Genomic DNA, 569,511 nt, shown 5'->3' on the forward strand with positions numbered 1-569,511 from the left:
TGTCCGCTGTTCCACACAGGATGTCCTTGTTCCTTTCTTGAGCCATCCCAAAGCCTCTGTTTGCCTCGTCCCTGCAGACCCTCTCCTAGAAGCTATTCTCTCTGAACTTGGGGGACTGTTCCATCCGCCCTCAAGAACCCAAATGAGTTGCAAAATGGGATTTCCTCCAGGTGGCCCTTCCCTCATCCTCCGTGCCTCTTAACACAATTAATTTCCTGATGAAAAAAAAAATCAATACCTGTCCCGCTGCACTAAATATGAAACTGTTTTTGCAGGACTGGAGTTGGCAGGCTGCTGATTCGTGGTGGGAGTGAAGTGCCCTCTGATTTTGGGGATGGGGAGGGGCAACTTGGGGACTGGTGGAAGCCCAGCAGATGCCCTGAATCCTCACCTCCCTGCCACCTCTCTGCCACCCTGCAAGCTTTGTCATTGAGGAGGCAGGACACACAAGGTCCCCAGATATCCATTTGTCTCCCCTCATTTGCAAGTGCTGAATGAAATCGTTCAGCGTCCCCTGACAGGGCAGAATGCGGCAACTCCAAATGAGCTATTTATGGGCCATTTTTTTCAGCATTACTTGCTTATTATAATTAAGAGATAATGTCAGTGGAATAGAACATTGTCACTGGGTAATGGTCTCCTGCTGCTTCTGAAATGTCAAGACAAAGTCACAGCATTTATCAAAAATAAATGTTGGCGGGAAGACGCGGCGTTTGTTTTCACAGCGGGGACATCAATCCTGGGACAACGATATGGCAATGTCTTTATTTCTCTTCTCCAGAGTGATGGATGCCAAGGGATGATCCTGCTTGACGGATGAGGGGTCTTGCCGGTGCAGGGAGGCCAGCTGGGGCAGGGGCGCCGGCTGCCTGACCAGGTGGCGACATGCTGATGAGGTTGGCAGGAGGATTCTGGCCGCCCTCGGCCAGGGCTGGGATCAGCAAATTTGTTTTCCACTGATGCGTTGAAGGTGGCCCCAGGGGCGTCGTGGCTCCAGTTGGGCAGGGCATCTTCTGTAGCTGGCAGTCCCGCTGATTGGGTAGGGAGAGGGCTGACAGTTGGCAGAAGTCCTCCTTCCTGCTACTGTGTGGGTCCCTGGGGAGCCGGGCTAATGATGGAGCGGCGTACCCTTGGTCAACCTCCGTTTCTGCATTGCTGCCCAAGAGGGAGCCAACCTCAGAAAGGGCAGCGGAGACAGCCAGTCGCCTGCTGGCGACTCCTGGTGATGGGGGCACCTGCACTGCAGCATGGAGGAGGGATCTCGCCTCTCATCGCCCGGCTTGATTGCATGCTCGGCTGACAGCTCTTCCGCACCGCCGCCTCAGCGTTCTTTCTCAAGTGCAAATCTGCTCATGTAGCTCCCGGCTAAAATCCCCCAGGCCCTCAGAATAAGGTCCCAGCTCTGAAATGGGGGCCACAGGGCCCTGCATGATCTGGCTCCAGCACAGATCTCCCCAAGGCCTTGCAATGCTTCCAAGCAGCCAGGCTGTGACATCCACTGGCTCCCCGACAGCCAGCCACAGCATTTATGCTTGTTTTTCCACCTGGGACTTCTTCTCTTCCTGCCTGGATGCAACCCCCAATCTGTCTTCTCCCACTTCTTCTTCAGGCCTCTATTTTGATCACTCCTCCTCCAGGAAGACTTCCTTGATCTCTCAAGCCTTGGCTGTGTGCTCTTGCCATAGGCTGTGCCTGGGCTCTTCACTTAATCACGCTGTAGTGAGCACTTGGGTCTTAGTCTTTCTCTCTCTTCTGAGCTGTGGACTCCACGAAGGCTTTGCCTGAAGCTCTACCCCTGGATACAGAGTGGGTGTTTCACGAGCTTGTGTTGGGACAACTGAATACGCGAGTAAACAGATGGGGCCTTTTATATGAGTTTGTATCAGTTATCTATTGACAAAATAATGCTGCATAATAAATCACCTCAAATATCAGTGACCTCAAACAATAAGCATTTATTAGGCTCATGCATCTGCAGGTCAGTGATTGAGGCTGGGCTTGGCTGGGCGGTTCCTCTGTCTCGGCTGGGTGGTTCTTCCGTCTCAGCTGGGCTGGCTCACATGTCTGGGAGTGGCTGGCTGTTGGTTGCTCCGGGGTGGCCTCAGCTGGGATTGCTGGGAGCGCTCTGCTTTGCTCTGCATATCTCTCCTCCAGCTGGCTAGCCTTGGCAGAATCTGAGATGATGGCAGAGGTGGAAGAGTACAAGAAGTTGCTCCAGGCTTCTCAAGGCCCACCTCGGCACTAGCACATTGTTACTTTTATCAGTTGACACCAGTCACAAGGGCCATTTCAGATTCAAGGGGTGGGGGAGTAACTTTACCTCTTTGGTGAGAGGAATTGCAAACCCACACAGCAAAGGGCATGCATATAGGGTGAGGTATAAACTTGGGGGCATCAACACAATCTATCAGGGAGGTTAAGTCAAGTCCTTACAACAGTGCAGTAGGCGTCCAAAAGGTGCCGTCCAAGCATGGTAACTCTTCTGATGGTGACAACAATGACCGTGTTCTGCTTTTTAAAACTGTGGCAAAATACATCTAACATAACATTTACCGTCTTAACCATTTTCAAGTGTACAGTTCAGGGGCATTGAGTATGTTCACATTGTTGTGCAACAGATCTCCAGAACTTTTTCATCTTGCAGAACTGAAACTCTGTCCCTCTGTGCCCATTCAACAAGAACTCCCCATTCCTCTCTCCCTAGCCCCTGGCAATTGCCATTCTACTTTCTGTCTCTATGAATTGGATGACTCTAGCTACCTCCTCTAAGTGTCTTTGTCCTTTTATGACTGGCTTATTTCACTTAGCATAATGTCCTCAAGGTTCATCCATTGGGTTAGCACATAACAGAGTTTCTTTCCTTTTCTTGGCTAAATAATATTCCATAGTATGAATGGACCATAGTTTGTCCATCCATCCATCCATCCATCCATCCACCCACAAACCCTTAGGTTGCCTCCACCTTTGAGCTCTTGTGAATCAACACATCAGGCTGCTATAAACTTCAGTGTGCATATATTTCTTTGAGACCCTCCTTTCTGTTCTTTCGGATATCAACCCAGAAGTGGACGCTGGGCATGGTGACTCACACCTGTAATCTCAGCACTTTGGGAGGCAGATGTGGAAGGAACGCTTGAGCCCAGCAGTTCGAGACCAGCTTGGGCAACATCTTGAGACCTTGTCTCCAATAAAAACTTAAAAATTAGCTAGGTGTGGTGGCACATGCCTGCAGTCCCAGCTACTTGGGAGGCAGAGGTGGGAGAATCACTTGAGCCCAGGAGGTCAAGGCTGCAGTGAGCCATGATCGTGCTGCTGCACTCCAGCCTGGGCAACAGAGTGTGACCCTGTCTCAAACAAATAAATAAATAAAAACCAGAAGTGGGTTTGCTGGATCTTAGATAGTATGGCTTTTTGGCTTGCAGGAAAGGCCTATGGAACACAAATGCCGATCCGAGCGTTAACAGAACAGCTATTTACGTGGCAGATCTGGGGTTGGGTTGCCTGGTTTGGACCCCAGATCCTCTGCTTCCTGAGTATGCTTCCTCCATGAAGCCACCCACTGTGAGCCTCAGTTTCCTCCTCTGTGCAATGGGCATGATACTAAGACCTGTCCGTAGAGTGTGAGGATTAAACGGGTAAGGTGCTTACAACAGTGCCTGATGCATAGCCAGCTCTCAACACACAATACCCACGTGTTGTTTTCCAGGGATCAGTGCCTTTGACACCGCCCTAGCTCCCTGGAATGAAAGCACTGTCGTTGATGGCTGGCTGGCAGCAGTGTTCTTCTTCACTGTGGGAATACATCCAGAGTTTCTCTCCTCTGGGCAAACGACAGGGACGGCTGGGTTCATGTTTGGTGACAGGTGCTAACACTACATCCCGTCTGCTGGTGTGTCCGCCGGGGCCTCCGAGGGTTTGGGGCTGGTGCTAAGTTGGCGTTTAGCAGGGTGGGAGGGAGGCTCCTTCCGCTGCTGTTCAGCTCTCTCTTTCCGAGGCCTGCTCTTCCCCCTCCACCCCTCCACACAGATTGCAATTTCGGCCGCGGCAGGAAGAGAGGAATGAGCTTGCATAATAGAGGAACATTTGGTTCTTTCAGGCTGGGCCTGGAAAGGGGGAAGGCTTTTGTGCTGAAGTGTGCACCACGGGGGCAGGCTCGAGAGGTTTCCTGTGTGCTGGGGCTGGGAGGAGCTTTGTGCAGGGGAGGGATGGCCGCACTGAGGTCCAGATGGATGTGGGGGTGGGGGCCGCTTCCCCAGGGAAGGGCAGATGGGGAGGGTGACTTTGCTGTTTCTCAGAGATGGGAAGCAGGGCAAGAGGAACACCACATACAGCAGGGATGGGAGGCCCGGCCAGGGCTGGGCCTCGGGCGCCCTGGGCCAGGCACACGGCCCCAGCAGGCTGTTCCTCTCCCCAGGGCCTTTCAGGCCACTTCCTGCACACCCCAGAGAGGTCTGTGGCCTCAGCATGGAGTTAAACCTGTGCTTTCCTGATCCAACGGGATAGGTGTGAGCTGTGAGGGGCCCCTCCAGGACCACTGGGCCAGAGGAAAGAGAGAACGGAGTGCAAACACGGCCAGTGCCAGCAGGTCACTCCCCAGATGTGACAACACTCACCCAAACCCCTGGCACTGCTGATTATCAGGGTCAGAGATGGGACATTCATTCCCACTGGATGTTTAAAAGCCGGAGCAGGGGTCTGCACCATGAGTCTTTGGGGGGCTTCCATAACTTCCAATGCCACGTCTGGGTCTCTGACCTGGCTCAATCCTCACAGCAGAGGGAGGCCAGGGGCAGCTGGCCAGGCTTTCCACAAGTATTTGCTGTGCATCGACTCTGTCCTGGGCCCTGTTCTAGATGCTGGGACACAGCCGTGGACAGAGCAGACAGAGATCCAGGTGCTCGGAGGTTTATTCTAGTGGAGAAGGAGGTGGACATGGATCAAGTCAACATCAAGGCACAGACAATGGCATTGTGGGGGGCACAGCCAGTCTCAATGCCTCACCGCCCCCCACATCTGCACCCTTTACCAGGTGGCAAAGAACTATAGTGCATTTCCCTACCTCTTGACTTTAAGTCTGGCCATGTGACTTGCTTTGGCCATAAGAAGGCAGTGGAGCCAGGCACGGTGGCTCACACCTGTAACCCTAGCACTTTGGGAGGCCAAGGCGGGGGGATCACCTGAGGTCGGGAGTTCAAGACCAGCCTGACCAACATGGAGAAACCCTGTCTCTACTAAAAATACAAAATTAGCTGGGCATGGTGGCGCATGCCTCTAATCCCAGCTACTGGGGAGGCTGAGGCAGGAGATTCGCTTGAACCTGGGAGGTGGAGGTTGCGGTAAGCCGAGATCGTGCCATTGCACTCCAGCCTGGGCAACAAGAGCAAAACTCCGTCTCAAAAAAAAAGAAAAAAAGAAGGCAGTGGAAATGAGGCTGTGCCAGTACTGGCCCTACCCCTTCAGGGACCTTGTACTATGTATGCTGTGCCTCTGTCGCTGGGCGAGACAAACAGGTCCTGGGTTAACTCACTGATCCAAGGAGGAAGACAGACAGGTGGGGTAGCCCAGCCCAGCCTGTATCAGGTGACCCCTAGCCAACCCGCAGATGTGGAAATGATAATGAATGATTGCATGTGGGAATCCTTTGTTATGCAGCATATAGGCAGCAAGAGCTAACTGATACAATCAGCTACTGCTAAGTGCTGTCATTAATGCCTTTTTATAGACAAGAAAACTGAGACCAGCAGAGGTGAAGAAGCTGTCTCGAAGTTACAGGTGGCTGCGCCCAGGCAAGAAGCCAGCTGTGCTAACTCCAGGTGGATTGTTCATTCATCCAGCCCATTTTTACCAAGCACCTACCATGTGCCTGTAATTGTGCTAGAAACTGAGGTAATTCAATGGAAAAGTGCCTTCTGTGAGCAACCTGTTAGAAGAGAGAACTCTTCTTTTCCTAGAGTTTAAGCAGAAGTCTGAGGTTTGGGTCCCATCAGCCTGGTGTAGGTCACCTGCCTGCTCTGAGCTAGTCATGGCTACTAAAGGATGTGAAGCTCTGATTGGCCAGGGTAGGTCACGTGTTCATGCTTCTCCCTGTAACTGGGAGAAGGGATGACCCCATCGGAACCAGCCGGACTGAGAGTGGAGGAGAGATGGTTTCTCCAAAGAAAAAGGGGTGCTATTAAACCCCAAGAAGGGGAAATAGGTGCTGGGCCGATAAAAAAGAACAATGCATACTCCAGAGCTCCAGGGCCCTAATAAAGACCCCTGTAGCTCTCTGATCCTTAGCGAAGCCCCCCAAGGTCCAGGGCTGCTCCAGCCTCCCCTGCCTCCGACGCTCCTCATGAGTGCTCTGCCTGGCTCTTGGAAGATCAGATGTGATTTATTCCTGGCATCTGTGCTGCCACTTGCCGCGAGGTGCTTTGCAGCAGAACAATAAGTTACAGGGCCATTTATCTTGTTGGCGGTTTCTGATAAAATGAGCAGTCTGAGCAGACAGGGCCTTTAACGAACATGATCAGGGCTGTTCATTTAGAAACCAGGAGGCCTTGACACTGGCTCTAATTGAAGTGGTTAGCAGTGAGGGGCTTGGCTGGGTTTGTTCAGAATGGAGGGTTACAGCAAAGGGCAGACCTGTCTTTGAGTCTTGTCTGTGCCTCTACTCTGGGTTTGACTTCGGGTAACCTACATGATCTCTTCCAGACTTTGTTTCCCCACCTGTGAAAGGGAGATGTATCAGTCAGTATCATCTCAGTTGTGTTGCAGTAACAAACAACTCCAAAATCTCATGGTTTTCTAATAACCAATGTTTGTCTCTCACCCGTGCTATGTGTCTGCTGTGTGTTGGCGAGGGGCTCTGTGCCATGTCTTCTCACTCTGGGATGCGGAGGGGGCCTCTGCAATGTGGAGCATCATTGGGCTCGAGGCAGGTTGTGCACTGCTTCTTAGAGCTTCTTCTTAGATGCAACTTACATCACTTCTGCTGACATCTCATTGGCCCAGGCAAGCCACACGGCCATGCCTGACTTCTGGTGGGGGATGGGGATAGAGATGAGAAATCCTGCCTGTGACTGTTAGCAGGAAAGCTGGAGAATTATTATTTAGTAGAGAGAGCAGTTCTGCTGAGCCATCGTAGAGTCAGGGTTTTTTTTTCTTGTCCCTCCTGGGGCTGGTAATTATCTGAGCCGAATCCATTCTGTTTTTCACTGCCAAATTAACCATTCTCCTTGTGCCTCTGCCACGTCACTCCATCTGCTGTGAACTTGAATGCCTGCTGCAGGGCATTGGAGCTGGTCAGCCTGGCACTCAAAGAACCCCTGGGCTGGCACCTCTCAAGATAGTCAAATCTGAGTCAGAGAGGGCAGGGACTAGGTATTTCTCACTCCCCACTTTGTCTCCAGCTTCCAGAACTGGCATATAGCAGGTGCTCAGTAATTATTTGGTGCCTGGCATACAGTAGGTGCTCACAGTAATTATTTGTTGCAACTATGAAATGACTTGCCCAAGCTCACATGCCAGATTGTAAGACAGACAGGGCTCACAGCACTTTGCTCACTATTGACAAGGCTCAGGGCAGCCACCCCACGGCCACAGTGTTTCCTGGCACTTGGCACTCGCTGTGCCCCAGGCCTCAGGAGCCGGCTGTCTTGTGTGCGTCAGTCCCCGGGGGTCCTTCAAACCACTCCCCAAGGAAGGTACTGCGCTGAGCAGGTTCTTTACTGAGATATTCATCTGTGTTTATTCACCTGTGATTTTCCCTCCCCCAATTCCAAGGCAACATCCAGCCCTTTCCTTGATATTTGTTTTTCTGGGCAGAGATGAGAAGCTTCTGGAAGACAGTCCATCTATATTGACCTTTTGTGAAAACTCGATGTATTAGTCAGGGTATAGATTCAGCTGCTGTAACAAAGAAACTCCAGGCCAGGCACAGTGGCTCATGTCTGTAATCGCAGTGCTTTGGGAGGTTGAGGTAGGAGGATCACTTGAGGCCAGGAATTTGAAACCAGTCTGGGCACCGTAGCAAGACTCTGTCTCTACAAAAAAATACAAAATATTAGCTGGACATGGGCATGGTGGCACACACCAGCAGTCCCAGCTACTTGGGAGGCTGAGGCAGGAGGTCAAGGTGGCAGTGAGCTATGATAGAGACATTGACCTCCAGCCTGGGCGACAGAGCAAGACCTTGTCACAAAAACAAACAAAACAAAACAAAAAGAGAGAGAGAGAGAGAAGATAAACCCCAATGCAACATTGGCTAAAGCAAGAGAGAAGCTTGTTTCTCTCTACTGGAAGAGGGCTGATGGAGGCGGGCTGCCAGGACGGCCAGGAGCTCTGCCTTACAGTAACTGGGGCCCAGCCCCTTCCATCCTGTTGTCCATCCCCCTTGGATAAGGTCCTCATGGCGTGGTTGAAACAGTGTTAAAACCAGACCCACATTCCAGCTCTCAGAACAGGGAAGAGGGAGAAGCCGGTGAAGCAGGTGTGGACACTTCCACTCACATTCCAGCAAAGGCAACCGGCCGGGCGCGGTGGCTCAAGCCTGTAATCCCAGCACTTTGGGAGGCCGAGACGGGCGGATCACGAGGTCAGGAGATCGAGACCATCCTGGCTAACATGGTGAAACCCCGTCTCTACTAAAAAATACAAAAAACTAGCCGGGCGAGGTGGCGGGCGCCTGTAGTCCCAGCTACTCGGGAGGCTGAGGCAGGAGAATGGCTTGAATCCGGGAGGCGGAGCTTGCAGTGAGCTGAGATCCGGCCACTGCACTCCAGCCCGGGCGACAGAGCGAGACTCCATCTCAAAAAAAAAAAAAAAAAAAAAAAGGCAAGGGAGGCGGGAGCGAGGTCTCCAGGTCTCAGACTCTGTGGCCGTGTGCCCAGCCAGTTTTATTCCTGCAGAACGGGAGGAACTACACGTTGGTCACACCTGAGCTTGCTAGGAAAGCTGTTGCTGGTTCTGGAGGGAGATGGAGAGAGAGAGCGAGATGTTTGCATGCTGGGAGCGGGTAGCGAGGCAGGCCTGGTGACCTGGTTCCGCCGCAATGCTCTGGAGGTGAGGGGTCTGGGAGCTGTGTCCTGCACCAGGAAGAGGGCACCCTAAGCCAAGAGTTCCAGGGCAGACAAGGCCTGCCCCCTTTACCCCAGAAAAGACCACTTCACATCCCCATTCCCCATCCCAGGTCTCTCCAGGGTGCCCAGGGGAACCAGTGACGGGAGGGGCCTCATGGACATTTGGTCTTTGATCCGATCCAGCATGGAGGAGCCTCAATCCTGAGACTGAATCTTCCTTCATCCTGCGAGGATGGGGTTTGGAATCAGCCCCCAGTCAATTGGAAAGAAATAAAAATCAGTCGTATCTTGTAGATTGGGATTTGCAGCCTGACATATATGCCCATTGCCTTGATATCCCTCTTATATTAAGTGAGGAGACTGGAGCTCAGAGAGGTCAGGTCACTGCCCTGTAGTCACACAGCAAGTTCACAGTAAAACTGGCATTGGGAACCAGGTTGGTGGTTTGCAGACCTGCATGCGCTGTGGCTGTGCTATTCCTCTCTGCTGGGAACCAGGTTGGCAGTTTGCAGACCTGCATGTGCTGTGGCTGTGCTCGGTTTGCAGACCCTGCATGCACTGTGGCTGTGCTATTCCTCTGTGCTTGGGTGTGCAGGTATTTTTTGGAGTTTGGACACAGGGCAGGCAGGAGGCATTGGGGTGCTGTACAGTTCTGTGTACCTGAGGGCATAGGTGGCTGGGATGTGTGATGTAGGCTTGCCAGGGGTTCCAGAAAGTTCAGCAGGCCACACTCTGGGAAACCTGTTGGAGGCTCTTGGTTATTTTCTAAACAAGTGTTTACCACTGGGCTGGACTGGAAGCGGCTGGTGAATTATTCAAAGGCCATAGAGGTGGGGGAGGTCTGTGGCTTCTGCCAAGCCCCCTTCTGCCCCGCTGCCTGCAGTGTGTCTGCTTGGGGAACTGTCTCTCAGGCTCCAAGGGGAGTGACAGGACTGAGCTGTAGGATGAGTGGCCAAGAGCTTAAGGCTGTTCTGCCACTTCTGGGCCAGGCCAGTTAATTCCCCTCTCTGAGTCTCAGTTTCCTCATCTCTAAAATGGACCCAAGAATACTAGTGCGGGGACAATTCCATGAGAAAATAGGCAGCTGTTTAGCCCAGTGCCTGCTGCAAGTAGCAAGTACTCAACATGATGCTAACATTTTCCGGTAAAGTGGAGCTTTCCTGTTCTTTAAGACTCAGTAATTTTTCTCTTCCATATGTGCCAAGGCAGAACTCTTGAACGTGTGCCTCAGGCGACATGACTAAGAATGTGTGCTGCAGCAGCATCTTCAAGCCTCAACAGGAAACCCAGGCAGGCACCGTGGCTCATGCCTGTAATCCCAGCATTTTAGGAGGCCTAGGCGGGAGGATCACTTGAGCTTAGGAGTTTAAGACCACCCTGGGCAACATGTCGAGACCCCATCTATATAAAAAATATAAAAGTTAGCTGGGCATGGTGGTGTGTGCCTGTGCTCCCAGCCACTCGGGAGGCTGAGGCAGGAGGATCATCTGAGCCCAGGAGGTGGAGGCTGCAGTGAACTGAGACCACACCACTGCACTCCAGGGTGGGTGGTGGGAGTGAAACCCTATCCAAAAAAAAAAAAAAAAAAAAAAAAAAAAAAAAAAAAAAAAAAGGGCTGGGTGCAGTGGCACACTCCTGTAATCCCAGCACTTTGAAGAGGCTAAGGTAGGTGGATCACCTGAGGTCAGGAGTTCGAGACCCACCTGACTAACATGGTGAAACCCCGTCTCTACTAAAAAAAAAAAAATTAGCTGAGTGTGATGATGCGTGCCTGTAATCCCAGCTACTTGGGGGGCTGAGGCAGGAGAATCGCTTGAATCCAGGAGGCGGAGGTTGCAGTGAGCTGAGATTGTGCCACTACACCCCAACCTGGGCAACAAGAGCAAAACACCATCTCAAAAATAAATAAATAAATAAATAAAGCACAAACAAAACCCTGTTCCATCACCCTCTGTTCCTTTCTTCCCCGGCCCCTGGCAGACACCAATCTACCATCCAGCTCTATGGGTCTGCCTGGTTTGGACTTTCCACAGAAATGGGACCGGACACTGTGTGGCCTTCTGTGTCTAGCTTCTTTCACTCTGCATCATGTTTCGAGGTTCGTCCACTTTGCAGCGTGTGTCAGTGCTGAATCCGTTTTGTGGCTGGTCATATTCCATTGCATGGACAGACCTTGTGTGATTTATGGAGTCGTCAGTGGGTGGACATTCGGGCTGTTTTCACTTCTTGGCGATTGTGAATAACGCTGCTATGCACATTTGTGTGTAAGTTCGTATGTGGACGTGCGTCTTCGAATCTCTTGGGACTATGGACATTTGAGGCCAGAGCACTCCTTGTGATGGGGCCCGTCTGTGCATTGTGGGACATCTTGCAGCATGTCTGGAGCCGCAGCACCCTCTCCACCAGTTGTGACGGCCAAAAATGTCTCCAGACACTGCTAAAGTGCCCGGAGTCAATCTCGATTCAGGTAAAATTGAGACTCGTCTGTGGAGAGTTAAAAAGAAAAAACCTAGTCACAGAAGACTACATATACCATGACCCTTGTGTTAGGAAGTTTAAAAACAACTACGACTCCATAATCAATTCTTTTTTTTTTTTTTGAAAGTCTTGCTCTGTCACCCGGGCTGGAGTGCAATGGCGTCATCTTGGCTCACTGCAATCTCTGCCTCCTGGGTTCAAGTGATCAGCGTGCCTCAGCCTCCCGAGTAGCTGCGATTACAGGCACCCACCACCAGGCCCAGGTAATTTTTGTATTTTTAGTAGAGACAGGATTTCACCATGTTGGTCAGGCTGGTCTCGAACTCCTGACCTCAAGTGATCCTCCCGCCTTGGCCTCCCACGGAGTTACAGGTGTGAGCCTACGCACCCGGCCTGGTAATACATTCTTTAGGGTGAGCTTCTCAACGTGTGTGGTCCCAGAGCTGCAGCAGCAACAGCTCCTGGAAACGTGTTGGCAATGCACATTCTCAGGCTCTACCCCAGACTTGCTGAGTTGGACGCTCTGGGCTGGGCCACAGTCTCCCAAGTGACTGAGCACACTGTCGTGTGAGAAGCACCGGTTCAGGCACAAACATGCTCATGCCCAAAGCCCACAGTGAGGACAAAAGATGTGTTTATTAAATCGAGGAGTGGGGCTTACCTCTGGGGAGAGTCTGGGGGCAGATGTGTCCCTGCCTGAGTTATGTTCTGTTCTTGCAGTGGGGGTCGTAGCTTCATGAGTGTCCATTATATTGTGAAACAAATTTGAAAGCAAAAAAAAGAAATGAAGAAATAAACCCATAAAACAAAAACAGGTCAGGCTTCACCAGCCACGGGAGTGAGTCACAGGACAATGATTAATCTGATTTTACGCACCTGAGGTCATGAAAGAACTCAAACAGACCATTACTACCATGTCCAAGTTTATTCATCAAGAGGGGAGTGAGGGCCCCGCTGCTGTCCACAGATAAGCTGTGGCCTCTGCTGTCCGTTGCCTCCGCTTCTCTCAGACGCCTCTGCCACTGGGAATTAGGGGTAGTTGCTAAGATCTATCGAACAGTTGCTGTGCAGCAAGTCTGTTAGCTTAAGCCCTCACGCTGGTGCCTCTGAAGTCCCCTTTTACAGATGCGGAGACTGAGTATGAGGAGGTTCAGTGATTGCCCAAGGTATGGAGGGGCTTGGGGTTGGAGCCCCAGGTGCACATCTGTCCACACGGGCCCTTTGCGGGGCTGAAGCAGGATGACTCTGAACATCCAAGTCAAGGCCTCCACGGGATTTCATCCAACAAAGGCCAAGTTCAAGGTGTCTTGGTGTCTTCTGAAATTGCCCTAACCTTGCCTGTGAAAGGCCTGGCTGACTTGTGCTGTTCTTTTTCTTGAAGAAGTCCCCAAAAGATGAAATCATAAAGCCCAGAGAGGTGAAGACATTGCCCAGGGTCCACAGCAGAGGCAGGATTCAAACCTGGCTCACCTCCGCCAGGAACTCCTCCAAGCCTGCTGCATTTCCCCAACTCCCACAGAACTCAGGGGCGCAGGGACATGTCAGCAGAGCCCGTTTGCCTTCTAACCCAACACGATAGGTCACCAGCCCCTCATAGGCAACCTCAGACCTTTGACTTCTTTGTGTGTTCCTCCTCTCACCTCCCTGATCCTCTCCCGTCAGGTCAGTGTGAGCTGGGCGCACCTGAGGCATCCAACAGGCCCTCTGCATGTCAGTGGGCAGCTCAGTGGGGCAGCCTGCGGCTCAGGCACGGGGCCCTCTGAACATTTGCCCTTGTCTCCCCCACTTCAAACTGTTCAGGGACAGAGACACCCAACTCTGTGAATTACACCGAAACCAGAAAGGTCCCACTCACTCCCTAAAAGAATAAATTAAATGACGGCTAATGGCGACCAGACCCTTTCTATGTGCTCAGCACTCTGCCTGGAGGAATATGTTCAACACACAAGAGCGCCTGTCTATCATTACTATCCTCCCCATTTTACAGAGAAGGAAACAGGCACAGAGAGGCTGAGTGACTGGCTCAAGGTCACACAGCTAAAAAGCGATGGAGCCAGGATGTGAGTCCTCCTTGGGGTTGAAAGACTCCCGCGAGGGCTGTGGTTTTGGCTTCCCATGGGGGAGGCTGGGGAAAGAGGCCAGGAGACCCCTGAGACTGTTTCTAGGCCTCTGTCACGTGGTTTCTCTTGAGTCAGCCAGCAGGGGTGGGCAGCTCTGAATGCAGGCTCAGCCCAGGCCAAGGAATGTCGAAGCGGCTGTGGCTCAGCCAGAGCGGAGGCTGGGGGAGGGAGTGGCGTCTTGGCAGACGTGACAAATAGAAAACAGACTGTGTTTCCCTTTGCTTCCACCCCCAGCCGGGGGAAGGGATGCGCCGGAACCCAATTACCCACTTACAATGGATGCTCTATTGTGGAACGGGAGGCAAGGTCGGGGCAGGGGGAGCAGGCCCTGCCCGGGGCGCGGTGTCCCTGGCACGGCCCGTTGCTCGCCTGCCCTGGCTGACCTCCCTTCCTCCTGACTCTGCTGCCAGCCCCACCGCCCCCTCTCCGAGCTCACAAAGACCCAGCGCCCTTTCCAAAAGTGGGTTTTCCTTGCAAGCAGCCTTGGCGCTCACTGTGGAGCCGCAAGGACTGTGGATCCTTGTCTGAGCACTAAAGTCCAGCAAAGGTTTCTGTCATTCATTCATTCCTCCCCCACCAGCCCCCTAATCTCTCTCCTCTCTCTATTTTGTTAATGATCTGGAAATATTTGAGCATCCAGGCAGCTTGGTTCCCATCGAGATCCACTCATTGATTCACTAAATATTTACTAAGCACCCACTGTGTGCGGGCACTAAGAATCCGTTCATTTACCACTGTCTGTGGAGCACTTACTGTGCGTGAGGCACTAAACAGACTTGCATTCACTCACCAGGTATTTGTGGAGCATCCACAGAGATACATGTTTGTCCAGTATTTGTGGAGCACGTACTATGCGCCAAGGTATTCATTTACCAAGGGTTGGTGGAGCACCTGCTATGTGCTGGGTGTTGGGGTGCCACAGTGAACAGGACAGGCATGATCTCTGCCCTCAGGCATCTTACGGACCAGTGGGCAGGGGCAGACTCTTAACAACAATTCGATGTGATGTGCATTTATTGCACACCAACTGTGTGCAGGGTTCTTGGAGGGCAGGATTAGAGATACACGCTGGTCAGTGAGAACAGCCTGAGCATGAATCAGACCCAGATTGGGACTGGCGCGCTGACTGCATCACCAAAGGAGACTGACTTCACCTCCAAGACCTCAGTTTACTCAGCTGTAAAACTGGTGGTGGTGAGACTTAGCCAAGGGGCCTGGGAAATAGGAGTTTGCTTCTATTGCGGACAGCTGTTGCTTTTACCAGCTCAGCATCTGTTCCTCATGGTAACGGCGACCCGGGATCTTGTTGCGGGAAGCATTTCTTTTTGTCTCTCACCATCGGTAGTTCAGGTGGGGCTGACCCCGCCTCCCTGGCTCCTGGAGGAGCACATGACCAAGGCTTGACCAATCAGGTCAGCCCATCCTCTGACTGCAGTCATTGGCCCAAAGGAGGGTCACATGATGCGGCCAGGGCTCTGTGAGATTCTTGCCTTAGGAAGCGGGAGCCTGCCTGAGGATAAAACCAACCCAGAGGGCCAGGCGTGGTGGCTCACGCTTGTAATCTCAGCACTTTGGGAGGCCAAGGCAGGCAGATCACCTGAGGTCAGGAGTTCGAGACCCCACCTCTAGCAAAAATACAAAAATTAGCTGGGTGTGGTAGTGGGCACCTGTAATCCCAACTACTCGGGAGGAGTATTGCTTGAACCCAGGAGGCGGAGGTTGCAGTGAGCCAAGACTATGCCAATGCACTCTAGCCTGGGCTACAAAAGCGAGACTACATCTAAAGAAAACAACAACAACAACAACAAAACCCTAGGGGAATGCAGAGAATGAGTCCTGGAGGTGCTATTGTGAGCCCTTGGATCCAACTGTGCCTGAAACTCACCCAACCCCTGGACTTTTCAGTAACATGAGCTGATAAGCTCTCTCTGTCGCTTCAGCCACTTTGAATTGGGAATTTTGTCACTTGCAGCCGGGAGCCCTGACTGATAAATAGGCCTTTTCTCTCCCCTAATTTCATAAAGTACCACACGTGGAACAAGCAAAATTAATTCCCCTGCTTCCCAAACAGCCGATGAGCAATGGCTAATGGTAGAGGCAGGGCAATGACTCCTTTCTCTTTGGTGCATGAGGACATCCATTCTCTGGCCGGCCCCTGACCTCGCCTCACTGAGCTGGAGCAGAAATCACTTAACCTTCCAGGCCTCGGCGTTTAGAGGTTTGTGATGGATGGTGCTTGGCCTCGTGGGCAGAAATGGAAAATTCTCGGCCGTCTGATCTGCCCCTTCTGTCTGCTTTTCACGGCTGGCCCCGGCAGAAGTCAGTGGCGGGATTCGGAGACAGCGAACGTGTTCCGTCAAGGGCCAGGTAGTAAATATTTTAGGCTTTGTGGGTCACGAGGTCTCTGTTGTACATTCTTTGTTAGTTTTTGTTTTGTTTGTAAAAACTTTTAAAATGTAAAGAATGACCAGGTGCGGTGGCTCATGCCTGTAATCCCATTGCTTTGGGAGGTCAGTGCGGGAGGATCACTGAGGCCAGGAGTTTGAGACCAGCCTGGGCAATGTAGTGAGACCCAGTGTTTAAAATAAAAATTAGCCAGGCGTGGTGGCATATGCCTGTAGACCCAGCTACTCGAGAGGCTGAGGTGGGAGGATTGCTTGAGCCCAGGAGTTCAAGGCTGCAGTGAGCTGTGATTGGGCCACGGCACTCCAGCCTGGGCAACAGAGCAAGACTCTGTCTCAAATAAATAAATAAATAAAAATTTTAAAAATGTAAAAATTATTCTTAGTGTGCAGGCTGTGAACTCTTCTCCTTTGCTACCGGCTGGATCTGTCTCGCGGCTGCGGTGTGCTGGCCCCCGGATGAGGCCATGGTTCTGGGCAATCAGTGGCTCTTTTCTTTTCTGGGTTCTCTCCCTCCCTTTCTTCTCCTCTCTTTCTTTCCCTTTCTTTTCCCTCCCTCCCTCGTTTCTTTTTTCTCTGTTTCGTGAGATAGAAACCCTTGTTCTCACAAACCCAGGAAATATTCTGGAACTATCTTTGTGTCAAAACTCATCCTTAGAAGTAGCCCATCTCCTTTCTTGCCATTTCTCCCCATGGTACGTAGTACAATTTGTAATTATAGATTTATTTCTTTAATTGTTTTGGGGGTATCTGTTTCCTTGTTCTGAAATAGAAACTCCATGAAGAAGGAAAGCTGGGGAGGGGGTGCGGAGTCTGGGTTTCCAGGCAATTTGGGGCTGATTTCAGCAAATGGGGGGTGGGACATGATGTGGTAAACTTGACAAAGGGCAAGATGCTGGCCTTGCAGCTGTGTGGGCAGAGCTGGGCGGGGCTGGTGGCTGCTGGAATTGCCTTTGCACAGGTAGGCTCCGGCCACAACCCTGAGCCATGAATGGAGGAGGGAGTGGGCTCCCGTCCCTGGAGGTGTGTAAGCAGAGGCCACAGCTCGCTAGGGCCAGCTCGCAGGCGTGATTCTGCTCCTAAAGCTGGATCTTTCCTCTGCCAGTGGAAGCCCATCACTCTCTGGCTGCTTGAGAACTCCTGGCTACAATTTGCCAAGATTCGGATCTGGCTTCTTTAGGATTAAGGAGCTGTCAGGAGTCACAAGCAGAGACAGTCACGTGGGTTCTGAGGGTCTGCTCTCTGGGCACCCCAAGCTCAGAGTATTCTAAAATCCCGAGCCATCCACAGGTTCCCTAACAGGACCCCTCTGGCCACTCCAAAAGGACCCACTGCCCGTGTTGGGGAGGCCCACATTTCAGGCACTGTCGACCAGTGGGGAGGAAGTGCCAGCTGGGTCTTGAGCTGAGGACGTCTGGCCTGGGTGGGGAGTCCAGGCTGTGCAGCCCCACTGCATTTTCTGTGGGCTCCACTGCCCCTGGGGAGTCTGCAGAGGGTCCCAGCGACTCAACCATCTGGACGCCCTTCCTGCAGCTGCCTGTTCACCTTGGCTTACTCATGGTGGCAGGTGGTGTCTGCGGGAGCTCCAGAGCACTGGGCCTGGTGGAGCTGTGCCCCCAGCGGGTGCCCAGGGGTCAGACACACTGATCCACATCAGCATACTGTGCCCAGTGTTTATATCCAGGTTTCATTCCATTGGACGGGAGCCCAGATCATCGAGTTATTAAATATTTATAACATCACTCATGCCTGGGCCTCTGTGGAGCAGTGCGACTGAAATCATTGATGTATTTTGAGATCCCCCCATTTCTCACTCACATTCCTTGTCAGGATTCCCCTTAAGAGGAGGGGCTCAGATATGCCTTTTGTCAAGAGTCGATACCATTATTATCCCTATTCCACAGAGGGGAAACTGAGGCACAGGACTGTTAGGTGTCCAAGGTCCCAAGGCTTGGGTGCCCATTCATTCATTTATGTATTGACGTGCCATTCAGTGATGGTGCTGGGGGTCAGAGGTGAACGAAGCCACCCCTGCCCCTGCTCATGGGGTCTGGCAGGCAGTTGGGTGGGGCGCACAGCAGGGGGACTTGGCTAACGTCCAGGAGTCCAGGAAATCTGTATGGTGTCGCCCAAGGATTGAGCACCCAGCCCTTGGGGGCAGCTCTGTCTGGGTCCAAATTCTGGGTCTGTCACTTCCTACCCATGCCTCAGTTTCCCCACCTTAGCCTTTTAGTGAAGAGTAAATACGTTGCTGTGTGTATCTGTAATAGATGAAACAGAGCCTGGCACGTTGTAAGTGCTGTATCCGTATCACCAGTGATCATGATAAATGCTAGTTGAGTACATGAACAAAAAGCTATGTTTCATTTCAGTCTTTGAGCATCCATGAGTGACAGTAGCTAAAGTTTAGACTGTGTGGGGAACAGTGTGCCAGCTAGAGGGAACAGCATATGCAAAGGCCTGCCGCACTGCTGTACCTGAATGCACGGAGGGCTGAGTGCAGGGCTCAGCGTGGATCTGTCAAAGGGTAAGGCCTGCCCTTCAGAGCCCACAGAGGATAAATCAGAAAAGAACAGGCAGGTGTGTCTGGGGAGTGGGGCGCAGAAGAGAGGGAGGGAGCCTGCCTCAGACCACATGTCTCAGATGTACGTGGGAACAAGAATGGCAGTGACCTTGTCATCGGGTAAAATGATAGCTCAGTTCTGGGGACCAGGACACACGGGTCTTCCTGGGAGGCTTCTCTTCTGACTCCTCTCCTTGCCCCGTGAGACCCTCCTTGCAGGGCCGTGGCCACCGAACTCTGTGGCTGTGGAAAAGAGGAGGCTGCTGCCTCCTCCAGGTGTGCAGAGGGAGCCACTGTGACTTTCATCTGACGGCAAGCTGCTTCCTGACCAGAAATGACTCAGAAAGATTTGTCGGCAGAGCGCTGCAGCTGCTGTCCCGGGATCAACTGGGAAGTGCTGGCTCTGGGGGGCAGGGCCCCTCACTGCCCACGAAGGTCAGGCTTTCTCCGGGACTTCTGTCTGGGTCACCTCTCTCTGAGGAAGCTGCCACTCCCAGAGGGAAATGACTGACTTACCATTCACCCCTGGGAAATCCTGCCAAGGCTTCTCTCTGCCCTCTTGTTCTCGTGATGGCCACTGAGGGAGGGCATGTAGGAGGGTGTTTATTCCATCAGTAAATTGTTATTCAATCAACAAACATTTTCTCAGTGCCTCTTGTGCTAGGTGCTGATGAGACAGTTATAGGAGGTATTGTCTTTACTCTCAAGATTTCAGCCTCATGTGAGAGACACATGCAAGCTGGTAATTTCTCACAGTGAAATCTTTATGGGTTGGGAGTTAATTCAGCCAGGCTCTCTGTTTGCAAATGGTAAAACAAAACAAAGCAAAACAAAAGCCTCCAACTAGCTTAGGGGTAAAAAGGAAATTTAATCGTCATGATGTAACTGAAAAGTTAAGTATATACCTTCAGGTACAGCTTGATCCAGGGGCTCAAAACATTCACCAGGATTTACTTTCTCTCCATCTTGGTACCCTGCCTGCTGTGGTTCTGATTGCTATGGTAGGCAGAATAACCACCCCCAAAGATGTCCATGTCCTAATCCCAGGGAACATGTGAATATGTTACCTGACATGGCAAAAGGGCCCTTGTAGATCTAATTAGGTTACATATCTTGAGATGGGGGCTTCTTCTGGATTATCATAAGGGTGATGTAATCACAAGGTTCCTTATCAGTGAAAGAGAAGCATGAGTCAGAGAGAGTTGTGACTGCAGAGGCAGAGGCAGGAGTGATGGCTTTGCTGGAAGAGGCCATGAGCCTAGGAGTATAGGCAGCCTCTAGAAGCTGGAAAAGGCACAGAATGGATTCTCCCCTGCAATTTCCAGAAGGAACACAGCCTTGCCAACATCTTGCTTTAAGTCCAGTGAGGCCCACTGTGGCCTTCTGACCTCTAGAACTGTAAGATAATACATTTGTGTTGTGTTAACTCACGTCTCCCTTCGTTCCAGTCTGGGGGGGATGGAATGTTTTCTCCCTGGTTAACTCTGGCACAATTACCTAGCCCTCCTTCTGATGGGACCAGCTCGGGTCACATGCCCGTCTTTGAGCCAGTCACCTGGCTAGCAGTGCTCTGCTTGGCCAGGCCTGGGGCACAGGCTCTGCCCTTTCAGGGGATGGAGGCCACCTGACCATCCTGGTCTGCGTGGAGGAAATTCAGAGTGATGCCCCCATTGAAAAGGGGAATGAGGCTGCATGCAGTGGCTCACGCCTGTGATCTCAGCGCTTTAGGAGGCCAGTGTGGGAGGACTGCTTGAGACCGACAGTTCCAGGCTGAGGTGAGCTATGATTGCACAACCACACTCCAGCCTGGGCAACAGAGCAGGACCCTGTCTCTTAAAAAAAGAGAGAAATGAATGCAGTGTACCCCAAAACAGTACTGCTCTCTGCAGCAGGGGCGGGAGAACTCTCACCTGGCTCTGAGGAAGGAGGGAAGAGCACTGGGGGGGATGGGGAGACCTGAATTTTATTCGCCATTTCCGGTCTCATTCATGGGCTGTGTGACCTTGTGTAGGTGGTGCGATCTCTGGCCCTCCATTTCCGCACCTGTAAAATGGCGCTGACAGTCACGGCCTTGCGTCTTCCTGGGCTGGGATCATTCTTGAGCAACAGGCTGGCTTGGAACGAGCCCCGTTGCCGTAGAGCCAGCACCCTCCGGGGCTCCTGGAGGGTGAGCGTGCTTGTGCCTGGGCAGCCTCTCGTTTGTTTTCTCAGTGGTTTTGCTTTATCGGAGCGTTAAATGGAATCTTCCTCCTGTGACTCAGACTTCAAAAGAGATGCATGACCTCCTGGGTTAAGCTGCCTGGGGCTGCTGGTGCCGGGTGAGAAAGCAAAGCGGCACCTTCCGTGTGTGGTCCCAGGGCCCCCAGCTCAGGCCGCCTGCTTCTCTTGCTGACCCCGGCCACCGCCATCTCCATTTGTCGGGGTTTCTGTTGGAGTAGGAGCGCTGGAGCTTTGGCTTGTTTGTTGAGAAGGAAAGGGCTTCTCCAGCCAGCTCGCCTTCCAGTTTGGTTCAGAGCAGGTGCCCAGGGTCACATGCCACATTAATCAGGACTGATTGGCTGCAAACGGCAGAAAGTCAGATCAGGTGGTTGCAAAGCCCAGCTCCACTGCCTATTAGCTGTGTGACCCTGGGCAAATTACTTAACCTCTCCGAGCCTTGGTTTCTTTTTGTAAAATGGCGATGATAATAGTATTTACCGCACAGGGTTGTTCTGAGGATGAAATAAATTGCTAGAAAGTGCTAGAACACATCTGGCACGTAGCAATGCTCCAGAAATGTCAGATCTTATTACTCACCGGCCTCTCCTCATAGTGAGGTTGGAGCAGGTACGCGGGTTGTCTGATTACACTTTGGATAGAAAAGGCCATCCTGTCATCTCGCCTGTCTCGTCCTCCTACAGCAGGGGGAAACAGCCAGGCCTGGCCAGCACATGGTCCTAAGCAGGGGCCTGGGGACGGCCTCGGACCCTTGGGAGGTACAGGGGCAGGCCACCTTGCTGTTGGGTGGCAGCCAGGGAAGGGTTAGTGACAGCTCACGTCCTAGAACTTTCTGTGGAAGCTGGATCTAGAGTAGAGAGTTTGTGAGATGACCCTGGCCTCACACTGGTTACCAGACAGCTTCATTCCCACACATTCCAGGAGTGGGGTGTCATCCTCCCAACCACCCTCATGCTAGCTTCCCGCCCACGGGAAATAGGCCTCCGAGCGGCTAGCTGGCTCCCTTAATTGCCTCCATTTAGCCCTTATCATGATCTTTGAGGTGTTACTGTTCCCATTTTACAGATGGGGAAACTGAGGCCCAGAGAGGTGAAGTCACTTGCCCAAGGGCACACAGCTAGGAAATGGCAAGGCTGAGGCCTGCTTGGCTCCTTGGCCTTAGCTGGGAATTCTGATGCAGTTTGGCTTCCTGTGCTATCACTATTGACCTTGAGGTGGGCTAGGAATCCTTCTAGTCACTGTGCAGACGCAGACCTAGCCTCTCTCCAGCCCAGGGCTCTGACTTAGACGAGGGCACCAGAAAAATGGGATTTTCCTTCTGCCCGACCCACGTTAGAGGTTAAGGTTAGGGATTTATCCCCAGCTCTCCTGGCAAATTAAATGGCACCTATGCTCAGTGTGCTGCCAGGGACTGTGGTGAGTTCAAGAGTGTCTGGACGGGTGCTGGCAGGGAAGGGGCGTTTGAGCAGAGCTCTGGGAGATGGGTAAGAAGTGGCTTTGAAGAACTGACCGGATTGGTTAGCATGCCTCAACTGTAGGTAACAGAAAGCCCAGCGCACTATGGCGTAGATGACAAGGCCATTTAACTTAAGAAGTCCAGAGGTATGAGTTTCCAGGTGTGGCTCAGCCCCGCAGTGATGTTGTCGAAGACCAGGCCATTCAGTGCCTATGACACTGCCATCTTACTTGCCTCAGGGTCCCGATATGGCTGCAGCTGCTCCAGACATCAATTCTTGACACCGCAGCCTCTCAAACTGGAAGAAAGGGGCTGGGTGGGGAGAAAGGAGGTCTTCTCTGTATGTTTCTCTTATATCAGGAAGCAAAATCTTTCCCTGAGGTTGCAGCAGACTTCTTTTGATGTCCCCTTGGTCAGACGTGAGTCACATGACCACACCAAGGCCAGTCTGTGGCAAAGCAGTGCAGAATGATCATCCCGCTGGCTCACCACGGGGCTGGGCCTGGGGCTGCCTCTGTAAAACTGGGGGCATGGACAGTGGTGTTGGGGCTGTGTCTGTTCATGGACAGGCACTCATTGAGCGCTTACTGTATGCCATTCACCCTTATTACCGCCATATCAAAAGACAGATCAAAATGAAATGTTTTGGAGGCCTCTGTTTAACTCTCACATTTTACCAAAGGGAAAACTGAGGCCCGGGGTGCCTTGGCGACTTCGTAAGTCACCCAGTGGGTTACTGGCAGAATGCTTGCCTGTCTGTACCACAGCCCCTGGAGCAGTGGCCAGCTCTCAGGAAGACCTCAGTATGTGGTGGATGGGTGGGTGGATGTGTGGGTAAGTGGGTGGGTGCGTGCGTGGGTGGGTGCGTGGGTGCGTGGGTGGGTGAGTGATGCGTGGGTGCATGGGTGGGTGCGTGCGTGGGTGGTTGGGTGCGTGGGTGGGTGGATAAATGTTCTCATGGACCTGCTGGGTGAAGACAGGAGTCCGAAATTGTGGTGGTGACCACAGCACCACGCTGTCTAACTATCCGACTTCCATCCCTCCTGCTGCTACCTTAGCTCTTTGTGGGTACACCTTCATGGCAGGGCAAAGAGAAGCTGGTCGCCACCCTTTTTGTGGTCTGTTTCTTTTTTTTTTTTTTTTTTTTTAGACGGAGTCTCGCTCTGTCGCCCGGGCTGGAGTGCAGTGGCCGGATCTCAGCTCACTGCAAGCTCCGCCTCCCGGGTTCACGCCATTCTCCTGCCTCAGCCTCCAAGTAGCTGGGACTACAGGCGCCCGCCACCTCGCCCGGCTAGTTTTTTTTTTGTATTTTTGTGGTCTGTTTCTTTAAACCAAGTCTCACTTCCACTTCTGGGAAGCTTGCCAGGCCCTGTCCTGGGTGGCCCTGGGGGGCAAGTTGGGCGGGTGGGCCTCAGCCCCCAGGAGGTACTGAGAGGCCCAGGCAGTGGGAAACCCTGGGCACAGTCCCAGGGAGAGCTGCGCCAGGAGGCAGCAGCGGGGAGGGCTGGGCGGCGGGGTGGGAAGCATTTGGGGATTCTGTTTTCAGTTCCTGTCACTGCCCTAAGGTTCCCTCACATCTGGGGGAGCCTTGAGAGATGATGAGGGGCCCTGGAGCTCCTTGCAGAGCCCTAGGCACTGCAGGCGCTTAGGTTCTAACCAGAGCTGAGCGTCTCAAAACTGCACACAGCTCAACCGAGAATTTTGTTAAAATGCAGGTTCTGCTTCAGCAGGCCTAGGGTGGGGCCTTAGACTGCGTTTCCAACATGCTCCCAGAGTAGCTGGGGCTGCTGATCCATGGAGGACACTTTGAGTAACACGAGTTTAAAGCAATGCTTGCAAATATTTATTATTTTATTTTGTATTTTATTTATTTTAATTTTTTGAGATTGAGTCTCATTCTATCATCCAGGCTAGAGTGCAGTGGCATGATCTTGGCTCACTACAACCTCTGCCTCCTGGGTTCAAGCAATCCTCCCACCTCAGTCACCCAAGTAGCTGGGATTACAGATGTGTGCCACCATGCCTGGCTAATTTTGTATTTTTAGTAGAGACAAGGTGTCACCATGTTGGCCAGGCTGGTCTCAAACTCCCGACCTCAAGTGATCCTTCCACCTTGGCCTTCCAAAGTGCTGGGATTACAGGCATAAGCCACTGCTCCTGGCCTGTTTGCAAATATTTTAAAACACAACCCCTGGTAAGAAGTACATCTTATGTTGTAACCCTGCACATATACACGTGAGTGCGCATGTGTGCACACACACACACACACACACACACACACACAACTATAATAAAAGCTTCAGGAACTCGCTCCCTGGTTTGCCAGGGGTCACATGGCATAGTAATCAGGACTTACTGGTTGCAAGTGACAGAAAGTCAAATCAAGGGGGTTCAAATCCCAGCTCTCCCACTTCCCAGCTGTGTGACCTTGGGCAAGTCACTTAACCTCTCTGAGCATTAGTTTTTTAATCTCTAAAATAGAGGCCACCTTCTGTGGGCAGCTGGATTTCTTTTCTATTTACCCGCAGCAGCCACTGGGAATTCCCCAAGGGCTCTGTGCTGCTGGGGGACTGGATTTTCTATCTTACCCAACTGAGTCTAGTCCTGACTCCTCCGCCCTTGGGCCTTCCATCTTCTGGTTCTGTGAAGTGGCAGCTGCCGGCCACCTCCCAGGCCCTCCCGAGGCTCCTGAGTCTGGCTTTCTCCTGGCTGGTCCCTGCTTTCATCTGAGCCTTTCCCGAATCACCTGATTGCATCTGCTTCATGCAGGGTGAGGACTTCACAATTTGTGCTGTAAATTGCCCAGTGGAGGATTCTGCTCAGACAGTGGATACCATCCTGAGGAACTCTGGGCGATCCCTGGACTGGTCCCCTCTGGGTTTAGCATCTGCACCAGGCCAAGCCTCCCCAGAAGCTTTGTCTTCTGTGGTAGGCAGAATCCTGCAGTGTCCCCTAAGCCCCTCTCCCCTGGTGTCCATGCCTGGGATAATCCCTCCCTTGAGTGAGAATGCGATGGGATAGGTCTTCCCTCGATCAGGTTATGACATGTGACAAAAAAGTGATGGTGTAGTCACTCCCATGACTGCATGACACCATGGGGAAGTCGCAGTAGCAGAGGAGCTCCCGGCGGCTTTGAAGAAGTCAGCTCCTGCGCTGCAAACAGGAGCCTGAGAGCCGAGAGCCAGCCCTGGTGACAACCAGCGGGAAAGCGGGGGCTCCCACGCCCCCCGTAGGCTGCCTCCCTATACCAGACTCTGAAAAAGAATGCTGGCCAGGAGCGGTGGCTCGTGCCTATAATCCCAGCACTTTGGGAGGCCGAGGTGGGCTAATCACTTGAGTCTAGGAGTTCGAGACCAGCCTGGGCAATGTAGTGAGAGCCTGTCTCTACAAAAAATACAAAAAATAGCCAGGCATCGCGGCGCACACCTGTGATCCCAGCTATTCAGGAGGCTGAGGTAGGAGGATCTCTTGAGCCCAAGAGCTCAAGGCTGCAGTGAGCTAGGGTCACACCACTGCACTCCAGTCTGAGGGACAGAGGGAGATCTTGTCTCAAAAATAAAAAGAAGGCCGGGCACGGTGGCTTATGCCTGTAATCCCAGCACTGTGGGAGGCCAAGGTGGGTGGATTACTTGAGATCAGGAGTTCGAGACCAGCCTGCCAACATGGTAAAACCCCGTCTCTACTAAAAATACAAAAATTAGTCAGGTGTGGTGGCACACACTTGTCATCCCAGCTACTCGGAAGGCTGAGGCAGGAGAATTGTTTGAGCCCAGGAGGCCAAAGTTGCAGTGAGCTGAGATCGTACCACTGCACTCCAGCCTGGCCGACAGAGTGAGACTCTGTCTCAAAATTAAATAAATAAATAAATAAATAAATAAATAAATAAAATAGGAATGCTTCCAAAGAGCCCTGCCTGACACCTCTGCTTGTCACTCATTGACGACCCATGTCTGCAGGGGAGGGTGGCAAGGGCAGTCTTCAGCGGGGCACATTGTCACCCCTGAAAACATGAAAGGTTGGAGCCAAACTCCTGAGCCAAAGACAGCTTCTGGCCGGGTACAGTGGCTCACGCCTGTAGTCTCAGTGCTTTGGGAGGCCGAGGTGGGAGGATTGCTTGAGGCCAGGAGTTCGAGACCAGCTTGGGCTATGAGCATAGCAAGACCCCATCTCTATTTTTTTAAAAACCAAAACAAACCTAAAAACAGCTTCTCAACTGCTCTGTCTCCAGGGTTTCTGGAAAAAAAGTAAAAATTCTCAAGCAAAGCCTAAGATGTGCTCTTGCTATGCCTGGACTTAATACCAAATCCACATGGAACCAAGCACAGCCAGACCCTCCAGCCACATCTGCCCACGACCTCAGGTACCCAGCGCCTCGGCGGCCACGCAGCCCTTCCTGTTCCTGGAGCCCACCTGGTTCCTGCCCACTTCAGGGTTTCTGTACTTGGTGTTCCTCCGTCTGAACCCACTTCCTGCCGTCTTTGCAGAGCTGGCTCCTCATCAGTTTTCAGCTCAAGGTCAGCTTCTCAGAGAAGCCTTCTCTGACCTTCAGGTAAAGAAGCCAAACTCTGCATCACAGCACGAAGCGTTCTCTGCCGTTGCTGCATTTATTTGCTTTCTTGTTGGCTGTCTTTCCTTCCCCAGGAGGCCACCGGGTCTAGTGGAGGGAGCTTGTTCCCTACCACCTTCTGGGAACTCAGAGAAGGCCCAGGCACATGGTGGGCTGAACAAAGGAAGGTGATCACAGATTGTGCCTCGCAGATGGAGCGAGGCCCGGGCCCCCCCCCGGAGGGGGGGAGGGGACGGGAGGGGATGGGCCATCATTGGATTGTTTCTAAGTTGCCCTTCATCTTCAGAGCGGGGTTCAGGAGCTGCTAAGATGTTTCTCCCAGGGAAATGAGAAAAAGAGTTTTTTTAAAGAGAGTGAGAGCGCATGCTCAGACTGAACGGCAGTGGCTGCCTTGGCTGGGGCCAGTGGCAAGGTGGATTTGAGCGGCCCCTGGCCCCAGCTCCACACCTGATGTCTCAGTGGAGAGTGGGGAGCAGAGGCCTGGGACCCCCACTCAGAAGCCCCATGGGTAGGGCTCCTGGAGGTCACCCCTTATTCCCCCCACCTGTGACTCTCATTGGGTCCTCTTGGGGCCTAGAGGACCTTTGGGAACTGAGACTTGGTGTTTGGGACGAGGCTGCCTGGCCCATCTCTCATCTTTTGCCATGTCACTTTGGGTGAATTCTCAGGCCAGCAAGCCAGACATTCCTGAGATAGCCACCAATACCATTAAGCAACAGTCTGTGAGCCAGGCAGGCCCTGGTGGTCAGCTATTTAGTGAGCATTACCTCCTTTTCCTCTCGAACGGTCTGGATTTTATTTAGGGAATGAGTCTCCCTGTCCCAGGGAATTGATCACGATAGATCTAAGGGAATCCTGTTTCTTGTTGGTCTAGGGTGGGCATGAGACCAAGCTCTAGCAAGCAAAATGTTAGGGAAACTCGGCTGGGGGCAGATTTTAATAGGAGAGAAACGAGAAGAAAGTGCCTTTTGCTGCCTCTCTCTTCCTGCTTGACTCACTGGGTGAGGGTGAGGGTGTGTTGTCTGGAGCCACAGCAGCCACTTTATGACTACGAGAGAAAGCATGGCTGACCCACTGAGAATGGTGGAGCAGAAAGCCGGCTCTTGATGATATTGTGGGGTCGAAATCATCCTGAGACTGCCCTTCCCTAGGCCTTCTGTTATATGAGTGTCTTCGTTCAGGCTGCTGTTACGCCAGCAGTCCCCAGCCTTTTTGGCACCAGGGACCAGTTCTGTGGAAGATAATTTTTCCACAGCCTGTCGGTGGGGAGGATGGTTTCAGGATGAAACTTGCACCTCAGACCACCAGGCATTAGATTCTCGTAAGGAGCAGGCAACCTAGATCCCTCACATGCACAGTTCACAATAGGGTTTGTGCACCTATGAGAATCTAGTGTCACCACTGATCTGACAGGAGGTGGCGCTCAGGTGATAATGCTCCCTCGCCCGCTGCTCACCTCCTGCTGTGCGACCCAGCTCCTGACAGGCCATGGACTGGTACTGGTCTGCGGCCCAGAGGTTGGTGACCCCTGTGTTACATAGTACCATAGACTGGTGGCTTATGAACAACAGAACTTTACTGCTCAGGCTGGGTGCGGTGGCTCACGCCTGTAATCCCAGCATTTTGGGAGGCCAAGGTGGGCAAATTGCTTGAGCTCGGGAGTTTGAGACCAGCTTGGGCAACGTGGTGAAACCTTGTCTCTACCAAAAATACAAAAAATATTAGCTGAGCACGGTGGTGCACACCTGTAGTCCCAGCTACTTGGGAGGCTGAGGTGGGAGGATTGCTTGGGCTTGGAAGGTCAAGGCTGCAGTGAGCTGTGGTCATGCCACTGCACTCCAACCTGGGCAATAGAGTGAGACCTTGTCTCAATTTTTTTTTTTTTTTTTTTGAGACAGAGTTTCACTCTTGTTGCCCAGGCTGGAGGGTGGTGGCGTGATCTTGGCTCACTGCAACCCTGGCCTCCCCAGTTCAAGCGATTCTCCTGCTTCAGCCTCCTGAGTAGCTGGGATTACAAGCATGTGCCACCACGCCTGGCTCATTTTTTTGTAATTTTAATAGAGATGGGGTTTCACCATGTTGGCCAGGCTCGTCTCAAACTCCTGACCTCAGGTGATCCACCCACCTTGGCCTCCCAAAATGCTGGGATTACACGCATGGGCCCCGCACCCAGCCAAAAAAATTTTTTATTGCTCACAGTTACGGAGATTGAGAAGTCCAAGACCAAGTCACTGGCAGACTCGATGTCTGTGGCGGACCCACATCCTGGTTCATAGATAGTGGCTTCTTGCTGTGTTTTAACATGGCAGAAGGGGTAAGGGAACTCTCTGGGGTCTCTTTTAGAAGGGCAGTATATGAGGCCATTCTCATGTCACTATAAAGAAATGCCTAAGACTGGGTAACATGAAGAAAAGAGGCTTAATTGGCTCACGGTTTGTAGGCTGTACAGGAAGCATGGCATCGGCATTTGTTCTGCTTCTGGGGAGGCCTCAGGAAGCTTCCAATCGTGGCAGAAGGCAAAGGGGGAGCCAGCACATCACATGGCCAGTGTGGGAGCAAGGGGGTGGGGTAGGCACCACACACTTTTAAACAATCAGATTGTGCGAATTCACTCACAATCACAAGGACAGCAGCAAGGAGATGGTGCTAAACCATTCATGAGAAATCCACCTCCATGATCTAATCCCCTCCACCAGCCCACACCTCTCATATTGGGATTATATTTATTTATTTTTTTTGAGACAGGGTCTTACTCTGTTGTTCAGTCTGGAGTGCAGTGGTGTGATCTCAGCTCATTTCGACCTCTGCCTGTGATCCTCCCACCTCAGTATCCCACGTAACTGGAACTACAGGTGTGCACTATCACGCCTGGCTATTTTTTTGTAATTTTTTTTTTTGTAGGGACAGAGTTTCACCATGTTGCCCAAGCTGGTCTCAAACTCTTGGACTCAAGTGATCTACCCACCTTGACCTCCCAAAGTGTTGGGATTACAGGCATGAGCCACCGCGCCCGGCCTCGGGGAGTACATTTCAACATGAGATTTGGGTGGGGAAAATATCCAAACTAGATCAGGCACTAATCACCTTCATGGGGACTCCACCTTCATGACGCAATCATCGCCAAATCAGACGGCTCCTAATACCACCCCATTGGGAGTTAGGATTTTAATATAGGAATCCAGGAGAGATGCAGACATTCAATCCACAGCAATGAAAGTATTACATTTCCTCATAGCTGTTACTCGAAGCCTGAAGCATCCCAATTCATCCATGGCTTCTGTGTGTGGGCATCTCTTCTCCCTGGACTTCTCTTTCCTGCCTCCTCCCCACTCAACTAACTTTTTTTTTTTTTGAGACAAATCCTTACTCTGTCACCCAGGCTGGAGTGCAATGGTGCGATCTCAGCTCACTGTAACCTCTGCTACCTCCCTGGTTCAAGCAATTCTCCTGCCTCAGCCTCCCCAGTAGCTGGGACTACAGGCATGTGCCACTACACCCAGTTAATCTTGTATTTTTAGTAGAGATGAGGTTTCACCATGTTGGCCAGGCTGGTCTCGAACTCCTGACCTCAGGTGATCCACCCGCCTTGGCCTCCCACAGTGCTGGGATTACAGGTGTGAGCCACCGTGCCTGGCCAACCAACTAGTTCTCAAGAAGTCATTTACTCAGGGGAGCCTGCCCTGATTCCCTCTCCACAAGAACAGGTCACGCTTCTCTGCCTCACAGATTCCTGGCATCTCATGCACTGAAAGGCCCTGTAACCCCACAGTTGTTAAATGTCAGTCTCACCCCTGAAACTGGACATACCACAGGAGCAGCGACTGTGCTTGTTTCTGCTCCTGGCACAGTGCCCGGTGCTTCATGGGTCCTCAGCAAATATTTGTTGAAAGCATGAATGAATATTCTGGACCTTAAAGATCTCACAGTCCAAAATCAAAATGTGATACTCCAGCACCAGCTAGCATGACTGAAATGAAAAAGACTGATGCCCTCCAGCACTGGGAGAATTCAGAGGGCCTGGAACTCACACACAGCTGGAGGGAATGTGAAATCATGTAACTACACTGGAAAACAGTTTGGCAGTTTCTTCAGTTAATCATACACTTCCAGTATGTGATCCCCCTCCAAGAGAAATGACAGCATCTGTCTACACAGAGACTTGTACACAAATGTTCATTGCTGCTTTCTTGTCACAGCCAAAAACTGGAAATAAACCAACACCCCATCAGCAGGCGAGTGGGTCAGCACATGGTGGTATATCCTTACAATGAACTATTGATGTGCACAGCAACATAAATGATATGGTCTGGCTGTGTCCCCACCCAAATCTCATCTTGAATTGTAGCTCCCGTAATTCCCACAGGTTGTGGGAGGAACCCGGTGGGAGAGAGTTGAATTGTGGGCCGGTTTTCCCCATGCTATTCTTGTGGTAGTAAGTCTCAAGAGATCTGATGGTTTATAAGGGGTTTCCCTTTTTGCTTGGCTCTCTCTCTTGTCTGCCACCATGTAAGATGTGCCTTTCACCTTCTGCCATGATTGTGAGACCTCCCCATCCACATGGAACCATCAGTCCATTAAACCTCTTTTCTTTATAAATTACCTAGTCTCAGGTATGTCTTCATCAGCAGCGTGAAAATGGACTAATACAATAAATGACTCTAAAGATACCTACGCTGAATGAGAGAAGAGCCAGGCAAGAAAAGAGGACATTTTGGGAATGAACTGGGAGCGGGGACAGAGGATTCAGAGTGGAAGTCCGAGTTCTTACAAAGCCCCACGAGGTCATGGGGTCTGGCCCTGGGACTGTTCTGGTTTCCTTTCCTATCTCTTCTCCCATCCTCTGTCCACTCCGGCCCACCCAGCCTCTGCTCTGCTTCCTGAACGCACCAGGCATGCTTCTACCTCAGGGCCTTCACACTGGCTGTTCCCTCTGCCTGGGACACTCTCCTGCCAGACCCAAACATGGCTCAGATCTCCATGGCCTTCAAGTCTTTGCCAACATCACCTCTTCCGAGAGGCCTGTCCAAATCTCCTCTCTAACTAAAAGCACTCCCAGCCTCCCTTTAGTTTCTCTGTTCTTTCTTCGCATTTACTATCAGGTGGATGTATGCACACACACCTACCCCCAGTGTGGGTGTGTCTCAAAATAATTCGCCAAATGAATTCGCTAAAGGAAAGAGGACCTACTGGGGGATTCTGCTGACATGAAACGATGCCATTTACACATAGTTTCATTGTCTCCTCCATTTAATTAATTAATTAATTAATTTTTGGAGATGGAGTTTTGCTCTGTTGCCCAGACTGGAGTGCAGTGATACAATCTTGGCTCACTGCAACCTCCACCTCCCAGGTTCAAGCAATTCTCTTGCCCCAGCCTCCAGAGTAATTGGGATTATAGGCGCCGGCCACCACACCCCGCTAATTTTTGTATTTTTAGTAGAGACAGGGTTTCATCATGTTGGCCAGGCTGGTCTTGAATTCCTGGCCTCATGTGATCTGCCCGACTCCGCCTCCCAAAGTGCTGGGATTACAGGCGTGAGCCACCGCACCTGGCCTGTCTCCTCCATTTAAAACGGCATTGGCCAAAATAATAGCCACTGGTCACGTGTGGCTATCAGGCGCTTGAAATGTGGCTATCACGACTGAGGAACTGAATTTTATGTCTTCATGTCTTTGTTTTACTTAGTTTAAATTAAAAATTAAAAACCGAAGCAGTTTTGCCAATGTGGATGTGAATATTAAAGGAAGATGATTTTTTTGATACTTGGTTCTTGAAAGACTTTTAAGTCTCTACGGGGCAGCTTCAGTAGATTAAAGCACCTTTTCATCTGCCAGTTTTACGGAATCAAAATGCAGATCAAATATTTTCCGAGGAGAATTTAGTGTCCACATTGAGATGGGCTCTGAGTGTGGAATACACAGTGGGTTCCAGAAAGTTAGGATGAAACCAATGCGTGTAAATAGCTTACAGATTAATTCTTTATGTGGAGTGTGTGCTGAAAGGATAATATTTTGGATCAATTAGATTAAATTAAAATTAATCTCATCTTTTTTTTTCACTTTCTATTTTTATTTATTTATTATTTTCAAGACAGAGTCTTGCTCTGTTGCCCAGGCTGGAGGGGGGCAGCACGATCAGGGCTCACTGCAGTCTCAACCTCCCAGGCTCAAGGGATCGTCCTGTCTCAGCCTCCCAAGTAGCTGGGACTACAGGGGCAGGTGTCACTATGCCCTGCTAAGTTTTAAAACGTTTTGTAGAGATGGGGTCTCACTGTGTTTACCAGGCTGGTCTTGTACTCCTGGGCTCAAGCAATCCTCCCGCCTTAACCTGCCAAAGTGTTGGGATTACAGGCGTGAGCCAAGGCACCCAGTTACATTTTCTTCCTTTTAACATGGCTACTAGGAAATGTTAAATTCTACCTGTGGGTGGCATTATGTTTCTACTAGACAGCCTGCCCTGGAGCATCAACTCAGTGAGGACAGGGAATGATCGGCTCAGCTTCCTTCTTTTTATTTATTTAATTAATGTATTTATTTATTTATTTGAGACAGTTTCATTCTGTCACCCAGGCTGGAGTGCAGTGGCGCCATCTCGGCTCACTGCAACCAACCTCCGCCTCCCAGGCTCAAGCCATTCTTCTGCCTCAGCCTCCTGAGTAGCTGGGATTACAGGCACTTGCCACCACGCTTGGTTAATTTTTGTAATTTTTAATAGAGACAGGGTTTCCCCATGTTGGCCAGCCAGGTCTTGAGCTCCTGACCTCATGATCTGCCCACCTTGGCCTCCCAAAGTTCTGGGATTACAGGCATGAGCCACTGTGCCTGGCCTCAGCTCCCTTTTTTAGTATCAGCATCTAGAACCTGGCCTACTGTGTGCCCTGGGAGTCTTGGTTCTTCCCAGTGGAAAGGACTGTCCTTAATTTGCTGACTGTGGGCATCTGGCCTTGTAACCAGGCCACTCCCAGCCTGCGGGCAGAACGGAGCTGCTGGGAGGATACAGGCAGGGTGACTCAGTTCCCGTGCTGGAAAGAGGAACTTGGGCGTCTGCTCCAAACCTTGCCATCTCTGCCCCGGAGTGGCTCCTACTGGGTGGCATTGGCCAAACGCCTTTCTTTCCCCTGCCTGCCCAGGGCCAGTTGCTGAACCTCCTCCCTGTTGGCTGCGGAAATGGTTTGCATCATTTTGTGCCCGAGGCCTGGGGGCATGTGAAGTTCAGATCCACTGGAAGGCAGTCAGCCTTTGTCCTTGTTCATGAAACACGAATCAATACCGCATTGATCGAAAGGAGACTTGGCTTCCTCTCTGAGCAGGAATTGCTATACCCGAGGTGGAGCAGGGAGAGAGAAAAGCTGGAACACTGGCTGGATGAGGATTTGTGCTTACTGGCTTTTTTTTTGTTTTTAACATGCTAAAAATTGTGGCTTACCGCAATATATACATCACAGAAGATTTACCATTTTAACCATTTTTAAATGTATGATTTGGCAGCACGAAGCACACTCACATTGTTGTGCAACCGTCACCACCATCCATTTCCAGAACTTTTTCATCCTCTCAACTCACTGGTGTTTAAGACTTGGTGGAAGCTGGGGCGCGGTGTGGGTGGGTTCTGGTGGGGGAGGGGCTGACACTAGGGGATCATGGGAGAATCTGAGCATCCCAGCATGCACTGGGTTTCCTCCCTGGCATCTATCTGGATGCAAGACTTCAGGAGAAGCAGGGACAGTAACATGTGGATGACTCCAGGTTGGCTTCATACAGGGGCTGTTTTCAAAAGTGTGGGCAGGAATAGAGGAACTCTGGGCTGGAAATGGAGGTGATGGCACCACCCCTGGGCTGGAAGGGAGGAGGGAAGGGATAGTTCCAGAAAGCCAGGAGGAGAGGGAATGTAGCAGGAGCTGTCTTGAGAGGAGAGGTTCCCTTGAGTGGCCTGAGGGAGCCCTTGACCTCACTCGTGTCCTGCCGGGCTGCCCCACTGCCAAGTCCAACCAGAGACAGAGAGCAGTGGGCTGTGGATGTGGTTTAGGGGGGGTCAGCTTTAGGGGCAGAGGACCAGTGGGGAAAGGAAGAGAGAGATCTCTTGGGCAAACAGAAGGTGCCAGCTCACAGGGTCTGATTCGTTTCTTGGTGTAGTGAGTATCTGAGTCTGTCTCCACAGCCTCTGCTCCTCCTCCTTCAGGCAACAAGTCCTGATTTCCATGGGGGATCCAACCTTCCACTCTTGGTCCAGAGACGGTGCATCCAACTCTAGGTGATTTGGATCTGAGCCACTTGGCCTACTGCTGTCCCCTGATTGGTTTAAGATGGCCAATCAAGGTTGACCTTGGCGCATTTGCTGTATGTAGTACCCTGAAGGGACATCTCTTTCCTGCTGGACTCAGGCCTGGGGGATGTGGCATAAAGCTCCTGGCAGCCATCTTGCCACCATGTGGCGTCTATGAATAAAACCAACATGGAGGAGAGGACAGGCCAGAGAAGGAAGGAGAGACCCAAGCCTGATGACATTAGCTAAGCCCCTGGATCCAGCTATGCCTGAAGCTGATGCTATTCCTGGAATTTAAATTACGTCAGCCAATAAGCCTCCCTTTTTGCTTAAACCCATTTGATTTGCACTGGCTTGCAGGAAAGATTCCTCACATTATCAGTTTTTCCTTTCTTTTTTCTTTCATTTTAAGCAAACTATAGCTCTGGTTCTAGCATTCTCAGGGATTTTTTTAAAGTTCAGCAAGAATGCTGAGTAAGCAGCAGATGTGGAGAGCAGCAAGCCATCTTCTGCTTCTGATCTTTTGGGTCAGCATTATTTTACTATTGAGCCAGGCTATGGGTCTGGACAGGGTGGGGGGGTCCACCAGGGCCTGTCCTGCCGAGCTGAATGCGGCAAAGTGAAGGTAAGTGCTGTTCACCTCTGTCCTGGCATCTGGTGCCCCAGGGGAGGTGGTCTGCTTCTCACTTGTTGTGGGGGCCTGAACATCCTGCACCCTTCACTGAGTCTCAGTGTCTGCCTTTGCAAAATAGGCTAACAAGAGGAAGAGAAAAGAAAATGCCAGCATCCGGCCTCTGGTAAGCCCCAGAGAGGTGATGGCATGCAGGGTTAGGAGCACAGCACAGGCTCTGGACTTGAGTCCCAGCTAAGCCACTTCCTAGCTGTGCAGCCTTGGACACACTACTTCACCTTTCTGTGCCTCAGTTTCCTAGCCTAGAAAATGAGGATGGTGATAACATTTCTTCACTCATCAGGACTTATCAATGCCTTTAATGTATCAATGAGCATTGTCAGTTTCTTCACTTACCAGTTTGTCATGGGGACGAAATGACGACAGACGAACAAAGCCCTCAGAGCAGTGCCAGAAACGTGGTAAGCACTCAGTAAACAGCAGCTGCTGTTTTTACCCAAAGACTGGTAGACAAGGTTACTATTGGCAATGTTTATTCTCTCTCACACTCTTGGCAATTCTCTATAAAATCTCACTGACTTCCCTCCCAATGTATCTAAGGACCGTTTGCCTCTTGCTTCTCACCCAGCACCAAACAAATTATTTAACCACCAAGTGCTCCAGTTTCCTCATCTGCAAAATGGGGTGTTAACAGTTCTTACTTCACAGGGTTCTCATTAGGATTTGTTGAGAAGCCACCAAGCTGCGCTTACATAGCTCGCAACCCGTGTTCATGCAAGGGTTGAGTGCTAGTATTAATAACAGCGTTACGTTAATAACATTATAATATAGCATATAATATATAACACAATATTAATAACATTATATTAATAATGTGCTAGTATTAATAACAACGTTACTACTCCCAGCGATTGCAGGGAAAAAGCTTGGCGGTGCGTGTAATTCCAGTAGGCACTGGAGCCTGGGGGTCAGTTCCTTCACTCCATGCTAGAATTTTAAAGAAAACAATAGGTTAAAATATAAATGCTTTGGTAATTCTTAAAAGAGAAAGGAGAAGGTTGGAATTTCACCCATGAGGCATTTTCAGCAGAAAAGCATCAACTTGACCTTCATGTCTGCCCCTGCCCTGGTTCCCACAACTTCTTGGCATTGACCAGCCCCTTAAGATCCACCAAAGACTCGTTCAATTACTTGCTTGGTTTTCAGGAGTCAGATGGGACAGTGAATGGTTCAGACTTTGGTGTCCTCCAGCCTGGGTCTGACTCTTAGGCTGACTCTGTCAGCAAGGTGACCTTGGGTAAGGCACTAGAACTCTTGTGCTTCAATGTCCTCATCTGGAAAATGGGCATAATTCTACTCACCCTCCAGTGTCACGGAGCGGGTCAAAACAGTGTTCCCTGGCAAGGTATGGTAGCTCATGGCTATAATCCCAGCATTTTGGGAAGGCCGAGCCAGGTGGATCACTTGAGGCCAAGAGTTTGAGACGAGCCTGGTCAACCATGGTAAAATCCCATTTCTACTAAAAATACAAAAATTAGCCAGGCATGGTGGCATGTGCCTGTAGTTCCAGCTACTCAGCTGGAGCATGAGACTCACTTGAACCTGGGAGGCGGAGGTTGCAGTGAGCCAAGATCATGCCACTGCACTCCATCCTGGGCAACAGAGTGAGAGTCCATCTTAAAAAAAAAAAAAAATAAAGAAGAGTGTTCCTCAAAAAGGATTGAAGTGGTGTCCCTTGCTCCACCCTCTCACAGGTCTTCTCAGTGCCTTTAATGCATCAATGTACATTATGCATTTACAAGCAGAGGTGTGAACATGCAGTTTTTCATGGAATCTTCTTCACAGAGCATCTGTGTGCATCAATGAGTATGCTGCTGGGCATCCTGGATTAGGGAAGATGACTGCAGGTGCTCAGAGCCTGGAATCAAATACACTTGAGGGCATCACCTCTGTAACCCTCACGCCTGCCAGCTGCAGTTAGGAGGGAATGGTTATCCTGTGTGGCTGGAAAGAAGATAAAAACTCAACACTCTGAAGACCCATTCATACTGGGGACATTGTCAGAACCCAACAAGAAATGGATTGATTAGTAAAGCGTATAAAAGTATTTTGACAAAACAATGTTCTACCACCTGAGGGAAGAATGAAGAGCCCAGAAGAGTGAGTTACTAGGTGAAACAGAAGAGGAATCTATAGAGTAACATTGGTCCTTCTGGTTCTCCCAGAAGACCATCATGTGACAATGGAAACAGAAGATTCTGTGCCAGGGATCAGCAGAAAACTATAGTCAAGGTTGGGCAAGTGCACAGATATGACTCAAGGCATTCATTACCCATTGCTGTGTAACAAAATGTCACAAAGTTAGCAGCTTAAAATGATACCCAGTTTTATTTATTTATTTATTTATTTATTTATTATTTATTTATTTATTTATTTATTGAAATGGAGTCTTGCTCTGTCACGAGGCTGGAGTACAGTGGTGTGATCTTGGCTCACCACAACCACCGACTCCCTGGTTCAAGCGATTCTCCTGTCTCAGTCTCCTGAGTAGCTGGGATACCTATTTATTTATTTATTTATTTATTTTTTTGAGACGGAGTCTTGCTGTGCCGCCCAGGCTGGAGTGCAGTGGCCGGCTCTCAGTTCACTGCAAGCTCCGCCTCCCGGGTTCACGCCATTCTCCTGTCTCAGCCTCCCGAGTAGCTGGGACTACAGGCGCCCGCCTCGTCGCCCGGCTAGTTTTTTGTATTTTTTTAGTAGAGACGGGGTTTCACCATATTAGCCAGGATGGTCTCGATCTCCTGACCTCGTGATCCGCCCGTCTCGGCCTCCCAAAGTGCTGGGATTACAGGCTTGAGCCACCGCGCCCGGCTGATACCCATTTATTATCTTGCAGTTTCTGTGGGTCAGGAGCCTGGATGTGGCTTAGCTGGTTCCTCTGCAAGGCTGCCATTAAAGTGGTAGCTGGGATGGGATCTCATCTGAAGGCTTGACCAGGGAGGGATCTGCTTCAAGCTCACATGGTTGCTAGCAGAATTCAGGTTCTTGTGGCTGTCAGTTAGGGGGACCAGTTCTTATGGACCAAACTATGTCCCCTCCAAAATTCCTTTGTTGAAGTCCTGTGCCTCAGTACCTCAGAATGTGACTGTATTTAGAGATAGGTCTTCGAAGAAGTAATTAAGTTAAACCAGTCATTAGAGTGGCCCATAATCTGCTATGACTATTCTATCAAATAAGATTAGGGCACACACACAGGAAAGATCATGTAAAGACACAGAGAGAAGATGGCCATCTACAAGTTGAGGAGAGAGACTTCAGAAGAAAAGAACACTGCCCACACCTTGATCCAGGGCTTCCAGCCTCTAGAACTGTGAGCAAATAAACGTCTGTCTGGTAAGCCACCTAGTCTGTGGCACTTGTCACGGCAGCCCTAGCCATTGAATACACCGACCATCCCAGTTTCCTCAGGACTGAAGGGCTCCAGGGATGCCAACCTTTCAACCCTAAAACCAGGATAGTCCTGGATAAACCAGGAGGGAGCTTCCAGGGATGTGGGACTCTCCAGTGCTAAAGCTGAAAAAGCCCAGGCAGGCTGGAATGAGTTGGTTACCCTTGCTGTGGGGCTGTAGGGCTCAGATTCTCGCTGGCTTTGGACCAGAGGCTGCCCTCTATTCTTAGCTGGTCGTTGGCTGGGGGCCACCCCCAGTTCTCTGGTAAGTGGGTCTTCCCACACACCTACTCACTTCAGAGCCAGCAAGGGAGAGAGCCTCCTAGCAAGACAGACACTGTGATTATAGATCCTGCAGGTGACATTCCATCACCTTTGCAAGAAGCAAGCCTCATGTGGGTCTAGCCCACACTCAAGGGGAGGAGATTAATAAGGGCATGAGCACCAGGGGGCAGAGGCCACTGGGGCCTCCCTGGAGTCTATCTGCTACTCCATGTCCAGGTTTGCTGATTTCGTCTTTATGATTGTTTAAACAATAATAAAAGCTAACAGTCTGTGGTGCCTGCCTTGTGCCAGACAGTACTCTAAGGATTTTAGATGTATTAATTCATTTAATCTGGCCTCAGTCAGGAGAGATTAGGTCTTGCTGCATTAACAAATGACCCCCAAATTCCAGCTTAACAAACAACAATCACAGGTTATGTCCTGCCCCTCATGGGTGGCACAGATCGCTCTACTCTTGGCAAACTGCAGTAGTTGTAGGAAGGGAAGTGAATGAAGTGAATCATGGTGAATTACGCACTGGCTCTTAAAACATATCTGTTCCATCTGGGTTTCATGCACTACACCAAGACACATAACTGTACCTCAGTTCAAGGACTGGAGAACATGCAATTCATTGTGTGCTGGGAAAAAGACAGGAAGGTGAGCAAATGTTTGGGGGAAATTGGAGCAAATTGCTATCCTCACCAGCTGTGTTAGGAACAAGTATTATCTACATTTTTCAGATGAGAAAATTGAGGCCCAGAGAGGTTAGGTAACTTGCTCAAGGACACACAGCTTTTAAGCTGCTAAGCAAAGACATCTGATGTCCTCAAGAAAACCTTCCCATTTCTCATTCATGCTAGGACTATTTGATGATCTGTTCTGGGACACACACACTGCCCTGACTGCAGAACAGGGTGATGGCTTGGAGTATGTGGCACTGTGAGGCCCCCTGGCACCCTCCCCTTGTTCCTTCCACAGCTCAGCTGAGATCACTGTGTGATTTCCTGTTAACCTTGTAATAATTTATGGCAAATCTAATGTGCCCGCCGCTGGGTGAGCTCATCCAAATCCCCTTCTATTGTCTGAGCCTCATACCGGGAGACGTCCTCAGAGGCCCCTGGGATCATCGCCGGGTGATTTACGGCGCCAGCTTCCTGGAGGATTGAAGCCGACCCAGTTGGAGGCTCGCCGTGCTCAGGAGAGATGGCAGCGAAAGATCCGGTTGGTTGGTTTTATCCCTGGAGGAGAACAAACCTGAGGAGTGAGGATTTTCAGAAGCTCAAGCCAGATACTGTGTTATATTTTCTGCTGCTGTGTCCTTAGAGAAAAACCTGCTTGGGCTGCAGATGGCTCACGGGCATCTCAAACTTACCGCCGTGTTTAACATCGACCTCAGGACTGCTCTGCCCTGCCTGCTTCTCTGGGAATGGTAACCTCATCTTCCTGTTGCTGGACTAAACACCTCAGAGTCATCCAACTGCTTTTTTTCTCTCATGCCCATGTCTGACTCATCAGCAAATTCTGCTGTTTTTCTCTTCCAAATACATCCAGAATCTGCGGACTTCTCACCACCTCCACCTCTCCCCGCCCCAACCAGGTTCCAGCCGCCATCATTGCTCGCCTGGACGGGCACAGTAGTCCAGGTCCCTGGTCTCGCAGCTGCCACCCTGGCCCCACTGAGGCTATTCCCAACACGGCAGCCAGAGGGATCCTGTTAAATCCCAAGTCAGAGGAGGCTGCTTCTCTACTCAAATGCCTACCGTGGCTCCCACTTCCGCCAGAGTAAACACCAAAGTCCTTCTGTGGCCTCAAAGCCCCACACACTCTGGCCTCCTGGAGCATCTGTCCTCTGTGTCCTCATCTCCTACCATTGACCTCTTTGCGCACTTAGCATCAGCCATGCTGGCTTCCTTGCAGTTCCTCAAAGTCGCTGCAGGCGTGGTCTGGCCTCCAGACCTCTGCATTGCCTGTTCCCTCTCCCCTGGATGCCCCCCTGCTCATAACCTTCCCTGTTGCGGGTGCAATGACTCCTTTCTCAGTGAGGCCTTCCCTGCCACTGCACTTAACATTGCACCCCCTTGCATCTCGTCCCCACTGCCCCCGCGTCATTTTCTGACCTTAGCACTTACCAGTGTCTGGCATAGTGTGTGTATATCTATATTTGTTGCACGTTTTCTCCTGCTACTTAAATACCAGCGTCGTGGGGGCAGGAATGCTGTCTGTCTTGCTCCCTGTTGTATCCGCAGTGCCTAGAACACTGCCTGGCACACAGTAGGTGCTCATTAAACATCTGCCAGATGCGTGCATTCAGCGATGAGTTCAGCACCTACAGTGTGCTCGGGACTCATACAACCGAGGCTGGAATCCAAGAAGCAGAGGCAGGCAGCTCAGAGTGCAGGCTCTGAGTGAGACAAACTTGGGTTCACATCCTGACTCTACAACCAATGGCAGACCGTGTGTGACACTGGGCAAGTCGCCTGGCCTCTCTGAGCCTCAAGTTGCCCCATCTGTAGAATGGGGTGGTCGTGCTATTTTCCTTGTGGGGTCACTAAGGGGCTTCACAGAGGGGTCTTTGTGCAGCTCTCAAGGCAGCTTCTCATATGGGAGGAGGGGTGGAACAAGCACCTGCCACGCTTACGGCTTTTAGTTTCTGTTGTTGGAGGAAGACGGAGAAGTGCGTGAGTGCACCTGCTCCACCTTTCAGAAGCAGAAGCCCTTCCATCACTACGGTAAAAGCAGAACCTCCACGAGTTGCTCTACGTTGCAGTCAGCTTGTCAAAAAAATGTCAGGTTCTGTTGCTAAGTTGACACCTGTGAATTTGCTTTTTTAATTTCAGGAGCTTTTGGGGTACAAGTGGATTTTAGTTACATGGATGAATTGTACAGTGGTAAAGTCTGAGCTTTTAGTGTTCCCGTCTCCTGAGCTGTGTACATTGTACTCTGTGTGTAGAATTTAATCCCTCATCCTCCTCCCACCCCGCCACGTGACTCTCCACAGTCCCTCATATCACACTGTCTCATAGAGGCAATTTATTCCAAGTAATCCATCCCTCCTTAAGACACATTTCAAACTTCATGACCCCTAACAAAAACTTTTACAGACTCGGGCAGAGACTGCCTCTCAAAATTTCCTTGCATTCACTTTCTTGTTCCTGTGCAGAATTATTTCTAGTCCCCAACCTCTCCTTCCTTTCAGTGGAAATATAGGCTCCTCTTTTTTCTTTTTTAAAAAACTTTTATTTTAAGTTCAGGGGCGCATGTGCAGGTTTGTTACGTCGGTAGACTTGTGTCATGGGGGTTTGTTGTACAGGTTGCAGGTTGGTGTAAAAGTAATTGCGGTTTTGGACCATGAATTTTAAATCATTATAACTAGGCTCAGACACATCTTTATTAATCAAAATAAGAATGATGACAATCAAGTCATTTTTGCCAAGAAGAAATGTTCGTGTATTCCTGTAGCATAAAAATCTGTGCTTTGGGATTCGACGAACTCTTGGAAAGCGCTTTCTGCATCCTGCTGGTTGTGGAAGTGTTTTCCCTGCAAAAAGTTGTCGAGATGCTTAAAGAAGTGGTAATCGGTTGGGGAGAGGTCAAGTGAATATGGCAGATGAGGCAAAACTTCGCAGCCCAATTAGTTCAACTTTTGAAGTGTTGGTTGTGTGACGTGCAGTCAGGCGTTGTCGTGGAGAAGAATTGGGCCCTTTCTGTTGGCCAATGCCAGCTGCAGGTGCTGCAGTTTTCAGTGTGTCTCATCGATGTGCTGAGCATCCTTCTCCGATGTCATTGTAATTACACCACTGCGCTGTACGTTCGTTAGCAGTTCCAGGGCTAAACATGATGTTGATGTTGCGTGTTGTCTCCGCTGCTTTATGACCCATTTTGAACTCGAGTAAGAAAATCACTCAAATTTGCTTTTTGTCTAACATCATTTCCATAGTCTAAAAGAAATATAAACAGCAAGTAATAATAAGTCATTACCCAAAAAAAGCTAGAAATGTGCATTAAAATGATATATAAAAACCACATTTATTTAAGAATGTATTCCAATACCAAATGGCAAATTTCAACAATGCAAAAACCACAATTATTTTTGCACCAACCTAGATACTAACGTACTTAGTACTTGGGCACTAAGCCTAGTACCCATTAGTTATTTTTCCTGCTCCTCTCCCTCCTCCTGTCCCCCACCTTCAGGTAGGGCCTAATGTCTTGTTCTCTTCTGTGTGTCCACGTGTTCTCATAATTTAGCTCCCACTATAAGTGAGAACATGCAGTGTTTGGTTTTCTATTTCTGCATTAGTTTGCAAGGGATAATGGCCTCCAGCTCCGTCCATGTTCCGGCAGAGGACATGATTTCATTCTTTTTTTTGGTTGCCTGGTATTCCATGACACCTATCAATTTTGATTTTGCCGTTAGCTTTTCTATTTCAGAGCCATGTCTTCTCTGATTAAGGCCTCAGTCATGGTTGCAGGCCCTTAAAGCTGGAAAGCTCTGATTGCTGTGCACCCGGGGCCAGTGGCGGTGATGACTGGGGTTGGTGGGTAGGGTCCACCACCTATGTTACAACTGCCTGCTAAGCCCCCCTACCTTCTTTACCTCTGCAAGCAAACCTCCCACCACACGGCCTTCGAACCTGATGAGCCCTCGGCCGAGGATGCTTTTTCCTTCTCTCCACTAGTGTGTTACCACTCGTCCCTCAATTGCCAGCTCCATCGTCATCCTCATGTCCTTGGGGAAGCTCCCTCAGCCCAAAGACTAGGTGAGGTCCTCTGTTGCAGGCCCACACAGCACAAGCAACTCCTGTTCAGGCCACTGGGCACAGCTGACATTCATGTGCATGACACCATGTCTCGAGACCCCCCCGACACACCTTGTGGGAGCCAGGAGGGCCAGGACTCATCTGGTTTTGTAACTTACCAGGTGCCGGTTCTACAGTGCTGGGAGGTGCTCAGTGCACATTAGCAGAATGCGTGAATGTGTACCCACCCCTGGCGTCTAATAAACAATGGCCTCTTTGGCAAGTGGCACTCATTGGCATGCAATATGTGAGGGCTCCGTATTGCGGAATGGACCTCATCCTTCCTCCTGCCCTGTGCTTGCAGCCTCTCAGTTCCTCCCATTGTGGAGGTGAAGTTTGTTTTTCTACCCCTTGACTTTGGCTTTAATCAAAAGCACACAGCTGACATGAGTGCGTGCTGGGTCTGAGCACGGGAGGTCCCCAGACCTTCATTGACTGTGTTTGCTTTTTTGCTCCTCCTCCTTTGCCATAAGGAGGATGTGCTGAGTGGCCACTGGTCCCACAGAGAGGATGAGAGACGTGTGGGGCTGAGCCACACCTGGATTGGCCGACCTGCAGCAGCCGGGTGAATCCAGGTGAGGTGGGCAGAGCCCGGTGGGCAAGCCAGCCTGGATCAGCCAGCGCCAGCCGCCCTGCTAACACACCAGCCAAGTACACAGTGATTGTTTTACACATTGAGGTTCTGTGATTGGTTGTTAAGAAGCACATAGTAAGTGCTCAATAAATAACTATGGAATGTCAGAGCACACACCTGGAGCTCCATAAAAGATATCCAATAAAGCCCCCAGCACTGTGCTGGGCACACAGGAAGCGATCAAGACACAGTACTCCCTTCTCCCCACTTCCTCCTGTCAACAGCTGCAGCAGTAGGTCAGAGAGGCCGATACTTGAGACGTCATGGCAACCTTTACAGTCCACACTCTACTATTTTATGGGACACCCCGAAGCCTCCAGACCACCTTGGCAGCCCTCGGTAGAACAGGCTCTGTGTCTCTCTTGGCCTTTTCTGACCGAGAGTCTTGTTCCTAGTGGTGAAGAAGCTGGGGTCTTCCTGGAGCCACTGCAGACCCCCTAGTCAAGGCTGGCTGCTTTGTCTCTGCAAGAAAGCAGATTGTTCTCTTTACCAACTCCTGCTGTTTACTGTAAATAACTAAATGGGATCTTCTCTCTTCCTCCCCTCCCACCTCTTCACAGGCGGAAGCCATAATTATTTCAATGCAACATCCCTGTCATCAGCCCTTTGAGCAGGGGACACAGTCAGCACTGCTTGGGATCCCACACTGTGTGTACACAGTGATTATTCCGGCATGGCGGGCAGAGAATGAAACCTGGAGTTGTGTGTCTCGAGACACCTCTGCTCACTACTCACTCTCTAGCCACCAGGCAAATTCGACTTCCCGCCACACCCAGCCGGGCCCTGTAATCGGCTCCCAGCTTCTGTGGGTGCAACATGAGCCTGGCAGCTCCCAGGCAAAGGCTGAGCGGCAGGCGAGATCGCAGTGGCCGCAATCTGTGAGGTCAGAGCTCGCGTTAGGCATGGGCGATCTATGGATTTAATAAGCCAAGGCCTTCAGGGCAGGGCCCACAGAGCAGGAGCGTCCTGAGGCTCAATATACCAGCCATTGGTTCCTGTCAGTTGACTCTCAAACCAGATCCTCTGCTGCTTCTGAAGGACAGTAAAAAAGAGGCTTCCGCTTCTAACTAAGCAGCCAGCCCAAGCCTGCCATGTGGAGAGAAGGGGACGAGGAGGCAGGAGTTGTAGTCTGTGCCCTGCGTGCCCCCTCTGCCCTCACCCTGTACAGTTGTGGCCGAGGCAAAGCTCCTCTCTGCACCTCGGTCCCCTTGTCTCGGGAACAGGACTCCCTCCCTCCCTCCCTCCCTCCCTTCCTTCCTTCCTTCCTTCTTTTAGACAGAGTCTCACTCTTGTTGCCCAGGCTGCAGTGCAGTAGCATGATCTTGGCTCACTGCAACCTCAGTCTCCCAGGTTCAAACGATTCTTGTGCTTCAGCCTCCTGAGTAGCTGGGATTACAGGTGCGTGCCACCACGCCCAGCTAATTTTTGTATTTTTAGTAGAGACGGGATTTCACCACATCTGCCCAGGCTGGTCTCAAACTCCTGATCTCAAGTGATCCGCCCGCCTCGGCTTCTCAAAGTGCTGGGATTACAGGTGTGAGCCATTGTGCCTGTCTGAGAACAGGGTTTCATCTTTTTCTCATCAAGTTGCTGATGGCTCCCGTTCAGGATTCACCTTCACAGACAGGCCTCCCTGGCACCTTATTTTAAACCACAACCCTCCTGACCTAGATCCAGGGTCCCAGAAGCAGAGTCAGAGAGAGAGGTTTTTTATAGGAGAGGGACGGAGGGTGGCCTCAGCCCAGACCCACGGGGGGCTCTGATGTGTGAACTGCACCAGGGTTTGTGTGTGTGTGTGTTTTGTGTTTTGTTTTTTGCTTTACTTTATTTTTGAGACAGGGTTTCACTCTCTTGCCCAGGCTGGAGTGCAGTGGCACCATCACAGCTCCCTGCAGCCTCCACCTCCAAGGATCAAGTGATTCTCCTGCCTCAGCCTCCTGAGTAGTTGGGACTACAGGAGTGTACCACTGTGCCTGACTAATTTTTTAATTTTTTGTGGAGACTAGGTCTCACTATGTTGCTCAGGCTGGTCTCTCTAGCTCCTGGCCTCAAGCAGTCCTCCTGCTTTGGCCTCCCAAACTGCTGGGATTACAGACATGAGCCACTGCATCCAGCCTTGCCTTATTTTCAATTGTGGTAAAATACATGTAACGTAAAATGTACCACTTTAGCCATTTTTAAAGGTACAATTCAGTGGCATTAAGGACATTCACAATGTTGCTTGACCGTCACCACTGTCTCGTTCCAAAAGGTTTTCATCACCCCAAGCAGACTGTGTCCCCATTAAGCAATAACTCCCATTCCTGTCCCCTAGCCCCTGGTAAGCGCTCACCTACTGCCTGTCTCTGTGATTCTGCCTGCTCTAGGCACTTTACTTAACTGGAATCATGCACTTGGCTACTTTCACTTAGCATCGTGTCTTCAAAGTTCATCCACGTTGGAGCCTGAGTCAGAATTTCCTTCCTTCCTGCTGCACCCTGGTGCATTTTCATTTTGAATAGACTTTACTTTTCAGAGCAAGTTGAGTTCACAGCAGCGTCATTCCTCTTCACGGCCCAACAATATCCCCTGCATGGAGGCCCCCTTGTGCTTATTCGTCATCTGCTGATGGGCACTTGGGCTGTTCCCACGTTTTGGCCGTTGTGACTGGCGCTGCTGCGAATGCCTGTGCACCAGACTCTTTCTATCCTTCCTCTCGGGGCCAGGCTTCTGCCCTCCCCTCCATCCTGCTCCCCGGGTCAGTCCGTTTGGATCACTGGCTGTGGCCTGGGAGACACTTGCACTTGGATGAAGGCAGTCGCCCCCGCCGGTGCTCAGGGTGGAAGGGGGCCAGCAGGGGAATCCGGGTGGTGCCAGGAGTGCCCTGCATTTCCCCGTTCCTCCTGCCTTCCCTGCTTTGCTACCCCCATACTTCTCACCTTCTGATATCCCCAGCATGCACTGGCTTCTTGGGTTTCTTGTCTGCTCCCCACTAGAAAGCACCCAAGGCCTGGGGCTGTGTTTGTTTTGCTCACGGCTGGACCCACCCTTCCTGACACAGAGTCAGGCTCAATAAATATGCATGGGATGAATGACTAGCACGTGCTGGGGCTGTGCTAGGTGTACACACATGATCTCTCGGAATTCTCGCTGAAACTGTGATGTCACTGCTGTCATCCCCGTTCTACAGGGAAGGAAATGGAGGCTCAGGAACGTTGAGTGAATTCTCCAAGGTCACAGAGCTTGTGAGCGGCAGAGCAGAGACAGGGATGCAGAGCTGCCCCACGCCTGGCACCTCCCAGCCAGGAGGCGTGGCCTGTCTAAATGATGAGCTGGACACCTGTCAAACACAGGTCACTCACACTCATTCAGCTCTGCGTCCTTGGAGAGAGAGAAACTTCGATACACAGGCAATGGCCAGGCAATTGCACTCAACTAGTGAGGGTGAGGACATAAGTGTGCAGTTTCCACAATTGGGTCCATTCTCTCATGTCCCTCTTTTTTACAATAAAAAATAATTTTAAATCCCAGCACTTTGGGAGGTTGAGGTAGGCAGATCACTTGAGGTCAGGAGTTTAAGACCAGCCTGGCCAACATGATGAAACCCTGTCTCTACTAAAAATACAAAAATGAGCTGGGTGTGGGGGCGGGTGCCTATAATCTCGCTATTTAGGAGGCTGAGGCAGGAGAATTGCTTGACCCGAGAGGCAGCTGTTGTAGTGAGCTGAGATCGCACCACTGCACTCCAGCCTGGGTGACAGAGTGAGATTCTGTTTCAAAAATTAAAAAGTAAAAAAATTTAATTTTTTAGATATAGGGTCTCACCGTCACCCTGCCTGGAGTGCAGTGGCATGATCGTAACTCACAGCAGCCTCAAACTCCTGGGTTCAAGCTATCCTCAGCCTCTCTAATAGCTGGGACCATGGATGAGCGCCACTATACCCAGCTAATTAATTTTATTTTTTTGAAGAGAAAGGGGTCTCACTATGTTGCCCAGGCTGGTCTTGAACTCCTAGCCTCAAGTGATCTTCCCACTTGTCAGCCTCCCAAAGCACTGGGAATACAGGCTTGAGCTACTGCACCCAGCTAATTCACGCCCCTCTTAAATGTGAGCTGCTCAACACACTGACAGAGATCCTAGTGGCCAAAGTTACACATTAAAAAAAGTCTATGGGCTGGGTGAGGTGGCTCACGCTTGTAATCCTAGCACTTTGGGAGGCCGAGGAGGGCAGATCATCTGAGGCCAGGGGTACTAGACCAGCCTGGCCAACATGGCAAAACCCCGTCTCTATTAGAAATGCAAAATTTAGCCAGGCGTAGTGTCGGCCACCTGTAATCCCAGCTACTTGGGAGGCTGAGGCAGGAGAATCACTTGAAGCCTGGAGACGGAGGTTGCAGTAAGTTGAGATCGCACCCCTGTACTCCACCCTGGGCAACAGAGTGAAACTCTGTCTTTGAAAAAAAAAAAACAAATTCTACAGAGGAGCAATGCGTGGAATGCATGGATGCCTGGTAAGGTGCAGAAATCTTCTGTGAGTGATGGATTGTGACAGATGTCTGCATGTTTCCACCTTGGTGTTAGCACTCAGACCAGGACATGGAAGATTTCTATCACCCAAGAGTTCCCACGTGCCCTGCGGAGTCGACGCCCATCCTCTAGGGGTAACCATAATAGAGACTCTATCCCCACAGACCCTCTTTGCTGTTCCAGAGCCTCACACAGTGTATGAACTCTCACCCCTGCTCCCGGTGTCTGGCCTCATCTGCATATCCTCACCAGTGAGGGTCGCTCTTGCTGTGCTGTCTGGAAGCTGCAGTTCGTGCTTGCTAATTTCTGTGCAGTTTTCAATTACATGAAATTACGTAAAGAGATCATCGTTTGTTTTTCATTCTAGAGCTGATGGACGTTTTTCTTGGGAGTGTATCTGGGAACAGGATTGCTGGACCACAGAGTAGTCATATTCTTAGATTCAGTAGCTGGCGACAGTTTTGCAAAATGGTTGTAACAATTTACTCTCCCACCTGTAAATCCTCATCAACACTTGATATTGCCAGTTAAACTTACTTTTTTTTTTTTTGAGGCAAGGTCTTGCTCCGTTGCCCAGGCTGGAGTGCAGTGGCACGATCATAGGTCATTGCAGCCTCGAATTCCTGCATTCAAGTGATCTTCTGGGACTCTAGGTGTGTGCTACTATTTCCGGCTAATTAATTATTTATTTTTATTTTTATTTTTATTTTTTTTAGAGATGGGGGTTTTACTATGTTTCCCAGGCTGATCTTGAATTCCTGGCCTCAAGCAATCTTCCTGCCTTGGCCTTCCAAAATGCTGGGATCATAGGTGTAAGCCACCCCGCCCACCCTAAAGTTACATATTTTTGATACAATATGTGCAAAGGACTGAATGTTTGTGCAGCCTCTCCCAACAAATTCATATGTTGAGACCCTGGCCCCCATGCGATGGCCTTAGAGGGCGGGGCCTTTGAGGGGTGGCTAGGTCATGAGAGTAGATCTTTCACGATGGGACCAGTCCCTTACGAAAGGGACCCCAGAGAGCTCTCTAAGCCCTTTTCTGCCCTGGGAGGACACAGGGAGCAGGCAGCTGTCTTTGACAGCTCTGGGACCTTGGCCAGGTTTCTCAGCCTTTCTGAACTTCAGTCCTAAAATGGGATAACAGCCTCCTGGGCTGTGGCAGGGATTAAATAAGCTAGCTGGTGTCAAGCGCTTAGAACGGGCCCGAGTGCATAGCCCCTGCTCAGTATGTGCTTGCTGTTTATTTTCCTTCCACGAGCACCTGGGCTGGGGGTGGTGTCCTCAGTACTTGTCAGCAAATAGCAGTGCATTGCAGTGTGATCTGACTGGCCCAGCCGCTCTAAGGACGAGGGCACCCGGTGTTAACTAAAATAACCCTCAGGCCCAGTGCAGTGGCTCACGCCTGTAATTCCAGCACTATGGGAGACCAAGGCAGGAAGATTGTTTGGGGCCAGGAGTTCAAGACCAGCTTGGCCAACATAGTGGGACCTTGTCTCTCCAAAAAATTAGCCAGGTGTGGTGGCATGTGCCTATAGTCCCATCTGTTATACTTGGGAGGCTGAGATGGGAAGATCTCTTGGACCCAGGAGTTCAAGGCTGCAGTGAGCTGTGATTGTGCCACTGCACTCTAGCCTGGGCAACAGAGTGAAAAAATGTTTTTAATAAAATATTAAAAAAAAAAGTCATCCTCACAAAATGGACATGTGGCTTAAAAATCCCCCTGTAGGGAGAAGGCTAGCTGAGTAGGAAGAAAACAGCTAAGGAATGTCGAGGCATGTCCACAATTTACAAGTCAGAAATATTTATATCATGAGCATCGGCGCTCAAAATTTATTATTACTGTCACAGGGTACAGTCAGAAGCGTCTGGAATGTTCTGGTTTGGCTGGCCTGTGGAGAAAGGTGGGGTCACAGAACCTAGCTCTCCTGGGACTGGAGAGTTAGTGTTCTCTGGGTGGTACCCAGGACAGTTTTAACTGGTGCACCGTTCAACTTTTGTCTTTTAATGTGCATAGTCACACATTTATTTTAATATGTACTAGAAAAAGGCAAAGTAGCACATCTGTCTTTAGGCAATATTGGTGGTAAAAAAAAAAAAAACTCCCTGAAGACACGGGGACTTCCAGGGGGTCTGGTCGTCCTAGATAAATTGTGAAGTGATAACATCAAGCAGGTATCAGCAAGTATTTGAAAGAATGAGTTTAACCAGTTAGAACAAGAAAGTGGTTTTTTACAGCACGATCTATTGTTGACGGAGACAATTGTGGAAGGGTTGAGACATGCACAGGAGGGAGGGAGGGAGGGGCGGAGAGGAGGAATGCTGTGTGTGCAAACGAAGAGGTGAATCTTAGCTGGTTCTGTGAACTTTTGTTTCTTTTTCCTTTTTCTTTTCTTTTTTTTTTTTTTGAGACGGAGTCTCGCTCTGTCGCCCAGGCTGGAGTGCAGCGGCCGGATCTCAGCTCACTGCAAGCTCCGCCTCCCGGGTTTACGCCATTCTCCTGCCTCAGCCTCCTGAGTAGCTGGGACTACAGGCGCCCGCCACCTCGCCCTATGGTCCATTGCGGGTTATCCACGTTGTAGGGGAATGTAGCTGAATCCTTGTGTCTCAGCAGCCACACCCTGCTCCCCCACACATGACCCCAAAGAGGTTCATGGCCATGTCCCTGTGACATGTTTCCTTGTAGCCATCTCCCCGGCATGGAGTCAGGTGGAGTCAAATAGGCCGGGAGTAAATCCTGGCTCTGCCACTTACAGCTTTATGATTTCACACCAGTTACTTACCCTCCCCATGCCTCAGTTTCCCCCTCTGTAAAATGGGAGTGATGACTTTACCTATCTCACAACAACAGAGATGTGCTCCCCTTAGTTCCGGAGGCTGGATGTCGGAAATTCCGGTTGCGGTGGGCCGGCTTCCTCTGCAGTTGCTGAGTGAGAACCCGTAGAATCTGTTCCACTCCTCTCTACAGGCATGGTGAGGTTGTGGCCCATCCTGGTTGTTCCCTGGCTTGTAGGTGGATCACTCCAGTCTCTGCCTCTGTTGTCACATGGCCTTGTCCGCATGTGTCTGTGGTGAAATTTCCATCCTCTTATGAGGACACCAGTCATTGGATCAAGACCTACCTTAATTCAGCAGGACCTCATCTTAACTTGGTGACACCTGCAAAGACCTTATTTCCAATCAGGCCACAATCACAGTACCTGGTGGACATGAATTTTGGGGGGAATGCTCTTCACGCCAGCACAGGGGGTCATTGTGAGTTGACACACGCACCACGCTTAGAATGGTTCTGGGCACGGGCACACGACAGGCACTTCCACGGCATTTGCTGTCATTATTATTACACAGGAAGAAAAGAAATCCCACTCTTTTTGTTGTTGTTGAGTTTGCTCTGTCGCCCAGGCTGGAGAGCAGTGGTGCAATCTCAGCTCACTGCAACCTCTGCCTCCCGGGTTCAAGCAAATCTCCTGTCTCAGCCTCCCGAGTACCTGGGACTACAGGCGCCTACCACCACGTCCGGGTAATTTTTGTATTTTTAGTAGAGATGGGGTTTCACTATACTGGTCAGGCTGGTCTCGAACTCCTAACCTCAGGTGATCCACCTCCCTCGGCCTCCCAAAGTGCTGGGATTACAGGTGTGAGCCACCGCGCCCAGCCAGAAATCCCACTTTTTTTTTTTTTTTTTTGAGACGGAGTCTTGCTCTGTCGCCCAGGCTGGAGTGCAGTAGTGCCATCTTGGCTCACTACAACCTCCGCCTCCCAGGTTCATGCCATTCTCCTGCCTCAGCCTCCCAAGTAGCTGGGACTACAGGCGCCCACCACCACACCTGGCTAAATGTTTTGTATTTTTTGTAGAGATGGGGTTTCACAGTGTTAACCAGGATGGTCTCGATCTCCCGACCTTGTGAACTACCCACCTTGGCCTCCCAAAGTGCTGGGATTACAGGTGTGAGCCACCGCACCCGGCCCAGAAATCCCACTCTTATTCAAGCACCATGTGGCCGGGTTCTGTTACATGCAGCCCAGTGGAATCCTGACTAGTGAAGCTACAAAACAGACGTGAGCTCACTGGGCTGGGGCTTAGCTAAAATCTTGCCCCTTCCTAAGGATCCTTCTCTAGACCCTGACCCCCCCTGCTCCGCATTCAGCTGCCTCATTCAGCTGGGGGGATGCAGGCAGGCGATGAAACAGAGGAGGCCTCCAATTCTGGCTTTCCAACAAGGAGCGCTTAACGAGGCAATTAAGCAGAACTATTTTCTCTTTATCTCCCTCTCCATCTTCCCACAGCCTGTCAGAGCACAGGTGCCTGGAGGGCCATTGAAGAGGAGAGGAGCCTGTACTCCCTGTTTCAGGAACAGGAGAGCTGGGCTCAGAAAGGGGCAGTGGCTGGACCAAGATCACACAGCAAGTTGATTGCTCAGCCAGAGTCAGCACAGGGTGGGGTGAGCTCCAAAGCCCTAGGGTCCCAGCAGGTAAGGGGGTAGCATGAGCTGGGTGGGGACTGGGGCAAGGCAGAAACCTCCAGGGCTAGCCAGAGGGAGTGGCCACGATGCAGCATCACTGGACTGTAGCCATATGGGGGGCAGGCACAGGCCTGAATAGTGAGGGGGGATCTTCCTGTCCTGCCTTATACTCATGTCCCCACAAAATCCCCCTGTAACCCGGGAGTCACAGGTACCGCCTGAGGAGTCAGCACAGTCCATGCACAGTGTATGTGTTATGCACTGTGCAAAGGCACTCACTGAAGAGGCAGTGGGGGATGATCCCAGGCCATGCTTGACTACTCAGCCTGGAAGAAGAACTGATTTTCATAATGTATCCACCCAAGGGGCTCCTTTTTCTTTTCTTTTTCTCTTCCTTTCTTTGCTCTTTTTCTTTCTACTTGGCCTTGCCCTGTCATTCAGGCTGGAGTGCAGTGGTGCAATCATGGCTTGCTGTAGCCTCAACCTCCCAGGCTCAGGTGATCCTCCTGCCTCAGCCTCCCAAATAGTTGGGATTACAGGTATGTGCCACCACACCCACCTAGTTTTTAAATTTTTTTTTGTAGAGATGGGGTCTTGCGCTGTTGCCCAGGCTGGTCTTGATATCCTGGGCTCAAGAGATCCTCCCGACTCTTGGCGTCCCCAGATGCTGGGATTACAGGCCTGAGCCACCGCACCCAGCCTGGGGCCTCTTTTTTCTAATTCCCACATGGTGGGAGTCAGTTTGTGACCCCAAGAAGCAGATGCCCGGTGAGATTAGACGTGCAGGAGGCTGACTAGGGGAAAAGGCTCTGAGGGGAAAAGGAGCAGGGAGGGGAAAGGGAGATCCTTCAAGCCGTGGCGCTGGGCCTGCCCCTGTGCAGGAGAGAGCAGGGAATGAGGCTGGAGTAGGAGGAGCTTCAGGCTGCAGATAGTTCTAAGATTTTTGCCCTGGCCAGTGGGGAGTCCTGAGACCAAGATCCCCTCCCGGAGGGTCCTGCATGGCGCTGGGATGGACCTGCATTTATTTCCCCTCCTGCTTGCTCAGTGGCAGGAAGCACCCATGGGGAGCTTGGCATAGCACAGGTACAGGTGATTCAGAGCCTGGCATCTACCATACATGCCCTGAAGGGGCCACTTTCAAGGCCACCACATGTGCCCATGAATATGTTATTTGCTAGTATACAAAGTAACTACTATGTTAGTTATTTGCTGGTGGCACCCCTGTGCGGGAAGACAGGGTTGGAAACAGTCTTTGTACAAGCCTAAGAGTTCTTTGAGGTAGGGTAACCATCCAAGCAGTTTTGCATTCTGTATCATAATAAATCTGAAATTGTGGGCCGAGTGCAGTGGCTCATGCCTGAAATCCTAGCACTTTGGGAGGCTAAGGCAGGTGGATCGCTTCAGCTCAGGAATTCAGCTCAGGACTTTGAGACCACCCTGGGCAACATGGTGAAACCCTGTCTCTACAAAAAATACAAAAATTAGCTGGGCATGGTGGCATGTGTCTGTAGTTCCACCTGTTGGGGATCTGAGGTGGGAGGATCATGTGAGCCCAGGAGGTTGAGGCTGCAGTGAGCCGTGATTGCGCCACTGCACTCTAGCCTGGGTGACAAAGTGAAACCCTGCCTCAAAAACATAAAAATAAATAAATACATCTGAAATTGTTGCAATACAAAAATCTTTTTCTCGCTGTTGTCCTTGAAACTTTCTCTACGCTGTGGTATGTTGGCCTCCTGCCCGAGGGGGGTACGTGGTCTTGTACAAATGTATTTGTTTCTTGTTGCTGCTGTGACAAATTGCCACAGACTTAGTGGCTTAAAACGACATCCATTTATTCTCTCACACTTATGGAGGTCAGAAGTCTGAAATGAGTCTCATGGGATTAAAATCAAGGGTTGACAGGGTGGTTCCTTCCAGGAGCTCCAGGGGAGGATCTGTTCTGTGCTTCTCCCAGCTCCTGAGGCCACCTGCATTCCTTAGGCTGTTACCCCTTTTTCCATCTTAATCATCAACATAGCACGTTCTGTCCCCTCTGAACTGCCTCCCTTTTTAAGGGCCCTGTGTGATTCCACTGACCCATCTGGATAACCCAGGGTCAGCTCCCCATCTCAAGATCCTTAACGGAACGGCATCTGCAAAGTCCCTTTTGCTAGGTGAGGTCACATACTCAGATTCCAGGCGTTAGAACATGGGTGTCATTGTTCAGCCTTTAGGCATTAGGGCATGTCATTATTCAGCTCTCACATCAAATAAGAAAACTGAGAAGGTAGAAACAGTCCCTAGCTGGGAGGGAGTCCCAGATGAGCCGTGTGACTCCCACATGTCCCTTTGTTTCTCGGGGCTTGGTGCAGGCCTGGTCCCTCTGGGAGTCCACAGTTCCTGCTCCTGTGTGGGCAGCATCCGTTCTCCTGTTGCTGGTACCAGCTTCCCTCCTGCTCTCAGACCACCTGCCGCAGGCCAAGCTGACCATCCTCTCCTCCTCCCCAGCTCAAGGATGGGTAAGGGACCCAAGGATGGCTCATCAGAGTGGTTCATGACCTCGGCCAGGCCACTGAGAGCTTCACCTGAAATTCAGCATGGGACCAGGAGTGTTAGAGAAGCTCTCTTTCTGCAAGGGGCTAGGACAATAGAATGAAGACTTAGAGCTACTGGTGGTCATCCTACCTCCAGGTAGGAAGATCCTGCTTGAGAGTAAAGTCTATGCGGAAAAAATAAACTAATAAATAGAAAAAGGCCAGGGCCTATTGACCCGGAGCACCTGGATCCAGCTGTACCTGAAGCTACCTCTGCCCTGATGGTTTCAGATACTGAGATAATAAATCCTCCCTTTGGCTTAAGGCAGCTTCAGTTGAGTTTGTAATCCTCGCTACTCTGAGTCTTCTCTGGTACTCCCTTCTCCAATTTTGGACACCCAGCCCCATGCCTCAGAATTAACAAACTGTTTTTTGCATAGGCAATAAGCTCCTATCAGCCTCCCTTGCTTTCCTTTCTCTCCTCTCTTTCCCCCTGTCAGCTGTGCTATTGGGTGATACATCCTAATGTATATTTAACAGTGGCTCAAAATCGAATTAATTTAGATTGGTTAATAAACTGTAACATCCGTTTCTAAATCAAGCTACATTTTCCTCTTGAGCAACTAAATTCATGCCCGTTGGTTTAATTTGTTGCTATTGTAATCCTTTAACGCTGATGAAATTATGGAAAGGTTTCTAGTGAAATTATCCAGATTTGATTAGGGTTTGAACATATTACTATTTTTCCTTCTGGGTAGTCTTTGGAGAGAGACTGGCTGAGGGTGTGCAGGTCCCACGGGCTGGGAGGGTGGGGAGTGCCACCTCAGAAAGGAGACTCAGTCTGTCCCTCTTCAGATAATCTTCTTAAAATACATTTTTAATTTTAATTAATTTTTTTTTGAGATAGAGTCTTGCTTGTCACCTGGAGCTGAAATACCATGATGTGATGCAAGCTCACCACAACCTCCACCTCCTGGGTTCAAGGGATTCTCCTGCCTCAGCCTCCTAAGTAGCTGGGATTACAGCTGCCCGCCACCATGCCTGGCTAATTTTTGTATTTTTTAGTAGAGATGGGGGTTTTACCATGTTGCCCAGGCTGGTCTCGAGCTCCTGGCCTCAAGTAATCTGCCCTCCTTGGCCTCCCAAAGTGCTGGGATTACAGGCATGAGCCACTGCGCCCAATTTTTATTTTTTAGAGACAGGGTCTTGCCATGTTGCCCAGGCTGGTCCTGAACTCCTGGCTTCAACTGATCCTCCTGCCTTGGCCTCCCAGAGCACCGAGATTACAGGTATGAGTTGTGACACCCAGCCCTTTGAAAAAAAAAGTGCATTTATTGAGCACTGACTGTATGCACAGTCCTGGATATGAACGTTCTCAATGGAGAGTCTGCCAGAGAAGGTTCTGGGCTCCTAAGTGGCAGTTGTTCCAAGAGAACATTTGGAACCCAGTGGGTCCCCTCCAGCTCTGCCTCCAAACCCACCTCTGGTTGCGACAGAACCTTTGCTGTCTGTTCATCGTAAACCAGTGCTGGGTAGGAAGAAGATGCTCACATGGAAGTCGCTTTAATCTTGGCTTTGACTGTGGAGGATTTCCTGCTGACTAAGAGCCCCTCTCTGAGACCCCATGGTGATCTGGAACAGTAGAGGTTGGGGAGAGGAAGACTGAGGGTCGGAGCTCCATGCAGACCCCGCCAGGAGAAGCAAAACCCAGACCAGGGGCCTCCCTCTGCTGCCTCTACCCTGTCTCCTCCCTACGGAGCTTACTCCCCCGTCACTGCCTGCTAATTCCATTTGTTCTGGAATGTGCCAGGCCTCGCCCCAAACAGTACATAAGCACCGAGGAATCTGAAGTGCATTTCCAGGTTCCCTCCTTCAGGAAAGAGTGGGCCAGGCAGGGTCTAGGAGCTAAGACTGGGGTGGACAATGGCAGGCACAGAGAGGTTCCCCCGGGGGGTCCCCAGGCTCCAGCTTCCAGCCAGTACGTGGGGCCAGGGACCCCAAGCCAGCCTGACCTGCCCTCTACTCACTGACACTCTGGCTGGCGATTCCCGAGCATGGCACAGAGTTATCAAGAAGGGGCTGCCCTTCTTTTCCACTGAGTGAGGGATGGAGTAACTGCTCCTTTTGTTGCCAAGGAATACGCTGGATGCTCTTCGGATGCGCAGATGGCCGGGGCCAAGTCCCTCTGCCAAGCCTTTGCTGAAGCCATTTCCTCTGCAGGGCCTGACCTTCCCCAGGCTCCTGCCCGCTCCCCTTCACCCCACACTCAGCTGTCAGCGTGGAGCCGAATCTTCCTCTGGGAAGAACACGCTCGCCCAGCCCACGGTGCTTCCCCACCACACATGGTCACTCCAGAGCTGAGAACTGGCTTCCTCACAGCCAGTTCCCCCGGGGCCTGCAAACTCAGTGAGAGCAGGAGCCCCTCCCTGGCTGCCACCATGTCTGACTCAGAGTTCGTCCACTGGTGGGCCGCAAATGTGCTTAGCTGCTCTTGCACAGAGATTCATTATTCTTAAAACCATTAACTGGCATCATTTAAAAGTTAGGATATTTCACATTAAAAATCTGGGCTCTGTTAAAAAATCAGATCTGGGCTGGGCATGGTGGCTCACGCCTGTAATCCCAGCTCTTTGGGAGGCTGAGGCAGGAGGATCACCTGAACCCAGGAGTTTGAGACCAGCCTGGGCAACATAGCGAGACCTCTACTCTACAAAAAACAAAACAAAACAAAAATTAACCAGGTGTGGTGGCATGCGCCTGAGGTCCCAGCTACTCAGTAGGCTGACGTAGAAGGATTGCTTGAGGCTGCGAGGTTGAGGCTGCAGTGAGATGTGATCATGCTACTGCATTCCAGCCTGGGTGACAGAATGAGTAAGACCTTGTCTAAAAATAAATAAATAAAACAAATAAGTAACCAGATCTGGTGACCTCAGGCCCTGCATTCTTATGTGACAATTGTTGGAACTGGCCTTTAGATGTGGCAGGCACTCCCTCTGTCACCGTCACTGCGCTCTACTCCCTTCCGGTCCCTATTGCCATGCCCTGGCCGCTCTGCTTGTTGACACTGCCTGTCTTGCCTCTGTAGGTTTTAAGCCTCCAGCCCCCTTGTCTAGTCCTTTGTGTCCCTGCCCCCTAGCCATGCCTGGCACACAGGAGGCGCCCTTTACGTTCAGCCAGCCTTGCAACAACCTTGCAGGACACAGCTCCGCGTATTCAAGATGAGGAAACTGAGGTTCAGAGATGCTAAGCACACTTCCAAGGTCACACAGCCAACAAGCAGGAGAGCCAGGATTTGGACAGCTGACTACCTGGTTTCCAAACCTGGTCTCCCTTCACCTCTCCTCCCCCACCACACCTGCAGTCACCAGGCTGGAGAAAGTCCTTTTCACTTAACATTCCACTCATGTCCTCATCAGAACTCCTACTTGCGGCCGGGTGCGGCGGCTCATGCCTGTAATCCCAGCACTTTGGGAGGCCGAGACTGGCAGATCACTTGAGGTCAGGAGATTGAGACCAGCCTGGCTAACATGGCGAAACCCAGTCTCTACTAAAAATACAAAAATTGGCTGTGACGCTGGCCTGATGGGCATGGTGGTGGGCTCCTGTGGCCCCAGCTACTCGGGAGGCTGAGGCAGAAGAATCGCTTGAACCCGGGAGGCGGAGGTTGCAGTGAGCTGAGATTGCGCCACTGCACTCTGTTGCACTCTGGGTGACAGAGTAAGACTCCATCTCAAAATAGAAAAATAAAAAAAAAATAAATAAATAAAGAACTCCGACTTGCTCCATTTAAACCAGGGGTTGAAAATGTGGCCACATTGCGCATACACAAGGGGTGGGGATGGTGGAACAGAGGCCACATCCACTTGGCCCTAGCGCAGCAGTGCCAGACAGGAATGCCACCCAGTGTGGCAGAATTTCTGATGCTTCAGGGAAAGCGAGACACCTGGGCTTGTGTATGGAACATCTCAGTTTGTAAGCATTGTCCACACACTCCGATGTGCACGAAATCCCTTTGGGATTGAATGGAGAATCTGCTCCATGTCGCTAAGCTCTGCCCTCACTGTAAAGCCTGATTTTTGTCACTGATTGCAGAGGTCATGCTCTACCTGGGGCAGCTTGGCCTCTATGTTCACTGTTCTGAGGAAGGGTGGTCAGGGATATCTCAGATGGGCCCAGGGTGCTACATGGGGGCCCCAGTATTACCAGTGCCCAGGAGATATAGGACAGCAACCTCCAGCACCCAGAATCCCACCCTCCCCTAAGCACACACTATCTCCAAGCCCTTTCCTCGTGATGTGGGTTATTCACCATTCATTAAAGAAGAGAAAATAATCAACAAGCTATTACATACCAGGCACCATAAAAAGCCCAATGCCACTTCCAAAACAAAATCAGAAATGATTCCTAGCTTTCGAAAGACATGAGTTTTTCCACCTTCCGGAACGTTAGCGCCAGGCAGGCAGGGATGCTGCTTGTCTAGTTCCCGGCTGTCTCCCAAGTGCCTAAAACAGAATCCAGCACACAGTAGGTGCTCAGCAAATGTTTGCTGAATGACTACACGACAGTATAGTAGTAGCATCTTCGCAGGCTTTCGCTGTTGGGAATTCCGCAGTAGGAGCTCCTATGTGCATTCCTCCTTTAGAGATAAGGCAACTAAGATGCTGAGAGGCAAAGACACAGGCCAGCATTAGCCCAGCTGCTCTGAGTGGGGCCAAGAGTACAGCTTAGGCTTCTTCTGACGCCAGCCAAGGAACAAAACCCTCTCTGTCTTCTCAATCTCCTTGCCAGCGTACAACTTGAGATTGTTCACATGGTGGATTTTCAGAGCCTACGGTCGGCATCTAATGAACAAATACATGGGTGGGGACTGACTGCCTCTTGTAAGAATCCGAGCTGAGCCCTTCAAGGCCACTCTAGGAAGCTTATTTCTTGGAAGGGGACTTATCTCTTCCTTCCCAAAAGAGCTGCATTCTAAAATCCAAGCAGCCATGGAGTAGCTGCTCCTGGAAGGATACATCAACATCCATGAAATGTAATGATGTCCTCAAGTGAAATATTTCAACAGAGTGCTGATTAATCCAACAAAAGAACATGAGTTTAGGGGAAATACACACACACACGCACACACACACACATCCCCCAAATTCTTTCCTCAAAACATAAGCTGGAAGGATTTTATCTGCTCTCAGAGGGAAAACTCAAGAGATTTAATTTAAAACTTGGGCGGGCTTGTGGTTTTTCAATGGGCTGATTGTTCCGTAGTCAGGGAATGAGATAATAAGAAAATATTTTTGAGCCAGTGTTTGGTTTGGCTTCAGAAATTCAAACCAGCCTTCTTCTGAGAGCTGTCGGGCCTTGTGCATGGTTCAGGCTGGTATCTATCCCCGTCAGGAACCCAGGTTTGTGATAACATTTATGCAGCCAAAGACTTCCAAGGGAATGGAGGCCGAGGGGTGCCTTGTGCACTTGGGCACAGCAGAACTTGGTTGAAAGAGGCAGGTGTTTAACCTGGTTGCACGTCACCCCATCACCAGACACTCAGCCCTTAGCAAACATGTAAAATATGGGTTAAGGCAGGCTGGGTGCTGTGGCTCACACCTGTAATCCCAACACTTCGGGAGGCTGAGGCAGGCAGATCACTTGAGGCCAGGAGTTTGAGACCCGCCTGGCCAACATGGTGAAACCCCGTCTCTACTAAAAACACAAAAATTGGCCGGGTGCCGTGGCTCATGCCTGTAATCCTAGCACTTTGGGAGGCCGAGGCGGGCGAATCATGAGGTCAGGAGTTCGAGACAAGCCTGGCCAACATGGTGAAACCCCATCTCTACTAAAAATACAAAAAATTAGCTGGGTGTAGTGGTGGGCTCCTGTAATCCCAGCTACTCGGGAGGCTGAAGCAGGAGAATTGCTTGAACCCAGGAGACGGAGGTTGCAGTGAGCTGAGATCACCAGTGCACTCCAGTCTGGGCAACAGAGTGAGACTCTGTCTAAATAAATAAATAAATAAACAAACAAAAATTAGCTGGACATGTTGTCACATGCTTGTAATCTCAGCTACTCGGGAGGCTAAAATATGAGAATCACTTGAACCCAGGAGGTGGAAGTTGCAGTGAGCCAAGACCATGCCATTGCACTCCAGACTGGGTGACAGAGTGAGATTCCGTCTATATATATATGGGTTAAGGCAGACATAAGGGTAATCTGCCATGATCTGGAAGCCCCATAATGAGACAGCATCTTTTGATCTGTCCTCAGCAGGGTTCATCATCCTCCTGCTCTCTGCATCAACCTACTGGAGGGGAAGCCTGAACTGCTGTTCCCCACAAGGCAGCCCACATCTCCTCAGTGTCCCTTGGGGGCTTTTGATATTGATTTTACCTGATGGAAATGAGCAAAATGACATTGCAAATGCAGTGGGCTTGTTTTTTCCCCTTTGCTTTGCCTCTTTTGGTCTGCTTTGGGCTCTCTGGGGAAAATGACTGTTGCTGATGGAAACAGGAATTCCTAGAGCCCCAGTTTGGGGTTAAGGTGATGTAGGGCAGACAAGCCCCAGAATTGGGGCTTAGCCTGGGAGGGTTCTTGGCTTTGCCCAGGAAAGAATTCAAGGGCAAGCTGGTGGTGTTAACAACTTTGATTGCAGCCACAGTGCAGGGCAGCAGCAGAAGCACCAGGAGGTCGGGCGATGTGCCCAGAGCAGCAGCTCAGAGGCAGCCCTGCAGTCTCCTTTATACCCACTCCTAATTATATGCAATTAAGGGGTGGGTTATACAGACAATTCTAGAAAAAGGGTGGTAACTTCTGAGTCATCAGGTCATTGCCATGGAAAGGGGTGATAACTTCCAGGTGTTGCCATGGCAATGGTAAACTGATATGGCACACTGGTGGGTGTGTCTTACAGAAAGTTGCTTCTGCCCTGCCCCTATGTTAGCTAGTCCTCAATTTGGTCCAGTGTCTGAGCTCTGCCGTGAGTGGAGTCCTGCCTCCAACCTCAGAGGGAGATCAGGTAGAAGTTTTAGTGGCATTTGCTCCTGGAGTACCAAGCATTTCAGGGGAGAGCCTCTCATTCATGGGTGGCTGGGCTGTAAGGGGGTTTTGAGTGGAATTGCTTGCTGCATGGTCTTCCCCAGGGGGAGTCTCTAATTTCAGGTGACCCATGCCCCTCTTAAGAATAATGTTGATTGACATGCTGGTGTTCTGCCCCAGGAGCCTCCACCTGTATCTAAAGAGGCCAGCTAATGGCTTCCAGCAGGGACAGGTGACACCTGTGCTCAGCTCCTCTCAAAAACGACTCACCTCTCCTTCTGCACGTGGCATGTCAGTCTAGAGGTCTGAAGACCCGCAAATGGTCTTCTCTCATCACCCCAGCCCTACACCTCAACTTGACCTATGACTGGCCCTTATTCGATGCCCACCTCTGACCCTAACCCCAACTCACCAAAGCTGGTCCTTAACTGAGACCTGAGCCCTCTGTGAGGCCTGAGAAGCTGGAGGGGAGGTTTGGTCCTGTGATGCCCCTGGGATGCCTCACCCAGCACGTCCTGGCCAGCACAGCATCTGCCATTCACACTTACACCTTGGACAGCTCCCAGGGATCCGCTCCCAGGTCTCCCATCTGCCAGACTGTCACATGCTTCTTCCTCTGTTGGTTTGCTCTCCAACCATACCTCAAGCACTCTCCCTCTTACCACCATTTCTTAAAGATTATGCTTCCAGCCAGGTGCAGTGGCTCACACATGTAATCCTAGCAATTTGGGAGGCTGAGGTGAGAGGATCACTTGACCAGGAGTTCAGGACCAGCCTGGGCAACAAACACAGTGAGACCCCATCTCTACAAAAAATATACAAAAATTAGCCGAGCGTGGTGGCACATGCCTACAGTCCCAGCTACTCGGGAGGCTGAGGCAGGAGGATCGCTTGAGCCCAGGAGGTCAAGGCTGCAGTGAGCTATGAATGCACCACTGCACTCCAGCCTGGGTGACAGAGTGAGACTCCATCTCTAAATAAAAATAAAACTGAAAAAAGAGAGAAGACAAGGGGTGTATAATCAAAAGCAATGAGCCTGAGGCTGCAAGGTGCGTGTTTTCCAGACAATGGAAACTGCCGTGGGCCATGACAGCCCCCAGCTGATCCTGTACCTGAAGGGAACGGTTTGGGGTATGAGAATACAGGGTGCACCTTGGGAGCTGGCTGTGGAGCTGACACTTGGAGAGTGGGGGGCTGCCCTGCGAGCCTGCCAGGGCTTTCTCCCCAGCCACTCAGCCTCCTTGGGTCCCCTGCCCCAGCCTGCCTTCCTGGCCAGTCAGGGCGCTGAATAACTCCAGTAGCCATGAGACCATCTCCCGCTTGTGGAAGCCTCCCTTTGTTTGTTGGCTAGGGCTGGCGGAACTAATTAAGCCACAAACTGGGTGGCTTAAAACAACAGAAATGCATTCTCTCAGTGTTCTGGATGCCCAAAGTCAGAAATCAAGGTGTCCACAGGGCGGTGCTTCCTCTGGAGGCTCTGGCGGAGGAGACTTCCTGCCACTTCCAGCTCCTAGCAGCTGCCTGCAATCCCCGACCTTCCTTCCCTGATGCAGCTGCGTCACTGTCTGGCTGTCCTTTGTGTGTCATCTGTTTTTATAAGGACACCAGTCACTTCATTTAGGGCTCGCCTACTCCACTGTGACCTCATCTTAACTTGGTTCCATCTGCAAAACCCTGTTTCCAGATAAGATCACATACACAGGTTCAGGGTGGACATGGATTTGGAGAGCAGGGATGATATTCACCCCAGTAAACTCCCCAAGGGCCTGCACTGAGTGAAACGTGTCTCCTGTTTCCCCACATAATCTTCACAGCAGCCTGTGAGGCAGGTGCAGTCAATTCCCACTGCATGGATGAGGAAACTGAGGCTCACAGAGGCTGAGCGTCAAGCGTCCAAAGCTGCACAGGCTGGGGGAGGAAAATGGCTTGGAACTAGATAAAGGTGGTGGGTGGACAACATCGTGAATGGACTAAATAACACTGAACTCTACATGCTAAAAGGGTTAATTCTATGTCGGGTGAATATTACCTGGTAAAAACTGTTCTATCTTGATACCTTTCCACTATCTAAAAGCCACGCTGCTAGAGGGAATCTGTGGTCTTAAGATGTGAATCCCATCACTGAGCCACCTCCTTCGGTGGGAGTCTGTGTCCAGGAGGCCTCGGTTATAGTGCGGATGAGATTCCTGGAAGGTGGGAACTGTGTGCTGAGTGCCTCCCTTTAATACCCAGCATGGACTGGGTTCCCTCACTGGCCACCTGTCATTTTAGAAAGCAGAGGATATGGGTAAGTTTTGCTTAATTAATTTTGGGGGAAGGGATACAGGGAAAGTGAGGGCAATTGGGAGCTAGTTTTTTGTTTGTTTGTTTTTGTTTTTTTATTATTTATTTATCTTTTTGAGACAGAGTCACTCTGTTGCCCAGGTTGGAGTGCAGTGGCATGATGTTGGCTCACTGCAACCTCCACACCCTGGGTTCAAGCGATTCTCCTGCCTCAGCCTCCCAAGTAGCTGGGATTACAGGCACCTGCTGCCACACCCAGTTAATTTTTGTATTTTTAGTAAAGACGGGTTTTCACCATGTTGGCCAGACTGGTCTCAAACTCCGGGCCTCAAGTGATCCACCTGCCTCTGCCTCCCAAAATACTAGGACTATAGATGTGAGCCACCGTGCCCGGTCTGTTTTTGTTTTTTTAGAGACAGGGTATTGCCCTGTCGCATAGGCTAGAGTATAGTGGCATGATCATAGCTCACTGCAACCTTGACCTCTGGGGCTCAAGGGATCCTCCTGCCTCAGCCTCCCTAGTAGCCAGGACTACAGGTGTGCACCACCACACCCAGCTAAATTTTTAAAAGTTTTGTAGAGACAGGGTCTCACTCTGTCGCCCAGGCTAGTCTTGAACTTCTGGGCTTAAGCAATCCTCCTGCCTCGGCCTCCCAAAATGCTGACATTACAAGTGTGAGACGCCCACCTAGCCACAGCCAGGATCTTGAGGTTTGTGTGTTTTTCCTGTACTGGCCCGTCCAGCCCATCCCTGACCTCACTCCATGCACGCCCCCAAGCCCCTCGCTGGCCTGCTGGGAGAGCTGGGGTCACTGTCGGACAGTCAGCCCCAGGAGCCCAGCTTCCTATGTATTTGCTGAAAGGCCTGATACAGCCATAGCTCAACTTTATTGATCTTGTCAAAAGCAGTAATTCAAGAAAGCTATTTAAATTCACAAGAGGAAGCCAGAGCAATTATCCACGTCTGCATCAGATTCTTCATCATTTTTGTTATTGGCTGTGGAGCCTGGAGACATTCTGTGTGTGGCTGACGCGGCAGCGAGGGGGCCGCTGAGGGTTGAGGTTTTGTTTGCAGCCCAGGAAAACAAATACCATAATCGACAGTTTGCCGATATAAATCTATATGCATAAAGGTTTACAGGGTCTTACCAGGGGGACACGTGGGCACCCAGTGGTTTAGATTCATTTTGTCCCTAATCCCAGCCAAATCCTGTCAGCTTGTTCCCGCAGCCCCTATTTTAGTACATAATAACATTTTGATTTGTGATGGAGCGGGTGACTTTTTTTTACAGTCTTTTCCCCATAGTTAAACTTTAACGACAGATTAAATCACAGTGGAATTCGAGTGACAAGCAGATGAGATCTGTGGCAGGCACCGTGAGTCTGGCTGGGTGGGCTATGGCAGGGGTTGGGGAAGATGATCCCACCTACCCACCACCACAGTGCCTTGGACCTCAGCAGATGGCAGCTCTCTGAACTGGGGTCATGATTAATTCATCTCTTAATCCCTGGCACCCAGTAAGTGCCTGGTACGTAGCAGGTGCTCCAGTGAATAATTGAATGAATGAATGAATGAGCTGGCTGAGTTGCTTGCTTTACGTTGTTGTTTGCCGAACAGTTGCTCCGGGATATCCTGGTGTCATGATATTTTCTGTCTATGCTGGACATCTTCAGTGTGTCTCTCCAGGCCCAATAATCACTCTGTTCATCTAGGATGGCCTGTTGGCTTCCAGTCCTTGGGTGTCCAGCTAGAGGTTGGTGGCAGGAAGAGAAAGAGGCCAGGGAGTGTTTACAGCCCCAGTTCCTCTCTGCAACGTCCAAGGTTGGCTGCACCCCTCCTGCAAAGGATAGGGCTCCTATGGGGTGGTCTTCTCTTACAGCCACCCTCTTCATGTTCTGGTAATTTACCTTCAGGTGTGGTGACAGCTCCTCACTGTTGCTACCTGGAAGGGAGGAGCTTCTCTACCCCCTGCTCACACCTTTGCAGATAGTTGATTAGTTAGCGCTTCTCCATTTCCTGTGTCAGTGTACCCTCCTCCGTTTTCTATTGGGATCCCAACTGATAATGCATCTAAACTACTGTATTCTGCTCCTTCTAAATTCAACTCACATGGTTTTACTCAAGTACCCCCTTGAGTCATGCCGAGAGCCAACAGTTCTCAAAGTGTGGTGCCGCACCAGCAGCCTCGGCCTCACCTGGGAGCTTGTCAGAGATGTAAACTCAGGCCCACCCTGGACTCACTGAGTCGGGCATTCCGGGCTTGGGGGGCAGCTACCTGTGTTCTCATAAGCCCCCTAGGAGATTTGGACACATTCTCAAGTGTGAGAACCACTGGTCTAAGTAAGAATTCCAGCAAAATCATAGGTTTGGGTTATGTGTGGTCCATGCTACTGGATGCCTTCTCAACATCCACTCTGCCCCCACCTTCCTTACTAATAAAACCCTAATTTTGTTCAAGACAGTAGTGCACCTGGTTTGAATCCCACCTTTTCTAGCTCCCTCTACAAGTAGGGGTTGCTCTGTGACACAGCTCTTGCCAATAAGATGTAAATGGATGTCCGTGGGTGGGGCTTCCGTAAAAGCTCTTTAAAAGGTGAAGGGTGGGTGGGCGGCAGTGCAGGAAGCTAGTGCAGGTCTTTTGCCCTTTTCTCTTTTTTCTCTTCCTGCCTGGAATCTAGATGCAATGCTGGAGGTACAGCAGCCGCTTTGTGACCATAGGTGACTATGAGGATTAAAGGGGTAGAAAAGGGCCTGGGTATTCATGGCATGGTGGGGCTGCCTTCCCAGCCTTGAACAGGCCACCTCTAGATGTCTTGTTAAGAGGGAAACAGAAACCTCTTATTTGGGTAAGCTACTATTATTTGGGTTTTCTGATATATGCAGCCAAATGCAATTTCTCGTTAAAATAAATACATAACTATGACAAGAAGTGGTCATCTGTGTGTCCCACTGCCAACAGCCTCACAGGCCATGAAACCCTTGAAGCCTCATCATTGAAGGTAAGATTCCACTTGAGACTGGCATACAGAAGCTTGCCTGGCAGAGCTGGCTCTGAGCAGATGCAGGATTTATAACTTTGTTTATACTTGCATCCTCGCAAAAGAGAATCTGAAGACAACTTCAAGTCAAGTTAAACTAACATTAAAGCGGGAGAAAGGTTAAGGAGACCCAGGAGGTCTCAAATGACGTTTTAAAAATCGTCATTATCATTGTCATCAATCTCAAAATCTCCAGAATACTATTTACAGGGACATGTGCCAGGTCCTGGAGACCCTAAAGGTACTAGCAGCCTGATCGAACTTCCAAGGAGCTCACCATGCAGGCAAGAGGCTAGGCCAAGAGTTCCCTGCAGCTGGGCAATCAGGGAAGACTGCTCAGAAAAGGTGGCATTTGTGCCGGTAGCCAGGGGAAAAGAGAATGCCCATTGATGGAATATCTGCCTGTCTCAGGCACTGCGTCAGAGGCTCCTGCCAGCTTCAAAACTGCTCTATGAGGAAGGGATTACCATGGGGAAACTGAGGCTCAGAGAGGGAAAGTGACTTACTCAGTGTCACACAGCCGATTGGGGGAGACCTTGGGCCCACTCTGAATCTTAAAGTACTCCAATCTGAGTCTTTCGGCATCATAGACAGGGTTTCCCCAAGGCACTGAGAGATGCCAGGGAGGGGACCCCAGCTCCAGAGAAACCACAGCCTCTCGGTGTTGCTCGGAGTGCACTAGTACCCCCCCAGATGCTTTTAATTATCCACATTTTCCAGAAGATAAAGTTGGCTCAGAGAGGTGAAGCCACCTTCTCAGGGTGGAGGAGCAGAGCCAGGGCTCACACCCAGGGCTGTGGGGCTCTAGGGGTCTGGCCAGAGTGCACTGGAAATTCCAGGAAGGCTTCACGGAGGAGGACCGGATGCAGCTGAGAAGGTTGCAGAGGAAGAGGCCTAGGCAGAGGTACAGCAGTGGGATCGTGGCAGTTCTGTGTGGTCGGGTTGGCAAAGAATTAGATGTCCATTGCGTGTTTCCTATGTCACCGTCCTGAGCGCTTCATAGCTATCTACCCCTTTCCTCTTCACAGCCCTGTGAGCTTGGTGCTGTTTTTGAACCCATCTTACAGAAAGGGAAGCTGAGGCAGGTTACTATTCAGTCTCTCTGTTCTCTGCTTTCTAGGCATCTCTCTTCTTGCCCATTCTGCAGACAGCCCAGTGCCCTCGGCAGGATTTCTGTACAGTTCCAGGTGAGCATGGACGGCTGGGGCAGTGCAACTTCATCCTTCGAGGTGTTGAGCTCTGGCTCAGAACCTCCCAGCCTCACCGGTGGAGTCTGTCCTACAACTGTGCTTTCCTCCCTTCTCCTCACCTCATGGCCCCACACAGGGAACTCAGCCCTGCAGCAGATGTCTGAGGCCCTCCCTGTCCAGGCTCTTTCCTTCTGGGAGGAAAGTCCCCCTTGCATGTCCCTTTGGAGAAGAATCCTTTCCTTCTCTTCACCCATGTAGTTTGGGTGGGGCAGACTCTGCCCTGTCACCATGGCAATTGGTTCAGGGATAGTCATGTGACCAGGCCAGGCCAATGAGAACCTTCCCTGAGGCTTTTGCTGGAACCACTTGGGAAAGAAGGTCTCTTTTGGCAGATTTGCTGTGCTGGTGGGATGTGCCCAGACCTGCCTGAGAGACAATCCAGCCTAGAGGAAAGCAGCACCAAGATACAGAAGGACTGATGGTGGTGTTCATTGAGCCCCTGAATCAAGCCATGCCTGAAGTCCCCCCTAGACTTTCTAGTTATACAAAATGACAAATTTCTTTCTGTCTTTCTTTTTTTTTTTTTTTTTAGATGTGGTCTTGCTCTGTCACCCAGGCTGGAATGCAGTGGTGTGATCTCGGCTCACTGCAGCCTCTGCCTACTCCTGGGTTCCAGCGATCCTCATGCCTCAGCCTCATGCCTCAGCCTCCAAGTAGCTGGAATTACAGGTGCATGCCACCATGCCCGGCTAATTTTTGTATTTTTAGTAGAGACGGGGTTTCACCATGTTGGCCAGGCTGGTCTTGAACTCCTGACCTCAGGTGATCCACCTGCCTGGCCTCCCAAAGTGCTGGGATTACACACATGAGCCACCATACCCAGCCCAAAATGATAAAATTCTAAAAGCTGGGTTTTCATCTCTGGCTACCCACCTCTCTGTCATTCCTCTTCCCCCTCCCCTAGCCTGGATCATTTCTGGGTGCATCAGACTTTGTTAAAATTTGGGAAGAATGGAGTGGTTTCACAGCACCACGCTGCTCCGCCTTTTTTTTTTTTTTTTTTTTTTTTTTTTTTTAGATTCTCCAACTTTTCTGTTTTCCAGTTCCTTCCTCTCAGCCTTTCCAGGAAACTCTACTTCCCAAACTTTCCTATCCAGGCCCCTCCCAAGCTTGGGCTCCCCTCACATTTCCAAAGCCTTATTATGGTGTCCTGCTGAGGAGATGGCCCCTGTTCCTTCTGCATGCCCTAGCCTCACAGAGGAACTGGCTTTGGGCCTTGTCCACTCTTCCCTTCCCCTTTGTGAGCAGGCTCAGGGAGCCAGAAGGTCTGAGTTCCAATGGCAGCCCCTCCCTTCACTGGCTGTGTGACCTCAAGCACATTACTCACCCTCTCTGTGCCTCTGTAACCTGGTCTGTAAAATGGGAATGCGGCTAATGCCTTTTTCTTAGGGTTGCCCTGAGGCTTACTTGAGTGCATTTGTGGAAAACACTCAGCACCATACCTGTCTTGTTATATTTGTTGTTCCTAGAGGGGGATGATGTAGGAATTCATGTTCCCATTGGAATGAGTTATGTCACTTCCCTTAGGAAGCAGACGCAGTTACCAATGCGTTTGAAAGTAACCATTCCCCCACCTCCAGCACATCAGGAGGACTTTGGAAAAAAAAATTCTCTTCCTCAAATAGAAAGGAGAGCTCTGGGAGGAAACGGGGGGGTGGGGTCCTGTTGAGGGAACCCATCGGCACATAGGGGGAGGAGGAGGGGCTCTGGATCGATGCCTGGGGTGGGAATACAGAGCTATTGCTGGCTTTGAGCTGGGAGAGGGGGTACTTCAAGCGTCTGGCCTCTAGTGGGTGTGCAGTGGGGCCACATTCTTCCTGTTTCTTAACGACTCCTCCAAGCCCCACGCCAGCACTGGGCAGTCGAGAGGCAGTTTCCCCTGCATGAGCTGAGCTGCTTAACAGCTGATGTGGAGACGAAAAAGAACCCAATCAAGCTAACAGCCCTTCCTGGCTGCCCTGCAATGACGGTGCTTTGTGCTGAGCCAGGGAAAATATTGGCCGTTGAAGCATCCACACTCCGGGGAGGAACTGCAGAGGAGGGCGGCTGCCCGGCAAACTGGAGAGAACTGAAGTCGCTGTGGGCTTCCGGGGGATGGGAGGTGCGGGGATTGTCACAGGCAACCCCGGTGTCCCTCTATCCCTAAAGTAACCCCATGTTCATGGTCACGGAGGTGATGCACTCTTTAGGCTGAGTGGTCTCACTGCGCCATTGTACAGATGAGGAAACTGGGGCTCAGAACAGGGAGGTGACTTCCCTGAGGTCATATGACTGGGAAGTCCTCAACACAGGCCAGATCTGCCTGACTCCCAATCCCTTGTCATTTTTGTTCTGCAGGTGACCTCCCAGAGCTGGCAGGCACAGGATGGAGGAGGTGGGGGTGGGGCTGGAGAAGCCAGTCTGGAAGCAAAGCAGAGAAGGTTGAATCTGGGGGCTTTGAAAGTGAGACTTAGGGAGGGGACCTGGATGCAGGCAGCTGGAGGAAGAGGGTGTGTGTGCTGCAGCAGAAAGGCTGATGGCAGGGGGTGTCAGGGAGGGACAGAAAGAGACAGGAGAGATAGAGAGATGGGGTAGAGAGGAAGAGACAGGAGAAAGACAGACAGATACACACACACATGCACACACACACACACACGCACACACACACACACACACAGAGTGTCAGAGTTGTTAACCTCTTCCTTGGTTCTTCAGGGTTGCCTGATGTCCTAGACCACTTCTACAGCTGCTGACTATCCACTTATTCATTTATTCATTCATGCATTCATTCAATATAGACGTATCTTTAATTGAGCACCTACTACATACAGGCACTATGCTAAACTCTGGGAAATCTAGCAGATGAAAGACAGGCAATGTCGGGACTGTCACAGAGTGCACATTTCAGTGAGGGGGCAGGGAGACCAATAGAGACGTAAATTATAAAAGGAGGGAAAAAAAGGCAAACAGTAGAGAGAGAACGTCAGGCCCGGAGGCAGTAAGGTGGGTGGGGACAGGATGCAGACTCACTGGCAGGACAGGGAGGGGGCCACATTTTATAAGATGATCTCGGAAGGCTTCTCAGAGGTGGTGATGTTTGAGCTGGAACTCGTGTGTCAGGAAAAAGCCAAGGTTCTGTGCCCCGCAGGCTGGGACTGGGCGAGGCGACCTCGGAAGCCTTTCAGATGGAGGGAGAAAGGCTGAACAGGAACCTTCAGATGACGGCAACCCGAGCTGACCCTTTCCACTGCTGGAGACTTCATGGAAGACCCTGTGCTAGAACTTCCCAGTAAGTGCCTCCCTGAGATTCCAGACCCACAGAAGCTGAGAAAATACATCATTGTTCCCAGAGGCTAAGTGTGGGGGCATTTTGTTATGCAGCAATAGCTAACTCACACAAGGGCCTTCTTGGATGGAGAGCTGCTTTTTGAGGGTGAGAAAAAGCATTCCTAGATTTTTGCCAGCAGTTGGTCCAACTGTGTCACATGACTATGACTAGACCAATCTCTGGTTAGGGGTGTGATCATCTTGGACCAATCGGGACCCTGCCCTGGGGCTGGGCCATGGTTCCTGGGAATCACTGAGGGTGCTGGATGCTGGACCCCAGCCAGGAAGGCGCGGCCGAGATACTGCCTCCCGGACTCCATAACGTCCAAGCTGCCATTTATTGAACACCGACTGTATGCTTGGGTTTTCACCCACACCAAGCTCTGGCTCCACAGTTTTCTCACCAGCAGCCCCTTTCCCTCCTCCCAGCCTCCGTACCCGCCCATCCTGCCACACTGAATGCTGTTTCTGCCCCAGTTGCTAGTTAGAATCCCACGCTTCCTTCAAGGAAAACCTCACCTTGGAGTCTGTCTCCACTTCCTGTAAGAAGCCTTCCAAGATCCCCCACGGGGACTCGTCAGACAAGGATAGGGAGTGATGTCATCCTGACTATCACGACTGCAATCATTTCACTGCCACGGAGCTGGGGTGCCCTAGGCGGGCAATTTTCTAGCTGTGTGACCTTGGGCAAGTTACTTAACCTTTCTGTGCCTCGCCTTCCCTGTCTGTAAAATGGAGATCATGTTAGTACTTCCCTTGTTGGGTCATTATCCGAGTTAAATGTTATACACGCAAAGTGCTCCGGACTTCGTCCAGCCCACAGGAAGCATTAGATAAATGTTAGCTGCTGTCATTCCCCTCCCTGTTCTCTCAGTCCCCATCAGCGCTAAAGACTGACCCAGGTCCAATTGTCCTGCTTTGCATGTGGCTCACTGTGGATTCACATATGCACCCAGAGTGTACCCAGGAGCACCACGGAGCCGTGACAAACTGTCACGCTCCAGGATCACCTGGCAAATTTTCTCATGAATAAAACTGGGAGCTAAAAATGTCTCACCCTTTTCTCCACCTACAAACCCGTCAGTCTCCCCCTGCTCTACAGAGGCCACAAGGTTGCACAGATTGTTCCTTAAAAGAATGGAAAAGGCATTCCGGAATCCAGGGCTAATACAATTACTCTAAAAGCGTTTCTCCCCTGTTCGAAGTTAACTCGCTCCTAATGATGATAAACTCTGCCGTGCCTGGCCCTCCAGCGCGAGGTGGGGTGATGATTCTCCTAAGCGGCATTTTTTCTGCCTCCCACCAGGGTCCTGGTGTTCTCCACGCTCTGTTGCAGCCAGCATGCCAGCAGCATAGGTTTGGGGATTGCAGAAGGCAAGCGCTGGGAGGCATTTCAAAGCCATCCCAATGCTGCCCTGGAGAAGGAAGCGGCTAGGCTGCTGTCTGCTGACCTCCTGGGTGCCTCTTCAGAGTTTTCCAAAACAAGAGCTAAAGGGAAAAGACAATACGCCCTTTACCAGGAACCCCAGGAAGATGCAGGAATGTTTTGGCTCATTTAAGCTGGATAAGACCCAAATCCTGGAGGCTGTTCTGCAGATTTTGACACTCGGAACAATATTCTGGTTTTCACCGGGTGAGTCACTCTTGGGAGACAGAGCTGTGTTGTTAGCAGTTTCATTTTGACTTTGTGACAACTCATGCCCTCCCTACTCCCTTTATGCCAGTCCCCCAAAAGCATCTACTGCCTGAAGTGGAGAGAGGCCTGGATTCTCTTCATCTGCTCTGGGGAGACACTGAGTAGGACTTGCTTCGGAGACTGGAGCAAACTTTGGTGTGCAGAGGGTTGCTTTGTGAATTACCTGGCACTGTTGTTCAGGGAATGAGCCACAGTGCTTTGAAGGTTTGATACTCTGGAGTCCTTGGATATGCAGACGCCCAAAAAAAGAAGTGCTTTACCTTCATGGCCTTGGAGCTGGGAACATTCTGGACCTCAGTGCTGGAGCCTGCTTTCACTTTCTCTACCACCACAATCTCAGACTTGGCCAGACAGGGCACTTCAGACCTTCTCCTGACCAACCAGCCCAGGTCTGACTGGTTTTCCCAAAAGTGCTCACTGCATCACATATAGACTGTAGTGCACATTAAAATGAATTATGTCCAGAGAATGCAAGATGATCAGACATGAACCGTTTTGACTCCCAACAATGATAATGGCTCTGTGCTGTGTGTCAGAGGCTATCAAGCAGGTGTTAAAAAGAATGAGGTGACTGGCCGGGCACGGTGGATCACGCCTGTCATCCCAGCACTGTGGAAGGCTAAGGCGGGTGGATCACTTGAGGTCAAAAGTTCCAGACCAGCCTGGCCAGCACGGGGAAACCCTGTCTCTACCAAAAATACAAAAATTAGCCAGGCATGGTGGCGTGTGCCTGTAGTCCCAGCTACTCAGGAGGCTAAGGCAGGAGAATTGCTTGAACCCAGGAAACAGAGGTTGCAGTGAGCTGAGATCCTGTCATTGCACTCCAGCCTGGGTGACAGAGCACGACTCCATCTTAAAAAAAAAAAAAAAAAAAAAGAATGAGGTGACCTCTGTGTGTCCAGCATGAACTGACGTCTCAGACATGTTAAATGAAAAAAGCAAGTCACAGAACAATACACAGAAAATGGTACAAAACAGAAATAGCAACGCAAAAATTTAAAAATGAAATCAAGAACTCTTCTACAAAGAGGTGGGATATGGCATACTAGTCCTGTGACCACTTTGATCAAAGCCACAGCGGCTTGACCTCCCTCCAACATGTGCTGGCTGCTGGCCCTGTCCCTCTCTGAGCCTCAGTTTCCCTGTCTGTGGAATGGGGATGATAAAAGTAAAAGCCTTAGAGGGTTGCTGTGGACCCCACAAAGTTTGTGAAGTACAGGCGCCCAGCCTCGTTGACTGTGCTTACCATCTGTGCCATGGGGACAGCCTCAGGGGGCGAGGATCTCTTTCCAAAAGATGTTTTGGAATTTCTCACAGCTAGTGCATGTGGATTACATGAGTACATTTTTAACAAGTAAAAAAAAAAAAAAAAAAAGTTAAGGATGCTATTTCTAAAGGGAAAATATGCAGATATGCAGGAAGTTTTTAAGACCCTGACCCCTCACACACCCCCTCAGGGGCCGGCTTGCCGTTTCGGAGTGAGCACACGTGGGTAGCTCAGCTCTGCGGCGGAGGCTGTGGTCAGAGGCAGCTGCCTGGCGGAGGCTAGAAGGGCGCCTGGACATTTATCAAGGCCGGGGTGGGGAGACATGCTGCCCCCCTACCCGAGGCCCCACTCACGTTACCTGGTGGCTGAGACAGAAGTTCCTCAGTGAAGCAGGCTCCTTCCTGCCCGGCGTGATGAGCAGAGATTAAGCACTCTGTTGACACACAAAGAAACAGCCCCATCTGGAAAATTCCGCAGCAGGGCGAGGCTTGCCAGGCCTTTCATACAGGGGCCTGGAGGCTCCTGAGTGTTTACTAAGAGCTCAGCCGATTGGGGGTGAGAAGGGAACTCTCTCAGTTCAGTAGCATGTTTTCACTGCACACCTACTGTGTGCCGAGCACCATTCTACACACTCAGGACGTGGCAGGTAGCTAAATAAATGAACGTGAGGATTGGAGGCAGTTGTGAGTGTTCTACACAGATGTTAAAATTGATTGGATAGAAAGTGAGGGGGTGAAGGGGTGGGGTTTACCTCTGAAGAGGTAACATCACCTGCACAGGAATCTAAATCAAGTAAGAGAACCAGCCATGGGCATGTCTGTGGGGAGGAGACTTCCAGCAGAGGGCACGGCAGGTGCAAAGGCCCTGGGGCTGTAGTAGGCTTGACACGGAACTGGAAACTAGAGGTTTAGGAGAAAAACAGCGGGAATGAGGTTGGCAAGGAGGGCAGGCTAGATCATGCTGGGCCTTGTCAGTCGCTATAAGGAATCTGGATTCTGGCATTTACTTCCTCGTACATTGAGCACGTGAGTTTTAAGCACCAGTTACGTGCAAAGCAAAGAGGTTTGCTCAGGGTGCACTTGCTGGGTGTTTTCAATTTCACTGAGAAGACGGTGCTTCTGTTCATGCAGTCAGTGCAGGGGCTGGGCCCACCTGTCACTTGGCCACAGCTGGGGAGCAGAAGCCCGGAGCAGGGTTTGGAGATGAGAAGTGGGCTGAGTCTCATCGCTGAGCTCAGGGTACCACATGTTAGAAGGCAAGCCCTCTCAGGGTGCCAGTACAGAGGGGCACCTGGGATGCCTCACACGCCTCACCCAGTGCCAGACCTGCTGAGGACACTCACGGTTCAACCCGGGAGTCCCCAGGAGCAGCTCAGGTCTGGTGGGAGATGAGGGGTAGAGATGACCTCCCTGAGCCAGCCTTGGGCCGGCTATGTTCACAAAGCTTCCAGCGTGCTGTCTCCCAGGAGGGCAGCTCTGGGAGCCTGAGAAGGCAGGGAAGCTGGAGCTGCCCCTCCCCCAGCCCTGTCCTCCCCAAAAGTACAAGCACGTGTGTCCCAGTTCACCCATGTGTGGTGTGCGGTGGGACTACTCACATGTCACAGGTGGGGTCATGTTTCCCCAAAACACGTGTCCGGGTCCTAACCCCTGGCAGCTGTAGATATGACTTTATTTGGAAATAGGATCTTTGCAGATGTGATCAAGCTGAGATGAGGTCATTAGGGTGGACTCCGATCCAAGATGACTGAAGCCCTCATAGGAAACGGGGAGACACGCAGAGGCTACATGGAGGCAGAAGCGAGGCTGGAGTGACCCATCTGTAAAGCCAGGAAGGCCAAGGGTCACAAGAACCACCAGGAGCTGTAAGGGGCAGGGAAGAATCCTACCCCAGAGTCTTTGGAGGCAGCGGGGCCCTGCTGGCACCTGGAATGCAGCCTGCTGGCCTCCAGACCTGTGGTTTTAAGCCACCCGGTTCGTGGTACCTGGTTACAACAACCCGAGAAGCTAACGTGCTGCACTTAGTGGGTAACGTTCCCTGGGGGTCCGGTTAGGATGCAGGTTCTGATCTCATAGGGCTGGGGTGGGAACCAAGACCCGGCGGCCATGTGGCGCAGATGCTGCTGGCCTGGGGGCCATGCTCTGAGTAGTAAAACTTTGAAGGACGACTGGTAGCGGCCAGGCCAGCCCCTGCCCCCACTTCTGCGGGGCTCAGAGACTATCATAGTGTCCATTCATCCCTCGGGGGAAATGACTCAATCCGGGTCAGGGGTAGATCCCGGTTAGTCTAGCCAGGGGTCAGCAAACGTTTTCTCTGTAAAGGGTCGAGTCATTCTTCTAGGCTTTTTGGGCAGTCTCTGCTGTCACTCCTCAGCTCTGCTTCTGTCACACAAAAGCAACCACAGACAATAAGAATAAAAGGGTGTGCAGTGTGGGAGGCTGAGGCAGGAGGATCACTTGAGCCCAGGAGTTCAAGACCAGCCTTGGCAACACAGCAAGATCCTCATCTCTACAAAAAATTTAAAAATTAGCTGCGCGTGGTGGTTTGTGCCTGCAATCCCAGCCACTCAGGAGGCTGAGGCAGGAGAATCGCTTGAACATAGGAGGCGGAGGTTGCAGTGAGCCAAGATCGTGCCACTGCACTCCAGCCTAGGTGACAGAACAAGACTTAGTCTCAAAAAAAAAAAAAAAAAAAAAAGGATGTGGCTGGGCACCAATAAATCTTTACTTACAAAAACAGGCTTGGGGCCCGTGAGCCACCGTTTGCTGACCCTGGGCTAAGCCAGTCATGGCCACCCCATGTCCCTTCCTAGGTATTCATGTGGCCTAACCCTAGCCACTGCAGTGTGGAGGGGACTGCGCTGGGGGAGTTAGAGGGAATGCTTACCTGCTGTTACCTATTTATTTTTTTCTAGATCGGGTCTCCTGAGTAGCTGGGACTACAGGTATGTGCCACCATTCCTGGCTAATTTTTATATTGCTTTTGGTAGAGACGGTTTTTGCCATGTTGCCCAGGTTGATCTTGAATTTCCGGGTTCAAGCACTCCATCCTTCTTGGTCTCCCAAAGTGCTGGGATTACAGGTCTGAGCCACCATGCCCAGCCTACCTGCTTTTCAGAAAGAGGGAACCAGGCTGGGTGCGGGGGCTCATGCCTGTAATCCCAGCACTTTGGGAGGTTGAGGTGGGTAGATTGCCTGAGGTCAGAAGTTCGAGACCAGTCTGGGCAACATGGTGAAACCCCATCTCTACTAAAAATATAAAAATTAGCTGGGCATGGTGGTGAACGTCTGTAATCCTAGCTACTCAGGAGGCTGAGGCAGGAGAAGGCAGGGAGGCTGAGGAGGCAGAGGTTGAGCTGAGATCGAGTCACTGCCCTCCAGCTGGGCGACAGAGCAAGACTCTGTCTCAAAAACAAAACTAACAGACAAACAAACAAAAAACAAAAAGGGGGGAAGAGATGGCTGCCTTATCTTTGGCTGCACTCTGTCCTGTTGGGATGTGATGACCGGATCTGCTGCAGCCATCTTGGGGCACGAAGGGAGTCCCAACACTGAGGGGTGGCAGGAGAGAGAGGAGGAAGCACCTGGTGCAGATGCCACCAGTGAGCTGCTGAGTCGCCCAGCTATGCAGCTCCTTTGCTCCGGGACCTCCTGTCACGGGGGAGAATCCACGTTCATCATGAAAGCTGTTGGAATTGGGATTTTTCTCTAACTTGCTACCCAAGGCATCCTGACTGCTACAACCTGCTCCGGGTGCTCCAGGCCCTCAAGCCACTCATGGCCTCCTGTGCAAGTCAGAACCCTCTCCTACGGGCCCTGCACGCAGCCACCACGCCCCGGCCACAGGGGCAGTGAAAAACTGACCTGGAGCCTAGAGATTTGGCTCCCTGCCGCAAGCCCTGTCGCTTTGGCCAAACACTGACCTTCCATGTGTAAAACAAGGGCAACTCCACTGGTCAGATGGGTTTGTTGTAGAGTTGAAGTTTGTACGCAGTAATAGGCAGTAAACCCTAAAATAACAACCTGGAACTCGGGCAGTGTGAGGCATACTGTCAGGATTCCACCCCCGCGTGTCCCGGGCCTCTCAGTGACGCTTCTGTGTCCCTTCTCTCCAGTTCGCTCCCAACTGCCTGTACGTTCACCTCGCTTCTGGGCACTGTTCCCGGGCTCCTAGTGGTGCTTTGGCCCCATGTCCAGGCAGCCTGACCCGCCTGGCGGCTATCATTCCCTGGGGCAACCCCTGGGTGACCACTGTGAGTCTGAGCCCTTGCCTTGGGGCAGGACAAACTGGGTGCTCCTCAGACCCAGATCCGGCTGAGGCTGGGACATTGGCTTGAGTGACACCTGGGCTTGGCTTCCTTCCCTGCCCTGTCCCATCTCCCCTGTGCAGCCTCCCCTGAAGCATGTGTCTACAAACCTCATCCCAGGACCCACTTCTGGGAGACAGTAAGGCTAAGACCCAGTGCCTGCTCGGTGTGTGTTCCTGCTATGTGTGTTGTACATGCATTAACAGATGGAATCCTCCTGAGGACCCTAGGAAGCAGGCACTCTTATCCCATTTTGCCCAAGGGGACGCCCAAGCCCAGAGAGGCTGAGTAACTTGTCCAGGGTCACACAGCTTGTCTTGCTCCTGAGGTCATGTCTTTGCCATTGCACTGTACTCTGCAATGGAGCTCTGGGGTCAGAAACCCCAGCTTGGAACCCCATCTTTGCTCTTGCCTAGTCCGGTGACCCTGGACAAGCAATGCTGCCTCTGTGGGCCTCAGTCTTTTCACCTATTGTGAGTTAAGCCACCAATACTCGTAAGGGGCTAAGTGCTCAATGCTCATCATGATTAAGAGAGGGGCGTCTTTGAGCTGGCTTTGCCCCGCCGGGTTGCAGATGGGCGGGCAGCCCTTGGGACCCCCAGATGACCCCAGGGGAGGGAGGAGGAGGAGGGAGAGGCAGCTGGCTGAGCCCCAGTCTACTCCGTGCCCGGGAGAGGCAGGATGTGGCCCACGCAGAGTGAGGGCAGCCGGCACTGTCGCCATGGCAGCAGCCTCTAGCGGGCTTCCCAGCTGTCCAGGGAGCCTGGGGCGCCTCCACCGTCCTGGCCCAGGGCAGCAGAGGTGGCCGCAGGGCCTTGTGCCCATGGGCGGTCCCCTAATTTATAGCCGGGAGCATTTTCTGGTTCAAAGCACACAGCATTCAGTTATGCTCTGAGGGCGGCCGTGCAGGAAAGCCTCAAGGGGGCCTGATTAGCATCAAGAGACTCCCACAGTCTGAACTGGGGGTCCTCAAGGTCAGCCCTCCCACCAGGGAGCCCCCTGCCCTCTTGTCTAAGCCATTTGTCTGTCCAGGAGGCAGGGGCGGGGTGACAGGCTTGAATCCAGCCCAGGCACTTTCTAGCTGGGTGGCCTTGAGCAAGTTACTTTATTTATCTGGGCCTCAGTGTCACCATCTGAACAGTAATAATAACAAAACAGCTTTGGGAGGCTGAGGCAGGAGGACTGCGTGAGGCCAGGAGTTTGAGACCAGCCTGAGCAACATAGCAAGACCCAGTCTCTACAAATTATAAAAACGTTAGCCGGGCGTGGTGGTGTGTGCCTGTAGTCCTGGGTACTTGGGAGACTGAGGTGGGAGGATCGCTTGAGTTCAGAAAGGTCAAGACTGCAGTGCCGTGATCATGCCACCGCACTCCAGCCTGGGTGACAGAGTGACACCCTGTCTCTTAAATAAGTACAATGGGCTCACAAGGACCTGCACGTAGGTTGCTGTGAAGATCAAGCATCTGTCAGGGGATAGGCCCAGTGTTGGTGCCTGATGATAGCTTGGACTGAACAGGTACTTAACACAGGCCAGGTGCTGTTTTAAGCCCCTTGGGAATAAGCGCTAGGCTACTCCCGTCTATAATGCGGTTCCATCACTTTTGCTTCTATTTCACAGCTAGGGAAGCGGAGGCACCGGAGGTTATGTACCTGCCTGAGCAAGGCCTCTGCTTCCCCCAGTTCTTTTCCATTTCATTTTACAGGGGCCCTCAGATAACATTCAGGTCCCCTGAGCATGCATTGGGCGCCTATTGAATGCAGGCATGGTTCTGGCCACTGGGGTGAGTGGAGGCGAATCAGATGTAGCTGGGGCTGCAGGGCAGGAGGAAGCACGGAGACACCCCCGTGACCTCCATGTCTCCTCTTCTGCTAGGGTGTCCTGGTTCTGACTTAGACGGGGCTTGAGCACGTCCCCCAGCCTTTTTCTCTCTGAAGAGAGGAGCAGAGACCAAGGAACCTGCAGGGATGGCAAACTCGGCGCTTCTGGCTCCAGCTGCCTATTTCCAGCCTGAAGGATTTCCTTTGGGTAAATATGGAGTCAAATCAAACTTTGAACTTCCAACTCCCTGCCAGACTGTTTCTTACTCCCCCATCCCTTGCTCCCCACCCCACCCAGATCTCTCCTCCCTGCCTTTGCCCCGAGGTGGCGGGCAGGCTGGGGGAAGCCCCAACGTGGGAATCCTCGGAGCGGTAGGAGGGAGAGAGGCTCAGTGTCCAGGGCTGACCCCAGGGTCTCTGCTGGCCACTGCTGTAGTGTGGCCATTGTCGTGTACCCTGGGGATTCCGGTGCCTGCGGAGCAGGGGACTGGGGACATGTCCTGCCATAGGCGAGGACCTTGGCAGCTGCATTCAGACAGGGCTACCCCGACACACAGGTGTGCATGCACACACATGCCTGCACACACACACACGCCTGCACACACTCACACGTACACACATACCCACATACACACGCACACACATGCCCGCACACACACACACGCACACACATACGCACACACACATGCCCCCACACACACATAAGCGCGCGCACACACAGATTTAGTTTCCAGCTACTGTGGCCAAACTGTACAACCTCAAGCAAGGTGCTGCTCTTCTCTGAGCCTCAGTTTCCTTGTTGTGAAATGGGTCTGTGCTGACAGCCCCCCGTGTTTTGAAGACCTTGGGAAATAGCGGAGAGAAAATGCTTTTTGAGCCATAATGATGTCCTTGTGACTCAGTTCTGCTCTGGCTTCCAGCTCCCCCGTGTGCAGTGGCTGGAAGATGTGCGTGAAACCTTCCTCCTTTCTTGTCTCCTTTCCTTTTCTTCCTCCCTTCCTCCTTCTCCACCGCTCCCTGCCTCCCTCCCTCCCTCTTTCCTTCACTATCTTCCCTCCTTTTACAGAAGGGAAATTTCTAAGTTCAGAGCCTTTTTCCCCCGCCTCCTGGCACAGCGGGTTGGTGGGGGTTCGGCCCCCATGTGGGACCCTGGGGGTTGATGGCTCTGCCATCCGGAGCCGCGGGCGTAGCGAGGAGGGAACATTATTCTCTGTAATGTCAGGCCCTCCTCAGCACTTTCATGTTCAAAGTGCTTCCTCGGTGCTGAATAATTAATTCTCTCCACGCTCCCGTGTGAGGGAATAAATAAATGTCACTTGTATGGGGTGACTAAGCCCGCCGGGAATCAAGGCTGACAGCTTCAGGCGCCAGCAGAGGGTCGGCCGGGGACGTTGCTTTCAGAGGCCACCGCTCAGTTGGAGCTAACAGGGAGCCCAGCTGTCCGTGGCCTGGTGGGGACACGGCGGTGGTGCCCGCGTGGGCTGACAGAACCTGTCTCCCTGGCCTGCCCTTGGATGGATCAGGAGCACCCAACCAGAGGCAGGCCCCGGTTCTTGCTTTCTCATCCGAGCTGACCTCCATGTCCTGTCTTCCTGCCTGTGAAATGGGCATCATTACAGGGTTGGCATCCCAGGGTCAGTGGGTCAAATGCTGATACCCCCTTCGGCAGAGGTTGGGCCCAGGGAAAGCTTCCTGCACCTGGGGTCATTGTCATAATTACATGCTCATGGTATCCCCCACACTCCACTGGCAACCCCTGGGGCCTCCTCCCAGGCCTCAGTTTCCCCAGACTGCTCACGAGGGTCCTACTCCACCCCTCATCTCCCACCAGTTTCCTCCCCTTCCCCTGGCAGGGGCCTCTGGGTCGTTTGGGGCACACCAAGCACTTTCTCCCTTTGGAAACTTCACCCTGGCTGTTCCCGCTGCCAGGAACATCCTTCCGCCCCAGTATCCTCAGGGTGGCCTCCTCATTTCACCCAGGTCTCTGCTCCAAGACACCTCCTCAGAGGCGCCTTCCCTGACTGCACCCGTCTAAAATAATCAAGCCAGTAAGAATGCCACTGTCCTTCCCCTCCCAGCCTTCGTTCTGCCTGAGGCATCAGGTAGTCACTGCTGCTCACCCAGGAGACTGAGAGAGGATGGGGACAGTGACTTTCTTGGTCACCACCCAGGGCCTGGCATACAGTAGGTACTCAACAAATAGTTATTTTGCTCACTGTTCTATCCCCAGTGCTTACAAATGTGTCTGATGTACAGTAGGTGCTCAATAAATTCACTGCTCTATCCCCAGTGCCCAGAAAGCATACAGTCTGGTGCATAGTAGGTGTGCAATAAATAATGCTATTGCTTGCTCTTCTAGCCTCTGGACCTAGAAATGTGTGTGGCACACAGTAGGTGCTCAACAAATAATTTGCTCACTGCTGTATTCCCAGTGCCCAGACCAGCTCCTGGCATGCAGTAGGTGCTCACTAAGCATTTATCCTGTCTAGCCTAGTACCTGACACAGGGCAGGCATCTAATGTATATTCCTTTAGCTCACAGCTGTATCAATGGTTCTTGAAAATGTGTCTGGCCCATAGTAGGTGCTCAACAAATATTTGTTTTGTTCATTCCTGTATCTCCAGTACCCAGCACTTAGTAAGCACTTAGTGTTTGTTGAATGAATGACTGTTGGGATGAAGGATTGTTCTGTTCCTGAAGCCCCAGAATATCCCGGAACAGAGGTGCACACAATATGGGGAGAGGGGTGGGGCAGCGCAGAAGGCCGTGCCTGCCTGTGTGTTTGGATGCCTTTCTCGGAGCAGCAGCCTCCCAGCCTGCCTGACTGCCTGCCCGCCTGCCTGCCTGCCAGGCAGCACATGGCTCCAACACGCTCTGCCAGCCTCGAGCAGCCTCGCCCCAGCACCAGGCCTGGCCACGCTGGGAGGAGGGAGGGAGAGAGGAGGAGGAGGGGGCCTGCAGATGGCTGGCCATCTGCTGCGTAGGAGGCTGGACGGGCAGGCGTCCCCCCACCAGCCTACACTGTGCTGTCATCTTCCTGTCTGCTCAGCACGGCCAGACGGGGGGCTTCAGGGTGAAGCAAAGGATCCTATATTCTTCCCCAGCTTCCGGGTCTCCTCTGCATACCTTGGAGTGTGTTGGGTCTGCATCTGGCCCCAGCACCCAGCATGGTAGGCAAGCGTCAGGAAGAGTGTGATCAGGGCGTCCAGGGTCAAGCCAGGTGGGGTTGAGCCCAGGGTTGGGGTTGGAATCCGCTGTCCTCCCAGAACTCCCACTGTGCTGCCCGCTGTCCCCCTTCCCAGCAGGCGAGGCCAGGCGGCTGCTCCGTTCTTCTTCCTTGAGGTCATCCAGGACCAGAGGGCATTGCTGTCTGCCCCTAGGCCTCACCAATACACTGAGTGCATAGAGGAGAGGGTGGGGAGGGAGGGCATAGGGGACAGGCAGTGGGAGCAGAAGGATCTGGGCATGTCTTGTGTGTGCACATGCATATCTGGGCATGCAGAGAGGAAAAGAGAATGAGGAGATTTCCTGGTTCACATATTGCAGTTCCATGGTTTTCCGTTTGTGACTGAGTGCATAGTACAAGTGAATATTTGGACACACACATGTTTTATGTGCCTATGCATGCTGCTCCAGTGGTGTTTCTGCAGATTTTACATTTAGGTATAGTCCCTACACATGTGTGCATGACTGGTCTTTGCACATGTCTGTGTGTGCACACCTGTGGGTGTGTGTGTGCTGGGCCAGTAGGTAATATTTGTGTGTACAAGTGAATAAGCTTATGCTAGGAGGCCAGCATCTGGTCTAGATGTGTGTGTGTGCACATATATGCATACATATGTGTCATGTGGTCACATGTACAAAAGAATACGAGTGTGGAACCAGGCACAGTGTCTCACACCTGTAATTCCAGTGCTTTGGGAAGCCAAGGCAGGAGGATTGCTTGAGGCCAGGAGTTTGAGACCAACCTGGGCAACACAGTGAGACCCAGACTCCACAAAAATTAAATTAGTCAGGCATGGTGGTGTGCACCTGTAGTCCTGCCTACTCAGGAGGCTGAAGTGTGAGGATCACTTGAGCCCAGGAGGTCGAGGCTGTGGTGAGCTGTGATTGTGCCACTGCACTCCAGCCTGGGCAACAAAGTGAGACCTTGTCTCAAGAAAAAAGTATGTTTTGTGTATATGTCATGTATATATGTGTGTACTTACGTGCATGTGTGCATACGTGTGTGTATATGGATGTGTGGACAAGTGTAGGATGTGTGAATGAATATGCCATGTGTCATATGCCACATATGTATATGTGTGTGGGGTGAATGTATATATGCATGTGTACATGAATGTGTGAAGGAATATGCATGCACAAGTGTGTGCCCATGTGTGTGTATGCATGGCTGTGTGGGGTGTGGCTGTAATGGGTGTGAGGCGGAGTCTGTGTTAATGCAGAGGTGTCTGTGTGTGCATGTACATATAGGTGCGTGTAGCTGGATATACATGTGTGTTGTGTCTGTGGGGCTATATGGATATGTGCATGCATGTGCATGTATATTCATGTCTTTAAGGATGTGTACCTCATGTGCATGTGCAGGTACATGTGTGTATTAGGATGTGTGTGTGTGTGTAGGTATATGTGTGTATTAGGATGAATGTGTGTGTGCAGGTACATGTGTGTATTAGGATGAGTGTGTGTGTGCAGGTATATGTGTGTATTAGGATGAGTGTGTGTGTGTGTGTGTGCAGGTACATGTGTGTATTAGGATGAGTGTGTGTGTGCAGGTACATGTGTGTATGTGTGTGCAGGTACATGTGTGTATTAGGATGAGTGTGTGTGTGCAGGTACATGTGTGTATTAGGATGAGTGTATGTGTGTAGGTATATGTGTGTATTAGGATGACTGTGTATGTGCAGGTACATGCGTGTATTAGGATGAATGTGTGTGTGCAGGTACATGTGTGTATTAGGATGTGTGTGTGCAGGCACATGCGTGTATTAGGATGAGTGTGTGTGTGCAGGCACATGCGTGTATTAGGATGAATGTGTGTGTGCAGGTACATGTGTGTATTAGGATGAATGTGTGTGTGCAGGTACATGTGTGTATTAGGATGAATGTGTGTGTGTGCAGGTACATGTGTGTATTAGGATGAATGTGTGTGTGTGCAAGTACATGTGTGTATTAGGATGAATGTGTGTGTGTGTGTGTGCAGATACATGTGTGTATTAGGATGAGTGTATGTGTGTAGGTGTATGTGTGTATTAGGATGACTGTGTGTGTGCAAGTACATGTGTGTATTAGGATGAATGTGTGTGTGCAGGTACATGTATTAGAATGAATGTGTGTGTGCAGGTACATGTGTGTATTAGGATGAATGTGTGTGTGCAGGTACATGTATTAGGATGAATGTGTGTGTCTGTGTGCATGTGCAGGTCTGTGTGTGTGATTAGGGATGTGCATGTGTTTTGTGTGTGTGCAGGTACATGTATTACGATGAATGTGTGTGTCTGTGTGTGTGCATGTGCAGGTCTGTGTGTGTGATTAGGGATGTGCATGTGTTTTGTGTGTGTGCAGGTACATGTATTACGATGAATGTGTGTGTCTGTGTGTGTGCATGTGCAGGTCTGTGTGTGTGATTAGGGATGTGCATGTGTTTTGTGTGTGTGTTATGTGCATGTATGCATGTGTGCGTGTGGTGAATGTGCATACATAGCCCAGGAAGAGCACAGATGTTGGAGCCAGATCAGCTGGGTTCACATCCCAGATCTGCCACTCACTGGCATATGTGACTTGGGGCAAGCCATTTAACATCTCTGGACTGCGATGGGGGGGGGCACAACTTCTGTGGAGGCCCGGAGACCCTGAGCTCTTCCTGTGGGTTAGAGGTGGGTTGGGGGAGTCAAGGAAGGTTTCCTTAAGAAAGGGGCATCTGAACTGGGTCTTGAAGGATGTGTAGAGTCAGAGATGGCTTGGGAGAACTATCCAGGCAGACGGCAGAGCATTGGAAGTCACTGATTCTAACCCCAGTCCAGGCCCCCAAATTCTTTCCCCCAGAAGACTCAGAAGGTCTCCCTCCTGGTCTCCCACACCATTTTTCTGAAATATGCTTTTAGTTTTGGGGTGGACTGCTCACCTCCCTCAAGGCCTTGCCCATGGACCAGCCCCATGGCTTCTGCGTCCCAGTTTTCTCTGCCCCCACGAGGCTATTTGCAGGTGGTTCACAGCGTCTGGCTTCCTCCCTCCTGGCTCTTTGTACAGATGGGGAAGCTGATGCCTGGAGAGGCACAGAGGCTTGCTTAAAGTCACACAGCACAACGGAACAGAACCAGTGCCCAAGGCCCAGGCTAAAGGCAGCATGACAACTGTCTCCATTTTGCAAAGTTTAACTCAGACTCAGAATTTAAACCCAACATGTTGTTCAGCAAACATGTTGTAGAAGCAATGTTCAAATTTCATTAATTGAACACATTCGTTGAGCACCTACTGTGTGCCTGACGCAGGGCACAATGGTGATTAAGACAGACGCAGTTTCCCTAGGAAATGATAGTCCAGTCTGGATCTGTCTGTTGGATACGGTAGCCCCTAGCCCCACGTAGCAGGAGATGGAACCATGGCCCACAGGATGTCCAGGTCCTAAGCCCTGGGACCTGTGAATATGTGTCCTGATACCACAAAGGGGGCTCTACAGATGTGATTAAATTAAGAATCTGAGATGGGAGAAGATGTTCCTAGATGATCTAGGTGGGCCCAAGGTCATCACAAGGATCGTTATAAGAGGGAGGCAGGAGAGTCAGAGTCAGAGAAGGAGATGTGACCATGGAAGCAGATGTCAGAATGATGCGAGGCCACAAGCCAAGGAATGCAGAAGATTTCGAGAAGCTGGAAAAGACAAGGAAACAGAGGCTGTCCTAGAGCCTCCAGGAATAAATGCAGCCTCGCCAACACCTTGCTTTTAGGTGTGACCCACTGCAGACCTGTGACCTCCAGAACTATAAGAGAATAAAATGTGTTAAGCCACTACTTTTAAAATCATTTGTTACACCAGCTAGAGGAAACCAATCTATGTATCTATTTACATTTAGATTAAATAAAATTACAAATTCAGTTCCTTAGTGGTACCAGCCGCATATCAAGTGCTTGATAGCCATATTTCTATCATCACAGAAAAGTTCCATCAGCCAACATGGGTCTAGACAGACTATAAACAAACAAACCAATAAATAAGAGAATTTCAGATGATGATGACACCAAAAAAAAAAAAAAAAAAAAAAAAAGCTTTAGATACCATATCCTTAGCCCAACTTAAAGAAAACATTTGGCAATTCCATAAAAGTTCCTGAAATCTTAATCCACAGAGATATAACAGCTGCCTCCCAGGGGCAGGTGTTCTAGGTCTATGATATGGTTAGGCTTTGCGTCCCAACCCAAAATCTCATCTTGAATTGAATCCTCGTAATCCCTACGTGTCAGGAGAGAGACCAGGTGGAGGTAATTGAATCATGGGGGCGGTTTCCCCCATGCTGTTCTCGTGAGAGTGAGTGAGTTCTCATGAGATCTGATGGTTTCCTAAGTGTGTGGTAGTTCCCACTGCGTTCATTCTCTTTCCTGCCACCTTGTGAGGAAGGTGCCATGCTTCCCCTTTGCCTTCTGCCATGACTATGGGTTTCCTGAGGCCTCCCCAGCCATGCAGAACGGTGAGTCAATTAAACCTCTTTCCTTTATAAATTACCCAGTCTCAGGCATATCTTTATAGCAGTGTGAGAACAAACTCATACCGCCTATTTGCTTGCAAAATCCACTATGGGATTTAGAGAGGTTAAGTCACTTGGCCAAAGTGACACAGCAACAGAAGCCAATGGGAAGGTAAGGCTGTCCCTAAAGATCTCTGAGCAGATGGGGGAAGGTGAAAATTCAGCTTTTCCAAGAAAAAACAACAGATGTCCTGCAGTTCAGCTAACTCCAGACCCCTTCCCAGGGGGCACTTGTTCCTGTGGGAGACATGGCCCCCCAAACACAGGCCAGGAAGACTGTTAGTTTTCTGCCACTGCTGGAAAAAAACATCCTAAACTTTGTGGCTAAAAACAACAGGAATCGTGTTCCCTCACCATTTGGGTGGCGGCAGGGCCACGCTCTCTCTGAAGGCTGTCAGGGAGGATACTTCCCGGCCCCTTCCGGCTTCGGGTAGTTGCCAGCATTCTTGGCAGTCCTTAGCTATGGCTGCCACACTCTAATCGCTGCCTCTGTGGTCACGTGGCTTTTCCCTGCATGTCTCTGTCCAAACTTCCTCCTCCTTATAAGGACCCACTCTAATCCAGTATGACTTCATCTTCACTTGATCACATCTGCAAGGACCCTATTTCCAGAGGTCACATTCGTAGGTACCAGGGAGTGACATAAATTGTGGGCTGAAGGCATTTTTCACTCTAGTACAGAGACTCTGGGCAGTTATCCAGGGCCTGATGGGTGTAAACCTGTGCTTCTCAGATGGCAGCATGCTGCGTGGTTAGGAGCACAGACTCAAACTAGAGAACTGGGTTCAAATCCCAGCTTCACTCACTGGCTGTGTGACCTCAGATGCGCTACTTAACTTCTCTGTGCCCTATGTGGTACTGATAACGGTATCTACCATGAGGATTAAATGAGATAGTGCATATAACGCTCTCGGAGGTACCCAAGCCCTGTGCAAGCATTTCCTATCATCTTAATTTGGGGTTTCCGCCAAGTGGTTAGGAAGACCTGGAATGGATGTAGGCACAGCATTAAATAATATGAAACAGCAAGAAAACCACTCCTTTTTTTTTTTTTTCCTATTCTTCCACCAACTCCAGGGAGAAACTCTCCACGGGTGCTGAGATGTCTTTGACACCTCGCTGAGTGAGGTTGGCAGGACTTCCTTCACAACAGCCGGAAACGGTTTCCATTTAAAACCTTCCTCAGGCAGCAGGACAGAAACCAGACTTGGGTGACACCTTTTGTTTCTCTGTGCTCACTTTCGCCATCACCTTATCTTCCAGCAAGTGATATCGGCTTTCCGATTATGGGGTGATCAAAGCTTTCCTCTTTAAGTCCATTTATTTGCCTACAGAGAAAGTGAGGAGTTGTTTTTAAAGTGAGCAAATAGCAGTTCAGCAAGGAGAAGGCAGAGGCTGTTCCCATGGGTGGTTCAAGGAGGTGGGGCAGGAGCCACGTAGTGACGCCTGAATGCCCGGGGCAGGCAGCCACCTGGGCGTTTGAGGTCTGGAGTGGAATGTTTCATCGTCTGCTTCAAAGGATCCCATTATCTGAACTACCTTCTGATCTGTGTAGACACCACCCGGGTACAATCCACATTCGGCGACCTGCTGGTGTAGCTGGGCTGCACAAGGATCGGGCGGTCCCACAGGACTGAGCTAGAGGGATGGGGTTGAGCGGGGCTGAGAGATAGGGACTGGTGCCGTTCAGCCTCCCCCAGTCTCAGCAAAAGGAGGTGCAGGGGCCTCGCTATGCAAACATTTAGGAAACTCACCTTCAAAGGTTTATTTTGCCCCCTTCCTCTAAAGGTGACACGTTCCATCCACGAGTCAGTGAGAACTGGGCTGGCCTGAGCTGTTGGGAGGCACCGAAGGAGGTGTGCCCCGACAGCTGTGGGGCTACCCCTTTGTCCTGGGAAATTCACAGCCAGGGCCTGATGATGTGAATGAGTCCACTTCTGCCCAGGGCTGAAGTGGGCATAGGGCTGTGTGTGGCTCAGGGAGCTCAGGCACAGCCTCTTCTTTTTCTCTTTTGTATAGACTAGGATTACCTGGCATATGAACCAGTGAGATTTGGAGACAGATCCTGTGATGAAATCAGGCCACCATAGCCTCCCACCATAGCCTCTGCATACAATCCTTCCATGTTCCCCTTTCCAGGTATCTGTTGCTGTGTAAGGAGTTACCCCAAAACTTAGCAGCATAAAACAATAGCAATGATGTTATTGTTATGTCATGGTTCTGGTGTTGACTGGGCTCAGCCAGATGGTTCTGGTGTGGGGCCTCTCCTGTGGTTGCAGTCACACAGGGACTGGGGCTGAGGTTATCTCAACCCACGTATCTGGCAGTTGATAGTGACTGTCAGGTGGAACCTCAGCTGGGGCCAGAGCCTCCACGTGTGGCTTGGGCTTCCTTACAACATGGTGCTCCAGAAAAAAAGTGTCCCAAGAGGGCCAGGAGGAAGCCATTATACCTCCTATAACAGCCTCAGAAGTCAGCCAGTTTCCCTTCCATTGCAGCCTCAGCCCTGGGCAAGGGGAGGGACATAACTCCCAGCTCCAATAACAGGAGTGCCACCTCACATTGTAAAAAGAGCCAGTGGGATGGGAGAATTTGTAGCCATCTTGGAAAACACAGCCACTTCCATCCTTCCTGCTTATCTGCTCTATTTCCAGAAGCTTATCTGCTTCTGAATCTGTGAGCCATTATTAGGCTCCGATAGTATGCCAGATGTTTTCATGACCATCATCACACTACTAGCTACAGCTCTCCTTGGGTGGGTCTGCCATTTTCCCACCTTACAAACAAGGGCTCTGGGCATCAGAATGCATAAGGTACCTGTACAAGGTCCTGCAGTTGTTCAGTAACTTTATTGGACATCAGTTGCCCCTTCTGGTCACAGACCCTCTAGTTTACTTGGAGACAGCCCTTCTCTCATCTCAGACCATGTGGTTTGTGTTGAACTGGATCTCCCCATTGGTCCAGGGATGGGCATGTGACTAAGGCTCAGCTAATCCAAAATTTCCAAACCTCTGCCTCAGTGATTGGTTCAGGGGTCATTGGATGACCCAATTTTGTCCAGTAAGAGGTATCCCACGACTGTTGCAGAAACAGTTGGGAAGTGAGAATCTGGACTGATTAAGTATATTTAGCTGTGCCTGCTTGGATGCCATTTCCGTGGTGAAGGCAGGACATGACTGAGGAGGAAGCCAACATGGACACAAACAGCCATGCGTTCCAAGGCCATTGCTTGAGGCCCTGGACTCAGCCATACCTGAGGCCAGCACTACCTTGGAATTTACCATTAGAAGAGCTAATAACTTTTCCTTTTAGCTGAGGGCAGTTTGAGTTGGGGCTTCTGTGATAGCCAAAGTCTCATCCCAGCACTTTGCAAGGCCGAGGCAGGAGGATCGCCTGAGCCCAGGAGTTCGAGAGCAGCCTAGGCAACATGAAAAAACACCATCTCTATAAAATACAGAAGAAAAAAAAAAAAATTGAGTGGGTGTGGTGGCCTGTGCCTGTAGTTTCAGCAACCTGGGAGGCTGAAGTGGGAGAGTCACTTGAGCCTAGGGAGGTTGAGGCTGCAGTGAGCTGTGATTGCACCACTGCATTCCAGGCTGGGTGACAGAGCAAGACCCTGTCTCAAAAAAAAAAAAAAAAAAAAAAAAAAAAAAAAAAAAAAAAACCATGCAGAAAAGGAATTTGAGCCCAGCCTATCTGAGTCCACAAATTCTAAATTCTTTCCCCGGAACCATGCCACTTCCCTGAGTGCCATCTACCTTCAAGGCCCAGATCAATTATCCCTTTTCCAAGACAACCTCCCTGACACAAGCTCATAGCATCTCCCCTCAGACTCCAATTGCTGGAGTCTGTGGCCTTTGGTGTAGGCGCTTTCCAGGGAAGGGGCTCTCTGATGAACATGGTGCCTTCTTCTACCAGGCATGGGTGCCTAAAATGTCACCAGCAGAGCCTCATTCCTCTGGGTTAAGCATTGCTCTTTTTGAGTGACTGTTTTAAAATCTTGATCCCCTGAGATTGGGAGTCAAATCACCATGGTCCAAGAAAAATGATAAGGGCATTCTTAGAGAGACAGGCAGAAAAACGAGGAAAGAGATGTGTTTCATTCTCACTAGCAAGGAGGAAGTAGCATTTAAAGCTGCACCTTCAAAAGAAAAGAGACTTCTAGAGTTGAGGTTATAGAAAAGGTATCCCAGGTAGAAGGAGAAGATCAAGAGGAGAGAACTTGTGGGACACAGTGAGGAAACAGCCAATTCACTGCTGTGGCTGGTATACCACATAGGACTGAAGCCAGCTCAGAAGGTCCTGGGATTGTGAAATAACACACTGAGAAGTTTGATATTTATTTTCTGGGTAATAGGGAGCCATAGAAGGTGCTTGAGTCATGGCAGTGGGGTCGGGGGAATCACAATCAGAGCAGCAGTTTAGGAAGATGAATCTGTCCAGTGTGGAAGTGCAGTGTGTGAAGAGGCAATAGGCTGGGCCATGTGTTTCATTCTCACTAGCAAGGAGGAAGTAGCATTTAAAGCTGCACCTTCAAAAGAAAAGAGACTTCTAGAGTTGAGGTTATAGAAAAGGTATCCCAGGTAGAAGAAGATCAAGAGGAGATTCATCCTGCCTTCAAAGGGCTCCTGTCTGAACCAGGCTCCCAAGCCAAGTGAGAAGTGAGGTCATCTGAACCAGAATTGCAACAGTGAGATAAGAAGTGATTAGGCACATTTTGGGGTACAACTGGCTTGATATAGAGACAGGCCAGGGAGGGTGGAGCCTTGGAACAGCATCAGTGCTGGGCCCACGTGCTGGGTCCGTGCTCAGCCTCTCCCTCTTTTAAGAGCAGGACCTGTCACCAGCCCACGTAATAGCTGTGGCTCCATGCTGGTGTGCAGATCAGAATGGGCTTTTTCATTGCTGTGTAGTTTTCCACTATAAGGATGTACCGCAATTCACTTATCCATTCACCTCTGATGGACATACAGGTAGTTTCCAGTAACCTCCTTTTTAAATTTTGAGATGTCACCTTGCATGAAGCAATGCAATCTGGGACACCATTAATGGGATGGGCTAACTATATTTTTCTAGTATATATTAAATACATGCATAATTATTAAAAATAGATACTTGTCTGGGACCACCTCCTGTTACTTGCTCCTGCACGAGGCTTGCTTTGGCAAAGGCTGCGAGAATCCGTCACTGCCTTAGTTATTGGATTGTTAGGTGACGAGGTCATTCAGGCCCGGTGGTGGCCCAGAGGCTAAGCTCCCCTTCCCACCCTCTCCTCATCTCTGGATAAGAGGCCCTCTGGAAGGCTGCTCCTACCCTGGCCCCTGCCCGCCCTCAGCTGGAAGGAGACATTGTCTCAATTCATCCTGCCTTCAAAGGGCTCCTGTCTGAACCAGGCTCCCGGGCAAACCCCAGCCCAATCCTCGCCTAGAAAAACACACTCAGCCCTTGTTTAGACTGAGGCCGGCCTGCAGGAGGTCAGCCCAGCTGCGAGGGCAGAAGCCTCAGCTCAGCCACAAAATGTGGTGTGGGGGCCCCCTCCACTACCTGCCCCCCAGCCCCGGGCCCACCACCCGAGATGGAGGCTGCTCAGGAAGGAGGAGACCTCACACAGGGACCCCATGTGCATCCCAGTGGTTGGCCAGGAAAGGCCAGTCCCTCATTCTGGGCTGGGGCTCTCACTCTTGCCAGTCCCTCAGAAACTACACACAATGGATTTTCCTTTCTTCCTTCCCAATCAGACCTTTCTGATGGCCATAAGTGCCCTCAAGACTCCCGATCATAAAAAGAAAACTTTCCCTAACTTGATGTTATAGACCCTGTTGCATCCCCCGCAATTCATGTGCTGAAGTCCTAACTTTACCCTCAGTGCCTCAGAATGCAACCTTATTTGGGAAGTAGGGTCCCTGCAGATGGAATTAGTTCAGATGAGGTCATACTGGAATAAGGGGGTCCCTCATCCAATATGACTCTGCCCTTCTAAAGCGGGGAACTTTGGACACAGACACACACAGGAAGAATGCCATGGGAAAATGAAAGCAGAAATCAGGGTGACGTATCCACCAGCCAAGGGATGCCAAAGATTGCCAGCGAAGCACCAGAAGCTAGGGGAGAGGCCAGGAACAGATTCTCACGGAATGAACCAACCCTGCTGGCCCTTTGATCTCAGACTTTTGGCCTGCAGAACTGTGAGAGAACACATTTCTGTTGTGTAAGCCGCCCCATTTGTGGTACTTTGTTAACGGCAGCCAGGGGAGACTAATGTACCCAATATCTCAGTCACAAGGACATTTATTGAAAAGGCAGCCCAGACCCATATCATCCATTTCCTTCCTTCCTGTAACTCCTCATATCCGTTAGGGATGCCTGTTGCCTGCCAGTTGCAGAAAGCTTAACTAACCATGGCCTGAACAAAATGGGAGTTTTGTTTTCCTCTTCTAAAAAGAAACCTGGCTAAAAATCATATGATCACATCAATAGATGCAGAAAAAGCATTTGGCAAACTCCAACACCTATCCCCAACAAAAACTCAAGCCACAAGCCACAAGGGCCAAGTTTTTTGAGATGTTACAAGCCAGAGATTCGGGCCTCTGGTCCTCAGGTCAAAATCCCCCCACTGCAGCCTGGCTCTCTGTAAACCCTGCCTCCAGCATGGAAATGGGAAGACGCAATGTCTTAGAGGTTAAGCCATGGATGGCCACTAGTGGCCCTTGTTCTGGACCCTTATCCTTAAGATCTGGAATCTCTCACAGCCCCCGCTTGGTGTCTTTGTGGGTGGCAGCCTGTTGTTATGGAGGAAGCTGGGATGCAGTTGTGGATGAGTGAATTTATGATGGGGAAATTTAACACAGGGTTGATTCATGGCTTTTCATCCCGGGCCTGGGGGAAGCTCAGACCCCTGTGCTCTGGCTGCCTTCATTTATTTCAGACTTGTGTGTGAAGAGGCCGGGGGTGGGAGAAGGGTGAAGAAAAGGTTGAACACTGGGCATGGGGCGAGAGCGCCTTCACCCACCAGGCTCCTCAGGAACCCAGTCCCGGGAAATGGCCTTGCAGAGGGAACAGTCGCAGCTGGGTTCCATTCTCCAGTTTCTAAAAGGAGGCAGGAAAAAAAATCATTCTGCATATTTGTAGTCATCTCCCTGCCTGGCTTTTTTTTTTTTCTTTCCTGCAAGCACAGAGGACGTGGTCCCTGTGTCCTGCCACAGTGCATGGGGGCTCGTTAATTAAAGAGCTGAGCAGATGTCACCGTTCATTAAGGGCGGCCGCGTGGCTCCTGCAGACACTGCCGCCCTTTGCGCTCACTACTTAATGACACCGCGTCTCCCTGGCTGCCCCAGCCCTGGAGAAGAGCAGGCAAGGCTGCGTTTCCCCTTAATTTGGCGGGGTGGGGTGCCCCCGCCCCACTGCGTCCTTGTCGGCTGGGGCGCTGCAGCCAGACATAAGGTGATGGAGACTTTTAATTTTCATCATGCCCATCCATCGGAGCTCCGTTTTAAATCACTTTAACGGCAGATTAAAAATATATAAGCTGATATTAGAGGACATTCTTAGTGCCTTTATAAATATCTTAAATCAAAAGTTTGGCTTAATTGCACTTGAGTGGATACAGGAGGCTGCGGAGGTGGGGGCTGGGTCAGGTGAGCCCCCAGTGGCAGGAGGGCGGGGAGGGGCTGGATGGAGGTAGTGCCGGCACCGGGGAGGAGGAGGAGGTTGCTGCATGGACTCAGAGTTAGAACATCCATCTGTCCATCCATCTACCCTGCTGGTCCAGATCTGGAGAGCACATCAGGTACACCTGCACACCCAGGGCAGACCCAGCCCCTCTCTCCTCTGAGTTACCACCAGGCAGGGAAGATGTCAGTGAGCAAGGAATTCCACAGAGCAACAATTATTCATGGCACACTTTGTGTCGGGCACTGTTCTGGGCACTTGACGTATATCATCTCATTTAATGCCCACACAACCCTGTGCATGGGGATCATGATTATCCTCATTTTATGAATGAGGATGGGAGAATTCCATGATTTGGTCAAGGTCACTCTGCTTTTCAGTGAGAGTCAGGATCTGGACCCAGGCAGTCTGACTTCAATCCTTGCATTAACCACTGCCCCCTCCTGTCTCTCTCTCCCAATGGGACAAGTGTCAAGAAAGGAAACTTTCCAGGGAGGTATGGGGGGAGCTGACTGGGAGCCTGGCTTCAGCCTGGGGCATAGAGGAGGTTTCTGAGGCAGGGAAGTTGAAGCTGGAACCTGCTGGGTGAGTAGGGGTGGCAAAATGAAGAGGAAAGTGGGCAAGGACCAGAATGGTAGGTGCAAAGGCCCTGGGGTAAGCACTCACTCAGTATGTTTGGGGAGCAGAAGAGAGGCCAGTGTCATTGGAACCAGACCAATACCTAAAGGCAGATGGGACCATGGGCATCTCAGGGACATCGGTGGGGACTCTTGGCCCAAGGAGGTCCACAAACTCACTGCCTAGGAATGCCATAAGTAGATTCAATCTCTAGGCAGAGTGGAAGAAGAGAGCAAAAGCTCAAGACTAAGCAAGGCTCTGTTTCTGCTGAAAGGGACTAAAAGCAGAAATTCAGCTGAATTCTAGAGCACTCGAGAGCCTCGTGTCTCACTCACCTGAGCCTACTGAGGTGCGGTGGGAGGACAACAGTGATGAGGAGGCTGATAGCATGCCCTGACTGAGATGGTCTGCCTGTCTGAGAAATGAAGGCAGGCAGATGCTGACCTGGGAGGCTTGGCAGAAGAGAAGGGAAGTTGAGTCCCTGCGAGGTTGAAATGGCAGAGATGAGGGGTCAGGAGCTGAGATCGTGCTATGAAATGTCTCAAAAGAATGTCCCTAGAATGTCAGAGGTGGAATGGCCTTTTGCCCATCAAGACAGGGTGGGGCAGGAGCTGAGCTGACTTCGGTCCATATTGACGCCTCTTTTTCTCACACTCCTGGATCTGCACCATCAGCGAATCTTATTGCCCATACCTTAAAAATCCATCCTCAAGGACTAGGAGAGATGTTTGCACACCCCTGTTCACAGCAGCACTGTTCACAACAGCCAAAAGGTGGAAGCAACCAGGGTGTCTGTCAATGGATGATGGTTAAGCAAAATGCGGTCTATCCATACAATGGAGTATTACTCAGCCTTGAAAAGGAAGGACATTCTGACATAGGCTACATTGTGCATGAATCTTGAAGACATTATAGTAAGTAGAATAAGCCTGTCATAAAAGGACAAATACTGTCAGTTTGCACTGATATGAGCTCCCTGGAGTAGCTGGATTCATTGAGACAGAAGGTAGAATGGTGGGTGGCAGGGCTGTGTTTCATGAAGACAGTTTTTTTTTTTTTTTTTTTAGATGGAGTCTCACTCTGTTGTCCAGGCTGGAGTGCAGTGGCACGATCTTGGCTCACTGCAAGCTCCGGTTTCCAAGTTCACGCTGTTCTCCTGCCTCAGCCTCCTGAGTAACTGGGACTATAGGCGCCGGCCACCACACCCGGCTAACTTTTTGTATTTTTAGTAGAGATGGGGTTTCACTGTGTTCGCCAGGATGGTCTTGATCTCCTGACCCTCCTGACCTCATAATCCGCCCACCTCGGCCTCCCAAAGTGCTGGGATTACAGGCGTGAGCCACCGCACCCAGCCATGGAGACAGTTTTAATCGGGGAAGATGAAAAAGTTCTGTAGACGGGTGGTGATGATGGCTGCAGAAGAGTGTGAAGGCCCTTCATGCCACTGAACTGTATGCTTGAAAAGGGTTACGATGATACATTTTATGTTATGTGTATTTTACTACAATTTAAAAAAATCTATCATGACTCTGACCACTTCTCTCTAGTCCACTGCCTCCCCTGGTTCCAGCTAGCGTCATCTCTGGCTTGGATGGGTGCAGTAGTCTCCTCGATGGCCTCTCAGCCATCATTCCCACAATTGATTCTCCAGTTGGCAGCCAAAGGGATCCTGCTAGACCTAAGTCAAGACATGCCACTCCTCTGCTCAAACACCTATAACAATTTCCCTTGTCCCTGGAGGAAAAGCCAGTGCTTACCACAACCCACAATGCCCTGCGGGGTCTACTCCCTCACCCTGTGCTGTGTCCCGTAGCTCAGTGCCTCCTCCTCTCCCTCATCTGCTCTGGCCTCCTTACACATACCAAGCACACACCTTCCCCAGGGCCTTTGCACACCAGCTGCTCCCTCTTTCTGGAAGGCCCTTCCTTCCAGAAAGAATGGAATATTACTCAGCCTTCAAAAGAAAGGACATTCTGACACAGGCTACAATGTGGATGAAGCTTGAGGACATACTGAGTAGAATAAGTCAGTTATAAAAGGACAAATATGTCAGATTCCACTGATGTGAAGTCCCTGGAATAGCCAGATTCATAAAGAATTTCTGTTTCTGTGAATCTGGCTGCTCCAGGGATCTCATATCAGTCCCTTCCTTCCTTCCGTCATTCCAGCCTGCCTCACTTCCTCATCTCCTTCAGGTCTTTTCTCCATTGTTTTCTGCTTTTCCAGGAGCCCTTCCCTGACCTTCCTATTTAAGGTCACACCTGAATCCCCCTAATTTCTCCCACCCTCCTTGCTTTATTTTCCTCTATAGCTGGTAAATAAAATTTATGTGAGGCACTTGTTTTGGACTGAACTCCTTTGCTAGGCCCCAGCGGATCAAGAACAGAGCCACTCCTGCAGGTGCCGCGTAATTAAACGGAGGTTGGAAATGGGGACAGTTTGGGCTGGGTGCAGTGGCTTACGTGTCTGTAATCCCAGCACTTTGGGAGGCCAAGGCAGGAGGATTGCTTGAGGTCAGGAGTTTGAGACCAGCCTGGGCAACATAATAAGACCTTATCTCTACAAGACAAAGCAAAAAATAAATAAATAAAAATTACCCAGGCACGGCATTGCACACCTGTAGCCCCAGATATTCGGGAGGCTGAGACGGGAGGATCACTTGAGTCTAGGAGGTTGAAGCTGCAGTGAGCTATGATTGTGCCACTGCAGCCCAGCCTGGGTGACAGAGACCCTGTCTCTAAAAACAAAAAAGAAAGAAAAAAGAAAACAGAAATAGAAGAAATGGGGGCAACTTTTCTAATAGACTGGAGATTCACAGCAGCCAATCGAGGAGGGCCCAGTCAACCTGAGCCAGCATAAAGAGGTCCCCTCTGCTTTAACCCTTACAAAGAAAGCAAGTTGAAATAACCTGATGTTGACCAACCTGCTGTTTTGGTATCATGCTGATTCTGGCTTTCTAGTCGTGGGTGCATTTGGTGTTCAACGACGTTGGTGAAGGGGCTTTATAATCTCAGCTCTGTATACACCCCATCATGGCTTCCAGGGCCACGCTTCCCCTCCTTGGACACAACAAGCTCGTCCATACCCCAGGGCCGTTGCACTGGCTTTCTCTCTGTTTTGAGATGTAGACACAGTTTGTTCCAACTCTGCCTTCAAGGCTCGACGTTTGAGCGTGCTCCTCAGAGAAGGCGTCTCTGATCTTCTCCAGAGGTCCCTGCCTACCCCGTTCCCTAGTTTACTCTCTTTCTAGTCCTTTCCGTTTCTGAACGTATTCCTTTGTAGTTGTGCCTGTCTCCTCTCACAAACCTGTGCAAACCTATCCAGCCTGTGAACACAGACTTTGTCAGTCCTGTCCTCTGCCATGGCTGTGTTCCCACCAAGCACAAAGTGAGAGCTCAATGGATCTTTGTGGACTGTGTGACCTAAGGCAAGTCATCTAACCTCAGGTCACCTCTTTTTCTCATCTGGAATTTGGGGTCTTCATTCAGCTCGGCAGACTCATGGGATCTATTGAAATGTTGGTGGCTCTGTAAGCCTTCAGATCACGTTGAAATTACATTAAAAAGTGAGGCTCCTGGCCGGGCACGGTGGCTCACACCTGTAATCCCAACACTTTGGGAGGCCAAGGTGGGCGGATCACGAGGTCAGGAGATCAAGACCATCCTGGCCAACATGGTGAAACCCCATCTCTATAAAAGTACAAAAATTAGCTGGACTTGGTGGTGCGTGCCTGTTATCCCAGCTACTCAGTAGACTGAGACAGGAGAATTGCTTGAACCAGGGAGTCGGGGATTACAGTGAGCTGAGATCACGCCACTGCACCCTAGCCTGGCGACAGAGTGAGACTCTGTCCCCCCCCCAAAAAAAAAAAAAAGTGAGGCTCCTTATTAAATTGTGGACAGGTCTTCCACCCTTCCCACAAATCCCCTACTCCCCACATCCGTAAATTCAACCCTGTAGGAGTAATTCTCCCTGCCTCGCAGGCTTCAATCCCAGAGGGCTTCCTGAAGGTGGGGCCATTCTCCAGCCAGCTTTATCAGCCCTTGGGGCTCCAGGGTTGGTTCCCACATTTCAAAGCCTCCTCCTACTCCCCTGTTCCCTTCTCAAAGCCCTGAAACTTCCCCTCTGCAAGCCCTTGCCATCGTCACTGCCCACCGCCCGGCCTCCCAGGCCGGGCCAAACATTTTCTTCAAGAATGCAAGTGGTCAAGGTCACGGCCTTCTCCTCTAGCGTCCCCCGCCCCCTAGCCTGGGGAATTAGACTCTGAGCCACACCATCTGTCTGAAAACAATTAGCAATAAACACCAGTGCATTGGGGCTCAGGGTCATGGGGGCTGGCAGGGGATGGAGCGTGGTGGGTGGGGGGATGGAGGAGGATGGAGTAGGATGGAGCTGTGAGGGTTCTGAATGCAGAAGTTTCCCGGCTGAATCAGCCTTCCTGCCTGTGGGCCAAGAAAAATCCTCCCGGCCACCCCGGGGAAAGAGCTTCCCAGCAGCCTATTGCAGGATGGAGAGGAGCCTCTACGCAGAATGCAACCTCACAAAGCCCCGGCCTCAGCTGGGGAGGCGGCCGGGGACCATCTGGCGGAGCGTGGAGACGTGTCCCAGCCAGACGGAGGAGCAGCCTTATTTGCGATGTATTGTGTGTTCCGTTTCTCAAAAACACTCCACGCATATGCTTCAAGTGTATGGCTTGCAGCCAGCTGGGCCTGGGGTCGGTGGGGAGGTGGGGAGACTTCCGAAGCCAAGGGGAAGGGTGACAGGCCTGTCTTTGGAGTGCAGACCTCTCAAATGCTCCCCACAACCCAGCCCCAGCTGGCCTGGCACGACCCTGTTCCCCTCCTCCCCTGCTTGGCCTGCACCTAGCTCTGAAGGCTTTCCAGTCTTGTTCAAATGTCACCTCCCCTTAGAAGGCAAGGCAAGTCTGATTAGCCAAACTTAGTTTATCTACATAAGGTTTGGCTCACCAAGCTGTTTTTTTTTTCTTTTTGTTAATTTGAATAAGTTGCTAGTGAAAAAAAAAAAAAAACGAGGAGATTTTACATAAAAATCTGGATGTTCAGCTTCTTTTGAAAAATTGAAAGATCTGGCAAGTCTGGGCAGCAAGCCAACACAGTGCCGGTCAGCCAGGCTGGAGGAGGTGGGTGGGCGTCCCTGTAGCCAGACATGACTCTCCTGTCCCCGTCTCCTGCCCATCCACTCAGTGAGGCCACTATGTTGGGACCTGTTGCTGTGCCTGGGGTTTTACCGGGTTTAGATTCCCACAGGGAGACAGACGCTAAGCCCCTGAACCAGTGCATCCACGACACAATGTCCCATAGTGCTGAGTGTCACACAGGAAATATAGAGCAGCGAAAGGGTGGAAGGGAAGAAGGGTGGGAGAGGATGCTGCTATTTTACATGAGGCCAGGGACGATGATGGGCCCCACGTGAATGAAAGGCATGCCGGCGGGAGGGAACAGCAGGTGCACAAACCCCGAGGCTGGCACAGTTTGGGTGTCCAAAGAGCAGCACGGAAAAGCCGGAGGTCTGGTGTGGCTGGAGGTGGGTGAGTGAGCGGTGGTGGCCAGGCTTCCTTCAGAGCAAGTGACCTAGACATGCCAGGGTTTGGGATTCCCCAAGATGGTCTGGACCAGTGAGCCTCAGGGGACTTTCCAAGGTACGGGCCAACTTTGCGGATTCCAGGTGCTTTGTCCTAGATTCTCAGCCACTCCGGAACCAGACTTTGAGGGTCCCAGTGCGGGGCTTCCCCAGAGGCAGTGGCCCCTGGTGGGCAAGGGGTGTCCCGTCTTGGAGCCTGAGTTCCCCATATATAAAATGGATGGGGTAATTAGAACCCACCTCGGAGGGTTCTTGTGCTGTTAAATTAATATCTATGTGCATGTCTATGTACAACTACCTATGCACAAGGTTCAGACAAATGCCAGGTGCATAGAAAGTGCAAAGTAACTCTTCGCTGTTTTTTTTTTTTTTTTTTTTTTTTTTCCGGAGACGAATTCTCACTGTGTCACCCAGGCTGGAGTGCAGAGGCACGATCTTGGCTCACTGCAACCTCCGCCTCCCGGGTTCAAGCGATTCTCTTGCCTCAGCCTCCCAAGTAGTTGGGATTACAGGTGTGTATCACCACGCCCGGCTAATTTTTGTATTTTTAGTAGAGACGGGGTTCCACCATGTTGGCCAGGCTGGTCTCCAACTCCTGATCTCAGGTGATCCACCCGCCTTGGCCTCCCAAAGTGCTGGAATTCTAGGCATGAGCCACTGTGCCCGGCTGCTGTTAGCTATTTTAATTTAAGGATCAAAGTAAGGTTGATGTTTAAGGGAGCAGTTCCGAGACTTTTTGGCCCCTAGACCCTATGACACCCTTAAAAATTATTGAGGACTCCAAAGGGCTTTTGTTTATGTGGGTTCTATTTATCAGTATTTACTGCATTAGAGATTAGCACTGATAAAATTTCAAAACATGTATTTATTTTAAAAGAACAATTATATGCTCCTTAATATGTTAATATAAGTAATATATTTTAAGAAAGATAACATTTTTTCCCAAACATAAAGAAATCGTGAGAAGAGTGGCATCGTATGTTTCACATTTTTGCAAACCTCTTTCATGTCTAGTCCCTTAGTAGAGAGCTGGATTCCCAGATCTGCTCCTGCATCCGGTCTGGTGTGACTTGGCGTTTTGGTTGAAGGACATGAAGAAAACTCACAGAGACGTAGGGAAGGAAAAGGGGGACTCTGTGGATCCCTCCAGGAGTCTCGGACTTCACTTTGAGAATCCCTGGTCTAGGGAGTCATCCAGGACATGGTGTGGGAGGGGGTACCTGCTTTGTCCCCACTGCTCCAGGGTGGGGACAGGGCTCCAGGAGGTGAAGGCCTGGACTCCAACTCCTGAATAAGCACCTGCCTGCAACAACCCAGCAGGGAGGGAGACAGGCGTGTAGCAAGAAGTAAGCAGGGAGTTACAGCTCAGAACAATGTGGCCCGTAATTTGGGGAGCACAGAGAGACGCCCCACCCAGCTGGGAGTTGGTGGGGGAGCTGCAGTCCCCTGCAGGTGTCCTTAGGTCCCCAGGATCATCAGGATTCCAACCCTGGCCACTCACATGGAGCCCCCAGGTACCCCAGCCTGGGTGGCTCGGCGCTGGCCACGAGTGGTCATTGAAACTTCCCTTCAACTGCTTCAGTGGCCTTATTCCCATTTTATAGAGGAGGAAACAGGCTCCCACCTCCAAGATGGAGTCACTGGTGTGGGTGGCAGAGTCTGGGAGGGCATCCTGGCTCTGGGGCCCCGCAGGCGCCTCTGGGTCTCTGGGTGAGGACAGGGCAACAGACAGGAAAAATGGGTCCCTTCTCTCCCCTGCGCTGCAGGCTCCTATCTGCAAGGACAGCTGCTGCTAGGTGAGGGCAGGGGTTTGCCCCTTGCTGGCTGCCCCCAGAGCCTCAGTTTCTTTATCCATAAAATGGGGGTAATGACATTCATGAACTACACGGGTTCCCTCCTAGGTAGTTCTGAGGGTGAACCGAGAGCACAGCCCATGTGGGCCTGGCACACTCTGGGCACACAACCAGCACCCGCCCCTGCCCGTGGCCAACTCTGCTTGCAGAATGTCCCCAGCACTCCCTCTGCTTTGCCCGACATCTCCCCTGTGTGCCGTTCCTTATAAAAGCTCTCCCTTGCTGGCCACTTGCAAATCTCTCCCTCCTTTAAGCCTCTCAGCAGCTCTGCCAGGAGGGTAGCATCCTTATCCCCATTCTCCAGAAGACAAAACTGAGGTTGGGGTGTCAGTGTTGGCACAAGGCTACACAGACGAGCAGACACATACGCTTTTCCCCCACTCCACCCTTCGCAGAAACACCAGTGGGTTGCAAGGGTGTAAGGCTGGTGGACAGGCTTTTCCCAGCAGGAATGGAAGAGAAACTCCACAACCCTGTATGGGTGGGTCCACAGCTGCCTCCATGAGCTCCAGACTAGGGTGTTCCTGGGATGCAGGACTCATGGTGCTAAGACTGGGGTGGTCCCAGGCAAACCTGGATGGAGCTGGTCACTCTGCCCTCATGGCACCCCTAGTCTCTCCCCCAGGTCTGGGATGGGAGAGGAAAAGAGATGGTTTGACCAAAGCTCCCAAGTGTCCCATCCTGGGAGCTGGTTTTAGCCTTCCCTCCCCCAAACCCAACAGGGTCAGAATGGATGCCTCTGTGGGGGGGGCAGGCCCAGGCACGGGCTGGCTCGAGCCTGCCAGGATGACCTCATGTGCCCACCCCAGGGCTCTAAGGATGTGACTTCACCAGCAGATGTGGGAGGCAGCTCAGGCCACAGGCAAACATGGGGCTAAGAGGAAGGGGACATTTCACATCTTGTCTAGACAGACATGACCCTGGTGACCTTGGATGGCTGGGGACACTCTGCCTCCCAGCTGGAGATCAATCTGGAGGTAGCCAAATGGATGTCAAAGTCTGAGCCCAGGACCCTCTGCTGATAGCAGAAAAATGACAGAGGACACTAGTTCCCATCTGGACTTCCCTAGGATCTAGTTTCATCTCTGGTCCTCACCAGAGAGCTCTCTGATAGGGAACTGAGGCAATGTATCCGAAACCAGATCTGCAAGTTCCTGGCTGTGTGCCCTTGAGCAAGTTGCCTAACCTCTCTGAACCTCTTTCAATTTGCCTCTCTGAACCTCCATTTTGATGTATAAAATAACCCATCTGTTAGACAGGGGCCTGGAAGGTCAAACAACAGAGAACAAACTAAACAAGAATATAAACTAAACAGGCCTCGTGCATGGGCAGGGGGACCCTGGAGGAGCAAAGCATAACCTGTGCATGCAGCATGAGGACGAGTGTGGAAATGTGAGTGTAAAGGCTAAGGAAGCAAAGTTTTAAGCAGGTCCCTTTGGACACCCACTGGTCTGTACATGGCTATGACCTCAAAATAAGGATGCTTTTTCGCAGTGCATTCTGGCCTCCACTTGTAGGCCGCCTTTGTCCCCAAGTCCCAGCTTTGGCGTTAATTCACACATTGCACCAGCCATCTCTGACTTGGGGAACCTGGGAAACTTGGAAGTGCCTCTAGGGGAGGTTTTGGCCATAGGATGGCTCACTCCTTTCCAGAGCTCTTTCTCAGTGTCTCCTGGACTGCAGGGACCAGCCAGCTCCTTCCTCTCAGCTCCCAGGGGAGGGAGTCAGAACTCTGACCCGTTTCCCTGTCAACACAGCTGACCCTGCCTTTAACAGGCAGCTGCTGTGTAAGGGCTTGTCCAGTGGAAAGGACGAGGCAGGTCCGCTCATGCTGGCACAGAGAAGCTGACGAAGGGGGTGGGTGGGAAAGGCAAGGGGGGGCTGCAGGCAGAGTATGGGGTGGGCAGAATCCTGTCCCCAGAGACATCCATGTCCTGATCCCCGAAACCTTACATGGCACGAGAAACTTCACAGATGGGATTCAGTTACACATCTTGGGAGGGGGAGATGATCCTGGGCCCCAAACATAGTCACAAGTGTCCTTTTAAGAGGGAGTTTTGACTACAGAAGACAAAGCAGAAGCTGTGACCTCTGCAAGCAAGAGGTTGTAGGGATGTGAGGACGGGCTCACAAGAGCAGGAATGCAGGCACCTCCAAAGCCAGAAAACACAAAGAAATGCTTCCCCTCCAGAAGGAACCAGTCCTGCTGATGTCTTGCTCAGTTCAACAAAATCGATCTCGGACTTCTGACCTCCAGACAGTAAGAGAATAAATTGGTATTGTTTCAGCTGCTATGTTTATGATCACTTGTTACATCAGTAATAGGAAGTAATACAGTGCTTTACCTCAGGTACATGTTTGCGTGTAGAGAAAGGTACTGAAGGACACACTCCAGGCTGTTGGTGTCTTTGGAATTCAAATTAAGAGAGGGGTCCATTTTGTGCCAAACACAACTTCTTTATTGCTTGTTTTTTTTTTTGTTTTTTTTTTTTTCTTCAATAAAGAATACCTATTTTACCTATGATTAGGAAAAAAAAGTGTAACTATTGATTTTTAGGGTCCTCTTCAAATTAATCCTCCCACACCTGCCAAGTGACTCCCAATGCCTCAGGCAGCCTGGACCCTCCTTCTTTCTGACCACAGTCTGTTAGCACCCAGTGGTATGGCAAGGCCAGATTGCAAGCCTAGCTGCCTGAATTCAAACCCCACCTCTGCTGCTTCCTATGTGACCATGGGGCCATAATTTAAACCATTTGGCTTTGATTTCCTAGATTGTTTTTTGTTTGTTTTTGTTTTTGTTTTTTTGAGCTGGAGTCTCACTTTGTCACTCAGGCTGGAGTACAGTGGCACAATCTCAGCTCACTGCAACCTCCACCTCCTGGGTTCAAGTGATTCTCCTGCCTCAGCCTCCCAAGTAGCTGGGACTACAGGTGCCCGCCACCATGCCCAGCTGATTTTTGTATTTTTAGTAAAGATGGGGTTTCATTGTGTTGGCCAGGCTGATCTCGAACTCCTGACCTGGTGATCCACCCACCTCAGCCTCCCAAAGTGCTGGGATTACAAGCATGAGCCACCGCTCCCAGCCTTGATTTCCATGATTGTAAAATGGGGGTCTCATAGTGGACCAGGCATGGTGGCTCACACCTATAATCCCAGCACTTTGGGAGGCCAAGGTGGGTGGATTGCTTGAGCCCAGGAGTTTGAGACCAGCTTGGGCAACATGGTGAAACCCCGTTTCTACAAAAAATACAAAAATTAGCCAGCTGTGGGGCATATACCTGTAGTCCCAGCTACTTGGGAGGCTGAGGTGGGAGAATCACCTAAGCCCAGGAGGCTGAGGTTTCAGTGAGTTGTGATTGTACTGCAGCACTCCAGCCTGGGTGACAGAGTGAGACCTTGTCTCAAAAACTACATATAGGGTTGTGTTAGGGGTCCCCTAGGCCACCCTCAGGTTCAGGGACTTGCTGGAAGGACTCACAGAACTCAGAAAGCTGTTATACTTGTAGCTATGGTTTATTACAGCAAAAAGACATAGACAGGAATCAGCACAGGGAAAAGGTGTGCAAGGCAGTGGCTAAGAGAAGCCAGGCACAAGCTCCCAGCTATCTTCTCCCAGTAGAGTTGTGTGAACAGCACTTATCTCTTCCAGAAACTGTGACGACACACACAACATAATGCCAACCAGAGAAGCTCGCCTGAGCCTCAGTGTCCAGGGTTTTTGTTGGGGGTCAGGCACATAGGCATGGAGCGTCCACACAGCTGACCTCAGTTACTCACTCTCCAGCCCTTGCAGTGGTCAAATATTCTGTGTGGCTTAGGGCCCCAGGCAAATGAAAACAGGCATTCAGTATAATCAGGTTGTTAGCATCAACCACGTGGTGTGGCCCTGGCTCAGATACAAATACTCTCATAACAGGCATGATATTCCAAGGGTGTAGAGGTTATGTCCAGAGCTGATCAAGGTCCATTCTTTTTTTGGAATGTGCAGGGTTTGGACAATCCAGCCTGCTGAGTTCACTCTCCACTGCCTAGGCTGAAGTGAGCTTGCCTGAGCGAACCCGTGGACACTGCATAGTGCTGGCTGCTATTGTCCTTGCTGCATAGCACTTATTGTTTCCTTATGGGATTGTTTCACCAGTCACCAATTGTTTCCCTATGGGATTATCAACATCTTGAGGGCAGGGATTATACCTCCCTCACTTCTGTGCTCCTGATAAGCCCAGTGCCATGGCTGGTCCAGAGGAGGCCTCCATGAGAATCTGGGAGGAGATGTGATTTTGTAATTGTGTGTTTGTATGATGACTGGTATAACTGTCGTCTCCCTCACTAGATTTGAAGCTTCCTGAGGGCAAGTTTGCTGTTGGCGTCAGATCATCTCATTTCTGTCTTCCAGAGTCTAGCTGGGGCTCAATAAATGTTTGTTGAATGAATAATTGATTAGAAATCCTTTGTCAGCAACTAGGCCAAAGGCTAGTAAAAATGATAGAACAGTATATAGTTCCCACTTACAAGGGGGCCTGCATCTAGTGAGAGAAAGAAAACACTATGATTGTAAAGGTGGCTGAGCATTTACCATGTGCCAGGCACCAGCGTGAGGGGCTGACAGGTGTGTGTGATGTGTCCTTTATTCCTCAGCTGGAAAAGGCAAGTATCTCACTATCTGCACTAATTAGGTCCCTGCAGGTGACAGCTCAAATGGGGGCCATTGAGGTGATGAAATGAAGGGATGATTATGGGGGGTGGGTGGGCAGGATTTATGGAAACAGTAGGGGGGTGTGTGGCACCAGGGGGTGGCACCATGGGACCCCCTTAGTATTCCTAATCCTGAAGGAGCAGGAGAGTGGATAGAGCCTAGAACCAGTGAGGGTCATGGGGGAAGCAGGATAATGGTCTGCAAAGATGTCCGCATCCTAATTTCTGGAACCTGTGACTGTGCCAGGTTACATTGCAAGGGGACCTAGGGAGGCGGCTGGAATTGCGAGTGCGAATCAGCTGGCCCTGAGATGAGATTATCCTGGGTTACCTGGGTAGGCTCAATGTCATCACTGGGGCCCTTAATAGTGGAAGGAGGAGGTCAGAGAGAGATTTGAAGACGCTGCACTGCCAGCCTTGAAGTCAGAGGAAGGGACCATAATCCAAAGAGGGCAGGTGTCCCCCAGAATCTGGAAAAGGCAAGGAATGGGTTCCTCCCTAGAGCCTCCAGAGGGAGCACACCTGCTGATGCCTTGATTTTAACCCAGTGAGACGCATGTAGGACTTCTGCCCTCCAGAGCTGGGAAATGATAAATGTGTGCCCTGAAGTCACCGTGTCTGCGGCCATTCGTTACAGCAGCAACAGGCAGTTGCAAGAACAGGCTAGGACAGGTGCAGTGGCTCACGCCTGTAATCCCAGCACTTTGGGAGGCCAAAGTGGGAGGATCGCTTGAGCCCAGGAGTTCAAGACAAGCCTGGGCAACATATTGAGATACTGTTTCTACAAAAAAGAATAAAAAAAATAGCCAAGTGTGGTGGTGTGCACCTGTGGTCCCAGCTACTGGGGAGGCTGAGGTGAGAAGGCTGCTTGAACCTGGGAGGTTGAGGCTGCAGTGAGCCACGATGGCACCACTGCTCTCCAGCCTGGGTTACAGAGTGACACCCTGCCTCAAAAAGAAAAATAAAAAGGGGCTGCCCAAAGGAGCTGTGATGTCAGGAGAGGGACACAGACACTCCCAAAACTCAGCCCTGGAGGGCAAGAGCTGGGGGATGAGTGCCCCTACTTCCTCCTGTCTGCCCTCCATCTGCTGCCCGTACCTCCCCTTGGTCAGCCTCAGCCAGAGGCGGGCAGGTCGGAGTCTGTTGACCAGCCTATGTGGGTCAGCCCCAGGGGACACAGAGCCAGGTAGAAGAGTCGGGGGGCATTCTAAATAGTCCTCCTTACTTTACAGTTGGGGAACCGCAGGCTGAGAGGGGCTGAGTCCACTTGCATGAGCCAGGATTTGAATCCCGATGTCTGGTTCCTGAGCCCCGGCTCTCCGCCCAGGCGGGGGAGCGGTGTGTGTCTGCCTGGGGAGCCCAGCCACGTGAGCACGCGGCGCGCGCGCGTGTATGTGTGTGTGTGTGTGTGTACTCGCTGCTTCGCGCCCACCCGGCCCCCGCGCTCAGGTTTCTGTGGGCGTTCTCTTTTTTCCGATCTGTGTTACCAGCAGCGAGTTTCAAAAGCAGGGAGAGAAATGAAATGACACTTTCACTAAACAGGAACCTCACCCACCATCTCCGCTCGCGAGGTGCCTGTCTCTAATGAGGGGTTGTGGAGTTTGGGGTGTGAACGTGAAGCTGCTGCTCCCTCCACAGGCAGGAGGCTGGGGTGGGCGAGGTAGACACCCCGATTCTGGGAGGCGGGGCCCCTCGGGGGCCCTGGAGACTAGGGAAGCGCCCAAGGCAAGTTGCAGGAAGGGCTCTGTGTGCACCCACAGATGTTCCGTGAAGCAGGAGGTTTTGGGGCCTCGTAGACCAGTACAATTGCAATTAGGTTTTTCACGACATCGTGTTTGAAGCCTGTTCCTTAGGACTTAAAGGAGAAGAGGAAAGAATTCCATGCAAGTGAGAATCAACTACATATGACTCCATTTCACGCCAGCAGCGGCCAGGGAACTCTCGTGGCACCTGACTTGCAGTGGGGCTGGGATCAAGGGCAGCTTCAAAGATCCGCATTTGGCCCCCTGGGGCTTTGTGGGGACCCCTGTCTGCCCCCCGGCCTCCGGTACTGTGCTCAATCTTTAGCCCCTCCCCAACCCTGGCTGCTTGCAGCTTGGGCCTTAGCACATGCTGGTCCCTCCAGGGCAATGCTGTTCCCTGCTAGTCCCTGCTTTCCCCGCTGTCTTAGCTTGGGCTGCTATGGTAAAATATCATCAGCTGGGAGGCTCAAACAACAGTTGCTTATATCTTACCGTTCTGGAGACTGAAAGTGTGAGATCAGGGTACCAAAAGCACTGGATTCTGGTGAGGTCTCGCAACCTGGCTTGCAGATGGCACCTTTCCCTGTGTGCTCCCCTACCTTTCACCAGTGCGTGCTCCTAGAGAGAGTGGAGGTGCTGGATCTTATAAGGACATTAAGCCCATCCTGGGGGCTCCACCCTCATGACTTTAATCCAATCACCTCACCAAAACCTCCATCCTAATAACACTCATGTGGGGGCTGGGATCTCAACTAGACGTCCAGTCCATGACACTGGCCTCGTGCATCCTACACATTTCATCCTCCCCAGGCCACTCCCTCTGGGGCAGATGAGAGTCAGGCTTAGGGCTTTTGGAGCTGGACCACCTGGGTTCAAATCCCAGCTCTGCCACTTGAACTGGGTAACTTTGGACAAGCAATGTGAGCTTTCTCTGCTTCAGTTCCACCTGTAAAATGGGAATAGAGACAATATCTTCCTCACAGAGCTGCTGATAAGAATGGAATTAAGGAAAGTATATAGAATATACAATCGTGGGGGAGGAGAGAGAAGCGTAGGCCACTATGTCTCTTTGACCCATTCAAACAGATCTCCGTGTAAGGAGGATGTGCGGCCTGTCCCAAAGCTCCCTCATTGACTTGGAGCAGCTGTCATGAAGCTGCAATCATGTGTGTTTATCTGTTTAATGTCCACCTCTCCTGCTTGTCCATGAGCCCCTTGAGGATGGAGGTCACATCTTTTTTGCTCTCCCTGTGTCCCTAATACCTTAGCCTCAGCACCTGCACATAGTAAGGACTCAATTAAAAAGTTCCATAGCTGGACGCAGTGGCTCACACCTATAATTCCAGCACTTTGGGAGGCTGAGGCAGGTGGATGGCTTGAGGCCAGGAGTTTGAGACTAGCCTGGCCAACGTGGTGAAACCTCATCTCTACCAAAAATACAGAAATTAGCCAGGTGTGGTGACAGGTGCCTGTAATCCCAGCTACTTGAAAGGCTGAGGCAGGAGAATTCTTGAACCTAGGAGAGGGAGGTTGCAGTGAGCTGAGATTGTGCCACTGCACTCCATCCTGGGTGACAGAGTGAGACCCTCTCCTCCCCGCCCAAAAACAAAAAAAGCCAATTGCCTAATGAATGCCAAGGGCCAAAGCCCCTGGGTTTCTGCTTCTAAAATAGAACACAGAGACCAAAGTGCACCGGTGTCAGTGGAAAGCACACTCAGGTAGCTAACCCCCGTTCCCAGCGCCCAGGGCAAGAAGTAGAACATGGCCCCCTTGAGATTCTCCCTGTACCCCCACCTGTGTGCCCCTTCCCACTACCCTCCCCCTCCTCCCCAGGGGCCAACCATGCCCCTGCTCCTGTGGTAGCCCCTTCCCTGCCTCTCCTTAGAGGTTTTCCACCCGGGTGTGAACCCTTAACACTACAGATTAGTTTTGCCTCTTCTAGGAATAAAAAAAACGGAATCAGGATGGGCACAATGGCTCACACCTGTAATCCCAGCACTTTGGGAGGCTGATGCAGGTGGATCACCTGAGGTCAGGAGTTCGAGACCAGCCTGACCAACATTCTACTACTATTTTTAGTAGAAACCCCGCCTCTACTAAAATACAAAAATTAACTGGATGTGGTGACACATGCCTGTAATCCCAGCTACTCAGGAGGCTGAGGCAGGAGAATCATTTGAAGGAGGTGGCGTGGTGGAGGTTGCAGTGAGCTGAGATCACGCCACTGCACTGCAGGCTGGGCAACAGAGTGAGACTCTCTCTCAAAATAAATAAATAAATAAACAAATAAATAAATAAATAAACAAATAAAAGGAATCATATGGTGCATTCTTGTTTTTATTATTTTATTTTGTTTTAGATACACGGTCTCTCTCTGTTGCCCAGGCTGGAGTGCAGTGTCACAATCACAGCTTACTGCAGTCTCGAACTCCTGGGCTAAAGCCATCCTCCTACCTCGGCCTCCCAAATAGCTGGGACCACAGGCATGTGCCATGACGACTGGCTAATTTTTGTATTTTTTGTAGAGATGGGATCTTGCTATGTTGTCCAGGCTGGTCTCAAACTCCTGCGCTTAAGTGATCCTCCTACCTCAGCCTCCCAAAGTGCTGGGCTTACAGGCATGAGCCACTGCGCCACGTCTGGCTTTTTGTTCGCATGAGATCCACATACGTGTGTGTATCAGTCTTGTATTTCCTTTAATTGCTGAGGCTCCGTCTTACGGCTGTCCTGCAATTTGCTCATCTTTTCACCTGCGGATGGACATCCGTGGATTGTTGGGCTTTTTATTATTTTTCCAGTTCCTGGCTGCTACGGATAAAGCAGCCATGAGCATTCATCTTGGTGTGGGCATATGATTTCATTTCTCTGGGGAATATATGGCAAGGAGTGGGATTGCTGGCTCACGGGATAGGACGATCTTCAGTACGTAATATTGCACTGATGTCCAAAATGGCACAGCAGGTTCAGCAAGAACCCCCGGTTCTCTGCAGTGCCGCCAGCTCTTGATGGTGCTGGCCTGTAATTTTTGCCCATCCGTTGGGCATGGATCTCCTCCTCTTGTGGTTCCCCACCTCGCTGGAATCACTGTGGCAGCACCAGATCGTGCTGGTGAGCACAGGTCGGAAACCCAGGTCCTGGGTTGGAACCCTGGCACTGCCATTGCTTGGCAATATGGCCTTGAGCAGGTTACTTATCCTCTCTGTGCCTCAGTCTCTTCATCTGTAAAGTGGGTGTCTTGGTCCATTCTGAGTTTGGTCACAAAGTATCTTAGACTGGGTAATTTAGAAGTAATAGAAATGTATTCCTCATAGTTCTGGAGGCTGGCGAGGCCGAGTTCCGGGTGCCAGCAGGTTCTGTGTCTGGTGAGGGCCACTCTTGGCTTCATAGATGGCACTTTCTGTGTCCTCACATGGTGGAAAGCCGAAGGGCAAGGGGACTAGGGCTCTCTTTTCTACCTTTTTTATTTTTTTGAGATAGAATTTCACTCTTTTGCCCAGGCTGGAGTACAGTGGCATGATTTTGGCTCACTGCAACTCTGCCTCACCAGGTTCAAACATTTCTCCTGCCTTAGCCTCCCAAGTAGCTGGGCTTACAGGTGCCTGCCACCATGTCTGGCTAATTTTTATATTTTTAGTAGAGATGGGGTTTCACCATATTGGCCAGACTGGTCTCAAAATCCTGACCTCAGGTGATCCACCCGCCTTGGCCTCCCAAAGTGCTGGGATTACAGGTGTGAGCCACCATGCCCACCCCTTCAACCTCTTTTATAAGAGCCCTGATCCCATTAGTGAGGGCAGGGCACTGAAGATTTAACCATTCCCCCAAAGACCCCTCTTGATACTATTAATATGAATATCATGTTGGGTGCTCGGCTCCAACATGTGCATTTTGCTGCACCCCAAACACCCAGACCAGAGCAGTGGGCGTGACAACTGTCCGATCCCCAGAATGAAGGGGGCTGGCACAGGTAAGAGCCTGGTGTGCAGCGGGCACTCAGGGAGCCTCAGCTTGAACTATTATTTTTTATTTTTATTGTTAGAGATAGGGTCTTGCTCTATCGCCCAGGCTGGAGTGCAGTGGCATGATCCCGGCTCACTGCAGCCTTGACCTCTTGGGCTCAAGTGATCCTCCTGCCTCAGCCTCCCGAGTAGCTGGGACCACAGGCATGCACCACCATGCCCAGCTGAGCTTGTCTGTTTGTTCGTTTGTTTGTTTTAGTAGAAAGAGGGTTTTGCTATGTTGCCCAGGCTGGTCTCAAACTTCTGGCCTCACACTGTCCTGTCTTGGCCTCCCAAAGTGCTGAGATTATAGTTGTGGGCCACCGTGTGCAACCAATGCTAATTATTTGTTTTTAAATATTGTTGCTCTGCCTGGGATGGGGCGTTTGCTTCTCTGTCCTGCTTGCAGAACTGGGAGCTCCTCAAAGGCTGGAACCTCCCTTCTGCCCAACACCCCTACATCTTGGGCACTTTGCACTGTGAAGGTTTGTTGAATGAATTACTGACTCACTTGTGCTGGATCCTGAGTGAAGAGCCTTAAGACCCAAAGGTTGGTAAGATGAGGTTTAACTGCGATGGGCTGCAGCCTCCCCAGGGGGGAACAGGCAGTGCTGGGACCCTCCCCTGCACAGCCAGAAGCCAAGACAAGGACTGTAGAGGCTGGCAGTGGCTGTGGTGCTGAGAACGGAGCTGGCATGGCACACGCTTAAGAAATTCCTGTTGGCATCTGGCATGGTGGGGCTGGCTCGGCACTTTGCAGGAAGCCTCTCTCTGGGCAAGGAGGGAGCTAGGGGCTAAGGAAACAGCCACTTAGCCAGAGGCAAGCAAATCAAACACCGGAAGATGTCACTTCTCTTCTTGGCCTGTTATTTCTAGGGTAACATGGTGGTTCCCCTGTAAGCTTGCTTGTCCAAGCCACTCTCCAATCTTGTCTGCCAGATCTGTGACACCCAGGGACTGACCCTGGTCCCCTTGTTCTCTGGCTCCTGGTTGGGTTTGGCCATTGGGAGGCTCATCAGGAGACTGGAGAGTGGGAGGAGAGAAACCAAGGCCAGGGAGAGAAAGTCACTTTTTCAAAGACAAAATCATTTAGCGGCAGCGCTGGGACATGATCCCCTGTGTGTGTGTGTGTGTGTGTGCGCACACGTGCATGTGTGTGTGAGCGTGTGTGTGCATGTGTGTGTGAGCGTGTGTGCGTGTGTCTATGTGTGTGTGTGTGCGTGTGGGTGTGTGTGCATGTATGTGCGTGTGTGTGTGTGTGTGTGCATGTGTGTCTTTGTGCGTGTGTGTGTGCGTGTGGGTGTGAGTGTGTGTGCATGTGTGTGCATGTGTGTGTGTGAAAATATACATGATATAAAATTCTGCATCTTAACCACCTGAAAGTCTATAACTCAGTGACATTAAGTGCCTCCACCACGTACTTGGGGACTTCCAGATCGTCACGAGCTAGCTCCAGAACACATTCATGGCCCCAGAAGGAAAAAACCAAACCTGCTAACCTTTGATCTTGGAGTTTTCAGCCCCCAGAGCTGTGAGAAAATAAAGGTCTGTTGCTGAAGCCACACAGCCTGTGATCTTTTGTGACGAGAGCCTGAGCTGATGAATACACCTGCCAGCAGCCACGTGTGTGCACCATCCTGGAAATGGGTCTCTCTGCCTCAATAAAGCATTGAGACGATTGCAGCCCCAGCTGATACCCTGATCGTACCCTCATGAGAGACCCCGAAGCAGAGCCACCCAGCTAGGCTGCTCTCCAATCCCTGACCCACAGTTTCTGACCCACAGAGACTGTGTGAGATCATGCACGTTTATGGTTGGTTTCAGGATATTTTGTTACGTGGCAGTGGATAACTAATGCACCCACCAAGAAGGAGCCATGCAGTCATTTAGTTCCCAGGCTTGGTTTGACCCAGCCATGGAGGCACCATTTCCCTCGTCCTTCTGGAGCAGATGAAGCTCTGGGCTGTGGAATGTTGGCTCTGGCTTTCCCAGAGCTCTGACCCATGAGACGTAGGAGGTGGGTGGAAGCTAGCACAGTCTCATGTGACCCACTGTCCAGCTGTGCTTGATGTGATACCGTGGCCATCTCAGTAGCTCGTTGCCTCGCTTGTCCCTTTGCCCTCACTCTTGCCGTCCTAAGCTTGCACCCCGTCAGAATAGCATTAGCCAGGAAGCCCTGCCTCAGCCTCTGTGCTCCAGGTAACCTGGGCTAAAACAAAGAGCTGCCAATCAAGGAACCCCACCTTCTCCTGATCAAGAGTTGACCCAAGTGAGGCCAGCAGCTTCTCTTACCCAGTCTTTGAATCTGGGAGAATATGAAGAAACAGCAGGGAGATGATTCATGCCACAGGCAGTGAGTGCCCAGGCGAGCCGAGCTGAGCTGTTCTGTCATTTTTGTGAGTCATCCTCTTTCCTTCCCCAAACCCCCTTTGTGCTTGAGTTTTGGACTTGGTTTCTGTTGCTTGCAGCCAAAGATCTCTAACTCAGAGAGATACAGATTCTAGCTGTTATTTTTGCTTTTTAATTCAATGACTGATTTATGCTCAGCATATAGTTGATGTTCAACAAACACTTGTCAACTATGAGTGAATAACACACCCAGCATTCCGCAGGAGGCTCCCAGGCAGATGGGCACTTAATCAAGACTACTTTTTTTTTTTCAGGACTATTTTTAAAGTTCTGCAAGGAAAGATACTCTAAAAATTTCCCTTAGCAACTTTTCTAAACGTCTAGCAACACGATATCATGGGTTTCTTTCTCACACCCAAACCAGTTTTTACCTATTGCAGCTAAAACTCTCTTCTTTCTTTCCTTGTTTTTGGTTTGTTCCATTCTTGTTATTCATTGAACAAGTATCTTTTGTACACTACCTCTTCACCACATCCTGCAGGGGGAACATAAATGATAGATGTCCCTTTGCCCTTGAGGAAGCAGACTGTTGGCTGGAAGTCAAGGGGCCTGAATCTTAGTCTCTTCCTGTTACTGGGCGTCAGTTTCCCCACTTATGAAATGAGGGCTTTGTGCCAGACTGGGCACAGCCAGGAGCTTTAATCCTGCGCCAATTCCTAGATTGCATGAAGATCTAGGCTGAGGATTCTCAGGCAACTCTCAAGCTCAGTGGGAGAGAGCTGGGATTGATTTCTGATGTCTGCCTGGGTGTAGGCAGGGAAAGTGCTATGCATTCGCCAACCCTAAGCTTGGCCATCTCAGAGTTTCCTGCAAGTTTCAGCAGTCTCTGACCTGGGGAAACTCAACAGGGGCCACATGGAATATTCACTCGCAGACGTCAAGTAGGGGGCAGTTGCAGCCAAGATTCACTGAGAGTTCCGAGCAGGATACAGTAGCTGGGGCCAAGGATCCTTTCCAGTTGGTAAATGGGTTGGGAGTTGCCTGGCTGGGGAGATGCAGAGATTTTGGCAGACAGATGGGTAGCTTTTCTAGGCGTCAAAAGGCCTGGGGTGAACTGGGGATGTCAACTCAGCTAGTCCTTCTGGGCCTGAGGTGCATTTCAAGGTATGGGAAGGAGTGTTAGAGGAGGGTGGTCCCAGCTGACCCCCTCCTCTCCTGAGGTCCCAGAGTCTTCTTTGGGTCTCAGACCTGGGCCCCCTTACTTGGAGGAATTGAAATATCTTACTCTTCCCAGATTCTGAGCTTTGGGGGATGAGATTTGGGATGAGCCTCCGCTGGCATATGGAAAGGGCCTGTTGGCAACAATGATATCACAGCAATATCCACCATCGTGGGCTGAGCACTCACCACAGGCCCACCGTGATGCCAGTGACCTCCAGGATGCCCCTAGGAGTTGGTGCTGTCCTTGCCTCCTGCAGTCAGATCCCCAGAGGACAGCCCAAGCGACACCGGCCATCATCTATGAGACAATGCGCAGCCTTGCCTTCAATTTCCAGAGGCTCTTGTTGCTTCTAGAAGAAATCTGCATGCATTACCATGACTTTCAAGGCCCCACCCACCCCTCCATCTTCTCACTGACCTCTCTTCTATCCCCTCTGCTCCATTCCCAACAGCTTTCCCTCTATGCTTCGGACACACTGACTTGTTTCTGCCGCAGGGCTTTGCCCTTGCTGTCCCCCCGCCTGGCACGCCTTTCCCCCAGATGTCTGCTTGGCTGGCTCTTACCCATCCTTCGCTTTTGTCTTAATTCTTTTAAACACCAGTTGGCAGCACCAACTCCTGGGGACGTCCTGCAGGTCACTACAACAAAATACCATAGACTGGGTGGCTTATGAACAGTAGAAACTTATTTGTCACAGTTTTGGAGGCTGGGAAGTCTGAGGTCAAGGCAGATTGGGTGTCTGGGAAGGGCTCATTTTCTGGCTTATGGATGGCCGTCTTCCCACTGTGTCCTCACGCGGTGGAAGGGACAGGGGGCTCGTGAGGGCCTCTGTTATAAGGGCACTAATCCCACTCATGAAGGCTCACACTCATGACTGAATCACCCCCACAAAGGTGCCATCTCCTTAACCCATCAACTTAGGAGTTGGGATTTCAACATATGTTGGGCACACAGACATTCAGACCATAACAGGACAAAACATGGTGCAGCTGACATCAGTGGTGGCTTTGTCGTGATGAAATGTGGCTTCTTTACACCCACTGTCCAGACAAGGACACAGAGGCCCCGGGTTGCTGACCTGGGAGTGAAGGAGTGTGGGCACTGGGCGGGGCAGGTCTCCTGTAGACGCACCGGAGACTCCCCCGTGGTTTCTGGGAGGCCAGCTCTTGGAGCACAAGAGTGAGCCTACCACAGCCTACCTCAGGTGCCAGCGTGCCCCTGGGGTGGCTGGGAAGTGCCACAGATGCAGGATCAGCGTGCAAGGAAGACGCAGCCCCGGGGCCGGGACTGTCTTTCTATTTATTACCCTATGAATCATGGCTTGGCTTTTCCCAGCAATCCTCTTGGCAGCTAATAGATTTTTATCTTCAGCGGCTGAGTTGGAAGGCACCTGGCTGTGGACAGGTAAATGCCCAACCTGGCTCCTTTCTGCTGGGGCGCTGGGACAGGGGTGGGGGTGGCGAGGAGGTCAGGTGGTTCCCCATGATCAGTGTCCTGGGGCTAGGCCCCCCAGAGTCAGACACATGAACAGAGAGCAGGAAGCGCCCTTGGAGCCTGAGCCTAGGGATCTGGGAAGCTGGGCGCCTCCAAGGCTCCAAAGCTGTGACTCCCAAACCCATGATCAATGCTGTTCTCCATCTTCCCGATTCCAGGTGAATAAGAACAAGACTGGAGAGACATACCGTGCAGTTGTTAAAAGCAAAATCGTTATTCTAGAGCTGTGTGACCTTAGGCAAGTCACCTCACCTCTCTGAGCCTCTTTTTCCTCATCTATAAAGTAAGGGTAACAATAGTAGCCATTTGGGCCGGGCACGGTGGCTCACATCTGTAATCACAGCACTTTGGGAGGCCGAGGTGGGCATATCACTTGAGGTCAGGAGTTCCAGACCAATCTGGCCAACAAAGTGAAACCCCGTCTCTAGTAAAAATACAAAAATTAGCCAGGCATGGTGGTGGGCACCCGTCATCCCAGCTACTAGGGAGGCTGAGATTTGCTTGAACCTGGGAGGTGGAGGTTGCAGTGAGCCAAGATCACACCACTGCACTCCAGCCTGGGTAATAGCAAGACCCTGTCTCAAAAAAAATTGATAATAATAGTAATAGTAGTCATTTGAACGGAGTGTTATGAAAAAATAAATAAGTTGATATAAATTAAATGGGTTTAAAAAAGTAGTGCCTGGAATATAATATGCTATAAAAGTTAGCTGCAGGCTGGGCGCGGTGGCTCACGCCTGTAATCCCAGCACTTTGGGAGGCTGAGACGGGCGGATCACGAGGTCAGGAGATCGAGACCATCCTGGCTAACACGGTGAAACCCCGTCTCTACTAAAAAATACAAAAAACTAGCCGGGCGAGGTGGTGGGCGCCTGTAGTCCCAGCTACTCGGGAGGCTGAGGCAGGAGAATGGCGTGAACCCGGGAGGCGGAGCTTGCAGTGAGCTGAGATCCAGCCACAGTACTCCAGCCCGGGTGACAGAGTGAGACTCCGCCTCAAAAAAAAAAAAAAAAAGTTAGCTGCAATCGTGTGTCTATATGTGAGGAGAAAAAAGATGGGAAGAAAATGCACTAAAATGTCAGTGTGAAACCGCCTTTGTGGAATTACGACTGAGACAGTGAAAGAGATCTAACTGAACCAACTCCATCTTGCCTCTAACCTCCAAGCTGTCCTTGTTCGTTCTTGGGCTTAGGCTGAACTAACTTTGGGAGAAACTTATTTTATAGTTTAAACAAAGACGGTAACAGCCCTTTCCCAAAACAGACCTCCTCCTTGCCTGGGGACTAGATTGCCTTTATAGGACTAACATTAGCCACAGGATTAAAAATTACGGTTTAGGAGTCACACAGCTGATTCTGACCCTCCATAAACTGCTCCTAAGATCAGTGCTTGAGATATTTTGCAGATCCTGCACTTGATGGCTCAGCTGGTACCACCCAGACTGATAAATTGGCTGGTCTGATCTTGTGGCCCCCACCCAGGGACTGACTCAACTCAAGAAGACAGCTTCAACGCCCCATGATTTCATCCCTGACCAATCAGCACTCCTGGCTCACTGTGATTTCATCTATGACCAATCAGCACTCCTAGCTTACTGGCTTCTCCCCACCCACCAAGTTATCCTTAAAAGCTCTGCTCCCTGAATGCTCGGGGAGACTGATTTGAGTAATAGTAAAACTCCCGTCTCCTGCAAAGCCAGCTCTGCGTGGATTATTCTTTCTCGATTGCAATTCCCCTGTCTTGATGAATTGGCTCTGTCTAGGCAGTGGGCAAGGTGAACACCATGGGTGGGTTACATGTGGAGGTTGTTGGACCAGAATGAGGGGACAGATCTTTATTTTTATTTCTTTCTTTGAACTTGTATGTTTTTCCAATATTTTGCAATAAGCACATTTTTATGGTCCTAAAAGCTAACCCCCTTTTAAAACCTACAAGTTAGAAATTCCGTTGTTTAGGCCGGGTGCGGTGGCTCAAGCCTGTAATCCCAGCACTTTGGGAGGCTGAGACGGGTGGATCACGAGGTCAGGAGATCGAGACCATCCTGGCTAACACGGTGAAACCCCGTCTCTACTAAAAAAATACAAAAAACTAGCCGGGCGAGGTGGCGGGCGCCTGTAGTCCCAGCTACTCGGGAGGCTGAGGCAGGAGAATGGCGTAAACCCGGGAGGCGGAGCTTGCAGTGAGCCGAGATTGCACCACTGCACTGCAGTCTGGGCGACAGAGTCAGACTCCGTCTCAAGAGAAAGAAAGAAGAAAGAAAGAAAGAAAGGGCCGGGCGCGGTGGCTCAAGCCTGTAATCCCAGCACTTTGGGAGGCCGAGACGGGTGGATCACGAGGTCAGGAGATCGAGACCATCCTGGCTAACACGGTGAAACCCCGTCTCTACTAAAAAAATACAAAAAACTAGCCGGGCGAGGTGGCAGGCGCCTGTAGTCCCAGCCACTCGGGAGGCTGAGGCAGGAGAATGGCGTAAACCCGGGAGGCGGAGCTTGCAGTGAGCTGAGATTCGGCCACTGCACTCCAGCCTGGGCGACAGAGCAAGACTCCGTCTCAAAAAAAAAAAAAAAAAAAAAAAAAAAAAAAAAAGAAAGAAAGAAAGAAAGAAAGAGGCCGGGCGCAGTGGCTCAAGCCTGTAATCCCAGCACTTTGGGAGGCCGAGACGGGCGGATCACAAGGTCAGGAGATCGAGACCATCCTAGCTAATACGGTGAAACCCCGTCTCTACTAAAGAATACAAAAAACTAGCCGGGGGACGAGGCGGGCGCCTGTAGTCCCAGCTACTTGGGAGGCAGAGGCAGGAGAATGGCGTGAACCTGGGAGACGGAGCTTGCAGTGAGCTGAGATCCGGCCACCGCACTCCAGCCTGGGCGACAGAGCCAGACTCCGTCTCAAAAAAAAAAAAAAAAAAAAAAAAAGAAAGAGAGAGAGAGAGAGCGGATGGAGCGATGGAGGGAGGGAGGGAGGGAGGGAAGGAAGGAAGGTAAGGAAGGAAGGAGGAGAAAGAAAAGAAGGAAAAAAAAAGAAAGAAAGAAAGAAAGAAGAAAGAAAGAAAAGAAAGAAAGAGAGAGAAGAGAGAGAGAGAAAGAGAAAGAAAGAAAAGAAGGAAGGAAAAGAAAAAAAGAAGGAAGGAAGGAAGGGAGGAGGGAGGGGAGGAAGGAAGGGAGGAGGGAGGGAGGCAGAGGAAGGGAGGAAGAAGGAAGGAGGGAGGAAGGGAGGAAGAAGAAAAAGGAGGAGGAGGAGGAGGAGGGAGGAGGGTAAGGACGAAAGCACGAAAGGAAGGAAGGAAGGAAGAAAGGAAGGAAGAAATGAAGGAAGGAAGGAAGGAAGGAAGGAGAGAAAAAAGAAAAAAAGAAAGAAAGAAAGAGAAAGAAAGAAAGAGAGAAATTCCGTTGTTGAGATGTCATTGACAGCCCTGTTGTCTTGGGAGGTGACAAGGTTTGGTACTGACAGCCCATCTTGGAAGTACCATCTCAGGGCCACAGAAGGCAGAAAGCAACAGGTGGGGGTGGTTCTGACCCTGGGGCAGGAGACTGTGCACAGTGTGAGTGTCCCAGTATGGGGGGCTGGGCTTCCAAGCTTGGAGCCAGGGACATTGTCAGCCACTTTGGAAACAGGAAGTTCCTACTACATCTGAACTTTGTCTACTCTTTGACCCTGAAATTTCATTCCTTGTGATACAGTCAGTGCGTCTATACATCTAAAACAAGACACCCACGACGAGGACATTAACTGCAGCCTTCATCATAATTGCCAAACAACCCAGATGTCTATCAACAGGAGAATGGTAAAATAAATCATGCTATCTCACAATGAAACGTTATATGGCAATGAAAAAGAGCTACCTGCAGCTGTACTCAACTGCATAGTGTTTGTATGAGGAAGTTCATAATGTAGCGAGGGCAAGAAAAGCAGGTAGGCACATCAGCAAGAAAAGCTAGGCACACAAGCACACGTGTGTAGGATTCCATTTCTATCAAAAGCACAGACAGCCAAGATTCGGCCATCGTGGCAAAGGTAGTGGCTGAGGGGGAGCAGAGGGGTTTCTGGGTGCTTCTTTTCTGGCCGTGTTCATCTGGGAGTTGGCTACATGGACGTGCTTACCTTTGGAAATGCATTGCTCTGTGCACTTATGATCTATGCACTTTTTTTTTTTTTTTGAGATGGAGTCTCACTCTGTTGCCCAGGTTGTAGTGCAGTGGCTTGATCTCATCTCATTGCAACCTCTGCCTCCCTGGTTCAAGTGATTCTCCTGCCTCCACCTGCCGAGTAGCTATGACTACAGGCGTGTGCCACCATATCTGGCTAATTTTTGTATTTTTAGTAGAGATGGCGTTTCACCATGTTGGCCAGGCTGGTCTTGAACTCCTGAACTCCAGTGATCCATCCGCCTTGGCCTCCCAAAGTGCTGGGATTACAGGTGTGAGCCACCGCACCCAGCCTGTATTTTGTATTTCAGTAAAAATACTGGAGACAAATGAGAGATCATGGCAGTTCTCTCTTCTTCCGCTGGACGTTGCTGTGTCTGCCTAAAATGTTGAATCTGCAACAGCCATTTTGTAACCACGGGGCACAGAGCAAAGTCAGCAGAGCAGAAAGGTGAAAGGATCCTGGATTCTTGGTGAGGTTGAAGCACTCAAGAGCTGGGTCTTGGTCTCCTCCTCTTGAACCTGGATGGACTTTTGTGATAACCTCAACCACTGGGTGTAGTGGAAGTGGCTGCATGAGTTCTGAGGCTTGGTCATTAAAAGTGATATGGCCAGGCACGGTGGCTTACGCCTGTAATCCCAGCACTTTGGGAGACCGAGGCGGGCAGATCACTTGAGGTCAGGAGTTTGAGACCAGCCTGGCCAACAGAGTGAAACTTTGTCTCTACTAAAAATACAAAAATTAGCCAGGTGTGTGGTGGCACGCACCCGTTATCTCAGCTACCCGAGAGGCTGAAGCAAGAGAATTGCTTGAGCCTGGGAGGTGGAGGTTGCAGTGAGCCGAGGTGGCACCACTTGCTCTCCAGCCTGGGTGACAGAGTGAGTGAGACTCCGTCTCAAAAAAAAAAAAGTGATATGGCTTCTCCTTGGATCTATCTTGGGACACGCTCAGGGGACCCCCATGAACTGCAGTAAGACGTCTGGCTTTCCTGAAGCCACCATGCTGAAATGAACACACAAGCAGGAAAGCGACGCCCGGGGAGGACCAGCTGTTTGAGTCTGCCCAGGCCAGGTGTCAGACTATAAATGAAGATGGCAGCTAGGTTGACACTGCGAGCCACCAGCCCCTCTGACTGCACCCTCCAAGAGACCCAGAGCTCAAACCGCCCTGTGGAGCCACTCCCGAGATCTTACCCCCAGAAACCGTGAGGAAGGGAATGATTCTTGTTGCTTTAATCCTCCAAGTTTGTGGGTGATTTGTTGCGTAGTCAGAGATAACTAATATGCCACCTTCATTCTGAGCATTCATCATATGAAGTACTGCGTCTTCCTTATTGCTAAGCCAGAGGTTGATGAAAATTTTCTGCAAAGGGCAGACATTAAATATTTTAGGCTTTCCAGATCACATGGTCTCTATTGCAATGACTCAACTTGCCGTTGTGGCGTGAAAGCAGCCATCAGCAATGGAAATGGATGGGTTCTATAGAAACTGTGTTCCTATAAACCCTCATTAACAAAAACAAGGAGCTAGACCATAAGCAGCAGTTTGTTGACCCCTGGTTAAAGCCATTTTTGAGTTAAGTTTTCTGTTACTTGCAGCCCAAAGCATACTAACAGTTATAACTATCCAATCAGAGAGCTCCAGGCAAAGGGCGGCCACAAGAGGTTCTGAGGTGTGTACTTGGGCTCTGGGGTCTATGTGAGCTATGGTGTGTGTGCATGGGCTCTGGAGTGTGTGTGTGGGCTCTGGAGTGTGTGCATGGACTCTGGGGTGTGTGCATGGACTCTGGGGTGTGTGCATGGACTCTGGAGGGTGTGTGTGGACTCTGGGGTGTGTGTGTGGGCTCTGGGGTGTGTGTGTGGGCTCTGGGGTGTGTGCATGGACTCTGGAGGGTGTGTGTGGGCTCTGGGGTGTGTGTGTGGGCTCTGGAGTGTGTGTGTGAGCTCTGGGATGTGTGCTTGGGCTCTGGGGGTATGTACAGGTCTGGGTGGGTGAGTGTGAGCTCTGGGGGTGTGTGCACAGGTATGGGTGTGTGCATGAGCACACTGATGTGTGTGTGTGTGAGAGCTCTAGAAGTGTGTACATGGGCTCCGGGGTGTGTCCCTAAGCACACAGGTCTGGGTGTGGCTGTGTGAGCTCTCGGGGTATGGGCATGGGTTCTGGGGATGAATGCATGAGCCCTGAGCTGGCCCCACTCACCCACCATCTTATCAACTGAGACAAGAAAGGGTGGGCTGTTCGTTCATGAAGTCTCTCGGGCATCTTTTATCATGTGATCCCCAGCCTCTGTGTCCTCCTCCTCCTCCTCCTCCTCTCGGGCTCTAGGATCTCTGGAATCCAACTCACTGGTTGCTCAGTCAGCCAGGCAGGCAGGAGTGTGGGAGCCTCCCCTCAAATAAGGGCCTAACGGCTAAAGCTGGGCATGGGACAGACCTGTGCAAAGAGAGGAGGGGGAGGAAGGACCAGGGTGTGCTGGAAAGGTGTCCTCCCTCTCCCCAGCCTCTCCTCTCACCTCAGATGGGCCTGGAGGAGATTCGCTTCACTCACAGCAGTATTGTTTGCTGAGTGCTTGGTGTGTGTTAAGCTCAGCATTTACAAGCAGATGACGTGGAGAACTCTAGGTGCTGGACACGCTGTTAGCCCCATTTCATGGACGAGGGAATGGGCGAACAGAGAGGGAAATCAGTGTCCTGGGGACCCACAATAAGAGGCAGGATTCCCACCCAGGCTGGCTGTCCCCATGCCAAGATCTAGGATGAGTCTTCAGTCAAAGCCAGAGCAGACCCAACTGAACCGCTCAGCCCCCTGGCAAGGCCATGAGTCTCGCCCGCTGGTGGGAGGCCCTGCCCCTCCCACCCAGGTGGGTTCCCTGCCCCCAGGCCAGCAAGGTGGTGGGGTGCTGATGCCAGCGCCCCTGCTGCTTGCTGCCTGCCTGCTCATCTTGTTTGTTCCAATTATGTCAAGTAAGTCATTATAATTTTATGTTTTTTAGATTAACATTTTTGCTCAAGGGCACAGTAATTAGCGAGTGGCTGGGAGTTTAATGTTTCTGAGCAATAGCAAGGGAAAGTTTTTCCCAGTAAATCTCTGGAAAGGCCTAGAGGCTTCTGGGCTGCCCACAGAGCCCCTTAGCTCCAGTAGAGGGAGGTTTGCACAGTACAGAGAGACTGGGTGAGAACAAAAGGGCCCCGCAGCCCTGTCCACCAACCCAGGGTGGTGTGGGGGTTCGCATGGCAGAGGGGCGCCCACGGCCGAGACTGCTCATCACCTCTGTCCCTTTTATTTTATTTTTTTTTTGAGATAGAGTCTTCCTCTGTCACCTAGGCTGGAGTGCAGTGGTGCAATCTTGGCTCACTGCAATTTCCGCATCCCCGGTTCAAGTGATTCTCCTGCCTCAGCCTCCCAAGTAGCCGGGATTACAGTTATGCGCCACCACACCCAGCTAATTTTTGTAATTTTAGTAGAGATGGGGTTTTACCATGTTGGCCATGCTGGTCTCGAACTCCTGACCTCAAATGATCCTCCCACCTTGGCCTCCCAAAGTGCTGGGATTACAGGCATGAGCCACCGCGCCTGGCCTATTTTATACCATTTGAATGAGTTGTCACCATTTAACAAGGAGGATGTTTTGCATCTAAACTTCCAGCTTTTCTGGGAAACTCAGGGTTTCAGGCCACATTGGTCCATATTCCTGTTACAGGAAAGGGGTCCCAGTTCAGACCCCAAGAGAGGGTTCTTGGATCTTGTGCAAGAAAGCATTCAGGGTGAGTCCACAGTTCAAAGCAAATGCAAGTTTGTTGGGCAAGTAGAGGAATAAAAGGATGACTACTCCATAGACAGAGCACCCTGAGGGCTGCTGGTTGCCCATTTTTATGGTTATTTCTTGATGATATGCTAAACAAGGTGTGGATTATTCATGTCTCCCCTTTTTAGACCATACAGGGTGACTTCCTGACGTTTGTAACTGGCCATGGCGTTTGTAAACTGTCAGGGCACTGATGGGAGTGTAGCAGTGAGGATGACCAGAGGTCACTCTCGTGGTCATCTTGCTTTTGGTGGGTTTCTGCTGACTTCTTTACTGCAAGCTGTTTTAGCAGCAAGGTCTTTATGACCTGTATCTTGTCCTGACCTCCTATCTCATCCTGTGACTTGGAACACCTTCACTGTCTGGGAATGCAGCCCAGTAGGTCTCGGCCTCATTTTACCCAGCCCCTGTTCAAGATGGAGTTGCTCTGGTTCACACGCCTCTCACATTCCCACAGAGCTATAATTGCTGGAAGCGAAACGTGGCTACACCCTCTCAACGTTTCCCATCTGACCCAGTGAGATTTAGGTTCAGTACCTTGATGTACAGAGGCTCACTCTAGTGGCTTAACACAGCAGAGTCTCTTCCCTGTATAACAGTTGATGGTCAGCGTGGACGTTTGGGTAGAGGAGGGTTCCTGCTATCCTGGGGTCCCACCACACCCCAGAGCTTCAATGCTGCAACAGCTACCACTTGGTGGAAAAGGAAGGGACCCAGGAGCACACAGGGGACGCTTGGAGGGTCAGGCCTGCAAAGGGCCCACGTCACTTCACTCAATTTCCATTGCCAGGCCGGGCGCGGTGGCTCAAGCCTGTAATCCCAGCACTTTGGGAGGCCAAGACGGGCGGATCACGAGGTCAGGAGATCAAGACCATCCTGGCTAACCCGGTGAAACCCCGTCTCTACTAAAAATACAAAAAAGTAGCCAGGCGAGGTGGCGGGCGCCTGTAGTCCCAGCTACTCCGGAGGCTGAGGCAGGAGAATGGCGTGAACCCGGGAGGCGGAGCTTGCAGTGAGCTGAGATCCGGCCACTGCACTCCAGCCTGGGCGACAGAGCAAGACTCCATCTCTAAAAAAAAAAAAAAAAAAAAAAAAAAAAAAAAATTTCCATTGCCCAGAGCTTGGTCCCATGGCCACTGCTAATGGCACAGGAGGCTGGGAAACTCTGTCTTGCTATTTTCCCAAAGGAAAGGAGAGCAGGTTCTGATGGAGGCGAGTGGTCTCTGCCCACAGCCTGCTTCTCTCACCCAGCCCAGGAAAGCCATCATCTCCTCCTGGGTTTGCAGTCTGGCTCTTTCATCGTTACACATATCCCTCCCCCCCCCCCAAATCTATTGTTTTTGCCATAAAATTGATATCTGGAACTCTTCCTGGCTGAGGTTTTGCAGCTCAAAAGCCCAGATTCTTGGAATTTGAAAGCGCTGGCTTCTGAAACTGAGTAACATTTGTTATGCTTTTCTTTCCTACTTTTCCTCCCTTGGGCAATGGATGGCACACAGTCTAGTTTGGCAGAAGGCACGGGGAAGGGGGCAAATAATTCCTGGGATAAAAGGGCACTGGTTAGAAATAGTGTCCTCGAGACATGGTAATATGACACAAAGTGCAACGTGGCGCGTCCTGACCTAGCAATTCCACTCCTAGGTATTCACCCAAGAGAAGCAAAGGCATGTGCCCTACATATTCCAGCAGACAAACGCTTCTAGCAGCTTTATTCATAATAACTAAAAACTGGGAACAGCCCAAATGTCCGTCAGCTGAACACATAAATGGTTGTGTAGCCATGCCATGGAGTCCCACTCAGCACTAGAAAGGGATAACCTGTTGATACACACAGTGCCGTGGATGACTCCCAGAACCACCATGCTGAGGCAGGGGCTGGCACAGCTCTTCTATCCAAAGGGCTGGGTCAGCCCGGGGTGCAGTGGCTCATGCCTGTAATCCCAACACTTTCAGAGATCGAGGCGGGTGGATCACTGGAGTTCAGGAGTTCAAGACCAGCCTGGCTAAGATGGCGAAACCCTGTCTCTACTAAAAATACAAAAATTAGCCAGGCGTAGTGGCAGGCGCCTGTAATACCAGCTACTTGGGAGGCCGAGGCAACAGAATTACTTGAACCTGGGAGGTGGAGGTTATAGCGAGCCAAAATTGTGCCACTGCACCCCAGCCTGGGTGACAGAGTGAGACTCTGTCACAAACAAACAAAGCCCCCCAAAAACAAAGGGCTGAGTCAAACATCTTTGGCTTTGCAGGCCTCCAGTCTCTTTTTTAGCCTCTCAACTCTACCTATGTAGCATGAAAGCAGCCATACCCAATACACAGATGAATGAGCATGGCTGTGTCCTAATAAAACTTTATTTATGGCTGGGGGCAGCAACTTACGCCTATAATCCCAGCACTTTGGGAAGCCAAGGTGGAAAGGTCGCTTGAGCCCAGGAATTTGAGACCAGCCTGGGTAACATAGAGACCCTGTCTCTACAAAAAAATACAAAATTAGCCAGGCATGTTGGCACGTGCCTATAGTCCCAGCTATTCAGGAGGCTGAGGTAGGATTGCTTGAGCCCAGGAGGTCGAGGCTGCAGTGAACCAATGTTCACACCACTGCACTCCAGCTTGGGTGCCAAAGTGAGATTCTGTCTCAAAACAAACAAACAAAACTCTATTTATGGACACTAAAAGTTAAATCTCATATCATTTGTATGTGTCATGAAATATTCTTCTTTTGTTTTTTTCAACCACTATAAAATGCAAAAGCCCAGGAACGCTCCTTCACTGCTGCTGGGAATGTAGAATGGTTAAACAACTGTGGAAGACAGTTCGCTGGTTTCTTAGAAAGCTAGCCATGGTCTTCGTGTACTATCCAGCAATCACGCTTCTAGGTATTTACCCAAGTGATTTGAAAACGCATGGCCATGCAAAAACCTGCACATGAATGTTCATAGCAGCTATGGTCATAATCGCTGGAAACTGGAAACCACAAGATGCTCTTCAACAGGTGAATAGGGTTGGAGCCCAGTGGCTCATGCCTGTAATCCCAGCACTTTGGGAGGCCAAGGCAGGTGGATCCCTTCAGGCCAGGAGTTTGAGACCAGCCTGGGCAACATGGTGAAACCCCGCCTCTACTAAAAATACAAAAATTAACTGGGAGTGGTGGTACGCACTTGTAATCCCAGCTACTTGGAGGCTGAGGCAGGAGAATTGCTTGAACCCAAGAGGCGGAGGTTGAAGTGAGCCGAGATGGTGCCACTGCACTCCAGCCTGGGTGACAGAGCGAGACTCCATCTCAAAAGGAAATACATAAATACATTTTTTTAAAAAAAAGATGACTGAATGAACAAACTGTGGCACATCCAGACTGTGGACTATTACTCAGTGATAAACAGATGTGAGCTCTCAAGCCCCCAAAAGACATGGAAGAAACTTAAACGCATATTACTAAGTGAAAGAGGCCATTCCAAAAGGCTGCATGCTATGATTCCAACTATATGACATTCTGGAAAAGGCAAAACTATAGAGACAGGAGAAAGATCAGTGGCTGCCAGGGGACTGGGGAGAGGGAGAGAGGGATGAAAAGATGGAGCCCAGAGGGCTTTTAGGGCAGTGAATCTCTGCATGATACTACAATGGTGACTATGTCATGTACATTTATTTTTCTTTTTTTTTTTTTTTTTGAGACAGTCTCTCGCTCTGTCACCCAGGCTAGAATACAGTGGCGAGGTCTCAGCTCATTGCAACCTCCGCCTCCCGGGTTCAAGCAATTCTCTTGCCTCAGCCTCCCGAGTAGCTGGAATTACAGGCGCCCGGCACCACACCCAGCTAAGTTTTGTATTTTTAGTAGAGACGGGGTTTCACTATGTTGGTCAGGCTGGTCTCGAACTCCTGACCTCGTAATCTGCCCGCCTCGGCCTCCCAAACTGCTGGGATTACAGGCATGAGCCACTGCGCCTGGTCGGTACATTTCTTAAAACCTATAAAACTCTACAACTCCAAGAGTGACCCCCAGTGTAAACTAGGGACTACAGTTCCTAGTACTGTATCAATGTTGATTCATTAATCGTAACAAGTGTACCACACAAATGCAAGATATGAATAACAGGGGAAACTGTGTACCAGGGTGGGAAACTGAGTGTGTATGCATGTGGAATTCTCTATACTGTCTACTCAATTTTTCTGTAAACAAAAAACTGTATTTTAAAAAGTCTATTCATTACTTTTTAAAACATAACAAACAAAAGTAAAAACCATTCTTGGCCTGCAGGTCCTCCAAACCAGGAAGCAGGCCAGATCTGGCCCCGGGGACCTGTATTTTGCTGAGCCCTGTGCAAAGGGAAGGAAGCCAGGCCTAGAAGGTTCTCAGCGCAGGTTTCCATCAAGAGCAAACTCCTGAAAAGATAAAGCTCCCCTCACATTTCAGGCTGATCGAGGGTGGGGGTGGGAGCGATTGGCTGGGAAAGGAGCTTTGGGATGAGGGAAAAGTCCTCTGTGTTGATGGGTGTGATGGCTGCATGATACAGGTTCATCAGAAGTCCCACGGCTGGGTGCGGTGGCTCGTGATTTCAATGCCTTGGGAGCCTGAGGTGGGAGGATTGTGTTAGCCCAAAAGTTTGAGACCAGCCTAGGCAACACAGCAAGACCCCATCTCTAAAAAAAATTTTTTTTAATTAGCTGAGTATGGTGGTGCACATCTGCAGTGCCAGCTGCTTGGGAGGCTGGGAGACTGAGGCGGGAGGATTGCTTTAGCTCAAGCATTCGAGGCTGCAGTGAGTTACGAAGGTGTCACTGCACTCCAACCTGGGCCACAGCGTGAGACCCTGTCTCTAAAAACGTATGTACATAAGATTTTTTAAAAAGTCTAGAATTGTATATTTAAAGTGTCTACACTTCGTTAAAACATGTCATAGGGTCCCCGCCGCAATCCCCTACCCGGCTCCCGCCGACCAATTGTCGGCTTCCGGAGGTCCTGAGGTGAGGACTGTGCCTGTGCCTTTCAGAGAACAGAGGAGAGCCGGTGCCTGTCTACTGAGTGCATGAAATGAAATGGAGCCGGCAGGGCGGGGTGAATGGAACGGGGCTGGACCAGGCTCCCCCAGGAGATTTCTGAGCTGGAACTGGCTGGATGAGTCAGGCGCACCAGGAGCAGAAGAGGAAAGGGCCAGGGCAAAGGCTGGGCTGGAGGAAGGGGCTGTGGCTTTGAGGAAGCAGCTGGGTGTGACCCGGGGTGGGAAGGTCAGCAGGGCCTGGGCCCCCGGGGTGGGGCCATGTGTGGTCACAGACCTATTTAGGATCCACCCTGCAGGCTGGCTCTTCCCCACTGCAGGGAGGACGTGGTGGCCTCTGGCCCTTGCGGTGCTGAGGTTGAAGGGAGAAGCCTGCAAGTCCAGGAGACAGGCTTTGGGGCAACCTGACCCCAGTGAAGGAGTTGTCCCCACCCAGCCCAGAGGAGGAGGAGCGTGGAGGGCAGAAGTTTGCCAACCAAGGCAAGAGTGGGTTCGGAAGCTTCCTGCAAAGGCAGGCATTTGGATGTGTCAGTTTCCTATTGCTGCTGGAACAAATCACCACAAACATAGAGGCTTAAAGCAACACAAAATTGTTATCTCCCTGTTCTGGAGGGCAGAAGTTCCCAGTGGATCTTATGGAGCTGAGGTCAGGGCACTGGCAGGGCTGGTTCCTTCTGGAGGGTCCAGAGGAGGCTCCATTCCCTTTCCTCTTGCAACTTCTAGAGGCTGCCACACTCCTTGGCTGGTGGCCGAATCGCCCTGACTTCTGTTTCCACTCTCTCTTCTTCTCTTCCACCTTCTCCTATTCTGACCCTCCTGCCTCCCTCCTATAAGGATCTTTGCGATGATATTGGGCCCCTCGGTCATCCAAGATAATCTCCCCGTGGCAAAATCCATAACTTCATCCCATCTGCAGGAGCCCTTCACCGTGAGCCCCTTTACCTTGTGTTGAATCGTGTCTCCCACTCCAAACTCACATCCTAAAGCTCTCACACCCCAGTATCTCACAACGGGACTGTATTCAAGGACCAAGTCTCTAAAGAGGTGATTACGTTAGCATGGGTTCGTTAAGTTGAGCCCTACTCCAATAGTCCTGGTGTCTTTTTTTTTTTTTTTTTTTTTTTTTGAGTCAGGGTCTCACTCCATGGCCCAGCCTGGAGTGCAGTGGCACCACCACAGCTCACTGCAGCCTTGAACCCCTGGATTCAAGCAATCCTCCTACCTCAGCCTCCTGAATAGCTGGGGACTACAAGCACAAACTACCACAACTAATTTTTTTTTTTTTTTTTTTTTGAGACGGAGTCTCGCTCTGTCGCCCAGGCTGGAGTGCAGTGGCCGGATCTCAGCTCACTGCAAGCTCCGCCTCCCGGGTTCACGCCATTCTCCTGCCTCAGCCTCCCGAGTAGCTGGGACTACAGGCGCCCGCCACCTCGCCCGGCTAATTTTTTGTATATTTTAGTAGAGACGGGGTTTCACCGTGTTAGCCAGGATGGTCTTGATCTCCTGACCTCGTGATCCACCCGTCTCGGCCTCCCAAAGTGCTGGGATTACAGGCTTGAGCCACCGCGCCCGGCCCACAACTAATTTTTTAAAAAACATTTTAAAGAGATGGGATCTTGCTATGTTATCCAGGCTAGTCTTGAACTTTTGGGCTCAAGTGATCTTCCCACTTCAGCCTCCCAAAGTGCTGGGGTTACAGGCCTGTGCCATCATGCCCTGCTTTGGTGTCCGTGTGAGAAGAGGAGATTAGGGCATAGGCATACCCAGAAAAGTCCGTGTGAAGACACGGAGAAGACGGCTATCTGCAAGCCAAGGAGAGAGGCCTTGGAGTGAACCAACCCTGCTGACACCTTGATCTTAGACTTCTAGACTCAGAAGGCATTTCGGTTGTTTAGCATTCCCCACCTGCTCTAACCCCAACCCCTGTCTGTGGTGCTTTGTCACGGTGGCCCTGGCAATGCACTGCACTGTGGATGGTAACATGTTCTCAGGTGCTGGGGAGTGGGATATGGACATTTTTGGGGGGCTGTTAGTCTGCCTACCACAGATGGGTTCTTGTGAAGGCGAGTGCCCCTCCTTCCTAGTGCCCCAGGGGGAAATGGCAGAGCTGGGCGGGGTGTGGGGGTGGGGAGGGAGGAACAGCTGGTTGAGGCCTTGCGGATGCCGGAGCCAGGTAGCAGCCACTGTGCCTTGGCAGACCATCACAGGGCTGTTCATCGGTGTTCCAGTTCTCCTTTTCCGGGCACTTCTCCACCCTTGGTGGGTAGGGGGGACTGCATGAGTGTGAGTGGAAGTGATGGATCCAGGCTGGGCACACACTGGCCAGTGCAAGACTTTCCAGAGCTCTCTTTCCTTCTGTCACAGTGGCCAGTGATGTTCCAGCAGGTGGCTGGGTCCTGCTGTGAGGACAACATGGAGCAGAGCCCAGGCCCACCTACAATGGACATGCAGTGTGAGTGACAAGAAACCTCTGTATGTTGAGCTGTTGAAATCACGAGGTTGTTTGTTACTACAGTATAACCTGGCCTTTCCTGACTATTGCAGACTCCCTTGCCTACACTTGGTAAGGGATTGCCTCCAAGAACCACATCAGTGTGGACCATGAGCGCAGGCAGATGAGGTGCTTGAGAAGTGCTTATCTAGCGGCCGCCACAGCGGGAGGTCTGTCATTGCTGCTGCTGCATGCTCATTGTGGCTGTGATTGTCATCTGCAATGACCAGCAACAATGAAAGGCCATAGAAGCCTTTACCATACAAAGCTTAAGTCTACTCTGGTCATTTCAACCTTGGGCAGAGAAGGTGGCCTCTTGGAACCTCTCTGAGATTTAATTCTCTCACCAGGTGGGTGAGAGGGCAGCAAAGAGCCTTGTTAGGAAATTTGATGAAAGGCTTATTTCCTACCCCTAGGGAAAGCAGCAAAGCCAGGCTGACACTGAGGAGTTCTAAACAGGGGAGGGCCTGACCTGCTGGCTGGGTGGGTGGAGGAAGGCAGGGAGCCCAGTGAGAACGCCCGGCCAGAGGCAGAGCCAGAGTTGCCAGGGTACTTGTGCTGTGTAAGGAAACCCCCAAAACGTTAGGGTGCCCAGCAGCCATCGTATTATTCTCACAGATTCTATGGCTCAGAATCACACAAGGCACAGCACAGATGTCTTGTCTCTGTTCCAGGATGCCAGGGCCTTCTGGAAGTGCCTGTTTGGCAGTTGGAGCTGGCTGGGGGCTGGGACCTATCTGGACCGTCTGCCACACCAACCCACAGCCTTCTTTCAGGTTCCTTAGACTTCCTCATAACATGGCGGCCCTGGACAGTCAGATGCTTACACAGCATCTCAGGGCTATAGCACAAATGCACCTGCATCACCTTCTGTGACCTAGCCTTGGATGTCACGCAGCATCTCTTCTGCCACATTCTATTAGTTATGAGTGAGTCATGAACATGCCCAGATTCAGGAGGGAGAGAACATAAACCCCACCCTCCAGCAGTGGGAGGGAAAGGTCATATGGGAAGAATATCTTGTGGGATGGGAAACATTGCAGAGGCTGTCTCTGGAAAATGCCATCTGTTATAAGGACTTAGACCACCCCATCCCACTTCTCCTGCAGGCCTGGGTCCTTCCCATGGCCACCTGCTGACCACTGGGGACTTCTGTGTCATCCCTCCAGCTCTGAAGGTTCCTCTCAGTGCGTTTCCTAGCTAAGCCTGCCAGCCCGCAGGCTTCTCTCCTGTCCTGCCTGGTGAGGGGTCTGACTGGTGTTGCAGGCAGCCCCAGGGCCTCACCTCACAGTGCACAAGGACCCACGGTGCCCTGGTGCCTCTGACAAATGGCTGCTCTTGACATTCCAGGCAAAAAGTCGCTTCCCTGAAATGTTCTCCAGTGGGAAGCTAAGAGCGTGCCTGCCTCCCATCCTCACCTCCTGCCCCTTTAGAAGGGTCCTTGCAGCTCCTGCCTGCTCCTGGCAGGGAGCACCACAACAGGGTTTGCTGCTATATGGGCTGAGAAACGGGAGTTCCCGGCACAGGGCCATCGCGAACCTCCCAGCTGCAGTGTGGGCAGAGGCAGACACTGGGGCTGCAGGGGAGTGGCCCCCCGGGTGTGAATAGGCAGGGACTTTGGAGGACTTTTGGGCATCCTGCAGGCTCCAGACATTGCCATGCATGTTGCTGTGATTAACCCCCAAACCCAGCTCCATCATTCAGTCACTCCTTCATTTGTTCATCCTATTGTCGTACGAGCCGGGTTATAACAGAAAGGAGTTAGGGCAGAGACAGACAGGCAAGGCCATCCCAGGCAGTGAGAGGCGACATGAACTCAGTGAAATGAGATGATGAGGAAGAGAGGAGAAGGGTGGGGCCGCTTTAGAAAGGCTGCTGGGGATGCCTTGTTTGAGGAGGTGATCCTGTCAGACTGGAGCCAAGCCAAGAGCTGGGGAAGAGCATATCAGGCCACGAGAACTGCGAGTGCAAAGACCGTGAGGCAGGACCCGAGCAGGTGCAGGCGCGAAGGCCCTGAGGCAAGGCCTGAGCAGGCACATCTGAGGGTCGTAGGAAGCCTGTGTCCCTGGAGCAGAGGGTACAAGCCGATGAGGAGCTTGTGCGTGGCTCACCACTGCCTCCCAACTCAGTCCGGGGTTTTCTGCTCGGCATTCAATGCCCTCCACTATGGGGGCCCTGCCACACCTCCCCATTCTTGGGGGGCCCCAGGATTTCCCACATCCTTGTTTTTTCCCATATTGCATTAGGATTTGACTTTATTATTTAAACAAGAAGCAGAGGCCCCCACTCCTTAGGGTGGAAACGCTGCTCAGAATCACATGCTGGAGGATGCAGTGAAAGGGATGTTGGTCTTAGAAGTACTAAGAGAGGACGGTACAGAGTGGCTGGGCTGGGGGTGGGAGTGGAAGAGACTGAGGAAGGCCAGGTGGACAAGGCAGGGTGGGGCCCACAGTCCTCATTGCCACAGGGCTTTGCCATCTTGCCGAGGAGCCAACTTGCCCTGATTTCATGGAGCAGGTTACTGGAACTTCCCGCTTCTGTGGGGGCATCGCGACTGCCTCCAAGATCCTCCCCGAATCTCTCTGGGCCTCAGTGAGGTGCCTGGGGAATGGATTTAAGGTTGGTGGCCCAGTTTCCGGACAGCTGGGAGAACAGCTCAGCTTTGCTAATGAAATCGAAGTTGCCAACCCCTGCCCCGCACTCCCTCAGGGGACCCTAGGCTAGTGGCCACCGGCAAGGTTGTCTTGTCTGTGTGCTCTTAGATTCCTGAGGACAGTGGGCACCTGGGTGGGCGATCCTGCCCAAATCCCACCTCTGCCTGTCCTCCTGGCAGGCGGCCTCCCTCCCGCATACCACGACCTTCCTGCAATGCTGAAGACTCAGGCTCATTCCAGGGGATCCAGAGCGCTGGCGGCACAGAGGGGCCAACCTTGAACTCAGCAGAGAGGAACGCTTGACTCCTCTCCAGCTGGAAGGCCGCGCCTGGGCTGAGAACTGGTGAGCCTGCTTGAAGGAAACACTCTGCACTTCTGTTAAGGGGAAAGGGAAAGTAAAATCCCAGATCAACCTTGGATCAATGTCTCTTCCCCAGATGTCAGCCCAAGGCCTGGGCAGCCTCTGTGTCAGTCAGCCGGAAAAGTGGCACAGCCCCTGGGACTGTGGCGGGGCTAGCCAACCTCCACCCAGACAGAGCCTCGCAGCAGGCCATGATTCACCATTCCCCAGCAAAGGGTCATCCTGAGTCTCATGAAAGAGACTGGTTAATCTCTTACTGTGTAAATAATCTCTTACTATGTACCAGGCACATGCCTACATCCCATAATGCATTTAGCCTCACACCATCTACTTCACAAAGCACATAGCACTACTGTCTTCATCTGGCAGTTGGCAAACCTGCGGCCCAGAGGGGTGGACCAATTTACTCATAGTCACATAGCTGTCAGGAGCTGAGATACAAACCCAGGCATGGTGGATCCAAAACCTGTTGTCAATGGCTCACACCTGCAATCTCAGCACTTTGAGAGCCTGAGGCAGGAGGATTGCTTAAGGCCTGGAATGTAATATCAGCCTGGGCAACATAGTGAGACCCTGTCTTTACAGAAAAATTTTTAAAAATTGGCCAGGCATGGTTGTGTGCCTGTGGTCCTGGCTACTTGAGAGGCTGAGGCAGGAGGACTGCTGGAGTCCAGGAGTCTGAGGCTGCAGGGAGCTGTGACTGTGCCAGTGCACTCCAGCCAGGGTGAAAGAGTGATGCCCTATCTCAAAGAAGAAGAAAAAAAAAAGCTCTTGTCCCAAACCCTATATCACTTGGTCTGGTGGTGATCCCGTCAGACTAGAGCCAAGCCAAGAGCTGGGAAAGAGCATATCAGGCAAGAACTGCGAGTGCAAAGACCCTGAGGCAGGACCTGAGCAGGTGCAGGTGCAAAGACCGTGAGGCAGGACCTGAGCAGGTGCAGGTGCAAAGACCCTGAGGCAGGACTCGAGCAGGTGCAGGTACAAAGACCCTGAGGCAGGACCTGAGCAGGTGCAGGTGCAAAGACCCTGAGGCAGGACCTGAGCAGGTGCAGGTGCAAAGGCCCTGAGGCAAGGCCTGAGCAGGTGCAGGTGCAAAGGCCCTGAGGCAAGGCCTGAGCAGGCACGTCTGAGGGTCATAAAAAGCCTGTGTTCCTGGAGCAGGAGTGTATTGAATCCATTAGGGAGCCACTTGGTTACAAGTAACAAAAACCTTGGCTAACAGTGGCATAAAGCATAAGGTCATTCACTGTTTATTTCAGAGAAGCAGACAGTGCCCAGGGGGCTTCGCTAGTTCCTCAGTGTCAGGATACAGGGCCGGCATCTCTGCAGTTCTCTTGGCCCTCTCCTCATGGTGGCATGATGGCTGCCACAGCTGCAGACGTCACTTCATCCCACAATGACATCCAAAGGCAGGCAGGAAGGTGAGGTGGGAAGGAGGCAAAAGGGACCAAACTTCTCTCCCTGTAACCTTCTCATTTTCTAGTGAAACCTTTTCCTGGGAGCTGCCAGCATATTTCCCTCACGTTTCTGGCCAGAAGTGGATCACAGGCCTTCCCTGGATTACTCAGGCCCAGAGGGTGGAATGTGGTTCCCACTACGTGGTAGACTGGGGATTTGGACTAAACAACAGTTCACTGGAGTGGAAAATAAGGATGCTGCATTTTCTTATTGTGATAATATATATAAAATAAAATTGACCATTTTAACAATTTTAAGTATACAGTTTGGTGGCATTAAGGACAGTCACATTGTTGTGCATCCGCTACCATCCATTTCCAGAAGCTTTTCATCTTCCCAAACTGAAGATGTCTCCATTAAACACCAACTCCCCACCTGGCTCCCGCCAGCCCCTGGCTCTCACCATTCTACTTTCTGTCTCTATGGATTTGACTACTCTAAGGTTGGACTAGTCCAACCTGTGTATAAATTGAATCGTACAGCATTTGTCCCTCTGTGGCTGGCTTGTTTCACTCAGCACAGTGTCCTCAAGGCTGATCCATGTTGTAGCCTGTGTCAGAATTTCCTTCCTTTTTCATGGCTGCATCGTATTCCACTGTATGGCTACACCACCTTTTGTTTACCCATAGACTATCACTGGATACTTGAGTTGCATCCATCTGTGGGCTGCTGTGAATCATGTATGGGATCTTTCATGACTTTCAGCATCTTCAAAAGCACCTTCTCTGATGGAACGATGGTGCTGTGCTGGGCATTATATTGGTAAAAATATTGAGTTACTGGAACTCTCATCCCCTGTCTCGGGGATGCAAGATTTGGAAAACAGTTCAGCAGTTTCTTTCTTTTCTTTTTTTTTTTGAGACAGGATCTCGCTCTGTTACCCAGGCTGGAGTGCAGTGGCACAATCTCGGCTCACCACAACTTCTGCCTCCCAGGCTCAAGCGATTCTCCTGCCTCAGCCTCCCGAGTAGCTGTGATTACAGGTGTGCCCCACTACCACCCAGCTAATTTTTGTATTTTTAGTAGAGACAGGGTTTCACCATGTTGGCCAGGCTGGTCTCCAACTCCTGACCCCAAATGATCCACCCACCTCGGCCTCCCAAAGTGCTGGGATTATAGCCGTGAGCCACTGTGCCCGGCCAGTTCAGCGGTTTCTTAAAAAGTTTAACCTAGACCTACTGTACGATCCAGTCATTTCCCTCCAGAGAGTCTACCTAAGAGAAATGGGAGCATATGTCCACACGGAAACTCACAACACGCATGTTCACAGCAGCATTGTTCGCAAGAACCAACAACTCACAACACGCATGTTCACAGCAGCGTTGTTCGCAGTAGCCAACAGGTCAAAGCAACCCAGGCGCCCATGAGCTGATGATGGGTGAACACCATGTGGTCTGTCCACGGGGTGGAGTGTGATCCAGCCGGAAGGTGGAACGCAGCCCTGGCTCACGCTGCGGCACGGAGGAATCTCGAGCACGACGAAGGCGAACGAAGTCAGACACAAAAGGCCTCATGTACGATTCTATTTATATGAAATGTTCAGAATACGCAAATTCATAGAGATAGAATGTGGGTTGGTGGTTGCCAGGGGCTGGGGGAAGTGGGAGCGGGGGTGACTGTGAATGCGTGTGGCGTGTCCTTTGGGGCTGATGGAGATGCTCTGGAATTAGGTAGTGATGACAGTTGCGCAATAGCCCAACGAATCGTATTTTTCTGAATGTCTTGAAAACACCTGGATGGCATACTTAACAACAACAAAAAAAAGGTGAGCGACAGCTCTGGAAACTGCCATTGTCCCTGTTTTACAGATGAGAACACTGAGGCTCAGAGGCGACAGTGACTTGCCCAAGGACACAGAGCTGATGAGTGGGAAGGCATGGATTCCAACCCCAGCCAGCCCTGCCTCTGGAGCCGCACCGGTGACCCCGCACCTGACGGAGCCTGCAGGTCTTGGGCAAGTCTCCGCCTCTCATTGCCTCAGTCTCCCCATTTGTGCAACGGGTGTGAATCGAAGGGGCGTGAACGCGACCAGAGCTGCACAGGCACAGAGCAGATGCCTCCAGCGATGTGCCCTCCTCCATTGCAGGGGAGGAGAGAAAACAGCCGTAGCTCTTTGGAAGGCAAGCAAGGGCTGCCCAGGGAGGCTTGGTCACCTCCCAGCAGCTGTCCCCAGATGGGGAGCGACGCCATGCACTGTTTCTGCCGCCAGAATGTGGGTGTTTCCCCGACACCCCTTTTGTGCTCGGGCAAACACATCCCTGGTGACATCCCCGTTGCCATGGCAAGAGGCATCCTCTTCTATGGAGAGTGACAGTCACTACCTCGCTGGGATCGGAGCCAGCGCAGCCCAAGGGCAGGCTATTTCTGCCACCACAATTGGGCTCTGTGGGCTCTGCGCCTCCCAGGAAAGACCAGCTGCAGGGGCTTCTGAGGAGGCAAAATGGGGGCACGCCGGGGCTGGGAGGCTCCTCCTGAGCTTCACCCTGTTCCCCAAGAGAGCACTGGGCTGGGAGAGGGCAGGTGACCCGGGTTTCAACGCTGGGGCCTCTGTGTACCTGCTGTGACCCTGAGCCTCAGTGTCTCTATCTGAAACATGCAGATCTTAATACCTCCCTTGCAACCTCGTATTAGAGGATCACTTATTCATTCAACCAAGTCACTGACCTCCAACTAAAGGCCAGGTACTGGGGTGAGAGCAGGGGACAAGAGGTAAGGCCCCTGTGCTCCCTGTCATCGAGGAGAGGGACATGAGAATTGCATTTGTGAGCAGTGCTATGCAGTCATGAAACCCAGGCGAGGGCTAAGGAGGGACTGCAAGAGGTGACTGTGACTTTAGCCCAGGGGCAGGGGGTGCTGGGAAGCACTTTCTGAGAAGGCAGCCATGAGCAAACCAGGGGGATGAGCGAGGCAGGCAGAGGAACTGCATGTGCAAAGGCTCCAGGGCTGGAATGGGCTTGGCATGTTCAAGGAACAAGAAGGCAGGTGTGGAGGGATAGAAGAAGTGGGAGTAGGGGTGACGCGGGAGGGGAGGGCGGAGGTCGAGATGCAGGGCTACGTAGTCTAGATTTTGTTCTAAGAGCAAAGGGAAGGGACGGGAAGGATCGAAGCAAGGGAGAAGTAAGCTCTGCTTCCCATTCGACAAGGTCTGCCCTTGCCCGGATAAGTGCGTTTCAGTTTCACAAACTGCATTTCAAAAGGGGAAACTGGGCTCAACAGATCTCTTTTGAACAAATCAATGACTTTCATGAAACAGACAAGGAATCATCCTTGAGAATGAAAGTGTGAGGAGCAGCACACATCCGCCCACTTATTGATGTTCCCGCGCCGTCGGCACCAGCCTGGCTACGGTCTCCAGCCAAAATCTGACAGCAGCCCTGGATGCAAGCAGCAATCTGTGCACCGATGGTTAACAGCAGCATCATTCAATAGCCCGATGTGGAAACTACCCAAGGATGTGTCAGAGGTGTTTGAACCAGAGCAACTCTATCTTGAATGGAGCTAAGTAAAATGAGGCTGAAACCTACTGGGCTGCATTCCCAGATGGCTGAGCCATTCCAAGGCATGAGATGAGACAGGAGGTCAGCGCAAGATACAGGTCATAAAGATGTTGCTGATAAAACAGGTTGCAGTAAAGAAGCCAGTGGAAACCCATCAAAACCAACAGGGCCACGAGAGTGACCTCTGGTCGTCCTCACTGCTACACTCCCACCAATGCCAGTTTCAACTTCAGGAAGTTACCCTATGTGGGCTAAAAAGGAGAGGCATGAATAATCCACCCCTTCTTTAGCATATCATCAATAAATAACCATAAAGCCGGGCGTGGTGGCTCACACCTGTAATCCCAGCACTTTGGGAAGCCGAGACGGGCGGATCACTTGAGATCAGGAGTTTCAGACCAGCCTGACTTACATGGTGAAACTCCGTCTCTACTAAAAATACAAAATTAGCCAGGCGTGGTGGCACATGCCTGTAATCCCAGCTACTTGGGAGGCTGAGGCAGGAGAATCGCTTGAACCTGGGAGGCAGAGGTTGCAGTGAGCTGAGATAGAGCCATTGCACTCCAGTCTAGGTGACAAGAGCAAGACTCGGTCTCAAAAAACACACAAAAAACAAAAAGCAAAAAACAAAAAAAAGAAAGAATCATAAAAATGGGCAACCAGCAGCCCTCAGGACTGCTCTGTCTATAGAGTAGCCATTCTTTTATTCCTTGACTTTTTTTTTTTTTTTAAGATGGAGTCTTGCTCTGTCGCCCAGGCTGGAGTGCAGTGGCGTGATCTCGGCTCACTGCAAGCTCCACCTCCCGGGTTCAAGCGATTCTCCTGCCTCAGCCTCCCAAGTAGCTGGGATTACAGGCATGTGCCACCATGCCTGGTGCATAGTAACCCAGCAGGAAATGTTAGCTGTTACTATATTGTTACTATGTTTGGTTTTTGAAAAAAGTGAAGGCAGGGAGGGACCTTGCCAAGTAACATTGTCCAGAAGCTCATGAGTGGGACACAATGATGAAATCCTAAACCTGCTGATTAGTACCAGGACAGAAACCACTCCACTTACTCGCTCCCTAGAGCCCTGAACTGGGACGGATTCTGAGGCTGGGCCTGAGTTTGGCAAGAAAGATGATCATGATTGATTAGGCATGTCTGCCACGGGCATGGGTGAGGGCCGTGGGTACGTGTGCTGTGGATTTTTTGTCCTTGAGCTAGTGCTTTCTGGCTGAAGATAGCACAGTGGCTCTTAACCAGGAGCATCCGTCAGAATCTTCTAGTGTGGTTTTTATAAATGCACATTTCTTGGCCTTGCTCTGAATCAGAATTGCTGGGAGTCAGGGTTGGATAACTTTCAGAACTTTGCAAGAAATTCTGACTATGAAATTCACCTATTGATAAAAAGAGGCCCCAACCCTGAGCCCAGGCTATTCAGTGGGGCCCTCCAAGGACAACTTGGTCCTTACTCCCAAATGGTTTCCATGGTGAAAGCTGGGGAAAGAACATGGCCTTGCTTTGTGTGCCTCAGACAGGCTGCATCATCATCTGAGCCTTAGTTTTCTTACCTGGAAAATGGGTGCTCTTATAACCACCCGGTGAGGCGACTATCAGGGATACCTCTTCCACTAGGGGCACGCCTGGGTCTCGGGGAGCCCCACTCTCCCCGTCATAGGCTATTTTCATAAGCAGGAACGGGTGAAGAGAATGTTGCTGTCCTGGGCTTGGGGAGGGGCTGGGAGTCAGAAGGCAGGGCTCTCTGGGTGCTAAGTCCCTGCACAGGGTGATGTCTGTGTGGCTGCCAGAGTGAGACTGTGGGTGTCTGAGTGTGAATCTGCGGTAGCACCCTTGAGCTGGGCTTGCAGATAAAATGCAAGGCACCCAGATACTGCACGGGATGTACTTACACTGAAGAATCATCTGTCAGAGTCAGCCAAGGGGCTTATGTCTTTGTTTGCTAGATCTGGCAACCCACCCTGGGGGGTCAGCGGGGCAGTCTGTCTCGGTGACTGTGAGGCGGTGTGCATGTGGGCTGTGTGTGCTCAGGGGAGCATGTGTCTCTGGGTGTGAGTGGGTGTTGTGTGTGAGCATCTGTCTGAAGGTGTCTGTATGTGTGTGTAAGAGTGAGTGCATCTCTGCCTGGAGTGTGTCTCCAAAGATGTGTATCACTCTGTGTGTGTCTGTAAGGGAGTGTAAGTGATTGTGAACCTATATGTGTGAATGTGAGGGGGTGCATGTGGGTGTGTCTGTGTGAGTTGGTACCATTCTGCAAGTGTCTATGAGGGTATGTGAGTGTAACAGTTGTGTGTAAGGGTGTGTGTGAGTGTGGGTACGCCCAGGCTGCCTCACCCTTTCCTTCTCCATCAGACTTGCTGGAGGACTGCCTGGAGGAGGAGGCAGCAGTCAGTTATCCCATGGTTCTCAGGGACCTATTCCACTGGAGCTGGGCTGTTTCAGACCAAGACTGTGGCACTGTCACCTGCCTGTGGAAGGGGATACAGGACCTCCCCAGCACTTCGGAGAGTCCAATGCACCCTCTGGGCCCACCCCTGCCCTTGGCCCCCAGGCCTGGACATGAATGTCCTGGAGCTCACCAACACACAGGAGACCCCATGCCTCCCAGAGGCAGTCCCCAGGGGCAGTGTGGGCGGCACCACGCTGGGATGGCGCTGGGGTGGCGCTGGGATGGTGCTGGGAGGGACTTTCTCTTCCCTGGTGGGGTTTGGACTGCTCCCATTTGCTTTAATGTTCTGCAAAGAGTTTACAACCGGCAAACACCTAGAGAGAGGCCCAGGGAAAGAGAGCCAGCCAGTATGGGAGGCAGAGGGGAGATTGCCAGGCAGCCAGGGCCAGTGTGGTGGGAGCCGCCAGACACAGGGGAACACCCAGTGGGCACCAGGCACGGCCCAACCCGCAACCTCTCAGGGAGGTCCCACGCCAACACTCGCGCAGCACTTGGTAACTGCTGAGCAGTTTGCACAGCTCACTGCCCAAAGTCCAGAACCAAACAGATCTGTACGCATTTTGGGGACAAACCCTTGTATATGTGATCAGAACCACAGGAATCAAATAGATTGGAAATCATGGAAGGTCCCTAATCCCCCCCGGAGGGCAGGTGACAGTGCCTTGGCTTTGTTTGGCCCAGCCAAACACAACATACTCCTGGGAACCACAGGAAAACTGGCTACTGCCACCATCTTCAGGCAGCCCTCCAGCCTGCCCAGAAGACAGGAGATGGGATGGCTGGGCATGCCCAAACTCACATGCACCTTCCCAGACACTAGCAGATTTGAACTCACACAGACACAGCCAGATGCACCCCACAGGCCTGGAGAGCAGGAGCCCCGACATGAACCATGGAAAGGCAAGCTCTGTTATTAATCCCACTTACACCAAGAGAAATTGAGACCACAGAGGTTATCTGACTTAACTGGGGCCGCACACCTGGGAAGTGGCAGTGCCGGGATTCACCCAGGAGGCTGGCGCCAGTCCGAACCATGGCCCCATATGATGCTTATGGCCCTGCACCCATCCCTCCAAAGCTCACGGCGAGGCAGGGGCAGCTTGGGCACCCTGTGCTGATGGCAGCTTTTAAAAAACTCTGCCTTTTTCCTTTTTCTTTTTTTTACTTAGCTGTGAGTCTCAGCAATGGCAGTGCTAACTCAGCATCACTTCGCGGCATCAAGTCAGCCTTGGGAGGCTGGCATTGTTGCAACTGAGCTTTCAGGTGGAAGGGAGGCAAAGGGGGGGCCAAATGACTTGTCCTGAGGCCCCCTCCCAGGAAGCCTCTCTGGAACCTTGGGTCTCCAAAATTGTGCAGTGCTGAATCTGCACAACTTCCCAGGCCAGCCCTGCTGTAGGCATCTTGTGCAGCTCAGCATCCTGGGTAGAGAGGCTCTTCTCAGAACAACATCTGTCACTTAGACAGACTGGGGGCTCCCTGCAAATGGTCCTTGGTATTTTCCTGCAGCTGCCTGGGCACGGAGCTGTACTCCTCACGCCTCAGTTGTCTCGGCTGCCAGCCTCAACTTCCCAGCCTTGGGTACCTTCCTCAATCCCCCCATCCCTGCCTCATAGCTCCTGCAACAGCTGTTCCAGGCACAGAGGAGGGAAACTGAGGCTTTGTAGAGAAGTTGAGCTGGTAAGACAGGAGTGGGGACTCCATGGTGGGCCCTGGGTAGCAGTGACCTTATGTTGTCAGGGTCTGGGCCCCTCTACTAGATTTAGCTTGAGGCCCCCTGTCTGGGGTCTTCCCCTCCGTCCTCTGGGACCCCAGTCCTATCCCTCTGCCAATCCTGTCCTTCTCACCCACTCTACAGCCGAGTTTCAGGACTGAAGGACCAGGGACCTTCCCATCCCCAGGGGCTCCCTCAAGGAGAGAAAATTTGTCTCCTGGAGCCTCTGAGGCTAGCCTCCCAGGCAGGCCCTTACACACTCCCATGCACTGATGCCCCCCCATCTGCCTGTGCCCATATCTGCCTTAAACCTCATCAGGGTTCAAGAACGCAGGTGGCGAAATGTCCAGTTCAGTAGGGAACTGGGTCCTTATCCAGCCAAAAGGACCTGCCAGGAAGCCATGTGGGTGTCCGGGGGAAATGCTCATATGGTGGGCACAGCTGGTGCAATGGTCCTGGGGTGGGAACAGCTCAGAGCCCAGTGTGGCTGGACCTGGGTGGGGAGGAAGCCAGGGAAAAAGATGAAGTCTGAGAAGTGGGCAGGGGTCACTCACATAGGACTCTGCGGGCTGGGGGTGGGTGTGGGGCTTGATTTTATTCTTGGTGTGAAGAGCATGTGTGAAAGCCCAGCTAAGCCCTTGGCGTTCACCATCACGTTCACCCTCACAGCAGTTCTAGGACTCGGGTACTCTCAATGTCCCCAATTCCCAGATGAGCAAACCGAGGCACAGAGAGGTAAAGCGCTTGCCCAGGTGGCCTGACACACCCCTGTCCCTGCAAATGTTCTGAGGTCGCCCCAGGGCTGACATTTCCTTTCCTCTGTGGGAGGTGCTCCTCTGCCCACAGGTGGGTCCCAGGGGCGCTTTCCTTTGAAGTCCCAGCCAGCCGACTGGGCCAACCAGTTCCCCGTGCCTTCCTCCTGGACCCCGGCCAAGCCTCAGGGCTGCCGAGGGGAGGGGCAGAGGCCGCAGAACAGGAAGCACGTTTTGGTTTATTTTAAAATGTACACACACATTTCAGTCTCATATACATGTGGTTAAATAACTTTTTCAATTGGTACCAATGGGGCACACATTGCAAAGCCTGCGTCTCTCCTACTTTGTGTTAGGGGCCCGCGTGCCTGCCCCAGAAGCATCTTCAGTCTCCAGTGTCTGTGTGTCCTTCCAGGAGTGGCTTAGGAATACACAAGCAGAAATGCACAGATAGAAATACATATTCCTCAAAAGATCAGCGGGAGGGGCCTTCCTGGGTCTCCTGCACCCATTGGGCTTGAAAAATTCTCTCAAACCATCACTCCAGTCTCATCATGAGAAAAACATCAGACTAATCCCAATGCAGGTGCATCCTGCAAGCTCCCTGACCAGCGAGCCTCAAAACTGTCAAGGTCACATGCCTTGCAACTGTCAAGGTCACGTGCCTCAAAACTCTCAAGGTCATCAAATCAAAACCAAGGTGAGTCTGAGAAACTGTCACAGGCCTGAGGAGCCCCAAGAAGGCCAAGGACAGATGCCACCTGGGGTCCTGGGGAAGAAATGGGATTGAAACAGGCGGATGTCAGTTGATACTAATGTATCCACACTGGTTCCTTAATTGTGAAAAATGAGCCAGGCGCAGTGACTCACGCCTGTAATACCAGCACTTTGGGAGGCCAAGGCGAGGCGGGAGGATCGCTTGAGCCCAGGAGTTCCAGACCAGTTTAGGCAACAGAACGAAACCCTATCTCTAACAACAACAAAAAGTATTAGTGAGGCATAGTGGCATGCACCTGTAGTCCCAGCTACTTGGGAGGCTGAAGCAGAAGTATTGCTTGAGGCTGGGAGGTTGAGGCTGCAGTGAGCCATGTTTGCACCACTGCACTCCAGCCTGGGTAACAGAGCAAGACGCTGTCTCCTCCCCTACAAAATTCTAAACACTGTATCATACTAATGTCAGATGCCAACAATAGGGTAAAATGGGCGTGGGGTATGGGGCGACTATTCTGTCTTCACAATTTTTTTATGAGTCTAAAGCTATTCTGAAAAATAAAGTTTGTTTTTTAAAAGGGTCAGTTTTTTCCAAATCTGTCGAGCTAGACACCAAAGACAAATGACCTCACGACCTTTACTACACAGACATTATCCCCAGGTTTAAAAATACATGGCAGAAACGCCACATGAAACGTAGATCTGGGAGGTCACTCTGCGTCCTGGCCACAGGATGGCTTCATCCTTTGTCACGGCTGCATAGCCACAAACCCAGTGCCCTCGCGATGGACACGGAGCTTGGCTTTCGGCTTTTGCTGCAGTAGTGACCCTGCCAGGCACATCCTAGCCTGTCCGTGCCTCTGCGCCCCAAGCCAGCACTTCTGCAGAATCGCTCCCTAGAAATGGAACGGCTGCTTCAAAGAGAGCCTGTGAGAAGGGTGTGGGTTGTAAGGTAATTCTGCCATGGACAAGATCATCTTCCAAAGTGGGTGGAGGGAGATGATGTGGGGTGGGGAGGGAAGGCGAGGTGTGGCGATTTCATTGCAGGTGGTCAGGGAAGGCTTCTTTGAGGGTGACATTTGAGCAAAGACGTGAATAAAGAGAGAGTTGGAGCCATGTGGAAATGTGGGGAGGAGGGTTCCAGGCTGGGGGACCAGTACGTGCCAAGGCCCTGAGGTGGGACTGCTTTTGGTGTGTTTGAGAAGCAATGGGTTGGGGTGACGTGGTGGTAGGAGAGAGATCACAGAGGCTGGAAGGGGGCAGGTCATGGGGGCCTTCTTCAAATGAATTGGGGTTTTATTGGGAGCAGGATAGGACACCTTTAGGGGTATGGGGACGGCCTCATGTAGGTTTTGAAGAGACCCCTTTGGCTGCTGGGGGCAGGAGGGGCACAGTGAGTTAGGAGAACTGTGTGGGTTAGGCGGGGGCCACCTGCAACCATCGAGGCAAGCGAGGGCAGGGGCTCTGACCAGGGTGTTCCCTGGAAGAGTAGAGGAGGGCAGATTTGGTTTTGTTTCGCTATGTTTTTTTTTGAGACAGTGTCGCTCTGTTGCCCAGACTGGAGTGTAGTGGCGCGATTTCAGCTCATTCCAAACTCTGCCTCCCGGTTTCAAGCGATTCTCCTGCCCCAGCCTCCTGAGTAGCTGGGATTGCAGGCGCCCGCCACCACAACTGGCTAATTTTTGTATTTTTAGTAGAGACAGGGTTTCACCATGTTGCCCAGGCGGGTCTCAAACACCCAACCTCAAGTGATCTGCCTGCCTCGGCCTCCCAAAGCTCTGGGATTACAGGCGTGAGCCGCCGCGCCTGGCCTGAGAAGGGCAGATTTGGGAAGTATTCTGTTTTGAAGGTGAAGTAAAAGCACTTGCTGAAGTCCACAGTGACGAGGCCTGGGCACAACAGGGATATATTAGTGTCCTTAGGCTGCTGTAACTGGGCGTCACAAACTGGGTGGCTTCAAAAACAGACGTCTTATTCCCTCACCAGAAGTCCAAGATCAAGGTCTGGGCAGGGCTGTGCACCCTCTGAACTCCAGTGGGCTCTTTCCTCGCCTCCCTCCCAGCCTCTCGCAGCAGCCAGCAGCCCCTGGCATGCCTTGGCTTGTGGCTGCATCTCCCAGTGCCGCCGTCATCACGTGACCTTCCCGTGTGTCCCTGTCCTCTTTTTATAAGGGCACCGGTCATACCGGATTTAGGGCCTGCTCTACTCCAGCAAGACCTCTTATTAACAAATTACATCTACAATGACCCTGTTTCCAAATCAGGTCACATTCTGAGGTTTGGGAGTTAAGATTTCCACTTATCTTTTTGGAGGGGACACAGTTTAACCCAGGACAGCAGGGAGACAGCACCCCAGGCCAAGTGAAGGGGAGGACGGCACAGGCAAAGGGCGAGCACCCGGGCAGGGGACGGCTGTGGCTCTTGGGCGCTTTCTTCCTGCAAGCCTTACTTGTAAAGAAAAGAACGAAGCCAAGTTCTGCAGGACATGGGGAGAAAGAAGCCCTGACCCACCCCAGTCCAGCTGAAAGCCTTCTCCCCGCAAAGTGCCAACTCTCCCCAAGACCTCTGTCCCTACCTCACTTCCTTCGCTCCCTCCTTCCGGTTCAGGCAGCCAGACCCTCTTATCACCCACACACACAGCTTCCTTTTTAGCCCAAAGGTCGTTATTTTAACACCTGTTGGGAAAATAAGCAGGCTACTCCCAGGGGGTGGGGAAGAGGAGGGAAGAGGGGAGATGCTATCTGTAGGGCTGACACCTGCCCCCTGCCCCTCAAGGCAAGGCAAGAGCAGAAGCAGGGGCCAGGCACACCTCTCCCCTGTTTCCTGACCTCTGGAGCCGCTTTAACTCCAGCTGCCTTTCACTGCTTAACAAAACAGACCCAAACTTAACTTAAAACAACAGCCGCCACTTATTTGCTCAGAATTCTGCAATTTGGGCAGGACCTGGCTGTGTGGTGGTCCCCCCCAGCCATGTGTGTTATCTGGGGGGCTCAGCTGGGGCTGGATGGCCCAGCATGGTGTCGCCCATACTGTTTAGCACTGGAGCTGGGTACACTCCTTTCTCTCCCCTTGTAACTCATTTCCCAGCCTTCACTCTGTCCCTGCAGTCTCTCCCTCTTCTAGAATCTGGCCTGAGCTACTTTGCAGGTCAGTTGGATTCTAAGAGAGAGGAAACAGAAGTCGCCAGGTCTCTTAAGGCTTAGTCCAGAACTGCAGGGAGTCACCTCCACAGCATCCTGGGGGTCAGAGGATTCAGAGTCTGCCCAGTTTCAAGGGGTGGGGACACAGACTCTACCTCCCATGGGAGGGGTTGCAGGCCCCTGCAGAGAGGAGAGCACTGCTGGCAGCCATTTTTGCAGGCAACCCTCACACTCCTCCAGTTGGCCTGGCAAGGCACCAGAGGCTGCGGAGGAAAGCGCCTTCCACCTGTGAGATGCCAACAAGATACCCGGGCTCTGAGGAAACTTTTATTAAAAAAAAACAGCAAGGAGCGGGGGTATGATATCCCACCAAAGAGCAAAAGCCTGAGCCGCTTGGCACTACACTCTAACTGGGAGGCTGAGCACACAAATTAGATGTTTATAAGAATAAACAGTCATTAGAACTCGAGAACTAGAGGAGAAATAAACATCATTTCAAGATATTTGACTAATTTGGCTCTGAGCTCTGCCTGCCTGTGAATGTGCTGGTTTCTGGCTTACGGGGACGCCTGTGTATCCGGGCATGCTTCTTGTTAGCCCTCTTGGTTACATGTCCTTACCGAGCGCCGGAGTCTCCTACTCTGTAAAATGGGGATAACAGTAACACCCAACTCAAGGGTGTTAGGAGAGTAGAACAAGGAAATACACACAAATTGATTAAAACAGAGCCTGGCACCTATAGTAAGTGCTCAAGAAATGTGAGCACTACTCTTCATTTTCTCACATATTCATTCATTCAGCAGATATGCAGAGGGCCCCAGCCAGGGGAGGCCCTGTGCCTAGTGTTAGGGACTGAAAAACAGTGAGATTCCTCTCACCAGCTGATGCCAGGCACACAGTGGGCACCCAGGAACAGATTTCTTGAAGAATGAATGTACGGGGCATGGACTTTGCCTTCAAGAGCTGTGGCTTGGGGAGGGGACAGGCTTGTAAATAAATCACTGCAAACACTGTCATGATAAATGCAAAGTAATTCCAGCTATAAATTTCACCCAAAGTACAGTAAAAAGACCGGCCCTGATGGTGGAATTTCAGAGACAGAGGCCAAGGCAGGGAACAGTGCTGTGGGAATGAGGCCTTCTTAGATGCTTTGAAATTGTGCCAGGAAGACCACAGCCCCTGAACCCAGCTGGGAGTGGAGACAGCAGGGCAGGGAAGCCCGCGCACCATGGATGATAAGAGGTACATGCTTTGGAGGACTCAGGTCACTGGGTTAGGTGACCCTGGCCATTCCCCTGCCTCAGGGTCCACGGCCCCCAAACCAGGGCCTCCTGGTTTCCAGCAGGAACTGCAGGTGGCACGGAAGGGCCTGCAGGATGGGCTGCCATGGCAGGCAGGTTTTAGAGCGAGTGGCTTCTGAGTCTGTGCAAGTTAATGAGTGGCTCTGGACATTTAATCAAAACCAGACATCTCCTCACGGCTGTCTGCTGCAAGCAGCGCTGGTGTCTGCAGAGGTCCTTCCACAGGCCACAGAGGGGGCCTGAGTGTTTTCAGGGGCTCTGGCCAAGACTGGGGTGGTCTGCAGGCCAGAGCACCTGGGACTTGAGTGGAGGCCCCATTTCCAGTCCCCACCGGCTGCCAGAGCCCCTGCGTATGCATCTAGAATGGAGCCCCCGCCCAAGGCCCCTACGTAATATGCAGGACCTGGTGCAAAATGGAAACACAGAGTCCTGTGCTCAAAAATGATGAAGAATTTCCAGATGAGAACAGAAGAGCATCGAATCAAACGTGGTTCCTGACTGTGGGGCCCTTGGTGTGGCAGGCTCAGGAAAAAATACAAAAATACAAAAGAAGGCCAGGCGCGGTGGCTCAAGCCTGTAATCCCAGCACTTTGGGAGGCCGAGACGGGCGGATCACGAGGTCAGGAGATCAAGACCATCCTGGCTAACATGGTGAAACCCCGTCTCTACTAAAAAATACAAAAAACTAGCCGGGCGAGGTGGCGGGCGCCTGTAGTCCCAGCTACTCAGGAGGCTGAGGCAGGAGAATGGTGTGAACCTGGGAGGTGGAGCTTGCAGTGAGCTGAGATCTGGCCACTGCACTCCAGCCTGGGCGACAGAGCGAGACTCCGTCTCAAAAAAATAAAAATAAAAAAAAATACAAAAGAAAAAATACGAAAGACTATTGTTGGGGGGATCTTCACTTTGGCCTCTACAAGCAGTGTTGAGTGCCTGGCTGGCTGTGGTGTCAAGCTGCGGTCAGTGACTTGCATCCAAGAGGTGCTAAATAAATGCTCATTCCCAGAATTGAGTTGTATTGTGCAGATGGCACTGGGAAGACATGTCCTCATCCTCTGGGGCCTGCTGCGGCCCCTCCCTGCCCTGGCTGCTCCTCAGTGGAGACAGAAGGGTAGGAGGCAGACGGAGAAGAGGAGGCATTAACATTTCCCTCCTGGAGGCCCTAAGAATGCTGGAGGACCCAGCTGCGGACAGAGGTCGCAGATGTAGAATGATGAGCAGTTACCTCCCACCCAGCCCAAAGGGACCACACCAGATCCATGGGAAGAAATAAAACCCACCTCCCTGTCCAGCCTCCCAGCCCCTTTGAGACCTGGCCACTGCCACTGTCCCCATCTCCTACTGTGCTCTGGCCCCACGGGCCTCCTTGTCGTTTCCTGGACATTGCAAGCTTGTTCTGACCTTGGAGCCTCTGTAGTCTTCTCTTCTCTTCCCCAAGACACTCACAGGCTCAGCTCCTCTCCTTATTCTGGTCTCTGTCCGAATATTGCAAATGTGCCCATGTTGCAGCCCCTCCCTGGGGCTCCTTCACCCTCTTCCTTCGGCTCTATTGTTCCTCGTGGCCCGCAGCATCATGTTTTTTATTCACTGTCTCTCTCTCTCTCTAACGTCAGCTTCCTGGAGGCAGAGACCTCTCCTGTCTTGCTTATCTTTGTGCTGCCAAAACTGTGATGTATCCCTAAATGTTAGCCAACCCCCCCCCCCCCCCCACCAATTTCACCAATGGGAAGGTACCTCCCTCAATGCTTTTGGTAAACTTACATAGAAAACTCTGGGTGGGGGCGTATAAATAGTCCAGAGTTCACTTGCACATTTGTAGTAGTGGTAGAGTTACACATGCCTGTTTATGCCTATTTAAAGTCATATGTTGGCTGGGCACGGTGGTTCATACAGGTAATCCCAGCACTTTGGGAGGCTGAGGTGGGAGGATCGCTTGAGGCCAGGAGTACAAGATTGGGTAACATAGGGAGCCCCCCATCTCTACCAAAAAAAAAAAAAAAAAAAAAAGGAGATGAAGTGGCAGTGTGCGCCTGTGGTTTCAGATACCAGAGAGGCTAAGGTGGGAAGGTTGCTTGAGCACAGGAGGTTGAGGCTTCATAGAGCTGTGATCTTCACTGCACTTCAGCCTGGGCAACAGAGCCAGACCCTGTCTGTAAAAAACAATGAATTAAAAAGTCACATGCAACTGGGTGCAGTGGCTCATGCCTGTAATCCCAGCACTTTCGGAGGCTGAGGCCAGCAGATTGCTTGAGGTCAGATGTTTGAGACCAGCCTGGCCAACATGGTGAAACCCCATCTCTACTAAAAATACAAAAATTAACTGCGCGTGGTGGTGCATGCCTGTCATCCCAGCTACTTGGGAGGCTGAGGCACGAGAATCACTTGAACCTGGGAGGCAGAGGTTGCAGTGAGCCAAGACTGAGATCACGCCACTGCACTCCAGCCTGGGCAACAGAGCGAGACTCCGTCTCAAGAAAAAGAAAGTCACATATGACATAAGTAACACAGCACATTAAGACACATTTCTTTGTGTTCCATTCTTACATTCATAAAATCATGTTCTCCCAACTCTCCGCCTGTGTCTTTGACACGGTGTCTTTGAGTCATCAAACAGCGTTTGGTAGGCCCCATCTGTTCCCCTCATGTCTAGAACTTTGGAGACATGGCATTTTTTGAATCTGCCTGTGACGCAGCTACTGGAAATTTTATCCCAGGCCACAAATATCCTTTTGCATAAATTAGGACATCGGTTGTTTCATTTGTTTCGTGGGTGTATATTATTGATGAGTTCCAGCAAGTAACCACGTACTGTGTTACTTTTTAAAGCAATCTTTAAAAGGGTTGTTTAGAGTGATATCCAGTACGTATGAATGCGAAGTCATACCCCTGGAATAATGGCTAAATCTGATGACATTTCTTGACTGTCTCTGTATAAATAATTCCGAGGCCGGGCACGGGTGGCTCACGCCTGTAATCCCAGCACTTTGGGAGGCCGACTCGGAAAGATCACGAGGTCATGAGATCGAGACCATTCTGGCCAACGCGGTGAAACCCCGTATCTACTAAAAATACAAAATTAGCCAGGTGTGGTGGCACATGCCTGTCATCCCAGCTACTCGAGAGGCTAAGGCAGGAGAATCGCTTGAACCTGGGAGGTGGAGGTTGCAGTAAGCCGAGATCACGCCACTGTACTCCAGGCTGGCAACAGAGCAAGACTCTGTCTCAAAAAAACCAAAACAAAAACAAAAACAACAAAGATTCTGAGATGAGACTTATAGAAATATAGAAATCCCAGGCCGCATAGTTTGAGATTGTCTCAGGATAAGACTGGGGTTCTTACCTGGCCATATTTAGAATCACCTGGGGGAGATTTTAACATACAGAGATGGTTCTAGGTTTCACCCCTACATCAGCAGAATCAAAAATCTTAGAGGGAGATATTTGTATTTCTAAAAATTATCGAGGCAGGCTGAGACCCACGAGGCTAATTTTGATATGACAAACCAGTTGTTCCCGAAGTGTGGTCTCTGAGTTAGCAACATCAGCCATGCCTGGAAACTTGCTGGAAATGAGACTTTTCAGCCCATCCCAAACCTGCTGAATCAGACACTCGGGAGAGGGGCCCAGCAGTGTCCCTTTTCATAAGCCCTCCAAGGGATTCGATGCTTCTTTAAGTTGTTCTAAAGCAGGCTTTGATGTTTTTTAAAAATAAAAAGGTGGCCCAGGTGTGGTGGCTCATACCTGTAATCCCAGCACTTTGGGAGGCTGAGGTGGGCAGATTTCTTGAGCTCAGGAGTTTGAGACCAGCCTGAGCAACATGGTGAAACCCTGCCTCTACAAAAAATACAAAAATTAGCCAGGGGTTGGGGCATGCACCCGTAGTCCCAACTACTCAGGAGGCTGAGGGAGAGGACTGCGTGAGCCTGGGAGGTCAAGGCTGCACTTAGCCAGGTTCATGCCACTTGCACTCCAGCCTGGGCAAAAGAGTGAGACCCTGTCCCCCACACCCAAAAATAATAATAATAATAATAATAATAATAAATAAGTTTAAAAATAAGTCAATGAGAGAATCAAGAGAAAAGAAGCTTTGTAAGGACTGAAATATCAGGTTACTCCTGTTTTTCTGAGGGAAACGTTCACTGGGTTCAGAGAGCTCACCTTTTATTCAGAGAGGTATACTGCTATTTGTTGAGGGAGTGGAATTCATGTGGCTTCCATGTCTTGAGCACTCTCTCAGCACCACACAGCAGGGTAGATGCTTTGTACCACGTCCCACTGAGATGGGTTCTATTATAATCCCTAGTTTACAGATGAGGAAACTGAGGTCAGAGAGAAAGTTCTTTGTCCAAAGTCCCACACTTGGGAATGGCAGTGGGTACTCCATCCTAGGGCTGGTCCCCAAGCATAGGCTACTTACTGTGACACCTCTCCACTGCAGGGGATGGGGTTCCTGGGTCAGTGCAAGACCCCAGCCTATGGCCTCCTCCATCTTAACGCTGTGGGGGGTATACTGGCCCAGGCCCCAGCTGCCAGGAGGGACTCCTCTCTGGCCTCAGGGGGCTTGCTGAGCAGGAAGGCCTTGTCATCCCAAGCTCAGGGGGCGCTGAGGGCTCCGTCTGAGGCTTGCATTAAAGAGATTCAGCTGACAGGGCTGATGAGGCAGTGAGCTTGTCACCCCTAAAATCCAGGCATGTCAATCTCATTATCCCTCAAGGAAAATAAAAGTACAGAGAGAAAACACAACACACCAATGAAAGAGGCTGGCATTAGAAAGGCTGGTAATACTAAGTGCTGTTGAGGATGCAGGGCAACTGCAAATCCCACACACTGCTGGTGGGATGCAAATGACCAAGGCAGCCTTGAAAGATGTTTGGTTGTTTCTTATATTGTTAAACAAACACTTACAACATGACCCAGCTCTTCACCTCCTAGGCCTGTATTCAAGAGAAAGGGAAACATATGCTCACACAGAGACTTAGATGCAAAAGTTCATAGCAGCATTACTCATGATTGCCCAAACTGGAAACAGCCCACGTTCCCATCAATGGTGAATGAATAACCACAATGTGGCAAATAACACAGAATACTGTTCAGCAATCAGAAGTAATGAACTACTGATATGTGCAACACGTATCAGCAGTTTATTGTGATGAACTACTGATTCATTATGTTTTTGATGCATCTCAAAAACATGCTGGGTGAAAAAAGCCAGATCTAAAGCAATGCATACTACCCCAACAATCCAATGGTGGTTCCAATTCTGTGACATTCTAAGACAAACAAATCTAAGCTATCAAGAGAGAAATCAGATGAGAAATCAGTAGCTGGAAGTTGTGGCAAGGGCAGGGTAGACCACACAGGGCAGGAAGGAGCCTCCTAGGATGCTAGAAATGGCTCACATCATGACTAGAGTGGGGATTACACAACTCTAACAATTTATCAAGCCACACATGCACTAGGGACTCGTGTGTTTTTCTTTATACAGGCTAGACAGTTTTTCTTTTTCTTTCCAACTTTTATTTTAGGTTCAAGGGGTACATGCGCAGGTTTGTTACATGGGTAAATGTTGTGTCTCGGTGTTTGGTGTACAGATAATTTTGTGACCCAGGTAACAAGCATAGAACCCAACAGGTAGTTTTTTGATCCTCACCCTCCTCCTACCCTACATCCTCAAGTAGGCCACAGGGTCGGTTGTTCCTGTCTTTGTATCCATGTGTACTCAATGTTAGTCCCCACTTACAGGTAAGAACATGCAGTATTTGGTTTTCTGTTCCTACATTAATTCGCTTAGCATAATGGCCTCCAGCTCCATCCATGCTGCTGCAAAGGACATGATTTTGTTCTTTTTTATGGCTGCACGGTATTCCATGGTGTATATGTACCTTGTTTTCTTTACCCAGTCTACCATTGATGGGCATCTAGGTTGATGCCATGTCTGTGATTATGAATGGTGCTATGATGAGCATACACAGGCATGTGTCTGTACAGTAGAACAATTTATATTCCTTTGGGTATATACCCAGTAATGGAATTGCTGGGTTGAATGGTAGTTCTATTTTAAGTTCTTTGAGAAATCTCCACACTGCTTTCCACAGTAGCTGAACTAATTTACATTCCCACCAGCAGGGTATAAGTGTTCCCTTTTCTCTGCAACCTTGCCAACATCTGTTTTTTTTTTTACTTTTTAATAATAGCCATTCTGCAAAACCTAAAACTATAAAAACCCTAGAAGGAAACCCAGGAAATACTATTGTGGACATCGGCCTTGGCAAAGACTTCATGATGAAGACTTCAAAAGTCTTTTTTTTTTTTTTAACTTTTTTTTTTTTTTTTGACAGAGCCTTGCTCTGTCACACAGACTGGAGTGCAATGGTGCAATCTCAGCTCACTGCAACCTCCACCTTCTGGAATCAAGTGACTCTCATTCCTCAGCCTCCCGAGTAGCTGGGATTACAGGCATGCACCACCACACTTGGCTAATTTTTGTATTTTCAGTAGAGACCGGGTTTCGCCATGTTGGCCAGGCTGGTCCCAAACTCCTGGCCCCAAGTGCTCTGCCGGCCTCGGCCTCCCAAAATGCTGGGATTACAGGTGCCAGCCACCACACCTGGCCTCAAAAGTATTTGATGAAGACTCAAATTGCAACACAAACAATAATTGACAAGCAGGACCTAATTAAACTAAAGAGCTTCTGCACAGCAAAAGAAACTATCAACAGAGTAAACAGACAACTGGTAGAATGGGAGAAAATATGCGCAAAGTGCATCCGACAAAGATCTAATATCCAGAATCTATAAGGAGCTTAAACAAATCAACAAGCAAAAAAACAAACAACCCCCAATGAAAAATGGGCAAAGGACATGAACAGACCCTTCTCAAAAAAAAAAAAAAAAAAAAAAAAAAAAAAAAAAAGATATACATGCAGCCAACAAGCATATGAAGAAAAGCTCAATCATTAGGGAAATGCAAATCAAAGCCCAAGTTTAAAAAAAGACTCCTAAAAATGCCTGTGTACTACTCATTTCCGCTTCACAGAACAGCCCTCCATCCAAAGCTCCTTGAATATGGTCCCGTCCTATAAAGTGGGTTCCAACTCCCAGGCCCTGAGGGTCTGGCTGGGGTTGGCACACGTTCTCCAGAGGAAGGCAAAGCATAGGCTCTCTCTGGCCGTTGTCTCCAACGCTGTGCTCTCCCCTGGGCTCTGGGAAACTCTCCTGGACCCTGAGTTTGTAGCCCCCAGAAGCAGCTCCTCAACTCTGCCCCATGAGCCTGGACTTAGGACATTTAAGGACCGTGGGGACCACAGTCCAGCAATTGCCTGCTGCACTGAACTTCGCAAGGCCCCTCAGCAGGAGCATTTTGTGAATTTGTGGGATGCTTTTGTTTTTTGCCATAACCAGTGGCACTGAGGGCTTTTAGTGGCTGGGGGATAGGAATGCTAAACTTCCCCTAAAATAAAAAATGGTCTTATCATTTATGCCATTTTTCAAATCTCACTCATCATTTTTTGGTGAAGACACTGTTTGTAATAAGCCACATCTAGAACCTAACTCGGTTGCATAAATAAACCAACAATATTTTTTGACAAGGTATTTGTTGAGCACTGGGTTTTCCAGGAATAGAATGAATGTGTAAATTGAGAGAGGAATGTATTCAGTTTTGCCCAGAGCTATGCCAAGAGCTGGGCACCATTTGGGCAAACCACATCACCAATGAACCGCCAAGAACACTCACCTGTGCCAGTCTGCACATGATCTGTGCCACTCATGGTAATTCTATTCAGAGGTGCAAACATGAAAACATCTGATGACTTGTTATCCAGAATAGTTGCATTTGAGCATATACTTACATAAATATACATTATTATTTTGAGACAGGTTCTTGCTCTGTCACCCAGGCTGGAGTACAGTGGCGTGATCATGGCTCACTACCGCCTTGACCTCCCATGCTCAAGTAATCCACCCACCTCAGCCTCCCAAGTAGCTGGAACTGCAAGTGTGCACCACCCCACCCAGCTAATTTTTAAATTTTTTGTGAAGATGGAGTCTCACTATGCTGGCCAGGCTGGTCTCAAGCTCCTGGTCTCAAGTGATCCTCCCTCCTGGGCCTCCCAAAGTGCTGGGATTGCAGAGATGAATCACGTGCCCAGCCAATACATAGTATTATATTATTGTGTTACAAATGACTTTCTTTAACATTACAGATAGATCATAGTGTGTGTGTGTGTGTGTGTGTGTATTTTTTGGCAGCACAATGTATAAGTAGCTCCTATCAGTCACGAATCGCATTTCAGGATAGTAGAGGAGACATTTCAAACATTCCTTAGGAAAAGGAAACATTGAGTTGAAGAGAATTCTCCGGCAAGTGCCTAAAGAGGCGTGCACAAGTTTTCATTGTAACCTTGTTCGTAATTGGGAAAAATTGAGCATGATACACATGTCCATCAACAGATGGGTGAATGAATTGTGACTTGTTCAGCTAATGGAATACAATACAGCAGTGGAGATGAATGAACTCGATCCATGCTTATCAATGTCTCTTGCTGCAAAAACAGTAACAGACAGAAAATACCAATTACAAAATAACTTATGCAGTAGTATACCATTTAGGTCAGGCTTTAAAACATGAAATGATGCCTTGGACTGTGAATGGATGCATTCAAATGGAGCAAAAGCCTCATCCACTGTAGGGAAATTTACACTGGAATCTCAGGATGGTGGTCACGTCTGTGGAGGGAGGGGACGCATCAGAGGCGGGGGGCCATCAGTAATGTAATGTGTGATTGCTTTAAACATGTATCCAAGGCTATTCTGGCAGAGTAGACCTTTGGTAAACCTTGGAGGCAGGTGCATGAGTGATCTTGATGCAATTCTTGGTTCCTTGGGGGATGCTTAAAATGTGATAGTAATAAGCAAAACCAATCCAGCAGAAGTTGCTTAGTGCTCGTGAAAACTGACAAGACCAAGAGGAGCCATGTCAGACCCGAGGGCTTCTTTCCCAGCGTCATGGAGGAGGGGAAACCATGGCCAGCCTTCCCTCCCTCCCTCTCTCCCTTTCTTCTTTCCTCCCACCTTACCCTCCTGAGTAGCTGGGAGTACAGGTGCACCACCATACCCCAGCAAAGTTTTAAAATTGTTTATAGAGATGGGGTCTCGCTATGTTACCCAGGCTGGCTCAAGCAATCCTCCCACCTCAGCCTCCCAATGGAGGCCTGCAATGATGGGTGCTGCTGACCTGTGCACAGCCCTTGACAGCTTGCAGAGCACCTCCAGCTGTGGCTTCTCGTTTGACTTAACCTGCTCAGTAGGCACCATTGGTCTATTTCACTCAAAACGAAGCTGTCTCACAGAGAGGTAAAGTCAATTGCTCAAGGTCACACAGTGAGCAGTGCAAGCCCATCCGACTCTGGGCCTGGAGCACGTCCCATGCCATCTCCCTGCCTCCCTTCCGGCCCCTCCTCCGAGCCCTGCATCCTGCTCTATGCGCTTGTCTCTTAAGCGAGGCCAGAAGCTCCCCAGGGGCATGACTTGCAGTTGAGAATTTGGCTTCTGAGGTCAGCCACTCACAAGCTGTGTGACCCTGGGCAAGTGACTTACTCTCTCTGGGCCTTTGTCTCCACAGCTATTAAGTGGGGTTGTTTCATCCAACCTTACAGGGCTGTTGTGAAGATGAACAGCAATGAATATGAGGTGCTCGATAGCGGCTGCTACATAGCATGCTCTAAAGAGGTGAAAAATTCCCATTCATCTTTGTGTTTCTCCCAAGGGTTCAGAGGGGCACCCAGAGCCTCCCTCACTTATCAGCTAAAATGCCTTGGTTGGGAGTCATGGAAAACCCAAACCGAATAGGCTTCATTGATAGGCAAATTATTGGCACACATGGCAAGAAGTCTGGGCCCAGTGGGTCCCGGGCATGGTGGCCGGGCTCTGGCTCCATCTGTGCAAAGGCTGAGTGGTGGCATTCTCCTTGGGGAGGCGGCCGTCACACACCCAGGGTCAGATTCCTATGGAACAAAGACGTTTTCACCAGGAGGCCTCAGGAGATGACTTTCACATATCATTGGCCAGAATGAGGGTAAACATCTGCTCCAAATCAAATTCAGCCAGGAGGAAGGAGCCATGCCTGAGAGTCTGGTTAAATGCCATGCCTCTGGCCGGGCGCGGTGGCTCAAGCCTGTAATCCCAGCACTTTGGGAGGCCGAGACGGGCGGATCACGAGGTCAGGAGATCGAGACCATCCTGGCTAACACGGTGAAACCCCGTCTCTACTAAAAATACAAAAACTAGCCGGGCGAAGTGGCGGGCGCCTGTAGTCCCAGCTACTCGGGAGGCTGAGGCAGGAGAATGGCAGTAAACCCGGGAGGCGGAGCTTGCAGTGAGCTGAGATCCGGCCACTGCACTCCAGCCCCGGCGACAGAGTGAGACTCTGCCTCAAAAAAAAAAAAAAAAAAAAAAAAAAAAAAAAAAAAAAAAAAAAAAATGCCATGCCTCTGAGGGAGGGAAAGTTCCACAGTAAGACACAACTTTCTGATCAGAAGATTCCAAAGAAGGATTCATTATAATCTCACACAGGGCAAGGCACATGGCTCCAGCCTGTAACCCCAGCACTTTGGGAGGCCAAGGTGGGAGCATCACTTGACACCAGGTTTGAGACCAGTCTAGGCAACATAGCAAGACCCCATCTCTATCAAAATTAGCCGAGTCTGGTGGCACATGCCACCTGTGGTTTCAGCTACTCAGGAGGCTGAGGCAGGAGGATCACTAGAGACCAAGAGGTTTAGGCTGCAGTGAGTTATGACTGCATCGCTACCCTTCTGCCTGGGCAACAGAGTGAGACCCTGTCTCCATCATCATCATCATCATCATCATCACCATCATCTCACAGAGGCAAAGGCCTATGCATAGGCAGCTGCAGGACTGGCTGCTTGATGCCATCAGCAAAGACCAAGACCCTTCCCTCTGGTGTCACTGGCCGTGTTCCCTCCTCATCCAAAATGGCCACCGGGGTCAACTGCTTCATTTGATTGTGTTTGAGGCTGGAAAAAGAAGTGGGAAAACCTTCCCTGCATGCCTCACTCTTTAATCAGGGAGAGAAAAACCTTTCCCAGACTCCTGTTAGGTCCCATGGGACAAAACGAGGTCCCAGGGGGTCTGGAGAGACAAAGAATGCGTGCAGTCAGGCTCCTCCGAGGCACAGCCTGAGGCAAGGATTTCTGTACAAGCCATTTATTAGGAAGGCAGTGGTCTGGGACAGGTGGGAAGGGAGTGGGGAAGCAGGATGGGGACAGGGGTAAGAAGCCAGGCAACGGATCCGTCGGGAGCTCTGGGGCATCAGTGACAGCCCAGACAGTCCCACCTTGAAGCGAGGGCCAGGCTTTGGGGCCTCGCACCAGCCAGTCCTTGCCAGGCGGCCGGCCTAGGTGGGTAAACTCCAGGCAAGGAGGGAGGAGGCACAGGGGCCCACAGTCAACCCTCAAAGGAAGTTGAGGGTGTAAGACATAGCAGCAGAATGGCCCAGGCCCTGGGGTTGCAGGCTCAGCTGGGTATGAGGGTGCCCAGGCAACCAGCGCAGGGCAGAATGGGGGCTTCCTGCCAGGGAGAGTAAGGAGCTGGAATGTTCAACCTCGGGGCAAGAGGCAGGCTCTTCATCGGAAACAAGGAGAGGGAAAGGCGGGTGGGTGGAGAAACAGCAGGATCTGCTGCAAGCCCGATCCGCCAGATGAACCTGCCTCCGAACCCAGCTGTCCTGGTCAAGACAAGAGGAAAAGAGGTCACACAGGGCCACAGCAAGCCCTGTGGCCCTGTCCCCTGCCACTTTCCATCCTCTGAGGGGCTTCCTGGGGCCCCTTCTGCCCACTCGGCGCCCTCGACTTCTTCCGGCCTGAGAGCCAGCAGAACTGAGACCGTGCCCGTCAAAAAGGGGAGTGTCAGCCGCCACTTCGCGACACTTGTCTCGGAAGAGTGAGAGTGATGAGGGATGGGGGTGAGAATTCTCTTGACTTAATCTTCGCTGCGTGCCCTGAAAAAAAATACTCAAGGTTACAAATGGATGACGGGCTACGGTCTATGTGTTCTCTTGAATGTCTTTCGCAGTAATAAAGCGGAAGGTTGTTAGCACAAGGTGGGTGGTAAGAAGCTAATTATGGCGCTGGAGGATCAGAGGTGCGAGGAGAGGCCAGGTTGGAGCCCCAAGTGCCGTCTGAGTGAGCAACCGTGAATTATTACGGGTGTGGTAGGGCTGGTGCCGGCTTGCTCTGCGGCAGAGCTGAGTTGCCTGGTCACTTTGCCCTGGCAAAAATGCCCAGACAGATACCTTTCAACTCCTGGCCACTGCATGCTGTCTTCCATCCTGAAATGTGTGACAAACGCAGGAGGAGCTATAGAAAATTGAGGTGCCCGAGGAGATGGGAGGTGGACTTTTTCTCCGTTTTTTTGACTCAGTGGCTTTGGTGGTTTGGCCTGGATGCACGTTTTCTTTGCTGACGGCCGGGCCTTTGGCAGGGGCTGCTGGTTCTGGTGCCCCGCTGGGGCGGTTTGGAAGGAGAGGAGAGACTGGGGGTAGAGGTTGCGCAGGTCAGAGTGTGGGGAGGGAACAGGAGGCCAAGACGGGCAGTTCAAGTCCCACCAAGGCCCTTGGGCTGGGACTTTTGCCAACAGAGGAAGGACGGATGGCAGAAATGACTCAGGGTGACACATCCCCAACACAAAAGCTAGAAGGCTTTCCAGACCATGGTGACCAACTCGTCCTGATTGCCCGGGACTTTCCAGGATTTAGCACTGAAGGTTCTGTATCCTGGGAAGACCCTCAGTCCTGGGCAAACAGCTGGGATGATGGGTCACCCGATTGCAGACATCCCAAGTTCCCAAGCAAGAGAGCAGTCCAGAGGCAGAGGACATGGCCTTGGAGTCGGGCCAAGCCAGGGCTGAATCCTGCCGCCCCCACCAGTCCTGAGGAACTTTGGCCAAGGGACTCTTCCATGAAAGATGGGAAGACAAGATACCTCGAAGAATCATTTGGGGAAGTGAATGGAATAAAGCAGGAAGCCTAAGTGCCTGGAAGAAAGGGAGGGCTCAGAAATGTCAGGGATGGGCTGGGTGCAGTGGCTCATACTGTAATCCCAGCACTTCGGGAGGCCGAGGCGGTGGATCACTTGAGGCCAGGAGTTTGAGACCAGCCTGGCCAACATGGGTGTGGTAGGACTGGTGTCCAGCTTGCTCTGTGGCAGTTGCTCTGCTGAGTTGCTCTGAGTTTTTTCAGGGCACCATCTCTACTAAAAATACAAAAATTATCTGGGTGTGGTAGTGGACGCCTGTAATCCCAGCTACTCGGGAGGCTGAGGCACAAGAATCGCTTGAACTCAGGAGGCAGAGACTGCAGTGAGCAAGATTGCCCCATTGTACTCCAGCCTTGGTGACAGAGCAAGACTCTGTCTCAAAAAAAAAAAAAAAAAGAATAAGAAAAAGGAAAAGAAAAAAAAAAGAAATGTCAGGGATGTTTGTTGTGTGGGGTGGTGGCTGTGTTCTTATCGCCAACCATGGAGATGAGATGAAGGCCTCTGACAGATGGAAATCATCAAAGAGGGGACTGCCCTTGACTTCTCAAGAGAAATGCAGATCAGGGGAATGTGCACAAAGACAGAGGTAGTCACTACGCATTGAGAGGGACAAGAAGACGGGTGCACTCTGCATCACCATCAGTCCAGGGCTGGCTGCTGAGTTAGGGTCTATCCACCCAGGGGACTACAATGGTCTCAAAAAAAATATGGATTCTTTTTTTTTTTTGAGATGGAGTCTCGCTCTGTCGCCCGGGCTGGAGTGCAGTGGCCAGATCTCAGCTCACTGCAAGCTCCGCCTTCCGGGTTTACACCATTCTCCTGCCTCAGCCTCCCGAGTAGCTGGGACTACAGGCGCCCGCCACCTCGCCCGGCTCGTTTTTTTGTATTTTTTAGTAGAGACGGGGTTTCACTGTTAGCCAGGATGTTGAGCCACCGCGCCCGGCCAAAAATATGGATTCTACATAAACTGATGTGGAACGAGCTCCAATACTGATTGCTTAGTGAATATTCAAGTGGCAAAATGGGGTGTATAGTAGGTTGTGTTTGTGTAAAAAAGGTAGATATCATTCGTTGTCAGGAAAATGCAAATCAAACGACAATGAGATACCACTTCATACCCATTAGGAAGGATGGTTATAATAATAATTTGAAAAAACAGACCAGGTGCAGTGGCTCACGCCTGTAATCCTAGCACTTTGGGAGGCTGAGGCAGGTGGATCATGAGGTCAGGAGATCGAGACCATCCTGGCTAACACAGTGAAACCTGTCTCTACTAAAAGTACAAAAAGAAATTAGCCGGACGTGGTGGCGGGCACCTATAGTCCCAGCTACTCGGGAGGCTGAGGCAGGAGAATGACATGAACTTGGGAGGAGCAGCTTGCAGTGAGCCGAGATCGTGCAACTGCACTCCAGCCTGGGTGACAGAGTAAGACTCCGTATCAAAAAAAAAAAAAAAAAAAAAAGAAAAGAAAAAGAAAAAACAGAATATAACGAGTGTTGGTGAGGATGTGGAGAAATTGCAACCTTCATGCATTGCTGGTAGGAGTATAAATGGTGCAGCAGCCGCTGTGGAAAACAGCATGGTGGCTCCTCAAAACGTTAACATAGAATGACTCTATGACCTAGCAATTCCGCTCCTGGGGCTATACCCAGAAGAATTGAACACAAGTACTCAAACAAATACTTGCACATAAATGTTCACAGCAACACTGTTCACAATAGCCAAAAGGTGGGAACAACCCAAATGTTCATCAACAGATGAGTGGGTCAACAAAATGTGTTCTATCCATACAATGGGGTATTTTTTGGCCATAACAAGGAATGAAGCCCTGATGCAAGCTACAACACGGATGAACCTTGAAAATATTATGCTAAACGAAGGAAGCCACATATAGAAAAACAAATATTGTATGAATCCATTTATACAAAATTTATAGAATAGACAAATCCATAGAGACAGAAAGTAGACTGGTGATTGCCAGGGGCTGGAGGGGGCTGAGGGAGATATGGAGATGCTGCTTAATGGGTACAGGTTTCCTTTTAGGGTAATGAAAATATTTTAGGCCAGGGTGCAGTGGCTCACGCCTGTAATCCCAGCACTTTGGGAGGCTGAGGGCGGTGGGTCACCTGAGGTCAGGAATTCAAGACTAGCCCAGACAACATGGTGAAACCCGTCTCTACAAAAAATACAAAAATTAGCCAGGCATGCTGGCATTCGCCTGTAGTCCTAGCTATTCGGGAAACTGAGGCACGAGAATCACTTGAACTCAGAAGGCAGAGGTTGCAGTGAGCCAAGATCACACCACTGCACTCCAGCCTGGGCAACAGAGTGAGACTCTGAATATACTAGACGTCACTAATGATAAATTTTATGTTATGTGTATTATACCACACACACACACACACACAAAAGGCAGTACATATATGCATACAAACACATATATGTACATACATGTATCCTGTTATATGCACAAAGTATCTCTGGAAGGAAAAGTTGATAACTATGGCTGTCCTTGGTGATGGGAACTAGCAGCTGGAGATCGGGAAGGGAGACTTTGCTTATTGTATATTGTGTGGGTCTCTTGGGGCTTATTTTATCATATGTGTGTATTACTTTAAAAATGGAATAAGGGCCAGGTGAAGTGGCTCACTGTTGTAATCCCAGCACTTTGGGAGGCCAGGATGGGAGGATCATTTGAGTCCAGGGATTGGAGACCTGCCTGGGCATCATATTGAGACCCTGTCTCTACAAAAAAAATTTAAAATGAGCCAGGTGTGGTAGCAGGTACCTGGGATCCCAGTTATTTGGGAGGTTGAGGTGGGAGGATCACTTGAAACCCAGAAGGTCAAGGCTGCAGTGAGCTAGGATGGCACCACTGCACTGCATGCCAGCCTGGGTGACAGAGAGAGCCGCTGTCAAAAAAAAAAAAAAAAAAAAAAAAGGAGTAAGCTCCCCAGATGAATTTTGAAAGAATAACATAAGAAATTCAGGGGAAATCACGACATGTTCAAGACACGTCCCCTTCGCGGGCATGTGGATCATGTGGCCAGACAGCAGGAAAAGCACTGAGTCACTCGTCTTTGATGAAGCCCTGCCTTTGCTGCTGAGGACAAATGTTCTTTCAAATCCCACGGGAGGAAGAGACGTTCTAAAGAGAGAATTGAATTCATGGTTGGCCAGGAGACAGTGAAAGAGGACCCAGGAGAAATTGCTGGAAAGTAAGTAAAGCCTGAAGATGGGCAAGGGCCCCAATTTTCCAAAAGGGAAAATGATATGGATTCTGGAAACCCCAGATGGGGTATGTCTGACAGCAAGAGTTCTTCGCAGAATTCTGGAACAGAGCATTACACAGATGGCTTGTGACTGTTTAGAAGAAAATATGATTATCACGAGAAGCTAACACAGGTTCTCTAAACTACCCCATGCCGACTAATGTCAATTTCCTGTTTTCATGGGGAGACCACCCTGGTAGACCAGATGGCCACTTAGGACCCTGCCCTCCTGAAAGAGAAGTAGGATTGTGGTTTCGGTATCTTTAGAGTGGGAATTGTGATCAATTATTTGATTATTTCCCTTGTGTTGCTAGCATCTGCATTATCCAGCGATATTACTCCTATCCCACGTATCTTAGGAATTTTCCCCTAATAATTGTTTTTCTATTTGTAGGCTGCTCAGACTTATCTTAATAACTTGTATTAATCAAGCATCCTTTGGTGGCAGGGGAAAGGAATCCAATTCAAATAGTCTTAAGTAGAAATGTTGGGTAGTTTATGATTTCAGGCATGGCTGGATCCAGATGCTTAAATGAGCTCACCGGGAACCTGTAGCCTGTTGTATGTTGGATCTGCTTTTCCTCGTGTTGGCTTCATTCTACAGCTGGATTTCCTCAAATAGAGGAAAGATGGTCCCAACAGCTCTTAGGTGACCTCTTACCACTTTGGCAACAGCAGAAAGGGGCTACCTCCTGACTAGATAGCTCAGTTGTCTGGGCCAACTCTGATCAGCCCAACTGGATCTTATGCCAGTTACCATGTTTCTGCTGGGTTGGGTCATATCCTCCATACAAGTCATATCAGATATGATTTCATTTAGCAAGTGGGAGAGGAAAGGTTCCCCATGGAAAACTGAGATGCTATTATCCGGAAAAGAAGGAATGGACACTGGCCAGGCCAAAACAAGCCTAATCTGATTTGATGAAGTATGCACACATTGTGCATGGGGGACAGTCCCAGATGGCACCCCAAAGCCACAATGAATCCGCACCAAAATGTGCTGCACCCCCCATTAACACAGAAATGAGAGTTAACTCATGGATGGTACTAGGGTCCATGACGACGAGATGGTGATTTTGGGAGATGTGTTTGTACATGAGGTCACACCTGGGCCACAGGTGGGTCCTGGCGAGGCCTTTCTGTCTAGTAGTGAGGGCTGTGTTCTTGAGACTTTGATATTGCCGAGGGGAGAAAGAGAGGAAGAGCTGGAGGTCAGAGAAGCCAGCTGCAGGCTAGGCAGGTGTGACCAAGGTCAAAGAGATGGTGTCCAGGAAGCATGCAGCAGTGTGAGCTGGTGTCACACAGGAGCTGTCCCCCTCTTCTCAGCTGGACATGGGGAGTCTCTTAGGTGTGCAGAGGTGGGACCCATGGCTCAGCACCCTCCCATTGAAGGCAGGGGAAGACATTTAGGTCTGGAATGTAAAGCAAGTGTCATCAATGACTAGCTGCTGCCGGGTGTGGCGGCTTACACCTGTAATCCCAGCACCTGGGGAGGCTAAGGCGGGAGGATTGCTTGAGTCCAAGACTTCAGAACCAGCCTGGCCAACATAGCAAAACCCTGTCTCTACAAAAAACATAAAAATTAGCCAGCAATGGTGGCACATGCCTGTAGTCTCAGCTACTTGGGATGCTGAAGCAGGAGAATTGCTTGAGCCCAGGAGGCAGAGGTTGCAGTGAGCTGAGATGGTGCCACTGCACGCCAACCTGGACAACAGAATGAGACCCTGTCTCAGAAAAACAAAACAAAACAAAACAAAAAAACCATAATAGCTTCAACCTTTGGCACCAATTGCCTTGGACACTCGGTTTCAAAGAATTAAAGCCTTTATCTGGAATCAATGGACAAGAGTAATGGGATGGATTAGCAATGCCTGCTCCTAGGGTGGAGAGTGGCAGGGTAGACACACCTCATACTTGCTGAGACTGGGTCGGGTCTTCTCCAGGCTGTTCCAAAGAGCGGGGGTGTCAAGAGGCCACCCCAGCAACTGAGGACAGATTTCTTTCCATCCAGCGCTCTATGAAATCATCTCTAAGCAAACAGTGCTCTCTCTGCCGCACCCGCTCTCCAAGCCTCTTCTGAGTCTGCAAAATCAACAACAGGTGTCTGCTGCTCATGCGATTCCAACCACCAAAAATAGGCAGGACAATAATGATGGGATAGGCAGTGTCCCGACTCCAGTCACCCCTGAAGCCCCTTCGCATGTCCACACACCTGTGCACTGCCGGGTCTGTTGCTCGGCTGGCATTTTTCTTAAAATCACTTCACTTTAAAACAGTTTTTCTTAAAGTATGGTATGCATACAGAAAAGTGTACAGGTCTGAAGTGTATAGCTTAAAGGATTTTCATGAAATGATCACACCTGTGTGACCAGGACTCAATTCAAGAAACACAATATTCCCAGATGTCCCCTTAAGATCCCCTAACCCAGACTGCTTTTCAGTCACTAACCCCAAAGGGTCAGTACTAGCCTGACTTTTTTTTTTTTTTTTTTTTTTTTGAGACTGGCTCTTGCTCTGTCACCCAGGCTGGAATGCAGTGACATGATCCCCACTCACTGTAACCTCCACCACCTCCTGGGTTCAAGCGAGTCTCCCTGCCTCAGCCTCCTAACTGGGACTACAGGTGCCCACTACCATACCCGGCTAATTTTTACACTTTTAGTAGAGATGGGTTTCGCTATGTTGGCCAGGCTGGTCTCAAACTCCTGAAGTCAGGTGATCTGCTGGCTTCGGCCTCCCAAAGTGCTGGGATTACAGGTGTGAGCCACCGTGCCCAGCTAACACTAGCAAGACTTCTGACTGCAGATCAGTTTTGCCTGCTTTGGGATTTAGATCCACAGGTTCTTACAGTTTGGACTCTTGTGGCTGCTTTCATCCATGTTGTTATAGCAGAGGTTGTTTGTTCTTTTTCATTGCTGAATAGGATTCCATGGTGTAAAGAACCACAATTTATTTATCCATCTATTTTTAAAAATATTTATTTGTTTATTTATTTATTTATTTATTTTTTAGATGGAGTCTCCCTCTGTCACCCAGGCTGGAGTGCAGTGGCACTATCTCAGCTCACTGCAACCTCCACCTCCAGGGTTCAAGCGATTCTCCTGCCTCAGCCTCCCCCTGAGTAGCTGGGATTACATGTCTGCACCACCACACCCAGCTAATATTTGTATTTTTAATAGAGATGGGGTTTCTCCATATTGGCCAGGCTGGTCTCCAACTCCTGACTTCAAGTGATACGCCCACCTTGGCCTCCCAAAGCGCTGGGATTACAGGCGTGAGCCACCGAATCCAGCCTATCCAGTCTATGTTGATGGGCATCTGGGAAGTCTGTATTCTGGAGTGTTCTGAGTAGTCCTGCGCCCACTCCCTTGCCCATGGTTTTGTTGTTGTTGTTTGTTTGTTTGCTTGCTTTCAGACAAAGTCTTGCTCTGTCATCCAGGCTGGAGTGCAGTGGCACGATCATGGCTCACTGCAGCCTCAACCTCCTGGCTTAACTGATCCTCTCACCTCAGCCTCCTGAGTAGCTAGGACTACAGGTGCCCAGCTAATGTTTTGTATTTTTTTGTAGGAACGGGGTTCTGCCATGTTGTCTAGACTGTTTTTGAACTCTTGGGCTCAAGCAATGTGCCCACCTCGGCCTTCCAAAATGCTAGCATTACAGGATTGAAATTGGCCAGTCATCGAGTGGCATATGTTCAGATATAGTAGACACAGTTTTCCAAAGTGGTTCAACCATTTCACACTCCCAAGTGAGTGAGTGAGGATTTATCTTTGTTTGCCCTAAACTTATTTTTAAAAGGAAACTATATAGTTATCATTAAAGAAAAATTAGGCTGGCCACAGTGGCTCATGCCTATAATCTTAACACTTGGGGAGGCTGAGGCAGGAGGATCACTTGAGCCCAGGAGTTCGAGAATAGCCTAGGCAACACTATCTCTACCAAAAAAAATAATAATAATAAAATAATCAGCTGGGCGTGCAGGCTTGCATCTGTGGTCACAGCTACTCAGGAGGCTGAGGCAGGAGGATGACTTGGGCCCACCAGATCAAGGTTGCAGTGAGCTACGGTGGTGCTACAGCACTCCAGCCTGGGTGACAGAATGAAATCCTGTCAGAAAAGAAAGAAAGAAAAAAGATAAAAAGGAAAATCAGTATCACTTGCCACAAATAAAAGATTATAATATTAAGGTTGGTGCAAAAGTAATTGCGGTTTTTTGCCATTAAAAGTAATTGCGGCCAGGCACGGTGGCTCACACCTGTAATCCCAGCATTTTGGGAGGCTGAGGTGGGCAGATTACCTCAAGACAGGGGTTCAAGACCAGCCTGGCCAACATAGTGAAACCTCGTCTCTACAAAAATACAAAACTTACCCGGGCGTGGGCAGGCACCCTGTAATTCCAATTACTCGGGAGGCTAAGGCAGTAAGCTGAGGCGGAAGAATCGCTTGAACCCAGGAGATGGAGGTTGCAGTGAGCCACGATCTCGCCATTGCACTCCAGCCTGGGTAACAGAGTGAGACTCGGTTTCAAAAAAAAAAAAAAAAAAAGTAATTGCAAAAACTGCCATTACTTTTGCAGCAACCGAATAACTATGATAAAAACTAATGACTATTAAAAGAATTCATCCAAAACCTATGAAAAAGTTCGTCACTGACAATCACTTCAGGTGCTACCAGCAGTGTGGATGTCGCACTTCTGGAAAGACTGGAGGAGGGGATAATCAGTTCACATCCTGATTTCGTTGGGTTTCGGCCTCTCTCACCCTGCTGGGAGCCTCCCTGGGCCCCGACCGACTCCAGGGAGGGCCCTGATTGGTCTGAGAGTGAGTCATTCTCCCTGTGCTGGGATTGGTTCAGGAGTGGGCATGTGACTCGATTTGGGCCAATAAGATGTGGGGAAAGTCTTCTGGGCGGGACATCTGAATGAGCTTTTCTCCTGGGGACAGCCATGATCCGGGAGGGTCTCTGTTATTTCACGGATTCACTATCTGGAGGTGACTCCAGGAAATGCCCCTCCCTTTTGCCCCCTGGCCTGCAGGTGGGGACAGCACTGAAGATGGCAGATCAAAGAGAAGGAAAGAACCTGGTTCCTTGATGTTGTCACTGAGCTGCTGGGTCCGCCAGCCTGGAGTCCCCCTGACCCTGGTATTCCTGATGGGGAGGCGCTAGGTCTCATTGCTAAAGCCATGTGGGCTGGGTTTTTCTGTCACCTGCAGCCCAGAGCACCTTCACTGATGCTCCTGGTGTCTCGGGTTTTACAGACAAATGTGGGTTCTAATCCCAACTGGATCACTTTTGAGCTTTGTGATCCCAGAAAAAGTCCCTTTGCCTTTCTGACCCTGAGTTCCCTCATTTCTGAAACGGAATCAACAGTATCCACCATACAGAAGAAATAGGGAAATTGGACTGCATCAAGATTAAAAACTCGTGTGCATCCAAGAAAGTGAGAAGATGGTTTACAGAGGCCTCATGGAGGGGCCTAGAGCCTGGCGAGGACTCTTCTGCCCTGTCCCTGCGTCCCGTGATGCGCCAATGGCCTGGCCTTCTTTAGCTCCTCTCAGGGCCCGCTACTGGCCCATGTCGTCCCTGGAGTGACCTGAAGACCCCTCCCCAGACCACCCCCTCCCGACTCCAGGTCCTGGGCCTGATTGTCAGGAAGGACTGAGCTGCCCTCCCCTGAGACAGGGAAGGCCGTGAGGGGTCAGGGGTGATTTGGGTCATGGTGAGTTCACATCACCTGTTGACCAGACAAGGCGAGTGGGCCTGTCCGTGGTTGGATCTGGAGTCTGGAGTTCCCGAGAGGAGCCCGGGCTGCAACTGGGGTTCTAAAGTCATCCATCCCTGTGATGATGAGACTTAAGCTCCAGGATGGATGCAGACGCGGACACGGACGGGCGCCTGTGCACAGACAGGAGTCAGGAAGAACACCTGAGCCCTGGGATGCCACCTTTCGAGGGTGGGAAGATGCCCAAGAAGCAGGCAGAGAGGCTGAGGGAGCCCAGGGAGACAGGAGGGAAACCTAAGTTCACGCCTCCAGCTGCATATTCATCCAAGCCGGGGCGCAGCAGGAACCCCAGGCCCCCGCAGCAGCTCCCCAGGGCAGGAACCACCTCAGGCCTCGGTCACCCCTCCCCACTCAGCCTTCGGGGCAGTCTCTCTCCCCTGTCCCTGAGGCAGACTCACTTGGCTTCCTGTCTGTCCTCTGGCACCTTCTACACGCCTCTTCCACTTCCTGCAAAATCCTGAAAGGACGGAAGGAGGTCATGGGCCCTGGCAGAGCAAGGAAGGGAGGTGTGCCCAGGGCCTGGGGCCCAGGCTTAGGGAGGAGGGATGGCAGCCACAGCAGCAGCAACACCAGCAGCAGCAGCCTGGAGCTTCCCTTTTTATCCTGTGGGCAGGGCCAGGCCAGGGGGCTTGGGGTGGGGAGGGCAGAGTGCGATGTTCCCTCCTGCTATGCCAGCTGCTCAGTCTCCTGCCACCTTTGGAAATGCCAGAAGCTTACTGGGGCCAGAAATGCTGGGCGGGGGTTGCTGTAATCAGCGAAAGCCCAGCGTGGCAAGATTCTGATTCCTGCAAGAGAAGCCTCATTCTTTCCTCCCTTGCTCCCTCCTACCTCCGTCTACTTTCCCTTCCCTTCCCTTCCCTTCCCTTCCCTTCCCTTCCCTGCTTCCTTCCTCCCTCTTTTCCTCCCTCCTACCTCCTTCCCCTTCCCCTTCCTTCCTTCCTTCCTTCCTTCCTTCCTTCCTTCCTTCCTTCCTTCCTTCCTTCCTTCCTTTATAAATTGTGGTAAATATACATAATATAAAATCAACCATTTTACCATTTTAAAGTATTCCATTCACTGACATTAGGTACCTTCACGATGCCATGCAAACACCACTGCTATCTAGTTCCAGAACATTTTCACTTTCCCAAAATGCCCTTGTGCCAATTAACAGTCACTCCCTCATCCCCAGCCGCTGGTAGCCGTGAATCTCCTTTCTGTCTTTATGGGTTCACCTATTCTGCACATTTCATGTACATGGAATCATGTGGGGTGTGGCCTTTGTGTCTGGCTTCTTTCACTCGTCATGCTTTTGAGGCTCATGTGTGTCGTAGCATGGGTCAGCATTTCATTTCTTTTTGTGGCTGAATCATATCCCGTTGTGTGGATGGACCCCAATTTGTGTATCCATTCGTTTCTCGATGGACATTTCCCTTCTGCCATGGTGAATAATGCTGCCATGATCGTTGAGGTATGAGTAACTGTTTGAGGCCCTGTTATCAGTTCTCTTGGGTACATACCCAGGAGGAGTGGAATTCCTGGATATGGTGACTCCATGTTTCAATTTTTGAGGAGCAGCCACACTTGTTCCCACAGTGGCTGAGTTTTACAGTCCCACCAGAAATGCACAAACGTTCCAGTTCCTCCACATCTTCATCAACACTTGTTATTTTCCCTTTTAAAAAGAATTAAGCTGGGCGTGGTGGCTCACACCTGTAACCCCAGCACTTTGGGAGGCTGAGGCAGGCAGATCACAAGGTTAAGAGATTGAGACCATCCTGGCCAACAGTGGTGAAACCCCATCTCTACTAAAAATACAACAAAATTTAGCCAGGCATGGTGGCGGGCACCTGCAGACCCAGCTACTTGGGAGGCTGAGGCAGAAGAATCTCTTCAACCCGGGAGGCAGAGGTTGCAGTGAGCCAAGATCGCACCACTGCACTCCAACCTGGTGACGGATCAAGACTCCGTCTCAAAAAAATAATAAATAAATAAATAAATAAATAAATAAATAAATAAATAGAATTAAAGTCATCCTAGTTGGGTGAAGTGCTATCTCACTGGGGTTTTGATTTGCATTTCTCTAATAACTAAAGCAGCTGGACATCTTTTCATGTGCTTCTTGGCCGTCGGTATGTGGGAGAGGCCACATATGTTCACCTACTGTGGCCTGATGTTTAAATCCTCAAGTGGGGTGCGTGAACCCATCCGTGAGCTGAACCTTGGGGCCCACCAGACCTGGGTTCAGATACTATTTGCTTCCTCCACTCCTGCCCTGGGTAACCCAGGCCACACTGCTCTATTTTTCTGAGTCTCTGTTTCCTCACTGTTAATGGCGGCTGACAGGACAGGGCTGAGAGAGGTCCCTTGTGCCAAGCACTTAGCCCAGCACCCAAGTCCTAGTGAGGACTTCCAAACTATTGTTGTTCTGGGCACATATCCTTCCTGGGCTACCTATGGGAACTCCCCATTGGCACTGAGCAGAAGGCTCACCCAAGTCCTCCCCCAACCAGCCTTTAGGATGAGGGTCTTGGAATGTAGTCGTTGTGAGCATATTTTCCTTTTGGTGTGGAGGGACACTGACAAAAAGTCTTCTACAGTCCAGGCAATGGAAGGAGAATTCATGCTGTGGGCCCTGCCCTCGGAGAAGGACCCCAGGAAAGATAATGACAGCTGGGCCTTGTTGACAGCTGGGCTTTGCACACACTGGACTTTGCACATGTTGACTCATTTTATTCTGACCACAACCCCATGAACCAGGTCCTGCTACTATACGCATTTTACAGATAAGGAAACTGAAGCCCAGAGAGCTACTCACAGGGAATATGGCAGAGCTAGGATTTGAACCCAGGCCATTTACTGCCCAAGCAATTATTCCCTTCTGTCTTGCTGTGGGAACCCTGATTTCAGTGAGAGGCCTGTGCCTCTCCAGGGGACTCAGAAAAGGGGGATACATCTTTAGCTCTAGGGGAATATCCAGATTGGTCCCAGGCAATTAATGTGATTCTGTTTCCTTTGCCAGAGACTAGTAAAGCTGTGGGCATGGGACCCATTTCTGGCCAATGAGATATGAGTAAAGGGCTGCAGTGGGCTTTAGGGAAAGGGCTCTTGTTCTTCATGCACTGAATGTTGTGCCTGGATATATTAGCTGGAGCAGTGGCAGCTATTTTGTGGTCATGAAGAAATTTGGGATGAGAACTAATCTGAGGGGAGGAAACCAGAAAGACAGAAAGAACCAGGAGATCCCTGACAATGGCACTCAATCTAACCAAACCCAGAACCACCCTTCCTCCTAATTTCTTGCTATGTGAAATAATAAATGACCTCATTGCTTAAGTTGATTTGAGCTGAGGTTTCTGTGACTTGCCTCATAATGGATGTGATTGAGTGACTGTGAGCTTAGTGCAGACAGGGAAGTTCTCCTGGCTTGGTGGCCACTGTATCCCTGGTGCCTGGAACACTGCCTGGTACACAATAGGTGCTTAATGAAGATGAACTGATGAGGCAGTGGCTGAAGCCCCCAAACGCAAGTTCAGACAATACGCACGGGAAAAGCGGGAATCCTGAAATGATGGTGACTGCAGGCTTTGAAGTTGGACAGACTGGGTTCGAAGCCAGCACTCCCCTCTTGAGTCAGGTGATCTCAAGCTTTCCCTCTGGCTTCTCACCTTTATTTTCTTACGCATGAGATGGATCTGCTGGGTGGAATAATAGCCCCAGAGATGTCCCCATCTTATCCCTAGAATCTGTGAATCTGCTACCTTACATGGCAAGGGGGCTTTGCAGACGTGATTAAGTAAAGGATTTTGAGATGGGAGATGATCCTGGATTATCCAGGTGGGCCCAGTGTAATCACAAGCCTTCCTTGTGAGAGGGAGGCAGGAGGTCAGAGTTGGGGAGGAGATGCAGCTGATGGAAGGAGATTGGAGTGAGGCGAGGCCACCAGTCTCTGGCAGCTGGAAAAGGTGAGGAAATAGATTCTCCCTCAGAGCCTCCAAGAGGAACACAGCCCTGCTGGCACCTTGATTCTATCTCTCCAGGACCCGCTTCAGACTGCCGACCTCCAGAACTGTGAGGTAATGAATCTGTACTGTTGTCAGCCACCATGTCTGGCTTAATTCATTACAGCTATGACAGGAGAGTAATACCATGGGGGTGATAACCGTGTCTCCCTCCAAAGATTCTTGCAGATTCCAGAAGTTCGAGCATGAGCTTGGCAGGTTGTAATAGCCCAGGCAGCCTTAGCAGTGATTAGCCAGTCTCAGTACCAGTCCTGCCTTTGCCATGAAGTCATCCCGGGTTTCTCCCGGCCCATGCCCACATCTCCCCTTGCGGCTGACATCTATATGACCTGGCACTGTGCTAGGGCTTTACACCCAGGATCCCATTTAATTCTAACGGCCACCCCGTGAGGAAGGGGCTCATAGGACACCCATGTAACAGAAAGGAAACTGAGGTATGGGGAAGGTAGGAAGGGCGGCTTTGGAGAGGTTGCATTGGAGCCTGCCAGGTCTGATCCACCCGCATTGCGCACACTTCATCGGCTTGGGTTGGCCCCCAGAGGCCTTGAGAGCAGGATGCACCCCAAGGTTGAAGTGTATGCCTTTCCACAAAGAGCTTCGAAGGGCCCGTGGGGACACGGGTGGCATTTTTCTTCCACAGTGCTGCTGGAGCAAATTGATTTACAGGCACAAACGGGCTCCCTTCCCTTTTCCCTGCCCAGGCTTGTCTCGGCCCAGCCCCTGCTGGCCCCTCCTCCTGGGGCTTGGGGCACTGGATTCCCTGCACCTTGCCTGCCTACCCTCCACAGCGCCCATTTCCTCCACCCCCTGCACTGCCACTGCCTTGGCACTCGTCATTTCTCATTGCCACAACCTTCCACCCGGCTTTCCTGCCTCTCAGGGATCCCCATTCTGAAACATGCCCCAGACCTGACCACGGTCCTGCTGAAACCCGTCAGGGTCTCCCAGTGCTTTCAGCGGAAGGGTGGGCTCCGTGTTGTGGCTTGCAAGGACACACGTGTTTGCCGAGCTCATGCATCCTACCTGAGGGCCTTTGCACTTGCCATGCCCCCTGCCCCAAACGTCCTTTCTGTGGACATCCCCGTGACTGTCACTCTCTTTCATTCAGGTCTGTGCCCCATTGTCACCTCCCCTGAGAGGCCTTCCCCAGCCACCCTCTGCTTTCCTCTCCTCTCAACAACACCTGAAACAACAGCACACCATTACACATTAATTTGATTTCTTGTGCATTTGGCCAGGCAGGGAGTCCAGCCCCATTTTACAGATGAGGAAAACTGAGGCTCAAAGAGATCGAGTGACTTGCCCCTTCTCACACTCCAGCCACACCGGCGTTCTCTCCATTCTTCAGACACATCGAGTCACTTCCCGTGGTGTGGTCTTTGCATCTGCTCTTTCTCCCACCCAGAATGCTGCTCCCTCATCCCCGGCCGCCTCCTTCTGAAATATCACCTCCTCAGGGAGACCCTCCTGCATCACCTCATCTCAAACCCGTCCTCCCTGTGCCCTCCAGCGCTCCTGGCCCCTATCCTTTTGGGCCCCCATTGCCAGCCTTGACGATGCTTCCTTCCTTTGCTTGTGTGACTGCCTCAGTCTTGCAGGGAAGAGGATCTGCCCTGGGTGTTTGGAGGGCTTCCTGCAGGGTACTAAGGGGCCTGAGCAGTTGAGGTGGAGCCTCCTGGCAGGATGCTCAGTGATGTCACAGGCCTGGGCTGACAGGGAGCTGCTGCCCCACCCCATGTGGGAAGCCACCCTCCAAATGAGACTCTGTCCCCATAGTGTCTGCCCTCCTGCTGCAGTCCACCCGGCCCAGGGACTGCTGCAGACCCTCTCTCCACCCTGTGGACTTGGTCCTGAATTTGAGTGTGATAAATGGGTTGCTGGACCCAGAATCCATACAGAGCCATGGTTGTTGGCTTGTGCTGTTCAGGAAGACAGACCAGGAGGAGTGGGAGACACATGGAGCAGGCCCAGCCAAGCGTCTCTCACTCTGCCCTCCAGAGAGCTGCCTCCTTGTTGAGTCTCATTCACTGTGGGACCCCAGGACCAACAGAATACATGTTTGTTGAGTAACTCAACGAGATAGCCGAGTTTGGAGGTGAATCCAGATCTGTCGGATTCGAATCTGTGGATCCTTTCCACTTTAACTTGCTAGAGGGACCCTCCCCCTGGGATTTTAGAGTCCTGTAAACTTTTCACGTGCAATGCTCAGCTTACAATAATTCTGGAATTCTGGCAGGCACCAGAGAGGCCTGGAGGACCCTTCTGAGCCAGGGGGACCAGCAGCATTCATTTTTAAAATGAGAGTTCCAGTATGACTGACTCAGTCAGGCAGAAGCCAGAGGGAACCCAGGAGGCAAACACAAGCTCAGTTCTAAGACCTCAGGTCTCGCCCGCTGCGGACAGGCCTCTGGGTTCTGATCTCCCCTCGGCCCGGGTCTGAGCGGGGCAGTCTGGGCCAGGGCTGCTTTAGAGTCGGATGCAGCGACGGTCACCGCTGCAGTGCAGACGCTTTCACCATCTGTGTGTGCATCCGTGCGCATCTGTGCCCTGGGAAGAAGGGATGGGGCGGGGGGTTGGCTTTCCAGGCCCAGGCAGGAGGCGAGGCCACCCAGGGGCTAATTCCTAACATTCCCAGGGAGGCTGAGAAGGAGCAAATGTGGTGCAAAGATGCTGGAAAGGAGACCTCTTTGAATCTCGTAAGACTCCAGAAGTGCATGCAGGGATGTCCAAAACCAGATGTCCAAGCTGAAAAACAAAGCAAGAAAGCATTTTCCATCTGTAAACATTTCACACAGGACATGGTCAGAGCAAGTGACCCTCTGCCTCAACCCCCATTTCCCAGGGCGTCCCCTGCACCCACCCTTGTCATATCCTCCTCCAGCCCCCACCCAGAGGCATCTTCTGCTGTCAATTTGTCCTGTGTCCTCCCCAACCTCCCCCTGGCTCCTGCCACATGTCCCTCCCTGAACTGCCCACTCCATCCACTGTTCTCATACTGGCCTCTTTGCTGTTCCTGGAATACACCAGGCACGTTCCCACCCCAGGGCCTTTGCACCAGTGGTTCCCTCTGCCTGTTCTACTTTCTCCCAGATACTTCACTGTTCCTCCCCTGACCTCCCACACCCGTACACACTATCTTCCTTTCCTGATTTACTCATTATCTTTTTGAGACTGAGTCTCACTCTGTCACCCAGGCTGGAGTACAGAGGCACGATCTCGGCTCACTGCAACCTCTGCCTCCCGGGTTGAAGCGATTCTCTTGCCTCAGTCTCCCAAGCAGCTGGAATTACAGGCGCCTACTACCACGTCCAGCTAATTTTTGTATTTTTGGTAGACAGGTGGTTTCACCATGTTGGCCAGGCTGGTCTCAAACTCCTGACCTCAGGTGATCCACCCACCTCGGCCTCCCAAAGTGCTGGGATTCCAGGTGTGAGCCACAGTGCCCTGCCTTCCTTTCCTGATTTATTTCTCGCAGAGCACTTATCTAGTCCAGGGAATGATATATTCATTGAGTTTTTTTTTTTTTTTTTTTTGAGACAGAGTCTCGCTCTGTCACACAGGCTGGAGTGCAGTGGCGCGATCTCGGCTCACTGTAAGCTCCGCCTCCCGGGTTCACGCCTTTCTCCTGCCTCAGCCTCCTGAGCAGCTGGGACTACAGGCGCCCGCCACCGCACCCAGCTAAATTTTTTGTATTTTTAGTAGAGATGGGGTTTCACCGTGTTCGCCAGGATGGTCTCGATCTCCTGACCTTGTGATCCGCCCGCCTCCCAAAGTGCTGGGATTACAGGCGTGAGCCACCGCGCCCGGCCTTCATTGAGTTTTAATTATGCATCCTTCTCTTTAGAACGTCAGCTCCATGGAGGCAGAGACTGCCTATCTCATTCACTGCTGTAGCTCACACACATAGTGTGGTGCCTCACACACAGTGGGCACTCCTGAATTAATCTCCTTGCAGAAGTCTTCATGCATATAAGATATAGAATCAATCCAAGTGTCCATCAGTGAAGGATTGGATAAAGAAAGTGTGGTACTTATATACCATGGAACACTATTTAGTTGTAAGAAAGAATGAAATCCTGTCTTTTGCAGCAATGCGGATAGAACTGGAGACTATTATCTTAAGTGAAATGACTCAGACACAGAAAGACAAATACTGGCCGGGCGCAGTGGGCCATGCCTGGAATCCCAGCACTTTGGGAGGCCAAAGCAGGCAGATTGGTTGAGGCCAGGAGTTTGAGACCAACCTGGCCAACATGGTGAAACCCGTCTCTACCTAAAATACAAAACTTACCTGGGCATGGTGGTGTCCCAGCTACTCAGGGGGCTGAGGCAGCAGAATTGCTTGAACCCAGGAGGCAGAGGTTGCAGTGAGCTGAGATCACACCACTGCACTCCAGCCTGAGTGACAAAGTGAGATTGTCTTAAAAAAAAAAAAAAAATACTGCATGTTTTCACTTACAAGTGGGAGCTAAACAATGTGTACACGTGGAAGCAGAGTGTGGAATGATGGAATTGGAGACTGAGAGGCATGGGGACATGGGAGGAGGTTAGATGGTGGGAGGTTGCTTGGTGAGCACAAGGCGCACCACTCCCGTGATGGGTGCATCCTAACGCCTTGCCTTCACCACAATGCAACATAACAATGTAGCAACATTGCACTAGTACCCCATTAATATATGCAAAAAAGTATCATGCGTAGCCGGCAGCCTAAGCACACTTACTCCTCCCTACTTTTCTGCACAAAAGGTACCATACTGCACACCGAGCACTGCACGTGCTTTTGCGCTAAACAATGTATCTGGGAGGTCTGCCTCCACGGGAACAGAACTGTACAGCTTGTTCTCAGGCTTGTTCACAGCTGCGGGTTGTCCCGTTGGAGAAAATGGCAGGATCCACCTAGGCAGCCCCACGGCGGCCATTCAGGAGAGCAAGACTACAGGGACCATGTCATCCTTGCTGGATTGCCCCCCTAGATGGGGCCTTCCTGTGCTCCCACCCATGGTGCCTGAGAGCAAAGACTCAAGCAGATGCCCTGGTGGGACAACACCCCAGAAACGAGGGGGAACCCCTGGGAGAAAGTGAGCTGCTGATCTTCAGAGATCATTGGGCCTATCAGAGGGGAGCCTGAGTTTGTTCTCAGCTCCATTCTTTCTGAAAGTAAACAGTGTCTTAAATAAAGGAGCAGAGGAAGCTGAGGGTGACATTGCAGTTTCTTGCAGCAAGCGGGAGTGGGGGCTGGCTGGGGACTCTGAGTGACATCCTCAGTGAGGTTTCTGCAGGACTGTGAGATCAGAAGGGCCCCTGGACTCCTCTGTGCAGAAAGGACAAGGGCCAAGAGATCCTGTCCCCTGCCAATCCCCCATGTTCTGAACTTTCACTTTGCTTTGAATGCCAGGGTGTTTTTCTTAGCCTTTAAAGGGCTGGCTTCAGGGCCTGATTCTTTATGTCCAGGGAGGATCCTTGCTTAGCACATGAGATTGATGATAACTTCCTTTTTGAGTGTCAACTCTCTGTGGCTACAAAGGGTGGTCTCCTTCACTGCTTGATCCCACCATGCCCAGCATACAGTAAGTGCTTAATAACTACATATTGAATAAAACTGTGGGCCAGACACTGTGGCTCATGCCTGTAATCTCAGCACTTTGGGAGGCTGAGGTGGGTGGATCACCTGAGGTCAGGAGTTTGAGACCAGCCTGGCCAACAAGGTGAAACGCCATCTCTACTAAGAACACAAAAATTAGCCGGGTGTGGTGGTGCGTGCCTATAGTCCCAGCTACTGGGGAGGCTGAGGCAGAGGAATCACTTGAACCTGGGAGGCAGAAGTTGCAGTGAGCTGAGATTTTGCCACTGCACTCCAGCCTGGGTGACAGAGACAGACTCCATCTCAAAAACAAAGAACAAAAAGCAAAAAACCAAAAAACCGTGATGCCATCATTGAAACCAGGCTTCTCCTCCTGCATAGCTTGTCCCCAGGCGCGCTCTTCATTTGGGTGTCCTTTGGGTTGTCGCTGACGGTGTGACACAGGCCCCTTGCTTGTGCTCTGGGATGGGCAGCCCAGTGCTCTTGGGGTGGCAGGGTCAACAGTGTGCAATTTTGCTCCATTGATGTATTGCACTGTGGTGAAGTCAGGGCCTTCAGTGCACCTTCCTGCCTACATCTTTGGAAGAGGGTCCCTTTACAACTGAGGAAGGTTCTAACTTCCCACCCCTACCGATCCTTCCATGTTGGGTGGGAACCACCCACAGCTGAGTGGAAAACTGGCTTGGAGAACTAACGCTTTGCAGGGGCCACAAATAGGCCTGCTCCCGCTGATCGTCCACCCGCTTCCCTGCAGAAGGCATTTAGTATTTGGTTTGGTGGCTGTTGTGTTTTAAAGAAGGGTAGCTGAGCCTAATCCCAACACTTTGGGAGGCCAAGGCAGGAGGATCACTTGAGTCCGGGAGCTCGAGGTTGCCGTGAACTGTGATCATGCCGTTGTACTCTAGCCTGGGTGACAGAGTGAGACCCTGTCTCTAAAAAATAAGATAAAAATGCCTTGGGACAGGTGCAGGGTGTGCCAAGGGCCCTGCCCTGGCGTATCTCACCCTCTCCTCCAGTTCTGGGCTGGCTGTTCTGCCAGGTTCTGTGGGCTTTTCTTTTTTTCTCTCTTTCTTTCTGTTTTTTTGGGGGGATGGAGTCTCGCTCTGTCGCCCAGGCTGGGGGGCAGTAGCATGATATTGGCTTACAAGCCATTCTCCTGCCTCAGCCTCCTGAGTAGTTGGGATTACAGGTATGCACCACCATGCCTGGGTAATTTTTGTATTTTTAGTAGAGACAAGTTTTCTCCATGTTTGCCAGGCTGGGCTTGAACTCCTGACCTCAGGTGATCCGTCCAGTTTGCAACTTCTGCTTCAAAGCACGTCAAAAGTAAGAAAAATATAGGTAAGATTTTTCTACACGGACACAGTTCTAGGTGTGCATGTGAGGCTTGGCCCCAGGAATGCTCATTTGGGTGTCTTCTGGGTTGTTACTGATAGATAGTGTGACATAGGCCCCTTGGGTATGATCCAGCGGTCAGTTCAGGGCTCTTGGGGTAGCCAGGGTCAAAGCTGCTCAGGGCACCATGTCCTCCAGCTTGAGTCCTGACCCTATAGATGCCTTATTCCTCCAGGCCTGCCGTGAAGGTGGGGAATTTTTTCCAGGAGTGGCTGGAATTTGATCTGATACCATGAATGACCATGTGAACTTGATTAGCCTGAATGGGCATCTCTTGGGTGTCAGGCTAACAAAGACAACTTTTTTTTTTTTTTTTTGATGGAGTCTCACTCTGTTGCCCAGCCTGGAGTGCAGTGGCATGATCTCAGCTCACTGCAACCTCCGCCTCCTGGGTTCCAATCTCCTGCCTCAGCCTCCCGAGGAGCTGGGATTACAGGCCTGCATCACCACACCCGGCTAATTTTTGTACTTTTAGTAGAGATGGGGTTTCACCATGTTGGCCAGGCTGGTCTCGAACTCTTGACATCAGGTGATTCGCCTGCCTCAGCCTCCCAAAGTGCTGGGATTACAGCTGTGAGCCACTGAGCCTGGCCCAAATGAAACATATTTTAGAGACAGGGTCTTACTCTGTCATCCAGGCTGGAGTGCAATGGTGTAATCACAGCTCACTGCCACCTCAAGCTCCTGGGAGTCCCATCTACCCAGAGGAACCAATGGCTTGACCCTAAAATATGCCAAGGACCTCAGGTGATCCACCTGCCTTGGTCCCCCAAAGTGCTGAGATTACAGGCATGAGCCACTGCGCCCTGCTGCAAGGGACTCTCTAAGGAGCTGGGACCTGAAGACAGAAGATGACAGTCTCAGGCAGATGGCACAGCAAGTGCAAAGGTGTTGAGGACGGCAGGAGCTGGACTATTTTGACAAATACTTAGAAAGGAATGGTTGGATGATTGGAGGGAGTCTTTAGGAAGCAATGGTTGAATGATTGGATGGGAGAATGTAGAGACAAAGCCCAAGGGGCGGAATTTGGCGCCAACTGGACAGGAGCCCCCTGGATGTATACAGCATGCTCCAGCCAGCTGCAGCCTGGCCTGCGACACATACAACATGCTTCCCAGTGTCCATGGTGACTTCCTAACTCAGCCTCCGTCTCCCCTCCTGTAAAACAGGTACCTTGAAAGTCTTTTCCTCACAAAGGCAATTGAGATGTTTGGTAAGCTCTTAGATGTTACTGTTACTAACTCACAGTCCAGGGGGCCCCCCGGGGAGGCTGTTTGTGTGCAGTGTTCTTTGGCCGTTTTTAAAAGCTACTGTTCTCATTAGTTGCTCATGGACTGTCACTCAGAGCCCAGTAGCAAACAGAGTAGCAAACTAGGGTGCCAGTCTGTGATTGGGGGAGGGGGCGGGCTCAGCTGAGACCTCCCCAAAGTGCAGATTCCCAGCACTCATTTGGAATCACGGGCTGCTGCTGGAGGCTGGCAAGTCGGGTTCTTCATCTCTCCAGGCCTGTTTCCCTACTTGTGACCGGGACCCTCGCTTCCCCCACGGTAAGTGCTTGCTCAGTGCTAGTGTTGCTCCCCGTCGTCTGGGAGGGTGAGATTAATAACCCAACCCACAGCCAGGAAACAGGAGCAGACAGGAAAGGGCCAATCCCTTTCCGGACAAATGCCGCCCCTTCTCCTGGCCTCAGTCTTGCCATCTGTGACATGGTCGGGCCCGAGCACACTGGCGCTTGAGTTGATAAGGCTTCCTGTGTGGGGTTTTCAGGTGACGCTTGGGACATTACAAAGCTGACAGACCCCCTACTTGGCCCGCTTCTATGCCTTCAGAGAGCCCTTGAGAGGCAGAAGCTGGGAGAACCCCTGAAGACACCCCAAATGCCCCTCTTCCAGCTTCAAATAGAGTTGAATCTCATGGAAATGCAAAATCACAGAGGGTTTTCGGGTGACAGGAGGGCTGCCAGGAGGGCTGCCTGGCGGCCTGGGGCTGGCAGAGTAGCTCCCCTGCCTCGCTTCCCTCTTCCAGACCCTTGGTGGGGGAAGTGGGGGGGTTAGGCCTTCCTTCTGTGGCTCCAGCTTTTTGCCTGTGGATTTGGACGGACTGGCTAGGCAGAACTGGAGCTGGTGGGGCCAAAACAAGGAGGGGGTGGACACTGACCTGTGACCCCTCCTGTTTCAGTCTGCAAACTGCTCCCCTCCACACCCACTTCCCTTTTTCCAGACATTGTCATTCCCAGAGGCTCCTTCCAGCCCCCCAAAATTCCATAACTAAAAGCCCGAGGGGGCAGAGAGGGATCTGGCTGCAGGGGAGCCCGGCAACCCCAGCATCCTGGCGGAGGCGGGAGGCGCGCCGGCCTCTGGAAACCACGCGGCTGCCTCCTCACCGCAGCCATTCCCTGCTCTCCCTGGGGGTTCTCAGATGTTGCCAGATGGCAGAACTGAATCTGCTGAGACGTCACTCCAAAAAAGGAAAGTTGAACTGAAAAAAAAAAAAAAAAAAAAATTCAAACTCTCCAGCATCTTAGGAGAAAGCAGAAGAGAAGGGAGGGAGGGAGGCTCCAGGTCCGGGGCTCCCAGTGCCCTCTGCTGTTCAAAGAGATCTCCCCTGGTTGGAGAGGGCAAACCTGGAGGGGGTGGGAGGAGGGGGTAAATGAGGACATTGGGTTGTCAGGGCGGCCAGCGGGGCCAGGTTCCTGCTGGAGCAGAGAGTGTCTGCCTGTGCGTGGGGGAGCGAGCACATGTGTGCCTTCTGTGACTGCATGCTTGTGCAGGCCGGGCATGTGTGGCTCCCAGGGGCACGCTCTGGGAAGTGTGCGTCTGTTTGTGTGTGTGTGTGTGGAGGGGGTGGGGGACACAGGCTCTCGCTGCATTGTCTCTGCATTTGTGTCCCTGAATGTCCCCAAGTGGGAGTTCACTCAACAACACATTCGTGGGTCCCTACTGCGATAGGGCAGTGAACAAAATAGATCTCTGCCCTCAGGAAACTGGCATTCCAGTGTCTGTGCCCTCCGGGGTGCTGTGAACTCGCGTGGGTGTCCCAGTATTTGTCTGTGTGAGATCTGACATCTCAGGTCCATGGTGGGTGGTGAGTCTGCAGTGTGTTCACCCAGGCTGGGTCGGCCCAGCGTGTTCCTGCCTGGAGAGGGCTCTGTGCACTACTGTCTGCTCCCATCCCCAAGTGCCCCACCGTGCTTGCTCCTAAAAGGCCCTGTGTGGGGCCCTCCCTGCGCGCCCCCTCCCCATCCAGCGGCCACTCTAGAGTTATAATTTAATAGGTGAAACGCGATTCCAGTGAGGTAGTGGGGCTGGGGAGGAGGAGGAGGAGGGCCCACGGGCCCGCAGGAGAAGAGGGAGGGGCAGGCTGGGAGGCGCTTCCCCCCTCCTTCCTCCTCCGGGAGCTGCCAAAAAGAAACTCGGCGTCGCGCCCAAGTGTGTGCGTGCGTGTCTGTGTGTGTGGCGGCGTGGGCGCGCGAGTGGGGACGCGCAGGGCCTAGAGGGGCGGCGCGGGCCCTTTAAGGAGCCAGAGGGGGCCGGGCCGGGGCGCGTCGCTGCCGGCGGGGAGCCGGGAGCAGGGAGGCCGAGCCACCGCCTCCCGGGCTCCCGCCCCGCCCCCTCCTCCCCCTCCCGCCGCCGCCGCCGCCGCCGCCACCGCCGCCGCGGCCGCCGGGGAGCGCGGAGCCGCGGGCAGGCCGGGCCGCACCGGAGCCCCGCGTCCGCCCGCGCCCCGCCCGAGCCCTGCGCCCTGCGCCCGCGCCCTGCGCTCCGCGATGCGCGCCAACTTGCGGGCCGGGGACCCAGGGCCGGCGCCCTAGGAGGCGGCGGCGGGAGGATCGCGTCCCGACCCGAGGCCGGGCCTGCTGCGCGCCCCCAGCCCGATCGGCACCGCCACTTGCCTGAGCGCCCCGGCGGCCCGAGCGCGCCCCAAGCCCGGGGGCCACCGCTGCCACCTCCGCGAGGTGAGTTGGGGCCGAGGGTCCCCGCGGAGGGCGGGGGGGAGGCGCGGGGCGCGCTTCCGGGGGATCCGGGGAGGATCAGGCGGCGCACGCGGCTGAGTTGGCGGGGCCCCTGCACTCCCGAGTTGGCGCTCTCGGGGGGTGGCCTGCTGGGGAGCGAGGCGCCCCGCCGACACTGCGACCCGCGTGCTCGGGGGCGCCGGGGAACTTAGGGGAACTCCAGCTCCCCAGCGAGGGGGCGGGAAGGAGGGAAGTGGCGTTGGGGTGGGCGGGGGGCGCGCTGGAAATGCAGAGAGCGGCCCTCCACCGTGTGCGCCGGCTCTGGGTACTTGGGCGCCAAGCGTCCCTTGTCCCCGGTGCAGCCCCGGACCTGGGGGGGGGTGACACTGCGCCTTATTTTCCATCGGGCAGCGTGGGTTTGAAAGCCCTTGGAGATGGCCCCCCTAGCTCCCAGGCCTGGCTGTTGTGGAGGGGCGCATGGGGGTCTCCCACCAGCCGAGGGGGAGAGCCAGCCTTGCCCCTCCTGGGCGTGGGGCCACGGGGCGCTGGGCGGGGTCCCTCGGGAGAGGCGCCCCTGGTCCCCCTCCCCCGCGAGCCGGTGTTCCTGGTGTCTGGGCCTGCCTCCCGTGGCTGGTGACGCCTCATTGGGCCGCCTCCTGGTCCCTCCCCCGGGCTGTGCGGATACTTGGGATGCCACTACTTTGCGAAGTTGGAATTCAGAGCTGATCCCACTTGGGCAGGACTGGGAAGCCCCAGGCCCTTGTGTTGAGGGCAGCTTCCTCATAAGCCTGCGGGGAGTGAGGGCACCCGTGGGGTGCGCCCTCCCCGCCCCAGACACTTGCAGGAGGAGCAAGCCGAGGGTGGGAGGGCACGGCGGGCGGGAGGGAGAGACACGCTCTACCTGGGAGCTGCTGTCGCCCGGGCCCAATTAGCGTGGGGCGCCCGGCGTTATTTTTACATTGTAGGTTTATTTTTTTGGAAGCGAGTGTCCTCCCGCCGCCTGTCGCGCGCTCCGGCTTTCCGAGGGTCTGGTGCAGGCAGCGGGAGCGGATCTGTTCTGTTGGCTCAGCCTCCTCCCTTCCTCCCCCTCCCTTCTCCCCCGTTGGTGAGAACTGGTTTTATTATGATTATTATTATTATTTCCTTTTTGCAGATTTGGAGGAAGGGAAGAGGGGAGGAGGGGAGAAAGGGAGGACCCTGTGGGCTGGGTGGGGGAGTTCTGGGCGCGCTGGGATGTGTTACCGGTGGCCTTGACTTTGCCCCTTTTCGGCCGGGTCTGGGTCCCTGCGGCAGCTTTGATATCAGCGGCTCTCTGTGTACCTCGTGGGTGGCCTCTTTTGGGAGTGCTGAGGAGGGAGGGGCCGAGCCACGGGAGGCAGCAGTGAGGTGGGATGGCCCACTCTGCACCTCAGCTCCTTGGATTTGAATCTGACTTTTGCCACTTTCCTGGCAATGTGTCCCTGGACAGATACTTAACCTCTCTGTGCCTGTCAGGTTTCCCATCTGCAAAATGAGGGTCAAAATGGTACTGAGTTCACAGGGTGGTTGTGAGAGCTGACCATCCGGCCATAAGAATCCCTTGGTACTTGTATGTGTTACTATGACTGCTGTGTCGGTATTATTATTCCTGGGTTATAAGAGTTGGCCTTTAATCCAACGTGCTCTGGAAGCCCTGTGAAAAGGGGCCACCTTACCTTTGCCTGGGGGTGGACACTGGGGAGATCTCGGGGAGGGAGGGGGCCTTTTCCCACCCCCTCTTCTTGTCCGGAGAGGATGGAGAAGGGCAGGTGCCCCCACCCATTGAACAGATGCAAAGACTGAGACAGGCCCAGTAGAGCTGGGGGTGGGGGTGGGGGTGGGGGGTGGAGCCAGCGGTGACTGGCGAGTCGGCAGCGCGGCTGCGAGGGCATCCCAGGCCCTGTCTGGCTTCCCTGAGCCGCCTGCCATGTCCCTGCTTGGAAATTCACTGCTACCACCGCCAGCGGGTGCCGGGGGAATCTGTGGTGCCGGTGCCCAGACATGGGGGCGGGAGCGCAGCGGGCCCCAGCCCTGGCCTCTTCCCACTGAGCTATTTACGCTGCTGGGGATCAATACTATTGATAAATCCATGTAAATGGTAATGTGGCTGTCAGGCCCTGGTGAGGGATGGAGACCCCTCCTGGGGCTGCGCGCTCCCCCTCCCCCTCCCCCTCTCGGATAGGATTTGGTTACGTGGGAAGGATTTATTTGGCATAATCTGTTCTTTTTCCCCAATTAATAATACTCATGCCACCTCCTAAAGATTTCCCAGAGCTCTGCAAACACGAATTTACTGCATGGAAGCCCTGGACTGGGGAGGGCTTGATTGTTCTCCGGGCCTGCGGGTCGGGGGCAGGGGGCGCTGGCAGCGCAGACACCCACCGAGGGAGTTGGAAGGCAGCCCCAGGAGTCCTGGCCCCCAGCGTCTGCCATTCATGCTGGGTGTGGAGGCTGCCTGGCCCAGTTTCCCCCTGGCTGAGAGGGGGCGCATTCATAGTTCTGTGTTCCCAACCCCCGTCTGAGAGTGTAGGTGGAGAAGTTGGTGCTTCACCCTGAGATGGGAGGGGGGGTGGTACCTACGCAGAACCCAGCCGGAGGGTTCTCCTGGGGTCCTGTCTGTAGGAAGGGAGATTTTAAGGCAGAGGAGACAGGCTCTCAGCCCTTCCTCCCGACGCTGTCTGAACTGAAAAGCCCCACAAATGCTGCCTCGGACCGTGGTGGGGGGTTGAGAGATTTTATTTGTGTGTGTGTGTTTTCTCTTCTGTGTTTCCTCTTCAGATCTCAAGCACTAAATAGCAGCCTCCCCAGGTGACACTTCTGAGACTGGGGAACTGCCAGTGGGAGCTGGTAACTCCTGCCCGGGGTGCCCAGGGGAGGGGCAAGGAGGGTCCCAAGCTTGGGCTGCTGCCTGGGGAGAGCCAGGTTTTTTAGGCCCAGACCAAGGGCGACAGAAGGTCTGTGTCCCTAGGTGGGTGCATGGGGTCCCCAGGGAAGTGATGCTTGGGAAAGGCCAGCTGGGCATCTTTTGAGGGAGCTTGGAGCCAGGGAACTGACTTTACAACCCATCTGGCAAACTCTCAGCCTCCATGCTGGAAAAGGCTATGAATCATACACTAGTAATAAGAACCAACACCTACTGTGTGCCAGGAACTGTGCTCTACACAAATCCACTTGTTTACTCTTCATAACCCCTCTATGAGTTGGTGCTTTTATTATCTTATTTTATAGATGGTGAACTTGAGGCACAGAGACGTTAAGTGCCTTGCCCAAGGTCACACAGCGTGAATGTGGAACTACGAATTAAGACCCGGGATTATTCACAGTCATGTTAGTGCAGCAGGAATTTACTGCAGACCTGCTTTGCAGAGCTGCCATAGAGGTTATGAAGAAAGAAATGATGTTTCTTCTTGGAGCAGCACCTACGGATCTTTGTCCCAGGGTGGGCAGGAGACTGAGAACTCATTCTCCCCAGGGTTTGGGGAGAAGGGTAGGGCTTGGCATTTCTTTGAGGTCTCATTTTATCCTAAACATTCATGCAAATTTGGCATTCGCCTTGGCGACACTGCTGTGTTTATTTTGAAATGAAAACATGGTTTTGAATTATTTAGCATGGTGCTCCAGAAAGCTGCAGCAGCAAAGCTCTGTGGCCTGGAGTGCCCGTAGGCCTGGGCGTCACCCTGGGGTACTGTGTAGCCGGAGGGCTTCTGCTCAGCGAGGCCCTGGGGCGGATGGCGGCTTCATTCCCATTTTACAGATGAGGGCACAGGTCCAGGCTCGCCCGAGGTTGCACAGTGGAGGGACCTGTGCTTGTGATGAATGAACTTAGCATCATTGTTATTATCATGTCTATTTTAGAGCAGAGTGAGGCTTTTGAGCCTGGGCACTTCCACACTGCCCTACCCACTTGGCTCCGGCTAGCCTTGATTGAGGAAGGAGCTTTTGGTTTATAAATCTAGAAAGAATTGTCCTAAACAGATACTAGAGGACAATCTGGGAGTGTTTCATCCGCCGTCCCAGGGAGCCGCCGATTTAGCATTGCAAGTTCCAGCTTGGCCATTTACAAGCAGTGGGTCCAGGTGAGTGTCCCTTGCTCTCAGGGTTTAGGGGCCCTCATCTGCAAAATGGGCACATTGCTGGCCACCTGTGCCATAGTGGAGAGCCTTCAGGGGCAAAGGGCATGAATATTGGGTTTGCTGCTCAGCTCTGCAGCTTCAAACTGTGAATGAGTTACTTACCTATTGTGAGCCTTAGTTTGCTCCTCTCTCAAATGGGGATGTTGCTGCTGCTTCTGACTTTATGGTTGTGAGATCAAATGAGCTCCTGTGTGTCGCAGGAGCTGCTGTGTCCATTTTGGCTCATCCTTTGGAGAGCAAAGACTTGCTGTAGAATTTGTTGTGTGAACCCAGGTCCTCACCTACAGGCTGCTCTGATATCACCCATTCCTCCCTCTTAAAAGCTGCTGGGAAGGATCCTCTAATGGACCCGTCTCTTTTCCAGAGCCCCAGGCTTCAGCTTGTTGCCCTCTGGAGATGGTGGCCTCCTCTCCCGTTGCTCGTTGGTGTTTCACGAATGTGCTCAGCTCCCTCCCTGTGCCCTTGAAGGTTGAGGTTTTCCATTAGTCTTTAATCACTTAGTGTCTGTAAGGCACTTGGAGTGCTTCGAGGTCATGGGCAGCCTGGAGAGTGGGCGAAGGCTGTGGGGAGGACTGGGGAGGCCTCCTGGGAGAGGGCTGAGCTTCCCCTCTGCTCCTGGTCGCTGAAAATAGGAGCAGGGTTCGAATCGTGCTTCCATTTATTAAGAACTTGAGTGAAGCCTCTGACCTTGTGGCCTTGGTTTCCTGATTCTTAAAAGGGATGGAAGGAAAATAATGCCAGCCTTAGAGGGTAGCCTGAGACGGGCTGTGTGGGAACTCCTGCGATGATGGAAGATGATGCGGCTGCACTGTCCCGTGCTTTAGCCACTAGGTGTCTGTCACTCGAGAGCACTTGAAAAGTGGGTCCCTGCCACTGAGCAGCTGAACTGGCCATTTTATTTAATTTTAATTTACTTAAATTTAAATAGCCACCTGTGGCTGTGGCTAATGACTACTTAACCCGATGGCAGAGGGTTGGGTGAAGTCATATTCTGTGTTTCAGAGCAGGGCCTGGGCTCTTGGTGTCTGATTCCTTCCCCAATGCCCCACCTGCACCCCAACTTTTTTTGAGGTAGGGTCTTGCTCTGTCACCCAGGCTGGAGTGCAGTGGTACCATCACAGCTCATTGCAACCATGAGCTCCTGGGCTCAAATGAACCTCCCGCCTCAGCCTCCCAAGTAGCTGAGATGACAGGTGTGCACCAACATGCCTGGCTAATTTTAAAATTTTTTATAAAGGTGGGGTCTCTCTATGTTGCCCAGGCTGGTCTTGAACTCCTGGGCTCAAGTGATCCTCCTGCCTCAGCCTCCCAAAGCGCTGGGATTCCAGGCATGAGCCACTGAGACGGCCTGATTTTTTTTCCCTTTTCATACGTGTTTTCTCTGCATGGTGCCATCCTGGAGGGTCTTCCCCTTTCAGCGGTCCTTTTTCCCAAACCTAGCCCGGAGTGCCCTCTGGGTTGGTCCGTTCTCCTCTGCCGTCTGTCCCCTTCCTCTTCCCACATCTCACTGTCCTCCCCGTCTTCCTCTCCCACTAGCCTCTGGGGTAGCGCAGTCCAGTAGAACTTTGCAGTGGTGAGAATGTTCTAGATATGCCAGTACCATAACCAAGAACCATGTGGGGCATTGGGCATTAAAACTGCCCAAAGGTGTTGGGGGAGTCTCCTTCCATTCCAGCCCTCCTGGTTTCTGTTCCCCCAAGGCAGTCACAGCTTGAAGAGAGGCCAGTGCCACAACCGGGGGATGAAATTTTAGTTTTTAATAAATTTGAGTAGCCACTTGTGGCTGGTGGCCACTGACCCTGTTGGGCAGTGTGGCCATAGTGACTCCTACTATATGGAGCTGTCTTCCCACATCCTTCCTTAGCTGTCACTTCTCAAGCGCAGGAGACAGCTCCAGGTCCCTGTGAAGTGTGGGCCATTCTTACCTCCCGGTGCTGAGCTCATGTGGAAAAACCTTTGTGCAGGTTCGTGGGGGCTGACCCAGCCGGACCCAGAGGAATCCTAGGTTAGCAGGGACGATCCCCCGGCCACCCTTGTTGGTGTCTTGTCTGCATAAGCAGGTACCTACAGAAGACACCTATCTGCTTTCTCTAAGTGGGATCATACTTATTTTTTTATGATACAACTTAATACATCATGGACTTCTTTGATTAACATTTTTGGGGATAATGTTGCTTTTTATACTTCTTGGGAAGAATGTAGAAAAACAAAAACTAATGCATTCAAAACTCTGCCAGTTGCTTTGGACTTTATAAAAGCTTATTTTTTAAATGAAAGAAAATGCATTGACTTGTAAAAAAGAAAATTAACACATTGCGTAAAAGTCTCCCTCGGTTCCTGGCCTCCCGGTTTCTGTTCCCCAAGGCAGTCACAGCTTCCAGCGCCTGAGTTTCCTCCGAGATGCTCTCGGCATATGTCGGCCTTAAATGGACTGTATGTGTGCGTTCCCTTTAAAAACAAACACGCAAGTGGTATCACGCCATATATTCAGGTCTGATTTTCGCCGTCATAGTCACATCCTATGTGATAATATGTCTCGGAGCCGACTGTGGAACATAGAAAGCAAGAGTTGGCAAACTATGGCCCTTGGGCCAAATCCGGCCAGCCTGCCACCTGTTTCTAAATGGTGCACAAGCTGAGAATGGTTTCTCCGTTTTTTAATGGTTGAAAAAAATCGAAAGAAGAATAATATTTTATGACATGTGAAATCATATGAAATGCAAATTTTGGTGTCCATAAATAAAGTTTTGTTGGAACGCAGCCACGCTCACTCATTTACATGTTGTCTGTCTGTGGCTGCTTTTGGGTACAACGTTTGCAAAGTTGAGTAGTTGTGACAGAGGCTGGAAGGCCTACAGAGCCTAAAATATTTACTCTCTGGCCCTTTACAGAAGATGTTTGCCGATCCCTAATATACTACCTCACTGTTTTAAACCTCAGTGTAGCCTTGCATGGTTTCCCTGTTGAGGAAACTATGGCTCAGAGAGGGGTGTGAGTTTGAAGGTCATTCCAAGTAGGTCCTAAAAGCCCTCCTTCTAGCTTGGGCTACTGTTCTTGCTGAGTTACGCTGATGCTTATGGTTATAATTTGCTCTTGTAGAATGCAATAGGAAAAGGGGGATGGTTAAGGCAGCAAGCAGTTGGCCTGATTTTTGGCACAATTTTTTGACCTCTTAAATGATGACTGAGACTGTAATGCCTTCTTTAGAGTGGTATATAGTTGCTGTAGCACCTACTCTGTGGCACGGCATCGTTTTCACAATTTTCCAAAGCCGTAATCCATCGTGTTTCCTTCTTTGCTTTGGCTACTAGGAAGTTCAGAGCCAAATTTGCAGCCTGCCTTCCGCAATCACTGGTTTATATTTTGGCTTTATCTACTTCATCCTGATTTTGGATTTGTTTATCTCTCATTTTTTTCCCTTTTCCCCCACCATGCTTTCTGATTTTTATCTTACCTTACACATTCCTGAAAGTGCCTCAGTTCTTGAGGGGCAGAATGGGTCAGGCAGGACCAAAGCAAAAGAAAACACTTTGCAAGATGCTTTCATAGCACCATCCCCTGCACCAACATTCCACAGGAGGAAACCAAAGGCTGGTGCTGTGGAGTGTTTTAACCAAGGTCAGACCCTGGGTGAGAACTGAGCATGGTTTTGGGGTCCGAGTTGGGAAGATGACAGTGAGTGACTTGGATGGTGAAAGACATCCCATTTGAGAGCCCATGGGGGCCTTGAGAACTGCTTGACTTGAGGGAATGCCCTGGAGGTGGGGGGCTCAGCACTATGGTACCCAGAGACCTCAGGAGGCAATATTGCAAGTGCGTCTGAAGCCAAGGGACCTCTGGGCCATACGGTTCCAACCTGGATTTGTGGCTGATGCTTCAGGCCCCCCGCTTTCTCCTGCTGACCTTTCTTTGCATCTGGAAAGGAAGTGGGGGGAAAGGTAAGTCAAAAGGTGGGCTGTTGAAGGTGGAATTGGACCAGACCTGGGTGACAAGTCACCACTGGCTTGCACATGTCTGTGCGTATGTGCCTGCGGGCTGGGCAGCTCCTGGGGGTCAGTCTCTTCTGGGGTCCGGAGGCCCTCTCCGTCTCTTGTCTCTCAGGGTTCACTTGATTTTCCGTGGCCTGTGTTTGCATTTTAGGGCTGATGAGTGGACCTGGAGGGACCCCACAGGTCTGAGTGACCTGGCCTTGGACAATAACAAAGGCTCCATGCAGAGTTCCTCAGTTTGCATAGCGGTGAAATGGGGTGATGAGTGACACGTGGCCTCACAGGCTGTGAAGTGAAAGGCACTCAGGGGTCCGTTGGGGTGCACTTGTCCCTGCAGACCATGTCATGCTCCCCCTCCTTCCTGTCTGTCACTCATGGGCCCACGGCACTGACCCCAGGGTCAGGGAGGTGGACCCAGCAGTCTCCTTGCCATTGCTCAGGGATGTCCCAAAGGGACCTTGGATCCCACCTATGCAAAAGTGGACCATTGACCCCCGTAGCCCCCAGGCCCCTGTTCTGGGCATCCTCCTGGAGTGAGGGACGTGGTCCCAGCCCCCTCTCGATGGCCCACCTGGGACTGCAGTCGCCTCCTGCCTGCTCTCTGGCCGCCGTCTTGTACCCACAGTCCCCTCTCTGCAGGCAGCTCAGTGGAGCCACAGCAGCTAGAGTGACTTGACCTCATCAGCCTGCAGGGCTTCCCTCCATTTCTTGAACAAAAATCAGAATCTTTCTTACCACCAGGGAGGTCTGTACGCCCTCCGCCTGCCCACCTGTGGCCTTCCCTTGGCCCGCTCCCCACAATTCTTTGGTGGGGCTGGGGAAACATCGGGCCAGGTCTGGAGGCGGGGTGGGTGGGGCAGTTGATTTTTCTTTGTGACCCAGGGGATCTGTCTGGGGATGCTCTTAAGTCATTAGGCCCAGAGGCCAGACCCGCAGGGGAGGGCCTCTAAGGACTCTGTTTGTCCTCACACTGAACTCTGGGTACCTGCTGAGACCCTCAGGGAACACGGGCCCCAGTGTGGCCACAGTGTCTCTGTGACCATGGGAACCTGCCTGGTGCCAGCCCTGCTCCTGAGGCTGAAGAGAAGAGCCTGCGGGGTGGGGTGGGGGCAGGATGCAGCTCTAGGCCCCAGGCTGGGCTTTTCCGTAGGCTGGGCCAGGCCTATCAGCATGGGGGCCTGCAGGGGATGTCGCCCTCTGGAGCCTGGCAGGAGTCAGGGGGCCTTTCCAGGGTCCTGGGGGCTTGGCCAGGTCCACAGGGTCAGGATTTGGGAGGAATTCTGTGTGGCGGTGGCTCTTGGGTGATGCCCACTGCTGGGTAAACCAGGGGAGGATGGCAAGCTGGGGAAGTTGGGAGACACTGCTTTAACCTGCCACGCCACCCACCCATGCCATCTGCCACCCTCCTGGATATTTTTTAACCATTTCGCATCCTCTGTCACTATCGTGCCCTGGCCTAGGCTGCTGCATGGTGTTGGACAGTGCCCCTGCCACCTTCCCACCCGTTCACGTCCCTCCCGGAACCTCAGGCTGTGACCTTATTTGGAAACAAGGTCTTTGTGGATGCGTTTAATTAGGAAGAGGTCATCCTGGAGCAGGCTGGGCCCTAAATCCAGTGGCCTGTGTCCTTATAAGAGGACACAAGACACAGAGGAGAAGGCTGTGCGACAGTGGAGGCAGAGACTGGAGCGATGTGGTTGGACGCCAAGAAGTGTCAGGGACTGCTGGGAGGAAAGCTCGGGACAGACGCCCCCCCAGAGCCTCCAGAAGGAGCCACGCCTGCCGACACCTTGATTTTGAACCTCTGGCCTCCCGAACTGTGAGAAAGTAACAGTGGGTTGTTTTAAGTCCCTGGTGTGTGGGGCTTTGTTTATAGCAGTTCTAGAAGCGAACACAGCTCCCATCACAACTGGCTCTTCACTGGTCACCCTGAGACCCATACCCCACGCGGCAGCCAGGGAGAGGCCTGGAAAATCCAGGGCAGGAAAACCCGGGGCAGGACAGTCCCGCTGCTGCTCCGAAAGCCGATTCCCTAACTGGGCCTTGAGGCTCTGCCCTCTGCCCCCGCGTGGCCTGTCCTCTGCAGTCTGCTCCCCTTGCCCACTCTGTTTCGGCCACACTGGCCTCGCTGTTTCTCCTGAAATGCACCAGGCAGCTTCTGCCAGGGGGCCTTTGCACTCGCCCTGCCGGAGCACTCTTTCCCAGTATCCGCAGACCTTGTCTCAGTCCTTTGACATTTTTCTCGAATTTTTTTTTTTTTTTTTCCTGAGACGGAGTCTCGCTCTGTCGCCCAGGCTGGAGTGCAGTGGCCAGATCCCAGCTCACTGCAAGCTCCGCCTCCCGGGTTTTCGCCATTCTCCTGCCTCAGCCTCCCGAGTAGCTCGACTACAGGCGCCCACCACCTCGCCCGGCTAGTTTTTTTGTATTTTTTTAGTAGAGACGGGGTTTCACCGTGTTAGCCAGGATGGTCTTGATCTCCTGACCTCGTGATCCTCCTGTCTCGGTCTCCCAAAGTGCTGGGATTACAGGGTTGAGCCACCACGCCTGGCCTGTTTTTTTTTTTTTTTTTTTTTTTTTGAGACAGAGTCTTGCTCTGTTGCCCAGACTGGAGTGCAGTGGTGTGATCTCCGCACACTGCAACCTCTGCCTCCCGAGTTAAAGCAATTCTCCTGCCTCAGCCTCCTGAGTAACGGGGATTATAGGTGCACACCACCATGCAGGGCTAATTTTTGTATTTTTAGTAGGTGATCCACCTGCCTCGGGTGATCCACCTGCCTTGGCCTCCCAAAGCGCTGGGATTATGGGCGTGAGCCACCGCGCCTGGCCTGATATTTTCACATTGAAAATTGCACCCTCTCCCCTCCCTCCCTCGCTTGTTTCCCATTGTGCCATCTTCTGATGATAGTTTCACACGTTTTCATCTTGCTGTTGTCTGTCATCCCTGCGAGAATGGACGTTCCACAAGGGTGGGGATGTCTGTCTGTCTCCCAGGTTCTAGAGCAGTGCTGGGCACATCGTGCGTGCCTCGTGGATGTGTTGAGTGTTGGGCTGTGGCTGGGCATGTCCTCACCTTGTGCCCTGGTGCCCGTCGGGGGTCCCAGGTCATCCATCCATTCATCCCTGTGCCTAACACCTGTACCCTCCCTGGCCTGTGGCCCCCTTCTGCTCCCGCAGAGCCTCCAGGTCACTGAGTCTGTGGCCATTCCCTCTCTGTCCCTCCCTTGGTGGCTGTGACCACCCCTTGCTAGCACTGCACTTGGCCCCTGAGCTCCATGGGTGAACGTAAGCCCACAGAGAGGCCCAGAGTGGCCAGGGTGTGGAAGAACCAAGTTTTGCCTAATTCAGCGTTCATGCCTCCATTTCGCCATCCATAAAATTGGCATAATCGGATTCCTCGTTTCTCGAGGTTGTCTTGAGCATTTTGTGAGGTCCTACATGAAGGTGCTTATTGCCTGGCGCTGGGAGCACCGAGAAGCCTTCCGTGTGGGCTGGGCTAGCGCTTACTGTTTTCAGTTTGCTGTGTGGGTGTTCCCTTTGCCAATTTTTGGAGGAAGTTGAGGCATCACAACCAGGCGACCCCAGGGACCAGGGAGGGACTTTAAACCCGAGTTCCCATGGATGGGTGGCCCGAGGCGGATCCTTCCTGGCCCTTGCTCCTCTCCCCAAGGAACCAAGTTCTGGGGGGTCCAAACCCACTGCAAGCTTTCTGGGCGGGTTCCCAGGGCCAGCAAGACTTCTCCACTGTTTGGCAAGATAGGAGACCCCGGCGAACTCTGGGAACAGTAGGGCCCTCTGTGTTTCTTCAGCATAGTTCTTTCTGTCACTTTGTGCTCTGTTTCTGCATCTGTAGAATGGGGGTAACTGCAGTTCCCGGTGCGTAGGGGAGTGGACACTTGGGACTGCTATGGCGATGACACCCGTGCATGTACACATCCTGTGGACCTTGTCACCGCTGTGTGTGCCCTGGGGCTTGGTTGGGATGCCCCCGTGCCTGCCACTTGCTCGGGCTCCCTGGGCTTTGTAAGCTGTGCACACACTGGAGGGTATAGTAGAGAGAGCTGCTGCTTCTGCACGTGTCCTGGTGCAGGGGTGCCCCCTGACCCAGCATTGCTGTCTGGTGTCTGAGCAGGGAGGGGCAGAGGTGAGGGTGCTCCAGAGAGGGCCCTGAGCTGGCACGATGCAGGCAGGCTCGCTGGGCACCACCTGGATTAGCTCATCTAAGCTTCACAATCACCTGGTGTGGCCAGAACTGTTAGTTTCCCTGTTTACAAATGGGGACACTGAGGCACAGAGTGGTGATATCATTGGCTTAGGACACACAGCTCCTAAGCTCCTTGCTTGGTGGGCAGCTGTCATGGGCAGGGTCCGTTCTGTGCTTTCATCCCTTTCCCCTGGACTGTGGCCCTCGGGAGTGACCGGGGACAGTCCTGGGTCCACCATGTGCCCAATCCTGGACATCAAAGCCCATGTCTGCCCTGACCCAGCCCATTCCCCTCTGGGTCACCCTCGAAGGCTCCCAGGCTGCGGCCGGCTCTGCCGTGCAGGAAGCTGACCCTGTCTGTCTTGGCTTCTCCCTGCTCGGCTATAAATAGCAGCTGCAGCGGCGGGCAGGAAGCTGCATCTCCCGGCACCTGGGCCCTGGGTGCTGCCCCCTTGCTGCAGCACCTCCCGGAACTGTGCGGCCCTCAGTGGGAACGTGGAAGTGGACGCGTGCTGTGCGTCGGGTGTGTGCTTTCTGATTTGCTGTGTGACCTTCAGGCTCTCGCTGCCCTCTCTGTGTCACAGCCCCTGTCCGTGAGTCCAGGCCGCCTCTGTGCTCGCGGTGCCGTAAGGAGCGCCTTTGGGTGCTTGGAGGTGCGGAGGGCGCAGCATGAGGTTTGACATTGAGAAGGGGGCGCCTGACTTTTGTGTTGGAGAGGGGGGAGCTGAGTGGGAGGGGGCACCGAGGGAGTCTGGGGAGGGAGCTTCCCATAGGAGATATTCCTGTCTGGATGCCCAGCTGGGCGATGGGAGGCTGGAGAGCCATAACGATGTGGAACTGCCTGGAGGGCCCCAGACTGGGAGGTGGGCCATGGGGAGGGCACGGGGCCTCGGACACCCATCCCCACTGCCGGGTTGCTGTGTGACTTTTGGCACAGCGTCTCTGGGACCTGTGAAATGGAAGCGATGCCACCTCGCGGCACCCTCTGGCAGGAAAGAGACGGTAAAAGGGCTTTGAAGCAAGGAGGGCGTTTTGTTGTGGTGCCCTCGGTCGTCTCTAAGCATCTCGAGGGTTCATGTTGCTCATGCCGTTATGTGCTAATGGGGCAGGCTTCGCCCTCTTCCTTTTCGGCCTGCCCCGGGGCTCTGGCTCCTGAGTGGGGGTTTGTGAGAGCGTAGTTACCGGGAGCTGCAGGGGAGGGTGCTGACCATGCCAAGGACATCCTGAGCAGCTTTGGGTGGCCTCTGGTTCCCCAGCTCCCCCACTCCCCGTTTGGAGGGACACCACCTGCACAATAGGGGCACATGCTGCTTGAGCTCTGGGACGTCTCCTCCCGTGGGTGCCCCACAGCAGCTCAGCTGTACCCTGCAAAGCCTTCTGCAACCCGGCATGCAGGGGTGTGAGGAAGCGTAGGTTTCAGCAGTGGGGGGATTTCTTATGGATCTTACTAGAGCATGGGCTGTACAATCGGGCCATTTGTGACTGGTCAGGAAGAAAACGTTGCTCAAAAGTATGGATAAATTCTTTGTTGTTAATCTAGAGAGGTAAGTCTGTAGTGATAGGCCACAGGGCTCTGTCCGATCACGTTTTCATCAGATGCTGGACTCTGCACTGCTGGGGATGTGTATTCACATATAGGTGCTGGCACTGGGCATACTCGCCCATGCTGTGTAGCAGTGGGGAGACTGGACTCTGCACTGCTGGGGATGTGTATTCACATACAGGTGCTGGCACTGGGCATACTCGCCCATGCTGTGTAGCAGTGGGGAGACTGAGGCATGTGGACCCTGGTGGGAGTTCAGGATCTGTGGGGTGGGGCCTTGGGAGTTCCCTAGAGGCCTAAAGATTTTTGTTTTTGAAGCCTGTGTTAAGCGGAGTAATGGTCCCCCGCACGATGTCCTCGTTCCCAGAAGCTGTGAATATATGATTTTATGCCACAAAGGGGATTTCAGGTGGCAGATGGAATTAAGGCTGCTAACCAGCTGACCTTGAGATGGGAGATTATCCTTGATTATCTGCCCAGGCTCGATGTAATCACAATGGTCTTTATAAGAAGGAGGCAGGAGGTCAGAGTCAGAGAGATTGGAAGATGCTGCACTGCTGGCTTTGAGGATGGGGAAGGGGCCATGAGCCAAGGAGTGCAGGCAGCCGCTAGAAGCCATAAAGGGTGATGGACAGGTTCTCCCCTAGAGTCTTCAGACTGGACGCAGCCCTGCCGATACCTTGGTGTTAGCTCTGTTAGATCCGTTTCAGACCTCGGACCTCCAAAACTGTAAGGTAATAAACTTATGCTGGCCGGACACGGTGGCTCACGCCTGTAATCCCAGCACTTTGGGAGGCCGAGGTGGGAGGATCGCTTGAGGCCAGGAGTTCAAGAGCAGCCTGGGCAACACAGTGGGACCCTCCTGTCTCTACAAAAAATACAGAAAACTAGCTGGGTCCCGGCTAGTACTTGTGGTCCCAGCTAATCAGGGGACTGAGATGGGAGGATCACTTGAGCTCTGGAGTCGGAAGCTGCAGTGAGCTGTGATCGTGCCACTGCACTCCAGCCCAGGTGACCAAGTGAGACCCTGTCTCAAGAAACCAAAAAAAAAAAAAAAACCCCAAACCCCCCAAAAACTTGTGCTGTTTTAAGTCACCGAGTTTGTGGTCATTGTCACAGGGGTAGAGGACGCTTGCTGCCCCCACAGAGCCTGTGATTTCCCTGTGAACCAGCAACTGGGAACAGGGCCGTGGGTGATGTGGTCATGGAGACAATGGCTGCTTTCCTACCGTTGGTGACCTTGGAATTAAGTGACCCTCAGTTTCTTGACCTTGACCTGGGGACTGTGGCTGAAGAGCACAGAGTGAAGAGAGAAACCTGCAAACTGTAAAGGGCTGTGCTGGGGAAAAACCAAAGTGCAAAAGAAACACACAGAGAGACATTTGTGCTTTCTTTTTTCTTTTTTCTTCTTTCATGGTTTTTTTCTTTTTTCTTTTCTTTTTTTTTTTTTAGACGGGGTCTTGCAATCTGTTGCCCAAGTTGGAGTCCAGTGGTGCAATCGCAGCTCACTGCAGTCTTGACCTGCTAGGCTCAAGCAATCCTCCCATCTCAGCCTCCTGGGTAGCTGGGACTACAGGCATATGTCACCACTGCTCGGCTGGGCTAATTGTTTTGATTTTTAGTAAAGATGAGGTGTCGTTATGTTTCCCGGGCTGGTCTTGAACTCCTGAGCTCAGGAGATCCTCCTGCCTTGGCCTCCCAGAGTGCTGTGGTTACAGGTGTGAGCCACTGCACCCAGCCCCTTTTTTCTTTTTCTTTTTTTTAATCCCTTAAATCCAATTGGGGTACCTGGTCCCAATGGTTGACCAGAAAAAAAAATGTGTCCCCAGCATGTCCCATGACAAACCACAGTTGATTTCTCCCGGCTGGGTCTCCCATGTGGGCTCCTGGAGCCGCGGCCTTTCCCAAGGGGCAGGTGTTCCGGATTCTCAGAACGGCAGGGCACATGCTGCTGCCTTCCAGCTTATTAAAAAGAGGAAGAAAACGGCCTGCGCCTCCTGCCCCCAGGCCTCTGGGCCTGCATGCAGAAACCTGAAGCCTGCAATTAAGTGAAACTGGATCCTTAGTGGGGAGAGGTTCTCCTGGGCTGCTGGAAGAGACTCCAGGTTCCAGGCCCTGAGGAGGACTGCCGGCTTGTCACAGACTGTGTGGGGTCTTGGGGGCAAAGAGGCGGCCAGGGAAGAGAGGAGAGAGGGAGACCAGGCCAGTCGAGCCTTAGCCCAGGATGCCAAACTTGGGGCTGTAAGCTAAGGTGGCTTTTTGTTAAAAGAGAAAAAAATGACAGGTGATTTTCAAATCATGGGAGTCGCCTTGCTGGAGGCCACCGCCTCTCACTGGGGTCTGGGCTTTTCCAGGAGCCTCTGTGTATCGCTGCATGGCCTGGGAACCTGCCTTGTCTGTGGACACATGGATCTGTGCATGCTGCTCTCCTGTTTGCTACTGGGGGAGCCGTATGACTGCTAGTTTTGTAGGTCAAAAGTAGTCGAGTATTGACAGCTTTGTATATAATTTGGCGCAGCAGTTTTCTCGGCTAGATGAGCGGCAGACCTGTGTGGTTCCAGACACTGTTCTCACGCAGCTTATCACATGACTCTGCCTCAGTTTCCTAATATGTGAAATGAGGACCTAAGTAGTCCTCACCTTGTAGGATTGTTTTGAGAATTAGAAGGGTAATAGACACAGCATCCAGAACTGTGGCATTAGCTATCATTATTTTTATCTGTATGATTACAGGTTTTCACCATGTGCTGGTGCAGTTGGATCCAGTTGGCTAATTTGAACTTCTTGTAGTATTTTGTCATGGGGATGTGACATGTGCTTGGTGTGTTTCTTGGGGAAAGCTACTTGGGTTGATCAGGTGCTTGCTGTGGGAAGGGGCTGCCGGGGACTTTCTAGGGAGCACCTCTGGGTGCCCGGGTGCTGTGGTGAGTGGATTTGCCAGCTCCGGGCTTCTCCTGGTGATGCCAGGGGTGCTTCATGGGGGCTTTGCTGGGTCAGCCCTCTCTCCATTGAGGTGTGGGTCCCCCCTGCCAGGTCCTAGTGGAGCCACCCAGGGCCAGGCTGGGCATGTGGTTTGGCAGCTAGCTGCTTTACATAAAAGACTGTTTTTGGTTTTTAGAAGCAGAACAAATATGTTCTCTATAAGCTGGAAAATTAAGGAACGAAAAGCTTGCACATAAAAAAATACAACCACGTTCCTACCCCCCAGAGACAGACTGCCAGCCTCCTGGCCAGTGTAGATTTTGATGAAAAGGAACAGAGCTGTCCTCGCCCTGTTCACTGTCCTCCCCCTGTTGAGCGTCCTCCCCCGTTCATCGTCTTCCCCCTGCCAGTGGCTGTAGGGGGAAGGGGCTATGAAATATACAGATTTCGGAGCCCCCACTCTAGACCCAGTAGGTTAGACTCCTGAAGGATGGGGCAGGTATTTGGCAGCTGGGGTGGGGCTGTGAGTCAGTGGGACCTGGGTTCAGGTCTCGCCTCTGCCTTCCTTCCATTAGGTGGGGCAGGAAGCCTTACCTCTCTGAGCCCTGTGACCTTGTCTTCTTGAATGTGTCCTGCAGGGAGGCCCTGCACACAGTAGGTGCCCAACTGACCCTCTCATGCATTTGGTAAGGACGGCAGGGTTCTCAGCCTGGGCACTGTTCAAGTTTTGGGGGGCTGGGTCATTCTCTGTTGCAGGGGCTGCTCTGGGTGCTGCAGAATGCTTAGCAACACCCCTGCCTCCACCTATCAGACCCCAGTGGCACCTCAGCCCCCTTTGCTATAGCCAGAAATGCCCCCAGACTTTGCCTACTGTCCCTCTGGGAGTCACAGTCCCTCCCGCCAGACCCCTGTGATACAGGATCTTAGAGAGGGACCTTGGGAGGGGAGAAAGGTCCCGTGAAGGTGTTTTCCTCGGCGCCTGTGCCCAGCGTGTAGATTTTGTTCACTCACATACTTCCCATAAGTACCTAGTGCGTACTTCCCCTAGGCAGGCATGACTCTGCCCATCCACCCCTGCCTTCCCAGTGGGATAGGGTGATGACTTCAGGCCCCGTTCCTGCCGCCCTCTCTCCCTCTGTGAAATGGGATAAGGTTATCTTGAGGGGTTGCTGGTGATCCGGCGAGGAGCTCTGTCACCTTCGGGTGGGCTGTTTTCTTTCTGGGCCTCGGTTTCCCCAGCTGGAGAAGGGTGTTCATAATAGCATTTACCTTCTGGGTTGCAGTGGGGAGTCAGGAGTCACTGTGGCTGTGATGGTGAGCCCATGATGTGTGCCCACTTCTGTCCTGGGGCTCCCTCAGCCTGCTGTGCCCCAGCGCTGGGGCAGAAGCCCTTGGCACCTTCTCTGTGCCTGGCCTCGCGGGTGGGGTCTCTACTCTGGGGGCTCAGTTGCCTTCCTCCCCAGGCCCCCAAGGAGCCAGCTCAGCAGACATCACTAAGGGGATTAAGTGGGTTCATTTGATCCCGAACATGAACCTGAGCAGGCGGCTTATCTCCTCAAAAGCCAGGCGGGCAGTGGGTCACCCAGCCAAGCGGGCAGTGTGGGATTTTCTCCTCCAGCCACGGCCCTGCCCCTCCCACCGCCACCCCCTCAGCTGCATGCTGCCCGTCTCAGTGCCTGCACATGCCGCGTGAATTCATCTGATCCTCTCAGTGATCTCGTGATCCAGCAGCTGTCGTCATTGCCAGGCAAGCAACGAAGGCTCAGAGAGGTTAGCTCCCTGGCTCAGCGCCACACCGCATCCCAACCACCCCGACAATATTTACCCCATAGACTTGGAAAATCCCCTCTACTCCTGGGCACTGAAATTCCTCCTTAATACAGACTCAGCTCAGAATTAACAACAGCAAAAATCTGTGTGGTGTCCCAACCGTCGGGTAAGGGGAAACGAGAGGGAGGAGTGGCTGGCTCCCACTCAGAATGAGTAAGCGTGGATTCGTGAGAAAGCAGATCAGAGCCCTGCGGTGCTGGAGGGAGAGGAGAGTGACATTTAAGAAACAGCTAGTATTTGGACTGGTTCTGGCAGGTTTTTTTGAATGGCCAGGTCTTTGAAAATTGTGTAGGGAGGGTGACTTTTATGGAGTGGGACTGTCCCAAAGGCCATGAGCCAGTCATGGGGCAGCCAGAAACATCCCTGGGGTAGGGACCCTGCCATGGAGACCCCCCCCGCCCACCCTAACAGCACAGAAAAAAAATATCAGGAACAGTAAAGATAATATGCTGTTATTGTGAGATGGAATAATAATAATAAACAGTAACTATGTTTGGGGGGTAACAGCATTACCATCCAGACCCTCTGTTTTCATATCAATAATAATGACAAAAAGAAAAGAATGGCAGACCAGGCACCATGATGGACCCCCCACCCTGTCACCGTCTGGCTTGGATGACTACAGTAGCCTCTTCCGGGTCCCCAGTCCACTCTGGTCCCACTTGTCTGGTCTCTGAGTTGCAGCCAGAGGGATCCCGTCAGAAGGACCATGAGACTCTTAAGCCTCTGGCCCCACGCTCTCCATTCTCTTCCCACTGCTCTGAGAATAAATTCAGAGGCTGCCTGGGAGCTCCTCAGCCCTCACTGACTGCATCTGCCTCTGGGCCTTCGTGTTTGTTGTTCCACCCACCTGGAATGCTGTTTCCTGCATATCGACACAGCTGGCTTCTTGCTGCCATTCAGGTCTCAGCTCGGTGCACATTTAGGAGGCCTGATGTGATGTGGAGGGGAATTAGAGCGGAGGAGAGGTCCCACAGGAGGGGACCTGCCTGGCCACCCCAGGCCCCTCTCTCCCGCCAGCTGGCTCCTTCACCAGATTCCACATCATCATAGTTCTTACGGTTATTTTATAACCTTACAAATTTTAGAATTAAATCTCATTCTATATGTGTATTTATATATATGTTGTTATATATGTATATGTATTCTTTATAACACACTTTTCTCATATAAAAATATATGATTGGTCTCTCCACACAATGGAATATTATTCAGCCATGAAAAGGAATGAAGTACGGATGCATGCTACACTGTGGGCGAACCTTGAAACCATGATGCTGAGTGAAGGAAGCCAGACACACAAGGCCACATAGTGTACGATTCCACCTTCATGAAATGCCCAGAACAGGCAAACCCATAGAGACGGAAAGCAGATTGATGGTTGCCAGAGGCTGGAAGGAGGGGACCTGGGGAGAACCTACTCCATGTTGATGGGGTCTCCTTTTAGGGTGATAAAAATGTTTTGGAATTAGATAGAGGTGATGGTTGCACAGCACTGGGAATGTCCTAAATGTCAGAGCTGCCTACTTTATAGTGGTTAATTTTATGTTATGTGAATTTCATCTCCATTTGAAAAATGTGGGAACTGAAAAAGATGGACTAGTCTCCCCTTAATCTTGGGGGATATATTCTAAGACCCCCAGTGGATGCCTGAAGCTGCAGACAGTATGGAACCCTATATACACTCCATCTTTTCCTACACGTATAGACCTGTAACAAGGTTTTCTTTACAAATTAGGCATAGTGAAAGATTAATAACCATAACTAATAATAAAATAGGAAAGGCCAGGTGTGGTGGCTCATGCCTGTAACCCCAGCACTTTGGGAGACCAAGGTGGGTGGATCGCTTGAGGCCAGGAGTTCGAGACCAGCCTGGCCAACATGGTGAAACTCCATCTCTACTAAAAATACAACAAAATTGTATTTTTTTTGTATGGTGGCGGTTGCCTGTAATCCCAGCTACTCAGGAGTCTGAGGCAGGAGAATCACTTGAACCTGGGAGAGGGAGGTTGCAGTGAGCCGAGATCATGCCATTGCACTCCAGCCTGGGCAACAGAGCGAGACTCTGTCTCAAAAAAAAAAATAATAATAAAATAAGAATAATAAAATAAAATACAAAGACAATGTTAACAGTATGCTAGCATCACTACTCTTGTGCTTTGGGGCCATTGTTCGGTCAGATAAGGGCTATGTGAATACAAGCACTGCTGTAGCATCACAGTTGATCTGATTCCTGGGACGGACACTCACTGACAGGACCGTCTGCAGAGTGGATCCTCCTGGGCAGAGGGAGGGGTCACATCCTGGGCCGGACAAGATGTGCCGGTGCAAGATCTCATCATGCTACTTAGAACAGCATGCAATTTACAACTTAGGAATAGGCTGGGCGGGGTGGCTCATGCCTGTAACCCCAGCACTTTGGGAGGCCAAGGTGGGTGGATCGCTTGAGGCCAGGAGTTTGAGACCAACCTGGCCAACATGGTGAAACCCTGACTATACTAAAAATAAAAAAATTAGCTGGGCATGGTGGCAGATGCCTATAATCCCAGATACTCAGGAGGCTGAGGCAGGAAAATCACTTGAACCTAGGAGGTGGAGGCGGAGGCTGCAGTGAGCCAAGATTGCACCACTGCATTCCAGCCTATACAACAGAGCAAGAAAAAAAAAACAACAACAAAACAAACAAAACCCAGAAACGTATGAGTTGTTTACTTGTGGAATTTTCCATTTAATGTTTTCAGACCACCATACTGAAACTTCGGAAAGCTCCCGCGGCTAAGCAGGGACTGCTGTACATATTTATTAAGCCCTTACTGTATGCTGGGCATTCACTGTTACTGTAGGCAGGCATTTGCTCACTGAGCCTCTGAGTCAGCCCTGTGAGCTGAGTTTCTATTTTACAGGCGAGGAAACAGGTTCAGAAGGGTTAAGTCACATGCTCAGGGCCACAGAGCTAGAAAGCAGCACAGCTGGGTTTTGAACCCGGGTCTCAGACCCTATCCTGAGATCACAAGACCTGCGCTCTGTGGCCTTGCTGCAGGCTGAGCCCTACCAGGGAGCAGAAACAGCTTATGCCTGGGATGGGTCTCTCCTGCCTCTCTGTATTGTCCCTACGCATACCCCTAAACTGCTGCCCTTGGTAGTGTGTGGCTTTGCATGTGTCCTGGATGACACGGAGACTCTGGGGTGGGGCCAGTTCACAGCTCTGCCTGTGTGCATGGAACTTGGCTCATCTACTGGGTCCAGAGAGGGTCCCCAGGCCGAAAGGCTGTTCCACGCCACTCATCCCCCACCCCCACCCTGGCCACAGAAGCAGGAACTTCCCAGCATGGGGTGGCGCAGGGAATGAGCGTGGCTCACTCTGTGGCGTGTGTGGGGCCACTGGGCTGTTTCAGTTTCTGCTGTGTTTCTTGCTCTGACTCAGGGCCTTGACCCCAGCTGGGCCACTTGGGCTTCTGAACGCCTGCTGAGCTGAGCTGAGCTCACTGGGACATGAGAAAGATCCTGGGCTGCCCTTGCCTGGGGTCCTTGGGCCTTGGTTTTCCCATCTGTGTGGTGGGGGCTTCGAGGGGTCCCGTGTGTCGGTAGGTTGGTGTGGAGGGATTGGGTGTCGACACCAGGGGCTGAAAGCTGGTGGGGACTCATGGGGAAACCTGTGCCTCGGACCCCTCCAGACCAGCGGCTCCTGCAGAGCCCCGCCCATGGAGGATCTGGGTGGGGGGCTGCCTTGTCTCTGGGTGATTCTGTTGTCACTGACCTCTGGCCCCCGCCTGGTGGTCACCAAAGCCTATGTTTCCCCTGGGCCTGCTGCGGAGGTGGGAGGCAGGGAAGGTGGGAGGCAGGGAAGGTGGGCTTATTCATCCTGCCCTCTCATCGTGGCCCCCAGGGGGCCCTGCTTCTGGGTGTTCGAGGTGCTGGGGGCGTTGGTTGGTGTCTCTGTAGGGCTGCAGGCTGGTAAGGGGCCCTGGGGAGGTGGCCTGGTAAATCCCGATGGTGAGCTTCAACTGAGCACTGCTGGGTGCCAGGCTGTAAATTTCTCTTCAGAATAGTCCCTGGCATCATCCCTGTTTTACAGATGGGCACACTGAGGTTCTGAGAAGCAAGGCACCTTCCTCAGGCTTTAAAAAATGACAGCACTAGGGCTGGAGCGGGAGCCAGCCTGATTTTAGCCTAATGTAATTGCCTCCTTTCACCACCAAGGAAACTGCCTCTAAGAAGTAAAGCAGCACACACAGGGGTCGCAGTCTCCTGCCAGGATGCGATGGCTCAGGGATTTGATCTGAGACCCATTTGAGGGCCCCCGGGGACTGTATGTCAGCCCCACTCGTGCCTGGCTGTCCCCTCCTGTGTGTGGGCACTGGCTGAATGATGGAAGCAGGTCCCTCTTGGGAGCGGGTCACGGGTGCTGGGGCTGCGTCCTTGACCTACCCTGGGGCTGCATCCTTGACCTACCCTGGGTCAGGGCTGGTGTGGAGGCAGAGGAGGATGTTCCTGGGGGTGGGGGCAGAGCCTGCTTGTGAGGTGGAAGGTGGGGCGACTGAATCAGTGTGGGCCACCCTCCCACCCTGAATGTCCCCAGGCCCTCGTGACAAATCTCTTTATTTTTATTTTATTTTATTTTATTTTTTTGAGGCGGAGCCTCGCTCTGTCACCCGGACTGGAGTGCAGTGGCCAGATCTCAGCTCACTGCAAGCTCCGCCTCCCGGGTTTACGCCATTCTCCTGCCTCAGCCTCCCGAGTAGCTGGGACTACAGGCGCCCGCCACCTCGCCCGGCTAGTTTTTGTATTTTTAGTAGAGACGGGGTTTCACCTTGTTAGCCAGGATGGTCTCGATCTCCTGACCTCACCATCTCTTGACCCAGCAATTAATTGCTCCTGGCGGATGGTGCCCCCGCCCTCCAGGGAGCCTCTAACGGCCAGACCTTGCTCCTGGGCGGGGAGCCTGGGGCAGAGGCTGGGGAGGGTCCGCAGTGGTTTTTCTGTTCGGCTGCAGATTCGGGGGCCCCCAGGTCGGGCAGCCTCTCTGGGAGAAGCTGGCAACTGACATTCTGGGGCACTTGCTCTGCCTATCTGTGGGGCTAAACCTGAGTTAATTTACAACATACTGTGAGGCAGGTGTTGTGATGTTCCTCTTTTACAGACAGGGTCACTGTGGGGCATAGAGAGGTTTACCGAAGCTTCCGTCTCATCCGGCAGTCCTCGGTGCACCCTTGCCATAGAGGCCCTTCTCATCTCCCGCCCCGCTGGGGCTCCCCGGGCGGGGGGGTGCCGGGCAGAGGCAGTGTCGTTGGTGCTGGCTGACGCTGAGTGTGGACCCCGGTCCTGGGAACTCTCTGGGAGGGCTTTCTTGCCTCACTGCCTCCATCTGCACAGGGGCAGGATGTGGGGCAGTTGTAATAATTAAACGAGCTAATCATCGTAAGGGGCTTAGCATTGTGAGGAGGCAGTGAAACCCTGAGCTTCAGGCCCCTCGGGGCTGTCGGTGCCCATGAGGGTGACGGGACTGGACAGACAGGTGGATGGACAGATGGCCTCCCTGTGCTGCCACGTGGGGCCTCCGTGGCCTCTGGGCCTGGGCTGCGCTCCCTGCCATGTCGTGGCCCGTGCTTGGCCGTGAGCCAGGCTGCTGCCACCCCGAGAGCCCGCGTCCCCCTTCCCTCCCGAAAGCAGTCGATACCCCGGCTCCTTCCTGGCCTCTAATTGCTCCTGCTGGCCGCTGTCTCCGATGGTGGCCTTATACCCCGCAGCGAGGAGATGGGCGGAGAGGTTTCTGGGAAGCCTAGTCCCTGCTAAATCCAGGGTGCTGTTGGGGTGGAGAATGGAGCGGCCCAAGGCAGAGGGTCAGATGCTCGGGGTCCTGCCTCCCCGCCCCTCGCTGGCTGTGTGAGCTGGAGCAGGTGACCCCGTGTGTGTCTGTCTCCCCACCCCTGAAATGGGGTCCGGGCAGTGGAGATGCACATGGCCTTGGCAGGAAGTGAGGACTGTTCTTATTATTGTGATGATCGCTGTCATGGTTTTTGCAGTGGCTCCTCCCCAGTCTCTGTGCTTGGTGTGACTGCAGCCTCCCCTGTTTGGAGCAGACAGGTGGCCCTGGGACTGGGGTGTGTTCCCGGGCAGGGCACAGGATTTCTCCTCAGTCCCCCTCTGGACGGGGCTTCGGCCCATCCCCACCTCCCTTCTGGTCCCACTGCAGGCCCTGATCACTCACATCCATGAGGCCAGCCCCCTTGGCCTTGGTCTGGCGGCCCTTGCCCTGGCTGGTGGAGGAGGGATGGGAGGGAGAGAGGCTGTGACCCCCATCTTCGCCCACTCCCCCGCCCTTGGCTGTTGCAGTCCAGCGGGGACTGAGACCTTGTTGAACTCTGGGTGGCTGCCTCCGCAGCTTCCAGGAGAGCTGGCGCGGGGCGGGCTGCCCCGGCTGTCACTAGAGAAGGAAAACAAAATATCCCCGCGGGTTCTCAATGGAAGGACTGCAGAGCCTGCCTCCCTCCCACTCTGGCTGGCTGGGCTGCTGGCTACCACAGGAACGGAGACCAGGTGACACCACTGCAGGGGACAGGGGAGGCTCCTTGTTCACCCCGTGTGGGAAGATGTACCTGGTGGACCCTGGCCAGCCCTGGGAGGGCGGTGAGCCGCCTTCACGTCTCAGGGCACCTGGGTTGTGCTGTGCCGGAAGTTCCCAAACTCTACCCTGCAGGGAAGGCTTCTGGGGGTCATGCCTGCCCCTTGGGGGCCAGGGTCTGATCTGTGGGTCTGCAGGGTCCAGTTTAGAGCTTCTGCAGAGCATGCCCTGAGGCTGGCTCATGCTGGCCTGGCAGGTTCCTAGGGCCTGGGGCGGGCCCTGAGCGTCTTGGCCTCGGTGCCCAGTACAGAGGTGGCCTGGAGTGGAGCCTGGCTGCTGTCGCCCACCTCGCCCGTCTCTGTGGGCACTGTGGGTGTTCGGTCAACACCCGTTCTTCTCCCTCCTGGAAGATGCCCCTCCTGTGGCCCTGCTGAGGGTGTGGCTGTTGTGGCCGGTGTAGCCACTGCTCAGGGGAGGCTGGGCTGAAAGGGAGGATTTGTACTGAGCCCTGGGCTTGAGTAATCATGGGTCCTGGAGGCACAGGAGCCCCAAGGCAATGGCCCACCCTGTTCCTGTGGCTGCCGCATTTCTGGTGGGAAAGGTGCCAGAGTCCAGACACCAAGCTGGAGCCCCACAGTTCTGATCCTCCATGCAGGAAGAGGTTGAGGCTGGGTCTGGAGAGGGCAAGAGGTTGATGCCTCCATGGAGCCCTCAGGGATTGACCCTAAGGCGTCCTCGCTGGCCCTGCCCCACACTGTTCCTACTCAGTTATGTGTTCCATTGGAGCATGTGGCTCCCCTCCTGTGGCCAGGAACACAGCACCCATCCCTCTCCAGCTCTCCACACCCCCCCCCACCAGCTCTCCACTCCCTATCCCCCTCTAACTCTCCACTCCCCATCCCCCTTCAGCTCTCCACCGCCTCCCCCTCCAGCTCCCCACTCCCCATTCCCCTCCACCTCCACTCAGCATCCTCCTCCAGCTCCACTCTCCCTCCTCCAGCTCCATCCCCACTCCCCTCCATCTCCACTCCCCACCCGCTCCATCTCCACTCCCCATCCCCTTCAATCTCCACTCCCCATACCCCCCCATCACCACTCCCCATCCCTCACCATCTTCACTCCCCATCCCTCTCCAGCTCTCTGCTCCGCACCTGACTCCATCTCTTCCCCCATCCCCCTCCATCTCCACTCCCCATCCCCCTCCATCTCCGCTCCACATCCCCTTCCAGCTCTCCACTCCAGATCCCCCTCCATCTATACTCCCCATCCCCCTCCATCTCCAGTCCCCATCCCCCTCCATCTCCAGTCCCCATCCCCCTCCATCTCCAGTCCCCATCCCCCTCTAGCTCTCCACCCCCTCCCCCTTCAGCTCTCCACTCCCCCTCCCCCTCCAGCTCTCCACTCCCCATCCCCCTCCAGCTCCACTCTCCATCCCCCTCCAGCTCCACTCCCCATCCCCCTCCAGCTCTCCATCCCCAGCCCCTTCCATCTCCTCTCCCCATCTCCCCTCCCCATCTCCCTCCATCTCCACCTCCATCTCCCTCCAGCTCCACTCCGCATTTCCCTCCAGCTCCACACCCCATCCCCCTCCATCTCCACTCCCCATCCCCTTTCATCTCCACCCCCATCCCCCTCCATCTCCACTCCCCATCTTCCTCTAGCTCTTCACCCCCCATCCCCCTCCAGCTCTCTACTCCTCATCCCCCTCCATCTCTTCACTCCCTGTCCCCCTCCGTCTCTTCCTCCATCCCCCTCCATCTCCACTCCCCATCCTCCTCCAGCTCTACTCCCCATCCCTCTCCAGCTCTCCACCTCCATCCCCCTCCAGCTCTCCTCCCCAGCCCTCTCCAGCTCTCCACGCCCCAGCCCTCTGGCTGCCCCAGCTTCTCTAATCCTCTGAGCTGGTTCCTGCCCCTGGGCCTTTGCACAAGCTGTACCTTCTGCCTGGAGTGCTCTTTTTTCCTTCCTTATGGACAGCCAAGCTGTTCTGTGCTTGGCTCCAGTGTCTCCTCTTGAAGGAGGCCCTCCCTGCCCCCCCTGCCCTCCCTCCCAGCACTGCAGGGTTGCCATGGTTTATGTCTGTCACTCCAGGGGCCACTCTTTGCAATCATCTTGCTCACTCATGGTGTACTGGAGGGCGTTCGGGTGTGGGTATGTGTGACCTCGGGCCCTAAGGCGCTCATCTTTTGTGTTTACAGTCACGCCCCTGTACCTGGCAGGCAACAGGGGTGTGTCCCTTCTGAAGGTTGATGGTGTCCTGGTGGAGGCGGGTGAAGCTGCCTCCGGGTTTGAATGTCGGCTGGCTCCGTCTCTTGCAGCTGTGTGGCCTTCGGTGGTGGCTTCCCATCTCTGAGTGTGGCGAATGGATGAGTCAGGTTGGCCTCTGTGGCTGGGGTGAGCCAGGCAGGCTTCCTGGAGGAGGAAAAGATGGTGCTTGTGCTGGTTCCAGCAGGGTAGAGAGCAAGGTGAGGGTGTGTTTGGTGGAGTTGAGGGCAAAAGCCAATGCCAGGAGGTGGGCCTTATAGGGCTTGTTTGGGAGCTGACAAGGGGGGCGGTGGCAGGTGGGGGCAAGTCTCAGCCTGTGGGCCGTGAGTGGTCACAGTGGGCTTGGCAGAGGGGAGCCTTGGAACCGGTCCTTGCTCCTCCCCGTGCATCTGCTTTGCTGGGAGACGAGCCTGGCCAGCCCCAGGGGTGCGAGGATGGAGGCCTGGCCCTTCCCACAGCTGCGGGTGGACTGAGCCGTCGGCTTCAGAGAAAGGTGGGTGCCCAGGTTCCCCCAGCCTGGGAAGGTGAGGGTGAGTGAGGGGGAGCGTGGGAGCTTGCTGGGGGGCAGTGAGCGTATAGGAGCGTGGGGGGGACGCCGCGCGGGGAGGGCCCGCAGAGCTGGCCAGTGGACCTGGGCCTGAGCTGGAATGTGTGTGGGTGGCCCCGAGCCAGTGAGCGTGAACCAGGTGTGAACGAGCATGAACTAGGTGTGAACGTGTGAATATGAGTGCAGCAGAGTGAGCAAGTTCTACTGTGGCCTTGAGCAAGTGAGTGGCAGGTGTGAGCACAGGGAAGCGTGAGACAGTGAGTGAGACCCACCGCTGTGGGGCTGAGCTGGGAGACGCCTGGCCTGGGAAGCCCTGACAGGTGCAGCAGCCAGGGAGGCATGGGGCCCGGTCCACACTGTGGCCCACACTGCGCACGCCCTGGCCGCTCACGGGCAGCCTGGGCTGGAGCAGCCTCCGCCCCATGCTGCCAGCCCTGTGCCCTGGTGCCCTGGCTCCCCATGGCTCAAGCACTTGACCCTGGGTTTGGATTCCCACTCACTCCCTTCCTTGCCATGTAGCCTTGGGTGAGTCCTCCCTCAGAGCAGCAGTTTCCTGGCCAGGAGCACGGGATGACCGTGTCCCTGAAAGGGTCCTGTGCAGGAAGTGGATGTTGTCACCCTCTCCTTCCCTCTCCCACCAGCTCTGCCCAGGGTCGGAGGGGAGGGGCGGGCCTCTGATTCTCACCATCCCTTGCCTGCCTTTCGGACTCTAATGTGCAATGCTCTCCATGCCGGCCCCTCTCCCACCTCGCTGCGCCCAGCCTGGGCTGCCCACCACATCACTCGCCCAGACTGGTACAGTGACCTCTCCCTTGGCTGTGGTTTCCGCCCTCACCCGCACTCCATGACTGGATGCATCTCCACTTTGGAGTGGGACCTTGCCCCTCTGCAGCCTTCATAACACTCCTAAGGCTCTCTGCTTTGGAGAGAAAACCTGTCTGCAGAACCCTGCGTGACCCGCCCCTGCTGCCTCCAGCCCTCCCCTCTCTTCCTCTCCCGCTAGCTCTGCTCCAGCCAAGGCCCTGGGTTCCTTCCCACCTCAGCCCAGCGCTCGCTGCCCCTTGGCCCCTCAGTCATCTCCCTGGATTCCTGCCAGTGTGACAGGTTGCCTCTCCTGGGAAGTCCCTGCCGAGTTTTCTAAATTGGGAACCCCTCTTTGGACCTATGTGTCACTCCATCACTGCTGGGAAATTCCCTGTTTCCCCCTCGACAATGTGACCCTGGGGCCAGCCCCCACTGGCCTTGACCCCGTGCCACTGGGACACCCTGGGACTCTGTCTCTTGGGGATTGCAGGCTGAGCTGGCTGGGGTTGGGAGCAGGTTAGGAGAAGATGGGATCTGATCTCCCAGCTGTCCCTCCCTGGTGGAGGTTGAGAGCTTCTTGGTGCCCGGGGAGAGCGCCTGCCAGGCCTGGCTCTGCCCTAGCCCATGACGGGACGTGCTGCAGGTGTCTGGCCACCGATGCTTCCGGGAGCTGGGGAGGGCGGCTGTGAAGATGTGCCCGGGCCCTCCCTGTTTCCAGCCTTCCCGCAGGGCCTGTCTCTGGAGCTGACGCAGATGGCAGGACCGAGTGCCAAGCCTGGGGGCATCGTAGTGAAAAAAGCGCTTAAAAAAGAAAAAAGGGCAGGAAAGAAGCCGCTGGCTTGTCCCCCTGTGAGCTGCCCGCAGCTGCCCTTTCAAAGGCTCCCTCCTTGGGGCCTGAGGGCCTGCCAGGCGCTGGAGAGGGCTGGCCTCTAGGAGCTTGGCTGCCAGCCCCTGGGTGGGGGTAGGAGCCATGTCCAGCAAGAGCTGAGCACTCGAAGTGGCACACACTGGCGCTGAGGACACTTCACGCTCACAGCATTCCTGTGGGGTCAGCGTTGTTTAAATCATCATTTCCATTTTAGAGACGGGCAATCTGAGGCTCAGAGGGGTGAAGTTGCTCGTTCCAAGTTGCACAGCTAGGAGGGGGTAGAGGCCAGATTGGCACCTGGGGAGCCTGGCTTCAGAGCTTGAGCACTACACACAACTGCCCCCGGCCTTGTGGGAGTGAGCAGCCCTAGCCCCGCCAGTCCCCATCCCTCAGCTTTGGCACGGGGTGGAGAACAGGTTTCCCAGAGGCCCACTTGAGACTGACCCTGTCCAGTGCTCTGCCCGCCATACTATTTTTTACTTGTTCTTTTCATGCAGAAGTTAACACGATAAAGAATGCATAAACCCCTCGGTGCAAATTAGCGAACAATTATAAAGGGGTCACCTTGTAGCTACGGGCTGCCTTCTCCCCAGAGGTGATTGGCGTCCTAACTTTTGTGGGAATAACATTCTTTTTGTTGTATTTCATGACCTCTGCAGGTCTCTGTACAAATGTGAAAGTTGTTTTGTCTTCCCCAGAATCCTATCATGGAACCACAGAGTCTGCAGCCTTAAATCTGGCTTCTTGGACACAGCCTGAGTCTCAGATTCCTCCCCGTGGTTCTGTGTATCTGCACTTTGTTCTTCTTGATTGCAGAGTCATGTGGTGTGGATGCAGAGTCATGTGGCGTGGATGCACCACTGTTTGTTCATCCATTCACCTGTCGATGGACCGCTGGGTTGTTTTCAGTTGTTCTGCGATTGTGCATAAAGCTTCAGTGAACATTCGTGCGTGAGTCTGTGTGGCTGTTTTCATGTCTGTCTGATAAAGACCTAGGAGTTGAATTACTGGGTCATACGGCAAGCATGTGTTTAACTATAAGAAATGGCCAAACTGTTTTTGCAAAGTAGTTGCTCCATTTTGCATCCCGTCGGCAATGGGTGAGGGTTCCAGGCGCTTCTTCTTCTCACCAGCACTTGATGTTGTCTCTTTCATGTTTGCCATCCCCATGGGTGAGCAGTGGTCTTTTGTGGTGTTAACTGCCCTCTCTTAAGGACTGATGACATTGGGCATCTTTTCGTGTCTCACTGGCCATGTGTATATACTCTTTGGTGAAGTGTCTGTGTTGTCTTTTGCCTGTCTGCTGCTGGGTTGACTGGCTCATATTGATTTATGGGTATCCCCTCTGTATTCTGGATACTAGCTGTCATTTCACTATTTTTGGCTTTGTATGGTAACTCAGAAATTCTTAAATGAGGCTGGGCACAGTGGCTCACACCTGTAATCCCAGCATTTTGGGAGGCCAAGGCAGGAGGATTGCTTGAGCCCAGGAGTTTGAAACCAGCCTGGGCAACATGGTGAGACCCTGTCTCTACAAAAAAAGACAAAAATTAGCTGGGCATGGTGGCAAGCATCTGTAGTCCCAGCTACTTAGGAGCCTTAGGTGGGAGGATCGCCTTAGGTTGAGGCTGCAGGGAGCCATGACTGCACCACTGCACCCCAGCCTGAGTGATAGAGTAAGACTGTATCCAAAACAAAAACAAAAACACTCCAAAATACCAACCAAACAAAAATAAATTCTTGTATGAGAATAGTAGACACCCCCTCCCCCGACACCATCCTTCAGGTGTCGGTCGACCCATCTGCCTGTTTGTGGGGTCCTCTGGGTAGGTAATGGGGCAGTTTCCCAGTAGCCTAGCCATGTGGCCCTGGACCCCTTGGTGGTCTTGCCAGAGTGTGGACTGCCTTTAAATCCACAATCTGGGATCAAATCACAGCTCCGTCACTTCCCCTTTCTGAGAACTTGGGCATGAGATTTGATTGTCTGAGCCTCAGTCTCCCTCTCTGTCAAATAGGTAGCAGTACCTGCCTCACAGGGTTGTCATGGAGAAATACTTGGCCTAGTGCTTACGATGCATGGGCCCTGACGCAGACATGGTCTTTTTTCCCTGCACATTGAGGTCGTCATGCCAAACTCCATACATGCGATGTCAAGTAACGAAACCCATGTTTTCTCCACAGGTCTCCCTGAGTCTTTGAGGACACAGCCTTGCTGGAGGCAGTTTCTGGTAGGTTCATGTCTGTCTCCACTTAGTGTCCCCAGGAGGTTCATCCTGCCTGGACCTTCTCGCAGGAAGGGGGTCTGGAATTACTTGGAGCCAGGTTCGGCCTGGAGTGTGTGGTGGGGGCCTCGGGGGGCGTGTGGGGTCTGGCATATCAGAGCTGTCCAGTGCAGCGAGCAACTAGGGCAGTTTGCGGGGTCCCCCGGGGACAGGCTCTTTCCTGGCTGAGTTGGTGCGGTGATTTTTTGATGACGCCTGAGAGATGGGAGGGTCTCTGACAGTGTCAGTGTCAGGAGGGTGGGTTTCCCTGGGCTCCGGGGTTCTGGGTCATATTGCTTTTGTGCTTTGGTGGTGGGCCTGCAGGTTTGGCCAGGGTGGGGCCTGTGGATGGGCCCAGGTGTTTGGGTGTTGGGTGCCGGAGGAAGCCCTCAGGCTGAACCACCACTGTGGTCCCTGAGCCCAGCAGGCAAAGAGGTGGCCTGGGTCCCAGTCTTGTCACTGCTACTTCTGTGCTGGGCACCGGGGCCAGGTTGCTTCATCTCTCTGTATCTCTGTCTCTCCATCTGTAGACTGGGGAGCAGTAACAGTTTCCCCTTGTAGGGTTGCTGTGATGATTAACGCTCATAGAGAGCAGTGCCTGGCCAGAGAAGGTCCTCACGAGTCATAATCACAGGTCATGCTTTTCACATGTCGCACCATTTCGTGACCCTCACAGCAACACTCCAGAATGGGTGCTTAGCCTCATTTTACAAGTGGGGAAACTGAGGCACAGCTTGGTCACCTGTCCCAGATCTTTCAGCTGGAACCAAAGAGCCAGAAGCAAAGAACCCCTTCTCACCCTTCCCAGGGAATCCAGCAAGTTTTCCCTGGAATGCTCATTTCCCAGCCAGGCAGACGGTCGCCGAGGGCATTGCCGGGCTCGTGCACATGGAGGCTCGGGCACACGGCGGGCACACAGCGTGTTCTGGCTTATCACAGGCTGCTGTCAGGAGATTTCATTCTTGTTCCAAATACAGTCATGTGCTGCATAACGACATTTTGGTCAACAGTGGACCGCATATATGACAGTGGTCCCATAAGATTATAATGCCACTTTTTTTTTTTTTTTTTTTTTGAGACAGAGTCTTGCTCTGTTGCCCAGGCTGGAGTGCAATGGCGTGATCTTGGCTCACTGCAACCTCTGCCTCCCAGGTTCAAGCTATTCTCCTGCCTCAGCCTCCTTAATAGCTGGGATTACAGGTGTGTGCCACCATACCTGGCTAATTTTTGTATTTTTAGTAGAGACGGGGTTTCGCCATGTTGACCAGGCTGGTCTTGAACTCCTGACCTCAAGTGATCCTCCTGCCTCGGCCTCCCAAAATGCTGGGATAACAGGTGTAAGCCACCATGCCCGGACAATACCACATTTTTACTGTTCCTTTTCTATTCCTTTGAATTATTCCTTTCTATTACTGTTCCTTTGGATACACAGTGTACCACTGGGTTCGAGCAGCCTGTGGGAGTCAGTCCAGCCACACACCGTACAGGTAGCCTGGGAACCACAGGCTACACCACCATTGTCCAATCTTTTGGCTTCCCTGGGCCACATTGGAAGAACAATTGTCTTGGGTCACTCAGAAAATACCCTAGCACTAATGATAGCTGATGAGCTAAAAAAAAAAAAAAATCACAGAAAGGTCTCATAATGTTTTCAGAAAGTTTACAAATGTGTGTCAGGCCACATTCAAAGGCATCCTGGGCCGGGGTTGGATGAGCTTGGATGACACCACACAGCCTGGGTGTGCAGCTGGGAGACAGACTATGACCGAAAGTCAGTAAGTCCAACGCTTAGCGAGTCTAGCACCGGACTGAGGAACAAGCCGTGAAGGGGTCTGGGGAGCGTGTGGGTGGGCTGGAGTTTGCAGTTTCAAAGTGGGGGTCAGGGTGGGCCTCCCTGAGAAGCTGGCCCTTGAGCGAAGACCTTTAGGAGGGGAGGAAGGGAGCACGTAGGTATCTGGGGGAAGGGTGACTCAGGCCGAGGGAACAGCCCTGCCAAGGCACCGAAGCGGCTTGGAATGAGCCTCTCGGGTTGTGGGATTCTGAGTTACTTGGGGGGAGTTTTCCTGGGGGAGGCTTCTTTCCTTTGTCCTGAGCCTTTGGGGACCTCCCACTGGGCAGGAGGGGAGATCAGCCCTGCAGGCCATCTGCTTCCTGGGGCTGGGCCTTGGGCCCTAAGCCCTGGGCCTCACAACCAGGTTCATCTTGGAGAGAGGGGGAAAGAGGAGTGGGATTTGGAGGGGAGGGGAAGGAGGAGTGGGATTTGGAAGGGGGGGAAGGAGGAGTGGGATTTGGAGGGGAGGGGAAGGAGGAGTGGGATTTGGAAGGGGGGGAAGGAGGAGTGGGATTTGGAGGGGAGGGGGAAAGAGGAGTGGGATTTGGAAGGTGGGGAAGGAGGAGTGGGATTTGGAACGGGGGGGAAGGAGGAGTGGGATTTGGAGGGGAGGGGAAGGAGGAGTGGGATTTGGAGCGGGGGGAAGGAGGAGTGGAGTTTGGAGGTAGGGGAAGGAGTAGTGGGATTTGGAGGGAAGGGGGAAGGAGGAGTGGGATGGTGGCCGTCCCTCACAAGGTGATGAGCTCAGCAGGGCTTTCTGCCTAGGCTCAGGGGGCTTTGAAGTTGGAAGGAAAGTGGCCTGGCCTGGGCTGTTTTTCCTGGCCTCCTCCTCCTCTGCCTCTCTGTCCCCCATCCATCGGCGTCTCCGTCTCCAGCCTAATGGGGAGCCTTCCTCCTGTGGCTGAGTTATCTGCTTGTCATGCCAGTGGCCCATCCGAGGACGATAAAAGGGCTTTTTGTCTGCAAGCACTTAGCTTCCTCCGCCGGGGCGATCCATCACATCTGAGGGAGGCCGGGAAGGCAGACAGACGGTGGAGTGGGGCCTCCTTCTCCCCTGCTGAGGGAACCTGATGCTCCCAGGAGCCCCCTTGCAGGACCCAAGTGGCTCCTCAGCCTGAAGGCAAGGCCTGTCTGGGGGCCAGCAGGGGTGAGTGGGAGCAGGGCCGTGGGGGCACATTGAGGCAGGCAGATGCTCTGTGTTCCCCTCGCAGAGGACAGATGCTGTCCAGATGCCCTGCGCCGCAACACCCACTTGGCAGCTCTGTGGGGTGCCTCTGGGACCCTCCACGCTGGGGGTGGGGGAGTGCAGCCTTTTCTGCGGAAGAACCCTGATGGTAGAAGGGGGGATGGGGGAGATGAGGGGGGACAGACGTCGGGGCCAACACTGGCCATGCATGCACGTATGTCATCCCCCGGTTAAACACTTTGTGGAATTACCTCCTTAAATCTCAGAGTGACCCTGGAGGTGGGCAGCCTCCTTATCCCCCTTCTCCAGATGAGGAAACTGAGGCACAGGGAGGCAATGTGGTGTCCCTAGGGTGCAGTAGCAGAGGGAGGACTTGGCCCCAGGCTCCCAGCGGCACTCTTCCCTGCGGACCTAGGACCTTAGAAGGGGGCTGCGGGAGTCCCTGGCCCCGAAAGTGGGTTCCCCATGACTCAAAGCTCTGTGAGTGATTCTTCAGCTGGGAGTGGGGTGGGGAGGTGGGCGTCTGGGATCGTCTATACATCAGGGTGAGGGGTCAGGTGTGGGTGGGGGCTGGGGTCTCGGGGTACCCTGGGCGGGTGATCAGGGACACCAAAGATGTGTGTGGGGAGGTTCTAGGGCCCTGGCCCAGTGGGATTTTGCCTCTTGGGGGCTCTGAGAGGACCAGCCTTATCCCCAGTTGGACGGGGCCCTGGGCCCTTCTTGGGTGGGGAGGAGAGCAGTGGAGGTCCCCCTGCCCTTCCCTGTCTGCCATCCTCCTCCCTCTCCTTCCCAGCCTGGATGCTAAGCCCTGGGCAGGGGCTCCCTGCAATCCCTTCCTCCCCTCCCCCTTCCTTCCTGCTCCCTACCCCTCCTTCTCCTCCTCCCTCCTTCTCCCCACAGGCCACCCTCAAATGACAGCAATTAATGGTGCCTGTGATGGCGGGCTGAGAGGAGGAGGCTGACAGTTGAGTGTGTGTGCCTGCGGCCGCCCGCTAATCGGGCCCGGGGGATGCCCCTCCTGCTGTTGGCTCCAGGCGCCTGCCCCGCCATCACTCAGAGGGGAGCAGGAGTCCTGGACAGGCCCGCGGGAGCTGGTGCAGAGCCCCTATCCTGCAGCCCCCTCCCTGTCCTTCTATTATTACTATCATTTTCTTTTATAAATGGGTGGGCTCTGGCTGGACTCTTCTTCAGCATGAGTTGGTGGATGCCTCCCAGACATCCTTCTCCTGAAATGACCTCGCATGTGCCCATGTTGTCCTCAGGGCCAGCCATCCCCACGAGGCCCCATCCTTTTGTCCCTGCTTCCCTAGGAGGGGCGGGTTGGGTGGAGCCCAGGAACCGTGTCCTGGGTGGACAGCAGGCATCAGTTAAATGCCCCGGCCTGAGTCCTCGGGTCCTGGGGGCAGCTATCTGAGCCCAGAGCCTTGTCTGGTGGGGTGGGGAAGTGTGTTGTGTTTGTCAGGGTTACAAGAATCCTGGCCAGCTCTGTCCACACTGGGCCTGGTGCTTGACAATTTGTCACTTGGCAGCAGCAATAATGAAGCCCCTCGTGTATGCTGGGGCCTGCACTTGGTACGTTCACTTTGGTTCATTTTACTTGCAGTTTTCTGAGGAGTGTGGTATTTCTCACCTTGCTTTTGTAGAGGGGGTAACTGAGGGGCAGAGAGGCAAAGTGATTTGCCCAAAGGGCCGCAGTGCCCTAAATGACCTAGCTAGCATAGGACAAAGCTGGGGTTCAACCCGGACCCAAACTGTCCAATGCTCATACATCAGGGGCCTTTGGGAAACTTGAGGGCCAGTTTAGGAACCAGCAGACTGATTTAGAAGTGAGGAAATAGTCCCTGGGCACTGGGAATGGAGTGAGTAGTGTTAATATGTGCATCTCTTTCCCTGTTACACTTAAGATCATCTTCATTGAAATATAATTAACCTATAATGATACACCCATTTTAAGGGTTCAATGCATGAGTTTTGACAAATGTAAACATTTGTGTCACCTCCACAATCAAAATCAAGTGTTTCTGTCCCCTCTAAATCCCCACCAGTCCCTTGACACTAAATCCCTAGCGCCCCCTCCCTGCCCCTGACTAGAGGTACCCACTGATCTGCTGTTACAGAAGCTTTTAACTCTTCTAGAATTTTTTAATAAAATTATCCCCAGGTATGTACTTCTTTGTGTCTCGCTTCTTTCACTCTGCATAACCCGTGTTGCTCATGTATCAATTCATTCTCTCTCATGGATAAGTAATATTCCATTGTGTGGATATATTACAGTTTATCCATTAATCAGTTGATGGACATCGAAGTTTCCAGTTTTTGGCTGTTGGGAATAAAGCTGCTCTGAACACTCTTGTGTCACACAAGTCTTTGTGTGAACATGTTTTCTTTTGTGCGAATATCTAAGTGTTGGGTTGCTAGGTCACGTGGTAAATGTGTTATTTTAGTTTATAAGAAACCACCAGCTGTTTTCTAAAGTGGCTGTCCCATTTTGCATGCCCACCTGCAGTGGATGAGAGTTCCAGTTGTTCCACATCCTTGCCAGCACTTGCTACTGTCAGTCTTTTAATGTTAGCCGTTCCAGGAGACCCTAATGCACTTTCGATTACGTTTTTCAGCTTTTGCTGCCTTTTGGGCAAAGCTGTGGTTCTGTGTTTTGATTTTATGTGTTCGGCCAGCTGGTGGGGTCTCCTGGATGGGGGGAGATAATCACATGTCTGCCAGCGCTACTTTGTCTTTTCCTTTCTAGTCTTTATGCTGTTGACTGACTGCTTCTCTTCTGATTGCAGTGGTTGAGACCACAGTGCAACGCTGGATGGCACCAGTTGGGGTTTTTGGGGTTAGTTAGCTGTGAGTGTTGTTCTTTTTTGTTTTGTTTTGTTTTGTTTTGTTTTGTCTTTTTTTTTTGAGGCAGAGTCTTGCTCTGTCGCCTAGGCTGGAGTGCAGTGGTGCCATCTCAACTCACTGCAACCTCTGTCTCCTGGGTTCAAGCGATTCTCCTGCTTCAGCCTCCCAGGTAGCTGGGATTACAGGCATGCACCACCACGTCTGGCTACTTTTTATATTTTTTTTTTAGTAGAGACAGGGTTTTGCCATGTTGGCTAGGCTGTTCTTGAACTCCTGACCTCAGGTCATCCGCTTGCCTTGGCCTCCCAAAGTGCTAGGATTAGTGAGTGTTGTTCTCTTTTTTTTTAGTCGGAGTTTTGCTCTTGTTGCCCAGGCTGGAGTGCAATGGCGCGATCCTGGCTCAGCGCAACCTCCGCCTCCCAGGTTCAAGCGATTCTCCTGCCTCAGCCTCCTGAGTAGCTGGAATTATAGGCACGTGCCATCACGCCCAGCTAATTTTGTATTTTTAGTAGAGACGGGGTGTCTCTATGTTGGCCAGGCTGGTCTCAAACTCCTGACCTCACGTAATCCGCTCACCTTGGCCTCCCAAAGTGCTGGGATTACAGGCATGAGCCACCATGCCCGGCGGTGTTGTTCTTAACACTCATCTTACAGATGAGGAAACTGAGGCTCTGACAGGTCAGGTGACTTCCATTCCGACAAGAAATGAAACTCATGACTCTGAGTTGTGTGCCCTTCCCCTCCTTCAGGCTGGGAGACGCCAGCTCCGTTTGTTGCAGTGATGTGTTTGCCAGTCCAGAGGGTCATGCCAAGAATTGGTGGCTGGCTGGGGCCAGGACCACCCGTCTTTTTCCTAGGGTTTCCTCTGCTGGAGAGATGAGGGTGTGGAGGCTACGCTGTGCCTTCCGGGTCAAGCACTGTCCTTTGGCACTGAGCACTGTGAATGTCAGGCATTGGCTCTGCCGAGGGTCTCCCTTGCTCAATCCTGTTGTCTTGGGCAAAACCACACCTGCCTTCCTGGGAGCTATTTTGGGGCAAGGGAGGAGCATGACATATAGAAGCCCAGGAATGGGCTGGGATGAAAGAGGGGGCCTCCTTCTCCTTTTTCCTTGCCTGAGGGGTGTCAGCTAAGATGACTTTTCGGGGAAGGAGCCCCGTAAATTAAATAAGCAATCCCGTAAATAAATAAGTAATGAAGTTAGTGGGGTGCCTAATTACATCAGATTCATCATTGTGGATGGATGCCTGCCCGATCATTATACTTGTTTTTAATCTTCGGCTCTGACATGTGTCTCATAGTCATCCCCACCCCAGCTGGAGGGAGGAGGTGGGGAGGCGTGCTGTAGGGGCTCCCAGAGAGCCTTGGTGGTGGTGGTGGTGGTAGTACGGGGGCGGGGGGGGCGGTCCCTGGAGGGTTGTTTCCCCAGTCTGCCTGTTTATGGCAGTCGTGGACGGGATGACGAGGTCTTTTCCCCAGTGAAACCTCAGGAGGCCTCGGGCCATCCTGATTCAGCAAATCCCTCAACAGGCCTTGCTGAAGGGTAGATGACCAACACGGTGCCCTGCACAGATGCGGCCACAGCACACATAGCACACCCTAGAGGGCGAGGCGGGGAGGATGCGGGCCAGGGCAGACAACCTGAGTGCCAAGTCCCAGGGATCCAGGTGGACCTGTCTTTACGGTGCTGTTGGGTTTATAAACCTACTGGAGCTTCGAAGTGGGAACACCTGATGGCTGTGACAGCAACAGTCCTTACAGGGTTTGTGATTGTCATTGTGTCATACTTTACATGTTATAATTTATTTAATTGACTGGGTGCGGTGGCTCACGTCTGTAATCCCAGCACTTTGGAAGGCTGAGACAGGAGGATCATCTGAGGTCAGGAGTTCGAGACCAGCCTAGCCAATATGGTGAAACCCCCGTCTCTAATAAAAACAGAAGAATTAGCCGGGTGTGGTGGCGGGCGCCTGTAATCCCACCTACTGGGGAGAATTGTTTGAACCCAGGAGGCAGAGACTGAAGTGAGCTGAGACCGTGCCACTGCACTCTAGCCTGGGCAACAGAGCAAGACTCCACCTCAAAAAAAAAATAGGGCCGGGCGTGGTGGCTCGGGCCTGTAATCCTAGCACTTTGGGAGGCCGAGGCGGGTGGATCACAAGGTCAGGAGATAGAGACCATCCTGACTAACACAGTGAACCCCGTCTCTACTAAAACAAAATACAAAAAATTAGCTGGGTGTGGTGGCAGGTGCCTGTAGTCCCAGCTACTCGGGAGGCTGAGGCAGGAGAATGGCATGAACCTAGGAGGTGGAGCTTACAGTGAGCCGAGATTGTGCCACTGCACTCCAGCCTGGGTGACAGAGCGAGACTGTGTCTCAAAAAAATAAATAAATAAAATAAAAATAAATAAAGTATTTCATCACCTAAAAGCTCTTATAAAGTAGGGATTATCATCATCCCCTCTTTACATATGAGGAAACTGAGGCACAGAGAGATTCCGCATCTTGCCCGAGGTCACACAGCCAGTGAACTCTGCACTCAGGTCGTCTGCCCCGGCCGGCGTCCTTCCCGCCTCGCTATCCAGGGCATGCTATATGTGCTGTGGCCACGTCTGTGCGCGGCGCTGTGTTTGCCATCTACCCTTTAGCGCGGCCTGTTGAGGGATTTACTGAATCAGGATGGCCCAAAGCCTCCTGAGGTTTCACTGCTGAAAAGATCTCGTCATCTCTTCCACGACTGCCATAAACAGATGCCATTCTGAACCGTAAAATAAAATCGTGTTTCACTAATGACAAAGCAAGCCCATTTGCTGAAATTAAAATAGCTTCTTTCCAGATCTTGTCTTTCTCTTTCAGGGGCCCTGATTGGCTGGCTCTTGGGAGACTTTCTGTCCTGCCTGTGATAATGGTCCTTAGACCCATAGTACAGATGGAGAAACTGAGACTCGGGGAGGTGGAGGGGCATGACTGAGACCACACAGCTGGGAGGTGGTGAAGCTAGTATTCTAGCTGTCTCTTACTGCCTGGTTTGGGGAACGGGGGCCACCTCGTGTCCCTGATGTGGAGGGGGCTGCCTGTTCTCCCCGAGAAGTGCAGGAAGCTGTGTGCACCCCAGGCTGGCTTTGCTGGGGTCCTTGCTGTGGCTGACTGGTTAGTGTCCTGTCTGTCCGGTGGGGAGAAGAGACCAGCTCTGCCCCACCCTCATGGTTGCTCCTCAGGACCTGAGCATGTGCCGGGCATGGACAGAGGATGGGGGTGGCTGGGGGCAGTCTTGTCCTCGTTCGCTGTCCACGCATCCACATTGGTGCCCAGCCAGAGCCCACACCTGTTCCCTCCGTGGTGCCTCTCCGTGTCTCCAGACTCCAGGTCCTGTATGAGGCAATGGGGCCTGAACCCTTGGGATGTCTGGGCCTCCACCGGGGGCCCAGGGAGGGAACACCCTTTGCTTTCCATGGTGTACTTGTGCAGCCAGACAGGGCCTGCGTTTCTGGGCCGTGGCTTGGATGGGAGTGGGAGTTCGCACATTCCCCTGGTGCTGACTTCAGGGTTGTGGGGTTTGGGGCTCTCCCTGCCCCTCACTGTAACCTGGGGTGGAGAGAGGAGTTGAGGACAGACCCACATGAAAAATTGTGTGTGTCCATGGTGTTCCTGGGGGTTGGCACAATCCAGAGAGGCTGCCTGGAGGAGCTGGAACACTCACAGTGGATAATAAACAGCCCATCTTGGAGGAACTAATGTGTGTACATGCTTCAAACAGGACCTGGCACAGAGCAAATACTGTATTTACTATAAAAGTTAACATTTCCTGATCCTTTTCTTGCTTTAGTGCTGTGTGTGAGTTGCCAGTATTATTATTATTAACTTTAACTACAATTTCTAACATGCACCCCATACATACACGCATGTACTCTTTGCAGCAGCCTTAGAAGTTAGGTGCTGTTATGATCAGCCCTGTTTTCTAGGTAAGGGGGCTGAGGGCAAAGAGAGGTTAAGGGACTTGCCCAAGGTCGCCCAGCTAGCAGAGCTAGGATGTGAACCCAGAATGCCTGACCTCAAGGCAGCTGCTTTTCATTGTGTGGATAGTGCAGTTGCCCCCTGCAACCCTCCCTCTGCCCTGTGGGTACGCCGGTCACTGCCGCAGCCAGACTGGATCTCTTGGCAGGGCCATGCCAGTTGTGGGACAGCCTCCATGTGCCACGTAGGGCCCTCAGGCACGAGCAGCTGCTCTGGGCAGTGTGGGATGGTCAGGATGTGGGACATCTGCTTCCTGCCTCCCTGCAGCCAGATTGGTGTCTCCATGGCCTCCTCTAGGTCGGGGGGATGGCAAACACAGCAAACAAGATGCAGGGCTTTGCCTTGTGGATCACACAGGCTGATGGAGAGATGGGCAGTGCCAAAAAACAAACAGGATTTTTCAAGGCAAGAAAATGTGCCTGTGAAATAATACGGGGCGGGGGGAGGTAGGGGTGACTTCAGTTTCGGGGGACTCATTTTAGGTGAGAATTCCAGGGTAGCTTCTGAGGAGGTGACATCTGAGCTGGGCCCTGGACAATAAAGAGGCATCCGCTATGTGAAAGGAAGGGGGATGAGGGAAAGGCAGGCGCGAAGGCCCTCAGGCCACCATGTTTCAGGCATGCTGATTGGGGCTCTGTGCCTCAGTTTCCCACTCTAATGTCTGGAGCAGAGCAGGGGGTCCCCAGGAGGGCTTCCCTGGATCTTAGACTGTTCTGCAGACCTCCGGGGTGGGTTTTTACATTTAAGGCAGAATTCAAGTTTAATGACTTTTGCCTTTCCCTTTTGTTCTTTTGCTCCACAGTTAATTTACATGTATTTACATGGTTTTAATTTACATGTATTGGGCACGTGGCATGTTCCGGACTCACGTAGGTCAATGGGATGAGAACGGTTTAGAAGTTGGACATTGCCTGTGCCTTTTAGATTAGTATCCAGAGGGAGACTGTCAGTTAAACAAGCAAGTGCTATCGCGGGTGGTGAGGGTTGTGAGGACGAGGTTCAGGCGTTCACCTGGGTGAAGCAAGAGCTGAATTAGTCTTCCATCAGGCCAGGCGTCCAGGGGCGAGTCATTCAAGGGGAGACGTGGGGGTGATTAGTTAGGAGCAGTTAGTTAGGGCTCCTGAGTTGTGGCAGAGACACAGTTCAGTTCAGTTAGGCCATGACGGGGAGTTGATGGGTCCTCAGAGTGGCCAGGGTAGGACATGTTCAGGCATGGCTGGATCCAGGCGTTCAGACAATGCCTCTGGGAGCTGGCTTTGCCTCAGCTGTGCCTCCTTCCATGCGGGCCTTGTTCTCAGACAGGATCATGCCACCAGCCCAGCCCAGCCAGTCAAAGAGAAGGAGAGTCACCTGGCATCCCAGGAGGGGTACTCCTTTCTCTTGTATGAGTGAGGTCTTCAACATTTGTTCCACTGTTTACAACAGCAAGAGGAGGTGGCCAAAGTAGGGATAAGGGGATGTCCCAAACTCAGACACAGGAGGAAAGGAGTGAGTCAGTGTAGGTCAAAAGGGAGGGGTGGGGATTGTGGCTAACTGGCATGCTAGATATTTTGATGGTTTTCCAAGAGAAGCTGGAAATCTGGATTTTATAAAGAATGGTCCAGTTTTTAAAAAACATTGTATCGGCCAGAACAAGTTTTCTTCATGGCCACAACTGGTTGTCACCATTTTATAGCCTCTTCTTAGCAGTGACTTTTAAAGTATTTTGTCCCCACTGTAATCTGGGTAGAATGTCCCATGGGCTGTCCCGGAAGGTCCCAAGTCTTGGGAAGTCACGTCTGACACCATTGGAGATACCGTTTCTGAAAGTCAAGGCCCACGGCCACAGCAGTTCTCAGAGAACAATACCATGTCTCCAGTGGGGCCTGACGTTCTTGGAGACAGTACAGTCTAGTGGTTAGTGTCATAGACTCGGGTTTTACACTTGCTGGGTTCAAATACCGACATTGCCACTTCCTAGCCCCGTCCCCTTGGGCAAGTCACTTCACTGCTCTCTGCCTCAGTTTCCCAGTATGTATTAATGGAATGGGTATAACAGCACCCCATAGGATTGTTGTAAGGCAAGCTTGTCCAACCTGCGGCTCAGGACGGTTTTAAATGCAGCCCAACACAAATTTGTAAACTTTCTTAAAGCATGAGATTGTTTTTCGATTTTTTTTTTTTAAGTTCATCAGCTATCGTTAATGTTAGTGTTATGTGTGATGCAAGACAGTTCTTGGGCCACAACTCAACCCACTACCAAAGCCACGACCTCAAAGTGGCAGTGTGGCCTTAGTGTGGCCCAGTGAAGCCAAAAGACTGGACACCCCGGTTGTAAGGCACAGTGGAGGCCCCGTGAAGCCCACTGACCCTGGCACATTGAGAGCTTGGGTGATGCCAGCCGGTACGATGCGTCCTTCCCGGATTGGGTCCCTGGGATCCAGCGGCTGGCCTGGAGCATTCCTGGGCACTCCTCTTTCCTATACCACTGCCTCTGCTGCCGGGGTGTGCGTTCCCAGGAGCCCCTGAACAGGCAGCCACCTGCCCCCTGCCCCCAGCCGTCCTTGCCAGTTGCCGGGTGCCCGTGGTATCTATCCTGGCGTGCCGGATGGTGTTGCAGTTGGAAGTGAGTCTTGAGTGAGCAATTAACTCTGCCAGCTGCCAGCTCACAGCTGCTGTGGGTGGGGGCGGCCCCTTTTCAAAATAAAAACAACGTGCAGAAAAACAGCCCTGGAGTACCGTTGGCTTCCCTTAGCCAGCGTGGTCAGGGCTTAATTTTGATGCTTTTGTGGAGAAGAATCCCGGGCCTGGATGGGGAAATAGGATGCATTTTGGTCTGGAGAGTGTCTTTATTTGGGGGCAGAGGTGATGGCTTGTGTCTGGCCTCGCCATCCACGAGGCAGGCCCCTTTCCTGAAGCCGCCCACAAGTGGCTGGCTCATGGATGCCTGCCACAGGGAAGGGGATTTGGGTTCCTCGGGGTCAGTTTTTAGCAGGCTCAGGCCGGGAGAGGGTGGCTGTGGGACCTCTCAGGTCTGTTTCCAGCTCTGTGGGCTGTATGGCGGCCCTGGGGCCATCCTGGAGATCCCCGGAGCTCTCCTCTGCAGCTTCCAGCCAGTTTTCTGGAACTAGCGGGAAAGGAGAGGGGCACCGAAGGTGTTTCCTGGCATGCGATTGATTGCTGCCTCTTTGAGGTTGTGGCTTTGGTAGTGGGTTGAGTTGTGGCCCATCAAACATAGGTCCACTTGGAAACCGTGAATATGACCTTGGCCTTATTTGGGCCACAGGTCTTCGCAGATGTAACTAAGGTAAGGGTCTGGAGATGAGGTCATCCTGGAATAGGATGGGGCCTAAATCCAATGACAAGTGTTCTAAGAGAAGACACACAGCGGAGAAGGCCACGTGAAGACGGAAGGAACACCAGGAGCCCAACACCAGGAACTGGAAGACACAGAGAAGGCTCCCCCTGCAGAGTCTTCGGAGGGCGGGTGGCCCTGGTGACACCTCGAGCTTGGACTTCTGGCCTCCAGAACTGTGAGAGGATAGGTCGCTGGTTTCAGCCACCCAATTTGTAATAATCTGTTATAGCAGCCACAGGAAACGAATGCAGTTGTGAATTTTATTTTAGTCACTCATATATTTAAAAATTAAAATGTAAAATGTGACTTTGTCTTGTTCACTACCATATTTCCAGTGCTCAGCACATACAGTAGGGGTTCAGCAGATGCTTCTAGAATGCCTGATAGCTCCAGGCCTGGGTGAGGAACTCCTACCAGCTGGGAGTTGGATGCGGCTTTCAGGAAGTCGGTAAACGGGGCTGGAGTGGCGTGCATTCAACAACACCATCTTTTAATTAATTTATTTATTTGAGACGGAGCCTTGCTCTGTTGCCCAGGCTGGAGTGCAGTGGCATGATCTTGGCTCACTGCAGCCTCTGCCTCCTGGTTCAAGCAATTCTCTTACCTCAGCCTCCTGAGTAGCTGGGATTAGGGGCATGCACCACCACGCCTGACTGAATTTTGTATTTTTAGTAGAGATGGGGTTTTGCCATGTTAGCCAGGCTGGTCTTGAGCTTCTGGCCTCGAGCGATCCACTGCACCCAGCCGATTTATTTTTAATTGAGGTGAACTTCACATCACATATAATTTACCATTTTAACGTGAACAGTTCATGAGTTTTTAGGGCAATCACAGTGTTGTACACCCACCCCCTCTATCCAAAACATGTCCTCATCACCCCAAAAGGAAGTCCGTACCGGTAGGGTCACTCCACGTTGCCGCCTCCCCACAGCCCCTGGCAGCCACCAGTCTGCCTTCTGCCCCTGTGGACTTACCTATTTTGAGTATTTCTCATGGACGGAATCATACACTGTGGGTTTTGGCTTCTTTCATTCTGCACAATGTGTTTGAGGTTGATCCGTGTTGAATGGTGTCAGTCCTTCATTCCTTTATATGGCGGAATTCCATTGTGTGGCATACATCAATAGAACCATTTGATATCTAGGTGGCTTTTCAGATGAGGAAACTGAGGCTGCCCAGGTCACGGAGCCCTGGGGCCCCGGATTGAGGAGGTACAGATAGCCAGACATGTCTGGCTCACGGTGCTCTCTCTTTCTCCTGCCCCCACCCTGCCCCACTCGTATCTCTGTGCCTGGCCAGGAAGCAGCAGTGCGTGGGGAGGAAGCAAGTGGGGGGTCTTTTCCAGCTGGAGCTGGATGCTGAACTGTAGCTGCGGCTGTGGGTCTGGATCTGGCCCTCGGAGTTCTGGCCCCCACTTCCCCCCTGCGCCCTGCACATGTAGTTCCTGTTGACCTGGGTCCCGAGAGAGGCAGCAGGCAGGAGCTCCCCCATTCGCCAGCTGAGGCTTCTGATGCCTCAAGAGGCTGGGGGCCTTGCCTGGGGCCACTCAGCTTAAGATCCCCCTGCCCCTTTCCAGACCCCCTTTGGCCCACCGCCCCGGCCCCTGTGGCCTGCGGTGAATCATATTCTGGGGGGTCTTCACCGATCTTTCCCACCGTCAAAGCTCTGCTCAGCAGACGGGCTCCAGGAAGTGGCCTGTCAGCAGATTTTGGCCAGGGGATGCTTTTTCAAAGTATGGAGGGGTGGTCGCCATCGGAGGCTTGCGTGATGGGGAGTTCTCTTGCTGAGCAGATAACCAAACGCTGGCTTATTCTGAATACGAGCTTGGTTTTGGCCACAGGCTCTGTCTGGGGGTTGCTGCCTGTGGCTGTTTCTGGTGTTTGATGATTTGTGGTCTTCATTAAGTCACTCAGCAAACGACTTGCTGCCCAGCATCTGGCGGGAAGACACAGGAAGCAGAACGAGTGGCCGTGAAGAGACACGGCCCAGTGTCAAACCTGCCCATAGCACACGGTCGCTCTGAGGGGGTGGGAGGAGTTACTGCAGATTCCAGGGCCAGCCTTTGGCAAAGGTCTGGATGCAGGTCTGTGTCCAAAACAAACAACAACGAACAAAAGGAGGTGGTGAGGCCTGACTCGGCTGCTCTCAGGCACCGCTTCCTGGTGGTGTTTGCATGGGGCCAGTTTGGCCCGTTCCTGGGTTTCATGGTCCCACCTGGTCTCGGCGATGGTCTGGGTGGGAAGATGGTGCTGGATCTTTGGGCTAAAAATATGGCCATGCCTTCCTGTGCCTCAGTTTCCTGACCTATAAAAGAAGGCTTAAGAGTAGCAGAATCCCACCTTTGGCTTTGGGGCAGGTCTCTGGAAAACCCCCAGGGGTGTTTCCTGAGGAAGTCTGGAGGGCCAGCTGTTCACGGGAGACATCTGGCCTCCAGGGGCCTCCGCAGCCGCTCATCCCCTAGTGGCCAGTCTGGGCCCCCTGTCAGTCCAGTGGCCACGGGCCCCTGTCACAGGCAAATCTGGTGCTAAAACCCTTCTGTGACTCCTCGTGGCTGAATTACCATGTGGATGGCGGAGACAAGCCAGGCTTGCCCAGTTCAAGTCCCAGCTCAGCTACTAGCTGTTGACCTTGGGCAAGTCCCTTACCTTCTCTGGGTCTGCCTCCTGCTCCGTCTGTGTATGCCGGCTCAGGGGCATACCTGCCTTTGCCGCGGTGGTGTGAGGCCAGCTGGTGAACCAGGGGACCCGCTTAGCACAGTGCTGGGCACACAGTCAAAGCTGCTGGGCTCTGTGTGCGTGGCCACTGTTATTGTTATTAATATTATTACTCTCAAGATGCTCCTGAGAGTACAAAGGATGACAGTGTTATTGTTGGAGTTGAAGGCCAGGCCCAGAGTCCATCTGACCACTTCCGCTCCACTCCTATTAGCTCCTTGACTTCATCGTCATACTCTCCCCGCCTTGCCCCTGCACCCTGGCCATGCCAGCCTCTTCTCTGCTTGGACAACACACCGCACATGGTCCAGCCTCCAGACCTTCACATCTGCCATGCTCCTGCCAGGGGTGCCTTCCCGGTGTCTGCACCCCGGGACCCTTGTCATCATTTGGGCTGCTGTCCGGGGACACATTCTTAGGCCCAACTCTTGGCTGCTAGGGGCAGGGAAGTGAATCTGGAGACCCTCGGGGACCTCCTCTGCCTCCTGGGAGCTCCAGCAGCTTCCCCTGGCACCTCGTCTCTGCTTTCCAGAGCGCTTGGAGAAGCAGAACTCAGCCTGCCCCTTCTACGGATGGAAAGTTGACACCCAGAGAAGCTCAGACTTGTCTCTGAGTCACACAGCTAATTGCAGCCAAGGTTCAGACTCCTGGCTGACTACCAAGCCATCGTTGTTGGCCTGTGTGTGTGTGTGTGTATTATTTGGCCATGTCTTCTTTTCTAGGCCTGTCACCGAGATGACCCTAGATCAGAATGCCAGTGTGAGGGGGTCAAGCTTTCTTTTCCTAGGATTAAAAGAAGGACAGAAATATTTGCAAGGGAGAGCCTGCCCCTCTGGCCATCTGGCCCTCAGGACGGAGGATGGGGGAGGCATGGGCCGAGGCCTGGGTTCCGAGCCAGTCCCTGAGCCAGGCCCCAGCCAGGGCGCCAGAGCTGTGCCGCAGGGTGGAGGTGCAGGTGCGGCCCGAGGCTGGACAGTCCAGGCTGGGAGGAAGCGGGTTAAAGGGGGAGAAGCGGGGCTGGAGCTCGCTTTCGCCTGCCAGCCAGCGAAGAGTGAAGAGGTTTTTCTAGCCGAGCTATAAAAAGGCCTCACAGTGTTTCAGCTCCCGAGTGTCGGCTGGAAGCCCGCCAGGGTTACCATGGCGATGAGGAATTATTACTTACTGCCAAGGCTGGGAGAAAAAGCTCGTACTTTTGGCTTCCAAACAAGAGGAGTGGACTTATGTAATTCTCTGTGTTTATAGGCCCGGAGTGGCAGAGGCGAGAACGGACCGCTGGAGGCCCGACGTCTCGTTCGTGTCCCAGCCGTGGGGTCAGGCGGCCCCGCTCTTGTCGCTAGTGGGCCTTGGCCTGCCCGGGTTTGGGGGGCATCGGGCTGGAAGCCTGGGGCGCCTGGCCTGGCCCCGCAGGGCCTCCCGGGCCAGGATGGGAGCTGTAGTCTCGCGGGAAGGTGAGGCCGCCCTCTGGGGCCGCCCCTCTGCGGGTGTCATCCTGGGGGAAGGATGGGTCTGATGTTGGCTGCGGTGTGCCTCCTGGAAGCCGGCAGCACAGCCTGTGTGTGGACTCTGCTGGCCCGCTGGCTGGCACTTTTTCTTTTTCTTTTTCTTTTTTTTTTTTCTTGTGGGAGAGTTACTTCAAGTTGTGTTTGGAGCTGACGTGAGCGAGGTTGGTCATGTGCTCGGGTAAGAGAAGTCGCCGGGCTTGGTGTGCGCAGGGAGGCACAGTGTGGCCGGGTCACTCTGGCCGGGGGAGGTGGGCACAGACTGGGGTGGAGGGCTGTGGCCTGCAGGCCCTCTGCAGGGGGCGTTGGTTGGGGGCCGAGGAATTCATCTGGAAAGAGCCCCAGTTCTGTCGCTTGAGGTGGTGGCCAGGGCTGGGGGCTGAGTGGCCGCAGGTCAGCCAGTGGGGGCAGCCGGACCCTCCCCTGGCAGCACAGTGTTGTCGGCCCTGAGCTCAGTGGGATGGTGGGCAGGGCTGTCTTACCGGACAAAGTTGCTGCAGTCACAGAGAAGAGCGCCTGAGGCGCTGGCCGGGCTGGCTGGGGAGAGGCTTCTTGGCCAGCCTGCATGGGAGCGGACCCGGGTGGGCACCAGGCTCCTCTCCTGGAGCCTCGGTGCACATCCGGCGTCCCTGCTGGGGAGCATGGTGAGCCTTGGGGACTCAGGGGGCTTCTGTTCCGGAGTTGACTTCAGGAGGGTGTGTGATGGTGGGTGCTCCCGAGGCTCTGCCCTGGGGCGCTGGGGTGGGCTCAGGCAGGGGAGAGCCAGGTGCAGGCAGCGCTGCAGCCCGGCCCCGGCGCCCGGCTCCCCACCGAGGTGGCGCTTGGCTCGGTGCCCGTGTCTGGTTTGAAATCAGCGCCACCGGCCCAGGCTTGCCCAGGGACTTGGCAGTGAGAAGCCGGGATAAACACTGGAAAGTTGGAAGGGCTTCCCGAGCTCACAAGGAGCCTTTAGTTGCAAGCTGGGGAATGAGGGAGTGACTTGTCCTGAGGTCTGGGTGCGCTGCGGCCGCAGGGAGGTGGTGGGAATGGCTCCTGGGGACCTCCGAGCCCAGGCTGGGGAGGGGAGAGGGCTGGGCTTCCAGGCAGTGTTGCTCCTTTGCCACAGACCTGGGTTTGAGTCCTGGTTCCGTCCTTTCTATGCTGTGTGACCTTGGGCATGTCGCCTCCCCTTTGCAGACCTCAATTTCCTCGTCTGTAAAATGGGGCAATAGTGGGGTCTACATAAGCATGAGACTGACAGGAGAAGGAGCTGCAGTTTTGGGGGGAACTCGGTGCAGACTGCCTGGGTTCCTATCCTGGTTGGATGCTTCCTGGCTGTGTGACCTTGGGCAAGTAACTTACTGTCTCTGCGCCTCAGTTTTCCCATCTGGCAAATGGATGTTGCATGTTTCCCCACCTCATAGGCTGTATGGCCTAAGGGAGTGAATGAAACCTGCCTTCTGGCTCATAATAGGCTCACAGTCGATAATTTGCTGGTGCTGAAGTTGTTTTCTCGATGCTAACAATACACGCACCTCGTCTGGGGGCGGGGGCGGCCCTGGGATTTCGGCATCTCAGGGCGATGGTGTTTATGAAGTTGTAGTGGCCGGATTGAGGTTCCAGTGCCGGCTCAACCCCTCAAGGATGGTGTGACCTTGGGCAAGTCCTGGAATCCCACCGAGCCTCAGTTTCCTTGTCCTTTACCACAGTGGTAGCACTGCAGCCTGCCGGTGTGTCTCAGGAGAGCCCGAGAGAAGCCTGAAGGGGTCCGCGCAGTGCTGGCCTGGGTGGGCCTCCGTAATTGTAACCACAAGGTTGGATTTACATTCGAGTTCTGTCCAGTTTTCTTTTGTTCTCTGCAGAGAGCTCTCCTGTTTTATAGAAACCTGGGCCCAGATAATGGGAGGTAGGCTGGGTGGGTGCTTCCCAGGCTCTGCCTTTGTTTGGGGTCCCCAGGTCTCCCCCCATGCCTGCCTGTTCTGCCCTGTCTCCCACTCAGCCTGAGCCCCTCCATGCCAGCCCTGGGCGAGGCACCCCCCACAGTGCCTGGTGTGGCCTGGGGGCTGGGGCGGGAGGGCTAGTTCTCCTGCGGAAGGTGGCAGCCGTCCTGTTTGTAAGTGACACCGGATGCTGGGCCAGTGACTGGCTCAGGGCCTCCGCTCTTGGGCCAGCAGGAGCCAGCGGAGAGTTCCCCGGGTATCCAGGCCCCCCGCGCCAGCTGCCCATTGTCTCATTGTCGTGGAGCCTCTCCTGGGACCTCGAGAGTGGCCTCCGAAGGTGGGGGGTGGTCATACGTGTCCGTTTGTCACCCCCAAGGCCTTGATGTCCACTTGGGTTGGCCACAGAGCTGTGTTGTGGCTGCCCCGACCTTTGCCAAAGTCCTCAGGGACTCGATTTTCCTACCCAGTGGAGAAGAGTCCTGGGTAAGGTTCAGAACAGAAGTCAGCACAGGGCCTTTGTGACGAGGCAGCTCGGCATGGACCGGTTGTGATCACTGGAGTCTGCACATGTAATAAGAACACATAGAACTAAATGCACGCACACTCACACTTACATGCACACACACACGCACATACCCGCACGTATACTTACACACACACTCGCGAACATGCACACCATACACACACACTCAGTCACACGAACATGCGCACGCATACACACACACTCGTGAACATGCACACGCATCCTCACATGCACACTCACAGTCATACGCACACTCACACTCGCACACACACACCCATATTCACATGCAGACACCCACACAGATACACACGCACGCGCACACGCACACACACACACACACAAGTGGGTGAAGGGCACACAGGATCCTGGGATCTTGAGATTTTTTTTTTTCCCTTTTTTGAAACTGAGTCTCACTCCATCACCCAGGCTGGAGTGCAGTACAGTGGCGCAATCTCAGCTCACTGCAACCTCTGCCTCCTGGGTTCAAGTGATTCTCCTGTCACAGCCTCCCAAGTTGCTGGGACTATAGGCGCATGCCACCAAGCCCAGCTAATGTTTGTATTTTTAGTAGAGGACTCCCCCATGAAGCTGGCCTGTAACTGAGCTTGGTCCCTTGGACATCCCAGGGGGTCCAGGTGGGGTTTGCTTTGTGCCTGAGGATCCCAGAGGGCTCCAGAGCATCCCAGGCTGGGGGACAGGTGGTGCCTGCAGGGCCTGTGGGGCCCCACGACTGAGCTGCTGTAAGGGTGTTCCTGTCATCACAGTGGCGTGGTGGAGGCTTGTGTCCCGTGGGCATCAGTCGTGTGGGGGCATCTAGCCTCATGAGCCTCTTTGCTGTTCTTTGGGGCCCCTAATCATGGGCCTGCCTCAGGACCTTTGCACTGACTATAACCTCTTTTTTTTGAGACAAAGTCTTACTCTTTCCCCTAGGCTGGACTGCAGAGCCGTGGCCACCTTTCTTTCAGGTTCAAGTGATTCTCCTGCCTCAGCCTCCCGAGTAGCTGGGACTACAGGCTTGTACCACCATGCCTAATTTTTGTATTTTGAGTAGAGACAGGGTTTTGCCATGTTGGCCAGGCTAGTCTTGAACTCCTGACCTCAAGTGATCCACCCACCTCAGCCTCCCAAAGTGCTGGGATTACAGGCCTGCGCCACCACACCCAGCCTGGCTGTAACCTCTTCTGGGAACACCCTTTCCTGAGACCTTCAGCCTCCCTGATTTAGGCCTCTGCTAATGGTGCCTCCTGAGAGAGGCCTGATGTCAGGTTGTGACTCCCTGTGACACCTTCACTGCTCCTTGTAACACCATCGCCACTGGGTTCTGCTGTATGCCCGTCACCCCTGTCCCCACCTTATTTTAGTCTATTTGGACTGGGTGGCTCACAAACAATAGAACTTTATCGCTCACAGTTTTGGAGGCTGGACGTCCAAGACCAAGAGGCTGGCAGATTTGGTGTCACATGGGAGGAGGGCCCGTTTCCTGGTTCATAGATGGTGGCTTCTCCCAGGAAGAGGGGCAGGGTGGCTTTCCGGGGGCACCAATCCCACTCATGACAGCTCATCACCTCCCAGAGGCCCCATGCTCTGACATTGTCCCATGATAATTAGGTCTCAACATACAGATTTTGGGGGGACATAAACATTCACACTCCAGCACCCCTCCATCCAGGATTTTGTTCATCTTGGTCACTGCTGTGTCCCCAGCACTGGGTATGTAGCAGGCACTTAGGAGACAGTTGTGCCTGACTCAGTGTCCCCCATGGGGCCTCAGCCTGTCCCCTCCCCATAAATGGGGCCTCTCTGGGGAAGGAGGCCCTGCATTTTGGGGACAATTTGGAAAACCGGGAAAAGTTCTCACGCTTTTTCTCTGACTGCCCCTGGGGTACCCACCAAGCATCCCAAGAGAGCCTACCCCTCCTAGATATGGCCATGAGAAGGAACCCAGGGGTGCCGTAGGCACGGGGAGTGGGGGAGGGGTGCCGACAGCCTCAGCCTTGTGTGCTGAGGACCAAGGCGAGGTGAGCATTCCACATACCTTAGTTCATTGTGTCCTTCCCATAGCCTTGTAAAGTGGGCACAGAGTCACCCTCTCCTGATAAGGCACAGAGAGGGTAGGCAGCTTGCTCAAAGACACACAGCTGCAGACCTGCAGTATTACCAAGTGAATGGCATTTCCAAGGCAGTTGCTTCTTTGCTCAGGGTCATGCTTAGCATGCTAAGGGGATCACCCTCTTTCATCCCCAGAAGTCCCTCATACTATTCCTGTCTTCCAAGGCGGTCCTGTTTTCTGGGGATGTGGCTCAGAACTGGGAGGGTCCCATTTCCCAGGCTGAGAGAATGCCTCATTTAGCCCAGAGCAGAGGCCCAGAGATGCCCACACTTCTGAAGGTTGGGGGGTCGGTTTCCAATGTGGCTTAGAAGTTAGAGGGCAGGAGGGGCACCCCAGAGTGGAGGAACCGGCCCCTTCCTCCGGAGTCGTTCATTTGCATGACAATGAGCCCTTTGTTCCTGGGGCCAGCCCCCTTCCCAGGGTATCACATCATTCCTGGCCTGTGATGTCACAATGGGCCCTTTCTGTGGCTGGGGTCAGAGGCTGGGTGGGCAGCTGTGTGGGTTGGGCCAGGCCTGGTAATAACCAGGGAGGTGGTGATTGCCAGGGACCTGTGTGCCAAGCTGTCCGCTTCCAGGGTCTCGTTGAATCCTCCCGAGAGAGCAGCGGGAGGTGGGATTTGCTCCCCTGTTGACACTGGAGCAAGCTGAGGCTCCAGGAAGCCCTCCCTGGCCCCATCGTTTGTCTGGTCCCCCCGATGAGTTGCTTCAAGCCTCTTCTTGGCCTGTGGAGTGGGGGTGACTCACTGCCAGCTTGGCCCTTAGCTGAGAGGCGTGGGCGTGAGAGTCCCTTGTTTCCTGTAAACGGGAGGGAGGCCCATGCCCAGCGGCTACTGTGTTGGGGCCACTCGGAAAGCCAGGTTCAAACCTTGTCCCCACTTTGTCCCCTGGGCATCAGCTGAACTCCCTGTGCCTCCGTTTCCCCCTCTGCTTCATGGGGTTCCGCTGGGGTTGACTCAGAGCTAGGCAGGGAGTGAGCTTTCAGGAAAAGGGCAATGTCAGAGAAGGCGGGGGCTGGTGGAGTGGGGTGAGTGGTGATCCCCCCAGGAAGTAGGTCCATGTCCTAGTAACCCAGCCCCTGTCAAACAGAGACCATATTTGATGAAAGGGTCTGTGCAGATGTGTTCTGAGATGAGCTCATCCTGGGTTACCCAGGTGGGCCCTGAATCCAAAGACCAGTGTCCTTAGAAGAGACAGAAGAGGCGACAACAAGACTACAGGAGCTACAAGAAGACGAAGGCAGAGATTGGAGGGCTGAAGCCACAAGCCAAGGAATGCCTGGAGCCACCAGCATCTGGAAGAGGCAGGAAGGAGCCTCCCTTTGAGCTTCTGGAGGGAGTGGGGCCCTGCTGACGCCTTGATTTTGGACTTCTGGCCTCCAGAACTGTTAGAGAAGAAATTGCTGTTGGTTGGTGGCTCACGCCTGCAGTCCCAGCACTTTGGGAGGCCAAGGTGGGCGCGTCACTTGAGCCTAGGATTTCAAGATCAGCCTGGGCAACATGGCGAGACCCTATCTACAAAAAAGCACAAAAATGAGCCGGACATGGTGGCAGCATGCCTGTAGTCCCACACTGAGGCAGGAGGATCAATTGAGCCTGGGAGGTCAAGGCTACAGCGAGCCATGATTGTGCCACTGCACTCCAGCCTGGACCACAGAGTGAGACCCTGTCAAAAAATAATAAAAAAACAAAAATAAATACATCAGTGTTGTTTTAAGCCTCCTGGTTTGAGGTCATTTTTATGGCAGCCCTGGGAAATGAACACAGCTGGCAACGCCAGTCTCTGGAGGTGGGGGACCTGGCTCTGGCAGTGGTTGGTACTGTTCCCCACTCCAAGCCTGAGGGTGCAGGACAAGTTTGGGTGGCCGAGAACCCCTTTGTGCCTGGGAGTGCAGGAAGCCCCATCCAGGGAGTCCGGACTTTCCAGGAAGGAGACCTTGCTCAAACCTGCCTTTCTTGCCGACAACCAAATCCACAGGGCCCTAGACCCCACCTGCCACCTGCTGTTCACAGTCCCCTCAGACAGCCTTGCTAAGGGGACAGGACCCAGAGGCAGGAGGCTCTCGGGTTCTACCCTGGCTTCGCCCCAGGCCCTGGACACTCTTCACACACATCTGGTGACTCCCGCAGAACCTGGGTTGCACTCATTCCCCAGCAAGCCCCGGCTTTGCCAGGTGCCCTTGACAAATGGAGAAACTAGGCCCAGAGAGGGCAGGCTACTTGGCAGAGGCCACACAATTCCTTAGTGGCAGTGATGGCCTTATAGTCTCGCCATGGGGGCTGGCACTGGGGCTGGCACTGGGGCTTCCAGGAGTGGGGATCAGAGTTCTTGGCCACATGGAGACCTGGAGTGGAGCCGGCTGGCTGTGTGGACCTAGGGTCAGTTACCTGATATTTGGGACACTTGGCTGCCTTTGATGGACCTGGCCTGGTGTAGGTGGCACCCCGAAATCTGGGCTTTAAGCACACCCCGTCTGTGCTCTCAGCCTCAGTCTCTCTGTTTGCAAACTGGTCTTTGAGCTTCAGCTCCACGCCTGCGATTTTGCTCTTAGGATGTTCATGCATTCAGCAAGCATTTATTGAGTACCTGCCGTGTGCAGTGTGCTGGGACTCTGGGGGACACAAAGGTGTGACTCTTGCTTCATGGATCTTGTGTTTGCGGTTGTGGGGGGAGAGGAAGTGAAGCAGCAAGGGTTGGAGTCCAGATTCCGGGTTGTGATGAGGGAGGTCATGGAGCTGGGGCTGTGAGGGAGGTGAGGATGTGGCCTTGCCTCTCCTCTTGGGCCCGGGGTGGACGGTGTGCCGCAGGCTCTCAAGTGGACATGGAGATGCCCACAGCCTGTCTGTGTGGCCCATGGGCACCTCTGGCTGGCAGGAGCTGGCCTGGTCTCGTGAGCAGGGATATGGGACGGGAGGTCTGCTAGGCCTGGCTCTAGCCTGGTGGGAGAGACTACAGTCTCCTCCAGGCTGAGCAGGAGGCATGGGTATGCCGGTGACAGCGTCCCAGGACACAGTGGGTAAGCTGGACATAAGAGGTGGCTTGCCTGGGTTTGCATCCAGGCTGTGCCCTTGCTGGCTGTATGACCTTGGGCAAGTTGCTCAGCCTCTCTGTGCAACAGTCTCTCCTGCTGTAGAATGGGAATGATAACAGAATCCCTCACAGTGTTGCTGTGATGGAAGGAGCTGGTGCCACCAAGTGCTGTGTTGGGGACTGGCTGCACCAGTGGCTGTGAGGTGTCCCCTCCCGTGGCTGCTCAGGGTGGCAGCCTGGAAGATGGAAGTGGCGTTTGCTCATCTTCCCGCTGACCTGCTTCTGCCTGTGCAAAGAGCCTCAGTCTTCTCCCTGGGAAATGGGAGCTGTAACAAGCACATGGCCCCATGGAGGTCGGGAGGAGAAGTGGAGCTGGGGTGCATCAGTGCCTGTGGGGTGGGGGCTTGGGGTTGCCACCTGCTCCAGTGGGTCGCCACCTGCTCCAGATTGAAGCCTTGGCTGCCCCCGAGGCCTGGAGCAGCCACTTGTTTTACAACCCAGGAAACTGAAGGCCCACCACAGATGGCCCCAAGACATGCCCATGGGTACAGCCCATGTGGTGGCTCCTGGCTGCGGACAATGCCTCTTTTTTCTGGCCTGGCGGGAGCAGCCCGGGCTTGTTCAACCTGGCCTAGGTTTCTCAGCACATTTGGTTCTGCGTGCGGCTAGCAGGCATTCCCTCCGAGAGAGATCGTGATGTTCCTCCGGAAACCGAGGTCCGGAGGCTCAGGTTACTGTGGGGGGCGGCCGTTGGGGGGTGTGCCTGCCTCTGAGAAGTGACCCAGATCAGAGCTGAGCTGTGCTGGGCAGCGTTCATCTGCAAAGCTGCCGCTCTTTCACCCGTGAGAGCCACTGACAGCTCAGGAAGGGACTGGGAGCCGCCCACTCTCCCTTCAGGGTGACACAGGACAGCCTCTCCCAGACTCCTGCCTGGCCCTTGCCCCTACACTGAGTCTGACCCGGGTCTCCCATTCCATTTCTCTGGTCTCCTCTTGGCTGGCTTCGGACCTGTCCTCACCTACATGGATGAGAGACCTAGTGGGTGGAAGAGATCTGATTCCAGGGAGATACTATCTGAGAGTCTGTGTTTTAGGAGGGTTGCTATCTTAGGTCTCTTGGTTGCAATGGACAGACTCCCTCTGCCTCCTGCATTTAGCACAAATAGTTCAAGTAACGAAAAAACCTCAGGGAAGCTTCAGGCACAGTTGGATCCAGGTGCTTCCCACTTTCAGTCCCTGATAGCCTGAGACTAATAATTGCAGTTCAGTAGCCCCAGTGGAAGGACAGCTTCTTGTTCCCAATATTCAAGCAAATACCGTGGGAATGAGTTTTATTGCCTCAGCTTGAGAGTTCAGAGTTAAGCCCCACCCCGTCCCCACCAAAGCCAGTGCCACTTTGGCTGGAGGGCAGGGTCAGCCTCCCTGAGACCCCAGGACTGAGGGTGCAGGGGGGGTGGTTGCCCAGGGAAATTGGGGTGTGGCACGCACGGAGTGGGGCTGGGTGGGCAGACACTGTCTTGCTCCCTGTGTTGGAGATGGGGCCAGGTTAGGGTCCCTGCCTGGCCCAGCCTTTCATGGCCAGTTTGTGTCCCACATGGGGTGGAGGAGGTGGTGCCAATGAGTCACTGGGTAAGTTTCATTCCTGTTAATATTTAAGAGTTGGGGGCCTCTTGGGTCCCCCCTCCAAGCCGTTGATGGAGCTCCGCCTCCTGTCCCCCCATCACCCCACTTCAGCTCCCTAGCCTTCCCTCTCCTCTCTTGTGGCTTCCAGTGACCACGTCATAAGCCACAGGTCACGTCCTGGCAGCCCCTGGGCTGTATTTGGGTGTCAGACTGATTTATTGGGTTGGTTTTATAGTCAGTGTTTTTTTAGAATTATCGGGAGATGTCTCAAAACTGGGCTTCTTGGCTTTGCTGGAAAGATTTGGACGCCGTGGACCCCCTGTCTTCCAGCAGGGTCTGGAACATCAGGAATGTTTGGGGGCCACATTCCTGAGCCTCTGCTCAGCGTTGGCTGGGGCTGAGCTGCGGTCACCCCCTTCCTGCGGGCCCCTCCCCGTGGCGCAGTGCCTGCCTGGGCCCCTCCCCGTGGCGCAGTGCCTGCCTGGGCCCCTGTGTTCTGGCAGGGTCTTGGGTATCTACAGCTCTCCTCTTGCTTTTGGTGCCTGCCCTTCTTCGGGTGGGTCATCCGATCCCAGGTAGGTGCTTAGCTTCAGCCGTTGCCACTCCTGGGCGCTGAAGCATTTGTTTAGTGTCTGAGTTCCTGGCTGCAGGGGCCATAGGACCTTTTGGGTTCTTGATCACTGTCCCATCATCAGACATTTATTGATCAGCGCCCCTGGGGTAATCGAATGGCCCAGATGCGTCCACTTCTGAGCACTGGACCGAGCTGATGTAAAGTAGATTCTTCCCGCTTGGCCTGGGAGCCCAGGCGGCAGTGGGGTCCTCCCAGCCAGGCCTTTTGTGGTCCAGCCCGGCCACTTGCTGGGGGCTGGGAGGGGTTGGGGAGGCAGGAGGGGGCCTTTGTTGAGTGGGTGGGCTCCGTCGCCCTAGACACTGCTGCTGGCGCAGCTATTCTTAGCAGCAGAAACATTTGTCCTCATTCACATGTGGTGGATGCCTCCAGGGATCTGCCCTGAAATACTAGGGGCGACCCCATAAATTCCTCAGAAAGCCATCCTTGAGGGCCTGTGTGCATGGAGGAGAAGCGGGAGGAGGCGTTTCCGGCAGCTGCACAGCTGTGGATGTGTTTGCCAGATGTTGGAGGCAGGGAAGTTGGTGGGAACCTTGGGGAGGCTGCCTTCACACTCGGGGTCTGGGCATGGGCATGAGCTGGTGGGACAGACTGCAGACTGACGGGCAGAGAGAGGGGCTCTGGGCCTGGCCTCGAGTTTCGGGGTCCAGGGGCCCCTCTGAAGCAGTCAGCCCTTCCCTGGGCCCGGGCTCTTTTAATTGTCCCTTGAGACCACCTCAGTTGGAGGCAGCTGGTGAGGGGACAGCTCAGCTTACTGGGCACTTCTGAGGGATCAGAGGTGCACGTCGCTGCCCAGCAGGCCCAGCCATGCCCTATGGACATCATGGGGTCCTGAGGTGAGGTGGGCCAGAGACAAGGCCTGGACGCATGTTGCACTTGGCTCTGAGGGCCTACTGAGTGCCAGGGCTGCTGGCAACACTTTGCCTTTCATGGGGGCAGCCTGAGCCTTTGGGGCCACCACAGAACAACACAAGCACAGCTGAGAGCTCTTGACTAGCAATCAGGGAGGCCTCCCTGGAGGAGGTGTTGTTTTAATTTTAAATTGTGGTAGATACCTATAACGTGAAATTTACTTTCAGCCAGTGGTAAGTAGATAATTCAGTAGTGTTAAGAATATCGATATTGTTTAGCAACCCATCTCCAGCACTTTTCATTTGGCACAACTGAATCGCTCTGTTAAACAGTAACTCCCCCTTCCTCACTTTCCCCAGCCCCTGGCCCCAACCATTTTCCTTTTTGTCTCTATGAATTCAGTGACTCTAGCCACTTCCTACAAGTGGAATCACACAGTGTTTGTCCTTTTGTGGCTGGCTTCTGTCACTCAGCATAATGTCGGGAGCTGTGTTTTGGGTAGTCTGGGGTTGTTGGTTCATTCTTGGCCACACAGCAAAACGGACGAAGACCCAGGACCCCAACCCCACCCCCATCCTTTAGAAACCCCAGGTCCTGCCACCTCTCCAGGTGCTGACCAGGAGCCCAGCCCCAGCTCAGCCACCCAGCTCCCTGAGCCCCACTCCGGCATGGCCTCCCTCCCTCCCACAAGCCACAGCCCCAGGGGCGCGGGGCTAAGTGGTTTGCCCAGGTTACACAGCTGGTGCCAGCATCTCCCTCCCCACCCCCCAGACACTAGCCTCCTCTCTGCCTCCTCGCTTCCCTCTGCAGAGAAGATTGCTGTCGGGAAGGCCAGATGGAGGAGCTGGGTCTAATGGAAAACACGTCCGTCCTGGGGCGCCCGGAACTTAATGAGGAGGAGGCGGCAGAACCAGGCGTAATGTTTGTAAAATACCCAAGCTGGGAGGGCTGCTCCCCGTGCAGGGCTTCTCGGGTGGAGCCCCAGGAACCTGGAGTGCAGGGAGGGTTTGTCATGCTGTGGTTTATCTCCCTCTCTTCCTTTTAAAATTAAATGGAAACAAAAAAAAAAGGAGTGGAGGAGGAAGTGATTTTGAGCAGACCTCATTGTGGCGGGGGAGCAGGGCCGAGCTGGCTGCCGTCCAGCGGACAGGAACGCTCCAATTAAATTGGAAACAGTAACGGGCCTCCTCGGAGGCTCGGACCAAGGCCACTTCCCTTCTGTTGACTGAGGGCGGGCGCCTGGGCTGGCAGGGCCATGGGGAGGACCAGGGTTTGGGCACACGTATCCTGACTGTGACCTTAGGCAAGTCAGTTTTCTGATCTGTTCAGTGGGGCGAATTGTGTTTGATGAGGGGAACCGGAGCGTCTGCTGCCTCTGGTCTTCGCATGAGATAAATGTGGCCTGGAGTTGAGGTGGGGCCTGCTGTGCCTGGGGTGAAGGGGTGCAGGAATGGAGAAGCTGGGGGACTTCAGGCAGAACGTGGGGAATGATAGAGGCTTTCCCAGTGGCTGAGGAACCTCTAGGGGAGGGGAGAGACGGGGCAGGTGCTGGGGATGGGTTTTGCACCTGGCCTGTTTTCCCCTGGAAGCAGGAGCAGGATGTGGCATTGGGGAGACAGGAGTTACGGGCTGGAGCATTTGGGCTCACCTGAGAATCACAGACTCCTCCCAGACTCAGTTTTCCTGTCTACAAGGCGAGGATAGCCATAGTGACTGGCTTGGTTAACATCATCGCCATCACCTCCCTCCTTCCCCCAAGTGGCCGGCGTAGCAGACCGCAGTAACAGCCATGTTCTCCTTCTGGGGGCTCTTCTGTGGGCCAAGAACTGCACCGAGATTCTCGTAGCTCTTTTGTCCAGTGAATCTTTCCAAGCGAAGCTCAGAGAGGTCAGGACCTCACCCAAGGTCACACAGCTTCGGAAGTGGCGGAGTTGGGATTTGGAATTGACCAGCATGCGGAAACCCTTTGGAATGGCAGCGTCTCCACAGGAGGTGGCTTGGTTGAGAGAGCACTGGCTCATTTCAGTGACCGAGGGGCCATGACTCAGCCCACAGTCTCCATGACTCCTGCTCCTACAGGTGCGGCTAAAACTGCCAAGGAGGAAACCTGCCTGGTGCGGGGGACAGCGGACCAGGTCCATGGGAGTGGCAGGGGGATTGGGCCATGACACCAGGGGGGCCCCCTTGGGGTTGGGGGAAGGTTCCAAGGAGGTGACAGTGGAGGTGGGAGCTGAAGGCTCAGGAGAAGACAGACTGAACCTGCCCCGTTGATGAGTCCCACCAGCCAGCCAGGGCATATAAACAAAGGTAGCTGACTAGGAGGGGATGTGGCGAATAGGGAAAGACGAGCCCATGTGGTATAGATAGCCTCTGCCCACTTCCAGCCGGCCATGGCTGGAACCTCAGTTTCCCCTGTCAAACGATTTTGTGGTAAAATACATACAAAAGATAACATTTCAGCTATACTAAAGTGAACAGTTAGTTGGCATTTAGGACATTCACAAGGTTGTGCAATCACCACCTCTGTCTAATTCCAAAACACTTTCATCCTCCCAGAAGGAAACCCATACCCGTTAAACCATCACTCCCCCGTCCTCCCTCCCCACAACCCCGGTGGCCACGGGCCTTCCTTCTGTCCTGGGAATCTGCCCCTCCTGTGAAATAAATGGAATCGTGCAGTACGTGGCTGTTTCGACTGGCTTCTTTGCCTTTGTGCCGTGTCTTCAGGACTCACCTGTGTTGTCGCTGAGTCAGCGCTTACCTTTGCCTGGCTGAATCATAGTCCATTGACGGACAGCCTGCGTTTGTTTAATCTGTTTGTCAGTAGATGGACATTTGGGTTGTTTCTGCTTGTTGGCTGATGTAAATAGTGCTGCTGTGGGCATTCTAATCCTTTCTGTTGGTTATGTCACCAGTTTTCAGTTCCTTGGGGGTGTGTAGCTAGGAGTGGCATCACTGGGTCATGGGGTAATTCTGGGTTTAACCTAGTGACTGGTTTCCACAGTGGCTGTGCTGCACATCTGACATTCCCACCCTCAATGTGTGAGCAGCCCTCGTTAGGAGAAGCCAGACATTCCAAATTTCCTGTGAAATCCCTCTTTATAAGAGCTGGTCTCTGGGGCTTAGCTGAGCTGACCCTGGGGTAAGGAAGCAAGTCCCAGGAAACTGCCCAGAGGGAGCAAGTCTGGGACCTGACGAGACATTCCAGGCTCCGGGCAACCCAGCTTTCTGGCTGTAGCCTGGCCCACATATCTCTAGCCTGTACATCTACCCAGGGTCAGGGAGGAGGATTCCCAGACTGGAGTCCTCTCAGCCTGTCTCCTCAAACCCAACTCGGGGGAAGATGTGCTGGTTTGTGCTGAAAAGGGAGAAGTGGTGCCAGGTGGGGAACTCGGGGGAGTTGAGACCCTCTCATGCTGAGTCTGGGTTTGGGACTGGAGGCAGTTTTCCCTGGTCTCTTCTTTTTTTTTTTTTTTTTTTTTTTTTTTTTTTTTTTTTTTGAGAAGGATCTCGCTTTGCTGGAGTGAGTGGCCGGATCTCAGTCTCACTGCAACTCCGCTCCGGGTCGCCATTCTCCTTCCTCAGCAGAGTGGTGGCTGGGGCGCCACCACCGCCCGGCTAGTGTATTTTTTATAGGAGGGGTTTGGGGGTTCACTGTTAGGATGGTCCGATCTCTACCTTGTGATCACGTCCGCCCTCTGCTGGTTCGCTTAGCCACCGCGCCCGCCCCCTAGGGTCTTTCTTACTCAGCAGGCTGGGCTTGGGACGTGTGGTTTGGGGTCCTGAGGGCACATTGCCTTGCTCTGTCCTCACGGACTGGCATTAGCAGGATGAAGGCAGGCTTGGCCCTGGGGCTTGGTTAGAAATGTAAGACCAGAAAAACCCTGGAAAATGAAGCAGCTAAGTTGATCTCCATCTGGTGATTGGTCTGTGCATGCATGCATCCATCCATGCATCCATCCATGCATCCATGCATCCATCCATCCATCCATCCATGCATCCATTCATCCATCTATCCATCCATCCATCCATCCATCCATCCATCCATCCATCCATTCATCTGTCTATCCACCTATCCATTCATCCGTCCTTCCATCTGTCCATCCATCCATCCGTCCATCCATCCATCCGTCCATCTATCCATCCATCCATTCATCCATCCATCTATTCGTCCATCCGTCTGTCCATCCATCTGTCCATCCATCCATCCATCCATCCATCCATCCATCCATCCATTCACCTGTCCATGCATCCATCCATCCATCCATCCATCCATCCATCCATCCATCCATCCGTCCATGCATCCATCCATCCATCCATCCATCCATCCATCCATCCATCCGTCCATGCATCCTTCCTCCTTTCCTCCTCCCTCCTTTCTCTATGCATGCATGCATTCATCCATCTATCCTCCTTTCCTCCCTCCCTTCCTCCTTTCTCCTCCATCCTCCTATCTCTATCCCTCTTCCATCCTCTCCCTCCATCCAGCCACCCCCTGCTGAGCACCTGGGTGGGGAGTCTACCAGCTGGGACAGACCTGTCACTGGACGTGGGCCCTTGCTGGCAGGCCTTTTGTCTGACTTGGTCACTGCTGTAGCTGTGCTTGTACAGTGTTTGCACATAACAGATGCTGAAGTAATTCTCTAATTGATGAGAATGGGTCAGAAACCAGAGTTGGGGATGGGTTTGGCTTGCCTGGTCTCAGCTTGAGGGCAGACTGTAACCTTGTGGGTGGCACCTGGGGTTAAGCTCTTAGTATTTGACCCTCAGCCCCTCCGGCAGAGCCAATGACAGGCTGGGGTTGAGTACCTGGCTCCTCCTAAGGGAGCGGAATGACCTTTCTGCCAAGTGAGGGCCAAGGAGTCTGGCCTCATTCCTGCAGGCCTGCCGCTGTGCGTGGGTGGAGGCCTGTTTCTCTAGGGCCCTGACAATCGTGACTGTAATCACTCAGGGTTACGGGGCCCCTTTACCTGTGCCCAGTGCTCCTTGACAGAGGGGCAGCCACAGTGTCCTTTGAACACAGAGACGCCAGAGGCAGGCTTGCCATGGGAGACCGCATGTCAGCCTTGCTTAAAGTGCAACAGCTGTGTCCTTCCACCTCCCTCAGAGTGACCACCCCAGCTTTCTGGCTATAGCTAGAAAGAGTGACCTCACATGCCCTCGCTTACCCCACTCTCCCCATCCAGGCCTCCCTGCCGTCCTCACACAGCAGGCTTGGTCCTGCCTCCGGGCCTTTGCATCTGCTGTGCCTGCTGTGTGGACTCCCTCCTCTCCCCCACGCCTTTACATAAAAGGCATCTCTGGTGATGCACCCCTGACTGCCCACTTTCAAAATGGACCCCCATTCCCTGCCCGCCTCCTCCTGGTTCTGTTTTTCTCCGTAGTGCTAACACCTTCTGCCATCCTCTTACTCCCATCTTGCCTGCTGGAATGGCAGTTTCACAAGGTGAGGGATTTGGGATCCCCAGCACCTTTCACACAGTAGGTGCTTAATAAATAGTGGTGGACAGAGCGAGCCACCAGGCCAGGCAGCAGGAGCTCTCTCTTTGCCCCCTTCTGCATTGGCTGTGGCGTCCTCTCTGGACCAGGCTGGGCGAGGTGCCCCCTTGCCACGTCCCACCGGCTTTCCGCATCTCAGGACTCGCTCCAGAGCTGGATTCCTGAGTGTCCGTTCTGCGCCAGGAGTCCTGCTGAAGGCGGCCATCAGATACTTGGCCGGTTCCCTAATGTTTACTGCATGCCAGAAAGTAAACACGCAAGGTGTCAACAGCCCGACCCGTGAAGCTGGCGCTCGGCAGCGTCTCATGCGCACATCCCAGAACTGCTGTCTCAGAGTTCCCCCGGGCTGGCTTCTCCTCCGGCCGGGCTGGCTGTAGTGGTTTTGTTTAGTAAATATTTATTAGATGCCTACTGTGTGCTGGGCTCTGGGGATATAGCAGTGAACAAAACAAGTATTTCTGGAGCACCTCCTGGAGTAGGTACTGTTCCCCCTTAACGGATAGTCCTCCTGGAACCTGGGAGCACGGCCTTGTTTGGAAAGGGTCTTTGCAGATCTCATTAGTTAAGATGAGGTCACAACCGGATAACGGAGGGCCCCAGCTCCAATATGACTGGTGCCCTTGAAGAAGGGGAGACCCAGAGACAGGAGATGCAGCAGAAAGGCCACGTGGAGACAGAGGCAGAGATTGGCATGATGCATCTACAGGCCAGGGAGCACCGGGGGTTGCCGGGGGCCACGAGAGCTGGAGGAGCAAGGAAGCAGGAAGGACCTCCCCCAGAGCTTCCAGAGGCCCTGTGGGGCCCTGGTGACACCTGGATTTGCACTTGAGGCCTCCAGAACAGTGAGAGAATCCATTTCTGTTGTTTGAAGCCACGCAGCCTGTGGCGGTGCAGCCCAGGGATCTAATACGCCTGGTGTGTGCCAGGTGCCGTGCCTCTCCGTGGCTGTCACACAATAGGAGCTTATTCCGCAGTGAGTGGAGCGAATACCTGCTGAGCGGTGAGGGAGGCCGACCTGGCCGAGCTGCAGGGCTCCCGGGGCCTGCCTGTCTTCTCCAGGCCAGGGTGGGACAGTGGAGGCACGGCCTGTGTACCTGCTGCGGTTCCGCCCACCCCAGGAGGGCTTTGTGCGTTGGGCTTCTCGGAGTATCAGAGGGTTCTGTCGAGCGTGTGCGCGCGCGCGCGTGTGTGTGTGCATGTGCCGTGGGCGCGCTCTGCCTGGCATGCTGGTTTTTAATCCTGAGGCTCCCCCACCTGCCACAGGTTCTTCCAATGTCAGCGCCCATTAGTTCCCAGAAAATGTGAGGCACGTGTGGTGCAGAGAGCCCCGCGTGCCTTTCATCCTCCCCACAGCTCGCGGCTGAGCACTCAGGGCACATCCCGTAGCTCCCACACCTCCACCAGCCCCCGCCTGCCCCCTCACCCTGAGGCTGTAATTCCACCCTCCCCAGGTCTGAACCAGGCCGCCCAAGACACGGAAAATCTATGGAATGTGTCTCTGTGTGGCCTCATCCTGCTGGAGCTGGAGAGGAATGCAGGGGCGGGAGGCCCCATGGAAGCTTCCAGGGCCTCCCGGAAAGGTGCTCCTGCCTGGCCAGGTGGGAAGAGGACACAGGTGTGGTGGTTTCTGGCATCACTGTGTTGCTGGCATGCACCTCCGCTGGGCAGAGTCACTCAGTGTGCACCCTACTGTGTGCCAGGCACTGGAAGGGCTCTGGGTCCAGCAGGAAGCAAGGTGGATAGCCATTCAGAGCTTACGGCCCAAGCTTTCTGCTGTCGATTTGGAAACCTTACCAAAGCCCGCAGCGGCGGGGAACAGGGAATGTGGCCCACTTGGCTCCTGGTGCTGCCCGGCAGACTGCAGTGGGGGCAGGGGGCACTTCTGTGTATGCTACCTCCTGGCAGGCGTGGCCCAGGGACAGACCCCTGCAGCTGTGCATGGGGAGCCCCTCTGCCTGCCTGTGTGGGATCTGCAGCCCTCCTCCAGCTGGTTCAGGGGCCAGCAGGGGCCCTGGGGCTGTGCTTGGTGGCTTGGATGTGCAGAGGCGTGCTTGGGCCCTTGATGTCCCCGTTGGGTATCCCGGCCACCTGAGATCTGCAAGTCCCTTAACCTCACCCAGGCACCGTCTTGTTCTCCTCGGAGGTCCGATCCTGCTGACTCTGCATGGTTGAACACCTGCTGTCCCCAGGTACCTCTCGGTATGCCACAGGCACAGGGTCCTCGCAGTGGGCCTATAGAGCAGCACTCCTGCTGTATTCACAGCCTACAGAGTCAGCCTCCCTTCTGACTTTTCACTCACCTGCCCATTTCCCCTTCTCTGTCGCTGTTTCCCTGATCCCCCAGTGTCCCCTCTCTTGGACATTTGCTGGAGCCTCCCCAGGTCTCCCTGATCCACTCTTGCTCCCCACAGTGCCTGCTCGTAAAACACTCTGACCCTTTACTCTCCCCCTCAACCACCTTCTGTAGCTCCCCACTACCCTGAGAACAAAATCCATCCTTACCTGGGCCCATGGGGCCCTGAGTGACTCTGTCCCCACCTCCCCCCATATTCACTCAGTGAATTTCTCAAACATAAATGGCACCTGTGCTCACCCCCAGGCCCTGGCTCATCCCTGGGCCTGCGCTCACCCCCCACCCTGCACCTGTGCTCACCCCTGGGCCTGTGCTCACCCCCGACTGCTGGCGCTCACCTCCCTGCTCTTGCTCAGTGGCACCTCCTGCTGGAGTGCTCTCCGTCCCCTCTCCTTCACCCTCTGGAAATTCTTCTTCCTCATATCCCCCGGACCCTGCCGGGTTCACATGAAGTCCCCAGAGCTAGCCTGGGGCTCAGCAGAGACCCCAGAGTGTCTGTAAATAAATGAATGCTGCCCACCCTTTCTGACCCCACCACAGCCAGACCCAGCGGCGACGTGGGGCATTTGTGTCTGAATTCCCACTTCAGCCCGGATCCATCCTCAGAACCTCCTTTGGCCAGGACCAGATCCTGGAGACCCTGGAGAGGCTTCCTCATCCTCTCCTGCTCCCATCTTTGAGGAAACGATGTCATCATTTTTTTTGGCATTCACTTCCAAACCTGCTGATGAAAAGTCAAAGCTTATTTTTTTCCCTATTTGCAGTGCTGTGCACCTGCCTCCTCTATCAAGTTTCAAAACTTTTGCATCACTGCCCTATAAAATCCTGTACCCGTTAATAGGCCCCATTCCTGCCTCACCCTGCCCTCCTGGTAGCCACCAGTCTCCTTTCTGCCTCAGTGGATGTGCCTGTTCTGGACATTTCATATACATGGAGTCATGCAATACATGGCCTTTTGTGTCTGGCCTCTTTGGTTCAGCATAACATTTTCTGGTTACGCATGGTGTAGCACTCAGTCGTCCTTCGTTCCTCTTTATGGCTGAGTAATACTCCATCGTACGGATGGACTGGAATCTTTGCTGGGTCTGCCTTTTGGCTACTGTGAATTCTGTTGCCATGAACGTGCATACCATGTTTTGTTTGAGTCCCTGTTTCCAGTTCTTTTGGGTGGATGCCTGGGAATGGAATTGGTGGGTCATATGGTTATTCTATGTTTAAATTTTTGAGGAGCTGCCAAACCGTTTCCCTAACATTTGTTTTTTTTCAAGTTGGCAGGAAACGTGGCTCAGGTCGGGAGGGGTTGGAAACTGGGTTTCCTAAGCTCATGGTGAGTGAGGGTGGCACGAGGTTACTGGAGTCGTTCCCTGTTCAGCCCCACTGGCATGTGAGGACGCTGGGCGAGGGGCTGGTGGGGGCACCCCTTGGTAGGTGAGGGGCTGAGGTTCCAACCCCATGCTCCAGGGCGGGCACTATGTAAATCCCAGGCACTGGAAAGCCAGCCAGCCACGGGGTGCTTTAGGAAGGTGTCACCCTCCCTGGTCTCTGGTGCCCGTGTGCACCGTGGTGTGTGTCAGGGGCCTGTCACCCCCAGGCAGCATCTCACTGGGCAAAGGAGGAAAGCAAAGCTGTAGTAAATGAGACCTCTCGGCCACCTTGTGCAACTCAAAATCCAATAGCAATTTGGAAGTTGCCCGTGGTGCCCTTGGAAGAGGGGCAGACCTCGGGAACAGCACCCCGCAGGAGTGATGGCCTCATCTCCTCCGAGAGACCGGGAGCTGTTTAACACCTAGAGAGAAGGGAATAGAATTTACTTTGCTGCATGAGATGACCAGGGTCTGCAGACTTTGAGCCGAACTCTAGCAAGAATAATTTTAGAACAGGGCTGGGTCTCAGTGGCCACAGCTGTCCTCTCTCCCAGGGCCAGACTCTTGTTTCCGGCTGCAGAAAGGATGTCTCATTGCTCTTGGGGCCGGGCAGGGCTAGCTGTGCCTTGCCTCCCCATCATAGCGTCACTGGTGACTGGGCTGCAGCTGTATCATTGACAGTCCTGGTGACAGTAGTACTGGGAGTTCTGGTTTGCTGAGCACTTACTGTGTGCTGGGCGCTGCTGAGTGCCTCCTCTCCGCCACCTGGCCTTTCCTGGGGTCCTCGCAGGAGGACTTAGGCAGTCGGAATATGCACAGATGTCTTCAGTAGTGCATTTGTGATTCCGATGCCTTCCTATTTATTCCAAATAGTACTGGTTTCCGTATATCTATGCTGATAATATGCTTCTCTTTAAATGATGCCTAACTAAATGAAAGCGACAGGCCCTGGGGCTAGATGGCTGCGGCCTGGGTAATCTCTATACCAAAGTCCCTACGCAAAAGTGGCACATGAATATCTGATGTTTAGGGAACACTGCGTGTTTGGAGGTTCAGAGAGGGCAAGTGACTTACCCAAGGCCACGCAGCTTAGCGATGGTGGAGCGGGACGTGTTCCCATGTTCACGGGAATTGCGCCGTACATCTTGTCTCGGGGCTGGGAAAGCCCACGCAGGCAGGACTGAGGTGGTGGTAGATGTGTCAGTCTTGGCTCTGGAATTCCTTGGCTTTTCTGTGTTTGAAGGATGAACAGCAGCCAGCTGAAGGGTCGCCTCCTCTGCCACTCCTGCTTTCCCTGTGTGAGCCCAAACTCTTGGTGGAACGTGACAGAAACCCAGCTTGGGCTGCCAAAGACAAAACGCGCAGAAGGAGCGGCCTGGCTCCCCTAATGAAGTGAGCCGACTTCGACCTGCCTCCGGCCACCATCGGACACAACCTGCCCTTTCGCCCTGCCTTCCTGCCCGTGGGTGTGGGTCTCAGGCAGGCTCCTGCTGCATGGTGGCCCCCAGAGCTCCAGGCTTTCATTCCCAGCTTGGATCCCCGGCAGAGAGCACCTTTCTCCTGATTCCAGGATCAAAAGTCTCGAGGCAGATTCTCATTGACTCCTGTTGGGTCATAGGCTCATCCCTGAGTCAGTCGCTGGCCCAGGAGCGTCTAGGACTCTGATTGGCCAGGACCGGGTCACATGACCATCCCTGGAGCCTGGGGAGGGGAAAGGGTCAAGTCTACACTAGTGAGAGATGGGGAGGGGCCTGGGAGGCAGTCGGCGCCCCCAACCTTAACCTTCCTCCCAGTGCCCTCCACATGAGGCCTCCAGGGCGTGCCTGCTTGGAGGACGGTCACTCTCTTCAGGCTGGGGAGGGGGTGTTCTGATGAAATTGCGGGGCTGGGTATACTGTTTCCCCTCCTGACTCCTAACCTTGTATAATGCGGCCTCAGTCCTCCGCCGTGGAGGCCCACATCCAGGCGCTGGGTCCCTGTGCCAGGGTGCATTTCCCTCAGCTCTGGGGCAGGGGGTGTGCAGTGCTGGAGAGGGATTTGCATGAGGCAGGACCCCATGGACACACCTTTTCTGAGGGGCTGGTTCAGGGAGAGTGTGGAGGGGGCCTCGGTCTGGGATGGGACCCTGTTGTAAGCCCAGCAGGTGGCGTGGAGCTGTGACTGGCAGAGGAAGGGGAGAAGCCTTGTTGGGGGTGGGGGGGCTTAGGGGTTTCCTGGCAAAGGCAGATTCGGAGTAGGGGCCGCCGTGGCTCCCTGGCTGGGCCGTGTCTTCTCTGTGGGGCTGTTTTTCCATCTGTGAAGCTGCCAGCCTGCTTTGTGTTACTCCTCTGGCATGGCCATGAGTAGATCCTCTCCCATGGAAGGCGCCGGTATCTGCCCCAGGAGCCGTTTGGGGTACCTATCCCTAGGCTGCAGGGCCTGACTGACTGTCATTCTGCCCTTGGTTCTTCCTGGTGTAGCCCTCTGTGTCCTAATCCCACCTCCCAGCTTGCGTCTGGCTAACCTCATATCAGTCTTGCCCCATGTCATGGTATCAGCCTCCTGCACAGGATCATGCTGTGCAGCCTCTTGCCTGGATCATGCTGTGGCCTGTGGCCCGCCTGAGCTGGCCCTGGCCCCTGCTGCCGGGTTCAGCGGTGTGTGCTGTCCCTGCTGGCTGCCCCTCCTGGGACAGGTGCTTTCTGGGAACTCTGCCCCGTGACTCAGAAACCCAGGGGGCCATGGAGTGAGGTTGGGTGGGCTGAGCGGGGCTGGGAGCCATCTGAGTGGTGGTGAGGGCCTGGGTGGCGGGGAGGCCTCTGGTCCCTTGTGTGGCTTGCATGGCTCGGAGGGACCTTGAACGCTATGCCTGTCTCCTGGTGCTGCCGGAGAGCAGGTGAGTGTGGCAGTGGATGAAGGAGGATCCAGGCAGGCCCTTGGGTGCCTGCATGTCCTCATGGGACCACAGGAGCGACTCGGGAATGCACGTGCAGAGGAGCCGCCTGCCCCGTGGCTGATCTTGTTTTTCTTTTCTTGTTTTCTCGCAGGTGCCAGTGACGGGGTGGCCCGTGAGCTGATGACGAGGACTGGCTTTTAATCCTTGGTGGCAATTAAGAGAAAGCTTATCGGGGCCTGGGAGCCACCCCGACCCCTACCACCATGTCGGGATCCACACAGCCTGTGGCACAGACGTGGAGGGCCACTGAAACCCGCTACCCGCCCCACAGCCTTTCCTACCCAGTGCAGATCGCCCGGACACACACGGTAAGGGGGTGCACATGTGTGTGCCTGGGGCTACCTTTGAGACCCTTTTTCCATTCCACTGAGTCTTCACCCCTTCTTTTCTCCTGGGAGCCAGGCTCGCACGGCTCTGAGCCTCCCAGGGCAGAGGGCAGGCCTCCACAGAGACTCCTGGTGTCTGAAGCCTTTTCTAGAATATCTGGTAAAATCTCTTTGCTCCCATTTTAAAGCTGGGAAGATGGAGGCTGGGGCCAGGCTGAGCTGGGGCTCTGCCCTCTCTTGACTGGCAGTGGGATTGGCACGTGAATGTGGAGCTCCTGCTGTGTTCACTGTCCTGCAGCCCAGCCTTACCTCTGCTCCCCCGCTGCTGCAGGATTGGGTAGGATTGGGGTGACTTCTGGGGGCCAAGGGGGCCTAATAGGTCACAGCTCCCCTTCCTTGCTGTCCTCCCGTCCCGTGTGTATTCGCCTTGGTGAGGCTTGAGGCTCTGAGATGAGGAGGCCCCGCACAGGTTGCGTTTCTGCCTCCCCGACACGAGGGTCCAGGGTGCTGGCTGTGTCTTCGGGGAGCCCGCCCTGTGGCTGGGGCAGATGGCCTGTCCTGGGAGCAGGTGGGCCTCGGTGCCTGCCCACGTGTGTGCCCTGGTTGGGTCTCCTAAGCCGCATCCCACCCCGCCCCACCTCCCAGCGGGGGCCCCATTTCCTGCCTCTTCTCTCACTGCGTGGTGTGGCTAGGACAATGGGCCTTGGTTGGCATTTACGAGGTACCCGCTATATACCATGTCTCTGGGTGTTTGCCAAGCGGCTTTCAGAGTTGTGGACCTCCCCCTTGTGACCTCCTGGCTGCTGAGTGATGGATGTGAGGCCTGGAGGTCACAGCTGGAGTGGAAGCTGACTCTGCTGGCCACCGTGGGGGTACATGTGTGCGTGTGTGTGCATGTGTCTGTCCTGCCTGTCTGGTGTGGTCCCCTCTTGTGAGAACCAGAAAGGAAGCTGTGTGGGAGGACTTTTCCATCAGTAAGCGAGAAGGTTTTGCATATGAGCTCACTGGCCCTGCCTGGGGGAGTCCCTGACACAGTGGCCTCCTGTAGGTTTGGGCCCCTGGGACGCTTTGGAGAGCCAGCTTTCGTCAGTGGGTGCATTGTGGATCCCTCTTAGGATGGCATTTCCCTGGGTAGAGTCATTGCATTCTCCCCAGCGGCCCCGTGAAAGAGCAGCTCGTGCTGTCATCCCGCTTTGCAGATGAGGAGACCGAGGCCCAAGAGGTTCAATCACAGGCCTCAGGTGCAATTGCCCTAAGTGGGGAGGCTGCCACAGCATCGGGGCTCCAAGCCTCTGTGTCCCCCCACTCCCCCATGCCTTTATTTATTGAGCACCTACCGTGTGCCCAGGGCTAAGGAATAGACTCTCGGTAGGAAACGATTTCATATTTTGTCATCATTGTCTTTATCTGTCACCACCACCAACAGAAAGAAGAGCTCTTGTTAGCTGAGCACCTACTATGGGTCAAATGTTGTTCAAAGCTCCGAGTGTATGTGGTTGTGTGCCTTCCCCTGATCACCCCGGAGTGGGATGACTATCATGCTCTGTGTTTTGTCAATGGGAAAACATTTCACAGGGTAGGAAACTGGACGAGTTGCGTAACCTCTCTGAGCCTCAGTTTTGTCACCCATAAAGCAGGGGTACTGAGAGTACCCATCTCCTAGATTCTCATGAGGGGTAAAGGGGATATGTTGAATGTTCTTAAGATGGCGCCTGGCTCAGGGCCAGCCCGCTCTGTCCGTTTGCCGCTGCCATTCCTTGGTCTTGTTGCTGTTCCTGCTGCTGCCCAGAGGGGAACCTGCCTGCCCCGAGGGGAGGGGCACTGGCAGGCCCACTGGCTTCTGGTTTCTTGTCCTGTCCTGTGGAGGTTCCCACTCTTCTCCACCGCCCCCACCCACCCCGCTCCTAGCCTTGGGGAGTCCTCAGGCTGCTGTAGCCTCTGCCCTCCCACCTCTCCTGCTCTTTGCCCCAACTGGGCCCTCGGGGTCACTGGCTGACCCTAGACACCTCCCATTCTTCTCCTGCTGGGCTGTCAGTGACGCAGGATATGGGTGGACAGGGCCAAGCGCTCACCACCCCCTCCAGGCAAGAGGCTGAGGCCAGGGAGTGAGCGGGGCCCAGCCTGGCAGCCACAGGTGAGAACATTCCTGTCCTTGTGTGGGGGCAGCAGGGCCCACCTGTGTGTGCTCCTCCCTGGGGGAGCCGCCCCACATCAGACCCTCCTGCCTCACGGTAGGGCTGCCCATCCAGGGAACCCTGCTTGCCTCTTGAAGGGCAGGAGGAAGGGTTCTGGGCACTCTCAGAAGGGCCCTGCTACCCTGGGCATATTGCAGCATGGAGCCACTTTCTTGCTGTGGGTTGGAGGTGAGCTGGGGGCTGTGATCTGGAGGCTCCTCCCTGGCAGCCCCTCAGCCCCCAGACCCTTCCTGTCCTTTTAACGGGTGAGACCAGTTCAAAAGATACCACCCTCTTCCTGAGCTCCTCATCAAGCCACAGAAAGACAGATCCCCCGGGTAAGGGGACGGTCGGTGGCGGGAACGTGGCTGTCCTGGTTCCTTGTACAGTAGCTGAGGCCATTGTGCTGGGATCCACGAGATGCCTCAGTGACCCTCCCAGATTCAGGTCACCCCCACACATACTCCCGACAGGCCTGCCTTCTGGGACAGCCCCTCCTGTCTGGAGAGTCCTCTTCCTGGTGCTTTGGGCACGGGGCTACTTTGATGGCAGGCCTTCCCTGGAGCCTGTGAGACCTCAGTGTGGCTTCGAATCCCTCTCCGTGTCCAGCTTGCTGAGTGGCATTGGCCCGCCCACAGCCATGTGGAACGGCCTCAGTTTCCCCACCTGCAGTACCGGTGTCCTGGTGGGTCTGCGCATCGGTGGTAATGTCCGTGTGCAGCAAGCGCGGGGTAGTCATCTCTTTCCTCCTGGAGGGGTGGCAGGGGAGACCCAGGCAGGGCCTCTTCCCCCTGGGGAACCACAGGACCCTGGATGCCGAGCCAGCGGTGGAATGGTGCGGGCCGTGTAAGCCGCTGCCTCTGCCCGTGCTCTGCCCTGGCGTCATCTGCGGGCTGCTGGTGAGTGATTCCCAGCGCAAATGGGAGGCTTCACTTAGGGGGTGCAGACAGAGGCCTGGACCCTGAGACCATGGAAAGCCCCCAGGTTCCCTGACTCAGCCTCAGCCATGCTCCAGGCTTCTATATGCATCATCCCTGCCCTCCCGCTTCCCATCTGCCACATCCCTCCATGCCCCATTCTCTCCATCCTCAGGGCTCCAACTTCTCTCCGTGACAGTTAGCAGGACCCTATGTCTCTGCCTGAGGGTCCTCGGGAAGCGAGGGTCTCCAAGGTTGAGGGTCCAGTAACAAAACGCTTGCAGCTTTTGTTTTCCCGGAGATCAACGCATCCTCCTCTCCCGGCCTCCTTTCGGGCTTTCTGTGGCCCAATTCCATTCTGCCTTCTTCTTCAAGTCCTCTGGGACCCCGAGCGCTCCTGAGCTCCTCCAGACCTTGGGCTAAATGAATGCAGTTAAAAGCAGGGACCCAGAGTCTGAATGCCAGAGTGACCCTTTTCTGCTGTGTGGCCTTGGGCAAGTTACTTAACCTCTCTATGCCGCAGTGACTGGTTCATAGCACCGGTTCTGGAGCCACGTCCTGCCCTAGTGATGTCCTAGCTGTGAAACCGGGGACAAGTGGCCTTACTGTCCCGTGCCTCAGTTTCCCCATCAGTTGAGCAAGGATAGTTTTAAGATTGTGAGGATCCAGTTAGTTGATAGGTGCAGAGCCCTTCGCACAGGGTCTGGACAGAGTAAGCAGACATTTGATATAATCAATAAGGTAATGATGACGATGCTATTCTTACAACATCGCCTTTAGTAGCCTTTTCTGTCTTGCCCCAAGGGTACACTCTGGGCTTTGCCCCTAGGGCAGGAGTGAGCACACCTTCTCTGTAAATATTTCAGGCTTTGCAGGCCATGCAGCTGCCCTTCTCGGCCAGTACCATGTGAAAGCAGCTCAACCAGGGCGTAAGGGAGTGGGCGTGGCCTGCGCCTGTGACACTGGACGCCGCTGGCCAGGCCTGCCTTGGCCTTGCGCCCTAGTGTGCTGACTCTTGGCCTAGATTAGCGCTTATCAGACTCCCTATAGGAAGGACCGGTCTGTTTCATTTCCAGTTTGTCACAAATCGATACGGGGTCCCATTGCACAGATGCAGGCCTGGTCCGGCAGGGTCAGAGTTGGTTGTGCCCTTGGATGCCAGGGTTGCGCCGACCCCAGGGTCTGCATGCTGTCATGTTCTGTGCCCACCTTGTTGCGGTCGGCAATGTTGCAGACCTTTGGTGGAGTAGTACTGCCCTGGGCCAAGGCTCCCAGACCCTGGAGACTGCCTGGGCCAGGCTGGGACAGGTGGGCACGTGGGGATCACTGGGAGAGGCTAGACTGTGGGAGGCTTTGCAGTGTCCTGAGTGCCCTGGGGGGTCCTCCATTAGCTTCATGGCCCCTCTTGCAGCTCAGTTCCTGCTGCTTGGTGATGGCTTTTAAGAGGCTATGGAGGGATGATTTGGCCCTCAAAAGAGAGGCTGGTGGGAGCTCCCATGCTGGGGGAGATTCATTCATTCATTCATTCATTCATTCATTCATTCATTCATTCGTTCATTCATTCATTGGGAGCTCCCATGCTGGGAGATCCATCCATCCATCCATCCATCCATCCATCCATCCATCCGGCAAATACTTATCGGGTATCTTGGGCCCATCCTCTTCCAGGCCCTTGCAGTGCAGCTGTGAACAGAACAGGTAAGCATCCCTGTCTCAGGGAGCTGACCTCCTTGTGGGGAATGGCAAGTTGGGAAGGAGACGAGGGGAAGGGCTGAGGTTGGGGGAGCCCAGATTTAATTAGAGGGTTGGGGAGGAGCCTCACTGAGAAGCTGCTTTTGGAGCTGAACCTGGAGGATGGGAGAGGGCCAGGCATGTGGGAATCTGGCTGAGAAATGTTCCAGGTAGCAGGAACAGCATGTGCAAAGGTCCTAAGTTGGGAGCTCTCTTGACTGCAGCCACCATCAAGACCATGAGACCCATGAATGCAGCCAGGGTCTAGGAACGGGCTGAATTCTTCCTTTGCTTTCCCATGAATCCAGGATCTAGGAACGGGCTGAATTCTTCCTTTGCTTTCCCATGAATCCAGGGTCTAGGAACGGGCTGAATTCTTCCTTTGCTTTCAGTGTGCAGTCCCAGGCATTCCCTTGACATCTTCTGGAGTAAGGAGCCCTATCCAGGGGCCAGAGAGAGCCTTATCCAGGGGCCAGAGAGGGGCACTCCTTTCCCGCAAAGGAACTTCTCCCAGCCCATGCTCAAACATTTCCTGTGAATCTAGCCCCTTTCTCCTCTTTCTTTGCCCCCAGCCACTCCTCCCCACCCTTGGGACCCAGCCAAGAAGGCACCGGCTGGGATTCCCTCCTGGGTGAACAGCTTTTTCTGGTGGCCTCTCACCTTCCCCAGGAGTTTTAAGGGTGTAATTTATTGGTGGCCCTGATTTCAAGCTTCAGAGGTGCCATGGTCAGGGAGAAGCCCTCTGAGGCCAGGGGGCATCACCTGAACGGGTTTTCCTGCCTCCCTTTCTGAGCAGCTGGGTCAGTCTCCCTCTCTCCAAGTCAGATTTGCTGCTGTCCTACCGGGACGGGTTAAGAGCCTGGGACCGTCCCCTCTTGTCCCTCCTCAGAAAGCCAGCTCAGCCTTTGCCTTGCATCTCAGAACGTACCCCCTTCTTGCTGTGTGGCGTGGACAAGCCACTTACCCTCTCGCTGCCTCTGTTTTCTGTTCTTTATGTTGGGCTTCTTGTAATATCCACCTCACAGGGCTGCTGTAGGGATGAAATTAATATATTTCAAGCATTTAGCTGCAGGTGCGCACAGGCAATTTATTACTGTGGGGTATTATTGTTGTTTTTTATGATTAATGTTGTCACGTGGGGAGCTCTTCTGCTCGGAGACATGGTGAGGTGGTTTCCAGCCTGGGCGTATTCCAGCTCATGGGACCCCTTGGGCCCCACCTTGGGTCAGTTTCTCTGGTGGGGCCTCCCTGATTCTTGCCTTCCCCTAGAGCCTCCAGGCACTCTTGTCGGGGGAGTCCCTGGGCTCAACCCTGGTGACCTGCTTCGAGCCTCGTGGTGGGGCCCAGTGTGGAGCGAGTCTCTCCCAGGGTTTAGGGTCCAGTAACAAAATGCCCACAGATTTTGGGCAGAAACGGCCCCCAAGATGCTCCTGGGAGGATCTCCTAAATTGGGAAACTAAGGCCAAAGGGTTCATGCAGAAGCCTCCCCAGCCCCCGCTTTGGGCCGCCTCCACCGTGGTTGGCTGCTATGAGCACTATCTGGCCAAGGCCCTCTTCCGAGGGACTGGACCATCTGCCCTGCCTCTCTGCCCACTTGGCCTTGGTACGGGAGAGCTGGGCGGAGAGGATCCTCCTGGCAGACTGCGAGGCCTGCTGCTTTCTTCTCACACCTCTGTGTGTGTGGCAAGGTCTTGGCCTGGCAGCTGCGTCATCGTCAGCCCAGTGGCCTCCTCCACTCCCTCCCTCCAGCCCCGTCTTCTCCCTTCTCCTCCCACTGAGAGCACCTGGAGTCTTGTGCTAGACACTGCAGGATGTAGGAGGAGGCTCGTGCCTTTTCTGCCTTCTGGAGGCTGCTCTCAGCCTTGGGGGAATCCCTCAGAGAGGTGAAGAAGATGAGTATAGGAGGTGCCGGCCTCCTTTAATCTGGGCTGGGCACCCATTTCAAAGAGGAGAAACTGAGGCCCAGAGGGTTCAAATAACAGGGCCAAAGACATACCTTCTGTTGGAGGCCTTGCAGCTTTTGGTATCTACATTGGACTGTCCAGGGAGGTCCTTTCCCCAACTTTTCCAGCTTCTGAGGCTGCCAGGGTCCCCATGGGTTCCACTTGCTCATCCTTCCTGGCCTCTGGGCTCCCGGGCTCTTACGTGCTGATTTTGTTGGGTCTGCAACAGATACGTTATCTACGCATCTACCTGGCATTGTGTCTGATTCTCTTTGCAAAAATAACTGCCTTGTTGAAAAAGCCAGACAACAAAAGAATGACTAGATTTTTATGGAAAATCAGGAAAATTAAAGAAAGGTGCCAAGAAGAAATGAAGTCACCTGCAATCCCTCTCTCTGAAGCCTCGCCTATGTCAGACATCACTAACTGATTACCGCAAACAGCATAACTGAGTGTTCCAGGCAGACAGAACTAATCTATTAGGTTTGGTGCATAAGTGAAGCCTGCCTTGTTTAGTTTGAGAGACTTGTTACTGTCTTTTTTTTTTTTTTTTTTTTTTTAAACACAGTTTAATGTTTCTCAAATCTGGGTGTACTTGGCAATCGGTATACATTTAATTTGTTGATATTGAGTTTTCTCCCCTATGATAATGGATAATGTGTTAAAGAAAAAAGTATTTGTATACTTGTTAAGCAGGAAGACTATACAGGACAATTGTGCTGTCAGTGTCCAGACTGTCACAATAAGGGAGAGAGACCGGGCTCAGCTCCAAATTCGGCCAAGGCAGCTGGGGCCTCATAGCCTAGCCGCAGGGCGGAGGGAGGGGTCAGTGGATGGAAAATTACTAAGAGGAGCGCTTGAGGGTGGGGGGTTCCTCTAGACTGACTTACCAGGATTCCTGCAGCTGGGCAGAGCCCTGCAAGGCCAAGGTCGAGGTCGAGGCCCTGTGGCGAGAGGATGGGTTAGAGGAGCTTGACTCAGGTATGGGCAAGGAGAGTCTTTGTCAATGGACCGGCAGCGTGTTATTAAAGGAGGAGGGTTTGCCTAAGGCTTACCCTTCTGGCTGTGATACGAGCCTTACCTGCGGGAGTTTCTCTTTTGCAGGGCAGGCTTGGGGTCAGGGGCGCTTCGTTCTGAAACCTCGTCTTTGGGCCTCGCTGGCCATCGGCTGTTTGTCGCCATCACTTGCCACCATCCATCCTTCTCCTGGCGAGTGAGGCCTGAGCCTCGTTCCCTCACGTGGGCATCACTTACCCACCCTGCCAACAGCTGGGCATCTAGGTTGGGCCTTTTCCCAGTTGTTGCTGCAAATGCATTTCTGTTTTTACAAGTAATGCTGCTCCGTATGCACCTTCAGTCCTGTCTTCCCAGGCCCGCATTTCCAAGCTGCAGCTCCTCAGGCTGGAGGGACCCATTGCCTGGCAGGGGTAGGATGGGGTGGGAGGGTAGAAAAGTGAAGACAGCTTCCTCTACTCTGTCTTCCCGCAATCAGCGCCAACGTGGCTGGCAGACAGACACTGTGGTTAGGATGGTTCCAGGCCTGTACTAGCCTCTGGCCTCAGACAGCCCCATCAGCCCTCCCAGACTTGGTGGTCTCACCTGGAAGGTGGGCGTGATCGTGGGACTGTGGGAGGCTGTGTGGGAAGGACGCAGCCCAGGGCCATTCAGCCGTCAGTGTTCCTTCTTCTCCTTGGCGTTCCGCCCCAGGGGTAGCCTCTGGCCAGATGGTCCCTGAAGTTCCCTGCAGGACTTGGGCTTATCTGCCTAGGGCAGGAGCGAGCCTAAGCAGGGAGTCCACGGCCTTGCCTGCCGTGCCCCACCGTGCCCGTGCCCGCCTGCGCTCACTGCTCCTCTGTCCTCTCCTGCAGGACGTCGGGCTCCTGGAGTACCAGCACCACTCCCGCGACTATGCCTCCCACCTGTCACCTGGCTCCATCATCCAGCCCCAGCGGCGGAGGCCCTCCCTGCTGTCCGAGTTCCAGCCCGGGAATGAACGGTGAGGAGAGAGTTGCTGCCTCCTTGTCCAGGGCGTGGGAGCCCCTTCTCAGATGGAGAAGCAGAGGCCCATGGTGGAGTAGGAGCACACAGGGTCCTGTGAAATGAGGGGGTGTCGGGCCATGTGTTCACCCTTGACCAGGTGTGGCCGTGACTTGGGGTGAGGATGAGGACGAGCAGGGAAGAGCCACATGGCCCTCAGACTTCCAGCGTGGAACTTCAGTGGTCTCTGTGGGTTTGGGCAGCAGTGGGGACCTCCAAGCTGGGCTGCAGCAGGGCTGGGCTGCTGTGGGAAGATTCGAGTCCGCACCTGGTGCCCCTGGGGCCCCTGCCCTCCCCTCCCATTCCTCCTTCTTCTCCAGCTGGCAGAGGACGCCCCCTGGTGTGTGCCTGTGCCGGGCCAGCCTTACTTTCCTTGATCCAGGTGGGAGGGGAATGAACAGGTGAGGTGGGGGCATGGGAGGGAGGTGGGATGGGGAGCTGGGGGGACTACAGCAAGGGGAGGGCCAGGGCTGGGCCACAGCCAGCTCTCCATACATTTATTTGGGATTGTCAGGCCGTGTTCTTTCTCCCACCTTCTCCAGGAGCTTCTGCTAGAGACGGCCGAAGTGTGGGGAATTGTGCCTATTTCTCAGATGGAGAAGCTGAGGCTGCGAGTTTGAGGGATGGGCCCTTGTTTACTCAGCCAGGACTAGAAGTCGAGGCACCAGGCCCCAACCCTTCATGATACCATGGAGGTGTCCCAGGGCCCCAGAGCAGGCGGGACTGGTGAACTCAAGTGGGAGGAAGAGGGGAGGCCGAGGCAGTGTGCCTTCTGTGCCTGGATTGGTTTCCTGGGGCTGCCATCACAACGTGCCACAAACTGGGTAGCTTCAAGCCACATCAGTGCATTCCTGGGATCTGAAGTCAGGGCGTCCGCAGGACCGCGCCCCCTTGGAAGGCTTGGGGGGAGGACGCTTTTCTGTCTCCTCCAACTTCTGGGGGCTACAGGCATTCCTCGTCTGTGGCTGCGTCGCTCCAATCTCTGCCTCTGCCTCTGCCTCACGTGGCCATTTCCTCGTCTGTCTCTGTGTTCTCTTGTCGTGTTACAAGGACCCCAGTCATCCTAATCCAGGATGGCCTCCTGTTAGCTTAATTCCGTCTGCAATGACTCTAGGTCCAAAGAAGGTCTTATTTTGAGGTTCCAGTGGCCATGGATTTTGGGAGGACGTTATTCGAGCCACTGCAGTGCTGCTGTCATGTTTAAGTGAAAACACCATGCGCTTCCTGCCAAGCACCGTGTAATGGTGAAACCCTAGGTTCTGGGCCTTGAAGAGGGGGATGTCTTGGGGCCCACCTTTGGAGGGACCAGGACTTGAGGGCCCTCCAGGGAGGTGAGCCTAGAGGGGTGGTTACCTCGCCCCACTGGGTGGGGCCAGCAACATGGCACCAGCCTATGCTACAGTGGGCAGAGTTTAGTCAGTCTACAGCACTGATTGAACGCCTACTGTGTGCCAGTACCTGGGGACAGCCATGAACAAGACCACCCTCCGTTCATTCTAGGGTGAGGGAGGTGGCCAGGAAACACCTGTGGCCACCAAGCACGTGGGGAGGGCAGTGGAGAGAGAGCAGACAGGCGGGTGTGGTGTGGTCTGGCCCGGGCCAGGAGGCGCCATCTGCACCAAGATGTGAAGGGGAGGGGAGCTCAGGTGGAGGGCCTGAGGTCTCAATGCTCCAGGCAGAGACCAGCAGATGCAAAGGCCCTGGGGCAGGAGTGCAGTCGGGGGACAGCGAGGGCCAGGCCAGACAGGGCTTGTGCAGGAGGGGAACGGCTGAGGATTCCCTGCTCAGCCTCTGGGAAAAGCATTTCAGCAAGGGCCACGTTCAGGCTCTTTCTGGTGGGTGATTGCTGGAGCCTGAGGGGTGGAGGCCAGGAGTCCCAGCTCTGTGGGGTGTGCTTAATTAGGCAAGGCCATGCCCTCTCTAGGCACACTGTGGAGGAGCATTCAGGAGAGCCAGTCGCTGGGGATGCTGGGCAGCTCCGGTCTCTGTACTGGGCTGCTGGGCTGAGTTGAGAAGATGGTTAGGCCAGGTTCAGCAGCAGGAGTTCTGCGATCGGCCAGCGATGTCTGCCCTGCGTGGGTGAGAGGGAAATGGCATCACGGGTGCTGTTATCTGCGTTAGGCTCACAGTGTTTCCTGAATGAACTGTGTCTGTGAACCACCAGGCAATCTCGTTAAAATGCGGAGTCTGACTCGGTAGGCTTCAGGTAGTACTGGAGATTCTGCATTTGTAACCAGCCCCAGGTGGGGACGGTGGGCTGGTCCACTGGACCACCCCAAGTGGCGAGGGAGGGGCAGTCACTCTGGGGCGTTCCAGTGCCACTGTAGCGCACTCCCTCCCTGTAAACGTCTTTGGTGAATGTGGACCTGAAGGAAGGCAGCGCTGCATTGGAGTCCTGCCCCGCAGTGGGACCGTGGGAGGTGGGCTCCTGTGAGCACCTTCCTCGCAGGATCATACAGAGCACAGCACGCAGTAGGTGCGCGGCGCAGAGGGCAGTCGGGGCCTCGGGAGTTCTCAGCTGCAATCTCCTGTGTGACGCCGATGCTCTTCCTCCCGCAGGTCCCAGGAGCTCCACCTGCGGCCAGAGTCCCACTCGTACCTGCCCGAGCTGGGGAAGTCGGAGATGGAGTTCATTGAAAGCAAGCGCCCTCGGCTAGAGCTGCTGCCTGATCCCCTGCTGCGACCGTCACCCCTGCTGGCCGCTGGCCAGCCTGCAGGATCCGAAGACCTCACCAAGGTAAACCTGGGCCCCCAGCTGGGCGCTTGTCTGCCCCTTGAGGTTCTGCTGCTGGTTGGGTTGGGTGGGAGGTGGCGGGTAGGTGTACAGGGAGGGGGCAGCTCGGGCAAAGGCTTGGAGGTGGGCCAAGCACCGGGTGCACGGAGCTGGGTGGCAGGAGGAGGGCAGGTGCTGGGGCTCTCTGGAGGTGCCAGAGTGTGGGAAGAAGTGGGGAAGGAAGGTGTTCCAGGTGGGCGGAGCAGCAAGTGCAAAGGCCCTGGGACAGGAACAGGCTTGTGGTCATGAGGCAGCTGGCGTGAGGGAGGGGAAAGCTGGGAGGGGAGGGTCTGGGGTGCCGTGAAGCAGAGAGCTGCCATCTGGTGGGGGTCAGGACGGTCCTGTGGTCGGTGGCCAGCTTTCAGAACATTCTGAGAGCTTCCTCGAGGGCGGGTTGTTTGGTTCCATGATTGCTTGGAACAGAGGGCTTAGTGACCCCTGCCTTGAGCCCTGCACAGCAGGTAGCCCCTGGGCCCTGAACGCAGGCCTCTGAGGTGGACAGCTCAGGGCTCTGCCAGGCGCCTGGGGCTTCTGGATTCTTAAGGGGCAGGGAGGTGAGACTCCAGAGTCCCCCGAAGTGACCTGGGACAGAGTTGGCTCAGCACTAAAGGGGCGGTGCTTGGTTAGGACATGGTCTGGACACCTAGAGTGACAAAGCCTCCTTCCACTGCCCAGTCCAGCCGCTCCTTGGGGCACCATGTGGCACCGGGCTGGCTTGGGTTGAGTCTGCAGCCACCCAGGCCTGAGGGATGGTGGATGCAGTTTGGGCAGGGGGAGCCAGACAACTTTAGGCTCATCTCATCTCCATGGGGAGGCTGCCTGGCATTGCAGGTGGCCCCAGGCCTCACCTGGGCGCTCACCTATCCCAGGGCCCTCCGTCCGTCTGCTCTCAGGTGACCCAGTGTGATTTCCACCACCCCCACCTCCACAGCTGTGTAACCTTTGCACCTCTCTGAGCCCCGTTTCTTCCTCACTGATCTGGGACCTTGTGTGCAGGGTGTCACCTTGTCATCTGGGTGGAGGGCTCGGCTGTGGGCCCCATGCGTGGGGACTACTTGGCACCCATGAGCCGGCATGGGTGGTGGTCTGGCTGCAGGGCCAGGCCACCTGGGCCAGACTCGGCCTTCTCTTGGGGAGAGAGGATACCCGCGTGGACCCTGGGATATCCCTGGGGTGGGCTTGGGCTGGCAGGTGGTGGTGGGGCCGTCCTGGGGCTGGGATGGCAGGGCTTCCCCTCCTGCTCTGAGTGGCTGTGGCTGCGACACCTGCACACCTGCCAGGTACCCACAGGGCTTCCTCTGGGGCCAGGGGAGGGAGGAGCTGGGGTGTCTGTGTCGTTGTTGGTTGGCTTGGCCTCCCTGCCACTGGGGCAACCCCTGCCTCACCAAGTTGTCGTGGGAAAGTGAAGGTCAATTAATGAACTGCTAGCCAACAGACCACATGCGCCTGAGAGCCTGCTCAGGAACCTCCCCCGGTGGATGCAGCTGTGTCCTTGTTGGCACTCAGGGACTCCACCCTGGCCACCTCCCTGCTCTCCTGCGTACTTCCAGTCCATTCTCTGCTCTAAAATATCCCAATTCCAGCCTTCTGCCCACGCCTGAGACCACCCCCGGCCTGAGCTCGTCGTTGCTCTCTGGGAACTTTGCAGTAGCCTCCTTCTGGGTCTCCCTGCTCCTGCTTCCCTCTGCCTCCTTCAGTGTATCCTCTAAGCAGCAGCCAGAGGGCTCTTATAAAGGCAGACGCCTACGTCCCCCTGTGTGTCCCTCCTGTGCTCCAAACCATCCGTGGCTCCTGTCTCAAGCAGTAAAAAGCCAAAATCCTTGCCATGGGCTGCAGATCCGGCATGATCCAGCACCATCACCTCCCAGACCTCATCTCCCTGCACCAGTCCTCTCAACCACTCAGTACAGCCTCCCAAGCCACCCTGGAGTTCCTCAAACACGACAGGCATGTTCCCATCTGGGGACCTTTGCACCGGCTGTGTCCTCGGCAGGAGCGCCCTCCCCCAGGCACATTCCTCTTTCCTTGTTCCTTCCAGTCCTGGCTGCCCTCCAGGGCCTGCACGGCAGGGGAGACCTGTGGCCAGTCCCGTGGGGACTCCTGAGGCCGCTCATGGCTGAGGCTGCAGCCCCACCACATCCTCCCGGGGTGTGAGATTCAGCCACGGGGTCCCTGCCAACCTTGAAGGGGATCTCTGTGGCCCGGGGCTCGGGACCCCTGCACTTGGGTCTGGGCTTGGGACTGGTGTGGATGCCAGTTCCTCTCTCTCGGGCACTACCCCATTGGGGACCCCAGCCAGCATCCCTGCTCTGAGGCCCAACCCTTCCAGCACATCCTTCCTGCCCCTCCTCCCCTTCCTTCTCTCCTACACCTCCCTCCCTCCTTCTTCCTCCCTCCCTTTCTTTCCACCCAAACAGCCCCCCTGTCCTGCTCACTCCCCTTCACCCCCTGCTTCCTGGGCTCCTGCCATCTCTCCCTGCTCATCCCCTGGGGCTCCCTCCCTACCACAGAGTACTCCCAGTCGCCACCCAGCGCCACCCAGCCTGTCTGCCTGCGGCCATCTGTCCTTGCCTTCATTACTTGTCCCTCCCCCTCACCTCCCAGCCACCCCCTCACCCATTGGTTCTGCCTGCCATCATCTCCCACCAGTGGCCTTGCCCCTCCCCCATCCACTCACCTACCCCCACAACCATCCCCTTGCTTCCCCACCCCCTACCCCCATCTGCTCCCCCTGCTTCTCCCACTCGCCTGGAGTCCAGGGTGCTGTGAGCCTAGTCAGCCCTGGCAAGAACTCACAACTCACAGCCGGACAAGGGTGCCTGGGGGTTCTTGGCCTGTGGCCATTTCTTGGCTGGAGAGCGACACCTCCCACATGTGTGTCCAGCCTGAGGCCTGCCACGCCTCCAGTGCCCTAGACAGCCCTTTGTTTTCACTCCTCTTTGAAACAGAAAGTGGAACCTAGACGGTTGCGGTGGTGAGGATGTGCACAGATTAAGCACCTGTGGTTTGCTGCTGTGGGAGTTTGCTGTGGTTTCAGTAAAGCTCAGGACATACCAGGCTGGAGGCTTGTTCTCTCTCCAGCTTCCACAGAGGATGCCGACGGCAGGGCTGGTGGGGGAATCGCAGGCAGTGTCCCCAGAGGCTTCTGTCCCCCAGGGTCACTCAGCCGCCCAACTGTGTCTGACTGCCCAGGCCGGGGTGGAGACTGTGGCCAGGTGGCGTCCTCATCCTTGTTGCAGCCTGGTGCCCAGCCTGCACAGGCCCCGCCCTGCCCTGCACAGCCCTGGGGCACCATAAGCTCCTTAGCAGCCTCAGGGCAAAGGCGATCCTCCTCCTGCAGCAGGAGTCGGGGTGGGCGGTGGGGATGGGGAGCCAGCCCCGGGGAGGGAAGTGGCCACTCAGGCCTGCAGGGTCCCCTTCTCTGCCTGATGCGGCCGGATGGGATTGAATGGTGGACTCATAGGGTGAGGCACCTCCTTTATCAGGAGGCTGGCGCGCAGGAGGCATTCACACAGTGGTAAGAATGCTGACAGTGACGACGGGTGCCATTAAGTGAGCGCCGACTGCCTGCCAGGTGCCAAGCCATGCCCAACCAGTGTCATACCCTGCTCTCTTCCCAGCCCGAGGAGGCTGGGTCTATGATGTCCCTTTTGTAGATGGCCCCAGGCTGAGCGAGCTGGACGCAGGGGAATGGGATTCAGGCCCAGGCATCTGGGAATGCACCCCACGCCTGCCTCCAGGTTGACCCGCTGCTCTGGGTCCCCTCTGGTCTCCCTGGTGGGGTGCCCTCCTCCCTCTACCTGGCATCCCCCATTAGCACTGGAATCTGCTTTCCCCTCTTTTTGTTGTTGTTGCTATAGGAGGCAGGAGAGAATTTTAGCTCAGCCGCCTGGGAGAGGTGTTTCCATTTGAACAACTCCCCTGAAGTCGAGCCTGGATGGATAGCAGGCGAGGGTGTGTGTGTGTGTGCGCGTGTACATGTGTGTGTTTGTGTCCGTGCGCGCGTGTGTGCGGGTGTTTGTGCGTGCATGTGTGTGCGCGCGCCTGTGTGCCTGTGTATGTGCGTGTACGTGTTTGCATGCATGTGTGTGTGCGTGTGTGTGCATGTGCGTGTGTGTGGGTGCACGTTTGTATGTGTGTGCGTGTGTGCGCATGTGTGCGTGTGTTTGCGTGTGTGTACATTGCGCGTGTGTGCGTGTGTTTGCGTGTGTGTGCATTGCGCGTGTGTGGGTGTGTGTTTGTGTGTGCGTGTGTGTGCGTCTTTGTGTGCATGCATGTGCGTGTGTGTGCCTGTGTATGCGCGTGTGCGTGTGTTTGCGTGTGTATATGTGTGTGCATGTGCGCGTGTGCATGTGCGCATGTGTGTGTGCGTGCGTGTTTGTGCGTGTGTGCGTGCGTGCGTGTGCATGTGTGTGTGTGTGCATGTGTGCGTGTGTGTGCATGTGTGTGCGTGTGTACGTGTGTGTGCATGTGTTTGTGTGCAGGCAGTTCAGGGCCCAGCCTTGGAGGGTGACCAACCCCTGCATGGGCTGTTGTCCCATAGGTGTGAGTTCTGTCTCTGCAGAGAGCAGGCCCGAGGGGTGAGTCTGCTGCCTGCGCCACTCTCCAGCACGTCCGCGCCCTCTGGCCTATGGGTTCCAGAGGGTCTCTCCGTCCCTTACCATTGCTCTGTGGTTCTTTCTGCCTGCGTGGCTTTCCCTCTTCTTGTCAGGAATCCCTCTGCCTGCGGTGTGCCCCCTGGGATCTCTTAGTCTCTGTGTCTGTCTCTGTTTGTGTCTCTGCCTCTCCATCGCTTTCTCTTTGTGTCCCTCTATCTCTCTTTCTCTTTGTGTCTCTCTGTCACCATGTCTCTGTCTTTCTGTCTCTGTTTCTCTCTGTCTTTATGTCCATTTTTGTTTCTCGATCTGTGTGTTTGTCTTCGTCTCTGTGTCTGTCTCTCCTCTCTGCTTAGACCACAAGGTGGGGGTGTGACGGACTTGGTGCTGGGGCCTGGCCAGCCTAGCCACAGTAATTGCTCCAGGCTGTGAAGAGATTTGGAAAGTCTGAGCAAGGGAAGATGCCTGGGAGAGCGCGTTCAGAGGTTTTCTGCATCTGCTGTGTGGAATTCAGCTGGGCGCCTGAGGCAGCAATTTGATGGGATTTTTTCTGTGTGTGCCTCCTCTGCCCCACTGTGTTCCTGTTTTCTGATGCTTCTCTGCTCTTCAGCTTCTGGAGTTCTCTGGCATCAGAGACTTCCTTGGGAATTCACCGAACTTTGTTTTGGGGACTTTAGAATTGTCACAAATAGTACTATCTCTGAATATTCCTAAGGGGGACAGACGGCCCCTATCAAATTTAAACATGAATTTTGGCTCACATAACTGAAGTCCAGCATTGGTTAGCTTCAGGTACAGCTCTATCTAGGTGACATGATGTCCTCAGGACCCTGTCTCTTTTCATCCCTTGGCTCTGCCATCTTTCACAGGGTCTTGGTGTGTTAGCAGGAAGGAAGCTGGTGACTCCAGGCCTTCCTTCTCCCAGGTTCAAGGCGAGCAAAAAGAGAGAACTCTCCCTCCTTCTCTCCACACTTCTAGCCCCAAACTGCTTTTTCTCCTCACCATGAGTGGGCCCGTGCCTGTCCCAGAACCTGTCATTGTGGCTGGAGTAGGGGGTGTACTAGGAGTGCGTGAAGCTGGGCCCTGCTTTTTCCTGGAGCTGGCACAGGGGAGCTGAGGGGCTTTTCTGCCTCTGTGTCTTCACTTATGCTGTAAACTTTTCTCTTTCACACTAGCTTGAAGTTTTACAGCAGGGGCATCTTATGAGTAGAAGGTACCCACTGCTCCCTGGCAACTTGTGTGGGGTGTATTAGTTTGTTTTGCTCCCCACGGGTTTGGGTGGGTGGGAAGGTGGACAGTCATCGGGAGTGCGCCTGCAGGCCTGACCGCCAGGCTCCCTCAGCCCCCACCCTGGGAAACCCAGCACCAGGGGAAGCACTCTTGGCAATCTGGGTTTGCCTCTTCTTTTTCAATTGAGGGGCGGTTCACAAAAAAGTAACCACATTAAAGTGAAGAGCTCATTGGCTTGTAGGACATTTACAGTGTTGTGTTGTGCAGCTGTCACCTGTCTAGTTCTAAAACATTCTCATACCCCAGAAGGAGACCCCCATACTCATTAATCAGTCACTCCCTGTATTAGTCTGTTCTTACACTGCTAATAAGGCCATACCCAAGACTGGATAACTTAGAATAGAAAGAGGTGTAATTGACTCACAGTTCTGCATGGCTGGAGAGGCCTCAGGAAGCTTACAGTCACGGTGCAAGGGGAAGCAAACACATCCTTCTTCACATGGCCACAGCAAGAAATGCTGAGCAAAAGTGGGGAAAGCCCCTTATAAACCATCAGATCTTGTGAGAACTCACTCACTATCATGAGAACAGCATGGGGGAAACTGCCCCCATGATTCCTCCACTTGGTCCCTCCCACGACATGTGGGAATTATGGGAACTACAATTTAAGATGAGATTTGGGAGGGGACACGGCCAAACCATATCACCCCCCACTTTCCCCTCCTCCTTTTTCCGGTCAACCATAAATCACTGTCCATCTCTATGGATTTGCCTATTCTGGACGTTTCATGTAAGTGGAATCGTACACTCTGCAGCCTTTTATGTCTGGCCACTTTCACTCAGCATCATATTCTTGGGGTTCATCCACAGTGTAGCCTGGGTCAGTGTTTCATTCCTTTTTTTTTTTTTTTTTTAAATAACGATGAGGTCTTGCTATGTTGCCCAGGCTGATCTTGAACTCCTGGGCACAAGCGATCCACCTGCCTCTGCCTCCATGTCCGGCCCTTCACATTGCATTGGATGGATATGCCATGTTTTATTTATTCGTTCATCAGGTGATGGACTTACTTGTGCAATTTTGCTGTGAATAAAAGCTAAACCCGAACTTAAAGAAGAACCCATTAAAGACAACAGCTTTTATCCATGGAGAGTTTAAAGGAAGTAAGTTTTCAGCAATTTTTCCGAGTGTTGCTAGTGGTTGCCAGTTGCTGCTTCTACTCCTGGTGCTGCCTGTTAGCCCTGGGGATGGAAACCTTCTTTTTGTTAATGTTGCTTTGGAGAATTATTCCCAGGTTGGATGAGCAGTTTTCTCTCACCGTTTTAGGGTGGCCTGGCCCCCAGAGCCCTTCCTTCCACATCCTTGTCCTTGCTCTGTTATCTCTCTTCTTGGTCCAGGTAGAAGAGCAGAGATAGGATAGCAGAGATGTTTCTTGCCACCAGTAGTGTGACCGGGTTCTGGGTGCCATGTTTGCTGCTACCTTTTGTCTTAAGAACCTCAAGAAATGACATGGGCTGCAGGGAGAGACCAGCCAAACACCCAAGGTGGACTGCAGTGAGGGGCTGGGCGGTGGCGTGGGGATGCGGGTCTGATGTCAGTTGGCATAGAAGGGGTGTTGGGCACTCTGGGCAGCAGAGCCAGCCTGTGCAAAGGCTCGGGAGTGCCAGACGCATGAGCTGTCCACGGTTTGCTGTGGGTGGGGTCAGGTGCCCATGGCCCCCTGCCTGCCCTCCTGCTGGGGAGCAGTGAGGGCCCTGCACCCACTGGTACATGCGTACACACAGGTTTTTTCTAGGGAGTTTTTCTTCCACACACACTTTTGCCTTGAATTTCTGGAGGTCTTGCATTCTGGGACCCTGGAGGGGGTGCTGCTTTGGCACTTATGCTCAGCCCCATGGTTCTGTGGGGTGAACAGATGTGTGGCCATTTCTGACATGGAAGCTCCTGTAGCCTCCCTCTTCAAGCAGCTTCCAAGGTAGGACACTGAGTGGCCTTGGGCACGTCGTCGAACTGTAATCCCACTTCCCAAGGTGGTTATGACAGTTACGTGGATTAAGACTTGTGAATTGCTTAGAGCAGGAGGCCAGCAAACTCCAGCAAGCTCCAAATCTGGCCCTCAGCATGTTTTTGTAAATAAAGTTTTATTGGCACATAGCCACGCCTACTTGTTCCCCATCGCCTGTGGCTGCTTTTGCAGTACAATGGCAGAGGTGAGTAGATGAGACAGAGACCTTGTGGCCCTCAAATCTTGAGCTATTTTTTTTTTTTTTTTTTTTTGAGACGGAGTCTTGCTCTGTCACCGGGCTGGAGTGCAGTGGCATGATCTCAGCTCACCGCAAGCTCCGCCTCCCGGGTTTATGCCGTTCTCCTGCCTCAGCCTCCCAAGTAGCTGGGAGTATAGGCGCCCGCTACCTCGCCCGGCTAGTTTTTTGTATTTTTTTAGTAGAGACGGGGTTTCACCGTGTTAGCCAGGATGGTCTCGATCTCCTGACCTCGTGATCCCCATCTCGGCCTCTGGCCCTTTATAGGAAAGTTCCGGCCTCTAGCATCCAGTCCCAGTGGCCTCCAGGCTCTGTTTCCTCCTCTGGTAATGGAGATGGAACAGCAATCCCCTCGGAGGGCTGTTGTGGGGTCTACTTCATGGGGTGTGCAGAGGACTGGGATGGGCTGAGCCGTGAGCGGCCCCAGGTGTGATTTCTAGGGTAGCCCTTGGGGAGGTGGCCTGAGGAGCATGAAGGACCGCATTGGGGCGATTGAGGGATGAGGGCCCTTTTCTCTATTTCCCTCGAGGAGTCTGTGTGTGTGGAGGGAGCACCAGGTTGTCCAGGCCCCGGCTATGCTTGCCTCCACATCTCAGATGGTAACAGAGGCTGGAGGCAAACCTAATATGACTCTAAGACTCTTGGCCCCTATGGGTCTTGCTGGGACTCTGTGGGTTGAGGGGAGGACAGAGGCTCTGAGGATGGCAGGAGTGGACAGAAGATGACGCAGCCTCTGTGAGTCCCAAGGTTGGGGGGGGCACTTGGTGGCCCCCGGGCTGCAGTTGTCTGGGGAATAATGCACCCTATGTCCTCTGGGTGCAGCTGCCGTGGGGGTGGGGAGGCGGTGGCCTGGCTCAGCTCTGGGCCTTGTCTGCCAGCAGCTGCCGGCTTGGCCCCAAGGATGGCACAGGGCGGGGGCTGGGTTCTGGAGCCCAGCTAGGGGAGGACCATCCCAGCCAACATTTATTGAGGCTTATGGTATGACAGGCTCAAAGCCATTAACTCATTCAAGACTCACAAGGACCGGGGAGGTGGAGGTGCAAACTGTTCTCCCCATTGAACAGATGAGGAACTGAGACAGGAAGCAGTTGAATGATCTGCTGAAGGTCATGGAACTGGAGAGTGGCAGAGGGGGCTGGGATGTGAACCCAGGGCTGCACGGGGGAGGCCTGGGTTGTTTTTTCTAACCTCCTTATCCTGAGAGTGTTCCCAGCACAGCCTGGGTGCACCAGACTTTAGCTGGTGGGATGAAGGCATCCATGGATAACTGAATCCAGGCTTCCTTTGTTGTTAAACACATTTTCAAAAACAACTGTATTACATGAAGAGTAACTCTCAGTGAAAGAAAATCAGAGAAAAAAACAGGCAAATAAGAAGAAGAAAGTAAAAATACCCTCTTCTGCCCCCGCTGCCGAGATAACTCCTTTTAGCTTCTCTGTAGCCCGTTCTGGTGGCTTCTCCGTGTGTTTGGGAATAGATGTTTTCTGCAAAGCCATGTGTGTGTTGGCTGCATGGTTCTGGAACTTGCGTGTTTGGACTGAGCTTCATGAGAGAATGTTTACAGAGGTCTGCAGAGGCCAGGCCCTGGGAGGATGGAGGCTGTGGGTCTTGGTTCCTTGAGCTGGTGGGGAACACACAGATGGGGTAAGTGGAAGAAGGGAGGTGTGTTATGGGAACAGCGAGCCGGAAGACTTCACAACTTGAGGAAAGCCTGGGAAACCATTCATGTAGCAAGAGCATTTGAACTACATCTTGAAGGCTGTAAGGGACTCTGAATTTTGGAGAATGGGTGATGGCTGGGGATGGAGATGGGATCCTTGAACAGGTGAGGACTGTCCTGACAGATGTCCAGTACTCTGGGCCTGGAGTCAGGGATGGAAACTAGGGGTGTATTGGGGAGGGGGTGTGTATTAGTCCGTTTTCATGCTGCTGATAAAGACATACCCAAGATGGGCAATTTAAAAAAGAAAGAGGTTTAATTGGACTCACAGTTCCATGTGGCTGTGGAGGGCTCACAATCATGGCAGAGGGCAAGGAGGAGCAAGTCACATCTTACATGGATGGCAGCAGGCAAAAAGTTGGCAACTACATTAGTCAGGGTTCTCTAGAGGGACAGAACTAATAGAACAAATGTAATATACATATATTACATAAAGGGGAGTTTATTAAGGAGTGTTAACTCACACGATTCCACAATAGGCCATCTGTAAGCTGAGGAGCAAGGAAGCCAGTCTGAGTCCCAAAGCTGAAGAATTTGGAGTGTGATGTTCGAGGGCAGGAAGCATCCAGCGTGGGAGAAAGATGTAGGCTGGGAGGCTAGGCCAGTCTTGCCTTTTCACATTTTTCTGTCTGTTTTATATTCGCTGGCAACTGATTAGATGGTGCCTACACAGATTAAGGGTGGGTCTGCCTTCCCCAGCCCACCCACTTAAATGTTCATCTCCTTTGGCAATACCCTCACAGACACACCCAGGATCAATACTTTGCCTCCTTCAATCCAATCAGGTTGACAGTGTTAACCATCACAGGGTTGTACAGACTGGGGGTATCCCCCGTGCTGACCCCATGCCTGTTTTTTTTCTGCCACAGGACCGTAGCCTGACGGGCAAGCTGGAACCAGTGTCTCCCCCCAGCCCCCCGCACACCGACCCTGAGCTGGAGCTGGTGCCTCCGCGGCTGTCCAAGGAGGAGCTGATCCAGAACATGGACCGCGTGGACCGAGAGATCACCATGGTGGAGCAGCAGATCTCTAAGCTGAAGAAGAAGCAGGTGTGAACAGGCAGGGGGACAGGGAGTGTTGGCTCTGAGTCTCCATTCTAGCAGCAGTGACTGCAGTGTCACAGACATGTGTCAAGCCCTTCCCAAGTTCCTGAGTGCTCACTGGTTTTTATGCCCTTTACATTTATTGGACAGGAGCACCATCTGCAGAACTTTCTGCCATGATGGAAACACTGTGTATCTGCAGGATAGCCATGTTCCACTACTGAGCATTTGAAATGTGCCTACTGCAACTGAGGAACTGATTTTTAATTTTTGTTTAATATGCATATGAAATGTGCCTTTGAATAGCCACACAGGCTGCTGCATTAGACAGCACAAGAATGGTGGGTGAAAGTTCAGGATGTCTAGCCAGTCTGTCCAGGTTCAGATCCTGTTTCTTCCAGTACCAGGCAACATGAGGTGGGCAGTCCCTTCTCTGTGCTTCACTTTCCTTATCTGTAATGTGGGGAAACAGCCCTTGGCTCTGGAATCTGAACGGACTGGCCTCATAACTGCTCTTTACTAGCTGTGTGGCCCTGGAACCTTCATCTCTTGGAGCCTTGGTTTCCTTGCCTGTAAAATGGACAACTTGTAGAGGAGGGAGCAAAATCCCGAGATTAAAAATAAATCCTCATTGTCACCATTGAAACCACACAAAGACACGTGGAGATAAAGCTGATGTAAATATTTATAACATTCATTTTATAATTTTGTTTTAAATATGAGTTAATATACAATTCCTTGATAAAATGCCTTTTCCCAGCTCTTCATGCTTTGCTCCCTGGTATCATTCAGGTCTCTGCTCAGATGTCCCCGACACCAAGAGGCCACCCTCAGCCTTGTACAGGAACACGCACCCCCAACCCTCCTCTATCCCAGGTTCAGCCAATCCAGCCAATTCTAGCTGCTGCTGCTTTTTGTAAATAAAGTTTTATTGGCACAGCCATGGCCACTTGTCTGTGTATCTCTATACACATGTGTGTCTATATGACTGCTTTTCTGCCACAGTGGCAGAGTTAAGTCATCACAACAGAGACCTGTGTGGCCTGCAAAGTCAAAAATATTTGCTATTTAGGCCTTTAAAGAAAAGCTTTGGGCTGGGCATGGTGGCTGATGCCTGTAATCCCAGCACTTTGGGAGGCTGAGGCTGGAGGATCACTTGAGCCCGGGAGTTTGAGACCAGCGTGGGCAACATAGCAAGACCCTGTCTCGACAAATAATTTAAAACATTAGCCAGGTGTGGTGGCACATGCCTGTGGTCACAGCTACTTAGGAGGCTGAGGCAGGAGTGCCTGAGCCCAGGACGTTTAGGCTACATGAGCCATGATTGCCACTGCACTCTTGCCTGGGCAACAGAGTGAGACCCTATCTCAACAAAAAGAAATGCTGCTGAGCGCTGATCTATCTCATCACCCCACTGGTGGCGTCATTATTTGAATTAATATAGACCCAGCTTTGTTATACAGTGGTCCTCTCCTTGTCTCCCTGTTAACTGCTGTGTTCTGAGGGGTACATGGTAGGTGCTCATTAAAAATGGTTGATTCAGTCCTTGTGTCACTGTCTGGGCCCCAGGGAGCGTCTAGACTAATGGGGGAAACAGGCTCATATCTAGTGCCCTCCAGATAAGGAAGTAGGGGCTCTAAGGAGGATCAAGGGCTCATTCCAGCCACTGTAGGCAGGGGGTGAAGGCTGGTGAGAGAAGGCTTCCAGGAAGAGGTGCCCTGGTAGCTGGGTTTTGAAGGATGCTTCAGGGGGAGAGCATTGATTTCAAGGGGCCATCACGGCTGTCACATGGTTGGGGGAGCCAGAATTTGAGGATAGTCCAACAGTGAGGCCCGGTCCTGGAGACTCTGCCAACTGTCCCAGGCTTCAGCAGGCAGTAGGTAGGTCTCATAATGGTGGCATAAGCATCCCGAGAGGGGCCAGGCTGCGGCGGGGGTGGGCAGGCATTGCCAGGGCCAGCCTGGTACCACACCTTTAGCAGGGAGGCCTGGCCCTGGGGTGGGGCTGAAGCTGCGGGCACTGGCACACATTGGTGACTGCGGCTGGAAGCCGGGTGGCTCGAGGCAGCTCTCAGTGGTTAGGTTTTTGTTTGTTTCTTTGTTTGTTTATTTCCCTCTAAATTCCACGTTGGCATTTTTTAAAAGGAAATTCTCAAGCATAATCATTTTAAAGCGCACAATTCAGTGGCATTTCTTACGTTTGCAGTATTGTGCAGCTGTCACCTCTATCTGGTTCCCAGCCATTTCAACAACCCACAGGGAAGCCTCATAGGAGCTAAAGCAGCCACTCCCTGTTCCCCTGCTCTCTGTCTCTGTGGACTGACCTGTTCTAGACATTTCCTATATATGGCATCACACAGTTTGCGTCCTTTTGCGTCTGGCTTCTCCTACCTAGCGTCATGGTTTTGGGTTTATCATGTTGTCTCTTGTCTCATTTCTTCATTCCTTTTTATGGCTGAATCATACCCCATTGTATGGAGATGCCACCTTTTGTTTATTTCATCATCTGTGGCCATTTGGGCTGTGGCTGTTGTGAATAATGCTGCTGTTGAACATTTGTGTTCAAGTTGTGTCGCGACACCTGTTTTCAGTTCTCATGTGTATATACCTAGGAGCGGAATTGCAGGTTTGCACAGTAATTCTAGGTTTAATTTGCTGATGACTTTCCAGGCTGTTTTCCACATCAACTACCCCATTTTACATTCTTACCAGCAATGCATGAAGGTTCCAGGTTTTCCACATCCTCACCAACCCCCTCTAACCTTTTTTTTAAATTTTGAGATGGAATCTCACTCTGTTGCTCAGGCTGGAGTCCAGTGGTGCCATCTTTGCTCACCAGAGCCTCTACCTCCGGGGCTCAAGCAATCCTTCTACCTCAGCCTTCTGAGTAGCTGGAAGTACAGGTGTGCATCACCACACCCGGCTAATTTTTGTATCTTTTTATAGAGATGGGGTTTCACTATGTTGCCCAAGCTGGTCTCCAACTGCTGGTCTTGAGTGATCTGACCACCTTGGCCTCTCAAAGTGCTGAGATTTCAGGTGTGAGCCACTGTCCCTAGCCACACCAACCCTTTTTTATCTTCCTTTAAAAATGTTTTTGGTCGGGTGTGGTGGCTCACGCCTGTAATCCCAGTACTTTGGGAGGCTGAGGCAGGCGGATCACGAGGTCAGGAGTTAAAGACCATCCTGGCTAACACAGTGAAACCTCGTCTCTACTAAAAATACACAAAAATTAGCCAGGCGTGGTGGTGGGCGCCTGTAGTCCCAGCTACTCAGGAGGCTGAGGCAGGAGAATGGTGTGAACCTGGGAGGCGGAGCTTGCAGTGAGCCGAGATCATGCCACTGCACTCCAGCCTGGGTGACAGAGCGAGACTCCGTCTCAAAAATAAAAAATAAAAAAATAAAAAAAAATTTTTGATTCCAGCCATCCTAGTGGTTGTACAGCGGTATCTCATTGTGGTTTTGACTTGCATTAGACGGCCCTTTTTAGCATGTCACTGCTGTGCAGCAGTTTTTTCAGCATTATCTCCTTGATCTTCCAAACAACCTTATGAGGTAGGCATGTACTCGCAGGTTCTGCTGAAGTAGACACTGAGGTCAGGGAGGTGAAGTGCCCTGGCTGAGGCTGCAGAGCTGGTGAGTGTGGGGCTCAGGCTTGAATCCAGGCCCAGCAGAGCTTGAGTCACCCTCTTAGCTGGATCTCTGTAGGTGTCCCAGGTAGTGTTTTCGCTAGTACCTGAGGAAGGGCCACCTTCCCTGGCTGGGGGTAGCCTCCCTCCCATCCACCCTTTCCCGGCTGTGGACTTCTTCCCCTTCTTGGCTTTGTTTGTTTGGTGCTTTGGGGGAGTATTTTGATGTCCTTCTTGAAGCGACCACCAGGGGTTGCTGTGGGACTGAGGCAGTTCTGCTCAAGCTGCCAGCACCATCACCTGCAGAAGCCAGCACCCTGGATTTTCTGGCTCTTTCTGTATTCACTTCTTGGGTGCCTTTTTGGGTTCATACTGATCTGCTCTGTGGTCATGCGCAGGCTGTGTGAGTGTCATAAGTGAAGCAGAACCATGTTCTGATCTCACTTGTGATGCCCTGTCACACTGCAGAATGGGGCATTGGCTTCCCGTCTGGCCTTGGGCCAGTGCCCTAAACCCTCTGGTCTTCAACCTCCCTCTTGCTATGAAGCAGACGGCAGCATGATGGGACGCTCTTTCCAACGGTGTTAGGAGGAGGGTGTTCGGTACATGGACAGATGAGGATGAGGATGATGAGGTGATGAGGATAAGGATGATGGGGGTGATGAGGATGAGGGTGATGAGAGTGATGAGGATGATGAGGGTGATGAGGAAGAGGATGGTGAGGGTGATGAGGATGAGGATGGTGAGAGGGATGAAGATGATGAGGGTGACGAGAATGAGGATGATGAGGGTTATGATGATGATGATGATGATGAGGATGATCGGGGTGATGAGGATGAGGATGATGGGGTGATGATGGCGATGATGGAGGTGATGAGGATGAGGATGATGAGGGTGATGAGGATGAGGATGATGAGGGTGATGAGGATGAGGATGATGGGGTGATGAGGAAGAAGATGATGAGGGTGATGAGGAAGAGGATGGTGAGGGTGATGAGGAAGAGGATGGTGAGGGTGATGAGGAAGAGGATGGTGAGGAGGATGAGGATGATGAGGATGATGAGGGTGATGAGGATGATGATGACAATGATGGGGGTAATGAGGATGATGGGGTGATGAAGATGATGGGGGTGATGAGGATGAAGATGATGGAGTGATGAGGATGAGGATGATGAGGGTGATGAGGATAAGGATGATGAGGGTGATGAGGATGAGGATGATGGGGGTGATGAAGATGAGGATGATGGGATGAGGATAATGAGGGTGATGAGGATGAGGATGATGAGGATGATGAAGATAATGAGGATGAGGATGCTGGGGGTGATGAGGATGAGGATGATGGAGGGATGATGGGAGATGATGGGGGGATGAGGATGAGGATGATGGGATGAGGATGAGGATGATGAGGGGGATGAGGAAGATGGGAGGGCTGCGATGAGGATGATGGGGGATGAGGATGATGGGGGTGATGAGGATGAGGGTGATGAGGGTGATGAGGATGAGGATGATGGGGGGATGAGGATGAGGATAATGGGGGATGAGGATGATGGGGGGATGAGGGTGATGAGGATGAGGATGATGAGGGTGATGAGGATGATGGGGGGATGAGGATGAGGATGATGGAGGGATGAGCATGAGGATGATGAGGGGGATGAGGATGAGGATGATGGGATGAGGATGAGGATGATGGGGGTGATGAGGATGAGGGAGTGATGAGGATGAGGATGATGGGGTGATGAGGATGAGGGTGATGAGGATGAGGATGATGGGGGATGAGGATGAGGGTGATGAGGATGAGGATGAGGATGATGAGGGTGATGAAGATGAGGATGATGTGGGGATGAGGATGAGGGTGATGAGGATGAGGATGATGAGGGGGATGAGGATGAGGATGATGTGGGGATGAGGATGAGGGTGATGAGGATGAGGATGATGAGGGTGATGAGGATGAGGATGATGGGGGGATGAGGAGCTCTGTGGGTGGCGTGCTGTCTGTGTGTCAGGTGCCAAGTGCTTTGCACATATCATCAGCTCATTTCACCCTCACACCAGCCCCCTAGGGTGGTAACTCTTTTATCCCCATTTTCCAGAAGAGGAAGGGAAGGCTCAGAGAGGTCCAGGAGCTTCTCAAGGCTACGCAGTAAGTAGGAGTGGGAGCCAGTAGGACTGGCTCCAGTCTAGCCAGTGCAACTGCGGAGTCTGCGCGGCCTCTCCTAGCACTGCTGCTGCCTGTAGGAACCGTAATGGGTAGTAATGCCAGCTCATAGCAGGCCTGGCTGCGCCTGCCTGTGTAACTCATTGAGTTCTCACCATGGTCAGAATGGTGGCACGGCAATCAGCCCTGTTTACAGATGGGGAAACTGAGGCCTAGCGGGGTGAGGCTGCTCGGCTGTGCTTCCCTAGCTGGCAAGTCATGAAGGCAGGATTTGAACCTGGCTTCGGAGCTTGGAGGTTGCAGCTGGCCCGGGAGCTGGGGCCTCTCCCGGGTACGGAGTCCCTGGGGTGACTCACAGGAAATGGGTAGCAGCCTGACTTCCTGTGCGCGGCCACGGCCCGGGCTGCAAGGGGGCCTCCCCGCGCCCTGGGAGCTGCAGCCCTCCTTCCGCCTGCCGGGGTGCTCACCCCTCACGCTCTGCCTCTTCCCACAGCAACAGCTGGAGGAGGAGGCTGCCAAGCCGCCCGAGCCTGAGAAGCCCGTGTCACCGCCACCCATCGAGTCGAAGCACCGCAGCCTGGTGCAGATCATCTACGACGAGAACCGGGTATGTGTCCCTGCCCCTGCCTGCTGCTCCCTGGTGTTGGCCATGAGGTGCTTCACAGGGGGCACCATGAATAGGGCTTCAGTGTTCCCATCTGCAAAATGGGCAGGGGGCCTCGCCACCCTCTCCCCCGGAGATGCAGGGTTTGTGAGTGGGTGGGGGAAGGTGACCGGTGGAAAGCCATCCTGATGTGGCCTCTGGGCTGTTCTGCTCAGACACGCAGATGGGTGTGAACCGTGGCTAGCCAGCGGGATGCAACACAAAACGGAGGCTTTGGGCTCCGGGAGAGCAGCAGGGTCCAGCTGATGGCCCAGGGTAAGGGGCTGCCACTTTAGGCACTCGTGCAGAAGAAATCCCTTTAAGGCAAAAGATAATGACGTTATGACCGCAGCAGTGAGCTCTCATGGAGCAGCTGCTCCCGTCAGTCCTGGAAGGGCACGTGCAGGCGTCGTTTCCATTTTCCTAAGGCCCAGAGAGGTTAAGTGACTTGTCCAGAGTCACACAGCTAGGAAGCATTGGACCTGGATTTGAACCTGTGGGCTGTCAGACCACAGGGCCTGAGTTCTCAGCACCAGCTTCCACTGACACTGGGCCCTCGAAGGGGCCTTTGAGATGATTGAAACACAGAGTCTGTAGCAGGCTGTGGAGGCCCATGGAGATCCCACTGGGGGCAGCTATAGGGGGTCTGGTCTTGGTGGAGGGGCTTGGGGTACCCAGAGCCATGTCTCCAGGGGCTGGACCCTAAGGGTCTGTGCACCCCGAACGTGGAACCTTGTGTCTGGTGAGGTGGTAAGCTCCCCGTCTTCCCAGGCAAGCCACTACCAGCTGGGCTTTGATGATTTACAGTCGACTTTTTCTAAATGTACTCAGGATCTGTGGATGTTGATCCCCTCCCTTATTTTCTGGATGAGGAAACTGAGGCCCAGAGAGGGACTGGTCCTTGTGAAGCGTGACAGATGAGGAAACTCCTCTCCCTCCCTTGGCTTCTCTGGTTCCCCTCCTGCCTGTAGCCCCAGCCACCCTTCCCAGCTGCCTCTTCTGTAATATCTTCCTTGGCCAATCAGTGCTCAGAGTTGAGGTGGGGGTGGGGAGGCCTCTGGAGTCTGGTGGGTGCCTGCAGTAGCAGCCTGAGACAGGGAACTACTGGATCAACTGGTTTGGCTACGCCTCCACCTCTAGAAACAGCAATGGCATGCAGAATGAGACAAGCCTGTTTGGGGCCTGGGAACTGTGTGCCTGGGTCAGTCTCCCACACCATGGCCCCTCACCTCAAGTACCGCTAGTAACAGTCATAAGAGAGCCCAGGGGCCACACGTCCTTCAGCCAGGCATCTTGAGTTCAAATCCCATTTCTCCCACTTCCTGGCTCTGTGACCCTGGAATGTTTTACTTAAACCTCCCTGTGCCTCAACGCTTCACAGCTTTAAAACAATGACAAGGATGGCATCACCTAGGACAGTTGGTGTGGGGATGAAAGGGGCTGATTTCCTAGTGCCCTTAGGACAGACAGTGCCTGGCACCAAAGAAATGCCAGCTGGTGCTATTAATTGTCATTATCATAGCTCTTATTTCTTCTTGTGATTGTTTACCTTGTACATTTAATAGAACAGTATTTGCATTTAGTAGAACTACTACTATTCTCTCCATTTTGCTCATCAAGAAACCAAAGCTCAGAGAGGGGAGGGGACCTCCCTGAGATTGCAGAGCAAGTGAGCTTTGAGCCTGGGACTCGGAGCCAAGATTGAGGTTGCTCCAGGAGCCCGAAGTAGAGGGGACATGGACAGGGCTCCTGAGAGTGTCACCTCTGCCCGCCCTCTCTGATCCTTGGTGGAGAGCAGGCACGGTTCTCTTCAGCAGCTGTGGAGGCCAAGTCAGTGGCTGAGCACATTGCTGCAGTGCCTTGGTCCTCTACCTGGTACTCCTCTCCTTGCAGGGCTCATACTGTCACTTCCATCTTTGCTCAAGTGGCCCCTTCTCAGCAAGACCTGTGTCAACCCTCTACTTAATACTGAAAACCCTTCTCTCAGGAAAAGGGTTTTCAGGATTACACCCATTTTCCTCCTTTGTGGCTCCTGATTCTCCTTAGCCCTTGTCCTCATGGGACGTGATTTCTAGTTTACTTATTTATTCTGTTTATTATGAATGGAAACTCTGTGAGGGCAGGGATTTTATTCTTGCCCACTTTTATTTCCAGTGGTATCTCCAGCACCTAAAACGGTGTTCACCACACAGCAGATGCATATTAAATAATTGTGCAAATGTTCAGGTGGCAGAAGGGGAGGGGAGATGGAGGCGAGTGGCCAGCTCTGGCCTGTGGAAGAGGCCTCTGGTTTGGGGGCGTGGGGGTTGGTGGGGACCCTCCACCTGGGCTGAGCCTCTGAGCCTCCAAAGCCTGCAGCCTGGTGTGCGGGAGGCCCCCAGCCGCCTTTGGCAGGAGCAGCCAGGACTTACCGCCTCCTGGGGGATCAGTAGGATTAAATTTTAATCTGCCTTCCTTTCCTGCTGGTTCCTGGAGAGATGGAGGGCAAGGGTCTGTCTCTAAACGCCGAGCCAGCCGGAAAATGCAGCTTCCCCGCCAGGCAGGGCCCGCCTGGCAGTTCTGAGTGCTGGAGTCTGGCTCATTATCCATTCAGAGCACATTGGTGAGGCACCCGCTGAGCAAGGCTTTTCCCGCCTCCCCACCTTGCGTGAGCTGCCTGCGTGGGCGGGGGCCAAGGCCGGGCAGGTGTGCACAGATGGCAGGGCAGCCGGCAGGGTGGCTGCAGCCTAAGAGCAGGAGCAGACGGGGTGGCCTGGGCCCAGGAGGGCAGAAGCATGACCTGGAAGTGAGCGCTGGGAAAGGCTTCTTGGTGGCAGCGGGTGGGCTGGAAGGAGGGCATTCGGGTGAGGGACATGGCACAGGCCAAGTCCCAGAGATGGGACTGGCGTCTCCTTTGATCTTCAAAGGTGGTGGGCATGAGGGAGGAGCCTGTTGGTTCCAGGACAACGCACACACTTGGAATCTGGACAAAACACACACACAGGCAGCACTAGCAACGTGTGGATACATAAGGGGTGTTTGTGCAGTGCAGGTTGCTGGTACTGTAGGAATTCAGGACAGAACAGGCAGAGTGGGCTTCCTAGGGGAGATGGGCCTTGAGCTAGGTTGACTAGGGAAAGGCAGAAGGCTGCTTCCAATGGAGATGTCTACGACTTATTCACAAGGTGAGGAGGAGGCAGGATTGATGGAAGCAGCAGCCCCAGTTGCTGAGTAGTGCAGAAATCAGCAGAAAACTCGGGTCCTTGTCTTCGAGTTTAAGCATCTTAAAAGGAAGGTGTTTCTGTGATGTGATTAGGACTCAGTATGTGCACATGTGATCGGGACTGAGCAGGGCAAAGACGAATAACACCATCCACAGTCACCGTGAACGTGAAGCATTCAGTAGAGGCTTTTGGGGGTTTTGGCACTCCTCGTGCTTATTTGTCGGGCCCAGCATCAGACCCCCGATTCAAGATTTTCAGAGCAATGCTTCAGACCCCATCCTGTGGCCCCAGCATCCTGTGCCAGGCCTCCACCTCTGGCCTCCATGCCCAGCCACCTGGTCATCAAAACTGCCCCCAGGGTCCAGGGGTTCTTTCGGATCATCCGTTTCAGCCCCGCAGGGCTGCTGCACGCGTCCTTTGACCTGCTGCTTTTCCTGCTCGTCACACACCCTGGGAGGGCTCTGCGCAGGGCTCACGGGCATGGGGCTCTGTTTGAAGATGAGGAAGCTGAAACTCAGGGTAGGCCACTGCCCTGAGGCACTGCTGCAGCCAGCGGAGGAGCTTGAGTGCAGGACTACGGGCTCGGGGCTTCTTGGGTGAGTAGGTGCTGCCCGCAATCTGCAGATGAGGAGGCCAGTGCGGCAGAGAAGGGGCTAGGATGGGGCTTCCAGGCAGGGGAGAGGCGAGGGAGTGGTCAGTGTCAGGTCTGTTTCTCTGCCCTATAGGACAGCCACATATGGATGCGTGTGTGGTTTGTGTGCCTGTGGGTACACGTGCATATACGGATGGATGCATGTGTGCTGTGTGTGTTGGATACACATGTGTGAGCATACATGTGTGCCTTTGGATGACTGTGCATACTTGTATGTGAATACTTAGAGTGAGAGTCGGCTGGTGTGGGATGAGCATGTGGTGATTTGTGCAATGATACAGTACACCTGTGTATGTGTATGCGTGCATATGTGCATGTGTGTGGAGCTCTGGATGGCTATGTGCACATGTGTATAAGTATATATGAGTCAGCATGTGGGGTCTGTGGTTATCTGTGCCCTTAACACATCCATGCACACACACGTGGGTGCGTGTGTGTATGTGTGTGGGTGTAACTATGGTTGCCGTGTGCACATGTGTGAACATATGCATCCACGAATTGGCACGTGTGAGGCGTGTATGTAGGTATTCATGTATCTGTGCAGGCACGTGTGAGGCGTGTATGTAGGTATTCATGTATCTGTGCACCTGTATGCATATGCATGTGTTCACACGGGTATGCGTTAGGCTGTGTGCATGTGTGTACAGATGGATGTGCGTGAGATGGCGTGTGTGGGGCGGGTGCGGTTACATCATGTGTTCACTTGGGTGCATGTGTGTGAGTATGTGTGTCTGCCTTGATGTGTGTGGACATGTGTGTATATCTTTGCACATTCCCAGATCTCAGCATGTGCACTTGGTCACGTGGGTCTGGTGCTCCCGTGCACCTGTTTGCATAGGTGACTAAGGACTTGTGTGCCCCAGCGCAGCTCCTAGGCGTTTTGGGCATGGGAGGTCTGGCCACACAGAGTCCCTGCAGGAGTGCCATTGCTTGAGTGATCCCCAGTTGCCTGGTGAGAGCCCCTACAGTGGGTAGACACCACGGTGAACAGGGCCCCTCACTGGCCTGAGTCCCTAGGTTCTCCTCTCCTCTCTGAGCCAGGTGAGCTTGGGCAGTGGCTTCTCTCAGGCTTGGCCACCTCCCCTGCAGCATCAGCCCCACCTGCCACCATCAGAGCAGAAAACTCGGCCACCGCAAGGCCAGGAACACGGGAGGACGTGCGTGGGGGCAGTCGGGTTTCAGCGGGATTGAGAAAGGCCTGTTTCCCTTATCACCCAGGGTGGGGCTGAGTCCCCTGAATTCCAGCCTCCCACTGGCAGGTGTCAGCCCAGCATGAAGCCCTCCTCTGGGCCAGAGCAGTCCCTGAGTTTTGCCACCCTTGGGTGGAGTTGGTTCAGCTCTACCAAGTATATCCTGGTGTCCCCTGCAAGCTGGGCTTTGGGCCTGCATGGGGAAGATGCGGACAGGAGCTCCTGTTGGAGCAGTTGCTGTTTGCCAGGACCAAGGGCAGCCAGGGAGCCAGTGTCGGGAGGTGGCCCCCAAGGGGGCCAAGGAGATGTACAGGTATGAGCCATAGGAATATTGGGGTTGGGGAATGTTCTAGGTGGGAGAGGTTCAGGTGGGAAGGGTTTGGGATTTTGCCTAGAACTGTGTGGATTGGTGACCTCCTATCCAAGTGTCCTCTCTGAGCCTCAGTTTCCCCATCTGTAAAATGGGGCAGCCCTTGCACCCAGAAACAGATTACTGGGAGGCTTGGCAATCTTGGTTGTGGCTTGGAGAGCAGGGAGACAGGGCCTGCCCTCTCGGCCACCTCTATGGAGGAGGCAGAGAGGCCTCTATGTCCTTGGAAAGGCCAGGCATGTCCGGGATGTGGACTGCTTCCCCCATGGCCCTGGAGAAAGTGCCTGCTGCCCTCAATCCTGTGCTGAGCCCTGCTGGACGATAGCAGCTTGGTGGCTGGTGCTGGCCTCTTCTGGTCCTGGTGGAGAGGCAGGGAGGCACTGGGCCAGCTGCAGCAACGTGGAAAGAGGACAGGGTTCTGGGCTGGGACCAGACAGCCTGTGGGTACAAGAATGCTTTGCCCCAGAGACAGCCTGAGTGAGGGAGCCAGCCTGAGCGAGGGAGCCAGCCGACCCCATTTCCAGGTATTTAGACCATTCCTGAGCATCCACTCTGAGCCAGACGCTGTTCCAGGCACTGTGGGTGCAGCAGAGAACAGAGCAGGTGCCTTGCTCCTCATAAAGTCCTCATCAGGGGGACATGGCCAGTAAGATAAACAGTGGGCTGCAGAACCTTACCCCTGACCGCATGTGCTGTGAAGACAGCCAGGTGGGGAAAAGAGTGGTCGAGGGAGGTGGGCCACCCTGCTGCGGCGGGTCAGGGAAGGCCTCTCTGGGGAGGGGAGGCTGAATCAAGACACTTTCATACATACCTCTCTCCGCCTGAGCATACTGATCTGCTGTTACTGCTCTTAACCAACAGCTGTTGTTTGGGTTTATTCCAGGCAAGGGCCCGGTCTCATTCATTCCATGTCTCTCCACCGGTCCCAGCGTTTGGAAGCTGCCCTGCCCCCATGCCACCCCATACCCAGTCCTTCACTGGGCCTGGCTCAGGGGTTCTCCCATCTTCAGTACCCCAGGGCAGACTCTTTCCTGCTTCGAGGGTGTGGCTGGGACAGTGACTCTCGGGGTGATATCTGCCCCCATCCATCGGAAATACTAGTCCCAAGCCTAGGGGTGGCCCTGCGTGGGACCTGGCCCTTGGCTTCCTCTGTCCGTGGATCCCGGAGGTCGTAAGAAGGGCTTCTTCCCTGTGTTTTGTTTCTGCGCCTCAGTTTCACCATCTGTGAAATGGGGCTACTCCTGCGTGTGCCTCCCGTGGTGCTTATGCGTGATTGAAATGTTAAGAACACAGCGTGTGCCCGATGGTCGGCTCATGGCAGGTGCTTGGGGAAGTGATCACTACTGTAATAGTTCTCCCCTGCTGTTCCAGCCCCCAGCCGCACCTTGAGGCTGCAGGTCTCTGGGTTTCGGCTCAGCGTGAAGGTGGCCGAGAGCATAGCCCTGCTCTTGGTGGGCCGGGCCCTGGGCTCTAGGCAGAGGCAGCTCTAGGTTCCGGCTTGAGCCCACCTACATACCCGCTGTCTTTCTCCAAGGGCGGGGGAGTGGGAGTGATGCTGACCCGCCATGCCCTCCCCTCTCTGCTGCAGCCGGGGAGCCTGGGCCCCTCCGCCCTGTGAGGAGATCTTGGCAAAGGCTGCGTCGAATTTTTGTTGGCAGCCACATTTCCCAGGACTCGGGGTCACCTACTTTTGGCCAATCTGGGTTTGGGGTCACTGGGGACAGTTTCAGTATGGTGATGATGACTTCTGCACCCTGTCTACCTAGTCATTGCCAAATACTGAGTGGCAGCCCCAATGCAGCTGAGTCACAGCAGGGGCTCGCCCACGTGCCAGCCCGTGAACACCCATTTGCCAGTGCACACGCAGTTTAGCCTTGTGCAGGGGGCGCCCGAACCCACCCAAATTCTGCCCCTGCCCTCTGTCACAAGCCCCAGGAAGCCACCTTCAGGAGCCCCTCCACCCCCACCTTCCTGTACCTGGCTGGCCTGGGCCATCCTCCAGGCCTCCTCTGAGCGGACCCTGGTGGTCCCAGGCTGGGGGTTGGCGGGCCTGGCCGAGGCACAACGTCTGCCTTCACGCCGAGGGCCGGGGTGGGGGCCCGGAGGTCCAGCCTAGTGACGGAGTGGCCACTGAGCCCTGCACCACATGATCCTGTTTTCCTAATAAGTCCCCACTTGTGAGTGGGGAGGAGGCGGGGAGGCCCCAGGGCAGCCCAGAAATAATCACATGATTGTGAAACACAAGAATCCTAGAAAGGGTATCTCTGAGCGCCTCTATCTCACCCTCCCTCCTCCTCCTCCTCCTCCTCCTCCTCCTCCTCCTCCTCCTCCTCCTTCCCTCGCTGGCTGCACTAGCTCTGAGGTAATTGTAGACAACCCAACCAGCTTCCAGGGCGAGGGAAGGCATCTCAGGGCTGGCAGTGTTGGCTGGGCTGGCGGGGAGCGGTGCCCACGTCGCCGGGCCCTGGGGGAGCGAGGCCTGCGCGCCTGCCGGGGAACAGGCTTCAGTGGACCTGGCGCATTTGCTAAAATCGAAACTTGGCGGGCTTGCTGGGGCCGCTGTGGGGGTATTGAGGCCCCTCTGTGTTTTTTTCCAGCCTGGGGAGGGCCTGGAGAGGGCCCCAGGCCTCCCTCCCCCGTATTGAGGATCAGCATGCTGGACTGGGCTGGGCAGGTGCCCGCTGCTCCGGGAAGCCTCTATTTATAATCTGTGTTTTTTTGTTTTTTAAAAAAATTCCTCCTCTTCGCCATCACCCTGCAGAAGAAGGCCGAAGCTGCACATCGGATTCTGGAAGGCCTGGGGCCCCAGGTGGAGCTGGTGAGCTGGGGTACAGGGTCGGGGGCTCTGGGGAGGGCGGGGGTGGCTGGAGAGGTGGGCAGGGAGGCGGGAGGGTGCGGTGGAGGAGGAAGTCATCTATTGCCAAGCGCTGCCCAGGCGGCGTCCGCGGAGGAGGCAGGAAACCCACCTTCCTGATGAGAGGATGGCAGATAGCGGGTGGGCGGGCCTGGCTGGGCTGAGTGGGGGTGGGGAGTCTTGGCAGCAAGCGCCTGTGGGGCCACCTGCGCACTCCTGTGCACACCGTGAAGCCCGGCCACTTGGGCCGTGAGGAGAGACACACACCTCTAGGCCAGCGCGTTTGCTCCAGCTGAGCACGGAGAGCCGGTTCTCTGGGTCACGCGATCTCGGTCCACTCCCAGGTTCGCTGCTCCATGGTGGTGTGATCTTGAGCGGGTTTGTTTCCATCTCTGTGCTTCAGCTTCCTCATCTGTAAAATGGGAATCCTAACAGCACCTATTCCACTGGGTACAGTGAGGAGGAGCTGTGTTAATGTTTGTCCAGCATCAGGTGTGGCGCCTGCCTTGCAGACAGTAAGTGTTCGGCATTAGCTATGATGATGGTGATGATGATGATGGTGATGATGGCTGTCACTAGTGTCCTTTTGCCGTGGAAAGACGCCATGTCAGCAGCAGAGCTGGAAAGCAAGTCCCAAGCCTCCTGGAGTCCCTGGGCTGAGGATGGGTGGATGCAGAAGCCCTAGCTCCCAGAGAACGGGCCACAGCCCCTGCCTGCCCCACAGCCATGTGTGCGCACTGAGTTGGTCAGCATGGATGGCCGTGGTGGGCATTGAAGGCATACTGCTACCCACATGTGTGCCAGATGAGGGAGAGTCTGTGTGCATGGTGGGCTAGGGTGTGCGTATGAGTGCACCCAGGGTGCAGGTAAAGTCTTTACGCTTTCGGCCATGTGTAGTGGCTCACACCTGTAATCCCAGCACTATGGGAGGCCAAGGCAGGAGGATTGCATGAAGCCAGGAATTTGAGATTAGCCTGGGCAAAATAGCAACATCTTGTCTCTGCAAAAAATTTAAAAATTCACCAGGTGTGGTGATGCACGCCTGTTGTCCCAGTTGCTTGGGAGGCTGAGGCAGGAGGATGGCTTGAGCCCAGGAGTTCAAGGCTACAGTGAGCCATGATCACACCACTGTACTCTAGCCTGGGCAGTAGAGTGAGACCCTGCCTCATAAACGAAACAAGTCTGACACCTTCAGAGCCTCCATCTAAACTCAATTCCACTGCATGTTTGCCAAGTGGCCTTAGGAAAGGGGCTGACCTCCCAGTACCACAGTGCTCTCTCATCTGGGACAGGCAGACACTCTAGGGCCTCCTTCCAGGGTCTTCCCAGGATTAAAGGCAGTGAGGCCCATTAAAGGCTCACCTGGTGCAGCTCCTGGCCCCTGCGAAGCGCTCAGGAATTGTGAACAATTTGGTGATGAGCTGCTCACCGTGAAGTTTCTGCAGGCTGCTCAGTTTTGCACAGTGAGAGCTCCCCGAAGCCTGGGGTCCGTCTGTTGAGGCCACTCAGGAACTGCAAGCCCCAGGCTCCCAGGCCCGCTCAGAAGGCAGAAGCAGGGAGGAGATGGCAAGGGCTCCTCCAGCTCAGAAGCAGGGCCCAGCCGCCCACCTGGCTGGACTCAGAAACCTCGCCGGGCTCCCCCATCCCTTCAGGGCTCTGCCCCCTCCAGGTACATCCTTGGGCCTGGGCGACCTGGGTGACGAGCTCTGGCCTGGGGTCGTGCTTCTCTTCGTGGAAGTGATTTCTGGGGAAGTTTTCAGCAGCAGCTGCTGCTTGCTTGTTTTTCTGTTTTGTAAACAGCTTTATTGAAGTACAGTTCGCACGCATGCCATTCACCCATTTAAAGCGTACAATTCAGTGGGTTTTAGTGTATTCACAGATGTGTGCAACTGTCACCACGGTCAATTTTAGAACATTCCATCATCTCAAAAAGAAACCCTTCTGTCTCTATGGATTTGCCTATTCTGGACATTTCCTATAAATGGAATCTTGCAATATGTGGTCCTTTGTGTCTGGTTTCTCTCCCTCAGCATCATGGTTTCGAGGTTCATCCGTGTTGAGTGTGGGTTGGTCCTTCATTCCTTTTTGTGGCTGAATCATGTTTTCACTGTAGGGGCAGGTCACGTGTTGTTTACCCACTCATCAGTTGGTGGACATGAGATTGTTTGCATATTTGGGGTATTGTGAATAAAGTTGTTGGAACATTAGTGTGCCGTTTCCATGCGAACGTCCGTCTTCATTTCTCCTGGGTGTGTACCTAGGCGTGGAATTGCTAGATCCTCTGTTAACCCTATGTGTAGCCCCTTGGGGAACTGCCCAACTGTTTTCCAAAGTGGCCGTACCATTTTACATCCCCACCAGTAAGCTGCCTCTTGCCTCGGTTTCTCCTTTTTTGCCAAATGGGGATGGCAGGGTTGGACGAAGTTCCCAACCATTTCCAGACTTCCAGGTCCTCCCGCTCCCCTTTCCTGATTGGTCCCCGGGGGCTTCCTAGGGGAAAGGGCCTGGAGGCCCCCGTGTCTTAGGGCCCGAGGAACACAGGCGAGGAAGCCCCTGTCCGTGGGAGTCTGTGGGCGGATGGGGGTGGGCAGCTGCTGGTGTCAGAAGCTTTGGAACCAGGGGCCCCACAGTGAGTCTTCTCTGGTTCTTTGGAGACAAGGGGATGGGGTTGTCTCCCGCTTGGGGATCTCAGAGCAGAGGCTACCAAAGGGCTGATGGCACAGGAGGCTAAAGTCTAGTGTCTGGACTCTTGAAGGCCCCTGGCTTGGTGCCAGTCAGTGGGGAAAGGGAGGGCGCCTCGCAGAGCTGTTGCCATCCCATTTTCTGGATGAGGCTCAGCAAGGGGAGAGCCTTGTGCCGGCCACACAGCAAGAGATGAGGTGGGGAGGTGTGCTGAGCCCCGGGGGGAGTGGCTGGCCAGTTCTGCACAGATCTGCCAGGCCTGAGTGGCCACAGGCATCCTCCAAGCAGAGGCAGCTCCGTGGTACACCCTCTGCAGGGGCCTGTCTACCACCTAGGTGCCAGAAGCCCGGACCAGGGACGGCCTGAGGACCCAGGGGCTGTGGGTCACAGAGTCCAGTTCCCAGGGTGTCTTCCATCAGAAGCTGCAGTTCCAACGCCCCTCCCCTCGGCAGGGATGGATCCCTGTGGCCTCCCTGGAGGAATGTGCATTGGAAAGGATGAAAATAGCAGCAGAGGTGCTAACCAGGGGTCTGGGGCTCCGAGATGGTGGGGTACGGCCCCTTCTGCCCAGCTATGGGGCCCGGGCCAGGCTGGGAGCAGGCGCGGTGGTGGAGGGCGCACCGCCCAGCTGTAGGGCCTGGGCCAGGCTGGGCGCAGGCGTGGTGGTGGAGGGCGCGCCCGGCGGCCCCGACCTCTCTGCCGCTTTGAGTCATTGCTTCCTTCCTGTTCCAAGGCGTTATTTTAAGAAGCTGGTGTCACCAGCGGGTTGAGGGCTGGGGCTGACGCTTCATTTATTGCCAGCTCAGGCCGCCTGGGACTGTGGCTCTTCCTGGTGGCCCTGCTGGCTGGCTCAAAGCCCGAGGGGGGCCGCCTCCTCCCTGGCCCCTGCTGGCTTTCTTAGTCACCACTGTGCCTCATCTTTGCCTAGGCCCTGCGTCTGGCACCTGCTCCCCTTTGCCCTCTTTCTGCCCTCTGAGTGGCTGCGCCTCTGATTTTAGAGGAGACGGAGGCTGAGCAAGAGAGAGCTAGACCCTGGGGCCTCCTGGGTACCACCCCAGCCTCCACACTCATCTGGGCCTTGATGTCCTCACTGGCATGTGTCCCCACAGGGGTCATTTCTCCCGGGAGGATAAGGCCTGGGGGTGAGGGACAGGGGCCATCCATGCCCCCGACCTGTGGCTGTGGAGGTGTCTCATGGCCCCATGTGGGGACCCCGCCTAGCCTGGGCTGGGGAGCCGCCAGGCCTTTGTGCAGCCCCCTCTGCAGAGGGTGAGGGGGGTGCTGGGGAGTCCCCTCGGGCCCTGTGTCCCCTCAGCAATGCGTCTGCCAGGACATGTCACTGTCCCTCCCTCCCCCAACCCCCTTCTGGGCTTTCCAAGATGGCTGGCCTCAGCCTGTTGCTATGGCGACACACAGCATTCGAGCAGCTCTGGGCCCAGAGCTTCCCCTGGGCTCCTGGGGTTCAGTGGCCTCGGGGAGTGGCTGGTGAGTGCCTCCCAGGGGGCAGCCCCTGTTTAGAGGCGGCAGCACCCACAGTATCCTCAGTCTTTCCGGGCCTTCGCCTTGCAGGCCGCTCACCGATGGCCACCTTGAGAAGCAGGGGCTGTGTCCCTATCTACAGGGCATAGGAGGAGGCCACCAAGTGGAAGTGGCCTCCCTCCCCGGTGGCTTCGGTGGGTTGGAGGCTGACCGGGCTCCTGCTGCCCCCGGGAGCCTGTCTTGTGTTTCTGTACCCGCCCTGTGCCGCCGAAGCACTGTCCCCTCTGCCCACCACTCCCTCCCAGGGTCGTGTGTGGTGGGCTTCCAGTCCCCTTCTGACCCCTTCGGCTGTTTGCTATCTTTAAAACCAAAACAAGACAAACACTAAATTTCACCGAGTCTGAAATTTTCTGAGCTATCCAAAATTTCTGTGAAGTAGGTCCTCTTTGGTCTACACCCATGTTCCAGATGAGGAAACTGAGGCTGGAGTGTTGAGGGCACTTGTCCAAGCTCACAGCTAGCGAGGGAGGAGCCACCATTTAAACTGGGGCCTGTTTCCAAAACCCGAACCTTTAAGTGATGTCCACTTGCACCTGGCCTGCATTTGATTGGCATGTGGGGAACATAAAGGAGCCAACGTGTTGCCCTGGGTTACAGCATGGGCATCTTGATAGGGCCCCTTGCCATTCCTGAGACAAGGACTCGCACCCTCTGCAGGGATGCTGCACTGCACCCCTTCTTTCCACTGGAAAGTTCTGCAGTGAGTCTGACCATGGACTCTCTTGTTCCTCTGCTCACTTCTCCCTCTGGTTCAAACCTCCAGGGTCGGGGTGGGGAAACTGCCCTCTGTTCAGGGCTGAGAACCTTGGGAGGGGAGCCTGACCCGGCATGGGGAGAAATGGCTCATGTCAGCTGCAGGATGACATCCCTGTCCCTAGGAGAGTAGCTGAGCAGGACCCTGGAATTGCCCTAGTCCAGTGGTGAACTCCCTAGCAGGGTATCTGGGGCTACAGGGAGAAAGGCGACATTGTCACCAGCCGAGACCGTCTGTGAGGCTCTGCAGAGCTGCAGCGGCCCTTCTCTGGGGGTGGGTGGGCGGGGATCTGGGTGGCCCCTCTGCTGGCGTCATCAGGAGGTGTGTTCAGCTCTATCCCCAGGGAAGAGACTTGCGTGTCCCTTCTGTTGCTGCAGCCCTGCCCCGAGGCTGCAGGACTCCACGTCTCCATCCTTACCCCATTCCACCTGATCACTCATACTCTGTACCTGATCTTCCCACCATCGTCACCCATGGCCACCCTGGGAGGCTCCTACTGTGTGCGTGCGTGGGTGAGGGAGAGGGATAGGAAGAGAGGGAGACAGACAGAAAGGCAAACACACACACACACACACACACAGAGGCTCAGGCAGAGAGGGGAGCAGACTCCTTCCTCCAGCACTGGAGCTGAGAGATGGGCTGTCATTCAGGCACATCTCGTACCAGCTGTGGGCAATGTTGTAAGCTCTTAAGGACTCAGTTTTCCTGTCTGTACAGTAGGGGTGAGTGTATCAGTTATGCAGTGCGGTTACATGGCCACTGCTGGGGCACAAAGCCGCCCCACATTTAGAGGCTTGAAGCAGGAACTGTTTACTGTTTCTTATGAGTCTGGAAGGCAGCTGAGCATTTCTGCTGGTGTGGACTCAGCTCTTGTACCTCCGTGGCCAGCGAGGGAGTCAGTGGGCCAGTGTTGTAGCTCAGCCCAGGCGGGATGGCACTACTCTGCTCTTTGCCTCTCTGCCCGCTTCCTGCAGGCCAGGCTAGGCTCGTTCTCTTGACAGAAACAGCAGAAATGTGAACTCTCATCGTCAAGCCTCTGCTTTTGCTGAGGGTGCAGTGGTTCCACTGGCCACAGCAAGGTCATGGGTGGTTACAGGGAGGCGTGAAAGGTGGGTGCCATTAACACAGTCACTGCTCCCTGATGATGCCAGCCTCAGAGCTTAGCATGCACTGTCTCGTTTGATCTTTGCAAAACCCTATGAGTTGAACCCCATTTTATGGATGAGGAGAAACGGAGGCACAGATGGAGACCCAGCCAGAAAGCACCAGAACCTGGACTTGAACCCAGGCTGTGCTCTTGGTTGCTAAGCAAGGTTCTTCCATCTGGGAGGGGACATGTGGCAGCTGTCTGGGTCCCTGCCCCCATCACAGATGCTGCAGTGCTTTCTGCGTCTCCTCGTGCACTCTTTGAAGCTCTGTGCTTGCTGCCTGTGGGCCCTGCATCCCTTTCTTACGGCTGTGTGGGATTTGTGGTGTAGCTGATCCCTGATCTCCTTAGCTGCTCTTCTGGTGTTGGACAGCCAGCTTGCTTCTCATGGGCCGCTGTGAGCAGTGCTGTAGCAACATCCTAGTGCCCGGCTCCTGGCAGAGCACAGTAGGCATCTGCAGGAGCACGGGGGTCGGAGGCGGGGGCGTCGGTGTTCGTCACCAGGCAGTGGCTACTGTCTCTCTGGGGGACGTGTGCCCATACACCATGCTCCCACCAGCTATGTGCCAGCCTTCCTGTCACCCCAGACCTCACCAACACTTGGCATTATTCAACGTTTTTGTCTTTGCTCGTCAGTGGGGGTGGAGTGGTGTCTTGCAGCGTTGGGACGCACATTTCCATGGTGAGCTGGGAAACCGAGCGGCTTTCCGTGTTCGGTGGCCAGGGCCAACCTCTGGGGTGTGTGTGGGTTTGTCCTGGTGTGCTCTGGGCTGTGGCCCCTTTCAGGCCAGCGCTGCTGAATGCCCCGCAGAGCAGCTATGACAACCTTGGTGGGGGCGGTCACCGTACCCACAGCTGTCCCGGAGGAACCAGTTTCAGCCTGTTCCTGGCTGGGGCTGCGTGCTGGGTCCCTGTGTTCCGTTTCATGCCTGCCCATGGCTGAGCCCTCACCCAGAGGACAGCTCCTCTGTGCCAGGCCTGGGGCTCCTGCCGGTGGGCTCTGCAGTGGCCAGTGGCCAGCCGGGCTCTGACGCGCTTCTCTCTCTCCCTTTGCAGCCGTTGTACAACCAGCCCTCCGACACCCGGCAGTATCATGAGAACATCAAAATGTGAGTGCTTGTGGGTAGCCGTGCAGATACACGGGGGCAGGGTGGGCGAGCAGGCTCTCAGCGGCCTGCATGGGATGTGGGACGTGGGCTCTCTGTTCCCATCAGGGGCTCCCGGCCAGGGGCAGGTGTTCCCAGAGGGGACAGGAGACAGCCCTAGGTGGCACCTGGGGTGGGGACGGGGAGCAGAGAGAGTGTCCCTCTGAGGTTTCGGGAGACAGGCCTGGGTTTGGGAGGGTGGGCGAGGGAGCTGCTGGTGTACAGATGGGTCTGGAGAGACGGAGGTCAGAGGTCCCAGTCTGTGTACATCTGCATCCTGTTTGAGCAGGAGGGAGCTGTTGCGGGCAGAGGGCAGCCGGCTCAGGGAGATGGGGAGTGGCCTTAGTGCAGGCGGGGCCTGGTGTTTTGGGCTCTGGCATAAGCATGTTTGGAGTCACCTGGCGTCTGCACGGCGAGGCCCCTCTGGCACAGCCCACTGTGGGGCAGATCAGAGCACTCATCCAGGCCCCGAGGCTTTGGAGGTGGCCAATGTGATGTATTCTAATGATGGGGGCCTTTTCCCAGACCGAGGCTGGGAGAGAAGAAAATGTCAATTAAGTGCCACATGCCACTGGGTGGGGCAGTGCTGGAGGCTGGTACCATTGTATCTTCAAGCAGGGTACAAGGCATTGAAGGTGTGGCAGCTGGAAAGAGGCTGGGTTTTTCTTGGGATGCATTAACAGGAGCATAGATTGTTGGGATGAGGAGGGCATGTTATCTCATGTTTGTGCCCAGGAACCCAAAAGGTAAAAGGGGCTGCAGATCTTGCCCCTTGAGGAACATGTGCTGGTAGGTTGGAGGCGAGACTCTTCGGGATCATAGCTGTTGAATGTTCGAGGTTTGTCATGGTTAGAGGGTACATGCATTTGAGTGTGGCTGCAAAGGGAGGCATTTAGCTGATTCAGTGGGTAGTTCAGCCTGGTCTGATTGTTCAAACGTTCCTGGGATGGAACTACAGAGTGTATATGCGGTGATGAGCTCCCCGTTCCTGAAAGCATGCAAACCTCCTAGTGTTTTCACGCATCTGCTGGTGCTGGACTAGTCGACAGGGAGATTGCTGCTGTTGTAGTTTCCAGAGTTGCATGACTGGTCCAACCTCAGGTGATCAACGTGGCCACCCTCTTGCAGCATCATTGTTGTAGCAGCCTAGAAAATCTCTCCTTGCTAGTTGAGGCCCTTGGCCTTCTGGGGTTCAGGAGCACCTGACAAAGATACTTCCTTCACCAGCGTGGCTGGTGGGGGGTCATCCTCAGCTAGTGGCCAAAAAGGGCTGCAGAGTGTCAGGAAGGGGCATGTGTCCTGCGCCAGGGGTCCTGGGCTGGTATGGAATGCCCATGTCAGATGCAGCCTGGGCTCCTCATCGGCCTGGCGGGCTTGTTCATTGCCCGGGCTACCCCTGTCCCTTCTACAGCTTCCTGGGACTTGCCTTGCTCTGGGGCCCCTGTCTCGGGTGGGGAGCCACAGATGGATGCTGAAAGCAAGGGGGACGTTCTTAGGACCTCATCGCAGGTGGGTTAGGGGATGAGGGTGGGGTGTTCTCAACTGAGTCCGGGCTGTTTGGGGGCATTCCCTCATTCATTCACCCATCTTACTGAGAGCCTGCTGTGTGTCAGGTCCTGTTCTAGGCCTTGGCCACTCAGCCTTGGATAAAACAAAGGCCTTACCCCTCATCAAGATTTGTCCAGCAGTGGAGACAGAACCAGAATGAGTTAAGTAAACAAAACAAGAGAATGTCAGCTAATCCAGCTGGGTGCAGTGGCTCATGCCTATAATCCCAGCGCTTTGGGAGGCTGAGGTGGGAGGATTGCCTGGGGCCAGGAGTTCGAGACCAGCCTGGCCAAATATAGCAAAATTGAAAAGAAATGAGCTGGGTGTGGTGGCACGTGCCTGTGGTCCCAGGTACTCAGGAGGCTGAGGTGGGAGAATCGCCTGAGCCCAGGAGTTCAAGGCTGCAGTGAGCCGTGATTGCACCACTATACTCCAGCCTAGGCGACAGAGCAAAACCCTATTTCTTAAAAAAGAAAAAGAAAATACCAGCAAATCTAAAGTACTATGCTCACATAACTGTACTATGCTCACATAACTATCTTAAGCTCTTTATGCCTTCATATACCTAGTTACGATTTTTTCTTCTTAACATAATAGTTTTTGATAGCCATATTATTATACTGACAATTTTACATACGTTTTTTCACTTAAAGTGAGCAGTATTTTAAGCTGAATAATATGGATGATTTCAGGTAATAAAGACAGCCTGTACAATCTAAACAGAAGAGGAGCAAGATACTCATATAGATAACACCAGCAAATAGATATTGCTTCACCTTTGTCTAAGTAGAATAAACTGTAAGCATATTCAAGCCAGTGCTGTATTTGACATCCTATAATCTTTGTCAGAGAATGGCTGTGGTCTATTAAAGTACATTTTGACTAAATAGGTAGCCACCTCACTGGATTTGTTGCAAATCTAAATCACAAACAAACATGTTTATATTTAAAACAAATAAATGTGCTGGGTGTGGTGGCTCATGCCTGTAATCCCCGCACTTTGGAAGGCCGAGGCGGGCAGATCACTTGAGGTCAGGAGTTCGAGACCAGCCTGGCCAACATGGTGAAACCCCATCTCTACCAAAAATACAAAAATTAGCCAGCTGTGGTGGCGTGCGCCTGTAGTCCCAGCTACTTAGGAGGGTGAGGCAGGAGAATTGCTTGAACCTGGAAGGTGGAGGTTGCAGCGAGCCGAGATCACGCCTCTGCATTCTAGCCTGGGCAACAGAGCAAGACTCTGTCTCAAAAAAAAAAAAAAAAAAAAAAAAAATATATATATATATATATATATATATAAAATATAATATAAAACAAATAGACGAATAATTAAGATTTCCTACACTGTAAGGAGTCCATTTCTGCTAGAACAACCTTTGTGTGTAAATTATTGGAACTGATTTGTCTTTAGAATTTTAGTTTTTTGGATATTTTCTACTAAAATTATCATCCCTTCTATATTTTAGATTTCAGTGCGGTTATGATTAACTTTCATTGTGCAGTCCGCTCATTTTTTAAAAATTCTATGACTCTGGTAAGTGGAGTGATGGGAGAGAAAATGAGGGGGTGACATTAGCCAGAGAGGTCAGGGCAGGCAGTGACAGTTGAGGGGACTCTTGGAGGCTGAGCAGCAGCCGGCTGTGTGGACCTCCGGGGAGTGTCCCAGACAGGTAGAACAGGAGGTGCAAAGGCCTCCTTGAGCTGGCAGGGGTCACAGAGAAGGCTGGCATGGCCCGAGGAGGTCGGCGAGGGAGAGGAGGGCACAGGCCAGGTCACAGGGGGCTGGTAAGGAGTTCCGGCTTTATTATCTGTTGGAAGGGAATTTGGTGATGAAGTTTATCGCAGGAAGCAATGTGATCAGATTTTTGTTTTAAAAGTTCGCTTTGGTGGCCGCAGGGAGAAAGGACCTGGGGGTAGGGGCGAGAGTACCATGGGAAGGCCCCTGCAGGAGCTGCTGAGGTAGGTAGTGAGCGCCCTGTCACTGAGAGGTATGCAAGCTGAGAGAGCATAATGTTCAGGAAATCCGCAGTGCCCAGGAAGCTGCCCTCGGCAGCCTCTGCACCCTACACTCCTTGCAGGCTCTGATGTTTTGTGACTCTGCTCCTGCTAGACTGCAGAAACTATCTCGTGTCCAGTGTGGACATGGGAAAGGAGGCCCTGTGCAGGCCCCGTCCCACCATGTGGCTGAACACTGGGGCCTCAAGTGGGACCACAGCGCATCCTGGCTGTCTGACTAGCTATGTGTCCCTGTGGGAAGTCGTTTGCCCTAGGGCTCAGTTTCATACGTGATCACTGAGGTCAGTGCTCAGCGTGTAGAGCACATACTGGGTTTTTGGTTCTTCTTTCTTTTATCTACAGAGACCCAGACTCATTCATTCATTCATTCATTCATTCATTCATTCATTCAACCAATATTTACTGAGCATCTGCTACACGCCAGGCACTGTTCTGGGCGTCCAGGACATAGCAGTGAACGAGGCCTGACATTCTAGTAGGGGAGGCTGATAAGAATAAATACATTGTGATAAGTGACTGCCGCCATGGGACAATGAGATGATCCAGCCGGGGTCAGGTGGGTGCCCAGCTTCCCCTGGAGCAGCCTCCCCCACGCTCATGGCTTCCTCACCCCTGCTGCTGTCATTGCTTCAAGGTGGGAGGTCGTTCCCTCCCCTGAGACCTTGCCCCGTCACTTTAATTTCTCTGTGTCTGCATGCTGGGGCCGCAGAGTGAAAGTTAATTTCACGCTTGACTTCCTGCTGCACAGACGATTTCGGACGCGCTGGAGTCACCCGTAGCCGCCTTCGCTGCCCTCCCACCGCCACCTGCTTCGGGCGCTGTTGGTGTCCCCTGCTGTAGGAGGGAGAGCTCAGACCACCTGCGCGGGGCCGGGGCAGCCCCAGAGGAGCAGGAGATGGGGTCTCTACTGAGGGATGGGCCCCACCCTGGGCAGGACCCTGCGGGAATTCCCGGGCATCTGTGGAGCCCTCGTGGGATGTGGTGAAAGGGTGTGGGGCCCGGGGGTGAGCAGCAGCCAGCGCCCAGGCGCGTTCCGCCTCTGCTTGCCCGGGGGTTGCCCTGGCTCACCAGTCCCCTCAGGCCTGGAAGCCTGCTGGTTTCTTTTGTTGCTCGTTTTTCTTTTTTCGCAGGCTGATTTCTTCCCTCCTGCTGCCTCATTTGGGGGTCGGCTGATGGGAGCTGTCAGACCCGGGGCTGTGCAGGCGGAAAGGGGGACCAGTCAGGACCCAGGTTACTCTCAGCAGGTCTCTGTGGTCTCGCTCAGAGACATCAGATGACTCCCCCAGGGTCACGCAGACAAATTCCTAGACCAGTCCTAACTGCACATCCTTCCAGCTTCCTCTACTGGGTCTCTACTCCAGACCCTGCCCCTCCCTAGCTGGGTGACCTTAGGCAAGTTACGTCACATTGCTTGGCACTGTCACAGCTTTTGGTTGGCACTCAGTGATCAGGAGGTTCAGACCATCACCCCAACCCACAGTCTCTTCCCAGGGTATCCGGGCCCTGCACGGCTGCCTCCCTCTTCCTCTCCTCCGCAGCTGGGGTCAGGCGCTCCCTGAGCACCCCTTCTGCCCTCTCCAGATTCACTATCGCTGCCTCCCTCCCTAGAACCCAGGGCTCTGCTCATTTTCTTCTTCCCACCCCATTCCTCTCCTTCTCCCAGGCCTCAGCTCAAACCTCCCTTCCTCCAGGAAGCCTCCCCTGATTGCCCCAAGCTTTCCTTTTCCAGTACCCCATAAGCCCCAGGACCAGTCCCAGCCAGGGTCTGACCGGACTGCCCTGGAACAGTCTCATAATTCCTGCCTCCTTATCCCACCCTCCTACGTCCTGCTTCTCCTTCCCAGTGCCCTGGCAGATGACAAGACTGGGTTTCCTTATAGGGGGTGTGTTTTTAAACCCTGACTTCTTTGCACTCCATGAATGCCTCTACCAGCAAACTCATCGCCTGCTGCTTGGCCCATGCCTCAGAGCCCTCCTAGAGACTGTGGTCTTTACGTTTGCCGGACAGAAGCTCAGCAGAAAAGATTTGTCTGCAGTACAGTGTTTGCATCTTCATTGCCTAAACACTGCTTGGAACAAAATAAACACTTAAAAAAAGTTTGCCAGAGGAATGTTGAACACGTGGGCATCATAAACCGGGAGTTTAGGGGACTGCAAACCCGGGTGGCTGCCTCCAGGAGTGGGAAGGAATGTCTGAGTGAGGAGGGCTGGTGTGAGGCAATAGGGAGTAGTAGGGCTGAGGAACGGGGAGCTTGGTGACCTTTGAAAGGGGCAGCCAAGCCTCAGTTTCCCAGCCTGTGGCCATGAAGGGGTGTGGCCCGATGGCCTGATGTTTTCAAGAGAAGCTTTAGGTTTGGCTTTTTGTGTAACAGCCTCTGGTTTTCAGTGCTGGCAATGAATTTAGGATTTTAGAAAGCACCGGCCAGGCGCGGTGGCTCATGCCTGTAATCCCAGCCCTTTGGGAGGCTGAGGCAGGCGAATCACAAAGTCAGGAGTTCGAGACCAGCCTGGCCAACATAGTGAAACCCTGTCTCTACTAAAAATGCAAAAATTAGCCAGGCATGGTGGCACGCGCCTATAGTCCCAGCTACTCGGGAGGCTGAGGCAGGAGAATCACTTGAACCCGGGAGGCGGAGGTTGCAGTGAGCCGAGATTGCGCCACTGCACTCCAGCCTAGGTGACAGAGTGAGAGACTCCATCTCAAAACAATAAAAAATAAAAATAAAAATAAAGCACCACGGCCCAACACGACACCCTCGGAGGCTGTCTCTGGCCTGTGCACTGTGCGATTTGTGACCTGCCGACTTGACATGTGTCCTCTGGCGTGGTACGTGGATGGCTCTGGGTGGCAGGCAGTGTCCTTAACCAGGGAGGATTCACACCCTCAGTTGCTGCCCATCGGTGGTGAATGGACGGCTGCGTGCACATCACCGCCACTCCGAGGCCTCATGCTCCCCGAGTCATTTTCCAGCTGTAGTGACGGCCCCACGGTTTGTGGAAGATCACATGCCAGACTAGCTTCTCAGCGCTGCCTTGATACTTGGCCATGAACGGGGCTGCTGAAAATGGCAGGAACTTTTCCATCACAGTACTGGAGGCCAGCACTTGGAAATCAAGGTGCCACAGGGCCACGCTCTCTGGAAGGCTCCAGGGGAGGCTCCTTCCTTGCCGGTTCCAGGTCCTGGCTGCTGCTGGCCTCCTTGGCGTTCCTTGGCTGGGAGATGCGTCACTCCCGTCTTTTATATTCGTGTGGCGTTCTTCCTGTGTCTATTTGCATCATCTCCCCTCCGTGCATGTCTGTCTCTGTGTCCAAATTTCCCCTTTTCATAAGTCACTGGATTAGGGCCCACCCCAGTGACCTCATTCTAACTTGCTTCTCACTCTAAAGACCCTGTTTCCAAATGAGGTCATGTTTTGAGGTGCTGGGGCTTAGGACTTACACATATCAGGGTGTTTTGGGGGAGTGGTTGGGGGTGACATTCCCACCTGTACTAGGCAGTGTACCGCCTGCAAACCCCAAAGTCAATATTGTATGGTCTTCACCATAGTGTTTCAAAGTGGATTCTCTCTCTTCTTTTGTGGGAAGGCAGGACTATTTATTTTGAAGTAACTAGATTGTACGTTGTACAACAGAAGAGTTGCAAATACACTCTCGAGAGTTTCCATGCACACTTCACCTGGCACCCCTCAGGTGGACAGCTTATATAACAGCAGAGAAGCACCACAGCTGGGGCCTGCCGTGGTGGCCCACGCCTGTCATCCCAGCACTTTGGGAGGCCAAGGTGGGAGGATCCCTTGAGGCTAGGAGTTGGAGACCAGCTGGGCAACAAAGCAAGACCTCGTCTCTACCAAAAAATAAATTAGCCAAGTATGGTGGCATGTACCTGTAGTTCCAGCTACTCAGGAGGCTGAGGCAGGAGGATTGCTTGAGCCCAGGAGTCCAAGGATGCAGTGAGCCATGATCAAGCCACTGCATTCCCACCTGGGAGACAGAGCAAGACCCTGTGTCTAAAAACAAAAATCAAAACAAAATGAAACAAAATACTAAGAAAGAAATAGCAGCACATGACCCTCCACTAAACTACCAGCTGTCTTTGCATTTTCACCCGTCTCCCCGCCAACGTCTGTTTTCTGGTCCAGGATCTGATTCAGGTTCTCACGTGACATTTGTGCACGTGTCTCCTTAGTCTCCAGCCCGTGACAGCTTCTCAGCCTTGCCTTGTTTTTCACAACCCCAACACTTTTGAAGAGCACTGGTCAGGGCTTTCTTTGGCAGGTGTTTCCTCCTGGTAAGACTGGGATGGTAGGTTTGGGGAACACCAGGAGAGGTCAGGGGGCTGCGTAATGCCGACGTGATGGGAGCTCTGCCCTAGGTCTCCCCTGTCGCCTTAGAGTTATCCCTTCTTTGCTCTGTTCTTTGCTAGGGAGTCACCAAGTCCCACCCACCTTCCAGGGGAGGGGAGTTACGCTCCGCCTCCTGAAGGTAGGAATATAAAGATTTGTGGAACCACCACCATGATTCATTCATACTTGAGGGGAGATTCTTTGAGACTGTGCAAATGTCCTGTTGCTCCTTAAAATTTTGCTAACCAATTTAGCATTCATCCCCGGATCTTGCCAGCGGCAGTTGGGTTATTACTGCATTCTAATGACGATTTTCTATTTCCCTCATTTCTTGGACATTTATTCATTGGAACTCTAGAAGAAAGATCTGTCCCTTCTCCTCCATGCATTGATGTATTGAGTCATTTGTTTATAATCACACAGACTCGTGGGGATTTGTTTTATTCCTGGGACGCTAATCTGGTCCCAGGGCTATTTCTGTTGTCACTCACATTGTTCCAGCTCTGGCAGCCGGAAACCTTCAGGCTGGGTTCTGTGTCCTTTTAACTTTTGTTTTATTTTGTTTTTGGCAATTCTTGACTAAAGTCACTGTGGGCTCTCCTTGCATACTTCCTGGCCGAGCGCTGGACTCAGCCATGTCCCGGGCAGCACGGTTTCTGGGATTGGAGGATGGTCTTCGCCGAGATCTGGGTGCTGCTGTGCTCAGTGGCCCTGGGCCCTCACTGCTTCTATGCCTTCACAGCTGTCTTTTGCATAAAAGACCAAACCCTTTGCCATGTCGAAACTCACAGGACCCTGCAGGACCGGCCCTGCCAGTCTTGCTCACAGTCCCTCCTCCGTCCTCTCTGTCCCTCCCCAGCACTGTCCAGCCACAGGACCTTCCTCTGTCTGTGCTTCCAATACACAGAGTTTGTTCCTGTCTCCTGCGGTGCCCTCCAGCTGGAGTTCCCTTCCTTCTGGATCTTCCCAGAGCCGGGTCCTTCTGATGACGTAAATCCCAGCTCAAGGCCATCCTCTCTGGGAGACCTTTCTGCACCACGGAATCTAAAATAGCTCCTCATACCCTGCCCCCCAAGCACTCACTAGCCCACCACTCTACTTAAGTTCCAAAATCCAGGATTATCTTGGTCATCTTGCTTATTGTCGGTGTCACCTGTGTGAGAGCCCACAGCTGTGTCTTGCTCCCTGGTGTGTCCCCAGCACCTGGAACAGTGCCTGTCACATAGTAGATGCTCAGTAAGCACTTGTTGAATAACAGAAGACGAGGCTCTGATGCCATAGATTTCAGATGAGGAAACTAAGGGCTTCTGAGGTGTGCTCAGAGACACCCTGTTATGAGATAAAGGGTGCTGGTCCTAGCCTGTGGGACTGAGGACCCCTGGGGTCCACCCTGACCAGGGTGGGGGCCAGGCTGATGGAAGGTGGGGAGGCCCTGGCCAAGGCACCACCAGAATGACCCAGGGACTGAGGTGGATTCCAGGCCCTCGAGCCCCATGAGGCTTCACTCGTCCGTCAGAGCCTGGGGTTCTCTCCTTTTCCTGTTTCCAATGGGGCTAGGGTCCTGGGGGCTGGACAGAGCGTGGCTCCCAGTCAGCAGCTTTGGAGCTTTCGAGGGGGGTTGGACACTGCTAAGAATACGAAGAAGTTGGGGATCCTCTCCCCAGAAAAGTAGGTGCCACTGCATGCCCCGGATTGGGGACAGACAGCAAGTTAAGGTATACAGCAGGCTCCTGAGGTGGCTGTGGCCCCAGGCCCTGGGAGGCTGCAACACCCTGCTTTGTGTGTCGGAGACTGTGGTGAGGGGCCTGGGAAGAGAAGAGGAAGGTGCTGAGGTCTTGGTGCAGTGGTGGGTGAGGGCGCTTTCCAGCCCTCATGGCATGGGCTCCAGAACCTCCGGCCTCTACTCTCCAGGGCTCCCTCCCTTTGCCTGTCTCGGGGTCTCTGTCCGCTTTCTTTGGGTCTTGTCTCTCTTCCTCTCCCCACTTCTCTCTCTCTCTTTCTCTCTCCTAGTTTCATCTTCCTCTGAGTCTGTCCCTTTCCTTTGGATCTTGTCTCTCTCTGACTGCCTCTCTCTGTCTCTCTCTCTGGGTCTCTGTCTGTCTCTGGGTCTCTGTCTCCGTCTCTCTGGGTCTCTGTCTCTCTCTCTGGGTCTCTGTCTCTGGGTCTCTGTCTCTCTCTCTCTGGGTCTCTGTCTCTCTCTCTGGGTCTCTGTCTCTGGGTCTCTGTCTCCGTCTCTCTGGGTCTCTGTCTCTCTCTCTGGGTCTCTGTCTCCGTCTCTCTGGGTCTCTGTCTCTCTCTGGGTCTCTGTCTCTCTGGGTCTCTGTCTCTCTCTCTGGGGCTCTGTCTCCGTCTCTCTGGGTCTCTGTCTCTCTCTGGGTCTCTGTCTCTCTCTCTGGGTCTCTGTCTCTCTCTCTGGGTCTCTGTCTCCATCTCTCTGGGTCTCTGTCTCTCTCTGGGTCTCTGTCTCTCTGGGTCTCTGTCTCCGTCTCTCCGGGTCTCTGTCTCTCTCTCTGGGTCTCTGTCTGTCTCTGGATCTCTGTCTCCGTCTCTCTGGGTCTCTGTCTCTCTCTCTGGGTCTCTGTCTCCGTCTCTCTCTGGGTCTCTGTCTCTGTCTTTCTGGGTCTCTGTCTGTCTCTGGGTCTCTGTCTCCGTCTCTCTGGGTCTCTGTCTCCGTCTTTCTGGGTCTCTGTCTCCCTCTCTCTGGGTCTCTGTCTCCCTCTGTCTCTGGGTCTCTGTCTCCCTCTCTCTGGGTCTCTGTCTGTCTCTGAGTCTCTGTCTCCCTCTGTCTCTGGGTCTCTGTATCTCTCTCTCTGGGTCTCTGCCTCCCTCTCTCTCTGGGTCTCTTGTCTCTCTCTCTGGGTCTCTGTCTCCCTCTGTCTCTGGGTCTCTGTCTCCCTCTGTCTCTGGGTCTCTGTCTCCCTCTGTCTCTGGGTCTCTGTCTCTCTCTCTCTGGGTCTCTGTCTCTCTCTCTGGGTCTCTGTCTCTGGGTCTCTGTCTCCGTCTCTCTGGGTCTCTGTCTCTCTCTCTGGGTCTCTGTCTCCGTCTCTCTGGGTCTCTGTCTCTCTCTGGGTCTCTGTCTCTCTGGGTCTCTGTCTCTCTCTGGGGCTCTGTCTCCGTCTCTCTGGGTCTCTGTCTCTCTCTGGGTCTCTGTCTCTCTGGGTCTCTGTCTCTCTCTCTGGGTCTCTGTCTCCATCTCTCTGGGTCTCTGTCTCTCTCTGGGTCTCTGTCTCTCTCTCTGGGTCTCTGTCTCCGTCTCTCCGGGTCTCTGTCTCTCTCTCTGGGTCTCTGTCTGTCTCTGGATCTCTGTCTCCGTCTCTCTGGGTCTCTGTCTCTCTCTCTGGGTCTCTGTCTCTGTCTCTCTCTGGGTCTCTGTCTCTGTCTTTCTGGGTCTCTGTCTCTCTGGGTCTCTGTCTGTCTCTGGGTCTCTGTCTCCGTCTCTCTGGGTCTCTGTCTCCGTCTTTCTGGGTCTCTGTCTCCCTCTCTCTGGGTCTCTGTCTCCCTCTGTCTCTGGGTCTCTGTCTCCCTCTCTCTGGGTCTCTGTCTGTCTCTGGGTCTCTGTCTCCCTCTGTCTCTGGGTCTCTGTATCTCTCTCTCTGGGTCTCTGCCTCCCTCTCTCTCTGGGTCTCTTGTCTCTCTCTCTGGGTCTCTGTCTCCCTCTGTCTCTGGGTCTCTGTCTCCCTCTGTCTCTGGGTCTCTGTCTCTCTCTCTCTCTGAACCTCCCGTCTCCCAGGACGTGCCTGCTTCTCTTGGAACCTGCAGTGGTGTGTGTGACCTGCTTGGATGAGCCCCCATGGCCCCTGGCCTGAAGTCTGAGACCCCCCCGGGGGTTTTGAACCCTGAAGTCCATGCCTGGTGGCCCCACCAGCTGCCCCACACTGCTTGTGTCCCTCCCACCGCGGCAGGACTGGGTGTGCTGGAGGGCTGTGCACAGCACCTGGTTGGAGTCAACCCTGGGGCCATGCAGGCCACACCCTGACACCTGGACTGTAGGCGGCAGCAGGTCTTGGGGTCTCAGGCTCCGTGACCTGTATTCCTAGTTGGAGGCTGTGGCTGTTTCTCTGTGGCCATCTTTCCATGGGCAGGTGTGGCTGCTGGGGTGCATGTGGGCAGGGGCGGGAAGCCACGGGCCCCTCGGCTCTGGGAACCCTCTTGTCTGCACACCGGGCTCAACCTAAATGTTGACTTGGGCTGCCTCTCGTGCGGGGGAGTGAGGACGCACACTGGCAGCTCACAGGTCTCTCTGGGGATATAGTACTCTGGGGTCTTATCTCCCTGAGAACCAGTAACGGGGCAAATTCGGGGCTTATTCTCAGCAAACAGTATGGCGCGGGGTGCAGCGCCTGAGTCCAGCCAGGCTGACCTGTCTGCCGCTTCCCTCCTGCACAGAAACCAGGCGATGCGGAAGAAGCTAATCTTGTACTTCAAGAGGAGGAATCACGCTCGGAAACAATGGGTAAGTCCACATCGTGGCCCCCGTCAGGTTTCCTTGAGATCCGGGGAGAATCGAGCGCACGGGGGGCCGCACCTGTGGGGCCCTCTCGGTTCCGCAGCCGTCTCCTCCCTGAGAGTCCAGGCTGTGGAGGAAAAGCCAGGGCTGGCCAGGAAAGGAGGAAAGACAACAGCTGCTTCCAGAAGGCCTCAGGGTGGGTGGGGGTGGGAGGCCCTGTGGCCCCTCTTCCTGCCTGGAAGGGAAGAAAGCAAAATGTTGGCCTGGAAAATTAGTTGCTAAACCCTGGTCATGGGACCTGTCCTGGGCTTTTCAGGCAGAAAGAGAGGTTTTGGAGAGAGGTGGAGGATCAGGGTGGGCTGTGTGCCAGGCAGCAGGGGCCGCAGGGCGCACCCTGACAAATGAGCCTTTCCTGGCGCACCGGGCCCAGGTCCAGGCTCAGAGAAACTGAGACAGTGGACAAGCATTGAGCCCCCTTTCCCTGAGCCTGCGTTTGTGGCCAGTGGCCTCATTCAAACAGGAAAGGGTGCTGATTCCTGCTTCTCACTGTGGGCTGTGCATCTCAGCCCACGGCAGGGAGGCTGGGTGTGCCAGAGGCACTTGGTGGTGATTTAGGGCAGCTGTGGACGTCCCCCATTCCCCAGAGGAGATCAGCGTCGAGTGTTCTCCCAGTGGTCAGGGAGAGATGCGCGGACTCAGATGGGCTTCAACAGGAAAGGAATGGGTGTAGCTGGAAACGTCTGTTGGGGGTGGGTGGCAGGAATGGTCTTTCAACTCAAGTCTTGCTTTCATTTCATTTCATTTCACTTCACTTCACTTCACTTCACTTCACTTCATTTCATTTCATTTATTTTTGAGACTGAGTTTCACTCTGTCGCCCAGGTTGGAGTGCAGTATCAGGATCTCTACTTACTGCAGCCTCTGCCTCTCGGGTTCAAGCAGTTCTCTTGTCTCAGCCTCCCAAGTAGCTGGGATTACAGGCGCCCGCCACCATGCCTGGCTCATTTTTGTATTTTTAGTAGAGAGGGTTTCACTGTGTTGGCCAGGCTGGTCTTGAAGTCCTGACCTCAGGTGATGCGCCCGCCTCAGCCTCCCAAAGTGCTGGGATTACAGGCGTGACCCACCACACCTGACCCCTTCATTTCTATGCAGTTTTTTCAACTCTGTGTGTTAGAACATTGACAAACTGAACCTGAATTCCCATAGCAGGTGGCAGCCAAAGAGAGCTATCCTTTCTCCGACGGTATCACAGATGCTCTGATTAGGCCAGGAGAGGGCTGGGGTCCTGTGCACCAGTGGCTGATGCCGGGGAGATGGAGTGAGGCCACCTGGTTTTGGCTCATGGGACCTTCTGTAGAGTTGAGGATGATGTCGTTGAGTCCACCCAAGCCACGGGGCTGCTGGGACACGGGGAATGGGATAAGGCTGGGGAGACCCTGAGAAGGTCCCCACCTGGGGAAGAGGCGGCCTGCATGGGGACTACTGCCTTGGGATTCTTAGGAGAAGCCGCAAGGGCTGGGAACTAGGTTTGCTGGAGGGTGGAGGGGCTCCCCTTGTACCTGCAGCCCCCTGCCCCACCTCTGCCCTCCCTCAGCTGTGTTGGGGTGGGGCCTGTGAGGCAGCTCCCTGTGTCCTTTCTGGGGTCAGATCTGCTGGGCACCAGCCTCCAGAGAGGCCCTCCAGGGCATAGCAGTGGCTGTGTCATGCCTGATGCCTGTAGGTCTATGGTACACAGTAGGTGATGACTAAGTGCTGCTTGAACGGAAATGGGCTGGGACAGAACAGTGTGTGGGACACTGAGGGTGTTAGTTGATCCAATGCCTTCGGGGCCTGGGTGCCAGCAGTCACGGAGTACCTACTGTGTGCGAGGCTCACAGTTGGTGTGACACAGGCCCTGTCCTCAGACTTGCAGGCTGCAGGGACAGATCGTGCGTAAGGACGAGGAGGATGCCTGCACACCCTGCCCTTCCGGTGCCTGTTGTGTTCTGGGCGCTCTTCTGAGTGCTCTCCATACATTAGGGCATTTAGTCCTGTGAGGTGGGCGCTTGGTCAGCCACATGTTTCAGATGAAGAAATTGAAGCACAGAGAGGTTAAGTAACTTGCCCTAGGTCACACAGCTGGGAAGTGGTGGAGCTGAGATTTGAATCCAGACTACCTGGTTCCTGAGCCCATGCTCTGAACTCCCAAGGGGCAGTTCCAAGAGAGCCCAGGAGGGTGTGTGGGGTATGGTGGTGTGGTGAGTGGCCACACGGCAGAGCTGAGCAGTGCCTGGGGAGGGGGACCCCAGGCAGGCATGGCGTCCTGGGCAGGTGTGTGGGCACGTGGGGCTTAGCTGGAGCAGGAGGTCCTGGGACCTGGCTCTGGAAGGAGGGGCTGTGCTGTATGGGAGGAGAGTCTTCCCTTTACCCTGCCTGCCTGCCCTGGCCGCGAACTTGTCTGGGCAGTAGATGGAGGAGACACTTCCAGCCAGATGTTGGTGCCTGGGAAGCTGTGGGCAGCCCTCGGGACCCAAGCCTTGCTCATAGATGAGGAGAGGTGGGCTGCCCAGCAGTGCCTTGCCCAGCTTCCTCAGACCCCCCACCTTGACTGGATGGTACCCACAGGCACTTGGGCAGGTACAAGAGACTCTTGAAACGAGCGTCCAATCTGTTTATCAAGTTAAGAGATATCCACACAGGGCTGCCGGGTGCCCAGGAGACACAGGCCAGGAAACAGACCAGTAATGTGGGGAGAAGAGCTGGGCAGAGGGGTAGGCTCTTGAGATGGGCTGGGGACCTCAGTGCTGAGGTAGGAATGACCAGAAAGGACTGGCTTTGTGCAGATTTGGGAGTCAGGGTGTCAGGCAGAGGGCATAGCAGGTGCAGAGAGGCCCTGAGGCAGGAACCAGCTTGGGGCAGAACCTGGCAGGCCAGCAGCAGGAGCCAGATCACCTGGAAACATCTGCCCTCAAGCTAGGATGGAACATTCAGGTTTTATTCCGAATGCAGTGGGACACCGATTCTTAATAAATGCATTTGTAGTAAAGAATCCAAAGTCCTTATTCTAAGAAATTTGACAGAAGAGTACAAGGAACGTCTATATACCCACCACTTAGAATCAGCCACGGTTACCATTGCCTTGTATTTGCTCTGTGTGTATAATACGAATATAAACGTGTTTGTTGTTGCACTCTTGGAAAATAGGTACAGAGGCGCCAACCTTCAGCCCTAGTAAATACTCCCCCTTTGTCTCCTGTGAGGAAGGAAATCCTCTCATTTCCACCTAAAATGACTGCCAGTTCAGCGCTATCTTGCCACCTCCTTGACAGTGCCCCCCCCCCAACCCACCGTGGTTCCCCCCTTGGGGTGAAGGCTCATCTAGGGAGGGCAGAAGAGGATCTGATTTCCATTTAAAAGGATTGCTGCAGCTGCTAGAAGGAGCTCAGGCTGGTGGTGGAATTGGGGTGGGCTTGAGTTCTTTAAAGATAGCCAGTGACTCCTTGGGGGGTCTGTGGAGGGGGTGGAGGGAGAAATCGGCTTAATTTAAAGCTAGAGAAGACTCAGGCAGAAACCAGGGACTTCCAGGAAGGGTCCAGGGTGGCTTCGTGGCCCATCTTGGGACAGACGGAAACAAATTCAACACTCCCTGAAGCTGCGATGGCGACTGGGATGGTCTATTTCTTGTGGTATAAGAAGCCGAAGTCGCTGACTTCGTTGATTTCAGTAAAGGCCTGGGAAGGGGGGCTTGGCCAAGAGCTCCCATGTGCCTGCCTCACCCCCAGTGGGGAGCCAGACCCCCAAGACCCAGGGACCCCCACACCTTAGCAGGTTCCTGGGACCCACCTCTTCCCAGAGAGCAGGGCCTTGTCCCTGTCATGGGATGCTCAGCACCAGCACGGCCCCCCAGGCCTGCCACGTCTCCTGGGAAGCTGAGCTGGCCCCTCTGGAGGCCCATTTGGCTGAGAGGCTGGCTCAGTCTGTGGTCCCAGAGGCATGACTGGCCTGCTCCTTCTCCTTGGCGGATTTGCGCTCCCAGCACCCCACAGAGTAGCCAGTGGGGCGGGGGCTCCAGTCTTTCCCTCTGTGTGTGTGTGTGTGTGTGTGTGTGTGTGTGTGTGTGTGTGTGTGTCTGTGTGTGTGTGTGTCTGTGTCTGTATGTGTGTGTAAGACAGAGAGAGAGAGAGGGAGGGAAGGGAGGAAGGGGTGTGCTTCCTCCTCTGGCCAGTGGGTCCGCCCTTGTAGAAAAATGCCAATGAGCATCTTCCCTGCCACCCAGGCCAGGCCGGAGCTGCCCACCCTGCACTGTTCAAGGCAGGCCGAGTGCACACCCAGCACAGTGGACAGAGGCACAGGCTACAGCAGGCGGCACTATGGTTAGACCCAGAGGGGGATTTCCTTGTCCTGGGCAGAAGGCAGAGCCTGGTGCTTGGAGCCATGGAGGTGGCTGGATGTCCCCTCAGGGACACTACTGCTGGGGGCCTTTGCCACCCGCGTACTCCACGAGGGACCCAGCTAGAGCCAGGCCATCTTGCCGGCGCCCTGCTGGCAACGTGGACAGGCCGAGGTGGCCTGTTGGTTTCTGCCCGCTGGTCTGCACCAGTCACCGCGTGACTTTCCTCTGCTGGTTTGAGGCAAGCTTTTCTCACCCATGAGCATGGGGCCTCTCGGACAGGGGCCGAGGTGGCATGGGCTGGATGTTGCCGTCCCTGCGGTCCCTATCCCTCACTGGGGCTGCCAGCAGCCACTGCCCCGAGCATGTTTGTCTGTCACCAGAACCGCCTCTTGGTCTGCAGCGGGTTCCTGGCACAGCCTGCATGCATGGGGTCAGGTTCTGGGCCACTCAGCACCAGCCTGACCACCCTGTGGGGACCGTCGTGGTCACGGGGCTGTGGAGGATGGAGGGCACAGCTTGCCCTTGGTCAGAAGCTGAAATATGGGGTGGGGTGGGGCTGGGGTGTCTGGGCTCCAGGACCAGAGAGGGGCTTTCTGATTGTGCCGAAGCGCCTAGTGGGTGTTTGTGGAGGCTCCCAGACCACACCATCTGTCCATCCCCAGCTGTTGGAGGTGGAGTAACTGGGGTTGTGTGGGTGGACCCCCGCCGCTTGCTCAAGTCACCTTGGAGATGTGGAAGCCAGGCAGCTATGCTCCAGGCTGGTTGGGGATCTCTTCTCAAAGGACATGCAGCAGGCAGCACTGTGGTTAGATGTGGAGAGGGACTTCCTTGTCCTGGAGGGAGGGCAGAGCCCCCTCTCTGGGAGCTGCTGAGGTCCTCACAGCTGGTCCTTGGAGTGAGGCTGGGGAATGAGGAACTGCTTGGAATGTGGTTTTCTCTGGAGGCTGCCCCTCCCCGGGGCTGACGGGCCCCCACGCCATACGGTACAGCACAGCTTCCTTTGGTGTGGCAGTGGGCTCCATCCGGGCTGTCTGGTGCGGCCGGAGCCCCAGCCATATGTGGCTGCTGGACACTGGAAGTGTGGCGGGGGAGAACTAGAAACCGACTCTTAAATTTTACTTGATTTGTGATTTCAGTTGAGCCACATATGGCGGGTGGCATCTGTTTGGGACCAGGCCTCCTCTGTAGAGGAGGCCCGGACTGGGTGGCCGGTTCACCAGGAAGGGAGGCGACCATGTCCTCCAGGGGACGTCTGTGGGTTTTCTTCAGGGGCCCCCGTCTGCTGGATATCGATGCAACAACGTGTGTGTCTTTCTGTCATCTGCCTGTGTGACATGTATGTGTCTGTTGTGTGTCTACATGTGTGACTCTGTGTCCGTCATGTCTGCCTGTGTGACCCTGTGTGTGCACCAGTTTGTCTGCCTGTGACTGTGCATGTCTGTCATATGTCTGCCTGCATGACCGTGTGTGTGCCTGCCTGTGTGACCGCCTGTGTGTCTGCCTGCCTGCCTGTGTGATGGACTGTGTGTGTGTCTGTCATATGTCTGCCTGCATGACCATGTGTATGTGTCTGCCTGCCTGTGTGACCGCCTGTGTGTCTGCCTGTGTGACCATCTGTGTGTCTGGCTGGCTGGCTGTGTGACTTATGTGCCTGTGTATATATGTGTGTGTGTCTGTCTCGGTGTATCTACCTATATGACTCTCTGTCTGCCTATGTGACTGTGAATCTGTGTGTCTATCTGCCTGTGTATCTGTCTGTGTGACTATGTCTGTGTGTGTCTGTCAACTTGTGTGACTGTGTCCGTGTGACTATGTGTGTGTCTGACTGCATGTGTGTATGTGACTGTGTGTCTGTGTGACTGTATGTGTGTGTATCTGTGTGTCTGTGTGACTGCATGTGTGTCTGCCTGTGTGACTTGTGTGCGCCTGTGCATATCTGACTGTGTGTGTGTGTGCCTGCCTGTATGTGCATGTCTATGTGACTGTATCTGACTGTATATGTGTCTGTGTGACTGCATTTGTGTGTGCCTGTGTGACTTGTGTGTATACCTGTGTGACTTGGGTGTGTGTGTGTGCACTTGTGTGACTTGTGTGTGCCTCTGTGTTTGTGTGCCTGTGTGCATCTGACTGTGTGTGTGTGCCTATACGTACATGTCTGTGTGGCTGTGTGTATCTGACTACGTGTGTGTGTCTGTGTGTCTGCATGTGTGTGTGCCTGGGTGAAGTGTGTGTGTGTGTGTGTGTGTGTGTGTGCACCTGTGTGTCTGCCTGCATGTGAGTGGGCAGGGGCAGGGCGGCGGGTGCCAGGTTCAGGAGCATCTTCTGCAGTGCTCCCCCGCGCTCTCCCAGGAGCAGAAGTTCTGCCAGCGCTATGACCAGCTCATGGAGGCCTGGGAGAAGAAGGTGGAGCGCATCGAGAACAACCCCCGGCGGCGGGCCAAGGAGAGCAAGGTGCGCGAGTACTACGAGAAGCAGTTCCCCGAGATTCGCAAGCAGCGCGAGCTGCAGGAGCGCATGCAGAGGTGAGCGGGGCCCGAGCCCAGCGTGCCCTGTGTCAGGGCCCGGGGTCAGCTCCAGGCATCCTCAGTAGAGGTGACCCAGCCAGGAAGGAACAGAACAGCGCAGCAGCTTCTCAGGCCAGTAGCTGGGGCCCTACCAGACCCTGGCATGTGTCCTGTGGAGCCTCTTTGGCCTAACACTTACTTGGAGCTTAAATACGTTTTGGGGGCAAGCACTCCTATTTCTGTGGCCTGCATGACCCCTGAAGGCAGTTGAGTTTGAGATCCCCGGTGTGGGACAAAGGGGAGAGATGTGGCTAAGAGACCAGGCTGCCACCCTCCCCCAGTGGCTGTGAGGACTTGGTGGACCCTGTGTGAGAGGTACCTGGTGACAGGCAGCTGTGGTTCTATGGCCATTTTTTTTTGGATGCACAGACAAGACGATTCATTGGTGATAATAACAGCAGCTTTCACCCTTAACCGAACTCACAAGCCGTGTCTCATTAAGTTCCTCCCAACAGCTCTAGACAGCCGGGTGCCACTTTTGAATCCTCATGTGACAGGGGAGGAAACTGAGGCACAGAGAGAAACACTTTGCCCCAGGGCCAAAGAGGCAGAGCGGGGCTTTGAACCCAGATCTTTGTGGCTGGGCTTTTCAGGGTGTTTTAGGAGAGAGGAAGGGAGCGAGCTGCCCGTGTCACAGGGTTTGGCCATGCTGAGTTGGGGTGGGGGCTCCACGCCTCCCCAGGACTCCTGGTGTGGGGCCAGCCCCTCTGCTGGCTGCTGCCCACACTTCTTCTCTGGGGAGGGCGTGGGCTCAGGGCTGCACCACAGGGGCCTGCTAGTGTCCCCGACCACCAAAAGGCTGGTCCTGAGTGTGTCCCCTTGGTCCCCAGCAGGGTGGGCCAGCGGGGCAGTGGGCTGTCCATGTCAGCCGCCCGCAGCGAGCACGAGGTGTCGGAGATCATCGACGGCCTCTCAGAGCAGGAGGTGAGTCCAGGCCCTGACTCCGGCCTCAGCTCTTTTTCCCTGGCATCCCCCGTGAGGGTGCAGAGGCCCCAGCCAGAAACCAACTCCCGGGTGGTTTACATCAAGGGGCTTGCCACCGAAGAATCAAGGTGGGTGCCGAGGTACCCAGGACTAGAAGCCTCAGGAAGCCACGGCCCGTCCCAGGCCTGCAGGGGTGAGCGGAGAGAGGGGTGTTAATGTGTCCGAGATGGGGGGTGGCAGGACCCCCTGCAGGGAGGGCCCCAGCACTCCCCGATCCAGATGCCACAGCACAGAGGGGGTTAGGGGACGAGGACCCTGCCTCTCACTCTTACCGTCTCCTGCCTCCTTTTGGAACTTCCCATTGGCTGAGTCCAACCAGAAACCCAAGGGGCAGGAGTACCTGTGGGTTCCAGGGTCAGCCTTCTGGGGCCCAGAGCCTGGCGGGGTTGGGGGAGCATGGTGCAGGCCAGTAAGTTCCCAGCACGCCGTCTGTCCACACAGCCACGACCTTCTCACAGGAACCTCAGCCCTCCTGGCTGGAACAGGGCTGGTTTTCCTTCAGGCCTCTTTGGGGTACCAGGACACCCTGGGGTCAGCCTAGGTGACCCTGGTTGCCGTCACGGGGGCCCACAGATGGCCAGGAAGCAGAGGGGCAGCCTTTTCTCCTGGGGAGGAAGTTGGCATCAGCCTGTTCCCTCCTGGGTCCTGTGGGTCAGGTATCCATGATGACACTACCCCCTGCTCCCAACACCACGGCAGACATGAAGCAGCCATGGCACGTTTCTTCCTTCTGGGGACTTTTGTCTAGGGAGAGCTTTTGTCCAGATGGGAGATTATAGCCCTTCAGCTCAGCACAGCAGAGCCACGCATGGCTATTGAAATCAAAATTAATTAAAATGGGATAAAATTAGCAATTCAGTTCCTCGGTTGCATCTGACACATCTCAAGAGCTCGACAGCCGCTTGTGGTTGGCGGCTCCCCTCCTGGGCGGAGCAGACAGTGTACACCTCCTTTGCTGCAGAGCGCTCTGTTGGACAACAGAACGTGCTGCCCTGAGATGCTGATGCTCAGATTAGACAGATGGAAGGGGCCCCAGGGAGGGGGCGGCTGGTTTAAGTTGCAGTTTCTCACCAGAGATTCTAATTCAGCTGGTCTGGGGCAGAGCCCAGGAATCCGAATTTTTAGCCAGCTACCCACATGATTCTGAAACAGGCAATCCGAAGATGAATCTGGCCATTAAAACATAATTTTTAATTTTAAAACTTCTTGTGGTACGTTTTTGTTTACAACAACATCCAGTTGACAGAAAACAGAGCTCAGAAAGCCATCCCATTGCACAGTCACAGGGCCTGGCCCTCGAAGGCTGGGCACCGGAGCTGGGCCGTTTTAGCCCCCGTCTCACCGACGCTCTGCACTTGTGGACATCCCACAGAGAGGCTGGACGTGGGTTTAGTCTGCACTGGAAGGAGGAGGCCGGTGGCCCTCTCCTCTGCATTCCTTACCTGATGGCCAAGGGTGTGGCACCTGGGCTGATTGTTACATGTACACACACACACACACACACACACACACACACACTGGCCACATGGGAATGCAGTCACCAGAGTCCTCAGGGACATCAAGGATGCTGTGTCCGGGGTGAAGGGTGGAAGTGGAATTTGGGACAGAAACTTCCCCAGCCAGCTTGGGGTGACCTGAGGTTCCCCAGGAGTGTGCAAGGGAAGGGTCTGGGCCGGAGGACAGGCACTTCCCATCCTTCTGGGAGCTTCCTGCGGTCAGAGCACATGGCCGGCATGGGAAGGACAGGAAGGCAGCTGTGGGAGGGCGGAGCAGAGGTCCTGCCAGGGAGGACTCTGCCGGGGGTCTGCCGTTATTACATCCCTGAGACATCCGAGGAAGGTCAGCGTTCTGTATCGGGGTGTGGGGTATAGCTCCAAAGTTCTGGGAGACAGACACCGGCCTCTTGGGGGAATCCTCTCGGGGTCAGAGCTGTGCCTCGCACCCGGCCCCTGGCTGGGAGTCCTGCACATCGAGTGAAGAGGTTGGATGTGGGCTGCCGGGCAGCTGGATCGTTTGAACTGGCTGACCTTGGCTACGCAGAGCCCTCGCCTGCCTCCAGAGATGGGTAATTAATCGCCAGTAATTGGCTGCCTGCGAGATTTGGGGAAGTGAGCCCAGCTGAGTGGCGGCTCAGAGCCTCTTAATAGTCATCCCAGTGCCTTAAAGGAGCGGCCGCCTGACTGCTGCCGCATGCAGGGCTGGGTAGGCCAGATCCCAGGTGGGCCCTTTGAAGGAGCAGGATGCTGGGAGGGGGCGTGGGGTGCGGGGGAAGGAAAGGCTTCTCTCCCCCAGCGAGGCAGCCAACCCTCTCTGCGCCCCTGGGCTGCCTGCATGCCGTGGGGCCAACTGGACCCCAGGGCCCACTCTTGCCTGCCGAACCTGGAAGGCCGTCCTGTCTCCCGGGCTCCCTGGGCCCAGCTGGGCTGAGCATCCTTCCTGCAGTGCTTTATGGTGCTTGTGTTTCCAAAGGGAAGATTCATGGCTCCCCTCCCACTGCAGGGAAGGCAGCTGCTGCTCTCTGCGTTGAATCTACAGTCCTGCCCACCATAAACCTGTCGGGGAGGCCTTTACATTCTCCCTTCCCCCAGCATGAGCTATTATTATTTTTAAACTCATCATTCTCCTTCTTGTCGGTTTTGCATTTTCCCTGCCCGGGCGCAGAACATCCATCCCCTCTGTGTCTTCTCTGGGTCCCCTGCGCTGGCTGGAGCCCCTCGCCCCCGAGTGCTCTGACCCTGCCATCCGTTTCCCTGCAGAACCTGGAGAAGCAGATGCGCCAGCTGGCCGTGATCCCGCCCATGCTGTACGACGCCGACCAGCAGCGCATCAAGTTCATCAACATGAACGGGCTCATGGCCGACCCCATGAAGGTGTACAAAGACCGCCAGGTGATGAACATGTGGAGCGAGCAGGAGAAGGAGACCTTCCGGGAGAAGTGAGTCCTCCATCACCTGGCCTGGCCTCCCGCCCCACTCCCCGTCCCAGAAACCCATCCTGTTGAGGCCTGCGCTGTCTCTGGGGCAGCCACCACAAATGAACACGCCAGGAGGTGCTTAAAGCTGCACGGATTTACTCTCTCCTGCTTCTGGAGTCTGGAAGTCCAAATCCTGGTGTTGGTGGGTTTGGTTCTTTCTAGGGGCCATAAGGGAGAGCCTGTCCCGGCCTCTCCCCAGCTTCTGGTGCTGCCAGCGTCTTTGGCCTTCTAGGGCTTCTAGATGCATCCCTCCATGCTCTGCCTCCGACCCCACATGACCTTTGTCTCTGTGCTTCTCCTCTTCTTATAAGGACACCAGTCACACTGAATTTAGGGTCTAGCCTAACCCAATACAACCTCACTTTAATTACATCTGCAAAGACCGTGTTTCCAAATAAGACCACGTTCTGAGGTTCTGGGTGGCCATGAATTTTCCGAGGACACACTTCAACCTGGTACAAAGCTTAAGGGCAGCTGTATGTAAGACGGGGCACTGTAAGTCGGAAGAACGAGGCAGGAAGGACTTAGAGGCTGGGCCTAAGCCTTGGGCAGGGCCGCGGTTGGCCAGTGGCTTTTTGGTGGTTTCTATTTTGTTTTCTCTTTGACAGTAGCTGCTGGCTGAGTGGGTTCATGATCCCATCACTGTGCCTGTGTCTTCTCGGCTTCATGCATTTCCCCCTCCTGTCCCTTACGACAGCTCAGCCCGGCCCACCCCAGTACACAGGTGATGACACGGAGGCTCATAGAGGTTCAGACAGCGCACAAAGACCACACAGCATGCACACTGTGGAGGCAGGGTTCAGACTCCCCCAGCCGGAATAGAGAGGCTGTGTGGGGAAGGGTTTGCGAATGGGGCCAGGGAGCAGGGCTGTGCAGAGCAGAGATGGGAGTCGAGTTCTCTCGAAAGCTGTGTCTGAGGGGGCCAAACCCCACAGTGAGGATCTGTGATGTGACATCCAGGCAGAAGAGGACCTCCATTCCTGGCCCGGGGTCCCCAGAGGAGATGGTGGGCCCTGCTGAACCACCCCACACCTTGGGAACAGTGTGCTATAATTCCCGGGAGTCTAATCTTTTGACTTCCCTGGGCCACACTGGAAAAAGAAATGTCTTGTGCCACACAGAAAATACGCTCACATTAATGATAGCTGATGAGCTAAACAAAATCACAAAAAAATCTCGTAAGGTTTTAAGAAAGTTTACGAATGTGTATTGGGCTGCGTTTAAAGACATCCTGGGCCGCATGTGGCCTGTGGGATGGACAAGCTTGCTATAATCACTTGCCCGTAAAGGGCTGGGTTCCCTGCCCAGGACATAGAGCACCTCCTCAGGACCTCAGACCCCTGGGAGGCAGGAGAGTGGGAAACTGAGGTGTGGACGGAGGCCTCAGTGCTTGGCCAGGAGGGGACACGGGGAAGAGACTTTACTCTGTCACTGCCCGACGTTCACCCAGCAGGCCACTGAGCCGCCTTGGGGAAGACCCTGCCTCCAGACAAGAGCTTCCTCCAAAGCAGTGACGCTCCTTCCCCAGTGCCCTGGGCTGTGGTCCACGGTTGTGGACTCAAAAGAGGAGCCAGGCAGGACCTGAGGGATGGGGTGACTCCGGGTCCCCGGCAGGGGTGGGCGGACTAGCACGTGCAGATACCGAACTCGGAAAGGACACAGTGGCTATCCAGGAGGGTCTTTGGTGGAAATCATTTTTTAAGAGTAGCTTTTGATTACGGAAATGTTGAAACATCCATAAAAATAGAGGGGTTGGGTAACGAGCCCTTGGGTGCCCACAGCACAGGATCAGTGGTCCTCCGCAGGAAACAGCCCTTGGTCCCTGAGCAGGAATACTCGGTTACTTAGTGGCTCGTGCCTGCAGCTTCACCATAGCAGGCACGATCTTTCTACATCAAATTGAAGTCTCCGTCGAATGCTTTTTACAGTTTTGAACGAGGGAGGTGATGGTGGGATAGTCTCAGGTGTTAAGAATTACTGAATTACTGTTGCGTTCGATATTCAAATTCCTTCTGGTAGGGCATGATGTTTTAGTGTATGTATTTTTTCTGAAATACAAAAAATGGTGTTCTGGGGTACTTTCTGTGGCTCCAGCCTTTCGGAAGATCTCATGTGGCTCTGCGGGTCTGATAGTTTCACCCTCTGTTAATTCAGTAGCCGAAGGGCAGGGGACGCAGGCTGGGCTGCTGTCTGCTGGCCTGTGTGAGCCACAGCTTGGCCGCCTGCATCCCTCCAGGACTGTGGGCTTGGTTTGAGGTCTCATGTGCAGAGGAATTGATAGCACTCGGGTCTTTGAAAATCACCTACTGACAGCATGGGGCTCCACCATGTGCTGGCCGTGTGACCATTCCCCCTCTGAACCTCAATTTCCTTATCTGTAAAATGGGTAGAGCGACAGGGCTTTCCTTAGTCAGCTGTTCTGAGGTGTGCAGGGCATAGGAAACTTTTAATAAACGTCTTCAGGGGGTGCAAGTGAGGTGGGGGGGAGGGGAACAGGTGACCTAGGAGATTCCCAAGTTGGATTCCTGGTCTCTTGGGAGCCCCCACTGTGCCTGGGGAAACCCCGTGGGAGGGGTTTGCAAGGAACGAAATGTCACTGGGACAAGGAGAGGGAGCAGAGCGGGAAGGACTCTCCCTATCTGGAAGAGAAGGGCTTTAGGATGGCTCCGGCCTTGCCAGCCGCCCGAGGTGGGATCCCAGGCCAGGGAAGCCTGCCATTCCTCACCGTGCTGCTTCCACTGGGAAGAGAGCAGAGACTGTTCAGGATCCTCAGGTGTCTGGCTGGGAAGCAGGCGCGGGGCCTGCTAGCCTCCCGCCCAGCCATCTGGAGGGCCAGGGAGGTTGGGCACCGGTGCTTGCTCAACCTCCCTCCATGGGAGCCCACAATCCAGCCTCTCTAGCAGCCACTGCTCTCCCTGCGGAGGCCGTGGGGCTGTGGCACGTCGCCGGGACGCCTGGGCCTGGGGCCATGGACTCCACCCGGCACCCCTGGGGTGGAGCAGGCCTTGACCCACATCCCTGCCCCCACCATGCTCCTGCTCCTTTGGCCCTCACATTTCAGCCTGGCCCAGTGGTTTCCCAGTAATTCTCCTGGCTACGCAGGAAGCCAGTTGGGACGGTGCCAGCGCCCCGCCACCACCCTCTGACTTAAGTCCATGCTTGCTGCCTCCTTGGTTGGCCAACCCCCTCCCACTGCCCCATGGGCACTCAGAGCCTCTGCTCCCAGCTCTCCTGGGGAGGCCCAGCAGCCTGGTGAGCCATGACCCTGCTGGCAGGTCCCTGCCATGTTCCCAAGCAGACCCTGTGTGGGCCGAGTGAGGCCATGCTTCCCAGATCCAGCTGGAGAGAGAAACAAAAGCGAATTTTAAAGGGGGGGGAACCCCACCAAAGAGCTGCATGTCATGTCCTCATTTTTCCTGGAAGCCGCCTCCAGCAGGACAAACAAATATATTTTCAAAGGCGCTAAAGCCAGTGACTCACTCCAAGGAACGCCCTCTCTTACCCCTGGGTCCCCACCCCTCCCGTCTGCCGCAGCAGCCCTTCCCACACCCCCCTGGGCTTAATTGCTCCGAGTGGGGCGGTGCCCGCCAGGCCAGGCCAGTGGGGATGGCAGGCGCCTGGGAGCCGATCGGCTGCCCTGCAGGGAAGCCCCCCTCGGCCAGGTCTCACGCCCGCCCTTCTCGTCCCGCAGGTTCATGCAGCATCCCAAGAACTTTGGCCTGATCGCATCATTCCTGGAGAGGAAGGTGAGTCGCTGCCCGCCCCATACCCCTTCAGTCTCCACCTCCGTGGGCAGCTGCGTGGACTCAGAGTGGAGGCCCTCCCTCCCTGCCCACGAGGCCCTGGCCTGTTTGGCCCCTTCCTCCGGGGGCCATGCTCCCCTCCTCCCTCCCTCCCTCCCTCTCTTCCTTCCATCTGGGAGATAGATCAGTGCAGGCCCCGCCCTGGCCTCTTGGGCCTTTGGAGGAGGAGCCTCGGGTTGCTGAGCACCTGGGAACCCTGGGAACCCCGGGGAGAACTGCACGGCCAGGCTTCCCAGAGCCCCCGTGCCCGACCGGGTCTCCTGCCAGCTCCTCAAAGGCCGTGTGGAGCGTCCTTGCATACTGGGGATGGATTTGGGAAGCACTGCCATGCCTGGTATCCTGGTGAAGTCTGCATAGGCAGGAGTGGCGTGCCTCAAAGGGACCGGAGGACCAGCTTTTCTAGGTCCTTCTGAGGGTCACTGACTGCTTTCTGACACCCCTAATGCCAAGCCAGATGTGTGACCTACAAGTCCCCATCTTCTTTGGACAAACCTTTGTGTGGAACTGAGGCCTAAAGCCCACTTTGTGTCAAGCCCAGGCCTGGAGCAGCTCCAGTTGGCTGGTAGACACAGTGTCCCCAGAGAATGGTAAAGCCGTTGTTTTGCACCCACAAGTCTGGTTGGACTGTGCCTGGAGAGGCTGCAGGTGGGAGAAGTTGGCTGGATGAGGCTGTGTGTTGGACATGGCCCCTGGGTCTTCCCCCAGCATCCTGGGGGTCAGAGGAGAAAGGCTGCCATCCGTGTGTCTTAAGCAGCATTTCCCTGAATCCCGTTTCTCAGAGATGGGGGCCTGCCCACCCCAGCTTGGTGGACACCCTTCTCGGGCTTCCTGGTTGTAGGAGGGAGGCCAGGAGAATGAGGCACTTATTTTAAAGGACAGCTGTTCCCAGCGCCTGCCCCTCATGAGCTGATAACCGTAGAAGGAGAGAGACGGAGCAGTGTGGGGAAAAATCTCTCCATGCCTGAAAAACCAGTGTGGAGAAACAAGCCCTATAAATAACCCATCTTCTGAGTGACTACGTCTCCCTCAGGGAGTGGACGGCACGGCGGACTCTAGGTTAGGGCTCCCCGGGATGGAAGCAGGGCATTTCAGAAACTGGCCATTGAGCAATCCTCCTTCAGGACGAGGGGATTAGAAGTTTTTGTGCTGGGGAGCAAACTTCATGGTGTTCTTTGGCTGAGAGGCGGCCCAGAACGAGGCTTCAGTAAAGCTTCCAGAGGGGTCTGGAGCAGGAGCTGCCGACGGAGAGGCCGGCAGGGGCAGGCGAGTCTTGACAGTGAGTGAGGGTGACGTCTGGCTGGGAGCCAGGTGGACCAGCCAGTCTGTGCCCGCCCGCGGGGGCAGCTGCTGTCCAGAGCCTGGCTGCCATTGCTGAGCGCAGGAAGGAGCTCTCCTGAATTGTTCAAGGAGAAGTCGGGCACCCACATCCCCTGAATTGCAATTATTGGCATCTGATTATAAAATGTCTTTCTCAATTGCTGTGTGGGTCCTGTTTGTGGGCCGAGTTTAGCCTGGGGCTGCCTAGGAGCCCCCCTGGCGGTTGTACTTGGCAGGAGGCTGCCAGCTGGGGGTTTTCTGTTGAGGGCAGTGAGGTTTGAGGCCCAGCTCAGAGGCCTCGCAGAATGCCCCTCGGAGGTGGGGTCCTGGCTTGACACCGGCCAGAGCATCGCAGAAACATTTTATGTTGTAAGGGGAATGGCTGCGGGCATTGGCGAGCTGGGCTCCATGCCCGCAGGTGGGGGCATCGTGGCATCACTTTCTGAGGCTGCCCCTTTTACTACTGGTCCCATTTGGCCGGGGTTCATAGAGGGCTGGTTGCTCCGGCTTTCAGACTCAATCTACATGGAAAAGACCGAGGCAGAGAAAAGAAGGAAACTCAAGAAGAGGCATGTGGGGCGTGGGGTGGTCCCGACGTGCAAGCCTTGGAAGAGGCTGTTCAGGACCCCAAATATCAGGGAAGAGAAGGGAAAGGAGAACCCGGTCCCGTGTTTGGGGAAGGCTTTGAGTTTGCCTGGCTGTGGGCTGCAGTCCTTGTTTCCCATAAGGGCTGGGGGTGACATGGCGACATCAGCGCTGTCATTAACCATAGCAACAGCGGTGATTGTGATAACAGGAAAGACTTCCATCATGTTTACTCTGGGCCAGGCCTCGTCCCAAGTACTTTACCTACGTATTAACTGATCTGATCTTTGTGATAACTGTGTGAAGTATGTACAATTAGCATTCCCATTTTACAGATGAGAAAACTGAGACACAGAGGTTAGGTCATCTGCCCGAGGTCACCCAGCCCGTACGTGGAGGAGGCAGGATACCAGCCTGGGATGTGAGCTTCTGGCTCCTGCCCTGAATGCCTGCGCTGTACCCTGCTCAGTGTCTTCTTCCTCTGTCCCACAGACGGTGGCTGAGTGCGTCCTCTATTACTACCTGACCAAGAAGAATGAGAACTATAAGAGCCTGGTGAGACGGAGCTATCGGCGCCGCGGCAAGAGCCAGGTAAGAGGCAAGGTGGGGGTGGCTGTCCTTGGGGTCTGGCTCCCTGCATGCTGAGCAGCCACTTGCTTGGTGGCCAGCACCCTGCATGGCTGGCAGTAACTGTCTCCATGAGTTGTTGCTTGGCCACCGGCAGTGTGAGTGCAGGCTCCCCTCTGTGGTGGCAGCAAGTGTGGGGAGACCCTCTCTGGGGTGCTCACCCTGCTGGGCTATCTTGAGCCTCCCCTAGGGGCAGGAAAAGAGCTGGGGGGAAACAGCCACGGGCCTCCTCAGCCGGCAAAATCCTGGACTCCTGATTGGGTGACCTGTGATCTCTGTGCGTACAAAGGCCACATTCCAAAAGTAAGGGCTTCCCAGGTTGACTCGGGGTAGTTCCCAAACTTCACACGTTTAAAATGTTAATGGTTGTGTGTGTTTATCTTAATGCATACTTGAAAGAAAAAATAGCCAGTACTTCAGCTCGCCGTTTTTTCACACGCCGTTGCTTGGGATGAGACTGAAAGATTATTTACACTAGAGCAGGGACTGGCAGACTGGGACTGTGGGGCTAATCCGGCCCACCATCTGTTCTTGTGAATAAAGTTTTATTGGAACACAGCCATGCCTGTTTGTTTACATATGACCATGGCAGCATCCTTGCTACTCTGGTGGAGTTGCATAGTTGTGACCAAAAGTGTATGGCCTACAGGGTCTCAAATGTTTACTATCTGGTCCTTCATAGAAAAAGTTTGCTTTTTCCTCCGAGCTAGAAGAAAAGGAGTTGGTTTGAAAAAATATCCAGTAAATAATGGTAGAGATGAGAGGCTCAGTGGCACACCTTTGAAAGGGGGATCCTGGGCGCTCAGTGTTTGGGAGAATTTGTTTTGCATTGGGGCTCTTGAAGCATCGTCTCAGAGCAGATGCTGGGAGCACCACACGGAGGAGGCAGGTGGAGGCAGTGGGCACTTTGGTGGCTGCTGGATTGGAGTCAGTAGAGGCATTTCCTTCCTGGGGGCCCCAGTGGCTGGGGGAGCCAGGCGAGAGTGACAGAGGCCAAGAATAGCACAAGCTGGGATAAGGGGACCCTGAAGTTTTCCTAGACGGGTACTAGCATCGTCTAGCCCCTCCCCAGAGCTGCCCACCTTCCCTTTCCCAGGCTGCCAGAGGTTGAGACCCATAAGGCATTGAGACCAGCCATCACGGGCTGGGGGTGGGGTCCCAGTGTCTGCTGTGAGACAGCTACTTTCCTACAGCCTAAGAAAAGTCCCATGAGGGAAAGGAGGCTGTTGTCAGGAGTATGAGCCATGCCTCGCCGCATTCCGAACGTCCAGCCACGATGCCTGGGGCTGAGCTTGGTCCTTATCCGCAGGGATCGTGGAAGGGTGGCTGCATTTGGCTTGTGGAGAGGGTTTTCTTATCTAGTTTTCTGTAGCCAGAGTTGACCAGTCTGCTTGCCCTTCTAACAGATGTGTAAAACCAAGGCCAAGTGGCACAGAGCATGTATTCCAAAGATGTAGCTACGTTTTATTTTTGTTTTTTTGTGGTTTTTTGTTTTTTTTTTTTTTTGAGACGGAGTCTCACACTGTCACCCAGACCAGAGTGCAGTGGTGTGATCCCAGCTCACTGCAACCTCTGCCTCCTGGGTTCAATCGATTCTCATGCCTCAGCCTCCCAAGTAGGTGGAATTACAGGTGCGTGCCACTGCATCCTGCTAATTTTTTGTATTTATATTAGAGACAGGGTTTCACTGTGTTGCCCAGGCTGGTCTTGAACTCCTGACCTCAGATGATCCACCTGCCTCGGCCTCCCAAAATGCTGAGATTACAGGCATGAGCCACTGCGCCGAGCTGCTATGGTGTTTTTCAAATTGAAGTGCATTCAGGAATTTTCTAGACTGAGAGGCAAAAAAGTAAGTGCCAGGCAGAGAGCATATAGATGCTGAGGTATGAGAGGCAGCAGGGAGCGGTGAGGATTGTGGCAAAGGAAGGGTGGCTAACAGCCTCAAGAGGTATTTGGAAAATATCAGGCTTCTGTTGGGCACCTACTATATGCTCATTCTCTTGCTGGCCTTCCCAGTTCCCCTCCCACGACCTGTGTGGGGGCATTGAGGCTGGGCTTGTGGTGGGAGCCCTTCCTGGTAGCTGGGCTGGTGGCTCTGAAGAGCAGAGGCCCATCCCCTCCCCTTGTGTGAGAACCACATTTGCACAGAGGGAGGTGGGGAGACCATGGTAATCTAAGAAGGGTGGGGGGTGTCGGTGCCCGGCATATCCTGTTGTAGAGGCCTGGCCTGTACTCAGAGTGAGAGTCCAGTAGAATGAGTGTCCGGCTTGCTCTCAGCAGAGTGAGTGTCCGGCTTGCTCTCCGTGGAATGAGTGTCCAGCTTGGTCTCAGGAGTGAGTGTCCGGCTTGCTTTCCGTGAAGTGAGGGTCCGTCTGACTTGGTCTCGCTGGAGTGAGTGTCTGACTTGCTCTCCGTGGAATGAGTGTCCAGCTTGGTCTCAGTAGTGAGTGTTCAGCTTGCTCTCAGGAGTGAGTGTCCAGCTTGCTCTCAGGTATGAGCATCTGGCTTGCTGTCCGTGGAATGAGTGTCTAGCTTGCTCTCAGGAGTGAGTGTCCAGCTTGCTGTCTGTGGAGTGAGTGTCCGACTTGCTGTTGGCGGAGTGACTGTCCGGCTTGCTCTCAGGAGCGAGTGTCCGGCTTGCTCTCTGTGCCATGGGTCTATCTGTGCCGCGGGGTCTCCCTGTGCCGCGGGGTCTCCCTGTGTCGCGGGGTCTCCCTGTGCTGCGGTCTCCCTGTGCCGCGGTCTCCCTGTGCCACAGGGTCTCCCTGTGCCGTGGTCTCCTTGTGCCACGGATCTATCTGTGCCGTGGGGTCTCCCTGTGCCACGGGTCTCCCTGGGAGGCGGCACTGGGGGCACATCCTTGAGGACTCCGTAGAATAAAGGGCCCCAAAGATGAGGTTGCGGAGCAGCCCCACAGGCGGACAGGGATGGGCCCTCAAGTGCAAAGGCAGGGAGCATGAGAGACAGTGCGTGTCTTCAGGAACAGCCGGGAGCCTGAGTCTTTGGATTCAAGGGGGTCCCGGTACCTCCCAGGGCCTTAAACGAACAAAGAAATGGAGAAAATTATGTGACCCTCTTTCTTTTGCTCACTTTTGATGGGTAAATAGAGATTTTTTTTACCCTGTGAAAAATAGAAGTGCAAACTCAATAAATAGCTCACACTTGACTTCAGTGTCTGGGGAGAGAGTAGGGAGTGGTGAGGCCTGCGGCTCACTACAGAACTTGGGCCCCGTCTCAGCTCCAGCTGACGCTTGGCCAGTGGCCCTGAATTGCCAGGTGTTCTGATCTTTGATGATGAGCTGGAAATCTAGTTTTATGTGAAACCGCCTGATTTTAAATCTTAGGTCACATTTTTAAAAAAGGAAAAAAACAACTCAACACTGTATATGCCACACAACTCTTACTTGCTGTTGAAATCACCTCCAGCCCCTAGTAGAAGACCTCTGGGTTAGACTACAGTGAGACCGGGGAAGGAGGGCATTATATGCCTTGGGCCAGGCTGGCACCCGGGAAGCCCTAGAATGTACCGTAGCAGGGAGGAAACATGCCTCTCTACACCGGAGATATCCTGGCTTAGCCGTGGTATCTGCGGTGCCTGGGAGTTGGTGGGGGCTTTGCTGGTGAGTTTTTACCCGCTGCTGAAGCTGCTATTCTAGGCAGGGGCTCCCAGGATGGGAAAATGTTGTTTGTCTGCTCTGCCTCTCTCAGAAGGTTGGCAGAAAGCAAGCCGGGCAGGAGGTTCCTGTCTGTCTCCAGGACTCGCCCCTTCCTCAGATCAGCTGCGTTTGCTAAGGAGGTGGTGGCATGGCCTGGGCCCTGCCAGGGAGGGAGAGTTACACTCATATCCTGGAACAGCTTCTGTGCCAGGTAGATCCACTGCTCTGCCACCCCCTACAGGCCCGGTCCACTACCACGGGATAAACAGGGGTTCCCAAGTGCTAACTCTGGGCCTGAGAGTCCTCTCTGCCCCATGGCAGCAAGCAGAATCAACGGCAGCCTCAGGCTCAGCCTGTCCTGTTAAGTGGAGATGCAGTGGCTGCCGCCAGCTGAGCGTCTCTGTGTGTGGTTGGGTCTGTGGAGCCACTGACACTGCTGATCAGTCTGCTCCAGATGAGGGCGCGGCAGGGTGACGGACGGGAAGGGGCAGGCAGTGGTGGGCTCTGAGTGCACCAAAGCTGTGATTACACAGAACCTGCAGCTCCTTAAGGAGGGCGGGGAGGTGAGCCGAGACCACTCCCCACCCACTACCCCACTGCCTCCGCGTGGCTGGCACCTGCAGGCTGGGACAGGTATCCGGGACTCTCAGTGACTGACTGTGGGCTGGGGAGCCACTGCCCTGTGCTTTAGACACCACTGGCACCCAGGACACCTCTGTGGGCCAGTCCTTCTTCCTGACTTACCCTGGCAGCTCAGGCCTTGTGATCAGATGGGAATCCCAGGCCGTGGAGCACACGAGCCCCTGCCCAGCCCCAGTCCCCTCACAACTGCCCTAGGATACTCGTCCATGCTTCTCTCTCCCTCATAGGTTTCTGGGTGAGCAGACACAGCCCCTTCCCCCTAGTGTGACACAGGCCCCCTCCCCAGGCACCACGGGAAGATGGAGAACCTAGGTCTTCCCAGCCAGTGAGCCCACGCACCCTCAAGGGTAGGGTGCCCGCTGCCAGGGGATGCTGCCTGCCTCTTCCCCGACGTCTTCTGTCGGGGGAAGCTTGAGCTCCCTTCTCTGTGGTTTCTCTGGAGGGCAGCAGGTCAGGTTCTCCCTGCCTTCCTGGGCCCTCCAGTTTTAGAAGAAGACTTAGTTTATCTCAGCCAATATGCATTGGACCCCTTGGTGGCTGAGTGGGGGGTGGGACCTGGGAGTCCAGTGAGACATGGGAGCCCTGTCAAAATTCCAAGGGCACCCTGCCCTGCCGTGTGATGGGGACGGGTGCTGCTGGCCGCCGTGGTGGCGATGGCGATGATGGTGATGGCGATGGCGACAGTGTTGGTGCTGGCCGACAGTCACGCAGTGCTATCACCACACACTGTGATGATTTCAACCTCACCAGTGTTGGGGAGAGGTGTGTAATTATCCCCACTGGCCAGATGAGGAGACTGAGGCACAGGGGGGTGAGGAAGCTTCCGAGTTGCCTGCTGAGTGGCAGACTGAGGGTTCTAGTCTGTCACGTGTGGCCTAGGGAGCTGGAGGGAGGCCCAGGTGTCCCCTTGGCAGCACACTGGCCATAAAGCCAGCCTTCTGGAAGCCAGCCCTGATCCGCCAGGTAGGACAGGGCTCTCCTATGGCCTGTGCAGGGCCCCTGTGAGGACAGTGTGGCAGAGGAGCTCATGATGAGGCTCCATGTCAGTGGGGAGTCAGATGCTGGATGTGGGGACTCCAGGTGAGCCAGGCTCGATCTGTGCTGTGGAGACACCCTCTGATATGGGGTGGGAGTCCTGGGGTGAGACAGGGCTCAGTACCCCCCACCACCACCTGCGTCTCTTCCCCTGCCATGTGTCCCTCAGCTCTTGGGGACAGCAGCTGGTCAGTCTTTCTCTTTCTCTTTCAGCACCTCCGCCGTTACCATATATGTCTTTGGGGAGTTGCTGAGGGCTCTTCCTCATCTCCCTCTTTCCCTCCTTGCCTCTCCTCTCCATGTCTGTCTCCCACTCCGTGTCTCTTGCGCTCTCTCAGCACCCCCACTCCCGGTGCACAGCGCCTCTCTCCTGGGTGGCTGTGGAGGCTGCTGTGGGTGGCCGCAGAGAGGCTGTGGTGCTTGTGGTCGTGGCGTGGTTCCCGTGGCTCCAGTCCACATCTCTGCTGAAGACAGCGACGAGTGGCCACTCTCATGTCATCAGGACAGATGCCGCTTGCAGGGGTCTTCCCGCTTCATGTCCCCAAGCTTGCTCACACCACAGACCCCCCAAGAGGTGTCCATCGGGTGCACAGTATATGCATGTTCATCCGGGGGCATTTATTCAGTGCCTACTGTATGCCAGGGTTGTCAGACTCTACCTTCAGATGCGAATCCAACCTTAATCCTTCAGAAAATAGGGTAAAGGGATCAGCCATGCCCCGCCCGTCTCAACACCCCAGACTTCCCCAATTCCACACTGCAGAGTTGGACACAGGGTGGGACTTCCGAGGTGTCGGGGAGTGGGCACGACTGCCCCTCTCAGGCTCCACAGCGCCCACGTGCCACCTGTGGATTTCCCAAGTTGGGGGGTGCATGGCTCAGGACCAAGGACATGGGTGCCCCTCCTTTCGCCATTTGTCAAGGGGGGATTGAAGTGGAGGCTGTGGTGGGATCCCGAGGGAGGGCAAGCCTGTGGGCTGGGGTGAGAAGTGACTCCAGGGACACTGGGCCGTGCACTTTCCCCAGCAGTGAGGCTTCCGACTCCCTCAGACACCACTGACCACACTGGGATGGCTGTAGCCAGCATCCTGGGGCTGTGCCCTCCTGGAGTCCCCCCCACCGAGGCCAAGGTCTGCCTTGTGAGGGGACATGTCCCAGTCTGAGTTCTCAGATGTGAGTGCATGTTGGAATCACCGGAAGGGCTGGGGAAAGCCAGTCAGTCGCTGGGCTGCACCCCTCACCCCACAATAGGGCTGAGACCCAAGACTGCATTTCCAAGGAGCTCCCAGGCACTGGTCTAGGACCCTGCTGAGAACCTCGGTACTGGGGGTCAGCCCCTGAGCAGGGAGCAGGGTGGCTGAAGGGGTTGTCAAGCCCGAGGTGGGCTTCCTGACAACCCGGACCACCCATGGGGGTACTCGAGCTGGAACGGCCCTTCCCAGGTGTTTGGGATAGGCAGCGGCCTCCCTGGCCAGGGCCCAACTTGGATGAGGCAGCTCTGAGCTGAGTTACTGTCAGCGGGCCTGACAGCCGAGGGCAGCCAGCCCCTTCCAGAAGGGATGTCTGGCCAGTCCAGCTGAGGAGGCAGCCTGTGTATCTGCATGTTTGCAAAGCCACGCTTTATGGATGCTGTGGCCACCCGAATGCTTAACCACAGCCTGGCAGCAAGACGCCAGTGCCACCGTGTCATCCCAAGGACACCTACCCTGTCTGAAGCGCTTGGACCAGGCCTGGACCTGTGCTGGCCCTTCTCTGCCCTGTCACCCCCACACCATATGCCCTATACCAAAGCAGTTTGTGTGTCATTTCGATGGCTGCGTTTCTGAAACTTGGATGGTTATAAAGTGGAATATAAAAGTCCTTGATTGAAAGTGCTGGCCATGGGACGTCTCTGGACTCAGACCTACACTGCATGTGGCCGCCTTCACTCTGGCCCACCTTGGCATCCACGACACTGGTGCTCAGCCTTGTGGCCGGCTGGAGGTGAGGGATGTGCATGACTGTTTGGAGTACTGGGATTGCCTTCTTGTTTAATGGAGGTTGCCATCCTCTTTCTGGAAGCTTCTCTGTATTCTGACACAGGGGGGTGCAGGCCCAGGCGTAGGCTTTTGGAATGCTAGCTGCTCCACACCCACCCCCATGAGACTCCACACTCCTGAGCTCTGGCAAGGGAGGGCCGAGCCCCCACCTCCCAGAACCTGGCCCCTGAGATCGGCTTTTGAGCCTGGAGGCTGGGTTGAGGCCCGAGCATCCTCTCCTGGGCTCCGAGCCCCATCGCCACCACCCTGAGGTGAATCATGATTGTGGGGCAGCGGCGGGGGGAGCAGCTCAAGCGCTGGCACAGTGGTTTATAGTTCATGATTCACCGATGGAAGGGCCGCGTTATCCTAGTGAATTGCAAAACCAGAGCCCAGGAATGCTGGGGCCTGACTACAGACTATGGGGGAGTGAGGATGTGAGCCTGGCTAGGCCAGGTGGCAGGGCCCAGCCCCTGGTAGCCAACATGGCCTTCCTGCAGCAATGGGGGTTCATGTGGCCAAGGGGGCCTCTCTTTCTGCAGAGATGGAACACTGAGATGGGAACAGCCCGTCCTGGGCTCCACTCATCCGGCCTGGGTCCAAGGAGGAAGCCCAGGGAGGCTGAGGCCCTGCCCCGGACTGCTGCTGTCCTGCCTGCGCCCACTCTCCACCGCTCCCCATCTCTGTCCCTCTGGGTCTGCTCTGCCCAAGCCCCCAGCTCTGAGCCTCATGCATTTTTCTAGGTTTTTATTTCTCTCTCTCTCTCTGTGTGTGTGTGTGTGTGTGTGTGTGTGTGTGTGTGTGTGCGCGCGCGCGCGCGTCCGCGCATGGGTGGCTATGTCTGTTTCTCTTGCCATGTCTTCCTTCCCCTTTCTCTCTCTTTATCTCTGTGTCCACATCTCGTCTGTTTCTCTGTGTGTGCTTTCCTTTCTCTCTCTGTTTTCCCCATCTAAGTCTTTTAACTGTCTCTAGCTCCCTCTATCCCCCTTTCTCTCTCTCTCTCTCCCCATCTCTTCTCTTCCTCCTCCCCTGCCACCTCCCCTCCTCACCCTGTCCCTGGGTCACTCCTCTCAACCTTTCTCCTCCAGGTCTCTGCTCCTCCCCCACCTCTCTCCCTTTTTCTCTCCTCCCTCCCACTACAGCCCCCTCTCCCGGTCCCCTCTCCTCTGCCTCCTCCGTCCCTCCTCTCCCAGCTCTTTGCAGAGGGACTGGTGACCTTGTTCTTCTTGCTGTGGCACTCAGACAGCTTGCACGGGGAACAGTATGACCGGGAAGGCTGTTCCAGGGCAGGAGCAGCCAGGCTTGGTCCCCGGGGAGGGGCAGCCACTGTGCGGTGGGTGCTGGTGTTCAGGGCCAGCCGCCTCCCCTAGGTGCTGAAGTCACTTGATGATGGGGACCGGCGGCAGGGCGGGCCAGATCGCCCCAGGCTGTGTTTCAGCTCCCAGACTGAGGGCTTGTATCTTGTTTCACACCTGCTGCCTGCCTGGGACTGGGCCAGGATGGGCCCACCACCTTCTGGTGGCGCCGACTTTCCCAGGCCTGCTGGAGGAGGTGGCCGCGTCCTCTCCACTCAGGGCCAGCTGGGCTGGGCAGGATTGGGTGCAGATTTAGGGGTGAAGTGAGCAGATGTCTCTGGTTTCCTGCCCAGCTTTGTGCTAGGTGGGGAGACAGTTGGGGGCTCCCTGAGTCCTGCAGTCAGGGGTGTTGCTCCCAGGAAAGGCAGCTGGTGGGTGGGCCGGAGCCCAGGCATGGAGCAGATCAGGCTGCAGGTTGAGGAAAAGACAAACATGGCCTTTGCATCGGCCAGAATGCAGTGTAGGGGCGACCGCATCAGAGAAGCAGAAGGAGGTGGAAAATGTGAGCGCTCCCCAGGCAGCAGATTGGTCAGGATCGAGGGGGCGGGGGGTGCATCTCAAGCTGGGCTGCTGGAGTCAGGAAGTAGTTCCCAGAACACCAGCCTTGGTGTCTGTGGCAGCTGGAGGCGCTGAGGGAGGGGCCCTGGCAGGCTCACAGCTGGCGGGTTGTCCCTGGGGGATGGGCGGTGTTTGAGTCTGTTCTGCAGGGACGTCATTCTAGGTGATTCCCTCGTGGACAAGACAAACAAGGTCAACCAGGTGTGGTGGCTCATGCCTGTAGTCCCAGCACTTTGGGAAGCTGAGGTAGGTGGATCACTTGAGCCCAGGAGTTCAAGACCAGCCTGGGCAACATAGTGAGACCCCATCTCTACAAAAAAATTTAAAAATTAGCCGAGTGAGGTGGCATGCTCCTGTGGTCCCAGCTTCTTGGGAGGCTGAGGTGGAAGGACTGCTTGAGCCCAGAAGGTGCAGGCTGCAGTGAGCCGTGCTTATGCCGTGCCCTTCAGCCTGGGCAACAGAGCAAGACCCTGCCTCCAAAAAAAAGGGCAAACAGGGTCCCTGGAGCCCACACCCATGGGGTATTTGAACCATGCACAGGTCCATCAGCCTGGCAGTTTGAGAGAGGGTTAAAGGGCAAACATGTAAGCCAGGGTCAGGAGGCCACTGCTGGGCAGGAGGGCAGCTTCTAGGGAGCTGGCCCCAAGGCTTCTCTGAGGAGGTGTCCCTTGGGCTCAGACCTGAGTAATAAGAAGGGACTGGCCAGGCAGAAGTGGGGGGAGCACCCCAGGCCATGGGCACAGCACATGCAAAGGCCCTGAAGCAGGAACATGCAGGCCAACTTCCAGGAGGCAGGTGGTGGGCACAGGGAGAGCTGCCCTGAGGGAGGTGGGCAGGGGCCAGGAATCCCGGCCTCAGAGCAGGAGCAGGGGCTGTGAATTTGACGCCGAGTTGCAGGACGGGATCTGAATTAGGATTTACAACAGAGCCTCGGCTGGCACAGCACACATCTGTACAGGCGAAACGGCCTTCCATGCGCATGTGAAATGTTGCTCACGTTCTGTCGACACGCATCTTTCTGCTGTGGAGTGCTGGTAAATGTTTAACAACCAGCTTTCCGTAGGGGGAAGCTGAGTTTGTAGCACGTGCTGGTTGCCATGGTGTAAATAAATCCTCCCACCGTGCCCAGTGCCACGCAAAAACGTGCTGCCACTGACTTGGAACTGGGGAAAGATGCCCCTAGCACCAAGCTCTCTTATCCTGTCCTCGCCCTGTGCGTGCGGTTGGCGGAAATCGCCTCCACAGCACAGATGACTTTGTAGCTCCATGTAGCCAGATGATCAGGAAGCGATGCCCTTGGAGCGCTTGTAAGCTTTGCTTTTTTTTTTTTTTTAAGTTTATTATTTTTTCAGAGATGGAGTCTTGCTCTGTCACCCAGGTTAGAGTGCAGTGGTGCAGTTGAAGCTCACTGCAGCCTTGACCTCCCAGGCTCAAGGTTTCCTCCCACCTTAGCCTCCTGAGTAGCTGGAATTACAGGGATGCACCACCTAATTAAAATTAGCACCACCAGCTAATTTGTAGTGACGGAGTCTCACTATGTTGCCCAGGCTGGTCTGAACTCCCACCTCAGATGATCCTCCTGCCTGGCCCTCCCAAAGCACTGAGATTACAAGTGTGAGTCACCTTCCCAGGCCATAATTTCTTCAATTCTAAGGTTATGTGTTTCCTTTTTTAATAACGGCCATGAGCTGGTAGCCGCTGGCTGCAGCACACCTTGGTATATCTTATAAAAAGACAACCCTTACGCGCTGAGACGGCCTCCCCCGACTGCATTTTCCCCAGCAAGGACAGGAGACTGAATCCGAGGGGCAGAAAGCAGGTGTTAGGGAAAAGCTGCCAGTAACAGGGAACTCTGTTCTGCCTCGGCTCTGACCCCTGACCCCACTCTCCACACCAGCCCCAGGCTCCTGGGATCCCTGTCCCTACACTGCCAGGAGGTGGAAGGTGTCATGAGGACACCCCCTCAGGGGCACCTGGCACGTGGTAGCTACTCAGTGAAGTGTTTGTTGAATGAGTGCATGAGATTGAGCCACAGACGGTGCTGCTGGGTATTGGAAAGCTCTCCTGACACATTTGTAAGGACTTAGCATCTGAGAATTAAATCTTATCAGCCCCTACCTGGATGGTCACAGCACCTTCTCACTGGACTCTCTCCTCTCATTCCCGGAGTCCGCCGTCTTCCTTGCCGCGACCTGGTGTTGGATCGCCTTTTAACATGGGGCGGGTCATGTGACTCCCCGCCACCCCTGCACCTTTCGAGAAAGGTCCCCAGGGGCTTCTGCCACCCTCAGGATGCCACGTGTATTTCTGAGCATGGGTGTTAGCCCTGGCCAGGCCCTCCAGCCATGCCCCAAAGTGCCACTTGGTAGGCACAGAGGCCATTTTCCCGTTGCTATGCCTCAGAGGCCTCCTGCTCTGCCAAGGCCCCTTACCTTGCCTTGCATGTCAGCACACCTTGCTGCCTCGTCTGCACCATGAATGTGCCTTTTGAATGTGTCCTCATCACCATCACCTCTATCTGGCCTGTCTTTGTCAGCCTAAGTGCAAGCTCCATACAGTCGGGGGCCACATCTTTCAGCGGCTGGTGTGCCCCTTGGGGGTTCAGGGCATGCTGGTGGAGGGAAAGAATCAGGCAATGGCATCATTTGGCTTAAATGGGCTTAGGGAGGAGGCTGTGAACCCCCAACCCAGGGTGGAGGTAGGGCACCTGGATGTAGGACCTTCTAGGAAATGCTGTGTGACCTTGGTTGAGTTACTTAACCTCCCTGTGTCTTTGCATTCTCATCCATAAAACTGGGATGATACCAGTTGTTGGGAGGATTCAAGTAACAGGGAACAGGAAGCGATTAGGAGAAGGCCTCATCAAATGTGCTCAGCTTGTTTGTTGTTTTTATTGAGATCGTTTTCTGCATAGCCCGTGGTCTGGGGCTTCTGCACGGGCCCAGTCATGTGCTGCTTGTCTGGCAGGCTCAGGGTTACGGGTTCATTGTCCAGATCTGGGGGCAGGTGTCCCTTGGGGCTTTGGGCCAGTGGTTCTGGCTAACCATAGATCCAGTAGGGTTTGCCACAGAGTTGTGCTGTGGCTTGGGGGGATGTTTCTGACCACACACGGGGCACAAACCCACCGTCGGCCTGACCAGTGGCACGTCTGAAAGGCAGAGGTAGCCCTCCACCACGAGGGCGAGGTCCTTTGAGATAGTGGAGCTGGCTTCTAGTTCTTTCTGATTCCCCTTCTTTCAGACCCCTCACATCGAGGGAATGGTGCCCACAGGCATTTTCTGCTGCACAGAGAGTCCTTTGTGTGCCTTGTGAGACAAGGATTCTTGAAGGCCTCGCTCCTCAGTGGGGTCTGAGGCCAGCCGTGGCAGCTTCTCCTGGCGCTGGTTAGAAATGCAGAGTCCTAGGTCCTACCCCAGACCCACTGAGTGGGAATTGGCAGGGGATGTATGTGCACCTTCAGGTGTGGGTAGCACTGGCCTGGAGCAGGGTGCTCTAATGAAAGCCTGCAGGCCAAATCCGGCCCACCACCTGCTTTTGTAAATAAAGTTTTATTGGCACACAGCCATGCCCTTTTGTTGACACAAGGGCTGCTTTCACAAGACAGTGGCAGAGTTGAGTAGGGAGATGACAGAGAGCGCATACTTATCCTCTGGCCCTTACAGAAAACGTGTGCCAGTCCCTGGTAAAGCACTGGTTCTCAAATCTGGCTGCCCATCGGGATAACCTGGAATTTAACATACGAATGCCTGGGTCTTGGCCCAGAGATTCGGATGTCATTGGTGTGGGGTGTGGCCTGGGCATCAGGACTTCTCAGGGCTCCCCACGAGATCTGAGTGTGCAGCCAATGTCATAGGACCTTGAGAACCATGGACCTCAGTGGCCTGGGAAGCCCAGCAAGTGCAGTTCTGCCGCTCTGTGGACAGGCGCAAGACCCGGCAACCCAGCCTCGCCAGTGTTGGCCGCTGCACTTGCTGCCCTAAAACAAAGAAGGCTTTGGGCGCTGAGCCGGCTGCCAGGTCCCCCCAGCTCCTCGGGGAGTTGTGAGCTGGGGCCTCCCTCTCCCTGTGTAATCTCCCAGCAGCGAGTATGAGCAGCCCTAAATCAGTCCCTCGGCCTCCCAGGTGGCCGCTGCGAGACCCTGCAGATGTTCGTCATTAAGGCTCCCGGGGTCTGTCCCACTGGAAAGCGTGTTTTAAGGCCAGGGCTGCTCTGGTATTCCTCCTTTTCATCTTCCTCTACCGGACTCACTCAGCGTGGGCTGCAGGGATGCCCCTCCCACAGGAGATGTTGAGCCCACAGGAAGTGAGGAGCCCATGCACAGGGCCCTAGGCCTTGACTGCAGGGTGGCCCAGAAGGGGCCACCTTGTGCTAGTGGGTGTTGCTGCACCCACTCCAACCAGAGGGTGAGGGTGGAAGGCACCCCTGCCCTGGGGGCTTGTTAACATGTCAGGTAAGAGGAGGAGGCAGGGCTTGGTGACAGGATTGCACATGGTGCCTCAGTTTCCTCTTCTGTAAGATGGACGGGTGGGTGGGTAGGGGAGACCACTGGGATGGAGCCAGGCATGTGGCGCCATGAGCGATCGAACACGGAGACATGGGGGATGACCATCCAGGAGAGAGGGGGTTGTGGGCAGGCCCTGGCGGGGCTTGTAGAGTGTGGAGTGGGGGGCAGGTAGGACAGGTAGACGGGGCGGGCTGGCGAGTCTGCAGAACACAAACCCTAGATCCTGGTCGGGGGTTGGCTGAGACTCTCAGCTGGGGCTTTGGAGACAGCAGGGTCACATCCCCCACACTCTGGGCTGTCAGCCTTCTTTGCTCCGAGACCTTGAAGCTTTGCCTCTCTGAGCCTCAGTTTCCTCCTCTGCAGAATGTGACCAGTGATCACGGCTTTCCTATTTCTGAGGCTGGAAGTGTTTGCAAAGCACTTGGTGTGGTGCAGGGTGTGGGTGACCCGCCATGACATTCCTCTGGGTCACTGTTACTCATGGTGTTTTCATCTCCGTCAGGACTTCAGAGGGGCCAGGAGCCGGCCCATATAAAATGGACAGCACAGTGCTGGGTGTCTAGTCAGCTTTCGGGGATCTGTGGGGATTTCTTCTCTGCACCAGCCTCTTCCTCCTTGGGGCTTTTCTGAGGACTCGGAGGAGCGCTCCAGTGGGGAAGGTTCGTAGCTCAGGGCCTGGCCCAGGTGCACCCCTCTCCCGACTGGCCCCTGCCTGTGGCCTGGTGGGTGTGGAGCTGCATTTACTGGCCATGCCAGGGCAGACATTAACCTGCTCTGTGGGTCCATGGGTGAGGCCCCAGGGGGTCATGGAGCCCCCATCAGCATAGATGCAGGGGCGAATGGGCAGATGCTCCGGGAAGGAGGCTCCATGGCCACTGCTCCCATCAGGAGGGATGCCGCAGCCCAGGTGGGGACTTCTCGGCACAGACATAGCTGAGTGTGATCTCAGGAGACACCAAGCTCCATGTGATTCAAAAGCCCCGGCCCTGCCTAGACTCCGGCCCTGGGCTGTTGCCAGGGACATCTGACCCAGGGAGACAGCATCCAGGCCGGGCAGCCCAGGGGGCAGGGCTCCCTCCCCAGCCAGCCACATCACTCCTCCCTCCCCAGGTCCCCACCTCTGCCCACATCAGGCAAATGTGGACAGAAAGGACACTGCAGGAACAAGCCTAAAAAACCTCCTCCCCCAGCTTCTGCCTCCAAAAGAGTCTTCACCTGGCGGCTGTTTAAAGGTTACGTTTGAGGGTTTGAGGTCAGGAGAGGGAGAACAGGCTGGTCCCAGGACGCCGGGCACCTGTTGGGGAATCAGCAGCAACCTGGGGCGGGGAGACTGTTCCAAGTCGTTGGGCCACTCTGCCCCTTCCTGGCTCCTCTTACAGAACACGGTGGCGAGGGATTCCTGGGGAAGAGAGGCAGATGCAGGCTCAAGGTTCTGCCCTGGACCCAGCAGCAGCCTCAGAGAGCCCACGGTTGCCTGCAGCAGTCAGACCCTTGCTCTGTTTCTCTGCCCCATCCTAAATGAAAAGAGGCTGGAGAGAGCGTTGTGTGCAGGGCAGGCGCCTGTTCCTGGCAGGAAGGAAAAGGCAAGAGAAAGGGGTCTCTCTCACCTTCCCGACCCCTCCTTTTCTATCTGCTTGGAGTTCTTGCTCCCTGGTTTGAAACATTGGTGTGACTGTGCCCCTGGTACACATTAAAAGGCTTTGGGGTTTATTTTTATTTCGCTTGGCTCAGAGGGATGGAAAGATGGTCTGGTTTGGCAGCTGCCTGCGGGGAGGACCTTGGGGTGTCCAAGAAAATCAGTGTGTGCTTTAAAAGAAATCAGGCGGGATGAAAGGAAATCGGGAGGCGGTGCTGGGAGGAGCTCACACTCCTTCCTCTATGTCGGTGAGGGGAGGGGCGGCAGGCCCAGACTGGCTGGGACAGGTTGGGGAGGCAGACAACAGGAAGAGGCCCAAGTTAGGAGGCTGGCTTGGCTCCCAGCCTCTCTGATCTGCTCTGTAAAATGGGCTTGTTCTGTCCCCCTGGGGTGCCGGCATGCGAGGGAGACAGCAGGAGCGGCCACCTCCACGCAGGCCTGGGGCCTTCCTGGGCTCTGGGGAATCAGGGGCATCCCCCCACCTCCCCGTTTTACAGACTCAGAGACAGAGGCTTAGAGACGTGGCCTCAGCTCTGTTGGGGGCAGGGCAGGGCTGGGGCGTCAGGGGTGTGTCCCCACCTTCCCAGATGCTCAGGCACTCCTGCTGAGGCTCACCAGGGCACCTCTCTGGGGCCCGGATCACTTCTGCCCCTCTTAGATATCCAGGCCAGATGCGAATGTAAGCATGGCGAGGATTCTCTCATTTCAACCTCCCAGCCCTCAGCTGAGGCACAGGCATGCAGAATACTCACGTTGTCAAGGCGAAGGAATCAGCACAGAGAGGTTAAGACCCTCATCCAAGCGCACACAGCCACTGTGTGGAAAGGGCAGGAATTGAAGCCAGCACTTCTGACACCAGTGCTTCCTGCCCCTTACCCCAACTCTGCCTACCCAGGCCCCTAGGGCGGCAGGACCCCAGGCGGTGCCTCTCCCCAGCTCATGCCAGTGGGGCCTGGCTTCCTGGTTGTTTATGGCCTCTTCTGGGTGGACTCCACATGTTTTCTTCCTCCTCCCCAGCGCAGGCTGAGCCCAGGTGCAGAGATTCACCTGTTCATGGTTTCTTTCCGTCCCTACTCCCTTCTGCCCTCTCCCGGGGTCTGACAGCAGCAGCAACAGCAGCAGCAGCAGCAGCAGCAGCAGCAGCAGCCCATGCCCCGCAGCAGCCAGGAGGAGAAAGATGAGAAGGAGAAGGAAAAGGAGGCGGAGAAGGAGGAGGAGAAGCCGGAGGTGGAGAACGACAAGGAAGACCTCCTCAAGTAAGGCAGCCCGCTGTCCCCTGCAGGGCCCGGCCGCTGACCCAACCCAGGTGGCACAGGGGTCTGTGAACCCTTTGTAGAGATGGGTGGGGCGTCCACCAATTGCCCGTGAGCAGGGGAGAGGGCTTTCTGCTCGTTTGCCCCTGACAGCCCCCCTTCCAGAAGCCCTCCCATCGCCCTCCTCCTCCTTCCCGGCTCCCCGCCATCGCTCTCCCTTTCTTTCTCCAACCCTCTGGAGACTTTAGAGACTGATAGCTCATTTGAGCTCCACTCCTGAGCTAATAAATCCGGGCAATGACTTTGGAACTCTCTGCCTCCCCTCCTCCTCCCGCTCTCGCCTCCTGAGGCGCCAGGAGGGGGGAAGGGGGGATCAGAGGCACTCCTGGAAGGACTAGGTGTGCAGGCGGCTGCTGTCACCTTTAGAATCATTGATGGCAGTGTGAGTTCTTGCAGATCAAGGCACAGCCTCACCGCGGGGGCCGTGACGGCCTCCTGTGCCTGCCAGGGGCTGCGGTAGTGCAGCCAGCTGGAGAAAGGGGGGCGGCACGACTTAGTGCCAGGTACCTGTAATGGGCTCAGGAATTTGGCTTCAGAGAACATCTGGCTTCCTCACCCCGTCTCCCAGACACTTCCAGCAAGGGCCTTTCAGGAAGGTGAATGGGAAGATGGAGATGATCAATCTGAGCCTCCCGCAGTAAAACTCTCCCCAGTTGCTTCTGCAAGAGCCCCAGCTTGGGTATCGAGGTTGCGAGCACCCCCACACACCTCGACTAGGCCTGCAGGCTAGGCCTGCATAAAACCGGCAAGAGAGTTTCCTCCTGCCAATGCCTAAGACACCTGGCCCTTGATAATACTGAAGGCCAATGTATTGCCTCTGATAGAGCCCCTCTGGAAATAGCTCCTCTGTGGTGAATAAAATGGCCCTGTAAATTGCTGCCAGCCCACACCCCCATTTAGTTCACCAAATAGTCTTGCAGACAGTATCTATTTGGTGCGTAAAATGGTCTTGCAGATAGCCACCAGCCCAGAAGGAAAGTTCCCAGTACCTCCCATTTGGGGAATAAAATAGCCAGCCAATTAACTACCTGTCCACGTGGCCTTATTGGTGAATTAAGTAGTTGATAGCCCAGGTTACACCCCCTATCCATTTTTTTTTTTTTTTTTTTTTTTTTTTTTTTTTTTTTGAGACAGGATCTTGTTCTGTCGCCCAGGCTGGAGTGCAGTGGTATAATCATGGCTCACTGCAGCCTCGACCTCCCAGGCTCAAGAGATCCCCCAGCCTTAGCCTTCCAAGCAGCAGGGACCATCAGCATACGCCACCACACCTGGCTAATTTTCTGATATTTTTCTTTTGTAGAAATGGGGTCTTGCTGTGTTTCCCAGGCTAGTCTTAAACTCCTGGGCTCAAGCGATCTTCCAACTTTGGTCTCCCAAAGTGCTGAGATTACAGGTGTGACCCAGCACACCTGGCCGCAACTCCCTTTTGAAATAGCCTGGCATTGTCCTGCCAGCTGTACTCCCATGTCTGGTGAACGGGGAGGCCCTGCAGACCGCCCCCGGCCACCCTCACCTCAGGCCTCTCCCCCTCTTTCTTAGTATCCCATTAGCACCACTGCTGGCAGCCAGTGCAAATCCAGCTGAAGAAACGGTCTCCTCCAGTGGCCGTTTGATTTCCCGGCTCAGGTGAAACCATCCTGTCTCCCCTCTCTGGCCTGTAGGGAGAAGACAGACGACACCTCAGGGGAGGACAACGATGAGAAGGAGGCTGTGGCCTCCAAAGGCCGCAAAACTGCCAACAGCCAGGGGAGACGCAAAGGCCGCATCACCCGCTCAATGGCTAATGAGGCCAACAGTGAGGAGGCCATCACCCCCCAGCAGAGTGCCGAGCTAGGTGAGCCAGGGGCCAGGATGCAGGTGGGGGAGGGGCTGGAGACATGGCGGGTTGCACTCATATGAAAGTTTCGTGCAATTTGGGTTAATTGGCAACTGCCAAGGGGCTGGCGTAAGTCATGGTTGGGGTCAAATCCCAGCGCTAATTATTGGATGTGCTGTGTGACCCAGAGTGAATTCCTGAACCTCTATGTGCCTCAAGGTCCTCATGTTCTCAGTGGGAGAAATTGGTGGTTACCTCTAAACATGGAGGGAGAGTTGTAGTCACTTGCTATGTGAGAAGCACCTAGAACAGAGCCTGGGGTGTAGGAAGAGCTCAGTGGCTTCAACCAAAGTGATTTCAGAGCATGAAGATGTCACATAAAAATCCCAATGACCAATTCTGGATTTTTTGGTTGTCGTTTTAAAAACAGAAGATCTGGCCATGCGTGGCCCAGGTTGCCACGAGGTAGCAGTTGTTGGGAGCCGAGTAACCACCACCCCTTCTTAGAATGTCATGGGCTCTACTTGTCCCCACCCAGCCTCCACCCTGGTAGGCATCTGGGTTTGTACCTTCACTTCCGTGGGCCTGGTTTCCCCTTCTGTTGAGAAGGGTGTTCATCCCTCACTGCCCTCCCAGAAAGTGGAAAAAAGTAAGATGATGTCCGTGGCAGTTCCCAAGATTCGCCACAGGGGGCAGCGGTGTGCTCCTTTTGTCTCTACTTTGTCTAGCTGTTAGGGTCCAGCCCTCCAACCACTGTGGGAACCCACCCAGGAGCCAAGTGCTCAGGCCGAAGCCCCACCTGCCAGGGCTCATCCTCAGGGTGGAGATGCTGCTTCATCTCCCACAGGCCCCCCACCATCCCCTAGGGTCCGGCTCACACACCTGTCTCTGATGTAGCTTGGACCTATTTCGTAAATGGCCCACTTGAAGCTCAGAGAGGAAACATTGCCTCTCTAAAAATTTCAGTGTAGCCGGCCGGGCACGGTGGCTCACGCCTGTAATCCCAGCACTTTGGGAGGCTGAGGTGGGCGGATCATGAGGTCAGGAGATCGAGACCATCCTGGCTAACACGATGAAACCTTGTCTCTACTAAAAATACAAAAAATTAGCCGGGCTTGGTGGCGGGCGCCTGTAGTCTCAGCTACTCGGGAGGCTGAGGCAGGAGAATGGCGTGAACCCGGGAGGCGGAGCTTGCAGTGAGCCGAGATCGTGCCACTGCACTCCAGCCTGGGTGACAGAGCAAGATTTTGTCTCAAAAAAAAAAAAAAAAAAAAAATTCAGTGTAGCTGGGATTAGAACTCAGCCCCATTGGCCACAGAGCCTGTGTAGCTCCTATAGGTATTTTCCAGCCGCCCTTTGGTGGCGGTGTACTTGGAGGCCCAGGGTGAAAGGGAAAGGGCTTTCTTCCTGCCTGATCTCTGGGGATAGTGCTCTTGGACCCAAGGCTGATGCTGGGGGCTCAGCTGCAGGGTGGAAAACACACTCCTGGGCCTTCCACATCTCTTTCGGCACCGGGCACCCTCAGCACCCCGGCATCCCTGGCGCCGCTGGCTTCTGTAGGCTTCCTCTGGGAGTCCTGTGGGGAGGAACCGGAGCATCGATGAGGTCCCAGAGAGGCCCAGGCTGTGGCCGCAGAGATAGGGGAGGCTGGGGTGGTTCTGGCCTGTCAGGGGTGATGGGGCTGCCCATGGGGGTGGGGGCCATCTCCCCTCTTCTGCTAGAACCTTCCTCCACTCCTCAGCCAGCCTCTATTGGACACATACTCCGCCTGGCGCAGTTCCAGGCATTGAGTCCATTAACTGACGTCCCTCGCACCCACCCCACTCACAGGTCTTAAGCAACTGGAAAAGAAGGACCAGGGCTCACATCCAGGGGAGCTCGGCAGACAGACCCAAAAATAGTGCCACAGCAGAGACACAGCCACCTCCAGCCAACCCCAAGGCCAGGCTATGTCCCTTCCCAGTGACACCAGAGGCCCCTCCTTGTACTGGATGGTTGGGGGGTACGAAAATTACCCTTCTGGGGCAGGGCTTCTCCACCACGGGCGATTTTACTCCCCCACCGGGGGACGCCTGGCGATGTCTGTAAACAGTTTTGATTGTCACAGTTGGAGCAGGGCCGCTGACATCCAGCGTGCAGAGTCCAGGGTTGCTAAGCATCCTGCCGTGATGGGACAGCCCCACAGTCATGGAAGAGCTGGGCTCTGAGTGGGTACTCGGTCAGGTGAGGTCCTGGCCCACCTGAAGCTCGTGTCCCACTGTCACCAAGTCACCAGGTGACTGCTTTCCCAACAGAGTACAGGCAGAGGCAGTCATGGTCAAGGCCCTTGACTGCTTCAGTGTCACCTTCTATAAAATGGGGTGATGGCAGGTGCCCCGACCTGGGCGGCTTGTGTGGAGGTTGGCCCCGACCAACAGCATGTGGGACTGCCCAGCACAGCCCCAGCCCAGCATAAAGGCTCAGGAGTCAGGTGCCACGATGGGTACTGGCTGGGGAGGGGCGTCTGAAATGTAGCCTTCCCATGGGATTCAGAGCCGTGGGGTGACACTGTCAAGTTCTGGTCCACTCCCTCCCTGGCTCAAAGGAGAGAAAAGGGCGGAAGGCAAAGTGCCTCCTTTCCCAGCTCCTGCCAATCACCTGGCGTCTTCTTTTCAGCCTCCATGGAGCTGAATGAGAGTTCTCGCTGGACGGAAGAAGAAATGGAAACAGCCAAGAAAGGTGAGGGGTGTGCACGGCTTTAAGCCTTGTTGGTTTGCATCCAGGGCGCTTGAAACTTGCGTGCTGGGGAGGGTGTTGACACATTTGGCCTTGAACCAGGGGCTGTGGTGAGGCCTCTGGTGAGGCTCTGGTTCCGGGCTGTTCTCAGGTTTGTCACCCTGGAGCCTCAGTTCTACCCTCCCGAAAATGGGTCTGTGCAGCTGCACTGTCAGGCTAGTCTTTGTGACTTGAGGGCACAGCTCAGAGAGACACAGCCTGTGCTGTGCATGTAGTCAGCGAGTGGCTTCTGGGTGATCTCTGTGGCCAGCACCTCTTGGCCTTGGGGACAGAGCAGTGGCAGCACACCTGGGTGCCTCAGGACAGTCAGAGCTTGCCGGCGGCCATTTCGGTAGAGTCCTGGGGTCAGGGAGACCTGCAGGGCATTTGTCCAGCCCTTAGGCAGAGCCCCGAAGGCCACATCTGGGCTCAAGTGTGCGGGGGCTTTGGAAACCTGTCTTAGGTTTGAGCACCCCAGTCTGGGTGATGATGGGTTCTGGAGTGGATGGGGACACCCAGGCTGTTGGGGACAGTCGTGGGAGCGGGTCACATGGCAGGGAGCCAGCAGGCGTTGGTGCTGGCCGCGGAAGCCATTCCCAGTTTGCAGGTGGCCTTGTGATGTGCAGCACGGCGGAGACTGGGGCCCAGTTCCTCCTAAGCCGGAGACCGTCTCAGCTGTACTGTCTCCTGGCCAAGTTCTTTACTTCCCAGCACAGTGACCTGACTCTGGGCCTCCATTTGCCCGTCTGTTAAGGGGGAGGGGCGTCCAGGTTGGCTGTGAGGAATCAGATAACCCTGTGTGAGGGCCCACAGTGGTGGGCTGAGTGGGAGCAAATCTCCCCCCTCCCTCGCTTGTACCTGGCCTGGGGCACTGGCTGTGGGAGCTGGGGCATCACTGGCAGCACTGCTGAGGACGGGGCAGCACCTGGTTCCCAAGGCACGCTCGCTCTCGGTTATCTAAGAGGTGGGGCATGTTCCTGTCCCCGCCCATGTCCCTGTTTGTGGGCGAGGAGCCAGGAAGCAGAGGCCAAGGAGTGCCACGGGTACCGGAGCTGGTGTGTAGGGCCGGGTGCAGGCCCAGGTCCCTACTCCCTGTCCCCGCCCTGTGCTTGGTCCCGTGGCCCTGCTGGAGTCGAGGCTGTCTGTGACGTGCGGTTTCTTTGTGCAGAAAGCTCCAGGTCGTGACTTACAGAGGGAACAAAGGCCCTTTATAGCGAATGCTCCTGGCACATAAGGGCAGGTGTATCTGAGAACAGGCTGGACCACGGGGCTTCTGGACCCAGCCCCGCCCTCCAGTATAGTTGTGGGGGGTGCTGAGGGTCCCCACAGCCCTGAGAAGACCCCCATAGCCCCCACCTTCACCCCGGGACCCTGCCCCTCGCCCTCAGAGCTCCTTCAGGGGCCCTCTGCCCTCCACCCCCCAGGCTGGGGTGAGCCTGGACCCAGAGACACCCTTGCACCTTTCAGGAAGGAGGGCCCGCCTGGCGCTGCAGTGGGTCAGGCTCTGTGTGTGGTGGGTGAGAGGCATGCCAGTGGGGCCTGGGCACGTATCCAGCTGGTAGGGCCTGGGGCTGCTGTCAGCCCCCAGAGAGGCCAGGTTGTTTCTGTGTCTTAAATGTCCACTTGGTGGTTTCTGGTGTGTATTTCATTATAGGCTGCAAAAGCAGCTTTACTGAGACTGTGTGATTCCCCCCACGTTTTATTTCATTTTGGTATGATACACATAACCTGAAGCTCACCATTCTAACCACTGGAAAGTGAACATCTCAGTGGCATTGAGTACATCTGCATTGGTGTGCAACCCTCCCCACTGTCTAGTTCCGGAACTTTTTCTCACCCCAGATGGAAATCCCATACCCATTAGCAATCCCTCCCAGGGCCCCGCCCCAGCCCTGCCAGCCCCTGGCAGCCACTAATGCACTCTCTGTCTCTGTGGATTGGCCTGTTCCGGGTGTTTCCAATGAATGGCATCCTACAGTGTGTGGCCTTTTGTGTCTGGCTCCTTTCTCAGAGCGTGATGGTTCTGAGGTTCATCTGAGTAGCTTTGTATGGCTGAATAATATTCCATCACCTGCGCGGGCCACATTTTGTCAGTCGTTCATCTCTTGGGGATGTGCGGATTGTTTCCGTATGGCTGTTGTGAAGAGTGCTGCTTTGAGCATTTCTGTAAAATTATACGAGATTTTTAATCATACGTGAGTCCCTGGGATCTTAGCCCATTGGCTGGGAGATTGCCCAGAGCACCCACCCATCGGAGGACTCTGTGTGGATGTCCCCAAATGGTCAGCCCGGGGTCCCACCGCCTCTCCATCCCCTCTCATGTCTCCTGCTGTCACCACCACCTCTTCACCGGTGACCCCCCCATTGCCTGAGAACTGGGAGACAGCGCCTCTCCTCTCTTTGCCTTCTGGAAGGGCAGATCCGGAGGCTGGGAGGACGGCTGGGGATGACTCACCGGCAGAGAGAAGCCCATGTCCCACCATCTCAAGGTTGGGTTCTCAGTGACGACAGTGAGCTCATCCTGGGTTCTGCCCGTGGAGATGGCAGTGAGAGTCCTCTGGGGGCCGTGCACGTGGAGGCCCTGCTCAGTGACATTTGTAATGATGCTGTGAGCAGCAGCGTGCTCGTCTGCCGTGAATTACAGCAATCTGGACAATTACTGCTCAGGGTGGCTGCTAATGGCTGTGTGTTCCAGGCGGTGGCAGGAGGGAGCGGGGGTGGGGCAGGGAGACAGGTGCTGGCAGCCCCCAGCAACTCCTCCATAGGGGGTCGGGGTGGAGAAGCTAGGAAAGTTCTGGAGCCCCCGCCTAGAAAACCAAGAGTTAGGAAAAAGGACTGGAGAAGCGGCTATTGCTGAGGCAGATGGTCTCCGCCCATCCTTTACCCATCATTTCAGCAACACAGTGCCTAACCCTCTGTATGGCAGGGGCACTCAGGAATGAGCCAGCCCCACCCCTCCCTCGGGGAGCCTGGGCAGATAAGCGGCCAGGTTTCCCCAGGGCCTTCGGACCCCAGCCTGCCTGAAGCCTCTGCAAGACTTGAGCAGCGTGGCCCTGGAGGATGAGCAGCAGTGGGGCCCCATCCCTCGGGAGAAACCAAGTCTCAACCCCTGGATGTTTCCGCTGTGTGACCTCAGGCAAGCTGGTCAACCTCTCTGTGCCTCAGTTTCTTCATCTGTACAGTGGGAGTCAAGGAGCACCCACTGTGTGTTTCCTGTGGCTGCCATAATAAAGGGTCATGAACTGGGTGGCTTAAAATAAATGTATTCTCTCACCCTTCTGGAGGTGAGAAATCCGAGTTGAAGGCACCCGAGAGGCCGCCTTCCCTCCAGAGGCTCTGGGGAGGAGCCTGCCTTGCCTCCCCCAGCCCCTGGCGCCTGCCGGCAGCCTTGGCGGTCCTTGGCTCATGACCGTGTCCCTCCAGGCTCTGCCTTCGTCTTTGTGTGCCTTTCTCCTTGGTGTCTCTGTCCACATTTCCCTCTTCTTACAAGGACCCACCCCAATCCATTATGACCCCACGTCGACTTGATCACATCTGCAAGCATCCTTTTTCCAAATAAGGTCACATCATAGGTTCTGGTGGACATGAAGCATTGGGGGATGCTCTCCAACCCAGCACACCCCCCTTCATGGGGTTTTGGTGAACGTACGTGGAAGAGCTGAGGGCAGTGCCACCTGGGGCATACTGACTTCCCCATCACTTTGTAGCCACAAGCAGCTCCTTAGCCCCCGACCTCGGCCTGGCCCATCTGTTTCACCCTCGGTTTCCATTGTACTCTCAGATGAGGCAGAGATGCTACCTCCCAGGGGCACCTTAAAGGCGGAGCGAGCCACATAGGTACAGTCCTTGGTATACAGTAGCCACTCAAGTGGCAGGCTGTTAGCTCAGGGCGCAGTCTCTGGACCTTGCTCCCTAGGTTTGGGTCCCAGCTCTGCCTCCTGCAGAGTCTGACCCTGAGCAGGTGCCTGCACCTCGGGGCCTCAGCCCCCCGCCACCTCTGTCTTCGCCCCGGGGATGGGGGTCGGAGGTAAGTCACCGGCCAAGCAAATGTACAGTGACAATTGGAGGAACTTCCATGGTGCTGGGGGCCGCCAGTCAGAGGGCTCCCCGGAGGAAGGGGCTGACACCCAGAGCACGAAATAACAGTGAATATCACCCAGTAACACTGTGGAGGCCATCCTGCGTGCCGGGCACTGCTGGAAGCTTTGTGTGTATGAAGTCACTTCATCTCTACCAACCTGACTAGGAGGTAGGCGCTGTTACTACTTCTGTTATTCAAATGAGGATACCGAGGCCCAGAGAGGTTTAGTGAGCAGCCCAGGGTCACACAGCTGTGAAGTGGTAGAGCTGGGATTTGAACCCAGGCATTCCACTTGCAGAGTAGGAATGGGGTTGGTGTGAGGGCTGAATGAGTTAGTCCATGAGCCAAGCTGTTGACCAGATAACAAAGGCAGGATAGGCATGTGCAAAGGCCCCGTGGCAGAGGCAGTATAGCCCTATGAGAAGTGATTGAAGCCCAGAAGGTAGAGGGACCTCCGGGAGCCTGGCCTTGCCAGCCTGGGATAGAGTTTAACTATTACTCTAGAGCGTGGGAGGCCCCTAGGGAGGGGCTGGGGACATCATGGCTGTAGGGTTTCGGGTGGGCAAGTGAGCACCTTCCCTTCTTGTGTGCATGGGGCTGTGGCTGCCTGCCCTGAGGCTCACGCTGCTTGGGGACGGAGAATGTTCAGGAGGCAGCTTCCCCAGGAATTGGGCAGCTCTGGGGAGCTGGCCGCCTGCCCTCAGGCCCAGCGCCACATGGGGAAGGAGGGGCAGGGCAGGAGCAGGGCTGGGATGAGGGACTTGGTTCCCCTGGGAAAGGTCAGCCTGGCCTGGCTTGGAAGCCCAACCCAGCAGTGCGAGAGGCCCGAGGCTCTGCTGGCAGCTCCTCCAGGCCCCAGCCCTCTTCTCTGGCGGCAGAGAACCTGCTGTGGAGCGGGTGGGGAGGCTCCTGGTCACACCACTGTCACACCATTCTAGACCAGGAGTAAGCTCTGGCCCGCCTCCGGGCCGCCAGTCTTTCCCAGCTTCCAGGGAGTGGCCCACAGTGGGAGGACGTGAAAGACCAGGCCCTGGTGGCTCCGGTGAGCCCAGGCAGACCCCAGAGGCCTCCCCCAGGAGCTCCAGCTGCCTTGCCTAGTGGCCTTACCACTTTCCACAGGAGCGAGGCAGGAACCACTCATTGCTATGCACGTGGGCTGGCCTGATGGGCTTTTATGGATGAAGCATCTAAGGCGTGGGAAGGGGAGGGGTGAGCCCCCAGTCCTGGAGCCTGGAGAGCAGGACCTCCCCTATTGCATGTCCACAGGGAAAGCCTTGGGCTGTGCCCACCATGGGCCCCCCAAAAGAGGAGCGCCTGTGTGCTTGGCTGCACAAAGCTGCCAGAGCTTAACAGTGGGGTGGGCGGGCCAGTAGGCAGTGCTGCTGCTCCTGGGTTTGGGTCTGCCCGGCTACTTCCTGGTGCAGCTGTCCATCAGGGCCCGGCAGGAGGCAACACTTGGGGTGTGTGACTCAGGAGGGGTGGTATACCAGGCAGGGATGGTGCAGTGCCTCGGGGCTTGCGTCCAAGGAGACTGTCACCACATGTGGTCTGAAGAGAGATCACTAGGGAGGGCGCGTGTCTGGGGTTGGTTGGCCTCCCGGCCGGATATGTTACAGTCTGTTGTGATGGTTTGGAAGGAGGAGAAAGTTGGGGTTTCTGCAGGAACTTGGGGTACAGCCAGACACAGGGGCAAGGTCTGGACCACACTCTTGCTCCTGTCAGCACCCTTGAAGATGAGATCAGGCATCGACAAGCCCCTCTTCCCTCCTGCGGGAGACCCATGAATTCGCATCCACATGGCTCCTGACTCAGGGAAGGAGCACCTGGCGGTTGATGCGGTCGTAATGATGCCTGTTGTCACCTGGCGAGGCTGGTACTCACGAGCAAGGCAGGCCCCCCACACGCGTGTGGACGTGTGTACACATGCATGCATACACACGATCTGCTTTGCACAGAAGACCAAGGCTGGAGGGAGAGCCAGTGCTCACCTAGCACACTGCGGTGGACATGGGGCATGGGGTGGGCTGTCTGACCCCCCAGGCTGGCTTCCCGCTTTGCTCTGCTCCGTAGGAAAACGTGACATTGAAGGGTGTAACGTAGCACTTCCGGAAATGGTAGGCGAGACAGCGCCAGGTCGTACGCAGGTGACTTTATTTCATCTTAATGAGTCTGGTTTTTTTTTTTTGAGAGCTGGGAGAAGACGTAGCTTGTTCACATTGTACCTATGATTTACGGGTATAATTGCTGATGCGGAGGCTAAGGCAGATAGCAAGGCTGACTTTTGAAAGAGTAGATGGAAAGAAAAGAGTGGGGAGGTGCAAGTCCAGGTGTGATGTTATCCAGCCAACATCCTGATGGGATTTCAGTATGGCAGGAGTTCGGGAAGTCCTGACAAGACACTCAGGAGGTGCCCGGCCTGTCAGGGGTGTCAACGCGGAGGCACCATCCATGTGGAACACCCCCAGGGCCTGGGGTTTCCGAAATGAGGAAGTAGCATGACTCAGGCCCAAGACGGCTGGTTCTTTTCCTCCCAACTTTGATAGGGTTTTGGGCAGAACATGCTGAGTGTCTCAGGGAAAAGGACAGCTGGAGGGCGGTGGTCAATGCCCCCTCTGGCAGGCAGCCTGTGAGTCTTCATGGAGGGGCGGGAAACATCAAGGCTGGAGGTGACTGGCTGGGGTGGGGAGAGCGAGTGTGTTTCCAGGCTTGGGGGCGGACTTCCAAGAGAAAACAGCAGCGACATCCCCAGATTCAGGTGGGTGGCGGTGTGGTCCCCTCGGAGTCCTAGCTGTGGGTGCAGGTCTGCAGACCCTTGGAGAAAAAGCAGCTTGGGAGCATCTGAGCAGGGCCGCAGGCCTCCCTGAGGGCCGGAGCACCTGAGCTGAGGAGGCTGAGTCCTGGCCCCCACAAGAACAGCTCGTCATGGGCCCCCAGATAGCATGTGGGATGCTGCCCCATGGGTGCCCAGAGCAGGATTAGCCAAGAGGAGCCCCAAGCACCTACCCCTGCGGCCACCGGGCCCCTGCGCCTGTCTCTCCGCTCTGTCTGTGACTCAGACCTCCTGGCTGGACTTCCTGTCTTGGTCAATTTCACTTCCTAGTTCCTGCCTCCTGACTCTTCAGAATGAAACTCCTTCCTTAGAAATTAGAAGTAGGGTCGGGGAATCCAGACCACAGGGCATGGTGGCAGAATCTACCATCTCCGCCCTGGCACAGAGTGTGGGGGGCATGTGCCTGGGTGTCAAGGGGGATACCCCAGCCTCTTTTGGGAGGGTGCAGAGCTAAACCCACAGCCCCCTCTTCCTTTGCAAGCTCCTCACCAGGGACCCAGACGGGTGGCAACAATGCCCAGGGTGCCCAGCAGGCCCCAGACACCTGCCGATGAGCAGTGGAATGAGGGAGCTAATTTCAGAGGTGGCAAAAGCTATGAAGATGATCAAACCCTGGGATGGCAGAGCGACGGGGGGTTCACTTTGGAGGGGCGGGCAAAGAAGGGTTCTCTGAGGAGCCATCACTTGAGCCAAGACCAGAGGGAGGACGAGGCACATCCGTGAGAAAGCCGTGGAGGTGGCAGGAGCAGCCAGTGCAAAGGCCCTGGGGCATACACGAGTGACCCAGGGAGAGGCTGGGCGGGTGCATGGAGCTGGCTCCATAAGGGTTGCCCAGGCCGACCTAGGGCCTTTGGATTTTATTCCAAGAGCTTCAGGTGGTCACTGGAAGATTTTAAGCAGAGGAATGATTTGATGGGGTTGGCATCCTTAAAAGTGCACTGAGACCTCCCCTGCAGAGGATGGAGGGTGGGACTCAAGTGGAGAGGCCCAGAGCCCCGATGTGGTTGAGGTTTGTTGCCCTCCCCTGGCATCATGCCCCAGGATGAGGGCTGGGGCATTCCAGAGACACCTTCTGCTCCCCAGGTTTTCAGGGGCAGGATGGAAGGGCTGGGGGTTAAAGGCAAAAGCAGGTTAATGATCCCAGAGTCAGGGAAGTCGGTCGTGACCTGAATCTAGGCTCCAAAGTTCAGCTCAGTTAACTTTCAACCTCCTGGGAGGCTCCCTGGCATTTCCGACAGTGTTCCTTCACGGCTGCAGGGGCTCTCAGAGGACGAAAGGGGCAGGTGTTGTCCCGAGATCCCCCAGCAGCAGAGGGCCCTTTGGGGACCCCAAATCCCCAAATCCTTCCCCCTCCCCTAAATGGTTGAAGGTCTTGTGTGCACCTGACAAAGGCTTGTCAAATCCCAGGCTCCCTTTGGAATGCGAGACCAGCCCTGCTGCCCACCCATAGCCCCCGATGGAGGGCTCGGTCGGCCTCGGCAGCATCAGGCCAGGCAGGGGACAGAGCTCAGGTGGAACTGACACGGAGAGTGGGGGGACGGGTTGAGGGGATGACGGCGGAAGAAGCTGTTTGCTCCCCGTCTGCCGGGGGTGGAGAAGCTCTGTTTTTCTGGAACCCTCATCTGTTCTTACCACTGCTGACGCCGCCACCGCCGCGGATGGGGAGAGAGGGAGGGGAAGCCAGTGCCAAGTTGGCCCGCCCCTTGTGAACCTGGGCCTCTGCCACGCTCCCCCGCCCGCCCGCCCGCCGCGAGCCTCCGTCTGGAGGTCACATTCAGTCCTGCCGCGTCTTGCTGGGTCAGGCAGCAGGAAGATCAGAGCTGAGCCCGGCTGCGGGTGACACGGCTGCCCTGCTGGACCTGGGTCCTTGGATTTTGCCCGGCCCGGGGGTCTGTGGGCCCTGGCCGGCACTGCTCGCGGAGCGTCCGCACTGGGCACATTGGTGCTGGAGGAGCTCGGCACGCGGCGCCCCAGCGATGCCTGGCCCAGGGGTGCCCCACACGCACCACTGACAACTTCCCACCACCCTCGGGGAAGGGCACCTCGTGTGCCCACAGCGGCTTGGGGACAGCGTCAGAGGTGGCAGCAGCCGCTGGAGGAGCCCCGGGCCACCACAGGCAGGCGGGCTTGCAAGGAGCTGCCTCCCGCCCCTCTCGAGCCAGCCTCCGCCCGCCGCGTCCCTCCCTCCCTCGCTCCCTCCCTCCTTCCCTCCCTCCCTCACCGTGGGACGGAGAAGGATGTGAGGCTGAGCTGAGCCGCCAGCAGACGCCAGCCAGCAGCCTCGCAGAGCCGGCCGCGGCCGCCCAGCCTGCCGGCCCACTTCTCTGGGCCCGCTCCCCAGGGCATCTTCCCAGCCCTATGTTTCCGGAAAACTTGGCCGAGGGGGAGACGCGGATGAGAGGATGTGAGTGAGTGGTCCTGGGGAGGGGATGGGGGACTGCGGGTGCAGGGACAGGGACCGCAACGTGGCCGTCTGGGATTTGAGGCTGGGCAGCTGAGGCAGCTGGGGAGTTGGAGTTCTGGGCCCCTGGAGTGGATGGGGGTCCCAGCCCATCCTTTCCCCTGTGCCCCCTCCTTTCTCTCCCTGCTGGGCTGAGGCTGTCCTGGAAGCAGGGGTGGGACCTGGATCTGTGCCTGGGAAGGTCTGTGATGCTCTATGCAGAGGGGTTTCTCCAGGTGGACGGGGGCTTCAAGCTGGGTCTGGCGGGGTGGGCTCCAAGGCACGGTGGGGTGGAAAGTCCTTCTCCCTGTGCCCGGGCTCCCTGTACCCTCTGCCTGGGCTTCCCAAAACAGAAACCAGAGGAAGCCAGTGCCAGCCTGCCCCTACCCCGAGGCCCTGGCCGGCGCTAATGGAACACCCACTCTGGCCCCTCACAGGGCAGTTAAGGAAACTGAGGCCGGAGAGCAGAAGGGCTGGCCGAGATTGCTGGTGAGCTCTGGCTAGGTGCCCGGGTGACTCTGCCCATTGCTCCTTTGGGAGCCACGTCTTTTCAGGAAGGACTGGGTGACCCCCATCCCCGCCTCCATCCCCTCTCCCCTGCCCTCAACCCTCTCCCACTGCCCCCATGATCGGAGTTAATTAGGGTCCCCAACCCCTAGCCAGTCTCCTAGCCACCTCCTTATTTATTGACTGAGTTTGGAAATGTCAACCTCCCCAGCGTCGTCGGGCCACCCCCCGGGCTCTCCATGCCCACCCAACCCGGCAGGCCCAGATGGGAGACCCGCCCTCTCCCACCCGGGTTCCGGGCCTGTGATTCCTCTGGCCTGGCGTGTTTGCCTGGGCTCTCTTGGCCCCGGCTGGGGAAATATAAATAAACGCACGGCCCCGTCCACCAGGTTCTGGAAGTGGCAGCTGCTGCTGGCGCGGGCGGAGGGAAAGGTCAGGGGCCGGGTGCCACTTGATCCCACGCCCCGGCCCTCCCCTTCTGCGCCTGTCCTTGAGGAACCCTGAGGAGCGGGCCGTGAGGCCACGTGGCTCCCAGGGCCACAGCGGGCGAGCAGATGGCCTGTCAGTCAGTGCCACCCCCACGCCACAGGGGCCAGAGGACCCGGAGGGCAGGAAGTCTGGGGCCCCATGCCCGCGTTGCCCGCCTTGGCTGGTCCTCTAAGCTTGGGTGAGTTGGCGGGACCCTCTGAAATCTCCCCAGGAGATTTCCCCCTCCTGGGGATGGGAAAATGGTCACAGCCATGACAGCAAGGATGAGACGGAACCAAGTCTTTGAAGGGCTTTGCAAACTCTGTGTGTCACTCAGCCATGCCATGGGCTGATGCGTTGATGTTTCTGCTGCTGTTATTTTATTTGCATTAGAGCCTTGTGTGTAGCAGGCAGGCAGCCGGCACGTGGGTGGGTAGGTGGGTGGGTAGGTGGATGGATGAATGAAGGAAGGAAGGAAGGAAGGAGGGAGGGAGGGAAGAAAGGAAGGAAGGAATGAAGGAATGAATGAAAATACCAACACAGACGGCTGCCCCTCGGCTCCACGACCCCTGAACCATTTTAGCTGGAGCTTGGCTTGCAGATTGATTTGATTCAAGGAAAATGGTCAAAAACTTCATTATGGGAAATCCTTCATTAAAGTCCTTACAAGTATAGCTCCAGCTCAGGGAGGCTGCCAAGTCCCAAGCTACGTGATTCAGCCTTGGGGCCTGCTGCCCTGGAGGGGCACCCTCTTGCCGCACATCCCCCTAGGTCAGGAGCGCTCCCTGTCTCTCCCACAGCCCTGGGAAAGTGGGCAGGCCCTACCTGCACGGGCTGGCTGGGCCATACAAGGTCACGCCGCTGGAGACACAGGCATAAATATAGAGCTGCCTGGCCTGTGCCTGTGTGTGCCACAGCTCGCCGGGCAGATGGGCCGAGGCCGGGGGCTTGGCTTCCCAGGCGCTGCCTCCGGTGCAGCAGGGGCTGTGTTTCTGCTGAGCCTGGTGTTTGTGGCCTTGAAACTAGAACGTGGGGGGCGGCATGCTGCTTTGGCCTGAGACCTGGGGATGGAGGGAACTTTTTCTGCCAGTTCGTGGAGGGTCTCTTCCCACAGCAGGAGGTCTGTGAGGCTGAGAGAACCTCCTGGTGGTGCGGGTTGGGGTTTGAGAGCAAATTCCAGCTGCCCAACCCGGCCTGGTGGGCCTCGAGTCCCGAGTGGGCCTTTAGGTGCCCTTAGGGAGTTTGGGCCCTGGAGGTGCCCCAGTTAACCTGGGCCCGGAGGCTCCTGGCCCCAGCTCACTCCCACCCTGACCTCCACCCTCCCATCCCCTGCTCACCACGTCCTTTCCTTTCCCTGGGCTGGTGTGGCCGGAAAACAACCGTCTCCCGAGGCCTTGCCTGCAGCTGTGAGCGAGTGTCAGGGCTGGGTCACGTCGGCCGCCCTCCCGCCCAGCTTGGGGGAGGCAGGAGAGGTGGGGCCTGGGCAGAGGCTGTGCATCCTGGACATTCACAGCCCTCCGCCCCCAGACTTCTGCGTGGTGGCTCGGTGGGGCTTCACCTGTCGCTTTTGGCTCCTCCAGCCCAGGCCTTTCCCATGCATCCTGGCCTGGAGTCAAGTGACTGAGAAACCAGACCCCAGAGGCCAGCCCTACCACCCTCTAGTACCTTCCCCGCCAGGGGACACGTGGCCCATCGCCGTCTCTTCTTCCCGAGGTCCTGGGCCTGAGCAGGGAGCCCCAGGCTGGGTTTCTGCTCCAGGCCCGTTTGCCCCCCAGGCCATGTACGCAGGCCCCCTCTGCCTGCCGGGCCTGGCCGCCCCTCACTGCCCTCCTCTCCCGAGACAGGTCTCCTGGAACATGGCCGCAACTGGTCGGCCATCGCCCGGATGGTGGGCTCCAAGACTGTGTCGCAGTGTAAGAACTTCTACTTCAACTACAAGAAGAGGCAGAACCTCGATGAGATCTTGCAGCAGCACAAGCTGAAGATGGTGAGTCCATAGCCGCCTGCGCCGCGCCTCCGGGGGGCTGGGAGAAGAGCCCAGGCTGCCTCAGGAGGTGTCTCTGCACCCCAGGAGGCATGGGCCAGGGAGGGGCTGTTATGCCGCCTTGTTAGAACTCAGCTTCTGGGGGTTCAAGCCTGGGAGTGCCCCGAGATGGCTGTAGCCCGCAATGCTGCTGTGTGTCCCTGCCCTGGAGAAGGACCAGGCCAGGCTGCCCTCCACCCCCACCCTGACCCTGCTCCGATCAGACAGACACCTCTGGGGGCCCTCAGCCCCAGCTCAGGGTGTGGGGGAAGGAGCGCGGTGGACCAGACTGACTCAGCCAGGAATTCAGGCTGTCAGCGCGTTGGAATGAGGACCCGGAGGCAAATGGGTCCTGAGCGAGCAGCTCCCCCGCCCCATTTGACCTCATAGCTTTAGGGCTGCTGTGGCGGGGGAGGGACAGGTCTAGTGGGTGGGGAGCGGACATCTCAGCCCCAGCATCCTAGAGGGCTTGAGGCAGGCCCCGGGAGGCTGAGACCCTTCTCTCCTGCACGAGCACAGAAGGTGCAGGCCCGCCTCGCCGCCTAACGGCCTTCCACAGCTGTTTCTGGGAATCAAGGAGCATTTTGAGGGAGACCTCTGCTGCTTTCCCTCTCTCCTTCACTACCTCTCTCCTTCCCTTCCTCCCTCCTTTCTCCCTCTTTGACACGCTTGCCAAGCATTTTAGAGCTGGGGAAACTGAGGCTTAGCCAGGCTCATATGCAACTGAATTGGGATTTGTACGCACAGTTATGAGATCAGCACCCACGCTCTTCATCGCTAGGCTGCATGTTTCCTCATTGATACAGAAGCACGAGGGAGGGGTTGCACAGCTCCCCTCCCCGCCTCCCCACCAAACCATGACGTTGGGCTGCCTTGCGCCTGGGTGTAAAGTGTATACAGTGTGTTCCAGACAGGCCATGCTGAACTGCTCCCTCCCTGCAACCTGCCGAGGCCCAGAGAGGGTGAGCAGGCTATGAGGTCACACAGCCTGCAGTGGGAGGGCCAGGTATAGCCTTGCCCTGTTTGAACTCTGCCCAAGCACTGTGCAGAATTTAAGGACATCCTTCCACCCTCCCAAGTGGGTTCTTTGTGAGTCATGTGTGCGCGCGGCTGCTGGTGGCTCCGGGACTGAGGGGGCACAGTCCCACGGCCCTGTGGTCAGTGCTGAAATCCACCCTCTGGCCTCAGAGAGGCCCCTCCCCGTCACTTCCAGTTAAGCAGTGCTCCACGTGCCCTCCACATCAGCCCCTGGGATTTGTCCCCAGAGCTCAGGGCTTCAGGCAGCGCCCTCTTCTTCTGGATGCTTTGGGCTTTCTGGTTGGGTGTAGAGGAAGGCACCGTGTCTGGCTGAATGTGCAGACCTCTGTTCCTAACACCTGCTGAAGTCCCTTATGGCAAAGAGGACCCATGCCACAGCAGCCTGGGGGCGCAGAAGAGGGCCTGGGCCAGGTAGGGGGATGTTGTGGGCCATTGATTCTGTCAGCCAGGTCAGGAGTCTGAAGTGGTCCATCCGGGATGACTCAGGGGCAGGGGTTTGGCCCTGAACATCTCCCTAGGCACAAAAAGGGCCTCCTGGTTTCTCCCCAGCCTTCCTTTCTTTGTCTCCCTCTTCACCCTGCCTCCCCCTTACCCCGCCTCCCTCTCCGGGGCCCCCTCCGCCTGTCCCCCTCACCCCATGACCACAGGCGTCTCCTCCCCTGCAGCCTGCTGCCACACAGCCTGGCTTTCCAGGCTTCCGCAGGGTGTGGCCCTACTGTACCCCCAGAGACTCCAAAACCTGAGAGTGGCTTGGAGGACCAGAGACCCCAGCATGGTGAACCATCCCATTAGGCCCAGGGCGAGACTGGGGTCAAGGCCCAGCTTGTGGATTTGGGCACCCCTGTGACCTTGGGCAGTGAATTCAGGCTTCTAAGCCTCAGTTTCCCCATCTGTAAAGTACGGGAATAACAGTTCTTATCCAGGAGGTCCTGTGAGGAGTGAACGAGTGATTACCTGTGAGGACCTTAGTGCCTGCCAGAGGGGCAATGCTCTGGGAAGGCGACCTGCCCTAGTTACTTTTACTGCTGTGGTTATTATTATTTTATCTTGACGCCATCTACCGCCTTCTCAGGGCTGCCTGAGACCCCCTCCTTTTTTTTTTTTTTTTTTGAGTTGGAAGGTTTTATTAGACTAGGAGATTTGTGGGAGGTATGGGCACTGGGCCAAGGTGGCATGGGCCATGCTCAAGGCACCCTGTCGTGTGTAGTAACCACCAATGAAGCTGCTGGCATGGACAAACATGCAGCCAGCGATCCCACTGACGAGGGCCCTTCTTGAATGGTGTGTGCAGGCACAGCCACAGTGTGCTATGGGTTGGGAGCAGGGACTGGGCCCAGGAGACCTGAGTTTGAATGTAGGCTCTGCCACCTACTAGCTGTGTGGCCTTGGCGAAGTGACCAATGCTCTCTGTGCCTCAGTTTCCCCACCTGTGAAATGGGGACAATAATGAAACCCACCTCAAAGGGCTGTTGTGGCAATGCACTGGGTGGCTGCCTACAGAGCGCTTGGAACGCGGCCTAGTGTGCCCCAGGCACTCTGCTAGTGAGAGCTGTGATAGTGCTGATGGTGACGCTCTCATGATTGATTGATTGATTGATTCATCCATTCATTCAAAGAGGCACTCCAGAAGGATGGTGCAAAGCAGGGCTTTGGAGCTGGTGGCTTCGCACCCCAGCTCTGCTGCTTAGTGACTGGGTCCAAGGATACTGGGCTTCACTTCACCTCTCTGTGCCTCAGTTTCCACCTCTGTAAAATGGGGCTAAGAAAGGGACCCAGTCATAGGGCTATTGAAGAACAAGTGTGTTTCTTTTTGTAAAGGGTGGTGCCTGTTCTTTAGTCAGCCCTCAATAAGCATCCAGTATTATTCTCACTGTCCATTCAGCAACCCCTTATTGAGCGCCTGCTGCATCCCAGGGAAGCGATGGCAGGTGCCCTGAGGGCAGAGGAATGGATGGGGTTTTCCTGCTGGGCTGAGGAGCTGACACTTCGTTAGTGGACCGTGGAGGGAGTGGAGGCTACATGAAAGGATTCTGAGCTGAGACACAGCCCCCATTCAGGGCTGGACTCAAGGTGGGTCGTCCTAGTGTCGAGAGTGATTCTGATCCGAATGACACAGCTGATAAAGAAGGTGGCCCTTCTGTCCCCTGATGCTGAAGACTCTAGAGATGTGGGCAGGAGGGGACCCTGAGAACCAGCTTGGGACCTGGATGAGAATGAGTGATTCGGGAGTGTGCGGTTGGTTCTCGCTCCTGGCCCACCTTGAAGGAGCACCCTCATATCGACGGCTGCAGAGAAAGCAGAGCAGGTGCAGGGACCCATCATAGGAAGTGGGGCTCAGGCCAGGCCAGCCGTCTTGACAGTGGCCGCTCTTGCTGCAGTGGTGAGCTTCCCGTCGCTGCAGTATGCAAGCAGGTCTCACCAGGAGAGGTGCCGCTGAACCTGGTGACCTCCGCCTCCTGCCCCTCCCCTGTGCCTTTCAGTCCCAGGGAGGAGGGCACATCCCAGTGAATCCTAACGCAGTAACAGCCACCTCTGGCTGCTGGCCCAACCCTGTCTGGAGTACAGGAAGACATGTCACCCTTGGCCAGAGAAGGAAGGAGCGGGGAAGCAGAGGGTCAGTGGGGGTCCCCTCCTACCTTGCACCAGGCCTGGCCCGAGTGTGGCCACAGGCGACGTCAGCAGGAAGCAGGATCTGGCGGACGGGCGGGCGGGGCATGTCCCGGAGTTATGTAACACTTGGCCTCAGTGTCTTCTGCGAGGTTTCCCTCCGCCTTCTTATGGCCGAAGGTTACCCTTTTCTCCCATCTGTGAATGCAGGCCCCTCGGGCTCGGCTTCCATGTTCCTCAGTCTCTGTCCTCCTCAGCCTTGGCCCGGCCCCGCCTTGTTTTCTGCTGTTAATCTCTTCTACCTGAGGCTGCACAGGCCTGCAGAGAGATGGTCCGGCCAGGAAATGTTTGAACCTGGCCTGCGTTCAAATCTGGGCTCCTCGACTCATGAGCTGTGTGGTCTTGTGCATGTGTCTGCCTCTCTGAGCCGCTGTCCCTGTCTATCAGGTTCATTCATCTAAAGACGTAGTTACAGAGCATCTGTTCTGTGCCAGACACTGTTCCCGGTATGGTGGGAATATAGCAGAGAACAAAGATCCCAGCCCTTGAGGAACTGGTGCGAGAGACAGGTTCACACACTCAGTTTCAGAATGGAGTCTGAAGATGCTATGAGAGGAATGTAGTAGAAAATGATGGATGGTGGAGGTGGGAGGGATGAGCTAATGATGGAGTGATCAGGGAAGACCTCTCTGATGTCTGAGCTAAGGCCCGAAGGAGGTGAGGAAGTGAGTTATGCAGATATCTGGGGCAAGGGTGTCCAGGCAGAGGAACAGCTGGTGCAGAGGCCCTCTGGCTAGGAGGGCAATGTGTTTGTAGCACAGTCCCTGAGGAGAGAAGAGGGGAGAGCAGCTTGGAGAGGCAGGCGGGGTCCAGGACTGGATCACACAGGGCCATGTGGATGGAGGGAGGACTTGGGAATTTTATCCAGGTGTTGGAGAGTTTGAAGCAGGGGGTGGCATGCCCTGATATGCAGAGCAGCTATGCAGATCCAATAAATTAATACCAGAAACCGCTTGGCACATAGTAGGTGCTTAGTAAACATCAGCCGTAATGACCGATGCCATCACCAGCATCTCCTATTCCACACACACCAGATCCCACAGTGCTGGACCATGTGTGTAAGGATTAACTGTAACTCCTGGGACTCTCCCTGAGACCCAGCCTTGTGGGGATTCAGGGTGTTGGCACCATCCTCGTCCGCTGTCTCAGAGACCCCACCCTGCCCCCCACAGAGAGACCTTGCTCTCCAGGATGGTGGGTGCCACGAGCAGGCTGACAGGAGACCCCTGTTCCCTGTGAGACTCTGAGTATCTCCCATGTCCCAGCCACTGCCCGGGCAGCTCAAGGCACCCAGCCCTGAGTCTTGCCTGAGCCTCTGTCTGCCAAAAATAGATTCGGGAAGCAGGGGCAGCCCTCGGCCGCAGCCGCAGAACCCACATGCCACCACTTTCTCAGGCCGCCACAGGCTCGAACTCTCCTGGGAGAGGCTCAGGGTTCGGGGCAGGGCTGGGCCTGGGCCCAGGACATGTGCGGGGTTGCAGAGCTGGGCATCCCCGTGGGCCCTGTGGGCACTGGCAGGGGCAGGGCTGTGGCCCTCCGGCCGACTGTTGGTGACGGAAACTGTGACTAACGGACGAGCAGACGTTTCCCTTTTCCTCCCTGCGTTCCAAGCGGCTGTGCTCAGAGGAACCCTGTTTGCTCAGGAAGAAGGCAGGACAGGAAGTGATCCCATTCCCTGCCTGTGGCTGGGGCTTGGAGCCTGAGAACCCCTCTCCTCCCCTTCATGAGGCCCAGCTCCAGCCTGGCCATGGTGAAGGGTGGGGGTGGGCAGGGCCCACCTGGCATTTGCCCGAGAGCGGGCTGTGGGGTCTGGATGTCAGGCAGCTTTTTCTTGGAATCTGGGCGCACCAGTGCAGAGGGATGTGTGATTCCCTGTGGCTGCCGCAAGGAAGTACCACAGACCGGTACAAACAGCAGAGATGTATTCTCTTCCAATTCTGGAGGCCAGACGTCTGGAATCAGTGGCCGCAGGGTTGTGCTTACGTTCAAGGCTGCAGGGGAGCCTCTTGCATCTTCCAGTGACTGCTGGCAGTTCATGACATTCCTTGGCTTGTGGCTGCATCCCTCCACATGTGTCTCGGCTGCCTACAGGGTCTTCATGTCCCTGAATCCGTATTTCCCTCTTCTTCCACGACTGTCAGTCCTGTTGGATTTAGGGCCCACCCCACTCCAGTGTGGCATCATCTTAACTAATGACATCTGCAGGATCCCGTTTGTAAGTAAGGTCACAGTCTGAGGTTCTGGGTTGATGTGAACTTTGGGGACACCATTCAACACAATAGAGGGTTCTTGGCTGAGAGCTGTAGGTACCTCCGGGTGTGGCAGAGGGCCCGCCTCTTTCTCAGCAACCCCAGAGGGATCAGGCTGCTGCCGCTCCTGTCACACCAGGCTGTGGTAGGCACCCCCCAGTGTCTTTCCAGTCCCCCTGGGAGTCCTCAGTCACTTCAAGATGCTGCCTCCACGATGCCCCTGCTCTCAGCTGTCTGTGCGTTCAAGCCCACGAAGGCTGGCCTTTCACAGTTGCTCAGCAAGTCAGTCAACAAACGCTTTCAGAGCCTCTGCCTGGCTCAGCATGGGGACAAAGAGACACCCATCCCTGTGAGCCACAAAGATGAGCAGTTTGATGACGGTGCCTAAGTTGGGGAAGAAGGGTGGGCTCTGTGAGTGAGGAGCTGGGGTTCCCGGGAGCAGGGAAAGTGGAGGCCCCACGACGTGGGCTTCTTTCCATTCCTGGACACACCCGGAATGTTCCCCCGACGGAGGCCTTTGCACCTGTGACTCCCTGCACCTGCCACTCTCATCCAGAGCCTGGCTGGCCCCTTCCCTCCGCCGTCAAATCTTGGCTCAAATGTCACTTCCTTGCAGAAGCCCTTCCGGACTGTTCTGTCCAGAGGAGCACCTGCCCTTGTGCTCTTTGTCCCACCTCATTTCACCTGTGCAACCCTCTGAGTGGTGCTTCTGTGTGAAGAGCACATTGCTGGTCTCCCCAAAGGCAGGGCAGCCTCCGAGGGTCTACCCCTTGTCTACCCCGTGCCTTGTGTCCCCATAGCCCTGGTATGCAGAGCCGGGCACACAGTAGGTGTTCTGTAAAAATTCAGGAAATGAAACGCGAGCTTCCCAGGCTGGCCTGTCCCCTGGGGACAGGTGAGACTTGCACAGCAAGGAGAAACTTCTGTATTCGTTCACTCCACATGTGTCGATGAAGCTGACAGGGTGTCCCCAGGAGGCGTGGTCACTCGCTCTGGCTAGGAGAGTCCTGGGCAGTGTCAGGCAGGTTATCTCACGCTCAGGAAGGATGTCAAGGTGGCTGGGGGGCCCGCCTGTACCCAGAGTGTATCTGGGGCTCAATAGAAGAATAAAGGCCCTGGTAAAAATAACCCCTGGCATGCTTGATTGCCGAGGTGGGGTGTGAGGGGGACGGTCACCCTCATTGCCACATGGCTGGGATCACTGCCCTTTGCACCTGTGGCGAGGCCCCAGGCATGAGGAGTCCCTAAGCTGACAGCCCAGGCCCCAGCCCTGATCTGCTGCTTCCCTGTGCCCAGGAGAAGGAGAGGAACGCGCGGAGGAAGAAGAAGAAAGCCCCGGCGGCGGCCAGCGAGGAGACTGCGTTTCCGCCCGTGGTGGAGGATGAGGAGATGGAAGCATCGGGCGTGAGCGGAAACGAGGAGGAGATGGTGGAGGAGGCCGAAGGTGAGGGCTAGCGCAGCTTGGCGGTGGCTGGTTGCTGTGGGTCCAGGCTCTGAGGGAGGGCATGGTGGGAAATGACCCCGGCAGCGTCCTCTCCCCTGAGTCATCTGGGTCCTTCTTAGAAGGGACTTCGACTCCCTGGAATGGGAGGGCCTGACTTGCCAGAAACTCACCAGTAATGGGCACAAGATTGATGGCCACAGCAATACTGAGAATAATCAGCTTCTCTGGGAGCCCCAAGCCTCACTCAGCCCTTCTGACGCCCATGAGTTCAGGCTTATGCTTGGGTAACCGGATGTTCAGGCCAGCCCTGTGGGTGCCTCTGTCTTTCACCCCATCCGGTGTCACAGTTTAGAAAAAAATTGACTTTGGAAAATAGTTTTGTTTGTTTTGTTTTTTTTTTCAGACGGAGTCTTGCTCTGTCGCCCAGGGTGGAGTGCAGTGGCGTGATCTCAGCTTACTGTAACTTCTCCTCCCGGGTTCAAGCAATTCTGCCTCAGCCTCCTGAGTAGCTGGGATTACAGGCACCCGCCACCACACCCGGCTAATTTTTGTATTTTTAGTAGAAATGGGGTTTCGCCATGTTGATCAGGCTGGTCAGGCTGGTCTCAAACTCCTGACCTCAGGTGATCTGCCCGCCTTGGCTTCCCAAAGTGCTGGGATTACAGGTGTGACCCACCACGCCAGGCCTGAAAATTGTTTTTTGACCAGAACTCTTTTATAAGGTAACCAGTATAAATAGAACCTGTCAGTCGGGAAGTATTGTAAACATTATGTAGTTATTTTTAGTGCCTCCTTTTACTCCCAAGTGTCCCTATTTGGGTGATAAATAATTCGGTCCCCTTCTTTGGTGTCCCTGTTTTCTGTATGGGGAAACTGAGGCTCGGGCACTTAAAGGTCTGGGCCCAGGTGCCCCAGGTACCACAGAGTGTGTTCTACCAGCTGTAGACTAGACAGATGCCCCACCAGGTGAGTGCTGCTGAAGAGAGGGCGTAATGCCATCGTGTGCGTGGTGCTGGCAGGTCTCCCCGGTCCCCTCAAATGGAGGACTGTGACCACATGAGCTGTGTGTTATCCAGGGCTCCAGATAACACATGGCTCGACTTTGTTACCAGTGTTTATAGACCCGGGAACTGAACACGGGCTGCCCACACCTGGCCCCATAGTCTTGGTCACGAGTTCATCCACCTTCGACCCCTGTGCTTCTTTTTCCCTGTCAAAGAAGAAGTTGGGGGTCTAGACTGTTCCCGCTGTGACGTGACCAAAAGCCCCTGGAGGACCCCAGCCCTTCTCAGTTGAGTGTCCCTGACTCTCTGAAGGAGACACGAGCAGCCCAGCGGAGCCCAAGTCCTTGGTGAATTCGACCCTCCTTCCTCCTGCCCGTCAGGAGTCCTTCCTGTTGTTCCTGTCCTCCCTCCCTCTCTGCCTTTGAATGTACAGGCTTCTCCCTGGCAGAAGGTGCAAGTCACCTCCTGGTTCTATAAGCCCGGCCTGCAGATAAATCCAGGCTCCTCCAACCTGCAGTGTTTCACCAGCCAGAATCCCAGCTCCTGGCTGGGAATGGGCAACTGGGCCCTTGGGTGACTGTCATCTCAAGTTGGGGGTGGATCAGAGGCACTGAGTCTGGCCTCCCCACCAGCTTTGGGTCTCTCTGACCCAAGCTGGCCAAAAGCCTGGCCAGTGTCTGACAAAAGGAAGGCCGGGGCCACGAGTCCCTTGGGTCATCCCATTTTGGGTTCTGGGTCTGTAGCCAGGACAAGAGAAGACCCCGGGAGCAGAAACCCAGTCTCCTCTGTAAATATCCCTCCAGCTGTCTGAATGCGCAGGATGCAGGCTTGGTGGGAGCATTGTAAGAAGCCAAGCTTTGGCCACATGTTAAAACCGGAGCAGACACTGCCCAGAACTGTGTGGTAATGACCCCTGCCTCGCTTGTAGGGCTTACGAAGCCCAGTAGGGATGGGGAGAGGCGTGCTCTGCTGGGTGGGGGAGGAGGGAGGGCTGAGCTGGCTGGAGCTGAGGCTTTTGTGACTACGTGATGGTCTTCTGTGGCCACTCTGAGAGATCGGGGACAGAGATCAGAGGCCCTGATTAAGCCTTCTGGTGCCCAGGGTGTTACCCCATCTTAAGGATGAGGAGGCTGAGGCTGGGGGAAAGGAGAACCCCTCCCATGGGGAGTCCTGGCACATAGCTGATAGGCTTGGGGTCTGCCAGCCCAGCCAGCGCACACCACGTGACCTGTCTTTTGTGCTCAGGATGGGGAGGTGAGGCAGGTGCTGGGTTGGAGCCTGAGGTTGCCCTGCCAGAATCTCCCCGGAGACCCAGCCAGCCCCAGCAGCACTGCAGGTCCCTCCCTGGGGGCAATGGAAAGGACCTTGTTGATCTGGGCTGGAAGTATACCAGTGCAGGGCTGGGAGGGATCCCCTGGCCCAGTGGTTTCTCTGGTAATAATAATCCTCATAGTGGATGAAGCAGGTGCTACTGTTCTCCCCATTTTACAGATGGGGAGACTGAGGCATAGTGGGGTTATCCAAGGCCCTGCCTTGGATAGTCAAACCCAGGCAACCTGGTACTGGGCACCTTCAGGCAGAAAGGAAAGGAGGCCATCTGGTGATGTCTTTATTTTTTATTTTTGGTGTTTTTTTTTTTGTCGCTCTTGTTAGGCACCTACTGTGTGTCAGGCGCTGCACAAAGCACTTCACCTGGATTCTAGGGCAGCGGTGGCAGGGTGTTCCCTGGGATTTGTTGGAAGTGCTGATTCTTGGGCCCCAGTCCACACGTACCGAATCAGAAACCTTCAGGGCATGGCGCAGCCACCTGCATTGTCACAAGCCCTTGGGGTGCTTCTCACGCAGGCTCCTGCCCCAGACCCTCTTGATAACCATGAGAGCGAGGCGTTAACTGCCCATTTTGTAGATGAACAAACTGAGACCCAGAGGTTTCATCCCTGGTCCTGGGGCCCTCAAAGTTGGCCTCCCAACGTCCCGTACTCTCACTGTGGAAGGAAGGGAATGACATTGCTCAAGTCACCAGGCAGAGGAAGGCCAGGGGTTAGAGACGCAGGAAGCTGGGCTCAGTGCTCTCCCCTCCACAGCGTGGCCTTGGGCAAGCTGATTAACTTGTCTGCCTCCATTTCCTCATCTGTACATGAGAGATGATGGTCCCGGTGTTAGAGGTCTTACACACAGAGCCTGGCCTGCACGCCACCTGCGTTGCTGTCGTTGCTATTGTTTCTAAAAGAGGTGGCCTCTGCTCTGGTGCCTGAAGGGAGGCAAGAAGCAGGAGAGACTGGGGGATTGGTCGGGGGCAGTGATGGCTGAAGAGGTCTCAGCAGACCCAAAAGCTTCTCCCTGCAACCTTGCCCACCCCTGAGGTCAGCACCTCCCACCCCATTTTCACCCTGACCAACCCCATTATTGGCTGGCCTTGAACAGGCCACTGGACCAGCCTGCGCAGGGCTATTGCAGGTCACCTGCAGCCACTGGCCAGAGCCTGGAGGGAGAGGGCTCATCGGTCCAAGGAGAAGGGCAGTCGGGGCAGGAGAGCGAGCAGCAGCGAGGTCTCACTGCTGTGCACCGGGCTCCTGGCCCCTCTTGGCCACATTGCCTCCTCCCTCGCCTCCCACTACCTGGTGCCGCCTCGCTTCTAACTCTTCTCTGACTTCCTTCCAGCCTTACATGCCTCTGGGAATGAGGTGCCCAGAGGGGAATGCAGTGGCCCAGGTATGAATGTGGCCGGCTGGCCTGGGGGGTAGGGCTGGGCCGGGGCGGGCATCCCGAGGTCCCTGGTCCTCCACAAGGAACCCTGCTCTGGGCGCATGCTCTTGCTGTGAGCACCACCTGTTTGTGTTCCATGGCCTCTGGGCTTCCTTTCCAGCAAAGTAGCTGTTCCCCATGCTGGTCCCAGGCTCATTCCAGCAGACCAGTTTCCCGTCTCCACTGCTTTATTGATTTTCACTGGCACACTTGGGTCTCCCACCGGGTTTGATTTCCCTGATAGCAAATGCAAGGGTTTTCAAGTATCCCCATTTTACAGAAAATGGGAACATTGAGACCCAAAGAAGAACCTGGTGTGGGTTTGGGGGCCAGAGAGCCAGGACTGCGGCTGGGGTCTCCTTGCCATCCTTGGGTACATGCTTTCATCCTGCCACTCCGTCAACACAGGCCGCGCTCCTGCTGTGTAAAACCCATGCCAAGGCCGTTGGTGTGGGCTGTGCCCCGGGGCCCCTGTGCACGCACTGGCCTCATCGTCCACTGTGTCCGGGCCCCTGTGCACGCACTGGCCTCATCGTCCACTGTGCCCGGGGCCCCTGTGCACGCACTGGCCTCATCGTCCACTGTGCCCGGGGCCCCTGTGCACGCACTGGCCTCATCGTCCACTGTGCCCGGGGCCCCTGTGCACGCACTGGCCTCATCGTCCACTGTGCCCGCGGCCCCTGTGCACGCACTGGCCTCATCGTCCACTGTGCCCGGGGCCCCTGTGCACGCACTGGCCTCATCGTCCACTGTGCCCGGGGCCCCTGTGCACGCACTGGCCTCATCGTCCACTGTGCCCGGGGCCCCTGTGCACGCACTGGCCTCATCGTCTACTGTGCCCGGGGCCCCTGCGCACCCACTTGCCCGTTCTGCACTGTCACATGATAATGATGGTGGCGATGATGGTGCAGCAGCAGGCAGTCACCAGGCAGCTGCCCTTGCCATCACAATCGCCGGCTTCTCTGCCCTGTGAGATGGGAACTATTGTTCTCCCATTCTACGGATGGGAAAACTGAGGCCCAAGAGGTAGAGTTTCCCATGGTGCACAGCCAGTGCGGGGCAGAACTGGGGTTAGAGCTCAGATGAGAACACGGAGACCCCCAGGACGAAGGCCTTTGCCCATGCCCGCCCTCAGGCTGGCTCCATCTGTCGGGGGTGCTGACCACCAGGAGGTCCTGGGGTTGGAAATTAACCAGGTTATGCCAGCAGGGTCAGTTCGGGAGGAAGGCGGCTAGGGGAGGGCAGCAGCTGTGGGTAGAGGCCTGGCCAGGGGCTTTGTCTCAGGGGTGGGGCTCCAGGCAGGGGCCCAGGTATATAGGAGCCTCGGGGCTGTTTTGGTGTCAGGCAACAGAGCGCCCTCATCCCGAGGGTCAGGGCCATGCGTCTCTCCTGGAGTCCTCCCAGACCCCCCTCATCCCCTCTTCCTTCTTGCCCCGCACAGCCACTGTCAACAACAGCTCAGACACCGAGAGCATCCCCTCCCCTCGCACTGAGGCCGCCAAGGACACAGGGCAGAATGGGCCCCAGCCCCCAGCCACCCTGAGCACCGATGGGCCACCCCCGGAGCCACCCACCCCGCCGCCTGAGGACATCCCGGCCCCCACTGAGCCCACCCCAGCCTCTGAAGCCACCGGACCCCCTACGCCCCCACCAGCACCCCCATCGCCTTCTGTACCCCCTCCTGTGGTCCCCAAGGAGGAGAAGGAGGAGGAGGCCGCAGCGGTGCCCCCAGTGGAGGAGGGGGAGGAGCAGAAGCCCCCCGTGGCTGAGGAGCTGGCAGTGGATACAGGGAAGGCCGAGGAGCCCATCAAGAGCGAGTGCACGGAGCAAGCCGAGGAGGGTCCGGCCAAGGGCAAGGATGCGGAGGCCTCTGAGGCCATGGCCGAGGGAGCGCTCAAGGCAGAGAAGAAGGAGGGCGGGAGCGGCAGGGCCACCACAGCCAAGGGCTCGGGCGCCCCCCAGGACAGCGACTCCAGTGCCACCTGCAGTGCAGATGAGGTGGATGAGCCTGAGGGCGGCGACAAGAACCGGTGAGTGGGCGCCAGGCAGCCCTAACCTTGGCTTTTGTCCGCAGACACTGAGCGGCGACTACCTACTTAGACAGCCGCACCCAGTGTGGCTCTGCCTGCTCTGGAGGAGCCTGAGGTGTGGTTAGGGAGGCAGACTCCGAGTAGAGTCCAAGAATGGGAGATGCAGGCTGGGAGGGGTCGGAGGTGTGGCCGGGAGGATCTCCCCAGGAGGTGACATCCAAGCTGAGACCCAGACAGAGGAGGCAGCCCTGGGCAGCACTAGGGAGAGAGCGTACCAGGCAGCCTGCTCGGTTCCTAGGGCCGCCCTTACAAGGTAGCTCAAGCCAGGTGGCTTGAAACAAATACAGTCCTGGAGACCAGGAGCTCAGGGACACCGTGCAGGCTGGGCCACACCCTCTGAGCCTCTTGGCAGATCAGTCCCGCCTCTTCCAGCTCCTGGCTGCTGCTGGCAGTCGTGGTTGCCAGCACACCACTCCGTCTTTGCCTCTGCCGTCGCATGACCTTTGCCCTGTGCATCTCTGTGTCCACATTTTCTTCTTCTGAGGACACCAGGCATTGGATGAGCAGCTGCCCTAATCTAGTCCAGCTTCATCTTAACTTGATTATATCAGCAAACAGCCTGTTTCCAAATAAGGTTACATTCACAGAGACCCTGGGTTGGGACTTGAACATACCTTCTTTGAGGGGGACACAGTTCTACCCTCAACGTGGTGGGAACAGCAAGTGTGAAGGCCCGAGGTGGGAATGAGCTTGGTGGATTCAGGTGTCGAAGGGTGGAGCGAGTGGCTCAGGGAGGGGGGCAGCCTGGCAGAATGGGGAGCAGCTCTCACAGGGTTGGGGGCACTGAGTCGCACCCTGGCAGGTGGGGGCTGCATTTTGTTCTCAGGGCAGTGAGAAGGCCTTTGCGAGCCTCTCTCAAGAGAGCCAGATGTGATTTACCCATGAAACCATGTGGGGGATTTGCTGGTAGTGAGAAGCACAGTCAGGAGGCAGCTGCAGGTGCCCTGGGGCCGGGGATGGAGAGGCGAGCATGGTGGCCATGATGATGGGGAAAAACCACAGATTCAACATGTTTTTGGTGGTTCATCTCCTGTCAGCCAAAGGTCCAGGGCTCAGGATCACAGGTGATCACCTTGGATCACCTTGGATCACAGGTGCAGCGGTTCCCCTTGCAAAAACCTCTCCAGCTGGGGTGGCCTGGAGGACCCCAGTGCCATCCTGTTTGGTTGCCGATGTCTCTGATGTGTGTTCTTTCCTTTCTGGCCTCTGTCTTTGCTCCTGGCCTGGGTGACCCCACATGCCTGAGAATGCCGCTGTTCACCCATTTTTAGCACAGATGCTTTGGGCCTCAAGGCCTCCAGCCCAGAACCAAAAATGGCTACCCGAGTTAGGACCGATCTTGGGTGGCAGAGGGCAGACCCTCAGAGACTGTGTCGCGCTCGCATCTGGACGGCTGGAGGAATTGTTTTCTGGTGGGGCAGGCGGGCCCTTTTATTTTGACTGCAGTGTGGTGTGTTTCCTCCCCTCCCAAGTCTCTTGGAATGGTCCTGGGCAGAGCGAGCGAGGGAGGAAAATCGGACCCGCAGGGTCATGTGGGGCCCTTGTCTCTGCTCTGGGGTTCACCCTGGGCCATGTTAAAGGGTGAAGTCCTAGGACATTCCCTAGGAACTGAGGTTCACCCAGATCTCTACAGGTTCCACAAAACAAAATCTCAGGGTCCCCAGGAACCACTGCTGACAGGAACCGCGCCCATGTGTGTAAGAAGTGGATGGCCTGACCCTGAGCCTGTGCTGAGCAAAGGCCTGGCCAGCGGGATTCTGAGGGCTCCGAACTCCCCAGCTTCTTGCCCGACAGTCCCAGCTTGGAAAACAGTGCTCACAGTGCGGCTGGGTCTGCCCTAGAGGCAGGCAGCCAGGACCTTTGTGCCTGGGGAGCGGGGTCAGGGCGGACGACTCCCTGCTCCGCTCCCACTGGCTGTGGGGACAGTCATGGAAACACGTGTTTCTGCCTTCGCGGGGGAAGCGCTGAGGTCATGGAGCAGCCCCACTGATAAGCTGCCTCCCAGAGTCTGTGTTTTGGGTACATGTGGCTGGCCCCGGGCTGGGGAGCCGGGGGATCAGCTTGCATCCTGTCCGTCCCCAGAACACTCAGGCCGGGCCTGAGGCCCTGCAGGGCACTTGCAGCCTCCCATCCTCTCCCCTGCAACCCCACCCAGGGCGGTGTCCTCCCTCCCCCAGCTGGGCCTGGCGTGCGTCCACCCCTTGCCCAATGTCCAGCACACAGCCCCCGGGGTGCAGGAGTCCTCGGCTGGGAGTCAGGACACCTGGTTTGTCCCGCCCTGTGCGACTGGGCCCAGGCCCCCGCCCTTGGGGCCTGCCTTGCCCTCTCAGCGAACGAGGCTGGACTCTGGCCAGCCTGCTGACCTCGTCCTGGCCGGCAGCCCGCCACCCCTCCCTGTGCCGGCCACGACTGCGCAGGGCCGGGCGGGCGCTGGAGGACGCCGACGAGATGTGTCAGAGTAGGCCCCGGCAGCCAGGGCCTCCCGGGAAGGGCTGGCGGGACGGGGCAGGCCCCCCAGGCGACCCCTGCTCCTGGCTGCCTGCCCAGTACCGTCCCTCCCGCCTGGCAGCCCCAGTGGGGGAGCTCTGCATTCCTGGATGGATACAAGATGACTCTCGTCTGGCCCTCTCCCGGGTGACTTTGGGAGAAAGAAAATCACATTCTCCTTCGGCTCGCTGGCACTTTTTTCGAGGTGGCTCTGCCTGGGTGTTTTCTTGGCAGATAACCAGAGATGGTGGCTTTGATTGCAAAAGCCCAAGCCTGCCTGCCCTCCCCTCTCTTATTCTTCAGAGAAGGTGTCTGGGTGCTTTTTGGCAGGGCCTGACCTTATGAGTCCCCTCCCCCAGACCTCAGTTTTCTGTCTGTAAGGTGGGTGTGGATGGCTTATCGCAAGAATAACTCTGTTAATGCTGGGCCACAGTGGGTGCTCAGTGAGAGATTAGCTGCCCTCCTTTGGATCTGCTTTGGGACACCCCCCAAGAGGTCACCCCAAGAGGGGGCTGGAGTGCAGCTCCTTCAGCTGTCCCTCTGGCATTTTGGAAGATCATAACAGCAATTGCACCTTTGTTACTTTATTCCGCAAATGACTGATGGCACCAGCGTGCACCAGGCACTGGGGGTGCTGGAAACCGCACAGACGAGGCGCTGGCTTCGGGCACTTAACGTTCTAGTGAGGGCGCGGAGAAGGGAACCATTGTGTGCGGGATAAGTGGGTGATGGGAAGATAGGGCATGGGGAGCGGGGGAGAGTGGGCTGGTCAGGCGGGGAGGGCCTCTGGGGAAGTGACATTGGAGGGCAATGAGAACCTTAGTAGGAGGGATAGCCATACCCTGGGAACCACCAGCGCAAAGGCCCTGTGGCCGCATGAGCATATGTCCAGTGGACAGCGGAGAGGCCTGTAGCAGGGAGTAGAGTGGAGTGAGCAGCCCCAGGAAGAGAGGGTGGAGAAGTCAGAGAGGTGGGCAGGCCCCATGGGTGGGAGTGACAGGTCAGGGTTTTATCTTGGGGCCTTGGAGAGGCAAGGGATGCCTGTCCACAAACCAGCCCTCCCTCTCCCTCCCAGCCCTAGGGTGGTGGCAAGGATTGTCCCAGCTTCATGACCATGGGGAAACTGAGGCAAGGGCTGGGTGGAGAGGGGACATACTGTTGCAGGCCCAGCATGTTCCTGATGAATGTCCCCAGGCCCTTGTTCCCCTTCTCGTGCCTACCCCCTTCCCCCACCCTGGCCTTCCTGAGTGGGAAGGAAAATGACAGTGAGGAGACGGTGGCCTGACCCACTCAGCCCCACATGCTAGTCACCAGCATCCCCACGCCCACCCACGGACAGCCCCTGAAGCTCTCGTCTCCACTCTCCAGATTGAGAAACCGAGGCACAGTTGGCTAAGTCTTATGGTCAAAGAGGGGATCCGAGATTTTGCTCTCAACTGCCAGGTTGGGTAGGCAGGGCGGGGCCACTCCCGGACACATGCTCCGTGCCAGGCCCTGAGAGTCCCTGCCCCACCCAGGCCTCCAGAAAGGAAAATGGAAGCGGCTGCCTTCCAAGAAAACAAAGAAGAGAGGCTGGGCACGATGGCTCATGCCTGTAATCCCAGCACTGTGGGAAGCCAGGTGGGTGGATCATTTGAGGTCAAGAGTTCAAGACCAGTCTGACCAACATGGTGAAAGCCCGTCTCCGCTAAAATACAAAAAAATTAGCCAGGTATGGTGTCGTGTGCCTGTAATCCCAGGTACTAGGGAGGCTGAGGCAGGAGGATCACTTGAGCCCAGGAAGCAGAGCTTGCAGTGAGCCAAGATTGTGCCACTACACTCCAGCCTAGGCAACAGAGCAAGATTCCATCTCCAAAAAAATAAATAAATAAATAAAATAAAGGAGAGAGAGTGGAGGGTGGAGAGAGCCAGCCAGGAGGGCTTCTGGAGGCGTGCTTCTCCAGCACGGCCACGGGACAAGGGGTGGTCGGATGGGCCCTGAGCTCTGAGCGTTCTCCACCTTCCTCCTCCACTACTGGCAGCTGCTCTCTCTGGGGGCTTAGGACTCTCGTTCTCCTCGAGGACTTGAACCCAGCCCTTGTGTTGACTGTGGCCTTCTTTACCCATGAGAGAGCTCTGGCTGGGATCAGAAGAATTCTTGTAAACTAGAAAGTGCTACCTCTATGACCACAGTCCCCACTTGCTCTGGGGGCTCCAGAAAGAGGGATCTGGGCCTCTGTGTGTGCCCCCCAGAGGGTGCCTGCTGAGAGCTTCTGGGCAGCAGCCCCTGCCCCTTCTCATCCCTGCCAGTCTGACTGCCCACCCCCTACTAGGTGAGGGGCCACAGGGAAACCAAGGCACGGGGAGCCCTCAGGCCCCACATAGAAAGCCCGAGCTCTCGGGCAGATTGCATGGACAGTGGCGCCTCATGTTTTTGTGTGTGTTATACAGTCATATTTTTTATCTCTATCGAATTATCTTTACACATATACAGAAGTTTGCATTTCAACCTTAAAATTTATATTTTATTGTTTTTCTATTTGTACACACATAAAAATACTATTTTTACTGTTCATAGAGAAAATACAGCTGATACATCAAACCCTTTATTTTATGGCTAGCATGTAGTCTTCATTTCATTTTGTAACAGTGTAATTAAGATATCATTCGTATACCATACATTGCACCATTTAAAGCGTATCGTTGAGGCCAGGCACGGTGGTACACACCTGCAGTCCTAGCCCTTTGAGTGCCTAAGGCAGAAGCATAGCTTGAGCCCAGGAGTTCAAGACCAGCAAGGGCAACAGAGAGAGACCTTGTCTCTACAAAAAAAAAAAAAAAAAAAATGCAAAACTCAATCAGGCATGATGATGTGTGCCTTTAGTCTCAGCAATTCCAGAGGCTGAGGTGAGAAGACTGCATGAGCCCAGGATGTGGAGGCTGCAGTGAGACTGCACCAGTGCACTCCAGCCTGGGTTACATAGCAAGACCCTGTCTCAAAAAAAATGTCTATCATTTAGCTTTTCTTAGTATATTCAGTGTTATACTAAGAAAGAAACCCTATGTCCATCCGTCACCCCCATTCTCCCTTCTGCCAGCCCCAGCACCCACTCATCTCCTTTCTATCTGGATGGATTGGTCCATTCTGGAATTTTCACAGGAACGAATCTACACCAGAGGCCTTCTGTGACTGGCTTGTTTCATGCACATCATGTCTTCAGGGTCCACCCACGTCATACATAGCCCATGTCAGAGCCTCATGCCTTTTGATGGCCACGTGTTACATTGTGCAGACAGGCCACGCTTTGTCTCCCCGTTCATCTCTTGCTGGATGTTGGATTGTCTCTGCCTTCTGGCTGTTGTGGGCTGTGCGGTGCTGCAGTGATGGGCACGTACAGGTTTCTGCCTAGATGTTTTCTCTCATTTGCCTGGTGTGTGCCTACGAGTGGAGCTGCTGGGTTTAGGGCAATGAGGACTCACCGCCCTCTTTCCAAAGTGGCTGCAGCATTCTGTTTTAAATTTAAGCTTGCAAGTGCAAGCTGGTTGAAACGGATGGCAGTAGATAAACCTGGGGGGAGGGACATAGGGGTGGCGGCAGTTGAAACCACAGGCGGAGAATGCTGGGACGGATGACTACCATCTGTGTGTGAACCTGGGTCAGGGTGCCTTGTCCTGAGGATGGCGGAGAGGGCACAGTTGGGCCCAGGTCCAGGGAGCGAGGCAGAGCAGCGGCCAAAGGAGAGGCTTTAGGTGGTCCTGGGAGATCACGCAGGGTCTGGACAGGTGGAGGGAGGGGAGGGAGGAGAGTAGGCCGGTGGTGGGGGCAGTAGAGGTGCATGCAGAAGTCAGGGTGACCTTCCTCGTCTGGCCCCTGCCTGTACGCCGTGGGCAGCCTCAGCAGGCATCACCGAGTCTGTGTCTGCTCTCCCCGCTCAGCTGAGCATGTGGCAGATGCGGGCAGCAGGCTGGTACCTGCAGGACAGGCTGGTCACATGCCGGTGGCCCCATGGTCCTGCTATGGCAGAGAGTGGAGAGGCGACTGCTGGCAGAAGCCTCAGCACCCTGGCCATCGGCCCTGCTCATCTGCAGGAAGGAGGTGGGTGCTTCTGGGCGCCTGGCATCCCGCACTGGCAGCTGAGTGCTGGGGTGGTGTGAGCTGTGTCCCCTTTGTCACAGCTCTCACCTCGAGGCCAGTAGGCTGTGGCTTACAGTCTGCATAGGATGTCGTCACTGTGGTCACGGCACAGAGTAGAGGCTGTGCTGACAGGACAGTGCTGGCTTCTTGCACCCAGAAGTTTTGCCTTCTGACTGAATTCCAGGCCCGTGTCTGCTGCCCTCACACCTGCCATGTGATCATTTCACTAGCTCAGAAGACCTAGGACACAGACGGGGTTCTGCATTGCCTCCAAATATACCCAAACGCAGGCCAGGCTGCTTCCGTACCCCAAACGCAGGCCAGGCCGCCTCCAAATACCCCTAAACACAGGCCAGGCCACCTCCATACCCGCAAACACAGTCCAGGCTCCCTCCAAATATCCCTAAACTCAGGCTGGGCCGCCTCCATACCCGCAAACGCAGGCCAGGCCACCTCCATACACCCAAATACAGTCCAGGCTGCTTTATGCCCAGCAAATGCAGGTTGCAGGAGGGAGTCAAGAACTGGGCAGCCCCGGGCAGCCGCACTGGGCAGGTGAAGGGTTCTCAGGCTGGAGCGGATCCAGTTCCTGCCCTCGGAGACCTCATGCCAACTGGGGAGCCAGATGGGGATTATGGCAGGTGTTGTGCCCAGTGTTGGGGCCTTGGAAATCCTGGAAGGCTTCCTGAAGGAAGCAGCACCCACTGAGCAGCTTGGGAGCCACACCTCAATGCATGCTCTGTTAGGCACCGTGTGCCCTGTGGTTGTGCATCTCAGTAGCAGACAGAGGAAGGAACTGTCACTGTGGCTGACTGGTAGACAGTGGGTATGCCCTGCCTACCCCTCCACACAAAGCCTGTGGCTTGGGCCCTCGTTTTCATGTCCTCGTCCTTCATGGATAGAGTGTGGTAGATATTCCAGGAAGTGGGTGCGGCTCCCCCACTCCTGCCTCTGTAACCGGAGCTCATTCGGCTCCATGCCCACTGTCCTGCCCTGGCACCTGAGCCTCTCAGATTCGAGTGATGAGGAATCTCTTGGTGAATTTCTTCATTACTCTGTCCCTGAATCGGGCTGATTCTTTGACTTTCTGGCTGCTTCTGGAGGGCCACGTGTGGTGTGGGCCCCAGGTCGGGCTTCTCTGGGATTTTCCTTGCCTGGGGCTGTCTTTGGGGATGTTTGATCCCAGCCTGGGCCTCTAGCATTGCCCGGCTGGCCTCTCAGCCAGGGTGGGGAGGCTGGCTTGGCCCCTGATGGGGCCTGCAAGAACCAGGGCCTGCAAGAACCAGGGGAGTGAGTGAGGAGGCACCTCCCTGCCCACTTGTGCCTCCCCTCCCCTGGCCCCAAATCTTGGTCTGTTTCCCCAAGAGAAACGGTTGACATTGTCTGGGTGACCTGCACGTCACCTCGCGTCTCAGGGCCTTAGCCTTGTCCCCAGGGCTTGAGACAGGAGAGGCCGTCAAAACCTAGCAGCCCCCCACCTGGGAAAGTCCGGCTGCAGGCCCCCAGCTGATGATGCTCGTGTCCTCCCAGGCTGCTGTCCCCAAGGCCCAGCCTCCTCACCCCAACTGGCGACCCCCGAGCCAACGCCTCGCCCCAGAAGCCACTGGACCTGAAGCAGCTGAAGCAGCGAGCGGCTGCCATCCCCCCCATCGTGAGTGCCCACCCCCAGAGCCCCGCAGAGTCCACCCTGACCTTGACTTTCCTGTTCATCGAGACAGAGAATCCCACTGGTGGGAGCGTGCACCTGCAGCCCAGCCCATCTGCTCCTATTTCCTGGAGAAATCCTCATGGAGATGAGGTGGGAACAGCTGGGGAAGCTGGCAGGCACACCAGATGGGGCTCCCGGTGAAGGCAGGGACTGGCAGCCTAATGCCTCCCCGCTTTCACCCTGCAGCACCCTTGAACCCCCACATTAGATACTGGGTCATGGGGAGGCAGGAGCTTCCCTCACCCACTCAACTATAGCAACAACTTGGCCAGGGAAGGGTGGGGCTTACCAGTTCCTGGGGCCCTCCGGGAACACCCCCCTGGAAGGTTCTCTCAGCCGGGTGGGTGGGCCCATGGAGGTGCCTTCCCCAGGGAGGTGAGTCTGGGCTTCCCAGATGCAATGGGGGGCTCTGGGCTAAAAGAACCTGAGCTGACCAGGCTGGTGGTCCCTCGGGGCTTTGAGTGATGGGCTCAGGGCGTGCCAGGCTGCACCGCCCAGTCCCCCAAGGCCCACAGAGTCCTGTTGCTCAGTCCTGGCTTCCCTGAGACCCAGAGGATTTGGGTCCACGGAAGGAGCTGGAGGAGAGGGTAACAGCAGGCTCCAGCCTCCTGTCCACCACCAGGCTGCTGGGCCAGGCTTTTTGGGAGGTGGGCCCCCCTGTTCACCACCGGGCAGCTGGGCCAGGCTTTCTGGGGAAGTGGCCTCTCCCTGTCCATCACCGGGCAGCTGGGCCAGGTTCTGGGAGGTGGCTCCCCCTGTCCACCACCGGGCAGCTGGGCCAGGCTTTTTGGGAGGTGGCTCCCCCTGTCCATCACCAGGCAGCTGGGCCAGGTTCTGGGAGGTGGCTCCCCCTGTCCATCACCAGGCAGCTGGGCCAGGCTTTTTGGGAGGTGGGCTCCCCAATGTGCTCTGTGCTAAGACCTCCCCTTCTTGCCCCACTTGGGACCTTGAGCATGTCACTGGCTTTCCCAGGCCTTGGTTTCCAGGCTGGTCACGCGCATGTCTCTCCCTGACCCTTTCACCTTCGGACACCCTCTGTGGATGCTCACTTCTGCCTGCTTCCCTCAGCAGGTCACCAAAGTCCATGAACCCCCCCGGGAGGATGCAGCTCCCACTAAGCCAGCTCCCCCTGCCCCACCACCGCCACAGCACCTGCAGCCGGAGAGTGATGCCCCTCAGCAGCCTGGCAGCAGCCCCCGGGGCAAGAGCAGGAGCCCGGCGCCCCCCGCAGACAAGGAGGGTGAGTGCACACCAGTGGCTGAGGGGGGCTGGGGCAGCAGGGGACTGACGGGCAAGGGATGTTTGTGTGTCCAGAGCAGCTGCTGCAAACTTCACGGCCACAGTGGCAGGGAAAGCAAAATAAACGAATGGAACAGTTGAGCAGGCGGAGGCAGTTGGGAATGGTAGGGACTGCGGCAAATTGGAGAACTCATGTTTTCTCTGAAATGGGCATGTATTGGCCTTGGCCAAGAGTAACCCCGTGGCAAATCACGCCTGGGGTGGTTCTTCCAGCAAAGCCAGAAATCCATCTTCTTATGTGAAATCCCCCTGGTTTCTCAACACAGACAACTTCTCAAAATTTTCAAAAGCACTGTGAATACACAAAAACGTGTCTGCAGCCCAGCCTCTGATTCGGTCTGAATCAGTCCACGCAGGAGCTTCTGGAGTCACAGATGGGGCCCAGCACCTGGCTGGCAGCAGCTCTGGGGCCTGGACAGGAAGGGCTGCCCTCTCCAGCTGGCATTCTGACCTTGCTCCAGGCCCAGGTCTCTGGGTTCACCAGGAGCCAGGAGGGGGGGTGACTCCTGAGCAGCTGTGTCACAGTGACTGCCCCGGGCACACCTCACTGTCATCACGTGAAGCTCAAGGTTAGGAGACAGGCAGGCGTAGTTGCTTGTTCTCTGGATCTTCGGTCTCTGCCCCACTTCCCACTGGGCCCAAGAAATTCTGAACCTGTGTCCCCAAAGAGGCATCTTCTCCAGATCAGCCTGGCATGCACCAGGTGCTGTTGTGCCTTGCAGGTGTTGAGGGCTACCTCCCCAGAGGTTACCCACCCTGGGCTAGCCCAGGCGCTTGCTGGCAGGCTGTTCCAAAGGTCTGAGGGCAGCAGGACCCCAGGCCAACCTCCTGACCAGCACAGCCCAGGGACGAACCCGGGTGACCGGAGCTATCACCAGCTGTCCCCTCCCCACTGCCTTGGGTGTGACGTCCCCCTTCTCTTTTTTTTTTTTTGAGACAGAGCGTCACTCTCACCAGGTTGGAGTGCAGTGGTGCGATCCCCGCTCACTGCAGCCTCCGCCTCTGGGGTCCACCCGAGGCTGGTGGGTCAGGACATTTGTTGAACCCCAAGGCCTCAAGCACCATGCTAGACGGTGGGGTTCTGCAGGGAGAAGGGCAAGTCTTTGCTGTGGGGAGCTGCTGTTTTTTTGAGTGAGGAGGGTGTTAAACCAGGGAACACGTAATGAAGCAGGATGATTTTAGAGTCGCTCGTCCACCATGAGAAACAAAACGGGTTGAGTGAAGAGGCAGCTCCGGGAAGGACCCTGTGGAGGGGGCAGCCCCGCCATGGGAGACCTCTGGGTGGGCGTTGCGGGCAGAGGGAACAGCACGTGCAAAGGCCCTGGTGTGGAAACACGCTCGGGTGTGTGAGGAGTCGCCGGGGTGGTGTGGCCGGGGAAGGGTGGGCGGGTGGACAGTGAGGGAGGTGGGGGCCGGATTGTGTAGGGCCCCTCAGGCCACAGCAGGCAGTGGATTTTTGTCTCAGGTGTGGCAGGGGCTGCTGGAGGGATTTGAAGTGAGCATGTGTTGTGGAAGGGGAAGGGGGTGCTTGTTATCTGATTTATATCTTGGAAAGCTCTCTCTGGCCGTTGTTGAGTCAAGGGCAGAAGCAGGAGGTCACAGCACTGCTCTTGGCAGGCGACAGAGGCTGCCTGAACTGCACAGGTGGCTGTGGAGGTGGAAGGAAGGGCGCATCGGGAGTTTGTTTTGGAGGCAAAGCCAGTGGGGCGTTGAACCCGGTGTGGGGATGACGCCAGGGGTGTCTCGCTGGAACCGGGATGCCTCATGACAAGGGCTGGGCTGCCTGGGGCCAGGGTACAGTGTGCGGCCCAGGGTGTGGCTCTGGGAGATGTTGCGGGTTTGGGGCACCAGCCCTGGAAGGAGCTGTGTATCCATGTCAGGGGCCCCAGCAGCTTTGGCCAGCATCAGATCTGATCAGGGCTGGAACTGCACGGCGCCAGCCAGGTCCTGCTGAGCCAGGTCACAGGCCCCTGTTCTGGGAGAAAGGGAGCCACCGGCCAGCAGTTTCTGCAGCTGGCACTCAGCCTGTTGGTGTGGCCAGGGCCTGTGCCGTTTCCTGGCCTCATTCCCCATAGGGACGGTGCACCTGGCGTTAGGCCCCGCATGCCTTTCTTGCACAGCCTGGCTTGCAGCTCAGCTCCCACAGGGACACACATGAACTTGACACCCAGCGCTACCTCTCTGGTCTCTCAGGAAGCCAGCCTTCTCTGCCCCTGGCTCCCACACAGAATGGCTCAGCCAAGCAGGTCCCTCGGGGCCCCCTGGGCCCAGCTGGAGGAACAGGTTGTCTCTCCAGGCTCTCGGCCTCCCGCCCAGCCTGGCCTAACCCCAGCTTGCCTTCCTGCATCGAGCAGCTCCCCTCCTCTCCCTCCCAGCTCTCTGGAACTAGGCTGGAGGAAGCACCAGAGGCATACAGGGCTGGGTAGCCGGAGGGGCCAGGTCCAGGGCGTTTGCAGGATCTCCAGATCTGAGGCAGGCCCTGTACAGCTGCCTCCACTGGGGACTGGTTAAGAAGGAGAATTCCCCTGCATCTGTGCCCCCCTGCCTCCTGTGGGCTGCCCACCTCGCCAGGGCACAAGTCCAGGGAAACTCAGTCTTCCGGGAGAGAATTGGGGGCGATTTGGTACACAGGCCTCCTTGCCCACCTGCTCTGCTCACGGCAGGCATCATGAATTGATCTTAGCACTCTCCTCCGCTGCCACACCCCAATGGGCCCTCAGAACCTCTTTTGTTCATCTGGAGGTGGCGTGATAGATGACACCTGCCTGCCATTCCTGTCCCAGGACCCAGAGGGCTCTGTCATTCCCAAGTTGTATCTCTGCTCAACTTCTTGGCCGGTTATCTCCCCCAGGATTGGTCCTCAGGGAGAGGTTCAGAGCTGAGGACAGATTTCAGCAAAGGGTGAGAGGCCGGCAGGAGGATGCCATGAAGCCAGGCCTGAGCCCCTGGGCCCTGCTGAGTTTCTAGGATCTCCCCAGGCCTGAAATCTAGAACCCATCATTGCGTCTCTGCCACAGGCAGTGTGGCATAGCAGTCCGGGTTAAGGCTATGGTCTGCAGCCCCCGTGCCTGGGTTCGAAGCTGCTATCTGCCACTTGCTAGCTGGAGCCTTTGACCAGGTGGCTTAACCTCTCGGCCTCTGTTTTCCCATCTGTGAAATGGGGATAATCAGTCAGTTCCTTGTAGGGTACTGTGAGAATAAATGAGTGAACATGCTTAGATTCATGTCAGCCATGGAGGCCTAAGAGAGCATTACTTCTTGGTGTTGCCCTTTGCACGCTCCGCCTGGTGAGTAGCTTTGCCTGAGCTGGGGCTTCTCAGCCAGCCAGCGCACAGTCGCTGTTTGCAGTGGGCTTCTGATCCTGACTCGGCTGAGTATTTGCTGGTGAACTCAGATAAGCCCATTGGTGTGTCTGTACCTCAGTTTCCCCTCTGTAAAATGGGTCTGGCAACAGTCTCTGTATGAGCTTAACAGGAGGCTCATGGAGGCCATGGGGTCCTGAGCACAGTGCCTGTGCTGAGTACCACTCAGCAAACTGAGGCTGACGCTGCGGTTGTTATCTGGAGGGTCTGGACTTATAACCCCCCACTGCCTGCCACAACATACACACACAGGCACACACACACATCCATGCACTCACACACAAGAATGAGAATTCCCCTGCATCTGTGCCCCCCTGCCTCCTGTGGGCTGCCCACCTTGCCAGGGCACAAGTCCGGGGGAAACTCAGTCTTCCAGTATATGTATGCACATACACGTGCGCGCGCACACACACATACACGCACACACATCACAGGTTACCTCCTTCAACATTGTGCAGAGCACAAGCCAGCAAACTTTTCCTGCAAAGAGCCAGAGAGTAAATATTTTAGGCTTTGTGGGCCAGACAATCTCTTACAAGGACTCAGTTCTGCCATAGACAATAAATAAATGAATAGATGTGACCACGCTCCAGTAAAAGCATATTTACAAAGTCAGACAGTGGGGCCAGGCGTGGTGACTCGCGCCTGTAATTCCAGCACTCTGGAGGCCAAGGTGGGAGGATCTCTTGAGCCCAGTAGTTCAAGACCAGCCTGGGTACACATAACAAGACCTCATCTCTACAAAACCAAAACATAAATTAGCCACGCGTGGTGTGGTGACACGTGCTTGTAGTCCCGCCTACTTGGGAGGCTGAAGTGGGAAGATCCCTTGAACCCAAGAGTTCAAGACCAACCTGGGGCAACATAGCAAGACCCCATCTCTACAAAAGTAAAACAAATTAGCCAGGCATGGTGTGGTGGTGGGCGCCTGTATTCCCAGCTACTTAAGAGGCTGAGGTGGGAGAATCACTTGAGCCCAGAGGTCAAGGCTGCAGTGAGCTGTGACAGCACCAGTGCACTCCAGCCTGAGTGACAGAGGGAGACCCTGTCTCAAAAAAGTTAGGGGCAGACAGACCCCCTGAGATACCGTTCGCCACTTCCTGGCTTAGGGGCCTGTCCAGGAGCCTCGGCTTGCTGGACTTGGCTGAGTGCCTATGGGGTTGCAGAGCCACAGGGTCCCGTTCTCGTCCTCAGGGGCAGCTGAGAGCCCCCAGCCCAGACCTCGAGACCCCTCCCCTGCTGAGCAGAACACCATGGGGTTACAGAGCAGCGCCCGGGCAGGCAGACTTGGGGGGCTTCCCAGAGGAGCCCAGGCTGTCACAGGCCGCCACGACTGTGGGTGCAGGAAGGCCGTTTGAGTAGGGTCAGCCAGGGCTCCCGAGGTCTGACTGCCCCGCCTCCTGCCCTCAGCAGAGAAGCCTGTGTTCTTCCCAGCCTTCGCAGCCGAGGCCCAGAAGCTGCCTGGGGACCCCCCTTGCTGGACTTCCGGCCTGCCCTTCCCCGTGCCCCCCCGTGAGGTGATCAAGGCCTCCCCGCATGCCCCGGACCCCTCAGCCTTCTCCTACGCTCCACCTGGTAAGTAGCTCTGCCCGAGCTTGGGCTTCTCCTTCAGCCAGGGCACAGTTACTGTTGGCACTGTTGGCACTGGCTCAGAGCTGCACACAGAAGCACCTTAAAGCCTCATGGGACCCGGCTGGAGGGACAGCCTGGTCAGTGGAGGGAAAGGGGGAGATCTTTTGAGAAAGCTGCCCCAGGATTGAGGTTGAAGCCACTGGCAAGAGGGAGCCACAGCAGGTGCTTGAGCTGGTGAGGGGCAGGCTTAGAGTGGGAGCTATGTTTTCCATTGACGGCTTAGAGCTAGAGAATGGGCAGATGGTAGAAGAGCCTGGGGAGGGAGCAGAGGTGCTGCCTTGGTTCACAGACTGTGAGGCTGCATTTCAGCCCTGTTCTAGGTCCTGCAGTCCTGCTGGGCCTTGCCAGCTGTATAGCAGCACAGCCGGGGGCTGGTACAGACTGTGTTGGTAAATGCTGGTCCCGAGGGATGCGTGGGCCAAGGGAGCCAGAACAGGGAAAGTCATGCCAGGCAGACGGAACAACATGTGCAAAAGCCCTGTGGCAGGAGAGAGCAGGCACACTTGAGAAACTGAATCCGGCCACTACTGCTGAAGCTTGGTGCCCAGTGAGCTGGGGAGACCAGGGGCCAGGTCAGGCGAGCCTGAAGGCCAAGTCAGGTGCTAAGACTTTCTCCTGAGGGCAGTGGGGAGCCATCGAGGGCACACAGCACAGCAGGGGGCGGGTGTGCACCAGTAGACTTTTCCAAAAAGGTCCCTTTGGCTCCTATAAGGGGAAGGGGCTACTGTGGAAGGATAAGGGGAAGAAGCTATAAGGGGAAGAAGCTACAGTGGAAACGGGAAGACCAGTTAGGGGATCCGGGTGAGAGTTGAGGGGCTTGGATCAGGGCCTGGGCGATGGGGAGGTGGGAGGTTTCCCCAGGATAGTGGTGTCGGCATCTAGGACTCAGGTCACTAATGAGGACAGAGCCGGGCAGGGCAACAGAGGGGCGCGCCTGGATGGGCGCTTCCTGGCCAGGAGAGGGAAGAGGTGGAGTGCAGCCTGGGGTGTGTGTCCAGCAGGGACATGGCTGCTCCTGGGCCCCACAATGGACAGACATGTGCTCCACAGGTCACCCGCTGCCCCTGGGCCTCCATGACACTGCCCGGCCCGTCCTGCCGCGCCCACCCACCATCTCCAACCCGCCTCCCCTCATCTCCTCTGCCAAGCACCCCAGCGTCCTCGAGAGGCAAATAGGTGCCATCTCCCAGGTGAGTGGTAGCCCTTCCTTTCTTCCTTTCTTGGGGGCTTGGTCTTCTTATCTGTGAAGTGGGGGCAATGGCACCAGTGAAGTCTGGGTGGGGGCCTGGGCCATTTCCACTCAGGCCTCTGCGGTCTGAGCTGGCTGGGTCCTGCCCCAGGTACTCAGGGCCTCGTCCCTGGGGGGTCACTCTGTGTTGCAGTCAAGGGCACGGCTCAGGAACCAGGCTGTGTGGCCTCAGGCAAGTTACTTAACCTCCTGTTTCCCCCACTGCGAAATGGAAGGGCAAATGCAAGGGGCTCAGAGGGTACGGCCCCTTCACAGGGGAGGGGCCGAGGCTGGGGAGCAGCAGTGACTTGTCTGCCATCACACAGCTGGACAGCAGCCCGGCCTCTGACCCACACGTGGGCTTTGTGAAAGGAGCATTGGGCACTCTGGACTGTGGGGGAGGGACCAGGGTGCCCCCATGACCCCACAACTCTGCGCCTACAGGGAATGTCGGTCCAGCTCCACGTCCCGTACTCAGAGCATGCCAAGGCCCCGGTGGGCCCCGTCACCATGGGGCTGCCCCTGCCCATGGACCCCAAAAAGCTGGGTAAGGCTCCTGGCCCATCCGTCTGGGTGGCTCGGGCTGGGCTCCGGCTGTCCTGCGGGTGGGGGCGGGGGTGAGGAAGGGGTCTGTTGGCCCACGGTACTCCAGGTAGCAGCTGGGAGGTCCCCTCTCAGCAGCCCTGGCTGGAACGCGGTGAGGAGGGTGGCGCTTCCCAGCCCCTGGCTCAGGTTGGGTGGGGACAAGCCTCCCGGGACTCTGCCCCAGCAGCGCGTGACTCGCTCCTCTTACTGGTCCTCAGCGCCCTTCAGCGGAGTGAAGCAGGAGCAACTGTCCCCACGGGGCCAGGCTGGGCCACCGGAGAGCTTGGGGGTGCCCACGGCCCAGGAGGCGTCCGTGCTGAGAGGTGAGGGCCCTTCTGCCCTGGACCCCCAGCATCTGCCCCTGTTCCCGGGAGCATCATCTCCCAGAGGGTCTGGGGGCCCCTCTTCACAGCTGTCTCCCTCACCATTTAGGGGTAGGAGGACTCCCTCTGCGTTGAAACAAGCACAGCTTGTGGGCCGCTCAGTCAGGGTGGCTCTCAGGACCGGGGCCTGAGGAAGGAAGGGCCACAGACACCCCCTCAGCCCCGCGTCTTGTGTCTTCCAGGGACAGCTCTGGGCTCAGTTCCGGGCGGAAGCATCACCAAAGGCGTTCCCAGCACGCGGGTGCCATCGGACGGCGCCATCACGTACCGCGGCTCCATCACCCACGTAGGTGTCCTGGGGTGCGGCATGAAGGATGGGTTGGGACCAGCCCATCTTATAACCCCTCATTGTCACCAAACCACTAGCCTCAGCCGATGGGGTGATGACTGGGGGACAGCAGTTCACTCCATGAACTTTCATCTTGTCTGCATGGAGTCAGGCACTGGGGTTGCCAAGCAGAGCTCAAAACTCTGCTTTCAGGGAGCTACCATGTAGTGGAAGGAAAGAGACCAGGATAAATAAGTAGGCTGGTGAAAACTGAGCAGGCAGAGGCAGAATGTTAGTGCACCGCGGCTGAGAATGCCTGGCCAGGGACATTGCTTAGACAGGTGAGGAAGGTGACATGTCAGCTGTGACCGGAAGAAATTGAGGGTGCAAGCCATGCAGGAATCTCAGGGAACAACGTTCTAGGCTCAGGGAACAGCATGTGCAAAGACAGAACGTGAGAGGGTTCCTGAATCGTGCCAGAACTGGTGCCCCAGCCTTGCAGCTGGTGAGCCGTGGACCCAGGGTTTTGTGCCACGAGTGTGTGGCTCTAGAACACAGTGACAGAGTGTGGGCTCATACACGTGCACACCCGCACACATGTTCTAACAGTGGAGCTTCGGGCAACAGGATGGTCCACAGGGAGGTGTTTTTGACTCAGGCAGCGTCAAATCCCACCACAGAGGAGCCATTTACACTTCGTCCTTCCCTGAAATCTGTAGGTTTTAAAACTCGGAGCTTTCAAAGGCAACTGTGCTGAGTGGGAAGGGCAAGTGCTTTGGGCAAAAGTCAGGCTGAGGGCCCTTGGGTGCCAGCTCCATCACCCACTCAGGCAGGCAGCAGCCTGCCCTGACTCAGTTTCCCCTTTGCTAACTATTCCTGGGGGAGTTAGCACTCCTAAAGTCATAGGAACTTTTGAGGTTCCCAGGCGTCCACCTGCTCTGGGTTCCTGGGTGGCCATGACCTGCACCCTTCCTCGAACCCTCCCAGTTACACACACACCTTTGATTGTTTTTGGCAGAGAGCCAGCTGCCAAAACGTGTGAGATAGGCGAGGGTCAAACTTCCCTGCAGTCTCGCTACCAGATAGTGAGGAAGTCAGCGTGTGGCCTGCACACATAGAGCTGTTTTATTGACCGAGTGGGTGCCACAGGCAGGGACCATGTGGTTCCACAGCTGGCAAGGGAGGCTCAAGGAAGTCGCAGCCCCCTGATCCTCCCGGGACTTCCTGCCCATCTTGGGAGTAGAGTTCACTGGGGCCAAGAGCAAGAGGCTACAGGCTCATCTCCTGGAAGCAGACGTCATGCAAACAGAAGCTTCCCTGTTAATGGGAGTTTGTGCCATGTATTCTCCCAAGAGCAGGGGCCACCGGCTGGAGTTCTGTTCTCTTTCCATGTCCCTGAAGATGGCGCTCTAAAATACTGTAGCTCAAAAACATCAAGCAGGGCACGGTGGCTCATGCCTGTCAGCCCAGCATTTTGGGAGGCCAAGGTGGGAGGATAGCTTGAGCCCAGGAGTTTGAGACCAGCCTGGACAAAAAGAGGCCTGTCTCTACAGCAAATTTAAAAATTGGCTGGGCGGCCGGGCGCGGTGGCTCAAGCCTGTAATCCCAGCACTTTGGGAGGCCGAGACGGGTGGATCGCAAGGTCAGGAGATTGAGACCATCCTGGCTAACACGGCGAAACCCCGTCTCTACTAAAAAATACAAAAAACTAGCCGGGTGAGTTGGAGGGCGCTTGTAGTCCCAGCTACTTGGGAGGCTGAGGCAGGAGAATGGCGTAAACCCGGGAGGCAGAGCTTGCAGTGAGCTGAGATCCGGCCACTGCACTCCAGCCTGGGCGACAGAGCGAGACTCCATCTCAAAAAAAAAAAAAAAAAAAAAAAAAAAAAAAAAAAATTGGCTGGGCATGGTGGCACATCCCTGTAGTCTCAGCTACTCGGGAATGGGAGGCAGGAGGATCACTTGAGCCCAGGATTTTGAGGCTGCAGTGAGCTATGACAGTGCTCTAGACTCCACCCTGGGCAATACAGCAAGATCCCTTCTCAAAAAAAAAAAAAAAATCAGATGCCTCAGTTTCACCATGGAGAGCTCCCCCCCCACACTTTTAAATCATTTATTGTGTTATTCAGTAAGCCACTGATTTCTGCAGTACAAACCCAGTCTGACATGGACCATCTGATGTTAGGACTGGAGACAGAAAGGGAGGCACTTGTATCAGCTGCCTCTGCGGGGGGCTTTTCCTGCCAGGATGCTGCAGGCTTCCCCTTGTGCTTTCCTGATGGGAGCGGTGGCTGCCCGGAGGTGTCACCTGACTTAGCACCTATTGTGCCATACTTTAGTGAACAGGTGACTTACAGCACTGCAGGGGGATGCTGCTCAGAGTATTTGATTTGAGAAGCCTGGGTGTAGCTCATTGGAATTCAGGGCATCTTGCTGTTGCCCACAACAAAGACCAGGATCTGCGATGAGCACCCGGGGGTACCAGGTGCTGCCCTCTGCCAGGGAATGTCCCCAACTGAGCAAGTCCAGCCAGAGACTCAGAGCTCACTGGTCCAGGTCTTGGGACATAGTAGGGCCCCTACCGTTGAATCTGCTCCTGGAATCCTAGGAAGAGAAGAGGGATATTGAGATTTGGGGATCCCTTGTCTGTGCCAGCTGCCTTTGACAATCATCAATGCAGAATGTCTCCATTTTGTGGATGTGCAAACGGAGGCTCAGAAAGGAGGTCCCACGGTAACTTGGTAGTAAAGTTGCTGTTTGACACCTAATATTCTGACTCCAAAGTCATATTCTAACTCCGATGCTTATGTTCTTGAAAGTCACCCGAGGCAGGATGCTGCCCCACGTGGCCATCTGCCCTCTGCTTGAACACAGCCTCCGACGGGGAGCGCATTCCCTGTATGGTAGTGGTTCTCAGTCGGGGGAAGCTTTGCCTCCAACTGTCTAGGGACATTTTCAATTGTCCTGACTTGGTGAGGGACACACTGGGGAGGCGAGTACTACTGGCATCTAGTGCTTTGAAGCCAGGGATGCTGTCATATAGCCCGCAGTGCACAGGACAGCCCTGCAACAAAGAAGGGCCCAGCTCCAGCTGGCAGGAGGGCCGAGGTGGAAAACCTGGGTTAGAACTAAAATTTCTGGTGTCCTGCCCTGACATGAGTCCTTGTCCTGGTTTTAGGAAACCAAAGTGCATGACGTGGTCATGGGCACAGCCCAGGAGCAGAAACCCCAGCATCCCCACCAGTTACCGTTTTCAGTAACTCAATGTCAAGGCTCTGAGAAGTAGAACCCATGCAGTGGTGGGGACACAGACTCCAGGACTAAAACGCCTGGGTTCAAGTCCCCGCCTGCCCCTCATTAGCCAGGTGACCCCAGGTAAAGTCACCGTGTCTCCCTGTGCCTCGGTTTCCCCATCTGAAACAGGCATAATCAATAGGGTTGCCTTAGGGTTGTTGCAAGGATTAAACGAGCGAATCCATAGAGAGCACCCAGAAGAGTGTCCAGTGCTCATGGGAAGCGCTGGACAAGGGATCCTCATTCTTCAGCTTCCTCACAGGGTTTGTTCCGTGCAAGCTCTTACCCTTTTGAGACAGCGTGTGTGTGGACACACGTGTGCATCGGTGGGCACATGGGCTTATAAGCATGTCTGTGTCTGCATTTGAGTTGAGAGGGGTCCTGGGCTGCAGACTCCTGGGCGCTCACCCCTCTGCACCTGCAGGGCACACCAGCTGATGTCCTGTACAAAGGCACCATCACCAGGATCATCGGCGAGGACAGCCCAAGTCGCCTGGACCGCGGCCGGGAGGACAGCCTGCCCAAGGGCCACGTCATCTACGAAGGCAAGAAGGGCCACGTCTTGTCCTATGAGGGTGAGTCGCGGGAGGAGAGGAGGCCCAGGGACCAGGGGAGGAATGTGCTTGGCCCCCTGAAGTAGCTTCACAGGGAAGCAGGGCTGGGTTGACATCAGAAAGCACAATCTCATAGGTATGCAAGCCAGCAGCAGGGAAGCGTTGGCCTTAGCTGCATCCCACCTCCGCCGAGTTCTTTACAATTTAGGAAACAAACTTGTGGCCAACCTTTTTAGAAGCATAGGAGGGAAACTGAGGCCCAGAGCAGAAGCCCAAGCTCACGCCGCCAGACCTCCAGCACGGTACTGACAAACCACGCAGTCTCTCACTGGCCATGAAAGAGGCCATGGCCAGAATGGGCCTCACCCCGCCATGCCCCAGGCGCTTGCTGCGGAGCCCCCATCCTCTCCCTCTCTAGGCTCTGGGTTCCAGAACCAGGAGACCCTGCCAGGAAGGAGTTAAGGGAGTCGAGTGCCAGGAAAGAGAATTGCCTGGCAGCCTAGGACACCCAGGGGTGTGGAGATGAAAGCTGCTAATGGGCGCCTCTCTCAGCACTGCAGCTGCAAGGCCCGGAACTGCCTCTCCTCCATCCGCCTCCACCTGTGCCCGCGGCCCCCTCCCCAGGCCTGGGAAGTGGAGGTGGCACTGTGTGGCTTAGGAACATATGCGCTCCCTGCTGCCACGGAGAGAGCCTTGGAGACAGGCCTGCAGCTGTGTCTTGGGTGCCAGCTCATGCCCTGGTGCCCCTGGACTGAGTGCCCTGGGGGTGGCGGGAAGCCTGGGAAGGGCTGGTGGCGGGGTTAGTCAAGGGCTTGTCTTGAGAGGTCACTGGGTAGAATCCCTTGGGTCACTGGGCAGAGTCACCTTGGGACCCCAGACCAGTGCCTGAACCTTTATAGGCCTTGAGTATATCGTCTTCATCATGGGTTTCAGTCGGGGCCCTTAAACTCTCGTCTGCTCCCTGGGCCAGGTAGGCAGTGCAGGCAGCGGCAGGTGTGAGACTATAGGGAGTGTGGAGGACTCTGGTGCCTGCCCACGCTGTCCACTTCCCCACGGCCACCGGTCAGCCAGGCTTCCCATCTCTCCGTTTTTATCTGCAATCCCCCAATGTTTAAACATTGGCGGTTAATTTGGAGTGTTTTCTGAACAGCAACCCAGTACCCTCCTGTTGGCAACCACTGGAGTAGTTCATGGGCTGCGGGCCACACGAAGCAATGGTTGAAAGCCTGAGAGCCTGTCAGCTGTTCATTCCCTCTGAGGGGTGGGGCGGGGGCTCATTTCTGATAGCTCTGGACTCAGCTGCCCTGGAAGGAGAGCCCTGGCTGATGGGCAAAGCCAAGCCTTTACCTTCGGGGGCCATGTCCGTCTGTTCAACCCTCTGCCTGTCCGGGGAGTGGTGAGCCGGGCCAATCTGGGCTCCTTTGACCTGGCGAGGCCACTCCTGCCACGGAGACTCCCTCGCCACTCCCTGCAACACACACCTTTCCATGCACATGCGGACTCGTGGTCGGACACTCACATGCACATCAACACAGGCTTCTGGGTGTGACGTGTACACATGCAAAGCCATGTACTGCCTGGCACCCTGGTACATGTGTGTACATGGACCCACTTAGTTCTCAGCAGCCAGGCGTGTGCCCACATCCACTCCTGCACACACAGACCCGTGCCAATGCACATGCGTGCCCCTACCTGCCCGCACATCCACTCTGCTGATGCATCTTTGCACACGCGTGCTCCTGCCTGCCCCCACATCCACTCTGCTAATGCATCAATGCACACGCGTGTTCCTGCCTGCCCCCACATCCACTCTGCTAATGCATCAATGCACACGCGTGCTCCTGCCTGCCCCCACATCCACTCTGCTAATGCATCAATGCACACGCGTGCTCCTGCCTGCCCCCACATCTACTCTGCTAATGCATCAATGCACACGCGTGCTCCTGCCTGCCCCCACATCTACTCTGCTAATGCATCAATTGCACACGCGTGCTCCTGCCTGCCCCCACATCTACTCTGCTAATGCATCAATGCACACGCGTGCTCCTGCCTGCCCCCACATCTACTCTGCTAATGCATCAATGCACACGCGTGCTCCTGCCTGCCCCCACATCTACTCTGCTAATGCATCAATGCACACGCGTGCTCCTGCCTGCCCCCACATCTACTCTGCTAATGCATCAATGCACACGCGTGCTCCTGCCTGCCCCCACATCCACTCTGCTGATGCGTCTTTGCACACGCGTGCTCCTGCCTGCCCCCACATCCACTCTGCTGATGCATCAATGCACACGCGTGCTCCTGCCTGCCCCCACATCTACTCTGCTGATGCATCAATGCACACGCGTGTTCCTGCCTGCCCCCACATCTACTCTGCTGATGCATCAATGCACACGCGTGTTCCTGCCTGCCCCCACATCTACTCTGCTGATGCATCAATGCACACGCGTGCTCCTGCCTGCCCCCACATCTACTCTGCTGATGCATCAATGCACACGCGTGCTCCTGCCTGCCCCCACATCCACTCTGCTGATGCATCAATGCACACGCATGCTCCTGCCTGCCCCCACATCCACTCTGCTGATGCGTCTTTGCACACGCGTGCTCCTGCCTGCCCCCACATCCACTCTGCTGATGCATCAATGCACACGCGTGCTCCTGCCTGCCCCCACATCTACTCTGCTGATGCATCAATGCACACGCGTGCTCCTGCCTGCCCCCACATCCACTCTGCTGATGCATCAATGCACACGCGTGCTCCTGCCTGCCCCCACATCCACTCTGCTGATGCATCAATGCACATGCGTGCTCTTGCCTGTCCCCACATCCACTCTGCTGCTGTGTCTTTGCACATGCATGCTCCTGCCTGCCCCCACATCCACTCTGCTGATGCATCAATGCACACGCGTGCTCCTGCCTGCCCCCACATCCACTCTGCTGATGCATCAATGCAACACGTGCTCCTGCCTGCCCCCACATCCACTCTGCTGATGCATCAGTGCACACACATGCTCCTGCCTGCCCCCACATCCACTCTGCTGGTGCATCAATGCACACGCGTGCTCCTGCCTGCCCCCACATCTACTCTGCTAATGCATCAATGCACACGCGTGCTCCTGCCTGTCCCCACATCCACTCTGCTGATGCGTCTTTGCTCACGTGCATGTGTGTGCACATGTTCACGCCCCATGTCAGCACCTGTGTGTGTGACCACAGACTCGCATGCTCATGTGTGGTCACAGGCACACCCTTGCTTGCAGACCAGCACCCTGGAGGGCTGGGGTACGGAGCGCAGGCAGCGTGGCTTGCTTTTCCCACTGGGTAACCCCCTGGAAAAGCTCCTGGGTCCTGCTGGCAGGCCTGGGGGCTGCAGGCTGTGGGCTCCCTCTGGAGGCCTCAGCTGTGAGGCCTTGTGACAGGGCCAGCATAGAAGCACTGCTGGCTCTTGCCCACCAACTCTGCCTGTCCTACCTGTCCACCGCGGTCCTGGGCCCATGCACACGGTCACCCCGTGCCCAGCTCCTCACCAAGTGCTTTGTGTGGTTTCCAGGTGGCATGTCTGTGACCCAGTGCTCTAAGGAAGATGGCAGAAGCAGCTCAGGACCCCCCCATGAGACGGCTGCCCCCAAGCGCACCTACGACATGATGGAAGGCCGTGTGGGCAGAGCCATCTCCTCGGCCAGCATCGAAGGTGATAACAGGGAAGAGACTTCATCTCTCGACACCCCCTGCAGGGCAGTTGGGGGGAATGGCTGACCCGATTTTACAGATGGGGAAACCGAGGCTGGGCTTTCTGAGGCTCCATCTGGAGGCAGCGCAGGGACCTTCACATGCTGGGTCGTATTCCACCATCATTGCGGGGACGACCACTGGTGGCTGTAGACACTGACCCCTGTCACTGCCCAGTGCCGGCTCAGGGACCCATGGAATGATGGCCTTGCCCCCTCCCACCCAGGTCTCATGGGCCGTGCCATCCCGCCTGAGCGACACAGCCCCCACCACCTCAAAGAGCAGCACCACATCCGCGGGTCAATCACACAAGGTACCGCCCTGTCCCCTGCTCCCTGGGTGCCCCCCACGGGTGTACAGTCAAGCAGGGCACGGGAGGGGAGAGAGACAGCCGGAGTGTGGTGGGAACTCAGGACGGGAATGCAGAAAGGCCTGCAGCACGTGCGTACGTGATCAGTACGTGAGGGATGGAGCAAGGGTGTCTCTTACTTATTTGAAAACAAAAATGAAAAGCAAAAGACCGCCGATACCCCTCTGCTTTTAGGTGCTACATAGCAACTGCCCTGTGCTTGGCACTAACCCAGGTGCCCCCTGCATATCGTTTTACAGAACATCCTGGTGAGGCACATGCGATTGGGAGAGGCTTGGAGAGCTCTGAGAACTCTTTCAGGTTCTCGTGGCTGGTCCATGGCACGGCCGCTACTGTGAACTTGGCAGCTTTGTGGTCTTTATTTTTTTATTTTTATTTTGTTGTTGCTGTTGTCGTCTGAGACAGGGTGTCACTCTTGCCCAGGCTGGAGTGCAGTGGCACGATCTCAGCTCACTGTAGCCTCCGCCTTTCAGGCTTAAACAATCCTCCCACTTCAGCCTCCCGAGTAGCTGGGACCACAGATGCACACTACCACATCCAGCTAATTTTTGTATTTTTGTAGAGATGGGGTTTCGCCCTGTTGTCCAGGCTGGTCTCAAACTCCTGAGCTCAAGCTATCTGCCTGCCACAGCCCCCCCAAAGTGTTGGGATTACAAGCGTGAGCTACTGCACCCAGCCTGTGGTTTTAGCTTCATGATTTCATAGTGTTCACGACTTACTGAGATGGTTCAGTTAATATTCTCGTTTTATGTATGAAGAAGCTGAGGCCCAGAGAGATCAGATTCCCTGATCAAGGTCACACAGCAAGTGGGGGTTCGAACTCAGGCAGTCTAGCTCCAGAACCCACTGGTACGGAAGCTCTTGGTGGGTCTGGGCGGGGCGGGGCGTGAGGGTCAGTGCTGTCCGCCTGGCAGGGATCCCTCGGTCCTACGTGGAAGCACAGGAGGACTACCTGCGTCGGGAGGCCAAGCTCCTAAAGCGGGAGGGCACGCCTCCGCCCCCACCGCCCCCGCGGGACCTGACCGAGGCCTACAAGACGCAGGCCCTGGGCCCCTTGAAGCTGAAGCCGGCCCATGAGGGCCTGGTGGCCACGGTGAAGGAGGCGGGCCGCTCCATCCATGAGATCCCGCGCGAGGAGCTGCGGCACACGCCCGAGCTGCCCCTGGCCCCACGGCCACTCAAGGAGGGCTCCATCACGCAGGTACGGCCTGGGGCCAGGCAGGCAGGCCCAGTTGTAGGAGGGGCGGCGGTGGCTATGGGACACTGCCCTGGGCCTCTCCACATAAGGAAACCGAGGCTGAGAGCCCTTGCCTGCCTTACAGTCAAACAGCTGCTCATCACCGGGCCTCGGCTGTGCAAGTTCCAGGGCTGTGCAGGGGGCATCAGGCTCCTGACCTCATTCCACTGAACTCCCATTGTTCCCATTCTTCAGGGACAGAAACGGAGGCCCAGAGAAGCCAGGCAGGCTTCCAAGGCCACAGGACTCAACACAGTCATGAATAACTGAATAACTGCCTCCGTTGAATCTTTGGTGCGGCTTGAGGATGTTGCATGCGTTCATTGTTTCACCTCCTAGCCATGCTCTGAGGTCGTTTTCTTAATGACCTTATTTTATTGCTGAGTAAATGGAGGTTCAACGACTCACCCAGAGTCATGCAGCAAATGCACTTGTGAAACCCAAATCCAGATATTCCTATAGCTGCAGCATCCACTGCACCCACCAGCAGGTTGCACCATAAAAGGCCCCGGTCCCACCAGACAGCCCCAGCTCAGTAGGGGAAGTTCCGTGCCGATGGTACGAGGAGCTGCTCGGTGGAAAGCCCCTGAAGGCCACCGTCCTTCCATGTAGGCAGAGGTGGCCTCCTGTGAAGGGGAAGAAGAGTGGGAGGCACTCCGAGGCTGTGGGGCTGTGAGGCGGAAGGATTGGGGTGGGTGTCCCGGGAGGGGTTCCAGCTTGCAGGAAGGTTTTGAAACCGGGAAGAAGGTGGAAGCAGTAAGATCCCTGAATGCCAGGGGAAGGGTTTGGCTCTCAGCCCCTAGGCAATTATGGAGTCCTTGGCAAGCATCCACCGCATTACCAAGACAGGGGCCAGATTCTAGAATATTCTTTTGCACCGCATTACCAAGACAGGGGCCAGATTCTAGAATATTCTTTTGAAAAACAAGGGCAGTTCCCCTTTTTGTGAAAGTAATGAAGACATCCCTACATAGAGTTTTGTTGCTTGCAAAGCCCTAAGGCGCCACCACATCAGTGTCTCCCAAGCCTGCTGAAAAGGGGCAGGGGACCTGGTGGCCTGGCTACGAAGGTCCCAGTCTGGACTGTAACCCCCCGCCATTTCCTCAGCCACCCTTTCGGTCAGAGAGCAAACACCTCAGCCCTGACCTCAGTGTCCGCAGGGCTGAAAGCCTCGGGGCAGGTAGCATTGAGTCTGGGTGCTGACTTTCTCTGCTCGGCATTGGGTGGGCCACGGAGGGTCTCAGGCTGAACAGAGGAAAGTTTTTACCCACGTGAGGGTGTTGGGTGTCTTTCTGGCAAACTCCAGGGACCATGAGAGGGCCTATCACTCGCAGCAGGGAGAGCTGACTGCTGAACTTTTTACCCCTTTCAGCAGTCCCCGCAGGGAGCTTGGGGACCAGGGTCAGGCCCGGGGTGGGCAGGGCAGTCAGTAACAAGCGTGCCCATCTCAGGGTTAGCAAAGCTCTCTGTCTCCCTGCCTCTGGAGGGATAAGATGTCACTTCCATCTTATAAATGACAAACTGAGGCTCAGAAGGGGGATGCAGCTGGTCTGGGCTATGGCTGTGGCCAAGGCTGGAGCTCACACCCCCTCTGCCCCAGGGCACCCCGCTCAAGTACGACACCGGCACGTCCACCACTGGCTCCAAAAAGCACGACGTACGCTCCCTCATCGGCAGCCCTGGCCGGACGTTCCCACCTGTGCACCCACTGGACATGATGGCTGACGCCCGGGCACTGGAACGCGCCTGCTACGAGGAGAGCCTGAAGAGCCGGCCGGGGACCGCCGGCAGCTCGGGGGGCTGCATTGCGCGTGGTGCCCCGGTCATTGTGCCTGAGCTGGGCAAGCCGCGGCAGAGCCCCCTGACCTACGAGGACCACGGGGCACCCTTCGCTGGCCACCTTCCGCGAGGCTCACCTGTGACCACGCGGGAGCCCACGCCGCGCCTGCAGGAGGGTGAGTGGGGTGTATGTGGGCCTGAGTGAGGTGGGTGCCTGTCTGGGAAAGCTGTGCCTCCCCATCCGCCATTAGCTTAGTTTGCACCCTAGTCATCCTCGCCACCTGTAGTCCACCACATCCAAACCACCTGCAGGCCTGTGGGCTCTGCCTCCAATTCCAAACCCCGTCCAATTTCTTGCCACCTCCCAGACCACCATGATGTCTCACCTACCTTCTCCCACGCCCCTCCCTCTTCCTGCTGTAATCCACCCTACAAACAGCTGCCCGGATACTTTTTAAAAATGCAAATCAAAATTATTCCACTTCCCTGCTTTCATCCTTCTAGCAACTTCACACATTTTGCTATGGCCTTGGGGCACCTGCATGTTGGGGCCCTGCCTGCCTCTTGTTCAACCAGATTCCTTCATCCTCCCCAGCCCCAGCCCCAGGCCCCCTTTCTCTTTGTTCCCTGGCCATGCTCAGCTCGGTCAATTCCGTCTTCGCTGGGGGCCTTTGCATAGCTCCTCCTCTTTGCCTGCCATGTCCCTGCCTTCCAGATCTTTACAGAGTGGGTTTCTTCCCATCCCTCGGGTCTTTGTTTAAATGTTACATCCTTGCGGAGGCTTCTTCTAACCAAACCCCCTCTCCCCACTTAATATCACATGCTGTGACGTTTTAAAATTGTCTTCCGGCCAGGCATGGTGGCGTACGCCTGTAATCCCAGCACTTTGGGAGGCCGAGGCAGGCAGATCACCTGAGGTCAGGAGTTCAAGACCAGCCTGGTCAACATGGTGAAACCCTCTCTACTAAAAATACAAAAAAATAGCCGGGTGTGGTGGTGTGCACCTGTAATCCCAGCTACTCGGGAGGCTGAGGCAAGAGAATCGCTTGAGCCTGGGTGGCAGAGGTTACAGTGAGCAGAGATTGTGTCACTGTACTCCAGCCTGGGCAACAAGAGTGAAACTCCATCTCAAAAAAAAAAAAAAAAGAAAGAAAATTTTCTTCTGCGGGTGTTTCACTCTGTAATTCTCATTTGTTTGCTAGTTTATCACCGGTCTCTCCCATTGAATGTCAGTTTGTGGGGGCTGGATTGCCGTCTGCTTTGTTCACTGCGGTGTCCCCAGTTCTCACAACAATGCTTACCACATTATAGAGGCTGCATCAATTTTTTTTTATTGATTGAGTGAATGGATGAAAGAATGAATTTTTTTAAAACTATAACACAAAAGCAAATGAGTCAAAGCAAAAAAGTGAACTAAGGCAATGAAGAAATGAAGGAGTGAATGAAGAGGCCTGGTCCTTGGGATTCCAAGGACCCTACCCTCAAATGACTCCCCATAAACGCCAGCCCCAGAGGCCCTGCATGGGGAGCCAGTGCAGAGGCCCGATGCATCCACCTTGCCCGTCCACAGGCAGCCTGTCGTCTAGCAAGGCATCCCAGGACCGAAAGCTGACGTCGACGCCTCGTGAGATCGCCAAGTCCCCGCACAGCACCGTCCCCGAGCACCACCCACACCCCATCTCGCCCTATGAGCACCTACTTCGGGGCGTGAGTGGCGTGGACCTGTATCGCAGCCACATCCCCCTGGCCTTCGACCCCAACTCCATACCCCGCGGCATCCCTCTGGATGCAGGTGATTGCCCCGGGGCTTCCAGAACCCTGCAGTGGTGCTGCACAGGGCCAGGGACCTCATCAGTGTTCCCTCAGGGACTCCTTAGGCATCAACTGTCAGGTTCCCCTGGATGGGGAAACTGAGGCCTCGAGATTGGAAGACCCAACAGTGTAATCATGACCAGCTTAGGTTGGAGCAGAATTTCTCTTAGTAGTTTGCAGGACATGTGGGGTTAAACGTTTCAGTGGCTTTCTTTTCCTGCAGGACTTATCAGTGCCTTTAGCAATGCAATGGTATCGAATGAGGACCTGTGTATATGCGTTTTTCAAATAGACATGATCTGAAAATTTTTTTAAAATGTCGCATCCCTTTAGTGTGTTCATCTGCATTGGGATGTCCTATGTTTGGGACAACTTCCATGCAAAAAGCATCCTTCATAGAAGTCACCCCCTTGTGTCCTGGGGCAGTGTTTTCCTGCTGTCTGGCGCTGAGTTCTGGCTTGTGCTTTGGGCAGCCACACATGTAGGTAGGAGAAGCTATCCAGGTGCAGAAGTAGGGGGCATCCAGACAGGTGGAGCGACACCATCAGGCCTAGGTGTGGCTGGCCTCACATGAGCTCCCCTGTGCCCCACAGCTGCTGCCTACTACTTGCCCCGGCACCTGGCCCCCAACCCCACCTACCCGCACCTGTACCCACCCTACCTCATCCGCGGCTACCCTGACACGGCGGCGCTGGAGAACCGGCAGACCATCATCAATGACTACATCACCTCACAGCAGATGCACCACAACGCAGCCACCGCCATGGCCCAGCGAGCCGACATGCTGAGGGGCCTCTCGCCCCGCGAGTCCTCGCTGGCACTCAACTACGCTGCCGGCCCCCGAGGTGCGTGGGCGGGCAGACCACCTTCACTGGGTTTGGCCTTATTCCCAAAGGACATGCGTGTACCCCTGTGGCCTTGCGGAGGCAGCTAGACCTGGTAACCTTGTGGGTCACCTTGTGTGAACAGATCTGAGTGGGTGGCCTGGGGTTGTGCATGCCATGGTGCTGGTGGGCATCTGGTAGGTGAGTGCCGGCGTGTGCCTCCTGGCTGCATCCTCAGTGGGTGTGCATGCATCTGTGTATACTCTTAGGATACAGGGGCCTCAGGAACTTACAGAAAGATCAAAATGTGGCAGGGCACAGTGGCTCGTGCCTGTCATCCCAGCACTTGGGGAGGCCGAGGCGGGTGGATAACAAGATCAGGAGTTTGAGACCAGCCTGATCAACGTGGTGAAACCCCGTCTCTACTAAAAATACAAAAATTAGCCAGGCATGGTGATGCGCACCTGTAGTCCCAGCTACTCAGGAGGCTGAGGCAAGAGAATCACCTGAACCTGGGAGGCGGTGGTTGCAGTGAGCGGAGATTGTGCCACTGCACTCCAGCTTGGGGGACAGGGCGAGACTCTGTCTCAAAAAAAAAGAAAAGAAAAAAGATGAAAATGTGAGGTGAGGCTATTTGGAGTTTGTTCCTTTGCCTTGTAAACAGCCCACACGTGCTTTGCATGCATGTGTTCCAGGCTGTCCTCAGAAATGCTTCTGGAATAACCAAGTTCTAGTTGGGGTTCAGCTGGAAAAGCCGAGGTCACACTAGGTATTTTGAACAGCAAGGGTTGAATACAGGGAATGGATTGTGTAGGCGTCAGAGGCTGACGGGGCACAGAGGGACTGAGATGGGAACCAGTGAGGGCAGCTGCAGGAGATGCCGCGGCTCAGGCTTGGGAGCAGAAGAGGAGGTGGGACCGAGAGAACCTGAGCATTCAGGAAAGGGTTCTATGGCTGGTGCTGGGAGCTGAGGAGGGAGTGCCCGCCATCAGCTCTGCTGGCTCCAGGAGTGTGTGCCATGCTCTCCAGGAGGGTGATCTGGCCGGTGGGCAGCCTGGCCTCTCTCCTCCCTGTGGCTACAGCCCTGGCCCAACACCTCCCGCAGGCATCATCGACCTGTCCCAAGTGCCACACCTGCCCGTGCTGGTGCCCCCGACGCCAGGCACCTCAGCCACCGCCATGGACCGCCTTGCCTACCTCCCCACTGCACCCCAGCCCTTCAGCAGCCGCCACAGCAGCTCCCCACTCTCCCCAGGTAGCGCCACTGCCGAGTCCGGGGTGGGGATCCCAGCATCCATGGGAGGTGGCTGGGGATGGGCAGCAGGCCCTGCTCTCTCTGTCCCAGCCTAGAAGACAAAGCCAGGCTCTTCTTGGGCCCTGGGGCTGAGTCTCTGGCCTTTGGGTTTCCTAGGAGGCCCCACGCACTTGACAAAACCAACCACCACGTCCTCGTCCGAGCGGGAGCGAGACCGAGATCCGGGAGCGTGACCGGGATCGGGAGCGGGAAAAGTCCATCCTCACATCTTCCACGACGGTGGAGCATGCGCCCATCTGGAGGCCCGGTAGGGCATCAGAGCCCCCCACTGCCCCCGCCTGGGACTCCCTGTGGGCCGCAGGAGGACTCCTCCTGCTGATGCCACTGCCTGTCACCAGGTACAGAGCAGAGCAGCGGCAGCAGTGGCAGCAGCGGCGGGGGTGGGGGCAGCAGCAGCCGCCCCGCCTCCCACTCCCATGCCCACCAGCACTCGCCCATCTCCCCCCGGACCCAGGACGCTCTCCAGCAGAGGCCCAGTGTGCTGCACAACACAGGCATGAAGGGCATCATCACCGCTGTAGAGCCCAGCACGCCCACGGTCCTGAGGTGGGCCAGGTTGGCACGGGGGAGGGGAGAGGACGGGCGGGTGGATGGGTAGTCAGTAGGAGGATGAGCAGATGAGAGGATGCTTGGTGGGAGGTACATGGGAGGTGGGTGGGTGGGCAGATGTGTGGGGGTAGAAGAATAGAGTAGTGTGAGTAGTAGATGGATGGGTGGGTGGTTGGGTTAGGCGGGTAAGTGGGAGGATAGATGGCTCAGTTAGCCAGGTGGATAGATGAATGGGTGGGTGGGTGGGTGGGTTAGGTGGGTAGGTGGGTCAGTGGAAGGATAGATGGCTGGGTTAGCTGGGTGGATGGTCAAGTTAGGTAGGTAGGTAGGTGGGTGGCAGGATAGATGGCTGGGTTAGCCAGATGGATGGTTGGGTTAGGTGGGTAGGTGGGTCAGTGGGAGGATAGATGGTTAGGTTAGCTGAGTGGGTGGATGGATGGATATGTGGGTGGTTGGGTTAGGTAGGTACGTGGGTGGGTGAGAGTATAGATGGCTGGCTTAGCTGGGTGGATGGGTGGTTGGGTTAGGGAGGTAGGTGGGCATGTGAGAGTATAGATGTCTGGGTTAGCTGGGTGGGTGGATGGATGGGTGGGTGGTTGGATTAGGGAGGTAGGTGGGTGGGTGAGAGTATAGATAGCTGGGTTAGCTGGGTGGGTGGACGGATGGGTAGGTGGTTGGATTAGGGAGGTAGGTGGGTGGGTGAGAGTGTAGATAGCTGGGTTAGCTGGGTGGGTGGATGGATGGGTGGGTGGTTGGATTAGGGAGGTAGGCGGGTGGGTGAGAGTATAGATAGCTGGGTTAGCTGGGTGGGTGGATGGATGGGTGGGTGGTAGGGTGAGGTGGATGATGGAATGGATGGTTGGATGAGTAATTGGGGGCATGAGTGGATGGAGGCTCAGGTGGATGGACGATGGGTTGGGCGGTGGGATGAGTAGGTGGGGAGGTTGTTTGGTTTGAAAATAGAATCTGTGGAGAGGGAGAGACTGAATGGGGGCTGTGAGGAAAGACTTTCCTGGTCCCCCACATTTAGCAAGGCCAGCAAGGAAAAGAGGTGTCCCTCTTGCCTGGACAAAGTCCCAAGTTTCTCTGCGATGGGAGAGGCCCCTGAGTGCCCTCTGGTGACACACACTCCAGAGACTGTGGTCAGAGCTGCTTCGCCAGTGGAGTGGGGTCGCTCCTTAACGCCCTTCCCCGCTCAGGACTTTTTTTGGTTTGTTTGTTTTTGTTTTTGAGATGGAGTCTCGCTCTGTCGCCCAGGCTGGAGTGCAGTGGTATGATCTCTGCTCACTGCAACCTCCGCCTCCCGAGTTCAAGCGATTGTCCTGCCTCAGCCTCCCAAGTAGCCGGGATTACAGGCACCAGCCACCATGCCCAGCTAATTTTTTTTTTTTTTTTTTTTTTTTGAGACAGAGTCTCGCTCTGTCGCCCAGGCTGGAGTGCAGTGGCCGGATCTCAGCTCACTGCAAACTCTGCCTCCCGGGTTTACGCCGTTCTCCTGCCTCAGCCTCCTGGGTAGCTGGGACTACAGGCGCCCGCCACCTCGCCTGGCTAGTTTTTTGTATTTTTTAGTAGAAATGCAGTTTCACCGTGTTGGCCAGGCTGGTCTCAAACTCCTGACCTCAAGTGATCTGCCTGCCTCAGCCTCCCAGAGTGCCGGGATTACAGGCGTGACCCACTGCACCCAGCGTCCAGGACCTATTTAGAGGCAACTTATTTCTCCAAAATGAATTTTCATTCAAAAAGTACCCGTGCCCCAATTTCCGCTTGGGTGGCTGAAGTCATACCCCCCACCCCATCATGATTCCAATGAAAATGAAAAATGCTATCATTTCCCAAAAGCAGTGGTGACTTTGTCCCCCCTGACTCAGAGACCCAGCAGGTGCATGAAGCACTAACCCCCAGCTGTGGGAAGCAGGGTTCCGCACACAGGCTCTGTGGGATGCACCTGCCCACTGCCCGCTCATGAATGAGGCCCTGGGAGTTAGAGTTAGCGAGACATGGGGGCGCCCCCCCATGGAAACACAGGGCTCCAGGAAGGCCGCGTGGGTGGAGCAGCCGGCTCCTGTTCCAGCCCCAGCCCTGTGCAGGGGCAGCTGTGCCCCAGCTTCTCACTCACAGAGCTGGGAGCAGCAGCTTTCCCTGTTCTCAGCATCCACACTGGCCGCCCCCCGGGGTCCTTCCCCTTGCTCTCCTGCTCCTCACGTGGCTTTTTTAGCTCCTCCGGTATCCTGAGCAGGCCCAGCTCCCTCGTGTGCCCCCTCCCTGGAGACCTCCTAGCCCTGCCTCAGCTTCCTTGCCCTTCTCTCCTGGCACCTCACTGACTGCCTCCACACAGTTACCAGGCTCTGTAGGGCTTGGGATGTCTGTTAACGTGTTCATAGTCTATCTTTTGAATTAGATGGTAAGATGCTTGCATCCATTTTATGACCGCTGTATTCACAGTGTCTAGAACAGTGCCTGGCACCTAGTAGCTGCTTAATCAGAAGTTTTGGAATGATGCAAGGAATGAATGAATGAATGAGTGGGATAGTTCAAACCATACCACATAGAGTCTGGCAGGTTACAGTCAGGAGGGCAGGTTCACTCTGGGAGCAGCAGGGAATGTGGATTTATTCCAGGGCAATGGGGACTCACCGAGGGTGGTGAAGGAAGGGGGCAGCTCCCATGACTGCCTGACTGTCTTCTTTCTGCCCCCAGGTCCACCTCCACCTCCTCACCTGTTCGCCCGGCTGCCACATTCCCACCCGCCACCCATTGCCCACTGGGCGGCACCCTCGATGGGGTCTACCCTACCCTCATGGAGCCTGTCTTGCTGCCCAAGGAGGCTCCCCGGGTAGCCCGGCCAGAGCGGCCCCGAGCAGACACCGGCCATGCCTTCCTCGCCAAGCCCCCAGCCCGCCCCGGGCTGGAGCCCGCCTCCTCCCCCAGCAAGGGCTCGGAGCCCCGGCCCCTAGCACCCCCCGTCTCTGGCCATGCCACCATCGCCCGCACCCCTGCGAAGAACCTCGCACCCCACCACGCCAGCCCGGACCCGCCGGCGCCACCCGCCTCGGCCTCGGACCCGCACCAGGAAAAGACTCAAAGTAAACCCTTTTCCATCCAGGAACTGGAACTCCGTTCTCTGGGTAAGACCACCCTGACAGCGGCCACCTTCATAGACGCGATTATCATGCGTCAAATTGCTCACGATAAAGGGGCGCGAGAAGGAGGTGCGCTGGCCAACGGCTCCCCTCGCGATGGTAAGACTTCCGGCCCGCACCCACCCCGTCTCGTGGTCCAAAGATATTTTCAGATCTCTGCTTTTTACTTTGGCCCCCGTTTTTTTCGTTGTTGGTTTCGGTATTTTCTTTTGAAGCCCGTCTGTCCTCGCCGGTTTGCACGTGCTGACGACTACTCCGGCCACGCCCGCCCCTCTGGTTTGGGGCGCTCATCATTTGCACATCATTTTACCATGGTTTTTTTTTTTTTTTTTTTTTTTTTTTTGGATTTTTGCTTTTTTTTTCCTTTAATGAATGGATCTGTGATTCTGACTTCGACTGCGCCCCCATCTCCCACTTTGCGCCTGTGTCTGGGGAGCAGGGATGGGGCTGCGGGGGGACTCGGGCCTATGTCCCCACCTGCCGGCTGCCTGGATGCAGTTGGACTAGGGGGAAGTGGAGGCAGGCGGTGCAGGAGGCAGGCGGTGCAGGGAGAAGCTGAGGCGGGGCGGGGGCCTGCACTGTCGGGGAGGTGCTGGGCCCAGCTCTTGCATCCTGCCCTGTCCCCAGCCCATGTACCCCAGAAAAAGGGGAACCCTCTGCATTTGACCGCCTGCCTTGGCCCTAGTTCATGGCTCCTCTCTGTTGGACTGGAGTGGTCAAGGCTATAGTCCAGGAGGGGCCCAGGGACCCGAGGCCACTCCCAGCCACACCCCACTTCTCACTCTGCCCCACACACTCCTTCCCCCGGAGACCCACGCTGCCCCGTCTCACACTGGCCTCGCCCCGCCTCCACCACCTGAGCCCATCTCTGTCCCTTCTTGCCTCATCTCTCTCTGTGGCTCCATCTCCCTCTGTCTCTGTCTCTCCCAGGCTCTGCATCTCTCTCCACCTCTCCCTTGGCCTCCCTCTCTCTCCCCAACACCCCTCTCTGTCTTACTCCCTTTGGGTGCCCAAACCCCATCCCTAGCTTGCGTTCCCCTTGACCCCACGGGGATCCAGCCAGCTGGGAGGGCAGCCTTGCCCCTCGGACCCTGAGCCCCTGGGCCTGGTGCCTGACTCTGCACCCCGCCTGCCCTAGGTTACCATGGCAGCAGCTACAGCCCTGAAGGGGTGGAGCCCGTCAGCCCTGTGAGCTCGCCCAGCCTGACACACGACAAGGGGCTCCCCAAGCACCTGGAAGAGCTGGACAAGAGCCACCTGGAGGGGGAGCTGCGGCCCAAGCAGCCAGGTATGCCCCGCCCAGTACCCAGGCCCCCGAAGCCCTGCCCAGTGAGGACCCTCACGGCCTCATCATGCAGATGGGAAAACAGAGGTGCCTAAAGACCAAGGAATCGGCCGGGTCATGAGGCTCAAAGGCACAGGGCTGGGATTTGGGCCCAGCAGTCCTGGGGCCAGCAGACACCCCCTGACCAGCTCTGCTCTGCCTGCAGGCCCCATGAAGCTCGGCGGGGAGGCCGCCCACCTCCCACACCTGCGGCCGCTGCCCGAGAGCCAGCCCTCGTCCAGCCCGCTGCTCCAGACTGCCCCGGTGGTCAAAGGTCACCAGCGGGTGGTCACTCTGGCCCAGCACATCAGTGTAACTACGCGTTCTCTGCCACACCTTGTCATCTTTGCCCCTGGGGGCACCAGGCCTGGAGAGGGGATGGGGAACTCCACAACCCCTCTGTCCTGGCGGGGTGGCTGGGAGATCCAGGGCGTGGGTGAGGGTGAGATCCCAGAGCCCCGAGCACCCATACCATCACCACCCCCTCATCCATGGGTGGAGCCTGCGATGTGAGCCAACAGCATCTTCATAGGCAATGAAGCCCTCCTGGTGTCCCGGGTTTCTCAGTGTCATGGGCTGGTCATATCAGCCATCTGCCAACTACCAGCTTGGAACCACTGACCATAGCCCGACTCCCATGCACCCGGGGACGCGGAGGCCCAGAGGGTGGCGGGCAGGTCCACAGTTGCCCAGGAAGCTGGCCCCAGCCAGGATTCTTTCCCAAGCTCCAAGTAGCCCCTCCCCACCCCCAGAAGGTTCTGGCAGGAGGGTGCTGCCTGACCCTGGGCCCCCCACTTGCCTGCAGGAGGTCATCACACAGGACTACACCCGGCACCACCCACAGCAGCTCAGCGCACCCCTGCCCGCCCCCCTGTACTCCTTCCCTGGGGCCAGCTGCCCCGTCCTGGACCTCCGCCGCCCACCCAGTGACCTCTACCTCCCGCCCCCGGACCATGGTGCCCCGGCCCGTGGCTCCCCCAACAGCGAAGGGGGCAAGAGGTGAGCGAGGGGTGGGGGTGCCTCTTGCTGGGCAGCCGGTGGGAGGCCTTCGTCAGCTGCCTGCCTCAGAGCTGGGTCTGAGCTCAGCTGCATACGAGGCCCGCCTGGTGCCATTGCACAGGCAAGAAATGGAAGCTCCGGGAGATGGGGAAGTCACAGAGCGGATACATAACAAATAATAGCCGATAAAAGTACACACTGTGCTCAGTGGGTTCCAGGCACTCAATGTGTACCCTTTACACACAGCCCCCAGGAGACACAGGCAGCATTCTCCCCATTTCACAGATGAAGAAACTAAGGCCTGGAGACGTGAATTCACTTGCCCACAGGGACACAGTCAGTAGGTGACAGATGGGGTTTGATCCAGGGCTGTATGATTAGAGAGCAGCCTTTCCACACACACACACACACACGCACACCTGCCAGTGCACACACATGCACATGCTCGCACACACGCACATGCTCACGCACACTCCCACCCTTGTGAACCCTGGGGCCTCTGGGGGTCCAAAGAGGAAGAGAGGGGAGGGCCCTGAGCTCCAGGATGAAGGAGGCATTTTGGTGGGGGCGGGGGGTAATGTGTTTGTGAGGACAGATATGGCAAGACAGCAGGACATCTTTGGGGGACAGTGGTGTAGCTGGCACTGGGGTACAACCAAAATTCAGAGCGGGTCAATAAACTATGGCCCATGGGCCACATCTAGCCTGAGCCCTGTTTTTGTACAATTCATGAACTAAAATGATGATTTTACATTTTTAAAGAGTTGTTTTAAAAAATAAAAATAATAACAATACGTGCCAGAGATTACTTGTGGTTGAAAATACCTAAAACGTTTATGATTTGGCCAGGTACAGGAAAGTGTGCGGGGCCCTGGTTTAGAGTGGAGGAGTGCGTCCCCTCAGGAGGGAGACCTCTGACCATATCTGGGGCCTTTTCTCTCTCCAGGTCTCCAGAGCCAAGCAAGACGTCGGTCTTGGGTGGTGGTGAGGACGGTATTGAACCTGTGTCCCCACCGGAGGGCATGACGGAGCCAGGGCACTCCCGGAGTGCTGTGTACCCGCTGCTGTACCGGGATGGGGAGCAGACAGAGCCCAGGTACTTCTGTGGGCACATGGACTGCCCTTGAGATGCTCTGGTATCAGCTCCTTGCCCATCCTTGGCCCCAGTCCACCGTGCTGCTGTGTGGAAAGTGACAAGGGCACAGGGCTCAGCTGGGTGACCTTGAGCCTGCTAAGGAAGTTTCACCAACTTGGGGGTGTAATACATGCCCACCCTCCCTGGGTAGTAGCTTTCCGTGCCTTGGGCTGGGATCTCAGCTGGTCCAGGCCCCTGTTGCCGGCCCCTGTTGAACCTCTAAGAAATAATGAGCTAGGTGTGCTGGGCCAGACTGGGGGCAATGGGTGAGGTGGGGCCTCCGAAGGAAGCTGGGGCCGCTGGCCTTGGGGAAGGGCATGATCGGAACCCAGTTTCAATCCTTGGGGCTCTCTTGAGAGGGTCAGGCTGGAGCAAGTGGTCAGAGGCAGCCCACCACACAGCCAGGCGTCTCCCAGGACATCCCTAGCCCCAGGATGGGTGAACCACAGAGGAGATTTCAGGAGCCGTGATCTTCTGCCAGGCAGGGGATGCCGGCGTGGGGATGGGTGAAGCCTGCTTCCAAATGTCTAGGGCATCTCAGATGGTGAGTTCCCTGTCATCAAAGGCATGCGAGCTCAGCACCAAGTGAACTGATGTGAGGTGTCTGATCCTCACAGCAGGATGGGCTCCAAGTCTCCAGGCAACACCAGCCAGCCGCCAGCCTTCTTCAGCAAGCTGACCGAGAGCAACTCCGCCATGGTCAAGTCCAAGAAGCAAGAGATCAACAAGAAGCTGAACACCCACAACCGGAATGAGCCTGAATACAGTAAGGGGCCTGCAGGCTCCCGGGGAAGCATGGGGCCACGGGTCGGGGGGTGGCCTGCCTGGGTCGCTGGAGCCGCCCAGTAGCAGAAACCCATGGTGCACCTTCAAAAACTAAGTGGCCCTGCTGACCGCCTTCCCCCAGGCCCTCAGCCTCACATTTGGAGAGCCCTAGGGCAGTGTTTTGATTTGCTGGGCTTTCCAGAGGAACTTACTGGCCCAGAAGAATAGCACCCAGCACATAGCAGGTGCCCAGTGAATACCTGCATGAATACTGGGACCAGGTGTTGGGTCCCTCCCACATAAGGGCTGGGCGCCTCCCACACTCAGCACCTGTGTGGCTTTGCACCCATTGACGTGGTTTCTGGGTATGAACGTCCCACTCTGCTTCCCAGTACCTAGCACAGGGCCTGGCACTTAGCAGATCCACCAGAGAATATTTGAGTGGGTGGGCAAATAAAGAATCTGTCACAGTCCCTGACCCCAAGAAGCCTCATCTGCCAGGGGAGTTGGGCAAATCACAGATGCTCTTCCCCTCCTGGGGCTGGAGGAGAAACCTTGCAGATAGTCACTGGCTTGCCAGGCTCATGCCTATAGGCCCAGCACTTCTGGAGGATGGGGCAGGAGGATTGCTTGAAGCCAGCAGTTCAAGACCAGTCTGTGCAACATAGCAAGACCCCATCTCTATAAAAAAATTTAAAAACCAGGCACACACCTATAGTCCCAGCTACTGGGGAGGCTGAGATGGGAGGATTGCTTGAGCCTGGGAGGTCAAGGCTGCAGCGAGCTATGATCACACCACTGCACTCCAGCCTGGGCAACAGAGCAAGAAGTTGTCTCAAGAAAAAAAAAAAAAATCTCTGACCCAGGCTGGTAACTCCAGGGCCTTGTAAGTGTGGTCCAGGGAACCGTAGCATCAGCATCCCCAGGGTACGTTGACATCCCCAGGGTACTGTTTAGAAATTCAGGCCCTTGGCTGGGCATGGTGGCTCACTCCTGTAATCCCAGCACTTTGAGAGGTTGAGGCAGGTGGATCATCTGAGGTCAGGAGTTCGAGACCAGCCTGACCAACATGGTGAAACCCTGTCTCTACTAAAAATACAAAAATTAGCCAGGTGTGGTGGTGGGTGTCTGTAACCCCAGCTACTCAGGAGGCTGAGGCAGGAGAATCACTTGAACCTGGGAGGCGGAGGTTGTGGTGAGCCAAGATTGCACCACTGTACTCCAGCCTGGGTGACAGAACGAGACTCTATCTCAAAAAAAAAAAAAAAAAAAAAAAGAAATGCAGACCCTTGGCCCTGTCCCAGGCCTGCTGCATCAGAACCTGCGATGAACAAGATTCCCCAGGTGATGCTGGCACACCTGGCCTGGACCACACAGGACTGGTAGGCCAGGTGATTCCCAGAGACCGGGGGCCTCACCCATTCTGTCACCCGCTTCCAGATATCGGCCAGCCTGGGACGGAGATCTTCAATATGCCCGCCATCACCGGAACAGGTAACCCATCCAGCCCTTGCTATATGGCCGCCCAGGTCCCCGGCGCTCTCTCCCAACCCCTGCTCCAGCTGTCATTAAGGGACGAGGAGCCTTCGCTAGTCCAAGTGCACCCTTCATTCTGGGATGAAGTAACCACACAGCAGGATTCAGTCACACAACAGGCAGGCGAGGCTTGTTCCCCTTGTAGAAAGGACCCTCGCTGTGCAGGGAGTCTCTGGAGTTAAGATCCCCTCGGGTGGTTAGTAGGTATCAGATGCATCCTCACCAGCTGGAAACTCACGTTGCTTCTTCACCAGTCTCAGCTGGAGATGTGCGTGTGTGGACAAGGAGTGGGCCTGAGCTCAGAGCACAAGCCTCCGAGTTCACCTGGGCATTTGTTATAGCCAGCGCTTCATTCCTTAATTCCAGCCAGGGAACTGGGAGGCCTTACTTTTTTTTTCAAGATCAAATGCAGGTGTGTGGCAGAGATAGGTATAAAATTGACATGCACTTTTAAGCTGAAACTTAAGACTCCTATGATCTTTTGGACTTAGGGGTCCCTTGGGGTTGGAGCCCCATCCTCTAGGAGGGCCCCATTGTGTATTTCCTTGGTGAGTCTGCGGTGTGGCCTCCGGGGGCCACTCCGCATGGGCAGGCCTGGCGCAGTGGGGCTGAGGCAGTTTCAGGGTCAGCTGCCTCTTTGTGGGTGCCTGGTTATCCTCTGGTCCTTTGGTGGAAGCCGAGGCCGGGATGGAGGTTGGAGAGGTTTGCTGATCTTCCCCGGGGGACATTCCTGGGCCTTGAGCCCTGGGAATGGTGAGCAAAGGACAGTCATTCAGATAGTATCAGGAGTCATCAAGTCCTCTAAATGGGAGTCCCAACTAGGACACCTCCACCCGCCCAGTGACTAGACACCAGGGGCTTTGCCAAGCCTCAGGCAATGGGAAGAAGACAATTTGGTCGAAACAACAAGAAGTTAGAAATGAATGTTCCTGGGATGTTCTAAATCTTGAAGTAGGTGCTAGACACGCAGGTATATCTGTATGTACAAATTCATGGCATGGTACAATGAAGATTTATGCTAACACTTGTATATAAATACTTTGTATTTATTTTTTTAAGACACGGTCTTTCTCTGTCACCCAGGCCAGAGTGCAGTGGTGTGATCATGGCTCACTGCAGCCTCTGCCTCTCAGGCTTAGATGATCCTCCTATCTCAGCCTCCTGAGCAGCTGGGACTACAGGCACACGCCACTGTACCCAAATACTTTTTTAACTTTTTTGTAGAGACGGGCTCTCGGTATGTTACCCAGGCTAGTCTTGAACTCCTGTCCTCAAGCTGAGGATCCTCCCACTTCAACTGAATTTTTATTTTTTTTATTTTTTTTAAACAGAGTCTTGCTCTGTCACCCAGGCTGGAGTGCAGTGGTGCAATCTCAGCTCACTGCAGCCTCTGCCTCCCAGGTTCAAGCAATTCTTCCACCTCAGCCTCCCAAGTAGCAGGATTACAGACACCCGCCACTACACCTGGCTAATTTTTGTATTTTTAGTAGAGACGGAGTTTCATCATGTTGGCCAGGCTGATCCCGAACTCCTGACATCAGATGACCCACGTACATTGGTCTCCCAAAGTGCTAGGATTACAGGCGTGAGCAGCCACACCCAGCCTGATTTTTTCTTTTTATGCAGTTTTCATCCACAAGAAGAAATTTTCCAGGCGCCAGTCTTTGCCACTCAGCCTGTGTCAGACTTCGCCTTTATAAATGGAGATTGTTAAGCCTGGAGCCAGCTCCATCAGGTCATGGACTCGTGGCCTTGGGTAGAAGACCTGGTCACGCTGCTGTGATTTCAGCACTCACCCCTCTTGGAAATGTTACTTTTTCTTCATGCACATGGCTGTTTTTTTAAAGTGCTGCAGAAATGTGGCCAAGACAGCAGAAAAGGTGTGAGCATCCCTGGCTACAAACGCATTTGAAACCAGAAGGGAAATGAAAACGCAGGCAGCCAGCAGTTGCTACAGAAACGTGATTTTCAAAGCATCTGCGTCACCTGCAACCTCATGGAAGCCTCAGTTTAGTTTACAAAGGAGCAGGTGGTCAGAAAGACGATTTGACCACTTTGTATTCATAAAATTCATTCAGAGCAGAAGTTTAAAAATCCATGAACCTCCTGCCCCGTGGTAGGCAGGGTGGGATGGGGGTTCACTGGGGGCTTTTGAAAGCAAAGTCTGGTTTGGTTTCACAAAAATTCTGAAAAGACAGCACCCATAGGGGGTTTGTAAAGGTCCCCCACCTCCACATGGTTCACAAGAAAGAAGGGAAAGGAAATCTGGTTCACAGAAAAGGAGGTTTCCCACGATTGTCAGGGGATGTTCTGGCAGCATCCTCTTGGGACCGGTTTGTTGATTCGACCACTTTGTCCTTGGGACTGGGTGGCTGGGCCAGCTGGGGCCGGACCAGGGCTGGTCCCGTGATTGTGTCTACCTCTGCCCTGTCCCCTGCACGCACCGTAACTGCATGGCTACGACCCCGCCCTCAGCATCCGTCTCTGCACCTCTTTCTCCTCGTGGCTCCTGGGTGGGGAGAGGCAGAGGGAGGAGAGTAGGCTCAGCTTGCGGGGGAGGCAGGGGGCTACACATCCCAGGTCACACAGGTGGAGGTGGGGCAGTGGGAGGACCATCTGGTCACCTTCTCTCTCTCAGTTCCTTCCCCAGCCCCCCGCCAGCCCCCAGCTCTGGCTTGACCCAATTTTCTAGCAGCCTGTTCCCCAAACAGGGCAGCCCTCCCATCTCCCACCCTCTCCATTAAGGCCACTTGGGATTTAAAAAAAAAATAAAAAACGCCCAGCTAGGATTGGAGGTGCAGACAGGGCTTGTGATTTCCCAGAGGACAGAACAGGAATGAGGATAGGGGCTGGCGGGGGCATCTGACCTCCCCCATCCCACCTCCCTGGCAGTGCCCAAGAGCTTCCGGGGCCCCAGGTAGAAGGAACCAGCCTCTCCCCTTTTATCACCACCCAGCAGGAAAAAAAGGGTGGGGAGGGATAGGGAAATAAATATGTTGCTTTGCCGAAATGTGCTCACTGTGTATTTCTCTCTCCTCCTCCTCCTCCTCCCCTCTCTCTCTCCCTTCTCTCTCTCCGTCGTCCCTCTGGCTCCCCCTCCCCCGCCCCCATGTGTCTGTCTGTCTGTCTGTCTCTCTCTCCCAGGCCTTATGACCTATAGAAGCCAGGCGGTGCAGGAACATGCCAGCACCAACATGGGGCTGGAGGCCATAATTAGAAAGGCACTCATGGGTAAATATGACCAGTGGGAAGAGTCCCCGCCGCTCAGCGCCAATGCTTTTAACCCTCTGAATGCCAGTGCCAGCCTGCCCGCTGCTATGCCCATAACCGCTGCTGACGGACGGAGTGACCACACACTCACCTCGCCAGGTCTGCAGGCCACCTCCGCCCCGCCCCCGTCTGTCCCCACCCCCCGGTGTGATTAATCCTCGCTCCTCCGCGCTCCTCTGACAACCCCTTCCTCAAGCTTTGGAGCTTGTGACTATTTTTGTGCGTGTTTGACTTTGTTCTGGAGTTTGCTAATCTGAAGCTGGGCTGACACCCCCCAAGTGTCTGCACCCTCTGCCCCCCCCAGCCCCGGCCCTCCTGACCACTAGGCCCGAAGTGCTGCCACCTCCCTCGGACACTCATACTGCCGTCTGCCCCCTAGTCCTGCTGCCTTCCTCCCTGCAGGGAACCAGCCTCCTGGCCCGTCTGTCTCCGTGGGGGAGACCAGGCTGGAGTGAAGGCCCACCCACACTGTGTGGACAGGGAGATGGCAGCCAGGCCTGTGCCCAGCATCTGCCAGGCCTACTGTGTGTCCACAGCTGCCTCTTAGCCTGGTGGGGAGGAGCCCAGGGTCTGTGTCAGCCCCGGGAGTCAGGGAGCCTTAGGGGTCGGCCCCCCATCTGCCTGGGTCCCCGTCAATACCCTCTGTATCGGAGCAGGGAGCTGAGGAGAGAGTTGCAGTTGTCCAACCTGGACACTGAAGCCCCAAGAAGTTTCTGGAGTCTCCCTGGGGGTCAGGCCTGGCCTCAGGGGTCCTGACTTCTCTGCAGGGGGCCTGGAGCTTGCCTAGCCTTAGCATGGTCCTGGGGCCATGCTCAGAGTCAAACCGGAAGCCCAGGCTTCATGGTTAGGGTTCCAGCCCCTGGGGCTGGGGTCGCTGCAGGACAGCCCAGGGGGCTATTGAAAATAGCAGATAGTTTAGCCACCTCCCCCCACCCTGCAGAAACTGATCTCCACCCTCCAGGCTCATGGCTGGCCATCTGGTCAACCCTGGCTTCCCAGCTGGGGTGGGCAGCAGGGAGGAGGGGTTTACATCGCTGCTCTCCCTCTTTGGAGGGCCCATGGCAGGACCTCACACCACCCCTGTGGCCCCACCGCAGTGTCAGTGCTGTCTTCACTGCCCAACACAGCCCCTTCCCATCTTGTCCCCCTGCAGGCGGCGGCGGGAAGGCCAAGGTCTCTGGCAGACCCAGCAGCCGAAAAGCCAAGTCCCCGGCCCCGGGCCTGGCGTCTGGGGACCGGCCACCCTCTGTCTCCTCAGTGCACTCAGAGGGAGACTGCAACCGCCGGACGCCGCTCACCAACCGTGTGTGGGAGGACCGGCCCTCGTCAGCAGGTGGGCACCAGGTGGGGACAGGGCACTGAATGCCGAACGCCTGCTGCGTGCAGAGCTCAGACACAGGCCTATTCTGTGGAAATGCCGTCCAGGGGCCTGGGCAGCTGAGCCTGGCTCACGAACGGTCAGGATGCTTCCTCCAGGGGCACTAGAGGAAAAGGATGTGGCTGGGGTCAGATCACATGGGCCTGGTGGGCCATGCAGGGGAGCCTGGACTTCCTTTGATGGGTAGTGAGGAGCCGTGGAGGGCGTTCGGAAAGGAAATGCTGATCTAACAGGGTCAGAAGGCCCCTGGGAGAACAGACCAGAGGGATGGTGAAGAGGCTACTATAGTCCAGGCAAAAGACAGCAGGGTGTGAACGGGGATGGAAGTAGAACAGGTGAAGAGAGGCAGATGGTTCTGAGAGCTGTTCGCAATTAGAAAGGGCTGGGAGGGCTGTTAGACAGAACCGCTAAGGCCTCTGTTCCCAGTGTGGTGGGCAGGCCACTGGCAGGGCCTGCCGGGCTCACAGAGGCCTCCTGGGCATCTTTTGCTTCTTCCCACAGGTTCCACGCCATTCCCCTACAATCCCCTGATCATGCGGCTGCAGGCGGGTGTCATGGCTTCCCCACCCCCACCAGGCCTCCCCGCGGGCAGCGGGCCCCTCGCTGGCCCCCACCATGCCTGGGACGAGGAGCCCAAGCCACTGCTCTGCTCGCAGTACGAGACACTGTCCGACAGCGAGTGACTCAGAACGGGGGAGGGGGGCAGTGTCGGGTCCCAGCGAGCCACAGGAACAGCCCGGCAGGAGCAGGGCGGGTGCCGACTCCCCCTACTGAGGAAGGAGCCCCTGAGTACGCCTGCGCCTCCATCCATCCGTCCGTCCAGAGCCGGCATCCTTGCCTGTCTAAAGCCTTAACTAAGACTCCCGCCCCGGGCTGGCCCTGTGCAGACCTTACTCAGGGGATGTTTACCTGGTGCTCGGGAAGGGAGGGGAAGGGGCCGGGGAGGGGGCACGGCAGGCGTGTGGCAGCCACACGCAGGCGGCCGGGGCGGCCAGGGACCCAAAGCAGGACGACCACGCACCTCCACGCCACTGCCTCCCCCAAATGCATTTGGAACCAAAGTCTAAACTGAGCTCGCAGCCCCCGCGCCCTCCCTCCGCCTCCCATCCCGCTTAGCGCTCTGGACAGACGGACGCAGGCCCTGTCCAGCCCCCAGTGCGCTCGTTCCGGTCCCCACAGACTGCCCCAGCCAATCGAGATTGCTGGAAACCAAGTTAGGCCAGGTGGGCGGACAAAAGGGCCAGGTGTGGCCTGGGGCGAACGGATGATCCGAGGACTGGACTGTTTTTTTCACACATCGTTGCCGCAGCGGTGGGAAGGAAAGGCAGATGTAAATGATGTATTGGTTTACAGGGTATATTTTTGATACCTTCAATGAATTAATTCAGATGTTTTACGCAAGGAAGGACTTACCCAGTATTACTGCTGCTGTGCTTTTGATCTCTGCTTACCGTTCAAGAGGCGTGTGCAGGCCGACAGTCGGTGACCCCATCACTCGCAGGACCAAGGGGGCGGGGACTGCTGGCTCACGCCCCGCTGTGTCCTCCCTCCCTCCCTTCCTTGGGCAGAATGAATTCGATGCATATTCTGTGGCCGCCATCTGCACAGGGTGGTGGTATTCTGTCATTTACACACGTCGTTCTAATTAAAAAGCGAATTATACTCCAGTTACAAAGGTTTCTTCTCTACCTCACACTGGGCAGCCAATAGGGCAGGCAGCTGGGGTTTAGAGGACAGTGGGAGTATACCCCAAAGGGCTAAGGCCACATCCCTCTGAGTCACCAGGAAGTGGATCCTTTTGTGAGTTGAATATTTATACCCTTGGTAAGGACATCACCATGAGGGCATCAAATAGTCACATCTGTGGTGAAGGTATCGTGTTCACACCCATGTTGAGTGTCAGATGTTCACATGGGTTCACACGCATGTGTCAGGTATTCACACGGTGGTCAGGGTGTCGTTCACACTCATGGTGAGAGGGTGTCAGGTATTCACACCCATGTATCATGTATTCACACCATGCTGAGGGTGTCAAGTAGTCACACCCATGGTGTCAGATGTTAATACTCATGGTGTTAGGTATTCATACCATGGTGAGGGTGTCAGATATTCACACCATGGTGTCAGGTGTTCACACCATGGTGAGGGTATCATGTTTACACTCATGGTGTCAGGTATTCACACCATGGTGAGGGTGTCAGATGTTCACACTTATGGTGAGAGGATGCCAGGTAGTCACACTCATGTGTCAGGTATTCACACCATGGCGAGGGTGTCAAGTCACACCCATGGTGAGGGTGTCAGATATTCACACTCATGGCAAGAGTATGAAATATACACAAGGTGAGGGTGTTGGGTATTCACTCCCATAGTGAAGGTATCTAATGTTCACACCTGTGGAGTCCAGAATGGCCATCACATCCTAATTGGAGTCTTTTAATGTCATCCCTGCCCACGGAGATCATGATGGGGATGTCTTGGTGTGATTTGAATACAGGCAGGGGAGAGAGCAACCCCTGCCAGCTCGTTCAGTTGCCTCTTGAGTTCATTTGTACCACATCTTGGGTGTGCCCTGTCTTGTGCCCGCAGCATCCCTTCTGGAGCAGAGTGGAACCTGGGAATGGCCACAGTTCTTTGCTATTGACCCGGTCACCCTTGGCCTTGTCCCTCAGTGCCAGTGACCTGGCCCTCCCCTTCATTTTCCTGCCCTTTCCCGATGCTGCCACAGCAGCACGGCTGTCCCTCTACACTTCCCCAAAGCCTGACACCCCAGCTGGTGCCTGGTCCCGTGTGCAGTGTCAGTCCCCGGAGCCAGATTGGGTGGCTGAGCTGGAAGAGACTTCATTTGCCCACTGGCCCCCAGGTATAGCTACAGGTGCCCTGGCATGGGGAGTGCACTGGGGCCCCCTGTGGAGCCACTGCCTGCTTCCCTAGAGGGAGGAAGCCCACCCTTGCCCTGGTGCTTCCCCTGCTGGTCCGGAGTGGCTTGAAGCCTCCCAGTAGGGCTTCCATCTGGACAGCCCCATCACAACCTCTTAGCCATTCTATGTCCCCAAGCCCATGGGGACAGCGCTGGCCTGAGTGTGGCCTCTGAGGCCTGCCCCCATCCTAGAGCAGAGGTCAGAGAACCTTTCCACTTGGCAGAGCCATGAGGTCAGCTCTGCCCCAATGGCATTCCTGGAGCCACTGTAGCGTGAAGACCCCCAGTTTGTGTCCCACTCCACCCAAGACCCACCAGACATGTGGACAGTTGGCAGCCAGGAAACGCCTGCCCTGCGAAAGCTGAGTCCTTCTGCTGGGTGGGTTCCTAGGATGGCGCTAGCTTCCCAGGCCCCTAAAACCTTTGGGAGTGCAAAGCAGGTGGGAGATGGGCCCTCTGCCCCTCATGGGCACAAGATAACCTGCAAAGCAGGGCATTCTCTTTTCACTCTTCCTTCAGAAGTGCATCTGAGTCATGCTAAGCGTGGGGGTCCCAGGGTCCTGGAATTCTGCCTGTCCCCATCCCTCAGCCTTCAGGCCCAGGCAGTCTGGGGTGCTGGCCTCAATTCACCCAGAAACAGGCAGTCCCAAATCCTCAAAGAGGGCCGACCCTGGCCCAGCTACTGGTGAGCAGGGACAAAGAGGTGGTGCTGACACAGATGGGACCCAGCCTTGGGGACTCTGGTGGGGATTTGCCAGCAAGGATGGCTGAAGCTGGGGGTCCCTGGCCCTGTGCTGGTGTCTGAGCAGCCTCACATCCAGCACTGCAGATACCAGCCTCGCAGGACTGGGGGGCAATGGAGGGGAGAGCCACAGTCCACCGGAAGCAGAAATTGTCACCTCCTACCCCAACCTTCCCAGGGGACCAAAAGCCTCCAGGGCCCAGGCTTGCCCAGAGTCCTGCCTCCCCTGGAGTGGGGACCAGGGAGGAGGGGCATCCTCAGGGGCTCTGCCCAGCCTCACTGGCTCTCAGTGTCCCACCCTGATTACTGTGCCCAGGGTAAAAATAAGCTGAAGCCTTTGGTCTATGCAGGACCTGGATTCCAGCTTGGTGACTGCGATCTGTGTGAACCTGGGGGCGCTTTGGGTGCCCTCTGGGCCTTGGTTTCTCATCTGTGCACCGGGCTCTAATGGCATCCCAACAGGGCTGAGCCTGGCACCGGGCTGTAGTTCTGAGGCCGGCAGGCAGATGGCAGTGTGGAGCCGGCAAAGAGCCCTGTCCCGGGCAGGCCTGCCCTCCACTCAGGGCACAGAGCAGCCCCCACCCGGAATCCAGGATGGGTTGGGGTATTGGTCATGCCAGCCGCCAGGGGTTGCCCACTCACACTGGTGAGGCCCAAGATCCCACAGCACCTTGTTCAGCCACCAGTGAGACCGGAGAGATGGGAGTGGACCACAGAGCTCAGCCCAGACCCCATCTCTGTGCCTCTAAATTGGTACCACTCAGCACCACGGCATGTCTTCTCTGAGGACCAGGGACTCAGACCCAACCCAGGTGGTTGTTTGCAGGTGCATGGAAAGCTTGCAGCCTGCTGTCCTCAGAGGGTCCACTCCGTCTCCCAGCTACAGTCAGTTGGTTCTCAACCTTCAAAGAGGTCGTCCCACCTACCCCCAAAGAGGTCATCCACCTACCCCCCAAAGAAAGATGTCATCTACCTATCCCCAAAGAGGTCATCCACCTACCCCCCAAAGACAGACGTCATCCCACCTACCCCCAAAAGAGACGTCATCCCACCGACCCCCAAAAATGTCATCCCACATACCCCCAAAGAAAGATGTCATCCCACTTACCCCCAAATATGTCATCCCACCTGCCCCCAAAGAAAGATGTCATCTCACTTACCCCCCAAAAAAGACGTCATCCCACTTACCCCAAAGAAAGACGTCATCCCACTTACCCCCAAAGACGTCATCCCACCCCTGTCTTGTGTGGCTTTTTCACTGCTCCATCTTTAAAATGAAGACTCATGCTATTCCCCTGACCCCTATCTCCCTGGAAAACCCCTATACACACTTCAAAACCCAGCTGGGGTGTTACTTCCTTGAAGAGCACACTGCCCTGGCCTATTTCCTCTCCCCTCTGCATCTCTGACAACAGTGCAATCCTTGTCTCAAATCCGACAGAACCCTTGAGGGGCAGAGCTCTTGTCTTTCCCCTCCTCACCCTGTCTTTGGCTGTGAACCTCCCTGGCAAGTGTGTTGTGAACTGACGCTGCGAGTGTCTAGTTCTCAGTAGAAAGCTAGAAAGAGCTCTGTAAAGGACAGTTGGTGGCAAACGTCACCATGTCTTAGGATGTCGGGAAGTTGGTTAAATGCAGATCCCTGGGTCCACCTAGACGGTCTGATGCTCTAGGTCCAGGGTGGGGCCCAGGAATCTGTGTTTTCAACAAGCAGCCCAGGGGTTTCCGGTGGGAGTAGTTGGTGACCCTCACTATGATGGCAGGGGCGGTGCCCAAGATTGGAGCTAGGCCCTCACCTGGAACCTGGCTCCTTCGCTTCCATCTGATCAGGAGGTCTCCAGTAAGTGTACAAAAGTCTCTGTAGAAGGAGGCCTGGCCACCAGCCTGAAGAGCTGCTACCCATAGGGCAGCAACGGACTGGTCCCGAAGACCCTGGGGTTGGCTCCGGACAAGGCTTCCTGGGATGACACAGATAAACTGGAGCAGTCCGGGTGGCTTCCTGGAGGAGGCAGGTCTAGGGAACGGAATAGGCTGAGAGGAGAAAACCTGTGTGGCAATGGCTGGGAGGTGAGGCCCAGCCAACAATCCTTGGGAGCCCACCACCATGGGCTGGACGTGAGTCCCTGTGGGGGCCCAGGAGTGTCTGGGGTGGTGAGCCGTTGCTTAATAAGGTAACTTGCCAGTTTTCTGAAATCGGGGCAGTTTTGTCTTGCAAGGGTGCTGATGGATTGTGAGGGAGAATTAGACCTGGGAGGCCAGTGTGGGACCAGGATAAGGGACTGGCACAGCGCAGAGGCCAGGACGCAGCCCCCTCGCCCTGGGGAGGGGGTCCGGGACCAGACACCATGGTGTGAGGGGCAGGGGCTCGGAGATCAGCACGATGCAAGGGCAGCGTGTCACGGCCAGCTGCCTGGTCCTGGCCCTGTCGTTCGACCCCACCACGCCTCAGTTTCCCTCGAATGGGGTGGTGATGTTGCTCTAGGGAGTGACTGCTTCCTGAAAGCTATTGGGGTTTTTTTTTTTTGGTTTGTTTTGTTTGTTTGTTTTTACATAGCCACTGTTCGCTCACCTGTATGGGAACCAGATAGTGGCCAGAGGCAAGGGACAAATGCAGAGGTAGGGAGGGAGAAGCTGCAGGTGGCCAGCAGCAGTGGCTCATTTGCAAATCTGGGGAGCTGGTGCTTGTGGAAGGGTTCTCTGGCCATTCTGTCCTTGAGAGGCTAAGGAGGGCCATCAAAGAAAATTCAGTTGTTGTTTACAGATTCTCTAGAAAGCCGAGAGGGCTCAGCAGTCTGCAAGCCACCAGCTGTCCTCACAGGGGCACTTCCTCTGGAGGGAGGCCAGGGGCACACGCCTCCTTCGCAGGATCCTCCCCACCTCTTGCAGGGCCATCATGAAGATGAAACAGATTCAATGTACGACATGCTCCCGGCAGGGCCAGGCACAATGTGGGTGCTGCGCAGGCCCTGGGTCTTGTTCCCATTCTGGCAAGGAAGAGATGGGACCAGTGTCAAGTTCAATGGACTTGCGGGAAGGAGCACTGTTTGCAGTGCAAGGCAGGGGGCTGCCGAATCTGATTTTAGGTCTGGGAGGTAGAGACCTTTGTAGGGGCCAGCCCTACAGGGTCTGTGGGCCCATATCTAGTATAACTCTTGTTATCTTATATATTTTATTACACTGGAACAGCTCGTGCCCTCAGTCTCTTGCCTCGACACCTGGCTGGCTTGCCGCCCACAGACCTTACGCTTATTTTACGGATGCGTAGGGAAGTGAAGTGACCTCTTCCTTTTCCAGCAGCGGAGCCCATCCTGTGTCAGTTTCCCCTCCCCGGGGCCCAGTGAGTGACAGGTGCCCTTCTGAGGACATCACCAAGGTTTTGCATATGGCACATTGAATCTCACACATCTGGTGTGCCTGGGCTGGGGGGAGATGGGGAAAGACGCTCTAGCCGGCAGCACCCGAAGGCTGGGCAGTTCAGGACAGCAGCCAGTCTGTGTTTCAGGGGTGGAAATTCCCAAGGCCTAGGATCCAGACAGAACCGGTGTCTCTTTCTGCCCGTCTCCAGGTATGCTGGGTTCCCCTAGGACAGATGGGCGGCTTCAAGGGAAAAGCAAGCGTACTTGGGGGCCTTAGAGAGTTGCTCTTGTCCTCTCCTTCCACCCTGTGCCTGGCTGGGCTTCCCTAGGCCCCTACATGACCAGCAGGCAGGCTGGGCCTCCAGCATCATTAGCAAAGGCAAAAACCATTTGCGTGGTAGAGCCACCGCAGGAGGTCCACGAATTGCAGGCTGTCAGAGGCAGGTGTGTTCTCTGGGTTCTCCAGGAAATGGGCTGAGATGGAGTTAGGAGGGTAAGAGGTTTTGCGGGGTAATGCCTGTGAAAGAGGAGTGAGGATGGGACGGGACAGGAAGAGTCTTGCAGGCCATGCAGACCTGACCGTCTCACCTGAGTCCACCTGGGCTCCAGAGCAAGACCAATCCCCGGAGAACCTCCATGTTTGTTGAATTCACTGGCACTGTAATTGAAAGTGTCAGAAAGCCTTATCCATTTTCCCTTCAAGATGGTGAGAGATCAAGGTTGTGACTGAAAATCAGGCTTGTGGAGTTGAATTTGCATGGATTAAGGAAGGTGCAAAGAATGCCACCCCCAGCAGCATCTGTAGGGAATCCCATGACTAAAGCAGGGCTCAGGTCTTGAGGTGCGCTTCTGTCCGTGTAGGCCAGTGGAGACCTCAAGATTCGTCCTCAGGTTGATGTGAACCAGTGTTGGACTCAGCCTCTCTAGCTTCCATCCCCTCTTCCCTGTTAGGGGCCGTCCTCCATCAAAGCAGGCAGCCTGTGGCTTAGAGTGTCAGGGATCTTGGGTTCAGATCCTGGCTCTACCCCCTACCAGCTGTGTCCTACCAGCGTGGGCAAGTGACTTAACCTCTTTGTGCCTTACTTTCTCCTCTGTGAAGTGGAGATGCAGTAGCCCCCATGTCAGTGGCAGGGATGGCGTGGAACTTTTCATATGCAATGTTCCCTACAGAGCCTAGAATCCAGTAAGTGCACTGAATTGGCACGTATAGCATTCCCACTCGTGTTAGTTACCTTAACCACTACCAGGCTGGGGTGTGGACCTCAAGAGGCCACCACCAGTCCTGACCATGGCACTGTTGTGACACATCCCCTTGGAGGACCTGTCCCCGGCAGTCTCTGTGGCAAAAGATACTCCCTTATCCCCTGCTCCCACCAACTCCAGAACCTCGGAACAAATTCTAGTCTGATTTTCCAGTCTGACTCGCTGAGGACATTGTCCCGTCTGCCGGGTGGCCCGTTTAACGCACTCACTATCTCCATGGAGCCCCAGGGGCCTCTCCAAGGGCGAGATGGAGAGAAACAGATTGTAAGGTGCGTCCCAGCCACCTGCTCTGCAGTGGCAGCCAGGGCTCTTCTCCAGGGGCACTGCGGGTTGAGGGGCTTGCCAGAGCTGAGGGCCGGGATATGGAGCTGAAGACATGCATGCCATCAAAAGTCCAGATGCCCGGGCCCATCCAAGGAACTGCCCCCCAGATCTAAGTCCCTAGGTAGGGCCCAGGCCTCTGCATTTATTAAGTGGCTCTTGGGTGGAGCTGGTGTACCCTGAGGCTGTCTACAGGGCTGGGGGCTAAGTCCTTCTTTGTTCCTTTGATCAGGGCCGAGGCCGGCTCCTTAGGGCACAAGCTCCGAGTGGAAAGAAAGTGATGGCCACACAGGAAAAGGGGCCTGGAGACCCGTCTTCCCCTTCCCCAACCCCAGCGGGAGCTGAGGGTCTCACAGACAGAAGAGGAAGTCCCGTTGGGTTTGCAGTTTATTAAGATAATCAATCCATTTCTTAAGTTATTCCTCTGTTAACCGGAAAGCATCTCTGGAGAGAAAATGCACTCTCTGTGTAGATACATAAAAATAAATCAGTCATTTCGCCCTCCCGGATGTGAACGGAATCTCCCCTCCTCACCTCCACAGAGGGAGCTCAAGCCCCAGGGAGCCTTCCCCTCACCTTTTGGGGATTACCAGGGGAGTGGCAGGGGCAGCCCCCAACTGCGGAGTGCGTTCAGGTCTGAGCGGGGAGGAAGGCTCAGAGGGGCACCCTGCCACAGTGCCGGCTTCTGGGCTGTTTGTTCAGCGGCCTGCTGGGCTGCCCCAGGCTGAGGGCTCCCCCAGCTCCCTGTGCACACTGCCTTGTTCCAGGGAGCCCTGAGCCAAGCCTTCGTCTGGCTCATGTTCCTCCCATAATATCCCACGGGCAGGGGTGAGGCTGCTGCAGGAAGGAGTAAGGTGCTGTCATTGCAGAATCTATCACACAGGAGCGCAGGCTGAGGGCGGCAACCTGGTCCCCTCAGTGTCTCTTTAAACTGACAGCTGAGCTCTGACTCCCTCGAGTTCAGACCCGACCTCACACAGGTGGCAGCACTTCTGAGAGCTTCACCGCCTCCGCTGGGCACTTGGTTTTGACATCGGGGTGCTAGTCCTGGAGGTGGTGCATGGATGGGTGTTAGCTGGGGACACCCTGCAGGTGAGGCTCCAAGGCTGAGCACCAATCTTTCCATTTTGACAGGCAGTGCCCCAAATCTGAATTCAATACTGGAGGGCATGGGACACTGGCAAGGCCATGGCTCAAAGTATTTCTAGGTCTTCCCCGCTCCCAATATAACCAACTCCAGCCCTGGCATCAGCATCCGGCCTTTGTCCAACCTCCTGGCTCAACGTCCGCCAGAGGTGGCTCAGCCAACCACCAGAGGTGGCCTCCAGACCTCTTGGTGCAACCTGCATGTGTGCGAAAGTCTGTTTTGGAAACACCCCAGGCCAGCAGCAGGGAAGAGAGGCACCCCTCTTCCCTCACACACGGCCTTGGCCACCAGCACGGAACACTTGGGGTGGCAGGGCTCTCAGGGAGCGGCAGCCACTCCCACCAGCTGAGGCTGGGATGCCTCTGTCCTCGCACTGCTCTGGGCTGTTCTCTGCTTCAAGGGCACGCTATGGACACATTCTTCTCCCCTGACCCTGAAGGTGGCCACCAACTAAGTGTGTGCCACTACTGCCTTGCCAGCTTAAGTGCTAAAAAAAAATAGATGCTTTTATTGAGTCCTGGACACCAAAACAAGGAGACCACCACCTAGCCTGTAGGTCAGGGCAGGCAGCCGAGGGCCACCTCCTTCCACGTGGGTCCTTGGCCTGGCAGCCTCCCTGCCTGCCTCCTGCCAGAGTGCCAGGCCGAGCTCATCCTGTCCGTCCTCCCGGCTCCTCCCCAGGGCTCCCGGCTCCTCCAGCACCCCGGGCCGGCCCCAGCCCCGTCAGAGCATGGCAGGGCCCAGGAGGCTGGGGGCAGGGTCCTGGCACAGCTGCAGCTGCACGCTGGCGGTGAACCAGCAGCTGGGCCGGCCCAGGCTGCAGTGCAAGGTGGTCCGGAAAGTGCTCCTGGCATGCTTGGGGAAGATGATGGTGGTGCTGCGGAAACGCAGGGCACGTGGGCGTGGCTCCAGGGTCAGCTGGCTGCGGTAGTTGCGCCACGTGCAGTTGGGTGCCGCCACGATGGTCTCGCTGTAGGCTGTGACGGTGGGCACAGGCACATAGAAGACCTTGTCCTGGAAATGCTTCTCTGAGGCGTACTTGACCTCGGAGTTGCAGCTGGAAAGGACAGGAGGGAAGTGGAGTGAGCCCAGGATGGGGAGCAGCCCGATTCCCTGCCCACAGCATGGACAGGAAAGGGCCCTGGGCAGACGCTCTGAAGCCTAACGGGTGTGTGCTGCTCTGAAATGTCAGGGTCAAGAAGGTCAAAGAAGGACCGAGGGACTGTCCTGGCTTCACAGAGACTGAAGAGGCAAGACAGCTAACCGCAATGAAGGACCTCGACTGGATCCTGAACTGGGGAGAAAAGTAAGCCGGGAAAGGACCTTATCGGGACGATGGGTGAAACTGACCGTGTCGTGTGGGTTAGGTGCTGGCGTCACCGTGTGCACTTCCCTGATGCTGACAACTATGCTGCTGTCATGGAAGAGGATGTCCCTGTTCTTAGGAGACACACTGAAGTATCTGGGGGCTAAAGGGCAGGATGTCACCAATCTCCTCTCAAATAGGGCAAGATATAAACAACCCGTGAATCTGTTTGAGACGCACATGCAACCTTTCAAAAAGTTTGAAATTATATCAAAATACCAAAAAGTCCCTTCCACACCCCTGGAGGAGTCACTGACTAGGATCCCCCAGTTCCACATCCAGAGCTTTAGGAAATCAAACTGCAAGCTCTGGGAGGGAGCGAATCCTCCCCATCGAACCCCCAAAGGTGGTCACAGAAGACTTGTGAAGGCATCAGAGGTCCTGAGGGTCAAGCCATCCGTCCTCCACCCTTGCTGGGCTTCTGATGATCCAATTTTGGCTTGCATTTTAAAAACTAGGCAGTGAAGGCTGTTTGGGGATTGAAAAATAATTTAGAAGTGGACCCGTTTGTCTCCTGGGACCATGGCATGGCTGGCAGGGGCAGCAGGCAGTAGGTCTCAGATGCTTGGCTGGCCCCACTCGACAGGGACAAGCGGATGGAGACAGCCCCATAGATACGTGGGAAAAATCACAGATCCCACAGCCCACCTTCGGGAAGCCTGAGCCCCAGCAGCTTCAGAAGAGGGCAAATCGACGTGGGATGTTCCCAAGCAGAGGTGCCTTATTTCAATTCACATGCCACCTAAGATGTCATGTGCATGGGAGGGGCACCCAGTACACTTACAGTGCAGTAGCTCATGGGTGGCCTCAAGAACCTAAGTTACAGTCACAAAGAACATGGAGCAGCTGAGTGGCCCTAACTCTTGGACAACAGAGTGACAAGAGGCCTGAGTTGTCTGAATGGTTTGGTTGTGAATACCTAACAGTCTGGCAGGGGCTGGGCGCAGTGACTCGCACCTGTAATCCCAGCATTTTAGGAGGCTGAGGCAGGAGGATCACTTGAGCCCAGGAGCTGGAGACTAGCCTGGGCAACATAGTGAGACCCCATCTCTGCAAAAAAATACAAAAATTAGCCGGGCATGGGGGTGCACACCTGTAGTCTCAGCTACTCAGGAGGCTGAGGTAGGAGGATTGCTTAAGCCCAGGAGGTTGAGGGTGCAGTGAGCCATGATCCCACCACTGCACTTCAGCCTGGGTGACACAGTGAGAGTTCATCTAAAAAAAAAAAAATCTGGCAGGAGAAGGGAGGGAGAGTTAGGGTGCACAAGTTGTTATGTTTATAATTTTCCAATTTTTCTGAGAGGTTGGATTTTAAATGAAAGCCTGTTGGAGCAGACGGGAAATGGGGAAATGGGAAATGGCTGAATAGGCCTGGGGTGGGGGCATAGGGTGGATACAGAGGGTCCTTTGGGGTCAGAGTCTCTTAAAATCAGTTTTGTCTCTGGCTAAGACACGGCCATCCTCCCCAGAAGACAGCACCCAGAGGGGCCGCCTCGAGGGTAGGGAGCCTCCTGAGCCCCCAGCCTGGCCTAGTCCCCACCCCCATCCCACAAGACAGTCAGGACCAGCACCCAACCCCCCGCCCCCTCCTCCCACACAGAGCCCAGCGGCCCACTCACCGGATCTCATGCGTGGGTTCCGGGTTCACCTTGATGCTCTCCCCAAAGAACACTGGCAGCATGCGGGGCCTCATCTCCGGCGCTGGGGGATTTGGGGGTCGGGAGGAGGGCTGTGGGGAGAGCCAGGGGCGCAGGGTTTTGCAGCTCCTTGTTGCAGTGGCCTCAGCTCCCTGCTGGGCACATAGGAGCACCTGACACCCTCTGGCCCTGGCTTGGTCTGGAAGCTGTTTCGTGGGGCCCATCAGGAAGCCCACCCCAGAGCTCCTTCGTGGGATCCAGGCATTCAGGGGTCTGCCCAGTCCCCACCACCAGCCTGCCCCCCGGCTCCCAGATCTCAACAAGGGGTGTGGTCATGGCCTCTCACTGCAACCTCCAGGCCACACCCACCCCGGAGCCCAGCTCAGAGCCCTGGAGAACTGGGATCCCTCTGTGCTCTTTACGGGGCTGAAACCATACTCAGCCTGGAGAAAGGGTTCCTAGCCCTTCTTGATGCCACCCAAGGCTCAGGTAACCTCCAGAGGGGTAGAGACCCCACCACATCTGTGTCTGTGGCACACCTGCCAGGGAGGGACACACAGGTGGGAGCTGGCCAGGCCTGTAGAGGGGCACAGGAAGCCGATCGGAATGGCAGATGTCTGCAGGAGAGCAGGGTGGGCCTAGCCAGCATCCACATCTTCTAGAAATGGCACCACATCTCCCTGAAGACAGGGACTGGATTGGACATGGGCGTGTAACCCACACTGGGCCAATGAGAGCTACCCAGGTTCTCCTCCAGAGCTGTGGAGACAGCCCCCCTGTGGGGGCTAAGAATGTGGGGTGGCGGGTTGGAAACCATGCGGAAATGGAGCTACACTAAGGAGAGCAGGAGTCAAAGACGGTGAAAGATCAAGTCTTTCCAACATTGTTCAAGTGCCTGGATCAAGCCACACCTGAAACTATCCCTCAGTTGTGAGCACCAGCAAATCCATTTTGAGGGAGGCTTCAGACCATTTGAGCTGCCTTTCTGTCACTTGCAGCTGGAAGAATCTTGGCAAGGTGGGGAAAGAGAGTTCTATGGGAAAAGAAGCCATCCACAGTCCCTTTAGAAAGAGCCCCTTCAGACAGACACAAAGAAAGCACTCTCTGTTCCCCTCCCAAATCCACCTCACAGCTCCACGCTGGGAAGTTCTTTCTCTGGTCTGTTTTAAAGTCTGTCCCAATATTCCGCTCCCTGTGGAAGCAAAGACCATCAGGGACATGCCCCTGCCCAATGCTCCTCACAGGAAGTGGCCTAAGGACCCCCACCCCATCCTGCTCCTCACAGGAAGTGGCCTAAGGACCCCCACCCTATCCTGCTCCTCACAGGAAGTGGCCTAAGGACCCCTACCCCATCCTGCGGCCCACCTCCCTCTCCCCCAAGCTCAGCCGCTGGTTCAGCCCCGAACTGATTCTGAAAACACAGACCTCTGGCCTCTGCAGCCTCTCCTCATGCCAACGCGGTGACACTTCTGCCCTCCCCTACCCTACTCTTCCCTCCTGAAGTGTTCCCTGCCAGACTCAGCCTCACAGGCCTTTCCGCTCTTCCACCTACCCAAGAAAACCCTGTCCATCTACACGTGGGGGTCCTTCAGGGCCAGCCCAGCAAAACGAGCATCTTGAAGTAGAGGTTTCACTTAGGGCAGGGCCAGGAGGCTCTGCTTCTAAAGCCTTTTATTTTATTTTTTTTATTTTTTATTTTTTGAGACAGGGTCTCTTTCTGTCACCCAGGCGCGAGTGCAGTGGTACAACCACGGCTCACTGCAGCCCTGACCTCCTGGGCTCACGCGATCCTCCCACCTCAGCCTCCCACACAGCTGGCACTACAGGTGCATGCCACCATGCCCCAGTCAATTTAAAAAACAATTTTTGCAGAGACAGGATCTCACTATGTTGCCGAGGCTGATCTCAAATTCCTGGGCTCAAGTGATCCTCCTACCTTGGCCTCCCAAAGAGCTGGAACTGCGGGCGTGAGCCACCACGCCTGGCCCCTAAAGCCTTTTAAGGCAGCCCTAGATGTTCTCCTTGAGGTGTTGCTGTGACACTCAAGTCACGGCCAACCCGTGAGGAATACATAGTAAAAGCCAGAAAGAAGCCCTTACGCTTCGATTCCATTGAGATTGGGGATGTTTGTTACGAGGCATCCCCCCGCCTGACTAGCCTATGCTGGGATAGCAGGGGGCCTGACAAGGCCACTCCCTAGGACCTGTGCTGGAACTACATGTGCCCACATCAAGGGCTCAGAGAGGTGAAGGGCAGGGCTTTAAATAACCCGCCTATTTTTCAGATAGCTTGTTCATCACTGAGGTTATGAATAATAGACCCAGAGCGTATGAATAGCATAGCTTTGGAGAAAGTATGAGTGTAGATTCGAAGAGATGCTCGCAGCCACGGCAGAACATCTTCCATTCAGCTCACTCACTGCGCAGCTACTGTGTGCCGGCACTGCGCTCTGAACTGCTGCTACGGTGGTAGAGAGGGTCTCCTCACCTCATCGGAGATTGCTGCCTGAATCCGCTACTACTCTCACCAATGCCCCACCAATGGACTAAGATGCCAACCGTCGGGAGGGCTGTGATCGTCAGGGTGATGAGGGCACGAGAAGGGTTTGACCATCAGGTAATCAGGGAGGGCTTCCCTGTGCAGTGCCACTTGGGACGTGATCTGAGGGGTGAAGCCAAGTTCACTGTGGACCCAGGGCCCACAGGTCCTGGCGCCCCCCACATTGGGCACCGGGGCCACACAGCCACAAACAGCACCCAGGACACCCACACGCCCTCAGCCCTGCCTCCCCCTGGCATGCAGGCCACCCTGGGACCCTGTTCTAGGGCTTCTAATACAGAGGCCACTAGCCGCATGGGGCTGTTCAACTTAAATTCATTACAATTCAGCAGTCCTCGTTACATTCCTCAGTCACACCCACTACACACTGGCAGCTGTCGCACTGGCCGGGGCAGATCCACAACACGCTCACGGTCTCAGCAAACACCCTGCACAGGCTGCCCTAGGGGGATGCAGGCTGTGGGTGAGGTTCCAGCCGGCAGGCCAGCCCCAGCTCCAAATGACCACTGCATGCTGTGTGCAGAGGCCCTCAAAGAAAAGGCCCCCAAGATGGCCCCATCAATGGCTCTGCTCTCCTCAGAGCCACTCAGGCCGCTGGCTGGGCAGGTCCTGGGTTTGCCCCTGGCTCTGTCTGCCTGTGTCAAAATGGGGAGGGCTGGAGGTGCCTGGGGTAGAGGCAGAGACCCAAGGGAGGTCACAGTCTGGTCTCAAACATGCAGACCCTCTCCCTGGGAGATGGGACATGGCCCAGTGTGGCCAGGACGAGATGGACCCACAGAGGTCCTTGAGAGAAGCAGTGAGGGTCAAGGCATGGACACCAGAAACACAGCTAGAGGTAGCTTCCCAAGGACAAGGGCAGTGTGGGTCAAATAGGGCCCCCCCAAACCCCATGTCTACACAGACCCTGTGAACGGGATCTTATTTGGAATAGGGCCTTTGCAGATGGAATTGAGGCTCCTGAGATGAGGTCATCTCAGAGGAGGGTGGGCCCGAAAGCCAATGACTGGTGTCCCTACAAGAGTGGACACAGGATGGAGGCGGTGGCTCACGCCTATAATCCTTTGGGAAGCCGAGGTGGGCGGATCACCTGAGGTCAGGAGTTCGAGACTAGCCTGGCCAACACAGTGAAACCCCGTCTCTACTAAAAATACAAAAATTAGCCAGGCGTGGTGGCTCACACCTGTAATCCCAGCTACTAGGGAGGCTGAGGCAGGAGGATCGCCTGAGCCCAGGAGGCAGAGGTTGCAGTGTGACGAGATCGCACCATTGCACTCCAGCCTGGGCAACGGAACGAGATTCTGCCTAAAAAAAAAAAAAAAAAAAAAAAAAAAAGCAGGCGCAGATGCACAGGGACAATGTGGAGGCAGGGATGGCAGGGGCGCAACCACAAGCCAAGGAGCACCTGGAGCCACCAGGAGCCAGCGAGGCGGGAAGGAGCCTCCCCTGGGGCCCTCTGAAGCAGTGTGGCCCTGCCCACACCTGGATTGGAACTCTGGCCTCCAAAACTGTGCGAGAATAGAGTTCTATTGTCTCAAACCCCCCAGTTTGTGGCAGTTTTGTTTGTTTGTTTGTTTGTTTGTTTGTTTGTTTGTTTGTTTGTTTTTTACAGCGGCTCTAGGAAGAGCACACAAAAAGGCCACATGCTAAAAATCAAGACAGGAGCGAACTCTGGGGCCTGTGCCTCCCAGCCCTCCATGTAGGCGCCGGGGCTGGCTGAGACCACCGTGGGTCCCCGGCCTGGCCTCCTCCCATCTTGATCAGGGACTGGGGATGGATTGTGAAACCAGTTTATTGGTGGAGTCCTCCCAGGGGAATGGGAGAGAGGGGCCAAGCAGGTGTCAACCAGGCAAGGCGGGGGCACAGCCGTGACCAGCCGGGCCCCGTCACACTAGGGGCGCAGGAGTGTGGCTGCCCCAGCACTGGTCCCACCTGGGACAGGGGGCTGCTGGCCACTGGCTGCCTCACTCCTGGGGGTGGAAGAAGCTCCCTTTCCCCCAAGGACAGCTCTCTAGGAAATGGGAGAGCTGCCAGCCGTGGGCAGCCGGGATTCATGGCCACTGGGGACTGAGGCAGTGAGGCACCATGCACAGTGGCCGTGACACCTCCCTGACCACTGCCACTGGGACATGGCACTCCGCAGGTTTTGCTTATGCATTGATTTCTAGGTTTGCGGCCCTCTCCCTGCTCTCTGGCCCTACCTAGATTATGATGCCCCCATGGATGGGGAGGCACGGTCTCCATCCCCCACACCCCAGCATCTAGTGCATGGTGAGGCTCAGTGCTTTGTTCTTGGCTGAAGAGGGGGCAGCTGGCTCCCATGGGGGACAGCAGGCGGTGGGGACCCTATTCCTCCAGGCTGATGCCTGTAACCATGGCGACCACATGCACACCGCCTCGGGCAGGGGGAGTAGAGGGCCGACCGAGCGGGAACCATGAACTCAGAGCCAAGTCCTGCCCGGGCCTGGCTTGATATTTCCTACATCTGTCCCCTCCTTGTCCCCTCCTTGCCACCCCCATACCTGCCTGGACTATGAGGATGGAGAGCTTTTTGCGCTCTCACGGTGCCGGGCAGCATTCTGGGCACTCGCCACATATCCTACTCATCTGATCCTTATAAAAACCCCAGCACACAGCTGCTGGCAGCACCCCCATTTGCCAGATGTGGAAACCAAGGCCCAGAGTGGCAAAGTCATTTGCCCAAGGCCACACAACTGGAAGAGGCAGACCAGCGCTGGACGCTGGTGGTGCGGCTCCAGGGCCCGGGCCCTCACCCTCGTTCCTCCACTGCTTTTCATGCCCAGGGGCCTGTCCCATCACTGCCCCCTCAGCTCCAAGCTCCCCTGACACGAGCTCAAGGCTTCCCACTGGGGACCTCTGCCCGTTTCTCTCTCGGCCCCTTGTCTGTGACCCGAGGCTGCCTGTGTGCTCCCGCTGTTCCCTGCTGCACTGGCTCCTTCTCACTTGGCCTGGCAAGAGCCAACTCAGAGTCCGCTCCAACTCTTAGGGGCGTCCTCTGTGGGGACACAGGCGCTCCCATCTACTGGCCTCCACTGCAGTAACCCCTTTGTGTTTCTGTCACCCCTGGAGAAGCAGCTCCCTAAGGCTGGAGTCCTTATCACCTCTAAGCCCAGGACCCAGCACCTCTCCGTCCCTGCAATATGAGGAGGGGAGGCTCCACACCTGCAAAGCAGCCCCTGCCCCAATCCAGAGAGCCCCGAGGCTGGGCCCATGCCTGTCTTCAAGTCTGGCAGCAGCCTGTGGACAAACATCACCAGCAGCCCCATCCCTGCTAGTCACAGTCACCCCAGCACAAGGGCTGAGGACTACAGGCAAAGGATGGAAGCCCCCAGCAGATGGCCTCGAGGTGGCCCCATCTCTCCCTGGCATTGACACAGAGTGAGTGGCCCAAAAGAGAGGCAGCTGCTCCCTGCCTGGGTGTGGCATGCTGAACAACGTCCCCCAAAGCTGTCCACATCCTAATCCCCAGGACCTGGGAATATCTGCAAAAGGGACTCTGCAGATGTGATTAAGGATTCTGAGACGGGATACGGTCCTGGGTCACCCAGGTGGGCCCGATGTCATCACAGCGTTCCAGGGGGTCAGAGTCGGAGAGAGGCCAGAAGATGCTGTGTTGCTGGCTTTGATGAGGAGGAAGGGGCCACAAGCCAAGGAGCACGGGCCCCTCTAGGAGCCAGAACAGGCACAGGAACGGACTCTCTCTGAGCCTCCAGAAGGAACCAGCCCTGCCGACACTTTGATTCTAGGACTCCTGACCTCCAGAGCTGGAACATGACAACAAATTCCCGCAGTTCAAAGCCACTCTGTGTTTGGTAACTGGCTGCAGCAGCCATAAGAGACTACTAAGCTGTGTGACTTGGGCCAATGACTTCCCATCTCTGGGCCCCCACAGCCTCCGCGTCTCTGAAGTGGGGCGATAGGAGGACCCGCCTCCCAGGCTTCGGTGCGGCTGGGTCAGAGTTGGCAGCGATGTGGAACAGCGCCCAGCCCAGGGGTGGCACTGGGTGCCAGTGCGCCCACAGCAGGGATCCTTCTCTCCCATGAAGGTCTGGGGTGGAAGCGCCTCTCTGGACAGAGGTAGAGCTCACACCCTTCGAACCTAAAACAACACTTCTCCTTACTTTCAGGAGCAAGCAAGCATCATTTCAGGACAGTCACTTCACAAAAATAAGGCAGTGACAAGACAGGCCCATCATCATCTTCTACGGCTCACCATTCAGTCAACACTGACCCCAGCTGCAAGACTCTATATGACTCCATGTTTCTAGAAATAATACACACTCCCCAAAAAATGTTATCTGAAGCTTGGCATTTTCCCAAGTGCGTGCAGGTGTTTGTTTGCTGAGCACCTACTGTGTGCTGGGCCCGGTGGGAGTGAGATGAGGCACAGGAACCCCCAGGGCCCTTCTCCTGCAAGAGGGGGTGATGTGAAGCCACAGGGGAGAAGAGAGGACGACACCGTGTGGAAGGGGACATTAACATAGGCACTAAGGTTTAGGGAGGTGTTTCTTCTGTCCAGACAGGTGGAAGGGCTGGAGGGAGAGAAAGGCAGCCTGCTGCTGGCGTTACCCACCCGTGTGTTGCCAGGAAAGGCTAACTCCTCACCCATCGAGCAGGGAGGGCTTATTTCAGAGGCAAAGCCTTTGTGCTGTGGCAGAGCCCCCGCCCTAGCATCTCTCCTTGGTGCACACAGAATGAAGACAATGCCAAACCCTCCGGATACCGCCACACCTGGAGCATGGGCGCCGACAAAGGCAGCCACCTTCCGTCGGGTCCCGCTCCCCACCTGGCTGCCAGCAGTAGACAAGGCCTACTTCACAGGCTGGCCCGGGAAGCCAGAGCTCTGGGCACCATTTGCCAAAGGGTCCCGCTGAAAAAACACCAACATCCACCCAAGCTGGAAGCACTGCCCAGGAGACACCAGAAGCTGTGGCAGCCCAGACCAATGCAGGCTGGCGTCCAGCGGGCCTGGGTGGTGAGACGGCTCAGGAAGTCCCCGCCAAGGCCCAGGACACTCCCACAGAGCTGCAGGGCCAGACGCCAAGGGAAGGTGGTGGCAGCCACCAGTTCAACTGGAGGCTCAGAGCTTGGTCTTTCTGGCTGCAGGGCTATTCGAACATCGAAATGGTCGTGGCGCCTCACGGACTCCAGCCAGCCTGGGGAGTGGGCAAGGGAAGTGCCTCTCGCGGCCAAGAAGGCAGGCTGCGGCCCTGGAAGTCCGACTTTCCAGCCACGCGGGAGCGAGATACTCCCGAAAACTGGGTCACACACAGTCCCATGGGGGCTGGCAGGGCAGGGGAGGGCCAGGGAAGGAGTCGAGCACACGCACACGGGACCTGTCACTGCTCACCTGCCCTGGCTGTGCGGTCACCTTGAGCACAGGAAGCCCCTAGACAGACCCGCTCCCCACTGCCATCCTCAGCTGGTCCATCAGGCTTCAGTGCCCTCCCACAGGCCCAGGCTCCTGTTCTGGTCTAGACAGAATCCGGTGAGATACCCTTGGCTGCCCTCAGTTGGCTCATCTGTGAAACGAGGCTGTGCCGTCGGCAAGGCCCACACTCTGGGGCTGGGGGCCCATCAGGGATGCCCAAGGCACAAGCTGGCGTTTCCTAGTGGGCTCAGCATCCACCTTGAAGCTCTGGGATGTCGGGACAGGGGAAAACGAGTGAGTCTCAGGCACACGGGAGAGTCACCCAGATGCTATCCTTCCCTCCCCACTAGGAGGGAAAACAGAGCTGGCCCAAGCCCAGGTTCCTAGCTCCTTCCAGGGTCCAGGGCAAGCCTGTTGTAGCCTGGGGAGGCTGGGCTTACTCCCAGGCTCCTGGGCAGCAGGACAGTGTGGGGGGCAGGACAGGCCCTGGAGGGTGCTGGGTCCTGTTGACACTCACCAAGGGCCCACCAGGCCCCACCCGCTTGGCCCAGGAGCCTTCCCCAGGAGCCGCTGGGGCAGGGATGAACACTCACTGGCTGGAAGTCAAAGTACACAGGGGCTCTTCGGAGCTCCCCACCTTCCTGGCTGCTACACAGGCCATAGCCCATGGGCCAGTGAAGAAAGATAGCCGCTCTGTTGTCGAGAGCTCAGTGCCTCGTGGTGACAGCCTGCCAGACCTGTAGTCTGGGCTTGTCTGGGCAGGGACTCACAGGAAGGCACAGCCTGGGTGACACAGGGCCATCCACAGATACTATGGCCCAGTTCACTGAACCATGAGCTTTCACACAGGAGCCAACTAGTGGCCCATCAGTGCAGGAGTTGGAGGCAGGAGGAGGTACCCAGAGCCCTCCCATTGCTGCTCCTGGAGACAGCAGGACAGCCAGGGAGCCCCACACGGGCCGCAGGAGAGGCGTCCTTGCCAAAGCCACATGGAGCCTTGCAACAGCTTCCCCTGAGCTCAGCTCCTGACCTCCCTGGTGATGAGAACCTCCGGTGCTGTCAGAACTTGATTGTCTGGGATATACACAGGGAATCTGAGACCAAAGCACACGGGCTGGGCTAATGTTAACCTTGACCATCACCCATGAGGAAGATGAACCAAGGCATTTAAGCACCAAGAATTCCCACCCTTCTGATGACAGCCTTGGCTATTGGCGAATCCTGGGGCAGGGTGGGTCTTTCTCAATCTCCGCCAACGTGGCACAACGGGGCACCTGAATGTGATTGTCGGAAGGACACAGTCTGCTTGTGGGGGATCCCAGGAGACCCTGAGTGGGTCAGGCTGCTCCCTGAAGAGCCAAGAACTATCAAGGGCCCAGCAAGGAACCCACGGGCCCAGGATCTGACAGCCAAAGCAGAGAAACGGTGAGCAAACGGTGAGAAACGTCACAAGCTTGGAGGCGGTGCTCCGGCTGGGCTCCCTCCTGAGATGCTCCGGCTGGGCTCCCTCCTGAGATGGGCAGGCCAGATGCACCCAAGTCAGCAAGACAGGTGTGGCCTGCCTTGTGTCCCCCACAAAGGTAAGTTCAAGTCCTGAACCCTGGTACCTGCAACTGTGACCTTATTTGGAAAGAGGGTCTTTGCACATGTGATCAAGTTAAGACAAGGTCAGATTAGATCAGGTTGGACCTTGATCCAAGAACTGGTGTCTTTATAGGAAGAGGGAATATCTGGACATGGGGACACACACAGAGACAAGAAGGCCGCATAAAGACAGAGGCAGAGACTGGCGTGATGCGGCCAGTAGCTGGGAGAGGCAGGTGGGACGGATGCCCCCCGCCGAGAGCCTCCAGAGGAGTGTGCCTCCGCCAGCAGCTTGATTTCAGACTTCTTGGCCTCCGGAACTGTGAGAGGATGAATTTCTTCAGTGTTAAGCCACCCAGTCTGTGGCACTTTGTCACGGCAGCTCTGAGAAATGAGTGCGGGGAGCCACAGCTCTGCCAGTCAATAACAGAATGGGGGCCGCCAACCTAGGGCACAAGAATCACTTTGCGCAGGCTGCAGGGCTTCGGGCAGGGTCTCCCACTTCCCCCCGACACTCAGAACACTGTCAGTTCTCAAAGATACCACCCACAATGGTCGGGCGGCCTCCCAGACAGGGATCCCCGTCTCTGTACACAAAGAACAGCGAGCCCAGATCCTGCCCTTATAAAGGCTGGATTTGCTGCAAGGTGGACAAATATCCCCTCTGGATTCCTGCGCATCCTAAGATACAGATGGCACACCAGGAGGTGTCTGCAGTTCACGTACCGTGCCCCACAGGGAGGCCGAGCACTGGAGGGCACACAGGACAGACCACACCTGCCCCCAGGAAAGCTGCCCCCAGGAAAGCTGCCCCCAGTCTGTCTGGCAGCATTTTCCCCATGCAGGGGGCTCCCTTGTTTCCAGAGCACCTGGAAGGCCGTGAGCCTGTTTGTCTTCTTTTCATGCTAGAGCTACATATATAGCTTAGTTTCTCAGCTGGGTAAGGCTGCCCGCAAGACCAGGGCTGTCAGACGCTTTGCTGAATTTCCGCTGGAGGCCTGGGATTGAGCAGACGCGGCTGGAAGGAGGCGCAGGGCTTCCAGCTTTCCCTTCTCTCCTCTCCCTCCTCACAGCCTCCCTTTCTGCAAACAGGCTCCTCCCTCCCACCTTGTCCTGACATACCTGGCTGTCTTCCACCTTAGCTTGCTCAGACACCTTCACCGGAACACACCTGTGAGCCTGCCAGGGGGCCATGGGGGCTGATCCCTATTTTCCTAAGTCCATCTGTTCAGCCATCTGTTCATCCATCCATCATCCATCCATCCACCCATCCATGCATCCATCCATCCATACACCCTTCTGTCCGTCCATCCATCCATCCATCCATCCATCCATCCATCCATCCTTCTATTTATTTGCTCATCCATCCATCCATCCATCCATCCATCCATCCATCCATCCATCCATCCATTCTTCTGTCCATCCATCCATCCATCTATCCATCCATCTATCCATCCATCCCTCCATCCATCCATCCATCCATCCATCCATCCATCCATCTATCCATCCATCCATCCATCCATCCATCCATCCATTCTTCTGTCCATCCATCCATCCATCCATCCATCCATCCATCCATCCATCCTTCCTTCCTTCCTTCCCAACCCCAGCACTACCTCACTAGCTCCCTTCTCCCTCCTCTGTCATACTCAGTTTCACCATCACAGACAAGAAGCAGAAATGAGAAAATCCAAGAGTCCCAAGGGTCCCAGCCAAGGTCCAAAGGGATGGCTGAGACCACAGGCAGTCTCAAAGAGCTGGGCACCCCCAGGGAGTTTTCAGGGATGGGCTTCTCTTGGAATCTGGGTCCAGGGATCCAGCACATCTTCCTTAGGGAAGTTCTCACGTACGCTCTTCAGAAATCCACCCACTGCATAAACAGACTGGGAGAGACTGGATGGAGGGAGGGAGCCCTGAAGGTGACAGAGCCCAGGCCACCAGCTGTGGGTGCAGTCCAGGGCCAGAGGCCCCGTCTCTGCATCTGGGAGGTGGCAACAGCTCAGATCTGTCACCACATGCCATTGCCCCATAACGGGCTGAGTCCTTTGCCTGCCACAGAGGGGCTGTTTATTTGAACATGCACCCCAGAGAACACAATGTAAGATCTCAAATGCCACTTTCAGTCTCCCTGAGTGTAGTAAGATGACACAGGGCTACTTCTCCAAACTGCCCATATTCACTTGCGGAGATAGGTCTGCCTCAAAGTCATCCTCACTCCTCCACGATGCCAACCCCTAAATGCCCACAGCTCTGTCGGGCAGGGTGGGGAGGAGAAGAAGGGTGTGGGTGTTTGCTCAACCTGCAGTCACAGTCCTGGCCCTGGGAGCTCACAGGCAGCAGAGGCAGCATCTGTCCTGCTCAGCTGTGTCCGTCACCCACCCAGCTTTAAACATCCGTGGGCTGACAAATGCTCATCAATCAAAGAGTAGATAAAGAAATTGTGGTATATATACACCATGGAACACTACTCAGCCATAAAAAGGAATGAAATAATGGCATTTGCAGCAACCTGGATGGAATTGGAGACCATTATTCTAAGTGAAGTAACTCAGGAATGGAAAACCAAATACTATATTTCTCACTTATAAGTGGGAGCTAAGCTATGAGGATGCAAAGGCATAAGAATGATACAATGGACTTTGGGGACTCAGGGGAAAGGGTGGGAGGGGGTGAGGGATAAAAGACTACCAATTGGATTCGGTGCATATTGCTTGGGTAATGGGTGCATCAAAATCTCACAAATCACCACTAAAGAACTTACTCATGTAACCAAATACCACCTGTTCTCCCAAAACCTATGGAAATAAAAGATTAAAAAATAAATTTAAAAACATTTGTGGGCTGAATGCAGCTGACGGTGGGCTGAATGCCCACCAGGCCAGTGGGCAGGCTCCGCTGTTCTGGGCCATGCAGGAGACAAGTCCCCACCCGCACGGAGACACGCCCTACACTGATGCAAAAGGACCACCTTCTGCGTCCCACACGGGCACCCTCCTCACTCAAGTCTTTCATTTGAGTTTCTAATTTGGGGAGTGTGGAAGCTCATGATGCCTTTTTAAAAATAAAAATAGAACAGTCACAAGTACTTTTTAAAAGACCAAATGGAATTTTAATTTTTGGCCTCAGCTTCGCCTAGAAGTCACTGACCTCGCCTCTCCCAGCCCCTCCAGTGGCCCCTGCCTCTGTGGCTCCTGAGGCATTTGGTTACATGCGTAAGTTCTTTAGTGGTGATTTCTGAGATTTTGGTGCACCCATCCCCCAAGCAGGCCAAGCCTGGCTTACTCCTGCCTCAGAACCTTTACACGTGCCATTCTCTTGGACTGAGCACACCTCAGACCTAGCACTGTAAAGTTCGTACCCTAAGTGTGTGTGGGTTTCTGTTAACCATCAGCTCCCTGTCCACCTGCCTAAAGCTCACTTCTTACCCAGCTTCTGGCCTTAAGGGCACTTCTCCATCCACCTGCTGCTGCCGCACATATTTCAGCTGGTGGCTGTGCCTCTTCCGCTAGGATGCCAGTTCATGAGGGCAGGGACCGTCAGCATCTTGTTCACTGCTGTGTCCTCTAAGGCCCCAAACAGAGCGCGACACACAGTAGGTGCTCAGTAAGTTCTGGGGGGACCAATGCCTGATTCCCAGCTCTTCGACTGGCTTGGGAGTGATTGGGAACGTTCCCACCTTTGCTCCAACAGTGAGCACGAAAAGCCCCTGGTCAGTGGGGACCGGGTTCATTCATATCCAGCCTGGCCCCCAAGGCCTTTGATGTCTTGGGGATTGATCTTGCAGCCAGCCGCTTCCCAGATACCCTGCCTCAATGGGTGGTGAGCATCCAGGAGGCAAGTCCAGCTTATTCAAACCAAGTGGGGGGCCTCTTTAATGAAGTGAAGCGTAGGCAGGTTTAACATGCATGCATGTCCGTCCAACCTCCTAAAGTAGGTGACAAGGTGGTGAGGACCTCAGTGGCTTAGATCTGGGGGCAGGACTGCAGTCTATCCCAGCAGCTGAGGCATATGCCACCAACTTTGATCAGAAAGGTGGTGTCAGTCACTGGATACTGGAACAAAGACACCCACCCTGCCAAACGCAGTCTGAACCTGAGGCTCACATGGAAACCCAGCACGGCTCACCCCAGCCTCTTCCTGGCTCACCCCAGCCTCTTCCTCGGGTGTTGGAAAGCATCAGCTGCATGAGGCGCATCAAAGGTTTCCGCCTCTTTGTCCTGAGACAATATGGGGTGCTGATATTTGCACCTAAAAAGCACTCTCCCTGAGTCGTCAGCGAGTACTCAGCAAAGTTCAGCAGGAGTTAACGGGGAGGTGGGGTGTCCCGCGGGGGTGGGGTGCCCTGCGGGATGGGCGAGGGGTGGTTGGGCATGGCCACAGTGGCAAGCCCCAAAGCTGAGAAGAGGGGGCGCCAGGCAATCCTTTCTCCCTTTTATCAAAAGCAGCCCTTCAAACTCGGTAGGTACACAGGCATTTTGTTTTCCAAAAAAAAAAAATCACAGGTAGTTAATTAGTTGCACAGTGCAAAGGGGAATAATACGAGGTTGAAGGGCAGACTCTGCAGCCAGGCCCAGCACAGCCGCTTCCTGGCTGGGCAACTTTGGGCAGGTTGCTAACCTCCTCTGTGCCTTGGCTTCCACCTCTGGAAAACGGGGCTAATTGGAGTGTAGGCTTCATGGGAATATAGTGAAAATTAAATGAATTGATGTAAATAAAGAGCTTAGGACAGTTGCCTGGCACACGGTGTGAGCTATCTAAATGCCAAGTATCATTACCCATGAGGAAACAGCCCCGGGCTTTGCTTTTAAGCCAAATTAAAAGATCAGGGCAACACAGTTCCATACCTGGCATCCAGTGAGCAGGAAGGGGAAAAAATAAAGTCAAGTAGAACAGCCAAGATAAGTAAGCCAGCCATGCTATTCTTGCGGCAGCCACGGGCTGGCCCGGCTGGCAGAGAACGCTTCCAGAAAACCCTCTGTAAGGAGGCTTCTGGGTCACGGAAGGAACCAAGGAGAAGGCGGTTTCCCCATCCTTTTTCTCCAAGCCCCACTGTGCAAGGCACCACGGGGATTCAGTCCCAACCTGTGCAGCCCAAATGTGTGACAGTGCCAAATCCCAGACGCGCTGGCAGGAAAGCTGGTCCTCTTTCGACAGCAAGATCAGGTTCACTGCAAACAGCCCTGGTCACCTCTATCAACTCCTGGAAGTCCTCACGGCCCCTTCCACCCGCCAGGCTCGCATAAAGAGACCAAAGTTCAAATTCGCTGCATGAGTTGGTCTAAGATAGTGACTCCTAGACTTGGCTAAACAGTACAATCACCCAGGGAGACAGACTCTCCTGATGCCGACCTGCACCCCCTATCAGTTCAGTGAGACTACCTGGGCGGTGAGTGTGGGTAGGTTTTAAAGATTCTCCAAGTGATTCCAATTGGCGGCCAAGTTTGGGACCCACCAGGGGAAGAAACAAGCAAGGCACGCATGAAGGTCATGTCCTGAGGCTTGAGGCGGGGAGCCGCTCCTTTCTGCTGTGGGGAGGAGGATTTTCAGCTGGGGAGAAGCCTTTTTTGCCCTGTGAGTGCCAGGCATATCCCTGGGGCCCCAGGAACGGGGAGTGGAGCCAGCACACACGCCCCAGCAGAAAAGCTGTTAAGGTGGGCAGGGCGCAGCCAGAGAGCGGGCAGGGATGGGCGATCACTCATTTCAACTTGTCATTTCCTCAAGCTGCAAAGGCGCCCGCTGGGCCCACATGCTTCCCCGCCTGCCAGGGGGGCGCCCAGTCTCAGGCCAGGCGCCAAGCTGGGTCCCCACCGGAATCCACCCCTAGGCTGGGCTTAGTCTGGCAGGAGACAAACTCCTGAGTTTTCTGACCCAGGGTTCCAGCCTCCCCCTCCCGCCTAAGCTCCACGTCAACATGCCTTAACATCCCGAGAAGGAAGGGATCCTGTCTGGATTTGGTTATTTAAAAAAAGAAAGAAAGAAAAGGCTTTCACGTTGGCAGCGCCCGGACAGTAAACAGGGCACCCGGAGCAGCAGAGGGGCCGGGTCCAGATGTCTGCAACATGCCGGGCCTCTGGGCGCAAGCCCACCTAAGCCAGCAGCCAACTTCTTTGGGAATTTCGGACTGTCCTTTATCCCGCCCCATGAGCCCCCCATTATTACTGACAATAGGAAGAATCACTCTGGAGGGAGGCCTACCGCCAGGGAGCGGTCTCCAGGTTCAGGGGTCAGCCTGGACCTCCTCCCCCCTACACACCCTGGTCCCCACCTGAGAAGCGTGGTTGTCACTGGCCACCTTCGTGGCTGCGGGGCAGTGAGAGGAGGAGGTCCGTCCTGCTTCTATAGTAGCGCGCGTCTCGAGGGGCAACCCTCACCCACCCGCCCGCGCGGTCCTCCATTTGGGAGCGAGAGCGCCTCCTTACCGCTCTTGCCTCGCTGGGTCCCGTGGGCTCCGAGGAGGCGCCGGCGCCCCCCGCGCGCGCGTCGAGGATACCGGGCGCCAGGGAGTAGAAGGGTGGGCTGGGGCTGGGGCTAGGGGGCAGCCCGGAGTCGGGGCTGTCCAGCAAGCCCTCCCGGCCCTGCTCCTTCAGGTTGTCCTCCATGCCCTGCAGATGCAGGTGGCCCACCATGTCTGGGTGGCGCGGGGCGCGGGCCCCCCGCTCCTCCGGGGGCTTCTCCACCGCGCTCCGAGGCACGGGGCAGGCGGCGGCGGGGCGAGGGCTGCGCGCCCGGGGACTTGCGGGCACCGCGAGAGGCGGCGATCAGGCCCGGCGACCCCTGCGCCCCGATCCCCGCGGGCCTGCAGCCTGCTCGCCGCCGCGGGCCGCGCTCCTGCCAGCGCCGCCGCCCTCGGCCCTCCGCGGCGCCCGCCCGCCGGGCCCGGCCTCGCCTCCGCGCTGCGCTGCGGTCCCGCAGGCCGGCCCAGCCCCGAGGCGCACGTCGCCGCCCGGCCCTCTCCGCACCTCCCCGGCCCGCGCCTCTTTTTCTAGGCGCCTCCTCCTCCCCCTTCCTCTCCCCGCCCCGGCCTGCGCGGTGGGCAACCGCCCCGGGCCGGCGCCTCTGCCGAGGCCCTCCCGCTCCAGGGGACTGCGCGCCCAGCCAGCAGCCGGAGTCCCACGAGGCGCGTGTGTCCCCCACTCCCGAAACAAGCACCACACTAGCGCACCGAGGGTGCCTTGTGGGGTCACCAAGTCATCCCAAGAAATACGAGTCATCATCATCAGCATCCTATTTCGTGGTGCTCTTGGAGGCTTTCTCAGTCTCATTTGAAGTCCCAATAAAAGCAGCTTGAGAAACTTTATTTTAGAGAAGTTTCCTTTTTCTCTGTAACTTACAATCGATGGGGAGGAGTGCCACCACCGCCCTAGTACTGGCGTCTCCGTTACCCGCACAACCAGGGCCAGTTCTTTGGGCCTTGAGGGTGGAAAGCATTGGGTGGAACTTGTGGGTGGGGGGCGGCGGCGGCGATGAGAAGCACTTCCGGGAATCCCCAGGCATCTGGCTGTTCCTGCATTTTTCCGGGCAGGTCCTTGCTCATGAACAAGGGTCCTGCTCGTCTTTCCCTTCTTTTCCTTCCTCCCAAGAGAGAAGAACACGTGTTTCCTTTCCTTACTGTTTTCTTATCAGATGCCTGGCAAGGCGTCTCCGCATTTCCAACGCCCAGCCACACAGACGCCCCCCACCTCACTCCTGAGGATCCATCCTTCCATTCTGCAAGCGGGGCAGCTGGGGGTGTCCACGGACTGCTTTGAAAAGCAGGAATGTGGGAGAGGCTAACAGGGCGAAGAGAGCAGAGGGAGACTCCAGGAAGGGTGAAAGTGTGCACGGCACACTCATTTCCATTCTGCTGAGAGCAGAAAGCCCAAATCAGGGGCGGGAAGCCGGGTGTCAGAATCCGCTCTTTGGACACCCCCAAACTGAGGGCAGCACTTTGAAGATGTTCTCAGGCTCCCATTCTGCACCCAGCCTCGGCCGGACCTCAGAAGGCGCGCGTAAGACAGCTGGCCCCTGGCCTGTGGAGGACCCAGTCTGATGAGGGAGGCTGTCAATGTACCAGGAAGCTAAGGCTGTGAGTCTAAGGGAAGGAACTTAACGAGGTGCTGCAACCAAGAATAGCCAAAGGGACAACTTAACGCTTGGGGTGTTCAGGGAAGGCTTCTTGGAGGAGGCGATTTTTAAAGATAAGATCTGAATAGCCAAGCAGTGAGAATTAGCCCATCACGTGGAGGGAACAGCAGGGCGCAGGCCCTGCAGCAGCGGGAGTAAGGTGTGTGCCAGACACTGATAGAGGGTGGGGCCGCTTCCTGAGAGCCCACAGGGTGACAGGCATGCATCTGTCACCAGATGAATTTACAGCTCATTTCCATATCTCCCAGGAAAGAACGCTGGAAGTCTGCTCCCCAAACAGAACTAACCAGAGGTTTGAATATCTGGAACATTCTGGAAAAAAACAAAATAGGACAACAAAATAGGATTCCATTTGCTTCAATTCTTAGGCAAGACAGGCCTTCTTCAGCCCTTGGGCCACTTGACCAGAATGAGTGACTGAACTGCTGTCACTGACTAGGATGAAAGTGGCGGGGGGAGGGGGCTTCTTTCTGGAACACAGACACATGGAAACTCACATTTCCCAAATGCCCACCCAGCCAGCCCCAGTAGTCTTCTGCTTCCCTGGAGAAAGTCTTTGGCAATAACTAATTTCTTCTTATCTCAGGGACTAATGACCCCTTGGCCACAATAGCTACCAAGGGCAGGGCAGAATGTGGGCAAGGTCGAGTTTCAAAATTGCAGGGTTCCTCTGTCTTTATTTAAAATGTTGGTATTTTGAGGCCTGGTGTGGTGGCTCACGCCTGTAATCCCAGCACTTTGGGAGGCTGAGGTGGGTGGATCACCTGAGGTCAGGAGTTTAAGACCAGCCTGGCCAACATGGTGAAACTCTGTCTCTACTAAAAATAACAAAAAATTAGCCAGGCATGGTGGCAGGCGCCTGTAATCCCAGCTACTCAGGAGGCTGAGGCAGGAGAATTGCTTGAACTCAGGAGGCGGAGGTTGCAGTGAGCCGAGGTCATGCCATTGCACTCCAGCCTGGGCAACAGAGCAAGACTCTGTCTTAAAATAAAATAAAATGTTGATGTTTTGTTCCTCTTGAACTGTTTGCATCCATTTTGACTTTTAAAACTTTGCAGCAAAATATCATTTGTGGTGATTTCTGTGTTTGGGGGATGTCCTGAAATTCTCTTGCCCCACTCTACTAATCCTGTCCCCCTCATGCCATTCATCTTGATCTAGAAGCCCACTTATCAAGAGTGCCTTCATGACTATGCCCACCTGGGTTCTGGAAGTTTCCCCTGAAACAGGCTGCCCTATGTGGTTGATGGTTGGAGATGTGTGCACGCCAGACGGCAGGCAGAACATGAGTGTATTACAAATGTCAAACCCCCAGACAGCAGCCCACACTGATGGCCCCAGTGACCGTGACCTCTGACCTATTCGGATCCTGCTGCGGGCTGGGGACCGCCCCTCAACTGAAAGCCAGTACTGTGGAAGCTTCTATTTCTCACAGCACCAGATGGTCTGCAAATGTCAAAGATGGGAGGAAAGGCCGAAATTTCCATAAATTCATTGGAGCCAGGGGCTAGGCAGTGGGCAGGGCAGGAGGCTCTTGCGGCCAGTCTCAGGAGGAAAAGGGGCTTGAGCCCCTGAAATGTGAGGTTTGAGGAGCAGAAAAGGGGGTCTTTCAAGATCGGGGTACCTGCTCCAGGCCCAGTGCTGGAGGAAAGGGCAGAGGGAAGAAGGTGCCAGGTCTACGGAGGCCCTTATGCTGTGCCAGGGGATTGGGGCTTTATCTGCCAGGGATGGGAGAATCTGAAGAGGTTTTGAAGCAGGTAAAGAATGATCTGATCCAAATGGCTTCCAAAGTTCCTCACATATACACATATATACACATAAACAAAGCTGGATTAAAGAGTGGAGAGTTTGGAGGCAGAGAGAAATTGGGCAGAGAAAGTAGATATTTAATAGAAAAGACGTATTGGGGTATCTCTGACAAGGGGTTGTAAAGAGTGGGTCCCGTGTTGGAGAGAAGGGGAGAAGGGAAGACCCCTTTACCGCACACCCCTGGGAAGGAAGACCTTCCTCCACAAGCTTCTGAAGTCACTGGCTTTTAAAAGCACATGTTGAAGAAGAAAGAAAAGTCACCTGGGGTAACCCCAAGCCCCAGCCCAGGGCCCCCCAAGCACTCCCACATCAGGGGGATTTTCCCAGGCTGCTTTGTGTGGGGGAAGCTCAACTTTGCAAGCAAGACCAGAGGGAAAGGCATCAAGAAAAAAAGGCTTTTTCATGGAGAGCCATTAGCCACTTGTTCCAAGCAGCATTGAAGAAGCCTCCTAGAAGTAGGGCTGCGCATTCCTGGGCAGCTGACAGAGCTCTGTACACGCACCATCGTGCACTTGAACCCTGGCTGCATATTATTTCCATTTTAAAATAAAGCAGGCCAGGAATGGGGGCTTGTGCCTGTAATCCCAGCACTTTGGGAGGCCAAGGTGCATGGATCAGCTGAGGTCAGGAGTTTGAGACCAGCCTGGCCAACATGGTGAAACTCCATCTCTACCAAAAGTACAAAAATTAGCCAGGTGCGGTGGTGCACACCTGTAATCCCAGCTACACAGGAGGCTGAGGCAGGAGAATCACTTGAACCTGGGAAGCGGAGGCTGCAGTGAGCCAAGATCATGCCACTGCACTCCAGCCTGGGCAATAGAGTGAGACTCCAACTCAAAAAAAATAAATTAATAAAATAAAAGATAAATAATAAATAAATAAAGCAGATGGAGTCATGGAGACTCAGAGAGGTTAAGTGCCTGAGGTCACACAGCCTACCCTAAGTAGAAAGCCACACTGGAGACGGCTAGAATGGACGTAGGGGAGGCTGCCAGTGGGTCCCAGTGGATCGTGACATGGCGGCAGGAGGACGGAGGTTGTCACGCCTGACAACAAAGCCTTTCTGTAACCTGCAGAGAGAGCCCTGAAACAACGCCATCTGAGAGCACTGGAGGCCGCTCGCCTTCCAAGGAGATGCCCAGACAAGGAAGGGGTCTTCTTGCCATGTGCACACTCGGTTGCCTGGGTTTGAATCCTGGCCCCACCATGTCCCGGCTGTGTGATCTGGGCAACTGGCCTGCCCTTTCTGTGCCTCAGTGTCCCCATCCATAAAGCAGGGATGATAATAAAGCTAGTGAATGAAGATTAAATATAAGCATATTAAGGGTATGCTGCCAGGTGCACCAGGCACAAGCTGAGCCCTCGGCATGGTGCCAGGGAAATTTCCTCAGGCTCAGCTGGGCCCTGCTCTAATCACCGCACTTCATGCCTTGCTGTGTGAAATCACCAAGATAATCAATATATTTAGATACACACACACACTTCTACATGCACATAAACACATATGCACATATACATACACACATACACACAACCACACATATACACACACACATATACATGTACACACATAAACACATATATACACATAAATACACAAATATACACACATACACACAGATGCATGCACAATACACATGTGTACACACGAGCACACATATACATACAAATACATAAATATACATATACGCATACACATGTGTATGCACATACATACATGGACATACATATACACATGTAGACACATATACACATAAATGCAAATACACACATATATGCACACGTATGCAAACGCACATGCATGGACACACAAATATACACACTAACCCACATACGCATACATACACATACACATATGTACTCACACACGTATACACACATCTACACACCTACACCCACACGCGCACACACACACATATGCATATACACTTTTTAGAAGAAGAAAAGACGAGAGAACTGCAGTGTCAGCAAAGTCTTTGTCTTTCAAAGGGAGCATCCCGGGCTCTTGCCTATTTTTAAGGCATGCAGAAATAACACTGAATCACTGAGGGTTTGAAAGTAGCCACAGAAGAACTTGAAGTGGAGGCGTTCAAAGGGGCGGCGAGAACAGAGCCAAGAAGAGTGGCTTCTTGATCACACGCTCCACATAGGCCCTGTCTGAGCTGTCCAGCCGGGCATGTGATCAAATGTTTCAGAGTGAAGGCCCAGGTGACTGTATGACCGTGACTGTGCATCCTCAGCAGACCAGGTCCTGGTCCCTGGCTGGGGGATGCCTCCCTGCCCCAGGGAGTCGCATGTTCCCTGGTGGCCCGTCTCACCCGTGGGACTTTTCCGCAGTGCCCTTGCTCAGTCCCCAGCTGTGTCACAGACGTCCGCGCCTGTTCAGAGCTCCAGCAGTGACTCACCTCTTCATTTTTAGCCCGGGTCCTCTCAGAGCCTGCAGCCCACCTTTGCTGGGCAGCTGCCTGGGGGTCAGGGCCCATGGCCTGGGTGTCCACTCATAAAACCAGCTCTTAACCACCTGCCCTACTAAGACAGGGAAGCGGGGACAAAATGAATTCAAAGTGCCTTTGACCTGGGCATACATTCTGCTGCCATTTGTACATGTGTGTCCAGGACAGCGTCCGGGTTCCCAGTGCTTTCAGGGAGCGATGAAAGCTGTTCTAAGGGTCTGCCGCACGGCATCCTGGCGTGGCTTCCCACAGCCCCTCCCGTTCCCATTCCACAATGGGCTGCTGGACTCACCTCACAGCTCCGGGCAAAGACGCCCACGGCTGAGAGGCTTCTTCCTGGCTGGAAACTCACCGCTTCACACCTTCCGGCTGTAAGCAGCTTTCAGCTGAAAAGGCCTTTTCTGCCAGCTTCTCCCGAGCTTGAGTAAACAAAAAGCCTATTTATGTCTTTAGAGCACTTAATTAAGCCAGGGCAGGGATAAAATCAGAGACTGAGTGTAGTGAAAACACAGTCCTTAAAGTCAGAAGAAGGTCGCCTCCGGCCAGGCTTGGCCAAGAGCCAGCTGTGTGTTCTTGGGGGAAGCTGGGTCCCCCTGAATTTTTGCAAGAATAATCTAATGAAAACCCAAACACCATTTGGGTTTGTTGGGTGTTGACACATCGGATCTCTCTCTCTCTCTCTCTGTCTCTCTCTTGTGTATGTGTGTGTGTGCTGTTTATTTTGTTTTGTGTTTTGCTAAACCATGTAAAAATTGGTGGTAAACATCATGCCCCTTTGCCCCAAAACTCTTCAGCAGTACCTCCTAAGAAGAAAGATGATATGGAACCACAATACTGCGATCATACTGAGGGAATCTAACATTGGTACAATTATATAAGCTATATTCCATATCAAAATGTCCCCAATTTTCCCAACAATGTCCTTTAAAGCTGTTTTCTTTCTTAACCCAGGGCTCAAACACACGTTGCATTTCGCTTGATCTTAGCCGAAAGTCCGAGAAGCGATCACACACATTACATTTCGTTGTCACTATTAGGAGACAATTCTTCATGAGTCTCCCATCTTTATTCCCATCTTGCAAACAGAGGCCTTGGCCACCCTTCGTTCTGGGCTATCATTTCAAGAACGTTTGTAGGGAGAACAGTTTTGAAAGGTAGAGATAGTGTCTCTCTTCAAATCAAAGGATTGGCATGCTTCCTGTCCACTGTAATAAAAATACTGGTTCCCTCTGGGGAAAAGGTCAGGCAGGCTTATTGCCCACTGTGAAAGATTCGGGTTCCCTACACTCCAGGTTCCTCCCCTGCCGTGCAAACAGCTGTATGTGCAAGGGTCACCTGGTCCCCTTCGAGTGGCCCTGTGGAAACCAGAGCTGGGGAACTGGCTCAAGAACTTGCTGACTCCCTGGCTTCTGTGATTATTGTGAGTAATAACGTCCGTTGTCTCTGACCCAGGAGTCTTGTATCTTCTGCTTGAGTCCGTGAGACTGTGGCAGAGTCATGTCTTCCCTGGCCAGCAGGATGAAATCTCAGACCATTCCCAGTTCTGTGTGGTCACATCTCTTTAGTTCTTTGACCCTAACAGACCCCATACCCATTTTGCCTTTCCTGACATAAACAGTTTTAACGAGTTTGGGCCAGTTGTAGAGCGTCCCATGATCTGGATTTGCCTCATTGCTGTCTTAGGATTTGATGTAGGATAAACACTTTTGCAGGAATTTTTCAGGGTCCATGTTGTGCCATCACCCTCAGGAAGCACATCCCGTCAGCTTGCCCCACTGTTGGTCATGCTGGGCGTGATCACTGGGTGGAGGTGGTATCTACCTTATTTCTTCGTGCTAAAGGTACCTTTCCCTTTGTGATTTATCAGGAAGCTCTGGGGAGATATTTTGACATCTTGGGGATATCCTGCTCCACGACAAGCCTTAAACTCCACAAATCCCAGCTGATTCGTTGGTGAAGAGCTTTGTGCTAGACGATAGCCCCAGATACTATGACCATTATGTTTTCCTCTTGCAACAGAGAACGCAGTCTGCAGAGACGAAACTATTTACAATCTTGCCTTGTATAGAAAAAGTTGGCTGACCCCTACAATAGTGGGTAGTGGGTGGTATAGAGTGAGTCTAGAGTTACCTTCAAGAAATCTGCTTCAATACACCCACATTTGCACACCACTTTCTTGATCAGTTTTCAGCTTTTTAGGGGCTCATGATTCTCTTGCTCTCAAGTTGTAGAATGCTTAAAGTGAAACACATATACCTTTCTGGCTAACACAATAGTGCGTGACACTCTTGGAAATGGCGCCCGTGCCCAGCAGACGAAAAGCGTGGGCACTGCCCCCTCTTCATGCCTCTCACTCGGCAAATCTGTGCAAAGCAAATGTTTTGAGATCTTCTAAATGTAGCGTGCCATCCAGATTGCTTTCCAGTTATTTTGTCTGACTAGAAACTGTGATGTCACATAAATTGGTGACTGTTTCTGCCTGAAATCCATAATGCCAAAACATCACTTGTTGATGTAGCAGGTTTTGGGATAAACAAGTTGTTTTATGAAAAAAAAAAAAAAAAAAAAAAAGAGGGCTCCAAAAAGTGCTGTGGTTTTTCAAGAGCCATGATAGCAAAAACAAAACAAAACATTAATAGAAGAGTTGTTTTGAACTACAGCTGAGTAAATTACCAGAAGGACATCTGTGCACATTAAAAGTAATATAGGATATTCTGATGCTTACTTGAGTCATGCAAAAAAATGTTTAAAAAATATTTTAAAAGTATATATAGCATGAAGTTCAGTCAGGTAAGAGCCAAGTGGCTGAAAGGCTTTCGGGAGCGAGACTAAGTCCTTCCCAGCTGATGAAAACACAGAGATGGCAGGGAGGAAGCAGTTTCCAGGGGCACGCTGGCCCCTGAAATGCCGCAGGGTGAGTATGCCAGAAAGCGTGGCAAATGCACAGCATTTCCATCCGTTCCTCAAGGAAGATACAAGTCCAGGCAAATATTCTGGTTGTGTGGTTTTTCAGCTGGAAGTGAAGACAAAGGGCGTTGAGCAGGAATTAATGCAAGGCTCCAGGCTCCTGGCACACTGCCCGGAGCTCCGGAAAGGGTAGAGTCTGGGGACCAGGCCCAGCGGGAGGGCAGGGTCCTGGAGCAACTGGGGCTCTGTGATGCTCCCGGTGCAGTCTTGAGATGCTAAAGGAGGGGAGGGGAGGGGAAGGGGGCTGTCTGTCATCCCCTCAGTCAGCAGTGATGAGTAAGTGCCTACTGTGTGCAGTCAATGGGGGATAGAGCCATGGACTAGTCATACTTGGTTCTCATTCTTGGGGGACTTCCAGTCTGGGGTGGGGGTTGGGGAAAGAAAATAGTTAAATGAGGTAATTTCAGAGAGTTATAAATGCTATATAAATAAAATGGGTGATAGGGCAGAGAAAGACCATGGTGGAGCAGCTTTCCATGGCAGAGGCCGGGTCACAAATATCCTTCAGAAATGGCTTTTGAACTGAGAGCCTGATGGAGAAAAGGGGCCGGCTCTGCAAAGAGCCTGAGAAAAGGCATCCTGGCAGAGAAACAGAGGTGCAAAGGCCCTGAGGCTACCTCTGTTCCTACAAAGGCTCTGAGGCTGGCACACACTGGAGGCATCTGTGTCCTGGGAAGAAAGCGAAGAGATGCTTGGGGAGATGGGTGGGGAAAAAGAAGCGGAGAAAGAAAGGCAAGAGAAATGGGTATGGGAGGGCAAGGAGACCAACCGTGGAGAACCGGAGGGAAAGGAGGAAGAGAATTCATAGAGAGCACCAGGGAAGAACTCCCAGACACATCCTTGTGCTCGTTGAAGGAGAAAGGGGGGCGCGGGTGCATAGAGAGCAGCCCACAAGGTCTCTGCTCCTCAGTGGTTCCCACTCATCTCCACATGCCTGGGTCTGGCGTCTTTGCTAGTTTTGTGTTTGCTTAGTTCTTATGTCCCCAATTGGATTATCAACTCCTCAAAGGCAGAAAGCACACCTTATGCTTTTTTTTTTCTTTCTGGACAGCACTTCACACCATGCTTTTGCACATGGGGGATCATTAACTATTGTCTGGATAAATGGACAGATGGATGGACGGATGGATGGACAAATGGATGGATGGATGGATGGATGGATGGATGGATGGATGGATGGACGGACAGATGGACGAATGGACGGATAGACGGATGGATGGATGGATGGATGGATGGATGGATGGATGGATGGATGGACGGATGGACGAATGGATGGATAGACGGATGGATGGATGGATGGATGGATGGATGGATGGATGGATGGATGGACATGGATGCTCATATAACTTAACATTTCTGACACTCAGGCTGTTCTGAACCAAGGAAGACCAATTTGGTCAACAGAATCTGGGAGATTTAGTAAGAAAAAGGATTATTGCTATGTAGGGAAAAACATGAGTACCTATGTTTTTTTTTATTATTTTTATGAAATGTCTGTGTTGTCCTCCTTCCCCAAATTTATATGTTGAAATCTCAATGACTAATATGATGATCTTAGGAGGTAGGGCCTTTAGAAAGTGATTAGGTCATGAGGGTGGAGCCCCATGAATGGGATTAGTGCCCTTATGAGACATGAGAGCTTCCTGTCACTCTCTGCTTTGCATCATATGTGGATACAGTGAGAAGGAGGCTGCCTACAAGCCAAGAAGCAAGTCCTCACCAAGCACTGGCTCTGCCAGCACCTTGATCTTGGGCTTCCCCACCCCTAGAAATATGATAAATACATGTTTGTTGTTTAAACCACTCAGTCTATTGTCATTTGTTTCAGCAGCCTGAACTGCCTTAGCCAGGTACATCAATGTAGAGATGACCTAGAACAGGGAGGTGATACCAAAGAGAGAAAGAGAAAGTAGCAAATGTGGCAAGATCACTAATGTTCACTGGTTTTCAAGTTCTTCTCTTCCTCCAGGAAACCACACTGTACTAAATTCCCCAGGCTTCTGTGTGGTTAGGTGTGGCCATGTGATTGAATTCTGAACACTAAAATGTGAGTGGAATGGACGTGCACTACTACCAGACCCATAGAAACCTCCCTCGCATTCCTTCTCCATTCACTGGCTGAATAAAGAAGACTCTGAGGGTATCAAGGAGGATGGAGCCACAAGATGGAAGGAGCCTGGGTCCCTGAATGACTGTGTGGAGCAGAGTCCTTGGGCTGACAGCTGAGTCATAAGCCACTGAGATGCAGGGGTTGTTTGTTACAGTAGTTGGTGTTACTTATCCTGACCAATATAGAAGAGATGAAGAAGGTGAGAAGGAGGGACCCCTTCTTCTTGCAGAAGACTCTAGAAGAAGGGGACCTCAGTTCAGTGGAGTCTAGATGCCAACTGCTGGAAAACAGGACAGAGACATGAAAGAATTCTCTCAGTGACATCAGCCTGGTAGACAAATCCATTAAAGGAAGGACAGGAGGGCTTTACTTTTTCCAAGGGTTATAGGTACCAGAAAAAGGGCACCTGAAGCCAAGCCACTTGACATGGAGTCAAAGCTCACATATTGTTAAAAGGAGAGAGAAAAAAGAGGTTCTGTTGGAACTTCATCTTGAAAAATAAATCTAAAATGATAAAAACACAATAAGCTAATTTTATCTTAATTTTACAAGGCAGCCGGATGCGGTGGCTCAAGCCTGTAATCCCAGCACTTTGGGAGGCCAAGACGGGCGGATCACGAGGTCAGGAGATCGAGACCATCCTGGCTAATACGGTGAAACCCCGTCTCTACTAAAAAATACAAAAATCTAGCCAGGCGAGGTGGCGGGCGCCTGTAGTCCCAGCTACTCCAGAGGCTGAGGCAGGAGAAAGGTGGGAAGCCGGGAGGCGGAGCTTGCAGTGAGCTGAGATCCGGCCACTGCACTCCAGCCCCAGCGACAGAGCGAGACTCCGACTCAAAAAAAAAAAAAAAAAAAAAAAAAAAAAATTTTACAAGGCTTGGGAACTCTGCTCTAATTCTTAAAGCAGAAAAATGACAAAGAATGATTTTTTTTTCTTTTACTTTCCGTATTTTTTCCCAGCAAGACTTTCTAAGGGCACAATTGACATTCTTCCCTTCACATTTGACTTTTTTGCAGCTCTTTGGTTCAGAAATAATCTTTTTTTTTTTTTTTTGTAAAATGTTCAAGGGCTTAATCATCGTTTCCATGGGCTTCTTTTAATCCTTTGAAATTCAAATCATTATCTTTCATGAGTTCAGACCCAGGCCAGCTTTCATATTGCTGGGTGAATTTTGGATCAGCCAGACACAAGATGCCCCCTCACCAACTTCACACACAGATAGGGTCCAAAGTGCGTCCCTTTCTTTGTTCCCTCAAGGACATGCCAAGGGGGACCTCTGGAATCGCCGCTTCCTGCCCAGGGGACTTAAAGAAGCAGTGTCTCGCAAGGGGAAACCCTCCATGGAACTCAAATGGCCAACTTGATTTTGGAGCAATTTGCTGACAGGAGTCGAGGTCAGAGTCGCTGACTGCACTTTCTTCTGGAAGTTTCCCAGGCTGCTGTTTACCCTGATTCCTGGCCATTCCTCATATTTCCTAAGACTGTTTCTCTAGCCTACTTAGTTTGGTGACATTCATGGGGAAAATATCACAGCAGGTAGGAAGTTTTTGCTCAAAACTCAAACAAAGAGGAGGAAAGCAAGAGTGAAGGGAAAGAAGGTTGAAAAAAAAAAGACTTTGAGAAATACCGAGTGCTCCCGTTAAGCAACTAATTTCCCAGGGTTTCTTAACATACAAGGAAACGCGATCGCTGCAAAAATAATCCAAGCTGAAGAAAATACCCCCGTTTCAGATTTATTTTCTGTATTTGTGCTGGACTGAGTGCACAATGAGGTTCCTGGTATCTGCTGATGCCCGGGTACCAGGGGAGCACCTGCTTGAGAGAATTCTGGACACCTGGGAGCGCCTTATCATTGTTTCCCTCACCTGGGCTCAAGAAGTAGAGTGCTGGGTTTTTTTTTTTTTTTTTTTTTTTTTTTTTTTTTCTGTTTCTTTCCCTGTGCAGGCTTCTAATCAAACGGGAAGTAGAATATGAGGGAATGTCTTTCTTGGAACCAGTGGCTGGATTCTTGTCACCAGTTAGGGCTCTGCCCAAAGTCACCTCCTCAGGGAAGCCTTCCCTGATCTTCCCATGTAATTACCCCTTCCCCTTCCCTAGTCACTCTGTATTTTCTCACCCTGTTGATGGTCTTCATAGAATGAATCACCACCGAAAATTAGAGGATTTACTTATTTTTTGTGTCTTCTACCTTGGCAGGAAACTCCACGGTGGATGAGATTTTACCTGTGTTATTCACCAACCCATTCCCAGTACCTGGAAGAATGTTGGACACATAGTAGGAGTTCAATAAGCATTTGTTGAGTTAAATAGAATCCTTAATCTAAAAGCATGTAAGAAGAAATGATAGAAAATGCCATCGCCTTCCAGAAAGACTGGGCTCTACCTCCTGGGAGTTTCTTTATGGAAAAATTTATATGCTTTGATTTTTTTTTTTTTTCCTATAGGTGATTCAATGAATGTACCTCTTATTTAAAGCACAGCATGAACCACTCAGGATCCTGGGGAAGAATACAATGAGAGAATTGTGTCAAGTCCATCCTTGGCACACTGTCTGATACACTGGGAGTGCTCAATGAATATTGGCATTTAATAATAATAACTCACACTGAGCTTATGGTCAACCAAGTCTTATCATTTTCACACATGCTGCTATGAATCTATGACTTCCATTTCCAGTCCTTCTGGGTTTTTGTTTGTTTGTTTGTTTGTTTTTGACGGAGTCTCACTCTGTCACCAGGCTGGAGTGCAGTGGCTCAATCTCAGCTCACTGCAACCTCTGCCTCCTGGATTCAAGTGATTCCCCTGCCTCAGCCTCCTGAGTAGCTGGGACTACAGGTGTGCGCCACCATGCCCGGCTAATTTTTTGCATTTTAGTAGAGACAGGGGTTTCACCATGTTGACCAGGATGGTCTTGATCTCCTGACCTTGTGATCCACTGCCTCGGCCTCCCAAAGTGCCAGAATTATAGGCTTAAGCCACTGCACCTGACCCCTTCTGGTTTTTTAAGTCGTTGTTTGATCTCTGTTACAATTCATCTTGTTCTGCTCTGCCAAAAATATTTCATGGTTCACCAGACTGTTCTCCCCAGCTTTGTATCATTTTTTAATGTGATCAGCTTAGCTTTTGAAGGCCTTGTGAAAAATCATTAATGAAAACATTGAACTGAGTGAAACAAGGGCAGAGCCCTGTGGCATACCACTAGAGACCTTCTGGCAGGTTGGCATCAGCCACATGAAATCAGCCCTTCTTGGTTCCTCACTGTAATGATTATGAAACCATTTAATCGTGCTCTTACCGAGCTCACATTTCTGTATCTTATTTATGGGAAACAGAGGCTGTCCGGAGCCATGAGGCCCGGAATTAGCCGACCTCTGTTGCTTGATCTCCGCAAAGCGGAGACAAGAGGGCACATTCCCGGGTTCTTTATTTACAAACCCTTCCCGCGCACGCCCAAAGCTTTTCCCGCGCCTAAGTTTCTCCCGCGTGCGCCAAAACTGTTCCCGCGCGCGCCAACCTTTCCCGCGCGCGTGCAAACATTTTCCCGCCCAGGAAGATATGCAGCCCAGGGCGCAGGCGCGATCCCGCGCCCAGGAAAAGTACAAACCCACGGCGCATGCGCGATTGTAATTTGAGAAGACCCGGCCCCCTATCACCGCCCTGGCCCAACCTCTTCCCCTGCCAGCCTATATAAGGCATGACCCTACACTCAATAAACGAGACTTGATCAGGCTGTTTGTCTTGTCTCCATTTCTTGTGTTTTCTTGTCTCCTCCATTCCCACTCCCCCTTCCAGGGCCCGTTCGACTGTCCTGCAGGTCGGGACACCTGGCGCCCGAACAGGGACCTGGACACGGGGGAAAAAGTGAGGAAGAAGGCACTAAAGTCGGCCGAAAGTGAAAGTGGAAAGAAATTCCTCCGGACGTCATGGGAGCCTGCCGTGTTGGAACCAGAGGTGAGTAATAGTGTCTGATTATGGGACAAGAATTAAGCCAGCATCAAATTTATGTAGGGCAATTAAAAGAGGCTTTAAAAACACGAGGAGTAAAGGTTAAAAGTAATGATTTGTTTAAGTTTTTTGATTTTGTAAAAGAAACCTGCCCTTGGTTTCCACAAGAAGGGACCATTGACATAAAGAGGTGGCGTAGAGTGGGAGACTGTTTTCAAGATTACTATAGTACTTTTGGACCAGAAAAGGTTCCGGTGACAGCTTTTTCTTATTGGAATCTAATCAGAGATATAATAGATAAAAAGGAAAAAGAAAAAGATCCTGAGGTAATGGCAGTGGTTACTCAGACTGAGGAAATATTAAGAGGCAGCTCCCAAACCGACCTCGAAAAACCCATACCTAATAAAGAAATAGACCTTATATCGCTACAAAGTGACGAGGAAGAGGCTGGGGTCCCCTCTTTTACAAATATAGAAACATCAAATAAGGAAAAGGCCAAAAAATACCCAGTTTTACCCACAACTAATGAAAGCAAAAGTAAAAATAACCTTAACTGTTCAGAAGTAAACTGGGATAATTTAGAGGAAGGGGCAGCAAAATATTATAATTCTGACTGGCCACAAACTCTTACTTATCCCCCTCCCTATAATAAGGCTTCTGCCCCCGCAGTTATGGCAGTAATAGACCCAAAAGAGGAGCTTAGAGAAAAGATTACACAACTTGAAGAGCAAATAAAGCTCGAAGAACTACATCAGTCTTTAATCACTAGATTGAAGAAATTAAGGACAGGAAGTGAGAGCGTTCAATACCCTAAAGGAATAGAGAAACCCTCTCACCCTCAGAGACTTGGACAGCATGTCCCAAAAGGAAGGTCGCTTGGTAGTAGGGATAGGGAGGATTCCTCTCCTCGAGATGTTTTTCCAGTAACGGAAACTACAGATGCGCAGGGTCGAGCCTGGAGACACCACAATGGGTTTGAATTTACTGTAATAAAAGAACTAAAAACTGCTGTCTCGCAATACGGAGCTACTGCCCCGTACACCCTGGCCATAGTCGAATCTGTGGCCGAAAATTGGCTCACTCCCATAGATTGGAATACCTTAGTTAGAGCAGTTCTTTCTGGAGGCGACCATCTGATTTGGAAGTCAGAATTTTATGAAAATTGTAGAGATACGGCCAAGAGAAACCAACAAGCCGGAAATGGTTGGGATTTTGATATGCTAACTGGCTCGGGTAATTACACAGAAACCGATGCTCAGATGCAGTACGATCCTGGACTGTTTTCTCAAATCCAAGCAGCGGCTACCAAAGCCTGGAGAAAACTTCCTGTTAAGGGGGATCCAGGAGCCTCGCTCACGGGGGTCAAACAAGGACCTGATGAGCCTTTTGCAGACTTTGTACATAGACTTTTAACCACGGCCAGCAGAATATTTGGAAATGCCGAGGCAGGGGTGGATTATGTAAAACAGCTAGCTTACGAAAACGCTAACCCGGCTTGTCAGGCAGCAATCAGACCTTATAGAAAGAAAACAGACTTAACAGGTTACATCCGCCTCTGTTCAGACATAGGGCCCTCATATCAACAGGGTTTGGCTATGGCTGCTGCCTTTAGTGGACAAACCGTAAAAGACTTCCTCGCTAGTAAAAATAAAAATAGCAAGGGGTGCTTCAAGTACAGAAAAATGGGACACTTCGCTAGGGATTGTAAGGGAGAGCTAGCTAAGACCTAGAAAAACGACGAAAAGAAATAACCGATAACCCGTTTTGGACTGGGTTCCATGGACTCCTTCCCTATCTTATGCCATTCCTGGGCCCCCTGCTTTGCCTATTGCTCTTACTCTCTATAGGACCTTTGGTCTTCAATAAGCTCATGACATTCATTAAGCAACAGGTCGAGGCTATCCAAGCGAAGCCTATACAGGTCCATTATCATCGCCTAGAACAAGAAGATCACGGTGGTTCATACTCACACCCTTTATGACCACCTTCCCTATGCGCTGAACTGGACAGCGAATGACGGGTAAGAGAGTATCATCTCTCACTAACCTAAGACAGGAGGGCCGTCATAAGCTACTGCCTAATCCCATGACGGGTACCAGTGATGAGATGCATTACTCCAACCTAAGACAGGCGCAGTTCCCGAGGGACAATCTTCTAGCCATAATTATATATAAAAAAGGGGGACCTGTCCGGAGCCATGAGGCCCGGAATTAGCCGACCTCTGTTGCTTGATCTCCGCAAAGCGGAGACAAGAGGGCACATTCCCGGGTTCTTTATTTACAAACCCTTCCCGCGCACGCCCAAAGCTTTTCCCGCCTGTGCCTAAGTTTCTCCCGCGCGCGCCAAAACTGTTCCCGCGCGTGCCAACCTTTCCCGCGCGCGCGCAAACATTTTCCCGCCCAGGAAGATATGCAGCCCAGGGCGCAGGCGCGATCCCGTGCCCGGGAAAAGTACAAACCCACGGCGCATGCGCGATTGTAATTTGAGAAGACCCGGCCCCCTATCACCGCCCTGGCCCAACCTCTTCCCCTGCCAGCCTATATAAGGCATGACCCTACACTCAATAAACGAGACTTGATCAGGCTGTTTGTCTTGTCTCCATTTCTTGTGTTTTCTTGTCTCCTCCATTCCCACTCCCCCTTCCAGGGCCCGTTCGACTGTCCTGCAGGTCGGGACAAGAGGCAAAGTTTTTGTTAATGCAAGCTGAACTTCAGATATACTTATACTACAAAATTCCTCTCTGTGTCACTTGTGTAACCCTATCAAATACATAAAAGGCATTTGTCAGGTGTGACTTGTTCTATGTGAACTCACAGGAGCTTTCAGAGTCCATTCTTTTATTTTCTACATTTGAAAATGATTCTATTAGTAACAGTGTTAGTCAGCTTCAGCTAAGTTCTGCCACAGTAACATACAGCCCCTGGCTCTTGGTGGCTTATAACAGCAAAAGCTTATTGCTAACCCCACAAGTTCATTGCAGGCTGGCTGAAGTTTTTCTGCATATCAGTCTTCATTCTAGGGACCCAGGCTAAAGGAGCAGTCCCTCTTGAAGACATGTCAGTCTTGTGGGAGGGAGAAAGAGAAGTGGAGGACCTCATGGTGGCTCTTGGGGCTTCTGCCCAGAAGTGAAGCATGTTTCTTCTGCTCATACCTATTGTCCAAAACAAGTCACATGGCAAAGCCTGCTATCAATGGAGCAAGGACATGCGGAAATGTGGGATGGAGCCCCAGGGAAGGACAGTGGCTATTTGGAACAATAATACAACCTCCCAGTTCCATGTTATTATGGACATGAAGAGCAGAATCTACCTCCTACCTCTTTAGAAAATTGGGATGGTTTCCCAATACTATAGCACCTGGAGTTATCAAAGCAACAACAGCTCACTCATCTCATCTATCAGCATTCTGACAACTCTGGAATATAATTTGGATATTTTGGGGGGCACCCCACCCCTGCAAGTGCCCAGTAGGTCAGGGTCTCCCCAAAAATATCCAAATAATACCCTACAGTTGTCAGGATGCTGATAGATGAGACAATTGACCTGTTGTTAGTTTAATAACTCCAGACACTGTAGTATTGGGAAAATATCCCAGTTTTCTAAAGAGGTAGGTGGTGGAGTCCACTGTTCACGAATGTCATAACATACAGCTGGTAGGTTGTACTGTTCAAAATAGCCACTGTCCTCTACCTACAAATCACTATCTAACATACTATTTATTACTTGGAAAAGTGGCTTAGCCTCCCTTGCCTCAGTTTCCTTGTCTGTAAAATGGGGATCATAATAGCATCTACGAAATAGGGTTGTTATACAAACTGAGTGAATTCATAAGTGGGAAGCACGTCAAACAGTGGTTGGCACAAAGTGAGTGCCGTCGCGGTGTTAGCTGCGGTGATCGTCATCGCCATCATCATCATACGTGCATCCACTAGAGGGGCATTGATGGCGATTGTAACTTGGGCAGTGGAGGGAGAACAGAGCCGGTAAGGGTGCTACCCACCCAGCCTCCAAAGCAGACAGAACCCTGGGACACTGGCTGCCAATCGCAGCAACGTTTTCTCTACCTGAAAAACAACCAGCTGTGCAAACAATGCGCGCTTCCTTCCAGGACTGCTGGGAAACCACGGAGGGGCTGTGGCCTGGTGAGCTTCCCCAGCCTTTGTCAATCCTCCGTGGGGAGAAGGTCCAAGACTGGAAAGCCCCAGAACCCTTTGGCTGGTGAGGGAGAAGCTCTTGGCCTCTTCTCGGTGGCGCTCCCACAGGCCGGCAGCGGCAGGAAGAGCAACATTCCAGGAGAAGGCAGAGCAGGCGGGCGCACGCCGGGGACCCACGCTGGCTGCCCTGGGACCCATGTTGGCGGGACTCACGCTGGCTGCCAGGGCCCCCTTCCCGTGCCCACCCGAGACCTACGCTGGCTGTCTCGGGACCCACACTGGCTGGACTCATGCTGGCTGCCCGGGACCCATGCTGGCGGCCTGGGCCCCTTCCCGTGCCCACTTGGACTCCTCTCAACCCATGTTTTACCCCCTGTTTCTGCAGAGAGCAGTTCTGTGCAGGTGCCGTGGGATGGCTCTTAACTGTAGTGCACACCCTACACCTCTTGCTTCCTCCCCCAGGGCTTTTCGGATGCTGTTGTGTGTGTTGTACCTGCAAGAACCTGCTTGGACCCCCTGCCTGGGAAACCCAGGAGTGTGGGGCCAGGGCTGACATCCACAGAGCCCCCCTCCCTGCCCCGTGACCAATGGGGGACAGCAGCTGATGGACAATGCTTCCGTTTTCATCTCCTAGGGAACATTGCTGTGGCTGCTTTCAGGAGACTCCTCGGCAGCTCCTGCAGGATGCTGCACCAGTCCCTAAGGATCCGTTCATGGGCACCCCCTCCTTCAATTCCCAGCGCCAGCCCTGCTCCTGGGCCCAATTCCCATACACGGCCTGCTCATCAGCCTTCAGCTATAGCTTTGCTTTAGGGGCAAGCCCAGGCTGATACTGGTTTTCTCCCACTGCTCCTAATCTACCCCCATCTCTTATGCACGAACGTGTGTGCACGCCCACGCACATGAGTGCATGCACACACGCACTCACACACGTGTGCACACACACGCATGTGCACACATGCACGCATGCACGCATGCACACACACACAGGTTTGTGCTCCTCTCAGCCTCCAAACATAAACCAAACCACATCTGCAGGGAGACGATTTTCCTAGCGACAACCACGATTTAGCAAATGGAGCAGAGCCAGCTCCCTGTGGGCAAGGGCTGCATCTGCCGTCGGCTGTGCTGTGCCTGATGAGGACCAAGGTGGCGGGGGCGTGACCCTGAGACAGAGAGTTTCACAGGGGCGGGAGGGGCGCAGTCTGTTGGATGAGCTGCAGATCTGAGACCCTAAATTGCTGTGTTTTCCTTCTCCTGGTGGAATGAATGCAGCCTCAGACAGATGCTGCCCCGCAGCTGTTTGTGGCAGGGGGCCCTGTGGCAGGCCAGTGACTTTGAAACGGGGGATTGGAATGGAGTCTGACAAAGGGGCCACTGTCTTTGAGGGAACTTGACGGAGCCCAGCACAGCCCGAGCAGCGGGAGTTTGCACAGCTGCGGCTAGGAGCAAACATGTACTTTTAGCTGACCTGGGCCCGTGGCTTTGGGCATTAAACCTGACACTTTCCAGATGTGTGGGGCCCTCCCTTTGGCACCGTGCACAAACACTCTGTCCCCAGGTACACACACACTCACACACACACTCAGGCACTGGCAGCGCAGCTCTGTAAATGCGGCATTGTGCTGCACAGGGCCCCTCGACAGATTCCATACCCAGACCTGAAGGGGAGGCCCCGGGCTGGGCTGGAAATTTATGAGCTGGATTTCAAAATAGTTCAAGTTCAAAGTCAGCTCAATAGCAGCTGCCTCTCTGACCACCATCATTTTTCATGCCTGGCTCCAGGTTGGGTGGTAAGGGGATGCTGAATATGCCTTCCAGAAGGTTCTTTTCTACCCACATTAGCATGGACCCTGAGAGCTCCAGCACCAGCGAGAGGGAGGCTCAGCAGGAGTTTGGGGAGCCAGGAGGGTACCCCTAATTGGCCACTCTCCCTCAGCATTGTTCTCACAAAGTCCCTGGGGCCCTGGGTCTAGGGGCAAGCCATGTGACCCACGGTTGCCCTGGGGTCTCCAAGGGCCTTACAGGCCACACTTACCTGGCTTGGGCCCCTCCCTCCAGCTCCGTGCTCTGAAAACTGCCCTGCTCAGCAGTCCTAGCTGGAGGGTGGGAGGAAACAGATGTGCCAGGGCCCTGTGCTGACGGAAGCCACGTGAGCACAGGTGGGCAGGGACACTTGGATGGTCTCTTCCTCCCCAGTGAAGAAGAGGAGGAGGAGGGGGATGGAGAGGAGGAGGTAGAAGAGGAGGAAGAGGGAAGGAAAAGAGGAGGAGGAAGAGGAGAAGAGGAGGAGGAGGAAGAGGAAAAAGAGAGAGGGGAGGGGGGAGGAGAAAGAGGAAGGGGAGGAGGAGTGGGAGAGGGGGAGAAGGAGGAGGAAGAGAGAGGAAAGGAGGAGGAGGAAGAGGAAGGAAAGGAGGAGGAAGAAGAGGAAAGAGAGGAGGACGAGGGAAGGAAAAGGGGACGAAGAAGAGGAGGAGGAAGAGGAGGAGGAAGAGGAGGAGGAGAGACGGGAGAAGGGGAGGAGAAAGAGGAGAAAGGGGGCCGAGATCGGGACTGTAGGGGCAGCTTGGGCAGGTGGTAGCTTTCTCTGCTGGGTGAGTCCCCAGGGCCAACAGCAGGAGAAGCCCAATGGGGAGGGTGTGGCTTCCCTGCTGGGCTCGGGTACAGGAGAGGCTGTCTTCTCTACTTTGCTTGTGGGTGGCAGGTCCTGGGTTGTGGAGGCAGCCAGGGAAAGCTCTTAGCCAGGGACAGCACCGACTCACAGGCTGCTTGTCTTCCTGGGACGAACCTGAGGATCCTGGAGATGCTCACTAGCTCCCAGGATCTGGAAAGGACACTGGGAGGCTCAGACACACCAGAACCCACACCTGACAACCCCCTTTATCTTCCTTCCCCAAACACTTAGAACTAAGTCCGTCTGTGGGCTCCGGGTGTAGAATCTACAATTTCTTGTTATCTTCTTCATTCTTACTGGGGTGTAATTTTCAAAGGTAAAGCGCACACATGGTGAAGGTGCAGCTTGGTACGTTTTTACAAATATGCCCCCAAGTGACCAGCACCCAGGTAAAAGCACAGGACACCGCCCATGCCCCAAGGGTTCCCTCACTCCCCCTCCCAGGCGGCGACCCCCAGAGCATCCATTATGTTGGCTTTCATCACTGCTGATGGTTTGCGCCTGAAGACAACTAAGCTTCATCTTTTTCACCTGAACAAAGACGCAGACTACCTGGATCAACTGTAGATGCGCCTCACAACGTGGCCTCTTTGTGCCTAGCTTCTTTCGGCCAACATAATACTCTTGAAATCCACCCGCGTTGCTGGGTGTGTTAGTAGTTTGTTCTTTTACTTGCTGAATGATATTATTTTGTGTGAAAATACCATCATCTGCTTCGTCCATTCTTTAGCTTGTGGTCATTTAGGTGATTTCCAGTTTGGGGTTATTATGAATAAAACTGCAATGGATATTCTTGTATTCTACATGTCTAAGAAACTATTTCTAATCCAACTACCTTGAAGTATCTATCTAATCTAGCTAGCTAGCTAGCTGTTTATCTATCATGTATCTTGATCCATCTATGTATCTATGTATCTATCATTTATCTCGATCTATCTATCATCTATCTTGATCTATCATATGTCTATCTTGATCTATCTACCATCTATCTATGTATCTATGTATTCATCTATCTATCTATCCATCTGTTTGTCCATCCATCTATCTATCTATCGATCTATCCATCCGTTTGTCCATCCATCCATCCCTAGCATCTGCCAATCTCTGTATAACTGGAGGTCACTCATACACAGAACAAGGTAACTCCTTTTTGGCTGCCCTTTCTTCTTTGTCTTTACCACTAAATGTTTTCAGGTCCACCCTGGGCAAGGTCCACACTAAGCATGTCACACACATCATCTCCTTGAACCTCGCCTCAGCCCAAGGGCAGGGATGATTTCTATAGAAGAGGAGAGAGGCTCAGTGAGGTGGGTGACAGGCCTGAGGTTTCTGTGCTCACCAGCAGTGAAGGTGACATTAGAACCCAGGTCTCTCTCCTGCTGGAGCTCGGGCTCCACCTCTGGCACTGGTGGTGCATGGCTGGACTGAGTGATGTCTCCCCTCTGCTGATACTTTCCATTCACAAACCCACAAGCTACTGTGTGGGTTTCTCATGCCACTGTGACAAATTATCACAAATTTAGGGACTTTATTCTATTTTACTTTTTGAGACAGAGTCTCGCCATGTCATGCAGGTTGGAGTGCAATGGCATGATCTCAGCTCACTGCAACCTCTGCCTCCCAGGTTCAAGCAATTCTCCTGCCTCAGCCTCCCAAGTAGCTGGGACTACAGGTGTGCAATACCGCACCTGGCTAATTTTTTATTTTTAGTAGAGACGGGGTTTCACCATGTTGGCCAGGCTGGTCTTGAACTCCTGACCTCAGGTGATCCACCCGCCTCGGCCTCCAAAGTACTGAGATTACAAGTATAAGCCACCGAGCCCAGCCCAAACTTAGTGACTTTAAAAACACACACATTTGTCATCTTCCAGCACTGTAGCTCTGACACAGGTCTCACAGGGCTAAGACCAAGGTGTCAGCAAGGCTGGTTCCTTCTGGAGGCTCTGGGGAGAATCACCTCCTTACCTTTCCAGCTCTGGTGGCCACCCCCAGCCCCAGGCTCATGGCTGAGTCCTTCTCATGCTACCCTCTCTAGATCTTCCCTCCATGGCCACATCTTCCTTATCTTCCTTTGGTTCTCTCTACTTCTGCCTCTCTCTCTCTCTCTCTCTCTCTCTCTCTCTCTCTCTCTCTCTCTCTCTCTCTCACTTTTAAGGACATTTGATGATGCTAAGCCCACCCAGATAATCTAGGACAACATCTCCATCTCAGGGTCATTGATGAGCAACTTTAATTCCCCTTTGCCATGTAACCCAACATATTTGCAAGTTCCTGGGATGAAGGTGGGGACGCCTTTTGGAGAGGGCCATTATTCTGCCTAACACATGCATTTTTCAGATATGCTGCCAGCCTGCTTGGGTAGACGCAAGCTCAGAGGTTAAGCTTGCAAGTGACTGGGCCAGGACTGGAATTGATGTCATCCAGATCCAGTTTTTCCCACCACTTACAATGCCTCCCTGGGTGATGAATAAGGCCCAGTCCCGTAGTACCATTCATAGAAATATGATGTGGCCATAGTTTGAAATATGAACTCCTTTCCCTGGTTTTCTGCTAGTACAGCTTCTGGGAAGGGATGTTCCAGCAGAAATACAGAGAAGAACAAAATATATTAATTTTTTGACTCTTGAGCATCAAAAGTTGGGAGTTGGGCCTAAATGGGAGATTGGATATTTCCAGGGCCAATACAACCCTCTCCCTACTCTTGCCAAGAGAGAATGGAAATTCCTTAGAGAAGGGGACCACAGAGGCAATTAGCCAGGACATCCGAGAGGGGCCGCTCCCCACCTCCTGCAGACCATCTCAGGCTTGGAACACCATGCTGAGATGACGTGGTCCTGGGATTTGAGAGCCAAGAAGACCAGAGCCTTGCTTTCTAGAAGTTTCCTCATGCCAGCTTGCACAGTATCAGAAACACTCTGTGGAGTGGGACAGTAGGTCTGGATTTATTCCCATGGGTGCCCTGTGGCCCCAGAGTTTGGCGTGAGCATATCTGAGGGTCCCTGGGGAGTACCTGCCCTCCCCTCCCCTGAAGGGCCTGGCAGTCCTGAGGTAGAAGGCCTTGAAGTGAAGACCAGGAGAGAGAGGGGCCGCTTAAACTGTGGGACAGTGACCCAGTCCACACAGGAAATTTGGAAAGCTCAGCAAATGTCGGAGGGCTTCCCTGTTGAATAGCCCCAAAGACCTTATAGATCTCAAACCCAACCCCTTTAAGGAATGGAAGGAGATACCATAAACTACCCTCAGAACATTCTGATTTTAACAAAATGACCCTATATTGGTTGAGATTCTGTTCTGCCAAGAGGTGGATTGGGGGCTTCGCATAGAAATTGAGTTAGAGAAAAATGAATTTATTTTGGAGAGTGGCATGTCTGAGCTTGTGGACCAGAAGTTGTGACCTGTCTCAGAAAATATAGAATTCACTGGGTCCCGAAGCACTGAGCCACATTGGAGCTCAGGGGTCTTTGAGGAGAGGCGGTTTTGTTAGGTGATGACAATGGCTCTGAATCTTCGTCCCTGTCCCAGATCCAAGCTCTCTGCTTTAGAACCTTGCAGTACTTTCTTATCCGGACTCTGGGCCACCCATGTGCCTTGCTTTGGGCAATAGAACTGAGGCAGATACGATGGTGCAGCAGTTCCCAGCTAGGCCTCAGGGGTCTTCCAGGTTTCCTGTTGCTCTTGAGGGTCTCTGTCATCACCATGGGAACATGCCCAGGCTAGTCCCTGTCACTCCTGCTGAGGTCAGCCTAGATCAGTCAATTGTCAGCTGGCCCCCAGACACACGAGCGAGCCCAACCAGATAGTCAAGCCACTAAACTGGCCCTTCACTGATTCCATAAGTGTGTGCAATGAACTGAGGTCGTATGACCGTTACTTGGCATTATGGTGGCAATGGAAAACTGATACAATGGTGTTAGGAAAAGCTTCTTGCAGGACAGGATGAAGCTTCCCTGAGATCAATTTGGGGCAAGATTTTGCCCAAGAAATTAATAATCAAATATTCTGAACATTAAAATGATTTGTCCCAATTTACTTTTTTGTCTTCCTGTCTTTGTCTGTTTTGTGTTGCAATACAGAATACCACAGACTGGGTGATTTATAATGAACAGAAATTTATTGTCTCATGGTTCTGGAGGCTAGGAAATCCAATATCAAGTGTTGGCATCTGGTGAGAGCCCTCTTGCTGTGTCACAACGTGGCAGAAGGCACCACATGGTGGGAGGTCAAAGTGGGGGGTAGCGGAAGGTGGGAAGAAAGAGAGAGAGAGAGGAAGAGGGAGAAGACTGTCTCCTGTAACTCCTTGTAAGGGCACTAATCCCATTCACAAGGGCTCCACCCCCATGACCTAATTCTCAAAGGCCCCACCTCCTAATGCCATCACATTGGGGATTAAAGTTTTAGCATATAAATTTTGGAAGGACACATTCAGTCCATTGCAGTCATGGTGAAAAATGGTGTTTGAATCCTTCACACTAAACATCAAAGAGGTTCTCTATTTGATTGAGGAGGGCTAGCCTTTTCATCTCCACTAACTGGTCAGGAATGGATGAGGTGGGCCCCCTCCAATGCCATTTGCAGCCTTACCAGCCTCCCCATCAGCTGAGCACTGGGCAGGAGGACACCAGGCTGCAAAGGCCCGTGATCCTGAGTCCTGGGACACCATTCACTTTATTCTGCAGTGAGCCCTGGTCCAGGCTAGTCTGCCTCCTCCCAAGGGGGATGATGTCCTGGAGGCTGTGGGTAACCCATGCCTGCTTCCCTGCTCCTCTGGGCCACTCTGCAGATCAGGCCCGATTTCCACTGTCCCAGCCAGCTCACGGATCCTCAGGATGAATTGCCACATTCTTCTCAGCAGACAGCCCCTTGCATGCTCCACCTGTCTGCTTCCCACCGGAGCTCTGAATCCCCCTTTTGTGGAGCCAGTGGGGAGAGTGAGACATTTGGGGCTCTTCAACGATATTCTCTCAGCCCTGCCCGAGGACAAGGGCACCTCAGCATGTTGGCTTGGTGTCTCCCAGGAAGGAAATGAGCAACAAGAAGCACTGAGCCGTGGCTCGCAGACTCGGGGAGTCTTGTTCCAGGCTCATTCCGGGAGAAGACTCAGATACAGGGTTTTGCGATGTTGCTGGCAGCCTGCACATACATCATTTGAGTGTGAGCTTTTGTGCCTGGAGTGTTTGAGAAACGCAGCCCTATTATGGGCTGAAGGACATGACAGTGAGGTGAACTCCCACGAGTTAATACACACACATACATGCACACATACCCAGAAACACACGGGGACAAATGACAGGCAAATAAGGGCTCTGTCGTGGATGAAATGGTGTCCCCTAAAGATATATCCAAGTCCTAAATTCAGGTACCCATGAATGTGACTTAACTTGGAAATAGGATCTTTGCAGATGTGATCAAGTTAAGAGGAGGTCATACTGGGTGAGGGTGGGCCCTGATCAAGGGCTGGTGTCCTCACAAGAAGAGGAGAGTGTAATCCCAGCACTTTGGGAGCCCAAGGCGGGTGGATCTCTTGAGTTCAGGAGTTCAAGACCAGCCTGGGTAACATGGTGCAACCCTGTCTCTACAAAAAATACAAAAATTAACCAGGTGTGGTGGTACGTGCCTATAGTCCCAGCTACTTGGGAGGCTGAGGCAGGAGGATCGTTTGAGTCCAGGGATGCAGAGGTTGCAGTGAGCAGAGATCCTGTCACTGCACACCAGCCTGGGCAAAAGAGCAAGACCCTGTGAAAAGGAAAAAAAAGAAGACGAAGAAGAGGAGAGAACACAGACACATGAGGGACACCATGTGAAGACAGAGGCAGAGATTGGAGTGGCGCAGCTACCAGCTAAAGAACGGCAGAGATTGCCAGCAACCACCGGAAGTTGGGCGAGAGGCCCGGGACAGATTATTCCATAGAGAACTTTGGAGGGAGTGCGGTCCTGTGGATCCCTCAATTTCAGCCTCTGGCCTCCAGAACTGTGAGACAATGAACTTCTGCTGCTTCAGGACTGCTTGACACGGCGATTTGTCCCAGGAGCCTTAGCAAGCCCCATGAAAAGGACCAGGAAAAGTAAGAAGAGAAAGAGACCTCCGTCTTTCCCAGCCTTCCCCTCCTTTCAGTCTAACAATTTTGCATGTTGTGAATGTTCTACTTGCTGGGGCACTTCTTTATCTACTTCAATATTTGCCAGGTGGCTAGGGACCTGGGCTTACACTGGTGCTGGAGTGGGATTGTCTCACTCGGAGTTGACATCAAAGTCATTGCAACACCCCTCTAAGGCCCTGCAAGGCCCAGTTCCACCCTCATCCTTCACTCTGACCCAGGCACTGCTCTCTCCTCAGCCCAAGCTGCCCTGGCCACCTGGGCCCTCCTGCTAGTCCTGGGACACACCAAGCTCGCTCCTGCCCCAGGGCTTTACACTCACCTTCTCCCTACGTGGGACACTTTCCCCCAGATCTCTGCATGTCTTGTTTCCTCACCTCTCTCAAGTCTCTGCACATCTCAGGAAGGACTATGGCCCACTCTATCTGCATTTCAACTCATCTCTCCCAACCTCACTTGGACTGCCTGCCCACCTTGTTCTTCTCTGTTTGATCCCATGCAACTTCTACCTTCTAGCAGATTCTATAATGGACTTATTTACTGTGTTTGCTACTTAATGTCTGTTTACCCTCTCAGCACATAAACTCCCCAAGGGCAGGGATTTTTTTTTTTTTGGAGTTTCACTCTTGTCACCCAGACTGGAGTGCACATGATCTCGGCTCACTGCAACCTCCACTTCCAAGGTTCAAGCGATTCTCCTGCCTCAGCCTCCAGAGTAGCAGGAATGACAGGTGCATGCCACCACATCTGGCTGATTTTTGTATTTTTAGTAGAGACAGGGTTTCACCATGTTGGCCAGGCTGGTCTCGAACTCCAGGGCAGGGATCTTTGTCTGTCCTGCCCACTGCTGTATCCCCAGCACCTAGAACAGTACTTGGCACACAGGAGGTGCTCAGTGAATACATATTGAATGTGGAGTGAATAACAAAGCATGCTTCCCCACTCCAAAGCCTCACACTCTGGTGGTAAAGCCTGAGTATATACAGAAAGATGTATAGCCTGGTGTAAGTGCTAGAATTCAGACACGGGCACATGAGATGGAGAAACAAAGGGAGGAACATGCTTAGCTGGGGCCACATTGCATCTGGAAGGTGAAATTCAGTACATTCTGGGAATGGGGCTGGAGGAGAAAGATGTATTCCAAGGTCTGGGGCTCTCACGTTGATTTCAGATCTCAGGCACCCAAAGGTTCCCAGTGGCCACGACTCAAGGAGTCTACCAGAGGCAAGAAAGGTGGCTTCCTCTTTGGAGAGAGTCAAAGTTCCTGGGCACAATTCCTTTATCTGTCAATGGGAACAATAACTAAAATAACTAAGAAAGGTATGAAGATTAAAAGAGAAGGAATCTAAAGGCTCAGTTACATTCCTGGCACATGGGAGGAGCGGTGGGTCTAGGATCTGTGTGAATGAGGGTTGGGGCAGCTGTCAGGAAAACAGACCGAAGGACTCATCTGCAAGTTGTGTTTGCATAAGGGATGAGCTTCCTGTGGCTACTGTTCCAAATTTCCATAAACGTAGTGACTTAAAACAGCTAAACCTCACATATATTCTCTCATCATTCGGGAGGTCAGAAGTGGGAAATGGGCCTAAAATCCAGGCGCCATGGGGCTGTGTTCCTGATGGAGGCTTTTGGGGTACATCCGTTCCTTGACTTTTCCAGCATCCAGAGGCTCCCTGTGTTCCTTGGCTCTTGGCCCCTTCCTCTGTCTTCAAAGCCAGCAGCACAGCATTGCCCAGTCTCTCTGTGACTCAGATCTTCCTGTCTCCCACTGTCACTTCTAAGGATGTTTGTGATGACATCAGGCCACCCCAGATACTCCAGGAGAATCTTCCCATCTGAGGATCCTTGGCTTACTCCCATCCACAGTGTCCCCTTTGCCATGGAAGGTAACATAGACTCAGGGTCTGGGATTAGGACATGGACATCTTTGGGGGCTGTTCCATAGCAAGCCCACTGTTGTTAGATTGACTGGGGTGGTTTGGGAGAGGAGAGTATTAGTGGGGATGATGGGAGCTGATATGGTTTGGCTCTATGTCCCCACCCAAATCTCATCTCAAATTGTAATCCCCATGTGTCAAGGGAGGGACCTGGTGGGAGGTGATTGGATCAAGAGGACAGTTTCCTCCATACTGTTCTTGTGATAGTGAGTGAGTTCTCATGAGATCTGATGGTTTAAAAGTGTTTGGCAGTTCCCCCTCCCTCTCTCCTGCCACCTGGTGAAGAAGGTTCCTGCTTCCCCTTCACCTCCTGCCATGATTGTAAGTTTCCTGAGGCCTCTGCAGCTATGCAGAACTGTGAGTCAATCAAATCTCTTTGCTTTGTAAATTACCACTGCCCAGTCTCAAGGAGTGTCTTTATAGCAATGAGAGAATGGACTAATACAGGAGCCATTACCAAGGAAAGCTCTCTGCAAGTGTTAGCTATTGTCGTTATTGATATTAACCCTGGACAACTCAAAGAGATCTGAACTAACCCTCCACCCTAGGACAGAGCCACAGACACACCATTGGAAGAAATATCGACAGACGCACACCAACACAATGCACAAACTAGGGCGGCCCTCTGAAGATTTTTACAAGAGGAAGAGTGTTAGAAGTTCCTTAAGAGGAGAACCATCCTGCCAAGAAGGTGAAAATGTGGACCCTGAGTTAAGATGGGGGCTTGGGAGGACCTTCAGGACTTTCTCATGAGAATTTTTGCTGAAACAAGTAAAATAAAGCTTGGTCTTGCCCAACACATTAGGAAAGGCCACATTTCAACTCTTCTCTGGTCTGGGGTCATAGGATGCTCCTGTCCCACCCCCAGAAGCTCGACTTCCCAACTGTCAGGGGCTCTACTTGTCTTTGGAAACTCAATCCAGTGCCTTAGGAAGCAATATGATGGGTAATGATTTAAGGAAACCTGAGCTCGTGCTTGTCAGATTCTACTTAGAACAAATTATTTCTGTTTCTCTGCGATAAGCAATATAGGCTGCACTTCACCTATACCGTTCCTAGGACCCTGGTGCCCAGAGGGGCTGGGCTACAGCGACAATCCCAGGAACTCCTTGAGAATAGAATTGGATTTAGGACCCATCCTGCTCTAGTACAACCTCACCTTAACTGATTACACCTGCACAGACTCTATTTCCAAACACGGTCACAGTCTGAGATTTGGGGTAGACTTGAATTTGAGTCGAGGGGACTCTTCAATCCATTACAGTGACCTTTTAGGTACTCTCTAGCTCTCCCATTTCTGGGCCATAAACACACATTTTAAATTCCAGGTTAGCTTTTCCCCACCTGAAAATCCTCTCCTCACCTTTAACTGGGAGGTGGGTCTCAACTGATTCATAACTAACAGGGTAATGAATCTACCCCCAAAATATCAGAACCTGCATCCTAAAGACAAAAAACAAATGCTTTCTAAGTTATTTTAAATTATGAGTTTCTGTCATAGCCTAGCTAGTAAAAGGCTACAGTCTCTTTTTTTTTATTAATCAAAGTTAAACATACTTTTGCTAGGGTTAGAATTAGGAGTTAGGGTTAAGGTTGGGGTTGGGGTTAGCGGTTAGGGTTAGGGTTAGGGGTTAGGCTTGGGTATTAGGGTTAGGGTTAAGGGTTAGTGGTTAGGGTTAGGGTTGGGGTTAAGGTCAGTGTTAGGGGTAGGGTTAAGTGTAGGGCTAGCGTTATGGTTAAGTTCAGGGTTGGGGTTAGGGTTAGGGTTAGTGTTAGAATTAGGGTTATCTTTTTCCCTTGCCTTGTCCCCAGGAGAATCCATTAGAAGAATGTACTCGAGAGAAATGAACACCTATGTCCACACAAAGATCTCTGCATGAATGCTCATAGAAGCCTCCTTTGCAACAGCTTGAACCTCGAGACAGCCATAATATCCATCAACCGATGAGTGGATAAACATTCTATGGTGTAATCGTGCTACGAAGTGCAGTGAACAGTAATGATGAACTGAGTGCTGATACACACAACATCATGAGACACCTCACATGTCCGACGATGAAGGAGGGAACCAGACACAAAAGGGAACCTGCTGTGATTCCATTTATCGGAGATTCTACAAAGGTCAGCATAGTGTTTACCCCCGGAGGGATGATTTAGAAGAGGCAGGCAATGATGAACTGTTCCAAATCTCGATTGGGATGTTAGTTACCCAGGCGTATACTTTTCTCAAATCCCCATAAGTTGTACACGTAAAATCTGTGCATTTCATGAATCTGTGTGCAAATGACACCTCCATTCTTGAAAAGTACTTTCAAGATTTATTTTCGAGGACACCACCAAGACACAACTGTTCTTTCGGGGAGCTCCTTCTTGCTGCTCTTGTGTGTGTTCACAGCAGCTTCCCACCTGGAGAAGGGGAAGCCCCGAGCGGCCGGACCCACCCCCACAGCAAAACCAATGATCACCCCCACTTCCCACCTCCTGGTCCCCACTCTTACTCCATGGCTTTTGGGATGCTATGGACAGATGGAGAAGCAGGAGGTTCTGGACTGAAATCCTGAGCAAGTTCCCAATGTCCTGAGACCCTCAGGGCCGCATCATCCCTCCACACCCAGCAGTGGAATCTGGGATCCTCAGAGGCACCGTGTCTCACCTGTGTTCCCAACCCTCCACCCTCACTGCGATGTTCTGTGAGACGATGGACACAGAGGCAGTGCGTCTTAAAATCCTTCTGGATCCTAACATTTGGTGAGTTCCAACCAACAGGCTGAGCTATTCAATCACACTTTCACTTCTTTTGGCTCTTTGGTGAAATCCAAATAAGACCTGTATTTCAGTTAATAGTATTGAGCCACGTCATTTCCTGATTTGGACAATGGGCAGTGGGCGGGAAAGGTGCTGTCACTGGCGGGAGCTGAGGTTAGGGAACTCTATTATTTTTCTGACTTCTTGTGAGTTTTAAACTATTTTAAAATGAAATGAGAAGCCAAACAGCAGCAACGAACTCTCTAGGCCCCTGCGATGCAGACTGTCTAAGGTAAGAATATTGTATTAGTGTGTGCGTTTGCAGGCTTGTTTGTCTGTGTAGGAGGATACCGTTCTCTGTGTCTTCTTCAGTGGGAAGGTTCCAGTGTTACTGGTAGACAGGCCACACAGTGCAGTGGTTACACGCCTGGGCTCCTAGACTGCCTGGTTTTGAACCTCATATCTATGACTTACTCTCTGTGTGTTCTTGGGCAAGTTACCCACCCTTTCTGTCCTCAGTTTCATTATCTCTGAAATGAATGTCATTTTCCAAGCTTGCCTCCTTGGGCCATTGTGGGGACAAATTGACTTCCAGTATGTGTAAGCCCCAGAACAGTGTCTGATGCTTGGCCAGCATGCCATAAATGGTGCTGCTTGTCACCTGTGAAGAGGTGCTTGCTCTGAGTCTGTCCCCTGGGGCTGAGGGTCTCCCAAGACTGTCTTGTGCTCCATGTCATTCAGACCCTCGGATATGTTTACAAGGAGACTGTCTTCCACATCTGGTGTCCCAACATCGTGACTACAGCGCCTACGGAATCATCTAGAACCCAGCCCAGGAGGCCTGGATGAGAAAGCACCCTCCTGTGTTTATGACACCAGGAAACTCCAGGGAAGCACACAGGTGACCAAATGGCCACCAGCACGTCCCTGCCTCTCAGGAGTCACCGAGCCCTCCTCGCTGGCTTGAGGAGCACCCACAAACTCTTCCCTGTGCAAGTACACCAGGCCTGTATTTCTTAAAATAAAAATTATTTTGTATTCAAGTGAGCTGGGAACACAGGGGTCGCCACTGCAGAGTCAGGGTGGGGACGGTTGCTCTGGGCTACTCTGATGAAGCAGGTATGGCCCCTTTCACAGAATCCAAGCCACTGTCCCCAGGGGCAGCCCCTGTCCCACCTTCCGAGGAAAGCCCCCACTCAGAGCCCAGATCCGAGCACATCTTTGTTTCCAGACCCTGCTCTTGCTGGGCATTGGGTCGTACACTGGTCTCTCGTGAAGGATCTGCTGTTCTCTGGGCTGTCGGGCCGCACTCTGGCCTTGTGCCCTTTGAGCTGGGGCTGGGCCTGCCCCCAGGGTGCAGCGTGCAGGGGGTTAAGGGAGGCAACAGTAGAGAGAATGGACTGGATGGGGTGATACTGGAGTAAAGAGAGTTGGTTAGAGGCTACTGTACTAGTCCTAGCAATAACTGATAAAGGCCTGAACCAAAATGACAGAGCAAGAATAAAAAGGAGGAAGGCCGGGCGCAGTGGCTCACGCCTGCAATCCCAGCAGCACTTTGGGAGGCTGAGGCAGGTGAACCACCTGAGGTCAGGAGTTTAAGACCAGCCTGGCCAAGATGGTGAAACCCCATCTCTACTGAAAATACAAAAATTAGCCGGGCATGGTGGGGGGGCACCTGCAATCCCAGCTACTCGGGAGTTTGAGACAGAGAATTGCTTGAACCCGGGAGGCAAAGGTTGCAGTGAGCTGAGACTGCACCACTGCACTCCAGCCTGGGTGACAGAGTGAGACGCCATCTTAAAAAAACAAAAACGAAAAGGAGGAAGTGGATGGGAGACGTACTTGGGAAAGACTGTGGATACATGTTGGCGACTGACCCCACGTGGTGGTGGGGGAGAAGCAGGGGCTGAGGTCTGGAGCCTGGGAACTGGGCAAATGGGGATGCACAGGCAGAGGAAGATATGCAAGGCTTCAAGAAACAAGAGTATGAGCTTGGCTTGGAAAGCCCAAGCTTAAGGGCCAGACGACTTCCAGGTGGAGGGGCCTGGCATGCTCCTGGCAGTGACACTGGGCAGTTCCCAAACTTGCCTGATGTCAAGAATCACCCAAGGAGCTGATGAGAAACGCAGTTCTCTAGGCCCCTCCCAAGGCCAACTGAGTTACAATCTCCAGGGAGGGAGCTGGAAGTCCATGGCTGATCAAGCACCCCCATGACGCCCAGTGGAACAAGCTTAGTGTCACAGATATGGTGGGGTTAGGAAGTCCAGGTTTACCTTGCAGTGCCGTTCACCCAAGCAACGTCAGCAAGCCCTGAGACCTGCTAGAGATGCAGATTATCAGGCCCCACCAAAGCCTGTCGGGGCGGGGGCAGAATTTGCGTTTGCACAGGCCCTCTGGGAGTTCCGATGCTCATTCACATTTAAGAACCTCGGCCTTGTTTGATCTTCGGTAAGTCAGTCTCCCCGAGGACCGCTGGGAAGATGAAAGAAAGCTTCTAGAAGGAAGGGCTTTTCGCTCAGTGAGGCACTGGGCAAATTAGCTTTGGAGTCACTTCAGTCTCCATGCAGTCACGGCCCGCCCTATGGGAGATCAGCCCCATAATGGCTGAAATCGCAGAGGGCAAGTTTAGAGGTCAGAAGAGGAGAGCCGTGTCCTGAAAGACAAGGCCAAGAAGCTTCTGGAAGGAGATGAGGAACATGGCAGGACCACAAAGGGGCCAGGGAGTGTCCACTGAGGCAAGCCCCGGTCCCCCCGAGTGGACCCCACTGCACGGGAGAAGCTTCCTTACGGGCTGAGAAACAGGGAGCCAGAGCGGGGTTGCGGTCTCTTCCTGGTCATGGAGACCAGGAGAATTCGAAGGGCCAGAGGAGGGGACACCAGGCGCAGGGAGATGAGGGTGGGTATGGGGCGGTGACCCCCAGGGATAGGCGAGGATCCGAAATTGTCCTCCACACAGCTGTGAGTTTCACAAATGTGGGGCCCAGGTGGTGGGGCCGTCTCTGTATCTTTATCACCTGGCGCTTTACCACCTGACGTGGTGAATGCTTGACAAAAGTTTGTTGAGTGAATGAGTGACCAAGTGAAGAGTTGAAGGAATTAGGACACAGAGAGAGAAGGGTGGAAGACAGCTTGAGGTGCAAGAAAATACATCTTCAGACCGGGCGCGGTGGTTCACGCCTATAATCCCAGCACTTTGGGAGGCCAAGGTGGGAGGATCACTTGAGGCCAGGGATTCAAGACCAGGCTGGGCAACATGGTGAAACCCTGTCTCTACCAAAAATACAAAAATTATCTGGCCATGGTGGCATGCACCTGTAATCCCAGCTACTCAGAGGCACAAGAATCAGTGGAACCTGGGAGGTGGATGTTGCAGTGAGCTGAGATCGTACCACTGCACTCCAGCCTGGGTAACAGAGTGAGAGAAAGAAAGAAAGAGAGAGAGAGAGAGAGAGAGAGAGAGAGAAAGGAAGGAAGGAAGGAAGGGAGGGAGGGAGGGAGGGAGGGAGAGAGAGGAAGCAAGGAAGGAAGGAAGGCAGAGAGAGAGAGAGAGAGGAAGGAAGGCAGGCAGGCAGAGAGAGAGAGAGAGAAGGAAGGAAGGAAGGAAGGAAGGAAGGAAGGAAGGAAGGAAGGAAGGAAGGAGAGGGAGGGACGGAGGGAGGGAGGGAGGGAGGGAAGGAAAGAAGGAAGGAAGGAAGGAAGGAAGGAAGGAAGGAAGGAAGGAAGGAAGGAAGGAAGGAAGGAAATACATCTCCAGAGAGAAGCTCTTTCTAACGCGTGTTCCTCAGCCATGACACTGTGGCCCCACTTTAGAGACAGGGAAACCAAAGCACAGAGAGGTTGAGCTTGCCACCCAAGGCCACACAGCTGACTAAAGATGGAGCAGAATTGCACCAGCAGCCTGACCACGGCCTGTGCTCCTAACCAATGCGGTGAGGAAGGGGATATTTGGAGGCTGGAGAAAGATTCTGAGGTGGAGGAGGGAAAGGAAGACAGAGCTAGGTAGTCACACCAGTAGAGCATGAGGCAGCGACTTTTGCAAGGGGCTAACGGTAGTGGCCTCCCCACTTCACAGAGTCTCTCAACTCAGCCTCCAGGGAGCAGAGGCCCAGTGTGGTCAACTGAGGGGCCGGGCCTGGGTTGTGGCTGCTGAGCCAGGGTGCCTGAAAACTTCTAGTATTTTATTTTAGCCCCAAGCCAGGCAGGGAGGAAGCTGGGGCCCTCTGGAGACACCTGAGCCAAGTAGGTAGACACCAACCAAACCCCATGCACCCCTGGCAGAGCAGCGGCCGCGGGGGCCCCAGGGTTACTCTGGGAGCCTCGTTGTGACCCAGTTCTGCTCAGTCTGGGGCAGCACAGGCCCCCCGGGCCCAGTGAAGGGTGTGTGAGGGACAGAGGTCCTCTCTGCTCCCTGTTCGTCTGCCTGGAAGGCAGGCCAGGCGTGAGTGAGGTCTCCCTGGTCCCTAGGGCCCAGCTCAGCTGACCACACAAGGCCTGTGTTCCGCCCAGGAGCCAGTGGACCCCTAGAAGAGAAATGCATGGCTCGGGGCCGGCCTCCCGCTTCCTGATCCCCAGGCCAGCTCCGTTCTGATGGAACACCGAACCCCCGGAAAAGCAGTACCCCCAGGGAGAGTTAGGCCTTTGCCTCTGAGGACAGCAAAACCCGTTATCAACCCAGATACAGCTCATACTCCCTTCATAAGCTGAGAGGGAACCATACAATTCCCAGGAAACACCTGCTCTGGGCTGACTGTGTCCCCTCAAAAGATATGTTCAAGTCCTCACCCTGGGACCTCTGGACAGTACCTTGTAGAAAGAGGGTCTTTGCAGATGAGATCAAGTTCAGGAGGTCAGGAGAGGGACCCTAATCCAAGATGACTGAAGTCCTTGTGAGAAGAGGAGAGGCGGAGCGCGGTGGCTCATGCCTGGAATCCCAGCACTTTGGGAGGCTGAGGCGGGTGGATCATGAGGTCAGGAGATCGAGACCATCCTGGCCAACATGGTGAAACCCTGTCTCTACTAAAAATACAAAAATTAGTTGGGCACGGTGGTGGGCACCTGTAATCCCAGCTACTTGGGAGGCTGAGGCAGGAGAATCGCTTGAACCTGGGAGGCAGAGGTTACAGTGACCCGACATCGTGCCACTGCACTCTAGCGTGGCGACAGAGTAAGACTCCGTCTCAAAAAAAAAAAAAAAAAGAGATCACACAGGGAAGGCCGTGCAACTGCGGAGGCAGAGATCAGAGATCGGGCGATGTGGCCACAAGCCCAGGAATGTCCCAGAATGCCAGCACCGCCAGGAGCTGGAAAGGCAGAGAAGGACCGTCCCCAGGGTCTCAGAGGGCCCTGCCTACACCTCCACCTCAGACTCCTGGCCTCCAGAACCGTGAGAGAATACGTCACTCTTGCTTTAAGCCACCCAGTTTGGGGCACTTGTTACAGCAACCACGGGAAATTAGTGCAGCACCTGAGATACTTGGTGATGACTTGTCATCCCTGTGGACAGGCAGCTACGACAGGGGAGAATCCCAGTCACTGAAGTTAGAGGTCCACCGTGGGGGGCCACTGTCACCAGACTCCATGGAAAAGAAAACTCAGGGCACTAGAGTCCTGCCCACCTTAAAATCCCGCATTGTTCCACCTGCACGTCATCGGGGACCCAGCCCTTAGAAAGGGGGATTTCCACATGCCGAAGGGAGGAAGGCCACTTTCCTTTTTCTTTTTTTTTTTTCTTTTGAGACGAATTCTCACTCTGTCACCCAGGTTGGAGTGCACTGGCGTGATCTCGGCTCACTGCAACCTCCGCCTCCCAGGTTCAAGAGATTCTCCTGCCTCAGCCTCCCAAGTAGCTGGGATTACAGGCACCCACCACCACGCCCGGCTAGTTTTTGTATTTTTAGTAGACACTGGGTTTCACCATGTTGCCCAGGCTGGTCTCAAACTCCTGGCCTCAAGTGATCTGCCTGCCTCAGCCTTCCAAAGTGCTGGGATTACAGGCGTGAGCCACCACGCCTGGTCTCCTTCTTCCCACTTTTAAAAATTGTAGGCCGGGCGTGGTGGCTCAAGCCTGTAATCCCAGCACTTTGGGAGGCCGAGACGGGTGGATCACGAGGTCAGGAGATCGAGACCATCCTGGCTAACACAGTGAAACACCGTCTCTACTAAAAAAAAAAATACAAAAAAACTAGCCGGGCGAGGTGGCGGGCACCTGTAGTCCCAGCTACTCAGGAGGCTGAGGCAGGAGAATGGTGTAAACCCGGGAGGCGGAGCTTGCAGTGAGCTGAGATCTGGCCACTGCACTCCAGCCTGGGCGACAGAGCGAGACTCCGTCTCAAAAAAAAAAAAAAAAAAAAATTGTAGTGAAATATACGTGACATAAAATGTGCCTTTTAATCCATTTTTAAGTGTATGATTCAGTGGCATTAAGAACATTCACAATGCTGTGCAACCATCACCACTATTTCCAGAACTGTTTCATCATCCCAAATGGAAACTCTGTAGCCATGAGATTCCATCTCCCTTCGCCCCAAGCCCTGGTTACTGGGTTCTGTTTTCTGGGTTCTGTATTGTCTCTACGGATTTATGTATTTTGGGTATTTCATAGAAATGGAACAATACAATATGTGTCTGGGTTCTCTCCCTAAGCATGATGTTGTCAAGTTTCATCCATGTTGTAACATGTGTGAGAACTTTGTTCTTTTTTATGGCTGAATAATATTCCATTGTGTGGCTGGACCACAGCTTATCCATTCAATCATCGATGGACGGGTGAGTTATTTCCACTTTTCAGCTACTGTGAAAGGAAAGCCACTTTGACGACTGTATCGCTTAACACTTCAGCATTCTCGAACCCTCAGAGGGTCTGTGTGGTTGAACAGTGAATAGGAAGGGTGAACTTATTTCTCATCTCCAGAGAAAGCTCTGGCTTCGTGAATAAGCACAACACGTCTGGGGCAGGACGAGGGCAGCAGCTTGGGGAATTAGGACTGAGCAGTGAGGACAGATGGCAAGAAAAAATAAGATACCACGGTGGGGGGTGGGTGGGGACTGGGAGTGGGGGAGCGGGGGTGTTTAGGGCCTGTGGCTGCCTCAGGCATATTTAGATTCTGAATTCCAAGTGCCTGGAATGGTTTCTGAATAGAAGTTTCTTGGAGAGAGAGAGAAAAAAAAAATCTTTGAGTTAAAGACTCGTGAAAAAATATAATAAAGTTCACTGTCAGAGCTGAGGACTCAGAAATGTGCTGGGTGGAGGGAGAGAGAGAGAGGCATGAAGTTCAGCTTTTTGAGTGGGTTTCAGCCTATCTCTTCTGCATCTATCACGGCTGAGTTACTTGGTGCAAAGTGATTTTATCAATACAGAATACAGAATGATCCATTTGATGCCTTTTCCATCAAAGTCTCCATCTTCTGAAAAACTCAGTGCTTCATCGGCTTAACTGATTGATGATGTATTCACTTGCATCCCTCAGTATCTGTCCGTCTTGTTTTGCCTTCTGCAGCGGCCAGATGCGTTTTTGTCCCTCCCTGTATTTCTGTGTCATCTTATTTTAGGCATGTTCCTTCTATAAGGATGTTGGGTTTTCACACTGGTGTTAGAGTTCTTTGTGCCATTTAATCCATTTTTATTTATTTTCCCAACTAATCCACTCAGTGTTCCTTCTCTCATCTTGTTTTCTGTTCTGTTTTCTTTGCAATTTCTACTGTTTTGTACTCTCTATATATGGAAATTATTTTCTTCTTTTTCTATCTAAGGAGGTTAAATTTTTTTTGTCGAACATGAGGCTTTAAGTACGAAACATTCAAGCCTCTGTCATGATCAAGGTCAGGAATGAAATCATGTCTGTGTAAAGTGAGATCAATGACATTGAACTGTCTCCCATTCCTCTGCTGCCTGTTCCGTGTGTGTGTGTGTCTGTGTGTGTGTGTGTGCGCGCGCGCGTGCAAGCTGCGATTTCTAATACCATTTCCATCTTTAAAACAGGATGAGATTTTCTTTCCATCACAATGTTTGGCGTATTGTTTTTGTTGGTAGTCATACTTTCTCCAGCTACAAAGACACTGTCGTGAACGTCATTCATTCATTCTGTGTTCACAGGTTTCGCTGTCCTCCCGCAGCCTGGGCAGAGCCTTAGTCTTGCTCTCTGCTCTCATGTGCTTTGGTTCTCTTCTGTGTCCAAACGTCACTTTATCTCACAGTTTCAGTTTCCTTATGACTTCCTCATTCCTTACCCATTGCTCTCTCTCTGTCTCTCTTTTCTTGCTCCCTCCCCTTTCAACTCTCTCCTTCTCTCTCTCTCTTTTTTTTTTTTTAAACAGAGTCTCGCTCTTGTCACCCAGGCTGGAGTGCAATGGTGTGTTCTCGGCTCACTGCAACCTCCGTACCCCGGGCTCAAGCGATTCTCCTGCCTCAGCCTCCCGAGCAGCTGGGATTACAGGCGCCCGCCACCATGCCCGGCTAGTTTTTGTATTTTTAGTAGAAATGGGGTTTCATCATGTTGGCCAGGCTGGTCTTGAATGCCTGACCTCAAGTGATCTGCCCACCTCAGCCTCCCAAAGTGCTGGGATTACAGGCATGAGCCACCGCACCTGGCCCTTCTCTCTCTCTTTTTTTAATGTCATCTTAGCTTTTTCTCTTATCCTCTTATTCTTCATCTCTTCTCGCACAGGCAGCTGTCTTGGGGGTGATGCTGGAGTCTGGATCATATTCCATGGGCCCGTGGCTCCACATGCCCGTCATTCCTCAGTACCGGGCAAAGGTTGTTCAGCCTCAGGTGAAGTGAGACAAAGAAGGGCATCAGGAGGTTTTCCTGGGGTTCATGGGGTTCATCTGGGAGGGGTTACAATGCATTTTACGTAACCATCTCTTTTCATTAAGTAGCAGGCATTGTAGATACAGTTCAGTTGTTCTTTTTCATGACATGCTTAGTTGGCAAAATAAAATGTTAGTAAAATTGGTGACTCTTTTTGGTCCTTTACGTTAAAAAACAAATAAGCAAACAAACAAACAAACAAACAAACAAAAAAAAAAAAAAAAAAACTATGCCCAAATCCAGACTATCAAATTTGCAGCAGAGAGGAGGAATTGGTCCAAGACGGGAGATAAGGAAGACATTGAAAAAGGGTGTAGGTGGGACCGGGCACGGCGGCTCACGCCTGTAATCCCAGCACTCTGGGATGCCGAGGCGAGCGGATCACCTGAGGTCAGGAGTTCGATGCCAGCCTGGCCAACATGGCGAAACCTGGTCTTTACTTAAAATATAGACATTAGCCGGAGATGGTGGCGCGTGCCTGTAATCCCAGCTACTCAGGAGGCTGAGGCAGGAGAATCTCTTGAAGCCAGGAGGTGGAGGTTGCAGTGAGCCGAGATCACACCACTGTGATCTGGCGACACAGCGAGACTCTGCGAGAAAAAAAATAAAAAAGAAAAAGAGTGCAGATGAGAGAATGAAGGGCTGGACCCAGAGAGAGTGGGAACAGAAGAGAAAGAACAGATCCAAAGACAGTGATTCTGCCTTCGGAACAAGACTCAGTGACCAACTAAAGGAGGAATCTGGAAAGGAGGAAAGAGAAGAAAGCATAGCTACAGTTTTCCAGCCTGGGCCACAGTGGGACTGTGGTGTCAAGACCTAGATGCATTTGCATTTGGGATGGGAAGACTCTGAGGTGCATTTGGGACTCACAGGCTGTGAGGAAGCTGCAGGGGATGGGATCTGATCGCTGTGCCGGGAAACAGACCCAGCTCTCGGGGGAAAAATCAGAGTGGCAGCGAAGGTGTGGAGTTGACATTCTGGGCATGTTGTGACTGAGGCCACGAGATGAGAGCCGCCATGATTGAGGTCGCTCTAGCTCATTCTCCCTGCAGGCTCCAGTGGAAGGTACCCTGCTTAAACAGAAGGGATTGCCTCTTAGAGACTCACTCCAGTGGCCCCTGGTAAGGGACAAACATGTCCCACAGTCAGTGCCATTCCCAGGTCCAACTTTCTGATCGTGTTCCTCTTGGACACTTGGAGGCTGTTGTCTACGCCAACAGGTTGAACTAACTCCACCTTGAGCCCACTGAAAATTAGATGAATGTTCCAGAAGGACTTAGCCCTGACATTCCTGAGCTTGTGGATTAAATATCTGGGATTTTCTCCCGCTGAGATCCTTGGACACTGAAGCCACCCAAATAAATGTTCCACACAGTGGAAGATTATTCAGCCACAGAGGGAATGAAGCCCTGATCCAAGCTCTAATGATGAACCCTGAAAACACGATGCTGACCAAGTGAAAGAAGCCAGACATAAAGGACCGCGTAGCACACGCACCATATGACTCTGTTTATATGAAAAGTCCAGAACAGGTAAATCCTAGAGACGAAGATAGATGGGTGGTTACCTGGGGATGGGGATGGGGGATGAAGAGTGAGGATTGCTCAAGCCTGGGAGGCAGAGGTTGCAGTGAGCGGTGATCATGCCACTGCACTCCAGCCTGGGCCACAGAGCAAGACCCTGTCTCAAAAACAAACAAACAAACAACAGCCAGCGAGCAAGGCAGCCCACATCTGGGAAAAGCACTTTCCCATCAGCGGGAACAGCAAGAGGTCCCGAGGGAAGGAAGGAGCTTGCTGTGTTCAGGATCTGCAGGGCAGCCCTTGTGGCTGGGGCAGTGGGACACCCGGACATTCCTTTTTGCCTAGTCTGGGGTGTGGCCTGCGTGTCCCAGTATAGCCAGGACTGACCCCCGCAGCTTTAAAGGGTCTCCCCATTCCTGCCTCCTGTATGTTTTCCACAAACTTCATTCATGCCAAGAAAAAGCCAAGACGAAACCAAATAAACACCCACTCCATCATGCCTCAAGGTGGTGGGGAGAGTTGTCTTTTTCTTTTGTGCCACTGACCCCTTTGATAGTTTAATGAAGCCCGTGGACCCCTCTTCAGAATAATGTCTTTAAACGTGTAGCATAAAATACCTAGGTTTGCAGAGAGAAAACCCATTGAACTAAAATAGTTATCACAATATTAAACAGGTTTCTAATATCATAATGACATGGGCTTTTTTTATAATTAAAGGAAATTTTTTTAGGGACAGCGTTTTGCTCTGTGGCCCAGGCTGGAGTGCAGTGGCACAATCATAGCTCACTGTAGCCTCGAGCTCCTGGGCTCAAGTGATCCTCCCGCCTCAGCCTCCCAAGTAGCTGGAACTATAAGTGCACTCCACCATGCCCAGGTAATTTTTAAATTTTTTATAGAGACGGAATTTCTGTATGTTACCCAGGCTGCTCTCAAACTCCTGGCCTCAAGTGATCCTTCCACCTCAGCCTCCCAAAGCACTGGGATTATAGGCACGAGCCACCGTGCCTGGCCTGACATGGGCTTCTTTATAGATGGATTCAAGAACACTCTATTGTCAGGCCTGGAACTTTTGTAACTTTGAAGAAGCAACAAGAGCAAATGGTATTTTGACATAGTTGTAACAACTGTAACATGACATGAAAATATCTCCGATTTTCTTTTAAACGAAGAATGAAGTCCCAGTTTCTGTTAATTATCATGGTTTGTTGCCTGCATTTGTAACAGAAGGGAATGCATTAGAGTCTGGCGAGAATGAAGACAGAGGGTTTTCCCTTCATCTGAGTTCTTAGCTCCCAGGTTTCGAGCCCCCATACAAGGTACCCAGCCTTTCACCTTCCTGGGGTGCCTCCAGACTGCTGGAGGAGGGTCCCCTGCCTCTTTCTCCCTCCCTGACCAGCCCCTGCAGACCAGACCCCACAGTGGCAGCTTCCAAGGACAGTTCCCGGCCTGGGTATCCCTCCTCTTTCAGCTCCATCAGCTGCCCCATCCTTCTCCGGGGCTCTCTCTGCCAACACCTCGGAAACCATCTCCCTAATTGCTTCCTCTCTTAGTCCGGGGAGTGGATGGTCTTTTCCTCTCGCCTGTAATTGCTTTGCACACTTGAGCTTTTTCAGGCTGGAGTGGAAAATGAGCAAGCACGGGGCTCTATCTGCACCGCTCCATTCTTTAAGTCTGACATGTGCAGATGCGGGAGGCTGATGGCAGCTTTTGTGGACTTGTCAGGTCAAAAACGGTTCTGAAAAGGCCTTCATTCCTCAGTGTGTGGCACCTGAGGTTGTAAAGGAGCAATGGCAACAGCGACAACAATAACGCTAAGGCTGAGTGCTTTGCAAACCTTACCTCGCTGAAGCCTCATGACACCTGGAGGAGCTTGGTGCTGCTACCGTGCCCATGTCACAGATGTGGTCACCGAGGGGCTGGAAGCTAAAGGACTGGCCCCGGGCCACATGGCTGATGAGGATGGAGCCCGGTGTCGGCACAGCTTTGCCTGTGGCTGCAGGTCAGGCCCCGGCTCCCGTCCGAGGCTTTCTCATCTGCTCGCTGGGTGTCTTTGCTCCCCTGAAGCCTGCTTCCGGATCCCTGAGGCTGCCAAGCCCATCAGGAGATGTGACAGGAGTCAGCATCCTGTCCCTCCCTCAGAGGAAAGAGCAAACGTGGCACTCCCCAACCTGGCCCTCCCATGCCCACCTGAACTCACGAGAGGAGGACAAGAGGCCACGTGGAGGCCAGTCCCATCCACAGCCACAGCCCAAGCTCAGACCCCATGAAATCTGGGCTACAGTGTGACCCTCTTAGGTCCACAACCTTCCTGGATTCTGGACTCATCTTGGGGTCCATCCAGAGCCAGACTTGGATGAGAAGCTCCCAGGGGCCCATGTGAAAGACAGGAGTCCTCATTATTCTAGCCCCCATTGCTTGCGCCCCGTCTTCTGAAGTGGGGCGCAAATGTTATCATCCCAAGAACACGTTCACCAATGTACTGTCCTCTTGTCAAATTAGGCCCCACTTGACCATTCTGTTGTTTGTTTTTTCATTTGGGATGAAATTCATATAACATAAAATCGGCCATTTAAAGGTGGACAATTCAGTGGCATTTAGTACATTTACAATGTTGTGCAACCACCGCCTCTGTCTAGGTTCAGAACATTTTCCACCCCAAAGAAAACCCCGTACCCACCAGCAGCCACTCCCGCTTCCCTCTTCCCCCAGCTCCTGGCAACCACCAATCTGCTGTCTATGAATTTGCCCATTCTGGGCATTTTGTATACAGGAATCAGACAACACGGGGTTATTTGCATCGAACTTCTTCCACTTAGCACGATGCTTTTGACGTCCATCCACAGTGTAGCAGGCATCAATCCTCCATTCCTTTTCTTTTTAGAGACAGGGTCTTGCTCTGTCACCCAGACTGGAGTGCAGTGGTGTGATTATAGCTCACCGCAGCCTTGAACTCCTGGGTTCAAGTGATCCTCCTGCCTCAGCCTCCTAAGTAGCTAGGATTACAGGTACGTTCCACCATTCCTGGCATATTTGTTTATTTTTATTTATTTATTTATTTATTTATTTATTTATTTATTTATTTTGTAGAGATCATGTCTCAATAGGTTGCCCAGGCTGGTCTCAAACTCCTGGCCTTAAGTGCTCTGCCCATCTAGGCCTCGCAAAGTGCTGGGATTACAGGCATGGGCCACCACACCCAGCCTCATTCCTTTTTCATTGCTGAATAACACTCCACTAAAAGGATGGACCACAATTTGCTTTTCCATTCTTCATTCTTCCATCCTTCAGCAGATGAACTGTATTCCCCTTCAGGCTGCTAGGAACGTGCTGCTTGGATGTGTGTTTGCTTGTTTGTGTCCTTCATTTTCAATTCTCTTGGACATAAACCTAGGAGTGGAAACACTGGACCCAGTGGTAACTCAGCGTCATCCTGTTATTCTTTGTCCAGACATCTTCTGGTCACTTTCTTGCCTATGTCTCCAAAACCCAATCAAGCAATGCAGAAACCTTGTGAAAACGGCTGCATAAGGAAACAGCAAATCTGGGCAAAAATGTCAATTTCAAGAAGTTGGTGAAAGCGATGTTGGAAAATGGCCTGATTCCCACTGGAAGCCACCGGCAAAGGTGGGTCAATGAGGGAGACTGGTTGACGATTGAGGAGAACATTGATAAGGTGCTGCTGCCGCGGTGGCCTCAGCAGCCCACTAGGAGCAACTCCAGGGGACACGTGTTGCCCTGGGGCACTTCCTCAGAAGGGAACCGCTTTAAGCCCTTGCCATGGAAGTTGCCAAAAGAAAGGACATTCTCTCACGGTACTTCACAATTTTGTCAGAAAAATGACACCTCCCCAAACCTTATGAGGTAGGTACTATTATTACACCCATTCTACAGATGAGACAAAAGCACAAAATGATCACACAGTTTGAAAGTAGCAGGGCTGGGATTCCAACCTAAGCAGCCTCTGTTCTTAACCACTAGACCCTCTGCACATAGTAAGTTCTCAGCAAATGGCACCCCATCTCTATTATTGTGTACTTCATGTTTATTACTGTATGTTTATGTTTCGTGTGTTGCTGTGGATCCCACCACTGCCTCCCTGCAGCTGTTCTGTGAGTTCCTCATAAACAGGGTTGCCAGAGAATGCAGGACACTCAATTAAGTTTGAATTTTAGATAAACAATAAATACTTTTTTTTTTGAGATGGAGTTTCATTCTTGTTGCCCAGGCTGGGGTGCAGTGGCATGACATCGGCTCACTGCAACCTCTGCCTCCTGGGTTCAAGTGATTCCCCTGCCTGACTCAGCCTCTGGAGTAGCTAGAATTATAGGCACCCACCACCACACCTGAATAATTTTTTGTATTTTTAGTAGAGACGGAGTTTCACCACGCAGGCCAGGCTGGTCTCGAACTCCCAACCTCAGGTGATCCACCCGCGTCAGCCTCCCAAAGTGCTGGGATTACAGGCGTGAACCACCAGCCCCAACAAATACTTTTTATTATGCGTGTGTCTCTACTGATGGGGAGGTGGGGTTTTTTCCAGGGTGGAGCTGTTATGAGTAAAGGCCTAAGCCTTTGTGTGACGAGTTTTCATTTCTTTTGGGAAAATACCTAGCAGTGGGATTGCTGGGTTACATCGCTTTGCACCCCAAACAGCAACAAGGAAATGTTCCATTGAAGCTGCTCCCATCTTTGGTGACACTTCGTATTTGTGGGTCTTCTTAACTTTGTTCTCCTACCAGGAACAACGTGGAGAAAGAAAAAGAGGACAAAAACAGGCTGCTATCTTGGGGAAAATAAAAACACACTGCATTCATAAGTCCACTCCAGGGGTGAAGGGTTTGCGGAAAGAAACAGCTAGAAGTCGGTTTTATGTTGTTCAGGGAATTCGATTCCCCTGGCAGGTAAACTCTGGATTGGGCCTTGAGTGAGATGCACTGAGCATCTGCCTGGTGCTCCCCTGCCTTTTAGAGAAAGGGGATGCAGAGAGAAATGGCGCCCACTCCTTCAGCAGGTCAGAGACTACGGTGTGGGCTGCTTGCTACCTGCCCATCCTGCTGCCAGCCACACCCTCCCCAGCTGTGGGGTCTGCTCTGTTCCCTTCCAGCAATGATAAAGCGGGTGTTTCTGGAGCACTCAGGGTAGCCAGGTGCTTGCTGCAAGCTGAGGGCTTGCTGTGGGAGTTCCCCTTCATCCTTGTTCATTTCATGAGACAGCTACTATCACTTCCCCCCACCCCATGCAGATTCGGGAACGGAGGCTTGTCGTGTTCAGGGAATATGCAAGTTTACCCTTGGCCAAGGTTTTCCTCAGGGCCAAACCTCGCACCCAGGCAGTCTGTCTCCTCTTTGTCATTTCTATATTCTGCACTGTCAGCCTCCCTTTTTCTTTCTCAGGGATCCCTGCCTCTTGTACATCTTTCTGCCATGGAGGTCTCGGCCCCGATTTCAACCGATTAGGGGCACCGAGCTTAGGCCGATGTGAACGTCCTGTCATGATCAAGCACTTGTCTGTGTTTCTCCCGGTCACCTGGGAAGACAACCCAGGTTCTCGGGTTCTGTGCCTGTGCTGATGAGGCTTTAAAGGAAAGGGTGGAGAACTCCAATATCACACACCTGGAAGACAGATCACCATATTGGATTTCTGGTAGGATGGGAATGAAGGCAGGACAGGCTGGCACTCTGAGGTATTCTCTAATGAGACCAAGCAGTTTCACAGGGGAGCAGTGGCATTCCTGGACATCACCCTTGCTGGCACAAGAAAGCCAGGTAAAGGTGAGACGGGCTTCCTGCCTCGGTCCGCCGTCTGCTGCGGGGTGCCCGCACCCTCCTCTGACCCTCTAAACTGTCTTCATGCACATTAGTGGGGCCTTATTTCCTGTTCTTGGAAACCTTCCAGAGCCCTCCTAAGCTGGGCCATTAAGTAATGAGACACATACCACCTTAATTTGCTCTCCAACGACACTCAATTACATACACACATTCTTTTTCCCCCTCCCTCAGGTGTCTTAGCTGCTAAGTCAGTAATTTATTCCACAGTAGCCTAGTTTTGTTGTTTTTAAAGGCCAGCCCACTATGGGGTATTTATTTCACTGGTTCACCATGAAACTTTTAAAAAGAGGACTGGAAAGCATTTGTAGGAAGGAAAAAGGCTGGGGGCAGAGTAAGTCGTGCAGTTCCCTGCCCCGCGCCCCCACCCCACCCCCTCCTTCATTCCCTAGGCCGTTAAATATATAAAAGCACTAAAGATGTGATCTTTCATTAGAGTTTTTTAAAAAATAAGAACTTAACATGATCAACAAGATTTAGAGAGCAATACAGCAAAAAGCCACACACCCTCCACCGGCTTAAGAAAGAAAATGTCGGCCGGGTGCAGTGGCTCACGCCTGTAATCCCAGCACTTTGGGAGGCCGAGACGGGCGGATCACGAGGTCAGGAGATCGAGACCATCCTGGCTAACATGGTGAAACCCCGTTTCTACTAAAAAATACAAAAAACTAGCCGGGCGAGGTGGCGGGCGCCTGTAGTCCCAGCTACTCGGGAGGCTGAGGCAGGAGAATGGCGTGAACCCGGGAGGCGGAGCTTGCAGTGAGCTGAGATCTGGCCACTGCACTCCAGCCCGGGGACAGAGCGAGATTCCGTCTCAAAAAAAAAAAAAGAAGAAACAAAATGTCACCAAACAAAATAATAGAAGCCCCAGTCCCCCTCCAAAAGTTACAGTTATCCTGAATTTGCTGTTAATTATTCACGTGCATTTTTTGAAACATGTTTACATAAGCTTGAAAATCTCCCCAAACGCCATGTATGATATGTTTTTTTTTTTTTTTTTTTTTTTTTTTTTGAGGCGGAGTCTCGCTCTGTCGCCCGGACTGGAGTGCAGTGGCCAGATCTCAGCTCACTGCAAGCTCCGCCTCCCGAGTTTACGCCATTCTCCTGCCTCAGCCTCCCGAGTAGCTGGGACTACAGGCGCCCGCCACTTCGCCCGGCTAGTTTTTGTATTTTTAGTAGAGACGGGGTTTCACCGTGTTAGCCAGGATGGTCTCGATCTCCTGACCTCGTGATCCGCCCGTCTCGGCCTCCCAAAGTGCTGGGATTACAGGCTTGAGCCACCGCGCCCGGCCTATGATATGTTTTAAGCTGTATCTTACTGTATCTACTCTTCTACAGCTTGCTTCTTCCACTCAATATTATAATTTCTTTTCTTTTCTTTTCTTTTCTCTTCTTTTTGAGTTGGAGTCTCACTCTGTCTCCCAGGCTGGAGTGCAATGGCACAATCTTGACTCACTGCAACCTCCACCTCTCGGGTTCAAGCGATTCTCCTGCCTCAGCCTCCTGAGTAGCTAGGATTACAGGCACCTGCCACCACAACCTGCTAATTTTTGCATTTTTAATAGAGAGGGGGTTTCACCATGTTGGCCAGGCTGGCCTCAAACTCCTGACCTCAGGTGATCCACCCACCTCAGCCTCCCAAAGTGCTGGGATTACAAGCATGAGCCACTGCGCCTGGCCTCAATATTACAATTTCTAACTCCATTCACGCTGACACACACCGCAGTAGTCCATCCACTTTCACTATGGGTAATGTCCCCTTGTGTGAATATTCTGCCACTTATTTGTCTATCCTGTTGATGGCTACTTTGGTTGTTTCCGGATTCCATCATGAGCAATGCTGCTGGGATACTCCTCTCCACGTCTCCTTGTTTCTTGGGGGTAGTATTTTTCAAAATGAGAACTGTAGCCATTAATAAATATTGAAATCAATTTGGTGAGCCATGTCCAGCATTAAAAATAATAGAAAAAAACAGTATTAGAAATGCATCACACACAGTAAGTAATATGTCAAGGCACTTTTGCTTCAGAGGTGTGTGTGTGCATGCCTATGTGCCGGCTGGATTGGGATGCAGATGTTCCTTCCTGTGGGTCATGATCTGAAAAGTTTGAGAGACATGGCTCTCTGGGGGATATATTGAGGAGAGAGACTGCAGGCTTACAGAGTGTGCGCAGCTTAAGCTTTGCTGGATGCTGCCGAAATGCTTTTCAAATGGTTATACCGTTTACACTTGACTTTCATTAAAGTTTCATAGCTCCTTCTTATGACTTTAAAGCACAAAGCTTGCTAATGAGAGCTAAGACCTATCTTATTGCCCTGTGGAAGGCTAGACATGAAAATCACAGCACATTAGACAGCTTCAGACAGCACAGAGATCAATCTCTGCAGCCATTAACCAACCACATTTCCTTGACGTTAAAGCTCCCCAGGATAAGCAGATCTATATCACAAGACAGTTCCTCTTCTGGGCATGGTGTCCCAGTAGGAAGGCAGCAAGTCAGGGAAAGAGGATGACAATAACCTTTGCTCTTCCTGTCACCAGCCCTTTTTAATCTCCACATACCTAAAAACTCCAAGAGAGACAGAGTCTGAAGGTTCAGCCCAAGCAACTCATTCCTCCATTTAACAGCAAGACAACAAAACTCTTTGCAGAAATATAACAAAGTCCAAAGTGTTCACAAATAACCTTCATAAGACCCAAGATGCAATCCAAAATTACTTGACATACAAAGAACCGGGAACATGGGGCCCATCTTCAAGAGAAAAGACAATTCGTGTAGACCAACCTTGAAATGATCCAGATTTTGGAATTATCAGATGAGGATTTTAAAGCAGCTATTATTATTGCATTCAGTACTATAAAGGAAAATATACTCACAATGAATAAAAAGATGGGAAATCTCAGCAGAGAAACAGAAACTATAAAAAAGAGTCAAATAGAAATTCTAGAACCGAAATATACAATCTAGGAAACAAAACTACAGATGTCAGCCTGTTCTCTTAACTGCAAGCAGGTAAATCCAGTTCCCTGTTAGATTAGCTTCACCCTAGCTTTACAGAATGACTTGTCCTCTAGGGAACATGTCTAAGTATTTTGCACAAACCATTTTCCTCTGCCGCAATTCCTCCCTTTATAATCCATTTTTATCCCAGGGAAACTCTTACAGTTTCATTTCCCCTTCCCCTGGCACCTTTACTGTTCTCTTAGGCAGAGCACTTGGTCCCTTCCCTGTTTCTGTAGCAGGCATCTATTGTTTCTGCCTGCTCAATATTTATTCCCATATTTTCCTTTTAGGGGGAATTACTGCTCTTCTTCTTCTTTTCTTTTCTTTTTTTCTTTTCTTTTCTTTTTTTTTTTTTTTTTTTTTTTTTGGAAACAGAGCCTTGCTCTGTTGCCCAGGCTGGAGCACAGTGGTGTGATCTTGGCTCACTGCAAGCTCCGCCTCCCAGGTTCACACCATTCTCCTGCCTCAGCCTCCCGAGTAGCTGGGACTATAGGCACCCGCCACTAGGCCCGGCTAATTTTGTTTGTATTTTTAGTAGACAGGGGGTTTCACTGTGTTAGCCAACATGGTCTTGATCTCCTGACCTCATGATCCGCCTGCCTCAGCCTCCCAAAGTTCTGGGATTACAGGTGTGAGCCACCACACCCGACCGAATCACTGCTCTTCTATATTCAATCCATCTGACTTGGGAGGGGCCGATTCTTCCCTCCTGGCATCATGAATGGGTCTATGAACCAAACCTGGCCATTCAGTACATTTCCAACCCATGGCCACGTAACTGGGTCACTAAACAGGGGCGTGACCAAAGCCAAGCCAATGCGAGTACTCCATAAGACTTCGGTTGGTATTTTGGGCAAAAGATTCTACTGCTGGTTTTCTAAATGAGTACAATATAAGCCGGAAGCAGCTGGTAGCCACCTTATAACCTGTCTGAGAAGGACACCAATGTCAGGCAAAGCAGAAACAATGGGTAGAGAGGGGTCAATTCCTGATAGCAGTGTTTGAGCACCCACATCCAGCCATGCCCGAAGCCATCTGCCCTTGGATTTTTCGGTGAAGTGAGCCAGTAAATGTCATTTTCTGTCTCAGTAGGTTCAAGCTGGATTTCTATCACGTGTTGCTGAAAAGTCCCCATCTCCTCTAATTCTCCCAGGCCTAATCACGTTCTAGTGAAGAACAGGATGGTAAAGTCCTCAGGGTGGGGACTATCTCATCAACATTTGCATTGCCGCACCCAGAACACAGCACGACAGGCAGGAGGAGATTCTTGACTGCGTTTGCCAAATGAATGAGCAAATTCAATGCATCTTGGAAAACTCAACTTTTTCATTTTCTTATGGTCTGGATAATGCATTATTTGCACCACTTTATTTGCACTACTGACAAGGTGTCATTGTCCATGTTTTATGGCTGGTGACACTGAAGCTATTGGCTGTTTAGTGACTCACCTGAAGTCTTGAAGCTAGTAAATTACAGAGCTGAGATGGTGAGGCTGGGGGAGCTTATCCAGACAACCACTTTCTTGGCTATCAAGACCACTGCCTCACACCCCACTTGATTGGGGTGAGGAAGGGTGGTGGTGGTATTTTTTTTTAAGTGTTGAACAAAACACAAATTCACAAGTAGGACCAAATGAAACGAAAGAGCTTCTGCACAGCAAAAGAAACTATCGACAGAGTAAACAGACAACCCACAGAATGGGAGAAAATATTCACAAACTATGCATCTAATAAAGGTCTAATATCTCAAATACAAGGAACTTAAACAATTCAACAACAAAAAAAACAACCCCATTAAAAATGGGCAAAAGGGCTGGGTGTGGCAGCTCATGCCTGTCATCCCAGCACTTTGGGAGGGCAAGGCGGGTGGATTACCTGAGGTCAGGGGTTTGAGACCAGCCTGGCAAACATGGTGAAATCCTGTCTCTACTAAAAATATAAAAATTAGCCGGGCATGGTGGTGCACACATGTAATCCCAGCTACTCGGGAGGCTGAAGCAAGAGAATCACTTGAACCCAGGAGGTGGAGGTTACAGTGAGCTGAGATTGCGCCATTGCACTCCACCCTGGGCAACAAGAGTAAAACTCTGTCTCAAAACAAAACAAAACAAAAAAAAAAAAAACAAATGAGCAAAAGTCATGAACAGACACTACTCAAAAGAGGACATACATGCAGCCAACAAATATATGAAAAGATGCTCAACATCACCAATCATTAAAGAAGTGCAAATCAAAACCAAAATGAGATATCATCTCCCACTAGTCAGAATGGTTATTATCAAAAAGTCAAAAAATAACAGTTGCTGGCAAGGCTGCAGAGAAAAGGGAACACTTACACACTGTTGGTGGGAACGTAAATTAGTCCAGCCACTATGGAAAGCAGTGTGGAGATTTCCTGAGGAACTTAAAACAGAACTACCATTCGATCCAGTGATTCCACTGTGGAATATACACCCAAAGGAAAATGAATTGTTCCACCAATTCATTGTAGCACTATTCACAATAGCAAAGACACGAACCAACCTAGATGCCCATCATTGGTGGACTGGATAAAGAAGATGTGTTATATACACACCATGGAATACTATGCAGCCATAAAAAAGAACAAGATCATGTTCTTTGCAGCAACATCGTTGCAGCTGGAGGCCATTATCCTAAGTGAACTAATACAGGAACAGAAAACCATGTTGTGCATTTTCACTTATAAGTGAGAGCTAAACGGTGAGCATACATGGACACAAAGATGGGAACAATAGACCCTGGGGTTACTAGACAGAGGAGGGTGGGAGGGGGATGTGGGTTGAAAAACTACCCTTTGGGCACTATGCTCACTACCTGGGTGACGGGATCATTTGTACCCCAAAATTCAGCAACATGCAATTGACTCCTGTAACAAGCCTGCACATGTACCCCTTGGACCTAAAACAAAAGCTGAGAGTGAAAAAGGTGATGAAGGAAACATAAGGAGAATGTGAGCGAAACACAGTTTGGAGGAGAGTAAAGAAAGTACTTGTTCCTTGGAAAGAGGAATGCAGGCATGCGTGGTGAGGAAACGCAGATTCATTTGTGTATTAGTTTACATCTCCCCGACAAAATTACACACAGGCAAAAAACGAAAGCAAGTCTTAAAAGAATATATAAAATGCATCCCAAAGAACCAAAAAGGGGTGCATTTTTAACGACTCGTCATTGGAAATCAACAGCATCATAACTCCTGTGTGAGTCTCCCAGGACCACTGTAACAAAGGACCATACACGGAGCAGCTTAAGCAACAGAAATTTAGTATCTCACAGCTCTCCACGTCTGAGATCCACGTCTGAGATCCACGTGTCAGTGGGGCCATGCTCCCGCGGAGGGTGCCAAGGAAGGTTCTGTTCCACACCTCTCTCCAGCGCCTGGTACTTCCTTGGCTGATGACAGCAGAATTCAGTCTTCCCACAGGGTCTCCCTGTGTGTGTGCCTCTGTTCCAGTTTCTCCCTTTCATAATGAAACTGATCATAGCGGACTAGGGGCCCCGCTACTCCAGTATGATCTTAGCTAAAGACATCTGCAACAACCTTGTTTCCAATCGGGGTTATATTCCGAGGGGCTGGGGATTAGCACTTTGAGGTACGAATGGGCAGGAGTGCAATTCAATCTGTAACCCTCCTCTTCACTGTGGAATGATATAAAATCACTTTAAAAAATGATTCCAACTTATCCTTGATGGGTACCAGTGGGTGATAGAAATTGAGATGAATTTATTGCTGGTAATTTTTGTAGACTCGGTACCCAGTTCCCAAGTTCCTATTCTCTGTACTATTGCCCTAGGTATGTGCAAACATAGACATACACACCCACATGCACACACACTCACATGCATAAATGCACAAGTGCCCACAGGCGCATGCACATTCAGGCCCATGCAAAGGTGAAATTTCCACCGAGCTACCTATAGGGTTAAATCAAGGGGATGAAAGCAGAACTTGGAAAAACTGACTATGGGTGTTAAGCAATCCCCCAGCTGTTTGAAAAACAGTCTGAAGATTTCAGGGAGCCCAGAGCTGGGCCAGCTCCCCAGCCCTCTGGGGAGCCCCCAGGCTCTGCATCCTGCCCTTCCACTTTGCTCCAAGTCTCTCACACAAGAGCCAAGTGTGGTGGGTGGATGTCTGGGGCAAAGACACAGATACCATTATTTTGAGCCCCTCCCCAACCCTGCCGCCCCCTGAATGGTCAGACCGTAGGTCAAAACCAGGGGTGCAGCTGATGGACCAGAGAAGCAAAGATGCTCCATTTCCCTCAAAAAACACCCCATTGTTTCTGCACAGCAGCAAAGCCAACCAGGGACTCACCAGGTCCTGGCTGGGGAAGAGAGATCTCAGCTGTTACAGGCAGTGAAGTCAGGAAACGGGACCCCAGGTAAGCTTTGAAGAGATGGGCGGATAGTTCTAGACTTTTTCAAAATTTTGCTTCAGCAGAGAACATTCCTTTTTAACTCGTGTGTTTCTAGTTGGTGAAGTAGGCTGGAGCTTTTGCCAAAGATCAACTCCAACGCCTCAAGGTGTAAACTTCTAGAGACGAGGGATTCCGGGAGTTTTCTTTTGTTGTCTGCAGAGTTCCTTGTCATTTGCCTTTGTCTTTGTTTTGACCAGGCAGAGGAAAATAATGTGTGCCCGCAGCACCCCTTACAGCAGATGGAGTCTCGGCTCCCTGCCGTCCCTGCTGCTCTCACTGAAGTGCCTGTAACGTAGCCTCACCTGCCGGGACTGTTGGCTTTGCTGCAGTGCACAAATATGGCATTTTTAATGGAAATGGGACACCTTTGCCACTCTGGTCCATCAAGGGCACCTGTGGGCTTCAGTCACATGCCCACCCCTTCTGGTGACTTGGCAGTGCCCACCATGAGAATGGACAGTGTTTTTTTCCCTTCCCCATTGAAGGGCTCAGCCCAAGGCTTGCGTTAGCCAATGAGATGAGAATGGAGTGAGAGCCACTTCTGATGGCCTTTGTCCTCCTGTCTTCTGACATTCCCAGGGCCATCGCTGTCCATTTGACCTGAGCCTCAGTGGACTTCGGGCCCACAGTGTGCATGACTTTAGGTGACACCAGCTGTCAACCACCAAGTTATTCCGGCTGAGGACAAGTGGAGCAGAGATGAGCTGTCCCCACCTAGCCCTACTGAAATAAACGTCAGCAAAATAAACATTGCCCTTGTGAAGGTAGGGGGTCACTTGTTACAGAGCCCTGGAGACTGCAGCAGCCTGGCTTCTCTCTGGGCTTCCATGATGCTCGCTGTCCTTGGTTATCTCCCTACCTCATGGACTCCTCCTCCTTCATCTCTTCTGTGGGATCCTCCTGCCCTGAGTACCCCTCAAATGTGCTGGACCCAAAGTCTGACATCACTTCTCTTTCTACCTCACCTGCCTCTCCCTTTGGGATTTCATTGGCTCTCTTGGCTCAAAGTACCATCTATGTACACGTTTGGGACAGACTTCTTACCCAAGCTTCCTAGACATCTCCACTAGAGCTCACAGTTCCCCGGAGTCTGAGCATTGGCTCATTGCCTTCCTTCTAAGCCCTTTCTTCCTTCTAAATTCTCAGTCCACCTGCCCTGTGCTAGATGTGCCTTCCTCTCTATCACATCCTGCATGGAATTGATTGCCAACTGGTAATTATGGTATTGCCCTAAAATTGTTTGAATCTGTTCTACCCACTGATTTAGGCTCCTATCATCTCTCAACAGCAGCTGCTGTAGTCCTTACTGTTCCAATAACAATCTCAAAACTGAAGTGGCTTAACATAGGGAAAATGTGTTTCCCATTCATGCTGGCATTGGATGGTCTTCAATACGGTGGTTCAGGGGCCCAGGCTTCTTCCATGTTGTGGCTCCATCCCAGCATCCTCCACTGGATCCTCTGTGTCCAGCTGGGAGACAGAGAAGAGCTTGGAGTTTCTCTCAGGAGCTTTTAGGGCCCAGGCCTGGAAGTGGCCATATCACTCTGGCTAATGATCCATTGGCCAGAAATAATCACATGACCCTGCCTAGAGTCAAGGGGTGCTGGGAAATGTTGTCTGGTGGGGGAGTGGAGAGGAGCCCAGGAAAGCGAGGAACAAGGGATTTAGAGGCCACTGGCAGTCTCTGTTAACCAAGTTCACTGCTCCACAGAGTGACTCATGTTCAACGCCAGGATGGACAGGACACCCTTCTGCTTAGAATCCTGCAGTGGCTCCCTTATCACTTGCCATGCACTGACCCAGGTCCTTAAAATGGCATCCAGAGTCCCTTTCTACTCATTTCCTGCCACTTCCTGTCTCTGTTTTATGGGACAGCAGTACCCACACATCCCACCCATCCTGTGTGTGTGTGCCTCTCATCCTCTCTTCCCCCGCACCTACGATGGCCACACTCCGACCTGCCCTAGGGACTCAGCCATGCTCCTGGTGGTCTCTGCTACGCGACTCACCCTCACCCCTGGTGCCCCCGGCTCAATCACTGTACCTGGGACCTCATCTTAGGTGCTGATCATGATTCCGTCCCTCTGTCCACACTGAGAGCTCCTGCAAGGCAAGAATGGTGTGTATTTCTCATGCTTCCTTGTTGCGTGCTCAGCACATACAAACTACTTTTAAAATGTTGATGGGCTGAATGGATGGGTGAGCTGCTTTGTCTCTTGCAGAAGGAAAATCGTGCCAGCCTGTCCAATCAAGGTGCCTGCTGGACCCAGGCTCCCCGGCCAGGGTGACAGCGGCATAGCTCCTGCTGAGGGCAAGGTCTGACAAGATGCTCATGAGAAGGGACCAGCGACCCAGGAGATTCTGTCCCCGTAATCTGATTCTCAGGATTTCAGATCAGGAATACAGAGAGAGTTGGCCCATCGTGTCTGAAGCAGAAACCTGGACATGGAGAAGGCGGAGAGTGCTGGGACCACCAGGCGCGGGGCTGTGAGAAGTTTTGTGTGAACATTGTGAGTACAAGAAACAGTGGGGAAAAGAAAAGGTCATTAGAGAAGGGGGTGAGGTGGGTGAACTTGTGCAAGGATGGAGTGGCAGAGGCCAGGACAGAGAGTGGCCAGCCCCCCGAGCCGGCAGGGGACAGATGACCCAGCGTGACTGAGATCACAAGACACTGATTGCTACAACCTGCATTGGTTGCCATCACCTCCCAGGACCCCAACTCCGGCACACACCCGGGATTCCTGGAGTCCCCTGTTCCCGGGTCCCGTGAGAATCATCTCACTGATTTTCCAGTGCAACATTTGGTAGGATAGTTGTTGGTTGGGAACCTGCTTTCACTTCTAGATGGCTCCTGGAAATGGGTCTAGAGATTCTGGGATCTGCTGACAGGCCCCGAGATCTTTCTTCCTCCCTCCCTTTTGGAAACAATTCTCGAGAAACCAACTTGCTTGGCTCAGTCTCTCCGAAATCCTGTGGCCTGCAGCCTTTGGAACTGGGTTTATTTATTCATTTGAATTGGATCCTGACATTTCTTTGTGTTTGTTCTCTCCATAAAGACCTTTTTATTTAGGTCCTGGAGAGCTGTTTACTGCTTAGCTCATGTGGCATGAAGATTGTGAGGACCTGGAGACCTTAACGCTTGTTACTCCCCAGCGACCTCTGCCCTCCAGGCAAACAGGCAGGGCTCCATCTAGATAAGAACAGCCCTTTCCAAACAGGAAGGACCTCACTCCCCAAACGCAAAGAGCTTAGAGATTAAAAATGCAGGCGACCTCCTACCCGCTCATCCCAGGAAGGTGCAGAGTCCTAGGGACCCACTGGGAGAGGGCTGGATTGTCATAATTAAAAGTACTTTTAAACGAGCATTTTGAAGTCTTCTTGTTCTTAGTTTAAAAAAATTAAAAAGCTGAGAAGGTTGAAACTGGGTAAAGGGGCTTTAGGCGTGGTGAGATGAAGGGGCTTTAGGCGTGGTGAGATGAAGGGGCTTTAGGCGTGGTGAGATGAAGGGGCTTTAGGCGTGGTGAGATGAAGGTCCCGGTGAATTTTGGAGAGGGCTGTCAGTCCCCAGCTGTGGGCAGAGGCTGGCTTGACTAGGGGTCCCGAAAGGAGTGGATGGGTCAAAAACAGACAAAGGAAACATGGGTCACTCACATGAGTTGCAAAGGGAAGGAGAGAAATCGAACAGTCGGTCATCAAACAAATCCAAGGAAAGATATGTTTTACTTTAAGAACTGGGAAGAATCAAGCATCTTTGAGGATGGAAGGGTTTTGTAGGGAAAGAGAGGACGATGTTTAGGAGGAGGGTTGAGAAAGAAAGCAAAACTTGGAAGTAAATGAAAAAGGGTCAGACTCAAGAACGGGTGGAAGGGTGGAATTAGAGATGAAAAATAACATTTGATTTATTGACTGAAGGGTTTTGATGCCGTGGGCAGGTCAGCGAGCGTTTTGCAGATAATACTCCTCATGGCATCTCCCTGACGTAGACAATACTATAGTACCCATTTTCCAGGCGCTCTCAGCTGTTACAGGCATTCTCCTCTCCTCGAGGAGAACAAGGCTTACAGAGGTGGGACCTGTCCATGACCACACTGGGCAGATGCAGAATAGGATCTCATGAGGTGTCCATCAGAGAACAGCTCATCCTCTGAGGGTGGAGGAAGGATGTCCTGGAGTAGCAATGTCCAACAGAAATAGAATTTGAGGCCAGGCACGGTGGCTCACGCCTGTAATCGCAGTCCTTTGGGAGGCTGAGGCAGGCGGATCCCCTGAGGTCAGGAGTTGGAGACCAGCCTGGCCAACATGGTGAAACCCCGTGTCTACTAAAAATTAGCTGGGCATGATAGTACACGCATGTAGTCCCAGCTACTCAGGAGGCTGAGGCAGGAGAATCGCTTGAACCCAGGGAGCAGAGGTTGCAGTGAGCTGAGATTGCACCACTGTACTCCAGCCTGGGCGGCAGAGCGAGACTCCATCTTAAAAAAAAAAAAAAAAAAAAAAAAAAAAAAAGGCCAGGCAGTGGCTCACACCTGTAATCCCAGCACTTTGGGAGGCCGAGGTGGGTAGATTGCCTGAGGTCAGGAGTTTGAGACCAGCCTGGCTAATGTGGCGAAACCCCGTCTCTACTAAAAATACAAAAATTACTCATGAGGCTGAGGCAGGAGAATTGCTTGAATCCGGGAGGCGGAGGTCGCCGCGAGCTGAGATGGCACCATTGCACTCCAGCCTGGGCGACAGAGCGAGACACCATCTCAAAAAAGAAAAGAAAAAAAAGAAATAGAATTTGAGCCACAGGTGCAAACTGTGTGTGTATTTTGAATTTCCTAGTAGCCACACTAAAAAGGGTAAAAAAGAAACAGGTGAACAGGTGAAATTAATTTTAATAATGTATTTTCCTTAGCCCAGTATATCTGAAATATTATCATTTCAACACATGATCAATATATACAAATTATTAAGGCGATATTTTGCATGATTTTTCCATACTAAGCCTTTGGAATTCAGTGTGTATTCCACACGTGTGGCATATCTCCATGTGATCCAACTCCACCCGAAGGGAGAAAGCACTCAGTAGCCCCACAGGGCTGGTGGCTGCCATATTGGTAGGCAGAGAACTAGAGAATGACTCCTTCAGGAACTACTAAGCCATATCTTGTGGTCATAAAATGAAGAATCTTCAGGTTGGCTTCAGGCCGAAGACTTGTTACATATTTTTAAAAATAAACTTTTTAATCTGAAATAATTTTAGATTTACAAAACCATTGCATTCTTATGTATCTCAAACTCTAGAATCTACCTGCGGCAGCTCAGGGTACATCAGCTGGTCCACAGAGTCTGGCATATTCAGGGCATAGGACTTTCGGGGTTTTGAGAAGTCAGACCAAGGCTGACCCAATTACTTGGGTGATCAGAGTCAAAATTCCCCAGAAATTACTCAGGGTATTGAGACTCTATGGAATGTTCCAGAGTCCATGATAACAGAGGGAGCTGTAAAATATCTAAGTTATGATTCAGTTTTCTAATTACACCATACTTCCTCTCTGGGTGAGCAACAGCTTCTCAGCTAACATTTACTCCCAAGGTGGTGGCTGGGGAGTGGGCACAGGACAGGAGGCACCAAAACAATTGACCGGTGTCAACAGCCTCTCTGGCCTGAAGTATCTGTCAGCTCCCGACTGACTGCAGCTGCCCTGTCCAATAGAAACAGAATTCAAGCTGCCTATATAGTTTTAAATTTTCTACTGGCCACTTGAAAAAATAAAAAGAAGTAGGTGAAGATAATTTTAATAACATGTATTCCTTAACCCAGCACATCTAAAATATTACCATTTCAACAGGCCAGCAATATTAAAAAATTACAAATTAGATAGTTTACATTATTTTTTGGTACCAAGTCTTCGAAATTCGATGTGCATTTTATACTTATTTGTATGTCAATTTGCATGTTATATGTTAACGGAAAATGTATAAAGTTATGTACATTTTATGATTTCTTTAAAAATTGTAAATTCCATAAAAGACTCCCATCACAGTTGAAAAGCTAGATTCACCTTCTAAAGTTGTGTCAAACATACTTCAAAAGTTTCCTAACAACTGAATCAAGTATCAGTTTTTGAATTTAGGTTGATTAAAATTAAATTAAACTAAAAGTCCAGTTTCTCAGTTGCATTAGCCACATTTCAGGGTTCAATAGCCACACGTGGCCAGCAGCTACCCTATTGGACAACAGCCGTTAACACACTGGACGCCTCCTGTTAACATTGGATTTCTTTTTTCAGCTCCAGTTCTGTCTCCTTGACTCTAACTTGTCCAAGCAAATGTTCAGACTTGGTTTTCTCATCATCTCTTTGTCCTCGCTTTGCACTTTTCACCCAGCGAGGGCTTTGCCAATACGGTTGGCTCATGCCAAGGACTTCCGCTTCTGAGATGCAGACTTGTCTGGGGCACGGCTTGCCTTTGTTTTTCTAGATCCCCATCAACATCGGTCCTTGTGGAAACTACTCAAGAGGCCGTGATGTAATTTGCAGGTCCTCTTCCCTTGGGAGGAGCACAGAAGTTGATAAGGGAAATTGTTCTCTATGGTACTGTCCTGATTTTTTTTCCTATCCCCTCCTGAGCATTTGAACTGTAAGCCACCATTTCCATGGCGATGCTGTGAGTGTGTTTATCTTGGCGTCTCAGGGAGGGGAGTCCTCCCAGCCTTGGTCATGTGGCTCTCAGCACAACACACCTGTTTTCTGTTTCTGATGGTTGATGGGGACTTGCTCACTGAATTTTGGGTCTTCTTTAAGTGCCTAAATTAGAGTAAGCAAATAAATAACAGGAGAAAGGGAGTTTTAGAAATTGCATGTACAAACCACTAAAATTTAATATACAAATTCCTCAGCCACAGATATTTTTCTAGGGAATTTGAACAGAGCCATAAGAAGTTTCTCTTCCTGGCAGGAGACCACCCTGATCTGTTTTCAGCCTAGGGGGCGTTGCACAAGAGTGTTGGTGCTATGACAAGATAACGGTTCCCAATGTTCTTAAGGAGTTTTTCCTCTGGAACCCCTTGTGGCAGCCTTAGGGTATTTCAAGCATTGAGGCATTCTGAAGTTGGCTCATTTGTGTGATGGTAGTCATGATGGTGGTGATGATGGTAATGAATGTGGTGATGACAGTGATGACCCTGATGATGGTGGCAATGGTGGTGGTGATGGTGATGATGGAGGTGATGATGGTGATAGTGGTGATGGTGCTGATGGTGACGGTGGTGATGGTGATAGTGATGATGGAGGTGATAATGGTGATGGTGGTGATGGTGATGATGGAGGTGATAATGGTGATAGTGGTGATGGTGCTGATGGTGATGATGGTGATGGTGATAGTGATGATGGAGGTGATGATGGTGATGGTGGTGATGATGGAGGTGATAATGTTGATGATGGTGATGGTGATGGTGGTGATGGTAATGATGGAGGTGATAATGATGGTGATGGTGATGATGGTGATGGCGGTGATGGTGGTGGTGGTGGTGATGGTGATAATGGAGGTGATGATGGTGATGGTGGTGATAGTGATGATGATAATGGAGGTGATGGTGACAATAATGGTGATGTGGTGGTGATGGTGGTGATGGTGATGGTGGTGATGGTGGTGGTGATGGTGATAATGGAGGTGATGGTGATGGTGGTGATGGTGGTGATAATGGAGGTGATGATGATGGTGGTGGTGATGGTGGTGATGGTGATGGTGGTGATGATGGTGATGGTGGCGATAGTGATGATGATGATGATGATGATGGTCATGGTGGTGATGGTCATGATGGTGATGGTGATGATGGTAGTGATGGTGGTGGTGGTATTGATGATGATGATTATGATGGTAATGGTGATGATGGAGGTGATGGTGGTGATGGTGGCGGTGGTGGTGACAACTGGATTAATTAACTGGAACCCAGAGCTACCAGAGGACTGCATGGAAAAATCTTTTAGCAATTCATGTCATCTTTCTGGACCTCAGATTTCTTCATGAGTATGACAAGGCCTCTCCCCAGATATTCTCGAGGGTCTTTAACATTTTATTATCCCCAAACTGCAATGCTCTGTCCTGGTGATGGTCAATACTAAGAATTAAAATGATGCAGAAGGCATGATAATTCACTAAAAAAAACTCTAATGATGTTAATTTTTGACTTTAAAATTTATGTTGTGGCTCTTGACCAAACCTATTCGTGTTTTCACTGTATAAGAAAACTCATAGGTGAAACTTCTTTTTCTTTTTTAATTGTGAAGAATCACAAGTGGTGGTATTGCATGTTCGTTTCTTTTTCAAAAACCCACAGGATTTATGTATTCATTTGGCAAGCATTTAGTGAGCACTCACTGTGCCAGCCACTATTTTACACCCTGAGGGTACAGCTGTTGAGCAGACAGGCTGGGGGCTTGTATTCACATCAGGGAAGACAGAAATAAAGAAGTTGATCAACAAACCAGATCACTTCAGATAGTGAGAAGTGCTGCGAGAGAAATTAAACAGAATAAAGTAACAGAAAGTAACCATGGGACTTTAGTAGATCAAGTAGGCAGGGAAGGACTTTTGTATGTTTAAAATGAAAAGTGAACATTGAGAAAGAGCCACCCATGAGAAAGCAAGGGAGAGCACTCCTGGCCTGGGGGATAGTTAGCACAGAGGCCCTATGGGCATGCCAGGACATCTGGTTTTCTGTCCTCTCCTGTCTAGTGGGCCACTTTTGTTAAGCCGGCATGGTGATTTAGGCAAGTGGTTGTTGGTCCACTGTAGATAACAACTGGGGCTTAGTCGCTTCTTCTTGCTGGTGGTGGCAGCAATGACAATAGTGATGAGAGCTCCCTGAGGTGGGAGTGATGAGTTCCCTGCGATGTGCGCTGTCCATGGGCACAGGTCATGTCTTTCACTTGTGTATCTCCAACTCAGCGTTTAGCTCAGGAAATGCTTGCGGAAGTGGAGGTAGCTACTGTAATTAAGGAATTAACTGGAAACCAGAGCTACCAGAGGACTGCGTGGGAAACCAGACATAGGTCTAGAGCCCAAGTTAAAAAAGAAAATTAAAGGCTGACCATACAGAAAAAGAGAGGGAGAAACTGCGTATTTATGCCAGCCAATTTACCCAACCACAACCCTCCCAGAACCAGGAAAGGATATGAACACAGTGAATTCCAGCTCATGGAGTCATCAATGCAGTATCTCAAGAGTGATAAAGTGATCAGGCAAACAGCCAGGCACACAATTGAAAGGCTGGGAATTTTCTATGGTTACCAAAGGCCCTCCCAATGGAATTTCTGTTTAGTTTCTTGGGATTTGCCAAGTATTTTCCAGTACTTTAGTTATTTGCATATTACCTTCCACATTTTTACTCTATCAATGTCACTGATAAAATACCTATTCCCAGTCACGTACCATATATAACAGAGATCAGCACGCTTTTTCTGTACAGGGTCAGAGGTCCAACCTCACCCATATTATTACCTACAAAATATATTAAGGACTCACTGTAAAAAGATACATACAATAAATTAATTTAAAGGAAAACTTCCTATCACTCCCCTAAATGGAAAACCCGGAGGCCCTGCCATGAATAAACAACTGCAAAAGTAAATTCTATGAAAACAAAACACGGTTATTAAATTCCAGCTGGAAGGATGAACAGCCTGAGGCTTAACTTTTCTTATTAAAAAAAAAAAAAAGGAAAAAAGGAAAAATTAGGAAGTCCTCAGAGGCATTAAAGACTCATTTGCACCAGGCTAAGTCTTTCTCTTTGTAATAATCAGCAGGATTAAAACAAATTGGAAGGCAAATGGCTTCTCCACGAGGTGGCTTGATCTCATTTAAGTCCATTCCGTTTTCCACGTGAAGTCATCTTGCTGCCCCAACAGCAGTGCCTGTTTCTGAGAAACCCTGGTTTTGTTTATCATAGAGGTTAAACTCTGACAAAGATGGGAGGCAGCCCCCCAAACCACACAAGGAGGTCAAGGCTGATCACCTGTCAAGAGGCAGGGCAGCCCTAGGAGGACGGCCCCCACCGCCACCTCCGCCCTAGGCAGTGTGCCTGGGGCTTAGACAGCTGCCCTCGCTGATCCCATAGGGAGGAAACTAAACACTCCTGCTGAATTACTGCTGGTGACAGGCTGTGATGTGAGCCCTTGCTGAAAGGATGACCCAGGACGCGTGCCCACCCTGGCACCTGGATGATTATAAAAAGCCAAATCTGACTCACTCTGCTCTGGTCTGCCCAGCAGCACACACTGTCTGGACTGCACTGGTGAGCCCTCTACCTGCTTGTGCCCTGACCTATCAGGGGCCCCAGGTGGGAGGTGGGTAACCAAGCAGCAGGGGTCATAAAGCCTGAGCCCCAGGGACCCAGCTGATCCCAGGGAAGGAGGGGCCAGGGTTTCCCTAGGCAGTGCTGGTGCTCCTAAGCTTCATCCGATCTCGGAGATAATAAAGCAGGGCTGCAAGGCAAACAAGGCTAGACTGCAAAGTAGAAGGTGTGTTAGCTCAAGAATTATCAGCCACTATTACCGTGAGTGAGTTAAACACTTGATTCAAAGAGCAAACTCAGGTGCTCAGCTCACGCATGCTGTGCAAACAGGCGGGGCACAGGTGGAGGGCCCAGGAGACACGTGGGCACCAGGCCTCCCACGCAGCCCGCCCAGAGCCGGAGAGGCCCCTGGAAGGTTTGTGAGGCTCATAAAACCGGATGTTGAAGATTTCACAGGGCTCCAGAGGGACGGTGCAGCCTCAGGACCTCTGAGACTCCTACAGGGTCCCTCTGCCTGTTCAGGAACCTTGTGCCTCTCAAGCTAGTTCATCCCATGGGGAAAGCAGGAGACAGAGGACAGCAGGTGCCATCGATGTCACGCACTCATCCCCTGGGCACTCAGGGCCAGAAGTGCCAGGGACTGTGTGCCTGCTCCTGTCAGGAGGAGCCTTGAGTGGCGACTGACAGAAGTTGATCCCTTAGGGAAGCAACTCCAAGGCGTGTTCCTCCCTCTCTTCCAGGGGTCCTTACTGAGATGGCGCCTCGGTGGCCCAGTAGTAACCAGCTCCCTGATGCATGCTTTCTTTCCTGCCTCACTCCCCACTGCTTCTCTCTGGGAGTTTCCTGGAATCAGGTCCCAAAATACTCCTTGCCCTCAAATCCTCAGCTCACAATCTGCCTCTGGGGGAATCCAGCCCAAGCCAGGGTGTTTCACAAGTAAACACAAAAATATCCCAAGACAGCAGTCGACCAGGGCTGCTGCTAGCTCACCCAGTGCCTTTGCACAAGTGAAAGGAGGGCATCCCTTCCTCTGGTGGACCCAGAGCACATGTTAGAGTGCAGAGTTTAGGGAGTAGAGCATGGATGCATTCGGCTCCCATCGCTCTCCTGAGCTGGAACACCCTTGGACAGCAAACAACCTGCCCAACCATATATGACATCTCTACGTTCTTAAGCTAGGTGAAGAGCTCATTTTCTAGAAGAACTGAAGTGATTTTGAAAGAAATTAAAAATAACTAGAAAAATCCCATTGTGTTGGTTTGAAATCAGAGTAACTGGTATTAACTCATGGTAACACATACACACCCACGTATACACACACAGATGGATAGATGTATAAATGCAAATGTGTGCATGCATGACTCCAACACACCCAGAAGCAATGACATCCCAACAGTGAAGAGCACCCTTGCACTCAGATCTTGGTTCCTATGCACCATTCTCCAACCGAGGAACCAGTGAACATTTGGAGAAAGGGCTAGTTTCAGGACTGGGATGGGGAAAACAAAGATAAGTCCATACTGTTGGAAAGTAAGGATGTACCAAAAATAATGATAGCATCACATCAAAAGAGCATTGCGGCAAACTACAAGAAGTACCCAAAGCCCAAATCTGAGAATATTCAAGCCAAGAAAAACAAATAATGATAGTAAGGGGTATTGCCCAGAGAATAAAATAAATATCCATGAGTCCACACTGCTATAAATAAATGATTGATCTAATAGATAGGATGGGGAGAACACACAGCTCTTCCTTGTGGTAGAGTTCTAATGAGTGAGTGTGGGAGAGATGATGAAATAGAAAGTCATCATTAAGCAAACGTGACAGTCTTAATTGCTGCAGGCAAGAATCATTGATGCATGCTAAAACCATCAAGTAAAAATATGAAGAGAAAGAGGATATTTGGAAATTCTCCAGTGTCTCCCCATAAGATACTTATTAAATACAGAGAGAAACCTGGCAGATGCCACCTTAACAAAGGTCAATGTCTCCAGTGAAAAGGTGATAAGGTTAACATCACCCCTGGTAAGATGGATTGAGGACACGACATCACTTCCATGGCATTCTTGCATAACCTCAGTATAACCATGAAAAAACATCTGACATAACCGGATTGAGGGACTTTCTACATAATTGGCCGGTATTCTTCAAAAGTGTCAAGGTCATGAAAGATATAGAAAGACTGACCATTGGCTGATCTAGGTTGGTCTTGCTGGGACAACTGGGGCCACTCAGCACTCCTCCACATGTCCCTTACCGTCCAGCAGGCCAGCACACAGACATTCTCAAGAGTGTGGCAGAGGGCAAGAGACCAAGCAGAAACATGCAAGGCCTCTTGAGACTCAGACGTGGAACTGACCCAGCCACTTCTGCCTCATTCTGTTAGTCAGATCCAGTCATATGACTGAGACCAGAGCCAGCATAGAGAGTGCTGCAAAGTTAATGCAGGAATCAGAACTACAGGGAGTTATCATTGCACACCCCCTGAAATGACTAAGTTTAAAAAGACTGACAATAGCAAGTGTTAGCAAGGATGTGGAGCAAGTGGAACTTGCATACACTGCTGACAGGAATGCAAAACGATAGAGCTTTGGAACACAGTCTAGCAGAACTTATAACTAAACATAAACTGACCATGCGACTCACCAATTGCTCTCCTCAGTGTTCACCCCAGAGAAATGAGTTATGTCTGCACAAAGACCAGTATGCAAATGTCTATAGCACTGGGCTGTCTTTTCACAATCACCCCAACAAAAACAACTCAGATGTCCACCAACGGGTGAGTGCATAAGCACATTGCAGTCTATCAACCCTACAGAATCCTGCTCAGCAACAAAAAAGAGTGAATGCACATAGAACATGAATGATGCACATAGAACATGAATGATGCACATAGAACATGAATGAGTGTAAAAGCGTTATGGAAGTGAAAGGAGCTAAACTCAAGAGGAGACATTTATAGAAAATGCTACAAAAGGCAGAGTGATAGCAACAGAAAGGTTTGTGATTGCCTGGAGCTGGGGGTCAGGGTGAGGTTTGATTGCCAAGGGGCACAGGGAACTTTTGGGGGTCTTCTAAGTGCTCTAGATCTCATCTGTGGTGGCCGTTACATGACTGTATACAATGATCAAAATCCATCAAACTGAAATAAAGCCCATTAAACCTGGAAAAAGTAAGTTACATAGCAAAGGGTGTGGCTAGAAAAAAGGGGTGAAGAATTGGGGGCATTTGGGCTCTGTCAGAGGGGACACAAAACCCCGCTAAGATCTCCCTAAGAACTGTGAGTGCATGGACCCCAGGACAGAAATGGTTTGAGAAAGGTGGGGTAAGACCCCAGCCAGAGCCTGCCTCTCAGAAATGCATTCCAGGGTTCCATAGGTGACGTGGCCAAGGCTGGGAGGGCTGAATGGGGCTCTGAGCTAAGCAGGGGACAACGTAGGGGCTGCATGATTACCTGGAAATCCAACATGATGAGGTCAGAGGGCTCCTGGTCTCAGCCTGTCTCCCTGAGACAAATAGCGTGTGAGCCTGCACAAACCCATTCCAGCTCCCTGCCCTGACAGATGAAAATAAATAAAACCCTCTGGGTGTCCAGACGCCTGCCAAGGGTCCTCCCGTTCACCTCGTCACCCAGACTTGAAACTTCCAACGCCTCACTCACTTTTGGCGCCAACTTCCAATTAAGCCCAGAGGTCTTAGGACCCGCCTTTGAAGTGTGTTCACACGCCTTTTTCTCTTTTGATTCTGCACCACCCCCACCATGGTGCCATCTGACTGCAGCTGTGATGGTGGCCTCCCTGCCTTGGGAGCCCCTCACAGCCTTGGACCCGTGGCTCCCAGGCAGAGTGACACAAAGAGCCCTGTCTCTCGGCCTCCTCACCGTAGGACACCCAGTGCCACCCCACTTCACCTGGGCAGGAGTCCTATCCTCCACTCCTAGGGATAGGCTCGCCCTATCTTCCACTTCGAAATGCCTCATCCCTCTCAACGCCTTGGCTGCCAAACACACCTACCTCATGCTTTGCTTCGTGATGATGATGAAATATTTCAGGCGTTCAAGAAATACATGCATCACCACCCCCAGGGACCTGCCACCCGTGCTTACAAGGTAAATGATTCCAAGGTAAATGTGACCCCTGGGGTGCCCTTCACAGGGGGCATCCCTAGCCTATCCCAGCCCACCCCCATGCAGCAGGGGTGGCAGCAGCCACCACCCCGGACTTGGTGTTGTCACTCCCGCGAGTGTCTTGAGCCTGTCACCACCCATGCAGTGCGTCTGCTGTGGTGCACGATTTCAAGCCTGGCCTCTGTGATTTGATGTCACGCGGATCTGTCTGTGTTTGTCTTCTCCTAAAGTGGATCTGGAGAGGGTCTGGTGCAGTCTCTGTGGGAGGTGAGCCTGGGAGCCCAGTGAGGTGGGGAACGGAAGGGAGAAGAAGGCAACGAAGGGGAGCTGGTGAAGCAGCCACGGGCAGGGGGCTGGCCCTTGGGGCTCAGAGAGTGGGGCACACAACTCAGCCTTGTCCCCACCCAGAGCCAGGGAAGCTGGAGTCTATGGCCGCTCCTGCTTGCTTCAGTGTTCTGATACCTCCTGTCCGTCTTGTTGGTCAAGAACTGCTCGTGTGGGCAGAGGAATTCTTCAGGGAGGGCGACACAGGTGCCTGGAGTGGAAAGCAGCCACTGTGTGCAGGAACCAGGGGCTCGGGTGGGCTGAGGAGGTGTGGGGTGTGGCAGCAGCAACACCTGCTACTGTATTCTTTTGCAACTTGCTTTCTCCTCTCAATATTGTACTTTTTCCTCTCAAGGCTATTTTGTGAAATATGTCCATGTTGACTGAGAGGTAGCTCTAGAATTCCTTTTTTTTAGCTTTTGGAAAATTTATTTCTATTGTGGCAAGATAGACATAAATACACTTTTCCATTAGGGGCATTTGGGACAATCACAGTGGTGCAGTCACCTCTATCTAGTTCCAGAATGTTCTCATCACCCCCAAAGGAAACCCCCTACCCATCAAGTAATTACTCCTCACTCCTTCCCTTCCCCCAGCCTCCGGCAAACCTCCATCTGCTTTCTGTCTCTATGGATCTATCGACATTCTGGCTCTAGCCACATTTTGGATATTTGGTATAAATGGAATTACACACCATGCAGCCTTGTGTGTCTGGCTTCGTTCACTCATGTCATATTTTCAAGGTTCATCCACGTGGTACCATGGATTGGAACTCATTCCTCTTTATGGCTGAATCATATTCCAGTGCACACTCACACGTGCACACACGCAAGCGTGCACCACATTTTGTCCGCCTGTTCATCTGGGGAAGGACATCTCGGTGGTCTCCACCTTTTGGCTACTGTGAATAGTGTCACTGTGAACATTCGCGCACACATTCTGGTTAGAACCTGTTTACCATTCTTCCGGATAGAGACCCAAGTGGAATTTCTGGGTCCTAGGGTAATTCCAGGTTTAACTGATTGAGGAACCTCCGGGCTGTTTTCTGCAGCAGCTGCACCATCCTACACTCCCAGCGGCAATGTATGTGGGCCTCGATGTCTCCGCCTCCTCGCCAGCACTGGTTATTCTCTGCTTTTTCTATTCTGGCCATCCTCGTGGGTGTGAGGGTTACCGTTCCTTTGGACTGATCCACCACACCAGACGCTCAGGCCGCTGTTCATCATCCACAGGTGTTTCTCACTTCTGGTCGTCACCCACCACGGGGTCGTGAACGCTCTTGTATGTGACCGCTTGGCGTGGTACTTGACTTTGGATTTTTCTCTATCCCACTCCCATCTTTTCTGCCTTCTTCACGTCCATCCTGCCTAAAAGTCTCAGCTCAAACCACAGCCTCTAGCATCCATCGCCGAGACCCAGGTCATCCAGTTTTCACTAGTCCAGGTTGAGATGTGCCGGAAGCATCAAATGCACCCCAGATTTCAAAGATGTAAAATGTGGAGAGACTGTGAAACAAGCTCGTCAATAGCATTCTACACCGATTACCTGTTGAAAACGTGTTAAGTACATCGGGTGAAATAAAACATTTGTTAAAATGAATTTTACCTGTTTCTGGTTCTTTTTTTTTTTTTTTTTTTTTTTTTTCCCTTGGTGGGGTAGAGCTTCTCCTAGTGATTAGAGCCACGTTGTCTTCAGAAGAATTCCAGTACAGGAAATATATCTTTTTAAAACATGTGGCTACTAGGAAATTTAAAATTATATCTGTAGCTTGAATTTGTGGCTCACATTTTATTTCTAGTGGATGGTGCAGGTCTAGATTTTATTTCTAGAGGAGGGTGCTGTTCTAGATTTTATTTCCAGTGGATGGTGCTGGTCTAGATTTTATCTCCAGAGGAGGGTGCTGGTCTAGATTTTATCTCCAGAGGAGGGTGCTGGTCTAGATTTTATCTCCAGAGGAGGGTGCTGGTCTAGATTTTATCTCCAGAGGAGGGTGCTGGTCTAGATTTTATCTCCAGAGGAGGGTGCTGGTCTAGATTTTATCTCCAGAGGAGGGTGCTGGTCTAGATTTTATCTCCAGAGGAGGGTGCTGGTCTAGATTTTATCTCCAGAGGAGGGTGCTGGTCTAGATTTTATTTCCAGAGGAGGGTGCTGGTCTAGAATTTACTTCCAGAGGAGGGTGCTGGTCTAGAATTTACTTGCAGAGGAGGGTGCTGGTCTAGATTTTATTTCCAGTGGATGGTGCTGGTCTAGATTTTATTCCAGTGGATGGTGCTGGTCTAGATTTTATTTCCAGTGGATGGTGCTGGTCTAGATTTTATTTCCAGAGGAGGGTGCTGGTCTAGATTTTATTTCCAGTGGATGGTGCTGGTCTAGATTTTATTTCTAGAGGAGGGTGCTGGTCTAGATTTTATTTCCAGTGGATGGTGCTGGTCTAGATTTTATTTCTAGAGGAGGGTGCTGGTCTAGATTTTATTTCTAGAGGAGGGTGCTGGTCTAGATTTTATTTCCAGTGGATGGTGCTGGTCTAGATTTTATTTCCTGTGGACGGTACTATTCTAGGTCATTCGTTTGCCTCATCACGTGTTTCTTCAGACAGTTTATTTCCATGTCTCCATCTCGACTGTAAACTCCTTGCCATGTCCCATACGTCTTTCTTTCCGCCAGCCCAGGGTAGCTTTAAAGAAACTTAGGCAGAGTGATCTTTCCAAAAGTGGGTTTAATAAAGTTAATGCCCTCCCACCCCCAGCTCCAGTCTCCCTTAACCCCTTTTGATGATTTCCTGTTGGCTTTAAAATAAAGCAAAACTCTTCAATGTGGCTGCAAGGCCCTGTGGGGTCTGCTCCCTACCCGCCTCTCCACACTCCTGTCCCTTTCTGGGCCCAGCCAACCTTGCCTTCTTCCCTGCATGCTCCTGCTGCAGGGCCTTTGCACATGCCATTCTCTGTTAGGGATGCCTGTTCTGTCCTGCATCACCTGGGAAGTTCTGTGCATTCTTCAGATGTGAGCTCAGACAGACCACTCCAAGACTCACAGGTGGCTCCTCACACCCAAGCCATGGCAAACCCCACAAAGCATCTCTTTGAGCTCATTTGCAAGCCCCCTGGGAATCCCTGGCCCTGTTCACCATCCAAATAATGACCCTGCCGCATGTTCATTGCACACTAGCTGGAGGAAGGTCTGTGGACCAGGGGCTCTATACCTGGGTCTCCAGTGTCTCTGAAATGTAATTTCCGTCCAAGAATAACATTGGTAATAAGATGCTTCGTGTCAATTTTATGGACTGCAAATACCTTCCAGTTTGCCCCTGAGGTATGCTGCAGGTCCTGGCAGACCTGGAAAAGCCGCCAAAATGTTTCTCAGTCGCTCTTCTAAAAATGGCTTTGTCCTTGACTCTAGGGCTGGCCGCCGCTGGATGGAGGTGGAGGAAGCAGCCTGTGGCTTCACACTCGGATGTCATTACCCGGGCTGTGGGGCGACCTCACAGGCAGGCAAGCTCGAGCTGGGCAGCCAAACCAGTGCCACTGTCCAAGGTCAGGACATCTGAGCCCCTGCAAGGGCACGCAGCTCTTCGGGCCTGTCACATTCACCCGCTTGTGGTGGAATTGCTGCCGGATTTTGCATGGAGATACAGAATCTCTCACCCAGAGGCCTGAAGACGGCGCAGATGTGCTGTCCATAAATGAGAGGAGGAAGGAAGACATCGCCCCCAAACCAAGTCACAGGCAGCACTGGGCCACCACGGTGCTCTGTGTCTCTCATTTGACATTGCCTTTTTAAAAAGTTTCCTGGGGAAGACAGGGTCTCACTCTGTCACCCAGGCTGAGGTGTGGCAGCGTGATCACAGCTACACTCCAGCCTCGAACTCCTGGGCTTGACCCATCCTCCTCCCACCTCAGCCTCCCAAGTAGCTGGGATTACAGACGCCAGGGACCACATCCAGTCTTAACAAAACATTTTATTGAAACAGAACATATACAGAAAAATTGTATGTGCACAGCTCAAGGAATTTTCACGAGTGAACACACTTATGTAACCAGCACCCAGATGAAAAATCAGCCCCTTCTTAATTCCCCAAATGCCCTCTGCAGGCCACCTTCCAGGTCCTATAGCAATTCCACTGCACCGCCATCCTGAGTCCTAATGCTACGGGGCTGCTTGCCGTTTCTAAACTCAATGCAAATGGGATCCTATGGGATCATGCAGTTTCCTGTCTGGCTGAAGATCGCACTGATGAGCTGCATCCACATCTTGTGCAGCAGACACTGGCTATCATCGCTCTGCTAGGTCACGCTGTGTGAGTCTACCACGTTTGTCCTGTTCACCTGCTAACAGATCTGTGGGTAATTCTCAGGATTATAGTTGTGACAAAGAATCCTGTTACGAACTTTCCAGGATGTGACTTTTGGTGAACACATGTACACATTTCTATGGGGTGTACCAGGAGTGGAACGGCTGGGTCACAGGGTAACTGTATGTTTCACGTTTTTGTTGTTTTGTTTTTGAGACACAGTCTCACTGTATCACCCAGGCTGGAGTGCAATGGCGCAATCTCGGCTCACTGCACCCTCCGCCGTCCGGGTTCAAGCAATTCTCCCGCCTCAGCCTCCCAAGTAGCTGGAATTACAGGCAGGCGCCACCGTGTCCGGCTAATTTTTGTATTTTTGTAGAGACAGGGTTTCGCTATGTTGGCCAGGCTGGTCTTGAACTCCTGACCTCAGGTGATCCGCCTGCCTCAGCCTCCCAAAGTGCTGGAATTACAGGTGTGAGCCACCTTGCCCGGCCTGTTTAACTTCTTAAGAAACTTCCCAACTATCTTCCAAAGCGGCTGTACCATTTTACACCCAGCCTGCACCACATGAGAGCCCTCGTAGCCCCCTGTCCTCACCAGCACCTAGTACAGTCAGTCCTTTTCATTCCAGCCATCCTTGTGGGTGTGTACCGGTGGAAATGATTATTATACACCCACAATAAAAAGTCCAAGGACTTGGAAATTTGAAGGAGGACAAGATTACTTCCTTTGTGTGGGAAGGTCAGGAAGGTGCCTAGAGATGTTTTTCTTATTTAATTCTAAATTTATTTTTCAAGCAGGCTCACATGGCTCAGACTTCAACACGTATAAAAAGGAACATGGTGAAGAAGATGTGTCTCTGATTAAAGCACACGTAGGGCCATCCTTCCCTCTCCATCCCTTCCCCTGGTTTCCAGCCCTGGACAGCTGTTCTCTCCGGGGGACAGCCCACCCTGTGGGCCAGGTGAGCTCCTGGGCAGGCACCCTGCCATATTCCCATTCTGAGGGGAGCATGGGAGTCACCCTGGGCGAGGCCGGGGGCAGGCTCATTCTCAGTTTGTAAATGTGTCCCTGGCACTTACAGCCAACATTTGATCTTACAGCCAACATTTGATCTTCTCTTTGGCTCACCGAGTTCCCCATTTCACAGGGTTATTTATGTCTCTTGTCACTTTTTGTTCCTTTGCCCACTTTAGTTAGTTAGTTATACACAGATTTTTTTCTTTTATCCAACTTCATTTGGAGCTAGCATGATGAAAACAAAATAGGCATGACCTCATGGGCATCTCAGTGGCAGCTGCGGGGGACTCAGGGACTCTGAGCCGACAGAGTGGCCCTTCTGGGGCTGGCTTTCTGTGGCCGGCAGGGGTGGAACACAGACTTCAGAGCTTTGGGTGCTGGGAGGGCTTTCCTGTCTGATCAAGAGGCTGGTTGGCAGTGGAGCAAACTGCCTGGACTGGGGAAGTGAATTGCATGGATTCAAAACTTGCCTCTACCCACTGCCACACTCTTTGTGCCTCAGTTTTCACACCTGTTAAATGGGACCACCATGCTGATTCAAGAAAGTCGTTCATATGACATGCTTAGAGCAACGTCTGGCACCCAGTAAGGGTGAGCTGCTGTCATTAACAGCATGATGACAGCGCTCATAAAATCATAGCCCTAAGGTGACCGACCTTTAGTTTCCTGGGGACTGAGGAGCTCGCAGGACATGGGCCTTTCAATGCTAAGACTGGGAAAGTCTTGGCAAACTAGGACAAGTTAGTTACCCTACATAGCACTGGATGAGCCCGCAGAGTCCGTTCTCTTCACTCTGACAGAAAGTCCAAACTAATAAATCAATATTGATTAGGCATCCATTCATTCCATAAATAGTTACTAACTTCTACTCTATGCCAGGTACTGTTCAAGGTGCTGAGGACACAGGAGAGAATAAAACAATGTCCCTGCTACCCTCAGGGAGCTGATGTTCCAGTGGACAGACAGATAATAAACAAAAAAACAAACAGACCCTTGGATGGCAGGTGGCAGTGGCTGCTGGCAGGCAGAGGTATGCCCCAGTTAGGGAAAACACCAGGATGGGAGCTTTGAGAAGGATCCTTTAAGGAGGCAAATAGATAAAGGAAGGGAGTGAGCCATGAGACCATCTGGAAGACAGGGGATCCAGGCCAAAGCAGCAGGTGCAGAGGCCCTGAGGTGAGAGGGTGCTAGCACCAAAATGCTTAGGAGGCAACAGCACGAGAGATTTCATCTCAGTCAGTTGCGACCATCCCCATTTGTAAGCCAACACTAGGCATTGTAGGTGTATCAGTCACCTCCCACCAGGTCCTTCCCGAAACGTCTGGGGATTACAATTCAAGATCAGATTTGGGTGGGGACACAGAGCCAAACCGTATCAGTAGGGATGCCAGTGAAGATGAGCATCCTCAGCTAGCAGTTACCGGAAAGACAATATGGCGCCACAGAAGGGATTCTAGACACAGAGGCGGAAGACTGGGCCCTCCGCTCGGTGCTGAGTGACCCTAGGCAAGCCTCTTAACTCCTCTGCACTTCCCTTTTCTCAAGTTTAAAGTGGGGACTCAGAGGGAAGGATCTCACCCTTCAGAGTGAGCCACTGGCCACGAGGCCTGGTTTTAAAATTCCACTTTAGGCCGGGCACGGTGGCTCACGCCTGTAATCCCAGCACTTTGGGAGGCTGAGGCGGGCAGATCACGAGGTCTGGAGTTTGAGACCAGCCTGGCCAACATGGTGAAACTCCATCTCTACTAAAGATACAAAAATTTAGCCAGGTGTGGTGGTGTGTGCCTGTAATCCCAGCTACTCGGAAGGTGGAGGCAGGAGAACTGCTTGAACCCAGGAGGTGGAGGTTGCAGTGAGCCAAGATGGCACCACTGCACTGCAGCCTGGGTGACAGGGCAAGACTCAGTCTCAAAAAAAAAAAAAAAAAAAAAAAAAAAAAAAAAAAATCCACTTTTGGGGACAGCCACACAGAAGGAAGGACTGTAGTTCCCCAAGAGCATCTGTCGCTGGTAGCCACCAAGGCCCAGGGAGCCTTCCTAAAGCCTTTCTCAAGTGGGCCTGAGGGTGCCCTTGCCGATGTGGACAGTGGGACAGTGAAGTTCAGGGGAAAGCAGCCTCCTTGCTAGCAAGAAGATGAAAAGTTAGGAGCTTCCTTTGTTGGGGCTTCCTTGTCAGAGGAGAATAAATTGCAACTTCATTCTCCAAAATCTCCTTCAGAGAAAACCTGCAAACAAATATCCCATGGGCTTGATGCTGACTGTCTAAACCTAGGATTTGTTAATACAGCCAAAGCTGCTTTTTTGTGAAAATTCGTAGCTCTGCCTGTGTGTGAAATATGTAAGAAGCCTGATTTCCTGGTTTGGTTTTCACAGTGAAACAGAAGCCCTGCCCCTTGTCCATTTGTTTTTCAGACACACAGATCTATTGTCTGTCTGTGGCTGATACCTGGCTTACCTTAGAGAGGGGAAGTTGAGCCTGGCCAAGTCAATGTGTTGCTCCATGATTCAAGGAGAAGACTGGCTGCCCCACCGTCAGTCCATATCCGAGGTACAGCCCCAGCTTTGTACCAGAGGCCTCTTGCCTCATGGGTGAAGCTGATTGGACCGGGGGGCAACTCAATGTCAGCAGCCAATCCATTGGCTGGCAGGCAACCAGTGAGGAGGCTTAGAATGAAGAATCTCCCGAACAGGATAAGCAAGCCCAATAAGATTCTCCTTCTTTGAATTAGGAATGTGGAGGGGATCAGGTGGTTGGCAATAGGATCAGAAAGACCCAAGGTGGAGAGGAAACGTGAATGGGGGAAGCCAGGAGCAAGGCAAAGCTGTGACCGAGACACTGCATAGAGCTCGGGATGTCTGAATGATAGCAAGAGAATACGCAAGAAGACACCCAGAGATACAGAAACAGAGAGTAGCTGAGTCCCACTAGAGCCTGCCCTGGAGGAAAGCATCCTCATATCCGCTGAAGTCTTTGTACCTTCTTGGGAGTTAGGGCTTTCTAGCTCCTTCCTTTGAGAGACGTTATGTCCAGGGTTGCTGCATTTAGCTGGAGAGGGTGTGCAGTGTACATTTCCGGGAGGGAGAATGCCACATAATTGACAGCACCTCCTGCAGCTGTGCAGTGTACAACATTTACAACTGTACATGAGGGTTCTGACCAGGGCTGGCTTCTTAGCATTTGGTGACTGCCAAATATCCATTGTATATTTATTTATTTATTTGTTCATCCAACACATAATTTTGAGGCATGTTCTATCTGCCTGGCACTATTTAAGGCGCCGGGAGTTCACAGGTGAATAAGACAGACATGGTCCCTGTTCTCATGAGGAGAGGCAACAGAAAATAAGGTGATTTCAGAGCGACAGCTGCGATGAAGGCAAAATGAAAGAGTGATATGATAGAGAGTGGCTTGTGGGTGAGAAGGCTGTATTCATTAGGTAGTCAGTAAAGTCCTCTCTAAGAAAAGACATTTGGCCACATATTTAACGAATGAGCCTAGCATGTAGAAACTGAGGGGACAGTGTTCTGTGGGGGGAATAGCGAGGGCAAAGGCTCTGAGGCATGAATTGCACCCAGACAGGGCCTGATTGCATAGGGTTCATTCTATGTCTGATGAAAAGCATGTGGAAGGCATTAAGCATGTATTAGAGCTTTGCAACACTCCCAATATCTGAGCAAGCGAGCATAGGCCCTTTTTCTTTGCAATGAAAATAGCTAAAATAGCACAGCTGCCAGAGTCTTAATATTACTCCTCCATTTCTCAGAAAGGTCCATCTTCAGATCAAATGAGGCCACATGGAACCTTCACCCTCGAGCCATGTCAGATTAGCTTCTTGATGAATTACCTTAACTGGATTGGCTTCTAGCCAAAGTTATTTCAAGAAACCATCCTGGGAATTCTGTATTTACATTTGTTATAAAATGTTTGTCAAGAGAACTGTAACTCAAAGCCGGGTGCGGTGGGTCACGCCTGTAATCCTAGCACATTGAGAGGCCACGGCGGGCAGATCACCTGAGGTCAGAAATTCAAGACCAGCCTGGCCAACATGGTGAAACCCCGTCTCCACTAAAAATACAAAAATTAGCCAAGCTTGGTGGCACACGCCTATAATCCCAGCTACTCGAGAGGCTGAGGCAGGAGAATCACTTGAACCCAGGAGGCGGAGGTCACAGTGAGCCAAGATTATGCCACTGGACTCCAGCCTGGGCAATAAGAGTGAAAACTCCATCTCATAAAAAATAAAAATAAAGAGACCTGTAACTTCATATCCCTTATATAAAGCCCAACATAAGAATTGACTTTAGAGTTTGGTATCAGAAATAAACTAAGGAATTGCTGTTTTCTTCTTTCTATAGTTGAGAGGGATGAGGCATCCTGGGTTTCTCTTTTTGACCTCACTACCAGGAAGCTCAAGGCTGAATCAGATGCTTCATCATAGGTACTGTTCATTCCTAGGGCTGGCAGTTACTCCTGTTTTCACTGGACCTAACTTACCATTTCTGTCACGCTAATTTCTTTTTTTTTTTTTTTTTTTTTTTTTTTTTGAGACGGAGTCTCGCTCTGTCGCCCAGGCTGGAGTGCAGTGGCCGGATCTCAGCTCACTGCAAGCTCCGCCTCCCGGGTTTACGCCATTCTCCTGCCTCAGCCTCCCGAGTAGCTGGGACTACATTAGCTGGGACTACAGGCGCCCGCCACCTCGCCCGGCTAGTTTTTTTTTTGTATTTTTTAGTAGAGACGGGGTTTCACCGTGTTAGCCAGGATGGTCTTGATCTCCTGACCTTGTGATCCGCCCGTCTCGGCCTCCCAAAGTGCTGGGATTACAGGCTTGAGCCACCGCGCCCGGCCACGCTAATCTTTTTAATTATGATTTAAAGATGTCTTTGTTGTAAGCTGTCTCAAATTCTTTTTTTGGAGAGAGGCAGAGGTGTAAATAAAGACTTTATTCACCCAGGGTGTGAGCATATGCAAGGTCTAGTTGACCTGGTTCCCCAAGGCTTAAGACTTGCAAATTCAAACAAACCTAAAGAAAAACAAACACAGATTTCATTTCTTACAATTAGCTTTGGGGTTAGAAATAAAAACAAATCTATCTCCTGGAATAGCTAATTATTCTCCCATGCCCTGACATTCGCGGCTGTTTGTGGGCTGAGACAAGCTCACTTTATTCCTGACACCACCTCCCTGGGTGGTGTCTGTGTCTGTCCTCGCAGAAGGATGTGAGCCCTCTAAAAGAGAGCAGGGACCCAGTGAAGCAGAACAGAAACCGATTTCAATTAAAAAGTCACTTGTGCATGGGCTGACAGCTCACCCGAGCCGCCTCTGACAGCCTGGTAACCCGTCATTTCTCCACTTTGCAAGGACGATTATGTTCCTTCAAATGGCAGCATAATGAACGGGGCCTATTACAGCCTCCCATGGCTATGTAGGTTCGCTGGCTGTTTCCAGAGCTGGGGTGCGGGCGAGACCTGTCACTGTGTCCTCTAATGAGCCTTTGCAAGAAAAGGCCGCTCAAGCTGCCAGCAGGGCATCGCTCTGAGGGGGTGAGCTGTGGGGGGCATTTCCCCTGGCACACCAGGCCACCGGGCTGCCCCTGTGCTCAATTCTCAATTCTCACCCCTGGGGAAGGGATTTGCACCAGCAATTCCATTATACTCCTGGGGCTGCTATTCTTCTATCTGAAAAATGCCACACAGACCAAAAAAAAAAGCAGATAGGACTTAGGAATAGCCCAGAACGTAAACCATTGGTGCTTATGAGTTGAAGCAGAACCGTGGTTCTGAGTGTGGTCCCCAGATCAACAGTATCCCCTGGGAAGCCACAGGAATGCAGCTTCTCAACTGGAACCCAGACCCGCTGAATAAGAAAGGCAGAGGTGGGGCCCGGTGGTCTGTTCCCATCAGCTCCCCGGGGGTTCTGAGGTTCACTCAGGCAGGAGGACCACTGGGGGTTAAGGAGGCAAAGAAAGGACTGAGCCTTGATTCAGGTCTCCTGGCTACCTGCTCTCATTCCTCCTCCCACATGTATTGAGATGAGAGAGAGGGCCCAAGGGTCTGAAGGGAGGGAAATGGGAAGAGAAAATGACTGCCAAAGGACATGGACATGCAGCCGCGTTTCAAGCCTCCACCTATGGGCTGGGCACCGTGGCTTCTGCCTGGAATCCCAGCACTTTGAGAGGCTGAGGTAGGAGGATCACTTGAGGCCAGAAGTTCAAGACCAGCCTGGGCAACATGGCCAAACCTTGTTTCTACCAGTAAAGATATAAAAATCAAGTAGGCCTGGTGGCTCCTGCCTGGAGTCCCAGCACTTTGGGAGGCCAAGGCAGGAAGATTGCTTGAGGCCAGGAGTTTGAGATCAACCTGGGCAACACAGCAAGACCCCATCTCTACAAAATACAAAAAATAAAACCTCCACCGATGGTAAAACAGAAGACATAATTAAACAAGAAAATAACTGATTGTACTGAGTGCTACTAAAAAGAAAAGGAAAAAAGAAGGAAGGAAAAAAGAGGGAGAATAAAAAGGAAAGGTCTGGGGAAGATCACAGTTCACTGAGCAGCAGGTGAGTCTCATCTGGGGTGATTGTGCCCCCATCCACCCAGGGAGATATTTTTGGTTGTGTGTGTTGGGAGGCTGGAGAAGTGGATGCTACCAGCATCTGGTGGGTAGAGGCCAGGGATGTCGCTAACAGTCTACAGTACCCAGGAGGCCCCACCACAAAGAATGATGCAGCCTCAAATGTCAGCTGCGTGGAGGCCGAGAACTCCTGCCATGGCGCCATCGAGGAAAGCATCTCCAAGGAGATAACATTCGAGCCGAGACCTGCACAATAAGAACAGACAGCTATGGGTAGAATTCTGTCCCCAAGAGAGCCACACTGAGTCCTAGCCTCTGTGAATGGAGCCTTATTTGGAAACAAGGTCTTTGCAGATGTGATCGAGGTACGATGAAGGCATTCGAGTGGGCTCTAATCCAGTATGACTGGTGTCTTTATACAAAGAGGACAGAGATGCAGAGACAGGTGCATACAGAGTACAGATGATGGGAAGATCCACAAGGAGGAGGCCACATGAAGACAGAGGCTGAGATCGGAGGGGTCATCTGCAAGCCAGGGACCACCAAGGGTGGCCAGCAACCCCAAGGAGCTAGGAGGGAGGCCTGGAGCAGATCCTCCTCAGAGCCTCCAGAGGGAAACACGCTTGAGTTTGGACTTCTGGCCTCCAGAACTGTGAAAGAAGAGATTGCTTTCGTTTGGGATACTTGTTGCAGTGACCCAAGAAACAATACCAAGACCAGTTATGCAAAGAAGGGAGACAGCCTTCCAGCAGAGCCGTCAGCAAGGGAGTCGGGAAAGGTTTGGGGTGGTGGAAGAGCCGGAAGCAGGCCCCAGTGACCGAGCACACGGTAAAGGGAGTATGGTAGGAGATGAGGCTTGAGGAGCTGGGGGGCCAGGCCTGGTGAAAGTCCCATGCAGGAACTGCCCTCTTTCCAGCAGGAGAAATGAAACATTCTCAACACCAGAGATGGGGAGGCGAGGCTGAGAGAAATCTCTACAAACTGACCTTGTTAAAATCACTTATATCTTCCTTTAGCTTCTCCATATCTTTTAGTGCCTTTTCCAAAAGAGGTTGCCTCTCTTTGTTCAACCTAGTATAAAAACATTTAGGGGTTGCTACATTTTGGGGGGAGGATCCTGTGTCCCATAAAATTTATTAAATCAAGTTGTTTGGGCCGGGCATGGTGGCTCACTCCTATAATCCCAGAACATTGGGAGGCCGAGGCAGGTGGATCACCTGAGGTCAGGAGTTCGAGACCAGCCTGGCCAACATGACGAAACTCTGTCTCTACTAAAAATATAAAAATTAGATGGGTGTGGTGGCACACATCTGCAATCCCAGCTACTTGGGAGGCTGAGACAGGAGAATCACTTGAACCCAGGAGGCAGAGGTTGCAGTGAGCCAAGATCGTGACACTGCACTCTAGCCTGGGTGACAGAGAAAGACTACATCTCAAAAATAAATAGATAGATAGATAGATAGATAGATAGATAGATAGATAGATAGATAAACTTGTTTGCTTTTGTCCTGTGAATCTGTCTTATATCCATTTAATCCTCAGGTCCAGCTGACAACCCTAAGGGGGCAGAGGTCGAGTTTTGCCCCCACTGTAGTGGCTTTCTGGAGAGGACTAGAAGTGGATGTTTCTACTTGTTGGGATCTCCTGGGCAAAAAAGAATAATGTGCAAGTTCATTTCAAAATCTTGTTCTGAGAAACTCAGTAAACAAGCCTCATGCTAAGGGTCTTAGTCTAGCACTTGCCAGCTCAGCTAAAGCTGCTTTTATAGTGAAAAATCATAGCTTTGCCTACATGGGACGTACATGGGTAAGAAGCCTGATTTCATGGTTGGGTTTTCATGATGGAATAGAAGTCCCAGTCCTTGTCTATCTGCTACTCTGGTGGAAGCAGGAGAGATGGAGAAGTGAGCAAATCGGGGAGAGAAAATGTTCAAGGTTTACTGGTGAGGGGATGTGAGGGATTCAGGAGAAGAGTGAATCATTGATGACTCCTGTGAGCAGTAGGGGCGGGGATAAACTTGGAAGATGGTCCACACCCCAGTACCTGATGTCTGGGGCAATGCAGGAGAGGTCAAGATTCAGGAAACTCTGAAGAGAAGCCACTAGAACACTCACAGTCCTGAGAGCTCATTTACTCCCTGAGGTCTGGGAAACTCAGGCATCCCAGCGGAGCCTGGCACCATTTTCAGGGCTAAGGACAAACCCCCAAAAGAGAATCAGTCCCTTTTGCAAACCAGGGAGGACACCAAGAGCCTCCACTACCCTGAATTTCACCAGCATCTGACACCGAGCAGAGAGCCAGCATAGCTGTCAGCCCTGCAGAAGCCGTGGATGAAATCCAACCCTCTGCTACCATCCGTCATCTCTAATATCTGGAGATTAGGAAGCTGAGGGGGGCTGCGTGAGATTTTCACATTCATTCTGCAACATGATGTGACCCCTGCTGGAGCCAACAATGGTACTAGGGGGACTTTTAAGAAAAAACGTGAACTTTTCCATTCCCTTCATTGCCCTAAAATCATATGAACAGGCTCTGGCCCACATTTGAACTTTCCAGAATAAGGCGATTATTGTTTTTCTCTTTTGTTTTTCTTGGTTACCTGCTGCTCGGTCGCTGGGCTGGGCTGTTTTGGAAAATTTGTAGAAGGATTTCTAAGCCCGTTTGTCAGTTCTGATTTGTGATCACAGTGTGCTTAGGAGCGAAGGTTCCACGCCAGGTGGTCCTCCTTAGCCCAAGCTGGGCGGATGTCCACGGCCCTGCTGGTGCTGAACAAAACCACAAAGCATCTCCCGCAGACCATCAAGCAGGCCACCATTTATCCTCCGGGTCAACTTGAATCTGCACAACTTTCACATCCTTGTCATAAAGGACTTGTCTGAGATCACACAGCAAAACAATCTACATCCCTTTCTCAATTCTAGTCTGTTGCGCTAAGAAGAGAGGAATCCTCTTTCTACAAGGAAGACATCAATCCTGTTTTAGATGAGTTTGATAATCATGAGAATAGTTCAAAAATGGAATGAGTTGATTTTGAGTAAGTGAGCTCTTCCTTGGTAGAAAACAAGAGGGGAATCTGTGGTGTGCTCACACTGGCTCATACAGCTCACAGGAGGTGACCCACACACCTCTTCCCAATGCCATGTTCACTGACATCTCATTGGTAGCTCAAGATCAGTCACACTAAGAGGATTTATACTACAAGAATTGGCAAATTCTACAAACCAAGGTTCCCTCCACCCAAGAGACCCAGTTATTCAACATCTATCAGCAGTCTCCTAAGAGTCATTCATTCATCCATCCATCCATTCATGCATCTGTTCATTCCATGAACCCTAAACAAGCAGTTACTGTACACCTGACACCATGCTGGGTATTGGGTACCAAACAAGTGATGGAGTGTCTGCTTTTAAGAAATGTATTATAGGCCAGTGCAGTGGTTCATGCCTGTAATCCCAGCACTGTGGGAGGCTGAGGTGGGCAGATCATGAGGTCAGGAGTTCGAGACCAGCCTGGACAACATAATGAAACCCCATCTCTACTAAAAATACAAAAAGTTAGCCAGGCATGGTGGCAGCTGCCTGTAATCCCAGCTACTCAGGAGGCTGAGGCAGGAGAATCGCTTGAATCCAGGAGATGGAGGTTACAGTGAACTGAGATCGTGCCATTGCACTGCAGCCCAGATGACAGTGCAAGACTTCCTCTCAAAAAAAGAAAGAAAGAGAGAAGAGAGAAGAAAGAAAGAAAGACAGAGAGAGAGAAAGAAAGAAAGAAAGAAAGAAAGAAAGAAAGAAAGAAAGAAAGAAAGAAAGAAAGAAAGAAGAGAGAGAGAGAGAAAGAAAAAGAAAGAAAGAAAAAGAAAGGAAGGAAGGAAGAGAGAGGGAAAGAAAAAAGAAAGAAGAAAGAAAGAAGGAAGGAAAGAAAGAAAGGAAAGAAAGGAAAGAAAGGAAAGAAAGAAAGAAAGAAAGAGAAAGAAAGAAAGAAAGAAAGAGAAAGAAAGAGAGAAAGAAAGAAAGAAAAGAAAGAAAGAAAGAAGGAAAAAATAAAAGAAAGAGAGAGAAAGCCGGGCATGGTGGCGGGCACCTGTAGTCCCAGCTACTCAGGAGGCTGAGGCAGGACAATAGCATGAACCCAGGAGGTGGAGCTTGCAGTGAGTGAAGATCATGCCACTGCACTCTAGCCTGGGCAACAGAGCGAAGCTGTCTCAAAAAAAAAAAAAAAAAAAAAAAAAAGAAATCCATTATATGGAAATATGGAAAGGGGGATAAATATCTACCTCCTCACCTTCATTATTTTAAAAACAATGAAAAGAAGAAGACTAAAACAAGACAAAAACAAAAAGAAGATCTGGGAAGAGTCCCATTTTACTGCTGCAGCTGTAGGAAGCCACCTGGCTCAGCAAAAGGACTGCGTTTTAACCCTTCTCCTCCTCTTTCTTATTACAGGAAGAAAAAAAATCTTCTTCAGATAGGACACTGGATGATGATGGGGGCCAAGTGACTGGGGAGGAGGGGACAGGTAAATGTTATTATTTGCACGTAATAATATTTAGTAAGAATGACGTGCCAGTCACCATCCTCAGGGATCCCTACAACAGCTTATAGGGTCAGCCGAAGAGCGTATCACTGTTCACCAAAGTATGCCATCCCCATCACCCTACTTCCCCTCCTCCATGGAAAAATGATGCCATCCAACCCTATTGAACTTAAGTGTGACCATGTGACATATTTTGGCCACTGCAATGTGTGCATAAGTGATGTGTTTCACTTCCACTTGAAAACTTTACAAGACAGGATGTGCTTTGTCTCATCATCTTTGCCCTCTGTCAGGAGGCTGGCCATGTTCTAGATTAAAGCTGCTCCGTTGGTCCTGAAGTGAGGATGAAGGGAAGCAAAACTCCCTGCCTCCCTGAAAAACGACATGGAGTGAGAGTGAGAAATAATCCTTTGTTGCATGAACAAAGATTTTAGGGTTGTTTGTTACTGCAGCATAACGCAGCATAGCCTGACTGATGCAAGGTAGCTAATATCCATTTTCCCACAATATAAGTGAGGAAATTGACATGCAGACAGGCTTAGTTATTTTCTCCAGCTCACACAGCTGGTAAAGGATAGCAATGGAACTTGAACCCAAGAAGGCTGCTGCTGGAATTCCAGTTGTTAACCACTACCCCATGGTTGTTCTAATCCTGACTGACATTTTGGGTCTTAGCAAAAACCTAAGACTCATTGCCTGGAATCTCTTTCCCATTCATTCTTCTTAAAACCTATGTTTATTTTTAAAAGAATTTATTCCATATGTTCCTGACCCTCTTTCATTTAAGTCATCTTAACTACATTTGGACAGAGTTGTCTGATATCCAGGGAAATTCTGGGTTGTAATTTCTTTTTTCTTCAGTAGAGGAGACAATATGACCCAACCAGGCTCCCAAGGGGAAGGCAGCCTGGGGGTCTCTCACCCACTTTTCAGCCTAGGAAGAGATAGGAGAAGGCAGACTATTTCCAGAAAAATCCTAAGAAAGCCAGGGTGATAGTGGATGGTAGAGGGGCTGATTGATATCACAGGGGCATGGGGAAAATCTAAAATAGATCCAGTTGAATTTTCACTGGATGCGATCTTTATCCCTGATTATCTCTTTAAAAAGCAAATTGGGGAGTGGGATGCTGATGACTGGAGGAAGAGCATGGAGCCGCAGTTCTCAAATTGGTTGGTTGCAGGATGTGGTGGGCTGCACAATGGATCCTCAAAAGTTGTGTCTATATCCATATCCCTGGAATCTGTGAATGGGATCTTATTTGGAAAAAGGGCATTTACAGATGTAATTCAGGATCCAAGATGAGATTATTCTGGGTTTTTCGGGTGAGTACTAAATCCAATGATGTGTCCTTATAAGAGAAAGGGAGATTTAAGATGGAGAAGAGGAGAGAACTATGTGAGGACAGAGGTAGATACTGGAGTGATGTAGTCACAAGCCAACAAGCCAGCAGCCCCCAGAGCCGGGAAGACCTTCCTCTAGAGCCCTTGGAAGAAGCAGCACCCTGCTGACACCTTGATTTTGGCCCAGTGATACTGATTTTGGACTTTGGGCCTCCAGGACTGCGAGAGAATAAACCTCGGTTATTTCAAGCCACTAAATGTGTGACAATTGGTTACAGATGCTCTGGGAAACTAATACACAGGGCCTCTTCTTAAAACTTAACTGAGGATTCTCAAAGAGCTTTTACTTTTATATACCCTTTATCTGTTGATATTTATTGTATTTGAAATTAAAACAGAATTTTTAAAAAAAATTATGTATTTTAAAATAACAATTATATTTCTAGTACATGTTGACAAAAATAGCACTTTTTTTTTTTTCAGGACAAATAACTGCTTTACAAAATAAAAGACTGAGGGGGGAGAAGAGTGGCATGGGTTTACATTTCGTACACTTCTCTAATGTCTGGCTTAGCCAAAGATGGCTGGATTCTCATGTCTGCTTCTGCCTTCAATCCCTTGTAAGACTTTTTTTTGGTCCAAGTGTGAAAAAAAATCCAGCCACCTACTGATAAGTAGCTGGAGGAAGAAGCAGGATTTGAATAATCTTTTCAAATCTGTGGATGCACCATGTAGCCTTCGGAAAACTCCACCGTACACTTGTGAGAGAATGAGAGCCAGAAAGACAAATCCTTTAGTATTAATACAAAAATAGATTTGATCTGGAAGGGGTTCCCTCAGGGGTTCCTTGACCATACTTTGAGAATCAGTGCCAACGAGGAAGGAAGAGAAAGGAAAGAAAAGAAATCAAGACTCTCTGATGTTGACCAAAGTAAACCACACTGGTTTTGGCCAAGGTGAAGCCTTTCTCCCGCTCCTGCCATGACAGAGCGCTGGCTGGAGGGCCATGGCTGAGAGCTTCCCAAAGAAGGAGAGGTCTGCTCCTTCAGCACCAGAGCTCCCAGGCAGCACTCAGCAGCCCTGCTGGAAAAAGTGCTCAGTTCTCGTTTTGGCACCAAGGCCATGAGCTGTGTGACTTTCTGCTCACGTGTGGCAGCGCAGCCAGGAGCTATGGGCCTGGCTGAGACACATCCTGGGTGCTGTCAACACGGCAGCCCCCAGCTCCCTGATTTCATGAGCTGGCTCCACGCAGGGCCTCTACCTCTCGGCACCCTCAATTCCCTCCTCTAAGGCAAAGAAGCCCTCAAGAAAGCCCGCTAAGGATACGGGTCACACACATCTCACGGGACTGATTCAACCCTTGATAATACAAAAAATATATAATATAATGATAATATTAAAAATATGTAATGTTTCAAAAATCTATTTTTGTATTAATACTAAAGGAATTGTCTTTCTGGCTCTCATTCTCTCACGAGTGTATGGTGCAGTTTTCCAGAGGCTACGTGGTGCATCCACAATTATCTGACAAGATTATTCGAATCCTGCATCTTCTTCCAGCTACTTATCAGTGGGTGGCTGGATTTGCAATTTTTCATACTTTGACCAAAAAAAAAAAAAAAAAAAAGTCTTACAAGGGATTGAATGCAGAAGCAGAGATGAGAATCCAGCCATCTTTGGTTAAGCCAGACATTAAAGAAGCATTCCTCCAGGGACCTCCCTGCCTGTGGGGGATCCACACCAGAGGCCCCAGCTCTGCTGCTGCATCTCCATCCCTCCCCATTAAACACCATGTGGCCTGTGTGGGCCAGAGTTAACTAGTCAGGGATGCAGAGCCAGCCTCAAAGCACTGTGCTCCGTGACCATCCCATAAACCATCCCTGAGAATCCCAGAACTCACGCCTCACAGAGCCCAGAGCCACTAATGCTGGTGACATGGCATCCCCCACCCTCCAGAGACCACCCCAAGGGGAGGAGGAGAGGGAGCCAGGCTTCCGACAAAACCCATACCCTGTGATCCCACATCCTAAAAACCCATGGGCCATGGCTTTCTGAATGCACTTTCTCCAATGACTCCATTTACTCCACCTCCTTCCTGCCACTGCCTTGCTCCCCACAGAGGCCTGACTTGTTACTGGACCTCCAGGTGAGCTGGACTCCACTGGAGTCCTGCTTGCCAAGAGTTCTCCTAGTGGAAAAGGGTCCTTAGTTCTTGTTTTGGCATCAAGATAATGAGTTGTGCAACCGTCTGCAGCCAAGAGTTCCCGGCCGGCTGCTGAGACATATCCCCGGGTACTGTCCACATGGCAGCCACGAGTTCCCTCAAAAACGAGACACTGGGATGACTTTGCCCTTTCTCCTCCACAGGATTCACCCGAGGGCCTGCAGAGAACACATGGGAAAGAGCATTAGGAAAAGTGCAGGTTCCACAGGTAGAGGAAATGCTCGGCTTCCATCTGCAGTTCCCAACACTGCGCTTCACAACACTGCGCTTCACTGTTCATCGCTGTTGGTCATTTTGCTTCTCTGGATAAATGGCCAAGCCATGCTATCTTAGTTTCCTTATCCATAAAGTAAGGGTGATGACAAACCGTCCTTTCTCCCTCCACTTGTAAGAATTGAATGAGATCAACACGTTGAAGTGTTGAGAAAGTCAAGATAGCAGAGACATGAAAAGCTCCTCCTTCCCTCTGTTCCTTCCGGGAACATGCATTGAGCCCCCAGCACATAAGTGCCAGTGATACTGAGGTGAGAAAGACCTCGTTGGTGCCACCCTCACTTGCAGAGCTTAAGTCTTGTGCAAATCACGTGCAAATCAACATCTCCCCCAAACTCAGTTCCTCCCCCGCCGGGGCCAGTTGGAATTCTGGAAGTCCTGGCTTCCGCCCGACTGTCTCAGTCAACCTCACAGCATCTTCACACTGTCATGCTTTGCTGGAAAGACCTGCCCATCAGAGTGGCACCGAAGACGTCACACTATCTTGTAGCTCTGTGCCTGTGTCACAGCTTCCTTTGTGACATGGGATTCATGTTCAAAAAGCCAGAATCAAGTTGTGACAGGATTAGAAAAGGTCTCAACGTCCAGGTTCCCAACCTCAGTTCTGAGGATGGGATCTCTCTGACAAAGGTTGACACAAGAAGGGGAATTAGGTGAGATGGAAATGGGTTATTATTTCAGGCTGGCTCACCACTCTACTGGATAATCCGGGATTATCCAGTTCTTAATCCTTTCTGTGCTAAAACCCTTCTCAGGTGCTGAAACTTCAACAGCAAAAACATTAAAGAAGAGAGGAGAAAGGATCTCTAGTTTTCTTGAGTGGTCAGCTTTCCAGATTTCAGGTTGACAGAGTGGGCTTAGATCTGGTAATTCAACATCCCCAGAAGCCCTCCTCAGCCCCAAACCCACCCCTTTCCATCAGATGAGTACGTGGAAGAATTCAGGGCAGGCCCTAGTGGAACTGGCCTTGTGGGATTAGAAAATAATTGCAAGGAAATCTGACCTCATCGGGGGTGGAGGGGAAGCTGACCCTAACGAAAAGTTCTACAAAAAGAAAAAAGAAAAGGACCCCGAAAAGGCACAGAAATCAGCCCTACTCATAAATGAGCAATCCTCCACGATGACCCAATAGTTTTCGAAAACAACTACAGTCCTTCCAGGAGCGTCTCCTATGTTCCAGGCACTGTTCTAAATGCCTTATGTGTCTTACCTAATGTAGTCCCAGAGCACAGACTTCTCACTACTGCAATCAACAGGGACATGACGCAGTGGGACAAGGACCAGGCTAGGGTAGAATTCCCAAAATAAAAAGTTTTGAATCATTGCAGAAAGCAATCAACACATGGAACCAATAAAGAGAGTCAATAAAACAGAAGATCCTGAAAGCACAAAGAAAGATTGAGGAAGAAGTTAACAGAAATGAGAGGAATGAGAAAGAAGGTGAAAGTTCCTCAACCTCCCAAGTAGAAAAGACAGATTCCTTTCAAATATGCCTGAAACTGGCTACTTCTGGGGACTCTTAGGCTACTGTGACCAAGACCGGAAGTTAATTTTCAAAAACATTAAAGAACTGGTGGTAGCTAAGAAAATGGCCCACATTGACATTGTTATTAAATGTAATTACATCAGAAGGATATTCTTATAGACTTTACCTCCTAAGTACCATTTTAGCAGACATCAGTGGAAAACACTTTGTTGAGAACTGCAAGGTTGCTTTAATAGAGGTGTTAAAAATGTTTATAAAAAAGAACTACAAGGACTAAAGAAAAGGAGAAAGGGTTTTTAAAACCCTTCCCATGTTGGAAAAGTATCTATGAAGACCAGAATATTTTAGACAAAAATAAATAATGTAAATTAGGATGGGGCACTTTCGGGTTAGGATGGTTGATTGGACATATACATCTAATGTTACTTCTCAAAATTTTAGCAAAACTACAAAAAAGGGCAGCTTTTTTTTTTTTTTTTTTTTTTTTTTTTGGTTTTTTAAAAGCTTAAATCTTCAAGGTAAAAAGAGGAAGGAGAGGAGAGAATTGCAAGAAAATTTTGGAAACTGAGAGTTGGATGGATGAGTAGTAGCTGACTTAGCAGACTCAAAAAGCCAAATCCTAAACCAGTAGTGGGGAAAGCTGATAACTTAAAGAAAAGTCCACTTCTCATGGGTGATACTAAAAAGCAGGTATTTGCCATTTAAATATACTATTATATTACTGACAACAGAACATATCTTGCACATTAAAACCATCGTAAGAAAGGGACAATGAAGAAGCATAGCTAAGAGAGAACAAAACTGAGTAGCCATCAAGGAAAGCAAAACCATTATAACAATAAATATAAATAGTCCAAATTCAGCTTTAAAGAGGCATAGGGTCTCAAAGTGGACTTTTACAAGAGAAATTGGTATAGAAAGGCTAAAAATATGACAAATAATTTTCAAATTCATATAACAAGAAATAGATTAATAATGTAGTTTGAAAAATAAAATATTCATCAGGATATAAATTGATTAAAAAGTTACAGTTAGTAATGGACTAAAGATAAGGCATTCATGAACTATAAACTAACAATAGTATAAAATGAATAGAATAGAAACTAGTATTCTATTAGGGACAAGTTAATAAAGGCAGAGTATATTAAAGATCTGCAAGTCCGTGAATAAAGGAAATTAACAAAAAGTTGAATATATAGAACTTACAGTCTTGACAAACATATACCATACAAGCAGGAATTAGGCCTCTGTCTTAGTTCATTAAGGCTACTATCACAAAATACCATAGACTGGGCAGCTTATAAGTAACAGGAATTTCTCTCGCACAGTCCTGAAGGCTGGGGAGTTCAAGATCGAGGTGATGGCAGATTTGGTGTTTGGTGAGGATCGACTCTCTGGTTAACAATTGCACCTTCTTGCTATGTCTTTGTGTGGTGGGAGGAAGAAAGCAGCTCTCCTGGGTCTCTTTTATAAGGACACTGATCCCATTCACAAGGGCTCTGCTTTCATGATCTAACCGTGTCCCAAAGCTCCTACCTCCTAATATCACATTGATCATTAGGTTAAGCACTTGAATATTAGGGAGACACAAATATTCAAACCATAGCAACCTCCTTTTCAGTGTTCATAGGTCTTGCATAAAAATTACCCACAAAATGGGTGCCTGTAATTCCAGCTACTTGGGAGACTGAGGCAGGAGAATCGGTTGAACCCAGGAGGCGGAGGTTACAATGAGCTGAGATCATATCATTGTACTCCAGCCTGGGGAACAAGAGTAAATTCTGTCTCAAAAAAAAAAAAACACCCACAAAAACTCAATGTATTTTAACAGAAGCAAAATATGTATGTATACCAATATTCAGTGCAAGCTTCTTTATAAAAGTCAATACTTGAAAACAAGCTACAAGGTTTCATAGTTCACGACATAGCAACATGATGAAATATTACAGGTCATCATGAGGGCCAGGTGGAAATGGGAAAATGTTTGATAGGCCAAGCTAAAATGTACCAATACATTTTATATACACATTTATTTTATAATAAACGGAAGAAAATGTCAAAAAATAAAACTAGCTTTATACAGGGTGACCAGATTATTATCGCTTTATTAGATTAATGTTATTGTTATATTGTTTTATACACACACACATACATAAAATATATATATAATATATATATTAAAATTTTGGCTTACAAAATAAGTCAAAATAAAGCAAAAATCCAAGGAAAAGAAAATAGGACCCTTTTACTTCTCTTTTACTTGACATCTTACCTTCTCTCAGTGGGTTTTTAAATATTTTATAAACCCTGGGTAGTTAAGGTACAATCTGAGGGACAGATTGGCACTAAGGGACAATCTGAATTTTTTATCACCTGGACAGGTCAAAACTTGTTGATAATTCTTCCTTTGGGACAGAAATGAAGACATGATTTACTAGATGCCAAACCAAGTGGCCCAAAGATGGGAGACCCATTTCTTCCAATTCAGGAACCCAAGTAGCTGGCCTGGTCCCTGCATCCCTGTGTACGTGTGTGTGTGTGTGTGCGCGCGCGTGTGCATGGACATGTGTGCTTGTGTGTGCATGAACGTGCAGGAAAGGAGGTCCGTTTCTAAGTATCCACAGCTCTGGTTGCAGTCTCTTGTTCATGCCCCACCTAGGCAGGTCTTTTGCGGTTTTATATGGCAGACTCTGGAGAGTTTGATGCACAGGAGGCTCCCTAGAACTTTTGAACTGTGGGAAGAGATTTCCACTTTGCAGTGAAGCCTTAATTTAAAAAACATGTTACTTCTGGAAAAGGAGGCTGGTGGATATGTTGACATTTTCTTACAAAGCTGTGTTCTCCACAGACAGTAAAGAGGTCAAGGGGTAAGAGAAAGAGAAGAAACAAATGTTTGGCGCCCACCGTTTTTTGGAACGATGTTCAAGACCCATTCTACATTCTTGTGAAAAATCTGCAATTCTGACAAATCTTCAACCTTTTTGAAGGTGGACCAGGTTTTTGTAAACAGCCTAAAGTAATTCCAAGCTCAGTGTGGTGAATAAGCATGGTAATTTATCTTGTTAATGATGTCATTATTAAAGCAGGTATAGCTCCATAAGATTGATTTCCACGTGTAATTTACAGGCTGCCTTGAAAAGGAATTTATAAAGATGATATTAATAGCTGGGTCATTGCTAGAATAAGTGTAAAACACTCCAAGGTCATTAGTTTGAAGGAAAACACTTGTTTGAGCTAAAAGCTTTCATACTTTGTTTTTAAAGTTTGGTTTTATTATTTTACAGGTTCTTTCACTCTTTCAAAAATGGGGAAAAAATCGCTATTGGTTTTTCTCTGATTATAAAAGTGTACATGGAAATAATACATTGAAAACATACAGAAGGGGACGAAGAAGAAAACGTTACACATAATCGTGCTTCAGAGATCTTCACGGTTAAAATGTTGATGTGCGCCACTCCATTTTTAAACAAATTTACAGACATTTTATTGGGAGGCAGATCTTAGAAAAGACTTTATTTGCCAAGATTTCTTTCTTCTTTATTGTAGCACGTAATGAATGGAGTGAGTAAAGATTTTTCTTCTCAGTAAAAACAAATCTTATTTTTATTTTCAAATATGATTTTTAGCTCACCTTTAAGAAACAATGTCTTGGCCAGTGCTGTAATCCCAGCACTTTGGGAGGCTGAGGCGGGCAGATCATGAGGTCAGGAGTTCGAGACCAGCCTGGCCAGCATGGTGAAACCCCATCTCTACCAAAAATACAAAAATTAGCCGGGCATGATAGCAGGCGACTGTAATCCCAGCTACTCGGGAGGCTGACTCAAGAGAATTGCTTGAATCTGGGAGGCAGAGGTTGCAATGAGCCGAGATTGCGCCACTGCACTCTAGCCTGGTAACAGAGCAAGATTCCATCTCAAAAAAAAAAAAAAGAGAGACAGAGAGAAAAAAAAGAAAAGAAACAATGTCTTTATTCCTCAGTGTGCCAGTAGGATTCTCTGTCTTTGTTTATTCATTATTAGATGATTCATTATCAGATGGTGGAAGGTGATTCTTTGGTATTTATTTTGAAATTATTCATTAAGATGGAAGTACTTTTATAATAGTTTATATGAACATAGATTTTTTTGATAGACAAATCACACATAATATTGAATCTTTCTGACAGTGTTGGGTATATTTTCCCTTCTAATGATTGTTTTTCATCATAACCTTTAAAGAGCAGATGGAATCAGACCCTTAGGAAGGTATGTGTTGTCACTTACATCACCCGTCACCTACTGCTGTACAATTTCAGTTCTTTTCCTTTTTGGAACATTCATAGAAACAAAACTTTATCAAACATTCTTAGAAATAAATTTTTGTACACATTGATATGGATTGTTGTGTTACCCCAAAATTCACGTTGAAATCCTAACCCCCACCGTGACGGCCTTAGAAGGTAGGGCTTTGGGGAGGTGATTAGGTCATGAGGGTGGAGCCCTCAAGAATGGGATTAGTGACCTTGTAAAGAGGGCCCTGAGAGCCCCTTTGCCCCTTTTCACCATGTGAGGACATGAAGGGCAGATGGCCATCTGCAACCCCGAAAACCAGAACCTGACCGTGCTGGCACCCTGAACTCAGACTTCCAACCTCCAGATGTGTGAGAAGTCAATGTCTCTGTTTTAAGCCACACAGTCTCTGGTGCTTCATTACAGCAGCTGGAATGGAGACATACATGCCTATGGTCATTCCTTAAGACACATTTCTAGAAGTGGTACCAGGCAGTCAAAGACTATAAACACTTCAAAGGTTTAGTGCTTTAGCAAAAGATCTTCTAGAAATATCTCACAGTCTACTCCCATTGTGTATAGAAAAGGACACAGTTTCCTGCACCTTTACCAAAACTGGGTGGGTGTCCAAAGTTGAAAGGGGAGTGTGCCAAATTGAGAAGCATATCATCCTTTTCAGTAGCATTTACTACTACTGGAATGCAACCATTTTTCCTGTGTTTCTAGGCAATTTGTATTTTTGTTTCTAGAAAACTGCAGAACCAAATCCTTTTCTTCATATCCTTCATAGAATCTTGGGAGATGCTTCTCATAGAGAAATACTAGTTGATTGGCTGACTTTGCCCCCATTCCCTGAGGCCCAGGAGCTGGAAGACCCTGGGTACACTATGTGCAGAAAGCCAGCAACAAAATGCATCAAGTGCTATGTACCAAGAGGCACCAGGCCCCATGAGCGGGGCTCGCCAGGCTCCTGCTCATCTTTTATTTTCAAAACAGCTCCAGGAGAGGGATGGCTGTGTTTGCTCAGTTTACAAAGGAGCAAATAGGGCTAAGTAACTTGCTCCATTGTATGGCTGCTGAGAAGTGGAGTCTGAATTTCTGTACAAGGCACCCTGACCAGAGTCTACACCCCAGGATTCATCTTCCTAAAACCCGCATCTGTGCTATCCCTCCATCCCCCATGGAATCCACTACATCTGCCTTATAATTCTGGGATCCTGGTAGTGTCCAACCCACCCACCCTTCCAATGCAAGCTCCTCCTTCTCAACAGTGTGCCCACTTTGGGACCAGACCAGCTAATACCCTAGTCCTCCACTGCATAATATGCCTTGGGCCCTGGTGCTCCAGAATGCTTCCCACATCCCCACAGCAACCCAATGCATCTTCCAGAACCCAGAGCCAGATTCACCCCTTTCACAAAACCAGGCACGCTCCTACCTCACGGCCTTCGCACTTGCTGTGCCCTCTACCTGGAATGCCCTTCCTCACATGTCCATGTAGACCAGGCCCTCACTTCATTCAGGTCTTGTTCAGACATCACTTCCTTAGGGAAGCCTTCCCTGATCACTCTGTCTCTACACACACACACACACACGCACACACACACACAGACACACCACACACATAGACACACCACACACTACTTCATAGCCCTCTTGCCTGCCTAATTTTTCTCCCTGTGGTTTATTTAACACTGTCTAACATACTGTATATTTTACTTATTTATTTTATTTTTCAAGACAAGGTCTCTCTGTCACCCAGGCTGGAGTGCAGTGATGCAATCTTGGCTCACTGCAGCCTCTGCCTCCCAGGCTCAAGCAATCCTCCCACCTCAGCCTCCCGAGTAGCTGGGACTACAGGCACATGCCACCATGCCCAGCTAATTTTTGCATACCCTATCTCCTGATCGCCTTTGATATCAAAGGAGTGTTGCATTGCTTTCCTGCAGAGTTTGGGGACATCTGGCTGCCTAGTGGGCCCAGAGGCACTGCAGAGACAGGGTCTATGTTGCCCAAGCTGGTCTTGAACTCCTGGGCTCAAAGCAATCTACCCACCTCAGCCTCCCAAAGAGCTGAGATTACAGGTGTGAGACATCGTGCCCGACCTATTTTGCTAATTTATATGGGTAATTACCTGTCTCCTGTTCCCCTGGAATATCAGTTCTGTGAGGGTGGGGGTCTTTGTTTTGTTCACTGTTGCATTCCCCTCACCTGAAATGCTTCTTGGCACATGTTGGGCACTCAATCACCGCTTCCAGGATGAATGGAAACTTAGTGAAGCCCCTCCCACCTGGCCCTCTTCTGTGTGCGTCGCATCCCCTGAATGGCATTGTTCTAGGAGACTGGGGCCTGGGTTCCCTATCTTTGTAAACCCCACAGTGAACAGGGCCACACTCTACTCTCAGAAAGCACAGAATAAATGTGCTGAAAAGTCAAAGCTGCAGCCATGTGCTCCATAAGCCACGTGGGAGGACCTTCCCTGAGCCCCCTCTGCTCCCAGGGACTTCAGGGCCTCCCTCCCTGCCCACTGGGACAGGGAATTTAACTGCAGCACTGATGCTGTCCAAGAGTGGGGACTCCTGACCCGGAAAGGCCTGGGATTGGCCTCAGCTATATCCAGGGCTGTGTGACCTTGGGTGAGTTACTCAACCTTTCTGGGTGCCTCCTTATAAATGGCCATGTTGTAAAGTTCTGTGAGCATCAAATTACATGGTGCATACAAAGTGCTTTAGCACGCGCCTGGCAGGTAATACGCACTCAATAAATGTCACACATCATCTCCCGCTGGGGAACCAGCTGCCAAATGTGCCTTACTTTTGCATACTTTCTTGTAGGCAAAAATAAAAAGCCCCCCAGCTTTTATTTAGGGACTAAGTCGTTGGTATGACAGTGTGGCCACCAAGCATTCCTCTCCTTGCTGCAGGTGCAGGCCACTTCTGCCATGAAAGGAGGAAATCCGTCCACTTCCCCACCTTGAATCTGGTCTTAGTATGTACTTGGTTTGACCAATAGAAAGTGGTGGAAGTGACCCCGTGCCAGTTCTGGACCCTGGGTTTAAGAGGCCTGGCGGGTTTCACTTTCAGTGTGTTGGGATCCAGTCATCACACAGAGGCTCAGACAATAGACACCACATTGTGTGGGGGAGGCAGGGAGAGAGAGAGCAGGAGCAAGAGAGAGCGTGCGTGCCATTGCCATGCTGTCCACCCTCCAGGGGCCCGTGGATACAGCCACATGAGCCACCCTGGGCAGAACTGCCCAGCGACCCCAGCCAACTGCCAGAATCACAAGAAAGGGTAAATTGTGGATGTTTTCAGACACTCAGTCTTGGGGTGATTTGGTTCGCTGCAGTGGATGGCTGAACCATGGAGTATCTCATTTTTCCTTTTTCCTTGTGGTAGTACCATGAATCAGTTACGGGAGGAAGACTTAGTTGAACGGTACTGCTCATGGGAAGAGGAGGCCAGAAAGATCATAAAATGTCTCATCCAGAGTCACTTGGCCAATCTGTAATGAACCCAGGACTGGAAACCAGTGACCCTTGACCTCTCACAAGGCCACCAGCCTTGACCCTTGACCCTTGACCTCTCACAAAGGCCACCGGTGACATTGCCAATTGGCCCTGTGACACCCTCCAAGAGCCACTCACCTCTTTTCTCTCCCTGGCTTCCCCACCTCTCACATAACCCTTGATTTCATTTCTCCTGGTTTCTTTCTTCTATTTTTTCTCTCCCAAATTTTTGCCTACAGGCTCCAAAATCTGTCTCCAATTCAGCCACAGCTCCCGAGCTCCCCTGCACCACCCAGTGCAAACCCCTCCCTGCGCACCTGCCAACTACAGCAGCCTCCGCTTGAGCTCCACTCCTGCTGCCCAGAGTCCATTCCCACACAAGCGCCAGCGTGATCACTGTAAGAATGTAAATCCCATTCTGCCACTGCCCTCAAACCATTGTTTCTGATCTCTGCAGAAGCAGGTCTTTCCAACCATCTTGGCTCTGACCTCTCTTCCATATTGTGTTGCCTGTGAATCTGTCATGTCCTGTGAATGTGTCACACGCCACTAAAGTCATCCTTCCCACAAGCCACACACTCTGGTATCTTCTGTTCTATTCTATCCTATTTCATTTAAATTCTGATCATGACCCGTTAAACTGATTTCATAGCCTGTCAAGGGATCCCAATTGTATTAGTGTAAAAAGTCTGTATTTCCTTTGCAGATCAGTAAGTCCGTCTCTGATCTGACCCCTGTTCACCTACCTGAGCACATTGCTCCCACCTTCCTCAAGCCCACCGGCCTCTTCCCACCCCAGCCTCCTTGCCCCTCCTCCAGCGGGGCAAGCTTGTCCCTGCCTCAGGGTCTTGGCATATGCTATTCCCTCTGCTTAGAACACTGATCCTCAGCCCTCCAGATCACAGTAAGTTCCTCTACCCCAACCATCCTCCCTAAGGAAGTCACTGTCATCTCACCCCATCGTGTCACCTGCTTCGTTTTGCAATTAACATGTAAAATAATTTGAACTGTCTTATTTTTATTTTCACTGATGATCTCTGACCCCTAGAATAGAAGCTCCAGTTCAGCCCAACATTTCACATCCACCATTCTCCCACGTCAGTGAACATCAGAGTTCCCCGGAGGACTTGGGGGTGCTCAGGCTGCAGGACCCACTCCCAGGTCTGGAGGATGCATCCAACAAGTCCCGGGATGCTGCACGTCCAGGGACCACAGGTGAGAGCTACCAGGCTGCAACAGCACTCCACTCACAGGAGGTGCCCAGTAACTAGCGACTCACTACATAAGGCCTGACAGCCAGTTCTAGAGTCTTGAAGAGAAGAGAGAGGGGCCATATTTCGCACTGCATGGCATGTGATGTTCGCATATGAGACTGCAACCCCAACACCATCACCATGAACCTGCCCACAAGCTCGCTCTCTCCAGACCCCAGTTCTTGGCCCATAAATCAGGAATTTCAACAAGCTGGTCTGTCCATTTTCTATCAGTATGATAAATGGCAATACTTTTTGAGTATATCATTTTGAAATATTCTGTGTTTGCTTTCTTGACTACTTAGACAACTGTTTTGAGTAATACATTATTTATTTGTTTGTTTATTTATTTTTTGAGATAGAGTCTCACTCTGTCACCCAGGCTGGAGTGCAGTGGCACTAGCTTGGCTCACTGCAACCACCTCTGCCTCCCGGGTTCAAGTGATCCTCCTGCCTCAGCCTGCCAAGTAGCTGGGATTACAGGCATGCGCCACCACACCCATCTAATTTTTGTATTTCTAGTAGAGATGGGGTTTCACCATGCTGGCCAGGCTAGTCTCGAACTCCTGGCCTCAACTGAGTTGCCCTCCTCGGCCTCCCAAAGTGCTGAGATTACAGGTGTGAACCACTGCGTCCAGCCTGAGTAATAAATTAATTTATTTGGGTCATTACTGGTAGTTGAGCCAATAGCCTTGTGCTGGAAATAAACCAAATGTCCATCAACTGGTGACCAGGTAAACAAAATATAATATTTTAGTCCATTCTCGCACTTCTATAAAGAAATACTTGAGACTGGGTAATTTGTAAAGAAAAGAGATTTAATTGGCTCACAGTTCTGCAGACTGAACAGGAAGCATGGCTGGGGAGTGGGGCTCAGGAAACTTACAGTCATGGAGGAAGGTGAGGGGGAAGCAGGCACCTATATGGCTGGAGCAGGATTAAGAAGAGAGGGGTGGGGTGCTACACACTTTTTTTTTTTTTCTTTCTTTCTTTCTTTTTTTTTTTTTTTTTTGAAACGGAGTCTCACTCTGTCGCCCAGGCTGGAGTGCAGTGGCCAGATCTCAGCTCACTGCAAAGCTCCACCTCCCGGGTTTACGCCATTCTCCTGCCTCAGCCTCCCGTGTAGCTGGGACTACAGGCGCCCGCCACCTCGCCCAGCTAGTTTTTGTATTTTTTAGTAGAGACGGGGTTTCACCGTGTTAGCCAGGATAGTCTCCATCTCCTGACCTCGTGATCTACCTGTCTCAGCCTCCCAAAGTGCTGGGATTACAGGCTTGAGCCACCGCGCCCAGCTGCTACACACTTTTAAACAACCAGATCTCACAATAACTCACTATCACAAAAACAGCACCAAAGGGGAAATCTGCCCCATGATCCAATGACTTCCCACCAGGCCCCACCTCTAATATTGGAAATTACAATTTGATATGAGATTTGGGCAGGGACATAGACCCAAACCGTATCATGTGATCTTTTCGTACATTGGAATACTATGCAGCAGTGAAAAGGAACAAACTACTGATACACACAACAACAACATAGGCAAGCCTCAAAAGCATGCTAAGGGGAAGAAATCAGACATATAAGACTACATATTATATGGCTCCACTTAAATGGAACATCTGGAAAAGGCAAAACTATAGATAGAGAAAGCTGGCCAATGGTGGTTTTTTTGCCTGGGGTAGGAAGCGGGGATTGACTGCAAAATCATGAAGGAACTTTCTGGAGTAATTAAAATTTTGAAAACTGGATTGTGGTGATGGTTGCATAGTTGTATACATTTTCTAAAATTCACATTGTAAAACTATACATTTTCTAAAACTACACTTAAAATGGGTGGATTCTGTGGTTTGTCAATTGCTCCTCAATAGAGCTATTTAAAATTTTTACAAAGCAAAACAAAAAACTCTGAATTCTCACACATGCTAAAATCAGACAGTCACTTGGAAAATGGTTGAACAGTTTCTTGCGAAGTTGAGAGTATACCTACCATACAGCCCAGCAATTCCAGGTCTGGGTATTTATGTAGAGACGTGAAGACATACAAATCCACACAAAGACCTGTACACAAATGTTGACAGCAATTTTATTCGTAATTGCCTAAAACTGGAGACAACCCAAACATGCATCAACAGGTAGCTGGATAAACAAACTACTTATGGCATGTCCATACAATGGAACAGTACTCAGCAACCAAAAAAATAAACTATTGACACACACAATCATGTAGTTACATCTCAGAATAATTATGGTGAGCGAAAGAAGCCAGACCAAAAAAGAGTGCAAGAGCCCAGCATGGTGACTCACACCTATAATCCCAGCACTTTGGGAGGCAGAGGTGGGATTACTTGACCCCAGGAGTTCGAGACCAGTCTAAGCAACACAGTGAGACCCCATCTCTTCAAAAAAAAAATCAGCCAGGTATGGTGGCACACACCCATGGTCCCAGCTACTTGGGAGGCTGAGGTGGGAGGTCGCCTTCCTGAAGGTCAAGGCTGCAGTGAGCCATGATCACGCCACTGCACTCCAGCCTGGACAACAGAACAAGACCCTGTCTCAAAAAAGAAAAAGAGTGCGTGTTTTACACACGTATGATTTCTATGCAGCTCCAGAAAGACAAATCTAATGCCCAGATAGAAAGCAAAGCAGTAGGCGGGGTGAGGTAGCTCACACCTGTAATCCCAGCACTTTGGGAGGCCAAGGTGGGTGGATCATCTGAGGTCAGGAGTTCGAGACCAGCCTGGCCAATATGGTGAAACCCCATCTCTATTAAAAATACAAAATTAGCCGGGTGTGGTGGCAGACACCTGTAGTCCCAGCTACTGGGGAGGCTGAGACAGGAGAATCACTTGAACCTGGGAGGCGGAGGCTACAGTGAGCCACGATCGCACCACTGCACTCTAGCCTGAGCAAGACAGAGTGAGACTCTGTCAAGAAAAAAAAAAAAAAGCAATCTAAGCAGTGGTTATCAAGGCTGGGGATGGGTGGGGAGCTGGCTGGAAATCAGTACCTACTGATTGGGGAGGTTACAATATTTTGAATCTTTTTTTTTTTTTTTTTAATATTTTGAATCTTGATTGTGGTGGTGGTTAGCTGGGTGTATATGCATCTGTCATAACTCATTCAACTGTACACATCAAACAGGTACATTTTATTATGTGTAAATTATGTTTTAATAAAAAATGATTAAAATTTTAAAAATGATTAAAGCATGAAATTTCAATTCTGAATCCATAACAAAATCCACCCCCTCCCAATTCGTCTTACTGTTTGTTAAGTACAGACGTGAACAGATGTCCACCTTTCCACAGCAGAGAGTTTATGTGGAGATGTTTTTCTCATGGAGAGAGAAAAGCAAATGCAATCACAGAACAGGAGCCATCTTCCAGGATTTTATTTTCCCCTGTCCCCTGCTGCCTAAAACTTTTCCCAGGCAGGCTAAATCTACTGGAGAAATGACCCTCAAAAAACCCAGTCCCTCGGGTCTTCAGCAAGAAGAAATACTTCTGAAAATGCACACAGTTTGGTTCAAAGTGGCTACTGAGTTTCAGTGCGGAACCTGCTGTTCTTGGAGCATTCAAAATCTCCTTTGTTGACTCCTCAGCAGTTGGGCTCAACAGCTTCACCATCCTTTGAAGATGAAAAAGAATAAGGAGGCTGGGAAAGCCAGGTGAAGCCAGCAAGGTGATCACCGGCAATCTAAGCCTACGGAAAAGTTGAATTCAGGAGACACGACTTTCTGCCTTCTGTGTGTCATCCCGGAGTCTGAGAGGCAAGTCAGGGTCTTGATCTGAGTCTGTGGGTGGTGACATGCAGGAAAAAGGCTCAGCAGGGGGTTCGGGGGTGAAAATGGACTTGGCTAGCTGGAAACTGGAACCGTACCCACTGGCCTGGGTCAGGAAGTCACTGAAGACAATGGATTTCTGGCCCCCGCCTAGAGTGGGTGTTTCCGTGGGGTGGTATGTGTTCTGCACGGGACCATTCCACAACAAGGTGGCATTCCATAACTTGGCAGGACAGAGGCCACCTCTCTGGAGCCTCCTGAGCAAAGCCCTGGGGAGACAGGGTTTCAGGTCAGGCCGCAGCTGTTCTTCTCCAGCCCAGAAAGAAAGCAAGCTAGGAAATGACTTCTTCAGCGCCCTGCCCTCTTCTGGGGGAGCTCCCTTGGGTGCTTGATTAGGAGACCAGGAAGACAGAGGTTTGGGTTTCAAAGCAGCCGCATCGCTGAGTGTAAATCTAAAGACTTTGCCTCTAAGTCAGGTTATAGCACTCAGATTAATTAGCGAGGGTCTGCCCTGGTACCTTGCAAAATGTACACTCTGATATTCGTGCTAAAGAAATTCCAGGCTGGGCACAGTGGCTCATGCCTGTAATCCCAGCACTTTGAGAGGCCAAGGCGGGTGAATCACCTGAGGTCAGGAGTTCGAGACCAGCCTGGTCAACATACCGAAACCCTGTCTCTACCAAAAATACAAAAGTTAGTTGGGCATGGTGGTGCACCTGTAACCCCAGCTACTCAGGAGGCTGAGGCAGGAGAATCACTTGAACCCAGGAGGCAGAGGTTGCAGTGAGCCGAGATCATGCCACTGCACTCCAGCCTGGGTAACAGAGTGAGACTCCAGATAACAATGCTTCAAGCAGCGTAAAACATACAGCTTTATTGTTAGCTGGGTGAGGGCCAGTAATCAGACTCACAGCTCCTCCTTCCTGGGAAAGGACCAGAGGCTGGCCTGGGGTTGGGAGAGGAGCTGCAGGTACCTCCTTCTCTATTTTGCTCTCCATTTCAACGACTCAGGGCTCCTTCTACTCCTTACAGAATAATACCCAAACCCCACAGCCTTCAGTCTGGTCATGTTTGCCAAATAATGAACCACTCCAAACTTGGTGGTTCATGGAATTAAAGGGCATGCCAAGGGTAGCTTCTCTCTGCTTCATGATGTCTGCAGCTCAGGTCTGAAATAATCTAAAACAATCTGAAGTTTTCAGATCTGAAATCTAAAATAATAATCACTTACTCACACATCTAGGATCTGATGCTGCGTATTGGCTGGAACCCCAGCCAGACCTATCAGCTGGGGCACTTATACATGGCCTCTCCACATGGCTGCTTGGGCTTCCTTACAGCATAGTGGCTGGTTTTCAAGACCAACCATCCAAGCAGAGCAGAGGGAGCCCTGGAGAGTTGAAATAGGGAGTCAAATAGAGAAGGGGGTACCTGCAGCTCCTCTCCCAACCCCAGGCCAACCTCTGGCCCCTCTCCTGGGGAGGCGGAGCTGTGGATCTGATTACTAGCCCCGACCCAGCTAACAATAAAGCTTTGTGTTAATTCGTCTTCTGACATCAATTCTGGGTGCACAGCTCCTCTGGGACACCCGTGGACAGGAGAGGTAATGGGTGGGGCATGATCCAGACATTTGTGGTTGTAATTCCATCTAACAACACAGAAGTCTTCACCCCTTATCAAGCAATACTGTCAGGGTGTGTTTCTCAGGATAAAGGATGGCTTTACTGATTTAACGGGGGAGGGGACAATCCAAGAGGGGAGGACATGATTTAAAAGGCTATTGCTATATCCAACTGAGAGATGAAGAGCTTGCAAACCTTAGCAGTGTTAGATCCAAAAAATATTGGGGAAGTAGCATTGGCAGAGCTTGGGTATCGACTGGATGTGGAGGGAGGAGGACACTGCCATTTCTGGCTTGGGTAAGTGGATGGTGAGGCCATGAACTGAAACTTAAGTTTACGGAGGTGGATGGTGATGGGAGTTTGTTCAGGGATAGTTTCAGTTTGATGTGTTACTGGGCAGCCAGCCAGCCAGGAATGTCGTGTGTGTGTGTGTGTGTGTGTGTGTCTATTTGGGTGGGTGATATTCTCCATCTGGGGAGGGAGGGAGTCAGATATCACTATGGTAGTCAGAAGCACACAGGTCACTGTTCAACAGAATACATCAAATGCGTGAAGAAAGGTAAGGGCCAATTTCTAGGGTGGTTCAGCTCCTCCAGGGGCTGAGAGTACAATGAGAAAAGTCAGGAGTCGGGTGGCGAACGAACGAAACAAACTGCACTTGATTGACTGGGGCAGACTGATTGCAGAAATGACCCCGACTCTCACCCTCCCTATATCCACACTCCTTTACAAAGTGACTTTGCAGCTTCTCCCTTTAGGAGGCAGAGTCTATTTCTTGCTTTGGGCCCAGCTATGTGACTTGTTTTGGCCAATGGGATATGGGAGAGTGGTGGTAGGCCAGTGCTGAGCCTTGGGCACCTGCCTGTGCCATGGGAACAAGCTCCCATGGAGAAGAGACCCCATGGAACTGAGTCATCGCAGCTGAGGCCAGGTTGAACCAACCAGCCCCGAGCGGACTCACCAGCTGCCCCATAGAGGCACGGAGGTCAGCTGAACCCAGCCCCATCAGCAGAACTGCCCAGCCAACCAACAGACTCGTGAGTAAGAGTAAGTGGGCATTGCTACAAGCCATTATGTGTTGGGATGTTTTGTTACACAGCATGTGTAACTGATACACTTGGGAAATAAGTCAGGGAGGTCTGTTCCACGTAGCTCGTGGACTTGGAAAATTTTTTGTTTGTTTGTTTCTGTTTTTGAGACGGAGTCTTGCTCTGTCGCCCAGGTTGGAGTGCAGTGGCCTGATCTTGGCTCACTGCAATCTCTGCCTCCTGGATTCACACCATTCTCTTGCCTCGGCCTCCTGAGTAGCTGGGACTACAGGCGCCGCCCCCAAGCCCGGCTAATTTTTTTTGTATTTTTAGTAGAGGCAGGGTTTCACCGTGGTAACCAGGATGGTTATGATCTCCTGACCTTGTGATCTGCCCGCTTCAACCTCCCAAACTGCTGGGATTACAGGCGTGAGCCACCGCACCCGGCTGTGGACTTGGAAATGTTATACACAGAATGAAGAAGACAGATAGGTACAAAATAAGTCACCATTCTGTCCTCACTCCCTCTATGTACACTCTCAGAACTTTGATGATATCGTCTATTTCTTTGTACCAGTCTCCCTCCCTGGGTCCCAGACTGTAAGGAAAACATCATAGAAATGGCTAGTAGGGTTTCTCAGCCTGGGCACTGCTGAAATTTGGGCTGGATCACCCTTTGCTATGGGGCTGACCCTCAGCAGCATCGCTGGCCTCTACCCATCAGATGCCAGGAGAGCTCCCTCACCCAGCTGTGGCACCCAAACATGTCTCCAGCCACTGACAAATGTCTCCTGAGGAGTGAAAAAAACACCGCCAACTGAAAATAGCTGGGCTAAAGGATTTTAGAAAAACCATCAGGCCAGCCCTCACAGAACAAATAGGCAAACCAAGACTCCAAGACAATACATGGCTGATATGGCTACTATAAGAGCTATCACTCACTCACTTGTTTATTCCTTCATTCCCGAACAATCACTCAGGCCCACCAGGTGCTGGAAATTCCAGGCCCTGTCCCCAGGAACTCATAATGTAGTGAGACACAAGCAATCAAACAAGTGTAAGCCCTGGGAAGTCAGAGAACACATGTAATGCAGATAAGCAGGAGGCATTCAGGGATGACTTCCTGGAGGAGGCAGCTTTTTAGCTGAATTTAATTGCCGAGTCACACATCTCTAGGATGAAAAAGGGGCTGTTTGGGGACTATGGGAAGATAGAATACATAACAGGTTCTACAGGTAATTGGGAATAACCAGTGTGTAGGGGGCGAGGCTGCAGACCGGAACATGCATCTTACGAGAAGCAGGACTCATTTTCCAGGAGTTGTGGCCATCCAGCCACTCCCTGATCACACACGTTCACACATCACTTCCCACAAATCTGCCATGAGACAGAAAGCAGAC

At 53.1% G+C, this 569,511-nt stretch overlaps 2 protein-coding genes across 2 annotated transcripts; one reads left to right on the forward strand and one right to left on the reverse strand.

Moving 5' to 3' along the window:
- Window positions 1-191,564: 191,564 nt before the first annotated feature.
- NCOR2 (nuclear receptor corepressor 2) lies at window positions 191,565-431,975 on the forward strand. The gene is given in 50 exon segments (XM_030938910.1): window positions 191,565-191,858; window positions 223,719-223,765; window positions 264,151-264,367; window positions 273,019-273,146; window positions 275,747-275,924; window positions 286,634-286,813; window positions 293,083-293,196; window positions 301,409-301,465; window positions 308,680-308,732; window positions 321,060-321,126; window positions 327,842-328,014; window positions 328,887-328,980; window positions 331,797-331,975; window positions 335,706-335,760; window positions 338,212-338,310; window positions 354,855-355,006; window positions 356,725-356,897; window positions 359,535-359,597; window positions 371,804-371,946; window positions 379,233-379,380; window positions 383,046-383,096; window positions 384,571-385,159; window positions 393,351-393,471; window positions 394,597-394,768; window positions 399,624-399,764; window positions 400,872-401,011; window positions 401,494-401,596; window positions 401,853-401,957; window positions 402,200-402,303; window positions 406,001-406,151; window positions 409,681-409,821; window positions 410,086-410,172; window positions 411,144-411,430; window positions 413,067-413,421; window positions 414,816-415,037; window positions 415,651-415,902; window positions 416,987-417,136; window positions 417,293-417,357; window positions 417,359-417,443; window positions 417,535-417,742; window positions 420,443-420,870; window positions 422,024-422,173; window positions 422,376-422,521; window positions 423,015-423,208; window positions 424,155-424,304; window positions 424,961-425,109; window positions 426,549-426,602; window positions 429,789-430,013; window positions 431,068-431,247; window positions 431,794-431,975. Coding segments are annotated over 48 exon segments (7,548 nt in total). The 5' UTR covers window positions 191,565-191,858; window positions 223,719-223,765; window positions 264,151-264,262.
- An 8,290-nt stretch (window positions 431,976-440,265) lies between these two features.
- LOC104666334 (refilin-A) lies at window positions 440,266-460,528 on the reverse strand. The gene is made up of 3 exons (XM_010368413.2): window positions 459,993-460,528; window positions 444,024-444,133; window positions 440,266-442,095 (listed from the first exon to the last, which is right to left on the reverse strand). Exons 1-3 carry the CDS (start codon window positions 460,197-460,199, stop codon window positions 441,762-441,764), a joined length of 651 nt encoding a protein of 216 aa, XP_010366715.2. The 5' UTR covers window positions 460,200-460,528; the 3' UTR covers window positions 440,266-441,761.
- Between the last annotated feature and the right edge of the window lie 108,983 nt (window positions 460,529-569,511).

Source organism: Rhinopithecus roxellana, chromosome 10, assembly GCF_007565055.1.
Source record: "Rhinopithecus roxellana isolate Shanxi Qingling chromosome 10, ASM756505v1, whole genome shotgun sequence".
In the NCBI taxonomy this organism is placed as follows: domain Eukaryota; kingdom Metazoa; phylum Chordata; class Mammalia; order Primates; family Cercopithecidae; genus Rhinopithecus; species Rhinopithecus roxellana.

Coding starts and splice junctions, on each gene's coding strand:
- LOC104666334 (XM_010368413.2), bottom strand. CDS start 460,199: ATGGTGGGCCACCTGCATCTGCAGGGCATGGAGGACAACCTGAAGGAG. Junction 444,134..459,992: donor GACCCAGCGAGGCAAGAGCG/GTAAGGAGGCGC, acceptor CTCTCCCCACAG/CCCTCCTCCCGACCCCCAAA. Junction 442,096..444,023: donor GAACCCACGCATGAGATCCG/GTGAGTGGGCCG, acceptor TGTCCTTTCCAG/CTGCAACTCCGAGGTCAAGT.